This window comes from Microcaecilia unicolor, chromosome 2, assembly GCF_901765095.1.
Source record: "Microcaecilia unicolor chromosome 2, aMicUni1.1, whole genome shotgun sequence".
Lineage (NCBI taxonomy): Eukaryota > Metazoa > Chordata > Amphibia > Gymnophiona > Siphonopidae > Microcaecilia > Microcaecilia unicolor.
This window is the reverse complement of record NC_044032.1, coordinates 240,332,644-240,747,073: the sequence shown is the minus strand read 5'-3', so window position 1 is coordinate 240,747,073 and position 414,430 is coordinate 240,332,644. Positions and strand designations below refer to the sequence as shown.

The window sequence follows — 414,430 nt, the reverse complement described above, 5'->3', positions numbered from 1 at the left end:
CCTTCATCAGGGATTCTGTCATATAGTGCACCAGTGGATACCAAACAAAACCGTACAGCACAAACTCAACTGCTGGATTGGTGCTGTCAGAAAGCACTGATGTTTCTTGACCTATATTTATATATTAAGTCTTCTTAACTGGAGGTCTTTCAGCACAGTTGTTTGTGCTGTATGGTTTTGTGTGGTATCCACTGCGCACTATATGACAGGACCCCTAATGAAGGCCCAGGAGCCGAAACACGGCCTGCGTTGGGTATACTAATGTAATGAATCACAATAATCTGGACTTGTACACCTTGTACTGTATTTCTCTGAATAAAACTTTTTAACATCTCTTCTGAAACAGCTGTTTTGGTTACACCACCCTTTTTGACCCTTCATGCTGTGATTTATGGAAGTCTTTGTTTTTCTCCTCTTTTTTTGGACTTCTAATTTATCTGTCCTAGACCTGGTGATGCTGCAGTGAGAGGTCTCTTCTATCTCATAGGGTTTCGGGATGTAGGAAGATATAGGACAGGCTTGGTCAGGAGAGGGAGAAGAACAATTTAAATAACAATCAGGTGTTGCACAGAGGGGTGCTATGGAACAGAACTGTAGGATCTTCTGCAGTGCAGCCAGGGGTAGCATTGACAGTCAGCTGTTAGGTGAAGGATCAGAGGCAGCAGGAGCCCATCTGTATACATACATACATCCAAGGATACCTAATGAACTCAAGCATGAAACTGATGATCTGCTGTTAGCAATAAGTAACCTGTCATTAAAATCATCCATAGTACCTGCTGATTGGAGGGTGGCCAATGTAACGCCGATTTTTTAAAAGAGTTCCAGGGGTGATCCAGGAAATTACAGACCGGTAAACCTGATGTCAATGCGAGGTAAAATAGTGGAAACTATGATAAAGAATAAAATTATTGAGCACATAAATAAGGTTTATTGGGACAGAGTCGGCGTGGGTTCAGCCGAGGGAAGTCTAGCCTCACCAATTTGCTTCATTTCCTTGAAGGCGTGAATAAACGTGAATAAAGGTGAGCCAGTTGATGTAGTGTATCTAGATGTTCAGAAAGCTTTTGGTAAAGTTCCTCATGAGAGACTTCTGAGAAAATTAAACAGGCATGGCATAGGAGGCAATGTTCTAGTGTGGATTAAGAATTGGTTACTGGAGAGAAAACAGAGGGTAGGGTTCAATGGTCATATCTCTCAATGGAGGAGGGCAAATAATGGAGTGCCACAGGGATCCGTACTGAGACCGGTGCTATTTAACATATTTATAAATGATATGGAAATCGGAACAACGAGTGAGGTGATTAAATTTGCAGATGACACAAAACTATTCAAGGTTGTTAAAATACATGCAGACAGGGAAAATTGCAGGAAGACCTTAGGAAATTGGAAGACTGGGCATCCAAATGGCAGATGAAATTTAATGTGGACAAATGTAAAGTGATGCACACTGGAAAGAATAATCCAAATCATAGTTGCCTGATGCTATGGTCCACCTTGGGGGTCAACACTCAAGAAAAAGATCTAGGTATCATTGTAAATAATATGCTGAAATCTTTTGCTCAGTGTATGGCAGCGGGTAAGAAAGCAAACAGGATGCTAGGAATTATTAGGAAAGGGATGGTGACTAAAACCAAGAATACTATAATGCCTCTGTATCGTTCCATGGTGCAACCTCACTTTGAGTATTGTGTTCAGTTCTAGTTGTTGTATCTCAAAAAAGGAATTAGAAAAGGTTCAAAGAAGAGTGGCCAAAATGATAAAGGGGATGGAACTCCTCTCATATGAGGAAAGGCTTAAGAGGTTAGGGCTCTTAAACTTGGGAAAAAGACAGATAAGGGGAGATATGACTGAGGTCTAATCACCATGGTATATCGGAAGAGTACGGACAGAAATAACTATTTACAATACGCAAGCTGTCATCCACGTCAATTGAAAAAAGCAATACCGATTAGCCGGTGTTTGCACATTAAATGAATTTGCAGCACAGTTGAAGAGTTCCAATACTAAGCAAAAATACTGAGTCAGTGCTTTTTTAGAAAAGGGTTACCCCTATAGGGTGGTAAAGCAAGCTTACTGTTGGGCACGTTGTGCCAATCCAGAATTATTACTAAAATATGTGCATAAAGAACCTCAAGAAAAACAAATGCGTTTTATCACATTCAGATAAATCTGCACAAATTGCGCAAAGTATATATAAGCATTGGCATGTGCTTCAATTATATTAAATATTCCAATCTGGCCCATGTGTAGTGTACTCTAGGGGTAAAAACCTGTCTAACCACTTGGTCTCTTTGAACTTTTCTTTCCAACCTAAAGTCCAAAGTTTTAAGATAGGGGGTCACAGACCTTGTGGACACTGTAAAGCTTGCCTGATGCCCCTAATTGGTAGCGCATGGCAACATCCAAAGACCCTAAAAAATTATAAACTAAGAGCATCTACAGATTGTTCTTCAATGTATGTCATTTATGTTATCATTCGTCCATGCTATGTGGGATGCACTAGCAGAACAGTCAGGCAAAGACTAAATGAGCATTGTAGTAGGCTAAAAAAAATAGGATAATGACATCCCCGATGGTCGCCCATTGCATTGAACAGAACCATGATTTTGTGGCCATGCAGTGGCTAATAATCGAACAAGTTTCTTCGCATTTTCTGGGCAACCATGATGCTTATTTGGCATTACGTGAACAATTTTGGATTTTTGAACTGAACACTGTGACCCCCTATGGACTTGATGAAGAGATTGAATGGAATGGTGCTATTTGACAATGGGACTGCTATTCATGATTTTCGATCGGATGATGTCAGCCCTTAATGTTACATTTTATGGATTGACTTCTTTTATAACAAATAAGGCACAAAAGGGTGCCCTAAATGACCAGATGACCACTGGAGGCAATCAGGGTTGACCCCACCCCAATATCCCCCCCAATGGTCACTGACTCCCACCCCCCCCCCCCCCCCCCCACAATTGTGAATACAAATATGATTTAGCAGCATCTATGACAGCCTCAGATGTTAGAGCCAGGTCCATTAGAGCAGACTGCAGGTCCCCAGATTAGTTGCAGTGGTCACTGCAGTGCAGTGCACCATGGAGTGGGGAACTCTGGACCCTATCTCCCTCTACCAGTCACATTTGTGGGGGAAACTGTGAGCCCTTCACCAGAAACCCACTGTACCCACATATAAATGCCCCCTTCACCCATAAGGGCTATTGTAGTGGTGTACAGTTGTGGGCAGTGGGTTTTGGGGGACTCAGCAGACAAGATAAGGGAGCAATGGTGAGATGTGTATCTGGGAGCATGTTTAGGAAGTCCACAGCAGTGCTCCCTAGGGTGCCCCATTTATCTCCTGGGTTGTCTGGGAGACCAGACTAATAAACATGCTGGCCCCTCCTACATCCCAATGGCTTGATTTTCTCTGTTTTTCACTTGGACATTTTTTTTTTAATGGACCAAAAAACAAAACATCCAAAGCACAAAACCTTGTTAGAAACAGTATTTTCTAAAACAAAAGATGGACTTTTTCTTTGAAAATGAACTTCTTTCCTCTTCAGATTTTGGGCATTTTTTGCTAAACGTCTAAAGTCGGACTTAGACGTCATATTGAAAATGCCCCTCTATGGACGATCCAAGATGGCTGCGCTCTGTTAAGACGCTGTGGATCGATTTTCCTGTTATAAGAAAATGCCGAAACGACGAGGGAGAATAGCGGCTAGAGCCTCCCCGCTATCTCCCCCCTTACCTGGTCCTATTGACCGTTTCTTTCGACCACAAGGAGTTGTTCAACAAAGCGGAACGCCGCCGGTAGGGAATGCCGGCGATAGGGAGATATCGGCTTCCCCCGGCTTAGAAACCACTCTGAGCCCCGCTGCACGTACTCCGCCTCCCCAGCCGATTGGTGCGAGTTCCTTCCTCTCTGGATCGACGGGGTCCCTCCTGGAAGGTGCTAGGGGCCCGGAAGACCGTCGTGAAGAAGCTTCAACTCTATCTGAGGAGGGACTGGAGGGCAGTTTGCCCATGGAATCACCGCGGAACGAGGGGAGAGGAGCTGAGGGACAAAGTGTGAGCCATGACCAGATGTCTGAAAGGTGTGTACTACCTAAAGAATTAGTAGTTAAACCAAGGGAAGTGACTTTAGACGCTTTATGGGATTTAGTATCTAACCTGGGACAGACTTTCTTGAAGCAGATTAATGAAGTTTCACCAAAAATAAAGACTTTAGAAATTGACTTGCAAAAAAAAGAGGAAGATATCAAGGTTTTGAAAGATAAAGTTGATAAAATGGATCATAAGATAAAAAATTTAGAAGGACTACAACCTACAATGATAAAAGACTTGACAAACCTCAGATATAAAATGGAGACTTTTGATAACTATACTAAGAACCATAATCTGAGATTTGTTAATTTTCCTAAAATACAAAATGTTGCTCCTCTTGAAATGTTGAAACGATATCTACGGGAAGTTTTGGATGTGCCGGAACAGAACCTACCACCGTTTTCTCAAGCGTATTATATCCCAGGGAAGACCCTGAATCAAGTTGCCGAAAATCCTATAGACATATCTCTCTTGCTTGAAACTTCTGACTCTGAATTAGCAACAGCCGCCACTTTGGTGGCGACTGTTGCATTATTGCCTGACAAGGATTGGATTTTCCGTTTGTTTTTCCGTAATAAGCATAAAACTTTTTTAAGTTTTAAAATCTTGCTATTTCCAGATGTCTCTAAGGAGACAAGACGACGGAGGAAACAATTTTTACTCCTTAGGCCAGAAATTCTGCACTTGGGGGGTACCTTTTTTTTAAGATACCCCTGCAAGTGCATAATACGGCTTAGGGAGAAGAAATACGTATTTACAGAACCTGTACATGTATCAACACTTATAACCTCAGTAAAAAGCGAGAAGCATTAAATATAGGAACATCTCCACTTAACAGAGTATAGAATCCTGTATGTTTTCCTTTATATTTCTCTCCCTTAGATTTACTGAAGTCTTGGATCTCAATTTATGGACTTGAGTGTCATTTATCCTTTTGAGAATGTAATTTTATTTTCTCCTTTTTCCTTTGATCATTGTATCAAATTTAGTTTGATGTTGACACTTTTCCAACACAAGATGTTTCTTGTATATATTGTTTAACTAATAAATATAAATAAAAAAAAAAAAAAGAAAATGCCCCTCTATATCTACTAGTCTTGACATATTTTGCTTGGTAGAGACCTGGCTTAATGATTCTGATATCGTTTATTTCAAAGACTCCTGCCCATCTTGTTATTGCTCCTATTTTCACAACCGATCAGGAAGAAAAGTTGGAGGTTGCACTATCATTCGTTCTAATCCATTGAAAATTGAAGTTTCTAACTCTCAACAAAACTCAACTTTTGAACTGCTCCCTTTCAGAGTTCTTAGGTCTTCTCCATTTAATGTCTTACTATTATATCAGCTTATTCCTATTTTTCTCACTTCTGTGCTAGCTGTTTATGATCTTGTCTCCACTCAACCCTTTCCTCAGAAATGTTTATTTTTTTGGAAGTCCTTAATATTGATTTTGATGACCCAGCCAACTCTGTGGGACAGGATTCTAACCTAAGCTTCAACTAACTCATCTCTTTTCTAACTAATAGTGCTGGTCATACACTTGATGTCTTAATACTTCCCTCTGTTCGTGTTTCAACTACCAATAACCTGTCTTTTCTCTTTCTTCCCTGGTCTAATCACTCTATTGCCTTTTTTCAATGCACAGGGAGTGAGGAAACAGAAGATGAGGAAGCCAAAGCAGGATGGTATAAATAAGTCTTTATTGCTTCCAGAGTGCTGCAAGTGTATTGTCAAAAGACTCAACATGGCTGTGTTTTTGCTGGTGTGCCTTCATCAGGAACCTTTTGTAATAGAAAATATAAATAAATAAATATGAATATGTAAACAAATATGATTATCAAAAATCACAATGTAAAAAGAGAAAAAAGATAGTACAATGATAAAATAGTTAAACAAATTAAAAACATTAAGAATAATATTAAAATAATCTGATAAGATTATACAAACTAAATGATCAAATGGTGCTTGAAGAAAACTGAACATTAAAAATTAACTGAGCATTAAATTCAGATGGAGGTATCAAATAGAATACATACAAACAAAAATATATGTATCAGTTGTACAGAGAAATAAATAAGCATCAATTATACTGAAAAATATGTAGGAACATGCTCTGCAGACACATGAAGGATTAACACAAACACATACCTTGGCAAACACAGTGCAACAAATGTAGTGAACTGGGAAGGTACAATATCATTAGTATCTATAGATCAAAAGAAGGTAAAGAACGTAACTAAGTAACAAGTAGAGTGAATTAATTTCTGCAACTGAAGAAATCATGTCAGACTGCTACAAAAACAAACTAAACTAAAATTTATGTGATAAGGACAACTCAGTAAATGCTCAACAGAAGAAAGCTGAAAATACATGATGTGGTAACTGAACGATTATGAAAAGTAAAAAATCACTGTAAAAGTGTAAATATAAAATGCTGGTGTGTATAGTGAATGTTCCATGGAAAGTGAATGAACCGTGCGGAGGAAAGATATAGTGCTGACACTGTGTGGTGGAAAAAAATGTGACTGCCAAGCATGGAAGACAGTGAACTGTTGTGCATATATATTACAGATGCAAAAAAGAAAAGCACAGTGTTATGATTCTACTGAGACAGGCAGGGGAATGACTGGGACTCGCTTCTGATTGGCCTGTCAGTTATTGAACTGACGTCTGAAGCAGCAGACGTCAGAAGTCAGACCTATTTAAACTTACCTCTCCCTACAGCGGACACTCTAGTGTTAATTTCTGTCAGCTCAGCTCTGGTGCTCTTACTCTGTCTGTGCGCATGACACAGTGTGTATTTTGAGGAGTTTTGCTTGCTCTCCTTTTGTTTGTGGTCTGTCTGTGTGTGTATGTGTGCTGGTTGTAACCAGCGTGTCCTTGATTGCTTCTCTGCAGTGCAGCTGGGTCTGTCTTCTGCCTCGTTTCTCCCTGCCTCTGTTAGGCAGCCTTGTGGTAAGCTGGTTCCTGCTTTGTTTTTTTAAGTCTCCCTTTACTCAGTGTTAACCCTTTATGTGCAGAGCTTGATATTTGTCTTCTGTGAGTCCTGCTTCTGTTAGGCAGCCTTTCTGTGGGTGGTAAGCTGGTTCCTGCTTTGTTTGTTTAGTTTCCCTTTACTCAGTGTTAACCCTTTATGTGCAGTGCTTGGTATTTGCCTTCTGTGAGCGCTGCCTCTGTTAGGCAGTCTTTCTCTGGTGTCTGCTTTATCCCTTTCTGTACTCTTGTGTGCCTGCTTCTTTCCTGTCCTTACTTGAAAGCAGCCTTTTCCTTCAGTCTGTTTTTCCCTGTAGGCTTTGCCCTCCACTACCTGAGTTTCTGTGTAGCCTTTCTTTGTATTCTCCCCTCATTGTTCTTTTCCCTTCCCTAGTGTATGATTCAGTTCCAGATCGACCTTGTGGCCCATATGCTTGGACTCTGTACGAGTGGGTTCCTGATCAGCCTTGCGGCCCGGCCCGCCTGAGTGGTCTATCTCCCTTTCCTGGTGCTGCTTGTTGATTGTCCTGAGTGTGCAGGGCTTTGTGGCCCGTGGTATTGCTTAGCGCCTGTTTGGTCTACCGTGGGCCTTGGCCAAGGTCCTTCCTAAGCCTCGGCCTAGGCACAAGGGCTCACGATCAGATGAGGTAACACAAAGGGGTATGTTTACTAAGATGTGTTAGTATTTCTAACATGCCTTTAAATTTAAGCTGTATTAATCACTAACGCGCCTGTACATTTCTATGGGTGCATCAGTGTTTAACGTACTTAAACCATTTATACACATTAAAAACGCTAATGCGCCCATAGCGCACCTTAGTAAACAGAAAAACAAGATTTCAAAGAGCCAGAAAGAATAAACCTGTTTGTGTTTTAAAGCATTTTACCAGGATTTTTTCTTTCTCCTTGTTCTTAATAAACCCACCCACAGGGAGGGTTTCACGCCACCTAAAACTAGCCAGCTTCGTATAGAATTACCCATTAAAGACTAGATTCAGTACATGGTGCCCAAATTTGGGCACCAAAAAGGAATTAGTGCCGATCGCCATTCTATAAGCAGTGCTCCAAGTTGGGTGATTAGCGCCGGGATCTGCGCCCAATTTTGGCTGCGAGGATATACACCAACTGAAACTATCCTTGTGCCTAAATTAGGCACAGATCCCCCGGATTCTATAATACCAGGTGCATCTTTACTAAACGCCCCTGACCTGCCCATACCCCTCCCATGGCTACACCCCCTTTGCAGTTGGTCACATGTCTTTATAGAATATCACCTAGTAAGATGCACACGCAAGTTCAATTGTTGCCAATTAGGTCCAATAATTGATTATTAGCATCCAGTTAATTGGCTTGTTAGTCAATTAAATTGTGCACACAATTTTGAGCACCATATATAGAATTTGGGGGTAAATAGGGGCATGGACTGTACCTGCCCTCCATTTATCGCACAGGGCAGGCACTTAGGAAGTAATTCTATCAGGAGCTACCTCGCTTCAGGTCAATGCAATACATATAGGTGACAGAATTTTTTTTATATTTATTTATAGAAATTACAAATTAACACCAAAGATAACTTTGTCAAGAAATTTGCCAGAATATCAAAGAACATTAGTTCACAAACAAAAAAGAAAAAGGGGGTGCATGGAGAATACACCATTACCTAAGAGGAAGTAAAAATAAATAAAAATGAAAATCAAGAATGCATACTAACAGCACATAATATCTATGAAATATAATAACTATTATGGAGTTTTTGCACCCAAAGAAAGAGCAAAGCTGTGAAGGTTAAAAAAAATGAAAATTAGTATTATCAATCTGTAAAACACATTTACATGGGAAACTTAACTGAAATCTTGCCCCCAAAGTGTTAGTCTGGTTTTGAGCCCTTGAGCCCAGGCCGAGACCTAGAATAGGTGTTAGGCCATGGCCGGGGTGGACCGAGCAGGTGCTACACACTACCCCAGCTACCAAGTCCTGCACACACACGCAGCAACAAACTTGCACCTCCAGAAAAGGGAAGTTAGGGCATTCAGGCAGGCCTCACGGCTGATTGGGAACCCATTTACTCAGAAGTCAAGCATGCGGGCCTCACAGCCTAACCGGAACTGACTCATACGTAGGGAGGGGAGAAAGAGGAAAAAATGAGGGGGTCTCCACGGGAACTAGAGCACCAGTACACCTATGGTGCTGGCTAAGGACACATAGGAAAAGGAACTGACAGATGTATCTACAAGAAACACAAGGCAGTACCCTAGGCAATCAAGGAGGAAAGGAAGCACATACAGAAACACGTCAAGCAGTACCCCACGGCACACAAAGGAAATGAGGGACTGCAAAATAAAGATACTGTAAGCAGAGACCCTCAGAGGATAGGAGAGGGAAAAGTCAGCAAAACAGAGTGCGGTGCCTAACATACCCCCAGCACAGAAAGGAACAGTGCTCAGCAATACAGAAGATAATTACAGCAAAGAAAGGATTGACAGTCACAAGGGAAAACTGCACCAAGCAGACAACTGCCAGAAGCAGGGAAACTCTGCAGACAAAGGGTTAAACCAAGCTCAAACACACAGCTGCCAGAGGCAGGGAACACTGCAAACAACGGGTTAATCGGGTTAATCGGAGTACAGGGAAAGAGCAAACAAACAACCCCCACAGGGAGAAACAAAGGGTCCCGAGCCTGCTACAAGGGCAGGATGTACAAATCAGAATACAAACACAGCAACAAAAGGTAACTCTGAAGGAAGGGGAACCAAAACAAACAAACTGGAACGGAACGAGGTAGGAACTCACCACACAGCACCACAGCCAAACAGAGAGAATCTCAGGTGCAGTGTAGAGAGGTAATTAGACACACACTAGAAGCAGCAGACAAACAGAGACAGAGGAACAGAAACTGCAAGCAAGGTAAGGAGTAATCAAACCCCACAAAAGCACAGAGCTAATAGCTCAGACAGAGTGCAGGTAAGGCTTCAGCAGAACAGGAATAACACCAAAGCAGGGGTTGTAGGGAAAGGTAAGCTTAAGTAGATCAGACTGACATCAGCTTTTTTTTTTGTTACATTTGTACCCCACGTTTTCCCACTCATGGCAGGCTCAATGCAGCTTACATATTATATACAGGTATTTGTACCTGGGGCAATGGAGGGTTAAGTGACTTGCCCAGAGTCACAAGGAGCTACCTGTGCCTGAAGTGGGAATTGAACTCAGTTCCCCAGGACCAGAGTCCACCACCCTAACCACTAGGCCACTCCTCCACTCACTCAGCCCCTGACAGACCAATCAGGAGTGATTCCAAGCATTCCGCTGTCTGACTAGCAGAATTCTAACAGAATCATAACACAAAGTTAAGGCTTCCTGCTTCATAGAAAGAAACTTCTTCTTTCTCTCCTGTGTCCATCAGGAAAAATCTGGATCTTTTCTCATATAAAAGTAACTGAGGTGATCTGATGTAAATATGCTATATAATAAAACGCACCTCCAGCTGAGAAAGTGAAGCCTTGAAGCATTCATGCACTCTGTAAGGCTCCATCTCCTGAATTGACGACACGTAGTTCCGGGTACGTCACCCGTACCACTGACCAACTGCACGACAGCAGGATGAGGCCCCGCCCCTGCCACCCTCGCTGCAATGACACACCCCCCCAGGTCACCGCTGCTGCAGCGCACGAATGCTTCAAGACTTCGATTGGCCGGTTGGCAGAGGAGCAGAGATAAAAAAAAATCCATTGCCACAATTCAGCAGATGGGAAAAGGCCAAGGGAGGACGGGTTTTTAAATACTGCATCAGCCTGAATAGCGGTTTAGGTGGGGGAAGGGGAGGGAAGCCAGCATTGCCACAATTCAGTAGACGACAACAGGCCAAGGGGGAGAGAGCACGCAACAGCCTGGAAATCCGGAGCTAAGTAGTAACCATAGAGCAGACTGACGCGCCAGCTCTTTTTGTGTAGGAATGTGGTGGCTCTTAAAAGACCCTTTTGGTAGTGTGTACATGGAGTTCAATGCTTTCTAAGCCCTCTCACCATGAATACGACGGGCTAGCTGGATATCTTTGTGAATGATGGTGACTCTCTTGGCGTGGATAGCGCACAGATTGGTATCCTCGAAGAGCCCCACCAGGAAGGGGAGCGACCCTGGAACTGGGAGGGGAGAGGATGGGGGAAAGGGGGAGGACGGGGGGGCCCCCTGGCACACACTCTCAATCTCACACACACTCTCTCTCTCTCTCTCTCTCTCACAGACACACTCGCACCTAGTCTCACTCTCTGTCACACAGACTCGCACATTCACTCTCTCTCACACAGTCACTCTCACACACACTCTCTCAAACATACACGCTCCGAGGAAAACCTTGCTAGCACCCATTTCATTTGTGTCAGAAACAGGCCTTTTTTCTAGTAATCTAAGTAAAGCTTCCTTGTCTTGAAGAATTACAAATGAGACCAGGAGGGTGGCTGTGAACTTTCCAACAATGCTGAAACATTCAAGCTGACTGGGCCTTCAGGTTTTGCCTCCAAAGTCGGGGAAACAGGTAAATAATAAAGTTTTTATATTAGGTGGCAGTATTTTAGGGATCCTTTTAATGAGCCCAACATGGGCTTACTGCTTGCTATACAGGAAGTACCACTGGGCTACCGCAACAGTCCGTCGGTACTTCCCATCCGTCATTTCTGGCTCTACAAACATTTATTTATTTTTGTAGCACTGGAGTGTATCCGGCATTAATAGGGCACTTCCACGCGCTGCCCAATTACTGCTGGGTTAATGCGGGAGCCCTCCCCGAAATGGCCACACGGCAAGTGCTTTATTTGCCGGATGGCCATTTCCTGCAGGAAGGCAACACTTCCCTTTTACCAGCTGCGGTAAAAGGGGGCCTCGGCCCAAGTGTAAAACATGCACTGATGCCAGTGCCAGTCCCCTTTTTGCCGCAGCTTAGTAACAGGGGTCCTTAGTCATTTGTGCATGTAAGCAGCCTCTTTCATACACCAAGTTCTGATGGTGTGGCCTTTTCCAGGTGACGTACGCATGGCTGGAGTTTGGACAGAGTGCGCAAATCTGTGCCTAAAGTTATAGTATTCTATATTTAGTTATTTATTGCATTTGTAGCCCACATTTTCCCACCGTATGGCAGGTTCAATGTGGCTTACATATTGCTAAAAAGGCAGTTACAAAATTTAGATTTGTAGAAGTCTAGTACATAATACAGAAGTACAATAAACGCTTAGGATGGATATTTTAGCATATTGTGAGAGAGGTTAATATTATTGTCTTCCATTTCTGAACTTTTCGTGATCTATGGTGGTATGCGATTAGGCAGATCCAGGGGGGGGAAAGGATTTTTGAAAAGATGTGCTTTCAGGTTTATTCTGTAGGTAGTTTTCTGTGAGTTTTATGTGCATTGTAGCTAACATCTAGGTGCTGGTTTAAGAGATCACAGCATAAATGTACATGTGTTTTCTACTACTTCCACTAGTATTCTGTAAAGAAAACTAGGCACCTATTTTTTGTTATAGAATAGGCTTGAAATAGGCTCCTGATTACCCTCTTATCCTAGGTGCCCTGTTAACAGCATTACTTTCTTAGTGCTTGGTAAATGCACCAGCAGATAGCACAGATGCATTGGTGCAATCTGCCGTTGCATGTGCTGCATCCCCATAGTTTAGTAAATGAAACCCACCTGAGCTCCCTAGCATCAATCTCCCTCCCTCCTCCTCCATCCCCACTATAAAACATCCTCCCTCAAATCACATCTAGAAGACCTCCTCTCCCTGCCAATCCTCCATGTCACATATGGAAAAATGCCCCACCTCAAGAGGCAATAGACCTTCCCCAGGGGACCTACCAGGGGGTTTCCTGATGGTGAAGGGCAGGAATGATCCCCAGTATGTCCTGCCCTCTCTGGTGCTGGGTTCAAAATATCACTGGTTGACTCCTAGCAGTAGTCTTGTGGTAGTAACACTACAGTTCAAGCTCTCAAGGAACAACCTTTATTTGAGAGCTCGACACCTAGCAGTAGCAAAATTGGAGCCCTTAAGATAACATAAATGAGGCTTTTTTTTTTTTTAACAAAGAGTGCAATCCAAGAATAATTGTATAAAGTTTACCAAAAAGATTGCTATCTTGTGAAATTTGGCAGGGAAAATTGGTCCTTTTCAGCTCCTTTAATCCTCACATTATATACTTTCAAATGGGCCCTATCAACAAGGTTGGCATTGTCGGTTTGTGCTCTAATCTTCTCCCTTTTCAACACACATCATTCAGGAGAATACCGAGGAAAGCTTTCATGTAATTAACAGAAAAGCGCTCCTTCATATTAACAATCTTATCAGCAGTTTGCAGCCATGAGAATATCAAAGATCCAATAAAGAAATGGTAGAAATTTCTTCACTAAACAAATAGTCAAGTGATTTTTTTCTTAAGGGTGTAAAGTCATATTTATATTGGAATTTAAAGGTTTTAGAGAAAACTGAACATGCGTTAATAAACCTTTTTTTATTTCATACGTATCTCAACCAAATGAGGGACTCCCATCACCTTATGACATCAGAAACAAATCATAGGCGGCAGACCAGCTTCTCATAAATAACTAAAAATAATTCCCCAAGCCTTGTCCCACAGAACACAATTTAGCCATATATTCTTATAAAGCTGTAGTCTTAAAACACAGACATTGCTTTTATACAAGTCAATTTTCTATTTCTTTCTCTCATACACTGTATCGCGCTGTCTTAAATAGTGCACCATAATCATCCTCTGTAAGAAAATGTCTCTGCCTAAGAAGCCACCAGACCCTGATTTAACAAGGAATTTCCCATGTAATTCAAAAGGCCTTCAATTTCCCACATGTAATATATCTAGATTTTCAGAAAGCTTTTGACAGAGTCCCTCATGAGAGACTTCTGAGAAAATGCCTTCAATAAAAGTGTTTAAACATAAAATCGAGCATGCGCAACATGAGGGAAATCAGAGCAGGCAATGTAAGGAGAGCATTGCTGGAGTATAGCTTCAGCTGGCGGGGGTTGGGGACCCCCGCCAGCCCCAAGGTATGTGGCATTGCGGCGGGGGGTGGGGGGAAATCAGTGGGAAGGTGGACCAAAATGTGTCCCCTCATGGGCCCCCCCCCTCCACACACTTTGAGGTCTATAAAATCCTGAATGGAGTAGAACTTATAAATGTGAATTGATTGTTTACTGTATCGGAAAGCACAAAGACTAGGGGAACATCATGATGTTACATAGTAGCACATTTAAAACAAATAGCAGAAAATATTCTTATACTCAACGTATAGTTAATTTTGGAACTTGTTGCCAGAGGATGTGGTAAAATCACTTAATGCAGCTGTGTTTAAAAAAGGTTTGGACAGATTCCTGAAGGGAAAGTCCATAAACCATTATTAAGGTAGACCTGGGGAAAGCCACTGCTTATCCTTGGGGTTAAATAGCATGGAATCTTGCTACTTTTCGGGAATCTTCCTGGTGCTTATGACATGGATTGGCCACTATTTGAAACAGGATGCTGGGCTAGATGAACCATCAATCTGACCCAGTAGGGCAACACTTAGGGCCGTTTACTAAGCCGTACTGTAGGTGCGCTAACTTTTTAGTGCATGCTAAAAATTAGCATGCGCTAACAATAGAGACACCCATTATATTCCTATGGGTGTCTCTAGCGTTAGCGCGTGCTAATTTTTAGCACAAGCTAAAGGTTTCCGCTTCTACAGCGTGGCTTAGTAATCAGGACCCTTATGTTCTATCCCCCTCATATTCAGTGCGATTTAACTGATCATAAATGGCTGCTGAGTGGTTAAATGGCATTTTTGCAGCTAACTGCGAATATTCAGCGGGAGATAATCGGCTATCTCCTGCTGAGACTAACTCAAAATAACCTGCTCCTTAGCTGGGCTCTAGTGTTACCATATTGAAAATGTGACCACACCATGCCTATCTGGTTTTGTTCCACTAATAAGTTAAATGATTAACTGGCTTTCTTGAAAGGATTATATAAACTTTGGATGCATGACTTAAGAACAAAAATGCAATATCACTATTCCTCATATACAGCCACAAAATAACCTTATAGGGTGTATAGTGTTCACAATGAGCTCCTTTTATTATCCACCAGAAAGAAGAGATACGAGTTTTCAGTTCTGGCACAGTATAAAGTCATCACAAAAACAAAATATTTGAAAACCAATGTTCTGCATTAGGGGCTTATAGCCCATTTAGTTATGTTTAAACAAATGAGAGATCTGCATGAAACAAAATATTTATTTTTACTATTTGGACTTGTAAAACCACTTGTCCCTGAAACATGGTCAAAACAGAATAATCTATTTGTGTATCTAAAATGTAAATTTCCACAAAAGAGATGAAGTGAAGATGTGGTTTAATTTTACTTCCATTTAATTTCAAGATATTCCATCTTCATAACACCAGGCTTCCCAAGGCAGATTACAACAACAGTTAAGATTTACTGATGAAGAAACAGGATATCCTCACTGAGATTTGGCCATGTATTGTATAGAACAGTATAGAAAAATGATCACAAATATAGTTTATTACTGCTGTTTCTACCAGCTACAATAATTTTCAATTATGTTTTAGTGATTTTCAATTTTATTTCATGATTGATATCTACATATGGGAAGCTTTCAAATAAATTTTTAAAAAGCTGTCAAAAACACACACAGGCAGTCATAAGCATTTGCTATTGCTTTTATATAGAAATATCTTTATTATCTCATAAGCAAAAATATAGGCATATGGCGCAGCACCGAAATCCACAATACAGCATTGCAAATAAAGCAAGCTCTGGAGCACTAACAACTATATTTTGAATATAACCCTCCACCTCCCACATTCACAGACCACTTTAAAACTCCTCAATCCCCCCCCCCCCAACTCCCCTTGTGTACCCCCTCACGCCAATCTCCTCCTAACAGAGAGTATGCAAAACCTAGGAAGTTAAATAAAACAATATAAACCGCACACATTTGCTATTATTTTTAATAGCGATCACTATTGTTTTGTTGTGACCAATATGGTGGCAAGCTCCACCCACTGCCTTCAGCCCTGATAATGAGCCAGATAGACTCATGCTGTCTTCTGTCATTAAACCTTGGTGCTGGCACCATTTAGTTTGCTAAATAGAAAAGAGAAACTTGTCAAACAGTGCCACCTGCCTGTAGGCTGAATATCTGCACACTGTTGGGGAGATCCTCAGCAGCAGGACTGTCAGAAACTCAAGGAATTCAGAGATTCAAATGCCTGCAGATGATCTGATCATTTTATCCCCTACCTTGAAAGATCTGCTAAAAAATCTAAACCTGCTAGAAACTCTCCCAGAAACCATAGGCTATTCAGGTGACTAGAAAATGATGATAAATTTTGCTTTTCTAGAATTAAGAGGTTTGGATGCTGTATTGGTCAATTTGTGTATGTACAGTTGCTAAATAGAAATAAATCAAAACATAGAAAATAAGATGATACCTCTTTTATTGGACTAACTTAATGCATTTTTCAATTACCTTTTGAAGGTAACCTTCTTCAGATCTTCTTATTTTCTTTTCTACATTTTGATTTATTTCTATTTACTATCTTTAAAAGTGGACTAACACAGCTACCACATCACTTTACTCAGTATGTACAGTATAAGCAAAAGATAATTACCCTCCTCTGCCCCCTGCCCTCCCCTCCATCCACCCATGTCCAGCATTTCTTCTCTCTCCCTTCCCTCTCCTCCATCACCCATGTCCAGCAACCCCTCTCTGCCCTCCCCTCCATCCACCCATGTCCAGCGACCCTCCTGTCCCCCCTGCCATCCACCTATGTCCAGCAACCCCCCTGTCCCCCCTGCCCTCCACCCATGTCCAGCAACTCTCCTCGTTCCCCTGCTCCCCCTCCCTCCAGCCACCCATATCCATCTGAGCCCCCCCGACCCAGTCCCCACCTGCCTACCAGCTCCATGCCGCCAGACGACCCTCTTCTGCCACCCGACCCAGCCGGCACCTGACCCAGCATTTAAAAAAAAAATCTACGAAGCGGCGGCGCGGTGCCTCGCGTCTGAGAGTAAAAGAAGGAAAATTGCTTCGTCGGCCGGCCTTCCCTCACTGTGTCCCGCCCTTGCGGAAGTTACCTTGGGGAAGCTGAAACATCATCGAGTCCGGTTCTCCACCAAGCTCCACCCTCTCCTAGGTTGGCATCTCCAGGGCAGGAACTGCAATCTGATCCGCCGAATCTGTAGCTGCTGAAGGAAGTTACCGCCTGGAATTACAGATACCTGAAACAACTTCCATGGAGGGGAGGGTTCCAGAAGTGGCAGGTTGCTCAGTGGAAACTACCAGGGTAATTGTTTGTCTTAGAGCCAAATACTATGGCTCTTTTGCTAAGAATTTCTCCCTTGGAGAAACCAGTGATAGTTACCCTGAGCTCTTTATGGGATGCTGTCACTGTTTTGCAGAACTCTTACAATGTTAACATCAGTTGTGGTTGCTAATCAATAAAGTTCTGAGCTCTGGAATACACAGCTTTGATTAAAGATAAGCTGCAAGTCTACAGGAAATTAGAGACCTTAGAGAACTCTAATTATCTGAACTTATAACTCTTAAATTTTCCTAAGTATCCTATATTACCACCTATAGATTTACTAAATAAATATTTTGAGGAAGTGCTATTATTAACAAAAGAGGAATTTCCTCCTTTTGTAAAGTTCTATGATGTTCCTAAAAAAAAAAAAAAACAAGGAAAACTATAAAGCAAGTTTTAATTCTAAGAGAGAGCCTGATTTAACACAAGATAGCTTGGACTTAACAGCTGTTTTGGAACAATATGATTCGGAGGTGGTTACTCATGTAACTCTAATTGTAACATTTGTCTTTTCCTCAAGATCATGACCTTGTTCTGCGTTTTTATTTCAACAATAAAAATACACTGTTTATGGGACAAAAATTATAGGGCCCTTTTACTAAGCTGCGATAAGCACTGGCGTGTGCAAACCACAGTAAAAAAAAAAAAAGTGCTTACTGCGGGACACGCTCAGGTGTCCCGGGGTAATTTTGCACTTTGTGTGCACTCCCCATGCACTTAAAAAAACTTTATTTTTTAAGCACTGGGGCAGGTCAGGGCAGAGAATAGGCATGTTCTGCGCTAATCAGTTAATGCAGCTACAGCTACATTGCCATGTGCTAACCAATTAGCACAGGGTTAGCACGAGACGTGTCAATTCTGGTTTCTATATTCAATCTAAAAAATGCCTTTACGTCTTTATCTGACATCAGTTTTCTCTGTTTTATGTAACATCAGCAGTACGGCTGCATTAGGCGTTGAAGAAGGCTAAGATCATCTGTATGAAGCGACTATGGTTACACCCAGTGCATTTTTTCTAGCAAAAAAGGTGCCGGTACTCAAATGCCAGGCCACCCTTCAGGGGGGGGGTGATCACTGAGGGACCCACCCCACAATAGCCAGGCCCCCTGCAACCAGTCACAGAATCTATGACAAGGCAGAATTGGTGTGTAGAGCCTGAGCTCTTTCATTAAAACTTGGGGGCCATGAGTCAATTTTAGCAGACAATGGAAAAGGTGCCGGTACTCAGTACCCCCTCAAAAAAAGCCCTGGTTACACCCTAGCACTAACAAGCACAGCATGGCCAGGTGTTCTAGACAAGTGTCATACTAGTTATGGTGAATTATTGCAAAACCTGATGGTAAGATAGGAGTGTTGTCCTGTGCTTCAGAGACGGCTCAAATTCATTCTTTACAGCACAACACCTGTTACTAGCCTATTTCTAAATCATGATTGCTTGACAGGCTTATTATAAAAATATATATTTTAAATTATTAAAATCCCAAGATTGCTGTCTGTATTTTTTGAGAAAAGATAGATCTCAGTTTGGTTTAAATAGAAAGTATAGAATCTTTTCAAAGCAGTTATACTCTAATTCATGAGTGTATGCTTCTCATTATACTGTCTTGTTTTGATCCCACAACATCCTTGTGCTACCCTTAGGCTTCCAGCTCTGCATACTGCCGTCACAGCACTCTCAGCACCAATACACCCCAATATCAACATTCTAAGAATCAAACCTGGATCTTGCTCATGACAGCATACAGCACTGCCACAGAACCACCACCCAACCTAGTAATTAACTTTTTTTTTTAATACAACATTAACATCAAGCCTCTTAAAAAATAATAAAATAAGCTGTATGTTTGCATGTTTGTTTTCAATGAACATAATCTGGATCCAACAGATACAATCCCCAGAACTGAAACATCTGTCACAGAGAAGGAATTGAGTCAAAACGATAAGCTCACCATGGCTCACTGTACACAAAAGATCATTGCAATAAAATTTTAGAATAGTTAAAAAGCCTAACTAAAAACACTATGAGAGAAAAGGAGAAAATACACACAACAAGCCACGAAAATTGAACAAAAGTGCTGAGGTGACTGCAACAAAAAGAAGGGTCCAATCAGCTCCATGGAAATGAGAAGACTGAGGAGGTCCTATGTGACAGCAGCAGGTGGGAACAGGCATGCATGCATGCATAGTGAGTCTGCTCAAAAGCTTTTAGAAATGGTAGTTGGAGTAGTGTTTCCTGTACCGGTCTCCCATCACTGATGTCACCATATCTGAAGATTTATAGTCTGGTTTATGTGGATAATCAAGACATCAACCAGATAAACTAGTGGTAAAGTCCCAGCCTCAACAAGCAGGCACTATGTGCTTACTAGCCAAACTCCTACAAGCAGCACCCCAACCTATTACTACTAATCACTTCTATAGCGCTACTAGCTCTACACATTATATGCAGGTATGTTCTCTGTCCCTAGAGGGCTCACAATCTAAGTTTTTGTGCCTGGGGCAATGGAGGATTAAGTGATGTGCCCAGAATCACAAGGAGCTGCAATGGGAATCAAACTCAGGTCACCAGGATCAAAGCCCATTGCACTAACCATTAGGCTACTCCTCTGCATGATCTCATGACAAAGGCAGTGGCACCAAAGGGATTGAGATTTAACTCACGCCTTTTTCAGTTACACTTAGTAGAGTAGGTGTTCCCCTAATCCTAGAAGGCTTACAATAAGTTTGTGACTTGACTAAGATCACAAAAGGCTGCACTAAGATTTGAACCCTGATCTCTCTGGTTGTTAGCCTGCTGGGCTACTTCTCCACTCCAGGGGCTCAATACTGATGCTCTCATTTTATTGTTTAGTGGTTCACAGTGGCGTTCCTAGGGTGGCTGACAACCGGGGTGGATTGCCGATGCCCCCCCCCCCCCCGGTTGCAGCACGACCCCCCCCCCCCCCCCCCGGCGAAATGCCACCTCCCCCCGGCAAAAAGACACCCCCCCCCCCCCGGTGCATTTTTACCTGCTGGGGGGATGCCGCGCGCCTGTGGGCTTCGCTCATTCCATGCTTCCTCTGCCCCGGAACAGGTTCCTGTTCCGGGGCAGAGGGAGCACGGAACGAGCGGAACAGACAGGCGCACGGCACACCCCCAGCGGCGTGCACCCAGGGCGGACTGCCCCCACCCCCTTGGTACGCCACTGGTGGTTCATTACAGTTGTGTGACATGAAGGCTTGGTGACAAGTGCAGAGTGTTAAGTAGGAACCAAAACTATTATATTCATAAACACTCATTCGTTAGAAAATAGGCTAAAAGGACTTATCAAAATGGCAATATTCTAGTATCAGTGATGTTTAGAATGATAAAGATAGAGTGGATTTTACTTGGAAATGCTTTCTAGAGGCTCATTCTAGTCCCAAATTTTCTATGGTTCTAGAACCACATTTATTGTGTTATTTAGACTAACATATATGCCACCCTAATTTTTCAAAGCTATTTTTAACAATCAGAAATAAAAACAAACAGCATGGTGCATAGTGTTTGTTTATATACTGTGGCCATGAGACAGGTCACCCTAATTTTATAGCTGGTTTTATCAACTGCACAAGGCAAATATGGAAAAACAGAAGTTAATATATTGTCAGAACTTCTTCAGGTTCTCCATTTTTGTTATGCAAATATATTAGCTCAAAACTGTAGATAGAATATGATGTACTGCTGACTTTCATTTCTGACTGACACTCAATTTAGATCCAAGGAAAGAGTGAATCAAGCTGAGCCCAGGGATCATAAGCTGCAGAAATGTGCATTATGCATATCATATCATGTATTGGGGAAGGTATGTCTTACTTCACTGTCCTCAACACGCTAACTCAATATTTATAAAAATATAAATATAAAGTGTGGTATCAATTCTTTTTTCAATTTAAAGTGGAGAAAAATAGACCTCAGCAGTCACTGTATGGCGATACTGTGCTCAATGCGCTCAAACACCAGCATTCCTTGGACTCTGTTTTTATCACTGGTCTCAAAAAACTCCACTTGTATATAATGAAAATATGTATGAAATACTAAATCGTGATACTCAATTCTTCTAACAGTACTACTAATGTTACTTAGCTTTCAATCATTTTGTCCAGCATTATCTGTGTTTACTTCACTGTCTACCGCTTTTGGGCAGGTTAATTTAACTCTGAAAGGCAGTCTTAAAAAATGTCTAACTAAACATACTGAAGTCAACATTCAAAAGCATTTATTTGGTCAACGAAGAGGGAAGTACGTAAGTATTTTTTTTTAATTGGACCACTTGAACAGTGGATGTATAAATTACATGGACATTATCAATCTGAAAAGAAGGCAGGATCTGGGGCATTTTAGAGGCAGTGACACATAATTCTCTAACATATAGTTAAGCAGCAATTTCAGCCGCTACTACCTAAACAGAAAGTGTTGGTGAACACACAACATGTGACTTGAAATTTGAAACGTTTAACTTATCAGTTAACCATATCTCTCTATATAAAACGCACCTCCAACGTTCTAATGAAGCCTCACTTACCCAACATTCTAAAAGTGAGGCGGCAGAGACCACTTTTCCTACGAGTGTCTGCCCCGCCCACGCGTCAAACGTAATGACGTTTAGGGCGGAGCAATGACACTCGCCAACTGTGTCACGATGCTGATTGGCTATGCCTCGGATGACGATGCTAGCACGGACCTCTTCCCACAGCACTACAGTAACGCCGGGTGCGTAGAGAGGCCGTACGCGACTGTGCCTCTGAGTGAGCCTCCCCACCCGACTTGGTGATTCACCAAGCCTCCTTACGCAGATGGCGTGGGGGCGTACAGAGGCCTACGTGACTGCGCCTCTGAGCGAGAAAAAGGCGGAGCTTCTGGCGCTTCCTCCCCACCCGAGTTGGTCATTCACCAAGCCTCTTTCCGCAGATGGCCTGACTTAGTGTCTGTGGCTGGATGGTGGCCTTACGCAAAAGGCGCTAGCTGCGTCGCAGTAGCTGCTCTTGACGGCGGATGGTGAGAGGCTGAGGGAGGGAGAAAGAGAAAGAAACAGAACGGTGACGGAAGGTCGAGGAAGGAAATGCCGGGGGTGAGAGTGAGGCCTGGATCCAGTTCACCTTCGTGAGAGCTTCCACCCCAAAATACACCTCAGCTGCAGAACCGCCTGGGATACGCGATCCACCTTCGTGAGAGCTTCCACCCCAAACCCCACCTCAGTTGCACAGCCGCTTGGGACACGCACAGACTCCAAACACTACCAGAAAAAAAAAAAAAAAAAAAAAAGCTTATGTCTCCTTCCCTGCTCCCAGGACACGAGTATTCTGAAGTCCTTCCACCGGGTTATGGGTGTCCCAGCAATTTGGGGGGGGGGGGGGGGGGTTAAAATGTGTGTTTACAGAGTTTGGGAATTTGTTTCCCCCCTCCCCTTGCAAGACAATGTTTGAGGCAAACGAAGGGATTGGAAGCCACGGCACCACACACACTCACTATCAGACTCACACAGTCTGTCTCTCTGTCTTACACACACTCTCACTCACACAAACACTCTTGTCACAATGACCTCACCTGTGGTCCTGCACACACACTCTCACATCGAGCACAGGAAGCAGACAATGGCCTGACAGAATCCGGTACAGCCAAAACAGATGATCTGGGCCAAGGAAATAAAATGTTTGTGGTCCTTATTTTCCTTTTCCTAATAAATCTGTGGCATGCGCCCTCGCTTCATCACAACAAATACTGAGGCACAAATCAGCAACAAGGACTGCCAACACGCCGTGCAACCACAAAACAATCACACACACGCTCTCTCAATCACTCTGTCTCACTCTCACACACAGTCACTCTCGGAATCACACACTCTCTCCCTCTGTCTAACACACACACAAACACTGTCTCTATGACCGCCTCTGTGGTCTGGCAAGCACACACTCTCTCACAACAGACAGAATTACACCAGAAGGAGGGGCTCATGGAAATCTGTTCCACACACACATACTCTGTAGCTCTCTGTCACACAAACACACAGTCTCTATCACACACACACACTCTTTCAATCCCTCTGTCTCTCTCTCTCACATACACTCATTATCGGACTCACACAGTCTTCACACACACTCACTATCGGACACACAGTCTGTCTCTCTGTCTTACACACACTCTTACACAAACACTCTGTCACAATGACCGCCCCTGTGGTCCTGCACACACACTCTCTGACATCAGACGGAAGGACAGCAAGGGAAGGAGGGGGTCATGGAACTCCTCTGTCTCACTCTCATACACACTCACTTACAAACTCACACAGTCTTCACATACACTCACTATCGGAGTCACACAGTCTGTCTCTCTGTCTTACAAACACTCTCACAATGACCGCACCTGTGGCCCTACACAGGGCCTCCTCCTTCCTCATTATACACCAGTGGCGTAGCCAGACTGCCAATTTTGGATGGGCCTGAACCCAAAGTGGGTGGGCACAAAATTTTCTCTCTACCCCCCTCCCCCAGCAAAATTTAGTCACGCTAATCAGATGCATTTGTCACACAGGGTAAAGTGCTGCTTTTCAGTGCATCAGATTTCAGAAAATTTATTTAATAGCCTAACACCCTTTTCAGTGAGCTTTCAGAGGCCAAAACCTCCTGCCTCAGGTCAGTATAATGCTGTTACGGTATCCTCGCCTGACCTAAGGAAGGAAGTATTGGTCTCTGAAACTTCATTAACACAGGTACCATATTACTTTATCCTAAATTAAAAATAAAATTATTTTCTTTACCTTTCTTGTATGGCCTTTTACTTTTTCTCATTGTGTCGCTCCCAGTCTCTAGATTCTGCTTTCCTTTGTTTTCGCTTAACTCTTCTGCCACGGTTTCCTGGCCATTTCTCATTTTTCTCTCCTTTTTCTTTGCTTTCTTCAATATTTTTCTGCCTCTCTCTCTCTGTCCTGATTTAATTCATTCTTACTATCCATTCTTTAATTTCCTTCATCTACTTATGGCTTTTCATCTTTTTCTCACCCTTGTTCTCCCCATGCCCCTTCCTCTTATTCTCCAGTCTTTCACTACTCTCCTTTTCCATCCAGCAGCTCTCTTCTTTCTCTCCCCATCCTTCCAGTAGTCTCCCCTCTTTCTTTCTGCATCCTTCCGTCCAGTGTCACCTCTTTCTCCCTACCCTTCCATCCAGCGTCTTCCCTCTTTCTCTCCCCATCCTTCCATCCATCTACCCTCTCTCCTGATCCTTCCATCTAATGTCTCTCTCTCCCTCTTTCTAACCAGTGTCTCTCTATCACTCTACCCTTTTCTGTTCAGTTTCCCTTCTCTCTCCACATCCTTCCAGTCTCTCCCCTTTCTCTCCCCATCCTTCCATCCAGAGTCTCTCTCCCCATCCATCCGTTTTCCCTCTCTCTCTCCCCATCCTTCCATCTGTTTTCCCTCTTTCTCTGCCATCCTTCCATCTGTTTTCTATCTTTTCTCCCCATCCTTCCATCTGTTTCCCTCTTTCTCCCCATCCTTCCATGTTTTCCCTCTTTCTCCCCATCCTTCCATGTTTTCCCTCATTCTCTGCCATCCTTCCATCTGTTTCCCTCTTTCTCTGCCATCCTGCCATCTGTTTTCCCTCTTTTCTCCCCATCCTTCCATGTTTTCCCTCATTCTCTGCAATCCTTCCGTTTTCCCTTTCTCTGCCATCCTTCCGTTTTCCCTTTCTCTGCCATCCTTCCATCTGTTTTCCCTCTTTTTCTCCCCATCCTTCCGTTTTCCCTCTTTTCTCCCCATCCTTCCATGTTTTCCCTCTTTCTCCCCATCCTTCCATGTTTTCCCTCATTCTCTGCCATCCTTCCATGTTTTCCCTCATTCTCTGCCATCCTTCCATCTGTTTTCCCTTTTTTTCTCCCCATCCTTCCATCTGTTTTCCCTCTTTTTCTCCCCATCCTTCCGTTTTCCCTCTTTTCTCTTTTCCTCGATGAGGCCCGCCCTGCATGCCAGCGCCAGCTCCCATTGCCGGCCACTGCTGCTTTTCCTGTTGAGCAGCAGGGCCGGCGCTACAAAAAGAAGCGCTAACGGCGCTAAGAACGAAAAATGTTTTTAAAAAAACGCAGCACCGGCAAGCACTGTCTTGGCAGCCTTGAGGCATTGGCTGCTGGCTCGCAGGCTCCTCCAGTCTCTTACGTTACTGCCCCTGCGTCGCTCCAGGGGCAGTGACGTAGGAGACGAGAGGAGCCTGCGAGCCAGCAGCCAATGCCTCAAGGCTGCCAAGACAGTGCCTGCCGGTGCAGTGCTTTTTTTTTTTTTAAACATTTTTCATTCTTAGCGCCATTAGCGCTTCTTCTTTTTGTAGCGCCGGCCCTGCTGCTCAACAGGAAAAGCAGCAGTGGCCGGCAATGGGAGCTGGGGCTGGCGCTGGGCGGGCCTGGGCTGAAATTGGGTGGGCCTGGGCCCAGCCAGGCCCACCCATAGCTGCGCCCCTGTTATACACCCTTCACTATTACTCCATCTCATTACAATACTTTAATATTAACTATTTGGTTAACAAAAAAAAAAAGAATCAATATAACCTTGCTAGCGCCCGTTTCATTTCTAACAGAAACGGGCCTTTTTTACTAGTGTCTAAATATTGACCTAAATCTTTATTTAAAAGATATGACATATACAAGTATTAGAATAGGAAAAAATACTGCAGTCAAAGGATATTTTGCTTTTTTTTTTTACCTAATATCCAAGAACTTAAAAAGTTTGGCTCTGTGGAACTTATGGAATTGCAAACTGAGGTTATGATCACAGGGGACAATATTCAGATGCATGGCTGTGGCATAAAAATAAGCAAATGATTTCTGTTTCCTCTTTGTGTCGAATTTCTCTGAAGAAATGCTTTAAGAAACAAGAACCTTCCTTGATGAGTTTTGGGGAGAACGTCTCAGCCACTGCACAATGGGGTACGTGTGGACTGGGATTTCGATGGAGTTGCAGTCAGTGACCTCTGGAGAAGGGCTATTGCTGTGATAGCTGGATTATATAGGAAAGTCAGAATGATAAAAACGGGGAAACCCCAGGAAGTTGTGAACAAAGACTCAGTGCCTCAGCCCTGGGGCTCCAATTCAACTGTAAGCCCAGAGAAGCAGGAGAAAACTGCAGGACCAACAATAAACGAATAGCATTTTTAAATCAAATATTTCTTTCCTGTGAAATAAACAATATACACATGCACCCTGCTTCCTTGCCACCATCTTTTACTATGTAACATATGATGTCTAGACTGCCTGAAACACTTGCTTCCATTCCACTTGCATGTACGTCAGCAACATGAACAAAAAAATCCATGCAAAAAACATGAGTTATTTGATTAAATTTAATTTTACATATGTACTGTAAAACCAGACATCTAAAGTATAAATGGGTGGCGCTTGTAGCAGCAACACTGATAGTCCAAGATTGATCAAATGCAGCAGCTACAAGAGCAGCCAAGCGGTTCCCAAACCTGGTCCTTGAAGCACCCCAGAAAGTCAGGTTTTCAGGATACCCACAATAAATATTAATGAGAGAGATTTGCATGCACTGCCTCCACTGAATGCAAATCTCTCTTATGACTATTCATTGTGGATATCCTGAAAATCTGACTGGCTGGGGTGCCTCCAGGACCAGGTTTGGGAACCACTTCTATACAATATCAGCTTTTCATTTGGGCTGCACATCATCTAGGTGGTTTAATTTAGCTTCTGTCTCATGTATAACTTGATATCAACTGCTGTTTTCTTCCATCACAGATGATACAAATAGTTGCTTAAGGACATCTTTATCCAAGTTCCTACCTGTTAAAAGAAACAGAATGTGAGTGTTAAACATGTATGCTCATCTACAAAAAAATATTGCATCCTTCTGTACAAGATCCATTACAATGACACCCATATATTTAAATCATTATGTTATGTCCACTGCCTGTAACAACGTAACGGAAATGTACCTGTACAGTCCAAGTTACAGGCAACATGTGCAGTCCAAAGTATTTTAATTATACCAAATTGGAATAGGAAAAGCATAGCTTATGTCAAAAATGGTTACATGTGTCATGATAAAAACTCAGCATCAGACCAGAGAGAATATACAGCAAAATTTGGGAGAAAATAATTTTTTTTTTTTTTTTTTAATTACGATTTATTTACTACCTTTTTGAAGAAATTCACCCACCTACTGTGCTAAAGACTAGATCTGGTAAGAAAAGTCTGTCTTATGATAAAACACAATCTCAGCTAACCAGATAGTGCCGCTGAATATTCCTGCTAACCGGCCATTCTCTTACCAACGAGGGTAGGGGCAGGCCGGGGCGGAGTTTGAGCAGAGAAGCAATCTAGCCAGTTAGCGGTAATATTCAGTCTGGTAATCGGCTAGGGAACTGAATATAGTTATGACAGAAAAACGGCTGTCCTAACTTTATGCGGTGAGGCTAACTAGGCACCAGCGTAATACATAGAGGGGGGTGGAAAAAAATTCTATGAGCCATGCTCTGCATGTTTTCCCAACTTAGTTATTCAGACTTCTTTCACTTCTAAAGAGATACTGAAATTGCCTTCTATGTAGTCAATCCCATCACTACCACCTTCATTAGATGATACCCCACACTGCTCTACAACATGTATAAACTCAGCACAAAAAGCTAAAGAAATGAATTTGTGGAGCACTTATATGTATCATTTATTCCAAAAACTGTAAAAACACTAAATTAAAAAATATTTAGGTTAAAGGGATCAACATGATCACTGAAGCCTTTCCAAAAATATTAGCACTGGTTACAAAGCACCAGTGTTGCAAAGCCACAGGATGCTCATTTTACCTATGAAGACCAATCTGTTTATTCTCTGGGTGCTGCTCTCCTCCCAGTTCAACGAGGTCTCTTCCAGATCATAAAGTTCGTGCACACCTTGGACAATCACTTGCTTGGATTTATTCTTTATAGCTACCAGTCCCTGTTTACAAAACGATAGATAAAGTTGAATACAGTTGGCCACTTCACTACTGGAACCCATTATTACTCAGTTAGGGGTGTGATTATCAACATGGGCTACCATTAAGATATGTTATTTTTACCACTAATATATGCTATTTTATCACCTGCACCCACTTTAGTTGCTAATAACTGGGCTTAATAGTAAAATAACACATCTTAAAGGTAATCCATGTCGATAACTCCCCCCCCCCCCCTTAGTGGATCAAGTATAAAAAGCAGATTTAACTTGAACAAATGAGTAATCGTGCTTTGGTTCTAAGAAACTGTCAAGCCATTTTTAGAAATTTCCCAAATGAAGGTATGGGATCCAGTTGGACTTTGTTCCTTAATTACAACACGTACTTCCTGAAAAATATCCATGTCACTATGAAGACATGGTCAACTGCCAACTGAGAGAAAAGTGCATGATGCTGCTGTTTCATGTGGTTTATATGTTTTAAAACTTGTACTGTATCTTGTGATACTGCTTGAATTACGATGAAACAAGCTCACAATATTTTACTGCACCAATGGTGTAGATAATTTCTGTCTTATTTAAACACAGTACAGCAGCTTGGTCTCTACATCATCATGTTCAAGTCCAACTGTTCCCATTACAAAACTCAAGCTTGCTATAGTAAATAACTATCAACTTGTGCCAAAGCATACATAAAATTTTAAAAGATGGCTAACTCCTCCACCATAAATGGAACTATAGCATCGTAATGCAAGGTTCCACATTAGGAGTCACCAACCAGAAAATGGATTTAGGTGTCATCATTGATGATATGTTGAGATCCTCTGCTCAGTGTGCGGCTAAGAAAGCAAATAGAATGTTAGGTATTATTAGGAAAGGAATGGAAAACAAAAATGAGGATGTTATAATGCCTTTCTATCACTCCATGGTGTGATCACACCTCAAATATTGCGTGCAATTCTGGTCACTGCATGTCAAAAAAGATATAGTGGAATCAGAAAAGGTACAGAGAAGGGTGAAGAAAATGATAAAGGGGGTGGGACAACTTCCCTATGAGGAAAGGCTAAAGCAGCTAGGGCTCTTCAGCTTGAAGAAAAGATGGCTGACGGAAGATATGATAGAGGCCTATAAAATAATGATTGGAGTGGAACGGGTAGATGTGAATCACTTGTTTACTGTTTCCAAAAATACTAGGACTAGTGGGCATGCAATGAAGCTACAAAGTAGTAAATTTAAAACAAATTGGAGAAAATATTTCTTCACTCAGTGTATTTAAACTCTGGAATTCATTGCCAGAGAATGTAGTAAAAGTAGTTGGCTTAGAAGATTTAAAAAAGGTTTGGCTAGCTTCCTGAAAGAAAAGTCCATAAGCCATTATTAAAATGGACTTATTTATAGGATAAGCAGCATAAAATGTGTTGTACTGTTATGGGATCTTGCCAGATACTTGTGACCTGATCTTTTGGCCACAGTTGGAAACAGGATGCTGGGCTTGATGGACCTTTGGTAGGTCCCAGTATGGCAATACTTATGTTCTTGCTTTTTAGATGCTCAGATAACAAAAGAGCAGGCTTTAGCCGGTCACGGATTGTTTTATGATTCAATTTATAACAGCTTTATGATTGTGCTGTCCAAATTAGTTGATGAGAGAGATTTGTACGCACCTCCTCCACTGCAAGCAAACCTCTCTCAAGAATACTCATTGTGGATATCCTGAAAACCTGACTGGCTGGGGTTTCTCACAGGACAGATTTGGAAACCATAGATGTATGCTGATGGCACAAAGCTCCTCTTTCCCTAAAAAGGGGTATTGGTAAGGCATTGTTAATTTCTCCATGGTTGATGAGCCATAGGATGGGTATGAATTTGAATACAACCTGCCTTAGGGTGGTTTGTGGGAAAGAATCTTTACCTGGCTTGCTTGCCAGAACTGTTGTGAATAACGTTGTGGCTCCTATTCGAGAGGAAGTGTGTTAACTGGGAGGTGATTGTTGATGCACAGTTACCTTGGAAGTTGCATATTCACCTGCTCGTTTAGAAATCTTTTCATTAAGTTACGCTTGCTATGGCTTTCTTTTTTGCCCACCTCAGATTTTTGGTTTGTCCTCCAAACAGGTCTTTGCACTGGTTGAATATTGTAATACTATTTTGGTAGGTTTGCAGGTAAATTCTATTGGGGAATGTCAGGGGACACAGAATGCTGTGGCATGGCTATTAAGGTATTATGGTCCTATTTCTCCCACCTTGGAGCAGTTACGTTAACTTCCCCTAGTTTGGCGGTACAGTTCAAGCTGTTGGTTCTTTTGTTCAGGACTTTATGCATTGTTGTGCTTTTGCTTTTGTTGGTGCTGTCTACTTTTTATGAAGTAAGTAGGGATATGTGTTCCAAGAATCAAGAGTTGCTACTGGCTCCTTCTTTGAGGGTTATATATACAATTTGTGCACTGGACAGGCTTGTTCACTGGTTGGTCCCCATCTGTGGAACTCATAGCCTTCAAATATTTGGCTGAAAGGGATTTGTTGAAGGCATGGTTCTTCCATGAAGCATTTAAAAAAGACTGGGTGTGATTAGAAAGAGGTCATTGCTTGAAAGTGCTCTTGTACCAAGGGATTGTATCGAAAGACATGTTGGAAGGGGTTGGGATTGGTTTAGCTGAATAGGATTGGCATTGGTGAGGATTTTAATTTTGGGTTGGGGTTATTTGTTCATTTATTTTAAAAATTATAACCCACTCTATCGGAAAATTATACTGTCTTGTTGATGTCAATATCAATTGTAATCCATTTAGGATTTTTAGAATGGCAGAATAAAAATCTTGTGAAAGAAAGAAAGAAAGATAATGGGGGCGCTGAATCCGGCCATAAAAGATTTTCTCTATTTCATCTTACACTGGTGCAGCAGAGAAGACTTTCCGGTAAAGGCTGCCAATCTTCTCATAATCATGTTAACCATGAGATATTCTTTGACAGAATAATCATAAGATAAACTTGGTTTTTAGATCCAGATGCACGAAATACCTTTTGACTTTCATTAGCATAGGCTAACAGAGAAATGTTTCATGGCCGTTAAGAGCCAAGGCAAGAACAAGGTATGTAATTATGTTCTCTTATTTCTGGCACACCTCCAATTATAGTGTAGCATTTATATTTTCCTTTATCCCACCTAAATTATCACATAACTGTACCCCTCCTCAGGAAACATAGCACAAATATTAATTCCTTGATCTATCCTGTTATAATTGCCAATACACACAATGCTACTTAAAAGGATCTTCATAGTATGAAACTTGAAAACACCATTGTAACATATAACTTACATTAGTGCGAAAGGGAAATGGGGCTTGATATACCGCCTTTCTGTGGTATTTTGCAACTACATTCAAAGCGGTTTACATATATACAGGTACTTATTTTGTACCTGGGGCAATGGAGGATTAAGTGACTTGCCCACAGTCACAAGGAGCTGCAGTGGGAATTGAACCCAGTTCCCCAGGATCAAGGTCTGCTGCACTAACCACTAGGCTACTCCTACACAGTTCCTCGCTCTAATCATATGTCCAGTCCAACCTTCTTCAACAACGTTTTAGAGGATTTTTTGTATGCTTATAAATATAAGCAAGCAAATACTTACTCCAGCTCAGCCTAGGTTTCAAGCTGGTCTACTTCAGGGGATAAAAACTAATTCCTACTCGCATCAAATGCTTTCATGGTGCAACCTATGCCACTTTCTGATTAAGAACACTGGACTGGACTGATGATTATAATAAGGAATTGATGTGGCTTATGTTACAGTGCTATTCTTAAGATCCATACTATGAAGGTCCTTTAAAGTAGCATTGTAAGAAAGCACTACTATTTGTAAAGTAGTCCAAATACCATACCTTGAGTCGTATGATCTCCATGGGGTTCCCGAACTTGTCTTTTACACTCTTCTCCCACAAGAGATTCTATAAAGACATTTATGCATTTTTACCAACAGGTAATATTTGCATACTCAGCACTTAGGTGCTGAAAGGCTATGGTGAACAGGTCCAGTAAGCACAGGCAACTTTCGACATTACCTGCATGAATACATTCAAGTTTTCTTCTAGTATGCTTCCTATGGCCTCAAACGTGATGGTAATAATACTCTGCAAGTATAAACAGTAACTTGAAAATCAAAAAGCAGGACACAGTACGGCACAATGACATCAAACTCTATGCAGATGCCTTCTAACTATACATGTTAGGAGAATGGATTGTTCTGCATGCAGGGCTAGTGATGAGAACTAGGTGTCCTAGTGCTTTCAGTCTTCTAATGCCCCCACCTTATATTTTGATAATTAAACTTAGGAATCAAGATCATCCAATATCACCCATTCCCAGAATGCTCCTGTAAGAAAAACCATAACTGGACATCATACTTTTAAATATTAAACTTGTTTCATATGTGTATCAGATGTGCATTCAGGTTGTTAGGGCACTTTACTTCTAGATTCTATATAGGTCACTAAAATTTTGGTGCCCAGTTCAGATGCACACACAAATTAGTTAACGAGCCATTAACAATCAATTGTTGACATTAATTGCCACTAATTTGGACTTACATTTGGATCTATCTATGCGTTACTCTATAACACTGCATGGCCATGGTATCTCGCGTGCAACCCAAAAGGCAGCGGGCCATGGGAGGGGCATGAACGGGTCGTGTTCCAAAAATTTCAGCTCAGTGTTTCAAAATACCAGTGTTACACTCCCAACAGGATTTACACCAGGTTTCAACAGATTTAAGTCCTAGCACCCAAAATAGGGCACAGAAATCTATGTTGTTATTCTGTAGTGCTCAGCACAAAATGTCCCTTATAGAATAACGCTTAGCACGGATTTTGAGCACCATTTAATGAAACCTGACCCTTTGTTTTCACAAAATTGAATACACATAAAGCAAAATTGCTTACCTTTAAAACAAATATTCCATAGACAGCAGGATTAATTAGACACATAAGTGAGTTCAGGGCCACTCACTTATATAAGTTTTCCCTTGTTGGGAGCAGCTCAGTCAGATAATGCAAACGTTGCCTAGATGAAAATCATGTGGGTGACGAAACAGTGTGACAAGGCGGTGGCCGTAGCGAGAAGGTTGCTAGGCTGTAGAGAGAGAGGTGTGATCAGCAGAAGAAAAGAAGTGTTGATGTCCCTGTACAAGTCGTTGGTGAGGCCCCACTTGGAGTATTGTGTTCAGTTTTGGAGGCCATACCTTGCGAAGGATGTTAAAAAAATGGAAGCGGTGCAAAGAAAAGCTACGAGAATGGTATGGGATTTACGTTCCAAGACGTATGAGCAAAGACTTACTGGCCTGAACATGTATACCCTGGATGAAAGGAGGAACAGGGGTGATATGATACAGACGTTCAAATACTTAAAAGGTATTAATCCGCAAAAAAATCTTTTCTGGAAATGGGAAGGCTGTAGAACGAGAGGACATGAAATGAGATTGAAGGGGGGCAGACTCAAAAAAGATGTCAGGAAGTATTTTTTTCACGGAGAGGGTGGTGGATGCTTGGAATGCCCTCCCGCGGGAGGTGGTGGAGATGAAAACGGTAACGGAATTCAAACATGCATGGGATATGCATAAAGGAATCTTGTGCAGTAGGAATGGATCCTCAGAAGCTTAGCCAAAATTGGGTGGCAGAGCAGGTGGGGGAAGAGAGGTTGGTGGTTGGGAGGCGAGGATAGTGGAGGGCAGACTTATACGGACTGTGCCAGGGTCGGTGATGGGAGGCGGGACTGGTGGTTGGGAGGCGGGAAATACTGCTGGGCAGACTTGTACGGTCTGTGCCCTGAAAAAGGCAGGTACAAATCAAGGTAAGGTATACACATATGAGTTTATCTTGTTGGGCAGACTGGATGGACCATGCAGGTCTTTTTCTGCCGTCATCTACTATGTTACTATGTGAGTACTGTTTAACTGAATGCACCATCTCCGAATGAAGACATGCACTGGTGTGACGTGAATGAAGTGAGGATAAAATAGCTGCTTTGCAAATACTTTCCACCAAAGCAGATTGCAAGACAGCTACAGGAATCACAGTGACTTGAGATCTGAAAGTACTGCTTAGATGGATATTAGTTTGTTCACAACAGAACTGAATTGAGGATGCTACCCAATTACCTAGGGATTGCTTCACCACTGGAATACCATGTCTTGTTGGAGCTGAAGGAGACAAAGAGTTGTATAGATTGCTGATGAATTGCGTTCTTCTAAGATAGTAAACAAAAGCCCATCTACAGTTGAGCTTGTGAAGGGACTTCTTGAATGGATGTTTGTGCAGTTTAGGATAAAATGTACAGAGCTCTATTTCTTCCTTCTCATGAAAAGCTGTGACCACCTTTGGAAGAGTAAGTACTTAGGACTGCTTTATGATGATGAAACTAAGTATACGGTTTATACATAAGGTTTTTAGTTCATTGATTCTTCTGGTTGAAGTAACTGTTACTAGAAAAAAGCATTTTTCAGGTTAGATACCTAAGAGACAAGGATTTCATGGGCTCAAATGGCAGTTTTATTTGCGATCTCAGAATGTATTGCTGCTTTGACATTAAAAAAAAAAAAATCAACTCTCCACGAATTTCATTATGAATAGACATTGGGAAGCCAGATCTCTATTAGGACATGAGAGACCCAGTGTGTCTAAGATATACTTTGATAGAGGACTTCTGCAGCACCAGTTAACAAATATGTTAGAATGAAGGACACCGGTATTAGAACGATGCTGGAAGGAATCTTGTCAGTTAGTTAAATACCAGACCAAAAACACCTTCCATTTAAAAGCATATGAAAGTCAGTGACTGGGGTAAGATATCCCGCTAAGCCAGAGATATGCCTGTTGCATGTTCGCCCACCAGGAGTTCGGCTTTCAGACCATCGGTTAACATCCATATGGCTAGTAGCTGGAAAAATAATACTGGCATCAGTGTGGAAAAGTCCAATGGCACCACCAGTGATAAAGGTGATACATAAGATGGATTACCTATACCAAATGTCCAAAATGACAGCGTTACGATCAGGACATATAACAAAATTTAATTTGCAATGGGAACGATATAGATCCAGGAGACCACAAAATGGGATAGACCTTGATGCACCTAAGTTGATTATTCCAAGACTTTGAATGCGATATTCACAGACTTCACAACATCAGCCTTCGCTAGTAACTAAGGGGGAGGGGGGTTTGTTATCAGGATAGGGGGGAAGGGTGGGGGTGGAACGGGGGAGGGAGAAACACTGTTTTATGTTTCCTGTTGTTCAAGCTACACATATGTGATGTATGATTGACATATGGATGCTGTTTATATGCCAGTGTTAAGAAACTTTAATAAACAAAATTAAAAAAAAAAAAAAGCATATGAAAGTCTTGTGGAAGGTTTTTTTCTTACTGTCACCAAGTTGGCCTCAACAGGAGATGATAGTCCCAAGCAGGTGACTAGGCTATGCTCAAATTTCCACACTGTCAGAACCAGTGACTTGAGAATGGGAATGCAGAAGAGAGCCCCTGTACTGTGTTATCAAGGTTGGGTAGGCCCAGAGTCTGCACAAAGGAAGAACTGATTTGATGGTAAAAGGCCTATGTGAGGAATCCAAAAAAGTGCCTATCTTAACCATATGAAGGAAAGGGAAATGGGACTTGATATAGCGCCTTTCTGAGGTTTTTGCAGCTACATTCAAAGCGGTTTACATATATTCAGGTACTTATCTTGTACCTTTATAGAAGTATCCCAGAACCTTCCCCAATACTGTGGAAATACTGGCATAAACATTTATATCTGCTCCAAAGCCAGTGCAAATGTGTGCATAAGCTAAGCATTTAACCATGAACTTTATAAACTATGTAAGGACATTGTAGGCTCTCCCCAAACTATGTCCCCTGAAACACTTATGTGCAATCTTGAGGATGCTGTACATGTATATATGTAAATGGTCCTGCAATTTTATAAAAGACCTTTTTTGTGCATAAAACTGGCTTTACGCATGGATGAACCTTTACAAGATTACCCCTTGTGTGTACTCCCCTAATCAGCGTCTCTTTTTGTTCTTAGGTTTCCCCAGCTCTTGTGTTACTACCTGCTTGCTGCCTCTGCCTGGCTCTCACAGCTAGCCCTTTCCTAGCAGCAATGTCAGCACACTCAAAGACCTGTGGTGGCTCTGTATCACTGCCATGCACACCCAAGCAGCAGGATGGGATCCTTTGAGTGCTCCTGCAGATGTCTTCTGAGTAAGGTAATGCAGCTAAGAGCTGTTTACTGCCTGCTGCTTTGTTGGCCATTTTTGGGTTGCGACCTTACCCTTAGCCAATCATGCCATTTGCAGCCATCAGACAGACACACTCCCCTTCACTGCACCATTTCAGGACCTCTATCTCATCACCCCAAGCTTCTAATCAGGTTCCTCACTCCTCTACTAAGATGAAGTTGTCCAAGTATCCCTGCTACCCTCTCATGGAACCAGAAGTATGGGTAGATCTACTAAGCATCCTCAACATGGCTGAAGGAGGATAAGCCTCCCATTTACAGCTCTCATCAACCCCCCCCCCCCCCTTTTCCTTCATGAACGGTGGTTAGGTTATTTCCTAATCACCTCCAGTTCATTGAAATTAAGCCTGAAACCCTTTCGTCGTTGAAAGTCCTTCTTGTTCAGCTGAATTCAGTCAACTCTCACTGTCCTCTTTATCACCACCATCAATAATAGCTTCTTTTGAAGACCTTTCCTCCTTAACGCACAATGTTGCTTTGTGTTTTCCTAATTGGGTTATACTGGGCAACTTCAATATGAATGCCAAAAATCCTGTGAGATCAACCAGTGTAAAGTTTGAATACGTCATGCATGCTCTTGACTTTTGTAAACAAGCCCAGACATCTTCTCAAAGAGCTGATCATTCTTTAGATTTGTTTTTTTCTTTCCAGTCAGGATAACTGGAAGTAACATCTGAACTACAGCCTTGTTCTAGACTGAGCACAGCCCAGTGCTCTTTAATTTTCCCTCCTTATGTTTGGGCAACCCCTAGGGATTAGTATTAGGGCCACTAGAAGACAAAATATTATTAATCTTGAGGAGCTTGCTGGAGAACGTTGCCACTTCCTTTTGCAGTTGTACAATCTAATCTTAGATGTCCTAGCCTCCAGCTGGCACAAATTTTGATCTCAGCCCTAAATAAGTTTGCTCTCCTTTGGAAATGTCTAATTTGATCTAATTATGACTATCCTATCATAGCCTTCAGAAATGAAAAAGGCCTGTCTGGTATACTGACAGGAAATATCATAAGGACAGGATTCAAGTTAACAAACTTATATATCTGGCATATAAAATGGAGGTAGTAAGAATTATTTTCAAATCCTGATTCACACATGCGAATTACTCAACAGCATTTTGCAATTGCCTCTTAACTGTGCACATCCAGAACCCAATGTAGTCAATTTAACACTCTGCAACAATCTGGGAAGTTTGCTACTTTCAGCTGCTTAAGATCCCTGACTTACAACAGAATTGCTTGTTAGTTATTAGTTCACTACATCCTCTGATAGTTTTCTACTGTTTTTATCCACTATCTCTAGACTAAACCTACATAATTTAAGCCCTACTTTTTCTAATCTGATAAACCTCTAGGAAAACTTTAACTTCAACATTGTCAGCCTTTTCTCTACTTCTCCTCTGGATCCTTTGCTGGCCAAATTCATTAAGAATCCAGTTTTGGGCCAACTATAACATCCATTTTTACAATGGCCATTGCAAGCCTGACTTCTGTGTATATTCCAGAACAATCAACAAGATGACCTGCTGCAAGAAAGTTCAGGAAGAACAGGTGGTAAAGGAACAGAGACTATGAGACATCAGTATATTGTTTATAAACAAACAGTGATTCTCATTATTTTACAAACATCCAATGTAAATAATATTTATAATGCTGGTTAGAATCTTTAGGCATCAGGCTTTATTTTACCTTTAGAAAATTATATCCCTGATGCAGGTATCGGCCAAAACATGGCCATTTTGTGTTTGTGTTTATTCAATATATTTTCTCCTGTCCACTATACTGGTATCTCCATCTCCATTCCTTTACCATCTGTTGCACCTTGGACTTCTTGCACCGCTGCTTGCTTTTTTTCTGGACACTATTCCAAAACAATGTAAATCAACAATCATTTGCCCACAATTAAACAAACCAGAACTGGATCCACACATTATTTCTCATTATTGTTGAGTGTCCAACCTCCCTTTTTTTTCCAGAAAGTTCTCAGAAAAGTTGTCTCTGGGCAACTGAGTGACCACTTAAAGTCATTTGCTCTGCACTCAAGACACCTGGGTTTTCATATGGGGCACAGTACCAAATTCACTCTGATAGCCTTGATGACCGAGACCCACCTCTACCTGGATGCCAGGAAGAATGTCATAATTTCATTATAGCTCTTCCTGATCTGTACTGTAGTCAGTCTTGTATCATTCTTTACTAGTATCCCATCTGGCCTTTCTTGGTCTAGATGGAAACATGTTCAAATGGTTTGTCTCTTTTCTACATGGCTAAAACTTCCTAGTTCAGCTTTTTCTGTAATCCATGTGTTTCTCCACAGTGTTTCACAGAACTCCATTTTGGCCCCGCTATTATTTTCCTGGGCATCCACTCAAATAGAATTTGCATAGAATGCTACACTTGCCATGCAGAATTCTGCACAGGGAGGGGGCAGATTATTCAGAAACAGTGACACTCTTGTATTCCCACTTTTCCCTTCTGCTCTAAGGCATACCCCACTAGCTTGCTCTGGACCATCCCTCCTCATCCCTCATCCAATCATACAATAATAGGAAGTAACAAAATGCTGCACATTAGGCACCATTAGCAGGTGGACATCTCTTCTTGCAATTATATACAACTAGTGGAACCCAGCCCATTTCCTCAACGATGAAACGGGCCCTAGGAAGGCTCTCTTGTAAGCGATTTTTTGTCTCTCCCCTGCCCTCCCCTCCATGTCCAGCGATTCTTCCCTTCCCTCCCATCCCCTCCCCTCCATGTCCAGCGATTCTCCTCTTCCCTGCCCTCCCATCTGTGTCCCGCGATTCTCTTCTCTCCTGTCCTCTCCTCCCATCCCATCGATTCTGTTCTGCCCTCCCCTTGATGTGCCGCGATTCTCTCTTCCTTTGTACCTCATCGTTTTCTGGCTGGCCTGGCTGGCTTCCCTTCCGTTGGTAATATCCTGACGTCAGCTCGCCTCCAGCGTTCCCTTCCCTCTCACTGTTCCGCCCTCTGACGTCATTACGTTTTGACGCGAGGGTGGGGCGGTGAGGGGGAATGGAATGCTGGAGGCTGGCTGACGTCATGAGATGTTACGAACCCAGGCAGCCAAACAGCGATGGAATGTTGGAGGTGCAAATTATTATATAGGATTAGAAACAGAGAAAAATGATAGCAGATAAAGACCATATAGCCGCCCATACCAACTACTAATCCACTCTCCATTCCTCCCCCCTTAAGAGATCCCTCTGTGCTTGTCCCATGCTTTCTTGAATTCAAATACATTCCTTATCTCTACCATGTCCACTTGGAGACCATTCCATGGATCCATTACACTTTCTGTAAAGAAGTATTTGCTGAGATTACTCCTGAAATATTCCCTTTCACCTTCATTCTATACCCCTGTGTTCCAGAGCTTTCTTTCAGCTGAAAGAGATCTGTCTCCTGTGCATTTATGCCACTGAATTATTTAAATGCCTCTATCATATCTCCCACCATTCTTCCAAAGTATATGTATTGAGATATTTAAGTCTCATCCCATATATGCTTTATGAAGAATACCAAAGACCATATGAAGAATACTATGGACCATTTTAGTCTCCACAACTGCCACACAGTTAGTCAATTTCTTTAACCTCTGCTCCTACACCTTCAAATTAGACTCAAAGCCTTGATTCCATGCATGAAATACAGAGAATGGAAGAGACATCTTACCTAGGCCCTCAACTGCAGACCAGATATTACTGAAGGGTTCAAATACTTGGAGAGAATCTTCTTTCTTCCCTTTTAGACTCTCCTGTACATAAGACTACTGAATAGGTTCACTGGGAGGGGAATCACCACCTTCCACCATCAGCCACACACGCATACCTGGTAGGTAACTCAGCGTGGTGGGGTCCTGTTTATTCCAGAGTGCTCGAAGCTCCTCTCAAGGCTGAATTTGGTGGCAGCTCTCTCTCATCCTTGCTCAACAATGTCTTTGAAACCTAGGGAGATGCCATTACAGTGGGATCCTTCAATGCTCCCAGCAGCACTAGTCCAGACAAATCTGCAGAACTCAAGCTCCTTAAATGATGATCAACTGGGTATCATCAGTGGAGGTATTGTGTTCCTTCGGTTACTACCTTTTAGAGCTGTCTGAGTCAGCTAAAAAAAATTTTTTGATTCAATTTGATTCAGCTAGATTGAAATAGTGAGCCACCAGGTCTTAGGAGGGGCGCTTGGGGAACGGTCGGAGAGCCATCTGAAACATGTTCAAAAACAGAATAATCTATTTGTGTATCTAAAAGGTAAACTTCTACAAAACAGATGAATATGTGATTCCATGTGCCTCAATGAAAGGAGAGTTTAATTCTACTTCCATTTAATTTCAATATATTCCATTATCTTTTTAACATCAAGCTTCCCAAGGCAGATTACAACAGTTAAGAAGATGAACCCATCAGGAAACAGGATATCCTCACTGAAATCTGGCCATTCTGTATTAAATCTCCTTGTTTGGCTTGACTGCCGGTCCTGCCCCCTAATGTCAGTTCCTGTACTGGCTGCACGCCAATACAGAGACTTCTTCTGCGACAGTGGTTTGGGTGACAGCGGGAGAGAGGGAAGCAGCGGCTTGGGAGACAGCGGGTTAAGAGGGAGGGAGGTGGGGAAATCCTGAATTGGGATCCCCGATTTTTTTGCAAAACGAATCGATTCATCCAAAATGAATCAAAAATCGATTCAAATCGATTTTTGGACAGCTCTACCGCCTTTCCTTTTCCCCAAAATTACCAAAGAAACGGAAAGGAAAGGAAACAGCATGAGATGATGACTGTGGCACTCACCATCTTGCTCCGCCCTTTATTCTTTTAAGCATTCTGAAGTTTATTTTGGCTTATTTCTTATGCTTATTTTAATTTCATGTTATTGTCCTCCACCTGATTATATTATTTTTTTAAGCTGACTACAATTGCTTAGATAAAGCAGACTAACATATGGCTAACATAAAATAAAAAAAATAAGTGAGCAGGTTGGGTTTGTGAAAGGTAGACAAGTGGTAGTTAATGTAAGAAAACTGCTAATTGCCATGGAGACCTGTCAGCAGGAGAATTGGCAAAGCTTGATAGTTGATGTTGATGTTGAAAAAGCCTTTGACGGGGTGAGCTGACCCTATTTGTTTTAGATTCTACAGTGATTGGGTTGGGCATTATATTCTTGCAGGCCAGTAAAACCTTATAGACGAACCCAGAGGCTGCTGTGTTGTTTAATGGGAAGCATACGGCACTCTATGGGTTACATAGGTAAACTAGATATGGTTGTCCACTCTCCCTATTGTTATTTATCTGCTGGCTGATATTCCATGCGAGTTAACTGGCTAGGAATAACCGCCGATCGGTTAACTTGCATCTCGATGCATAACCAGTCATTTTCAGTGGCATTTAACTGGCTAGTGCCAAAAATAAATCAGATGATGTTGGGGGCATTCTGGGGATGTTACCGGTTAAGTCTCAATATTCGGAATTAACCGGCCTGGCTTTGCAGGCAAATAAGATCACATAAAAAGCAGTCCTATCTTTGCCCGTTAATCTATGTCTGGTTAAGTCTGAATACTGAACCAGATATTCAATGCCAGTCACTATACAAAATCAGTGTGTAGCTGGAAGCAGGATTTGCAAACCAAGGGAGCCTGTCAGGAGAGCTTCCAAATAGTTAATTATAATATTAGTATGATGAAAGAAACTATAATATATAATAGGACAGGAGAAGAAGGAAAGAGACAAATAAAAAAAAAAAAGAAAGGAGACAGAATGGAGGGGGAAGGAACAGGCTTTAAAAGTGGGTAATAGAGGTGTAAGAGGGATCACGGAGAATGCCATACTGTGGGAAATGCGGACAATCTTTCTCTAAACATCATGATCCCAATGACCCCCCCCAAGTTTGTGCTTTTTGGCATTCAGGCTCCCTAGAGGTTTCATGGGTTTATTCTGAAGGCCTTGCTTTTAGCTTCCAAATGTATATTGGTCAACTGGTTGGGGTAAAGGAAGCCTACATTATGGCTTAATGGAGGTGTCAATTAATTCAACTCTTAATAGTAGAGAGGATGGGGTAGAGAGGATGGGGATCGATGAAATGAAATCAGAGCAGTGGAGAGCATCCAAGCCATACTGAAACAGCTTTGGAATATCTCAGTCCCCAAAGTAAAGGGTGTAATAAATACCTAAATGGACAAATATGTAAATGAGTGAGCAAATGGAGGATAACAGTTTGTGGGTGGCATTTGCTAACTAAGGCAGAGTTTATGGCAGAAGGATGGAGTGTGGTGCAATGTATAATATCTAACCCTGATACCAAGAGGGACGGGAGAGGTTATCTACTGCAGTCTTGTAATAGAGAAACATTATGCTGAAATCAGCCTAGGTATTATGGTGCAACTGGACTGTAAGTTATCATTATGTATTTGCTTTGTTTACATATTAATGATGGAAAATCAAGAAATTAAAAAAACATAGAAATATATAGATTGTATTTCTCTTTTTTCAATGTATTTCTATCTTTTTCTATGTATTTCTATGATTTTTACATAACTGTAATTTCAACAACATATACTTCATACACTTTAATTAAAACAGTTTGAGTTACTAAAGTGCAGAAAATGTTTGCACTTACTATGTGGTAAGAGCCCAAATTACTGTATGATAACTGAAAAGCTTGTGCTGTAACATCTGGAAGTGTTCCTTACATCTTTCCATGGAGTTACAGCACATGATAAGTGCAGTGATGGTGTGGATGCAGTTACAACCTCTTATTCAGGAGGCAGCAAGTGCACTGCTGCTATTAACAACATAAGAACAGCCATACTAGGTCAAACCAATGGTCCATCGAGCCCAGTATCCTGCTTCCAGCAGTGGCCAATCCAGGTCAGCATCAAAGACAGTAGGTAAGTTATCACGTGCTAACAGCAAGATGTAGTGAATGTCTATTCTCCACCCTATTCCATTGGATGCAGTTAGCATGTGAATTAGCATATGCTGCCACGCCAGTGTCTTAACTGTTCCCACGGCCGTGCACTAACAGTTCCATTCACTGCTTTACATGGTAGCTGCTTACCGCACTTTAGTAAAAGGATCTCTAAAAGTTGAAAGCAGCTGGTCAGATCATTACCTTATCTAGATGCGGTCGTGTGGATTGCACATGCTGTAGTTTCTTCTGCAAACTGAAAATAGGCACAATTTTGAAATTCACTGAAATGCAATAAAGCAGATTACAAAATTTCTATTTAGCTATTTTGTGAATGGTTACTGGGGCAAGGCTATAAAAGTTGGAGGGTGATCAAGGATACCAAAGACTGGAAGATGTATATTGGTAAAAGGAGTTTATTGAAGTGCGAAGACTAGCCACAATGTTGTGTTTTGGCCGTTAGCCCTGCATCAGGAGTCTAAAAATGTGTATTTATAATAAAAGTTAAAAACAAATCAAATACAAAACAATATACATGTAGAATATACATAAATAAATAAAATATATGCAAAACTAAATACAACAGAAAACTGTATTTCCTAATAATGGGTACAATAAAAATGACAAATATGTTATAACACAAAATGTATATAAAATAAAGAAAGTAAACGTGTAATAAGTATTTAGAAACATATCAACTATAAATTGATATAAATGAATTACACAAATGTATATACATGTACAGAACAAAATAAAATGTGTATAAATGTATATATTAGTGAGACATAAAATATATTTAATATAGTTGGAATGACCCATGGTCAATAAAAAGATATGATAAAATATGATTCAAAAACCATTCTAATTATATATTTTGGAAATAATAAGATGTGCACAAACTTGCTCAAATTAAGAATCTATTTTCCAAATCTTAGTACAAAACATCAAAAAAGCCATGAAAAGATATGACACAAATGTGGATGCATATATAGAATATATAGAATATTTCTCATCTATAGATATTTTACTATGTCAGGGGTGTTCCAAAACGTTACATGTGCATTAGAGAATACTGCTTGAGCACACTTAACTTGTGTGCCAGCATTTACACCTGGTTTCAGCAGGCGTAAGTCTAGAGCCCAAAGTTACGCATGAGATTGGTGCTTAAGCCTGATTCTATAAAGAGCATGCACCCTTTATAGAATCACCCTTAGCACTGAATTTTTCCAGTATCCACTTTGAGCACCATTTACTGGATTAGCCCTATATGCTTATTTGGAAGTGCAAGTTTTCACAGAAAAAAAAGTACCCACACAAATAGCATGGAGGCACATCTGAAAGTTACTCTCATGGAGGTCATGTTGCAATGATCTTCGGTACACCAGCCTGGATCAATAACGCTGACAACTTAATTCTCCTAAAAAATACAGTTCAGGCCTGGCCTGGACAGCTAGGAAGCAAAGCCTAATTCCCTACAGCCTACAGGCCCAAAGCCACCCCAAAACTAGCCATAACAATATTTGGAGGCACTTATCAGAAAGCGCTGCTAAATATCAGCTCTGACTTCTTTGGCACTATCCAGTTAGCACTAGGTCAGTCTGGGGCTGGAGTCAAGGCACACCTGGAAGTTATACAGGCACCACAGATATTCGATGCCAGTGCCCAGATAACTGGGCAAGTAGGACCACATAAAAAGCAGTCCTAACTATGCCTGGTTAGTTATCTGGGTACCAGCACTGAATATCTGTCACACCCGGATAATCTCTGGCAGCCATGAGAGTTTTGGGGTATTCAGTGCCAGATTAGGCCCTGTGCTGAATATCTGGGTCTAATTCAGCCCACAGTGATCAGCACTTCAAACAACGCTGACCGCTGCATGTTATCAACTGGTTAGCTTTTGTGTTTCTTTTATTTTTACTCAATAAAGATTTTTTTGTTTTTGTTTTTAAAGATTCTATATAATTCTTGAAAGTAAGTCACAGATGTATCAAGTTGTTGCACTACAAAAGTTTGCCTTCATTTCTAATAAATATGTAAATGTATGAATGTTTAAGCTAATATTTATATACCACCTACAAGTTAATAAAAACTATCAATCGTGTTATTTGATTAAAATTGCATAAATAAATTTTCTTTTTAAAACTATCAAAGCAGTAAACAATAAAGTAAAATCATAAAACACAATACAATAAAAATCAATAAGACAAAATTAAAAAAAAAAAAAAAATATTCAAACAGGTATCCCTTTAATGTTCCACGCACCAGCACTTTCAAAAGAGCAGGATAAATAAACACTCAAAGAGCTCAGTATATTGCCAGCTTACACTCAGGATACCTGGAGCCAGCTATAGCACAAACTGCATTAAGTTCCTGGGCATCCATTGCCACTTTATAGTTTAAAATTTATTTTTTACATAAAGAAAAAACAATACTGTACCCGATTCCTGAAAAGCTGTCAAAAGCATGCAAATCTAAAACATGAGCGAGGTCAACTCTAAAAGAAAACAGAGAAATAATGTTCAGGAAAAAATACCGCATGCATGATTTATAGCCACATATGCATGAAAATAACTTTATAAAATTATACATTGTGTGTGTGTGTGTGTGTGTGTGGCAATTCCATGCAACACAGTAGCAATTTACCAAACAAAATACATAGCTGCTTGATGAATCCCACCAATAAACAAAGGGGTTGATATTCAAAGTGATTTAGCCTGCCAGAAATGACTCCTGGCCTATTAAATCGCTTGTTCGGGGCTAACCAGTCATTTTCTGTGGCATTTAACCAGTTAGTGCAGCTGAAAATCACTGGTTAGCGCCTAAAGCAAAACAGACTATTCTGGGGGCGTTCCCTTATATGGAAGTTAAACCCTGCTTCATGCATCCCAGGATACACTGGGCAGGGCGCTGCCATTTTTAAGTGGAGCCCACTGAGAAGGAGGGAGTGCTAGTACCTCTTCCTTCAACTTTCAAGGTACTGGGGAGGGGGTTGGGTTGCGGACACCACTCCACCACTACCCCACCATGGAAAGCATTTGGGAGGGGCAGCTCAAGTTGGGCCCTCTGTTGTGGATCACACTGGTCCCGCGGTGGCAGCGAGGACAGGAGTCCCACTGGACCATTAGGGTGGTGTTTTGTATTTGAGTGTGGTGTCCGGGGCCTTTCTGATGGGGGGGGGGGGGGGTTCACTGAACCCCTGGGTCTGTCAGTAACAGTCTGGGCTGACACTAACAACCTGGGCTGCCTTGCCAGAGCAGGGGGGAGGCTCTCCCTTTAACCCTAATACCTGCTCCAAACTGGCGTAGGGTTAAGGTGGTAGGAGTGCGGGAGCATCAGAGTGCAGTTCTCTGATCATGAGGGTGGGGAACACCAATGAGCTCATTTAAATGTCATTTAAATGAGTTTTGCGGTATTCCCTGGCGCACTCATTGTTTGCTGCACTAGAGCCCTCTGATCATTCTGCACAAGTAAATATGGGCTCTAGTGTGGCACTAGTGGCCTCCAGTGGCCGCATTTACCTTCCGTCAACGCCTTATGAGGAAGTATGGGGAGGAGGGCAAGAGACTGAAGGAACTGAAGGGAGAAGCACAGAATGAGTGAAGGATATGAATGACTGCAGGATGAGAGTGAGGGGATCAAAAGGGGTACAGCATAGTGGGGACAGGGTGAATGAACTATTAAAAATACAATGGGGAGGCTAAGTGTAGTTGGGGATGAGCTGGGAGTTTACTTTTATTTATTTATTTTAAACACTTGATATACCGCGAGTGATCCCTGAGGTGATTATGCGGTTTAAAATTTCTATTACAGGTACTTTGTACAGTCCCTAATGGGCTCACAATCTAAGTTACATATATTGTACCTGGGGCAATGGAGGGCTAAGTGACTTGCCCAGGGTCACATGAAGCTGCAAAGGAAATTGAACCTGGTGTGTCAGAATCTCAACCCACTGCCGACTGTCAAACAGCTGTTTCCAGGTCCGCAACCCGCTGCACTAACCATTAGGCCACTCCTCCATTCCATTTGGGTGCCGACAATATTCAGTGCCAGTGGGATTGTGGAGGAGAAGGAATCGGCCTGTCTCCCACTCCATGATCCCCTCTTTCTTGCCTTCTCCCTTCCACTACTCCCTGGTTACCCTTAACCAGTCCCTCCACTCTCCCTTCATCGCTTACCCTCTTTGCTCCTCCAGTCTGAGATCCATTCTCCATCTCCTTCCCTGAGCCACAGATCCACTCTCCTTCCCTTATTTTCCATCCCCCTTTTCAGCATTAAACACTAAGATCCTGGCCACTGACACATAAAAATACCAAATTAACTGGACACATGAATATGTTAGGAAATTACCTCTTTTTTAAATAGAGTAAAATACAATTTTTAATAATCAAATATGCATATGTGAAAAATTAAGTAAATATTGCCCTCTCTGGTCAGCCCACTTAATTTTTCTAGTGCAGCCAAACACACACACACTTACAGAAGCAGAGTTACCAAGGACAAACAGTCCACATCCACCACCCTACATTTGGGAAAGATGTACAGAACTGACCCTTTTCAAGTGATGCGACGGGCTATTCAAGCAAAGCCAGGTCATGTACAAGTTCACTACAATCCTTTCATTCTCTGATTTTCCACCCTAAACCAAATGAGTCCACACAGAATACCAAGAAAACATACTTTAAGAAAAGAAATAGGATACAAAGTAGAGAATGATGCGGAGACTAAGTTTGTCCCCACGAACACTGTCCCCATCCCCACCCCTTCCCCGTGAACTCTGTCACCATCCATAGAAGCCTCAACAGTTGATTTTATATATTTTTATTACAGTATAAAAATGAATAATAATAAAGCAAAAATAGAAGATACATCCCCCCCATCTTCCCTCCCTCCTCCCCTGCTTTCACCAATTGATCCCCTTCCCTACATTCCCTCCCTGACCCACTACAAGAAACACCCTTCCCTGCTTCCATTCAGCAAATATAAAGCACTCCCTATACTCAAGCTAAGGGTTCTCTGTTCTGTTTTTTTTTAAATCCGTGGATGAATAGAAAGTCATCCACAATATCAGGCCCAGGGGGAGGAGAGGAGATGGTAAGGTAAACAAACTACAGAGAGCAGCACATGTCGGACAGGGAGGGAGGGAGGAGGTGGTGGTGGTGGGGTGTTAGGGGATTTGACACTGTGGGAAAGGGAGGGATTTAGCACTGCAGCTCTTAGATAGAGGAAACAAAAAAAAACATCTTTTTTTGCCCTCCTCCGCTAACCAGAGAGTGCACCAGGGGGAGGAGACTGGAGTTGGTAAACAAACTACAGAGAGCAGCACATGTTGGACAGGTTGGGACTCGGGAGGAAGAGAAAGGGAGGGGGATAGAAGGGAAATGCTGGGACAGGGGAATGGAAGGGAGATGCCGTACTGGTGGTGGTGGGGGGGGGGGGGGTCGGTCAGGTGATTTCACACTGTGGGAATGGGAGGGATTTAGCAGCCCTTAAGGAAACAAAAAAAAAATCTTTTTTTGTCCTCCTCCTCTGCTAACCTAAGTGCAAGGGGAGGGGAAGAGATGGTTACAGGGAAATTATAAGGCTTACCAGCTACCTAAGACAGACAGAGCTTGACCGGAGAACAGTGGAGGGCTTCTTCAGAACAGGGGGAAAAAAGTCTGAGTCTTCTCTCTCTTGGCTGTCCTCCCTCCCTGCACATGCCGTGCGCTGCCCTGCGAGTCCACAAAGGAGAGGCAGTCCTTTCCTTTGATGACTCTCTGAGCTGCACCAATGGGAATTGTAAATAAATTTGAAGTGACTCAAGAGAGGCCAATCAGGGATCCTCTTAGTGATAAAGTCACACTAGTAGATGAGTGTCTTGCCTGCCCTGCAGCTAAAGCAGCCTGGAGGAGGCGAAGCAAGCAGCAATGAGTGAACACTGCAGAATGGATAGAAAAAAGGTAGGCGTCCGTTTTACTACGGGTGCAGGGGTTATTACCGCTCCTGCGGGGTGAGGAAATAACCTCTTTTTGCACCCGTGGTAAAACTTAGAAACTTTCTTCCATTCCCACGGTTTAACGTCTGTTCACTGCTCCTGTGTCATTCTCTAATACAAATCTTTTCACTATGTACACAATCCTAAAAACTAGATTTCTATGGCAAGAGCAAACTGCAAGATCCAACACATTGACAATAGTAGTGAGCTCCATTGATCTGACACACAGAGAATTAACAGTAGTATGCTGTCACTGCTACTATTGAAGGGGGAAGCACAGCAATCATTTGCTCAGGATAGCAAAAAAAGGCTGCAACAACTCTGTTTCATCCCTACATATAGACAACAAAGAAAAGAAACACAGTACCTGGATCTTTGGGTTTCTATTGTCTGGACAAGACCATTTATAGACCTGAAACAAAAAAATATATAGAAATGAGGCTGAGAATTCACTAGTATTTCAGTTTTCTGTAAGGGATAAGGACAACTTTGAATGATAAATATCTGACATCTATGCATTATAGCAGTACATAGACTAAACCCTTCTCATTTTATTTCTTTAAACATAATTTATTATTTAAATCTAAATCTCTAATCTGGCTACAGATTCATTTAGCAACAAGATACTGCAGAAGGAGAAATTTGAACTTACCTGTTAATCTCCTTTCTTGAGTCCTCCCAGACCAATGCAGATGAGTGGGTTTTGTCCCCCAACCAGCAGATGAAGGCAGAGAAAAAAAAAGCTCAGTGGACTTCACTCCCCTTATTGGCGGCTGATGCTGCCTTCAGCTTCTCAGTATTCTGAGACAAAGCTAAGACAACTAAAGGCAATTCGCAGCGGCCTGTTTTGTGTTTTCTTCTTCTTCCGACAGCTCCAGAGCAGCCGTAAAGTTAACTTGTTAGAGACAGGTATTCTGGAGCTGTGCATCGCCTGGAATGTTCATTAGAATACTAATGACCTCACTGTAAAATATTTGCATAGGGTCCTCAGTGGCTGCTAATGGCACATATTACAGTCATGGAAAACCTCTTTATGCATTACTCACTAAGGAAAAATTAATTCTTACCTGATAATTTTCTTTCCATTAGTCCCAACAGATCAATCCAGAGACTTGTGTGTTGTGTCCCTCTACCAGCAGGTGGAGATAGAGAGAACCTTCGAGGTTTGCTATATGTGGACCTGTGCAGCCAACTGAACCTCAGTATGAACAATAGCAAAACAGTGGAATGGAAACAAATAGAAAACTCTCCTGACATTGTCAGACCAATTGCCCAACATACTTGCACCACTTCTATATTTATTTATTTTATTTTTTAATCAAACAAAGGAACATTCAGAACAACGGAACTCCAAAAAAACTAACCAACCGCAACAAAACCGCAGACAGTAAACCCAGGTGGGTGGGCCTCTGTTGGGACTAATGGAAAGAAAATTATCATGTAAGAATTAATTTTTCCTTCAATGGCGTCCCACAGATCAATCCAGAGACTTGTGGGATGTATCCAAGCAGTCCTCGAGTAGGGCAGGACACCCCCAACCCGGCAGAAATCACCGACGAGCCAAACACCACATCTTGTCGAGCTGCCACATCCACCCAATAATGACGAGTGAATGTATGGACCGAAGCCCATGTAGCTGCCCTGCAAATATCTTCCAGAGAAACCAAACAGGACTCTGTATAGGAGGAAGCTTGAGCTCGCATAGAATGAGCACTAACTTGCAAAGGGGCTTGCTTGCCCAATGCCACGTATGCCGAAGAGATGGCCTCCCGCAACCAACGGGCTATGGTGACCTTGGACGCCATATAACCCTTCTTACTGCCTCCAAAAACGGGCACACTATCCAGCACCTGCTCAGTACCATCTGCTTCTCCTGACTGCTCCTTGCCGCTCAGTTGAAAGAACGTTTTAAGGTTGCTCAAGTTTTCTGCCCACATCTCTATACCCTCCCATCAACAGGGATCTTCCCCTCAGTCCATCCACTGATAACGGAGAATGATTAACTTAGCAGGGTTTTTAATACATCTCCCATTGGAACTCACCAACTAGACTCCCATCACTGGTAATGATGTCACTTCCTCCCTTCCCTTTATTTTATATTTCCTCCCAACTTATTTTAGCCCAGTCACTGCAGTACTCAGCCAGAGGCCATGCAACAGGGCTCCTTCTCTGATCCCATCTCTGGTCAGTATGTGTTATCACTTGACAGCAACATCATTCCCATTTATACCTTCCCCTAGGGACTATAAACTCTGGAATCCCAAAATGACTCAGAGAGAGAAAGGCCTGCACATTAGCACTGGGCCACCAAGCTGGACCAAAAATGTTGCATTGCAATGTTTTCTTTGAACTACCCATTTATCTCAGTACAGTACATAAGAAAATAGCCATACTGGGTCAGACCAATGGTCCATCTAGCACAGTATCCTGTTTTCCAAACAGTGGCCAAGCCAGGTCACAAGTACCTGGCAGAAATCCAATTAGCAACAACGTTCCATGCTAGCAATCCCAGAGCAAGCAATTGCTTCCCCATGTCTGTCTCAATAGCAGACTAAGGACTTTTCCTCCAGGAACTCGTCCAAACCTTTTTTAAACCCAGATACACAACTGCTATTACTACATCCTCTGGCAAAGAATTCCAGAGCTTAACTATTTATTGAGTGAAAAAATATTTCCTCCTACTTGTTTTAAAAATATTTCCATGTAACTTCCTTGAGTGTCTTTGTACTTTTGGAACAAGTTAAAAAAAATCAATTCAATTCTACTCATGCTCAAGGGCCCACTCTGGTGGAGCATGGGCAGTGTTGCAATTATATATATACATACAATTATTCGTGCTCTTGAGGTGGTGTAAATGTACATGAGTGTAGCCAGACCTTGACAGAAGGATGGGCCAGAGCCCAAAGTGGGGAGGGGGGCACATTTTGGCCCATCTCCCTGCTGCTGCTGCCCCCCCCCCTGCTGCTACTGCCGCTCCACCTCCACCGTGCCCCCCCCCCCCCCGGCCACTGCTGAAATGGTACCTTGGCTGGCAGGGGTCCCCAACCCCTGCCAGCTGAAGCGTTTTTCCCTAAAATGAACGCACACAGCACAACTCAGAGAAAAGAAGGGTAGGCAATGTAGCAAGACCAGCACGGGACAAATGTTTCAGCTGGCGGGGGTTGGGGACCCCGGTAGCCAAACCGGGGGGCCCCAGAGCTGATTTGGGGGGGCTGAGGCCCCTGTGGCCCCCCTGTAGCTACGCCACTGAGCTACCCAAACCTTCTGTGGAATTAATGCTAGTATTTATAAAGACACATATATGCCTATCTCTTTCTATAAAATAGGCACCTTTCTGCCTCTTCTGTCTTGGCGACCTGTATAAAATTACTCTGAGCTCGCCAGTGGTTCTGCTGTAATAAGTGCCCTGATTAAAGAGCTGAAAGCCTTAGCAGAAGTGAGATGAAAGTGACAATTACAAACAGTGATGAATGTCACTTTGCTTCTTACCCAAGAGTTCTCTTTACTGCAGTCAGTTCTTCCGGAGAAACCAGGTCTGTTTTATTGATGAGTATTAGATCTGCCAGTGCAACCTGCCTGAACAAATTTTTCAAAAGAGAGGAAAATAAAAAGTGTACCGTTATACAAACATCCCATCTTACACAATAAAAATTCACTCCTCCCTCTTTGTTAAAAAATGGAAACATGCCAGAGTACTGCCCTTGAGTTAAAAAAAAGTATATAGAGAGGGAGATGGGGTTTAGCTTGCTTTGTATCTATGGATTATCAATGGTGGCTTTTGTTGTTGTTCGGTATAAATATCTGTGTTTTAGCTGTCCTGAAAATAATAAAAATTATAATTAATATATATATATATATTAATTATAATATATATACACATGCATGCATTGCACTATGCATGCATTATATATATATTATATACGCGTGACCTACTGAGAGAAAAAGTTACCACACATGGGGTACATGACTTATTTATACTATAAGATAGAGGGGTATCACCTGCATAATTCTACAAAATTCCAGATATGAATTACATATTTTTTTAAAAAGAGAAATATCAATAAAATAGTATGTTTTTTGGAAAAATGCATCTGAAAAATAGCAAACTTAAAATATACTGACCCTACAGTACATGAAAATTAAAGTTGCCCAAATTTGTATCCTCACTTTTGGTACCTTTTCATCTCACTCAATAGGTTATATATACATACACATACATATATATATTTCTGTATCCTCTGATGCTCTCAGCTTGTTCAGCTGTGAATTGATAGCAAAGCATAATAGAAAGAAGACAAGGAAGAAAAAGAAGAAAAGAAAAAAAAAGGGTGGGGAGAACAGAATAGCCATACTGGGTCAGACCAATAGTCCATCTGGCCCAGTATCCTGCTTCCAGCAGTGGCCAATCCAGGTCACAAGTACCTGGCAGAAACCCAATTAGTAGCAACATTCCATGCTACCAATCCCAGGGTAAGCAGTGGCTTTATCCATGTCCATCTCAATAACAGACTATGGACTTTTCCTCCAGGAACTTGTCCAACCCTTTTTTTAAACCAATATAAGCTAACTGCTGTTACCACATCCTCCGGCAGTGAGTTCCAGAGCTTAACTATTCTTTGAGTGAAAGAATATTTCCTCCTATTTCTTTTAAAAGTATTTCCATGCAATTTTATTGAGTGTCCCCTGGTCTTTGTACTTTTTGAATGAGTGAAAAAAAAAATCAATTCACCTCCACTCACGCCACACCATTCAGGATCTTGTAGACTTCACTCATATCCCCCCTCAGCTGTCTCTTTTCCAAGCTGAAGAGCCCTAACCTCTTTAGCCTTTCCTCACACGGGAGCAGTTCCATGCCCTCTATCATTTTGGCTGCTCTTTTTTGAACATTTTCTAATTCTGCTATATCTTTTTTGAGATACGGCAACCAGAATTGAACATAATACTCAAGGTGAGGTTGCACCATAGAGCGATACAGAGGCATTATATTATTTTTGGTCTTATTTTGCATCCCTCTCCTAATTATTCCTATAATCCTGTTTGCTTTTTTGGCCGCTGCCACACACTGGGCAGATTTCAGCATATTGTCTACAATAATACCTAGGTCTTTTTCTTGACTGCTGACTCAAAGTGAACTCTAGCATCAGCTAACTATGACTTGTTTTATTCTTCCCAACATGAATCACTTTGCATTTGTCTACATTAAATTTCATCTGCCATTTGGATGCCCAGTCTTCCAGTTTCCTAAGGTCTTCCTGCAATTTTTCACAATCCGCATGTGTTTTGACAACTTTGAATAGTTTCGTGTCATCTGCAAATTTAATCACCTCACTTATCGTTCCAATTTCCATATCATTTATAAATATGTTAAATAGCACCGGTCCCAGTACGGATCCTGCAGCACTCCACTATTCACCCTCCTCCATTGAGAAAAATGGCCATTTAACCCTACCCTCTGTTTTCTGTCCAATAACCAATTCTTAATCCACAGAAGGACACTCCCTCCTATCCCACAGGAAATCCTTGCAGTTAAAATTAACAGTTCTTTCATGCCCAAACCAGATGCGTAGGCCTCATTGCAGCATAGGGGTAAGGGAAGACATAAAAGTCTGAAACTGAGTGATTGGCAGTGTCTCCAGCGTCAAAGAAAATAATGAAAAAACTTAGTGCAAACCAAGTAAAAAAAAAAACAAACAAACCTCAAGTAGAGTCCACCGCTAACAAACAAATAAAAATACCTCCCCTCCAAAAAAAAAAAAAAAACGTAAAATCAGGTCCTATTGCATCATAGGGCTAATAGACAGCACAACAAACCTAAGCTGAGTTTCTGACATGATATAAAATTTAATTTAAAAAAAAATAAGGGGGGAGGGAAAACACTTAACACTGCCACATGAAATCCTTGTAGGTAAAGTTAACAGTACTTCCATGATCAAACCAAATGCAGGGACCCTATTGCAGCATAGGGCTAAGGGACAGCATAAAAGTCTGAAACTGAGTGTTTGTCAGTGTCCCATGCACCAAAAGGAAAAAAAAAAAAAAGTAATATCCATTTGTAGGGATCCTAGACCCAAAGGCACAATTGGGGGCAGATGAATGCAATCCACAAAAGATTTCACTGTCCTTGGAGTTCAAATGAAATCAATTTGAGGTCTCGAAGTCAGGGTAAAAGTAATTAGTGCAACCCACATTAACATCCAAACTTCAACCTTTAAGCACCAAGCGAGTCACAAGGGCTCAGAATCACTGACCACTGGCTGCTAAGAACTGGCCATGGCCATAGGAGGATCCAGCAAAAACATCAGGCCCACGCTATTCCAGGACATAGCAGGGACCCACACTAGGGTCTCAGGTCTAGCCAAACGGCTCTCCATGAGGGTCAAACAAAAGCAAGCAGTCCAGTGGTCATCCTTGTGATGCGAAATTGTCCAGGGCGTTAGCCAAAAACAACCATAGGGCTCATACAGCGTTCATCATCTCGTCTCCTTAGCTACCTTCTCTCATAGGTTGGCTGCTTTCGAAGTACTGGGCTCCTGAAGATGGTCCAGAAAACTACACGCCACAGCAGGTGTATCAAAGATATGGGCCTTGCCTTGGTGCAGCACTCTTAAGCAAGCTGGGTAGAGCAAGGCAAAATGCAACTTGCATTCACCCAATGTTGTGCAGACGGAAGCAAAATTCTGAAGCTGGGCCGCTACATCCGCTATTTTTTACCACAATGACTTCCACGCCCTCATCCTATCATTCTTCACCTCCCGCCTTCACTACTGTGATGTTGTTTACTCAGGCTTATCACATTCCTCAATAAAAAAAAATTACAAACCCTACAAAACACAGGTATCCATCTGCTCACTCATGCCCACTGCTTTGATCATACTACCCCTTTTCTGAACATCACCATCGGCTCCCTGTTGATTACTGGATAACTTCGAAAATAGGACTACTGATTTTTAAAGCTTTTAGATTCGGTACCCCCGATTAGCTCTCCTGTCTAACTATTCCGTATTCCCCCTTTAGAGTTCTTCGTTCAATAAATGATCATCAACTGTTTTTCCCAAGCCCTAAGCTCGCTTACCTAGAGTCCAATCGACATTGTGCCTTCTTTTTTTTCTTTCACCCCACATCTGGAAAAATCTGCCCTTTTCCCTCCATAGTGAACCCTCCCTGAAAACGTGGCTTTTTGAACAAGCTTTTGGCGAGACAGCCCGATTGGACTTTTCAGCTTGAGGTGGTTTATTTTACTCTCCCTGTTGTGTGTTCTCCTTATTTCTCTGTTGGTATGGTATGAATGTTTATCTTTCCTGTCATTATTTGAGTACCTTTCTTTTCTAATATAAACTGCAGATTATACACCACTCTGCTCTGCCTTGGCAGCTAGAGCAGTCTAGCAAATTTTAATATACTATAAAGTACCTTTTTGTTGTTATAGGTGAGTGAAGTCCTGCTTCTAATAGCATTCTGGATGTCCATTTTATGCACGTAATTCAACAAGCAGCACATGACCACTTGAGGTCGGGTAGCCATGTTCTGTCTCTGCCCAAGCTTATGGGCATGCTCCACTTGAACATGTCCCAAGTATTCAGGCAAGCGCGTCCTTGGTAAACCAAGCCTCCAGGAAGCCAATTAATTCCTTACCTTCAACAGACTCAAGTAAACCTACCAGCCTTAAGTTGTTACGCCACAAACTATTTTTAGGTTATCCAACTTCTCTTCGTAATTGGCCGCAGTGTTTAGTAATTTTGCCTGCCGGTCATTCAAAGCCTTAACCGGTCCTCCAAATCACTGGTTCACTGTTGGTATTGAGTAAAGTCTCTGTTAAGTGTTTCCCAGTGTTCCTGCATCTTCTCTAACTTATGATCAATGGGGGACAGGCAACTATCAAAGAGTGGCTCGACTGCTGTGGTGACCTCCGCCACCACCTCCATGATCCAAACCATCCTCATGGGAGATGCAGCCAGCTGGAGGGAGCCGCCATCTTGTCTTCTCCAGGCTTAATGCGGTCCCTCTCTTTGTGGAGATATTTGGACGCCATCCATGCAAGCAGTGAGTTAGAAAGGTGCCCACTGGACTCCACAGATATTCCCCCATCAATTTTAACAATTAGCGCCGCAAGGTTTTATATAAGCGAGGGGGTTTAAGAGGAGGCAGCCAGAGAGTGATACTCAGTGATTGCTCCTGAGCATGGCGTCACCGGAAGTCCAAATATTCACACATTTTAATGTGCATTATTTTACTATATGTTCACAGAGAATAAGTCAATTTACCTAAGTATGTAGCTCATTACCTATTTTGGTCAAAGTTTATGTTGACATTTGTGATAGCTGAACGACTTAAAAGCACCAGTAATGCACAAAATAATGTAATGTGCGTAACAGTGCATTCAACATACATTATTGCTATACCGAACATCAACACACTTTAACACAAAGGCCTCTTGATGTGTAATTATCTGATACCATAAATTTTTTTTGTGTGTTACATTTGTACCCCCGCGCTTTCCCACTCATGGCAGGCTCAATGCGGCTTACATGGGGCAATGGAGAGTTAAGTGACTTGCCCAGAGTCACAAGGATAATCAAAACCACCATGACAGCAAGTCAAATATCCAGAGTTAACAGCGGTTTTCATATTTTTGAAATGTGCTAATAAAATGGAACTAAAAAGATGAAGAAATGCATAGAACCTGTATTATATATTACTGACAATACTGCTGTCCACCATCTCTAACAATACTGTACCGTGTTGCCTCATTGATAAGCCCATCAGGTTTCACTTCTGTCAGATGCTGAGGAAAGAGCAAAAAAGAAAAAAATATTCTTCAGACCAGGCAACGTATCAAATAGAAAGACAACACCAAAATCACAACATTTACAAATCATTATAAAAAAAAAACCCACATGCTTTGACTCATTCTATTTGCAATGAAACTGCAATCACTTGGGTATTTTCATATATATTGGGGGTAATTTTACAAGGCGGCACCTAATTTATTCCTCTTTTAAAAAGACAGCATAAGTGTCTATGGGCCTTTATAAACAGGCACCAGAACTAGCCTATTCCAAAGAAGTTATAATAACCTTGTGTGTGCATTCTAGCCATGGATGAACTGTCTTTCATAAAATATGTATGTGCATTGCAATTCTGCCTACTCTCTGCACCAGGGTACACCTATGTATGAAGTGTGTTTAAGTATGTGCAGTGTTGTAAGGCACATGCACTTATATGGATACACAAATTTATAAGAGCATTTTTCCGCAGATATTTCAGTGATTCATGTAAATATAAAATATTTAATCTATGTTAATCAACTGTCTGAAACTTGCTCTCCCCCCCCCCCCCCCCCCCCCCACATGTGGCTAAAAATCTACATGGTGTTACTTGGCCCACAAGTGACTCATACCCACTGCTCGCACCAGCCATGAGTCTTCCCTCTGATGCAACTTCCTATTTCCGCATAGGCGGGATCAAGTCAGAGGGAAGGCTCAAGGCCGGTACGAGCAGCAGGTATGAGTCACTGCTCTCTGCTAGCAAAGAAATGAAAGCTTTCAAAGATACAGAGGGGCGGGGAGAGTTAAGAGACACCCGACCACCTGGGTGGGGAAGGGGGAGGGAGAGATGCCAGGTGGGGAGGCAGGGTTTTTGCGCCCACCCACTTTGGCTCAGGCCCATCCAAAATTGGATGTCTGGCTACACCCCTGAGGCTAGCCAACCATTCACAAGAATTACAGGGAATCCAAGATACCTGTTTATATTGTTATGATGATTTTGTCCTTTTTGGAGGGATGCTAAGGAAAACCTTTTAAAAATATTTCTGTTATTTTCACGCTTTCTGGACTATGTGAACTCTCTTCATGTATTTCAATGTTGTGTGGTATATAGATGGATAAACAAATAAATAGAAGGTTGACCTTATGGCACACAGACAGACAAAGAACAAGGAAAGATATCTTCATCTTTTGAGTACAAGTGCCAGGGACTATCCCTGATAGTAGGACTATAAAAATCATTTCCATTCATGTCTGGAATGGACTTAGGAAGTCCTGAGGGTGACTGACATTATAATTGAAAACAGTATTTATCTACCTAACTGAACTCATATCCCAGGGGTGTACTTAGTATCAAATTGTCATCACTGGACCCTTATTTTCAATAAATCATTTTCTTTCTTGGACCAATCATTGTGTAAATGCCAAGTTCCAACCCTAAAGGCTTAGAAAGATAGTGATCCCCCTTATTGGAATTAGCTTGAAGCTACACTTGGGGGAAAGGAGTATTGGATCACAGGAGTTCCTCAGTTATCCTGCTCCATCGATGCAGGGACACGTGAGGCAGTTACATTTGAAATTAAGGAGATCAAGTCACACATTTAGAAAATCCTTGATCCACCTCTCTCAACCTTTCAAATACAACACACACACAGTAACATAGTAAATGACGGCATATAAAGACCTGCATGGTCCATCCAGTCTGCCCAACACGGCGGCGGCGAGAACTGTACCCACCACTCCATGCAGAATACACTCCTCCATGTCCCATTCAAAACGCAAAGTCATCCAAGCCTTGTTCTGATTCGATCCTCCTTCTGCACAGGGATCCTCCCTGTCCATCTCATGAACCTCAAAATTCCACCACTGTTTTTGTCTCCACTACCTACCCTGGACTTCCAACACCCTCTTCATGAAAAAGTATTTCCTCATGTTACTCCCAAGTCCACCACCCTGCAAACGTATAATAACGGAATACATGAAAGTAACCCTCACTGATTGGTGTGCACTTATTTGTTTTGCTTTTTAGTTATTAAGAGGACAATATTCAGTGTGATTTAAGCAGGCAAGAGAGACTCCTGCCTGCCTAGATCACCCTGAGTGGGCCAGCCACTGATATTCAGTGATATTTAACTGGGCAGTGCCACTGAATATCGGTTCTGATCATCCAGATGAGATCTGAGCAGTGCTGGGGCAGTCCAGGGGGTGGAGTCATGGAGAAGCTGGCAATTATGCAGGCAAAGGTCATATTCAGTGCATAGCTAAGTGACCAGACAGGACCACACTAAAGGCTAACCCCCTAGTAGTAATACCACAAGACCACCACTAGGGGTCAGCACTGCAATTTGAACCAGGAGCCAGATGGGGCAGAAGTGAAAAGGGACTGCTCCTGCACCATCACCCCACTAGACTACTAGGGTCCTAAGGGTGCCTAGAGGATCTTTGGGGAGGGTGGGGGTTAGAGGAACAGACAGATCCATAAGTGTCTTATACATTTCCTGGTAGAATACTGGTTGGGATCCACATAGGTTCTGGTGGCCAGCACATACCTAGTCATGCCCAAATATTCAATGCAGGTGTCTTGACATAGCTCAGGCATGCTGGAAGCTGAATACTAACCAGTACATTTTTTTAAAATGGAAATAGTTTCTGGATTAATTCTATATTCAATAATAGGGTTTAAGGAAGGGGATACTAAGCTTCCAACCTTTCCTCCTTAACTCCCTGTGATAGAATTTGTGAGTATTAAATGCTTTCAGGTGCAGAGATTTAGAAGGATGCTGTGAGCCTGGGCATCAGGTCCTACTGTTCTAGCCTTTCATTTGTTCAGAATTGAAAGGTGAGTATTTCAGATTGCTGGTTAGCTGCCATATCAGTTATTACTTCGACTTTGCTGGCATGTGACAGTCTTTCAAGGACACCTGTGATGACCGAGGTGAACTGAGCTCTCTGGAGTATGATCTCCCCTTACACTGTGGCCCTTCGTGTTAGTGTTGCTGGTCACACTAAATTTAGAGATCCTAGAGTGACAAGCATTCACCAAGATCAATCTTGCAAAAGCAAAGCAAATCTTCTGCCTAAAAGCAAAACCTGTTTTTCTCTAACTAAGAAAGGCTGAAGGATTCTATTTTTATCCTGACTACATATCAGTTTTAAAGAGGTTTTTTACTTTAATAAATGCTTACAGTTTTCACTGAGCTGTCAGTGAGGCATTTAGTCATATGGAGACAATTCTATAACTTGTTGTTCAGCATGCCTAAATAGAGGCACCGCTTAAGTGTCATGACTGGTGCAGACCCCGGATATTCAATGCCAGGCCGTTTCCAGTGACTGGCATTGAATATCCTTCTTTTTTTGGCCAGCTCAAATTTAACTGGCTAAGTCAATATTCAACACTAGCTGATCAAGTTTATAGCGGGCAAAGATAGGACTGCTAGTTAGATTATCCAATTTGGCCACTAAACTTAGCTGGACAGTATTTGAATATTTGCGGACAGCTGGCTATATTGCGAGATATAGCCTGTTAGCAGCTATGCGCTAAGTGCTAATATTCAGCAGAGATAACCAGCTATCTCATGTTGAATATTAGCGCTTAGCAATGTGAATATCATAAGTACATAAGTACATAAGTAGTGCCATACTGGGAAAGACCAAAGGTCCATCTAGCCCAGCATCCTGTCACCGACAGTGGCCAATCCAGGTCAAGGGCACCTGGCACGCTCCCCAAACGTAAAAACATTCCAGACAAGTTATACCTAAAAATGAGGAATTTTTCCAGTCCATTTAATAGCGGTCTATGGACTTGTCCTTTAGGAATCTATCTAACCCCTTTTTAAACTCCGTCAAGCTAACCGCCCGTACCACGTTCTCCGGCAATGAATTCCAGAGTCTAATTACACGTTGGGTGAAGAAAAATTATCGCAACAGATAGTAGCAGTATCATATTGAGGTTTGGGAATGGAACAGACAAACTGCTTCCAGTTTTTGATCATAGAAGGTACGTAATGTCCATTCCTTTGCTCCTTTACTAGAGAGAGCCACAAAGTTATCCCCTAAATGTAAAGGCCACATACACATTTCACAGTGAAATTATTTCTTTACTTCCAATTTTCTCGATATCTTATGTACCTTAATTGTAATAATACTCTGTTCTTCTCATTCCGTTAATGGTAATTGCCATTACGGCATAATGTAAGCCACATTGAGCCTGCAAAGAGGTGGGAAAATGTGGGATACAAATGCAGCAAATAAATAAATAAATAAACTGCTATTTAACCGGACAGGAGCCGTTCCTGGCCAGTTAAACAGCACTGAATATCGGCCAGAAAATCTATAGCAGCATTTGTGTGCAAAGATGCTGTTATAGAATACTAGTATAAAGCTGGATTAGCATGCCTAATATTAGGCATGACCATTTACGCCAGGTCAACGGCAGGTATAAATCGGTGAACTTAAGTGCGCCATGCACAATGTTTAACTTATAGTATTCTATAAGTTGCAATGCTACGTTAGAGACACACCCTTGCCACTCCTATGCTCCACCCATGTATACAACCAAAAACAGAAAAACAGCAACCCTTTTAGCCATGCAAACAAAACTGTCACAACAAGGGTGACAGCAGATGATGTAAAACCTTCACTTTATTAAACATCCAGGACTTGACACGAGCTGTGTTTCGACCCACAGAAGCCTTCTTCAGGAGTCACTTAAATTGAATGTGTATTGATGAAACTACACAAGTACTGGTATATTCAATGTCTGAATCAAGGGTTAGTCTTTGTAAACTGTCTATGAAAGCGCCTCCAAAATCGCTTGGACTCAGATAAGTACTAACTTACAGACCACAGCTAAGATGGTGGCCGGTTTTATAACTCCAAAGAATCATACTCACTCAGTTGCATGGACCAGTCACCTACCATTGGCTGTAGTCAAAGAAAGACTGTCTCTTTGCTGGTAGGAGAGCATAAACCTAGGCGTCTGGAGTGGTTTTGTGGGATTATTATTATCATTAGGATTTATTTACCACCTTTTTGAAGAAATTCACCCAAGGCAGTGTACAGCAAGAATAAGGGATGATAAATTATAAATAAGAAGTTGAAAAAGTCTGTGTCTGATGACAAAATAACTATCCAGAAATTTAAGAAGAACACAGATCAAATTTGTCACGGAAGATGCATCAAGTTTGTTATACTTGATTGTACAATGTTAAATAGAAATAAAAATATTAGAAATTAAAACATATGTACCTTTCCAAATCCCTTCCCAGGAATGCTTCCCCCTTACAGTGGGTAAAAGAGCATTATGCAGATAATTCTACCTGGATATCAGGCAGAAACCTTTATAAAAGCAAATTTCTTTGGGTAAAATCATTGTTTTACCCAAAGAAATTGTTTTGAAAATGTTTCCCTAAATGCAAGTAAAAGTATAGGCACTTTTCAACCTGTGTGGTCAGTTATACATCTTGGACATTACATCTATCAAATACAGTCACACCACCAGAAAAAATCTAAATCATTATTGTAATAAAATAATTTAACACCAGAAATCCTTACAAGAATATAGAGGCTACAAGCCCCTCCCACCCCTGACAAAAAAATAAAGTCACTATTTTGTGTCACTTTTTTGCCTGACTGCACATTTGTTCGTTTTCCAGTATGTTATTGGTAACCCAAGATACTCAGACTAATATGAGTAGTTGTTCAGTCAGCAGTACAAAACTAGTATTACTATTTCAGAGGACAAATTTCATCATCATAACACTGACCACAGAAGGGAAAAGGATGGTTATACCTACTGAAACCCACACACTGTACTTCTGTATTTTTACACCCTACATTGTCAGCACCTAGGACAGGTAACCATCTCCTATACTGGGGTGATGATGGCATCCAACTGCCTAAGGTCTCTGTCAATAGTTACTATTCATAAATGGGCATTTGCCTCCTACCTGCAGGCCATACTTTGCATCCACAACAGATATAATGCCTGTAAATAAAATACAGACACAGTTCAGGAGAATGCACTTGAAACAAGCTTCAAAGAAAGCAGAATATTAGCCTTTATAATAAATGTAACAACAAAAAACTGGGAGACAACCGGATTTGTCAGAAGGCAGAAGTTTATACATTAATGAGTTGGGTGATTTAACCTGTCCTTGGCCTGGATTGGCCGCTGTCGTGGACAGGATGCTGGGCTTGATGGACCCTTGGTCTTTTCCCAGTATGGCATTACTTATGTACTTATGTCAAACACCACAAAAATAAGAGGACACTCTATGAAACTAATGACCAGAAGGCTGAAAACAAACTACAGAAAGTTTTTCTTCATACAACATATTATTAAACTGTGAAATCTGTAGCCAAAGGATATGGTCAACAGGACTAACCCAGTGGGATTCAGAAGAGGCTTGGCAAAGTTCTTGGAAGAAACTTCATTAAAAATTCATAGCCAGGTAGACTGGGGAGAGACACTGAAAATAAACTAGGAGAAACAGATGTACTTTTTGGGATCTGCTGGGTACTTGTGAGTTGGATTGGCCACTGTTGAAGACAGGATGCTGGGCACAATAGACCTCATGTTCTTAACCTGTCATCAAGCCAAAATCATATGGGTTCCCAGCCAAATTCAGCTAAAGAGGCAGTGTGCTGTACTGAATGTGGATTACAAATTCCTCCTCTTTGAGGAGCTCATTAACCACTGGGCCATATCTTCAGATTCTGTGCCATTTTAGCCATGCTGATGCGTCCTCTTTCAAAAATCAACCTGGCAGCCATATTCTGCAATAGTTGTAACCGTTTTTGAAGCTTAATTAAGATATTACAATATAATTAATTACAATGGTCCAGTTGTGGAAGAAAGATTGCCCGAACTAAAGCCCTAAAAGTTACTTTGTTGTAGTGACCCTGTAGTGAAATCAGACGGTAAGAGTATGGGTAATGGAATTTGATATATCACCTTTCTACGGTACAATCAAAGTGGTTTACACTTATTATGCAGGTACTTTCTCTGTCCTTAGTGGGCTCACAATTTGGTTTTGTAACTGGGGAAATGGAGGGTTAAGTGACTTCCCAGAGAAACTCAGATGGCCTGTGGGAGGGCATCATTCCCCATCGAATGATCCAAGTTGAATTCCTGGCTCAGGCACCTGCTCATTTATTTGGATTTTGATGAGAACACTGATTGATACTGTACCAGGCCTCTCAGGAGGGAGCATTAGAAGCACAGAACAGAGTCTAAAGTAAGCAAATGGTTATCACAGCTCCATCAAAAACACAAAACATTCATCAACTATCACATTATAGTGCTTCCAGCATTTTTAGTCTGTGTAAATACTATGCTAGCTGTCCTGATCTCATTTGAATAAATGTTTACTTCAAATGGTTTTTATACTAGTTATCAATCCCTTTGGAACAAAAGAGCAAAAGACTCTAACACTGCAATCCATTTCCACTAAAGGAAATAAGATGAACCCTATACCTAAGATCAATCAACGTAAGTAAAGTTTAACATTTTGCAAACCCAAAAAGTGTAAGCAGTTTGCAGAATGCTAAGGATGACCATACACTTCCACATCCATGCAGGACATGCTACGCCAGTCTGTTTTTATAGCACTGCATGTAGGAAGATGTAGCCCTGAGCTAAATGGGCCATCCTACACAAATATCACCAAGACTTCCAAGCCATCGGAACTAAAATAATGATAAAAATAATGATGTGACAACACACAAGCATCTCCTTACCATCCAGATATATGTCACTTCCTAATTCAGCATCAACCCAAAACATGGAGGCCACAGCACCTATGAACATATGAAAAGGGTAGGAAGTTAAAAAAGGAAACAGTGGAACATGATGAGGAGAAAAACTGCTGACAACACCCATCTACAGTCACTCTTAGGCAGATGATCAAAAGCCCTGCGCTGTTCCAAACAGCGCTCTAAAAATAGTGCTGGAACAGCGCGGGGCATTATTACACCTATGATCAGAGATAATGACGTGCAAATTTAAAGCACACAATTATCTCTGATCATGGGGTAGAAGTGCGGAAGAATTGTGCCTGAGCATGCGCTCAGCACAATCCTCCCGCACTTGTTTGACAGGTCTGGGCTGTGAAGCCCCACTCAGTGCATACCAGGATACATTGGGCAGGGCTGGGCACTGCCATTTTGTAGGCGGCGGCATCAAAGGAAGGGGAGGGAGGCAGGCTACCTCCCTCCTCCAACTCAAGGTAAGGGGTGGTGGGGGTAGAGGGATTGACACTGGACCACCAGGGACCCCTTGTTAATGTTAGGGGGGGGAGCTGGAGACCCACCGGATCTCCAGCCCTCCCTGAACTGTGTCGGGGGGGGGGGGGTCCGGTGGACCTCCAGCCCCCTTGTTGCTGGGGGGGGGGGGGGTCGGTCACCCACTGGGCCACCAGGGACTTTGTACATATGCTGAGGGGAGTTGGGGGGGGGCTGAAGACCCACCGGATCTCCAGCCCTCCTTGAACCTGGGGGGGGTCGTTGGGGGGGGGACCAGAGGTCCGCTGGACCTCCAGCCCCTTGCCACTGGGGGGGGTCTTTGGTTGGGGGGGTTTGCTTCATTGGGGGGGAATGGGGGCCTGCTAGCATGCAAAGGCATGCTGGACAGGGCTCACCATTCCTCCTCAATGGTCTTCAAACCCTAACGCCAGTTCGGAGCTGGCAGCCCATGCATGTATAGGTGCTGATGACTCAAATATGGTGCTGTGCACTGCAGAACTTGGCAGAAGGGAAGTCTGGCCACTTTTAGAGGAGGTCCTCAACTGGCAATGCTTGGAAATCCCCACCAGCTACAGCAACAATCAGGGTGTTAAATATTCTGGGGCCCAGGTAAGAAAAAAAAAAAGAGGGGGGGGCCCTCCTGATCCCCTCTCTTCCCTATCTCCCCTCCAATCTCCTGGCTGCCATTACTATAACACCAACAGATAATCACCAAATACAAAACAAGGGATCACAAAAATTGAACTGGGACCCTCAAGAAGTTAAACTTGCCATGTACTGCAACACTAGAGAAATAGAAACAGAAGTGCATTCCTTTTACTAGTGAACACAATACAAAGACATTTGCTATGTACATTTCCCAAAGCTAACATATTCCATTTAATATATTCAAAATAAAAATGCTTTTTTCTACCTTCATTGTCTGGACATTTTATTTTCCCATCATGTTGGTTCCAGTTTCTCTTTTCTGCTTTCCTGTCTGTCTTTTGCTAATTCTCCTTCAAGCGGCTGCTGTCCATATGTATTTTCTCCTCTCTCCTGTCTTGTTCCGTTTCCTCACTACACCTATCTTTGACATATTGATCTTTCCTTTTTAGCTCTTTCCTCTCTTTTTCTTTACTGCCTCTCTGTTCCCTCAAATTTCACTCTCTTTCTCATCCCTCTCCTTTTTACTTTTCAGCTACCTATCAAATTCCATCTCCTTCTCTCACCCATTACCCATCTCACTCCTTCCTCCAGCCTTCCATTCCCTTTCATCTTTAATCAACTCCGCATACCATATTTCTACCCCCTGTAATCACTATCCTCCTTTCATTTAATTCCTTGTCAATCCACCTACCCAGTTTGGCCTCTCCTACATAGTTTCACCATTTCCAGCATCTTCCTCCCTACACTCTTATAGCCAAGCCACCTGCTCCCTCTTTCTCCCCTCCACATCCTTGGAGTGGAGGAGTAGCCTAGAGGAGTAGCCGGTTAGTGCAGCAGACTTTGATCCTGGGGAACTGGGTTCGATTCCCACTGCAGCTCCTTGTGACTGTGGGCAAGTCACTTAACCCTCCATTGCCCCAGGTACAAAATAAGTACCTGTATATATGTAAACCGCTTTGAATGTAGTTGCGAAATACCACAAGAAAGGCGGTATATCAAGTCCCATTTCCCCTTCCCCCTGATATCTCCCTGTCCCTTCCACTCCCCCTCAGCATCTTCCTGTCCCTTTCCTCCTGCCCCCTCCTCCATGATCCAGCATTTCTCCCTCTCTCTTCCTGCCCCCCAATTGTCCAGGATCTTCCCCTCACTCCTTTCCCTGGATCCAACATCTTCCTCTTTCTCCCTTCCCTTTTCTCACTTCCCCGTCCTGCAAATCTCTCTCCCTTCCTCTCTTCCACCCCAGTCCAACCTCTCTTCCCTCCTCCCTTTTTCCCATTGTCCATATCTCTCTCCCTTTCTTTTGTGTCCCAAGTCCAACATCTTTCTTCCTCCACCCCTCTCATACAGCCTCTCCCTTCCTTCCTCCCTCACTCCCACCTCCATGTCCAACACTTCTCCTTCTCTCTCCCTGTGCATCTCTGCCTCCCCTCCACCCTCATCACTCCTATGTCTAACATGTCTCCCTATCCTACCTCCAAATCCATGCAACATTTCTCCCTCCCACTCCAGTCCCAGAAACTCTCCCTCTCTCTAACCCCACACCCCATGCAGCATCTCTCCATTCCTCCATATCCAACAATTAACCCGCTCTTCCCTCCCACATGTGCAGCACTTCATTCCTTCCCATCCCTCCCTTCCATCCTCATGCATTTCTCTACAGCACCTCTTTCCTTTCCTTCCCTCCAGCCTCATAGCGATTCTCACATGCTGGCTGCGGCTAACCCAGAAGCCTTCCTTCTCTGAAGTGTTCTGCACTGGTAAAAAAAAAAAAGGAATTTGCGTCGAATGGGGGCGGTGGTACACAGCAGAAGAGGGGAGGCTTCCAGGTTAGCGGCGGGCAGCGTGTCAGAATCGCTGCAGCTGCTGGCAGTAACCCTTTGACAGAAATATTAGTGAGTGAGTGAAGGGAGGGAGGGAGGGAGATGCTGGACTGCAGGAGCCTCTGGAGCCCAGCCTGCTCCTTCTATGCCGGTGCTTGCAAGAATACAGAGCCACTGGGTTGGCTCAGGCCCAACCGTGGCTACGCCCTTGCTTCACTTCTCAAAACAGCAGATTTGTCATGCTGAATGCCAGTGGTGAAAACATAAAATAAAAGAAAAACATTATGTAAAGCCCAGCAGCATTATTACTCTTCTCGGCTAAAAAGAACTAATTTACCAACTTAATTCAGAATGCTACTAATTCCAATAAACAGCTGTTTTCAGTTTTCCCACTGCTCACGCAACCGCCTCAGCCTTTAGATGAAGGTATCACTCCTTCAGCGAATGCTTTAGCCCAATTTTTTTCATTTAAAAATAACTTTACTTCAGTCATCATTTCCTGCTGTACATAGTGACTTCTTTTAACCTTCCCTTGTTTGAGGCAATTTTTCAATGTTTAGCATGAAAGCATATTACTACCTGCATATTAGACCCAATTCCATTTTCTTAGATTAGATCATCCACACTTGGCCTTTTGTCGTTGGTTCATCAAATAGTTACCCGTACTTTTGTAGATCGTTCATCCCTGATTCGTTGAAAATGGTTATAATTTGTCCTCTTATCAAGAGCTCAAGCTCTGATTCTTCAGTTCCAACCAATTACAGACCAGTTTCCAACCTCCCATTCTTTGCTAACATCACTGAACACATAATCATTTTACAACTTCAAAATTCATTTAGAATCGGTTCTTGCTTTACACCCTTTTCAGTCCGGTTTTAGAACCGGATACAGTACCAAGACCGTTTTAATATCTCTGCTTAGCTAGATCTACAGCAAGCTTGACAGTGGACTAATTGCTCTCACAGTGTCACTAGATCTGTCTGATGCTTTTGATGCCATTAACCACAAACGTCTGTTAGACAGGTTAGCTTCTATTGGGGTATCTGGTACTGTTTATAAATTGGTTTCCTTTGTTTCTTCATAATTGCACATTCAAAGTACCTAAGTTAGATGTGTTTGGATTCTTATCCCTTTTATTGTGGAGTCCCTCAAGGATCCATTTTGTCCCCAACCTTTTTTAAATCTTTTTCTCAGCCCCTTGGCATCTGTAATACAGTCTTATGGTCTCAGTATGTATTTTTATGCAGATGACATTTTGATCATTCATTACATTTCCAATACAACCCCAGATCTTGGCCCACTTCAACAATGTTTGGATAAGGTTTCTAAGTGTCTTGGAGGCAAAAAAAAAAAAAAACCACCCAAACAAATTATAGTAATAACACAAAGGGACTGTTAGATCATCAAGGATTAAAAAAGGCACTCAGGAATGGCCAGGACCATAGCAAAGAGACTGAATGAATTCTTTGCCTCAGTCTTTACTGAAGAAGACGTAAGAGATCTACCTGTACCAGAGATAGTTTTCAAGGGTGATGATCCAGAGGAACTGAAAGAATTCTCAGTGAACCTGAAAGATGTAATTAGCCAAATCACAAATTAAAGAGTAATAAATCAACTGGACTGGATGGTATACACCCCCAGGGTACTGAAAAATCTCAAATATGAAAATGCAGATGTGCTGCTACTGATCTGTAACCTGTCATTAAAATAATCCATAGTACCTGAATATTGGAGGGCGGCCAATGTAACGCCTATTTTTAAAAAGGGATCCAGTGATGATCCGGGAAACTAGACCAGTAAATCTGATGTCAGTGCCGAGAAAAATAATGGAAACTATTATAAAGAATAAAATCACTGAACACAGAAAAACATGGCTTAATGGGACAGAGTCAACATGGATTCACCAATTTGTTTAATTTCTTTGAATGTGTGAATAAACATGTAGATAAAGGAGAGCCAGCTGATGAAGTGTATCTAGATTTTCAGAAAGTGTTTGACAAAGCCCCTTGTGAGAGACTCCTGAGAACATGAAAAACCCATGGGATAGGAGGCAATGTTCTGTTATGGATTAGGAATTGGTTGATGGATAGAAAACAGAGGGTAAGGTTAAATGGTCAATTCTCTCAGTGGAGGAGGGTGAATAGTGGAGTGCCGCAGTGACCTGTACTGGGACCGATGCTATTTAACATATTTATAAATGATCGGGAAAATGGAACAATGAGTGAGGTGATTAAATCTGCAGATGACACAAAACTATTCAAAGTTGTCAAAACATATGTGAATTGTGAAAATTTGCAAGAAGACCTTAGGAAACTGGAAGACTGGGTATCCAAATGGCAGACGAAATTTAATGTGGACAAATGCAGTGATGCACATTGGGAAGAATAATCCAAATCATTGTTATCTGATGCTAGGTAGTCCACCTTGAGTCAGAACACAAGATAAAGATCTAGGTGTCACTGTAGACAATATGCTGAAATCTTTTACCCAGTGTATGGTGGCCGTCAAAAAATCAAACAGGATGCTAGGAATTATTAGGAAAGGAATAGAAAATAAGACAAAGAAAATTACAATGCCTCTGTATTGCTCCATGGTGCGACCACGACTTGAGTACTGTGTGCAATTCTGGTCGCCGTATCTTAAAGATATAGCAGAATTAGAAAAGGTTCAAAGAAGGGTGACCAAACTAATTAAGGGGATGGAACTCCGCTTTTATGAGGAAAGTCTTAAGAGGTTAGGACTCTTCAGCTTGGAAAAGAGATGGCCGAGGATGATATGATACAAGGTCTACATAATCCTGAGTGGTGTAGAATGGGTAAACGTAAAACTATGTTTTTTTACTCTTTCAAAAAGTACAAAGGCAAGGGGACACTCAAGGAAGTTAGATGGTACTACTTTTAAAGTAAAACAGATAAAATCCAAGGAGTAGGGTAAATTGGCTGTTCCGAAAAACCATTTGAGACGCTCGTTCAAAAGGTGAATCTTACTGACACAATTCAAATAACTCGACACAGCTGCTGCCTTTCAGCGTCAGAACACCTGCTTCAGGAGTCTCACAATGTTTGTTATGCAGATGTAGGTATTATTTCCAAGATCATATGTAGAAGGTCATATGAATAAAATTGGTCCGGGGTAAATGCACGTACATGAAAACTCCTGTCAGCAAAAAAACCAACAGGAGGAAATATTTTTTCACTCAACGAATAGTTTAGCTCTGGAACTCATTGCCAGACAATGTGGTATCAGCGGTTTGCATATCTGGATTTTAAAAAGGTTTGGACAAGTTCCTGGAGGAAAAATTCATAGTCTGTTATTGAGACAGACGTGGGGAAAGCCACTGCTTGTCCCTGGGATCAGTAGCATGAATCTTGCTATTATTTGGGATTCTGACAGGTACTTGTGACCTGAATTGGCTACTGCTGGAAACAGGATACTGGGCTAGATAGACCATTGGTCTGACCCAGTATGGCTATTCTTATGTTCTTAATTGGCTATGAATTCATCGTTTAATTTTGAATCCTCAAATTCCACAGCCTGCTGGATCACAGGTCATGCCTCCATTCCTTCTGTTACCCCTATGCTTTTTGGTTCACTCATCCAGCCAGTAGATAAAATTTAGATATCTAGGTGTAATATTAGATTCAAAACTAGCTTTATCATCCCAGATATCCTCAGTTCTTAAATCCAGCTTTCTAGCACTTTGCAAACTGAGATTGAGTCATAGTTACATAGATGAAAACAATATCATGCTTTTATAGGCTCCTGTATTGACTACTGTAACTCAGTCTATCCTGGTATCTCTAAATTTGAATAAGATTACAAAAATATTGCAAAACACAGTCGCACAGATTCTTTGTTGAGCCAAAAGGAGAGGTCATATCTCCCCTTTGCTTTCTAAGTTGCATTGGTTACCTATTAAACATAGATTTTAAGATTCTTACCCCCACTTGTAAAGCACTTCATACAGGCCACCCAGGCTATTTGGCAACATTAACAATCCCCTATGTTACGGCTCGCCTTCTTCGTTCTCATAACGATCACTAGTTAATCCTTCCCAATCCATCTCAAGCATAGTATGAATCTACCAGAAAGAGTACTTGGTATTTTTTGGCACCATTTCTTTGGAATAGTCTCCTTCTCTTCTGCATTCAGAATAGTCACTGAAAAAGTTTTAAGGCTGAATGTTCACCATTTTTTGGCTTTGGCTTTTAATAGTCATTGAGATCCCAGGGTTCTGAGATTGCGAGTCTTATGGAAGATTAACATCTTTATAGAAAACCTGTTGCTATCAATTAGGTAACTATGAATGTTTCTAATGTGTGACTATTTTCCCTGACCTGTTATGCTTTTTCTCTTTGTACATCATCTTGATTTACAGATTAAAAAAGGTGATTTTATCAAATACTAATAAACATAAGCATAACATTAAGGGGGCTTATGAGAAAAGTTCACATAGGGACTTATTTTAAGCGTATGTGCTTTTATAAAGTAGGCTTCCAGAACCAGCTCAGTAGCACAAGTAGAAGCATAGACTAGTGGATGGAGCAGTGGTCTGAAAACCAGAGAAGCTGAAGTTCAAATCTGACTGATGCTTCTTGAGATCTTGGGCAAGTCAATTAAACCCTCCAATCCTACAGGTCTGAACTTTGACTATAAAGATCCAGGGGTAGGAAAATACCTAGTGCGCCTGAATGTAACTCATCTTGAACTACTACTGAAAAGCCATGAGCTAAATGTAAATCCCTCCTACACTCAAATTTAAACCTGCTCTGAAAAAGGTTAAGGACTAAATTTAGTAAATGGCGCCCAAATTTGTGTACAGAAGAAAATGTGCGCCAAGTGTTTATTCTATAAACAGTTCTCAGAGTTGGGCTCCATTTATAGAATAGCACGTAGTGCTGGGATCCGCACCTAACTTCTAGGTGTGAGGATTCACATCAACTGAACCTTGGTGTAAATCCCTGCACCAAAATTAGGCCCGGATCCTCCAAATTCTATAACACTATGTACATCGTAAGTGAATGCCCCTGCACCTCCCATGGCCATGCCCCCTTTTCAGTTGCACGCTAAAAAATTTATATGTGCATCTTTATAGAACAGCGCTTAGAAAGATGTGCATGTAAATTCAAATTTTTGTTAGCACCCAATTACTGGCGCTAACAGGCTCGATAATTAAACTGCATGCACAAATTGGGCATGTGAGCAACTTTGCATGCGCAATTTTAAGTGCCATTTATAGAGTTCCCCTGTAAATGTGTAATACAAAATATCCCCCAAATTCTATATCTCACACCTTAAGTAGTGTGCGCTAATTTGGCCACATGGCTAAATTACACACACAACTTAATTGACAGCAACACTAATTGGCTTTAATTAGAATTTACACGCACAACTTTCTAGGCGTATTCTATAATGCAGTGCACATATATTCTCATGTATGCAGTTGACAAGGGGGCATGGCCATGGGCAGGTTGTGGGCGTTTCAAAAAACTATGAGTATTATCTGCACCTAACTTTGGCACAGGTATTTAGGCCTGGTTTCAGGTGGCCTAAATGGGTGCGCCTAAATTTTAGTTGCAAGAATGGCGTGTGAGCATATTCTATAAACTATGTGTAACTTTAGGCGTCGTTTATAGAATCACGCTAACCGCATGGTTTTTCGGTGCCGATTTTTAAGGAACCATTTATAGACTTTGGCCCTATATGTGTAAAGTGCAGGTCATTTTAAAGCAGACACACTCATCCATGTACCTACGCTTTACATAAGCTGTTGCTAGAATAGGGTCAATTACACATCCTCAAACAAACCTTTTCCGGAGATGGGAAGGCGATAGAACTAGAGGGCATGAAATGAGATTGAAGGGGGGCAGACTCAAGAAAAATGTCAGGAAGTATTTTTTCACCGAGAGAGTGGTGGATACTTGGAATGCCCTCCCGCGGGAGGTGGTGGAGATGAAAACGGTAATGGAGTTCAAACATGTGTGGGATAAACATAGAGGGATCCTGTTCAGGAATGGATCCTCAGAATCTTAGCGGAGATTGGGTGGCAGGGCTGGTGGTTGGGAGGCGGGGGTAGTGCTGGGCAGACTTCTACGGTCTGTGCCATGAAAATGACAGATACAAATTAGGGTACGGTATACACAGGAAGTAGCACATATGAGTTTATCTTGTTGGGCAGACTGGATGGACCGTGCAGGTCTTTTTCTGCCGTCATCTACTTTGTTACTACGTACAATTTTATAAAATCCCTTTTCCATGTGTAAATCAGGGTTTAGTTGCAGAAAAAGCTTTATAAATTTACCTTCTAAATAGTTCTCAAATTCACTTTTGAGCCCAAAATTCAAAAAGGACTGGATGCCTCAATTTAGGAATCAATTTTTTGCCAAAAGTAAGTGCCTATATTTTCAATTTAGGTTCCTAAAATTGGAATTGTTTTTTGTTCTCCTAACTTTAAATCCATCAGGTAAGCACACAGTGCTGGATACCTAATTTCATTTCCCCGGCTTGTCGCCACCCAGTTCTTCAATGTAGACACTGAGCCTGGAATTTTTAAAAAGGCAGATCTAGGCATCCCTTTCTAAATTAAACACCCAGAACCACTGCGAACTGGGCTCTACATTTTTATCTATACATGAGAATAATAATCTGGAAAATGAACAGCACCTAATATGTATATAGCAGACACCCTAGTATCACCAGATTACATTGCCTACTCCTCCAGGTATTCCAAAAACAGCAACCAGATTTCATCTGAGAATCATCTTCCAACACTTTCCTCTACTATTATGACTGCCGTTTTCAGGAATTCAAGACAGACAGAGTGTCTGAAACCTGGAAACCAAGAAGGAGTTGTTGAAAAAGAACTCTACTTTGGTTCTGAGTCTTTGCTGATTCCTATGGGGGAAAATAAAGCAAAGTTGTGGACTTACCCTTCTGGATGTGCTGAGCTGCACTGCACCCTGGAATCTTGTGCAGTGAGTCTGAAAGCAGAGGTTTAGGCATCTTTGGACGTCCTGATGGCTCCACAGGACAAAGTTTGGATGGGGAGTTGCTGAATCTTGCAATCCCTGCCATAACCCAGAAGAGCTTTTCCCTACCGAATTACCAACTACCTGACTCCAGTATGATGAAGTATTAGCTCGGCTGTGGAAGGGACATTACAAGTGGTATTTCCCCTACTACTGAGGGAAGGAGTGGACTTATGTGGGGGGGGGGGGGGGGGGGGTAAGTATCTACCCCTCCCTACCTCTGGGTTCATTGTTGCCTTCTGGAGGGCTGCGGTGTCTAGAGCAACAGTGGTTACTTTAGGGTTTTTGTAGAAAGCACTATTCACTTTGGATAACTCACATAAATTTCATTTAAGGTACATCATATTTTTGCGCAGCATTTGGCCATGTTCGGGTGCAGAGTCAACAAGCTGCAAGAAATGAATGCTTGGAGACACAATTGCATGAATGTAAGAACTTACTGCATGTTCAACTGTGACTTTGAAAGGAATAGTAGAACCTTGTACTATAAGACAAAAAACAACAAAAACACCTGAACAACCCTGGCACAGGAGTGGGAGTTATTTACAACATTACAGGTACAGTGACATCAAGCTTTTAAAAAAAAAAGGTGGGTTACATGGCTACCTGGATCTGCCAAGCCTGTAGTTTCCAAGAGGATGTAATCAAACTTCCCTTTCTTCTGCATCAGGTTCTCAATAGCTTTTAAGCCATTGTCCCTAAACAAAAACAATGGGAAATAAGCATTGCCCAAAACGAGAAATACAATTTGCATACTTATACATAAGACAGAATAAGGGGAAAAAAAGATGCTGCAATCACATGATTTCTAAGCTACCAAGCTAGAGGGGGCTGGATTGATTTTCATTTAATCTATAATTTATGTACCACCAATCCTAATCAAATCTAATCTGGTCATTTATATTACGCTTAACCAACTGTGGCTCAAGGTGTATTACAGCAAAATAAAAGGATGGGCTATAATCCCATAATACATAGTCAAAACAACAGCTAAAATATTATTCATAAAAAATGTTTACTCTCTGAATACACAATAATCAAACAAATAGGATTTCAAAAGATGCCTAAAAGTGAAACAACAATCTACTGCTCTTAGACTACATGGTAATTTGCTGTAGAGTTCAGGACCGCCACCTACAATTGATCTTTTCCTAGCTGTAGATTTTCAGCATAACAGAATAGATGGAATTGTCAATCAGATTTGTTGAAATGAACAGAAGAACCTAGCAGCAGAATACAGAGAAACTGTTGTACACAAATAGGTGTCAAGCCATGTAAAATTTTAAAAACAAATAATAAAAATTTAAAATTAATTTTGGCCTTCACTGAAGCCAGTGTAATCCTCAGCAAATCAAAACAAATCAGTGAATTAAAAAAATAGTCTTAACATAAAAACACCTAAAATACCCAATAGAACAGAAAATCAATAACCAACATTCAGTGGAGTAGAAGACGATTAACCCCAAATAACTTTACAGGCTGGTGAACAAGCAACTCTTTAATGTGTGCCAGAACCGCAAATAAATCAAGCTCCCCCATCAAAGTGAGGAAATTATAGATGAAAAGGCTACAGATTTAATCATAAACTGCTTTTACACTTTCACAGATGGCACCTGAAGCAGGGCTGCTTGAGTGGAGAATAAAGGAGGAGATCTTACTTCACCGAGCAGCACAGACAGCCATTGCGGAGCTCCAGCCACTCCTCATACAGCTCTCCAGCCTGACTCACCGCCAGGGACTTCTCCAGAGCACTCCCTAGGACGCATTAGAAAGACAGACAGATATTCAAAAGATCAACGCTTTCAAGCAGCAGAATTCCCCACACTGTCCACTAGTCAACACTGGCCAAATACTTCTTTAAGGAATTCTCTCCCCCAGGGGCGTAGCCAGACTTTGGCGGAAGGGGGGTCCAGAGCTCAAGGTGAGGGGGCACATTTTAGCTCTCCCCCCCCCCCCCCGCCATTGCCGACCCACCCCCGCCGTTGCCACCGCCGCAAACTTTGACAACCCCTGCCGACGACCCTCTCGACCCCCCTCCCGCCGATGACCCTCTCGACCCCCTCTCCCACCACCAACCCTCCCCCGCCGTCGTTGTTGCTGTGGGCTACCTTTGCTGGCGGGGGACCCCAATCCCCGTCAGCTGAGGTCCTCTTCTTCCCACGAAGGCTTCGTTCTGTTTCTGACGGACGTCAGACTCACAGAAACAGAACGAAGCCTTGCAAGATGGCTTTGTTCTGTTTCTGTGAGTCTGACGTCCTGCACATACAACGTGCAGGACGTCAGAAACAGAACAAAGGTAGCCCACGGCAATGGGGGAGGGATGGCGGTGGGAGGGGGGTCAAGAGGGTCATCGGCAGGGGGGTACAGGGCCAAATCCCTGGAGTATGGCCTTGAAACAGGAAATAAATTTTGACAGACTAGATGAGCCATACCGTCCTTATAAAACCACAGAATATGATGACAGACATTTTTAGGCTACAGCTGGAAATTTTTACATCTAGTATGTTGGGAAGTAAGACTTAAGGGTATTGTGAGGGAGGGAGTAGAAGTAGAATAGCGACAGGTGTCCCTAGGAACACTCCCTCAGTGAAGGTGCAGATTAGCCACCGTATAGGAGGTGGCGCTAAGAGGACGCAGTTAAGTTGCCTGAAAGAATATGGCGCTAAACTGCCAAAGCAGGTCCTGAGTCAGAAGAGCAGGGCTCAGAGGGAAGAATGGTTAAATGACCTGAGCGACTCTACAACCAGCGAGGCCCCAAGTGTAGAAGATTCCAGGAGGGAGGTCCTGAGGGAAAAGGACACCATTCTATGCTGAGCCGTAGTACCCGAGGAGAGAATCAGGGAAGCACTGTGGCTCAAGCTTAACTCTTCAGAGTGTGTGTATAAAGTCTATCAAGGTAGGAGATAACCTTGAATTTAATGCAGAAACTACCTGCTTTTGATGTATGATCAAAGGGAACCCTGGAGGGTGTTAACAGACACTGTACTGGGCCAAGCTGGAAGCCAGCCTTAAAGAGAGAGTGCTGACAGTAATATGTGAAGAAACAGAGGGCAAGATGCACTAAAGACTCGTTAAAGCCCTTTCCTTACCGATTCCCTTAGCGAATCGGTAAGGAACGAGCATGCATCAAGGAATAGGAATGCAAATGAGCTGCTCGTTGTAGCTCACTTGCATTCTCTATTCCATCGTTAAACAGTCGGCAAGTCGAGCATGAGCAGAGCAGCCAAGCGTTATTCTGGCTGCTCTGCGCGTGCCAAGGACATCCGAGATCGCCGCCGCTTCCCCCCCCCTCCACATTGAAATGACAGCTTCCCGCAGCCCCGGCCTCCCCCAATCAAAAAAAACGTCTATTTTGGCTGTCATTCCCCCCCCCCCCCCCCCGCAATAATAAAAACGTAATTTTGGGCAGTGCTTCACTGAGCTGAGAGACCTGGAAGTCTCTGAGCCAATCACAGCGCGTTTAGCTCGGCTAAACGCATTGTGATTGGCTCAGGGACTTCCAGGTCTCTCAGCTCAGTGAAGCACTGCCAAAAAAGACGTTTTTATTATTGCAGGGCGGGAATGATGGCCAAAATAGACGTTTTTATTATTGCATTGACGAGCACTTGACTTTTTTTCCCCGATTTTTTGTTTTTCTACTTTTGTAGCAGTTTTTCAATCCTGCGCAGCCTCAACGAGAGGTACAGACCTCTCGTTAGATTTTCCAGCGTTAAGGCAATCAGAAAAGGTTAGTGCATCTCATTACAATAAGGTTTCTACACAATTTGCTCATCTGCATTCCGTTTTCATTAGCTGCTACGGTCGTTGGAAAAAAGTCTTTAGTGCATGCCAGGGTTTACTACTTGCTCGTTAATGGCTCGTTAAGTTTAGTGCATCTGGCCCAGAGAGAAATAAAGGGACTGTACTTGTGCTGGACTAAAGCCTGTGAGGTAACAGGGGCACATGTTGAGTCAATCAATAAAGCCTTTTCCTTTTTGCTTGCAACCCTGTGTATCTGACTGAGTTTGTGCCCGATCCAACTCACACCCTCAATCCCACTACTACAGGTAGGTTTAGTAGTATGAATCTGTCTCAGATTCATTCTTTGAAGTCACATTACTTGCCAGCCTCCCCCAGGCTACAAAACAAGAAAACAGACAACATTCACCTAAGCAGCTTGTTCTCTTCTTCAAAGTCTGGACCACTGCCACTGATAAACCAGTCATATAAAAGACACAGCCCAGCAAACAGAAAATACATCTCAGCCTAACTTGCATTAAAACTGTAGACGCACACGCTTATGCAAATAAATCCTACCCCAATTCCTTGAGAATCAACTATAATTTTAATGATCATGGATTTGTTCAGAGCTTATCAGACGTATACTGATATATTTTTCTATTCTGCAACAACCTTGCAGTTCAGTGTGGATCACAAGGATCAAAGAGTTCAGACAAACCTGAAGAATCAGTAATCAATTCAAAACCTAATAAAATAACATTCGACATACCAAATTCTTGCAAATATAATACCATGCAGCGCTGTACACAGAGATGTAATAGACAGACCTACAGTATGCTTTGGTTATATGACTGCATAAAGTCCTGATCCAGACAGAGTACACCTACACAAATTTTACTTACCTTCACCAAACTCATTTAGAATAACTGCAATCCTTTTGTTGTGCTGCTCTGTCAAAATATAGTTAAGAAGAGTTGTCTTCCCAGCACCTGAAACAACATAACAGTTCTGAAATGCTAACAGTAAAAAAACAACAAGTAAATTTTCATCTGTTGACCTTAACATTTAGCACGGCGATGTCATAAGCAAATACAGACATCTGCTAAGGTAAACACTGAGACTGATAAGCTAGCTGTCCTTAATGTTCACCATAGCTTTCTCTTAATCAATATTTTACCAAACCACAAGTCAATATTCTCTTTGAACGCTAGCAAACCTTGAGGCAAATGGGGAAAAAAAGTCAGACCCTATATTAGGTGCTCATTTTCAAAGCACATAGACTTACACAGTTATGTGGAGGGGCATTTTCAATATGATGTCTAAATCTGACTGGACATTGTGAAGAAAACGTCCAAAAATTCAGCAGTAAACGGACGCTTTTCAAGTTAAAAAAAAAAAAAAAAGAGCCATTTTCAAAAGGCCATTTGCTAGACGTTCTTGTGCTCAGTGCAGCTATCTTTTTGAACCAATTAAAAAAAAAACAAAAGTCCAAGAGAAAAACGCACAAAATCAATAGCAAAGGTTTAAAAAAGGTTTGGATGGCTTCCTAAAGGAAAAGTCCATAGACCATTATTAAAATGGGGAAAATCCACTGCTTATTTCTGGGATAAGCAGCATAAAATGTATTGAACTTTTTCGGGATCTTGCCAGGTATTTGTGACCTGGATTGGCCACTGTTAGAAACAGGATGCTGGGCTTGATGGACCATTGGTCTGTCCCAGTATGGCAATAGTTATGTACTAAGCCACTGGGATGAAGGAGGAGCCAGCATTGTTAGTAGAATGGACACACAGACATCTCAGCAAAGCAGTGGGGAAACCTAAGAACTTAAGAGTAGCCATACATGGTCAGATCAATGCTCCATCTAGCCCAGTATCTTGTTTCCAAAAGTGGCCAAAGAAACCCAAATAGTGGCAACATTCCATGCTACCAATCACAGAGCAAGCAGTAACTCCCCCATGTCCATCTTAATAGCAATGGGCTTTTCCTCCAAGAACTTGTCCAAAACTTTTTTAAACCCAGATACACTAACCGCTGTTACTATATCCTCCGGCAAAGTGTTCCTGAGCTTAATAATTCGTTAAGTGAAAAAATATTTCCTCCTATTTGTTTTAAACGTATTTACATGTAACTTCCTTGAGTACAAGTTAAAAAAAAAAATCAATTCACTTCTACTTGTTCTACACCACTCAGGATTTTACAGACCTCAATCATATCTCCCCTCATCCTTCTCTTTTCCAAGCTGAAGAGCCCTAACCTCTTTAGCCTTTCCTCATATGAGAAGAGTTCCATCCCCTTTATCATTTCAGTCACTCTTCTTTGAACCTTTTCCAATTCCGCTATATATTTTTTGAGATACGGCGACCAGAACGGAACGCAATACTCACGTTGAGGTCACACCATGGAGCGATACAGAGGCATTATAGTATTCTCAGTCTTATTTACCATTCCTTTCCTAATAATTCCTAGCATCCTGTTTGCTTTTTTGGTGGCTGCTGCACACTGAGTAGAAGATTTCAGCATATTATCTACTATGACACCTAGATCCTTTTTCTTGGATGCTGACCCCCAAGGTGGACTCTAGCATCAGGTAACTATGATTCGGATTATTCTCTCCAATGTGCATCACTTTGCATTTGTCTGCATTAAATTTCATCTACCCTAGGGGATACTGCAGTGGACTTCACATAAAAGGTCCCAGGTACACATTTCACCATTACCCCTTTATATTATATGGTGAGCCCTCCAAAACCCACCAAAAAACTACTGTACCCAACTACAGTAGCCCTTATGCCTGCAGGTGTCACCTATATGTGGGTACAGTAGGTTTTTGGTGGGTTTTGGAGGGCTCACACTTGCAACCACAAGTATACCAATTAGAGTGGGTTATGGGCCTGGGTCCCCTTCTCTACCAGCATTGCCAACTCCGCATTTTACCACAGAGTTGGGAAGTTTCCTGACCTTCCCAGCTACCAAAAAATGGTAGTAGCAGTAGTGGGTGTTTGGGCAACAGTAGATAAGGATCAGAACTGGTTTGGCCCACCTTTACTGAAAACAACCTAGAGCAGTTTTGGGTAACTGTAGCCAATCATACAGATGCCTCAGGAGATCATGATTTCCATGAGCTGGGGCATTTTGCACTCTGTTAGTTTTACCTTTCAGCAATGATGCTGCTGAAATAACATTTTCTCAGATGAGCCTTATGAAGACAAAATTGAGAAACAGGATGCAACAAGGTACTCTGGAAGCCTTGCTGCGTATTTGCTGTTCCATGAGGCACAAAGGAATATGCTGCAAAGAATTTGCTCCAACAGCTGCGATGCTGAGCAAATTCAACACTAACATTTATGCCAGAGATGACGAAGATGACTCAATGCCTGAGGAATATTTTGCATTTGCAGAAAGCTGAGGTTTCCTGGTTTTTAATCATTCTAACTTTCCTATATAATTCCTTCCTATTTCTGCGCGGGCAGGACACAGACAATGAGTGAGGGAAGGCCCAACAAGGCGATCCGCTTCTTTGACAGGCAGACGCGAGGCACTGCGCCACCAATTCAGCGATTTTTAAAATGCAGGGTGCATGGCAGAGAGAAGAGGGCTGTCAAGGGAGCTGAGGGTAGGCAGGTGGGGAGGGGACTGGGGCGCCAGCTGCCTTTGGGTTGGAAGCAGAGCACCCCCCCCTCGTTCTTACACCTGGGGCGGACCCCCCTACCAACCCGTCCTTGGTACGCCACCGTCCACAAGATAGCTAGGAAAGGAGAAGTACTACTGAAAGGTGATATTAATATGCCGAACATCAACTGGTGTGTCCCTGCTGCGGGGTCATCTAGAAGTAAAGGGATCTTGGATTCTCTACAGGAAGAATTGTTTAAGCAGCAGGTAACGGAGGGATGGAGCTATTCTAAATCTGGTGCTTACAAACGGAGAAAATATTTCTGATGGGAGATCAATTGGCATCTATGATCACCAAATGGTGTGGTTCAATATTAAAACAAAGGAGGAAAGGGCTTACTCAAGATTGAAGGTCCTAGATTTCAAAAAAACTAACTTTGCCAAGATGGGGAAATTTCTCAAGGAAGAGTTGGCTGGATGGGAGCAGCTGGAAGAAATAGAGCAGCAGTGGGCAAAACTGAAAGGAGCTATTTTAAAGGCAATAAACCTTTATGTTAAAAAAATACATAAAAGTAAGAGGAAAAGAAAGCCGCTCTGGTTCTCAAACATAGTAGCTGAAAAAGGTTAGCCTTCTCACAAGATGACTCAGGAAGAGAGAGACAGGAAAAATACCTGGAAAATCTAAGGGAAGCTGGAACAGCTGTTGGGAAAGCGAAGAGGCAAATGGAAGAAAAGACAGCCGATTTGGTAAAAAAGGGGGACAAGACCTTTCTCAGATATGTAAGTGAAGCTCAAAGCCAAGGGGGAGGAATATGTTGAAGCTGATAAGGATAAAGCTGAACTGCTGAACAATTATTTCTGTTCTGTGTTCACGGATGAAAGGCAGGGGAACGACCGCAGAAAACAAATGCAAATGGGGATGGACGTATGGTAGACCAAGACCGATTAACAGAAGACTATGTTCGTGAGGAGCTAGCTAAATTAAAACTAGACAAAGTGATGGGTCTCAATCGGATACATCCGAGAGTGCTCATGGAACTCGGAGGGGTTCTGGAGGCTCCACTGTCTGACATCTTCAATGCTTCCTTAGAGGCCAAAGTGGTCCTGGAGGACTGGAGAAGGGTGGATATGGCCCCTTTGCACAAGAGTAAGGAGGAGATTGAGAATTACAGACCTGTCAGTCTGATCTTGGTGGTAAGCAAACTAATGGAAATGCTTTTAAAGCAAAGGATTGTGAGATTTCTCAAATTGAATAGACTGCAGGGCCCGAGGCAGCATGGCTTCACTAGAGGCAGATGGTGTCAGACAAATCTGATTGATTTCTTTGACTGGGTAACCAAACAGTTGGATGTGGGAGGAGCACTAAATGAAAAACAAAGAGCTCCTTTTAAGAAGCCACACTATCGATCAGCGGCGTGCCAAATGTGGCAAAGCCCATTCAATTCCTATGGGCTTTGTCACATTCGGCACATGTTAATCACTACCACAGCTTTGTACAAGGTGCCTAAAGTTTCTCACAGGAAAAAAAATGTAGGGTGTCTTTTACTAAAGCTTAGCTCGAGTTATCTGCAACAGGGCCCATTTTATTCCTATGGGCCCTGCTGCAGATACCTCAAGCTAAGCTTTAGTAAAAGACCCCCTTATACAGTTATCCACTCTGAGGTCAATTCTATAAAATGTGCTAAAATAGATGCCAAAATGCAGCACACTGAGCACGAAGGCTGTAACAGCATCTGAGCACTCAGGTCATATTACAGAATACTAACGTGTCGGCATTTACATGCTAACATTAAGGCGAGCCCACTTACATCATAGCAACAGCAGACATGAATGTGCATGCTTCAACATAGCACTTTAGCGAGAGCGCTTTATCAGGAGTTTTCTGCTTATTTGAGGAATACTGTGTAATGGCAAGTGCCATCACAGCCTCTGTGGTTAGCAGTGGTTTTACCTTATTGTTCCCTCTTTGCAGCGGATGCACTTGGAATACACAAGAAAAAGGAGCGCACTCTGTGGCTGGACCAACTGAGTTAGAATAAACTGCCTCTTCGAATAAAAAAAAAAAAATCAGACTCAATTATCTTTGTTTAGGCGGCAGATCAAGGAGCACTTGTTATGTTTGGCTTATTACACGCATCTATTGTAAAGCTTGCCTCCACTTGTTAGGCTATGCCCTGGCTGGACTGCTCTGGTTGGCATTGTTTTTGTAATGTTTTAAGTAGTATTTATATGTATTATTGTGTATATTTTACTGTACTCTGCCCTGGATAAGGGCGGATTATAAATATTAATAAATGAAATTAAATGACAGCATTCTATAACCTACACACGTGAATGTTTTGACTGGCCCATGAGCTTGCCCCTCTGCACACCCCCTTGCAATTATGTACTATGTAGCTTGCATGCTAGTTATAGACTTACCGCTGAGTGCAAGCCTAGCACTTACATGTGTGAATGTTACATTCATATGAATGTTAGCATTCTATATATGGTGCTCCCATTTAGGTGTTAAGATTATTGAACCAGGGAGGATACTGGCTTTTTTTCTAAGTTGTAAATTAAAAGCATTCCAGAGAAGTGGGGCACAACAACTAAAAAAAAAACAGAGATGAAGATGCCACTTGCAGTCAGAACTGTACCTAAATGCAGATTCCAGCAGTTAAAAATAATCTGGAATTCAGCACCATTATCTGGCTAGTGAATGGTGCAGAATACTTGGACACAACCACCGCCGGTGATATTCAGATGGAAGCTGAATCGGCAGCGCAGTGCCTTGCATCTGCCTGTAAACGAAGCGGATCACCTTGTCGGGCCTTCCCTCACTCACTGTCTGTGTCCCGCCCTCGCGGAAATAGGAAGTTACCTCTATCCATAATTTCGGACAGCCTTTTTGCTGAATATTGGCACTATCCAGATAATTCCCAGGGCTGCCTATGCTCCGCCCAGCACTATCCAATTAATGCCAGGCAGCCCATAATGATTTTCAGTGATACTCAGTGGTGTAGCCTTGGGGTGGGGGGGGTGAGCCTTGGGCTCAGGCCTCCTCCAAGCCTGCAGCACCTGTTAAATAGCTGGAAGACATGCAGAGATTCGTTGTCCATGCTGCTGAAGTAAAGAGAAAGTTGGCAGCGTGCCTTCAGCCACCAACGATGGAACTCCTCACATGCATCTTTCTCTTTACTGCACCAGCACAAGGAGAAGGGTAGCAGCTCAGGCAGCAAATTTCTTTGGCTGGTGGAGCTTCGACATCCCCATGAGCTAAGGTAACATTTTTAAGGTGGTAGGGGGAGGAGAGAGGAAATGTGTGTGTATCCCAAAATAATGAGCTACGGTAACATTTTTAACGTGGTACGGGGAGGAGAGAGGAAATGTGTGTGTATCCCAAAATAGAGGGCTGGCTATGCCCCTGGCAATACTATCCACATAGTGCTGCTGAAAATCATTGGATCAGCCCAGCCAGCAGCACTTATACAATACAAAATTCCTATATTCTGCTACAAGTCAAAAGTTTCAGTGTGGATAACAACTGAAGTGCTGGCAATAACATCTAGGGAGCTACAAAATACATTCAGATCATAGGTAAGAAATGTTTTAAATAAACAGATCTTGAGTAGCTTCCTAAATCTCAAGAAAATGGGTCTCTGATCTCATATCCAAAGGAAGTGTACCTATCCAGATAGGCTGGGCCCTCTGTTTAGTCCCTGTCAATGTTAATGTTACTACTGTAGGAATACTCAACAACTGCTGGGAAGATGGGCGTGACCTTATTGGGTTGTAATGGAGCAACAGGTCAGTCAAGTGTATAGGATTGCTTATGCAACAACTTAAAAACAAAGAACTGCAGTTTAAATGCAATTCTGTTTTTAAAAGGTAACCAATGAAGTTCAGCATGATCCTGTCCTTTCTTCCTTTAAAAATACAGTGGCCCATCTTTTCCTAACTGTGCAAATAACTAAAGCACCTTTGGGGGTAATCCATGGTAAAGAGAATTACAGTTGATTCAATTTGTCATCTATGAATAGATGTTTGTAGCTAAATCCTTCTTATTAAGATAGGAGTGAATCATTCATAAACAAGAATAAACCACTGCCCAGATTTGTTTTTCCATAGACAAACCAGTCTAGCTGCACCCCTAGGCTTCTCACAATAGCACTTGGATTCAGATTAACACCTCTCTTCCTTGCTTAAATTTGAACTTATGTTCTTCAACCAACTAGCAGCCATTAGGCAATTGTTCCAAGTTAATTACTGCCATTTTCACTGAAAAATGTGCTTATTGTAATCACTGTTGTCATGCCTCTCCTACTCTTCTCAGTACTCTCTTGCTCTCTGCTGTGTCTCCAATCTAATTTCTGTTCCTCTCCTCTCCCCTTCTCTGTCTTTTTCATGTGCCCTGTGGAATGCAAGCTCTGTCTCCAATACGCTTTCTTACATCCACAACCTCTTTATTTCTTGCATTCTCCATCTGTTTGCACACACTAACTGAGGCTTGGCTTTGCCCTGAAGACTCTGCTTCAGCTGCTGCCTTGTGTCATAAAGGTTACCTTTTCTACCATACACCTCGCCTGGTTGGCCACAGAGGTAGTGTTGGGCTACTCTCTCACCCTCTTGTAGATTTCAACCTTCCACCTCAGTCTCACTGCTTTTCTTCCTTCGAAGTCCACTCCATCCATCTATTCACTCCTCTACCTCTCCAAGTAGCAGTCACTTATCAACTCCCTGAAAAGTCTCTTTCTTCCTTTCTCACTGACTGACTCCTGGCTTTCCTTCTTTCTCATACCCTCATCTTCTTCCCTCATTCTTAGGGATTTTAACATTCATGTTAATGTTTCTTGCTTTAACATCATCCTTCAATCTTCAGCTGTGCTCCACCAGAATGTCTTTTTTTCCAGCTGCTTACTCTCCGGTTTCTGCACCTCAGTGCTTCTCCTCTCTGACCATCATCTGACAACTTTCACACTTAAAATACCCCCCCCCCCCCAAGTCCTATCTAATTTCCACCTATACATTTAGGAATTTTCAGGGGCATGGCGAATAGAAGCAGGCAGCTGCAACTCACACTTGGACAAGACCAGATGACCCGTTGCAGAAGCAAGGAAGGGGAATCCTGGGATATCTTATATAGCCCGGACTTAGTGATGTCATCTCGGAGTGCCTCTGTTCTCTGGTGCTTTATAGTTCAACATTTTATTGATGATAGTTCAAATATTGTTAACATGCTCATAATATAACATATTACAGAACCAAACCTTCCATGCAATGAAAAACAGATTTCATATCATCAACATTTTAACATTTTCTTCCCCCCCACCCCTCCCAACTCCCACAACCCATTCTTCTGGGCAACTGGGCAACTGGTTTTTATTTATACTGCAACAGTCCATGCAACTTATGTATTTATCCCCTCCAACGATCATATGGTCTGATATCGTAAAGAATGACTGAAATGTATCCCCATCTGCCTTATGGTCTGGAATTCCTTCAATTATTTAATCCAGAGGCCAAACCGGAGGCCTTGTCTCTTATAGCCTCCCGTTCTCCAGTCAGACCCTTCCTATTGAGGTCCAATTTGAGTTGTTCTCTGGTGCTTTAAATAAAGATCTTCAGTGTGCACGTGCCCCAGGGTGCCAGAATTCAGCAAAAGCTGTGGAGCCCAACCCTCACCCCTGGAGAGAAGAGGCGAGTCAGGGTTTCGGGGGTACAGCTGTGGCTGTGACATTACCCCAGATGAAAAAGAATCACAACTGATACTCTGTCCCACATTCTCCAGTAAACTTCTTTCCGTTTCCTTTCTTACCGCTCCAGTCTGGTAAGCACATAAGAACGTAAGAATAGCCATACTGGGTCAGACCTATGGTCCATCTAGCCCAGTATCCTGTTTCCAACAATGGCCAATCCAGGTCACAAGTACCTGGCAGAAACCCAGTTAGTAGCAACATTCCATGCTACCAATCCCGGGGCAAGCACAATGATCCAATACGCAGCCAGAAGCAAGGAAATACTTCCTCTAACTCTTGCAGACAAAGGAGGAGGATGTGGAAAGAGAGCAAGTGAATGAGGCTGGGGGTACAAAAATGAAAACACAGGAGACTGTGCGAGTCAGAGTTTCCTAGTAAGGGGGGAAACGGTGAAGAAAAAAGAAAATCTGTCCAGTGTATCCCATTCGCCCTTCTGCTTCAGCTTCTCCAAACAACTGAGTCTATCTATGCTTAAGGGATATGTAGGTGTTTGAATTTAGCACCTTTTTCAGTAGGTAGTTGAAGGCGAGGCACATTCAGGTAAACCAGGTATTTCTCTGCCCTCAGAGGGTTTACAATCTAACGTTGTACCTGAAGCTATGGAGGGATAAGTGAATTCCCAGTATCACAAGAAGCTGTAGAGGGATTTGAATTGAGCCTCCCTGGTTGTCAGCCTGGTGCTCTAACCACTAGGCTACTACTGATATCCTGAAAATCAGACCTGGTTGCAGTCCTGGAGAACTAGATGGGTGCACCTCTGCTTTAAACCACCAAACTTTCCTTACAAACGAGACACCACCATGCTGAAAAGAGGGGATTTTAAAAATAGCTCAGTGGGCAGTTAAAACAGACTGCATAGTGTAAGCAGTGTGTACAGGCAGCTGATCTTAAGAAGGTAAAATTATGTATAATCATACCTGATAATTTTCTTTCCATTAATCATAGCTGATCAATCCATAGACTGGTGGGGTTGTGTCCATCTACCAGCAGGTGGAGATAGAGAGCAAACTTTTGCCTCCCTATATGTGGTCATGTGCTGCCGGAAACTCCTCAGTATGTCGATATCAAAGCTCCATCCGCAGGACTCAGCACTTAGAGAATTACACCACGAAGGGACACTCTGCCCAGCTCACCACCGCCGAAACGGGGGAGGGGAATTAACCCAGCTCATCCCCACACAAGTGGGGGAGGGGAATCCGTCCAGCTCATCCCCGCGGAGCGGGGGAGGGACACCACACCCGCCGATGCGGGGGGATCTGGCTCATCCTGCAACCGCAACCGCGGGAGGAGCTGACTGACCCTAACACCGCCGAAGCGGGAGGGGTACAAAGCTGCCCTACAGCCGCACGAAGCGGGAGGGAGTGCCGGCAGAATTTATGTCTCAATCCAGCCCCGTAAAACGGAGGGGAGAGGAATGCAGCAGCTCACTGTAACACAAAGTCGTCTCAACTCTTGAAGAATCCAAGTGAAAGAAGAACTTGAACACGAAGTCCTCCTGAAGTAACTGAAGGCTAAACTTGAACCTAAAATTCAACCAGAATATAAACAGTACAGATATCTGGGAGGGGCTATGGATTGATCAGCTATGATTAATGGAAAGAAAATTATCAGGTATGATTATACATAATTTTACCTTCCATATCATCAAGCTGATCAATCCATAGACTGGTGGGATGTACCGAAGCAGTACTCACCCAGGGCGGGACATAGAAATCCCTGACCTCAACACTGAAGCTCCAAACCGGGCCTCCGCCCGTGCAGCCACAGTCAAACGGTAATGCTTGGAGAATGTATGAGCCGAAGCCCACGTTGCCGCCTTGCATATCTCTTCCAAGGAGACGGATCCGGCCTCTGCCATCGAGGCCGCCTGAGCTCTCGTGGAGTGAGCCTTCAGCTGGATAGGCGGCACCTTCCCCGCGGCCACATAAGCCGCTGCAATGGCTTCCTGGAACCCATCTTGCCACTGTAGGCTTAGCAGCCTGCAGACCCTTACGAGGACCTGCAAACAGGACAAACAGATGATCCGATTTCCGGAAATCATTGGTCACTTCCAAGTATCTGATGATGACTCGTCTCACATCCAGATATTCAAGAGCGGAGTACTCCTCTGGGTAGTCCTCCCTACGAAAGGAAGGGAGACAGAGCTACTGATTCACATGGAAGCGAGAACCAATCTTGGGCAGGAAGGAAGGCACTGTGCGAATAGTCACTCCTGCCTCAGTGCACTGCAGAAAAGGCTCTCGACATGAGAGCGCCTGGAGCTCGGAAACTCTTCTGTCTGAAGTGATAGCCACCAAAAAGACTGCTTTCAACGTCAGGTCTTTCAGAGATGCCCTCGACAAGGGTTCCAAAGGCGGCTTCTGCAATGCTCTTAGCACCAGGTTGAGATTCCACGCAGGCACCACTGAGTGCAGAGGAGGGCGCAGGTGATTAACTCCCTTGAGAAAGCGCACCACATCTGGCTGCGAAGCCAGGGAAGCACCCTTCAGGCGGCCCCTGAAGCAAGCCAGAGCCGCTACCTGGACTTTAAGGGAACTGAGCGACAGGCCTTTCTCCAGACCTTCTTGCAGGAACGCCAACACTGAAGAAATTGGAGCAGTGAAGGGAGAAAGTGAGCCTGCTTCACACCATGCTGCAAAGATACGCCAAACCCTGGCGTAAGCAGTAGAAGTAGAGCGCTTCCTCGCTCTCAGCATAGTGGCGATGACCTTGTCTGAGAAGCCCTTCTTCCTCAGACGCTGCCGCTCAATAGCCAGGCCGTAAGACCAAAGGGAGAGGGATCCTCCATCACCACGGGACCCTGATGTAACAGGCCCTGCTCCACTGACAGCCGCAGAGGATCGTCGACTGAGAGCCTGAACAAGTCCGCATACCAGGGACGTCTGGGCCAATCCGGACCCACCAGGATTACCCTGCCGGGATGCTTTGCCACCCGGTCTAGCACCCTGCCCAACATGGGCCAGGGCGGGAACACATAGAGGAGCTCTTGTGTCGGCCACTGTTGGAGAAGAGCATCTACTCCCAGGGATCGAGGGTCCCGTCCTCTGCTGAAAAAGCGCGGCACTTGGCCATTGGCCGATGACGCCATCAGATCTAGGCTCGGCTGGCCCCAGCGCTTCGTGATGTCCAAGAACGCCTGAGCAGATAGTTGCCACTCTCCGGGCTCCAAGGTATGGCGACTGAGAAAGTCTGCCTTGACATTCATGACTCCGGCAATGTGGGCCGCTGAAAGCTGCTCCAGGTTCGCTTCCGCCCACTGGCAAAGACTCATAGCCTCCTTGGCTAGAGGGGCGCTCTGGTACCTCCCTGGCGGTTGATATAGGCCACAGCCGTGGCATTGTCCGACAGGACCCGTACAGGCTTCAACACGAGTACCGGGATGAACTCCAATAACACCAAGCGAATGGCTCTGAGTTCCAGGAGGTTGATAGACCACTTGCCTCTGCAGGAGACTAGAGCCCCTGCGCTGTCCTTCCCAAGCAGTGGGCTCCCCAGCCCATCAAAGAGGCGTCTGTCGTGACGACAATCCACTCCGGGGTCACCAGAGGCAATCCTGCAGACAACTTGTCTGTCTGCGTCCACCAGCTCAGCGCCTTGCGCACTGCTGGGTCCACGGGAAGGCGCACAGCATAATCCTCCGACATCGGAGTCCAGCGCAGCAGCAGAGATAGCTGTAGTGGTCTCATATGAGCCCTGGCCCAGGGCACTACTTCCATCGTGGCCGTCATAGAGCCCAACAGCTGCACGTAGTCCCAAGCCCGAATAGGAGAGGCTACTAGGAACTAGTCCACCTGAGCCTGAAGCTTGACAATCCGATTGTCTGGCAGGAACACTCTGCCCACTTGGGTGTCGAATCGAACTCCCAGATACACCAGGGACTGAGTCGGGCGCAGCTGGCTCTTCTTCCAGTTGATGATCCATCCCAGGGAGCTCAAAAGAGCAACTACCCGGTCCATAGCTTTGCCGCACTCTGCATAAGAGGGGGCTCGGATCAACCAGTCGTCCAGATAAGGATGGACTTGTACTCCTTCCTTTAGCAGGAAGGCCGCTATGACCCCCATTATTTTGGAAAAGGTCCGCGGAGCAGTAGCCAACCCGAAAGGGAGGGCTCTGAACTGGAAGTGTCGTCTCAGGACTGTAAAACGCAGAAAGCGTTGGAGAGGAGGCCAGATGGGAATATGCAGGTACGCTTCCTTGATGTCCAAGGAAGCCAAGAACTCTCCTGCCTTCACTGCCGCTATAACAGAGCGGAGAGTCTCCATGCGAAAGTGCCTCACTTTCCAGGCCCGATTGACCCCTTTGAGGTCGAGGATAGGCCGGACAGAACCTCCTTTCTTTGGAACCACAAAGTAAATGGAGTAACGTCCCTTGCCAATCTGATTTTTTGGCACTGGAACGACCGCACTCAGGCGGATCAGGTTGTCCAAGGTCTGCTGCACTACCACAGCTTGACCGGAGACTTGCAGGGAGAGAGTACAAACCCGTCTCTTAAGGGTTGGCAGAACTCTAGCTTGTAGCCGTCTCTGATGACTTCCAGCACCCACGCGTCTGAAGTTATAGTGGTCCACTCGCCCAGAAACGAGGACAGCCGTCCTCCAATCTGCACTGGGGCGTGGACCAAGGCCCCGTCATTGGGTACGAGACCCTGGGGGAGGACCGGAGGGAGCACCTCCGGGACGGCGGTCTCTGCGAAAGGAATGCTGCTTGGGGGAGAAATTCCTCTTGAAGGAAGAGGGGGCAGAGGAACCCGACTTGCCCGGGCGGTATGGAGGTATCGGGACGAGTACTAACCCGAGCCCTGACCTCTGGTAATTTCTTGCCCTTAGACGTGCCGAGATCGGTCACGATTTTGTCCAGCTCGACCCCAAAGAGCAGCTTGCCTTTAAAAGGCAATCTAGCCAGGCGGGATTTAGAGGCGTGGTCAGCAGACCAATGTTTCAGCCAAAGCCACCGCCGCGCAGAGACTGTCTGAGCCATGCCTTTAGCTGAGGCTCTCCAGACATCATACAGCAAGTCTGCCAAATAGGCTAAGCCCGATTCCAGGGCCGGCCAATCAGCCCTCAAGGAATGATCCGAGGGGGAAGCCCGCTGCACCATAGTCCGGCACGCCCTGGCCACATAGGAGCCGCAAACTGAGGCCTGCAAACTTAAAGCAGCTGCCTCCAAGGACGACCTTAAGGCCGCCTCCAATCTTCTGTCTTGGGCGTCCTTTAGGGCCGTGCCACCTTCCACCGGCAACGCCGTTTTCTTAGTCACCGCAGTGATTAAAGAATCCACGGTAGGCCACAGATAGGCCTCACGTTCACTCACAGCCAAAGGATAGAGGCGGGACATAGCCCTAGCCACTTTAAGGCTCGTTTCCGGGACATCCCATTGAGCCGCAATTAAGGTGTGCATGGCATCATGCACGTGGAAGGTTCTAGGCGGGCGCTTCGTCCCCAGCATAATGGCAGAGCCAACAGGGGCTGAGGGAGAGACGTCCTCCGGAGAGGAAATCTTCAAAGTGTCCATGGCCTGTAACAACAGGTGGGCAAATCCTCTGGGCTAAAAAGCCGCGCTGCAGAGGGGTCATCCGCTCCATCCGAGCGGGGATCTATCTCCTCCAAGGAATCCACAAAGGATCGTTGGGAGACCTCAGACACGCTGCCCTCATCTACATCGGAGGAGACAAAAGTCCTCCAAGGCCTGGAAATCAACCCGAGGGCGTTTACCTCTGGGAACCTCAACCTCTTTATCAGAAGAGGGAGCAGGGGCAGCGTTTTGCATGAGGAAAGCCTGATGCAGCAGCAAAACAAACTCGGGGGAGAAACCCCCCAGACTGTGCACTTCCGCAGCCTGGGCAACAGCCCTAGACGCACTCTCAACCGGCGCTCGCAATAGCGGGGGAGAGACATGCTGCGCATCCAAAATGGCGTCCGGCGCGAAACTCCGTGAAGGAGCCGCGCGGGAAGAACGGCGCTTAACTTTAGCCGCTTTTGTGCCGTCGCCCAAATTAATGGCGTTCATGGCATTAATGTCTCCAACCTCAAGGGCGGCCCAAGAAGAAGCCGTCCGAGCCGCGTGGCCGGCCAAGATGGCGGAGGCGAGGAGCGGGGGATGGGCGTTTATGGCGGGAAAAAACCGCCACGCCGGAGGAACGACCGGGACATTCATCGGTCACTAAACTATCACCCATCAAGGGCGAATCAGGTTGTAAAACCCCCGCATCCCCTCTAGAAGCGCTCCAGCGATCCGGGGAGCGACCCTTTGCGCCCTCGCCCTCCGACGCCATTGCCACGAGGAGAAGAATCGGGGAACCCCCTGCCCGCTATAAAAAGGTAAAATTACCTGCTTGCCGCTCCGAGCTGTAACGAACTGGTGTCCCAGTGAGTAGCTGCAATGAACGTTTAAAGAAACGTCGAATTAAACGCCTTTAAAGACGTTTAAAAATTTTTTTTTTTTTTTTAAACGGAGCCAGCGGGAGGGGGGAGAAAAGGAGGGACCTGGCACCACCAGGTTTGCACTTGCTCAAAAGAGCCCTCAACCCCAGGCCTCAACAAAACCTAAGGATTAGGCTTGGAGGCCTAGCCAGAGCTGCTGCTGTGTGTGACCACCACCTGCTGAGATAGAGAACATACTGAGGAGTTTTCGGCAGCACATGACCACATATAGGGAGGCAAAAGTTTGCTCTCTATCTCCACCTGCTGGTAGATGGACACAACCCCACCAGTCTATGGATTGATCAGCTTGATGATATGGAAGCTGTGATTAAATGTTTTGATTTATAAAACTGTCCTATGGACATTTTTTTTTCTTTGCTTTCTTCTACTAAATGCTTAAGAAAACTTCTAATTTGTGGTGTTGATGGCTATTTTTGGAGAAGGTGCCCCAAACCCATGCCGGTGTCCCACTAGTTAGGTAGCATCCTACAGACAAGAATTCATTACTTTCCCCTCTCAGTGGCTGTGCAAAAAATAATAGTTTCTAGGGCCAAATATTTTCATGCCCCAAAGAAGACATTTCATTCCAAAGCAGTCCCTCCTACACAAACATGCCAGTGAGCACGAGCAGCACCACACAAATGAAGAAAGTTGAAATGCCTTCTGGTTTCTGACACACTGATGCGATACCAATTTGCTTCCAGTGGCTTACCTGTCTACTTTATAACCTTGGGAAAGGCTAGAAAACAAGCAGCTGAACACAGTGCTAGAGACATTCTTGGCTAACAACCTTTGCTCTGTTAGCTGGTTCAGCTGGTGAGAGGATGTAAAATGTTATTTGTGAATGAAGACTTAGGACAATGTGGCCCAATGGAGACCAGCTCCAACCGAATGATGACCCAAGAAGGCATAAAGTACCACCACCAGAGTGCAATATTTTAAGCTGCACGGTCACATACTGGTTATAATGGCATGCACACATCAGGGTGAAGCTCTGAAGTACAATTACCTAAATACCCAGTTATGATGGTGACAGGTATCTTCAGAGCCTGCTGACTCGTTCTCTCTTCTATGGGAATCAGCTCTGGGCAATCCTCCTCATCCTCCACAGAGGTACCAGACATTGCTGCTGAGAACTAGAACAAGAAAATAATTTCGGATTGCAGTTATGCACAGAAATAAACACCAAGGAAAATATGCAACTTACAGAGTGCTGGTAGAAAATGTTTGCAAGTTTATTAGATTTTTGATATACTGCTCATTAGTGGACTTTCTAAGTAGTTTACAATGTTACAATTACATAATCATTAGAGACTGAAAAGAAATACAATGCCAGACAGTAAAAAGAACATAGCATAAAGCAGTTCAAACAAAGTTAATCCAGAAGTGATTTATCCTCCTTCTCTCAGGAGGGACTGAAGGCAAGAGAAGAGGAAACAATTTTTCTCTACATTGCTCTCATGTACCAAATGCATCTTGAAATAAAAATGTATTTAAACCCTGTTTAAAGTTCTGGAGAGTACGTTCTGATTTCAGTGGTATAGGCAAAGAGTTTCAGAGGGTGGGATCATCTTTGTTCTAATAGTATCAAGACAGATAATATGGAACGAGGAATAATGAGGCAGTTATGTTGCTGGGAAGATCTTACCGATCTTGTAGGGCCATAGGGAATCAACAGCAGAGAAGGGTTGAGTGCTAATCCAGAGTAATCAACCTTATGGACTAATATCAGAATGCTAAATGCCATTCTGTACTCAGTGTTCTTGAAGGAGTAAGGGGGTCACATGAAGCTACTGAACTGTTAATTCTGGGTACAAAGTGGTAGTGTGCAGCTGGGATGGCAGGTTCCTCCATCCATCACCAATGAAGAAGGACTCGACTTTCTTTCACAGAAGACCAAGTCCATTGACAGATGTTTTACTATTTTAACATTCATCTATTTATATTCTCAATGGGAATTACAAACAAAAGGACAGCATAAGAGAAAACTATCCAAAGAAAACAGCCCCAGAGGCTACTGTTATTGTATGAGCATGAAAGCTACAGCAGGAGTGGAACCAATAACAGGGGCAATAGCAAAGGGTTAGGCAAGGCAGGAAAAGGATTTGGATTTAACTCTCAGTAGTTCAAGGCAAGATCATTCAGGTACATTAGGTATTTTCCTGCCCCCAGAAAGTTTACAAGTCAAGATTGTTTGTTGAAGACATTCCTATTTACGAAAGCCTATTCCATACCAAACCCCGCCAATTGACCCTCCTGTTGTAGTTTGAAGTGGGACTCTGATCTAATGGCTCTTGTTGGTCAGTTTCTCCATCCCTTGTCTTTTCTGTGAATTCATCCCAACACTGTCATCCTATGTTTTACCTTTCTTTTATTGTAATTTTTCTGAACTACTGTAAGCCACATTGTGCCTGCGCTTGTGGGAAAATGTGGGACAGAAATGCACTAAAATAATTAAATAATAAATAAAGACACCTATTAAAGAGGCAGATGCAGCAACCAAACGTAAAAAAATCTAAATCGTTAAAGTCCCTAACGATTTTAAAATAACGAAGAATGCACCAAAAAAAAAAGTCACACATGCTGCGATCGGTATTGAAACGTACAATGTATCAAAGAATCACAATACACATCGTTAATCGGCCCCCAAATCATGCGCAGAGCAGCCAAGCGTTATGTTAGCTGCTCTGCGCATGCCACAAACAGTCAAAACACAAGCACATGGCTCCCAAATCAAAAAAAAAAGGGTCGGGAGGGGGCAAAGGCGCTCATCAGGAGCGTCCTGTATGGCCGTCCTTGCCCCCCCCCCCGCCCGAGGTCGCCGTTCCCCCCTCCCCCACTTCCCCCTGCATTCTAAATTAAAAAGCAAACATACCTTTAGCAGCCCCGGCCCCCTCCCTTCCTCACTACTCTGTCTCCCCTCAGCTCCGCCTCCCGACATCCTCCGCCCTGTGCCCCGCCCCCTCTTGGGGTCGTCGCCGCCATTCCCCTTCTCCATCGGGCCCCCCTCCCTGTTACCGGGCCTGTGCAGCGCCTCTCTCCTCTGTCCGAAGGTGCTGCACGGGCAAGAAGAAAGCTGATGCCTGCTTCGCCCAGCTTCGGTCACGCGTCTCTCCCCTCCTGGGCCCGCCCCTGTCTGACGTCGACGTCAGACAGGGGCGGGCCCAGGAGGAGAGAGACGCACGACCGAAGCGTGCTGAATTTCCTCCCTGTGTGGGGATCTTTGCTGACAAGCATTTTTTTTTCATCCGACAGTACACACGTTTTGTGATTAGAAACCGGTTAGTACTACAAATCAGCTTTCAATCTAGTCGGATAACTTGCTAGCGGTGCAAACATTCAGGAGAGGTAGACAAAGGAAGGGGGAGAGCACATTAGTCGTATTTACAATGAAAGCAAGCCGAGTGAAACGCTGTAAGGACTAGCTGGGTCCCTTTCGTAATCTTTCCTTAAATTTGCTTTGGGTTTTTCTCACACAAAAAGACCACAGGTGACCAGAGAAAAGGAATTCCTGTCCATTGCCTTTCAGTTTCCTTTTGACCAATCACAGCGCTATATATTCTGAGACTCAAAGAGGGCCTTTTTATGTTATACCCCTGATTTGTGCAAATAGATTCCTAAGGAACAGAGCATGGATGACTAACATTCTTCTTTTTGTAATACCTGTAAGATTTGGCTATTTCAGAAGGTGTGTCCTTAATTTGTAAGGCCTGAACTTGTGACTTTGCGGATATCGTTGAGGTTAGTGAAGATTTTTGTATTTGGATATTTGTTTTACATTCATGTTTTTATTTTTTACTTTGTCTTATTGTTTAACTAATATATGTATGTCACCTGGAGAATCATACTGGCAAGCATTGCATAAATATTAATACACAAAGATATGACATTTGCAACCAAATCTTGGGAACTGTTCACTTTCACATTTTTGCACATCATAGATGAATAGTCTCTTTGAATTTTGCAAGATTTAGCTGTTTTATGTCTGTTAATTTGCATCCCTCTCTCAGTGCAGTCTATATATATATATATATATATATATATATATATATATACATATAATATACATATATTTATTTATTTATTACATTTGTACCCCGCGCTTTCCCACACATGGCAGGCTCAATGCTATATATATATATATATATATATATATATATATATATATATATATATATATATATACAGTGGTGGAAATAAGTATTTGATCCCTTGCTGATTTTGTAAGTTTGCCCACTGACAAAGACATGAGCAGCCCATAATTGAAGGGTAGGTTATTGGTAACAGTGAGAGATAGCACATCACAAATTAAATCCGGAAAATCACATTGTGGAAAGTATATGAATTTATTTGCATTCTGCAGAGGGAAATAAGTATTTGATCCCCCACCAACCAGTAAGAGATCTGGCCCCTACAGACCAGGTAGATGCTCCAAATCAACTCGTTACCTGCATGACAGACAGCTGTCGGCATTGGTCACCTGTATGAAAGACACCTGTCCACAGACTCAGTGAATCAGTCAGACTCTAACCTCTACAAAATGGCCAAGAGCAAGGAGCTGTCTAAGGATGTCAGGGACAAGATCATACACCTGCACAAGGCTGGAATGGGCTACAAAACCATCAGTAAGACGCTGGGCGAGAAGGAGACAACTGTTGGTGCCATAGTAAGAAAATGGAAGAAGTACAAAATGACTGTCGATCGACAAAGATCTGGGGCTCCACGCAAAATCTCACCTCGTGGGGTATCCTTGATCATGAGGAAGGTTAGAAATCAGCCTACAACTACAAGGGGGGAACTTGTCAATGATCTCAAGGCAGCTGGGACCACTGTCACCACGAAAACCATTGGTAACACATTACGACATAACGGATTGTAATCCTGCAGTGCCCGCAAGGTCCCCCTGCTCCGGAAGGCACATGTGACGGCCCGTCTGAAGTTTGCCAGTGAACACCTGGATGATGCCGAGAGTGATTGGGAGAAGGTGCTGTGGTCAGATGAGACAAAAATTGAGCTCTTTGGCATGAACTCAACTCGCCGTGTTTGGAGGAAGAGAAATGCTGCCTATGACCCAAAGAACACCGTCCCCACTGTCAAGCATGGAGGTGGAAATGTTATGTTTTGGGGGTGTTTCTCTGCTAAGGGCACAGGACTACTTCACCGCATCAATGGGAGAATGGATGGGGCCATGTACCGTACAATTCTGAGTGACAACCTCCTTCCCTCCGCCAGGGCCTTAAAAATGGGTCGTGGCTGGGTCTTCCAGCACGACAATGACCCAAAACATACAGCCAAGGCAACAAAGGAGTGGCTCAGGAAGAAGCACATTAGGGTCATGGAGTGGCCTAGCCAGTCACCAGACCTTAATCCCATTGAAAACTTATGGAGGGAGCTGAAGCTGCGAGTTGCCAAGCGACAGCCCAGAACTCTTAATGATTTAGAGATGATCTGCAAAGAGGAGTGGACCAAAATTCCTCCTGACATGTGTGCAAACCTCATCATCAACTACAGAAGACGTCTGACCGCTGTGCTTGCCAACAAGGGTTTTGCCACCAAGTATTAGGTCTTGTTTGCCAGAGGGATCAAATACTTATTTCCCTCTGCAGAATGCAAATAAATTCATATACTTTCCACAATGTGATTTTCCGGATTTAATTTGTGATGTGCTATCTCTCACTGTTACCAATAACCTACCCTTCAATTATGGGCTGCTCATGTCTTTGTCAGTGGGCAAACTTACAAAATCAGCAAGGGATCAAATACTTATTTCCACCACTGTATATTACATACATACAAACACACTGTTTAGTTTGGACATCCTAACCGTGAAACAGGTCATGTTAACTGATCAAAATACCTGTTAAGTGCTTTATTTCATAGTACCCATTTGCTTTGGACATAAGCTGTTCATCTGAATATGAAATATTGGCTTCCCTGTCTCTCTCTCTTTTAAATAAGACTGTTCACTGTTTGTGAGTTTTAGGTATGTGTATTGATACACAGAATCTTCAATATGTAAACAATATAATCATGTCTTTGAAACAATGTGTTTTACCTTTGCAAATTCACTAAAGCTATTCTTTTGGGGCCTGTTTATTCATTGTAACATTTAGACTGACTTTTCTTAAATATATACAGTTCAATGACTATTAAATCAATGTTAAAGCTATGAATATCCTCAAATCCCTCTTTTTGGGTTTCCTTCCAATCGTCTAGGCTATTCTAATCTAATCAGAGATTTATAGATCACACTAGTTGCAGTGGGAGGTTCAAGGTGGTTAACAAAATAAGGTAAACAATATAAAAAATTACAAAATATTGCATATAACCTTAAAACACTACCTACAATTTATCAAACAAAAAAGTTCATCTCTGAGCAAATTTGCATGGGAAGAGCATTCCAAATAATGAAAGCCCGACAAGAGAACAAAGCCTCTAAATGGCGCTTTAGTCAAATGCCATCAAATGCAGGAAATTTCAGCAAAAAGTAATCACACAATCTTGATGAAGAAAAATAAAGATCAGGGAACATTTGGATAAGCAATTCAGAAGTATTACCATACAAGACCTGAAATATTATGCAAACAGATTTAAAAGCAATGTGTGCCTTAATTGGAAGCCAGTGAAGTTTTTCAAAATGCAGAGACACTATCAAATTTTTTTAAGCAAAAAAATTAAACACACCACAGTATTCTGAATTAACTGCAACTTATACAGAAATTTAGCATTTAACCCAATATACAAAGAATTACAGTAGTCAAGATGAGACAACACTAACATTTGAACCAATACTGTAAAGTGTGATTCAAAAAGACAGGACCCTAAGCAAATGCAGTTGTCTCAGTTCTAGCAAGTTAAATCTTTAGCATGTTAGAAAGGGTGCTTTCTACCCTCTCTGCCCCTTCCCACCATCTGAAAAAAAAAATCAATATTCTTTCTCAGGTTCCACAAGCAGCTTTGTGGACCAGCATCTTTGCAGCACACGACTATGCTCTGTAATAATCTAGCTTTGCCCAATGTTGACAAATTAATTCCATTTGGGCCAATGCAGAAACTGTAATATACAGCCCTGGTATAAGAGAAATTAGGACTACAAGTGCCTAGTAAGATACCAAAGAGTAGATACATTCCTTGTTACTCAAGCCAAGATATAAGAAATGGCTTTTCCAAGTCTACAAGGCTATGATGGTTTATGAACTTGGTTAAACTTTAAGTCCAAACATACTTTGACCACATTTTTTGGCAACAGATTCCATAGCTTAACCATTCATTAAGGAAAAAATATTTTGTTTCTGATTTGTTTTAAATGTTATACCGTATCTCTCCCTTTTCACACCCTGCCTTGCATTTTCCAATAAGTTACACCATATCCTTCTCCTTTCCCCATGCATCTTCCTTAAATGCACCCATGTCCTGAACTTCACTTCATTCATATGATGGACACTGGTCCTTGAAAGCTTGTGCCTCAATAAATTGCTTAGTCCAGTGGTTCCTGAATCTGTCCTGGGGGCTCTCCTGCCTTTCAGGTTCTCAGGATATCCACAATTAATATTTATCTACAATTTTATAATGACCATTACACATCCCCAATATTAATATTTATGAGAGATTTGCATGCAGGGGAGGCAGTGCATCACCCATCACCTAACACAAGGTCCATTGTCTACAGTCAATCTTTACATTAGTGTACAACGGCATTTGTTCTGACCTCTTAGATAAACTCCTATTGGGACATTTTTTAGATTAAACAACTCACTCAATGAAGTGAGAAAGCAGATCAACAGGGACAAACAAATAACCAGGATCAATCTGCTACAAGGCCATTCAAAGAAAGAAAATAATAGAACCTCCCTGGTAATCACATACAGCTCCCAACTGAAACCTCTTGACCATAACATCAAAGATCTACAACCTGTCATGGACAATGTAGGCACACTCAAGAGGCCTTGGGTAGCACTCCTATCCTGGTGTAGCGATAGCACCCAAACCTCAGAAACTGAATGGCAACCACAAACTCTTCAAAAACAACACCCACCCAGGGATTAGACCCTGCAAGAAATCCAGATGCCAGTTCTGTCCCCACAATCACTCAGGTAACACCATCAAAGGACCCAACATCAACTACTGCATCTGGAGCTCATTTACCTGTCCTAATTCCCTAATAACTCATGTTCTCGAACATTTCGACTGTTCTTAGATTCTGGGTGCAGTGTGCTCTGCTTAATCTTGTCCCGCTCTAATCCCTTTGCCTATCCTTTCTTTCTCTACTCATTTTTTTTTCTCTCTCTCTCTCTTGCCAAGTAGTCTCTGGAGTTTTTTCTTGATTTTTAATTGTAAACCACTCTGATTGCATTGTATGAAGTGCTATCTGAAAAAGATCCACTCTTCTTGCAGTCAAAAGTTTGCACTGGGGGTTCTTGGAGTTTATTAGCTATCAGGATCTATTGACTAAGCTGCTGTTTGCAGCCCCCTAAAAGCTACTGTCCTAGGTGACTGAGTAGTACCTAATGATTGGGCCGGCCCTGACCACTTGCTTTACCCCAAATATTATAGTACTACCAGCTTCACTGAAATATTAAACAATTACTTATGACAACAGACTGTGTAGTCACTAGATACTTTGTAAAAAGAAGAAAAAAGTATCTAATGTCAGAATACGCGTCTGGAATTTAATCAGCCCTAAACCACCGGCCCTCCGTTGCCCAGTAGTTGACAAGCAAATGCAGCACCACACTAATACCTGCACCCTGGCGCTGATCTTGCAACTGTGGGATTACTGTGACAATGGAGCAGCGAAGCTAAATGAGGTGTTCCCCCTTCAAATCTTTGCTGGGGGAATCCCGTGAATAAACATTGCGAGGCTGGCACTAAAAGCGGCTAAGGGGGTAGTCCTGGACAAAGCCCATTGGGACGAAACATGCATGTCGGACGCTCTACAACCCCTGGTCCGACTTTTGCTAAGATAAGTATTTGAAGGATTTTTATTTTAAAAAAATTTTTGATGAAATTATTGCGATAGCAATCGCCAATGAAGAATTGGGTGCAAAGCTGTATTTCCAACACTAAATAAAGATTGGAAATAGGCACCGCTGAGGCGAAAATATATATAAAAAATGTGTAAAGCGAAATCCAGAGATAAAGTTGAAGGCGTATAACTATATTTAGGACCCTTATTTAATTCTAAGTCCCCCTTCAAATCAAGCAGGTTTTTGTTTTTCACTTCGCTGCAGCCAACAACAAGCCACGAATCTCTTTCTCTGCTCCTGCCAAGGTCTCAATCTAGCCTCCTTGGTTTAGGCATGGGGCAAGTGCAGCGGTCTTTCACACATGGGTAGCAACGCGCAAACGTCATAGCTTTTACATCAACCGCTGCTTCGGGGTCGTGGAGACTATTGCACGTTTTTTCTAGGCAGGTTTTTTAAAATTAGAACTAGCGAAACTAGGGAAGGGGGTGGGAGAGGGATAGGGATAGAGATAAGGGACAGAGTCTGCTGCATTGCCGTCGATAGACTCAGGGGGGTCATAAGAAACCAGGCTACCTGGGGAGTTGACGGGAAAAGGTAGATAAGTGTGGCATGTAATAACAAGAATACTCCATATAAGGGAGGGTAAAGGAGGAGGAAGGGGGGCATAGGGATTGTTCTGTTTAATGAGGCATATTATGATGCACAAATTATATAGTTTTGAGCTGTTAGGTTATGCCTAACATGCTGGAATGTTAATTAAAATTGTTGACAGTTGAAGGGGAAGGTGAGATAATAAGGTGGGAAGGAATATAAGTTTGGAGGGGTTTCAAGTATGCACTGTTTTTCCTGTGCAATGTATTGTTTTGTTGTTGTATTTGGAGTCCATCTGGATAACATGATGTTGGATAATGGAAGGTATGGAAGGGGGAGGGGGGAAAATTGAAAATATGACGACAATTCTCACCATATTGACAATGTATCAGACCTGGTGCAGCCATTGACTTTGTATAGATGGATATATTGTTGTGAAGTCATCAATAAAAACGTTAGCTAAAATTGGGTAGCGGAGCAGGTGGGGGGAAGAGGGGTTGGTGGTTGGGAGGTGTGGATAGTGGAGGGCAGACTTATACGGTCTGTGCCAGAGCCGGTGATGGGAGACGGGACTGGTGGTTGGGAGGCGGGGAATACTGCTGGGCAGACTTATACGGTCTGTGCCCTGAAAAAGACAGGTACAAATCAAGGTAAGGTATACACATATGAGTTTATCTTGGGCAGACTGGATGGACCGTGTAGGTCTTTTTCTGCCGTCATCTACTATGTTACTATGTTGGAAATAAAAAAATTATAACTTGCGAGATGGCTGTTGATGTTACCAGAATATGCCTTTTTGTGTACCTGATGGCTACAAAATATTCACCAAAAGAGCGGAACTGGGGAAATGTTGAAAATGTTACCCACCTCATTTGCTACTATTGGGTATAGTAGAATCCTCCCCCTATCACAGCAACTATTTAGATTTAGAATAAATGGTGTGGCGAAGACAGATTTTTTTTTTAAAGAGGGGCTTGATGTTAGCATAGGCTCACATTTGGTAGGTAACTCCAGCAGTGATAAGAAGCAACAGTTTTCTCGGTGCTCCAGTTCTCAAACAATGACAGCCACAGCACTGATGTGTGACAAACCTCTGGCTGTTCAGTCTGGCTCCAGAGGCAGCATCAACTATTACTACTATTTAGCATTTCTATAGCGCTACAAGGCGTACGCAGCGCTGCACAAACATAGAAGAAAGACAGTCAAGCTCTTTCCCTAATGTTATCGTGTACGTATTTTTCTTTTTCTGTGGGGTTTTTTTTTTAAGCAGTGTATGATCTTTTGTGACATACTGTAGTTCTGAAATTCAAGACTGGTGAAAACCTCTGCTGGGAAGATTGAACAAGCCATGTAAGTAGTTGTGTGATAAAAATAATAAATTACCTGGTTTACCTGGGCCCGGTGGTGCGGGGGGGTACCTGGAGGGATCCTGGCGGAAGCAGGGCTGCGGAGAATAGAGCCACACTATTTGCTTGCTGCCTGCCCGAGGTCAATTAGAGCCAAGCAACCACTGCTGTCCAGCTCTACGTCCCTACTGCAAACCCGGAAGTAATTCGGGGCGCACACGGCTGGGTCCGAGGAAGCTGGTGAATAAGGAGGTTTAATAGACAGGAGTGGGAGTGAGCCTATCTAGTCCACTGTAAAGCAAGGAAGCCAATTTGGTTAATCTCCGTTTCCACTCCGCCGCGCAGCTGTCATTGGCATACACTCAAAACAAAGCAAGGAAACCTATGAGCTGCTGCATCCACGTTGTCTGTGACAAGTCTAAGCTGTTTCAGTTGGATGGGCAGTGCCTTAAAAGGTGGAGGAGAAAAGAAATAACAACTGAATATCACTAAAACAGCTTCAAAAATTATTGTAGCTGATAGAAACAGCAATTATAAACTCTGTAGTTTGTGCTTCATTTTCTTCTATACGATACTGATGACCAGATTTCAGTGAGGATATTGTGTTTCCTCATGGGTTCATAACTGTTGTTGTAATCTGCCTTGGGAAGCCTGGTGTTATAAAGATGATGGAATATATTGAAATTAAATGGAAGTAGAATTACTCTCCTTTCATTGGAGCACACTGAATCACATCTTCATCTATTAAGTTTACCTTTTAGATACACAAATGGATTTTTCTGTTTTGAACATATTTCAGGGGCAAGTGGTTTTATAAGTCAAAATAAAAATAAATATTTTGTTTCATGCAGATCTCTTTTGTTTAAACATAAATAGGCTATAAGCCCTTAATGCAGCCCATTGGTTTTGGTCAATAATAAAAGGCGCTCATTGTGAACACTATCCACCCTAAAAGGTTGTTTTATGGCTGTACATGAGGAATTGTGATATTTGTGTATGTGTCCCTAGTCATGCATCCTAAGTTTATATTTAATCCTTTCAAGAAAGCCAGTTAATCATTTAACTTATTAGTGGAACATAACAGTTGCATTTTCAATATGGTAATACTAGGGCCCAGCTAAGGAACAAGTTATTTTGAGTTAGTCTTCACTGGACCAAACTTGATTTCCTTGTGCCATCACTATCCAGCAGGTAGGCAGTGTCTTAAAAGGTGGAGGATAAGGATTTCATTGATAGATATGCTTTGATGTCCCCATGCATACCTCCTACCCACCCCCATCCTCCCACCCTGTCAGACTGTCATAGTAATGCTTGAATGTTTTCACTTATATACACTGTCAGCTAGCACATTTGCTTATTTCCGATCTGACGAAGAAGGGCAACCTTCGAAAGCTAATCAAGAAATGTATTAAGTTATGTCCAATAAAAAAGGTATCATCTTATTTTCTTTTCCATGTTTTATTTTGTTTGATTTCTATTGATAACCTTAAGAGTGGACTAACACGGCTACCACACTCCTCTATATTAATTGTGGAAATCCTGAAAACCTGGCTGGGTTGTGGCCCTTGAAGACTGAGGTTGTGCACCCGTGACCTAGAATGCCTTCTGATAGGCTGGTGGTACAAAAATATAGTAAATAGATAAATAGGTTCATCTCTTGAAGTTTGGCCATAAATAGGCTATGCATTATGGTACTGCACCATTGCCCTAGAGGTTTTGGACAAGCAATGTATGGGTTAATATTCAGCTGGTAGCAGCAAGAGTTTTTAAGTATTGACTGCTGCCGGCTAAATTAAGAGCCAGATATTCAATGCTAGGCTGTGTCTGAGCATGGGCACTGAATAACTAGAAGTTATGTGGCTACAGCATACCTAACTGAGCAAATTTAGAGCTGCCTGGTTAGGTCCTACCTGCATGTGGGCACGGGAATATATATATATATATATATATATATATATATATATATATATATATATATATATATATAACAATCCGCTTCAGAAAAATAGAGGCTGGCACGAAATATTTTAAAAATATTTTTGAGTGTGGGAGGCGGTTAGTGACCACTGGGAGAGTAACAGGAGGTCATCCCCGATTCCCTCTGGTGGTCATCTGGTCATTTCGGGCACCTTTTTGTGCCTTATTCATAAAAAAACACATCCAGGTGAAAACATCCAGGTGTCCATCAGGGCGTCCTTGCTTTTTTCGGTGATGGGTCAAAGACGTCCTAGGCATGCCCAAGTCCCGCCTTCGCTACGCTTCTGACATGCCCCCTTGAAATTTGGACGTCCTTGTGACGGACTGCAGTTGGAGATGTCCAAAATCGGAGAAGGACGTTCATCTTCCGATTTATGTTGAAAGATGGACGTCCTCTTTTGAAAATGAGTCTGATAGTCAACATGGATTTAGTGAAGGGAAATCTTGCCTCACCAATCTACTACATTTCTTTGAAGGGGTGAACAAACATGTGGATAAAGGTGAGCCAGTTGATATTGTGTATCTGCATTTTCAGAAGGCGTTTGACAAAGTACCTCATGAAAGACTCCAGAGGAATTTGGAGAGTCATGGGATAGGAGGTAGTGTTCTACTGTGGATTAATTACTGGTTAAAAGATAGAAAACAGAGAGTAGAGTTAAATGGTCAGCATTCTCAATGGAGAAGGGTAGTTAGTGGGGTTCCCCAGGGGTCTGTGCTGGGACCGCTGCTTTTGAACATATTTATAAATGACCTGGAGATGGGAGTAACTAGTGAGGTAATTAAATTTGCTGATGTCACAAAGTTATTCAAAGTCGTTAAATCGCAGGAGGATTGTGAAAAATTACGAGAGGAAATTACGAGACTGGGAGACTGGGCGTCTAAATGGCAGATGACGTTTAATGTGAGCAAGTGCAAAGTGATGCATGTGGGAAAGAGGAACCCAAATTATAGGTACGTCATGCAAGGTTCCACGTTAGGAGTCACGGACCAAGAAAGGGATCTAGGTGTCGTCGTTGATGATACGTTGAAACCTTCTGCTCAGTGTGCTGCTGCAGCTAAGAAAGCAAATAGAATGTTAGGTATTATTAGGAAAGGAATGGAAAACAAAAATTAGGACGTTATAATGCCTTTGTATTGCTCCACCTTGAATATTGTGTTAAATTCTGGTCGCCACATCTCAAAAAAGATATAGTGGAATTAGAAAAGGTACAGAGAAGGGCGACGAAAATGATAAAGGGGATGGGACGACTTCCTTATGAGGAAAGGCTAAAGCAGCTAGGGCTCTTCAGCTTGGAGAAAAGGTGGCTGAGGGGAGATATGATAGAAGTCTATAAAATAATGAGTGGAATGGAACGGGTAGACGTGAAGCGTCTGTTTACGCTTTCCAAAAATACTAGGACTAGGGGGAATGCGATGAATCTACAATGTAGTAAATTTAAAACAAATCAGAGAAACTTTTTCTTCACTCAACGTGTAATTAAACTCTGGAATTTGTTGCCAGAGAATGTGGTAAAGGCGGTTAGCTTAGCGGAGTTTAAAAAAGGATTGGATGGCTTCCTAAAGGAAAAGTCCATAGACCATTATTAAATGGACTTGGGGAAAATCCACTATTTCTGGGTTAAGCAGCATAAAATGTTTTGTACTTTTTTGGAATCTTGCCAGGTATTTGTGACCTGGATTGGCCACTGTTGGAAACAGGATGTTGGGCTTGATGGACCTTTTTTCTGTCCCAGTATGGCAATATTTATGTACTTATGACTAATGTAAAACGCTTGTGTTTGCATTTACCTCCCACATTACTTTACCTAAAACATCACAGTGGTCAAGTGTTTGATACCTCAAGAGTGAGGAACACAAACAAGAAGCGTTCAGTTGAAAACTACCATAACTTCTCAATTAATATGATGGTTTATAGTTGTACTGGACTGTTACACCATAATTACACACTTTACAACTGAGCAAATTTCATACATTTATTACTGTGTTTAAGGTGAAGCTTTAAGATCATTTGTTTTCAAGAATTAGAAGTTAATGCTAACACCACCATCTAACACAATGTTTCTCAGTACAGTTCTTGCTGTCTTTTTAAAAACAGAACTTGAGCAGTTGTCAAGACTCGTAAGTTGTTCTCGGCAGCAGAAGCAAGACTTTATAGGAATTTCTTCAGATAAGTTCTTTTACAGAATTTTGCTTCAAAATGTTATTCTGTCTCCCAGTCTTAACCAGTGCATATAAAGTTAGATACTTTAGAAGTCTTTCTCCTTTTATTTTCAAACAGGTACCTGCTCACTTAAGGAAGACTGTCACTCTGTCATTTCTTAGGTAAGTTTAACATATGAACTGTGTTTGTGTATAGCAGAATTTTATATTTAATGTGCACACTAACAACTGTAATTACATTTTCTTAGTCATTTAATTTTTATTCTTTCTTCACAGAAAATCAACTTGTACTGGCTACACAGTCTCTCAGGTAAATACTACCCTTGTCTTCTTTCTTCAGACCTACTACTCTGACTATACCAAGTCAAAAATAAAGCCTCCTATTGTTTATACCTGTGTGTTTTTGTGGAGGTGTGTAAGTCCTGTCTTGTATATGTGCCTCTGTATATGCTTTTTATAGTTATACTAGCCGTTGAGCCCGTAAAAACGGGCTGGTATTGGGGTTTTCCTTCCTTCCTTCCCCCTCCCCCCCCCCATGAGGTCGCCACCACTACCGTCCCCCCCCCCCCCCCCGGAGTCGCCGCCATCCCTCCACCCGGCCCGGGCCCTCTCTCTCTCCGCTACTAAACTTACACATCCATTCGCCGGAACGCAGCACGCACATCAGCTGAGCTGCCGTCGGCCCTTCCTTCTCTGCCTGTGTCCCGCCCTCCTGTGACGTAACGTCAGCGAGGGTGGGACACAGGCAGGGAAGGAAGGCCGACGGCAGCTCAGCTGATGTGCGTGCTGCGTTCCGGCAAATGGATGTGTAAGTTTAGTAGCGGAGAGAGGGTCCGGGCCGGGTGTGGGTGTGTGTGGGGGGGGGGTGTGTGGGGGGGTAACGGTAGCGGCGACCTCGGGTGGGCGGGTGGGGGGGAGCGGTATCAACCTCGGCGGTGCAGTTTCCCTCTCTGTCCCGCCCTCGTCATCACGTATTGATGCGGGGGCGGGACAGAGAGGGAAGTCTCTACTGCGCATTTGCAAGTGAGTCGGTCAGTCGCCGTTTATATGTTTGATTACAAACGATGGGGTCTGTTTTTTTTTTTACTAAAGTGTGGTTGGTTTTGCAGTTATCACATGATTAACATGTGGTAAATGCTGAGGGTGTGGGTCAGCATCTGCCCTGCATTTACCGCACAGGACAGCTGCATACCGCACCGCATGGCATTGCAGTACATGCAGATAGTGTGGAAGCAACTGGGCTACCTATCCCTGCAAGTAACATGGAGCAGGGTCAGCAGTGAATGACTGGATCTGGTGAAGCAGCGCTTTCCCCCTGATCTCCCCTCCCATCACACCGCTAAAACACCAAGTACCCCCAAGCCATCATAGGACCCCTCCCCCCCCCCAAAAAAAAAACCCATCCCCCTGAAAATCCTGTCCTCTCCTGATAAAACTCTACCCCTGCCATTAAAGGGAAAAGAAAGGAAAGTCAATATTTGATATACCACCTTTGTGGTTACAATCAAAGCAGTTTATGTGTAATATAGAGGTACTTATTTTGTACCTGGGACAATGTAGGGTTAAATGACTTGCCCAGAGTCACAAGCAGCTGTGGTGGGAATAGAACCCGGTTCCCCTGGTTCTCAGGCCACTGCACTAACTTATTAGGTCACTCCTCTTTCCCCCCACCCTCAACAACTCACACTGTATGTCCACATTCGTGTCCATTGGTTCCTCAGGCGGCAGCGGTCCCCCTTCACTGCACCCGGGTAGCCACCAGAATCCAAAATGGAAAGATGACCCCTATTGACAGTACCATGAGACTACAAGGAGACAGTTTCAGACAAATAAAATAAAGCCTTGCAGGTTGCTGAAAACACTGCAAACAGAGTCCTTTATGGCTGTTCCCGGTATACGCATTTCACTCCTATTTTAAAAATGTTACATTGGCTCCCTATTAAACAGAGGAACTTGATTATTAGTTTTCAAAGTGTGAAATAATCTGGTTTCTCCTGTTCTGTTCTCTCCTCTTCCTTACGAGCGTTCCAACCTACAAGAGCTTTGAGATCTTCTAATGCTCACCACAGGTGGACCTGAGTGGGCCGGGGCTCACCCACTTAGGGCTCAGGCCCACCCAACAGTTGCAGACATTTAGCAGTAGCTGGTGGGGATCCCAAGCTCTGCCAGCTGAAGACTTCCCCCTGATGGTAACAAAAACATAACTCTCCACAATACTGGCACCTGTGCATACTCCGTTTTCAGAATATGCCTGCTGCAGACTGCCAAGGTGGAAAGAAGCGTTTTCCGCCAGCTGTTTTTGTGGGGGGGGGGGGGGGGGGGGAGAACACTTGATGCCCACCCAATTCTTGCCTAGGCCCACCCAAAATCTGTTGTCTGGCTACGCCCCTGATGCTCACATTTTAGAAGTGCCATCTTTTCAGGTTATCAAGCTAGATGAATATCGTAGGTCTTCTTTTTAAGTTGAGGGGCCAAAATTGTGGAATGAGTTGCCTTTGTACATAAGGTCTTTGAATGCCTTAGATCAATTTAGGAGGGAGCTTAAAACATTGTTATTCTTGTAAGCATTTGGCAACTAGCAAGCCTCTGTTTAGGTATGAGTCATATCCGCTTTGGTAAACTAGTGAGTAATGTATAGTTGATGTTAATTTGCTTACTGTGTGTGGAGTCCTTGGGGGTAGTATGCATGTGATGGTCATGTTTTTGTTATGATTTGTCATTTCATCAGTATGAATGTACTTATTGCTAACCACCAAGAGCTCTACGGATTGTGCGGGTTAGAAATGTTTTAAATAAATAAATAAGTCTGTCTCCCACACACATTCCATTTAGTACATCCTTCCCTGCTCTGCACCCTGCTGGCACTTACCTCTCTGTGGTGTGCTGCATTTCTGTTAAATCATCTCCTCAGCCTTTCCAAGGCCTTCCTTATCTTAAGATGATCCCTTCTCAGGTCAAGTCCTGGGAATAGGCAATGTTCTCAACTAAGCAATAGCATGACTAGGAGGATGATGTCAGCAGCCCCAAAATTCATTTGTTTGTTGATGGCAGCCATTTTGTGATTGTTCCCTCACCTGCAACATCAGCATGTATAACACGTACATGTATGCTCACAGAAGATCACTGGGCATCCCTCTGCATATGGGTATGTATATGCCTCTTCTGTAAAATGGTGCGCACTTTATAGAATACACGCATACATTTTGTTGCCATTTTTAGTCGCTCCCTTACACTTAGATGCTCTATATAGAATGGACATAACCTATGGCTTTTATATACCTTTAATATTCTATCGGTTTTTAGTCAGATCTGATCTTACAGGTTAAACAGTTAAATATTATCTAAAACAAATATAGAGTATAACAATCTAATTTAAATATTTACAAAAAAAAAATTATGAAAAGTTAAATCTAATGGCCCATGGTAAGAGTTCCAAGAACTGCAATGTTAAGTTTCTTACAAGATGATTTCAATCTCCAGGACAAAACTGATGATAATTCAAGCTTATTCTTAAGGGCTGAATGAAGCGCACAACGACCAAATCGCAATTGAATTAGTATGGACATATAGGCAGGAAGGTTACCATAGAGAATTTTGAATACAAAACATAATAGTTTTAAATTTCACTTGGGCTGATGATATTCAGAGCCAATTCCAAGATTTCAATAATGGAGCAACATTATTACATTTGGACTTGATTTCTTTTAGCACAACATAGTTACATGCTAAACAGATATCTTCTTCCGTAGAACATTGAGCTCAGAAATGGACTCGGGACTGGAGGTTACTTCTACAGTGCTTAAGGGTTTAGTTTACATTCCCTTAGCTAAGGTGGTGAATTCTAAACTTATGGAACAGATCTATAAGTTTGCCTTTCAAGCTTATACAGTGCCTGACAGAGCCCTAAAGATAGGCCTTACCTCTTATAATAATTGTATAAAATGTGAAGAACAGGGGGCCACATTGGGCCATTTATTTTGGTCTTGCTGAAGAATCCAAAGTTTTTGGGAGCAGGTGCATCGCTACATAATTAGAATATTGTACAAGCAAAATCCTATATAGTCCTTGGCTTTTTTTTTATTCCATGATTGTTCCACTACCAGACGCTCCACTACTGCACCACAAAAGCAATTGCTTTATTAACTGTTTCTATTAGCTAGGAAATGATGTATACTTATGTATACTTCTGCAGTGGCATAATGATGCTCCCCTGAATATGACCATATTGAGAGAGAGAGACTCTAATTAAAAGGACTAAATCTGTAAAGAAACAGAGCTGGTTACTGTCCCTTTATGTACATAGTGTTTTGATTTTTAACTACAACTTTTGTGTGTGTGTACGCCACATTTGTGTGAGGTCCTGCAGCTAGCTGCTATCCATGCTGTCACACACACTTAAGAGATTGCTTGTAATTACTATATTGAGTGACTATTAAACATTAAGGGCCCTGTTTACTAAGGTGCGCTAAGGTTTTTAGTGTGTGCTAAAAATTAGCATGTGCTAATCGTGTAATTGCAGATAGGAATATTATGGGCACCTACAAAGCGTGCACTGAAAACACTAACATGCCTCTAGTGCGGCTAAGTAAACAGGGCCCTAAATATTGATTCTACGACACAGCTAGGATATATTTAAATTCAGTTAACTGTGGCTTGTCAGCTGTAGCAAATCATGGTTGATAATTCATAACTGACTTAAGAGGCTGTTTGCAGTTACTGTTCCTCAGTTTTAACTTTAAAATGTTCATAGTTGAAAAAGTCTGTCCACACAGATAAGTAGAGCCAAAAAATAAAGAAAATTTTGCCTGCAATCATCAAACACACAGGCTAATTAGGAACAGTCTTCCAAACATCACAGAAGCTTTCACAAATTCTATGGCACTGTTTGAGTTCAATGATTTCTTGAAGTTCAATGATCTCCAGTTCAAAATAACTGTCAACCACCACTTTAGAAATTAACTGTGGATCTGCCACACATGGATGGATTCAGGACAGTCCAGCACTGGTTCAGACTGAAAAATCCGTAAACCTGTTAAATTCCTGCTCTTTGGGGGAAATTCATGTCATTTCTTTATATAGTTCATCAGGAATTGTTATGTAGCATCTACAGTTTGATTCAGTTCTGAATGATGTCATAAAAATTATCAACTGTATTTGTGTAACAGCATTAAAACATTACCAATCTCCTGTTTTGTGCTTTTCTAGACTCTCCAGATGCAGAATACAGAGATCTTGTTCTTCATAATGATGTCAGGTGGCTTAGCAAAGAGAAGGTTTTGGAGTGTTTCCTTTGTGCTGCTGCCACACATTTGAGAATTTCTTGCTAAGAAAACCCAACATTTCAATAAATGATCAAGTTCTTCATGGTTAGTTGACATGCAGGCTTATTTTTGAAAGAGAAGGGCGCCTATCTTTCGACACAAATCGGGAGATGGGCGTCCTTCTCCCAGGATCGCCCAAATCGGCATAAGCGAAAGCCAATTTGGGCGTCCTAAAATGCTTTCCGTCATGGGGATGACCAGGGCGTGTCGGAGGCGTAGCTAAGGTGGGACTGGGGCATGCCTAACACATGGGCGTCCTCGACCGATAATGGAAAAAAGAAGGGCGGCCCTGACAAACTCTTGGACGACTTTACCTGGTCCTTTTTTTCTTACAACCAAGCCACAAAAATGTGCCCTAACTGACCAGATGACCACCGGAGGGAATCGGGGATGACCTCCCCTTACTCCCCCAGTGGTCACTAACTCCCTCCCACTCTCAAAAAAAAAATAAAACAAAATATTTTTCCAGCCTCAAATATCATACCCAGCTCCTTGACAGCAGTATGCAGGTCCCTGGAGCAGTTTTAGTGGGTGCAGTGCACTTCAGACAGGCGGACCCAGGCCCATCCCCCCCTACCTGTTACACTTGTGGTGATAAATGTGAGCCCTTCAAAACCCACCAGAAACCCACTGTACCCACATGTAGGTGCCCCCCTTCACCCATGAGGGCTATAGTAGTGGTGTACAGTTGTGGGGAGTGGGTTTTGGGGGGCTCAGCACACAAGATAAGGGAGCTATGCACCTGGGAGCAATTTCTGAAGTCCACTGCAGTGTCCCCTAGGGTGCCCGGTTGGTGTCCTGGCATGTGAGAGGGACCAGTGCACTACGAATGCTGGCTCCTCCCATGACCAAATGGCTTGGATTTGGTCGTTTCTGAGATGGGCATCATCGGTTTCCATTATCGCCGAAAATCTGGGACGACTATCTCTAAGGTTGACCTAAATTTCGCGATTTGGGCATCCCCGACCGTATTATCGAAACGAAAGATGGACGCCCATCTTGTTTCGATAATACGGGCGCTCGGGGAGGACAAGACCATAGCGGAGAAACTGAATGAATTCTTTGCTTCTGTCTTTACAGAAGATGATACAAGAGATCTGCCTGTACTAGAAATGGTTTTCAAGGGTGATGATGCGGAGGAACTGAAAGAAATCTCGGTGAACCTGGAAGTTGTACTGAGCCAAATAGATAAATTAAAGAGTAGTAAATCACCTGGACCGGATGGCATACATCCAAGGGTTCTCAAAGAATTCAAGCATGAAATTGCTGATCTGCTGTTAGTAATATGTAACCTATCATTAAAATCGTCTGTAGTACCTGAAGATTTCAGGGTGGCCAATGTAACGCCAATTTTTAAAAAGGGTTCTAGGGGTGATCCGGGAAACTATAGACCAGTAAGCCTGATGCTGGTGCCGAGCAAAATAGTGGAAACTATTATAAAGAATAAAATTACAGAACACATAGTCAAACATGGTTTAATGGGACAGCATGGGTTCAGCCAAGTGAAGTCTTGCCTCACCAACTTGCTTAATTTCTTTGAAGACGTGAATAAACATGTGGATAAAGGTGAGCCAGTTGACGTAGTATATCTAGATTTTCAGAAAGCTTTTGATAAAGTTCCTTATGAGAGACTCCTGAGAAAATTGAAGAGTCATAGGATAGGAGGTAAGGTTTTGATGTGGATTAGGAATTGGTTATTGGACAGAAATCATAGGGTAGGTTTAAATGGTAATTTCTCTCAATGGAGGAGGGTGAGCTCTGGATTGCTGCAGGGATCTGTATTGGGACCGGTGCTATTTAACATATTTATAAATGATATGGAAATCGGAATGAGTGAAGTGATTAAATTTGCAGATGATGCAAAACTATTCAAGGATGTTAAAATACGTGTGGACTGTGAAATATTGCAGGAAGACCTTAGGAAATTGGAAGACTGGGCAACCAAATAGCAGATGAAATTTCATATGGACAAATGCAAGATGATGCACATTGGAAAGAATAATCCGAATCATAGTTACCTGATGCTAGGGTCCACCCTGGGGGTCAGCACTAAAGAAAAAAGATCTAGGTGTCATAGATAATACACTGAAATATTCTGCTCAGTGTGTGGCGGCGGCGACCAACAAAGCAAACAGGATACTAGGAATTATTAGGAAAGGGATGGTGAATAAGACCAAAAATACTATAATGCCTTTGTTTCACTCCTTGGTGCGACAGCACCTTGAGTATTGTGTTTAGTTCTGGTCGCCGTATCTCAAAAAATATATAGCAGAATTAAAAAAGGTTAAAAGAGGAGTGGCCAAAATGATAAAAGGGTTGGAACTCCTCTCGTATAAGGAAAGGCTAAAGAGGTTAGGGCTCTTCAGCTTGGAAAATAGATGAGGGAAGATATGATTGAGATCTACAAAATCCTAAGTGGTGTAGAATGAGTAGAAGTAAATCGATTTTTTACTCCTTCCAAAAGTACAAAGACTAGGGGACACTCGAGGAACTTACATGGAAATACTGTTAAAATAAATAGGAGGAAATATTTTTTCACTCAATAAATAGTTAAGCTCTGGAACTCTTTGCCAGAGAATGTAGTAACAGAGGGTTAGCATATCTGGGTTTAAAAAAGGTTTGGACACATTCCTGGAGGAAAAGTCCATAGTCTGCTATTGAGACAGACATGGGGAAGCCACTGCTTGCCCCGGGATTGGTAGCATGGAATGTTGTTACTAATTGGGTTTCTGCCAGGTACTTTGACCTGGATTGGCCACTGTTGGAAACAGGATACTGGTCTAAACAGACCTCTCTACCCTCATCTCCCCTTACGTCCCTACCCGTAACCTCCGCTCTCAAGGCAAATCCCTCCTTTCAGTACCCTTCTCCACCACCTCCAACTCCAGGCTCCGTCCCTTCTGTCTCGCCTCACCCCATGCCTGGAACAAACTCCCTGAGCCCATACGCCGTGCCCCCTCCCTACCCATCTTCAAATCAATGCTCAAAGCCCACCTCTTCAATGTCGCCTTCGGCACCTAATCACTACACCTCCTCTCAGAAAACTTATCTACCCCAACTTGACATTTCGTCCTTTAGATTGTAAGCTCTTCCGAGCAGGGACCGTCCTTATTGTTAATTTGTACAGCGCTGCGTAACCCTAGTAGCGGTCTAGAAATGTTAAGTAGTAGTAGTAGTAGTAGTAGTAGTACTCAGTATGGCTAAAAAAAAAAAAAAATCTGGAGGGCAAGTAGGCTCTCAGGGTAATTATGTGAACTGAGTCTCACTGGATTCCTAGAATCTTCACTGGACGTGGTCACAGAGAGGATGACTCTGATGGTGACTTTCACTTTGGAACTAGAACCTGATTGTAATGCTGTACTGTGCTAATTTTCATTACACAAATGAGTTATGGGATCAAAGGTTCATATATTCCCTGATTGATTTAGATGCACAAAAGTATCATCAGGAATTCTTGGCTTTAAGGGCTAGAGTTCAAGCTTTTGATAGCAGCTTTTAGTTATATCTTTGTAATTGTTATTTCATTTGAGGGTATAATTTTTAATTTTTTTTTTTAATACAAAACAGCTTTTACATTTTTTTGTGCTAGAGAACAGATGAGGATTAGAGTATGATCCTAGAATATAATACTATATGAGCTGCTAGGATAAACATAAAGGGAGCTTATTTCTATGACTAGTAGAGTTATTTTTTGATCTTGGCCTTTTTTCCCTTGGTTATTGTGGGCAAGTTTGATTATTTTTATATTCTTTCCTTCTTTCTTTCTTTGAGGTATGGTGGTGTTTTCTATTGTCACAATTCTTATTGTGATAATTTTGAATGTTGAAATTAAAAATAACACACAACATAAAAAGTTAATTTTGTACAGTTATTCATGTATTATCTAATACAAAGGGAGAGTGGAGGAGGCACTGGTTAAAGATACTTACCTCTAGGAGGCCACTTGCATCCCTGATTAGTCAGGAGATGAGGCGTAGCCCCTCAGAAAATTCTGTTCAAGCCTCAAAATGCTATATATAGTATCTTTTGGCTAGACTAGCCTCATCAACGTTATCAATGATCATACTAATGCCCAGTGGCGTTCCTAGGGGGGCTGGCACCCGGGGCGGATCGCTGATTCGCCCCGCCCCCCCGGGTGCAGCGCCCCCCCCCCAGCGAAAGGACCCCCCCGCGAAGGACCCCCCCCCCCCCGCCGGGTGCATGCCGCCGGGGGGGGGGGGGGTGTCGCGCGCGCCTGTCCTCCGTTGTTCCATGCTTCTTCTCTGCCCCGGAACAGGAAGTAACCTGTTCCGGGGCAGAGAAGAAGCATGGAACAACGGAGGGCAGGCGTGCGCGGCACCCCCCCGGCGGCGTGCACCCGGGGCGGACCGCCCCCACCGCCCCCCCCTAGGAACGCCACTGCTAATGCCTTACCTTTATACTTTATTAAAATGTTTATGCGCAGACCTTGGAAGGAATAGGTACCATGAAGTAAGAAGATCAATGTGAAGATGCTAAGGGGGGGTGGGTAGAGGGGGAGAAATGATGTAAAATATTGATGATGCAGTTAAGATGTATGTATACAACTATGACGTTATTACGATCACAAAGTGTTTGACGTTATTGATTCTGTTCAAAATGTTGAATCATCAATAAAAACCGTTGAAATTAAAATGTTTATGCGCTTCTTTTACAAACACTGAGTATCACTTTCTACATATATGTGGATGACATCAACGACCTTTTTGCCCTTGAGTCTCGTTCTTCAAAGATTGTTGAAGAGGTTTGTATACAATTGATTAAAATTGCTAATTGGCTCTGTTTGAATAGGCTAAAACTAAATCTTTCTAAGACTCTGTGTTCTTCCCTTTAGTTGGTCCATCCATTCTGCTTTGCTCTCCCTCCCTCTGTGGCTTGCCTATTCCTTTGAAGGTTACTGTTAAAATCCTTGCTGTAGTCATCAACAGCCATCTTACTTTCTCCTAGCATATTTCTACTGCTGTACATAAGTTATTTTCACCTTGCAGCAGATAAGAGCTGCCCATTCATTCTTTGATTTGCAGTCCCTTTACTTGTTAATACATGTTTTATCATTTCCTGTCTTGACTTGACTATTGCAATTCTCTTTTTCATGGTCTTCCATTTACAATTAATTCCAAATATAGCAGATAATCTTATTCATGGTGGTAGAAAATGATAGTGTTACCCTTCTGAGGTCAGAATATTGGCTACCCCAGCCCTGGATTAACCATTATGCAAAATAAGCATGTGCTTAGAGCACCAAGGGAAGGGGGCACCACAGAGTGTTTTTTTCCTTAGCTATCATGCCCTTAACTCTTTGCCACACTCATTATCAAAAACATCAAGAACATCTCTAAACCTGCATTACCCAAACTGTAAAGGACTAAAATACAAATCAACATATGCATCCAGCTTTTCCTACATTTGCACCCAGCTCTAAAACGCTTTACCTAGAAACATTAGAACTGCAAACACCCATCTAAAATTTTGAAAAGACCTCAAGACTCAACTCTTCCGGAAAGCCTACCCAGCAGACCCAAACTAATTCATGAACAATGCATCACATCTTTCGATCTAAGAAATGAACAATACCCCTTCCACATAATCCTATTACTTCAAACTGTACAAATGTTATCACTCCATTTATAATTAAGTGTACTTTTACCCTTACTTTGGGAAGCTTGCCAGGTGCCCTTGGCCTGGATTGGCCGCTGTCGTGGACAGGATGCTGGGCTCGATGGACCCTTGGTCTTTTCCCAGTATGGCATTACTTATGTACTTATCCTACTCTGTATTGCTCACTAAAAGCTGTAGTCCCATCCCCGGAGACTTATCAGCCTCATTGGGATTACTTTCTCTATATGGTACTATATTTATTTATTGTTTGCATTTGTATCCCACATTTTCCCACCTCTTTGCGGGCTCAGTGTGGCTTACAATAAGATAAGAATAATGAAAATACATTTGTTACAACTTGGTTATGGGTTATATTGTACAAGTTATGCGAGATAATCGAGTTATCATTAGGAATATCACAATGGGACGTCAACATGAAGCTTAAGGGCAGTGTTAAGTCACAGGGGCATGTGGTGTGCATATTCCTGTGAGTAAGTATATGAGTAGTGTTGAATTATGGGGGATGGGAGATCATAAGTGGATGTATGATGCATTGATGAACAGTGAGTGTGGACTCTATGTGTTTTGGTTCTTTACGTAAATTGTTTCAAATAGATGGGTCTTCAGTGATCTGCGGAAGGATGCTTGTTCGTGGGTCGCTCTTAAGTTGCGCGGCAGTGTGTTCCAGAGTCCCAGAGTTGTATTCTCTTTTCCGGAACCTTATCAGCTTCCTTGCACCTACTGTTACTCTATTTTCCACTCCGTATATATTCCAAGAGTTGGTACTCTCCTCTCCAGAACCTGTAAGCCACATTGAGCCTACTGCTATGCGGGAAAATGTAGGATACAAATGTAATAAATAAATAAATACTCCCACATGAATTTCTGTGTTTTTCTAATCATTATAAATATATATGATGTTTTGTTTTATACAGTGACATTTCTTAGCACATACTGAGTCTTAATATCTTGTCAGTTAAGCAATGGAAGGGCTGAGGGGCATCATTGTTGGGCTGTGCTTAGGGCATCAGTTGGCTTTAATCTGGCCCTGGGCTACCCGTTCATTATCGTATTTCTTTTAAAGTATCAGTCCAGACACATCAAACCGAAATTCAGTTAGCCTCTAACCTTCTGTGATATGATTATCTTTTGTTTGAGAAGACATGCTTGTGATGTGAATACGTGTATGAGTTTCCCTGAAGAGAGCACATTGTCTGACTCTTGATTTGTGAAGAGCAGTGTGGTAAGAGATATGTTCCATCTTAAGAGGTTGTGGATAAACATTTTGTATATCATCCCTTCTATATTTCCTGCATCCGTGAACCAACCACCGTACTTGCTGTCAACAGAACTCTTTTAATAACATGTACAGCCAAGAGTTAAATTATTGGGCCTTACAGCATACCACCCTCTTTACCCTGCACATCATAAATCCTTCTTTGCATTCATGCAGATGCCAATTTTAGTGTGGTTGCCCTGTCTTTCTGCATGATATAGCATTCATGGTAAAGCCTTCTTACATATCATTGGGTTGATTATTAAAAGGGGTTTAACCAGGCAGGAGAGGCTTAAAAAAAACCCTAAGCTGGCTAGCTGCCAAGATTCAGCGATACTTAACTGGATAGTAACGTAGGGGTCCTTTTACTAAAGTGTGCTGAAAAATGGCTTGTGGTAGTGTAGGCGCGAGTTTTGGGTGCGTGCTAATCTATTTTTCAGCATGCCTGTAAAAAAAGTCCTTTTTTTCTTTTCTTTTTGCCAAAAATGGATGTGCGGCAAAATTCAAAATTTCCGCAGGTCCATTTTGGGTCTGTGACCTTACCACCAGCCATTGACCTAGCGGTAAAGTCTCATGCGGTAACCGGGCAGTAATGACCTATGCGTGCCCGATAATAAAAATTATTTTTCAGCTGCGTGTATCGGAGGCACGCCAAAAATGAAATTACCGCAAGAGCCACGCGGTAACTCCATTTTGGCACGTGTAGACACTTATGTGGCTTAGTAAAAGAGCCCCATAGTAAACGTCAGCAGATAAAGACCTGCACAGGCTCCACTTATTCATGAATAAACACTGTCAGTGGCGTAGGAAGGGCGGGGCGGTGGGGGCAGTCCGCCCCGTGTGCAAGCTGCTGGAGGGTGCAGAGAGCAGCCGCGTGCCTTTCAGCTCCGCTGGTTCCCTGCTCCCTCTGCCCCGGAACAGGTTACTTCCTGTTCCGGGGCAGAGGGAGCAGGGAGCCAGCGGAGCTGACAGGCGCGAGGCTGCTCTCTGCACCCTCCAACAGCCAAGAATGCACCCGGGGAGGGGGGTGTCATTGCGCTGGGGGGTGTAATTGCGCCGGGGGGGGGGGGGTGTCGTGCTGCATCCTGGGAGGGGGGTGGACAGACACCGCTGCACCTGGGGGGGGGGGTGCGCAGTGGCGATCCACCCTGGGTCGCAGCCGACCTTGCTACGCCACTGAACACTGGTATACTTAATCTTTGTCTTTCCCTGCCAGTTTTGGGGCACAGACTGTAGACGTCTGCCCAGCACTGGTCCTAATTCACTGCAGTTGCTGTCAAAGCCCACTCCAACCTTGCTGCTGAATATTGGTTCTAACCGGCCATTCTCTAATCAGCTAGGTTAGGAGTGGGCCGAGGGTGGAGTTTGGGTAAGCTGCTACTTAGCTGGTTAGCAGCAATATTCAGTCCACTAACCAACTAAGTAAGTGGATAAAAGTTAGGACAGCAAAAAAAAAAGGCTGGATAGTGGCCTACAGCACAGCCAAACCTGTAGCCTTTAGTAATTAGTGTAAAACATGGCCATCAGACTCAAATACATCCCAAAGCAGTGAGGTATTTGGAAGTTCAAAACCAGGACTGGCAAAAAAAAAAAAAGGTCTTATCCTTGTTACTAAGTAAATTGGCAACTCTTGGTAGCAGCCTCTCGCTGGAAATGGTGAAGGCAAGGATGGTATTTGATTTTAAGAAAGCATTGGACAAACACAGAAGATAGATGAGAGAGGATGGGATGGTTGAGCTTAGTAGTTGATGTGGGTAGGCAGACCAATGGGAGATGATCTTTCTCTGCCATTATGTTTCTTTGTTCATGTGTTTGTTTTGCAAGAGCTTTGGAGCTTGGGGCGCTCTCTTGAAATACCCAAAATAACCATGCATCCACTACAGTTGGTGGTGTGCCAGGTTTTACCATTCAACAACTACCCCAGTAAAATCTTGAATTGCTTCACATAGAACACATATCCTACAAATTACAACATTAAATAAATGCAAATAGTCACATACAATATTCAGGAACACGCATAAATAGCATAAAGTAAACATAATAGAGGTATATAAAATAGCAATAGAAAAATATTTTCAATTTCTCCATGACAGGCTGCCCAATGTATGTTACAATTAATATGCAAGATAAAGTCATCAATATGTAAATGGAAAATGAATAAAAAAGAGCAAAGCTAAATTACCAAACAGAAACCAAGGTACCACCCAACTACCGGGTTAGGATAAACAAGCAGCAAATCAGCCTGCCTGTTTGTTTGTTCTCCATGTGTAGGTTTAATTGTAGAGAAGGCTAAGAGATGACAAACTTTCTTTAGCTGCATACCAGCCTCCATTCACATTCTCCACCCCAGGGCCAGCTCAAGGGACTGTGGCACCCTGAGCCAACTTTTGGTTTGGCACCCTTCCATTGGCATGCCCCCCCCCTTCAGGTCATCCTGATCCCCCCCCCCCACACCTTTAAAGGCAATTTCCCCTTGAATACCGACAGAATTTCACCTAATGCTACCTGCATCATCCCTCTGCCGCACCCCTGTGAAAATGGGAAGTTATGTCAAAGGAGGAGCCAGGGCGCAGCAGGGCAGAAGGAAGACACTGGGGCTGAAGTGGGTAGAGTTAGGTGATATGCTGTCTCTGTTTGGGAGGGGAAAACTGCCTTTAAAGGTAGATGGAAGAAGGTGGGCCAGGACAGAAAGAGGAAGGGGGTTGCTGGCTCTTCTTGTGCACATGCAACGCTGCTAGGTAAGCTCTGGACCAGCTTAATCTATAGGGCCAGTGACATCACAGGTTCAGGTGTTTGGTGTCCTTTATCTCTGGTGCCCTGGGCCAGAGCCTCACCTCCTCCATGGGTTAAGCCGGCCCTGCTCCACCCTCTAGTATCACATTATCGAAAGACAGATCATACTCCACATCCCCTGGCTTAGGAGTGGGGTTCATTACTGTCATGGTAGGTACAAAACTAACCCATTTGGAGCCATTGTCTTCATGAGGTTCTTTGGGCTATGAAGGATTTAACTGATGGGGAAAATATAGGCCCAACGTTAGGGAGTGCAAATGGGGTAATTGCCCTAGAGAGTTTTGGAGCCCCTTCCCTAACTTCTGCCCCGGGTCCTAGCATGTCTAACAGCGGCCATAAAGGAAAAAAAATGACATGCTGAAGATGAGAGAGCGAAGCCACCACAATGTTTCTGATGTCTGCTGCCCTTTTTCGTATACACTTCCTGTTGGCGCCCACGGTTTGAAACAGACAAGAATGCTGGGCTGCGATCTGACCTAGTTTGGCAGGTTGCTAATGACCTCGTTCAATCACGTTAGCAAAAGCAAACCTGGGGCAGTCTGTAAATGGTATCAGACTGCAGAAAGGCAGGACGCGAGTTTTGAGGCGGTGCAAAAGGCACATCGGAAAGGAAGCAATGGCTTTATTCATCTGCATAATGTTAAAACGCGGGAAGTGAATCGATAAGCAGAGTCTAACGAAAATCTCCTGTTTTGGGACGTCAAAATAAGATCATAAAGAGAAAAAAAAATTGAGGTAGTCAACGACTTCCACTTTGAGGGTTGTTTATTTTTGGAGGGGGGGGGGGCGTTATGCCAGTCTGGAAGTAGATTACCTGGGGCGGCTTCCACGCTTGCTCACTACCCAACCCCCTTCCCGGAGAGGAGAAGGTGCGGCAATGCAGAGAGTCCAGTCGTCTCTTTCAATCTTGTAACCGAACCGGACCCTCTGGCAGATTAGCGATCTGGCCAGTCCCTCCCACTGTTGGCAAGGTGAAAATGCGGAAGTGTCTGCCCTTAAGAGCTGACAACTCAGGATCAATAGACTTTTACCATAAGAGCCCTCTGCACGCTTTTCTTTCTTTCTGACAGCATTTCCCGCCCCTGAGGTCCTGGATCCTGGGTGACCCTTCGTCCCTCTCCCCTATGGCCTCCTTGTCCAGTGCAGAAAGAAGGGCATTCGCCCAGAAAATCAACAGGTAAGACAAGTTGCGTTCTGCGTGGATATCCTCACTTTGTGTGTTAATATTCATAATAGGGAAATGTCTCCCAAACTGAATGCGGTGAGGAAGGAGGGGAGCCCGGCAGACTCCGAAATGCTTCATGGGGAGGAAGGAGCATTCCTCTGATAAGCTGTTCTCCGCCTCCTAACCTTTAATCAGTTGCTGAACTCGAAAGCACGAAGCAATTTTGTGTTTCGTCGTCTAGAGGAAATAACTCAAAATGAAGTTGTGCCGCGGTGCGCGTGTGATTGGCACGGTTAAAAAGAACGTGCAAGTCAGAGCTGAGGCTCTTCTAGCGAGACTGGCGTAAAATAAGTCTTTAACAATTAATATCGCATAATTTCCCATTACTCCCCAGTTAAGTCATGCTCTGAAAGGGGGTATCACTTATTTTGAAGCTTTAATTATAGTTCGAAGTACAGACAGTGACAGTCCAAAAAAGTCACCAGCCTTACTTTTTTTTTTCTCAAACATTGCCTTGTGCCTATAATGTCCGGATAAGATACAGACAGAATATGTTTGTCTCTTCTCTAGTCAGCTGCCATTGCATGAAAGGAAAGTCAGAAAAGGAAAATGTATCAGTAGGATTACATTTTTCTGAAGTGGGGGAGGGGAGAAGAGAAGTTATAGTAGGTGTGTGGGGTTTTTTTTAATGTCCTCCAGTTTAGAAATGCAACTATGAAAAGCCAAAGCATAAATGTAGCATAAAGTCTTGTAAAAGTTGGCTCGAGTTTCGAATTCCGCCGAGTTTAGCCGGAAAATGGTAAATGTGCCAGTTTTAATAGTATTTCGTGCCCTTTTTTGTTAGGAAAACACGTTCTTTTGGAGTTGAAACTATATTTGGAGCTGTATTTCTTTGTTCACATTTTTTTTCTATGTGTTGTTGTAATACCGTGTGGTATGGGAGCTTTAATATCTGTAGGCAAAAACAGCAAGTGCCAGATATAGAAGTCTGAAAAGCAACCTATCATTGCTGAGGGTGTAGAGTGTTATTTACTTAGCGCAGAGCCATTTAGCTGCTGGCCATGCGTCAGACATTCTGGGGCTTATGGCTGAATTTCACCATCATTGTAATTTGATTTTAGGATAGCTTTTATAGTAAGCACAAAATATTAGCCAAATGGGGAGTTCGACAGTTTGATCTGTTGTGTGTGTATGTTTTATGTTCATCTTGTCAATGTAGTTTATATTCCTAGGGCAGGTGATGTGTTCATTTTCGTTTTTCTGTGTGCATAAATTTACTTATGTAAACACAACTTGTGAACTTAAAACCCGCATTTATGTATGCAAACGAACCTAAGAAAAATCCTTGATAATCTTGTAGGTTATGTAAACCTCTCACTAAACTCAGAATTTCCTTTGAGTTTGCCAAGTTTTTACTAAAGAGAACTTAAGAAATAAGGAGGGGTTCTTGTAAGTTGAAGTCATGCAGTGCCTCAAGGCTCCCCACTGTCCCCCTCTTTGTTTAATGTTTACCTGAGGGTATTAGGTACATAAGTATTGCCATACTGGGAAAGACCAAAGGTTCATGGAGGCCAGCATCCTGTTTCCAGCAGTGGCCAATCCAGGTGGCAAGATCCCAAAAATGTACAAAACATTTTTTACTGCTTATCCCAGAAATAGTGGATTTTCCCCAAGTCCATTTAATAACGGTCTATGGACTTTTCCTTTAGGAAGCCGCCCAAACCTTTTTTAAACTCCGCTAAGCTAACCGCCTTTACCACATTCTCTGGCAACGAATTCCAGAGTTTAATTACACGTTGAGTGAAGAAACATTTTCTCCGATTAGTTTTAAATTTACTACATTGTAGCTTCATCGCATGCCCCCTAGTCCTAGTATTTTTGGAAACCGTGAACAGACGCTTCACATCTACCTGTTCAACTCCACTCATTATTTTATAGACCTCCCTCAGACAGTTCTATTTTTTTTCTTATGCATACAATATATATATATTTTTTATTATGTCCAACTAAGGATGTCTTTGGAAGATACTGTAGACTTCTTGCAGGGTCTAGTTGCTGAATTGGATTTGTGGGCTTCCACCCAATTTTTTAAATTAACTAAATCAAAGACTCTGGTTTTATGGTTTGGTGCATATGATATGCTACCAGCGAAAGATCTGATATTAAATTCTGTAGAAAATCTCTGAATAGAAAATAACTAAAATATTGGGGGTGATTGTTGGTTCTAATCTTACTCTGAGAGGCCTTAAAAACTTATCTATTTGAGAATGTGCTTTAACTATGTTTTATTGAATATTAATGTTATTAACTGTATTTTCCTGGATGGAGGGTAATTGTTTTGTAATCTGCATCAGATCTATGCAGAAATTTGTGGAATACAAGAGAGAACTATTTTAGTATAAATTCAGTAGTGAAAACATGGTCTGGAGATATAGGGGTTTGTTTTTGTTACATTTGTATCCCGCGCTTTCCCACTCATGGCAGGCTCAATGCGGCTTACATGGGGCAATGGAGGGTTAAGTGACTTGCCCAGAGTCACAAGGAGCTGCCTGTGCCTGAAGTGGGAATCGAACTCAGTTCCTCAGGACCAAAGTCCACCACCCTAACCACTAGGCCACTCCTCCACTAAGCCGCGTAAGTGCTTACGCTTGCCCAACATGCGTCAGTTCCAAGTTACCGCCCAGCTACCACGTGGCTTGGGCAGTAATTTAATTTTTGACATGCGTCCCCTATGCGTGTCAGAAAATATTTGTATTTTCTGGCGCACAGGTGGTAATTGGCATTTGAATGCACATTGACCATTAGCGCCTGGTTAACATGTGAGACCTTACCTCTAAGTCAATGGTTGGTGGTAAGGTCTCGGACCCAAAATGGATTTGCACCAATTTTCATTTTGCTGCACGTCCATTCCCCCCCCCCCCCCCCCAGACATTTTTTACAGATGCGCTGAAAAATTATTCTGTGAGCGGCCAAAACACGTGCCTGCACTATCGCAGGCCATTTTTCAGTGCACCTTAGTAAAAGGACCCCATAGTGATGGGGTCCACCATCAGAATATTGGGCTTCTTGGTAGTCTCTTGCCAGGGATGTCTATGTTAATATGTTCATGAAACTACCTGTCGGAATACAGCATGCATATGAACACTTACTGTATCTCTTTGACTGTGCTGGTACCTACCCAGTGTCTTGTGTCTCTGGTTAGTAGTACAAGTTACACAACTTTTGGCCTTAGTTCTATAACCTTCATGATCTGTAGAAATGACCAAAATTTAAAGATACTTGTTATATAATATAATGATCTTTAGTACATAAGTATTGCCATACTGGGACAGACCAAAGGTCCATCAAGCCCAGCATCCTGTTTCCAACAGTGGCCAATCCAGGTCACAAATACCTGGCAAGATCCCAAAAAAGTACAAAACATTTTATGCTGCTTATCCCCAGAAATAGTGGATTTTCTCCAAGGCCAATTTAATAATGGTCTTGTGACAGGTGTATATTTTTCATATGCTGCAAAGATTGTTCTCAGCTAAATCTCAGCATGTTTAGTCCTTTGTAGAAAATCTTACTGGATTTATTTTCTTTGAGAAGCCTCTGACTCTGAAAGAATGGAGGCAGTGGTAGTGTAAGAAGTCTTCAGGTAAGCCATGAGGTGGCAGTGTGATGCCAAAAGGTACTCATATCTGAGATGAAAATATTTAGCATAATACATAGGCCAATTGGCAGAACCATTCCATTCCCTGGCATTTTTATCCCACTTATATCTGTTACAGAGTCAAAGTGGGTTACACTAAAATCATATACATTCAAGAACTATACAATTCAGAAATATTTACTAAAGAAAAAGGTTTCAACTCCTGTCGGAATTTCAGGTACGTATGTAAACTCCTGTATTTGAACAGGAATAGAATTCCACAGTTTAACAGCTAAGTAGCTAAAAACTATCGTGAAAGCATTTATAGCGAATTTTATTTACTGTCGGAAAGGCCTAAATTTAACAGATAATTAGAACGAGTAGATGATTGACTTGTCGGAGAGGTTATCAAAGATACATGATCCAAAGGACAACCATAAAAAATCTTAAATGTCAGACAAGCCACTTTAAAATCTATTCGGGCCTTGATGGGCAGCTAATGTAAATCTTTCAACAATGGGGTAGCCTCGATCGAAGTTTTTGCAGCAAAAAAAATCAGTCTAGCAGCACAGATCAGCAGAAATTGCAATTTTGCTAAGAGTCTGATTGGTACTAGCATATAGGACACTACAGTAATCTATTTGAGGTAGAATAATTGAACTAATACTCTAAACTGCTCAAGGAAGAAAAGTGGTCTTATTGCCCTTAGTAACTTAAAGATCTTTCTACCTAGATTTTTAACCTGGAAAAATCTGTAGATGTCATGACTGAGAGATGTCCATAGTTCCGACGTGTGCTCCTAGGCCAGTTTAAAGGTATTGGGCACCCTAAGAAACCCTTTTACTAAGCTGTGGTAGAGCTACCGCATGCCAAATTGAGCCACCAGAGTAGTGCGGGCGCCTGGCAGTAGTTCTGAAGTGGTAAAAATAATTTTCTATTTTCTACCACGGAGGGGGGGGGGCGTGCCCGGCGGTAATCGGCAGTGCGGCCATATTACCACGGGAGTAGTGTGTGAGTCGTTACCGTCAAGCAAATAGGTGGCAAATGCGATAAGGGCTCAGGCGGTAAATAGCCGCATGCTACTTTTAATATTAGCGCACGGCCGTTTACTGCCCCCATTTAAAAAAAAAAAAAAAGGTCTCTTTACCCACCAGCGCACGCCAGTTTCATGTGCCCAAACTAGCACAAGCCACTCTTTACCATAGCTTAGTAAAAGGGGCCCCCTATTTGAACCTTCAGCCTTATCACAACCCCCACACCCCTCCCCTCCACACACTCACCATTAATGACAATTTAGGCCCCTAAACTGCCCCCAAGACGACATGTTTTGAAATATTACATTTTGTTGTGTGTGTGTATACAATAGATAGAGGACTAAATCCAGTAAATGGCAAACCGAGGCAAAGTCTGGCTTATTACTGGTTAGGAGTTATCCAACAAAGGAATTATTTCTATGAAACAAAAGTATATTTTATAGTTGCTTTTCAGCGGGATGGAGTTCTACCCGGAAAGCCAAATTACTGTTCTGGTACTCATTTACTTGCATTAGAAGGATTCCCTAATCTAGAAAAACTGGTTCTGCAACAGGTCAGATAGCGGTGTTTACTCAAATTATGTCTCTGTTGATACAACTCCCAGTGTGTTTTGATGGTAAGGGCATGTTGGTCTCATAATGTCTGCAGTCATGCATTCTAATCAAATGGAGGACACGCAATGAATGCAGGAAAGCATTCTTGAATGTCATTTTCAAACTGGCACTGACATTAACAATGCTTTTTTATTTGATTTGGTAGTTCAAGACTATGTTAATGTTCTGCCAGCCAGCCCCATTGCGGATATGATTATATTGCTACCATGGTCAAAGCAGGAGAATCAAACCTTCTTGAAAAATAAAAAAAGGAAACGTCAGATCTTCGGATTTGATTGGCTTAGACAGCAAATATAGTCTGCTGAAGTACTGAAAATGAATTTGTGGCTCCACTGCAACCGAAAACGTATGCATAGTGTCCTGACTGCTACTCTGGAGTGGTATCTTGGAATCAGGGGCGTAGCCAGACAACAGATTTTGGGTGGGCCTAGGCAAGAAGTGGGTGGGCACCAAGTGTTCTCCCCCGTCCCAACCACCACCAAAAAAATACCTCAGCTGGTGGGGAAATGCTTCTTTTCACCTTGGCAGTCTGCAGCAGGCATGTACTGAAAACAGAGCATGCGCAGGTGCCAGTATCGTGGAGAGTAGCGTTTTCGTTACCATCAAGGGGAAGTCTTCAGCTGGCCGAGCTTGGGATCCACACCAGCTACCGCTAAACGTGTGCTACTGTTGGGTGGGCCTGAGCCCTAAATGGGTGGGCCCCGGCCCATGCTTGGAATGGCAGTGGCATGTTGCTCATGAGATCATGTTCACATCATCTTAACTCTGTTTAAATGGCTATATCCAAAAATGTCATAAAAATATTTGCAGTCCCCTGGGTGATGTTGTTAAGCGCTTGAATGTCTGACATCCTTCTCCCATCTTTATTGTATGTGTGTGCGTGTGCGAATTTGTGCACTCACATTTGAGAGACAGAGAAACATATCTTACTGTTTTACTGGAAGAAATAGGCTGTATTTCTTCCAAACTTGGTATTCTTTAATTCTAGTGCAATTGCTTTGCTGGGAGGGTGGGGGGGAGGGAACGTGGACTTAAGTTTCACACCTTGGAGTATCTGGGACTGGAAATACTAGAGCCAGCCCAACCCTTAAGTGATAGATGCACTCAGAGCAGCAGCTTCTCAGGGGCAGCAAACAACAAATACTGTAAAAACAAAATAATTTATTTATTTATTTATTTATTTATTATATTTGTATCCCGCACTTTCCCACTAAAAGCAGGCTCAATGCGACTTACATAGTAATAGGTAACACAGAATTTTGTTATGTAAAGTAGGAAATTAAGTATAACATAATAGAAGGATGGATGTGTAGTAAATGGATGGGTAGGTAGGTAGAGACAGGTGATAGAGAGAGGAGGGTAAGGTGGGAGATAGATTCTGGGTCAATGTCGTTTTCTCTTCAGTATATGTAAGGTAGATGGGTTTATGAGATTAATCTGGGTCTTTTGGGTAGGCTTGTTTGAATAGATGGGTTTTTAGTGCTTTTCTGAATGGTAGGTGGTCATGGATTGCTCGGATAGGTCTAGGGAGAGCGTTCCATAGACGGCTGCCCAGGAAGGAGAAATTGGATCCATAATAAGTTTTGTACTTGAGACCTTTACAGCTGGGGTAGTGCAGGTTGTGGTACTTTCGTGAGGATACAGACATGTTTCTTGCTGGAAGGTCGACCAGATTTATCATATAGTTCGGAGATTCTCCGTGTATTATCTTGTGGATTAAAGTCTGGGCTTTGAAATTGATACATTCTTTGATTGGGAGCCAGTGCAGTCTTGCACGGAGAGGAGTTGCACTCTCAAAACGTGATCTGTCAAAGATGAATCTTGCTGCTGTATTTTGGGCGGTCTGAAGTTTTTCAATAATAGTATTAGTAAGTAATAGTATCTCGACAGTCACAATAACTCCAAGGACCACCAGTTCACAATTTTACCTGCAGAAAGGGTGGGCGATTTTCAAATAGCTCACTTACCTGGGGAAAAACTTTTGGAAATTGCCCTCATTATTTGTGTGTGTGTATATATATATATATATATATATATATATATATATATATATATATATATATGTGTGTGTGTGTAGGGCCATCCTATGGGCTGTGTGGGTGATGCACTTGTGCACAGGGCAGAAGGGAGATAGGGGCACAAAAATCTCTTCCCATCCATTGTCTCCCCTGTGGGGCAGTAGATGGGGCTGGAGTGCTAAAGGGTGGTTCTGGTTTGAGATGCCTCTGTGTTTGCGTGTGCACGTCCAGTACCTTAACCCTCAATTCTATATATGGCACCCAATTTAAATAAGCCAGTCACACCAATAACAGGGTGCAAATTGGAAACCATTTGAATTTGTGTGAGCACTTTCCTAGTCTGTATTCTATAAAGATGCGTGCGTAAATTTTTAAGCATGGATCTGAAAAGTGGGCATGGGTGGAATCAGTGGCATTCCTAGAATTTACACACAGCAATATAAAATACGGCAGATCCGTGCCTAATTTAGAGGCAAGGATTTACACCAGGTTTCAGTTGGTATAAATTCTCATGCCCAGAATTGGGAGCAGATCCCAGCACTAAGCGCTATTCTAGAAATGGCCCCCACCTCGGAGTGCCGTTTATAGAGTAGCACTTAGTTCTTATTTTTTCCGGTGCCCACATTTGGATGCCATTTACTGGATTGAGCCCAATATCTGTATACACACACACAACAAAGTTTAAGAATCTGGTTCAATGCTATATGCCCACTGGTCCGACGAGGTGCTCTGTTTCGAATTTTTGCTTCAGGGACTGAACCAGGCTCAATAAGGCAGCTTCAGCACACGCTTCAATGGCTTCTTTACACTATCCAGCTTATTTTTGAAAGAGAAGGGCGCCCATCTTTCGACACAAATCGGGAGATGGGCGTCCTTCTTGCAAGGCCACCCAAATTGGCATAATCGAAAGCCGATTTTTGGACACCCTCAATTGCTTTCCGTCGCGGGGACGACTGAAGTTCACAGGGCGTGTCGGCAGGGTAGCGAATGCGGGGAATGCGGGACTGGGGCGTGATTAGGAGATGGGCGTCCTTGGCTGATAATGGAAAAAAGAAGGGCGTCCCTGACGAGCACTTGGGCAACTTTACTTGGTCGTTTTATTTTCACATCCAAGCCTCAAAAAGGTGTACGAACTGACCAGATGACCACCGTTGGGAATTGGGGATGACTTCCCCCTAATCCCCCAGTGGTCACTAACCCCCTCCCACAATAAAAAAAAACTTGAAAACTACTTTTTTGCCTGCCTTTATGCCAGCCTCAAATGCCATACTCAGGTCCATCTCAGCAGTATACAGACCCCTGCAGCAGTTGTAGTGGGTGCAGTGTACTTCAGGCAGGCGGACCCAGGCCCAACCCCCCCCCACCTGTTACACTTGTGGTGGTAAATGTGAGCCCTCCAAAACCCCCCACAAACCCACTGTAACCACATCTAGATGCCCCCTTTCATCCCTAAGGGCTATGGTAGTGGTGTACAGTTGTGGGGAGTGGGTTTTGGGGGGCTCAGCACCCAAGGTAAGGGAGCTATGCACCTGGGAGCAATTTTTGAAGCCCACTGCAGTGCCCCCTTGGGTGCCTGGTTAGTGTCCTGGCATCTGAGGGGGGACAAGTGCACTACGACTGCTGGCTCCTCCCACGACCAAATGGCTTGGATTTGGCCGTTTTTAAGATGGGTGTCCTCGGTTTCCATTATCGGCGAAAACCGAGGTCACCCGTCTCTAAGGTCGGCGATCTCAACATTTAGGTCGAGCATCTCTAAGGTCGACAATGTGGAGATTTGGGCGTCCCCGACCGTATTATCGAAACGAAAGATGGATGTCCATCTTGTTTCAATAATACGGGTTGCCCCGCCCCTTTACGGAGCCGTCCTTAGAGATGGGCGCCCCCGTTCGATTATGCCCCTCTTTATTGTTTATTTTGGGGCTATTTATAAGTGTTTGGACATTAGGACATTTATAAGTTCGCACCGTATGGAGGAGTTCAGACGTGTGATGATGTAATTCAGGGATCCTTTTACCAAGCTGCATGAAAATGAGCCCTGCGCTAGCAACAAGGGCTGTTTTTCCCACGCGCCAGGGCCCTTTTTAACGCAGCAGGTAAAAAAAAGGCCCCCAGATGCACATGACCATGCAGTAAGCAAACGTGGTGCACGCTCAAGGCGGAACTACTGCCGCGGCCGCATTGGGCCAGCGGTAGTCCCTGAAGAGGGCCCCTCAATGCGTTGTTTAAGAGCAGTGATTGTTCTACATAGAGCGAAGCACTATTGAGCAATGGGAGTTGCCATTCATGCTATATGTATACTGAAACATCTTCCTCCATTTACACAATATTTTGAGATAGGTGAGTCCAAAACAATTGAGTATTCATAAGTCATGTTTTCTTTTGTATTGTTTAGATTAAAGCATGTGGCATATTCTTATTATTGACTTTAAAAAAGGTGATCTGCCACCTGACAAATGTATGACTTCACATCTTGATTATTTAATTTATAGACCAGTTGTTCATTAGTTGAATTAACTTTTGGTTGAATTGGTCGTTAGTTGAATTGTATCCTTAGGCCAATTGTCATTAGACAAACTCTTGTTAGCCGAATTGTACTAGACCTCTCTGGAATGAATCCTGGTATGTGATCCTTGGCTGAGGACTTTTACTGCAGTTGACTGGACTAAGCATTCTCAACCCAGTCCTCGGGATGCAGCCAGTCAGGTTGTCAGGATATCCACAATGAATCTGCATGAGAGAGTCTGCATGCGCTTCCTCCATTCTAGGCAAGTGTATGTCATGCAGATTCATTGTGGATATCCTGAAAACCTGACTGGCTGGGTGTGTCCCAAGGAGGACTTGAGAACCCTTGGACATGACTACAAGAGAAGGTTTCGAAAATAGGGCAATAACAAATCTTCAGAACTCTAAAATAATGAACTCTAAGGTGCTTTCTGTCAAGACAGTAGATGATGCTTCTTGAGCTATTGCAGATGTCATTTTGCACTAGTCAAGTCAGGCAGAACTGTTCAACTTTGCTTTGTCCCATACAAGGCAGCACCTCTCACTGCTGTTAACTTGTCAAGCACCCAGGTTTCCTCACTCATCAGAGCTGGTTTAGAAAAGAAATTAAAACTTGAATGCCTGTTTATGCCCGGTAGCCATATCACCTGGTCAGGTCCAGGTGGGATGTATTTGAATACATTTGTATGATTTAGTGCCAGTGCTGTCTGTTCAGAACCTATTTCATGGAAGTAAAAACAAGTTTTGATTAAATTCCTCTGGAATAATAAAACGCCTCACATTGTGTTGGGCAGACAAGTTAAATAAAATATATGGAGGAGTGCGATTCCTAGATTTTTATTTGTACCACTCAGCATTTATAATTGTACAGGGAATCTTTGGCTTTCTGTCCCTGAGCAAGGTGACCTGTCAAACTGGTTACTACTGGAATGAGAGCTGCTAGCTCCCTATGCTGTATCCCTGATTCCAGGTATGGTACCTCCCTCAGGGGCCCTTTTACTAAGGTGCGCCAAAAAATGGCCTGCGCTGCTGTAGGCGCATGTATTGGACGCGCGTAGGTCCATTTTTCAGCATGCCTGCAAAAAAAGGCCTTTTTGGGCCGAAAATGGATGTGCGACAAAATAAAAATTGGCGCGCGTCTATTTTGGGCCTGATACCTTACCGCCACCCATTGATTTAACGGTAAGGTCTCGCTCATTAACTGGGTGGTAATTGTCAGTGCACATTGTAAAGGCTCTCCTCCAGGGAAGGCTTCTTTCCACCTGCACTCTTGCATGAGCTCTGGTCCTCCACAGGCTCACCTTGGTCCCTTACTGCAACCCACCATGGCAAAGGAAAGGGTTGTAATCCTCTAGGCGGTCGCTTCCCCGCTCCCCCCAGCTAGGGCCACCGAAACCACTGCCTCAGAATCAGGTAGTTCAAAAGGGAGACAAAAGAAAAGAAAAAAATAACTGTTCTCCACAGCACGATAGTGCACAAGTATTGTAGTTTTAATACATATCAGTTTTCAGGCACTACAGTTTAAAACCCTCCCCCTGTTCAAACATCTCCGTTCAAAAACATAGCCGTTCAGTAGAGCAACACTTTGAAATATTTCAAACAAAAGCACTGCAGATTAACACACATCAACCCAAAACATAGCATGGCAAAAGCACTGCAGTTTTAAAGCACAGCAGTTCAAAACATAGTATGTCAAAAAGCACTGCAGTTTCAAAGCACAGCAGTTCACAAACATAACCTGGCAAAAGCACTGAATTTACAGCACAGGAGTTCAAAACATAAGAAATGCCCCCCCCCCCTCCCAAGAAGAGTTCTAGGGTCCCACCCTTTCCCCATCAGTTTCCACGCTTGACCACCACCCTCCTGGACCCTAGTGAAAGCAAAAACTCTACAATAACCATCGCTTTCCTTTTCTCACCAAACCTTCACACCACGCAATTCCCTTCCAAATTCCTTCCCCCGTGATTTTGCCAGGGCTGCAATCTCCATCTGTTCCTCTGATTCCCCTTTCTCCCTTTTCTCCGCCCTTTGCCATTGCATGGGCTCTTCCCCCCCCCCCCCCCCCCCCCCCCCCCCCCTGTTCCCCAGCTCCCAGCTGGTCTCCATTCCCCTGATTATCTCGGCTCCCATCCTCCTTCCCCGTTCTGGGCCTGATATTGCAAGCTACCTTCAGTTGCCTTTCCTAGAGCTCCCTCCGGGGGCTCTTGGGAAGGGAAGTTCCTAACCCTGTGAGGGGCCCCTTCAGGTCTCTCTGAGAATCGTGGTCTGAGTTCTTAATCTATGTCTCCCTCAAGAGCTGATGAGAGGGGTAGTTTTTACCCTGACTCCTGTACCTCGGGGACAGAACTTCCCTATCCTCCCAGGTTGGCTGGTCCCTTTCAGTGAGGAAACGGGTTCTCCCTTGCCTGTAGGTGGGCTCCCCTTCTTCTCGCCATGCCTTATATCTTTCCCACCTGACCTCTTCTCCTTCCCTGTCCCCGTATTCCTCACAACATACACTGCCAATTACCGCCTGGTTAGTGCCACAAGGTAGAAAATAAAAATATTTTCTGCTGTGCATATCGGACATGTGTAAAAATTAGAATTACTGCCCGGGGCGTGCAGTAGCCGGTCGGTAGTTCTAATTTGATGTGCCTTAGTAAAAGGGCCCCTTAATTCCTCCTGTAAAGAACTTACCTATATGTGCACTTTTGAAATACCTGTACATCTGAAAAAGCAGCTGTAAATCCTGACATGTGAACTATCGCGCATTCACATGTATTCCCTTATGAAATAAGGAATACATGTGTATTTTTTTAGGCCTCCTCAATCCACCTTACAATGAACGCCAGATGTGGGCAACCTTTATACACAGAACGCTGCATGAATGCCATTGCTATCCCTGGCGGGCTGCAGCATTATGTAATGTCGGAACCGGAAGTTTAACTAAAAATGATGGAAACAAACTGTTAGAGTGGCTATTTTGAAAATATTTGTGAAATACAGTATTTGCAATTGCTTTCGCCCTCTTCATTCAACTGAAACAGCCCTTGCTAACGTCTCCAATGACCTGTTCCTGGCCAGATCCAAAGGTCCCTATTCTATCCTCATTCTTCTCGATCTATCTGCTGCTTTTGACACTGTTGATCATCGCCTACTCCTTGATACACTGTCCTCACTTGGATTTCAGGGCTCTGTTCTTTCCTGGTTTTCTTCTTCTCTCCCATCACACTTTTAGTGTATACTGGTGGATCCTTTCCATTTCTATCCCACTATCAGTTGGTGTACTTCAGGGCTCTGTCTTAGGACCTCTTCTTTTCTCCATCTATACTTCTTCCCCTGGTGCTCTGATCTCATCCCAAGATGACTCCCACATCTACCTCTCCACACCAGAAATTTCAGCAGAAATCCAGTCCCAAGTATCAACCAGCCTGTCTGACATTGCCGCCTGGATGTCACACCGCCATCTGAAACTAGACATGACCAAGACTGAGCTTCTTATCTTTCCCCCTAAACTAAACTCTCCTCTTCCCCCATTCTCTATCTCTGTGGATAACACACTCATCCTCCCTGTCTATCAGTTCGTAACCTCAGGGTCATCTTTGACTCCTCTCTCTCTCTCTTTCTCTGCACATATGCAACAGACTGCTAAAACCTGTCATTTTATTTCTCTATAATATCACCAAAATGTGTCCTTTTTCCTTCCTGAGCACACTACCAAAACCTTTATCCACCTCTCGCTTAGACTATTGCAACTTGCTTCTCACAGGTCTCCCACTAAGCCATCTCTTTCCCCTTTAATCTGTTCAAAATTCTGCTGCATGACTTATATTCTGCCAGTGTCGCTATGCTCATATTAGCCCTCTCCTCAAGTGACTGCAAAACAAAAAAAAAATCCCTGATGTCTAGTGAGCCTCCCAGGGCATACCTTGAAAAAGGCAGGAGCAATGCTCACTTGCTCCTTCCTCTGGTGCATGACGCCTGACATGTACAATGCAAGCCGGGATGCACTGAGCAGGGTTGGTTTCCCATGTAATGGAATGCTTCCCTTATTTGGTATTTTAGGTAGAGACTACCAAGTAAGGGAAATATACCCTTATTTGGCAGACTCTGCTTGGTGTATCCCAGGATGTACTGTGAGGCCAGAAGCTGCCTTTTTCAAGATGGCACCAGAGGCAGGAGCGAGTGAGCACTGCTCCTGCCTCTCTAAAGTATGCTTGGGGGAAGATTTGGGGAGTGGGGGCCCATTAGACATCAGGGAATTTTTTTAACAGTTGGGGATGGGGCAGGGGGTGCATTAGACACACAGAAATTTTTTTTTACAGTTGGGAAGAGGGAGGAGTGGGGTGTACTGACAGCATGGAAAGATTTTTGTATGGTTGGGGTTGGTGGGTAGCTGCCACTAGACACCAGGGAATTGTGTATCGAATTAGGGTAGGGTCAGGACAGGGGGAAGTTTGTAAGAGCATTTGTTTGGGGGTGGTGGTCAATGCAGAATGTTGTTTTGCACACTGACCTTTTTTTTTTTTTTTTTGTTCACCCTACCTGCCAGCGAATGAGCCAGTCACCACTCATGCACTGACAGTACGGGTGACATTTTGCAATGAGCTGTAGGTTACTGACAGGGCGTACAGTACCTAGAAAGAAAATATTTTGTGGAGTCATTTTGTGCAGGACTTTATGGCCAATGACAACATCTTAATTCTGACATGCAAGTGGAGCGAGTTGGTGTTTGAAATGCAAAGAATCTTCTGAGGTTGGATCAAGAGGTTTACTGAACCCACCATGGAGTACATTTTAGATAGATAAAAATTGATGAAATACCAATATTGGCCCAATTCAGGGGGCCTGCTGTTTTGATTTTGTTTTCAGCTTGTGTGAGTAAAATTTTCAAGCCATGGGTACAGCAAAAGCAATTTAAGGGTCCTTTTACTTGGCGTATCCTTAAACAGGTCTTTTCCGTTTTTATTACCGCCGTAAAAATGGCTTATTTTCCAATTTTTGCATTAATGGCCATGCATTAGGGCCCTGTATACTAAGCAACATTATGGCACGTTAATGTTTTTAATGCATGTTAACCATGTATGTGCCTACAATATCCCTATAGGCGCTTACGTGGTTAGTGTGTGTTCTAAGTGTAGGCATGCTAAAAGCACTAACACACCTTAGTAAACAGGGCCCTTAATGTTGTCATTAGCATGCAGCCATTTTTAAAAAATTAGTGTGAGTGTTTACTGCCACCCATTTTGTAGGCAGTAGGGGCTCCTGCGTTTATCCATGAGATGGCCAATTAGATCACAGTAACATAGATGCATAATCTGGTTAGTACAGGGAAGCCCACTCTCCATCCCTGACACATGTAGGTTTCAAAGTTACCATAGGGTCACCTGGGTATGAGGTGGGGTGCAGGTGGGGGCAGATCTCATCTTTCCTGCTGTCGGGACCATCACTCTATAGTCAGATGACATCTTGAGCTTTCTAGATTTTCTGCTGGATTCAGATCTGGCCTTTGGTAGGATCACTCTGACATTTGCTTTCTTTTTGCTCAGCCACTCTGTTGTTGCTTTTTACTTTGTGCTTAGTATCTTGTTCTGCTGAAAGGTGAATCTTCTTTTTCCCAGTCCCAAACAGGGTTTCTTCTAGGGTCTGTCTGTACTTTGCATCATCCTTCTGTTCCTCAGCATAGATTTTCAAGATTAGTCTTCCTTTAGACAGGCAGGTCATGAAAGAAGTCACAAGGTACAGAACTGAATTTCCTACCTACAGCTCTTCATTTTCTTGTGTTTATGAACCACATGCCAGGAGCACTGCCTAGATCATCTGTATGATGGTCAAGAATTTAAAAAAAGTTGTTGTTGTGTTTTGGTTTTTTTAAGTAACATGATTCTACTGATCTCAGCTGTGGTGCTCGTGGGTTAGTTCCTCTTTATAGCAATACCATAAAATATTAAACTCTGATCTTTCATGTTGGCTTAAAATGTTTTGAAAATAAGTCATGATCTCCATCCATTTGGTTCTTTTTTTATAATTAAGCTCATCTGTTTCACCTCCTCGGAGTGACTGAGAGTTTGTTTGCCATCAAGGCCAAATTTGTGCATGAGAGACTGCCATACCCATGCCTTTACTTAAATTATAGTATGGCAAGGAATGGCAGGACACAGCAACAGATGTATAGAAGCATATGATGTAATGTTTACCTAATGGATAGGGGGTGCTGCTCATGAGGTATGGAGAATGAGAGAGAAGGAGATGCTGGGTAGAAGGTACAGTAAGGGAGAAAGATGGATACTGGTTGGGGGAGGAGAGAGCAGGATACATAACAGGGGAAAGGATAGAGGAGGGAATACTGTGCAGAAGGTAGGGGAAGAGAGGAGGATGTTGTATTTGTGGGCTAGAAAGAAAGGGGTGCTTGACAAAGGGTGAGGGGAGAAGGAAGAGGATTCATGATAGGGAGGAGAGATAGGGGGATGCTTGCTGGACAGAGGGTATGGAAGAGAGGTGGAGGATGTCAGACAGCAAATGTGAAAGAGAGGGGAATATTGTGCCAGAGCTCCAGCATCACCACCCCCAAAACAAGGATGCTGTGCCAGAGCCGCTGCCGATTTGAATTTTCACATAGGTCACAACTAACCCTATAGTGTCTTTTGCCATTTTTATTGTGAACATAACCTTTACGGTGAAATATTTTTCTCACCAAATCTTGGCCCCCATATAGCCCTGTGCCATGGTCAATATAGACAACAGTCTTATATGTCTCATGAATTAAATTTCACCTTGAAGTACAGTCAGGATCCCAATAGGCTGTTCCTGCCTTTTGGCATTAGTTATCACTGTGGGCCTCTGGTTCTAGTTCTCTGCTGAGAGGACGTCCTGGCCCACACTTCCTTCCGATGGTCATATTATTTTTGACCATGATCTCCCCTCTCTCTCTCTCTCTCTCTCACCCTTCTTCCTATTCATTGCCATAACGTAGTCATTGCCTGCATCTTTGACATGAATCTGATTTTCAGAATTTGTCTCCTGGAGAAGACCCCTTGCTTAAGTCCAGCCAGTGACCGACACCTCAAGGCCCAAGCTGAGACTGAGAGGAAGACAGTATGTGCAGGTGGAAGATTTGCAAGCTTCTCCAAACTGAGCCTACCCTTGGCATTGGGCCTGCATGTTGTGCCAGCCTTAATATGTTATGTATACCTATATTTTGTATGCGTCACACGTATAGTACCTCATATATGCCTCAACATCGTTATACATTTTTCATATTCTGTCAAGAACATATGGTTTAGAATGCATTATAGTAGGAACTTGTTTCAATATGAAAGAACATTTATGGAACGACTCAAAAAGTAATATTGGCCCTAGAGATGTGTACAGGGATGGGGATGACAAGAAACCTTTGGGAATCTGCAAGGATGAGACAAAAGTCATTACTACCACAGGGAGTGGACGGATCAAAAGTAGATTTGGACCAGGTTGTATCCCTGTGCACACCTTGACTCAGAAACTTGACACCAATGCCTCAGCTAGAAAAAATATTTTTAGAGAAGCATTCACCTTGATGAAAACTGGTGCATGTGTTTGGAAATTTTGGCAACGAGGAAAACCACTAATAAACAAACTGGTGAGAATATTCGTTAATTTATTTCAAGCATTGTGAGACAGTATAATCTCCATTAAGCTAGTCTCATCTATGCGACTGATAATGCAGCATTTCGAGATGAGGTCTGGATAGGTTGCACAAGCCATATTCTCAATCTCATACTCTCTCATGGACTCCAGCCATCAAAAAGTGAAGTTGATCCAAAGACCTCTCTAGTGAGGTAAGCGACCTTCTAACATTGTTCAAGGAGATGATTACACTCACTAAGTGAACAAAAGTCAATCGTTCACTGAAGAAAAAGCTTTAGCAGTGCCTTTCAACTTGGTGGCACAGTGTTCTAATGACATTGAAATCCAATATGGAGGTGATATGTGCAAGCAATTTGCACTGAACCAGGTGCAAGCAAATTATGCGCAATTGATGACTCCTTGCAATCAAATTGTTATGGTGTTGGAACCATTGGACAGGGCTGCAAAAGAACAGTCGACAGATACCAAGCCTTTACTATGTCTGGTGGTCCCAATAAAATATCAGTTGAAATGGCACCTGACAATTGCAAGCTCAGACAGTCATGTGATAGTATCCTTAAAGAATAGTCTTGCAGATCACCTGGATCACTATTTTACAGTTAAAGACACACTTGGCAGCAACATTGCTGGATCCAAGGATGAAGGGTCATTTAGATCTGATGACAGTCAAAAGGCAGAACAGTGCCATAAACAGACTGCAAACACTGACAGCAGATCAAGCTGTAGACTTAGTGCAGCCAGATGCTGAACCACCAACAAAATGTCCAAAACGAGAAGAATTCGAGGCAGATTTTTTTTTTATGGAGACTTATTCAAGAGCCAGGAAACGGCTTCAGTAATCGATGAAGTGGATATGTACATAACGAGCTCGGACAAGGAATTCTCTTTGTCTCTTACTACCTGTTGGCAACAAAGGTCATGTGTGGCCAAAACCGACACAAACGTTCATTTTCAGTTGTTGGATGAACAATCGGAGAATGTAGAACTGAGCTCTGGCTCTGTAGATGATTTAGTATTTTTACTTGGTTTGAAATGATTGCTTTCTGTCAGTTCTTGTTAATAAATAATGTTTTTCTTATGCATTTAACAGTTATGCCTATTGTTTTGTATTAAAATTTAACAGGTTATAGAGTTCATTTATGTTTTGTTTGAATTTACAAGATCTTTTAAATATAGGTTGGGTATAGGGATGAGAAAGGAAACTGAGGGGATGGGATAGTACCAATATGATGGGGATAGGGTGGGTACGGAAAAGAATTGACTGGGGAAGGGGACTGAATTATGTCCCCAAGCACATCCCTAATTGACCCTTTAGAGGGAGGGAGAGCAGTGGTTTTGAGGCTGTTTGATCAAGTGTCTTCCTGTGCTGGGGGCCTAGGCCAGGGGTCCCCTTGTCCTGGGAGCTGTAGGTTCCCATCTCGAGGAACCCATGCTGATATTTTTAAAATGTAAATGTAATTTTCGTTAAAATCAAAGGATACTTAAAACTTCACTTCTGGAAGGGAAGTAACGTTTCAGTGGTAATGGTACAGGAAAAAAAAAACCCCCAACACAGTACTTATCTTTAACACAGTTGCTTGAGAAGTAATTCCATATTCATCTTGTTAGCCTGCATTTCCATGCTAATTACACTTAAAGTTAGCGGAACAGTTCACTTTGAGCTTGGTGATGATGTTTCGTGTGGTACAATAATCGATACATTGCGTGATCTACGATTACTTTTTAATCTGAGGTAAACAGAAGTAAATCTGAGAATAGTGCAGTTTATACCACTAGCCCTTAGGTTGTGCACTTGCTTCTCAATAACTTTTTGTGTTTTTTTTTAGTAGATTTTTGCTGGAAAACTAGAATCAGGAGCAAGAAATATTTCTTTCAGTAGAAACAGACATGCATTTCTGCCTGTATTGTGCAAACTATAAAGAGATCAGAGGTGCACGGTTTCCAGAAAGAGAGAAAAAATCAGATTTTTCACCGAAGAATGAACAGGAAAACACTCTGTATAATCCTTGGGGAATCCAGAGAAGCAGCAATCCTAGGAGCAATTTGCAAAATGTTCTATCCTACCATTGAGGCAGAAATGTGTATTGGGGGAAATGCATCTGGATGGAAGAGGAAGGAAATGTTGCACATGGATGGATGCATAATACTGTATATGGTATGATACAAATACCTGATCTGCGGTAAAGAACAGAAGGAATCTCTCAACAACAAAGTCAGGAAACTAGCACAATAAGGAACAGGAACAATAAGATAAGTTTATATTTTAAAGAGATTCGTCTAAGCCCTGGAGCTATTATTTGTCTACAAGAAACTACAAGCAAATAGGAAATCTGCCAGAAATATAAGTTATTAAAAGCTGCTGCAGAATCAGCACTTTTGTACTCTTCATGGTGCTAGTGGCCAGAATGGAGAGATGCCAGCTCTGCATCAGGTGAAACAGCCATGATTTACGCAATGGATGGCATGGAGACAAGTTCAATAGGGAAAGCAAGGATTAGGAATGCGCGTGGCCAAAGTAAAGTTTGGTTAGTCTTAATTTTAAAATGAAGTTTTTATGATTTTTTCACACATTCATGTTTTTATGTGCACATTGTATGCATGTAAGAAATGTTTTACCTGTACATATCATTTGTATATGTGTTAATGTGTAGGCATATGCACACATAAGTGATTTGCACTTACAAAAATCTTTCAGATGCACATATGAACTGAATATGTGCAGATGAATGCATGCCCTTACTATCAATGCAATTTGAGCCCCATGTGCCTAGGCCTAGTGACACCTCTGCCTGGAAAGTTCTATTCCATGATCCTGATCAGCCTAAGGAGCTACAGGCTTTCATTTTGTATTTGCCTTACCTGCAAGGTGGTTCACAGAAAGCACCAAAAGTTCCTGACAAAGGCGATTTGATGTGAAAAGTCACAATCATTCATGCTTCCCACCTAATTCCACGTGTTGTAGTCTCTCTGAATTGCCAAAAGGCAGTGACTTACTGCATATAGATCACTCAGCCTCATCACAAATCAGGTTTTTTTTTTTAATCCTGCATGCAAAATAAGTTGAGAATTCCTGTAGCCAAGATACCCTTACAAAAGTGGATATGGAACACTCTACCTATTAAAGTGGGAAGTGGACCAATGACTTCAGGACGTTGAGACTGTGTTGGTATATAAACAAGTAAACTGCTACGGTCTCACAGGACTGCAGACAAATATGTAGAGAAACCTAGAGGATGAGGAGATTTGTAGCATTGCAACGTGGTCTTTCATTCATACCTTCCTATCCCACTATTGTCTGGGCAACATATACTATAGAAACAGTGCATTGATTTATTTGTTTAAAAAATGTATAATCCATATCATCAACCAAACACACAGAGGGGCTCTTTTACTAAGCGGTGGTAAGATCTAATGCATTCTTACTGCACACTAAAAAGGCATTACTGTGGGATACGCTTAGTAGTGGCATACTGAGGGCAGGGCAGTGGGGGCGGTCCACCCCGGGTGCACGCTGCAGAGGGGGTGCAGGGAGCAACCCACGTGGCTGTCGGCTCTGCCGGTTCACTGCTCCCTCTAATGTTACTTTCCGTTCCGGGGCAGAGGGAGCAGGGAACTGGGCAGTGCACGCTGCAGAGGGGGTGCAGGGAGCAACCCACGCGGCTGTTGGCTCTGCCGGTTTCCTGCACCCTCTAATGTTATTTTCTGTTCTGGGGCAGAGGGAGCAGGGAATCGGCGGAGCTGACAGCCATGCGGCTGTTCCCAGCACTCCAGGAGGTAAGAAAAGTGCACCCAAGGGAGGGGGTGTGTGCTTGGAGGGGATGACGCTGCACAGCGGCGATCCGCCCTAGATGGCAGCCAATCGAGGAACACCACTGGCACTTAGGCATCTTGCAGTGGTTCTGGGATCGGTGCATGCCAATCCTACACTAAAAAATAGAAAATACTTTTTAGCATGGGGTGTGTGTTTGGAGGTGGAGAGTAGGCGTGCCCTGCACTAATTGGGTAGCGTAGGTAAATAGCTGTGCACTGCCTGGTTAGCACAAGAGCCCTTACCATCTAGTAAATAGGTTGCAGTAAGGGCTCATGCGCGAATGGCCATGAGCTAATTGGGAAATTAGCACGTGGCCATGACTGGGAAAAATAGAAATTACAGCCATGCTAAAAAATGGCCTCGGTGCATGGAACACCCACACGCTAAAAATAGCACAGGCAACTTTTTTTAGCATGGCTTACTAAAAGGGCCCCAAAATTAAAATAACAGTGCAATAAAAATAGGAGTATGGAGAAAAGTTCTATGATGAAAACCACCAATCTCTCTCTCTCTCTCTCTATCTATTGAACAAGTAGCCCTACAAAACCTATTCTGCTGAAAACGAGATATCTGCATTCTACCCATGTTGCCCCTATAGTTCAAAATCATTCACATCTAATGCAATCCGTGCAGCTGATCCCATCCCACTTGTCAATGAAGAAAATACGGATGCTTACCTTAAGTCATCTCCATAGACAGCAGGATAAAAGGACACAAAACTTCCCATCTTCATGAGATGTTGACAAGTCTATATGACTAGACTGAAGGGCCCAGTAAGATGGCAGCTGTGCAGAAACTCCTGTGCATGCTCAGGGGGGAAAAACTTGATTTTTCCTAGCTCTGAGAGCTGGTCTATGATGGATGATACCCATTAGTGTGTGGTTTTACATTTATCCTGTTGTCTACAGAGAAATCCCCATAGCAAGTTAAGTAACTGCACTTTTTAGGAAGTGTGTGATGGTGTTGTAGCCACTAGTGGAGGTAAAATTGGATTAGTAATTCCCACTAGCCTTGTTTGTCTATTTATGTTAGTTTTCAAATAGGAATAAATTAATACATATGCGTATTTAATTTTAGTGATGAGTTGCTGTTTTGTTTTTATGCAGACGCTACTATAGCTTAATGTGTTTCTCTTTGTAGTTAAGGGGGAGTGTATGTATTGTGAGAATCAGAGAAGCCACAGAGTCCAGAATGCAGGGGGGGGAGAGAGAGAAAAGCCAGAGTGGAAAAACTACAGATCCCAGAATGCATTGCGGGAGGGGAGGAGGCAGGAGCTTAGAGAACACAGATTTCAGACTGCCTGGAAGAATAAGAGGGATGAGGACAAACGAGTACCTGAGCCGCAGGAGAGGAAAGGAGAGGGGGCTGATTGGGAGATGGAATCAGCTGAGGAGAGGGTGGAACACCTGAGGGAGGGGGTGGAGAATGAGGGGATGGAATGGGAGGAGTTGGAGCAGGTAGGAGGAGAAGGTGTGGAAGAAGAAATGGAGGTGGGAGAGGAAGTGGCTGGAGAAGAAAGAGTGACTTCTAGAGGAGTCCAAAAGTATCAAGAAAGGAATGATAGTCAGGAGAGATCCGGCGGGTGGTTGTCAAGAGGTAAAGTGTTGACAAATGAGGGTGGTGGATCTTTAAAAGCCTGGCTAAGCTGTGCTGTGTAAAAAGCCTAGCTAAGCGGAACTGTTTTGAGGCCTTGCTGAAGAGGGCAGTGTTTGAAAGCTGGGCTAGCTGAACTTTGGGGAGAAAGCCTGGCTAAGCTGGGCTGTGTTTAAAGCCTAGCTAAGTTGAACTATTTTGGAGGCCTTGCTGAACAGGGCGGTATGGGAAAGCCTGGCTAGCCGAACTGTGTTTGAAGCCTGGCTAGCAGAACTGTGTTGCACCGCCTTGCTAGCGGAACTGTGTGGCAGTGAGAGCGAACTGCACTGACGAGTGTGCACTTGGAAGCAGACAGCACGGATAAGAGAGAGAGACAATTACGCGGCCGAGAGGAGCGGCTGACAGTATCTTGTTGAATTGTAAGGCGTCTGTAGGATACTTCTTTTGGAAACTGAATCATCAATTTAGTCGGATGTGTTCTTTCTACTGATCAGAGTATGTTGTGGAGCATATGAGTTGTTTTTAAGCCCTCTCCTGCAATTTCATAATAGGGCTTCTGAATATTTTTTTTCTAGCTTTTGGGTAGCCTTCCACAAAGCTGCCTTCTTTCAAAGTGTTAATGAACTTTGCTATTTTAAAAGACATTTTTGAATAACCTTTGTAGTTGCAAAGACGAACTGTTAAGACTTTATTGTCCAGAAAAGTATATTTGTAGAAGTTTGATAGACTTGGGTGTGATCGTATGTGATGATCCTAACATGGCCAAACAGGTAGAAAAGGCGATGGCAAAAGCCAGAAGGATGCTTGGGTGCATAGGAAGAGGAATGGCCAGCAGGAAAAAGGAGGTGATGATGCCCATGTATAAGACTCTGGTACGACTTCATTTAGAGTAGTGTGTACAATTCTGGAGACCACACCTTCAAAAAGAAAGGAAGGAGTTGGTCCAGAGGGTGGTTAATAGTCTTCATCATAAAACCCATAGGGGTAGACTTAAAGATCTCAACATATATATTTTGGAAGAAAGGTGGCAGAGGGATATATGATACAGATATTTAAATACCTCCATGGCATAAATGCACGGGAAGCGAGTCTCATTTGAAAAGAAGCTCTGGCATGAGGAGACATAGAATGAAGGTGAGAGGGACTAGACTCGGGCGTAATATAAGGAAATACTGCTTTATGGATAGTGTGGCGGATGCATGGAAAAGTTTCCTGATGGAGCTGGAGGAAATGAAAACTGTAATTGAATTCAAGAAAGCATAGGACAAGCACAAAGGATTTGTAAGGGAGAGGAAAGGGTCATAGAGATTAGTAGTTTGTATGGATGGGCAGTCTGGATAGCCCATATGGTCTTTATCTGCCATCAGTTTTGATGTTATACATTTTTGTTGGCCGTCCCATTGAAAATAGGCACATCTTATCAAAACACAAGTGTGAGGGTTTGGCACCTGGTTTTGATATATATTTGGCTTTTATATCCTTAGTTTTTCACATATCACATATATTAAACATGGACTTTGAGCAAGGTCTGTGATTTATATTTATAAGCAGTGCAACTCATTCTGCAACTGTGTAGCACAAGAGCATTAATTGATGACTCCAGCCATAAAAGTCAGTGGTATGTGAATTCAACGTTTAGAGCTGCATAGGTCTGAAGAGCAGTTTATTGCTGAAATGTACCCACTCTGAATTTAGACTTTGTTCCTTCTTGCAACCTGGTCCTAAGCCACTAAACATAGTTCAGAATGAGTGGGTTGGGAGAAATAGAGGAGTGGGAGCTGGCAAACAGAAGCAGGGTGACAGATTATGATGTCCTTGGTCTTTACTCCCTGTCCTTGAGGACCACCAACAGGCCAGGTTTTCAGGATATTCTTAATGAATATGTATGTTAAATTTCATATATATCCCTCACTAAAATAAATATTAAAAAACCAGCCTTTATTTTAGATTTGGATGGGCTTGAGTGGAGCTTTTCGGGGGCTTTGACAACAACTTCAGAAATTTCAGAACAAGGCCAGGGCCAGGCAGACTTCTACAGTCTATGCCCTAAATATGGCAAGGATAAATCAAGAACGGGTATACATACCATATGTAATTAGTTTATCTTATTGGGCAGACTGGATGGACCGTATAGGTCTTTGTCTGCCGACATCTACTGGGTTGCTGTGTTATGTATATAATGTTCCTGTTTCACTCTACAAAAATTATTTTAAAACTGACATTCCCCACAAACCCAATTCTTTTCAAGGGTCAGGACTTCCAAATATCACACACTGCAAACATGTTGGAAATGATTAAATCCTCTGTATACAGTGATACAATTCTGGAGGAGTAGCCTAGTGGTTGGTGCAGCGGACTTTGATCCTGGGGAACTGGGTTCAATTCCCACTGCAGCTCCTTGTGACTGTGGGCAAGTCACTTAACCCTCCATTGCCTCTCCCCTCTCCAGTCAGTTCAAAACTCTGCTGCCCTTCTCGTCTTCCGCTAGGGTCGCTTTATTCATACTACCCCTCTCCTCAAGTCGCTTCACTGGCTCCCTATCCGTTTTCGCTTCCTGTTCAAACTTCTTCTACTAACCTATAAATGTACTCACTCTGCTGCTCCCCAGTATCTCTCCACACTCGTCCTTCCCTACACCCCTTCCCATGCACTCCGCTCCATGGATAAATCCTTCTTATCTGTTCCCTTCTCCACTACTGCCAACTCCAGACTTCGCGCCTTCTGTCTCGCTGCACCCTACGTCTGGAATAAACTTCCTGAGCCCCTACGTCTTGCCCCATCCTTGGCCACCTTTAAATCTAGACTGAAAGCCCACCTCTTTAACATTGCTTTTGACTCGTAACCACTTGTAACCACTCGCCTCCACCTACCCTCCTCTCTTCCTTCCCGTTCACATTAATTGATTTGATTTGCTTACTTTTATTTTTTGTCTATTAGATTGTAAGCTCTTTGAGCAGGGACTGTCTTTCTTCTATGTTTGTGCAGTGCTGCGTACGCCTTGTAGCGCTATAGAAATGCTAAATAGTAGTAGTAGTAGTAGGTACAAAATAAGTACCTGTATGTATGTAAACCGCTTTGAATGTAGTTGCAAAATACCACAGAAAGGTGGTATATCAAGTCTCATTTCCCTTTCCCTTCTTGCAAAATTAGCACTCCAGTCCAAATGTCCTTTACAAAGAAGGGCAAGTCCACTTCTGACAAAGCTCAATAATCCTTTCTGGGCAAGTCCAAAACTCAAATAACTGAGGTGTGAGTACAATATGCTCTTCTTTCAGACAGCCAAAACTGCCACCAAGCTAGTCATAGCTGAAGTAGCGCCAGGCTCCCTGTTGATTTAGTCTCAACATAGACCATGTTTCACGAGTGCTTCTTCAGGAAACCAGAATCTAAAAAGAAATAAACACATCCTTGAGCACAAGCTCTTAACACATACAGACTCCCTAGCACTGTAAAATAGTAGCAAACTACATACCATTTGTTGAAACATGGACAAGAGTCAACAGCTCCTCTGTAATAGCGTCCCACATTCATTAAAGACACTAGTGCATTCGCACCTTGCAATCTTAATATATAGTTGCAGGACAACCACCCACTTGGAAAAACTCACTCCGTCAGCAAAGCCATCCAATCAACCTCTTTGTTGAGCTCATATTCATAAAAATATGAACTTCTGTTCCATTAAACATCATTTTCTCATCATATTGCTACAAATTGTACCCTCACTTATTAAATGACAAGCCGTTAAGCCCATTAAAACGGGCAAGATTTTTTATTTCTGAATTGTAATTTAAAAGTTGATGAACGTAATGTGAGTTGATGTCTATAGTACACATTTATATACTATATTCTTTGTATAAACAGCATTAGATCCTTCAATTAATTTACCTTGCTCTAATGTCTCTTTAACTAAAACTTTTACATCTGACGCAATAGGGGTAGTGGTCTCCATGTCCTTTGTTGTTTCTTGCAGTTTCCTGTTTTGTTCTCCGCCGCGGTCCCACACAACATTCCCATTGGCTGCCTTGTTGTCTCCCTGGCCCTTCCTCCGTGCCGGGCCCCCTGCAGTGACATCGCATCGATCTGCAGCGCTTTAACATGTAGGCGAGAGATGCTGTCATGTCAGTGCAGGGGGCCCGGCACGGAGGTGGGCGGATGCGGCATCGTGGAGGGTTTTGCGGCAACCTCGTGGGGGTGTAGGTGTGGGAGCGGCAGCATAGTTATTGGGTCCTTTACGGAGGGATGCAGCAGCGGCGATGTCGTGGAGGTAGGTGCTCCAGCGGATGCGACCTCGGGAAGGGTGTTGGAGGGTGCAGCGCTTGCGGCGTCGACCTCATGGGGTTGGAGGGGTGGTAGCGGCGGCGTAGTGGGTGTAGTGACATTTGGACTGGAGTGCTCATTTTGCAAGAATTGTATCACTGTGTACAGAGGATTTAATCATTTCCAACATGTTTGTAGTGTGTGATATTTGAAAGTCTTGACCCTTGACCTGATTTGGGTTTGTGGGGAATGTCAGTTTTTAAATAATTTTTGTAGCGTGAAATGAGAACATTATATGAAGAATAAAGGGTGTTTTTGATTATTTATATTTATTTTAGTGAGGGATATATATGAGATATAACAACAATTAGTATGTTGTGACATCACTGTTGTTTATAGTTTCTATTAACCCAGGATTGTATTGCTATATTAATGAATATGTATGAGAGAAATTTCTATACAACTGAGGTAGCAGACATGCAAATATTTCTCTTGCATATTCATTAGTGGGTATCCTGATAAACCTGACCTGTTGATGGCTTTACAGAAGTGGGCATGAAGACCAAGGACCTAGGTGGTAGTCTAGGTTGTCTATATCATTGTATTATGCTATACATTATAAACCTCCTTCCTCAAACAAAAGCAGTTTATAGAATACAGACTGTATCATAGCAGTGAAATTCATCAATAAAATATAATAGTACCAGGGGTGTAGCTGCTATGAGGCCACGGGGGCCAGGGCCCCTTTAGATTTGGCCCTGGACCCCCCTGCCAATGACCCTCTCAACCCCCCCCCCCCCTCCCGCACCCAACCCGTCGTCAACCTGCCGTCGCCGTCTGCTACCTTTGCTGGCGGGGGACCCCAACCCCCGCCAGCCGAAGTCTTCTTGCTTCGTTTGGTTTCTGAGTCTGTCTGACGTCCTGCACGTACACAACGTGCAGGGCTTCGTTCTGTTTCTGTGAGTCTGACGTCCTGCACGTTGTACGTTGTACGTGCAGGACGTCAGACAGACTCAGAAACCAAACAAAGCAAGAAGACTTTGGCTGGCGGGGGTTGGGGTCCCCCGCCAGCAAAGGTAGGCGACATCACGGCGATGGCGGGTGGGGGGTCATCGGCGGGCAGGCTACAGTTGTTGGAGGTGGTTCTGGTGGCGGCGGGGGTGTGTGTCAGCAATGGCGGGCGGCGGCAATGGCGGCAGGGGGGGCTAAAATGTGCCCCCTTACCTCGGCTCTGGACCCCCCCCCCTACCGGCAAAGTCCAAATAAGCCCTGTACATGCTGTATTCTGGCATGGACAGTGGAAGAGTGCAAGATCAGAAAGAGACATGTTGGTTGATGGAAGGGGGCTGGAGGGTAGGAGAGAAATAATAATTTTGATAGAAAGCAGAACCTTAGGTTTCTATGTAGAGAAGACAGTGGTAGGTAAACCTATGGATCCGTTTAGCCTGCAAATGTCTCTACCTTCTGCTTTATCACAGACCCTGCTTGATCTCCTGCTTTGTCCGCATTTCTTTTGTTAAGGATCATATGATTGCATGTGTATTTCACTTTGGTGCCATTTCCTGTCCATCACTTCCTGTTTGTTTTAAATAAATGATTTTTCATAGTACTTGAGAGTCTAGGCAGGGCTGGAGGTCCCTCCTTCTCAGACCAACCATACCAAATCATGCTTGGATCATCTTCTCAATTTGAATGTTTTTCTGAAGTGCTTTACATTTTAGTATATGTTCATTATGATAATTACTTGTTCAGTTAATGTTACTGCTACTGACATATGATGCTGTAAGGAACAGGGGGCTCTCGCTGTATTACAAATATCTACCCTACAGTCCTGTTGTTATCAACAGATTACACAATTGTGCATGATTCACATCTGTCTGGATGAAAATGAGGACCTGAAAGAGATGGCAGATGGGGAAACAAGAATTTCCTCACTTCCTAATAGTTGCCACCATCGGGCACAGTTGTTTGCTCGAACAGTAACCATGAGTTCTGTGTAAGGAAGTAAAGAGATTTTTATATGCTTGCGGAGTTAAGGCTGTTTAAATTTAATTTTTAACAATTTTGTACAACCATTTCAATAAATTACAATTTGAATGACATCACTAATACAGAAAATCAGGCCTTCCTCAAGGGGCTGGGTTGTATGTGAAAATGTCATTTAGGTTTATTTTAAATAGAAATCATTGTGGCTTGACTGGACAGTTGCATTGTTTCACACCCTCTTCCTCCCCCATTGTCCTCCTGTATGCATGTTCATGACCGATGTTGACTGCATACAGCAATGTAAAGAAGAGGCAGTTCAAAAATTAATCAACTATTATAGATGAAGGGGGTTATTGCTGTCACATTCTCTAGTTCCAGCCTAAGGATTTTTGCTTTAAAAGCTTTGAATTGCATTAAATGTTTTTTTTTCAGATGGCAGTGTTTTCCTATAGTCAGTTTTATGCTTTATTTTATGTTTTAAGTTCAGTGTCGGACGTTTTCTAGCTTTTCTGCCTACTGCAGTAACTGATTTGATCTGAGCTCACATGCAGGCTTCAGTTAATGTCCTTGGATGAAATTCTTACTGTTGGTGGGAATGTTCTTTGTGCCTTGATACAGTTTCAAGAAGCTCAGATACCATATCATGAGAAAAAGTTAAACTGGAATTTGTATTAGTTTGTTTAGTTATAGCTAAAATTTGAGCATACTTGCTGATTCCTAAAAACATGTAGAGCTCGATATTCAAAGCAATTTAAGTGGCCAAGAGAGACTTCTGGTTGCTTAAATTGCGTGTGTGGGACTATCCACAGATATGCAACCGTGCTTAACCAGTTAGTGCTGCTGAATACCACCACAGCCCATAGACTGAAAGCCGGCTATTCTGTTGATGGTCTGGGGGCGGAGTTGGCACTTATGTGGTAAAGTGCCAATATTCAGCGCTTAACCGCCTAACAGGTTAAAGTGGCCTGCAGTAGTGTGGATGCCAACACCTGATGCTCTAATCACTAGGCCAGTTGTTCCCAAACCTGGTCCTGGAGGCACCCCAGCCAGTCAGGTTTTCAGGATATCTACAATGAATATTCATGAGAGAGATTTGCATGCAGTGGAGGCAGTGCATGCAAATCTCTCTCATAAATATTCATTATGGATATCCTGAAAACCTGACTGGCTGGGGTGCCTCCAGGACCAGGTTTGAACAAATACATAGTGAGGTTGTGATAAAGTTCATTTGTGACAAACACATTGGGAATCGTAAGAAGGAAGAGTTAAGATATGTCCAGTTCTAGCTTTGGTTTCGTTATGTCGCAGGGTTAAGGCATTTAAGTTGGATCGTTAGGGTATGCCTTTTTGAACAAGTTAGTTTTTAGTAGTTTCTGGACGTTTAGGTCATAAGTTGTTTTCAAGGTGCTTGGTAATACGTTCCATAGTTGTTTGCTTATATAGGAGAAGCTGGATGCATAGGTTGATTTGTACTTGAGGCCTATGCAGCTTGGGTGATGGAGTTTTAGGTATGTTCTTGTTGATCTAAATGTGTTTCTGGTTGGTAGGTCTATGAGGTCTGTCATGTATCCCGGGGCTTCTCCGTAGATTTTGTGAACCAGGGTGCAGATTTTGAACGCGATATGTTCTTTGATTGGGAGTCAGTGCAGTTTTTTTCGTAGTGGTTTGGCGCTTTCGAATCTCGTTTTACCAATATAAGCCTGGCTGCTGTGTTTTGAGCTGTTTGGAGTTTCTTTATGATTTGTTCTTTGCATCCCGCATAGATTCCATTGCAGTAGTCCAAATGGCTTAGTACCATGGATTGTACCAAGTTGCGAAATATTTCCCTCGGGGGGGGGGGGGGGGGGAAGGTTTCACTCGTTTGAGCTTCCACATTAAGTAGAACATTTTCTTTGTTGTAGCTTTTACTTGGCTCTCTAGTGTGAGGTTTCGGTCAATTGTAACTCTGAGAATTCTCAAGCTGTCTGAGATAGGGAGGGTGTACTCTGGAGTGGTTATGTTGGTGGGTTTGTTCGTGTTGTATTGGGATGAGAGGATGAGACTGTGTGTTTTTTCTGTGTTAAGTTTTAGTTGAAATGCATTTGCCCATGAGGTCATGGTGTTCAGACTGAGTTTGATTTCTTTGGTGATTTCTGAAAGATCATGTTTGTAAGGGATGTAGATTGTGACATTGTCTGCGTATATAAAAGGGTTAAGGCCGTGATTGGATAAGGACTTGGCTAGTGGGGTCATCATTAGGTTGAAAAGGAGTGGTGATCCTTGAGGTACTCCACAGTCTGCTTTCCATGGTGATGATATGTTCGAATTTGATTTCACTTGAATTTGATTTCACTTGATTCAGGGGGCACCTAGAGAGCTGTTCGATACCAACTGTTTACCAAATCCTAAATGTGCTTGGTAGTAGGTGTAATACCCAATGTCGATCTTTTTATTTATGTATTTTATTATTCTATTGTAAATACTAACAAAGCAATCTGCTTGTACAGAAAAGTGGAATGTATAAGTATAAATTATAAAAAAAAAAGAGAGAATTTCTCAATACATAAGGAAAAACAGCAATTATCATTATGCCATTAAAGTCCACAATAATGGGAAAGTGGTGAAATACAAAGAAGAAAAGAAAAAGAATAAACATTCTAACCTAGAAGAAAGAGAAAAGCAGTTTGAGTACAGATAATCTCCAGAAATTTTATGCAAACATTATCTTGAGCTGACAGATGGAGCTACTTGTTCAGCTCCAGTTTTTTTCTATTTGCAGTGATGTTCAGCAGCAGTGTAACAGAAATCTGGAGGTCACTGGAAACCATAAAATAATTTACTAATCAGTGTTTTTGGTCAGTTGCCAAAAGGCTGCCAGGCTTCATATCTGCTAGCTTTTAGTTTGCTATTGAATTACCAAACATTAGGTATGACTAATATTCCACCAGTGTCGTTATGCTCATATTAGCCCTCTCCTCAAGTCACTTCACTGGCTTCCTATCTGTTTCTGCATACTGTTCAAACTCCTCTTATTGACCTATAAGTGCATGCACTCTGCAGCTCCTCAGTACCTCTTCCCTCTCATCTTTCCCTACATTCCTCCCCGGGAACTCCGTTCACTGGGTAAATCTCTCTTATCTGCACCCTTTTCCTCCACCGCTAACTCCAGACTCCGTTCCTTTTATCTTGCTGCACCATATGCCTGGAATAGACTTCCTGAGCCGGTACGTCAAGCTCCATCTCTGGCCGTCTTCAAATCTAAGCTAAAAGCCCACCTTTTTGATGCTGCTTTTAACTCCTAACCCATATTCACTTTGTTCAGAACCCTTATTTTATCATCCTCACTTTAATATTCCCTTATCATTTGTTTGTTCTGTCTGTCTGTCCTAATTAGATTGTAAGCTCTGTCGAGCAGGGACTGTCTCTTCATGTTCAAGCAAGTGTACAGCGTTGCGTACGTCTAGTAGCGCTTTAGAAATGATAAGTAGTAGTAATATGTGTGACTCTCCTTAGCCTGTGTATCTACCTTCTCTCATTTCACTTTCTTCTAGTATCACCCCTTATGCCATTGCTCACCTTGTCACCTTCATGTCTCTTTCCTCTCACCTTTCTCTCAATCTCTCTCTTCCCAATCCCACACAGATACACTCCATCACTTTCAGTTCCTTATTCCTCTGCATCTTGTGTCCCCTCTGCTTGCTCTTCATGTTCTGTCCCTCAGTTCCTCTCACCCTTGCAGCCTGTTTCTTCTCTACTCACATAGCTACACTGGTCCCAGTTGTTGTCCCTATCACTTAGTCTTTCTTCACTTTAGAGCTTTCAGACACTTCCAGCTCATTGCAACAACATGCTGTCTTCCATCCAACAATCCTTTTCAGTTCCCTTCATCCCTTCGTAGCCCTGTCAATTTCTTCCCAATCCACTCCCAGCTGCATCCATTACCCAGCCTCTCTTCCCCTTACAACTACTCTCTGCTTCTAGCCCTTCACTGCAGAATTCTCTCTCCTACATTAATCCAGTGCAGTGGCGTAGCTAGGTGGGGCGCAGGGGGAGCGGTCGCTCCTCCAAACAGCTGTTCTGAAAAAATGGCTCCTATGCGCCAATAAATATTTTTTTTTCTGCTGCTTCCCTCCCAATTCTTAATCTTTTCTAGTCTCTTCTGCCCGCTTGGTCACTGTTTTCTTCCCTGAAGCCTTCTCCCTCCTGTGCAGCACCAACGAATGCGATTCACAGTCAGCCTTCGGTGCCAGCATCGGGGCTTCTCCTCAGGCGCGTCCCACCTCTGCGGAAAACAGGAAGTTGTAATAGAGAGAGAGACAGGGAGATGGTGGATGGGATCAGAGATAGATGGGTTGAAGCTGAATTGGGTGGAAGAGAGAGAGGGCAATGATGGATGGGGGAAGAGAGACAGATCACAGTGCTGGATGGGGGAGAAGAGAAAAAGACACTAATGCTGAATGGGGGAGCAGAGAGAGATATGGGACAATTCTGGATAACAGGGAAGAGAGAAAGATGGGGCAATGCTGAATATGGGGAAGTGACAGAAAGAAAGAGATGGGATGGTGCTGGTTGGCAGGGGGAGAAAGAAAAAGAGTGGAGATGCATTTAGGTGGGGAAGAGAAAGAGATACTAAGAGGAGATGCTGCATAGTGGAAGAGGGAGAAGGGGAAAAAAAGAAACAGAGGAGATGTTATATGACAGGAGGAAAGAGTTAACGAAAGACTGGGGAATAAGAGAAAGGGGAATAGATGGGTTTGAGAGAGGGAAACATGGAAAAATGTAGATAGATTCAGTGAAAAAAGGGAGCTTAAAGACTGGATAGTAAGAATTAATAAAATCTAAATGGATAGACATGCAGAAAAAATAGACGAAAGCTCAAAGATGAGTGTCAAGACATAAATGTAGTGGAGGAAGTATAGAAGAAAGGAGAGAGAAAAAAAGGAGAAATGGACAGAAAACCCTGGCAAGAGAAGACTGAAGAAGCAGAAACCAGAGAAACTAAATGACCAGACAAAGGTAGAAAAACAATTTTATTTGTAATTCTAATTAAATTAGTGTGGTAGCCACGGTAGCGCTACTTTTACAAAACTGTGCAAGCGATTCATGCATGGCAAATGAGAGGAAGTCCATTGGAATTGAATGCACCAGGAATCGCTAGTGCGGTTTAGTAAAAGAGGCCCTTAGTCAACTCTAAAAGTTAATAAAAAAAAAAATTTAACAAAAGGAAAATTAGGTGATATTTTTTATTGGACCAACCAAGTTATAATAAATAATACCAGATCATCGTACTGGTCACCGGCATGTGGAGTCCCTCAAGGATCCCCCCTTTCACCCACAATCTTCAACTTAATGATGATTCCACTAGCCAAACTCCTGGCCGACCAAAACCTTAACCCCTACATATACGCTGATGATGTCACAATCCACATTCCGTTTAAGAAAGACCTAAACGAAATAACCAACGAGATCAACCAGAGCTTCCAGATAATGCACTCATGGGCGGACTCATTTCGGCTAAAGCTCAATGCTGAAAAAACCCAATGCCTAGTCCTCACATCCCAATACAATACAAACATATACTCCACTATAACCACACCTTACTGCACACTACCTATATCAGAAAACCTGAAAATTCTGGGAGTTACCATTGATCGAAACCTCACACTCTACACCCACTTGAAGAATACAACGAAAAAAATGTTCCAATCGATGTGGAAACTCAAAAGAATTAAACCTTTCTTCCCAAGAAATATCTTTTGCACCCTAGTCCAGTCACTAGTTATAAGCCACTTGGACTACTGCAATGCCTTGTACGCAGGATGTAAAGAACAGACCATAAAAAAACTCCAGACAACTCAAAACACAGCAGCCAGACTCATCTTTGGAAAACCTAAATATGAAAGCGCGAAGCCCTTGAGAGAAAAACTGCATTGGCTTCCGCTCAAGGAACGAATTGAATTCAAGATATGCACAACCGTGCACAAAATCGTCCACGCAGATGCCCCACTCTATATGCTAAACCTAGTAGACCTGCCGCCCAGAAACGCCAAAAGATCGGCCCGCAAATTCTTAAACCTGAAACTTCCCAGCTGCAAAGGAGTAAAGTACAAACAAGCATATGCCACGACCTTTGCATACAAAAGTACACAGTGCTGGAATGCACTACCCAAAACCCTGAAAACCACGAACAATCTAACCAGCTTCCGCAAAGCTTTGAAAACGCATCTCTTTAACAAAGCTTACAAAAGTCTCCATCAATGATACAACTCTTCCCCCAATTCACCCAAACACATCTAAACACCTCTCATATAATCTACCCAAGCATCCGCCTAACTACCACCTCTCTTACCTCTGCTTTTGATCAATTGTATTTAAATTAGGCACTGTCTTTATCATAACCTACTCTGTAAGCCACATTGAGCCTGCAAAAAGGTGGGATAATGTGGGGTACAAATGCAATAAATAAATAAATATATTTTTTGACCAGCTTTCAGAGGCGAAAACCACCTTCCTCAGGTCAGGACAGTATACCATAAAAGCATTATACCACCCTGGCCTGAGGAAAGAAGTTTTGGTCTTTGAAAGCTAATAAAAAAACGTGTTAAGTTAGTGCAATGAAAATATATCACCTTATGTTTTGTTTTTTTGATTTATTTGTATTTGATATATTCCAATCACTACATTAGAAATTAACAGTTTTTGAAATTTGCAGCTGTAATCTTTGTTTTGCACACATCACTGTTTCTTTATTTCTGGTGTTGCAATGTATTCAATGTCTGGCTTCTTGGAGGTTCAGATTAATATTTGTCTATATATTTATATTTTTAGGTTATGGTTACTTATTCTGTATATGATGAGGGTCTGTATGTTCTGTGTGTGTGAAGGAGGCTAGGTATTCTGTTAAGCACTGAATGTCTGTGTAGGATCAGTCTGTATTAATCTGGCTTGTTAATCTTTTTCAATAGATATATTGATGTTCTAGTGCCCACTACAATATTTATGTTGCTGATTTTTCCTAGGTAGACCCTTGTTGTGAGATTCCTAGATGTTAGTGCTATTATAGTAGAGTTGCTCTACTGTTCCCGAATGACTTTTGTAGGTTTTTATATTACTTCACAATATGCCTGGTATTGGATGTTGTGTTTGTATTTAGCTCATACCTCTCATAGTAGTAGCCAACAGGAAGATGCTGGACTGGGAGCTAGGACTGACTAGGAGTCCAGTGTTAAAGTACCTGCATATATTTCCAGAATACTGCAAATACTGTTCCGTTTAATAATTTGCATTATTGTCATACATTATTTGAATTTTTGGCACATAATTCTCTGGAGTGTATTCAGTGTGCATAATACATACCATCAGTAATAGGGATACTAGGGGGAAATAGCTGGTGCATATGCACCAGAGACACAGCGAAGGGGTCCTTCACTGCTGTGTTCAAAAGTACCCCTACTATCCCTTTACTGCTTATGTGGGTATTGTCCCCACCCTAAGGATTTTAACTAGCCACACCCCAACCGCACCCTAGCCTCCCAAAACAGCTGAGTCACTGACTGCATATGCCTATGAGGATTTTAACCCTCCCCTCTCTCCCAGTCCTTCATCCTTGCACTGGCGCCTATTTTAGAAAAGTCTGCTCCCCCTGATGTCAAAACCTGGCTACGCCTCTGATCCAGGGGCGTAGCCAGACAGCAGATTTTGGGTGGGTCTAGGCAAGAAGTGGGTGGGCACCAAGTGTTCTCCCACATACCAGAAAAAAATATCTCAGCTGGCGGGGAAATACTTCCCTCCACCTTGGCAGTCTGCAGTAGGCATGTGCTGAAAACAGAGCATGCACAGGTGCCAGTTTCTTGGAGAGTGGCATTTTTGTTACCATCAGGGGGAAGTTTTCAGCTGGCAGAGCTTGGGATCCCCAACAGCTACTTCTATACATGTGCTACTGTTGGGTGGGCCTCGGCCCACCCAGGCCCACCTGTGGCTACGCCACTGCATTAATCCTTTCAATTCCCTTTACCCCTGCTAGTCCCCTCTATTCCTGTCTCCACAGCTCCACTACTACTGCCTGTCCTGATCACCCAGCCCTTCTCCCCTGTACAGTTCCTTTGTTTCTTCCAGCCTGGGAGGAGTAGCCTAGTGGTCAGTGCAGTGGACTTTGATCATGGGGAAGTGAGTTTGATTCCCTTCAGCTCCTTGTGACTCTGGACCCTGTATATAATATGTAAACTGCTTTGATGTAACCACAGAAAGGTAGTATATCAAGTCTCATTCCTCTTCACAGCAGCATTCTCTCTCCCTCGCAATAACACATTCCTCTTCCTATAGCTCCACCTTCAGCCTCTCCCCCATCACCCAGCTTCTCTTCCCCATATAGTTCCTTTCTGCCTGTTCTTCCCATCCCCATGCAGTTCCTTTCTGCTTATTCCAGCTCTTCACAGCATAATTATCTCTTCTTAGCAGTAACTCCTATCAGTCCCCTTCATCCCTTCCTAGCCCCCTTTATCCCTGTCCACATCTCCACTCCCAGCCTCTGTCCCCATTACCAAGTCTCTCTTTCCCAATCAGCAACTTTCTTCCTCTTCCAGCAATTCACAGCAGAATTCTCTCTCCCTGTCAATAACCCCTTTCAAACCCCCACAGCCCTCACTGGATCTCTCTGTGCCTCTTCTCCCCTCACAGCTGCTTCCTGCCATGTCCAGCTCTTCAGAGCTGCATTCAATCTCTTTGCCAGTAATCCCTTTCAAACCACCTTTTCATCCCTTGCTGGACCTCTCTATTTCTCTCTAGGGTTGCCAACTTTCTGATGAAGAACAGCCTGACACCTACCCTGCTCCATGCCCCATCCCAAGTCCCTTGCCACATCTACTGTTGCACCTTTCACTGCCCCACTCCTCTATAGCCAACTGCCTGCACTAGGGTTGCCATCTAAAAAAAAACAAAAACTGCTCACATCTATGTATGTTCCATGATTACTTCACAAACTTTATATAAAAGAAACAGAGCTCCAGTAACCAAATCCTGCAAACAACAAAACACATTCCATACTATTTCTAGCGTGCCCCAGAACAGGAAGTTGATGTCTGAGGGGGCACGGGCTGGCAGAGCCGTGGGAGGGAGGTGTACACTGCCCAGGGGAGGGGGTGCTCTGCCGCAGGTGCCATATAAGGTAGGCATGCCACTGTGTGCTATACAGATGTAAACCAGGTCTCATCTCCTCTTACTAGTTCAGCTCCCATCACTTACAACCCAGGTCACAGGGAAAACATTCTTGTACTCTTCTCCCTATTCTTCACACTAGACTCCACTCGCCCCACATTCTGCACTCAGCATAGTCCATCCAGTTCGATGTTGGGAGTGGGTCAAGGTCCAGAATAGAGATACGGGAATTGGGGCTGTATAAATGGCGGCTTTGCACAGTTATTTTCCAGTTCAGGGAGTCAATGTGCTGCTCGCTTCCCCCTTCAGGGACAAACCACACTGTACTCCAAAGATTTTGTTCAGTGCAAATTTAGCTTTACTGAAACTTTCTGCAACAGCAGGCAAAAGCAGAATGAAATTTCATCTGTACAGTAGAACTCCTGTCCAGTCAAGACTGTATAACACAATCTCAATCCTCTTTTCCAACTTGATCTTTTTTTTAGGGTTTTCAGCAGTGGCGTACCCACGGGTGGGCCTGGGTGGGCCAGGGCCCACCCAATTAGGGCTGAGGCCCACCCAACCGTAGCACACGTTTAGCGGTAGCTGGTGGGGATCCCAAGCTCCGCCAGCTGAAGACTTCCCCCTGGTGGTAATGAAAACGCTATTCTCCACGATACCGGCACCTGCGCATGCTCAGTTTTCAGCACATGCCTGCTGCAGACTGCCAGGGTGGAAAGAAGCGTTTTACCACCAGCTGAGATTTTTTTGGGGTGGTAGGTGATGGGGAGAACACTTGGGGCCCACCCACTTCTTGCCTAGGTCCACCTAAAATCTGTTATCTGGCTACGCCCCTGGTTTTCAGTATTTACACATTTTCATGTACCCCTGTCCATGTACCCATCTCAGGGGCTGGTAATAATCCAAGGTTTCTCCTGTATTTCCTTGATCACAATCCACTTCCCTCAGGCACAGACCCTTTAGGCTGTCCTCCTTTCAGGGATGCACTTCTGGAGTTGCATCCTGGCCTTGAACAGGCTCCCCCTGTTCTAGTCCTGCTGTTGGGCTGGGTTCCTCTTACCCACTCAAGGGTTTTTTCACACCATCCCAGTTGTCACTTGTATGGGCAGGAACTGCTTCGCCATTCAACCTGAATATATTTAGCCACTTTGGGATCCTCCTCTCCACCAAGGGTCCCGACGGGGGTACAGGCAACCAAAGACCACTTCTCCCCACAAACAGGAGCCTTTATTACCTCTAGCTTCACCTTCCTTATCAACCAACTCTTAAACCCACTTTCTTTCTGCAACTTATTTCAACACCACCTCTCTTGTGCTACTCTTCCTTCCACCCAGGGACATCCCAGCTCTCCCCCCCAGTGACCCCAGAGAGCTGACACCAAACTCTAGGAATCCCCATATAATGAGAGATTACACAGAGAAACCTGGCATAATAAAGCAGCACTAATAGTCCCATCCTGCACTGTACAACATTCCACCGGAAAGACCCCAATGGACACAGATCACTACTAACCAAAAAAACACCACCTTTTTTTCCCTCTCCACACATTTTCCCCACATACCTTCCAAAATCCTTTCTCTTCTGTCCTCCCTTTGTGCCAGGTCCTGGTCACGAGCTCTTTCATGCATCTGCTGCATGGCTCTGCCCAGGAGCTGCATTTGAATTCCCGTGCTTTTAAGCACATGCACCCCTGCACACGTGCGCTGAATAAATGGTTCTCAGTCCCCAGAGCCCATTATTTTTTTTCCAAGGGAGGGTGTTCCTGGACCTCTCCTCCCCTTGTGGCACATTCCCAGCCTTTCTTCCTTCTTTTTCCTGCTCCCCTCTTCCCCGATCTCAGGACCGCAGAACAGTGAAGGTTGCAGCCTTCCTGATCACTTCTGTGCGTGCCTGGAACTTTTTCATATATGCTCAGAAGTGACCCCGGAGGCCTTATCCACACTGCCTGACCCGGCTCTCCAGTAACGCACATAAGAACATACAGCTCCACCAGGCATCCTTCACACACAAGCGCATGCACCTCAGGCTCGCGAACCGGGAGAAGAAAGAAAGGAAGGGAGGGAGGGATAGCTGTCTGACCATGGGGACAGGGAACAGGGAGTCTGAGATGGCAAAAAAAGTGACTTTTGTGGTGCCAGTTTTAAGGGTCTGCCAGCAGCCGGCCTGGTCATTGCAAAACCGGCCAGGCTGGCTGGAAGCTGGCCAGGTGGCAACCCTATTTCTCTCCCCATAGCTCCACTCCCAGCATGTCCCCTTTGGCCAGCCTCTCTTTTCTGCCTCTTCCAGCCCTTCTCAGCAGAATTCTTTCTCCCCTGTTCAGTTCCCTTCACCTCTTCCTAGTCCCCTCTATTCGTCTCCCCACAGCTCCACTACCAGTCTGTCCCTGTCACCCAGCCTTTCTTCCCCTTACAACTGCTTTCTGCCACTTTTAGCTCTTCACAGCTTCATTCTGTTTCCTAGCCCCTCTCTCCCCAAGCTCTACTTCCAGGGCATGCCCCATCGCCCAGCTCCTGTCCCTTACAGCTGCTTTCTGTGACCTCCATCTTTTTGCAGCAGCATTCTCTCTCCCAGCCAATAACCCTTTCAAACTCCTTCACCCCTTTCTAGGTCCTCCTATTCCTCTTCCAATATTTCTCTGTCATTTTTAATCTAAATTGCTAAACATATTATTATGGCAATACATGTAAAATTATCATGCCAATGGGAAAGGGAACTTGATATACCATTTCTGTAGTTTTTGCAACTACATTCAAAGCAGTTTACATAGTATATACAGGTACTTATTTGTACCTGGGCAAAGAAGGGTTAAGTGACTTGCCCAGAGTCACAAGGAGCTGCAGTGGGAATCGAACACAGTTCCCCAGGATTAAAGTTGGTTGCACTAATCACTAGGCTACTCCTCCACTCAGATGTTATGTAATTCAGTCTTCTTTCATTGTCTATCTCTTGCTCTTCCCCTCCCCATTGGCAGCTTTAGGCAGGAAATGCCTGTATTCCTAGGGGATTAGTAGCATGAAATGTTGCTACTAATTGGGTTTCTGCCAGGTACTTGTGACCTAGATTGACCACTGCTGGAAGTATGATAGTGGGCTACATGGATCATTGGTCTGACCCAGTGTATCTGTTCTTGGGGGTCTGGGCGGTTTTTTCCAGCCTGCCCGTTTGGGTTTCTGGGTAGGCTGGTGGGCCTTCCTTGGCCCCCCCCGAGCCTCAGGGTCCCCTCCCCGAATGTACCTTATCACACCCTGGTGGTCTAGTGGCTTCTTCAGGGCAGGAAAGAACCCCACTCTTTCCTGCCTGCTGCCATCGCTTCTTCAAAATGGCTGTCAAGTCTTCAAGCGGTGGCACCATGATTATTGCAGTGGGCACTGGAACATCAATGCACATATTGGAAAACTAAACAAGTCAGATTAGTTCAGATCAATCCTGCACAGTCAGTGCTAACAGAAATCTTTCACACATGCAATACACAGATAGGCCCTCATCCTGTATAGAATAAGTAACCACAAACTAAAAATAGAACTATGTAGACAAAAATGAAACTGAACCCCCCAAGAAGCCAGACTCTGCATACAGTGCAACATCGGAGAAAGAAAAGTGATGCATGTCCTTCTGTACTTTGCAAAAGATAGCAGACATAAATTTCAAAAACTGACTTTCCAATCAGTTCATTGCAAATTAACAAATACAAATAAAACAATAAATGGAAAATATGATGATCCCATTTTATTGGACTAAATACATTTTCAGTTAGCTTTCAGAGGCTAAAACCTCCTTTCTCAGATTAGGACAGTATATTGTGTTTATAGTATACTGTCTTGACCTGAGAAAGGAGGTTTTGGTCTCCAAATGTTAGTCAAAAATGTATTAAAATTAGTTCAATAAAAAGATACCATCTTATTTCCATTTTCTATATCTATTTATTCCTCCCGATATTCAGCTGGTGGCAGGCAGCACAGTTAGCTGTAGGTGGCAGCCCTGACCCAGAATATTAAATGCTGGGCTCTTTCTGGTGTCCAGCATTGAATATCCAGGTTTTTTTTTAGCCAGCTCTAATTTAATCGACCATGTGAATATTCAGTACTGACCAGTTAAGTTAATAGCTGGCAAAGATAGGACCTACTATTTAGGCCATCTGATTTGCCTGCTAAACGTAGCCGGCCAGCACTGGAATATGAGTGATTATAGAGACGTATTTTCAAAGCACTTAGACTTACAAAGTTCCATAGTAACCTATGGAACTTTGTAAGTCTAAGTGCTTTGAAAAGAAGCCCTATAGTCAGTTAGCTACTATACACTAAGTGCTAATATTAATCATAAATAACCAGCTATCTTACACTGAATATTACCGGCCAGGAGCCATTCTTGGCCGGTTAAGTAGTGCTGAATAATCGGGCCTATTATATTTATAAACACTGCTACTACACTACTTTTATTTTAAACTAAAAAAAAAAATTTTTCTACCTTTGTTGTCTAGCCATTTTGGTTCCTGATAGGGGTTGGGCCTATCAGCCACGCACATGGAGAGTCTGGCCCTGCAATAGTTTTAGCTTGTTTTACCTCTGCTGCTGTTGGTCTAGAGAGGTGGCAGCAGCTGTGGGTTGCCCCTGCTACGCAACAGTGGAGAACTGCTGCGTGGTAGCTTATGAAACAGTGCACAGCTTAGATGGAACATTGGTGGCAGGCAAAAGGCAAAGACAACAACGTGGCAACTGAATTTTATATGCAATGTCTCTGTGACTTGCTACTCCTAATTCCAAAGCCAGAGAAAGTCTACACTTTTTATCTCAAGTAAAATGCCTTCGAGTAGCAGTGCAATGTAATGCAATACAACGTCCACTTACAGTTAGGTGATGGCTGCAATAAGGCTCAGAGGTTTGGAAGCTCTGATGCAGTTTTGACAGTGCAAATTCCACTGGGATGTTGGAATGTTGTACTGGGGATTGAAGCTAAAATTACATAAAATATTGTAAGAATCATACTACATAGCCACTGCCACAGGCCTCATCCTCTTTCCATATACTTTTCAAAGGTAGTTTCTCTATACCTCAGAATGCCCATCACACTACTTCCTTTATATACCCTAGGCCTATAGAAGTGTGAAAATGAACCAGGCCTGATGCAAAGGATTTCACATATTGAACATTTTTTATGTTCTGTTTCCTAAACACAGTGTTATACAAGACCACCAAGCAGGGGCGTAGCCAGACATCCAATTTTGGGTGGGCCTGGGCCCAAGATAGGTGGGCAGAAGAACTCCACCTTGTCCTACAAGTGATTTGGTCTCTCCCTCTCTCGCCTGCATGCCATATGGTTTCTCAAATATCTCCCCCCCCCCCCCCCGCATACCTTTTAAACAGCAGATTTTCACCGGCAGCGAGCAGCAACTAATACACACTGCTCATGTTGGCCCCACAGCCTTTCCTCTGACGCAACTTCCTGTTTCTGCATAGGTGGGAATACATCAGAGGGAAGGCTGTGGGGCTGGTGCGAGCAGTATGTATCAGTCACTTTTTGCTGCAGGTAAAGATCTGCTATTTACAAGGTATGCAGGAGAGACAGTTGTTGGGTGGGCCTGAGCCCAACGTGGGTGGGCCTGGGCCCACCCGAGCCCACCCTTGTCTACGCCACTGCCACTAAGGCAGCCACAAGCATCCTTTTGGGTAATGTCTCCAAACTGATTAGTTTTGTACATACCCAAAACTATATCTAAGCCAGGGTATGTTGAGAGGATCTCAGTCTTTCAGGCCCAACCTACACATTCCTTTTCTATGGCTCTGTGGCTAACAGCTCTGTGGGCTCAGTTCCTCCTGTGGCTCCTTGTGATTCTGTGGCAAGTCTCTTAGAACTCCATTGCCCCAGGTACCAAAACTTAGATTGTGAGCCCATTAGGGACAGAGAGAAGTACCCGTATGTAAATTGCTTTGAAAAGGCAGCATGTCAAAAGTCCAATAAATATAAACCTTCACCTATTCCTTTACTGCAGCTAGAATGCTGAATGGTCAGTGGTACCAATTTTTACTGATAATAAATATTACTTCCACAGAGTCTGCATGTTTCTCTATAGGACATGTTACTCTGATCTGCACATGCAAATGTTTTTATTTTTAAAATTTTGTTTCTCCATCACTTTTACATTTACTAAATGCAGCCTCAGATTGATTTAATCAGGCATTTAAAGTACTATTTGACCATAATAGCAGAAAAATGCACAATTTAAAGTCAGAGGTGTGTGTTTCTAAATGGATTTGCAAACCAAGGTACAGATGAAGAACAGGAAATGTCTTTAGACATCAAAAATTAAAACACAAAATAGCAAGCCACAGTGGTGAGATGCTAGCAAGCGAGGATTGCTTTTTTATTTCAGACACATAAGAGAGGATGCAACACTGAAAAGGATCCTCAGATGGCAGAGGGACAGCAGAACATGGGGACTTAATCATATAGAAGTCTGGTGCTGTGGACCCAGCTTGAAACAAATGATTTATGTCCCGTTATTGTGATAATGCAATGAGGCACCTGGTTTTTTTTATTATTATTCACAAATGTAAACAAATAAGTCTACCTTTGAATCTCCTGAGGTGCTCGCTGGCTTCTTTCTGATGTTTTAGCTGTTTTGCTGATTTTGCTAATCTGTTTATACAGAGCTGTAGCTGAAAGGTAAGGCATTGGTAGCATGCTTGGGTTGCATTTTTGAGAGGGACATAGGCTGAGCTGTCCAAGATAGCGAAGCGGTTACAATGTTAATGCTGCCTACTTGGCAGAAGGCAGGGATGCATTTCCCACTGGTTCAGTAAGGCATCACATTCTTTAACCATATAACACTTGCTTTTCAAGTGTGCAAATTAAAAGCAAGCTGGTTACAGCAGGAGCTTTAACTTGAGGTTTATTTCCCTGTGGACAGGACAGTCACTGGACAAAACCACATGTCCATTCCCTGATGAGCTTATGTGTTTACAGTCTCCCAGACCGACTCAAAGGATAGCACTGAGTCCTCAACCAACTCACCCCCAACTTAGCTCCCCAGGCAGTCATTCTGTTTGTCTATTTATTTGTTTATTTGAGATTTATTTGTTATTTATTTATTTATTTATGAATGAATGACCTCATATACCATCTTTAACTGCCAGACAGAGCAGGGCGGTTTAAAAAAATAGCACACAAAGCAAAGAAAAGCGCTACAATATTGTGACAGGAAAGCTAAGCAAGCATATGAACAGAGGTAAGCATTTTGTTATAGGTAGACATAAAATTTCCCTCTAGCATTGATACCCTGCAAGCCGTCCCAATCGGCCAGAGTAGGTTTGCTCAAATAACCAGGTCTTAAGCCTGGCTTTAAATTTCTTGATACTTAGTTCACTGTGTAAAGGTAAAGGCATAGAATTCCAGAGATAAGAGACTGCAAAAAAGAATGCACAACAACGAGTTGACTCTAATCGTGCAAAAGAAAGCCCTAGTAAAGTTATACGTTGGTCATTTATAGAACGTAACTCTCGAGATGAAGAATGTGGGATAGTCGAAGAGGACAAGTTTAGAGATGTACCTTATCAGAAAGCCTTGAAACTTAGTAAAAAGCTTTAAACTGGATACGGTATTGGATAGGCAACCAGTAGTGCGCTTGTAAAATGGACGTAATATGATCAAATTTACATAAGTGGCAAACTAAACAGACAGCTGTATTTTGAAGCGTCTGAAGCCTAGTAAGCAAAATTGTAGTAATCCCTAAAATAGTTACAGTAGTCCATGCGAGTCATAAAAAAAGGGACAAAATAAGTGAGTGGCATGTATCATGATCAAAAAATGCATGGGCCGATCTTGGTGCAACAGAAAGAACTGAGATTTGCATAGAGCAGAAACCTGTGGTTCGAAAGAAAGAGCAGAGTCCAAAAGGACTCCTAAGTACTTAAAACTAGGAACTGGAGAAATATAGGTATCAAATACTAGAATGGGAGCAGCAGGGGCAATATAATAACCAGTTAGCCAACAGGAAACCATATTGTTGCCATTTTTAACACAAGGCAGTGATCCGCAAGCCACTGTACAACAACATGCAGGCATTGTTGAAGAAGTAACAAATTCATGGATGCAGCCCTGCCTCTGTAAAGAACCTTTAGTATCCCCCAAAGTTTGCATTCTAAAAGCCATATCATTTCTGCCCAACTGCTTTAATGGCTTGCTTTCTTTCTTTTATTTATTTAAACACTTCTAACCCACTTAGTGGTTTCCATAAAAACATACATATTAAAAATAACATCAACTAAAAAATATGTATGTCTATTCATCATCCATCAACATACATAACATCAAAGTGCTGCCATTGTAAACTCTCCATCAATACATTGCCCCCTCAAAAAAAGCTTGGACAAAAGCTGTGGGGTCTTTTTACAAGATGCAGGGAAAAGGGCCCTGTGCTAGCGACGGGGTCATTTTTCCCGTGCACCTGGAACCTTTTTACTGCAATGGGTAAAAATCCCCCAGACAAACATGGCCATGCGGTAAGATAAATGTTATCGCCACCCACTGAGGTGGCAATAAGGACTCCCGTGGTAACCTGGTGGTAAGCAGGCAGCACACGGTGATCCCCGATTACCGGTCCAGGTTGCCATCACAGAAGCCATTTCCGGGTGTTTTATTTTTCCCCCCGGAAATGGTGATGGCAACCACGTTGGGTCGGCAGTAGTCCCGATTTAGCATTCGGTAAGCCTGCGTTGGACTTACCGATGCTTTGTAAAAGTCCCCCTGTGTTTTTAACTTCTTAAATTGCAAGCAGTCGTACACAGTGGGCCAGGTAACACATTCCACATAAGCGTTCCTGCATTTGAAAATGCGGATGCCCTTGTAGCACCATAATGAACAGAGGACACTAATCCTAAAGCTAAATGTTTAGTAAAGTCAGATCTTAACATCTTCCCAGAAGAAGACAAAGTAATAACTGTTCCAAAATATCATGGCATTTTAGCGTAAACCACCTGATGACTAAGACTCAAAACTTTACACTGCACTCTTTATATCACAGGCAATCAATGTGGAGTTCTCTCAACACTGGCATAATATGATCAAATATGGAAATTCCAGCAACCAGCCTGGCAGCTGCATTCTGCACAATATGCAGAGCCTTTAGTCTATACTCTGGAACACCCAAGTAAAGAGAATTGCAATTATCTATCTTTGATAAAACCATAGCCTGGCCTACACTCCTAAAATCAGCCAAACATAGCATAGGTTTCAATCGAAACAACAACCGCAACTGATGAAAGGCTGACTGAACCATCAGAAGAAAAAGCATAAGCCCTGGTACAGGGTAATCTTTACTGGACCAGATACAAAAAGAAATGATCAATAGAATCAGAAGTCTGAGTCTTCTGGACTTGAAAATTAGGAAGTTGATGAACAACCACTATCAGGCTTATTTTCAAAAGAGAAGGGCGTCCATCTTTCGACACAAATCAGGAGATGGGAGTTCTTCTCCCAGCGTTGCCCAAATTGACATAATTGAACGCCGATTTTGGGCATCCTCAACTGCTTTCTGTCGCGGGGATGACCAAAGTTCCCGGGGGCATGTCAGAAGCATAGCAAAGGCAGGACTTGGGCATGCTTAACACATGGGCATCTTCGGCTGATAATGGAAAAAAGAAGGGCGTCACTGACGAGTACTTGGCTGACTTTACTTGGTCCATTTTTTCTTGTGACCAAGCCATGAAAAGGTGCCCAAACTGACCAGATGACCACCGGAGGGAATCGGGGATGGCCTCCCCTTACTCCCCCAGTGGTCACTAACCCCCTCCCACCCTAAAAAAAAACTTTAAAAATATTTTTTGCCAGCCTCTATGCCAGGCTCAAATGTCATACCCAGGTCCCTGGAGCAGTTTTAGTGGGTGCAGTGCACTTCAGGCAGGCAGATCCAGGCCCATCCCCCCACCTGTTACACTTGTGGTGGTAAATATGAGCCCTTCAAAACCCACCAAAAACCCACTATACCAACGTCTAGGTGCCCCCTTCACCCCTAAGGGCTATGGTAGTGGTGTACAGTTGTGAGGAGTGGGTTTTGGGGGGCTCAGTACACAAGGTAAGGGGGCTATGCACCTGGGAGCAATTTCTGAAGTCCACTGCAGTGCCCTTAGGGTGCTCGGTTGGTGTCTTGGCATGTGAGGGGGACCAATGCACTACAAATGCTGGCTCCTCCCATGACCAAATGGCATGGATTTGGTCGTTTCTGAGATGGGCGTCCTCAGTTTCCATTATCGCCGAAAACCAGGGACGACCATCTCTAAGGACGACCATCTCTAAGGTCGATCTAAATGTTGAGATTTGGGTGTCCCCAACCATATTATCAAAATGAAAGATGGACGCCCATCTTGTTTCGATAATACGAGTTTCCCCACCCCTTCACGTGGACGTCCTGCGAAGACGCCCTCAGGAAAACTTGGGCACCCCGTTCAATCATGCCCCTCCACGTGTTCCACAAAACCTTCAAATTGAGAACATGTCAGTGCTGTTAAAGGTAAAATAACACTATATCATTTTGATAATGAATGATGTAATTTAAGCAGGTGTCTGTGTAGAGCGCCCCATGGGATCCTGGCTAAGTAGTTTGTCTCTATAGCAGGGTCATACTGGACAGAGTCAGTGAGACGATTGTTCCATTTCTGCTCCTGTAGTCGTAGGTGAGGTTGCTACAATGGTTGGTTCCAACTTCCCATATTAGGAAGAGACACCTAATGACTGTGGACCTGTAAGTGAGTTTTGGTTAAAGCAGGAAGTCTTCCTTCCTGTTTAACTAACTCCTAGATACTGTACAAAGTAGGGGCCAATATTCAGACCATGGGAGGGAGTCCAGCTAACTCCCGCGGTAGATGGTCAGCCCGGATAGTCAGTGCCGGGTCATTTCCGGTGACTGACATTGAATATCCATTTTATTTTAGCCAGTGTAACATTAGCCAGCTATGTTGATATTCAAAGATAGCCAGTTACCTTTCAACCGGCTCAAGATATACCAGTTAATTAAGTAGCCTGATGCGGCCACTTCCAATAGCTGGATATGGAATAAATATTTGGGGATAGCTAGCTATATCGAGTGATATAACCAGTTATCTACTAGGCGTTAACCGGGAATATTCAGCGGGGGTTGACTGCTATCCCCTGCTGAATATCACCAGATAGCCAGTTAAGTGGCATTTAACTGGCCAGGTGCTGTTCCTGGCCAGTTAAATGTTTTTCAATATCGAGGCTTAAAACCATAAGGTGAAACCATCCTGGAAATTTGATGCACGCGTCGCTGGAGTTGTGACTGGAGTCTGGAGAGCAGGGGGAGCCAAAGGGCTACAAGTAGGCATTCACCCAGAGGAGAAAGATAAAGGAGGTATCAACCAGGTACAACTGGGGATAGTGTGGGAGTAAAGAGCAGGAGTAAGCTAAAGGCATGGAAGGAGGAGTCACTATAGAATAGGAGCTACCCAGTCCCAGTGCTTAAAAACTAAGGGGGCGTGTTACTAACGCATGTTGAAAAATGGCCTGCACTGGTGTAGGCGTATGTATTGGACGCACGCAGGTCCATTTTTCAGCGTGCCTGCAAAAAAGGCCTTTTGGGGAGGGGGCTGAAAATGGACATGCAGCAAAATAAAAATTGGTGCATGTGCATTTTGGGCCTGAGACCTTACTACCCCCACTGACTTAGTGGTAAAGTCTCACGCAGTGCCGATTACCGCCCAGTTAACGCCACATGGTAGAAAATAGAAATTTATTTTCTACCACGCGTTTTGGACACACGTCAAAATTAGAATTACCACCCAGGGCATGTGGTAGCCGGGCAGTAGTTCTAATTTGACACACGTATGTGCGTAGGCGCCTACACACCTTAGTAAAAGGGCCCTTAAAGCGGGACATTGGGATTCTGGGAAGAAGAAATGAAAGGAATCACAGAGAGAGAGATTGGATTAAGTTTATGTTTTAACTTAGAGAGGTAACCAGAAGCAAGTGTACTCGGCAACAGATAATTGCCATTGCACAAGTTGTCCTGGCTTAAAAATCATCCAAAATAATTGATTAGAGCTTGTAGAATATCACTCCATTCATAAACTAATCACTTCCTAACAAAGGAGTTTCCCATCAATTGTTTGAGGCTTTTCCTCCTATAACAGCAACAACAACATCGACACTAGTAGATATCTTAGGAAGTTAAAAATCATCCTGTCATGTAGTAAACAGAAGATTTTCCCCTCCCCCTGTGGGGAATCCACCATCAGTGGAGAAGACTGAAGAGTAGAAGAGGGATCAAGACTTACGGGGGAAAGTTATAAACATGTGCTACCATTAAGATGGGTTATTTTACTGTTTATCTGGGTGATTAGTAAATAGGTCTCATTGCATAAAATGGGACCTGTGCTAAAATAGCACAAGATAGTGGTAAAATAATACATCTTAACAGTAGCCATATTGATAACTTGTCCCCTTAGCCTGATGTTGAGTGTGGCTTCTTCATATCAGGAGCAGGACAGACCCAAACAAGACTCATATGTAAAATATCCATAATTACATTGTTGATGAGACTTCGTTGTTCTCTTTTCTAGACACAAACACTATCCAGTTTCACTGCATTTGCCAACAGATATCACCAATAACCTAGTTCTCACTGAATGAATGCATGCAGTTTGAGGATATTTAGTCCTCCAGAATTTGTCAGCAAAAACTTTCCTGTGACCTTCCTACCCTCCCACAGCTCAAATGAGTTTCAAACAGGAAATATCAGACTATCTGGAGCTTAACATATTTCAGACTAACTCTTGTTTTTATGAGAGCCTGACCATAGAGGAGAGACCATGAGGAAAATAATTCCAATAAGCTTAAAGTGTAAGAGACTAGGAGGTGTATTTTTCAAAGCACTTAGAGTTACAAAGTTAAGTCTTTGAAAATGAGCTCCTAAGTCTATTTAACCTTCTTCATACCCTAACAAACAAAATAAAATTCCATGGCAAACCAGTTAACCCCCCCCCCCCATCACTGAAGTGGTTAAGAAAATGTTTTGACATGTAATAATGTTGCACAAACTTGGTGTATGATACAGTCTATGCTTTTTAAGACAAAGGAGTCTAGTATGAGGAAAAGCTGCTCCATAGCCTTTTGTTCTGGCTGTTGGCAGCACATCAGGGAAACACGATTCTGATATTTTTGCATGCTTATTTGCAATTCTCACTGTACAGAAATGGGATGGCTAAACGGAGAATGACACACCTACAATACCGGAGCTGGACAAATGTTCAGAGGAATCTCCTTGCATTGCTCTGCATCATGGGATTCTCTGATACGGTAGATTGCTCATGCTCTGAAGAGACCAATATAACAATATGAGCACCCACGGCTAATCTTGGGAGAACTGTGAGGAATTGTAAAGACTTTTAATTGGGAAGAAACTGGACTCAGAAATTTCAGTCTTCTGTTGCTCCTATGGCTATAACCAGTGGAGCACTGGGTCACACTGTCATTGCACTGAAGCAACGATTTCTCTTGGCGTCTTGAGTTTCATGTTTTGGCCGGTCCAGAGGTTGAAGGCTCTGCACGTGTGATCTCAGGAGTGAGTGTAGTATTGTCGCAAAGATGACTTTCCAAGAAAAGCTCAGCTTGCTGTGTGCGGCCATGCAAAGAACACTTTCGAGTACTTCACACTCGCCAGGTTCCAGATCGAGAAGAAGCCCAGAGAGGCAGAAACGTGGGACTGACTGCCGCACTTCACCAAAGACATTTTTAGGGTAAGCTCGTAACAGGTCTCCATATTTTTTTGCAAGGGCTAGTCTTTTAGCCTGCGGATGCTTGTGTAGAACTTGAATGAAACTAAAGCACAAAATAAATTACCCTCCTTCTATCCCCCTTCCTGGCTGGTTTTACCATAGCTGGCCTTGAATGGCTATTCTAACAAGTGCAGGAGAAGCAGTATAATATCCCTTTGTGAATTCATTAGATATCACATGTAACCTTTTTATTAGTGATTGAGAGACATAGGCAGGCCCTTCAAATGAGAAATGCAGACTCTTATGAGGAAGAGAGATGATTTCATGGGCAATCATAATAATGGAAGGCAAGAATCTAGGTTTCAAATCCCAGCTAAGGCACCAGATCTCTTACTTTGCACCTGTAGTTGTACCTTTGGATACAGCAAGGCACTGAGGAGACAGCACAAAAGAAAAAAACAGATAAGTGCTGATTGATTTTTTTTTTACAGTATTGCCATTTGTGAAAACTGGTGTTGGCTTACACAATTCTTTAAATTAAAGGCTGGTTTTCACATAGGGGCTGGATTAGAAGGTATATCATTTAGAGAGTTGGGTGAAAATACCAGTCCGTTAGCACTTATATGGTGTTTTAATTACACATAAAATGAGTAACCCGACGAAAGAAGTGCTACACCACTAGGCAGCAGTATAACTGAGTGCTGAAGATAGTGGGATTATCTGAGGGTACTCTAAATACAAAAATATGTATATACATATTTTGGCAATATTTTGGAATATATAATAGTATGAACCTTTATTAGGTATCAGAGATCCTGGTTCCAGCAGTGTATTATATTCTAATTATCTACCAGAGATTTGGGGATATTTAATGTTTCGTGCTGTATCTTCATGGGCATCACCTTGAAAATGGCTAGTCCCAAGTAATTATAAGTGGAGTGGAGGAGTGGCCTAATGGTTAGTGCAGTGGGTTGCAGACCTGATGAACCAGATTCAATTCCTGCTGCTGCCTAATGGTCAACGGTGGGTTGAGATCCTGTGGAAGTGGGTTCAATTCCCTCTGCAGCTCCATGTGACCCCAGTTACTTAGCCCTCCATTGCCCCATGTACAACACAATACTAGATTGTAATCCTCTTAGGGATAGTACCAGTACCTGAAAAAGTTATAAACTGTCTAGGTGGTATATAAATACTGAAAATAATAATAACTAAATAGCCAGTGTTCTTTATTCTCTTTGGTTGTTATGCAAATGAGTCACAATCATTTACTCCAGAATGGTGATGTATGATTTGGGGTTAGGTTTTTTTTTTTTTTTTTTAGCAAATTGTGGTTCTTCTTGCAAGAAAGGCAGCCTGTGTAAATAAATATATTTCAGCAAAAGCAATGTGGAGCTCCAAAGGTTAAAAAAACCCCAACCCTCTGATATGTCACTCAGATCATGAGAAGCCCGAGGAGCCTGCCAAGTCAGGGTGTATGCTCTTGGTTGCTTAATTAGAAAGGATACCTTGAAAACATTGCTTATCTGCTACATGGTGAAGCTGGTGATGTTGATGGCTAAAGCTCTGGGGAAGAATTAAGTAGAAGAAACCAAGCAAGCAAAATTTTGTTAGGCTTTTTAGCAATGTATTTTGTTTACATTTGTATGCTTTTTATTATATTTTATTTTTGTGATGCATTTTTTAGACATTGTTCATTTCCTCATGCTAATATTTCTAAATAGTTTATTAACATAAAGTGATAAATTAGAAGTGTTAAGAGCCGTAGCTATATAGAATAGCGCTTATGCCCGTGAATTGTGCCTAACTTTAGGTGTGGCTATTTACATCAACTGAAACATGGTGCAAATGTACCCCCTCATTCTGTAACAATGCATGTAAATGTAAGGAACGGCCTTGTTCTGCCCATGACCCTCCCATTTCTGTACCCCCTTTTCAACACACATCTAAATTTACACATGCACATTCCAATTAAATCTAATTAGTGCCAATAATTGCTTGTTAAAAAACAATTAGCATTAATTAACTCAAATTGCACACACAATTTTAAAAATGCCTTTTTTACAGATATGCTGAAAAATGATTCTGCGCATGCCCAAAACCCATGCCTACACTACCGCAAGCCATTTTTCAGCACACCTTAGTAAAAGGACCCCTATGTAATTTTGATTTCACTGTTTGTGATGGAATTCAACTTTGTTGGATTGGTATATTTTGGCTCTCTTCCTGATACTGGGGACTTACTATTTTTGATCCTTTGGGTTGGAAAAAGTTAAAAGGAAGAGAATGAAGGAAATAAAAAAAAAAAAAAAAAAGTGAAAATCACTGGGTTGATGTAAATGGAGATTCATGAAGCCATAGGTGGGGCCAGTTGCCAGAGATGAAATTTCAAAGGAGCAGCAAGAAGCTGCCGGGTCAAAAACAAACAAACATATATTTGTATAGTTCCTTAGGAAAAAATAAAAAAGCCAGAAAAAGCTGTGCTTGACTAGTTTCATATTTTTGCATGTTTTTAAAGAGCAGACTTTTTCAGTTTACTAGAACCTTCTGGAGTAATCTGTCAAAGCAAACGGTTGACACACTTTAATAGTATGTAAATTTGCATTTGTAGATTTTGGCCATTGTGCTTGCCATTGTATGTACTTCAACGAAACTCACTGAAAGAACAGCAGTTTAGATTTTAATTAAGATCATGTTGCTTTTTTAGTTCTAAATATTTAGCAGACAAGAGCAATAAAAATTGAAATGATTTTACATTGTACATATCCAAATTCAACATGTCATCAATGACTACACTATTAACAAAGAGGCACTTATATCTGCATTAACAGGTGAATGCATGGAAATGCATATAATTTCAGACGAGTTAATGTCTGTATACCTGCTGTTGTGATAACAAAGGAGCAAGAAATATCCTTTACTATGGAGTCTATATGCTAAAGTGAGGTTGCTACATTAAAAGAAGTTCAACCTCGGGAAACTTCTGTGCAAAAAAAAAAAATCAATAAAAATTATGTGCACAATATTTTTAAAACATCTAATAATAGTTTAAATTACAATGTACAAAATAGTTACTAGTCGGATCTCTCTTCCCCAGTCCCTAGCTTAACCTTATGTTATTTGTGTTGGGGTGTTGTCCCTTCTGTCATGCTGGTCACCAAGTAGGCTGGTTTTCGTGGCCCCAGTGATAACTCTTGTCCTTCACAATAAGAGAGAGGAGATGCCCTGTGAAAGTCAACTCAGTAAATAAATAGATAACTAAAGCCTCTGAAACAGGTCAGCCTCTCCCATCCAGCTGCCATGGTTAGGGTTGTGGTTGTGCTAAAATCATTTCAGAACAGTGAAGCCTCGTGGCCACTCATAGACTACTCTGCCATTGAAGGGTTGGGGGGTGGAATCTCTAGCAGTCATGCAGTAGTACACCAGGGCTGTTCTTGTTTGATAAAGTTTTTTTTTTCTCTCTGTTGGGCAGCTTTTAACAAAATTACACTCGACTCTGTCTCATGTTTTAAGCACTGAAACCTTTTATTTGTATTCTGCTGCCCCATTCTTGCTCAAATTCTCCCCTTTCTCCTGTCGCCGTCATTTGAGATGTACATCCTCAAGCATTTACATGAGTAGCATAAAAAAAGCTGAACTTGATAACTTTGCATATTCCAGTGACTGGTACAGGATGTTTCTTGTGTGAAGTGTCACTTTTGGTTTCAGTGGTGATGTATATGCTGCAAGCAAATTCAGGCTTTTGGGCTATAATGATATTGGCAGAATCTCAAAATATTGTTATTTGTAGCAGGCTGCCAAAAACATGCTTTTCCTTTTGCAGTTGCAGGAAGAGCATTTTGGGCTCCTGCTCTAGAAAAGTATCAATTAAATCTAAATAGGATGAGGTCCATTATGAGAAAAGTAGCCCAATAGCTATGAAGCTTAAGCTTTTGAGGAAAGTATAAAACTCTGAGCTCAGGGAAGAGCATTGTCTTTCATTCCTAAGAAGGGGGGTCTGTTAAGGAGGAGAGGGAAATGGGACTTGATATACCGCCTTTCTGAGGTTTTTGCACCTACGTTCAAAGCGGTTTACATATATTCAGGTACTTATTTTGTACCAGGGGCAATGGAGGGTTAAGCGACTTACCCAGAGTCACAAGGAGCTGCAGTGGGAATTGAACTCACTAACCACTAGGCTACGGAGATGTGAAGTTGTATTGAGTGGGTATCTCTTTCTGGGATCACAGGAGGCCTTGGCTCCCTGTTTTAGGGGCTAAGAAGGAGTAGGGACTAGGACAGGGGTCACCAGTCTAGTCAACACTTGTCTTCTGGTCAGTGAGTTTTTTTATAGCAAAAAAGGTGCTGATACTCAAATGCCAGGTCCCCTTTCAGGGGTGGGGTGATCACTGAGGTATCCATCCCACATTAGCCAGCCCCCGTACAACCTGTCACAGAGTCTATGACAAGCTAGAATTGGTGTGTAGAGCCTGAGCTCTTTCATTAAAACTTGGGGACCATGGGCCAATTTTAGCAGACAATGGAAAAGGTGCCGGTACTCAGTAGCCCCTCAAAAAAAGCCCTGCTTCTGGTACATATAGAGAGGAGGAAAGCCTGTACCTAAAAATACTGAACAAATTTAGAGGGTTGCCAGTCTGGTCCACAGCTGTCCCCCAAGGGACTGAAGCAGAATGGCTAGATCCTAATACTGTGGAATGCAGTAAGTTAATTATAGGAAAATATTATGCACAGAACGTCTGTGGCAAATGGTGGGAGAGTATGCCGGAAGCACGCACACAACGTTTCGTGCTAAGTGGAGCTTCCTATTCTTCTGAGTCTAAATATGAGCCTTGTTCAGACAATTTGCACTTGAAATTTTTGTGAGGGTCATATTTAGGCACAGAAGAAAAGGTGCAGATGTGTGCTTTCACTTTCAGTTTTGTTCGGACATGCGCACACATTTGTTGCTTACCGTTTAAAACTTGTATGGGCTTCCTTCTATGTGCCAAACAAGGCAAAACCAGCATTTAAATGTGAAAGAATGACAAATCCTCACCACAAAACCTTCCACACAACCCTGAACCTAGCAAAAAAAATTCTCACGTTGTGCACGTGTCAAAAGTGGGCAGCATACTCTTGCCATTTCTTGTCAGCATACATTTTAATACAACTTGTGCTGTGTCTTCCGGCATGAGCTGACACCCATGCACAATTCCACTCTGTATCGCTGGGCACTTACAGCCCACATTCAACTTGCGGCAACCAAGCAGCTAAGCCTGTGGTTGCTTTTTGCATTGGTCTCAATAAAACATGGAAAAGAAAATAAGATGATACCTTTTTTATTGGACATAACTTAATACATTTCTTGATTAGCTTTCGAAGGTTGCCCTTCTTCGTCAGATCGGAAATAAGCAAATGTGCTAGCTGACAGTGTATATAAGTGAAAACATTCAAGCATTACTATGACAGTCTGACTGGGTGGGAGGATGGGGGTGGGTCGGAGGTATGCATGAGGACATCAAAGCATATCATTGATATTCTAACAGGATGGGTGTGGATAGGTGAGGAGTGGGGTGATCAACAGAGACATACAGCTTTATGGTTTATAATGGGCTAGGAACCCCAGATCCTTGTTAAGTCCTTTCTGTTGGGTGTTAAAATATTCAATCATTCTGACTTCAAAGGCCTTCCGACAGCCACCCAACTTAAAACACAAGCTAATCAGAAGGAAACTTCCATCACAGACTGAAAAGGAACAGAAGGGCACACGTCCCTGTAATTTATCCAGTTGCAAACTATGCCAAAATATTTCACAGGACCCCACAGTTATCCACAAAGGAAAGATATTCAACATAAAGGGATCTTTCACTTGCTCATCTTCCAATGTGGTATATACCATTCAGTGTAAAAAATGTAACGAAGGATGCTATATTGGAGAAACAGGCCAGATGCTTAAGACAAGATTCAATTTACATAGACATCACATGAACAATACAGCCAGTAGGGCCCCCACCCCGGTGGGACAGCACTTCACAGAACCAGGACACTGTACCAGTGATTTCACAGTGAGAATACTGAAAGGTAACTTTAAAACCACACAAGAATGTAAGACCTTTGAAGTCAGAATGATTGAATATTTTAACACCCAACAGAAAGGACTTAACAAGGATCTGGGGTTCCTAGCCCATTATAAACCATAAAGCTGTATGTCTCTGTTGATCACCCCACCCCTCACCTATCCACACCCATCCTGTTAGAATATCAATGATATGCTTTGATGTCCTCATGCATACCTCCGACCCACCCCCATCCTCCCACCCAGTCAGACTGTCATAGTAATGCTTGAATGTTTTCACTTATATACACTGTCAGCTAGCACATTTGCTTATTTCCGATCTGACGAAGAAGGGCAACCTTCGAAAGCTAATCAAGAAATGTATTAAGTTATGTCCAATAAAAAAGGTATCATCTTATTTTCTTTTCCATGTTTTATTTTGTTTGATTTCTATTGATAACCTTAAGAGTGGACTAACACGGCTACCACACTGCTCTGCATTGGTCTCAGAATGCCCTAAACAAGGAGAGATTGATTCTCAGAAGGTCAGGGTGACAGAACGAAGATACTGACAACAGACAGTCCTTGTCAGGGAAAGGAGCACACAGCTGGAAGCAGTGGAGCCACTGAGTGCTGACACCTTAAGAAAGATGATACAGAAATCACCCAACATAGAGCAACAGAAAAGTGAGAGAGTGAACACAAAGGGATTGAAGCAGAGGAATTGTTTGTCACTCATAGACCAGAGAGAGAGAGAGAGAGCCTTAACAACTACCCCAAAGGCAGAGATGGGGTTGTTACTTTTTAAAAGTACTGAAGTAAAAGTACTGGCTTCAAAAATAGTGAAGTAAAAGTAATAAAATACAGCTCTTAAAACTACAGATGTATTACAGAGTAAAAAGTATTCTTGTAAAAAGTTGGACCACAAAATCTAGTATGCTTACAAGTAAACTTCCAGCGGGTCACACAAGGTCCTTCCTTGTAAAAACAACACCCTGAACATTGCAGTAGGCAGAAGAATATTAATATACCTATTGGGAAACAAAACAAAACAAGCTGGATTAGTACAGATCATTCCTACACAGACACTTGGGACCCTGTTTACTAAGCTGCGTTAGAGGCGCAGTAACCTTTTTAGTGCGCATTAACCATTGCCTACACGGTTAGCGTGAGCTAAAAATGCTAGTGCACCTTAGTAAACAGGGCCCTTGATGTTAACAGAATACCCAACCTTTTTCACACATGAACAGAGGTAACCCCTCATGAACTGTAGAATAAGTAACCACAAACTCAAAATAGAAATATGTAGACAAAAATCAAACTGAACCCCCAAGAAGCTTTACTCTGTATACAGTGCAAAACCAAAGAAACAGAAACAGTGACACATTTCTTTGTGCCATGCAAAATATAAAGAGAGCAGATGTAAATTTCAAAAACTTACATATTCCAACTGCTACGTTAAAAATTAACAAAAAAAAAAGTGACACCTTTTTATTGGACTAACTTTTTACATTTTTTTGACTAGTGTTTGGAGGTGAAAACCTCCTTCCTTAAGTCAGGACAAGCATATTATTATGGCAGTTTACTGTCCCAACATGAAGAAGTAAGTTTTCGTCTCTGAAAGTTAGTAAAAAAAAATGTATATAGTCCAATAAAAAGGTGACAACATATTTCTTTTCTTTATATTTATTAACTTTTAAAGTGGACTAACACGGTTACCACTTCATCCTAAATTAAAAATACAATTCTTTTTTCTACCTTTGCTCTCTGGCCATTTAATTTTTCTAATTGTGTTGGTCCCAGTCTCTGGTTACTGCTTTTCTTTTTCCTTTTAACTCTTTCCATAGGTCTCCTGTTCATGTGTCATTTTGTTCTTTTCTGTCTTCTTTACATCTTCCACTACAACCAACTCCAACACTGTTTTGTTCCAGCTCTGTGGATGTTTGAGCACCCCCAGTATTGAGCAAACCCTTTGACTGTGTCCAGGGAGAGGTAATTTCTATTGGGTTTAGCATCCCCAATCATTTTGAAAAGTTGACTCCTATGTCCCCACCAATCCATTCTTGACAAATTTCTCTCACTCTCCCTAGCCCATAGCCTCTGTTTCTCCCCCCCCCCCCCTTATCCAGTATCGCCCCATCTCTCTCTGCCTCCCTACCCATCCAGTCTCGCCTTGTTTTCTCTCTCCCTCCTCACCTATCCAGTCTTGCCCAATTTCTCTCTCCCCCCAACCCATAGCCTCTGTCCCTCCCCCCTTTTATTCAGTATCACCCCATCTCTGTCACTTTCTCTCTCCCTCCCCTCCCATCCAGTCTTGCCTCGTTTCTCCCTCCTCAGCTACCTCCCCCAGCCCATATCTTCTGTCTCTCCCCCCCCTTTTTTTATCCAATATCACGCCATCTCTGTCACACTCTCTCTCTCTCTCTCACTCCCCATGCATTCAGTCTTGCCTAATATATTCCTCTGTCTCTCTCTCCTCCCAACCACTGTAGCCCTACAGCACAGTCTCACTCCCATCCCTCCCGTGCAACTCTGTTGGGCCCACGCTAATAACCTACCATGGGAGACGCACAGGACCTGGCTCTCTGCAGTGCCACTAGTGCTTCCTGCACCAGTCCCAGAAGTTTACATCAACGGAGGTGGACCCAGTGCAGGAAGCACTACCAGTGCTGCAGAGAGCCAGGTCTCACATGTTTCCCATGGTAGTTTATTAGCACGAGCCTGGCAGAGGTACAATGGGAGGGAGGAAGCAAGACGGTGCTGCAGGGTGGATGGGAGGGTAGAGGGAGCAGGCCCAGTAGGGCAGTGAAAGGCTGCAGTTCAGGCTGGAGAGGCAGCTGAGCTTGACAACAACAAAGTAATAGCCAATCAACAGCTGTTCTTGGCAGGTGTAGAGGATGGGGACTAGGGTTTCTAGGTGATGTAAAACGCTGGCTTGTATCTGATTGGGCCCAATCAGCTGCAAACCATGTCTGACACCGCTTGGAAAGTCTGTAGAGGGGGAGAAGCAGAGGGATGAAAAATGCTTTTTAAAATAATACTTTCTAAATGTGTACTTCATTACTAAGTACAAAAGTACAGCTTACATGTAATGAGTTATAAGTAAAAAGTGTGTCAAAAAAAATATGTAACTCGTTACAAGTAAAATTACTGCCAATTATACTTAAGTACTGCAATGAAGTACAAGTACTTAGGGGTCCTTTTACAAAGCCGCGGTAAAAAGTGACCTGTGGTAGTGTGGGTGCATCTTTTAGGCACGTGCTGGGCCATTTTTTTTACCATGGCTGGGGAAAAAGGCTATTTTTTAATGGGCCTGGAAATGAGCCTGCGCTAATATTAAAACTAGCGCCTGCCTGTTTACAGCCTGAGCCCTTACCACCACCCACTGACCTAGCGGTAAAGGCTGATTGCACTACCCATGTGGTAACCATGCAGCATGTGCCAGTCTGGGCGCTGGGAACACCCCCCACAGTAGAAAATAAAAAATGTAGTTTCTACAGTGGAATTTGGCACCAACGTGTGACTTGCAGTCTGGCTGATTGGATTACAGACTCCCGGTTAGATACCCGCTGAGATTCGAGGAACTATTCATGTGACCCCTGATGTAGGCGATACACCAAAACATGGACCCTGTTGGGTCCCTTTACATTTGCACCAATAAAGTGTGTCTTCATAATATCTCCAGTGGTGGAATCGTCTTTTGATCATCCTCTGCTTTTTCCTGTTTAGCCTTCGTGACATAGAAGTTTTGTCCTGGTTGTGTGCAGGTAAACAGAAAGCTAATTCCAAATTCACTTTGGCATGTAAGACAGACTTTCTTTTTAACTTTACAGGCACAATATTCAGCTAGTGGCGATCAGCGTTTTCCTGACTGCTGCTGGCATTAAACCCAGAAATTCAGTGCTGGGCCATTTCTGGGCACCAGCATTGAATTTCCAGGATTTTGGAGCCAGCTAACACGTGGAGGGGCATAATCGAAAGGGACGTCCAAGTTTTGATGAGGACGTCCTTGCAAAACGTCCCCATCCAGGGGCGGGGAAACCCGTATTTTCGAAACAAGATGGAAGTCCATCTTTTGTTTCGATAATACGGTCAGGGACATCCAAATCCTGAAATTTGGTCATCCTTAGAGATGGCCGTCCCTAGACTTGGTCGTTTCTGATTTTCGGCGATAATGGAAACCAAGGATGTCCATCTCAGAAACGACCAAATGCAAGCCATTTGGTCGTGGGAGGAGCCAGCATTCGTAGTGCACTGGTCCCCCTGACATGCCAGGACACCAACCAGGCAACATAGGGGGCACTGCAGTGGACTTCATAAATTGCTCCCAGGTACATAGCTCCCTTACCTTGTGTGCTGAGCCCCCCAAAACCCACTACCTACAACTGTACACCATTACCATAGCCCTTACGGGTGAAGGGGGCACCTAGATGTGGGTACAGTGGGTTTGTGGTAGGTTTTGGAAAGTTTGCTGTTTTCTCCACAAACGTAACAGGTAGGGGGGGATGGGCCTGGGTCCGCCTGCCTGAAGTGCACTGCACCCAGTAAAACTGCTCCAGGGACCTGTATACTGCTGTGATGGAGCTGAGTATGACATCTGAGGCTGGCAATCAATATTTTTAAAGATGTTTTTTGAGGGTGGGAGGGCATTAGTGACCACTGGGGGAGTAAGGGGAGGTCATCCCCAATTCTGTCCGGTGGTCATCTGGTCATTTCGGGCACCTTTTTGTGCCTTGGTCGTAAGAAAAACACGAACAGGTAAAGTTGTCCAAGTGTTTGTCAGGGATGTCCTTGCTTCTTTCGATTATGGGTTGAGGACGTCCTAGTGTTAGGCACGCCCATGTCCCGCCTTCACTACGCCTCCGATATGCCCCCTTGAACTTTGGCCATCCGTGTGACGGAAAGCAGTTGGGGAGATCCAAAGTCGGTTTTCAATTATGCCGATTTGGACAACCCTGTGAGAAGGACGTCCATCTTCTGATTTATGGCGAAAGATGGGCATCCTCTTTCGAAAATGAACCCAATAGCCACTTAAGTGCGATATTTAGGACTGACTGGCCGGTTATGTGCTGAATATCGGCACTTAACCAACCAAATGCTGACTCCACCCCAGAACACCCCCAAAATAGCCGGTTTTAAGTTTGGCGCTAACCAGTTATTTTCAGCAGCACTAACTGGTGATTTAGCAGGCCAGGAACCATTTCTGGCCAGTACAATTTCCTTGAATATCAGCCCCTACATGTTTACTAAAACAGGCAACAGGAATTGGCAAACATGCTTTGAATATCAACGACTATACTGTTACATAAACACTGAAAGCAATTTCTAGACACCATTTACCTTGATAAATGGGCTTTTTGAAAACCGTTCGATCTCCCTGTAGATAAAAAGAGAGGTTGATAGATTTTTGAGTTGGTGTTGTTTTTATGGCCTACTGTTTTCCTTTGACGACTTGATCTTTGCCATCCCCTTTTCCCACCAGAAGCTGGAATAAAAAAATGAGACACACTCTGTGTTTGTGAACATGTGAATGGAATGAGTGTGGAGGAAACTGCCCAAGTCTTTCCTGATCGACTTTACAGTGTACAGCCATAGAGAAGGTAGTTTGAGTGCCTCATATTTTTGATTGCAATAATTTGTCTCCTCAGCAGTATTTTGTCCTCTCTTTGCTGTTTACAGGTATTCCTCGGCTGAAATAAGAAAGCAATTTTCTCATCAGCATGTCGCAGGACTCTACCACCAGCGCAGTTTGAGCACACCAAACTCTGCTTCACTTCAACTAGTAAGTACAAAGTATTTTGGAATGTTTCTCATCAAACGTTATATGATGAACTGAGATTATTCAGGGACAAAGTTCACTTTATCAGTAGAGGGCAGTTGCTTTACTTATCTGAGTGAAGTACGTGTGAAAAGCAATTGCACTGCTTTACACATCTGCAGTGTAGGGATGGAGAGTTGGCCCACATCTGGTTCAAATAAGAGAATATAAGAACATAAGAGTAGCCATTACTGGGTCAGACCAATGATCCATCTAGCCCAGTATCCTGTTTTCCAAACAGTGGCTGAGCCAGGTCACAAGTACCTGGCAGAAACCCAAATCGTGGCAACACTCCATACTACAAATTCCAGGGCAAGCAGTTGCATCGGCATTTGCATGCCATTGGAGCTGGATTGAGGTTGCCTGATTTATAAGGTCTTTCGTGTTATAGAATCAGATCTTTACATTACATTACAGAGAATACTTCCCTCTTTCCTCATCCCACTTCTGGGCTAGATAAATAGGAAAATTTTAATTCACTCTAAATGAGTTTAAGATGAGTGGAACTCCAGCTGACCCTCCAACCTGATATAGCTCAGATTGTATGCGATTCTCTGATCCTATGTGCCAAATGTTGGACATCACTTTTTTTCTTCCCTCCTCCATTGCATCCCCTGACATAATCCTTTTCCTCCAGTCCAGGCATTACCCCCCTTTCCATCTTTCTCCACCTACCCCACTAGTATCTATACCATCTTCCCTTCCATCCTATTTTCCTGGATTGCCTCCAGTCAGCAAGAGGAATTGGTGAAGCAGCCTATTGCTGGCTGTTCCTCTGAAGTTAGAACTGCACAAGGCCTTATCATTTCATGTGAGCTGAATGCAGAGTTCCAGCTTCAGAAGGAATCCAGCAGAAGATATAGCAGCAGGTATGGAACACTGCTTGCTGTCTCTGGCCTGGAGGACACTGAGGGGAAGGGAGAGCAACACCTTTGGGTCAGAACAGCAGGATGAGAACCTGGGAAGCTGGGGTTTAATTTCTCTTCTCCCTGAGGTCACCAATGTTCTCTGAACTTCCACTGTCCCTCCCCTGCTTTACCCTTCTGCCCCCTTCTCCTCTACTATCAAAATCTGCCCTCCTCACAAATGCAGTCCATGCCCAGAAAGCCCACTCCATTGTATAAGTCTACCAAAGGTGCCCCAAACAAATGATCAGATACTCAGAATGTCTGTCCAAACAGTAGATTTATTGAAGAAGTAATTCGAAAAGTACAAGTTTGTACAACAGTTCAGTTCCAATAGACTGCTGCCGTGGGCACAGATGGAGCCGAGGGGACAGCCAGATGCTGTACTCTGGATTCTCTAGACTATTTATGTGTTTTTATAATCAGTGGCTGAGATATTTCATTTGACTCCTGAGGAAGGTGCGATTAGCTCCAAAACACAGGACTGCATAGAGTCTATTGGAACCAAATTGTTGTACAAACTTGTACTTTTGGAATTACTTCTTCAATAAACCTCCTGTTTGGACAGACATTTGGCCTACCCCCTACCTTCTTTTTTTTTTTTTCTTTTTTCGTACACTGTGTGTTTTTTGGTTAGGGGGATACTTCTGTTTGTTTTTATATTGTTTCAGGTAATCAGAATGGCAGTAATACAAAAATTTTACTTGACTTTTTAAACTACCGGCAACTCACACAACCATTCAGCCATACCTCTCACAATAAAGGTCATTTACTTGACCTATTAGCCTATAAAGTTGCAAACATCAACTTTCATCTAAGTAACCATACTTGGACTCGGACTCCCTGGTCAGATCACAGTAAACTTGAGTTCTCCCTCTATTGGAGGGAAAATACAAAATCAATGAAAAATAAAAGTACTAAGACTCTTCACAAAACTAGAGGAAAAATAAATACCACAACCTTCTGGTCTAACATCTTGAACAATCCTGCTCTTTCTCTAGCAGAAAATAATAACTTCATGATTAAATGGGATGACCTTTTGAAAATGTCTTAAATAACATAGCTCCCTTCAAATCTACATCCAAACCAACCCAGAAAATTTCACCTTGGTTTAATCGATCTATCCTTCTTTTGAAAAGGAAATGTAGAAAACTGGAAAGAAAATGGGCTAAAGACAAATCAAACTAATTTGGAAAATTGCCATCAAAAGATATAAAAATTAGATCAACATTGCAAAAACTCAATACCATAACAAAATAATCAGTGGTAATTTCCTTAATACCAGTAAATTTTTCAATCTGAGGAAACCCAGGAGGATTCATGGATAATTATATAGTAGGGCTCCAATTTTTATATATTTTTTTTATTTTAGAAAAACTCTGGAGTCTGTTCCTACACTGTATTTGTGTTTAAAGAGCAGTAATGGAGGCCTCAAGATATTTACGAAAAACAGTCGGACACATATATTAATGTCTTCAGCAGCATATCTCCTTTCTACTATTCCACTGCACTTTCCCTGATAATAAAGGCTCTATTATCCTAACACCAATATCAAAAAACAATTCATTCACCATAACTGATGTAACAAACTACAGACCAGTAGCCTCCATTCCTTTGATGGTAAAAGGCGATGGAAAGAATAGTAGCAGCACATGGACTACCTTTCAAATTTCTCCCTACTACACAAATCACAATCAGGTTTCAGACTATCCTATAGCACCCAGACTGTCCTTACTACCCTAGTTTCGAATCTCAGAAAAGAAATTTAGCATAGCATCTGAGATCTTAATAATACAGTTCGATCTATGTAGCGCATTCGATGTAGTAGATCATAATATCCTACTAAACATACCAGACAACTTTGGCATATGTGGCACAGTCCACAAATGGTTTCAAGGATTCCTGAAATCAAGATCTTACAAAGTGAAAATGAAAGGGACCTTATCCTCTCCTTGGTCACTGGCTGTGGCATCCCTCAGGGCTCTCCACTATCACCCATACTGTTTAATGTGATGATGTCACCAATAGGTGGTGTTTCCATCTTGCAGTTGTGGAGTGAACTATAAAGAGCCTTGCTTTTAGTGGATTACAGGTATTTCAGTGGGAACTACTGCCAATGATAAGAGTTAAAATGAAGGAACATTTTGGGTTCCAGGCTGCTAAGCAGTAGTAGGACTCTGCCTCTTACTATGGCCATCTTGGCCTTAAAAAAGGAAGAGAGCAGCTTCCTAAGACCAGCCTAGCCTAAACAGAAACAAGGCGTAAAAGAGTAAGGAGCAGTGCAGCTAGAAACCAAGGGATAGGAAGTAGCAGAAGGCAGCTGAGCCTTAGCAAGAGCCTCAAGAAGAATTCAGGCTGTCAGCTGTCAGGCTGTTTTCTTCAAGTTAGTGGGGTCCAGAGGAGGCAGCATCTCACTTAGCATCTGAAGAAGTCCAGGTAAGGGATAGAACCACAATGCGTCCCAAGTAGAGATGTAGCTAGTGGGGTGCAAGGGGAGCAGCTGCTCCCCCAAACAGATTTTGAATAAAATGGCACCTATGTGGATTAGCCCTTCAACTTCACACTGCCACCTGTTTTACAAAAGGTCTGCTCCTCCTGACATCAAAACCTGGCTATGCGTCTGATCCCAAGCACACAGTAAGGAGACATTTGAGTAATTTTGCTGCTGTTTTTTTTTTTCTTCCAGATATAAAGTAATTTCCCCTGGTGCCTTTCTCCAAGGGTACCTCCCCCGCTGCATGTGAATTTTTGGATATCTTGCAGGAGGTTCATAGCATAGACACAGGTGCTTAAATCCAGTACCAGAGAGTCCTGTGTTTTTATGTTGTGATTGTCTTGTAGATATAGTAGGATCCATGGGAGAATTTGAAGGCAGTTTCTGGGCCTACAGAGAAATTTTAATTTTTGCTTTGGGTCCTGAGAGATGGGGGATGAGGGTGGGGAGTTACTCTTCAGGGTCCTCAGAGCCGACTGTTCTCGTTCTCTACTCCTATTTTCTGCCTCACCACTTATTCCACAGACCCCCTTCACTTCAGCAGTAGCATAGCACCAATAAACCAGTGGGTAAGTTGGACACATTCCTCCCCCCCTCCCTGGGAAACTTAAACATTAAATATCTTAACTGATGGGGATCCTCAAGCCCACCAGCTGAAGACTCAGCAGCCCGCCAACCCCCTTCAGCTAGTCATGGCCGACAATTTTGAAGAGGGAGTATTCACCTTTAGGGTCACTCTCAATCCCACTTGCTTGTTTCAGGAAAGAAATTTTGATAACTCTTTGACATAGGTGTTCTGGTTTGGGGGGCATTTGCTATGCATTTTAAATTTGAGTAGTGATATGTGTGTAATTTTGATTTTTATTGTAACATTCCTGGGGATTATCCAGCTCTATTTGTTATGTGAGTCACACTGAACTAACCAAGTATGAGTGGGGTATAACTATTCCTCAATGTAATGTGTTTGTACCTACTCTGCTTCTTTAAATAGAGTTGCATTGCTGTGCCCATTTTATGAAAGCCATGTATAGTGCTGAATACCCTCTGAGGCACATTCTGAATTCAAATCTTGGTCTTGAAAAGGCAAGGTGCAGTGTTCCTTCTTAAAGCCATACTTCACCAATGTTGTGCTGCAGCGGTGTTCAGAAATTGAGGCTGGAAGCATTACTAGAGTATATGAAGTCAAGAGTAGGGTCAAATCGTATGTAGCATTTCTATTTTTGAAGTAGTAAGAACAAGCAAAAGATGTGTGCAATCTTGTGTGCTCTTGCTTCCTGTATGCTAAATACTTTGCTTTGGTGCTATGCAAACTTCCTGAGTCAGGAAGTGTTGTGGTGGCTTCCAGTTTATGTTCAGGAGGTTACGGTTTTCGCTTTGTTAGAGTCCCCTGAAAACCACTTCTGCTGTCGTTAAACTTACTAGCACAGAGGTTTCATTTCCTGTAGCCGCCATTTTGTGTGCTGTCCGATTTGTACTTGTGTAACCCTACATCTTTAAAAGGTATGTTTTAAAAGGTGATTTGTTTTCCCTGTTGCTGGATATTTGTTGATGCTGAACTCAAGAGTTTGAGTAGATAGGCTGTTATTGTCTACTGCTGAGAGGTCTTTCTTTTCCTTGTCTTTTTAGATGGGTATCTAATGCAAAACCCTGGTTTTAGTTTTCTTCATTTGCCTTTTCTTGTCCTGCTCTGTTCGTGGTTTTCATATTTTATGCTTCTCAGACTGGACAGTTGCAAATGCAGGATGAAAACATGTAACAGTCTGGAGATCACAGAAGAGTGCTTTTGTAATTTGAACAGAAACAGAACAAGCAGACTGTTTAATTGTTAGTATTTCTTCATTAGGCAAAATGAGCACAGAGATGTCTAGCCCAATTATTCTACACAGTTCAAAGATACTGGAGGGAGCTGTTGTTGGTTTCAATATGAGAATTTATATGCACATCTGCTCAATGTGTTATTGAGCAAGATAGGAAAACAACAGGGCAAATTGGTTTATTTATTTATTTATTGCATTTGTACCCCACATTATCCCACCTTTTTGCAGGCTCAATGTGGCTTAATCAATTGGACCTTACCTGTTGTCATGGATTATGGCACTAGGTTGCTACAATGAAAAGTAGCTTCCATTGGGAATTGCATTAAACTCTCTTGTTTCTCCTTTCAGAGGGTGGCTTTTGATTTCAGTGCCATGAATAGGTGCATTATATTTTTATTTTACTACTACTACTACTATTTAGCATTTCTATAGCGCTACAAGGCCTACGCAGCGCTGCACAAACATAGAAGAAAGACAGTCCCTGCTCAAAGAGCTTACAATCTAATAGACAAAAAATAAAGTAAGCAAATCAAATCAATTAATGTGTACAGGAAAGAGGAAAGGAGGGTAGGTGGAGGCGAATGGTTACGAGTCAAAAGCAATGTTAAAGAGGTGGGCTTTCAGTCTAGATTTAAAAGTGGCCAAGGATGGGGCAAGACGTAGGGGCTCAGGAAGTTTATTCCAGGCGTAGGGTGCAGCGAGACAGAAGGTGCGAAGTCTGGAAAAAAGAACTGCATTTGTACTAATGGAGTTAAGAGCAACATTATTGTTTTAACACAGGATATCCAGTGATGACTCCCTCAGCAAGTGACAACACGCATTTCCATTGTCCATGCACCTTAAATGGCATCACAGAACAAAACTGTTTGGGAAAATAAATTCTATTCCGTTAAGAATATTTATTTATTTATTTATTTGGATTCAGCTCACACCTTTTTCGGTAGTAACTGAAGAAGGTGAGTTAAATTCAGGTACACTGGGTATTTCTGTGTCCCCAGAGGGCTCACAATGTTATTTTTGTACCCGAGGCAATGGAGGGTTAAGTGACTTGCCCAAGCTCAGAAGAAGCAGTAGCAGGGGCGTAGCCACGGGTGGGCCCAGGCCCACCCACCTTTGCCCAATGCCCACACAAGAATGGTACACTCGATGTCCCCCAAAAATACTGTCTGCATCCCTAGCTGGCTCGCTCCCTTCCCTCCACTCCCGCTCCCATCCAGCGAGTCCTTCAATTCTGTTTTTTTTGTCCTTCTACCGCAGTGCTTAAGAGTATTAGTATGCGCTACCTGTCAGCGATTCACACACACAGGCCGGCTTCAGGGTTCGCTCTTCCGCATCCTGCCCTCTCCGATGCAACTTCCTGTTAGGGCAGGACGCCGACGCACGCGGCGCCCGTGTTTGTGAATCACTGCGCACGTCAGAAGCAGGAAGGAAAGAAACCGAAGTGCCGGACTCGCGGGACAAGGTGGGAGCACAGGGAAAGGAGCAACAGAAGCAGGGAGGAAAGTGATGACCTTCCGGGTGGGGGGGGGGGGGATCTGGAGGGAAGAGAGAGAAGTGCTGCCCTATGGGAGGGGCAGGCTGGGTGGCTGCCTGGGTTCTGGACATATGGGGGGGCTGTAGGGAGAGAGGGGCTGGAGCTGTTGGGGGAGGGGCTGGAGGGAAGGGAGAGAAGTGTTGGACCCATGGGGGTAGGCTGGATAGAAGGGAGAGGGGTACTGGAGTAGTGGGGGGTGCTGGAGGGAAGGGAGAAAGGTGTTGGACCCTTTTGGGGGCTGGGGGGAAGGGAGAAAGGTGTTTTACTCCTGGGAGGCGGTGGCTGACTGGCTGGAAGGAAGAGAGGTGCTGAACCTGGGGGAGGGGAGAGGGAGAAGGGAAGGGAAAGGAAAGAGGTACTGAAGACAAGGGATGAAAGAACAGGGAGTCAAATACTAAACACACAGAACAAGTGAGAAAAGGAGGGAGGGCAGGCAAGCCGCAGGCAGGCAGGCAGGTGGCCGGGTGGGGGGAAAGAGGGAGGGGAGAGAAGCTGGATGGGGAAAGATAGGGGCACAAAGATGAATGATGAGCATGAAGAGAGAAGAAATGTCAAATGGACAGAAGACCCTAGCGAGAGAGTTAAGAGAAGGCAGTAGGAAGCAGAAACCAGAGCTAGGGATGAACATTTATTTGGAAAAAAAAATGACCAAACAACAAAAGCTAGAAAAAATAATTTTATTTTCTATTTTGTGATTACAATACATCAGATTTAAAATGTACATCCTGCCAGATGTGGTGTTAGATATGGCTGGGGCCCAGGGCAGAAATCTAGGAGAGACCCCAAAGCACATTATCAGGCTGCACCTTCTTCAAGTTCTGGCAGGCTTGGGGCTCTCTCTGGCCAGGATAGCGGGGATGGGACGACTTCCCTATGAAGAAAGACTAAGGAGGCTAGGGCTATACAGCTTGGAGAAGAGACGGCTGAGGGGAGACATGATAGAGGTATATAAAATAATGAGTGGAGTGGAACAGGTGGATGTGAAGCGTCTGTTCACGCTTTCCAAAAATACTAGGACTAGGGGGCATGCGATGAAACTACAGTGTAGTAAATTTAAAACAAATCGGAGAAAATTTTTCTTCACCCAACGTGTAATTAAACTCTGGAATTTGTTGCTGGAGAAAGTGGTGAAGGCGGTTAGCTTAGCAGAGTTTAAAAAGGGGTTGGACGGTTTCCTAAAGGACAAGTCCATAAACCGCTACTAAACGGACTTGGAAAACTCCAAAATTCCAGGAATAACATGTATAGAATGTTTGTACGTTTGGGAAGCTTGCCAGGTGCCCTTGGCCTGGATTGGCCGCTGTCGTGGACAGGATGCTGGGCTCGATGGACCCTTGGTTTTTTCCCAGTATGGCATTACTTATGTACTTATGTATTTAATTGCTGACACTGAGCTAGTCTCAAGATGATCCATGAGATTTCATAGCTCATTCAAGAAGACTGGCCTTGTGGAAGCAAATGATGACGTGCAGTAAGCATGTTTCCTGCTGACTGCCAGATCTGGTTTTATGATAGAGCCAGCTGCACTGGTGAGAAGGAATTCAGTCTGGAGAAAGGGGTGAGTGAGAAGATATAAAGTAGAATGGAAAGGAGAGAAGGGGTTAGTGCAGGCAGAGAATGAAAAAGGGGAAAGAATATCTAGAAGGAGAGGTGAAAAGGGTGAACAGTTGAGGAAAAAGGTGAGTGAGCCAGAGTGGTAGGAAAGAGAAAGGAAGAAAGGGTGAGAATGGGGATGAGAAGGGGAAGACTGGAGGGAAGGGGGTAAAAGTGAAGGGTGACGGATAGAGGGAGGGATAGGGTCTTCAAAGGGGAAAGAGTGTCTGGTGGGAAGGAGAGGTGTGAGAAGGGGGAAGAAATATCTGGAGGGATGGAGAAGGGGGAAAAGTGTCTGTCTGGAGGGAGGACTTGCAGAGAATTTTTGCAGCCAGTTAGCCTGATTACTACTACTACTAATAGCATTTAGCATAGGAGGATGATTATTATACAGATTTTGTTTTGTCTCTCGCTCTCTTTACATTTGGTTGATTGCATTTTGTTACTGGTGGATCCTTTCCTGTATTTTATGGCATCCCTTCTTACTTTTAATTTTTAATTGTTCATCGTTCTGATTTGCTTTGTAAAAAGGATGATTTTATCAAATCATAATAGACATAAACATACCTTTGTAGTCTGGGCTTTTTATTTTTTTCCAGTCATGTTGGTCCCAATGAGTTTTTCTCTTCTGCTTTCCTGTCTTCTGCTAACTCTCTCCCATGGCTGGTGTCCATTCATCCTTTCTCCTTGCTCCTCCTTTCTTCTATTCCCTCACACCTGTCTCTGAAATAGTAATCTTTAATAATTGTTAGCCTACGAGTAGCCTAGTGGTTTGTGCAGTGGACTTTGATCCTGGGGAACTGAGTTCGATTCCCACTGCAGCTCCTTGTGATTCTGGGCAAGTCACTTAACCCTCCATTGCCCCTGGTACAAAATAAGTTCCTGAATATACTATGTAAACCGCGTTGAATGTAGTTGCAAAAAACTCAGAAAGGCGGTAAATCAAGTCCCATTTCCCTTTTCCCTTCCCTCCCCTTCCCTTTTCTGCAACTCACTTTTCCCTTATTCTCACCCTCCAGTTCTCCACTTCCTTATTTTTACTTTTCATTGATCTATCAACTTTCTATTTCCTTCTCTCCCATTTCCACTCTCACTCCTTCACCTGTCTCCTATTCCCTTCTGTCACTCACTTGCCATTACCACATTTTTACCCTCTGTACTCAGCATCCTCCTCTCGCTCATCTCCTTGACAACTCCTCATGGCTTTTCCAAGATGGCTCCATTATATTCCTCATCTCCCCTCCCTCTACCTTTATAGCTTAGCAACTCCTTTTTCCTTCTCTCCACAGCCCAGCATCTCCTCTCTATCTCCTTCTCTCCACCCTCCACCCTTATAGCCAAACATCTTCCCTTTCTCTCTCCCACATTTGTAGCCTAGTGTCTTCCTGTCCCTTCCCATCCCTCCAACAGTGCAACTTTTCTTTCTCTCCCCCCTTCCCCCATAATCAGCATCCCTCTCCCTATCCTTTTCTTCTCCTTCTCCCTGGTCAGCAACCCCCTTCTCCCTTTGCTGCTGCTCTCTTCCCTCTCCAATGGTCCAGCATCGCTCCTTCTCCCTTCCCTCCTCTCTGGTCCAGCATTTCTCTTTCTCTCTTCCTTCCCCTCCCTAATGGTTCAGCATTTCTCCTTCTCTCTTCCCTCCCCTCTCCAATAATCCAGCATTTCTCTTCTCTACCTTCCCCAATGGTCCTGCATATCTGCTTCTTGTCCCCTCCCTAGCTTGCGATCCAGCATCAAGCACCTTTTTAAAAGTTGTTTTATGCCTGTAGTGGCCACCAGCAGTGAGCAGTGATTCATATGTGATGCTCGCACCCTCTCCATAGCCTTCATTCTGATGGTTCTTGCCTATTGAGAAACAGAGTTACATCAGTGAAGACTGTGGGGAGGGTGTTTGCTGCTCACTGCTGGTGGCCGCTACAAGCATAAAACCATTTTTAAAAGGGTGCTTGAATGTCTAGGGCAGATGCCGGATCACCAGCTGGGGAGGGGACAGGAGGGGGAGAAAAGCTGGACCATGAGGGAGTTGGCAAGTGGGGAGAACACAGGGTGATATGTCACTCCTGGAGCTACCAGAAATGCTGGAATGCTATTCCACCCCATTCTGGTACAAATTAAGCCCTGGTTGTGTCCCATCCTATGTAGATCCTAGACTTCACTCCCAAATAGGAGTAAATGAAACACTTAGGGGCAGATTCAAGAAATGGTTCTGAAAGATAGGCACCAGACTTCTGTTAGAAAATACTAGCATGAGTCCACACCTATACGCCTAATGTTAGGTGCGAGCACTTATACTAGCTCAAAGGTGCTAACTAAATGATAATATGTGCTTCTGACATGCCCATGACCTGCCCATGCCCCTCCCATGTCCATCCCCATTTGAAGTTGTGTACTCTGGAATTTGAGTACACAACTTATAGAATAGCGACTAAGGGGCCCTTGTACAAAGCAGTGGTAAGCCCAATGCAGGCTTACTGCTCTCTAAAAGGGAAGTATGGCCGGGCTACTGCAGCAGCCTAGCAGTAGTTCCCTCCTCAGCGCATGCTATTTCCAGCGCAGCAAAAATATTTCAATTTTTGTAGCACCGGTGTGTATACCAGGTGGTAATTGGGCAGTGCAGCGCTCTGGTTACTGCCAGGGTTAGCAAGAGACCACTTACCCCCACTTCAATGGGTGGCAGTAAGTGCTTCCACCCCGAAATGGCTGCACAGCAAGTGGTTCACTTGCCGCACGACCATTTATTTAAGAAAAGGGAAACCTGCCTTTTACCTGCTGTGGTAAAAGGGTGCCTCGGCGTGCTTCAAAAACATGCATCGACGCCAGCACAGGCCCCCTTTTGCTACAGATTCATAAAAGGGACCCCTAAGGGAGTTATGTATGTAACAGCTACTTGGTGCCATTTAACACTAATGAAGGTCATTTATAGCCAGTAATTGACTGTTAGCTCCAATTAACCAGTTATTGAATTAAGTTGTGCGCACAACTGACCTAATTTTATAAATTACATGAGCAAGTTTGCATGCCAAGCATCAAGTTGGGTGCCCAACTTTATAGAATTACGTCCTTAATGCTTCGCGGTGGCTGTGAAGTTGGAGACCCACGCCCTCTCCGGGTGAAGTCAAGGCCCCTGCACCTGCCTGCCTGGACGTTCTCAATCCTCCTTTGTGGCTGCCTCACCGAGAGCCCCACCTCTGACCAATGACTCAGCCCTCAAAATTAGGAACCTAGTGCCCAGGGAGATCCCTAGTGCCCCAATCATTGACACAACCAAGGAGCCACTACACCCCGAGGCAATCCTTCCGAACAACTAACTGTGAGTACCCATTCAACATAAATACTGAGCAGTCCTGACCGTACTGATCCCACAATGAACATCGACAAGCTGATCCTAACAATCTACTCCCTATCCTTGATTCACCTAACACTAACCACCCCACTTGCTGAAAACAACATCATACCCATACTACATAACCACCAAAGCCTGACCAGACACACCACACCTTACCAAACCGACTACCACCAAAACAAAGGAGGAACACCTACAAGCGGACAACCTCAACACAAGGGAAAAAAAGGTCATAGCAAACCCACACCAACTAAAAACAGAAAACTGACAAAAATCCACATAACACCGAAGACAGATGACCCTTACCAAATAATTCAAGTGGGCTACATCAACGCCAGATCAGTAGTAAATAAAACAGGCATAATAACAGGTTGGATTATGTCAGAAAAGCTTGACCTGCTTTTCATCAATGAAACTTGGATCCATGACCAAAAGGACCCTATAATCCTTGACCTTTGCCCTCCGGGTTACAAAATCACTCAATGGACTAGAAAGGAAAAGAGAGGCGGAGGCATAGCTCTGATCCATCGATCACACTTCACTATCATAACCACTGCCAAGTCCATATCACCGCAACTTGAAATCGCCTCTATAAGAATCAACCACACTACCCTGCAGGACCACCTAAACTGTGTTCTTGTTTTACAGACCACCAGGCAACTGGAACGAATGCCAATCACACTTCATGGACTTCATATCAAACACCTGTGTTGCCCACCCCAACATACTAGTACTAGGAGACATCAACCTTCACCTAGAAGACCCTAACTCTTCTAACACACGCGAATGTAAGGAATTCCTCCAACTATGGGACCTCAAGTGGCCACATACTCAGGCAACCCATGTCAAAGGACACACACTCGACCTTATCTCTCACAAACTGTCCTCAGACCAGAGCCTAATAATATCAGACATCAAATGGACAATTACACCATGGTCAGACCACTACAAACTAAACCTGTCCCTACTTTGGCGAAAAAAGGGCTCACACTGTATACAAGAATGCACAACCTACAGCACAAGAGGCCAAATAGTCTCGGATACATTCTGGCAACAGATGTACAATAATGAATGGACAGCACAAACAGACTCAACACACTGTCTCTCAGACTGGGACATAAGATGTAAAAACATACTAGACGAAATAGCACCCTTACAAACAAGAACCTAACGTAGTCATAACTCTATATCATGGTACAACGAAGAATTGAAAAACTAAAAGCACAATCCAGGAAACTCAAACGAGCATGGAAAAAAATAAAAGATACAGAAACATTTAATGCATGGAAACAAACCCAAAGAAAATACAAATATGCAACGAGACAAGCCAAAAGATTATACTATAAAACCAAAATAGGGTCTGACTACAAAGACATGAAAAAACTATACAAATTCGTGAACAATCTACTAGATATCACCTTGGTCACCGCAACCAACACAGACATCCCATCAGCAGACAAACTTGCCAAATACTTCAATGAAAAAATTGTAAACCTACGAAACACGCTACCTCAAAACATTACTGACATCGAAAACTTCATTGAGTGTTTAGACCCAATCCCCGGTGAATACCCAGTGGACAGACTCTGGACAAGCTTCGTTCCCCTCACTGCTAAAACAGTCAACCAAACGATTAATAGGTTCTCTAAGACTCACTGCAAATTGGATACCTGCCCCAGTTACCTACTAAAATCCGCTCCCCATCACTTCATAGCAGATCTCACATCTCACCTAAACTACATGCTTCAACACGGTCTCTTCCCTAAGGAAAATGGCAACATCCTACTCACTCCAATACCAAAAGATACCAAGAAAAAAAAACAGATGATATCACCAACTACCACCCAGTAGCTTCAATCCCACTGGTAGTCAAACTGATGGAAAGTGGTAACCAAACAAATCCACAATACTACACGAATCACAATCAGGATTCCGTTCCAACCATAGCACCGAAATAGTACTGATTACCCTCTTAGCCAAATTCAAACAAGAAATTACAACAGGCAAAAGTGTACTCCTCCTACAATTCGATATGTCTAGCGCATTCGACATGGAGAACCATAACATACTGTTGGATTATTTGTAGTAAATAATTAGCAGATTTTATACACACAGCTTCAGCTTTAGAAATGTTAATTTCTTTTCTTCATCTCTCTCACATACACCCCAGAATAATTCACTGCTGAGTCACTTTAAAGTTGAAGTAACAAAACATCTGTTTACTCACAGTTTGTAGTTAGATTATATTCAGACAGGCTTATATATACATAATACTATACATTTGGATTATCAGCTCTTTCCATGTGCTTAGATGGTAATGGATGCTCACACCATAGATCCTCAGTTAGGAGAGATCATGAGCTCCATGTGCTGTGCCTAACCCCCACAGGAAGTTGCATGGGTGTGACCTCTCAAGGAAATTCACATCAGAGGTCACAGAGTAATCACAGAGAAAAAATTGCTGACAGGCAATGCATGTAAAATACAATACATTATTCCAACAAACCCCTTCTCATGCATAACTGTCATGCAATTATTAATTCATAGAAAGTCCAAGCTTTATTCGCAGATTCTCAAAACGTTCTCTGGGTAACGGTTTGGTCATGATGTCAGCTGTCATCTCACTGGTGTGACAATAGTCTAGACTGATGACCCCTTCTTTCGCCAGCTCTCGCACGTTGTGGTATTTCGTTGCAATGTGCTTGGTGCGTGACTGAACCTTGTCATTCTGTGACAGTCTGATGCAGCTCTGATTATCTTCCATTATCTGGATTGGTCTCTGTTCAGCTATTCCAAAATCCAGCAAAAGTTTTTCAATCCACATCAGTTCTCTGCATGCTTCTGATACAGCCACATATTCAGCTTCTGTAGAAGACAGACTCACAATACTTTGTTTATGACTGGCCCAAGAAATTTGTACATTTCCATACATAAACACATATCCACTTGTGGATTTATAATCAGAATGATCCCCTGCCCAATCTGAATCACAGTAACATATTAGTTTTGGATTACTATTGGCTGAAATCTTTAATTTACAATCAATGGTACCTTTTAAATACCTTACCATCCTTTTAACTGCAGTCCAATCTGATTTGGTAGGTGAGCTGACCCTTCTGCTCAAAATTCCTACTGCATTTGCTATATCAGCCCTGTATGTGGTAGTCGGATATAAAAGCTTACCTATGGCTGATCTATATTGGATGTTATCTGGTAAAGGTTCTCTTACTGTTTCATCCTTCAGAAAATCAGTGATCATGGGAGTGCTTACAACTTGGGCATCTTGCATACCTAAACTTTCAATAAGCTCATTTATTTTCTGCTTCTGGCTTAGAAGATAAGAACCATCATTTTGTTTCTCAATTTCTATACCAAGATAGTATGACACATTACCAAGTTCTTTTATCTCAACATTCAGGTTTAAATATTTTACAATGTCCTTGTACTCTTGCTCACTTTCGCTTGCAATGAGCAGATCATCAACAAAAGCTAAAATGTATGCATATTGTCCATTTCTGCACCTAGTGTACAAGCATTTATCTGCTTCACCTTGCTTAAATCCTAAATTTGTCAATATTTCATGCAATTTGTCATTCCAACATTTTGCACTTTGCTTTAATCCATAAAGACCTTTGTTTAATTTACACACTAGCTGTCTTTGTTTTGTATTTATGAAACCTGTTGGCTGTACAAGTCTTCAGTTATATCTCCATGAAGAAATGCTGTTTTCACATCAATGTGGTTGACTTGCATGCCTTTTGAGACTGCAATGCTCAGAAGTGTTCTTATTGTCGTGTGTTTCACTACAGGTGCAAACACTTCATCAAAATCTTCTCCATATTTTTGAAGATATCCCTTTTCGACTAATCTGGCTTTATACCTTTCCACTTTTCCTTGTGCATTCCTTTTTAACTTGAATACCCATTTGCATCCTATAGCTTTCTTGCCAGGAGGTAATTTTGTAAGAATCCAAGTATTATTTTTATGCAATGCATCAATTTCTTCTTGTGCAGCTTTACGCTATTCAGCAGCTTCTTTTGCTGGCATTTTCTCAATCTCATCCCATGTTAAGGGCTCTTGAGCTTCTGCTGACTTTGTTAGGTAAGACAGTCTTGGGGGTGGAACACCTTTGTTTTCCCTGGATGAGCATCTGACAACAGGTTGGTCTGACCTTTCCACATCCTCTAAATCTGAGAGTCCTTCTCCAATTGATTCCCCTTCTCCAACTGTACTGTCTCCTGCAATGATCCTTTCTGTGTCTGCTTCCTCTGCCTGTTCCTCGTTAGATACAGATGAGTTGCTTTCAGACATCTGCCATGGTATGGCATTTATATACACTGGCATGTCTATTATGGTTCTAGTTTCATATTCTGGATGATAAGGCTCATCTGGGATAATCCAGCCTTTATCAACCCTTTTGTTTTCATCAAAATATGTAACATGTCTTATGCCAACAATGCCAGTTTTCAGATTCAAAATTCTATATCCTTTGTGTCCTGGAGCATAGCCAACTAAAATGCCCCTTTCTGTTGTGGAATCCAGCTTATGCCTTCTTTGCTTCGGTACATGAGCATATGCTGTACTTCCAAATGTTCTTATGTGTGACAGGTTTGGCTTCCTACCATGCCATGTCTCATGTGGTGTGCGCTCAGCGCCTTTAGTTGGCATTCTGTTTTGTAGGTACACTGCTGTGAGAATGGCTTCCCCCCATAGTCTTTTAGGGAGATTGCTATCTGACAGCATACATCTGGTCATTTCCACAAGTGACCTAAATTTTCTCTCTGCAACAGAATTTTGCTCTGGTGTATAAGCTACTGTTGTGATATGCTGAATGCCTTCTTGTTCTAGAAATGTGCGCATGCTTTGTGAAGTGAACTCACCACCATTGTCGGTCTGAAGAACCTTTGGTTTTCTTTCAAATTTATTGCTCACCATGGCTACGTATTTCTTCAGCATGTCTGTGACTTGACTTTTTTCTTTCAGCAAATAGGCCACACAATATCTAGAGAAATCATCCAAGAATATTAGCACAAATCTGTTATTTCCCAATGATGGGATATTAAACGGTCCACATAAGTCACTGTGTATTAAGTCCAGTACTTTATTACTCCTATTTCCTGTGTATGCAGGAAATGAGGGTCTCACACCTTTTTGAGTAACACAGTCTATGCATTTCTCCATTTTACCAGTATCTGCACTTATCTGAATGCCTGTGGCTAGTTGCCCACTGTGAAGATCCTGGATCACCTTAAAATCACGATGTCCCAGGCGGCGATGCCAGATTTCCAGACTACATTTACCATCATTCTTCCTTACTTGCGCCAGATGTGAGGCTTCACCTGAAATGCTCAGTTTATAAACATCATTATGCATAAAAGCTTCAGCATACACTTCATAATTTTTAGAGATTGTGCACTTACTGTTTTCAAAATGAATCGCAAATCCCTTCTTATCTAATGTAGATACACTAAGCATATTGCAAACTGCTTGGGGAATATACAAGACACCACTTACAGGAATTTCTTTAACTTCATTAGACACTTTGCATTTTAAGAATCCAATGCCTTTTGCTTGGATCTGAGTAGTCCCTGCGTTTGCAGTATGAATAACACCTTCTTCCGGACTCATTTCCTGAAAGAAATCCTTACAATTGGTTAAATGGCATGTGCTCCCCGAATCCAAAATCCAAGTACTTTCATTTGAATTATTATTTACCATAGTCAAAGATTTTTCTGCCATTAGAAAGCCCTTATGTTTATCATTGTCTTTCATACATTTTCTGCTTGGAAAATTCTTTTGTTCCATTGGCTTAGGTGAGCTAGAGGGAGTGTTTTGTGTTTCCTTACACCATTTAGATACATGTCCCTCCTTTCCACATGAATAGCAAATCAGCTTGCCCTTGGGTGGAGTTTTCCCATAGCTCCGCCTTCCTCTGTTCTTTGCCAAGAAATTTGTTTCATTTCTCTCTGACTTGCTTTGAGAACACATCTCCTCAGAATCATTAATTATGATGTCATTAATCATTAATTCTGCATGTGATTATCTTCCCATTACCAGCAAACATAAAGGCTACTCCTTTTTAGGTCATATTAGCATAGTTAGTTTTTCTTGTTTTCCTCTAAACTTTGTCCAATTTTTCTTCTTGAAGTATGAGGCCAAAACTAGGGTTTAATTCAGGAAACAGCCTGCAACACAGTTCCCCAACCTCTTTTCAGACACCAGAGCTGCAGGGGGGTCTTTACTCCAGCCCCTCCCATCCAGGAAAGCCTACAGGGGAGGGGAGGTGATGAGGCTAGAGCAACCTCTCTAATAGGAGTATGCAGCCCAATGTGCGGGGCGGCAGCCAAAAAAGCAAACAGGATGCTAGGAATTATTAGGAAAGGGATGGCGAATAAGACCAAAAATACTATAATGCCTCTGTATCACTCCATGGTATTGTGTTCAGTTCTGCTCACTGAATCTCAAAAAATATAACGGAATTAGAAAAGGTTCAAAGAAGAGCGACCAAAATGATAAAGGGAATGGAACTCCTCTCGTATGAGGAAAGGCTAAAGAGGTTAGGGCTCTTCAGCTTGGAAAAGAGGCAGATGAGGGGAGATATGCTTGAAGTCTACAAAATCCTGAGTGGTGTAGAATGAGTAGAAGTAAATCGATTTTTTACTTGTTCCAAAAGTACAAAGACTAGGGGACACTGAAGGAAATTACATGGAAATACAAATAGGAGGAAATATGTTTTCACTCAACGAATAGTTAAGCTCTGGAACTCTTTGCTGGAGGCTGTAGTAAACAGCAGTTAGTGTATCTGGGTTTAAAAAAGGCTTGGACAAGTTCCTGGAGGAAAAGTCCATAGTCTGCTATTGAGACAGACATGGGGAAGCCACTACTTGCCCTGGGATTTGTAGCATGGAATTTTGCCATGATTTGGGTTTCTGCCAGGTGCTTGTGACCTGGCTTGGCCACTGTTGGAAACAGGATACTGGGCTAGATGGACCATTGGTCTGACCCAGTATGGCTACTCACATATGCATTCCTGCCTCAGTTTTGATGCTGCCTGTTCAAAAGATTGCCCTTCAATGGCTTCATTTACAGACCTAAAAACATCAAACTTCTTTGATAGTGAGGTAAAAAGAAATGCTCTTTTCAATGCATCACACATGGGAATTCCAGAAAGTTCTAACTTTTGAAATGAAGACATAAGATGCATAATGTGATCATTACATTTACTTTTATCCCTTAATTTGGTTTCATTCAACTCTGCTAACCAAATTGGTTGCTGTTTTGCATATGTAGTTGCATACATAGTTCTCAGTTTATCTAACATTTCATTTGCTGTATCTTTTGCTTCCAGCAATATGGCTTGTTTCTCTGAGAGAGCTTCCAAAAACATGCACTTCACATAATAGTTTGCATTGTCCCATTCAGCCATATTTTCAGCTGTTCTATTTTGGTCTAAACATATACTTAATTTCTTTGCTTGAAGGAGACATCTGAATCTTAGTTCCCACTGCTGATAATTAAATTCAGTTAATTTAGGCACCTTGAGAGAGTAGAAAAATGGTGAATTTCCTCCCTCAGCCATTTCTTAGCCTGTTTGGTGTGTGGGGGGAAACAGAGACAGACTGAATCTTTCTTTTAAAACTTAAGAGAAAAATTTGGCTTTTTCACTGCCTGGTAATATTTCTCTTCTTCCTTTTTCAATTCCTGGGCTGGGCCCATAACCCTTTTGTTGGATTATTTGTAGTAAATAATTAGCAGATTTTATACACACAGCTTCAGCTTTAGAAATGTTAATTTCTTTTCTTCATCTCTCTCACATACACCCCAGAATAATTCACTGCTGAGTCACTTTAAAGTTGAAGTAACAAAACATCTGTTTACTCACAGTTTGTAGTTAGATTATATTCAGACAGGCTTATATATACATAATACTATACATTTGGATTATCAGCTCTTTCCATGTGCTTAGATGGTAATGGATGCTCACACCATAGATCCTCAGTTAGGAGAGATCATGAGCTCCATGTGCTGTGCCTAACCCCCACAGGAAGTTGCATGGGTGTGACCTCTCTAGGAAATTCACATCAGAGGTCACAGAGTAATCACAGAGAAAAAATTGCTGACAGGCAATGCATGTAAAATACAATACATTATTCCAACACATACTACTAAACGTCCTAGAATACTTCGGGATTGGTGGATGTGTACTTAACTGGATCAAGGGGTTCCTAACGACTAGAACATATCAAGTGAAATCGAAATTGACCATATCATCACCATGGAAAGCAGACTGTGGAGTACCTCAAGGATCACCACTATCACTGCTCCTTTTCAGCCTTATGATGACCCCACTAGCCAAGTCCCTATCCAATCATGGCCTCAACCCTTTTATATACTCTGACGACATCACATTGTACATCCCTTACAAAAATGATCTAACAGAACTCACCAAAGAAATAACTGAGCCTGAACATCATGAACTCGTGGGCGAATACATTTCAACTAAACACAGAAAAAACACATTGTCTCATCCTCTCATCCCCTCATCCCAATATAACACCATCAAACCCACCAACATAACTACCCCAGATTACACCCTCCCTATCTTAGACAGCCAAAACAAAGAAAATGTTCCATTCAATGTGGAAGCTCAAACGAGTGAAACCTTTATTCCCGAGGGAAATATTTTGCAACTTGGTACAATCCATGGTACTAAGCCATCTAGATTACTGTAATGGTATCTATGGGGATGTAAAGATCAAATCATAAAGAAACTCCAAACTGATCAAAACACAGCAGCCAGGCTTATATTCGGAAAAACAAGATTCAAAAGCGCCAAACCGCTACAAGAAAAACTGCACTGGCTCCCAATTAAAGAACGTATTGCGTTTAAAATCTGCACCCTGATTCATAAAATCAGGATATATGACAGACCTTATAGATCTACCAACCAGAAACACAACAAGATCAATACGAACATACCTAAATCTCCACCACCCAAGCTGCAAAGGACTCAAATACAAATCAACCTATGCATCCAGCTTCTCTTATATAAGCACTTAACTACTGAACGCACTACCAATCGCCGGGAAAACAACATACGACCACCTAAACTTCCAGAAACTGCTAAAGACTAACATGTTCGGAAAGGCATACCGTAACGATCCAACCTAAATGCCTTAATCCCGCAACACAGCAATATATAAGTTCGTACTGGACATAACCTAACTCTTCCTCCTTATGACCCCCAATGTGTCTACCACACTTGATCATTCGCTACCATAACCTCACTATGTATTTGTTCATACCGATATTGGCGATCGCCTCTACTGTACTATGTAAGCCACATTGAGCCTGCAAATAGGTGGGAAAATGTGGGATACAAATGCAACAAATAAATAAATGGTATATTTGTTTTGGCTATTTGATACCTTTAGATTAGGTTCTTCTGTATCCCAAGATGTTTGATAGGACAAAGCAAAAAATATAAAGATGGTTGTGCTTTGGGAGGTGATTCAACATTTATTGGATGCGTGGGGGAGGAGCAACTAGGAAAAATATAAAAGGAGGGAGCCATCACAGAAGTTTGCCCAGGACTCTCTGTTGTAGGTAAAGCAGCCCTGTCTTATTTTTATGGCTCTCTTCTCTGTAGTTTGTGGTTTTTAGTTTGAGCTGGTATCATAAAAAGCCACTGTGATGTCATAACCGTGCAAAAAGAAGCAGAGCAGCCATATGTTTGTACTGCCTACTTGCTAATCTAAAGTACTGGCCCATCTTCTGCCACAGAGGAGCGAAAATCAGTCAATTTGAGTAGTCCTTTGCGGAGGAGACTCCGACTGGGGTAATGAGTTACTAGGCATGCATCTGGCTGTACTCTTAACCCTGATCAAATAAAATGAGTTTACACTCCACAAGATTATCTCCTGCCAGACACTCTTTAGGAGCCATGAAGGAAGGTAGGAGAGCAAGGACATTCATTTTGTTATGATTTGGGTGCTGTCTTGGGTTCTTGGCTCCCTAGAGAGTAAGTAATTGTGACCCACTGAGCGAAAGTGGGGTTACAAATGTAATCCCTCATTATATGGGGATTACTGAGAGAAGAGGTCCCCTTGAGAGTCACTGGGGGAAGTGACTGGGATCTCCCTGGGGTGGGAGGAGGCCCAGCCCAGGGGGAGTGTTTGATGCAATTTGCAGGGAGACTAGAGGTTCCCTGGGAGTGAGTGAGAAGGAAGGAGGAGTTACTAAGGGTATAAAGGTTTGAATTATGCCCAGGAGGGGGTCTTTGGTTGCCTGACGGTCCCCTGCCAAGAGACCAGGAGATGAAAGGGGAATCCTAAGGAGGAGTGTGTCCTCTAACTGTAGAAGGGTGGGGGGGGGGGGGTTGTGGCTACTGAAGCAGCCACTGTTCAAGTGTGTGTGCTACTGGTGGCAGTAGGAGAGACCTAGAGCAAGGGGATTAGACACAGGGAGAGCTCAATCCCAAGACCAGGGTAGATCCAGAGTGAGTGGGTTCACTTGATTCCTATCCTTCCCCCCCCCCCCCCATTTTCCAAAGCCACGCTAGCGGCTGCTGATGCTGTAATGCCAACATAGCCCGTTCAAAGTGAATGGGCTGTGTTGTGTCAGCATTGCTGCTAGGACAGCTTGTAAAAGTGGGGATTAGTAACAAAACAACTTTCACAATTTTTGGAGACACATGATTTATTGCATACATCTCAGTCTGGTTTTCATTCAAATTTCAGTATGGAAATGGTGTTAGGATCTCTACTACATAATCTTAGGTCATTGGTAAGTGAGGGTCAGAAGGCACTTGTTTTACAGTTTGATCTTTCATGTGCATTCAGTTTGGTAGACCACAGTATTCGGCTTTATATTCTAGACAATATTGGTATAACAGGGAAGATTTTTTAATTGTTTCCAAAGGTTCTTGTCAACTAGAACCTGTAGAGTAAAAATTAATAATATCATTTCAGAAGAATGGAAAGGCTCCCCATTTTCCCCTGTATTAACATATTCATGCATTCATTTGGTTTTGAATTTGAAAGCTCAGGATTTTAGACTTACATATATGCAGATGATATTACTGTGTTATTTCCTATAAAAGGTTCACTGGATTTATCTCCAGTTGAGATACATAATAGCCTTTCACTTATTGAAACTTGGATGTCAAACCATCTATTAAAATTAAATTAGGATAAATCCAAATTGTTGATGGTGGTATTGCTATCATTTCTTCCTTATCCAAAATCTGTTTGTTTTTAACAACATAGAGTATGTTTTATCTTCTACAATTAGGATCTAGGGGATTTTTGGTTTATAAGACTCTCTCTAGAGCCTCAAATTAACCTCTTGATTAAGAAAACTTTTCCATTAATTCGTAAGTCACGTTGCTTTTATAACTACTTTGATGTTGATCAATTCAGACTATGGGGTCCTTTTACTAAGGTGCGCTGAAAAATTGCCTGCGCTAATGTAGGCGCATGTTTTGGGCATGCGCAGATTTATTTTTCAGCGTTCCTGTAAAAAAGGCCTTTTAAAAAATTTTGCTGAAAATGGACGTGTGGCAAAATAAAAATTGGCGTGCATCCATTTTGGGTTTGAGACCTTACCGCCACTCATTCATTTAGTGGTACGGTGTCTCCCGTTAATCGCACGGTAATTATCTACGCATGTAGAATGCCGATTACTGTCTGGTTTTCACCACGTGCCAGAAAAGAAAATATATTTTCTGGCGCAGGTAGTGGACGCACGTAAAAATTGAAATTACCGCATGGGCCACATGGTAGCTTGTCACAATGTTTCGTCGCCTTCAGATCCTCGGATACTATCACCCCAAGATCCCTCTCCCCAAAATAACACCTTTATTGGAACATCCAAAGACTCAACACGAGTCGTGTTTCGGCCTACAAAGGCCTTCCTCAGGATTCTTTAGTTGGATGTATGTTGATATAAAGCTACGTCTAAAATGATACTGGTGATATTCGATATCTTGCTGCTTTCTTCCAATAAACATTTTGTAGAACGCTTGGACTCTCAGGAGTTCAGCAAAGCCTTTGATACTGTTCCTTAGAGGAGGCTTATAAGTACCCTGGGAAATGGGTCACAAAGTGGAGAACTGGAACAGAAAGTGGTTGACTGAAAGAGAGCTGGTAAATGGAATTCATTCAGAAGGAAGAAAGATGAGTAGTGGTGTGCCTTGGGGATTGCTTCTGGGACCAATTATGTCCCCTATCTTTGGGAGAAACATGGCTGAAGGGATAGGAGCATAGGCGTCAGAATGGAGGGAGCTATAGGTGCCATGACACCCCCAAAATTTTCCTACCCTTCCTCTCTTGCGACCTCACTCCTGCAGAATGGCGAATCTAGGAGCTGCATCAGAGACACCATACAGCTGGCCCACTGCAGGCTTTGAGCATCTTTGCATGCTCACGACTAATTGGAACAGGAAGTTCAGTGGCCGGCCATATGATGCCTCTAATGCAGCTCCAAAAATGGCTCCCCCCCTCCTATTTCAGCTATCATATCAGGTCCAGGGTAGCCAAGCCCCTGCCTGATTTGGAAATAGGATACTGAGCTTGATAAACCTTCAGTCTGTCCTAGTATGTAAATGCTTATGTACTTTTCACAGAGGTGAATAAGTAGATCTGCAGCTTGTAGTGTTGCTCTTACCACAGATGTTATCATTTGAAGGCTTCCATAGCCTTACAAGTTATTACAGTTCTTTAGGAGTAATGGTAGAGTTGCAGTACCACAGCTATTAGGAGTTCATAATCTAAGGTTGTGTCTCCGGGGACAAAATGACTTGCTGAAGGTTAGCCAACAAGTAGTGGAGAGGAATAAAGGAATAGAATTAGAATTAACAGGTTCACTGGTCTACGCCTTCCACGGATCTACATGGCCTAATTAAACATGCATGTACAAGCAGCTTTCTAGGTTTAATGCCAAAAATGGAACAGTAAAGTTCAGATCATTAATTGTTGTGTATTTTTACCCTTCATACTTTGCAGCCTCCGTTCTATGACGTGGTGGAGCCTGTGGATTTTGAAGGCTTACTGATGACACAGCTAAATAACCTGGATTCAGAACTTGTGCAAGACCTTGGTGACTTCCCAGAAGATGACTTGGACATTGTCCTCACCCCCAAAGAATGCCGGACCTTGCAGCCTTCTGAGCCTGAGGAATGGTAAAGATACATTTAGCAAAATGTCCTCCACTTTAACATCTGGGAGATAAAAAGTGTTTGTTTTTTTTATTTATTTGCACATTTTAACCTGCCTATTAATTAGGCAGGGTACAATATACATGCATCAAACAAGCTATTGAAAAAAACACTTATATATACAACATAGGCATTTATGTGCCTGTATAAATTAGACTCCTTTGGTGGCTCTTAGCAATGCAAAATTCTCTTCCACAAATTTAAATCAGCTCCAAAGAAGGTGTAAATATGTGTGCGTGCTTACAGTGTGTATACACTTATATTTTATGAAATATGCATCTACATCACGACTTGGCCACTACTCTGTCCGCACTGTGCCCTCAGGAAATGCCTGGGTGTAAAAGTAGGTGCTATATTTTGGTTTGTTTACTTTTTATGCATGTCCAACATATTTCCGTCCCTCCTTTGCCATCTTCTTTACACCCCCCACCATCTGTCCAGCATCCCATCCCCCACTGCGTCCAGTATCTCCCCCTCTTATCCTTTCACCTGCCACCGCCACCGTACAGCTGTCCTTCAAAATGCATGTGGGTCCTTTGAGTACCTGAGACATACTCCAGGGCTGCCACATCCTACCCCTTCTGATGCATTGTTCTGGTCAAAGGAGTAGGCATAGCTGGCCTTGATTGCTCATGGGCTCTCAAAGGCCCGTTGCTGCACTGCTGCTCTCATGCTGGCTGTGCTGGTGTCATGCTTCCACCCCATCCCTCAACTGCTGCTGCCCTAACCAGACATCTTGTCTGCCTGATGGTAGGACTGGTCTAATGTACAGATGTCTCAATGATCAGAAGCCCCATGCTGTTCCAAACAACACTAAAATTAGCACTGGAAAGCGCAGGGCAGTAACGCCCCTATGATCAGAGCTAATAGTATGTAAATTTAGACGCGCTATTAGCTCTGATCATAAGGGTAAAGTGTGGGAGGATTGCTCGGGCACAATTGTCCTGCACTAGTTTGACAGATCCGGGCAGTCAAAAGCCCAGACCTGTGAAATACAAGAGATGGAGGTTAGTGAGACCTCCGCCATTGCTTCGACCCTGGTGGCCTAGTGCCCCCCAAGACGAGACAGGGGCTGTAGGTCCGGCGGACATCCAGTCCCCCTGACCCCCCCTGACACAAGGGCACAGGGGGCTGGAGATCCGGTGAATATCCAGCCCCCCTAACCACCCTTCACACCAAAAACAAAATCCCTGATGGCTCAGTGGGCCGCAAATCCATCCCCACCCATACCTCCATGATGGAGGAGGAAGTACCACACTCCCTCTTCTCCAGCACCGCCTTCAAAATGGTGGCGCCCTGCCCTGCTTCTCCCTTATATTGTAGGGAAGTCCCTTCCAGTGCATCCCAGGATGCACTGGAAAGGTCATGACTCCGCCATTTTGAAGGTGGTACTGGAAGAGAAGAGAGTGTGCTACTCCCTCCTCCATCACAGAGGTATGATGGGGGGAGAGGGTGCTGCTATAGACCACCAGGGCAGGGTTGGGTTTGCGGCCCACTGAGCCACCAGGGATTTCTTTTTTGTGTGAGGGGGGTTAGGGGGGCTGGAGATCCACCGGATCTCCAGTACCCCGTGCCCTTGTGTCAGGGGGAGGGTCGGGGGCACTAAGCCATCAGGGCTGAAGCGATGGCAGGGATCTGGGGGTCCAGAGGACCTCCAGGATATGGTGGCAGCCCTGTCTAACAGTGACAGCCCAGACTGCCTGACTCTGACAGGGGGGAGAGGTGAGAACAGAGCCTTAACCCTAACGGCAGCTGTGAGCTGGCGTAGGGTTAAGGCACTATTCCACCCCTATGATTAGAGTGCTGTTCTCAGATCATAGGGGCAGAATACCACAGAGCTCCTTTAAATCTAAATTTAATGAGCTCTGCGCTATTGCCTGGTGCGGGTGCTGTTTGCCCGATGATCATGTGTGTAAAGGTAAATGTGGGCGTTAGTGACCTCTAGCTCCCAAATTTACCTTTGATCATTGGGCCCCGACTCACCTGGCCAAAAAAACAAGAGGCCAGATTGAGATGTGACTGGGATAAGCTTTGGATGGTTAGTGCAAAGTTCAGATGTAACCAGCTAAATTTACACACTCAAGTTTTGCGAAGATAGATTTAACCAGACATTTAGGGTCCTTTTTAACAAGCCGTGCTAAAAAGTTGCCAGAACTATTGTCAGCGTGTGCGTTTTTCCACACGCTGCAGCTGTTTTTAGCGAGGTGATAAAATGGTCATATTTCCATATTTTTCTACGCCTACTCTCTGCCCATAGTTATGCCTCTCACTCTGAAAAAATATATTTTTCAGCACGGGATTAGCATACGTTGATGGGCACTTTACCACAGGATGCCTCGGCGCATCCCACAGCAGTGCTTTATGCCGCATGATAGGCATATGCTAGTGCCTACTGCGGCTTAGAAAAAGGACCCCTATGTTTTTTAACTTGGTTTTAAATAGCTAAACAAAGTTATGCAATTAAAGTTTAACCTGGACACTTTGCTGCTCAACTGCTCGTTGAATCATTACTTCTGAATACATGGCCATGAGAATATCGAGAGTGATTACTGACATAATTCAATGCTTTTAAACAGTCAAGATCATGCTTGCCAAGCTGAGAAAAAATGCATTTCAAGGAAACATTTTACACACACAAATATGGAATTCACCCTTGTGTGTCAGGCTAAGAAAAGGCATTTTCTTTATGTCTTAGGGCTAAGCATTTTTCTCCAGTTGTAACTTGTTTCCCTTTTCATTTCTATATCTCCTCAGGGTCGAGTTGGATCCACATGTCAGAGACTGTGTTCAGACATATATTCGGGAGTGGCTGATCGTAAACCGAAAGTAAGTTGTTTGTTTTTATAAATCCACATGGGTGTGAAGCCATGGCATTTGGCAAGCATTGTAGTACTACATATCTAAGGTGGTTGGAGGAACCAAAAAAGGTTTTGTTGATGTTGTACTAGTGACTTGTTATTTGTTTGACCAAATTGGCTGAAAGCCTGGAAGGTTTTGTTTGGTTCTTAAAATGGAGCATTGGAGCTTAAGGACACGTCCTATGTTAACATTTCATCCAGCTTTCCCAACAACCCCATACACCTCTTGAAAGTATATTATTTCTTTTATTTTACATTTGTTGACCAGGAAAACAAGATTAACATAAACCCATTGGTTTCATCTGAATCTCTGAGGCACAAGCATGAGGTAGATTTTCAAAGTGGGGTACAGCAGGCAAGAGAGAGGCTGTGTTTTGGCCAGCTGTCAAAGGCTCAGTTTCAGCCAGATGAAATTCAGCTTCACTGTAGATGGTTAGATTTAAGCCTATTTAAAGCTAACCACATAGTGCTGAAAATGAACGCTTGCTGGACAATTCTTTTCCCTGCCTCAATCCTGTCCATAAGAATATAAGCGTTGCCATACTGGGACAGATCAAAGGCCCATCAAGCCCAGTATCCTCTTTTCAACAGTGGCCAAAACAGCTCACAATTACCTGGCAAGATCCCAAGTCAGTAAAACAGATTTTTTGCTGCTTATTCTAGAAATAAGCAGTGATTTTCCCAAGTTTATCTTAATAATGGCTTATGGACTTTTAGGAAATTATCCAAACGGGAAGCGTCTGTTTACTCTTTCCAAAAATACTAGGACTAGGGGCCATGCAATGAAGCTACAAAGTAGTAAATTTAAACGAATCGGAGAAACTTTTTCTTCACTCAACGTGTAATTAAACTCTGGAATTCGTTGCCAGAGAATGTGGTAATGGCAGTTCGCTTAGCAGGGTTTAAAAAAGGTTTGGATGGCTTCCTAAAGGAAAAGTCCATAGACCATTATTAAAATGGACTTGGGGAAAATCCACTGCTTGTTTCTGGGATAAGCAGTATAAAATATTTTGTACTTTTTTGAGATTTTGCCAGGTATTTGTGACCTGTATTGGCCACTGTACTTATGTAAGAAAATAAGGGACTAGTTAAGAGAGTTGCTAATGAGGTCAGAAAGGTGCTTGAACATTATCTTGGCTAGGGTAGGAATGGCTAAACATGTCCTGCTATAATATGTGCAGCCAGAGTCTTTTACTTCTTCTGTTAAAGGCCTGGTTGAAGAACCAAGCATTCACCTGCTTCCTGAAGTACAGATCGTCTTGTATTAAGCGAAGCCTTTCAGGGAGTGCATTCCAGAGCGTGGCAGGTACTTCGGAGAAGGCTCGCTTGTGGGTATCGCATTGTGTGATGCCTTTTGGAGAGAATGTGGTTAGGGAAACTCCTTGGGAGGACCTTAGTGACCTTGAAGGTGTTAGAGGGAGATCCTGTTCTTCAAGTACTCTGGGCCATTTCCTTTAAGAGCCTTGAATAGCATCTGTTACCCAATTTCTTAATTTTATTTTCATATACTGGAACTGTTTCATCTAAAACAACCAAACAGTTCTTATTCCAGTTATTCAACCAAGTAATCTGTTCATCTTTTGTTATTGGAATTTGAGATGTAACAGTCTTCCAAAATTGAATCTGATCAATTTTTCGCCTGCAAGACCTTACCATTGGACTCAACCTATTCCTATTTCTCAATGAAGAAGGCAACTAATTAATACTAAAAGAAGCCAAAAAGTGGTCTTACCAAATAATTTGAGACGAAGTCGGCATGGAAAAAGTAATTTCCCCAAGAATAGAGTAAGTTATCAAATCAAATTGATGTCCTTTTTCATGAGTAGCTTGTAACATAGGTAATACAAAATTCAGATTATCCAGAAACACCCTCAATTCAATCACATTTGTATTCTCGAAGTGATCCAAGTGTAAATTTACATCACCCAAAAGTAAGTTATAGGATGAATTAAGAATATTTTCCCTATAAAATCATAAAAATAATCTTTAGCACCTAGCCATTTACCTGGGGGACAATAGAACAGCAGGGACGTAGCCAGACACCCAATTTTGGGTGGGCCTGGGCCCAAGATGGATGGGCAGAAGAACTTCGTCTTGTCCCACAAGTGATTTGGTCTCTCCCTCTCTCACCTGCATGCCATATGGTCTCTCAAACATCCCCTCCCCTCTCATACCTTTTAAATAGTAGATTTTCACCAGCAATGAGCAACAACTAATACACACTGTGGGACCAGTGCAAGCAGTATGTATCAGTCGCTGCTCACTGCAGGCGAAAATCTGCTACTTACAAGGTATGCAGGAGGGACAGTTTTGGGGAATTTTCGGCTGGTGGGGCTTGGGAATCCCTGCCGGGCACATCATAGGTGTGCTGCTACTGGGTGGGCCTGAGTCCACAGTGGGTGGGCATGTTCCAATCCGGGTCCACCCTTGGCTATGCCACTGTAGAACAGTAAACAATTTAGAGAACCCATTAAAGAAGAATCATGTATTTTACAACAAAGGATCTCTATGGATGATGAAGTAAAGGATTCTTTCAAAGTAATATTGAAGAAATCCTTATACAATATGCCAATCCCGCCTCCCCTTCACCCCTGTCGAGCTAAAGATAAAAACTTATACCCTAGAGGACATAGATCATTCAATATAGGATCATTATCTAATAGCAGCCATGTTTCAGTGAAAAAGACAAAACCTGGTTGGGTCTCAATTAGCCAGTCTCTAAGTAAATCAACTTTATTCCTCAGGGAACGAGCATTTACATAAAAAAACGGAATAGGGACAGAATCGTGATTTTGGACATGTTCCAAAGAAATCTGTCTAAGATACCTTCCATATTATCCTCCACTAATGCGTCTTGATCTTTGCCTATATGGTCATTGTTTTGTACCTCTAATTAGCACATCAATGGACTTAGCCATATAATGAGACAATGTAATAAACAAATACTCAATTGCCTAACCTTTTCCCATCCCCTCACTATGGAGATATATAATTCGCCTATTGAGCTCTTTTTAATACACAAGGACAGACAAACTACTACCACACCTCAATGTCAACCACCTTCGGCCCCTGAGGTGGCGAGTGCTGTATAGTTTAATGGATGCTGAATGACCTGTTATTCAGAAGAATACATGCTACACCCTGACAACAGCCCTGCAAGCTCCTAAGAGAGGCAACAGTGCTCTTGGGGGAAAAGCGAGGAGGGAGTGAAGCAGAGGTGCCATGGAGAAGAGAATTCAAGCTAGGAGGAGTCCGAGCAAGAGAATAGGGTCTAAATGTCCTGGCATCTAAACAGTGGTGCATAAACAGTGGGGCCTAAAGAGCAGTTCTTAAACGTCATGTACCCCATTATGGGGAAAGGATTTGGAATCTGAGGGGAGTGGTGCTGGTGAATGCTAATAGTTTAAAGAGACGGGAAGTAGAACTCAGTCTGAGTGGTGATCAATCTGCCTGTCCAACCATAAAAGACCACTGGGGAGCACAGATGCACACTAATACTTGGACGTTTTTCTGCCATAATGGAACTAAGCAAAAACATCCAGGTCTATAAGTTGGACGTTTTGGTCTAGACCTGTTTTATTAATGAATAAGCCACAAAAAAATGCCCTAAATGATCAGATAAGCAGTGGAGGGAATCAGGGATGAAGTCCCCTTACTCCCCAAGTGGTCACTAACCCCCTCTCACTCCCCAGAAATGTTGTTAAGGTTTTTTATGAAAGGCTTTTGTTCTCTGAAGCAGTCCAGTAGGCCAGGTTTCCCTTTTGGGACACTTTACTCAATGACAGCAGAGAATGGCAGACTATTTAAGTGGCTTTTTGAAGTTTTCAACTTTCAGCTCATCTGATTACCCAATAATGCTACAGCACTGAATGTTAACCAGTTAGTGTTAACAGCTTCTGCTAAGGATAAATGATGCTATTATGATATTGATATCTTTAATTTGATTTTGGACTTTGAGATTTAAAAAAAATATTAACAAGTAGTAATATTCCGGAACTAAATATTATGATACTATACGATAATGAGTAGAGGGAATGTTTTCAGAACCTAAGATGGTGTGCTTTTTTGAATGGAAGCCTTTAGTTTGATTAGATTTCAAGCACTGAGGTCCTTTTTCTCCATTTTTTATGCTGATTTAAGAAGCTATTAATAGTGATGTTCAGTAAAAGGGTGAGGATACTATTGTTTTTCTGGATATTTGCTACCAGGCAATAATTTGCACACATATCAAATGACTTTTATAAGGGTCTTTCACTAAAGGTGTCAATGTAATAGTACCTATACTATGTGGAAATAGTCCATCTTTAAACATCAAATCAGGGCTGCCAAGAGGAGGGGGCATGGGAGCAAGATTCCCCTGGGCCTGGCCTTCAAGGGGGGCCCAGCACCAGGGTCTGTCTCTCTCTTGCTCCTGACGGGACCCGGGTGATTGCGTTAACGCAATCACCCGGGTCCCGACAGGAGCAAGAGAAAGACAGGCGCCAGGCTCCCCTTAGAGGCTGGGGAGGAGCAGACAGGATTCCAAATTGGATTTGGGGCCCCTGGTTTGGCTGGTGGGGGTCCCCAAGCCCCACCAGCAGAGCCCTTCCTCTAGCACTGTTGTCCAATGGATAACAGCATTTATATGCAATTTTAGATATTTATTAGACCCCTGATGCAGGTGTTTAGTCGCTGAAACGTGGACTGTGACGAGTCCACACAATAAAGAGTTTCCTTTGTCCTGTTCCTGAAGGTCCACTTGTGCTTTTTGTTTTGCTTTGGTCTTTGTACTTGAAACCCTCTCTTTTTTTGCTTTGCTCTATGGGTTGCCTTTCATAAGATCTGAGAGCCTGTTTGAAGAGTTATGCCACTCTGGGCATGCTACTGCATTCTTAATTATTAGCTGGAAGGTACAATTCTTCCCACTTTTTTCATTTGACTGATTTTGATCTGGGTCTGACACAAAGAACACAGTCACTCAGATATGCAAATTGACTATTCTTGGCAGAAGCGGAAGGACTTTTGATGCAGCCATTGGGGTGGAGAGGGGAAGGGAATTGTAACAAAAAAGGTAAATTTTCTGACTTGTTCATTGTTGATTGTAAGTTTCATGCACAAATTTTTCTTGTTGATTGGCTTTCTGAGTTTTTCTTTTTCAATAGACAAGATTAATTTAAAATACATTGGGGATTTGGACATCCATAGAAACATAGAAGAATGTAGGCAGGGGATTTACCCCTTTTCATACTTTACAGGAGTAATTTAATCTTCCTGTTACCCAATATTTTTGATGGTTCCAATTGCGCCACCACTAGGTAGTGGGCTGCCATTACAGGAGCTGTCAGAGATGCGGCCTATGTGCCAAGCCCTTAGTAAGTTTACAGCACAGCCACATGCTACCTCTGCCGTATATACATATTTAAGATGTTCCAACAATCTTCCCTTAACTGGTTTAAGGAAAGTGTGGGAGCGTGGTTTGGATTGGATTTCACTGAGGGGCAGTTTAGTTGGGAAAAATTATGGCTTAGTGTATTTAAAACATCCAGATCTGCCTCCCTAACTCAGTCAGTCAATGTATTTCCTGCTCCATAGAAGTTATTGGGCCCTAGGTGCTGATGTGGGGAATCGTTTCTGGATGTGTAAAACCCAGGTTGGAATGTTACCTTATGTGCTATATGATAGAGTGGAGGAGTAGCCTAGTGGTTAGTGCAGTGGACTTTGATCCTGGGGAACTGGGTTTGATTCCCATTGCAGCACCTTGTGACCTTGGGCAAGTCACTCAACCCTCCATTGCCCCAGGTACCAAAAATGTAGATTGTGAGCCTCTAGGGACAGAGAAATTCCTGCATATAATGTGTACAGCACTGTGTACATCAAGTAGCACTATAGAAATGATTAGCAGTAGTAGTATTGTGCCTCTTTGAAAGATTATTGGGATAGGGTTTGGTCCTGTATTTATTATTTAGAAATCTTTGGGATTGAATAACCCTTTATCACAAGACATATAGCAATTGTTTGATATGTTTTTGACAGTGGCTATTAAACTACTTTTCTTACACTGGAACAATACATCTTTGCTTAGTATGCAGCAGTGGTGGAACACCATTTGCTTATATCATAGATATAAGATATATTGGGCCAAATTGGATATCTATATTTCTGCCATTGTTTTGGTTTTCTTTATATATTATTTAATTGTTGAAAACCTTAATAAAATATTTGAACTGAAAAAGAAAAATGTAGGCAGATAAAAACCATATGGCCTATCCAGTCTGCCCATCCATGCCATCTACTCTCCCTATCACTCCCTTAGAGATCCTATGTGCTTGTCCCAAGCTCTCTTGAATTGAAATACTATTTTTGTCTCCACCACTTCCACCGGGAGGCCATTCCATGAATTCACCACCCTTTCCATGAAGATGTATTTCCTCAGGTTACTTCTGAGTCTATCCCTTTCACCTTCATCCTATGCCCCCTCGTTCCAGAGCTTCCTTTCAATTGAAAGACTCACCTGCTGTACGTTTATGCTGCATAGGTATTTAAATGTCTCTATCATATTTCCCCTCTTCCGCCTTTCTTCCAAAGTATAAATATTGAGATCTTTAAGTTTGTGCCCATACACTTTATGACAAAAACCACTGACCATTTTAGTAGACACCATCTGGACTGATTCCATCCTGTTTATGTATCTTTCTGAAGTTGTGGTCTCCAGAATTGTACACAGTATTCTAAATGAGGTCTCATCAGAGTCTTATACAGGGGTGTCAATACCTTCTCTTTCCTACTGGCCTTTCATCTCCTTGTGCACCCAAGCATCCTTCTAGCTTTTGCTGCCACCTTAAGATCATCACATACGATCACACCCAAGTCCCGCTCCTCTTTCATGCATAAAAGCTCTTCACCCCCTAAACTGTGCCGTTCTCTCAGGTTTGTGCAGCCCAAATGCATGACCCTGCATTTATTAGCATTAAATCTTAGCTGTCAAATTCTACACTATTCCTCTAGCTTCGCTAGCTAAGTCCTTCATCATGTTATTCACTCCGTCAGGGATGTCTATCCTATTGCAGGTTTTAGTGTCATCCGCAAAGAGGCAAACCTTACCAGGCAGCCCTGCAGCAATATCGCTTACAAAAATGTTAAAAAGAATCGACCCAAGAACCGAACCTTGTGGCACACCACTGATATCATCCTTTTCCTCAGAATGAGCTCCATTTTCCAAGCGGTTAGCTTGGCAGAGTTTAAAAAGGGGTTAGACGGTTTCCTAAAGGACAAGTCCATAAACCACTACTAAATGGACTTGGGAAAAATCCACAATTCCAGGAATAACATGTATAGAATGTTTGTACGTTTGGGAAGCTTGCCAGGTGCCCTTGGCCTGGATTGGCCGCTGTCGTGGACAGGATGCTGGGTTCGATGGACCCTTGGTCTTTTCCCAGTGTGGCATTACTTATGTACTTATGTACCCTATGTCGCCTTTCACTCAACCAGTTCCTAACCCAGTCACTTTAGGGCCCACACTGAGGGTACTCAGTTTATTTATTAGTCATCTATGTGGAACTGTGTCAAAGGCTTTGCTAAAATCTAAATATACCACATCTAGCACTCTCCCTCGATCCAACTGTCTGGTCACCTAGTCAAAGAAATTAATCAGATTTGTCTGACAAGACCTGCCTCTAGTGAAACCATGTTGCCCCAGGTCCTGTAATCTATTGGATTCCAAAAATTTTACTAGTCTATGTTTTAAAAGTTATTTCCATTAATTTACTTACCACAGAAGTCGGACTTATTGGCCTCTAGTTCCTAACCTCTTTCTTACTTCCGCTTTTGGAGAGAGGGACCACATCCATCCTTCTCTAGTCCTCTGGGACCACTCCCGACTCTAGAGAAGCATTGAAAAGGTCAGCCAGCCGGAGCCGCTAGAACTTCCCAAAGTTCCTTCAGTACCCTCAGTTATATGCCATCTGTCCCCATCATTTTGTCTACCTTTAGTTTAGCCAGCTTCTCACGAACGCAGTTCTCTGAAAGTTGTTCAGGGACTACGACACCTCCTTTCATATTTGTATTTGCCTTCTGCAGTTCTGCTCCCGGCCCTTCAGCTGTGAACACAGAGCAGAAATATTTTTTAAGCAATTCCACCTTATCGTTATCCCCTTCAACTCTGAATCTCACAATGGCACTTTTGCACTTCTTCCTATCACTAATGTATCTTAAAATTGTTTTGTCCACCCCCCCACCCCCATTTTACTGTTTTTCTTCCATTTTCATCTTTGCTTTCCTGACTACTCTACCAGCTTCTCTTAGCTTTTCCAGAAATTTTTCCTTACCTTTTCAGCCATGCTGCTGGAATTAGGACCAGTGCTGGGCAAACTTCTATAGTCTGATCCCTAAAATTGGCATGGAGAGAGAGAGATTAAGTATACCAGTGTTTAATCATGAAGAAGTGGAGTCTGTGCAGGCTTATCTCTGGCCGCCTTGGTGGGCCGACTGGATGGACCGAACAGGTCTTTATCTGCTGACATTTGCTATGTTACTTTGTAAATGCCAGTTTTCAGATGTCCAAAACATGATTAGAGCTTCTAAAATAAGTGTCATAATTTACACACATGTTTGGTAGATATTAATGCAACATATACACCAGCCCTAGGACTGATGTATATGTCCGTACCTATCACTTATGTTAGTATTTCTGGATTGGATTGGATTTATTGATTTTATACACTACATTTATACCTTGATGTCAAAGCGTTTTATGATAATTGTTAGTATCCAATACAATAAACTGTTCTATGACAATAAAAAGCCAAAAAAAACATATCAGCACCAAGTTTGTAACAGTTTATGAAAACTAAGGTAGAAAGAAGCATTGTGAAGTTCTTCAGGCATCTACTTTTCTTTTCTTTCTAAAGTAATGCCTAAGTAGGAGACTTGTTACCCTCTTAACCAAGCCACCCTGTAATAAAATTACCCCCACAGCACTATTAAAAATATGTATAACTTTAAATTTCAAGCTGTTTGTCTAAAGTTGGATGGTGGTCATGCGGCTGAATACTGACCTCGAAAGGTTGTGTGAGATCTAGAATTAAAGAGCAGGGGTGGACTAAGAGTGGTCTGGGCCCTCCGCCCGGACGCTGCCCAACATCCCCTCCCTACCGCCCCCGAATTGTCAGTCCGCTCCTGATTAAGAGTGTCAAAATCAATCTAGCTAAGTCGAGGGAGCTCTTTCCCAGCATGGAGGGGAAGAGATTTAGGATTTAGCTCATGCCTTTTTCAGTAGTAGCTCAAAGTGAGTTATATTTAGCTACAGTATGTATTTTCCTGACCCTAAGGGCTTAGAATCCAAGGGGTCCTTTTACTAAGCAGTAATAAGCACTAACGCATACTTTCTGTGTGCCAGAATGCACTACCGTGGGATGCCCTGTGGCAGCTCAGGCTTATGTGCATGCTTCCCTGGCGTGAAAAATGACTTTGTATTTTTTAGCGCTACGGGCGTGTTTGGGGGCGGAAAGTAGGCGTACCCAGCGCTAATCGGTTAGCAAAGCCACATTGCTGCAAGTCAACCGATTAGCACATGGTTAGCACATGAGCCTTTTCTGCCTACTGAATAGGTGTCGGTAAAGGCTCACACGCTAATAGCCACAGGCTAATTTGTTAATTAGCGCCATTTTACAGCCACGCTAAAAGTGGCCTCAGTGCGCAGGAAAACCCACACACTAATCATAGCACAGGCCTACTTTTAGAGCAGCTTAGTAAAAGGGCCCCTATGATTGTACCTGAGACAACGAAGGATTAATGCTCTGTCACACAGCTGACACTGTCCCTCATGTTTCCAGGGAAAGGGAACGGGACTTGATGTACTGCCTTTCCGTGGTTTTTGCAACTACATTCAAAGCGGTTTACACTGTATATACAGATACTTATTTGTGCCTGGGGCAATGGAGGGTTAAGTGACTGCAGTGGGGAATCAAACCCAGTTCCCCAGGATCAAAGTCCGCTGCACTAACCACTAGGCTACTCTGCCTAGAAGCTTGTATGTCACAAGGATTCAGGTGACAATGACACCAAGGTTAAAAAAAAAAAAAAAAGGCTGTAACACCAGGTAGAAAAAAGGGGAAAGAGCATAGTTCCTTAGATGCTGAGCCTTCCAAATGCTGTAGCTGTAGAAAGGAACAAAAGAAGGCATCTGTATAACTGCATTATAAATTATCAAGTCGGCTCAGTTTTTCAAAAATGTGTCCAGTTCATTAGGATTAGCTGGATAAATCTGTGGGGTAGAAAATGTTTCCACACTGATCAGGCAGATTTTCTATGTGCAAACTATTGCATATATAAAATTTACCCTGACAAAATTAAGCAGAATAAGAGGGGCCATAGTTATACCATAACCAGACAGCACTGAGATCTGGCATTTAGATAGACAAGCGTGGTCGGGTGGTGGTACACTGTCCTAAAGCTATTCAAGTAACTTTATTTGGCCTTATCCAGCTGAAAACTTATTCACACCAGTTCCACTGAATGTATGGATAAAGTTATCCAGATAACATTTTCCAGACACATATTCCACCTGCTGAATATCTGCCCCTACATTAAAAAAAAATCTTTTTATTAGCATAAAATGTAGCATTTACTACTACTACTACTACTACTACTACTTAGCATTTCTATAGCGCTGCTAGGGTTACGCAGTGCTGTACAAGTTTAAACAAGGGGAAGGACAGTCCCTGCTCAGGAGAGCTTACAATCTAAAGGTTACGAACTATGTAGTCAGTGTAGGTATCATGAATGGGGAAGGTGGTTAGGCGCCAAAAGCAAGGGAGAAGAGATGGGCTTTGAGTAAGGACTTGAAAATGGGCAGGGAGGGCGCATGACGTATGGGCTCGGGGAGTCTGTTCCAGGCAGAAGGGGCGGAGCATTTAACTACTTGAGATGTTAGTAGCTAAATCCATTCTGTGTACTACAGCAGCTTGTTTGGATTTTGTTCCTGTCCAGGAAGGAAGGTGCAGGTGAGTCAGTCCCTTTCAAGTTCCTGCTTCCAAGCACTTTGAGAATTTCTCATTGTGCAAGGCATGAGCAGGTGAGACACAGGCTCAAGGCGGGGAAAGCTCAAGGGTGACAAAAGCCTGCCTCATTAATTCACAGGGGTGAGAGCATGCTTTCCTCTCACCACTGTGTTCTCTTCTTTCATGGCCAGCAGTACCGCCACAAACATGAGAACTTCCTGTTCTCGCATTCAAACCTGGGGCAGAGCCAGTGGCTGAGCACGGAAGGCACACAGCAGGGACAGCAAAGCAACATGCTGTCACCACTGGGAAATCAGAGCAAGTTGTCAGAGATGGCCTTACTGGCAACCCTGCTCTGACTAATCAAATTTGGACAAAGTCATTTGGTTGCTGTGTTAGTCTGCTTTGAAGATAATAAATAGAAATCAAAACAAAAGGAAGGAAAATAAGGTGATACCTTTTGTATTGGACTAACCTAATACACTTTTGACAAGCTGTCAAAGGTAGAGCACCCTTCTTCAGGACCACGGAGAGGGGGGGGGGGGCAAAATTCCCCGGGGCCCAGGCCTCTAAGGAGGACCCAGCACCGTGGTTTCTCTCTTTCTTCTGCTGCTGACAGAACCCAGGTGATTGCAATCTGACAGGAGCAGGAGAGAGAAAACTCTGGCGCTGGGCCCCCCTCTTGGAGGCTGAGAAGGACCCGGAGGAGCAGGCACTACAGGTCTTCCTCCAGTGCTGCTCTTCACTCTGCCTATTGCTTGCTAAGCGGCTGCTTTTCCTCTCAGGTGCGCATGCTAGGTTTTGAAACTGAGCATGCCCTGAGAGAAAAAGCAGCTGCAGGGGCAGGCAATCGGCAGAGTGAAGAGCAGCGCTGGAGGAAGACCTCTTGTGCTGGCGGGGCCTTGGGATCTCCGCCAGCCAGGTGCAGTGGCAGCGATGGGGGAGGGGTGGCAGCGGCTACGATCATGGTGGGGGGCAGCAGTGGATGACGATTTGGGGGCGGGGGGGCAGTGGCCCTGCCCTGGTTCTGTCTCTCAGTGGCCCTGGCCTCTTTTAGGTCGGTTATCAAAATTGGGCATTGGCTTATCCACTGTGAGCAAGTGTTCTTGAAAGATGGCTTGAACCCCATCAGCGGTTGTTTTCTAAATCCTTTTGTTTTCAGTTTACACCCTGCTTATTTTGATCCGTGTTAATCTTTACCTGTTCATCTCTTATTTTTTGTAAGAAACCAGGGGAGGCGCTCTGGCGGTTGCAGCTTTAGCCGATCTGGATCACAAAAGGATTTCTTTAAAAGCAAGACTCTTCAGAAGCAGACATTTGAATCTGATGACATCCTGGATTATGGCGGTCAGAACGATCAGGTAATATGGTGTACTCTAAAATAAAAGGTAACAAGGCACCGGCTCTACTCAGGGTTGCTGTTGAACATGCCTGAAATGTGATAGAAATTTGGGTGGGGGCTCAAAAACCCAACAATAGGCTTTATCTCATTCATATTCAAACAGGCTTGAGGGTCCCTGTAGAATAGGGTCCCAGAGCAGCTACCCTGTTTGCACTCCCCGAACACCAGCCCTGGCCCTACTGTATCTATTAATTTGCTTTAGCGTCTATGTGGTCAGGGAGTGGGTCATTTAAAGTGAAAGAGGACAGTGGTCCTATCCTATGTGGAAGAGCCCTTTGGTTAATTTTTCCAGCAGAGCGTTCTCACATAAAATATTTTATGCTGTCTTGTCCATGCTGTGGTTGTCATCCCTGTGACTTTTCAACTGAGACCGTCCTATTAACATTGAGGTACATATTCAAAGGCTTGTATCTGGTTTAGTTTGGGATAAATACCCTTTCTAAAACCATCCCCCAAGACCAGTTAAATTTTGACCACCTATATTGTTGCTAGGCAATGGCAAAGGTAGGAGACATGCCAAAAAAGTGAATCAGACAGTGCTGGCATTCAACACTATCCAGTAACGAGGGATCTTTTCAAAGCACTAAGTTACATCATAACCTATGGAACTTTGTAAGTCTTTGAAATGAGCCCCTAAGTCACCCACAAATACAGCAGGCAAACTGGATATCTTTGGGGCATGTTTACTAAGAAATGCTAAGCAGTTAGTGTGGGTTTTAGCACACAGTAACCATTAATGCTAGCCTGTGCTAACATCTAGCCCATGGTAAAAAGAGCGGGTATGGTATAAGTCCCATGCTAGCTGCTTAGTGCAAGATAGGGTGGGGACTTGGTAGAGTATGGGCGGAGATTGGGCGTGGACTGAACATTGAGTCAGCACATGGTATATAGAATGTGTAGGTAAGGTGAGCTCACTTAACACCACCTCAGTAGTGTGGTGCCTATGTCCGTACAAAAACTGCAGGGCGAATGCCTGACATGCAGAGCCTTTGCAGTCAAGGTGAGTTACTTTTGGATGTTAACCTGCATCAGTGGCATAGGAAGGGCGGGGCGGTGGGGGCAGTCCGCCCCGGGTGCACGTTGCTGGAGGGTGCAGAGAGCAGCCGTGCGCCTGTCGGCTCCACTGGCTCCCTCTGCCCCGGAACAGGGAGCCAGTGGAGCCGACAGGCGCGCGGCTGCTGTCTGCACCCTCCAGCAGCCAAGAATGCACCCGGGGGGGAGGGGGCTTGATGCGCCGGGGAGGGGGGTGTCATTGCGCTGAGGGGGTGTTGTCGTGCTGCACCCTGGGTGGACGGATGCCGCTGCACCCGGGAGGTGGGTGCGCAGCGGTGATCCACCCCGGGTGGCAGCCGACCTAGGATCGCCACTGACCTGCATTAAGTGCAAACACCTAGGGACCCTTTTACTAAGCCACGTAGGCGCCTACACGCGCCCAACGTGTGCCAATTCGGAACTCCCACCTGGCTACTGCGTGGCCCAGACGGTAATTTCATTTTTTATGCGTGTCCACTACGCGCGCCGGAAAATATATTTTATTTTCCAGCATGTGGCACTAACTGGGTGGCAAATGCACACTGACGATTACTGCCCGGTTAACGCGTGATGGTTTTGCGCGCATCCAAAACACGCGCCTACACTAGCGCAGGCCATTTCTCAGCGCACCTTAGTAAAAGGACCCCCTAATGTTTTGGTTTTTTTTAGTAAACATGCCCTTTTATCCAGTTATCTTTAACTAATTATATTCAATAAGTCAAAATCATCCAGCTATTTTTGTAGGGACTGATATTCAGACCACGGGAGGTAGTTGGGCTGCCTCCCGTGGTCAGTGCTGAGCTGGGATATTCAATGCCAAGTCATTGCCGGTGACCAGCATTGAATATATGGATTATTTTTGGCTGGTTACAACTTAACTGACCAAGTCGATATTCAGCGCTGGCTGGCTAAGTTGAAACCGGCTAAAGATAGACCTACTACTGACGTAGCCAGATTTGGCCACCAATCTTAGCTGGCGATGCGCTGAAAATCGGTGGATAGCTGGCTGTCCCATTTAACTGACCAGGTGCCTTCCTGGCCAGTTAAATGGTTTTGAATATCAGAGAGGAAGGTAGTGTTCAGGGACATATAACCAGGTAATTACTTATCCACTCAACTTTAGCGAGATATCCATCTCTTAGTATGGACTTCCTTGAGCAATGGATGCTGTATGTGTCATAATGCTGAACATTTAATGCCTCCCCCCCCCCCAAAAAAAAAAATCCAAATTCTTAGTTTATAAGGCCATAAGGGAATATAATTATCACCAAATAGACACTTTTTTGCCCTTCACACAGAGGTGACATTCTATAGAATTACTCCCTTGGCGCTTCAGTTTATGTGCCTTTGGGGGAAGTTATCAACATGGGCTACCGTTAAGATGGGTTATTTTACCAACGTTTAACGTTAAAATAACCCATTTTAACGGTAGTCCATGTTGCTAACTCTCCCCATAGTAAGATATCTAGGGCCCCGATATTCAGGCAGCGGCACTCAGCGTTTTGTTGACCTCTGCTGGTGTTAGGCTGAAACTTCACTGCTGGGCCAAGTCTGGGCTTCGGCATTGAATATCTGGGTTTGTGGAGCCAGTTAAGTGCTGTATTCAACACTTAACCAGTTATGGAGCACCGCATAAAGATAGGGCTTTTACGCGATCCTATTTATGTCGCTACCTTTTCCGGTTAAATGCTGAATATCAATACTTAACTGACCAAGTACAAACGTCACCCCTGGAATGCCCTCAAAATGGTCAGTTTTAGCACAGGCGCTAACTGGACATTTTCAGCAGCACTAATTGTTTAAATAATGCTGAAAATGAGCTCCAAATAAGCAATTTAACCAGCCAGGAGTAATTTCTTGCCAGTTAAATTGCTTTGAATATCGACCTGCTAATTTATGCAACTATTTTCAGCCAATATCAGACATCTATATTTCATGCTGAAAGTATCATCATAACGTTTTTATTTTAAGAAACTTAAAATTGAAATAACCAAAGTTAGGCTTGTTATTGATTTTCCTAACTCTAAGCACCTAACGTTTTCCCCCAAACTGTCCCCTCCCTTAGCCCTATGACAACAATTTTTTATTTTATCATATCTAGGTGCCTAACTCTTAAAAATCATCCTGAATCTTGTAAATAAAATTAAGTTCCTAGGTTTTTATGAATATTCATTATATAGTAGCATTGTTTTGTGTACTATATAGTGTTTCAGAAGTATGCATGATGAACATAAGTACGTAAGTACATAAGTATTGCCATACTGGGAAAGACCAAAGGTCCATCAAGCCCAGCATCCTGTTTCCAACAGTGCCAATCCAGGTCACAAATACCTGGCAAGATCCCAAAAAAGTACAAAACATTTTATACTGCTTACCCCAGAAATAGTGGATTTTCCCCAAGTCCATTTAATAATGGTCTATGGACTTTTCCTTTAGGAAGCTGTCCAAACCTTTTTTAAACTCCGCTAAGCTAACCACCTTTACCACATTCTCTGGCAACGATTTCCAGAGTTTAATTACACGTTGAGTGAAGAAAACATTTCTCCGATTCGTTTTAAATTTACTACATTGTAACTTAATCGCATGCCCCCTAGTCCTAGTATTTTTGGAAAGCGTAAACAGACGCTTCACATCTACCCGTTCAACTCCACTCATTATTTTATAGACCTCTATCATATCTCCCCTCAGCCGCCTTTTCTCCAAGCTGAAGAGTCCTAGCCGCTTCAGCCTTTCCTCATAGGGAAGTCGTCCCATCCCCTTTATCATTTTCGTCGCCCTTCTCTGCACCTTTTCTAATTCCACTATATCTTTTTTGAGATGCAGTGACCAGAATTGAACACAATATGCCTCAGTTAAAATATCACATCCAGTGGTGTAGGCATTGGGGCCTGGGCCCCCCCCCCCCAAAGTCTGCTGGTTTGGCTGGCGGGGTTCCTCAAGCCCCACCAGCAGAAGCTGTCCTGCGGCAATATTTGCCACCACACTGCCTGCCCTGCTTCCTCCTCCCTCACACGTATGCTCGTTATAAATGAAATTGAGCATGCGCGAGCTTCGCACATGCTCAATTTCACTAAAACCGAGCATGCGCACTGGGGCAGAAAAGCAAGGCAGGCAGCGCAGCACTGAGTATCACCACAGGAAGGCTTCTGCTGGCGGGGCTTGGGGTCCCCCATCAGCCCAGGTATATGGGGTTGTGGCAGGGATGGAGAGCGGTGGAGTGGTGGGGCAAAATGTGGCCCCCCAACACAAAATCAAGGTCTGGCTATGCCGCTGTTCACATCATTTAAAGCATTCCTGGTTCAATTCCTCTGTCACTCTGATTGTAGCCATATTTTTCTCTTTTCTGAGTCCTGCTAAATCTGATTAGTTCTTGTTTGCTGTCCAGTCACAAATGACAGCTATACATGTTCTCCTATCCAGTCCTCACAGTAACAATCCTCAGCAGGTGTGTGTTTGTGTGAGTGGTGGTGGTGGGGGGGGGGGGGGGGGGGGGGGTCCTGTACCAGGAATCCTTCCAGAACCCTTCAGTGAGGGACTGAAATCTAACCTCTAGGTGTTGCTTTTATCTGATGATTGATTCCCAATTCTCTGAAGCTGTGAATACTGTGTGCACAGTGTAAGGGCAACAGCAAGTTACCAGACCAGCCCAGCTTAACCAGTTTCAGGATAGTAAACTAGCAGTGATAATAGCTGTGCTGCCAGGTATACTTTGTCAGTAATGATGTGGTATGCAAAAGACCCTTTTGCCTTTAAAGGGATTATGTGTCATGCTAGTTCTCAGCCCGAAAGAAATGTGATCAGCTAACCTTTACGTTTATCGATAGTAAAAAAAATTTCAGTAATAACAATGACATCTACAGTTCTTGCATATTTTGTGTGTAAAGTATATGTTTTTCATATGTTCATTTTATAATATTTTCTGTGTTGTTCTAAGCTTCATGACAACACCACGTTTTTGCATTTAAGTCAAGTAATCAGTTAATATTCTTGGGAACGGATGAATGTAAGCACTAGCGGGTGGTATATTACTTTTGCATGCATGCGTGGTTTATAAATTAATGCAGCTTCCTGTGAATCAGATGGGCTGCAGGCCACTCACAGTCCTGTGCAATGAATCTGGAAGAATGCCCCTCTCCTCTTGTGACTTAGACCTGCGGGGCCTGCAGCCTGATGCCCGGCTGGATCACATACTGCAACATGTTAGCGTGGAGGACTTTGCAAAGCAAAATGAGGAAGCACGCCGGGCCAACCGCCATGCTGAACTCTTCTCCCTCTACCCAGCAGTGGACGAGGTAGGTTTCAGTGCTGTTGCAATTGCAGACTTTCTGCCTGGTGAATCTTAGTGTGCAAGAAATATCTAGCTGGTTTCTCATCAAAACGGTAGAGCTGCTAAATGACGTCATTTCTGGAGGGAGATTTTGGCCATTCTGGATTTTTGAGCTTCTAATGCACTGTGATGTTTGTGGTCCTGCTTTTCCAATGGAAAGATCTGGCATATATATTCGGGGTGGGCCACTGGGGCCGTGGCTCTATCAATATTCTGCCCAACACAGCATCAGTAACTAAAGAGCTTGGGGGTGTGACCAAAGAATAGTTTATTTGGCCCCCGCCAACCAAAACAGAGTTCCCATTGCCCCTGATAATTATGACTTGCAGATGGCCATGAACAAATGTATACTTCATAGAATGAATTTTCTCTGAAAAACGGGACAAAGCAATCTGATCCTAACATCTTAGGATTTTGTTAGAATCTGACCAGACAAGAGAAGCTTTTCCTTTTAAATAAAAGTAAATACATATCAGTATAACAAAATGCATCCGGAGAACTGTACCAGAAGGGCTAGATGAGACCAAAGCTCATAAAGAGGGTCAGGTTACAGCTACAGGACAGGTAAAAATAGAGCTATGTATGGAACCTGATCAATGCAGGTAGACAGAGGAGAAGCCCAGAGGTTAACACGGAAACCAGGATTCAGATCTTAATTCTGCTGCTGATCATCATAGCCGTGGGCAAGTCACTTCACCCGCCACTACCTCAGCTATAAAACTTAGATTGCACAGGGAAATAACTTGTATGCATGATTGTTATATATATATACAGTGGTGGAAATAAGTATTTGATCCCTTGCTGATTTTGTAAGTTTGCCCACTGACAAAGACATGAGCAGCCCATAATTGAAGGGTAGGTTATTGGTAACAGTGAGAGATAGCACATCACAAATTAAATCCGGAAAATCACATTGTGGAAAGTATATGAATTTATTTGCATTCTGCAGAGGGAAATAAGTATTTAATCCCTCTGGCAAACAAGACCTAATACTTGGTGGCAAAACCCTTGTTGGCAAGCACAGCGGTCAGACGTCTTCTGTAGTTGATGATGAGGTTTGCACACATGTCAGGAGGAATTTTGGTCCACTCCTCTTTGCAGATCATCTCTAAATCATTAAGAGTTCTGGGCTGTCGCTTGGCAACTCGCAGCTTCAGCTCCCTCCATAAGTTTTCAATGGGATTAAGGTCTGGTGACTGGCTAGGCCACTCCATGACCCTAATGTGCTTCTTCCTGAGCCACTCCTTTGTTGCCTTGGCTGTATGTTTTGGGTCATTGTCGTGCTGGAAGACCCAGCCACGACCCATTTTTAAGGCCCTGGCGGAGGGAAGGAGGTTGTCACTCAGAATTGTACGGTACATGGCCCCATCCATTCTCCCATTGATGCGGTGAAGTAGTCCTGTGCCCTTAGCAGAGAAACACCCCCAAAACATAACATTTCCACCTCCATGCTTGACAGTGGGGACGGTGTTCTTTGGGTCATAGGCAGCATTTCTCTTCCTCCAAACACGGCGAGTTGAGTTCATGCCAAAGAGCTCAATTTTTGTCTCATCTGACCACAGCACCTTCTCCCAATCACTCTCGGCATCATCCAGGTGTTCACTGGCAAACTTCAGACGGGCCGTCACATGTGCCTTCCGGAGCAGGGGGACCTTGCGGGCACTGCAGGATTGCAATCCGTTATGTCGTAATGTGTTACCAATGGTTTTCGTGGTGACAGTGGTCCCAGCTGCCTTGAGATCATTGACAAGTTCCCCCCTTGTAGTTGTAGGCTGATTTCTAACCTTCCTCATGATCAAGGATACCCCACGAGGTGAGATTTTGCGTGGAGCCCCAGATCTTTGTCGATTGACAGTCATTTTGTACTTCTTCCATTTTCTTACTATGGCACCAACAGTTGTCTCCTTCTCGCCCAGCGTCTTACTGATGGTTTTGTAGCCCATTCCAGCCTTGTGCAGGTGTATGATCTTGTCCCTGACATCCTTAGACAGCTCCTTGCTCTTGGCCATTTTGTAGAGGTTAGAGTCTGACTGATTCACTGAGTCTGTGGACAGGTGTCTTTCATACAGGTGACCATTGCCGACAGCTGTCTGTCATGCAGGTAACGAGTTGATTTGGAGCATCTACCTGGTCTGTAGGGGCCAGATCTCTTACTGGTTGGTGGGGGATCAAATACTTATTTCCCTCTGCAGAATGCAAATAAATTCATATACTTTCCACAATGTGATTTTCCGGATTTAATTTGTGATGTGCTATCTCTCACTGTTACCAATAACCTACCCTTCAATTATGGGCTGCTCATGTCTTTGTCAGTGGGCAAACTTACAAAATCAGCAAGGGATCAAATACTTATTTCCACCACTGTATATATATACTTAGGTACGTTTTTTTTGTACCTGGTACAATGGAGGGTTAAGTGACTTTCACAGAGTCACAAGGAGCTGCACGGGGCATTGAACCCAATTCCTTAGGAGCTCAGTCTATTGCACTAACCATTAGGTTACTCATTCACTCACTCAACACAAAATGAGGTTTCAAAAACTAGCACAATTCCCCCCTCCCCCCAACCACCTCATCATCCCTCCCCCAGAAGGAATATTTGCAGGATACATGTGCAAACATATTTCCTCCTGACCAATTCCATGCACACATTAACAAAGAAAACTATGTGTATAAATAGAAGACAGGTCTCTAGTCACATGCTCAACATTGAGCTCGTGCCCACTGCTGAAAAGGTAACCAGCAAAGGCGAAAAGACGCCAGTTTATCATGTCTTAAGGCCATTAATTTACTAAGAAAGTAGACAGTCCCTAGTCTCTTAAACAACATATTGCGGTCTTGTCACTCGCACTGTATTCCAACAACCGGTTAGTGCTAGTTGCATTGAAGCCAAGGCTGCTTATAAAAATCTCTTCAAAGAAACAGAAATCAAAATTTCCAAGATATCAGACAACATTTTTGCACAATCCTCCCAAAATGTTTGAACCACTGGAAAGTCCCACCAAATATGTTTAAAAGTACTAGGCATGCTACACTCCAACAAAACTTACATCTCCCTGGATACATGTTGCCCAGAATCTCTGGAGTGAGGTACCAGTGATAGAGCAACTTAATCTGATTCTTCAACAAATTGGCAGATAGTACTCCAAAATAGATCCTCTTATAAATTTGTGCCCATTGCTGTGCTGATAATTCCTCATTTAAATCCCTTTCCCACCCAGTCACGTAAATTGATTTAAAAGGCCCTGTTCTTTCCAGTGCCCCATATAGTTTGGACAGTAATTTACCTTGGGCCACCCTTCCCTGGCTGATACCCTCAATAGGAGTTAACGGCCGCATCATAGCCTAACATACCTGGGGTTCCGATAGGATATGTCAGAAGTCGGAGCTATAAATACAGAAAAAAAAACTCCCCAAAGGACTCCATTTTAGTTCCTGCAAATGAGGTATCTATCTGGTATAGTCCTCGCTCTGCCCAATGATGCAGGCGCCCCTAAGTTTGTTTATTGATTTGGTATATCACCTTTTCTAGACAGGCCAACAAGGTGATTTACAGTAATAATACAATAGGAAACAGAGAAGAATACCATAATATAAATAGGATAAAGAACAAGGAAAAGATAGGGGGGGAGAGAAAAGAGAAAGAGGAGAAGAGAAAGGAAAATATAGAGCAGCAAGCTGCAGGTTACATGTTGGCCTCTCTAGCTCTACCAAAAGCCTGGGTAAAGAGAGATGTTTTAAGGGATACCTTGAATTTCACCCATGATGGTTCAGAACAAGTGGAGAGGAGGAGTGTCCTAGTGGTTAGAGCACCATTCTTGACATCCAGAGGTGGCTGGTTCAAATCCCCCTGCTGTTCCTTGTGATCTTGGGCAAGTCACTTAACCCTCCATTGCTTCAGGTGCAAAATTAGATTGTGAGCCCTTCAGGGACAGAGAAATGCCCAGTGTACCTGAATGTAACTCACCTTGAGCTACTACTGAAAAAGGTGTGAGCAAAATCTAAATAAATAAGTATTGAAGGAAGCAAGTTCCAGAGAGAAGGTGTGGTATGTCAAAAAGTACTTTTGCAAGTGGACTGAAGGTGAGGCCTTGTTGCAGAAGGAAGAGACAAATTAAAATCGTGAATGTTCCATAGTGGATAAGGAGGAATGTGAAGTGTAATAAGCAGAGTCGGATATGAAGGAGACGTGAATCTGAAATGCAACTGGTAATCAATGATAGCACATTTAGGTGTCTTTTTACTAATGGATTTAGTGCACACTAATGATCAGCATGCGCTAAATTATGACACCCATTATATTCCTAAGGGCATGTTATCATTTAGCACACGCCCCAGATACAAAATAAGTACCTGTATATAAATGTAAACCACTTTGATTGTAACCACAGAAAGGCAATATATCGTCCAATCCCCTTTCCCTTTCCCACCTAAGTTGTAGAATTGCCCTTCATGTCCCTTGCAGCCTAGGTCTGTGATCATTTCTAATGGCACAGAGCTCAAGGTTTCCAATGTTGCTCAAGGTAGAAATGAATATGACCACATTCTGCCTTGTTAGCACAAATTTACAAGTTTCCTGATGGTGTTCTGTCTGTCTGTACTGCTGCTCTACTATAAGGTCTCCAGTTCTGCTACTGGTAATCTAGAAAGGAACATGAGTAAAACACCAAGTACTGTCTTTCTGTGCATGAATTTATTTCTGCCACTCACAAGATCTAACTGGATAATAATTTGGTTGGTAGGAGGATGCTGTGGAAATACGACCGGTGCCCGAATGCCCAAAGGAACACTTTGGCAACAGAATTTTGGTCAAGCTGCAGACGTTGAAGTACGGTAATGGTTGGCATTGGGGGCAGTTTTTCCAAGTGGGCTAGTTTTGTGCATACCATGGCAGGAATGAACCTCCCTCCTAAACCAGGGTATGTGAAATATCTCAATCTCACAAATTTAATGCTAACACTTGCGGTAGTCTTTGCATTGTGCCGATGAAAGCTTCTTTCTGAGGGCAAGATGCACTAAACTAAAGGAGGCTTTAATGAGCCTTTAATGATCCTTTAAGGAGCAGTTTTCCTACCCTGGCATGTAGATGGAGGAGTGGCCTAGTGGTTAGGGTGGTGGACTTTGGTCCTGAGGAACTGAGTTCGATTCCCACTTCAGGCACAGGCAGCTCCTTGTGACTCTGGGCAAGTCACTTAACCCTCCATTGCCCTGGGTACAAATAAGTGCCTGTATATAATATGTAAGCCGCATTGAGCCTGCCATGAGTGGGAAAGCATGGAGTACAAATCTAACAAAAATAAAATTTAAGCCCAATTTCCGACGACGGTAGCAGAAAACGGAATGCAGATGAGCAAATTGTGTAGAAACCCTATTGAAATGAGATGCACTAAAGTTTTCTGCTTGCCCTAATGCAGGAAAACTACGGGAAAGCTAACGAGAGGTCTGTACCTCTCGTCGTGGCTACCCGGCTAAAACTTAAATGTAAAAACCAAAAAAAAAAAAAAAATCGCAAAGGGGCAAAAACACTGGTCAGGAGTGTCCTTTATTGATGCCCGAGGTCGCCGCTGCTCCCTGCTCCCCAGTGGCGTTCCTAGGGGGGGGCGGTGGGGGTGGTCCGCCGGGAGGGGGTGCTGCGCACGCCTGCCCTCCGTTGTTCCATGCTTCTTCTCTGCCCCGGAACAGGTTACTTCCTGTTCCGGGGCAGAGAAGAAGCATGGAACAACGGAGGACAGGCGCGCGCGGCACCCCCCCCCCCCCCCCGGCGGTGTGCACCCGACGGGGGGGGTTCCTTCGCGGGGGTGTCCTTTCACTAGGGGGGGTCCGCGCTGCATCGGGGGGGGGGCGAATCGGCGATCCACCCCGGGTGCCAGCCCCCCTAGGAACGCCACTGCTGCTTTCCCTGCATTAATCCAAGTGGAAAAAAAAAAGGATCGGGAGGGGGCAAAGGTGCTCGTCAGGAGCGTCCTTCATGGACGGCCTTGCCCCCCCCCCCCCCCCCCCGCCTGAGGTCGCCGCTTCCCCCTGCATTAAAAAAATCAAAACTTAAGCTGCCCCGGCCCCCCTCCCTTCCTCTCTTTCTCCCACAGCTCTGCCTCCCGCCATCCTCCACCCCCGTGCCCTGCCCCCACCACTCCCCCACTCCACCGGGCCCCCCTCCGTCTTACCAGGCCCGCGCAGCGCCTCTCACCTCTGTGTGAAGGCGCTGCACGGGCAAGAAGAACAGCTGATCGCCTCTTCGCTGAGTCTTCAGACGTCCCTCCTTTCCTCCTGGGCCCGCCCTCGTCTGACGTAAGTAACCTGTGCAATACATCTGGCCCGTGCTTCCAAGGTGGTATTTTTAAACAACATTCGTGTTTGATATAAATGTGAGTAAACTTAACTTATGACAAAGATCTTTTTTGTGTGTGGTAACTTGAGCACTGTCTCAACAGTTACAGCATAATCTTTACATTTATGGTGCGTTACATTTTGCTGTTATATATAGCATGGTAAGTACAAAGACTCACTGCATCTTAGTAAAAGGGCCCCCTGGTATAATTTTATTGTATCCAAAACAAATGAATGTTTGGCAGGGCTGACAAGAGGGGGGACGGGGGGGGGGGGGCAAAATTCCCTGGACCCGGGCAGGCACGCTTCTTCATGCCTGCTTCTGGGATGCATCTGTCTTCTCTCAAGGAGGTTGGTCTCTCTCCTCCTGCTGCGTGCCGTCCAGGACCTGGATGACTGCATTAAGTCACAGCAGGAGCAGAAGAGGACAGCAGCAGTGGGTAACAGGGTGGTTGGCGCAGCGGCAGTCTGAGTGTGGGGGGCAGCACAAGTAGGGGCAGTGTGGTGGATGCAGCGGCAGTGGCCCGAGTGTGTGTGTGTGTTGGGGGTGGGGTCGTGCGCAGTGGTCCGGCTCCTGCCCCGGGCCTGGCTGAGTCTCTCGGTGGCCTTGATGTTTGGTAACTGCTATGTTCAAACTGCTCCCCTCCCCAATCCATACCAGAGATCTCACACACAAACAGAAATTCATCAACCATGCTACTTTAAAACCTAGTGACTGAAGGGGGAGAGAGGGGGGAGCTCACTTGGGCTATCAGAGAACAAGTCCAGGTGGGATGGGAGGGGGGGAAGAAGGGAGGGAAGGGGGGTAGTGGGGAGAGGGAGGGTGGGACTACCTCCAGGTGTTTTGGGAGGGGGGGGATTTAAAATATTGGAAAACTTGATGACGATTTGTAAAGCTTGAACTTATTGTTCATATTCTTGTATGAAGGTGTGGTGTATTTTCTTGTCATCAATAAAAATGTTGAAACACAAAATCACACAAGAAGGGCTAACCACCTCCTTGTGCAAAACCCGTTGCAGCCAATGTCAGACTGTTCCGTGCAACCCACAGCTATACAAAAACTGGCTAAAGCTACCCTCTGAAGCTTGTAGCCCCAACTATAGAAAACCTGCAAAGAAGCTACACAGACAGAAAACTCCTAACCCTGATGATATTTTATAAAAACTGCTGCAAATATAAAGGTTAGATGATGGATGCATATTTTCAAGGAGCTTAGACTTACAAAGTTACCTATGGAACTTTGTAAGTCTTAAGTGTTTTGAAAATGAGCCCGGACAGTCACTCAGTATGACAGGCTTGCTCATTGACAGAGTGATGTCTCTATTAAACCAGTTGCCCTTAGTAGGGATTGTTATAAACAGCCCCCAGATAACCTGAGAACTTATACAAAAAGAACTTATGAAACCAGATTTGGTGAAACAACTCTTAATTAATTTATTATTTCAAAATACATCCTTGCAAAAATGGGTGCCCCTGGAAGCAAACAGGCACACCCTTCCTTAATGTTTACAGGTTATATACCCTTTCTTTTTAGTTACATTAAGTATCTGCCCCTAAATTTCTCATTTGATACTGATCACATTTACCAACCTCCAATACATCATTGCTAATTATCATATGACAGTCCTCTGAAAATTTTCCATCGGCCAAGCAGCTGAGCCTCTATCCATTGTTAGTTCTGATTGGTTTGTACTTTCTTATCTTCCAACCTTTATGTAAGAACTTTGCATAGTTTAGCACATGGTATGTTCCACCTTCCCCCTGACCCCCTCCTTCTGCTCCCTTTGTCCGTCGTTCTACAACTTCATGGTATCATGCCTAGCTACATTGTTAGGCCTGTCCTTGAAGCGTTCATGCATCTCTGGGTCTTCAGCAGCTCGGACTTCTTACCCCCCTTTCTTCTCTCTCTTCCTATCTCAGCACTTTTATCAATTTGCACACAGTCTTTTTAAACCAACAGAGTTCCTTTTGTTAATGATTTTAGAAAGCTATAATATGGTGTTTTCTGATAGAAAGGGCCTACAAAAGTATAGTTATACTCTCTTCCCTTAAGAGTTCCTTTCTACCAGGGCATAAGTTATTTTTGCAATTATGTTAAATGAAAAAGCAATATATTTACACCTTTCTGACAGGATGGCCAGTTGTTTCTGTAAATTTTTGTTTTATTCAGGTTTTATAACTATTCATTCAGATGTATCATCAGAAATTATAGTAATCCAATGCTTTGAGTGAAGTTGAGACCACTGTGGTGATTAAAAATATTACTTAAGGTTTTCAACCAAAAAAAATAAAAAAAACCTAGTGACTGAGCTGTTTTACCTAATAGTTGCTATGTATGGTGACACCTAGGGGGTCTTTTACTGAAGATTAGCTCGAGTTATCTGCAGCAGGGCCCATTTTATTCCTGTGGGCTCTGCTGCAGATAACGAGTTAGGGCCAGATGCACTAAACTTAATGAGCCTTTAACGAGCAAGTAGTAAACCCTGGCATGCACTAAAGACTTCTTTCCGACGACAGTAGCAGCTAACGAAAACGGAATGCAGATGAGCAAATTGTGTAGAAACCCTATTGTAATGAGATGCACTAACCTTTTCTGATTGCCTTAACGCTGGAAAATCTAACAAGAGGTCTGTACCTCTCATTAAGTATGCGCACAAGCCAGACAAATAAAAATGCTTTATTTAGAAAGACAAGCGTAAAACGGAGCAGTGAGAGGAGGCAGAGCAGAAGGAAAAATCACGTGTAGCTGTAATGCCACAGCAAGAGAGGGCTCAGCAGTTCCCCTTTCACAGGCTCCTTCCCTCCGTGTGCGATTGGGATCCAAGAAGAAGGCACAGCTCCCTCCTCCAGGTGTATCTCAGCCAATCACAGCGCATTTAGCTCGGCTAAACGCGTTGTGACTGGCTCAGAGACTTCCAGGTCTCAGCTGAGTGAAGCACTGCCAAAAACGACGTTTTTATTATTGCGGGGGGGGGGGGGAATGACGGCCAAAATGGACGTTTTTTTTTGGATGGGTGTCCATTTTGGCCGTCATTCCCCCCCCCCCCCCCCCCCGCAATAATAAAAACGTCTTTTTTGGCAGTGCTTCACTCAGCTGAGACCAGGAAGTCTCTGAACCAATCACAATGCGTTCAGCCGAGCTAAACGCGCTGTGATTGGCTCAGAGACTTCCAGGTCTATCAGCTGAGTGAAGCACTGCCAAAAAAGACGTTTTTATTATTGCAGGGGGGAATGATGGCCAAAATAGATGGTTTTTTTGGATTGGCGTCCAGTTTAATGCTTGGCTGCTCTGCGCATGCTCCACGAGCGACTGTTTACCAATGGAATAGAGAATGCAAGTGAGCTAAAACGAGCAGCTCATTTGCATTCCTATTCCTTGATGCATGCCCTTCCCTTACCGATTCATTAAGGGAATCGATAAGGGAAGGGCTCTAACAATTTTTTAGTGCATCTTCCCTTTAATCTTTAGTAAAAGACCCCCCTAGTGACCGAACTGTGTACTTTGCTTCTGGTTGCTATGTGTATTGGTGGAGACACGTGGCACAAACTATTCCTTATAAAAATGCCTATTTTATGTGCATGCTAGCCTCATGGAATTAGGCAGCCTGTTATAAAATTACCCTTATATAGTCTGGCCAGTAAGGCTCATTCTGTGAGTAAAACATAGAAATGTCTTAAATTCAAGGTTTCTAAAGTAGATGCTTTAAAGGAGACACACTACGTAATACAACCAGAATACTTAAGGCCTGTAATCTGCTATCCCTTCAGTACAATGATGCAAACTGTTTTTCTGTGCTCTTTGTCGTTTTTCTTCAACAGGTTTGACATAGAAATCGAGCCACTGTTTGCGAGCATAGCCCTGTATGATATTAAAGAAAGGAAGAAGGTAAGGTCATGAGGGACCAGATTAAAGAACAAGCACAAGTCTTAAATAGATGTTTATATGCCACATTTTGCACGTGGTATCTGAATAAGGTGGGAAGAAAAGTTGGCAGAATACTGTTCTCACAAGTTTACATCATTGGCCACTGACTACTATGGCATTACTAAAAATACGCAGGATCTCTAAACCTTGTATAAACACTCCAATAGTCAAATAATTCATTAGTCTTGTTATCTATGGCTGCTAGGATCACTGGCTCCTGTTATTATTATTATTATTACTCTTGTGGACCACTCTAAATTATATCTGGTATTTGAATTATATACAGTGCCCATCGTGCAAGCAAAATCCAGTTCTACTACAGTGATGTGGGCCTGTCTGTTAAACACAATCTAATTTTATTTTGATTTATATTGTATTCTTTTTATTGTTTATATATATTATCATATTTACAGTATACAATCTACATTCCCTTCGACCCTCATATTGCTTGATACACACCTACCTCATTAGACCACAATATAACCTGTATTTGTTATCAACCAAATTGGCGAATGCCATTACGGTACTATGTAAGCCACATTGAGCCTGCAAATGGTGGGAAAATGTGGGGTACAAATGTAACAAATATTTATTGATTTTTACCTTTATTGTTTTTTCTTCTCACGTTAATTTTATTCTAAACTGCTTTGTTGTTGTTTTTTTGGTAAAGTGGAATATTAAATAGATAAACTTGACTGGTTTAGCAAAGCAGACGACAGCCCTTCTTAAAGGCATCTCTGTTTAACCTGCTGACCAGCCCAGAGTGTCAAGTGCAGAAATTATGATTTCTGTATGGTATGCCCTCTGTCTGACCCTGCTTTCCTCACCCCATACCAAATCTTAGCAATTTTATGTGTCAGGTCAAAGATTTACAGGGCAATTTTATATGCTGAAGCCTAGAGGTATGTGCTACTTACGCACATCGATCAAAGGCAGTTAAACACCCAGTTGCACTAGACGCTATTCTGTAACGTAGCACCTAACTGCAAGAGGGGTGTACACATGGGTGAGCCATGGGTATGTATCCAGTTATGCTCGTAGTTTATAGAATATTACAATTTACGTGCCTCACTTGGCACACCTAAGTGTGCCAACTTATGCCAACTTGCCAAAGGTCCACCTGCCATTGACATGGGGTAGGAGAATGTGCCTAAACATAAGTGCGCCAATGTTGACTTCTATAATGGAATCTTGGTGCCAAGATACTGTTATAGAATTGGGGCTAAGCACATGGCTTAGGGGTGCCGATACCAGGGCTTCCTAAACTGTGGGTATTTGGGGTCACGCACACCGCACTAGAGGTCACAACTCACCCTGGAAGCAAGATTGGGAGATCGCTGTAGCCACGACCATGGGGTTGTGGCCCAAAAACATTTGGAAGAATAGCCTAATGGCTAGTGCAGCGGGCTTTTATCCTGGCAACCTGGGTTCATTTCCCACTGCAGCTCTTTGTGACCTTGGGCAAGTCACTTTAACCCTCCATTGCCCCAGGTGCAAAAACTTAGATTGTGAGCCCTCTAGGAACAGAAGTACCTGCCTATAATGTGTACAGTGCTGTGTACTTCTAGTAGAACTATAGAAATGATTAGTAGTAGTGGTGGTAAACAATGGCCTAGACTGAGGCATCAGTTTATAGAATTGCCCCCCCTCCCCCATCCACACCAGCACATGGGCATCTCAGTGACAAATCTAGCAGTGAGTTAATACAAATTCTCACCTTCTCCTCCTTCTCCCTTTCCTCAACTTGTATCTAATTGATTTGTCATATCCACATGCTTCACTTACTGACGTTTTAGTTAAAACCAGGGAAATGATGAAAGAACAGGAAGTTGAGGAAAATGGTGGCAAGTGGGAAGATGATGTACCTGAGAAACACAGAATGTACAGTATGTTACGTGTGGCCACCTGGTCAGGTATAGTTTGCAGATATAAAGCAAGATTCATTCTCAGGCACACACATTATAGTTTTATTTATTCTTGAACCATGGGATGCTGCACTTGATATGGCACTATCTGCCGGATTCTATATGGCATGCCTAGTGTTCCATGCCGAAATCTAAGTGCATTCCATAACAACATGCGCAACCTAATTAGCTTAACAAGCTAATCAGCATTGATAACAGCACTTAACAAACAATAATGAGCACTAATTAACAATAATTACAATTTACGCGCACAACTCGCTAAGCGTATTCTGTAAAGAACTGCATCTAAATTCTAATGAGTGGAGTTCAAAATGGGCATGGCTATGGATGGGGAAATGGACATTTTGTGGGTGTTCCAAAATTTACACGCGTAGTTGTAGAATATGACCCAGTGCACATAAATCTATGCGCACAGATTTACACCACATTTTCATTGGTATAAATGAACACATGTAGTTTTAGGTGCTGGGATTTCAACTAGGCGTATTCTATATACTGCACCTAAATCTTTGACAAAGAGAAGGATCCCCTAGTGCTATTTTAGGGAAGCTAAGGTTCTCATTTTAATAACTGGGAAGGGATTGATGAAAGTGGTTGAATAAATGATTAATTCAATGATAAACTTTTTTAAGTGTGTGTTTTTATATTGGGGTTGAATTTCTTTTTATATTGTAATCTACCTTGAATTAAAATGTCGTCATAAATTACACTCATGCATGCATCTAAGAATGCATAGTCACTCTTGTGATTCTGTAATCTAGAGAGAATCTCAGCAGGGTTTTAGGCAAAGTTTTAGCCATGCCCCTTTTGGGACAGCTGAATTTATGCCCTTCCTCTCCTCCCTGGGGGGAGGGTGGCTCAAGACCCTAAATCCCCTCTCAGGTGACTCAAGTCCAACTCTCATCCCAGGGCAGTTCAAAGTCTTATCCTCCCCTCCCTTTTCCTGGGTTGGCTCGAAACCCTACCCCATAATCCAGCATTTCCCCTTCCCTTCCCTTCTCCACCCTCACCCAGATGTCAAAGATCTCCCCCATCTGTGTCCCTATTCTCCATCCCACAGCCTTCTCATATCCATCACATCTTCTCCAGCCTCTCTACCACCCTACCCCAAGTGCAGCATCTCCCTTTCCCACATTCTGTAGCACCCCAGGTCCAAAGTTACAGCAGCCATGATAAACTAAAAAGACACGTAATGCCTGCCTTCAATACATGAGCACAGAAAGTGATGCCAGCTCCCGTTCCCTCCAGTGCAGACATCTTGTATCTGTGGAGATGGGAGTCAGCACCACCTTCAGGGATAGTGTTTAAGTGTAAGTGTATATTTACTCACAAAAGTAACAGTATTCTTGTACACTTACATGTTGAAGTGGTGTTTAAATGTGGGCACCCTGTTATAAAATTTCCCTCTTTATGTACACCACTTTGGGATGGGCCTATTTTGGTTCCCAGGAACATGGTGTCTAAGTGGCTATTAAATGAAATGAAAATGGAACAGCTCTGTCCAAGATTCTTTCTCTTGTGCATAAAGTCTATTATTCTACTACTACTACTACTTATCATTTCTATAGCGCTACTAGACGTACGCAGCGCTGTACACTTGAACATGAAGAGACAGTCCCTGCTCGACAGAGCTTACAATCTAATTAGGACAGACAAACAGGACAAACAAGAGATAAGGGAATATTAAGGTGAGGATGATAAAATAAGGGTTCTGAACAAGTGAATAAGGGTTAGGAGTTAAAAGCAGCATCAAAAGGTGGGCTTTTAGCTTAGATTTGAAGACGGCCAGAGATGGAGCTTGACGTACCGGCTCAGGAAGTCTATTCCAGGCATATGGTGCAGCAAGATAAAAGGAACGGAGTCTGGAGTTAGCGGTGGAGGAGAAGGGTGCAGATAAGAGAGATTTACCCAGTGAACGGAGTTCCCGGGGAGGAATGTAGGGAGAGATGAGAGTGGAGAGGTACTGAGGAGCTGCAGAGTGAATGCACTTATAGGTCAATAGGAGGAGTTTGAACTATATGCTGAAACGGATAGGAAGCCAGTGAAGTGACTTGAGGAGAGGGCTAATATGAGCATAACGACCCTGGCAAAATATTAGTCGTGCAGCAGAATTTTGAACAGATTGAAGGGGAGAGAGATGGCTAAGTGGAAGACCTGTGAGAAGCAAGTTGCAATAGTCTAAGCGAGAGGTGATAAGAGCGTGGATGAGGGTTCTGGTAGTGTGCTCAGAAAGGAAAGGGCAAATTTTGCTGATATTATAGAGAAAGAAACAACAGGTTTTAGCAGTCTGTTGAATATGTGCAGAGAAGGAGAGGGAGGAGTCGAAGATGACCCCAAGGTTACGAGCTGATGAGACAGGAAGGGTGAGCGTGTTATCCACAGAAATAGAGAATGGGGGAGGAGGAGAGGTTGGTTTAGGGGGAAAGATAAGAAGCTCAGTCTTGGTCATGTTTAGTTTCAGATGGCGCTGAGACGTCCAGGCAGCAATGTCAGACAAGCAGGCTGATACTTTGGCCTGGGTTTCAGCTGAGATTTCTGGTGTGGAGAGTTAGATCTGGGAGTCATCAGCGTAAAGATGATACTGAAAACCATGGGATGAGATCAGAGTACCAAGGGAAGAAGTATAGATGGAGAAGAGAAGAGGTCCCAGGATAGATCCCTGAGGTACACTAACTGACAGTGGGATAGAAGTAGAAGAGGATCCACTAGAGTATACACTAAAGGTACGCTGGGAGAGATAAGAAGAAAACCAGGAAAGAACAGAGCCCTGAAATCCAAGTGAGGACAGCGTATCAAGGATCAGGCTGTGATCAACAGTGTCAAAAGCAGCAGATAGATCGAGAAGGATGAGGATAGAATAGAGACCTGGGAACCTTCTCTATCTTGATAGGGTTCTGATTCAATATCCCCCTGCTAGAGCCTTAAGGTCTTCCGAACTCAACCAACTGGTGATCCCGTTGTTTAGGCACATCTGTTTTGATTCTGTTAGGAGTCGGATTTTCAGTATAATTAGTCCTTCCCTTTGGAACACTCTCCCTCTTCCTCTCCATTTGGAAAGATCATTTGAAAAATTCAAAATTGGACTGATTTTTTTTTTTATTTCAGGATGCAAGGCCGTGGGTGGTTTAGCCTCATTCTGCAACCTCTTTTTGCTCTTTACCTGTCCTTTAATTTGATGTAGTTCTTCTCAACCTGTTGTTCATTAAGATTATTCAGTAACGTAAACCACTCTGAAACTTGATTTCAGTATGTGTACTCCTGCAGAACTTGCAAAGTTTCAGCACAGGAAGGAGAACTGGCATTTCGAGGGAGTTGTGCTGTTACCACTAACCTTGGTCTCTATATTTCCAAGTGAAAGATAGAATGTTTGTTCTCCGACATTAATGGTAAATGAAAAATCTGCAGCATAGAGACTCCCTCATGTGAAGCCTTTGCTTGCTTCCAAGCATAGTAAAAACTTGTATCTATATTGCTACTGCAAGCAGACCCATAGAGACCTTTCTGTACTGAAATTCCAAGCCTGTCCTAGAATGCTTCATTGTGCTTTTGTCCATTCTGAATGTGTTCTGACCGAAACAGCAGCAAAATGCTCATTTTTGTTTGCCTGCTTGGTTTTGTTTTTTTCCCAAGATCTCAGAAAATTTCCACTGTGACCTGAACTCCGAACAGTTCAAAGGCTTCCTGCGAGCTCACACGCCCTGCGTTGCCCCTTCTAGCCAAGCCAGATCTGCAGTGTTGTCAGTCACCTATCCATCCTCTGATATCTACCTAGTCGTTAAGGTAACAACAATCTTCATACAAAGGTACTATTTGGTTTACTGGTTTATAGGCCTTCAAAAGGTGTGGTGGTGGATTGAGGCAATAATAGTGTGGGCACATGGCAGTTACTTTTGATTTTTTATTTATCAGTGGTATTTTGTGGGTTTGTGTGTATGTGTGTGTGTTTTTCTATAATTGCAGCTTCAGCATAGAAGATGCATAGAACTACATTACCCAGTGTTGAATTCCAAAGATCCTGAGGATTTGGATGTGTTATATAGAGCTCCAACAGTCTTTTGATGAAATATATGGAGGTGCTACAGAGCACTAACACTGGCAGTTTGGTGCACCTCAGGCTCATAGGATAGCGCGGGAGCCTGATGGTTTTTCTTGCTGCTCGTTTTGCCGATAATTGACCCCTGATGACGCTTATTTAATGAAACACGGACCGCGAAGTGTCATAGCTGGATGAGAGTATCAATATTTTTGAAGCATTATGTATGCACCCGGCTGGATGCAATTGTAGGATGTTCACCACAAGCCTTTGAAAATACAGCGGCCACATTCAAAGGGTTAACTCAATGGATTGAGATTGACAGCAATCTACTTTTGATGACTGTGAGAGTTGTGGAGTTTGCTGTGGACTTTGTTTGCATGGTATTCATCAGAAAAATATGTGAACCTACACAGTCATTTTTGGGATTATCTGGTGAAGGACTGTCAAGATAAATACTGAGTTTCTTGATTTTTGGTAACGGACTGGGTGCTCGTTTAGCCATTTTTGCTCTTTTTTTAGGGGCAATGTGCGTTGTGAAAATAAGAGTGGAATGTGCAATGTTTATGAGCAATAGCACTAGGGGAATGTGGTGTGTTTTTAGTAAATTGTGTGAGAATATTTATGATATGTAATAAAGATTTTGTATGTGTCATTGTTGCTTAGGAATGTTGTTTTATGCATATTCATTGTGAATATCCTGAAAATCTGATGGGCTGGGTGTGTCCCGAGGAGTAGGACTGGGTTGAGAACCCCTGCTTTAAAGCCATCTTGAACTAATAATGTCTTCCACAGAACTGCTGCACTGTGAAAAATTGAGGCAACCCACTCAGAACCCATATGTGCAAGTTTACAAACAGTGGAGACCTACTATTTCCTAGGAGCACCAAAAAAGCTTCCTTTTTATCCTTTGGATAGAGTTGGGGGGCAGGGATTTTACTCCATAGTATCACACACTTATCTTTCTACAGATTGAAAAAGTCCTTCAGCAGGGAGAAATCGGAGAATGTGCAGAGCCATACGTGGTTTTAAAAGAAAGCGATGGAGGGAAGGTATAGTATGAATAAATTGTGGTAGGAGTGTTAACCTTGTAGTCATGAAAGTGGCTACTACAGAGATGCCAAGTTACCCAGTTCCAGCAGGGAGGCTTTTTGGTCAATCTTGGTTTTGAACTTGCACCCTAAAGCTGTGGGATTTATAGATACCAACTCTACCCATTGAAATCCATGACTGCAGGTCCCATAATCCATCATGATAGTGTTATCAGAAAGCCAGGACTGACAAAATCTCCCTCTTAGAACTGGGTTACTTGCAGGGCCGCCGAGAGGGGGGGCAGGGGGGACAAAATTCCCCGGGCCTGGGCCTCCAGGGGGGCCCGGGCCCGGCGCCGACTCCATGGGTGCTCACTATCTGGCCCTCCCTCCCTCCGAGGTTCCGAGTTCCAGGGCCCGCCCGTCCTGACGTCCTCCCTCCCTCCGAGTTCTAGGACCCGCCCTCCGTCCGTCCCTCCCTCCTAATTTCAAAAGCTTTCTTCTTACTTCATCGGGGACGGGGTTACAGCGACAGCAGCACGCAGTGAAAAGCGTGCAGGCTCGCGCTTCAGCCTTCCCTTGTCTGTCTCTGAGCTGTGGTCCCGCCCTCATTTCCTGTTTCCGCAAGGGCGGGACCACAGCTCAGAGACAGACAAGGGAAGACTGAAGCGTGAGCTGCACACTTTTCACTGCGTGCTGCTGTCATCGTATCCCCGTCCCCGACAAGGTAAGAAGAAGGCTGGATGATAACATGACTTTAGATGCGTATTCAGGCCCATGTCTGTACCTTTCCTGCAATTCTCCCCCCCACCCCCACACATTAGATATAGATAGATCAATCTCATGCAGGCTCAACATGCATAGATCAATCTCATGCAGGCTCAACATGCAGGAAAAAATAGCCAGCACGTCTTGGGCACAGAAGAGAAATAGAGCAGCAGCAGCACCATTAACTCCCTAGATATGGAGACTTGCAAGTTTATGAATTATGAGTCAATAGCAGCATTACTGGAAAGTTTAACTATGGCATTACCGATTTTGCTGTGGTCAGTATCATGAGTCATCTGAAGAGAATCCAACTCAAGCAAGTTAAAACATCCACATTGGGGGTTAACATAGTACCTTTTTATTTTTTTGAATTTCAGAAAGAAATAGCACCTCTTTGACCTGTCACTTTTTCCCTTTGGCTGTCCAGCTTCAGGAAAAACACAAACCTGTGAACCTGTCTGTGAGGCTTTCACACAGAAATCCTGAGGAGACTGGTGGCCTTATAAAAATGTATATACCATATCCAAAAAACAACAAGGCAAACGATCTGCAAAATCCAATATGGGAAAGAAAGCCAGCAGATCAATGTCACAACAAAAAGATTTTATTGAAGATACCGTGTATGAACAAATCGCCCAACACAGGCCGTGTTTTGCCCACCTAGGGCTGCGTCAGGGGCTACAATGAACAAATATATAATAATTATCATAGATCATAATAAATAAAATATAACACACATACGAGCATAATATATCAAATATATAAATTGACAAAAAACATTTAATAAAATATGGAATATTACTAGGTATACATAGAGAGTATACTAGAATAATTACATGAATAAACATATCGCTACGCACTGTCCAATATAAATAATATATATATACATGTACATAAAAGAGCCTATATAAGAAAATATATATATAAAAGAAGTGTATATAATGCAACAATTGTATGACAGTGCATATAAACATATATATAAAAGCATAATAACATAACAGCAAAGCAAGGGCACTGGTATAGGTTATGAACTTCAATACAAATATGTATAAAAATATATATATAAAAATTTTTTTTTATACATATTTGTATTGAAGTTCGTAACCTATACCAGTGCCCTTGCTTTGCTGTTATGTTATTATGCTTTTATATATATGTTTATATGCACTGTCATACAATTGTTGCATTATATACACTTCTTTTAAATATATATTTTCTTATATAGTCTCTTTTATGTACATGTATATATATATTATTTATATTGGACAGTGCGTAGCGATATGTTTATTCATGTAATTATTCTAGTATACTCTCTATGCATACCTAGTAATATTCCATATTTTATTAATTGTTTTTTGTCAATTTATATATTTGATATATTATGCTCATATGTGTTATATTTTATTTATTATGATCTATGATATTTATTATATAACATAACATAGTATATATTTGTTCATTGCAGCCCCTGACGCAGCCCTAGGTGGGCGAAACATGGCCTGTGTCGGGTGATTTGTTCATACACGGTATCTTCAATAAAATCTTTTTTTTTGTGACATTGATCTGCTGGCTTTCTATACCATATCCAAGACAAAAATCTTTCTGAGGTGCTGTTTTTTTTTTTTTTTATATAAATAGCTTTTATTGAGAAATGCAACAGATCACAACAATAAATAGTCCACTTGGACACAACATCCACTACAAACATAGCTTATCATATCTCAATAGTTAACTTCCCATTGGTACGCTATACATATTTCGTTTAATCCCTTCCCCAAACCAACTTCCCCTCCAAAAAAAATTCCCCTCCCATATTCTCTACAGTCTTTATGTGAGGAGGGAGGAGTCTGGACAGGAAGACCATTTCATGTAAATATCCAAAATTTTATGATATGGTAAATGTCCAGTTCGCATGGCTATCAACTTAGACATCAGGTGGATATGCACCTTAATTCAATGCCTTTTGTAACTCTGTTACCCGGAAATGGCAACTGCCATTACGGCAAATGTAAGCCACATTGAGCCTGCAAATTGGACAGAGGAGAGCGGGTGGAGGGGGGAGCGGCAGTGACCTCGGGGGGGGGTGGGGGGTGGGCAGGGGCAGCCTTGTCCCAGGCCCGGCCCAGTCTCTCGGCGGCCCTGGTTACTTGGCAACTCTGCTACTATTGTGAACCATGTGTTTGTGTGGTTCCGTTGTCTGTCAGTGCTGGTCATGCTTGGGTACTCCATGGAGGCACTGAGCTCATGAGGCAAATGGGTAGGGAGGAGATGGATGAATACTGCTTCCATGGTAGCAGTCCCTACTGATCAGTGAGGAAAAAAATGAATCCTACAGGTAAACATGGGAAGAGAAAAACAAGATCATGTATCTAGGACTTTTCATGCAAAATGGATGTTGATGCATTTTACTATCCAGTACATACACAGCCACTTCTGGGGTGGCGAATGTGGTTGCTGGTGATGATGTATAATTTGGATGACATGCTGATTTGGGGGGGGGGGGTGCTTCAGCGAGCAACATAGAGCTAGTGAGCCCTTCTGGCTTCCTGTTCCTGGCTGTCACTGCTGGAACACACCTCTACTTTATAAGAGAATCAGGAAGTCTAAGATTGAGCAGTCTTGTATTTCTTGCATAAATAATAGGTTCTTTGAACAAACTGGGAGGTTTTACAGTACGGTCAGTTGTATCCTAATCATCAGCTGCAGTAACACTCTGACTGTTTTATCTCTTGAGGGTAAGATCTCCAAAGGGGTTAGCTTAAGAGCCTCTTCTATAAAGGAACATAGGAGCCTGTTTTCCTTTTTACAATGCTAACGTAACTGCTTAGATAGGTGGCAAATAGTTTAAGTGGGAGCATGTGTACCAGCCATAGAGCTGGTCGCACCTAAATGCCGGAGATAAGTGTGTCATTTATAGCATTGTATAACTTAATTGTATAAGTTACATGGGTAATTGTGAATCCCCACCCAGACTCTGCTGATGTGTAAGCCCCACTGTAAAATACACACTATGTTAAGACACCTGGGTGTTTACAGAACAATGCTGAGGCAGATTTTTGGCATATACAAATGTATGTGCTAATATTTCTAAACATTTATGCACACAATTGCACAATGTTCTTCTTATGCCTCATATCAGGGTGTCACAGCTTTCAAACGTCTTTAATTTTTTTCCCATTTCCCTCTGCTAGCCAACTTCTGCTGTGAATTCTTCAGGCAAAAGAAAGTGTCCTGTCTGAACACTAGATGTCACTGTAACAGCAGTGCTTGGCTGGGCAGCTGGGGGCCAGTGAATGCAATTTAGCAGCTCTGCTGTACCCAAGAAACCCAGACTGACAGTTGAACTCAAGCCCTCTTCTCTGAGAGAGAAACCTACCCCCTTCTGCTGGGTAAAAAATATGACTCCTTGCTTGTGTCTGTTTTCCAGAGTAAAGATAAGATTGAAAAGCTAAAGATGCAGGCAGAGTCGTTTTGCCAGCGCTTGGGAAAGTACAAGATGCCTTTCGCGTGGGCTCCCATAGGCTTATTCAACTACGTTAACATTTCAACACTGGAAAGGGACACAGCAGAATTTGAAAGCTGGAATGGTAAGTGAATATGTAGCATATGTTCTGGATAAGCGTTTCTTTGTCATTGTATGGTACAAATAGGGTCTGGCACAATGGTTCCCAAACTGTGGGATGGAAGCCCAAATAGGGTCACATCATCGGTAGGCAGGGTCACAAAAACAGGGCTTTTCCACCTCCTTCTGGACCTCTACCATGATCTATGCCTAGTGAGCATGAGGCGGCCTGTGAGTCCGTGAATGTTCACAAGCCCCGTCTCCTCCTCCGGTATGGGCTTCCAGAGACTGCAAACTATGGGTCTGATATTCAGACTGTGAGAGTTAGCCCGGCTAACTCCCTCAGTCACCATTAAACCCGGATATTCAATGCTGGGCCGATTCAGATGACCAGCATTGAATATCTGGTTTATTTTTGGCTGGTTAAAAGATAACCGGCTATGTTGGTATTCTGACTTAGCCGGTTATCTTTTTAAACAGCCAAAGACATCCTGCATATTCACGCAGCCAAATGCCGCTAAAGTGAGACTGAAAAATCAGCAGCTAGCCGGTTATGTCGGAAGGAAAATTGTCAGACTGTAACTCAAAATGCTTCAGGTACTGGTTCAAAAACCCTCGGCACCCTTGAGGGTTCCCATCAAACTGCAGTGGATCTGGAAGTCAAAGTGAGGGAGCTACAGCAGCTGGTCCCGAGGGGGTGTTTCCCAGATGAATAGTAGCTCTGAGGGTGGTTAGCTGAGAGCAGACATCCTGAAGCACCCCAGAAAAAGGTGGTTGACAGCCAACAAGCTCTGGGTCTTCACCTGGACCAACCACCCTCCCCCTCAGGTTGAGCCCTTAGGTGCAGGTGGCCAGCAGGACTAGGAATCCTCAGTCGGAGGTTGGAGCTGTCAAGAAAAGAAAGGGCTGAGAGAGACTCTAGATCTGATGATGATGGTCCCGACAGAGCTGGATTCCAGGCAGGTCAGGCAGCAATCCAAGGAGCATCGGTATCCAGGCAAGAGTCAAGTCAGGCAGCAGCCCAGGCAGCGTCGGAGTGCAGGCAAAAGTCAGGTCAGGCAGCAATCCAAGGAACATCGGTATCCAGGAAGAAGTTGGGTCAGGCAAACCAGAAAGCGTGACGAAACCATAGTGTACAGGACCTGATACTGAGGCCCTGTTTGCAGCATGTGAGCAGTTTATGTTTAAACGGTTTATTGAGTTTTCACACAAAAAACAATACAGTCTTGTGCACAAATAACAGCATTGTGACGAAACAACCCAAATCTATTCCAGACCAATCTACTACATTCTTCAAACTCCCTTCTCCCCCCACCCCTTTCCCTTCCATCCCCTCCCCGAACCCCTCCTCCTTCCCCAAAAACCACCCCCCGTCATCCAACTCATAGAATAACAATTATATACACAGGAATATCATTTCACATCACATATCTAGAGATAATACAGTCTCGATGTCTACCAATAAATGCCTACCATTGAAACCCTATAATTCCCTCCCTCCCTCCCATATACAAAAGAAAAAGAAAAATTCCCCTCAGCAATGCCCTTGGGAGCTTGTGATCTGATAGCCCCCAAAGGCGGTGAGAAAGAACAAACAATCCCCATTATCCCCAACCCCCTCCCTATGGCACCTCTCACACACTGAACCCACCCTAAAAAAAAAAAAAAAAGTGAGCAGTTTATAAAGGGGAAGAGAGGCATCTGACGTCAGAGCCCCTCCCCGAGATACCTTGCATCTGGGGCTGTGGGCTGAGCGAGCATTTCTGGTGCTGTGGCAGAACGTGGAGGCCGAACGTGGTGGAAACTGCGCCCCTGTCGGAGGAAGCCACCATTGTTAGGAAGCGGACACACTGTAAGACGGGTGGTGGCAGGAGCATCCAGCGTCCAAAGCACCATGAGGTGGGAAGCGCCGGTGCCAGAGCACGGCAGGAGCAGCCAGCATCCGGACGCAACGGGTACATGACATCAACTCACATCACAGTATCTTGCAAAATAATTACCACTATGGTACATATCCTTCAACTTTGCTTTATAATAAATATAAACGCCTTAATAAGCTGTATTAATAAAACAGGTACATACTTGTGACGTAGCAGTTTAAATAAGTAACCTAAGAAATCTAATATAAAAAAATACCAACCTCTAACACTGCACACTGGACTATCAAGGTGTTAATTTAAACATCTTTTTTTTTTTTTTTTTTTGCATCCACAGAAATCCCCATAGCTCCACCTCTAAGAATGGATGCAAATCAGAAAAGGGGAATTTCCCCAGGAACTTGCCATACAGAAAAAAGTTGATCTTAACATAACATAAGAGTAGCCATACTTGGTCAGACCAGTGGTCCATCTAGCCCAGTATCCTGTTTTCCAAAAAGTGGCCAAACCAGGTCACAAGTACCTGGCAGAAACCCAAATCATGGCAACACTCCATACTACAAATCCCAGGGCAAGCAGTTGTTTCCCCTGTCTGTCTCAATAGCAGACTATGGACTTTTCCTCCAGGAATTTGTCCAAACCTTTTTTTAAACCCAGATACGCTAACTGCTGTTACCACATCCTCCGGCAAAGAGTTCCAGAGCTTAACTATTCATTCAGTGAAAAAATATTTCCATGTAACTTCCTCGAGTGTCTCCTAGTCTTTGTACTTTTGGAAAGAGTAAAAACTTGATTTACTTCTACTCGTTCTACACCACTCAGGATTTTGTAGACCGCAATCATATCTCCCCTCATCCGTCTCTTTTCCAAGCTGAAAAGCCTTAACCTCTTCAGCCTTTCCTCATACGAGAGGAGTTCCATCCCCTTTATCATTTTGGTCGCTCTTCTTTCAACCTTTTCTGATTCCACTATATCTTTTTTTAGATATGGCGACCAGAACTGAATGCAATACTCAAGGTGCTTACGCATCATGGAGCGATACAAAGGCATTATAGCATTTTCAGTCTTATTCACCATCAATAAAAACATAGATCCTTTCCAGTCCTAAGCATATTGTGAAGTACTGTATCTATAATACAAAGCCTACAAAACTCACTCAGGACCTATACAGCTAATCTACTTTACCATAACACCACTAACTTACAGAAGTAACACAACAAGGACCCTATCTAGGATAATGCAAAACAATAAATGTTGCAGTCAGACCTAGAACCTCAATACGCCTATTGGGAAACTGAATTATTACAAAAGGCTTAAACAGAAACTCCATTTAAACAGACTATCTGGCTTCAGTCACAAACACTGAACACAAACAGACCCTTGCCAGGTACAAAATAAGTGACTATAAACTTAAAGTATGGATATGTATAGAAACATTAAACTTAAAGCCCAAGAAGCCACACTCTGCAGGCAGTGCAACCTTAGACAAAGAGAAACAGCACCCTGCACTCTTCAAACTATAAAGAAAGCATTATAAATTAAATTTACTGTAAAATTGACATTTTCCATTCACTGAATTAAGAATAAAATTCTTCTTTCTCTCTTTGTTGTCTGGTTATTTTTTGTTTTCAATCAGGTTTGTCCCAGTCTCCAGTTTCTGCTTTCTTCTAGCTTTTCTTAAGTTTCTTTACAAGATCTCCAGTCCATCTCCTACTTCTTCTCTCCCTTCTTGCCTTCTTTGCCTCTTCTCCTATATCCATCTCTGACTTTGAAATTTTCCCTTCAGCTTTCCTTCATTTATTTTTCCGTCTCTCAATCTGCTCAGGTTTCATTCATTCTTAGAATTCAGTCTTCCTTTTTTTAGAACCACATCTACCTACAGCTTTTCCTCCCACTCACCCCAACCATCCCATTCTTCATCCTGTTATTTCTGTTTTTTTGCTAATTCTCCCCTCTTCCAGCACCTTCTCTTTCTATTTTCTCCCTCTCTAAGAGGCAGATGCAGCAACCAAACGTAAAAAAATCTAAATCGTTAAAGTCCCTAACGATTTTAAAATAACGAAAAATGCACCAAAAAAAAAAGTCACACATGCTGAGATCGGTATTGAAACGTACAATGTATCAAAGAATCACAATACACATCGTTAATCGGCCCCCAAATCATGCGCAGAGCAGCCAAGCGTTATGTTAGCTGCTCTGCGCATGCCACAAACAGTCAAAACACAGTCAAATCACAAGCACATGGCTCCCAAATCAAAATAAAAATAAAAAAAGGATCGGGAGGGGGCAAGGGCGCTCATCAGGAGCGTCCTGTACGGACGGCCTTGCCCCCCCCCCCCCGCTGCTCCCCACTTTCCGCCGCTCCCCCCACCCCGAAAAAGCAAAATTCAAGCAGCCCCTGCCCCCCTCCCTTCCTCACTACTCTCACCTCAGCTCCGCCTCCCGACATCCTCCGTCCTGTGCCCCGCCCCCTTTGGGGTCATCGCCGCCATTCCCCTCCTCCATCGGGCCCCCCTCCCTCTTACCGGGCCCGTGCAGCGCCTCTCTCCTCTGTCCGAAGGCGCTGCACGGGCAAGAAGAAAGCTGATGGCTGCCTTTGCCCAGCTTCGATGGCGCGTCTTTCTCCTGCTGGTCCCGCCCCTTTCTGACGTCGGTAACCTACGTAGGTTACTGACGTCAGACAGGGGCGGGCGCAGCAGGAGAAAGACGCGCGACCGAAGGCAGGCATCAGCTTTCTTCTTGCCTGTGCAGCGCCTTCGGACAGAGGAGAGAGGCGCTGCACGGGCCCGGTAAGAGGGAGGGGGGCCCGATGGAGGAGGGGAATGGCGGCGACGACCCCAAAAGGGGGCGGGGCACAGGACGGAGGATGTCGGGAGGCGGAGCTGAGGTGAGAGTAGTGAGGAAGGGAGGGGGGCAGGGGCTGCTTGAATTTTGCTTTTTCGGGGTGGGGGGAGCGGCGGAAAGTGGGGAGCAGCGGAGGGGGGGGGCAAGGCCGTCCGTACAGGACGCTCCTGATGAGCGCCCTTGCCCCCTCCCGATCCTTTTTTTATTTTTATTTATTTATGTTTTTCTGACGTCCTTTGGACCAATCACAGCGCTTTTAGCTCTGCTAATGCGCTGGGATTGGCTCAAAGTTTGTTTATTTTTTCTCTTAATGATTTTTCCTGGCACAGAGCTGTCCTAACGAGTGGTCCAGACCTCTCGTTAGTTTTCCTGCCTTTTTCCTGCGTAAAGGCAATCGGAAAAGGTTAGTGCATGTCGTTTCAATGGGGTTTTCACACTAATTGCTCATCTCCATTCCGTTTTCGTTAGCTGCTACTGTCGTCGGAAAATAGGCTTAAGTGCATGGAAAGGATAGGAAATTCTTCCCTGAGGGCTCATTTAACGATGAAAAACGTTTAGTGCATCTACCTCTAAGACTGGGGCTTTCAAGCATATACTGGCAGGATTTTGAACTTCAGAGCCCAGAGCATTAACACTGAGGGGCATTTGGCCAATAGGAGTGCAGATTACTTTCCCTCAGGGCTTAAGCTGAAAGGAAAACAGTCACCTCTGCAACAGTTCTAAAACACATCACCAGCTGACCAAACAAGAGAAATGCACTGGGAAGAAATATGTTATATAGCCACATAATACATCACAGACATCCATTTATTCAGACATATTGATAGTATAATGCCCTATCTGCTTTCCCACTTTAGAAACTCAGGTTAAATAGCAATAACTGCTATTTTGAACTGTTGTAACTATTCCTTCTACTTGTAAGATTGTATTGGTATATTATGTATCAATGCAATTGCATAATCTGATATTTATTTTTGTGGTTTGATGTGATATATTTGTTTTCATTTCTGACTTGGGTGCTTCATTTCCCTGTGCAGGAAGAGCAGCCCCAGGAGATAGGAAGACCTTGACGGCTCAGGCTAGGAGACTCTCTGACAGAAACAGTGTGTATGAGGAAGGCTGCACCTTGTCCAACTTCAAACCTACCACTATTACTGTCAACAGCTTCTTTAAACAGGTACTCTGTCTGTGGTTTTCCAACTGTGAGTCAATGAAGTATTCTGCAGTTGACAGCCAAAATCAAAATGGCAATTGATTTTAAAAAAATGCATTGAGTGAATACTACTACTACTTAACATTTCTAGAGCGCCACTAGGGTTACGCAGCGCTGTACAAATTAATAATCAAGGACAGTCCTTTCTCAGAAGAGCTTACAATCTAAAGGACGAAATGTCAAGTTGGGGTAGTCTAGATTTCCTGAGTACAGGTGTTGTGATTAGGTGCCGAAAGCGACATTGAAGAGGTGGGCTTTGAGCAATGATTTGAAGGGAGGGGGTCTGGCGTATGGGCTCAGGGAGTTTGTTCCAAGCATGGGGTGAGGCGAGGCAGAAAGGCCGGAGCCTAGAGTTGGCGGTGGTGGAGAAGGGTACTGAAAGCAGGGATTTGTCTTGAGAGCGGAGGTTACGGGTAGGGACGTAAGGGGAGATGAGGGTAGAGAGGTAAGGAGGGGCTGCAGATCGAGTGCATTTGTAGGTTAGTAGGAGAAGTTTGAACTGTATGCGGTATCTGATCAGAAGCCAGTGAAGTGACTTGAGGAGAGGGGTGGTATGAGTATATCGGTCAAGGCGAAAGATAAGACGTGCGGCAGAGTTCTGGATGGACTGAAGGGGGGATAGGTGGCTAAGTGGGAGGCCGGTGAGGAGTAGGTTGCAGTAGTCAAGGCGAGAGGTAATGAGAGAGTAGATGAGAGTTCGGGTGGTGTGCTCAGAGAGGAAGGGGCGAATTTTGCTAATGTTGTAGAGGAAGAAGCGACAGGTCTTGGCTATCTGCTGGATATGCGCAGAGAAGGAGAGGGAGGAGTCGAGGAGAGGGAATAAAATTCTTAATATTGCTGGGGACACTCAGTCAAATTTACTGTAAATGTATCACTCCTCCTCCATTCACTACCAAAAAGGCATCCAGTCCCCTCTAGCGCTTACCAGAATATCGGTGGTATAGTAGCAGGGTAGAGACAATTCTCCTTCGCTCCCAGCCCCCTTGCACTGAAGCAAAGATAGCTGTAGGCCCTAAACAAGAATACCAGGACCTGGAGTCTTAGGAGCAGGAAACAATATAGGTAGGTGTAACCTGAACTGGAATACCAAGGGTTGGAGTCTTGGAAGCAGGTGGCTTTGAAACACAGCTTAAAGTCACATATTTAGGAATTTTGGAGCAGGTGAGGGCACCCCAAACCTGAAGGTCATGAGAGTTACAAAGTAATTCAGATTGCACAAAACTGGGCAGTTCTCATCCTACAAGAGAGATACCCAGCATCATTTTTTTCCATTTGAGGAGTAGGAAAATGAAGCCCCCCCCCCCCCCCCCCGATTATCTTCTGTAAGAACCTCCTGTCAGTGTGCCAGGACCCACTGGAAATACTTCATGAGGAACCTTTCTAATGCAGAACTGCTAGGTAACTCAGTTCCAGAAAATAGACTTTTTTGGCCAATCCAGGTTTAGAAATTAAACACCAAAGCAGTGTGGGATTTACAGTCCCTGATTCTACCCATTGAAGCCCATGATACAGATTGCATAATAAATCATGATAGGCCTGTCAAACAGCCAGCACTGGCCAAAATGTCTGCCTCCAGGACCTCAGTAACTTGAAAGCTGTGCTTAAGCTGCTTTGGGTTTTCAAAATTTAGCTGAGTCCTTCTGTCATCTTTTTAATTAGGTGACTTGGCTGTTTTGCACTAAATGTCCCAAATCTGAATAGAAAACATGACCATTTTAGAAACTGCAAAATGTCTATCTTTTTTCCCCCAAAACATACCATTTATGAGTTTTTCTGCTGTGTGCATTTATCTTTTCAGACCAGTTTCAGAAAAAAACCCCCCATACAAGTGAAAAATGTAGAAAATCAAGCCACTGGGATGTAGGAAGGGCCAGTATTTTTAGTAGACTGGTCCCCCATACATCCAAGAGAGCAATGGGGCACCCTAGGGTCACTGCTGTGGACTTCATATAAATGCTCCCAGATACAAATCTCACCGTTGCTCCCTTATCTTGTCTACTGAACGTTCCAAAAGCCACCCAAAACCCACTACCCCCAACTGTACACCACTACAATATCCCTTATTGGTGAAGAGGGCACCTATATATGTGGGTATAGTGAGTTTCTAATGAGGTTTGGAGGGCTTACAGTTTCCACCACAAATGTAACAGGTAAGGGGAGGTATGGGCCTGGGTTCATCTTGTATTGGTCCCTGCACCAACCAGTAGACTACTCCAGGGACCTTCATACTTCTCTAATAGACCTGGCTATAACATCTGAGGCTGTCAACCCTGATTCCCTCCAGTGGTTATCTGGTTATTTAGGGCACCTTTTTGTGCCTTATTCATTCTAAAAACAGGTCTACACCCAAGTGTTTAGATTTTTGCCCTGGACATTTTCATTTTGTTCCATTATGGCTGTAAAATGTCCAAGCATTAGGCACGCCCTAAGCCCACCCTAATCCTGCCTTTGAAACGCCCCCAACATGCCCCCCTTGTGATTTGGACATACTGTAGACAAATTACATAGATATATGTCTTCAAAACAGGTTTTGAAAATACCAATTTGGATGTTTTGAGAAGATTGTCGTCCAAATGCTGTTTTATGACACTTTTTAAGCATTTTACTTTTTCGAAAATGAGCCCCTAAGTCAGTCTATCAATACCTTTATTGGGTTGGTTCATTCAGTCACAGAATCATTAGCCAGGGTATGGCAGCTGCTAGATAGAGACTCCCAAGGTTTCTATACTAGACAAGAACAAGATAAGAACTAGGATTGCTCAAAGTAAGTTGATGTCAAGAAATGCATCCAACACAAAAGGACAAACAGGGGCATAGCTATCATTGAGCAAGCCCAGCAAAATGCCCAGGACTGCCTGAGATTACACTTCCTCCTCCCCCCACCTGTACCCATGTCTGACATAGCACCAGCTCTCCCTCCTCCCGTGTTCGGCAACACTCCCGGTCCTCCACATGCAGAGAGAACACTGAAACCTTGCCTTGCTGGCCAGCAGGGCCTTTCCTGTGTGCCTCCTGCCCACAGGATGTTGCATCAGAGAGGTGGCATGTGCACAGGTAAAGACTCACTTGCCAGTTGGGCAGGTTTCAATGCTCTTTCTGTCGTGTGTGGAGGACTGGTGGCAGGGGGAGCTGGAGCACTGCCGGATCCACGCTGCTGTAGGAGGGAGGGGAGGGGGACAGGAAGGGGAAATATGCTGGACCTGGACCTGAACCCAGACTCAGACATTGGGGGGGGGGGGGGGAATGGAGAAATGCTGAACTGGCTGGTGGGGGTGGGGTAGAGAGAGACCTGGAGTAAAGTTATGGGTGTAGTTTGACTGTTTCATTTGGGGGAGGCAAAGGATGGGGCGGGACATATTAGCATATTCATTTGCATATATACTAGTAAAAAAGGCCTGTTTCTTAACGCAATGAAACGGGCGCTAGCAATGTAATGAGTTCCTGCCATTAATGTTTCCACGGTTGTAGTCTGAATATAATTGTTGTTTACATGTGTAAGATTTCTGTATATACAATATTTTTTGTGTAAACTGTGTTACTACGTGGTAAAGGTTTTCCTTGTTCAGGCCCTTCAATCAGTTTAACAATCACATCAGAAGAGCTCCTTACTCGTGAGAATGCAACATACAGTTGCCCATGTGAGAGACTGAGAGTGACAGTGTGTTTTACAGACAGTGTAAGAGAGAGAGACACCAGTGGCGTAGCTACGTGGGGCCTGAGGGGGCCTGGGCCCCCGTAGATTCCAGCCTGGGCCCCCTCCCGGCGAACCCGCCCCCGCCGCCGCCTACCTTCACTTTTGCTGGTGGGGGACCCCACTCCCCGCCAGCCGACATCCTCTCCGTCCTGCTCCTGCTGTTGCATACATTGCTGACGTCCTGCACGTACAACGTGCGACGTCAGACTCAGAGAACAGATTGGCAAGGATAAATGTGCTGTTGAACTGGCTCGTAATCTATCACTGTTGGATTCCCTACATATGCAGAAAGAAGCCTGGAATCATGTTACATAGGCAACCATTGTGAACTGCTACAAGAGGACAAGCTTTGTTAAGGATGTGGAGGGGGGTGCAGCTGTTGCAAACGTGTCAGATGAAGAGGTTATTGACATACCAGCCGGTGTTACTGAAGAGGAGTTCCATCGCTACTTAGCTGTTGACTACGATCTACAAACAGCTGAAGACAGCACTGATGTGGAGATATGCGCCTACACGCAGGCAACAATGGCTGATGATGGAACAGATGAAGAAATGAGCAGCGAGGCACATGCTGATGAAATTCAACAACCTCCACCTGTCACATTTGCAAGAGCACTGGAGACAATCAACACCGTGCGGGCCTATCTGGAGGCCACTGGATGTCAGTACTATGACAGTTTTTACCGTCTGGCAGATATAGTCTATGGAGCTCACAGACCCAAGAGTGTACAGAGGACTATAACTGATTACGTCAAGTAAAGCCTAATGTCAGTTAACTGAGACTGTATAGTGTACGTATAATAATAAACAGTACTGTATATATGTTTATCAGATGTCAAGCTTCTTGGGGTCACAACGGTTAAGTGCACGCTCTGGTTAACTGCGTGCATTTCTTTGGTCCCAGACCCTTATGAATATGCTAATATGGAGGAAGGAAGGAAGGGAGAAAGACAGTGGCGTTCCTAGGGGGGCTGACACCCAGGGCAGATCGCCGATTCGCCCCGCCCCCTAGGTGCAGCACCCCCCCCCCCCGGATGCAGCGCGGCCCCCCCCCCCCCCCCCGGCGAAAGGACACCCCCCCCCATGAAGGAACCCTTTCCGGGTGCACGCCGCTGGGGGGACTGCCGCGCGCACCTGTCCTCCGTTCGTTCCATGCTTCTTCTCTGCCCCGGAACAGGAAGTAACCTGTTCTGGGGCAGAGAAGAAGCATGGAACGAAAGGAGGACAGGCGCACACGGCACCCCCCCCCCCCCCCAGCGGTGTGCACCCGGGGCGGACTGCACCCACCGCCCCCCTAGGAATGCCACTGGAGAAATAACCATAATGAATATGTATAAGATATCTCATTCATATACATTATAGTTATTCCCAAAAAGGCCAGCTCTTTCTCTCTTCCTTCCTTCCTTCCTTCCTTCTTTCCTCCTTACCTAGCACTCTTTCTTCCTCTCCAGTAGTATTTCCCTACCCCCTCTCCCATACCATGCCAGTGTAGACCTTAGAAATGCATAAGCTCTATATGTAGATCCTTCAAGAGGTAGTGTGTCATGATTTAGGCTCTACACCCTTTCTGATGTTTTGATGCCACCTCAGTAAGGCCAACACACAATCTCTCCACTGCAAAACACTATACACAAACTTGTGCAAAAACCCACTCATAACCTTACCAAACCATAACAGCACTAATTCCAAGGACAGGACGAGCTACAACCTTATGCGTTTAAAGGCAGCACTGTAATTACACTGGGCTCTAAAACACCAGTACACTACCTAAAGAAAAAAACAAAAAGGGCTGCAAATACTACACACTAGCAGAATACTGCACCTTGATCACACATGAAAAACACATGACAACAGATATGACACAAGGAACTAGAAATAAAAAAATATGAAGACAAAATACTGAACTGGAAAGTTACCTCAAGAAGTTAGACTCAGCATGCAGCAATACTAGAAAAATTGAAACTTACATGCAAAATATCACAGATGCAAATTTCCAAAAGCTGACGTATTCCATTTAATACATTCTGAATAAAATATTTTTTTCTACCTTTGTTGTCTGATCATTTAGTTTTTCTATTCGCTTTGGTCCCAATGTCTTCTGTTTTATGCAGTGTCTTCTTTCCATTTGATATTTTTTCACTCACCATGTCCACCATCCTCCTGTGTCTTTATGCGTCCTGTCTACCATCTGTAGCCCTATCCCTATCCTTCCTCGAGTTTCAGTATCTGCCCTCAAGGTGTTCGATCCAATCCTTAAATTCAGCAGTTTTCCCTCCATCCATATCCAGCATTTCTCCCCTCCCCTTCATCCATCCGTGTGCATCTACTTCCTCTGTCTTCCCTCCCCTCCATCCATGTCCAGCATTTCTCCTCTCTCCCTTCTCCTCCATCCGTGTGCATCTCCTTCCTTTTGTCACGATTGTGGTCGTGACCCCTCTCAGGCTCACCTTATTTCCGGCGGTCAGCTTCTGAGCTGGCTTCTGTTTGTTCTTCCTGAGTTAGTTCTGTCTCTGTCTCTGTGTGCTGGCTGCTTCCAGCATGGCTCTGATTTCTCCACTATACTGCACCTGTGTGTGTTAAGCCTCTCTGTGCTTCAGTATGCTTTCTGCCTGTGTTTTGGTTTGTGTTCCTCTTGCCCTCTGGTGGCCAGACCTGGTGGCTTCATTGGATTGTCTGTGTGCTGTTTCCCATTCCAGACTTCAGCCCAGTCCAGTCCGGAGCTTCCGGCCTGCCAGACTTGCTTGTCTTCTTTGAGCCTGCACAGCACCCGTAGCTGTCTTGTGATTGCGGGAGCAGAGTCTCAGCTGCTGCTGGGCTTTTTAGCCATTTGGGAACTCTCTGCTTTGCCTTTGCATCACCTAAAGCCCTGGTTTGTTGGTGCTTGTTGCACTTCTGCCTAGTCCAGTTTATAGTCTGTATTCTTGCCTGATTCTAGTTTAGTCTTTGTGTAGCTTCTTGTTCTGTATTGCTTGTTTCCCAGTCATGTTTCTTGTTTGTATGTCTTTGTCTAGTTCTTGATTGCCTGTGTTTCTTGTTCAGTGACTGCCTGGCAGCTTTCAGTTCTGTCTCCTGTCTATCAGTGTTTGTTCCCTGTTTCAGTGGCTGCTTGCAGCTTTCGGTTCTGCCTCTTGTCTATCAGTGTTTGTTCCCTGTTTCAGTGGCTGCTTGCAGCTTTCGGTTCTGTCCCTTGCCTGTCTGAGAATCCTAGTCTAGTATTCTGCCTAGCCTCCCTGTGTGTTATAGTCCCTGTGTGTATCCTGCTGGTCTCCAGTTCCGGCCCTGTCCGGCAAGTCCTGCCAGCCACCTGCACCCAGGGGCTCAACTCCTGGGGAAGGGTGGCCAGGTGCAGGTGAAGTCTAGCCATCCCTGTCAGAGTTCTGTCTTATCCTTGTGTGGGGTGGTTTTGCCTGCCACTGCCGCTCCTCGGCAGTGGCCCAAGGGCTCACGATCCTAGTTCCTGCTTTGGAAAATGTGACACCTTTCTCTTTCCTTCCCTCCATCCTTGTCCAACATTTCTCCTCTCTTTAACTGCCCTCCATTCCATCCATGTGCAGCATTTCTCCTCGCTTACCTCCCCTCCATCCATGTGCATCTCCTTCATGACTTCCCTCCCCTTCATCCATCCATGTCCAGCAACTCTTCATTCTCCCCTGCCCTCTCCTCCATCCACCCATATCCAGCAAAATTCCTCTCTCCCCTGCCCCAATTCATCCATCCATGTCCAGCAATTCTCCTCTCCCATGCCCTTCATCCATCCATGACCAGCAACTTTCCATTCTCCCCTGCCCTTCTTACCATTTTAATCATCTTTTGCAAAGGAAGGAAATGATCTTAGTCTCTCTCCCGACAGGAAGGAGACCGGCTTAGTGATGAAGATTTATTCAAGTTTTTAGCTGATTACAAGAGATCTGCTGCTTTACAAAGAAGAGTCAAGTCTATCCCAGGTAAGGGATGCTTTTAATTCTAATTCCTGCTGCAGTGTCACTTCATTTCACATTTACCTATATTTTTTGCAGCCAAGAGAGTCCATTTAGTGATTTGAAAATATTGTACATTATTGTGCGGTCCTTGAAAAATAAGTAAGACATGGTCTAGCAGATGTCAGGGCAGGAATTAACTATTATTATGGAGTCCTATCATACTTACATTGGCACACTTTTATTAAATAATTTTGTCTCAATGATTATATTTGAGCATTGTGTTTCTATGCAGGAGTGGAGTCAATTACTCTGCACGTTGAGGGACTATCATTGACTTTTATTAGTTAGTCCCTATGTCTAATTTATCAGCCCCTGGGGCCTTTTGCTATAGGTCCTATGGCCCTGGAGGAAATTTGCACATCTTTCTTTACCACTGAATGCTAAAATTATTAGTTTTTTTTAATGTTTAGGCATATGTTAGATTTTGACATCAAATAGATATTTTCTTGATTGGTGTGGAAGCTTTGGGCTTCGAACAGCGAGTGACTATGCCAACCCAAAGAATGCAAAGTAGTCCTCAAGGAAAAAAGCATCCCACAAAATAATCTACAGAGAAGAAATGGAGGGAGAAGCAGCAATTTCAGCCTTTTTGTTTCCAGGAGATATATCTTTCTTTCATCCCTTAGAAGCACCAGCTCCTAATCTACACTATCACCTTTTTTGGAAAAAAGGAAAAGCACTGGTTCATCACACTTACCATATGCATTGTTTTTCCATTATATATTAATACCCCCCCAAATTTGGTGCTAGTATTTGCTTCCTTATCCCAAGCTGACCCGTGCAGCTTTTCTACCTTCTTCTCCAGGGCTGGTGTTAGATATACTGAGGGCAAATATTCGGAAGGGGACCTAAAGTCTGTCAGCAGGGTGTGCCATCCTCAGCTTTGGGTCCCCTGTATCTTCAGGGCCCAGGTCTGTTGCCCTGTTTGTATTCCTTTGATACTGGCCCTGTTCTTCCTCCAAGGCTCTTTCTCTCTCTCTTTTCTCACAGAGCACTTTTTTATTTCTCCCTTCCCTCCCCCCATGCAAGGCACACTGTTTCTCTTCCCCTTTCCTTCCTTCCCTCAAGCATTCTTCCCTGCTCACTTCAGATAGTCTCTCTCTCCTTTCCCCTCCCAACAATTCTCTTTTTCTCTCTTCTTCCCTTCCCCCCCAGGTACTCTTTCCCCTCCACTACCCTAATGGCTCCACAGACTGTGTTGCCCTTTTGCTGCCCCATACTGCAAGGCTCACCTCCTGTAGGCTTCCCACTGTCCCACCCATGGTTTGCTTGCTGTTCAGTAGGATAGATGAATGATCTGTTGTTAGACAGTCTTGGCAGGGTTTTTTATTTTTTAGCTGTATGGATTAGCCAAGTTGTTTTAAGTATTGTATGTGTTGGCAACACTTACTGATCTTTGAAGGAACAAAGAATTTACATTGACGACCTCTGACACAGGCACTTTGCTGAAACACGGCCCATGTCAGGTCCTTTAGTAAACTTTAGATGTCAACTGATCCTTGGAGACCTTGCTTTTTTTCACGTGGCTTGGTTTCTTGTGCTTTGGACTTCTTCTCTCCTGTTTGATCAAAGCAGAGTCTTATGCAGCAAACTTAGCATGAGTAAGGCTGGCCCTCAGCATCAGTTAACTTCCTTCATATAAATTAGTTTGTAAAATTTGAATTCCTGTATACTGAGACCAAGAATGTTCTATTCACAGAAGCTCTTAGATAAACTGTCACTTTAGTACTGGACTGGTACTGTGTCATAGGAGGAGGGCAATTCATCTCCACTGGACTTCCCCATAAGATATTGAAAAAATTTCTTTGGATCTAGGTGTAGACTTAAAAACTTGGGAGCCAGTAGATGAGAGCTCTCTCAGCTTCCCAGTCATTCCATAGAGGTTGAAAGGGTTGGGGGGAGGGGTGGGGACACTCAATGGCAGCATTTTTAGATAGCTCCCCAGCAACTAGTTTCTAAGGGCCTCTTTAACTAAGGCGCGCTAGCGTTTTTAGCGCGCGCTACTATTTAGAGTGCTCTAAACGTTAAAGATGTCCATTTATTCCTATGGACGTCTCTAATGTTTAGCGCACCCTAAATATTAGTGCACGCTAAAAATGCTAGCGTGCCTTAGTAAAAGAGGCCCAAAGTTTTTGCCAAGGTCTGCTGCATCTGCTTTAGGGCCTGATTACATGTTTTCCCATTCTGTATCTACTGGGCAGAAAATCTTACTAAATCTTCTCTTTTTCTCTCTCAAACCCCTTACCCATCCTCTCAACCTAGTCTACCCCTGTCTCTATCTCCCACTCTTGTTTCATTCCCCCTCTTATCCTAGTTTTCATTAGTCTTCCTCTCTCACTCCATTCCTCATCCCATCAGTCTCAACCACCCTCCCCACCCAGCCATCCCATCCTGTCTGCCAATCATGCCCCCATGCAGTCACCCCTCAGATAAACAGTCTTCTACATCCAGTCATCCCCACCATCATCCTCATTGCTCTCCCCTTTATCTCCTGACCTCTTCCAGCCATTCCTCTCTCCACGCTTGGCCAACCATCCTTTCTAGATAACCAGTCATCTACCTATCATCCTCAGGAAGTCTCCCCCACACCGGTTTTTCCCCGTATCAACCCTTCCACCAAACCAGCCAGTCACCTTCTAGCTGGTTCAAGTGAGCAATACTTCTCCTCACCATGTTGGCTCTTAAGACTCCTACTCAGATGCTGATACCAGTTTTCCTACTTGACAGCCACTGCCTATTAATTATTTTCCTTTAAATGTGAGCTGCAAGGTGTCTGAAAAACCTCAATGGTCTTGAAAGACTAGTGCAAGAATTCAAACAACACTTGATTCAAGCACAATTGAGAACTAGCACAGATGGAGGAAGCATGTTTGGGCAGGCAAATCCCAGGAACCAGAGACAAATTTCTAGGTACCTGTGCTTCTGAGGAAAAAGATGTGAACTTAGACATCAGAGGTTCCCTATAACTCTGATGCCTCTCCTAGGTATTACCCTTCCCAGGGCTAGTGGAGGGACCAAAATCAAACCTACCTTCAAAGTTTTACAATCAGTTATTTGTTAAGACAAAAAGTCCCCATATGAATTGCTCCATAATCCTTACCTACATGTTTAAATAGGCTTCTTAAAGCTGGAAGTTTCACCAGTGTCTGAGGGCCTCAGTTGCTTCCTCACTCCAGAGCTGCTGCCAGTGAAACCATTTCCTGAACTCCGCAGCCGTCCCACCAAAGAAATTCTAGAGTTTCCAACCCGAGAGGTGTATGTTCCCCATACCATCTACAGGTAGGAATCTATTCACTTAGTCATTGAGCATTCAAACAAAATGAGATGGAGTATATTTTATTTTGTGATACAGTACAAGAAATAAAATGGGGAAGGGAGTCTGAGTGGATGCTAGCCACCTGGTTTAAGGGACCAGGCTGATCAGCAGGAGCTGGAGCTTCAGCATACAACACTAACAAAGTAGCCTGAGAACAGGACAGGCACTAGTACAGAGAGCAAGGTAGAAGCCTGGAGTAAGCTTTACTACTACTAATCATTTCTATAGCGCTACTAGACATACGCAGTGCTGTACACATTCTGCTTGTTGGTTCTCCCTTATATGGTGTGAAGCCCTGCTCAGCACTGGGCAGGGCTGGGCACCACCATTTTCGAGGCAGCACCAATGGAGGCCACCTCCCTCCTCCAACAAAAGTAGTTGGGTGGGAAAGGGCTGGTAGACCACCAGGTGGGTGCGGAGGGGATTGACCCACGGCCCACTGGGCCACCAGGGACATTTGAGGGATGCTAGAGGGGAGTTAGGGGGGCTGTAGACCAAACGGATATCCAGCCCCCCCCAAACGTGTCGGGGAGATCATGGGGACCGGATGTCCGCCAGACCTCTAGCTCCTGTTTCGCTTGGCTCGGAGTGGGGGTACTTGGGGTCTGGTGATCCCATGGACCTCCAGCCCCTGTGTTTGACAGGTCTCGACTTTTGACAGCCCAGACCTGTCAAACAAGTGCAGGAGGATTGTGCCTGCCTGCACTTCTACCCTGTGATCAGAGAGAATAGCGGCGCTTAAATTTGCATGCTATTATCTCTGATCATAGGGGTGGTAAAGCCCCATGCTGTTCCAGCGCTATTTTTAGAGCGCTGTTTGGAACAGCGCAGGGCCTTTGATCATCTGCCCATGAGTCATTTGATAATGCATCTCACAAACACTGGAGTCTGTATTCAAATGAGTTGGAGTATTAAAAATCTCTTGTTTTCGCTGTGCAGAAAGTTAACTTGTGGCTTTTTTCCTCTCCTCTCTTCTCCACAGAAATCTTCTTTACGTTTACCCACAAAGGCTGAACTTTGCCAATCGCCTGGCATCTGCGAGGAATATCACCATTAAGATTCAGTTCATGTCTGGGGAGGATCCTTCCTGTGCAATGCCGGTAATAGGAATTTTCCCAACTAACATTCCTCTAATGTTCCTGGTAGGGATCTGTCTCAAGTGCTGGTGTCCACCTCAGCCAACTCAGGGTAGCAAAGAGTCACAAACTGCATATGATGGGGGTACTAATGAGGAGTCCATTCAGGATTATCTCTTGCGGGTGACTTTGCCTCGTTTAACGGATAAGGAATGTTCTCAGAGACTCCTTTCTCTCTGACTGAGAATTTGGGGGCTATAAAGGGTATCAAAAGTGGTAAGGCATCTGGCTTGGATGGCTTTTCAGCCAAATTTTATAGGGTTTTTTTCTGGCAAAGTGAGACCTCTTTTACTCTACATGGGCAATGGTTGTTTTCAGAGTAGCTTGTTGGCTGATAGCATGAGGAAGGCTGTAATATCTGTTCTCTTGAAGCTGGGGCGGGATCCCACAGTTTGTGGCTCGTACCATCCAATTTCACTTCTTAATTTAGATATCAAAATTCTCATGAAGATTTTGGCTGAGCAGATGGGATGGATCCTCCCTCAGTTGATTCACTCGGATCAGTCAGGTTTTGTGCCATCTTGGTGATTCAGTGGCCTTTGCAGTGCAACATCAGCTGGGTCCGGTTACGTATCGGTTACGTCTTCCCCCCGCCATTCGCATCCACAACGCCTTCCATGTCTCCCTGCTAAAACCTGTAGATTTATTGAGAGTGGCAACTAGATATCCTCCACTGCCTACACCAGCAGTTGACACTGACCCTGAGTTCAAGGTATGGGACATAATGGATGCTAAGAGAATCAGGGGGAGACTACACTATCTCCTGGCCTGGAATGGGTATGGACTGTTCAAGTCCTCTAGCTTTTCTTATTCCTGTCTCCAACCTACTTTTCCAGCTACTCCCTGGCCTTGATTCTATCAGGCCAGCCCCAAGGGCTCTTTTAAGAGCCAACCCTCTAAATAAACCCTGTCGTGCTCCAGCCAGTTTGCTAGGCACTGCCTAGTCCTACACTTGTACCTGAGTCAGATCCTGCCTTCTCCAGCTCCTGGACTCTGCTAGGTTGTCCCGTCAGCAACCGCCGATGAGGGCCTGAGCGGCTCTTGTGCCACACAGGTAGAGCGAACCTCGTCATAGTCCAAGGGCTTACCTTCCCCAACTGTAACATCTATAGACCACTTTCATTTTTTATCTAAAAAAAAAAAAAAAGCATTTCTATTCGTGTCTTTGATTCAATCCTTTTGGTTCTTCTGTTTGAACAAAAATGGATTTTTGATCTCCAATCTGCAATAATAACCTTGGTCAGTTAAGTACATCCATGGGAACTTGCTCCCATATACAACAATGTAATGAGACGAAGGTATGTTGAAACGTTAGATAATGTTCAACAATGGAAGCTTCCCTTCGTTCATGTTTCAAACAGCTTTTATGTTCCATCATACGTATCTTAAAGGCAGAAATGTTTTTCTGTGCGATCTGCTCTGCACCCATTGTTAGACTAGAGGAGCTTCAGTGAACTGCGAATTGCAGAATACATATTTATATTTATTTAACACAGTGATGGTACAGAATGCAAGTCAGGGATCAGTATTTTTCATATTAGGATTCTAGGCTACATTTAACTGCTATAGTTTTTCCTGAGTATAACCAACCTGCACATGCAAAGTTTTCTTTTCTTTCTTTTTTTTTTTTTTTTAATTATATAGTTTGAAAATATAAGTTGTGCCCATTTTTTCCTTGGCAACTACCTGGTTAGTGTTATGAGTGAGGCCCTCCCCCCCCCCCCACCTCCTCACATACACACACACACACACACTTCTCGATCTGAGCTGAGTACTCTCTCCCCCACAGCCCTAGCCATCTCTTAAAGGCTGCTACATGAAGAAAATTTCTCAAAACTATATATATTTTTAATTATTTATTTAAATTTTCCAATATATCACCACTTAAAGTGAATATGCAATCGGCATTATTTAACATTAGGAAACAAAATGATAAGTATATATCTTTACAGCCCATTTGTCCACAAGTTAAAGAAATTTTATTCCAAGACTAAGGAAATTCAGAAAAAAAAAAAGAAAAAAAATTACAAAAATTAATAATCGATAGATGCTTCCTCTGGTTCAGACCCCAGCCTGCTAATTAGGGAAGGTTTACTATATTCACATCAACTCTTGCATCAATAAACTCTCAACTGTTTTGGATCTACAAACTGAAAATGTTTACCCTCAAGCATCACATTACAAAAACAAGGAAATCACAAAACAAATTTTGCTCCCAATGCCACCACCCTGGGGCGAAGTTCCAAAAAGGCCCTTCGTCTCATCTGTGTAGGCCGTGAGAGATCTGGAAAGATACGGACCTTTGAGCCCAAGAGCAGATTTTCTAAGTGTCTCAACGAAAGCCGTAGTACGGCATTCCTATCAGGCTCCAACGCAAAAGTGACAAGCAGAGTTAACCTCTGAGTAACTATTTCTAATGAGCTTTCTAGGAATGAGGTAAGATTCATTCCCTCCCCTATTATAGGGGGGGGGGGTTCCTACCACCACTCCAGTACTCCTGATGTAATAAGCCCGTGTAATGGGAGGGAGTGAGTCCTTGTCCATTCCCAGGATGTCCACCAAATATTTTTTAACCATCTCCAAAGGAGAGATTAACGGCGATTTGGGAAAATTAAAAAAACCTAAGGTTAAGTCTTTTAGTCTGATTTTCCAGTTATTCAAGTCATTTATGTAGGAAATTATTGTCTTTAACCAAAGCTGTTTCTATAGATCCCATTTCTTGAATTTTGATATCCACATGTTCCAATTTCTGGGTTTGCTGTGCAGTCACTTGTGCTTGAAGCAGGGCAGCCTCAGAAAGAACTTCAATATCAGAAGAATTCTGCTTTAAAGTAGTTTGCATAGATGTTTGAATATTGTAAACCATGTCCCATAGTGACTCCAGCGTCACAATTGCTGGTCTAATCACTCAACTAGCCACAGGAGGAGATTGAGATAGACTATCAGCACGAGCTAACTTGGAAACTAGCTGGAGGCAATACCTTTGAAGCCAGTTGTAGTAATGTTTCCCGAAGTTGAGAATCTATCTCCGTTGCTGCAGTCACACCTTCAGACAGGACCAGCTGAGCCACTTCGGCGTCTGTCTGTTTGAACAGCCAGCAACTCTCTTCCAGGCTGGGGAGGTGCAATTCGCTCCACAGGGCTCAAGGAAGCCCCATTTCCACTCTCGATCGACTCCGAAGGGCCGAGAGCTGCAGAGGGGGTCGAAGTTCCCCGAGGACCCGGTTGCTGCCTGGGAAATTGCAGGGTTGTTTGTTTCATCGTCGAGGAGGTCACAGGAACCGAGGGATATTCCTTTACCTTCCCCCTCCGCTTCCCCATCGTTGACGAGGCTACAGAGGCACCGAGAGAAACTCACAAACACAGCAGCCTCCAGGAGCAAACACAGGTGCGTCTATTCACAGCGCCATCTTGGAATCTCGTTTCTCAAAACTATTTTTAACCCTAGGCTCATTGACTGTTCAGAAAGAGAAGGATCACCAAGTGTAGGAGCTGAATGTCACCACCATTCTATCAGATCCATCAGAGGAGTACTGTGTTTGAAAAGAGAATCATGCCTGCCACCTTTACCCACTAGCTCCAGTCCTGAGCAACCTCCTCCTGCCACCTCCCATGAGTTGCAGTCCCTCCACTCTCTCCTACTGCCTCCTTTAGCCCGAAACCTGAGGCAACACCATAGAGGTTATGCAGAAGGTGGGGACAAGAGAAAAGAGAGAGGGGATTGGGCAGGAGGACAGAGATTGATGGGGAGAGAAAAGAATGAGGAAAACACAGAGAGAGTATAGAGAAAGGAAACCGGGCAGAGTTTAGAGGGAGAAATTGGTGGGGATAGGGACAGAGAATTGAGAAAGAGATAGATACATATTGGTGGGGCTGAGGGGGAAGTTGAGGGAATTTGGAGTTACTTGCCCTGCCTGCCTATGTCTCACCCTTCTTCTTCCCCACCCCACCCCCTACATCATGAGGTTCTTTAGTGCAATGCATTCTGGTTCCTTGGCTCTTGGTATATGAAAGGTTGGCCACACCTGCCCTAACATATCTACCCCAGGGAGCCTGAGAGACTGGTTTGTGGGTTGAAGTCATATTGTATACTGCTTCGAAGATGAGCAGCTTCTATTGAGGTTTTAATATAAAGAAAACATCACACTTGGCGTTCTTGCTAATTTTATCTTTCATTTTGCACTGTAGATCATTTTTGGGAAGTCCAGTGGTGCAGAATTTGTACAAGAGGCCTATACAGCTGTGACATACCATAACAAGTAAGTGCGGGTAGACAGCGTAAGTGGGAAAAGAGATCAAAATTGTCAACAGAATCTTAATCCCAACATACAAAATATTTTGTTGGATTATTTGTAGTAAATAATCAGCAGATTTTAGTACACACAGCTTCAGCTTTAGAAATGTTAATTTCTTTCTTCATCTCTCTCTCATTCACCCCTGAATAATTCACTGCTGAGTCACTTTAAAGTTGAAGTAACAAAACATCTGTTTACTCACAGTTTGTAGTTAGATTATAATCAGACAGGCTTATATATACATATTACTATACATTTGTATTATCAGCTCCTTCCATGTGCTTAGATGGTAATGGATGCTCACACCACCATAGATCCTCTCAGGTTAGGAGAGATCATGAGCTCCATGTGCTCCATGTGCTGCATGTGCTGCATCTGCTGCATCTAACCCCCACAGGAAGTTGCATAGCTGTGTGACCTCTCTAAGTAATTCACATCAGAGGTCACAGAGTAATCACAGAGAAAGATTGCTGACAGGCAATGCATGTTAAAATACAATACATTCCAACAAACCCCTTCTCATGCATAACTGTCATGCAATTATTTATTCATACAAAGTCCAAGCTTTATACGCAGATTCACAAAATGTTCTCTGGGTAACGGTTTTGGTCATGATGTCAGCTGTCATCTCACTGGTGTGACAATAGTGTAGACTGATGACCCCTTCTTTCGCCAACTCTCGCACGTTGTGGTATTTCGTTGCGATGTGCTTGGTACGTGACTGAACCTTGTCATTCTGTGACAGTCGGATGCAGCTCTGATTATCTTCCATTATCTGGATTGGTCTCTTTTCAGCTATTCCGAAATCCAGCAAAAGTTTTTCAATCCACATCAGTTCTCTGCACGCTTCCGATACGGCCACGTATTCAGCTTCTGTAGAAGACAGACTCACAATACTTTGTTTATGACTGGCCCATGAAATTTGTACATTTCCATACATAAACACATATCCACTTGTGGATTTATAATCAGAATGATCCCCTGCCCAATCTGAATCACAGTAACATATTAGTTTTGGATTACTATTGGCTGAAATCTTTAATTTACAATCAATGGTACCCTTTAAATACCTTACCATCCTTTTAACTGCAGTCCAATCTGATTTGGTAGGTGAGCTGACCCTTCTGCTCAAAATTCCTACTGCATTTGCTATATCAGCCCTGTATGTGGTAGCTAGATATAAAAGCTTACCTATGGCTGATCTATATTGGATGTTATCTGGTAAAGGTTCTCTTACTGTTTCATCCTTCAGAAAATCAGTGATCATGGGAGTGCTTACAACTTGGGCATCTTGCATACCTAAACTTTCAATAAGCTCATTTATTTTCTGCTTCTGGCTTAGAAGATAAGAACCATCATTTTGTTTCTCAATTTCTATGCCAAGATAGTATGACACATTTCCAAGTTCTTTTATCTCAACATTCTGGTTTAAACACTTTACAATGTCCTTGTACTCTTGCTCACTTTTGCTTGCAATGAGCAGATCATCAACAAAAGCTAAAATGTATGCATATTGTCCATTTGTGCACCTAGTGTACAAGCATTTATCTGCTTCACCTTGCTTAAATCCTAAATTTGTCAATATTTCATGCAATTTTTCATTCCAACATTCTGCACTTTGCTTTAATCCATAAAGACCTTTGTTTAATTTACACACTAGCTGTCTTTGTTTTGTATTTATGAAACCTGTTGGCTGTTCCATGTACAAGTCTTCAGTTATTTCTCCATGAAGAAACGCTGTTTTCACATCAATGTGTTTGACTTGCATGCCTTTTGAGACTGCAATGCTCAGAAGTGTTCTGATTGTCGTGTGTTTCACTACAGGTGCAAACACTTCATCAAAATCTTCTCCATATTTTTGAAGATATCCCTTTGCCACTAATCTGGCTTTATACCTTTCCACTTTTCCTTGTGCATTCCTTTTTAACTTGAATACCCATTTGCATCCTATAGCTTTCTTGCCAGGAGGTAATTTTGTAAGAATCCAAGTATTATTTTTATCCAATGCATCAATTTCTTCTTGTGCAGCTTTATGCCATTCAGCAGCTTCTTCTGCTGACATTTTCTCAATCTCATCCCATGTTAAGGGCTCTTGAGCTTCTGCTGACTTTGTTAGGTAAGACAGTCTTGGGGGTGGAACACCTTTGTTTTCCCTGGATGAGCGTCTGACAACAGGTTGGTCTGACCTTTCCGCATCCTCTAAATCTGAGAGTCCTTCTCCAATTGATTCCCCTTCTCCAACTGTACTGTCTTCTTCAATGATTCTTTCTGTGTCTGCTTCCTCTGCCTGTTCCTCGTTAGATACAGATGAGTTGCTTTCAGACATCTGCCTTGGTATGGCATTTATATACACTGGCATGTCTATTATGGTTCTAGTTTCATATTCTGGATGATAAGGCTCATCTGGGATAATCCAGCCTTTATCAACCCTTTTGTTTTCATCAAAATATGTAACATGTCTTATGCCAACAATGCCAGTTTTCAGATTCAAAATTCTATATCCTTTGTGTCCTGGAGCATAGCCAACTAAAATGCCCCTTTCTGTTGTGGAATCCAGCTTATGCCTTCTTTGCTTTGGTACATGAGCATATGCTGTACTTCCAAATGTTCTTATGTGTGACAGGTTTGGCTTCCTACCATGCCATGTCTCATGTGGTGTGCGCTCAGCGCCTTTAGTTGGCATTCTGTTTTGTAGGTACACTGCTGTGAGAATGGCTTCCCCCCATAGTCTTTTAGGGAGATTGCTATCTGACAGCATACATCTGGTCATTTCCACAATTGACCTAAATTTTCTCTCTGCAACAGAATTTTGCTCTGGTGTATAAGCTACTGTTGTGATATGCTGAATGCCTTCTTGTTCTAGAAATGTGCGCATGCTTTGTGAAGTGAACTCACCACCATTGTCGGTCTGAAGAACCTTTGGTTTTCTTTCAAATTTATTGCTCACCATGGCTACGTATTTCTTCAGCATGTCTGTGACTTGACTTTTTTCTTTCAGCAAATAGGCCACACAATATCTAGAGAAATCATCCAAAAATATTAGCACAAATCTGTTATTTCCCAATGATGGGATATTAAACGGTCCACATAAGTCACTGTGTATTAAGTCCAGTACTTTATTACTCCTATTTCCTGTGTATGCAGGAAATGAGGGTCTCACACCTTTTTGAGTAACACAGTCTATGCATTTCTCAATTTTACCAGCATCTGCACTTATCTGAATGCCAGTGGCTAGTTGCTTACTGTAAAGATCCTGGATCACCTTAGAATCACGATGTCCCAGGCGGCGGTGCCAGATTTCCAGACTACATTTACCATCATTCTTCCTTACTTGCGCCATATGTGAGGCTTCACCTGAAATGTTCAGCTTATAAACATCATTATGCATAAAAGCTTCAGCATACACTTCATCATTTTTAGAGATTGTGCACTTACTATTTTCAAAATGAATCACAAATCCCTTCTTATCTAATGTAGATACACTAAGCATATTGCAAACTGCTTGGGGAATATACAAGACATCACTTACAGGAATTTCTTTAACTTCATTAGACACTTTGCATTTTAAGAATCCAATACCTTTTGCTTGGATCTTAGCAGTCCCTGCGTTTGCAGTTTTAAGAATACCTTCCTCTGGACACATTTCCTGAAAGAAATCCTTACAATTGGTTAAATGGCATGTGCTCCCTGAATCCAAAATCCAAGTACTTTCATTTGAATTATTATTTACCATAGTCAAAGATTTTTCTGCCATTAGAAAGCCCTTGTGTTTATCTTTGTCCTTCATACATTTCCTGGTTTGAAAATTCTTTAGTTCCATTGGCTTAGGTGAGCTAGAGGGAGTGTTTTGTGTTTCCTTACACCATTTAGATACATGTCCCTCCTTTCCACATGAGTAGCAAATCAGCTTGCCCTTGGGTGGAGTTTTCCCATAGCTCCGCCTTCCTCTGTTCTTTGCCAAGAAATTTGTTTCATTTCTCTCTGACTTGCTTTGAGAACACATCTCCTCAGAATCATTTATTATGCATTCCTGCCTTAGTTTTGATGTTGTCTGTTCAAAAGATTGCCCTTCAATGGCCTCATTTACAGACCTAAAAACATCAAACTTCTTTGATAGTGAGGTAAAAAGAAATGCTCTTTTCAATGCATCACACATGGGAATTCCTGAAAGTTCTAGCTTTTGAAATGAAGACATAAGATGCATAATGTGATCATTACATTTACTTTTATCCCTTAATTTGGTTTCATTCAACTCTGCCAACCAAATTGGTTGCTGCTTTGCATATGTAGTTGCATACATAGTTCTCAGTTTATATAAAATGTCCTTTGGTGTATCTTTTCCCTCCACTAATATGGCTTGTTTCTCTGAGAGAGCTTCCAAAAGCATGCACTTCACATAATAGTTTGCATTGTCCCATTCAGCCATATTTTCAGCTGTTCTGTCTTGGTCTAAGCATATATTTAATCTTTTTGCTCGAAGGAGACATATGAATCTTAATTCCCACTGCCGATAATTAAACTCAGTTAATTTAGGCACCTTGAGAGAATAGAAAAATGGTGAATTTCTTCCCTCAGCCATTTTCTTAGCCTTCTGTCTGCTGTGTGGGGGGAGAGAGAGACAGACTGAATCTTTCCTTTAAAACTTAAGAGAAAAAATGTGGCCTTTTTTTTCTGCCTGGTAATATTTCTCTTCTTTTTCAATTCCTGGCCCCTGGGCCCATAACCCTTTTGTTGGATTATTTGTAGTAAATAATCAGCAGATTTTAGTACACACAGCTTCAGCTTTAGAAATGTTAATTTCTTTCTTCATCTCTCTCTCATTCACCCCTGAATAATTCACTGCTGAGTCACTTTAAAGTTGAAGTAACAAAACATCTGTTTACTCACAGTTTGTAGTTAGATTATAATCAGACAGGCTTATATATACATATTACTATACATTTGTATTATCAGCTCCTTCCATGTGCTTAGATGGTAATGGATGCTCACACCACCATAGATCCTCTCAGGTTAGGAGAGATCATGAGCTCCATGTGCTCCATGTGCTGCATGTGCTGCATCTGCTGCATCTAACCCCCACAGGAAGTTGCATAGCTGTGTGACCTCTCTAAGTAATTCACATCAGAGGTCACAGAGTAATCACAGAGAAAAGATTGCTGACAGGCAATGCATGTTAAAATACAATACATTCCAACAGTCCAGTGGTGCAGAATTTGTACAAGAGGCCTATACAGCTGTGACATACCATAACAAGTAAGTGCGGGTAGACAGCGTAAGTGGGAAAAGAGATCAAAATTGTCAACAGAATCTTAATCCCAACATACAAAATATTCTTCAGTGTACTGAGATCAGGTCAGCAATAATGCTTTACAGCTGCTAATAGAGTTATTCCTTTTCAAACAAAGTGCATAAGGGATCACTTCTCTGACCATATCTTTTGTACTGGTGTAGCCACAGGTGGGCCCGGCTGGGCAGGAATATATCCACTTTGGGCTCAGGCTAACCCAGCAGTGGCACACCCTTCCAGCAGCTGGCAGGGATTCCTAAGCTCCACCAGCTGAAGACCTCCTCTGAAGGTACCCAGAACTCTCTGTGGCTAGGCTCAGTGGCAGTGTTCCTGCACATGCTGTTTTCATGCATGCACAGGTTGACAGCATTAGTAGCTCAGGAGTGCTATGGCCGACTGCCGAGCTCAAGTATTTACATTTTAAGTTGAATTGGGAAGTGGGGGCCAGCAGGCAGAAAGGACTTTTTGTGCCCATCCATTTTCCCCATAGGCCCACCCAAACTTTGCCATCTGGCTACATTACTAGTCATTTGTATGACATTTTAGACTCTTTCACTTGCCTGGTCTCCTTAATAACCCATGAGCTGACTACTGGATAAGTTGCTCTTTCTGAGAGGTCATTAACATGATTCTGTTTTGAAGAAGACACTGGCATCCACCTGGTTTTGAGTTCAGCCATTCTGTCACACTTAATGGTCTAGGCAACAGGAGAAAGGCAATCCAAAGTACAGAAAACGAAGCCGACCAAAAAGTACAATGGGCCTCCAAGACTGGGTTGATAGCCAAACTTTATTGAAGGACCCGATACGGGCCATTTTTCAGCGGAACGCCTGAGTCAGGGTTGTCAATGTCAGTAATACAGTCTGGATAATATCCTGTATTCTTTTAATATCAGCAGGCAATGCCACCACATATAAAGGTAAGAGAGAGTGTTAGGTGAGTAGTCTCTCTCTCTCTCTCTCTCTCTCTCTCTCTCTCTCTCAAGGCAGCAACAACAAGAGAGAGAGAGAAATTACTCGCCTAACACTTTCTCTTATGTGGTGACATTGCCCGCTGATATGGAAAGAAGAGAGGATATTATCCAGACTATATTACAGACACTGACTACTCCTGATGCAGGCATTTTGCCGAAACACAGTTTGTATTGGATCCTTCAATAAGGTTTGGCTGTCAACCACTCTTGGAGGCCAGTTCTGCACTTTGCTGTTATACTTAATGGTCTGCCATCTCTGTTAAATGCTGATACTGAGGAACAGTAATAAAGCTCAGTAGTCTCTTCTGCAAATCTGGACTGGACTCCTGTCCTCCTGTCTTTCTGTCTTTTCTGCAGTTTTGGGTGAGAGATGTGGAAGTCTACATGTCTTCTACACCAACTGTATTTAGTACATTCACCCTTAGCTCATGACTAGGTGAAAGAAGGGGTGAGGGGTCTTTGATGAAAGACCACAGTTCTTTGCTTCATTTTCCTTTTGTTTGATTCCTGAGGCTGGGTTTCTAAGCCTAGCTTCATGACATACAGATGATTATTCCTAACATGTTAAAATGTTATAATTAATTATCTGACTGTATGATATTTTTGATGCTTTTCTTGAATGTAAGCCACATTGAAACTGGGCTTGTTCAGGACAAATTGGGATACAAATGTCATAAATATATAAATAATCATTTGCCTCCACCTACACTACACACTTTATATCAAGCCTATGTGACAACACGATTAGATTATTGTAATGTGATATATGCTGGCCTACCTCAATCTGCTCTAAAGAGACTGCAGTCTTTACAAAATAAAGTTGCTCTCTTTCTTTGCCGAGCTAAACATAGAGATCATGTCACACACCACTTTTTTAACATTTACACTGGCTTCTTATTCGGTTCAGAATTCAATTTAAAGTTCTGCTGCTGACCTTCGGAGGATTATTTGTTTAATCTCACTATAACCTATGTCCCTGCTCAAATTTTGAGGTCATTAAATGACCATCGCTTGGTCCTTCCTTCTCCTTCACAGGCACATTGGGAATCTACTAGAGCAGATGCCTTTTTCTTTTATACCATCCTCTCTCTAGAATGCTTTGCCTCTAGGATTTCGCACAGAACGTTTTATAAACAATTGAAGACAGATTTAAAGACATATCTCTTTACTGAGGCATTCAATTCTTATTAAGGAATGCTGGATTGGGGATTGATAGGAGCAGTCACTATATTCTGTGTTGTATGTTAGATTCCTTTTCTCCTTGTCTGATTGTATTTATATCTGTCCTATTGTAATTTGGAGTTATTTTCCTTTCTTGATGATTTTATATTGTACATCGTCTAGATTTGGCATGTCCAAATTTGGCGATGAATCAAGTGTTTATAATTAACATAAACAAAAACCTAATTATGGTTTATGGATTTTTTTTTTAATCAGGTCTCCTGATTTTTATGAGGAGGTGAAAATTAAACTGCCTGCAAAACTGACAGAGAAACATCACCTGCTGTTCACATTTTACCATATCAGTTGCCAACCAAAACAAGGGGCTTCCGTGGAGACCATCCTAGGATACTCGGTACTTTATTTCTTGGCTTAACACATACAGAGTTACACAGATGTTAATATTTTAAAAGACTATTGTGCCATGCATTCAAAGCGGAGCCCATCAAGGGTTAGTCAAAAATGCAGCAAGTCTATCTGCAATCCCATGATTTGTCTTCAGAAAGCACTTCAGCAGCAATGCGAATGTACTTGCCCAAATGGTCATGTTCCATTTGGAAGTCAAACGACCAGTCCAAACATTAGCGCAGCAAGCAAAGAAATCCAGATGCCATAATTTTTTTTTATGGGAAGACGGTGCCACACACTTAATAGGATTGCCAGTGGCTGCATTTACCACCAACAAGCTGCTTTTTACATTTGTCTTTTAAGGAACTCAGTGCTACAGGTTTATACATGCAATGCATAGACTATTCCATGTGAGATAATCTGTGAGTCTTCCAAATATGGCCGCTTCTAGGGATGCAGGGAAATTTCAGAGAGTAGCTGAAAGAATTAGGAAGATAATGGTGTAGTATTAAATGTTGAATTATTCACTAAGAATACATCTAATATAATAATTTGCTCCTCCAACATTCCAATGTGTCTCACTGGGATCGTAACCAACTGCTGACATCACTCCTCCAACGTTCTCCGCCAACGTTCTCTTCCAACGTTCTAATGTGTGTCACTGGGATTGTAACCACCTGCTGACATCACTCCTCCAACGTTCTCTGTCCCCCCTCCCTCCCAGTTCCATGGGACCCTGGAACTGGGAGGGAGGGACAGAGGGAGGGAGGACCCTGGAAATGGGAGGGAGGGAGGGGGACACTGGAAGGAGGGGGGAGGGAGGGGGGCCTGGAACTCGGAGGGAGGTGGAGGGGGCAGGGGAGAGATGCTGCACATGGATGGATGGAGGGGGCAGGCCACAGAGGACGTTGCCTGCATATGGATGAATGAAGGGGAGAGAGAATAATGCAGGGGAGGGAGAGGACACTGAAACGCGGAGGGAGGCAGGGAGGGGACGACCCTGGAACTCGGAGGCAGGGAGGGAGGGGACGACCCTGGAACTCGGAGGGAGGGAGGGGGACAACAACCCTGGAACTCGGAGGGAGGGGGGGGATGACCCTGGAACTCAGAGGGCAGGAGGGAGGGGGGCCCTGGCACACACTCTCATGCTCACACACACACACTCTCTCTCTCACAGACACACTCGCACCCAGTCTCACTCTCTCTCTGTCACACACACACACTCGCACATTCACTCTCTCTCTCTCACACAGTCACTCTCACACACAGTCTCTCAAACATACACACTCCGAGGAAAACCTTGCTAGCGCCCGTTTCATTTGTGTCAGAAACGGGCCTTTTTTACTAGTTAATAATATTGCACAGTTGTACAGAGTGCAGCCCTCTACTAAGGAAATCAAATTCTGAGGAGCTGGATATCTTGAGTATAAAGGCACAGAGTTTAAGTGCCTTTCACCTATAGGCCAGCATCATAGATGCAATAGTCATCATAATCTGAAATCCGTATGGTGGTTTATGTGAAATGAATTGCTGACGTCGGTGTAGTTCCCAGTGGGTGGGTTTCTACACAGAGAAGGACACTATCACAATCTAGCACTCACTGACACGTTGGGGCTGATATTTAGACTGCAGGAGGCAGCCCAGCTAACTCCCACAGTCGGCGGTGAACCCGGATAGGTACATAAGTACATTCCATACTGGGACAGACCAAAGGTCCATCAAGCCCAGCATCCTGTTTCCAACAGTGGCCAATCCAGGTCACAAATCAATTTTTAGTTTCATTATACACCAGTTTGGAGACCCTTTTGGGGCCAGGAAGACAGTTTGTACATCTTTTAATAAATTAAACAAGCGGATATTTCTTGAGCCCTTGGAAGTAGTAGATAGAGCTTTAGAATCACAACCATATAAACAAAATTAGAATTTACAGGCCTCAGAGAGCAATGATGATGGAAACAAACAATGAGTGGATGATCATTGTTATTTACGTTCTGTTAATTTTAAACAAACAGATATCCATATAGGGTATTATATGCTGTACTAAAAAGCAACGTGTTCTTTTCTTCATTTCAGTGGCTTCCAATTCTGCTAAGCGAACGTCTCCAAACTGGGCATTACTGCCTTCCTGTGGCTTTGGAAAAGTTACCCTTAAACTACTATTTGCATTCTCCAGAGGTAATAAACCAAGCCCCTTCCAATATCCACCTGAGCACCAGGGAGAAGCCACATTTATAGCTAGGGCTTCAGATTTTAGGTTTAACCAATAAGCACTGACTGAACACTCCTGGTACAAAAAAAAGAAATACATGCTTATTGTCTAAACACTGGAGAAATCCCATGTCCCCTAGTGCTCTCTCATTTCTTCCCTTACCTACCTTGAATTTTATCCTAGAGGTTCATGCCTTTGCTGTGCTGGTTAGAGCTGGCATTAGGGGGTGCAAACAGGGCAATTGCCCTGGGTCTGTGTGTCACAGGGGTGGGGGGCAAAATCTGCCTGTGCTTGTTTCAGCTTTGGAAAGGCTTGGGGGCCCATTTCCAAATGCTTGTCCTGGGCAACAGCTTGTCTAACGCCAGCCCTGCTAATAACTCCTCAGCTCCACGAATATATTTATTTGATTCCAGTACAAAATGATATGCGTCACTAGTTCCTGCGCCACAAAAATACCAATAAGCAGTGATTTGTTAGTACTCTGAAAGAATCTCTAATTAGTTGGAAAATGATCATCCAAATTTGGAATTTATGAATGACCAAGATTAGAAGTTCTGTTTATAACATGATCCCTGAATGCTAGCATCTCTGAAACATGAAAACGACGACAGATAAAGGGTCTATCTAGTCTGCCCATCTACTATCCTTCCTCTCCCTTAGAGATCCTATGTGCTTCTCTCATGTTTTCTTGAGCTCAATGACCTTGTCTCCACCACCTCCACTGGGAGGCCATTCCACATTTCTTCCACGCTTTCTGTAAAGAAGTATTTCCTTACATTACTCCTGAGTCTCTCTCCTTTTACCTATCATTTGCCCCCTAATTCCATAGCTTCCTTTCAGTTGAAAGGGACTCGCCTCCTGTGTATTTATGCCATGAAGGTATTAAATGTCTCTATCATATCTCCTTTTTCCCGCCTTTCTTCCATAGTATACATATTGAGATTTTTAAGTCTATCCCCATATGCTTTGTGATGAAGACCACTGACCATTGTAGTAGCCACCCTCTGGACCGTCTCCATCCTATTTATATTTTATTGAAGGTTCAGTTTCCAGAATTGTACACAATACTGTAAATGGGCCCAAATCCTGCTCTTCTTTCATGCACTAAAACCACTCCCTGGGGATTTTGCAGCCCACATGCTTAGATAGAAAGCCAAAATCCAGATTCTCCAGGGTAGCATTTTCAGAAATGCTCCCATTCCACACACAGGACCCAAGAGGCAAGCAGAGCTCCAAAGTCTCAATGCGTGATTGAGACGATGGTGCAGGGATGAGGGAGTTAGATTTGTTAGGAACTGGGCAAAATTTTGCGAAAGGTGGAGCCTGTTCCTAAAGGATGGACTCCACCTTAACTGGGATGGTACCAAGCTGCTGGCTCTAACATTTAAAAAAGAGATAAAGCAGCTTTTAAACTAAAATGGTGGGGAAAGCCTACAGTCACCAAGGAGCACATGGTTCAGTGTGGAGTATTCTTGAAGGATACTATTGAAACAGGATCTTTAGGGAATCCCAATAGAGAGGTTTCAGTAATGGTGAAAGAAAGCCAGTAGTGTTTAGTGGGAGAACAGAGTAAAGAATGTAAATTATCCCCTTCAACTTCAAAGCAACTTGTAGATGCAAGGAAAAAACCTAAGTGTCTATACAAATGCTAGAAGCCTAAAAATTAAGATGGGAGAGTTGGAGTATATACTAAATGAAGAGGTAGATATAATAGGCATCTCAGAGACCTGGTGGAAGGAGGACAATCAATGAGATACTGTGTTATCAGGGTACAAATTATATCGCATTGATAGAGTGGATCAAATTTGAAGGGGGGGTTGCACTAAACATTCTACATGAAACAGATGGCAGCATGGAATCCTTGTGGATAGAAATTCCATGTGCGAACGGAAGGAGTATACTGGTAGGGCTGTACTACTGTCCACCAAGAGAGAATAAATAGATGAAGAAATGTTTACAGAAATCAGGAAAGCTGGCAAATTGGGCAACATTATAATAATGAGTGATTTCATTACCCCAATATTGACTAGATAAATGTTACATCAGGGAGCACTAGGGAGGTAAAATTCATAGATGTAATAAATGACTGCTTCTTGGAGCAACTGGTCCAAAAACCAACAAGAAGGGAAGCTATTTTAGATCTAGTCCTTATTGGAATACAGAGCATGGTAGGAGTGGTAATGGTGTTGGTTCTGCTAGGAAACAGTGAATCAAATTTGAGCTGATATCTGGAGTGAAGTCACTAAGGAAATCTACTGTAGCAGCATTTAATTTTCAAAAGGGTGACTATGACAAAATGAGGGAAATGGTTAAAAAGAAGCGAAAAGTATCAGCCGCAAAGGTTAGCACTTTAAATCAGGCATGGAAGTTGTTTAAAATTACCATCGTGGAAGCCCAAACTAGATGTATCCCATGTATTATCTGATGCCACTTTGCCTTTTAGGGATGGTCTGAATTGACATTTTCAGTATCATTCCATGCTACCAATCCTAGAGCAAGCAGTGGCTTCCCCTATGTCCATCTCAATAGCAAGACTACGAACATTTCCTCCAGGAACATGTGCAAACCTTTTTAAACCCAGATACGCTAACCACTGTTACCATATCATCTGGCAACGAGCTCCAGAGCTTAACTATCCTTTGAGTGAAAAAATATTTCCTCCTATTTGTAATGCCTGGAGTAGTGGCGTGGCTCTGTCGTATCGGGATTTTCTGTGAATTAACCGTGTGGCAGTGTTTTGTGAAGTTTGTAATTTTCTTAAGACCTGATCTTTGCATCCAACGTATATTCCGTTGCAATAGTCTAGGTGGGATGATGTTAATGTTTGTACTAGCATGTGGAAGACATTTCTGGGAAAGTAGTTTCTTATGCGTCTTAGCTTCCACATTGTTTGGAACATTTTTTCTTGCGACATTTGTTGCCTGTTGTTTGAACTACATGTTTCTATCTAATGTGAGTCCTAGGATTTTCAGGTTGTCTGCTATTGGGTAGGTGAGCCCATTTAGAATAATGATTGGGAAGGTGTTCTTGAAATAGGTTGATGTGAGGATTAAGAATTGTGTTTTCTGTTTAAGTTTTAGTTCGAAAGGATTAGCCCAGAATTCTAGGATATTCAGTCCTTGGGTTATTTTGGTTTCGATTTCTATTGTGTTCTTGTCAAATGGTATGTAGATTGATACGTCGTCTGCATAGATAAATGGGTTGAATCCATGTCTTTCCAGTATGTTTGCTATTGGGTTCATTATTATGTTGAAAGTTTTGAGTGATATCGGTGATCCTTGTGGGACTCAACATCTCACCGTCCACTTAAGGGAGAGTGTGTTGCCCATTTTGACTTGGTAGGATCTGGATATCAAGAAATCCTTAAACCATTTTAATACTTCTCCAATGCCAATTTTGTCTATTAATCTTATCAGGATCTGGTGATCGACCATGTAAAATGTGCTTGACATGTCGAATTATAAGAATAGGATTTTTTTGCCTTTGCTGATTTCCCTTATGAAGTTATCTAATAGTGTTATTAGTACTGTTTCTGTGCTGTATTGTGGCCGGAATCCCGATTGTTAGTTACTGAGTATTGAGAAATTATCAAGGTATTTCATGAGCTGTTTGGCTGCCAGGCCTTCTATGATCTTGGTCATCAGAGGTATGGAGGCAAATGGTCTGTAGTTGGAGATTTCACTTTTGCTCTTTTGTGTGTTCTTTGGGATTGGTGTTAGGACTATACCTCCCTTTTCTGTTGTAAATATACCTTTGGTAAGCATGTAAGCATGAATTTGTTCTATGAAATATGCTGGGGCGTCATTCATTAGGTAGTTAGGGCATTTGTCTAGCAAACAAAAAACTTTAGAGAATTTTTTTACAGGCTGATTCATGTCAGTTGTGGGAGGAGTGAATGATGTCCAGGTCCTGTCCGTGATCAGGGCTGGTCTTAGGGCGAGGCGACCGAGGCGACGGCATAGGACCTCGCGCTCAGGGGGGCCCCCGCACGGTGCGCCTGAAGTCGCCCCGCCCCGACCGCCCAAGCTCCAGTCCCCCCACCCTCTGAATTTGAAGTTACCTCGTCGGAGCGGCTGGCAGGTAGTAGCAGCAGCATGAAAAGCGTGCGAGCTGCTGGGCGGCGCTGCGGAAGCCTTCCTTTCCCTTGCTCAGCTCTGGTCCCGCCCTCAAAACAAGGGCGGGACCAGAGCTGAACGAGGGAAGGGAAAGGAAGGCTCTCAAAGCGCCGCCCAGCAGCTCGCATGCTTTTCATGCTGCTGCTACTACCTGCCAGCCGCTCCGACGTCGACGACAAGGTAACTTCAAATTCAGAGCTCTTACATCCTAATGCGTGGATTTTGCTTTCTGACACTATTTGCAGGCTTTTTTTTTCCTCACTGCCAACTTTTAGTCCAAAAGCCTGAATCCTGGTAGTGAAAGGAGCAGTGAAAGGAGCCTGGTGGTTGCACGTCCAGTAGCAGGTCATGTCATTTGTCTTGAAATCTTTCTGTAGCAGCCAGCCCCTCTTCGTGACTCTAGCATAGGCGGGTGTGTCGGAGGGATTTCCCAGGCTTGCAGAGAGAGGACTTTATTTCTCACTTGCCACTTCAAGCTTAGCGGAGCTGCTGGTACTACCAGAGAAGGCTGAGGTGGAGGGGGGAAGGACTACTATTGCAGGAGAAAGGGGAGGAAAAGCCAGCTTTGGAAAGAATGAGGGCTGCCATTCAGCGAAGAGTTGAGTAGTGAGGACACAGAGAAGAAAGCCAGTAGCTGGGGTTTTTCTTTTTTTTTTTTTTAATTCCTTAACATATATATTGTTCTGTTCCCAAACTGCTCCCTCCCTCCAATGTTTTCTTTTCCGCATCCTTAAAGCTGCTGAGCGGTTTCCACACCCACTTGCTGTAAATACACTGACTTTCAGAGAGACCAGTTTTTCTTCCCTTAATGCATTGAAATGGCTTATTAACAGTGAATTAATTTCTTCAGACGAGAAGGGGGGGGGAAACATGCCATGAGGTGAGGACAGCAAAATGCTAACTAACCTGACTGCTTGAATTTAAAGTAAAAAAAATAATTTAAAAAAAGTTTCACTGCACTTAGAGGTGACATTTGGTCACAGTCCTGCAGTGTGTGGGAACCCAGACATGTACAGTGTACAGTGCACACTGCTATATCAATCACACAGGTCCCTCTCCATCAACAGCATGCTGTCAGCTAGCACATTTGCTGAACTTCAAAACTGTTTGCTCTAGTTATTTTTTTGTTGCTGTAGAAGAAAAAAATTATAAGAAGTTATGTAGAGAAATAATTTTGCTTTATTTTAATGGCTGCTTATTAGAACTGTGTTATCTTTGCATAAAGAAGGCTTAGTCTACTGGATGTAATTTAAACAGACATATCTATTGGCATTTCATTGTGTTGAAAATCCATTACTAATGGAGGAACCGGACAGTGGTGTCAGAAGATTTTAGAAACTGTCAAGACCCAGGGAACTCAATTCTTATTTTGTGATGTAGCAGTCTCTGTGTAATTACCAGCACCAGTTGGCCATATACAGTCGTCTAACTCTGTAATGTAAATTTTAAAAAAGAACTTTGCTTATTTGAATTCAGCTCATAGTTTTTTGTTGCTTGCTTAGGGTGAGTTATGGAACGTATTTCCCTGTCCCCAGAGTTAGTGCATAGCCTGCTTCCTTCATGGAGAAAGATGGTGTCTTTATTTGAAATTTCATAAATAAAAAATTTTCTAAAAATTGAATAATCTTATCAATGGGGTGGGGGCGGGGCTAGGATGGGGCCCCACCAAATTGTTCTGCACAGGGCCCCGCACTTGCTAAGACCGGCCCTGTCCATGATGATACCTTCTTGCTTCACTTCCATTTCCTTAATGTATTCAAGGTTCCTGTGGTCTTGTGTGAGCTCTTTTCATAGGTCTGTGAACTTGTTTTCAAAGTACTTTGTGAGGTCTTGTGCAGATGTTCGTTCATTCTGCAATGTCACAGGATTGTGTTGAGTAAATTGTTTACAAGTCCAGATAGGTTCCTTGTGTTTCTGTAATCTGATCCTACTTGATTTTTGTATTAGTCCCATTTAGCACGTCTTGTACTCACTTTGTAGCTTTTTATTGTTTTTTCCCTTTCCAACTTATTCTCATTGGTTTTGTTCTTTATCCATCTTTGTTCTCATTTTCTGCACTGGCTTACAGTTCTTTTAAATTTTCATTGAACCATGGGAATGGTTTTGTTCTGTATTTCTTCTTTTCCCTTATCAGTATGATTTTGTCTAGTATGAGTTTGCATTGCACATCCCAGTTTATGAGAAATTCTGTGGTTTCGGTTGGTAGGTTTCTAGTGTTATCAAGGATTCTTTTCCAGAATACCTTGCCATCAATCTTGCCTCAGGTTTCATACTGGATAGTTGTTTTTTTTGGTTTCAGATGAGGTTTCTTTCCAATTGAGGGTTAGATGCAGTCTGTGATGATTGGACCAGGGTATTTCCTCCCAGTTGTAGTTTCCTATTTGTAATTCTTGGTTAGAGGTGAATCTGTAGGTCAACAAGTCGAGTGCTTGCCCTTTTTCATGAGTCTTGTTTACTGCTGGGTTTAGGAAGTTCCATTGTTTTAGTATTTCTCTGCATTATTTAGCATTTTCGTATTCCAGTTCGTCCAGGTGTAGGTTGATGTCTCCTATAAGTATGGTATTTGAGCACATCATGCAGGTGTTAGCAATGAAGTCCAGTTGGGACTTCTTCCAGTTGTCTGGTGGTCTGTAAAATAGGATAATGCATAGGTTGCCCAGTAGTGAGTCGTCAGTTATTTTGAGAGAAGTTATTCCTAGATGGGGAGCTATGAGTTCCGAAACTGTCTTTGTAGATCATTGCTATTCCTCCTTCTATTTTCTTTTCTCTGGTCTAATGTGATATTTTATAGCCTGGGGGACATAGCTTGTTTAAGATGGGGTCCTCTTTGGATCGGATCCACGTTTCCATGATGAGAATTAGTTCTAATTTTAATTCCTCTATCCAGTCTTTGATGATTTCTGTTTTGTTTAGCATTGATCATGCGTTAATGTAGCCTATGGGGATGGGCAGATAGCTCTCCTCTTGTGTGGGTTCCAATGTTATTTTAATTAGTTGTTGTAGGTTGCGGTTTTTGTGTTTGTTCCAGTATCTCCTGTTTTCCCCGTTTCCTTGTTTTTCAGATGTGATTTCCTTTAGATGGAAGAACTGTGGTTGGTGTGTTTCGTATCATCTCCTGTGTAATGTATTATTCATCTTCTGGTTTTAGAGATTGTAGGGATTTCCTGTGCATCTCCGAGAACAAGGGCATGGGTGCCTACTTGCAATTTCCACCCAAACTCCACCCCTGTATATACCTTCCAGCAAATTATTTGCCATCCTGTCAAGGTCTGTACTCTTATACTAGTCAACAATTCATAAGAGAGCATTTACGCACTGTGTTTTGTGTTCAATGCAGAAAGTGCCATTACAGACCCCACCTATTAAATGGGTTGAAGGACACAAAGGAGTGTTCAACGTTGAAGTGCAGACTGTATCATCCGTTCACACTCAGGTAAGGGGCACTGAGCAGGTTAAAGCGGATTGCAGTGTAATAGCCAAAACATTTTGATTTCTAATCTTCCAAAATCTGTTGGTATGTTCTTAATAAGAGTAAATCTCCATGAGACAAAACCTGTTACTTCTTGTTCCGGGGCAGAGAGAGCAGGGAACCAGCGGAGCACTCGGGGCAGAGCAGCCCTCCTGCCCGCCCCCTTTGGTAAGAATGTGCTCCGGGGAGGGATGTGCATGCGCGCGCTGAGGGGGGGTGTGCCGTGCTGCACCCGGGGGGGTGCGCAGCAGCGAACCACCCCAGGTGTCAGCCGCCCTCGCTAAGGCACTGCGCCCAGGCACTGCCTGGCAACCCCCTACCGCCACGCTGCTGCTCCCCTACTGCTGCAGCCGACGCCCCTGCTGCCCTGGTCCTACCTGAAGGGCCCTGGTGTTCTAATGTTCTTTGCGAGGGGAGGGAGCATGTTCTTTCCTGCCCGCTGCGCTGCTGCTATTCCCCTACCTGCTGGAGCCACTGTGTTTTCAAAATGGCGGCCGAGACTTTCTGCAGTAGTCTCGCGGGTCTCAACATTCTCGCGAGACTGCCACAGGGAGTCTTGGTTGCCATTTTTAAAATACGGCGGTGCTGGGCAGGGAGAATAGCGGCAGCACAACAGGCAGAAAAGAACATGTTCTCCCCCCCCCCCTCCCCCACCCCCCCCCCCCCGCAGAGGCCACTAGATCACTAGCGGTGCACCTTTAAAGGTAGGACCGGGAAGGGCTGTAGTGTGCGGTGGACATCTGGGCACTGCCTGGTTGTCCAAATGGTCAGTCCGCCCCTGCCAGGATGAAAGCCTGCTGCACTAACCATTAGGCCACTCCTCCATTCCATTTATTCTCCCCTCTTCCCTTGCAGAAGCCCATGTGTATAGTAAAATTGCAATTTATTCTTAGGACAGCCACCTGGAGAAGTTCTTCACCCTTTGCCATGCGCTGGAAGGTCAGGTCACCTTCCCTATTCGAGTGCTGGATCAGAAGGTGTCGGAGGCCTCACTGGAACACGAGCTGAAGCTCAGCATCGTCTGTTTGAACTCTGCCCGACTTGAGCCCCTTGTGCTGTTCCTGCACCTCGTGCTGGACAAGCTCTTTCAGCTGACTCTGCAGCCCATGGTCATTGCAGGCCAGACCGGTGAGTAACATAGTGCTCTTCTATTGATGTGTTTGCGAGTACTGATGAACTGTTTTAATTATGGTGCAAAGTAGATTTGCAGGCCCTGAGACTTCTTATTGGTCTGATGTTAACCTGGTGAATGAATGAATGAATCTTGGAGCAGAATTATTCATGATACATAACCTTTTGAGACCACATTTGTTCCTTGAGACATCTGAAGAATAGACCTTTGTGGTCTCAGAAATGAAAGTCTGTGTTGAATTTGATGTTGGTCTAATAGATCATGGGGGAAATAATGGCTGACAGAGGCCATTTTTCTAAGGGAAAGTGTGATTATGGAGAAAGGTATAGGAATGATGATATGTAAAGTCTGTGTGTTGGCAGCATAGAAAGAGAAGTGTAAAAGGAAAAAAAGAGCATCAAGGAGAGACTGTGGAACCAATAAGGTGAGGAAGAAAGGGTGAGAGGCAAGGGCAAGAATTAAAATGACATGGGGGCTGAGAGAGCAATTGCCATTGAAATGAGCAGAGTTGACTAGATGCAGACAGTTGTGATTGCTTGAGGCAGGGATGCATTCATGGCAGTGTAAGTGGTATGGTTGGCTGGAGGCTCTGGGAAGGTTGCAGAGAAGCATTTTTTTTTCTCTTTTCTGTAGCAGAGGGACAGAGCTGTTAACAAATATGGCATGTCTGGGGTAGTACATGTGCAGCACTAGAGACACAAATAGACAGGCCCTGTTTTTTAAAGCTTGCAGTCTGTATTTCTGCAAGGTAGACAGACAGATAAGAGACACAGGAGACATAGGGCCTTCTAAGTACTTGGAGCATTGAAGGAGTCTTGGCTGCTGGAAGAGGAGATCTTCAGCTGTGGTGGAGCTTGGGGATCCCTGCCAGACACAGCAAAAGTATGTCACTGCTAGGTAGACCTGAGCCCAAACTGGGTGGGCCCCTTTCTACCTAGGCCCCTTCATGACTACACCACTGAACTACCATTGAATACCAGTTGTTCTTCTAAAATTGGGGTGGGCCACATTAGTTGTTAACAGAACAGTAAAAGTTTTTATTTACCATTCCTAAGAAAATCTCTATATGAGGTATATTTGCGCAGAATGACTCCATTGAGCAAGATGGAGAGCAAGGTTAACCTGTGCGTTAAAGGTTAAGTCCAGGCCTGGAACCGGTCTGAGGACCATTAAACTTTGATAACTTTCCCTACTAATGTCCTTCTCATTTGATTCACAGCCAACTTCTCCCAGTTTGCTTTCGAGTCTGTTGTGGCCATTGTGAGCAGCCTACACAACAGTAAGGATCTGAGCAAGGACCAGCATGGCAGGAACTGCCTTCTGGCTTCCTACGTGTACTATGTGTTCCGTCTTCCAGAGGTGCCCAAAGACTTGTACAAAACAGGTACTGTGGTGAGCTGCGACTGATACTAGAGGGGAAGCTCCCTGCCTGGGATTCTGGCCTACTAGGACTAGGGGGCACACAATGAAGCTACAAAGTAGTAAATTTAAAATGAATAAGAGAAAATATTTCTTCACTCAATGTTGTAAATAAACTGTGGAATTCATTGCCAGAGAATGTAGTAAAAGCAGTTAGCTTAGCGGGGGTTTAAAAAAAGGTTTGGATGGCTTCCTAAAGGAAAAGTTCATAGACCATTATTAAAATGGACTTTTGGAAAATCCGCTGCTTATTTCTATAATAAACAGTATAAAATGTATTGTACTGTTTTGAGATCTTGCCAGGTACTTGTGACCTGGATTGGCCACTGTTTGAAACAGGATGCTGATGGACCTTCAGTCTGTCCCAGTATACCAAGACTTATGTACTTATGGCCTATGCCTTCCAGTCTAGTCTCAAAGAGCCTTGACTGTCACAGTCATTTCTGTTTATTATTTACAAAATGCTTTTAAGCATGCATATTATTATCCCAGATAACTGCCGTAGGGTGGATATTCAGCAGTAATAAATACTCAGAGTTAACCAGATTATGTAACTGTAAGTGGATCTTCAGCAAACTTATCCATTTAAGTCAGACCACACTGACTATGCAGATAGAAATATAGAGGAGTAGGGGTGGACCAATAGGACTCCCACAAAACAATGAGATGAGGAGTCCAGAGGATAAATCAAAAAAACTATACAAAAATGTATTAAATAGATAAAAACAGACCAAAAGCAAAGTTTCACCATGAAGCATACATATAAATGAAACAAACAAGCTTGCAGATGGACTCGACGTGGAGCAGTGTTTCAGTGAAAATCGCCTGCTTCAGGAGTCACACATCTAAAAAGGCTCAACTAATAGTTTGCAAAGTAGCCTCAACAAAGATTCAAGGTTTTTCTATGAAGTCCGTCAGAAATGCGTTCAAATCACAAGGGGGCACGTCAGGGGTGTGTTAAGGGCAGGATCTGGGCGTTCCTATCACTTGGACGTTTTTCAGCCATAATGGAACAAAACAAAACCGTCCAGGACTAAAACTAAGACGTTTTCATTTAGACCTGTTTTTATAACTAATAAGGCAAAAAAAAAAAGGTGCCCTAAATGGCCACTGGAGGGAATGAGGGATGATTTCTCCTTACTCCTCCAGTGGTCACTAACCCCCCCTCCCCCTCCCACCCCACCCCCAAAAATGTAATTTAAAACACTACTTGCTCTCTGCCAATCTCAGCTGTTATACTCAGGTCCATTAGAACAGCATGCAGGTCCCTGGAGTAGTCTAGTAGTGGTGCAGTGCACTGCAGACAAGTGGACCCAGGCTTCTACCTCCCCCTACTTGTTACACTTGTGGAGGAAACTGTGAGCCCTCCAAAACTCACCAGAAACCCACTGTACCCACATATAGGTGCCCCCTTTACCCGTAAGGGCTATGGTAGTAGTGTACAGTTGGGGGTAGTGGTTTTTTAGTGCTTTTGGGGGGCTCAGCAGACAAGATAAGGGAGCAATGGTGAGATGTGTATCTGGGAGTGTTTTATGAAGTCCACTGCACTGCCCCCTAGTATGCCCTATTGCTTTCCTGGGATGTCTGGGGACCAGTCTACTAAAAATGCTGGCTCCTCCTACATCCCAATGGCTTGACTTTGTGCGTTTTGCACTTGGCCTTTTTTTTTTTTTTTTTCAAAAATGGACCAAAAAACCAAAACATCCAAATCGGAAAACCTTGTTCAAAACAGTATTTAAAAAAAAAAAAAAAAGATAGATGTTTCGAAAATGACCTTCTTTCCTATTCAGATTTTGGAATTTTTTTGCAAAACGTCCAAAGTCAGACTTAGATGTCATATCGAAAATGCCCCTCTGTATGTCTCAAATCAGCTTTTTCACCATGGCTGAATGGAGTGTGTTTCATTGCTGCTTCAAGTGATATGTTCACAGTTGCTTGGTGAATGATGGTGGTGGTGGGTTCTGAATGACAGCCTGAAGGTTTCTCTGCAGTTTCATTTGTTTCATTTCTAAGTTGGAGGTAAGCTAAGGGATACAGTATGTGTTCATCTGTTTTGGGTATATTTTTGCTTACTTTTGTTTGGGTTTTTCTTTTCTTTCCTTTTGTACTATTAAAGAAACTTACCTTCACCCATGGCATTATCCGGATAACACCAGAGCACTTAGTAAATTTGCAGCGGCATTATCATGATAATGCCCCTGAAAATTATTGGCTGGTCCTGGTGAGCGGTTCTTATCCAGATAGCAGCCACTTCTACCTGAATAAGTGCTGCTGAATATCAACCAGGGCCACCAAGGGGGGGGGGGGGGGGGGGGGGGGAATTCCCTAGGCCTGTTCTGGAGGCAGGCAGAAAGTTCTGCTCCCTTGGTCTGTCTCTCCTTCCTGCTCCTGTGTGTTGGGACCCAGGTGATTGCCAGGTCTTGGCACACAGGAACAGGAGAGCAACAGACCAAGGGAGGAGCAGATGGAGGAAGGTAAAAAGGGTGGGGGCCAGCAGTAGCCCGAGTGGGGGGGGGGGGGGGTGGCAACAGTGGTGGTGGCCCAAGTAGGGAGGGAGGCAGCGGCCCGAGTGGAGGGGGGTGGTGGAGGCAGCGTCCCTGCCCCAGGCCCGGCTCTGTCTCTCTCTGGCCCTGATAGCAACCCAAAAGTTTGTGGTAAATTTTCTGCCTCTTCTTCTTCTCCTGTCTCTCACCTCCCTTGATGATGGTGCTGGTTGTGATTGGATATTTCTGGATAATGAGTATTAGAAAGACCAACCATTATCTGTTTCCATTCCTGCTAGAATGGGGCAACACAAAGCAATCTGTTCTTTACTCATTTCCTGCAGGCCCCAACAGATACAAGACCTGTATCTGGGGTGTCTTTTATACTATACTGAGGGCTAGCAAAACCAAATGACAGTTTTCATGAGCTGCAGTCATACAGCTCTTAAGAGGATACCCATGTTCTTTTGTGAGTGTCAAAATATCTTTTGTTCGGCCAGGTTCTGCAGGTGCTGCCAGCATGCCGGACACTCGCTATTACACTGTTGGACGCTCATCAGCCGTCACAGTTGGATCCAAACTTCTGCAGTCTCGGATAATGAGCTGCAGCAATCCTGATATCGCAGGGGCACAGACTACCGCTGACGAGGAAGTGAGGAACATCATGTCATCCAAGGTAAGTTTGGAGGAATGAAGTCTCATTAAAACCCAGTTGCTATATTTACAACAAAAAAAAACGGCACTTTGTGTGACCCTATGTGGTCTCAGGTCAGAGTCTTTATTTGGGTTTGTTTTATTTCTCAACAAGATATTGAGGATCAATATACCATATACTGAAGAGAGATTATCTGAAATAAACAATGGTATATATATGTAGAAGTGCAGGAACCAAATCCAATTTTTCAAAAATAGGGAGGAAAAGACCTCATAAGGACCAAAATCCACAATCTGTACTGTCTTAAATTACAGCCATTCATACATGTGGTCGGTCCATCAATAATCATGGTTCAGAAAAACCTCCCAAAATAATTTAACATTTAGTGGATCCAAAAATACATTTCAACTTTATTCTCCCAAATGACATCCACCAAACAATCAAAAGAAAGCACTTAACTTAGTTTAAGGCGCACAGCTAATCCTCTCGCTGATTCTTCAAATCATCCATTGGGCTGAGGTCTCAACAGGGACCCGTTTCGAGACAGCTTCTTCTGGAGACCCAGCCACTGAGTGTCTGATGCTGTGCAGCAGCTACTTCAACTAACTATCAATAAAGGGAAGAGAGCCTGATCTAGAAATTAGACTGGAGCTCCTCCATGTGGCAGTGTGCAGTACTGTCACTGATCTACTGGGCTGGCTCTATAACTGTTGTTTTCATTTAGCAGATTTATAAATGCAGTCCCGATTAGCATTGTAGGTGCTGTCCCTTTTAGTTAGAGTTTACTTCTTGAAGAAATACAGGTGTTTAAAGAAGTGAGCCTGGTCTTGGTTTTCTGTTTCATATCCCAAAGCAGTTATATCCTACTCTTCCTATAGAATGCATAGAGAAAGAAGTTCCAAATCAGGGACAGGACTAATATCTTATGATGGTGTGGAAGCAGCCTGGCAAACTGTGTGACAGCCATGCAAGAAATCAGAATTTGGTTCTCAAGTGAAGCTTCTCCTGGAGCTGACTGAGGCTAGAATGGCTGAAGACACGGGGGGGAGGTCTTAGCCGTCACACAATAGTGACACTTAGTGGCCAGAATTAGAATGCATGCATACTGATTCTGGAAGGAGCGGTCGTGGTCCTTGGCCAAGAACCTTTTTTTCAATGGCTAAATTGGATGGTAGAAGGGAGAGTGATTAAAGCTAGTGAAGAGTTCCACGTAGCTATACATGAAGGCTTGTGGAACTGAAGGGTCAATAGAAGTCAGTTCCAATTGAGCTTAAAGCCCAGAGGTGCAGAAGGGCTAGAAAAAAAATCTCTGCATAAGAATTCAGTATAGTTGAATGTTCCAAAACAAATTTTTCTATTAGTGCAACTCTAAGCAACAACAGAGCCAAAACATCAGACTACAGCAGATACCTAGGGAAAATGCTCCTGAGACATCTAGGGACCCTTTTACTAAAGTGCCTCTGACCAATAGTTCCCCCAACCTCCTTTCAACCCCCCCCCCCCCCCCACCAACCAAACAAGAGCTGCCCCTTCTCTCTACCCACCCAAACAGGAGTAAGCACTCCCAAAGTGCCTCTCTCACCTACCTACCCACTCTATTCATTGTGGATATCCTGAAAACCTAACAAGCTAGGATGCCTCCAAGACCAGGTTTGGGAATCGCTGCACTAGAGGGTGACTGAAACTGCTTTTTTCAGTTTTGGCTGAAACTGAAAATGAGTGTGATGACCTCTAATCTGGGCTCTGCCCCCTCCCTCCCCCCTGACCAGGAGTAACACCCCCCTCCCGGACCCTTCCAAGTGACTCCCATCCCCACCCACCCCTAGACCTACCCAGGTCTACCTTATAAGCCCTGGTGGTCTAGTGGTGTAGTAGGGGCAGGAGCGATATTCAGACCTCTAACAGCAGTCTTGTGGTAGCCATTTTGAGAGTGGAGCCAGTATTTGGCTGGTGGAACCGGAAACAGGGATGGACCTGGTTGCACCAGATGCTCTAATGGGGCTGTTCACGGTCTCCTGATGAAGAAAATATGAACACAGCCTGTGTTGAGACCAGTTGATGTCTGAGTGAAGAATGTTAGACACGATCTAACGTGATGTGAGTCCCGTATGAACTGAACGCTGCAAGAATTTTATGGATACAGGTGGGCAAGTCTAAAGGATGGCAGCGTAACATTGTTGCCCATTTGGTGCATATCCACTCTTCATGAGAGATTGAAACCTTTGACCGGCGTTTTTTTGCTGTTTTTTGCTGTTTGGGAGATTTTCATTGATTGGACAGTGATGGATTACAACTACTAACAGGACAGTGGAGCGGAGCATATGCCCGCGAAGAACTACTTTGGACTGTGTTAATGTTCAACATGGTGACCAGAAGAAGTGGAATGTTTTGTTGAGGGGATGTGTTTTACGAGGTACTCACTGTGGTGGATTGGGAATGTTTGATTGAATAAGTGATTGAAATGAGTAAATAAAAAAGAATGAAAATGTTTATAATAAGGAGTAATTAGTTTAATTTGTGGGTAGGTTGATACATTGTGACTAATTACAAATTGGATTGTAACCCTTTTAGTACGGATAATTATGAATATTCACTGTGGATATCCAGAAAACCTGACTGGCTGGGGTGCCTCCAGGACTAAGTTTGGGAACCAGTGCTCTAGTGCAGGGGTAGGCAACTCCGGTCCTCGAGAGCCGCAGCCAGGTCAGGTTTTCAGGATATCCACAATGAATATGCAGGAGATAGATTTGCATACCATGGAGGCAGTGCTTGCAAATCTATCTCCTGCATATTTATTGTGGATATTCTGAAAACCTGACCTGCCTGCGGCTCTTGAGGACCGGAGTTGCCTACCCCTGCTCTACTGCATATATTGGACACACATTACTAAGATTACCAGCTCACACCAAATAAACCAAACAGGGTGATCCAGTCCTGGTTTTGCCTCATAGCATGCAGGGTTTTTTTTAGTTCTGATAGTCACGAAGAACTCAGTGGATAAAATCAACCAGTGGTCTGTACATGATAGATTAGTGGTTCTGAACGCATTCCTTGGGGCCTAACCAGCCAGTCTTGAATTCAAGATATCTGTAATGATTATGCACGAGCGAGATCTACATACATTGGAGGCACTGCATGCAAATCTATCTCATGCATATTCATTGTGGGAATCCTGAAAATGCAACTGACTAGGTATGTCCCAAGGACTCAGTTGAGAAGCACTGCAGTAAGGCATAACCAGGACCAAATCATCCTATTTGATTGACCTGGGATGAGGTAACCAACCCCAAGGATAACAGACACACACAGGGACTGAATCAGCTCACATTTGTGAGCAGTTGTACCAGTCAAGGTTTCAAACCTGGCTATTGTCCATTCACTCATCAATCAGCTGGAACATAAATGGGAGTATGGACATTACCCCGTAAACACAGTGTCAAGGGAAGGGAACACACAATGAGGTTGCCCCCCTCAATGGTGCAATCCAGATACATGGAGACAATAGTAAATAAATTCCTTTTAACCTGTCACTTTGGAACCCAGAAGCAATGTACAAGTGGACAGTCCAGGGTACTGATGAAAAACAGAAATATAGGGCAAATGTCACCCCCAAGAGGAATTGCTGAATAAATGTTTTTTTCTTTTTAAAGTTACAGCACTTAGCGATAGTTTGTAAGCATTGGGAAGCACCAGGGTGGTTGGGAGTGGGAAGGAATGGTATTCTGCCTCCTCTCTCCTACCAACCTCTTCCCATTGTTTAGGGACTAGGGTAGAATGTCATTGAGTAACCATGTAATTGGCCTCTGGTCATTTGCTGCAGGGGGCAGATCGAAGGGGTAGCCGTATGTCTACTTTCATTGAAGCCAGCAACGAGATGCAGCCAGCCTGTGCTGGACCCCGGCCAGCAAACAGAAAGGTACAAGGGCCTGAATGCACTATATTCGTTAGCTATCAGAGCATCACCATTTCACTGGCCTTTCAAACCAATTCTCTTAACTGCATCTGAAACATTTCTCCCCCTTTTTGTTTTTGTTTGTCCTGATAGTTTCCTTCTGCTGCTATGGCAGTGGTTCCCAAATTTTTCAGTTCACTGCATCCTTCATGTCCGAGCAATATTTTTGTGGCATTTCCCCCCCCCCCCCCCCCCCCCCCCCGGTCATACTGGTCTTCACCCCCCGGCCACACAGGTCTCCATCTTTTTCTCTGCACAAATATAACAGTGCTAGGGTGTCCCTATAACCAGCCCCTCCAAAAGATACACTGATTATGATTTATAACAAACTACTACTCTACCTATGAAAAGTTATGCCGTTATTATACTTCCTCTTTGTACATCTGTATGCTGCACAAGCCAGCATGTTTAAAAATATAAGTGAGATTAAATAAAAAATGCTACCAACAATAAAGAATGACAGCTTGGATGCAGCAGCTCATAGGTTTGCTTGCTTTGTTTTGAATGGGAAACAAAGACTGGCCTATTGGCTTCAACTTTTTTTACTTCATCCCGTTTCCTGTTTTCATCCAACCTCTTTGGCAGGCGCCTCTGCGAGTTCCGAAGGTCATCTGCTCCCTGTCCCCAGTGGCCGCGACAAAAAAAAACAAGTGCAGGGCTGCAGCAGCCTTCAGGCATGTGCTGTCAGCTCTGCTGGTCCTCTGCCCCCGCTGACGTCAACTTCCAGTTCCGGGGGCAGAGGACTGGAAGAACTGACAGCATTTTCTTGAATGTTGCTGCAGCCCTGCACTTGCTTTTTTTTTTTGTTTTGTTTTTATGCCGCTGCTGTCTGCAGTAGTGGTTCGGGCGGGAAGAAGGTCAGGATTTGCTGTGGCACACCAGGGTGCCATGGCACACCGTATGGGAAACGCTGTGCTATGGGCTTCCAGCTCTGTTGGAACCATGCTCCAGTGCCATCTGCCTTCATTTTTCTGTGTTTATATGTTTCTACCTGAGGATATTCTTCCCTGTTTTTTTTTAATCCCCTCCCAACTCTGTCTTCAACCAGGGGTCATGCACTAAGGCAGTGGTTCCCAAATCTGTCCCCAGCCAATCACCTGAGTTTGCTGAGAAGCATGTTTATCCCAGCATTTTTCTAAGAACTCTGTTCAGGTGCCCACTGCTAACACAGATATACATACTCTCCTGCGATTTTTACCAGTAATGCTCTGGGTATAAATATTGAAAGCAAACAAGATTCTCATCATGCTAGTGAATATTGATACATTCTCAATTACTTCATAGGCAATATATTTTATTGAATTAAACTGAAGAAAAAATATCCTATATAATAAAACGCACCTCCAACATTCTGAAGCCGAGAAAGTGAAGCCTTCAAGTCTTGAAGCATTCCTGCAACGTTCCGGAACTACGTGTCGTCAATTGAGGAGATGGAGCCTTACAGAGCGCACGAATGCTTCAAGGCTTCACTTTCTCACACACACACACACTCAGTCTCTGTCTCTCACACACACTCTCTCTCACACACACACACTCAGTCTCTGTCTCTCACACACACTCTCTCTCACACACACACACTCAGTCTCTGTCTCTCACACACACTGTCTCTCACACACACACACTCAGTCTCTGTCTCTCACACACACTCTCTCTCACACACAGACTCACACACACACTGTCTCTCACACACACACACTCAGTCTCTGTCTCTCACACACACTCTCTCTCACACACAGACTCACACACACACTGTCTCTCACACACTCTCTCTCTCTCTCTCTCTCTGACACAAACACACACACACACACACTCTGTCTCTCTCTCACATACACACTCCATCTCTCACCCACACACTCTCTCTCTCTCAAACATACACACTCTGAGGAAAGGGAGCATGGAACACGCTGGGGAGGAGAAGGAGGGGGGCATGGAACTCGGAGGGAAGGGGGGGCCAAGAACTCGGAGGGGAGGAGAGAGAGGGAGAGAGGAGAGAGAGGGAGAGGGGGGGCCTGGAACTCTGAGGAGAGGGAGGGAAGGAAGGAGGGAGTCATGGAACTCGGAGCCCCACACACACACACACTCACTCTCTGTCTCTCACATACACTCTCTCTCACACACACATACATTCTGTCTCTCACACACTCTCTCTCTCTCTCTGACACAAACACACACACACTCTGTGTCTCTCACTCATTCTCTCACTCACTCAAACACACACACACACACTCCAACTCTCACACACACTTTCTCTCTCACACACACACACTCACTCTCTCTCAAACATACACACTCCGAGGAAAACCTTGCTAGCGCCCGTTTCATTTGTGTCAGAAACGGGCCTGGTTTACTGGTATATATATAATGCTATATTTTGAATGGCTCTAGGGGCTCACGTCTAGGACTGCAGTGACCATTTTACAGCTATTGAGGGGATACACAACTGTGGACCTTGAGGGCAACAAACAGGTTTTCTGGAGAACCTAGCTATGTAATAGGGATGCATGTTCATTAGTGTGCATTTAGGGCCGTTGTACCAAACTACAGCACAATTTTTATCTACTGTGGCTTAACATAGGATTTTACTGAATGGGAGCTGCATCTTTTAACACAGTGACCTAACTCTGGATAGTCCAGTGCCAGGGCATGCGTGGCTTCCAGCATTGAATATCCAAGTATGTCCACTGACCTGGAAGTTAACAGGCGCCAGCCAACATGCAGACTGATGCCCAGTTAACTTGGCACATAAATTTAGGACAGCTGTTTTGCTTTCCTAACATTATTCTGTTAGCTGGTTAGCAGACTGAATATCTCCACCAACCAGCTAAATTGCCAATCTGCCCTAATTCCAACCCCTGCCTGCCTCTACCCGGTTAAGTGCAGCTGAAATTGGTGGCTGGCTCACTCAGCGGGGTTTAACAAGGCAGAAGCCTTCCCTACCTGGTTAATCCTTTTGAATATCAGGCCCCCAGAATCCAACTTCATCATTAAACTTTGACAAGTATCCAATGAATAGGAGGAATGAGTGAGAATCCATGTATGCAAAGGAAAGGAAACAACAGAATTTGCAAAACAAGAGAAAAAAAATATTTAAAGAACTAGATTACCAAACAAGGAAAGGCAAACAGCAGTCGCACAAATACAGTGGAAATATAAAGTGTTAATTCAGGAACCAAACATCAGGTGAGACCCAGAAACATGAATGGTTACAGAGAGGTGAACTTAAAACCAAAGGATGAGAGACTGATAATTGCAGCCCAGGAGAGTGGATTATGGACAAATGGTTCACAGCAAGCATAGAAAAACCTGGAAAAACAAACGTGTAGATTCTGTAGGGAAATGCTAGAAATGGTTACACATCTCATAACTAGCAACAGCGTTCTGATGCAAGAAGGTTTGTATATGGAAAGGCACCATAAGTTGATGCGCCTTATCAACTGGAAAATGAGTAAACTTGACATCATCACTGTTCCAGAAAAGCATTGAGGTCACAGCCCTCAGAGGATTTTGGAAAATGAAAAGGTTATGATCACCTAGGGCACTTCCATTCCAAAGGATAAGAAGCTGGATGCAAAAAAAAAATGAACATTCTTGATAAAGGAGAAAAGCATGAGAACAGCATTGATAATTAGAGGTATCAGTGCCAAAAGATTGCTCTGGAGAAAGACATTCAAATTGAGGGTGTGGCCAGAGCCCAAGGTTGGGGGCACATTTTGAGTGCCACCCCACCACCACGCCTCGCCTCCTCGCTCCCCCCCACCACCTCACCATCGCCTCCCCCCCCTCCGCCTCGCTGAAGCCTTCTTCAGCCCCGGTCTCCAGCGCAGCCACGTTCGCTGCCTGCCCCCTGCTCTTTTTCTTCTTGCTCCTCCTGTTGCACGCTGACGCTCAGCAAAAAGAAAGAAGAGCAGGGGGCAGGCAGCGAACGTGGCTGCGCCGGAGACCGGCGCTGAAAAAGGCTTCAGCTGGCAGGGGTTGGGGACCCCCGCCAGCCAAACCAGAGGCCCCCCCCGTAGCTACGCCCCTAATTCAAGTGCAAAGTAATGTAGCCAAAATATTGCAGAGAGATACAGAAACGTTTCCCATCATATTGGGTGCCACAGGCTTGATTAAAAGGAGTTTCCAAGCACACCTTGACAAGTTTGCCTATGCATGTGTATCCTATGAACTGCAGAAGGAAGCTCTGTTTAGCATGATGCAAGTATTAGGGCAAATGTCAGCAGTAAATTTGAGAGACTCAGATCATATTCCACATACCCTGGCTTAGGAGTAAGATTCATTTCTGTCATGATATGTATAAAACTAACTTTTTTGGTGACATTACCCCTAAAGGAATAGATTTTCAAGGCTCCACTAGCAGTAAAGATAATAGTTCATTTTTAGGGGTCCGTTTACTAAGCTACCCAAGAGCGCTTACCACAGGGTGCACTCAGGTGCCCCACATACTCACGCACTAAAAAATAAAAATTAGCACATGAGCCCTTACTGCCTACATAATGGGGGCATTTAGGGGCTCATGCACTAATAGGAAATTAGCATATGGCCATTAATGGGGAAAATAGAAAAATTGGCCAATTTACCCTGATGTTAAAAATGGGCCTTAGCACAGAGGACGCGTTGCCATCTAGTTACCGCATTTTGGTAAAGGGGCCCCTTAGTGATTGACTTATCTGGATGTTCAGCTACAGTTAACTGGCTACAATTGCAGCCAGACATGCAATTAAATTAACTGCATAAAGTTTGTGTAGTTAGATTTAAAGCACAAATCAATAAAAACAAATATTCTGCAATATTGGAGTAAGTGCTAATTTTTAAAGTTGCAACTTAACTTCAGTGTTGTAAGCAAACCTTAAAACATCCATCCGTGTTGATTTCTGGGGTTCACACTTATTCTGCTGCCTTTTGTTGATAGATTTAAAACAGCCATTTGTACAGTTCTACTTAGAAGGACAACTTTACTGCCTTGGAGCTGACTATTTTACTAAACAGTTAACTTTGAAAACCCTGCCCTAGTTAAGCTCCAATCTGGCCCCATTTTTGGTCTTTTTAAACCTGTGCACACAGCAATTTTAGCTGTACCGGAAAGGATGAGGGAGAATTTCTTAGCAGACGCCGGTAAATTTTTTTTGTTGTTGTTACATTTGTACCCCGCGCTTTCCCACTCATGGCAGGCTCAATGCCCAGCACTGGTTTCACTCAATTGGGAAGTGAAACCAGTGCTGGGCAGTGCTGGGCAGACTTCTACGGTCTACGCCCTGATTGTAACTGAATAGATATGATGGGCTTGAGTGTAAATTTTAAGGGGCTTTGACATTAGCTTCAGAATTTTTAGTGCAAGAGCAGCACTGGACAACTTATACGGTCTGTGCCCTGAGAATGGCAGGACAAACCAAACTCGGGTATACATATAAAGTATCACATACCATGTAAAATGAGTTTATCTTGGGCAGACTGGAGGGACCCTACAAGTCTTTATCTGCTGTCTGTTACTATGTTAGTAAGAGTTTTGTAATTTAGCATAATTTTATAAGAGCTCTTTTCTACACATAACACATGTTTTACATGCAGAAAATGCTTTATAAAATTATTCCAGTCAAGTTCAAAATTGACTGTATTAGACTGGGATTCCAGGGAGAGTCCGTCCCAAAAATTGCTCAGGGTATTTCTATGGAAACGTCAGCTCAAAACACCTGCAGCAGCATAGAAACCTTGATACATTGAAACATAGCAGACAAGTTGTTCCTCTCAAACTACCCCTCCCCTTTTCTTTCCGTGAACCATGCTCCACATTATTTCCCCACTTGTTTTTCTTATGGGTTGCTCTTATTTTTGCTTTGCGTATCATGAGTGCAGACAGGCTTGCATGAGATATTTTAAGTCATTTGCGAATGTTGTATCTTTTTGTCCAGCACTTCCATGAAGAACTGGCACTACAGATGGTCGTTAGCACAAGCATAATGAGGGAAGGCGTCTTTAAGTATGCCTGGTTCTTCTTTAGCTCCTGGTAAGACTTTCCTGTAACACATTTTCTCTTCAGCTATAAGAAGACCACAAGCAACAAGTGTAAATATTGTCTTAACCCTAAGTAGTGCCTCTGAAACTAGGGAAGTAGGATTATCTAAATCCCTCAAATACTTTTATGCAGTCTTGGCAGCATGTAGTAACTTTGACTGCACTTGTTGAAAACCTCCAGTTTTAAATAAAATGCTGAACTGTACAGAAGGTCCAGTTGCTTTTGAGCGGTCTGACTGAATCGCAGTGCATTAACCCTGTTGAATTGCTTTGGGGACACTTGATTGTTGCAAATATTCATATATTTTGCTTCCTTTAGATAAAATCATAAATTATTCCTCTCTCTCCCACACACACACACACCTAAAACAAAATTAGCTTCTAATGGTAATAATACCTTCTTGATAGATGTTTTGCAATAATTTTGTATGTTACACTTTGTTTCAAGATTCAGCTTCACTGACAAGGGCAGAAAAGCCTGTGCTGCTTGAAGATGATTATTGAAAGATTTCAGTTTCTCTGTTCCATTGACTGCAGAATGGGGCTTCTTGAATGCCTTGAGAAAGTGAAATGGCGTAACTCTTTAGTCAGCTATTCTCAGAGGAGTCTCCATACCCTTTTCCCCATCCCATATAAGGAAAGGCTAAAGAGTTAGGGCTCTACTTGGAAAAGAGAGGGCTGAGGGGATCTATAAAATCCTGAGTAGTATAGAACGGGTAGAAGTGTATCAATTTTTCATTCTTTCAAAAAGTACCAAGACCAGAGAAACTACTATAAAGAATAAAATTGCAGAACACAGACAAACATGGTTTAATGGGACAGTGTCAGCATGGGTTCAGCCAAGGGAAGTCTTACCTCATCAATTTGCTTCATTTCTTTGAAGACATGAATAAACACGTTGATAAAGGTGAGCCGGCTGATATAAAAGGGCATTTTAGATAGAACATCTAAATCTGAATTTGGACATTTTACTCAAAACGTCCAAATTCTGAACAGGAAAGAAGGTCATTTTCGAAAAAGAAAAACATCTATCTTTTGTTTTCGAAAATACTATGGATGTTTTGTTTTTTTGGACGTTTTGTGATTTGGATGGGTTTTTGGGGGGCCATTTAAAAAAAAAAAAAAAAACTTCCAAGTACAAAACGCACAAAATGAAGCCATTGAGATGTAGAAGGAGCCAGCATTTTTAGTAGACTGGTCCCCCTGACATCCCAGGACAGCAATAGGGCACCAAAGGGGGCACTGCAGTGGACTTAATAAACTGCTCCCAGGTACACATCTGAGCATCGCTCCCTTGTGTGCTGAGCCCCCCAAAACCCACCCAAACCCACTACCCCCAACTGTACAGCACTATCATAGCCCTTACGGGTGAAGGGGGCACCTATATGTGGGTACAGTGGGTTTCTGGTGAGTTTGCGGAGGGCTCATAATTTCCTCCACAAGTGTAACAGGTAGGGGGAGGTAGGAGCCTGTGTCCACCTGTCTGAAGTGCACTGCACCTACTACTAAACTACTCCAGGGACCTGCATGCTGCTGTAATGGACGTGAGTATGATATTTTAGGCTGGCATAGAGGCTGGCAATTGTTCTTATCACAATTTTTGGGGGTGGGAGGGGGTTAGTGACCATCTGGTCATTTGGGGCACCTTTTTCTGCTTTATTCGTAATAAAAACAGGTCTAGCTCAAAACGTGTATGTTTTAGTCCTGGACGTTTTGTTTGTTCCATTATGGCTGAAAAAGTCTTAAGAACGCCCAAGTCCCGCCTTGAACACACCCCGTTGAGATTTAGACGTACTTCTGATGGACTTCAGAGAAAAACGGCTAAAAAGAGGTTTCAAAAATACTGATTTGGACGTTTTTGTGAGATTAAAGTCCAAATGCAGACTTCTGTCACTTTTTGGACGTTTTTTCTCTTTTGAAAATGAGCCCCTAAGAGGGGCATAATCGAACGGGGCGCCCAGGTTTTCATGAGGGCGTCTTCGCAGGATGGCCACATGAAGGGGCAGGGAAACCCATATTATCAAAACAAGATGGGCGTCCACAGTGGCGTTCCTGGCCTGGATGGCACCCGGGGCGGAGCGCCGATGTGCCCCCCCCCCCCGCTAAATGACACCTTCCCCCCCCAGCGAAATGACACCCCCCCCCTGGGTGCACGTCGCGGGGGGGGGGGTGCCGCGGCGCGAGCCTGCTCCAAGTTCGCTAAACTTTGCTTCGCTGCAGCTCCCTCTGCCCCGGAACAGGAAGTAACCTGATCCAGGGCAGAGGGAGCTGCAGCGAACGAGCGATGAGTTTAGCGAACTCGGAGCAGGCGCGCGCCACGGCACCCCCCCCCCCCCCAGCGGCGTGGCACCCAGGGCGGACCGCCCCCCCCCCTTAGTACGCCACTGGGCGTCCATCTTTTGTTTCGATAATACGGTCAGGGACGCCCAAATCTCAACATTTAGGTCGACTTTAGAGATGGTCGTCCCCGGTTTTCAGCCATAATGGAAACCGAGGACGCCCATCTCAAAAACGACCAAATCCAAGCCCTTTGGTCGTGGGAGGAGCCAGAATTCATATTGCACTGGTCCCCCTGACATGCCACAGCACCAACCGGGCACCTAGGGGGCACTGCAGTGGACTTCACAGATTGCTCCCAGGTGCATAGCTCCCTTGTGTGCTGAGCCCCCCCACAAAAAAAAAAAAAAACCCACTCCGCACAGCTGTACAACACTACCATAACCCTAAGGTTATGTGGGTTTCGGGTGGGTTTTGAAGGGCTCACATTTACCACCACAAGTGTAACAGGTAGGGGGGGGATGGGACTGGGTCCGCCTGCCTGAAGTAGTCTGGAATCAAACCTTGCAAAAATCCTTACTTCCCCAGGCCTCAGGGTATCATATCCACTACATGCTCAAAACCAAATTTGCCAGTTTTTATTTTATTTATTTATTATTTGTAGCATTTGTATCCCACATTTTCCCAAACAATTTGCAGGCTCAGTGTGGCTTACATTTGCCGTAATGGCGGTTGCCATTTCCGGGTAACAGAATTACAAATGGTAATGTGTTAATTTGCATACATACATGGTAACATGCATGTAACATAACATACGTGAAACAGATCATGGTATAGATATATATCATGTGCATATATACTCAACCTTGATAATAAATGCACTATTGCCAGCACTCTGTGATGGGCAAAACTTGGTTTGGTTTGATTTGGGCTTTTTTTTTGTTGTTCAGATTAAGAGCATGGCTCAGCATGTTCAGCACACGGAGAAGCACGATGTTCCTCGGAGGACCCGCTTTTCAGACCGCTTCATGGATGATGTTACCACGATTGTAAGCGCGGTCACGTCGGAAATTGCAGCCCTCTTAATTAAACCTCAGAAGGTGAGGGGGATCCAAAGTCACTTTTTCTCAAAACCACTAGCATAATAACCTTCAGGAAATATATCGTTTTCAAGAGGTCTAAATATTTGTTCGGTCTGGTATGGAAGAAGTAGTTATTCAATACAAACAGAATCCAGGAAAGAATATAGCGAGAATGTAAAACATTCTGAGTAATCAACTCAGGTGTAATGTGGTCACAATGGTAGGTGGGCAGTTTTCCAAATGGTGTGGGCACGTGCAAAATCTGTGGGTATTTCTATCTGAGGATTTCACGCCAGTTCTCAAAGGGAAAGCACACATATACTTTTCCTGTGAAAATTGCCCAGGGATCAGGGACCCACAGATGCTTGTGCTTGCTTTTTTTGCAGGTACTTTTTTTCACTGAAAAATAAGTTATACAACATTTGAAATAAAATGTCCATGTGTTGTTACCTCTCACCTCGAGAATACTCCCTGGAAATGCAGGTAAAAGTATGCATGCACAGGGAGGGAAGTTTTCAAATAACCTTTTTACCTTTGCAAATGGCCTCCGAGGCAGGCCTTGCACCAAACTACACAAAAGTGCTTCCTCCTTGTGCATTGTATTTGCAGTGATTGGATACTTGGAGAGAGATGCATAATTCTGTCTACTGAACTTGGCACCACCATTCTATATCTTGAGATTTTATATACAACTAGGAAAAAAGGCCCGTTTCTGACACAAATGAAGGGGGCGCTAGCAAGGTTTACCTCGGAGTGTGTGTGTTTTACAGAGTGTGTGTGAGAGTGAGTGTGTGATAGAGAGTGAATGTGTGAGTGTGTGTGACAGAGAGAGTGAGACTGGGTGCGAGAGTGTGTGTGTGTGAGAATGAGAGTGTGTGCCAGGGGCCCCCTCCCTCCCTCTCAGTTTCAGGGTCTGCCTGCCCGCCCTTCCACCCACCCAGTTTCAGGGTCACCCCCACCCTCCCTCCCTCCCAGTTTCAGGGGCTGCCCGCCCCCCCCCCCCCCACCCACCCAGTTCCAGGGTCATTGCCCCCCCTCTCCCTGCGATGTTTAAGTGCAAAATTAGGGAGCTGTGTAGTGTAATAAAATGCACCCGCAACGTTGTGAAGTTGACTCCGTTGCTTCATTGAAGTGAAGGGTTCGTAAGGTTCATCAGATTCATCAGTCTGTCACCATCTGTCTCGGCCCCGCCCTCGCGCCTCTGATAGGTCCGCCGTCCTCGACGTCAAATCGTGATGACGTTGAGGGTGGCGGACCTATCAGAGGCGCGAGGGCGGAGCCGAGAGAGGTGGTGACAGAGTGATGAATCTGACGAACCTTACAAACCCTTCACTTCAGTGAAGCCACGGAGTCAGCTTCACAACGTTGGAGGTGCTTTTTATTATAGTAGAGATACTTCAGGCTCAGTAATTAGAAAAATAATACATGTTTTGAAGGACATGCTGGGGTTCTGGCAGAGCCATAGCGAGGGGAGCTGACACCCGGGGCGGGTCGCCGCTGGCCCCCCCCCCCCCCCCGGGTGCAGCACGGCACACCCTCCTCCCGCTGGAGCGCACCCCTACGGCGAGGGACGGGCGAGAGGGCCGATCCACCCCGACTGCACGTTGCTGGGGTGTGTCGGCTCCGCGCTGGTGCACTGCTCTCTCTGTCCCGGAAGTAACCTGTTCTGGGGCAGAGAGGGCAGTGCACCAGCGTGGAGCCAACACCCCAGGGCGGACCGCCCCCCCCCCCCCCCTTCCTACGCCACTGGGTTCTGGTCTTAGAACAGCAGAACATTTTAGCCAAGACCAACACCATCTCAATGTAAGCTGCCGTACAGGTGACTTGGATTTGATTTTGTAGGCCTAGCTTCTGCTCCTTGAGATGTTTGAGGCTGGGGATGCAGCTGCATAGGCAGAGGATAAGAAGTCTCATTACTCAACAGCAGCTTCTGTTGGCTACTAGACCCTGGCTGCATAAGTCCTGGATTTCCAAGGGAGTTATTTCTTTATTTATTTATTTATTTATTGCATTTGTATCCCACATTTTCCCACCTCTTTGCAGGCTCAATGTGGCTTACAATACATCATGAAAAGTGGAATGTATATAAGAGAATATACATTTAGTATTACATAAGGATATTGAGTAGCATGATAGTGATGAAGCAAGTAATGTAGCAAGCAAAATTATAAGACAGTTCTGGATATATGTGTAAGAGTTCACATTTGTTGATCTTTGTGGTATGCCTTGTTGAAAAGATGGGTCTTCAGTAGTTTGCGGAAGTTAGTTAATTCATAGATGGTTTTCAGGCTGCGCAGCAGTGCGTTCCAGAATTGTGTGCTCACGTAGGAAAAGGTTGATGCAATGCGTTATTTTGTATTTTAGACCTTTACAGTTGGAGAAGTGAAGATTGAGGAATGTGCGGATGATTTTTTTAGCATTCCTGGGTGGTAGGTCTATCAGGTCTGACATGTAGGCTGGGGCATCTCCGTGAATGATTTGTGAACCAAGGTACATATTTTGAACGTGATGCATTCTTTAAGTTATGCTTTGTGTTCCTTAGCTGATGATTGCTGCTCTGATGTTTGGGCTACACAGGAAGGGGAGATAATTTCAAAAAGGAAGAAAGCCAGGTCCATTGCAAATTAAGGTGCCATAGCTCAAGTAGATGCCAGTTTTTGAGCTGAAAGTCCAACGGGGGGGGGGGGGGGGGGGGGGAATATAGGGAAGCTCTAGCCCAGTACTTCTACAGCAGTGGACTGGCTCTGCTCTTCTTGGCCCATTATTTGTCATTCCTAAACATCTTTTCCACCTCCCAGTTACTCTTTGTTCCCATTCAGTGCTCATATAGTAGTTCTGTGTAACAGAGAAATCTCATGGTACTATAATCCATATTTATCTGTTCCCATTAGAGGAGCTGAGGGTCTGTAAGTAAACCCTGTATTCAGTTAACTGATGTTTAGGGTTTATTTTTTTTTTTTTCTTCAGGAAACTGAGCAAGCAGAGAAAATCAACATAAGCCTGGCATTCTTCCTGTATGATCTGCTTTCACTGATGGACCGAGGCTTTGTGTTCAACCTCATCAAACATTACTGCAATCAGGTACCATGTGTAGAGAATCCAGTATTGTACTTGCAGAGAGATGCTGTGTGCTCCTGTCATAAGACTTTCAATGATTCTCAGTCCAGGTTTAGTTTTGAAAACAAAAAAAAACCCAGGTCTGCAACTCTTAACAAGCGTTACAAAATAGAAGAGAAGAGTGGATAAAAGTGAAGACTAATGAAAGAGCCTTTATACTGTAAAGATAATGGGGCACAGATCATATTGTATTAGGTGCCTATGAGTGGAGCAAGGGCCAGGGGCTCCCACTGTCTCTTTAAGCAGGGACGTGAGCCAGAGTCCCTCAAACTATTCCCGGGCTCTTCATCTTCTTCCTGAAACTGCTTTTGCTATCAGTGTCAATGTGATGTCTGCCCTTTGTTCCAATGATGATCAGCATGGCAGCACCCACCAGTCATACTGCAGAGCCATGAGCTGAGAAGAGTTTTGAAAAATGTTAAGCACTTGTATAGTCTCATTAACAAAATATAGAGGGGAACCAAAGAAAGAAGTTTAAATGATTATGTTGGTTTCAGCTTCCAAGCAGACAAGCTTAAAATAGTGTACAGCTAGGATTCTTTTGTTTCTTTATCATTATTAATATTGCAACCAGGTCACCTTCCAGTAGCCAGCCACCGCACTCTCTCTCTCTCTCTCTCTCTCTCCTCTCTGCCTCTCTCTCTCTCTCTCTCTCCACCTTGCCAGCTGCTGAGAAACTCCGACAGTAAGAGCAATCCCAGTTCTTTATTGTTACAGATGTCAGCCTTATTGAAACACCTCCAACCATCAGCAAACTTCAATTCCTTCCAATTACAGGCTTTTGTTTTAAATCCTCCCCAAACCTCCAGCCGCACTATCTTCACAGCAGATAGTTTTGGAGATGTAGCTGGAACCACCTCCTCTCTCACCTCCTACAGTTTAAGTTCCAAAATGCACATGCCTTTCTGTCTTAAATCTCTTCCCACCTTCCACAGCACTACCTCTTGGGAACAGACAATATGGTAGCAAGTTGTGCTTTCCAGTGGCTTCCCCACTGCTTTGCTCCCAGCTTCCCCCAACTCCACAACCGGGGCAATGCTGAGGCCACAAAAGCTCTCACCCTGTCTGCACGGGTTAGAGCCAAACCACCCACCTCCATACATTCCTCCTTACCTTCTCCTTCTACCTCTTCTTTATTCCACTCCAACTCCTCCTCCTCCCCAAGCTCCACCAGCTGTTCCCCATCTCCAGGATCAGACCTCATCTCCCAATCAGTCATCCTCCCTTCCCCTCCTGGGAGTTCAGCTGACCCTGCACTGGCTTCTGGGGAGTGTAGTTTTTCTCCTGCATTACAGCTTTCCCTGGCAGTTTGATCCCTAGAGGGTGCACTGCTCTCCTAGCTGGGCTGCATGACCGGGGATGATGCCGGCTGAAAGAACCACTATCCCCTTTCCCTCGCACCAGCCCTCCGGCGTACTCTCAATATTTGATATACTGCCATGTCTAAGAAATAGATCATGGCGATGAAGAGGAAAAGGGAATGCAAACAATAATAGGAAGGTACCATCTACCACACACTAAGGCAAAACGAACAAGCATACATGTAACCCCATAACTCAGTGGGCATTCCCAGTCAAGTCATCAAAATTCTTTCTAAATAATATGTTTAAGTAAGACTTAAAACCATTGTACAACTGTATAAATTAGGAACATTCCAGAGAAATAATGATTTCTATCTACCTGCACTTTTGATTTGTCTCTTCTAATAATAACCCGATAATGCCTCCTTGTCATTCTGTATAGTAAACTAGTTGATCCTATTTGAAATGTTGGATGCAAAGTTGATTACTGAAGATATACACTTATTTCTTATGTTTTATCTTTTCTCTAGCTATCAACCAAACTGAATTCCTTTCCTACTTAATCTCTATGAGGCTGGAGCTCCTGAGAATTCTCTGCAGCCATGAGCATTACCTGAATCTGAATCTCTTCTTTGTGAACTCAGTGTCTGCACCAGCCTCTCCATGTCCTTCCTTATCATCTCAGGTATTTCAGACGGCCAGATACTAGCTTGAGCGTTACAGTTTGTCTTGTGGGCTGGTATAGCAGACTCTTTATGTAGGTTTTGGAACTCGTCCTTGCCTAATTATCTTATAAAATCATAAAGGGCAATTCTATTTCTGGGCATGTGCAGTTACATGTGCTTTGCACCTATAAGTGCACAGAAAAGCACCACTTATGCATGAATGTGCACTACGAACTATTCTAGTAGATAACACTGCAAGGGGGGGTGTTCATGTGGGTGGAGCATGGGAGGGGTGTGGGTGTATAAGTTACATGCTTTGCACAGCACAATTATAAGTGTCCATTTATGCCTGCCCTTAACCTGGCATAAATGGATGTGCCTAAATTTAGGCACGCATGTTCAGGTGTATACTAATATTTTATAATGGCATCTTGGCACCCAGATGGTATTTTGGAATTGGAGCTCAGCGCATGGCATTCGGGTGTCTAACTGGAGGCTCCAAGTTATTATAGAATTGTCCCATACTGTCCACCATCATGAGATCAATTCTGCAGGAAGAAAACAAGAGCAGCAGAGTGGTCATATGATCATCAAGGGGCAATTTTGAAAATTATACATACTCTGTAGTACTTTTTTCCTTTTCAAAATTGCCTGGGAAAAAAAGTATTGCAGAGATTTTCAACCGAAAAACAAAGTGCATCGCTATACACTATACAGCAACATTCCACATGCGGATGGCATAGCTGCATGTGGAAGACTCCTAAAAAAAATCCACACTGGACCATCAATACTCACCAGAAACTATTACAAAATTAATCAAATTCATTTTAACTCACAACTACTTCCGCTTTAACAATGATATCTATCTGCAAATAATGGGCACTGCGATGGGCACCAGGACAGCACCCCAATATGCCAACCTTTTTATGGCTGAGCTGGAAGAGACATTTCTGAATACACACCAGACCAAACCTCTAAAATACTACCGGTACATCGATGACATTTTTATGATTTGGACGGAGGGTGAAGAAACTCTGAAACAATTTTATTCTGCCTTCAATACATACATCCTACAATCAGATTCAAAATTGACTACTCCCCAGAAAAAGTCAATTTTTTGGACACCACGGTCTCAATCAGTGATGGCTGTATACAAACATCTATATACAAGAAACCCACAGACAGATGCAGCTACCTCCACAACTCTAGCTTCCATCCTTCACATACAAAAAGATCCATCATTACAGCCAAGCCACAAGATACCACCGTATCTGCTCTGACCCGAGGGACAGAGACAGACACCTTAAAAGCCTGACTGCATCCTTCAAACAGAAAGGCTACAACCCCAAAATAATCTCCAAGAATATTGCCTCCTCCCTCAAAACACCCAGGGAGAATCTGCTACAGTACAAGGAGAAAAAATCCACAGACAGAATCCCCCTTGTAGTGACATACAATCCAGAGCTGGAAAAACTGAGGAAAATCATAAGAGATCTACAACCTATACTCCAGGAGGATGAATTACTGAAAGAATATTTCCCATCCCCACTAGTACTGGCCTTCCGACAACCACCAACTTAAAACACAAGCTAATCAGAAGTAAACTTCCATCACAGACTGAAAAGGAACAGAAGGGCACACGTCCCTGTAATTTATCCAGTTGCAAACTATGCCAAAATATTTCATAGGACCCTACAGTTACCCACAAAGGAAAGATATTCAACATAAAGGGATCTTTCACTTGCTCATCTTCAATGTGGTATATATCAGTTCAGTGTAAAAAATGTAACGAAGGATGCTATATTGGAGAAACAGGCCAGATGCTTAAGACAAGATTCATTTACATAGACATCATATGAACAATACAGCCAGTAGGGCCCCCACCCCGTGGGACAGCACTTCACAGAACCAGGACACTGTACCAGTGATTTCACAGTGAGAATATTGAAAGGTAACTTTAAAACCATACAAGAACGTAGACCTTTGAGTCAGAATGATTGAATATTTAACACCCACAGAAAGGACTTAACAAGGACCTGGGTTCCTAGCCCATTATAAACCATAAAGCTGTAGGTCTCTGTTGATCACCCTCCCCTCACCTATCCACACCCATCCTGTTAGAATATCAATGATATGCTTTGATGTCCCCATGCATACTTCCTACCCACCCCCTCCTCCCACCCTGTCAGACTGTCATAGTAATGCTTGAATGTTTTCCACTTATATACACTGTCAGCTAGCACATTTGCTTATTTCCCATCTGATGAAGAAGGGCAACCTTCAAAAGCTAATCAAGAAATGTATTAAGTTATGTCCATAAAAAAGGTATCATCTTATTTTCTTTCCATGTTTATTTTGTTTGATTTCTATTGATAATGTTAATAAAAGCGAAACAGATTCAGGGACTAAAAACTAATTTGGTTATTGATGGGGAAAGTTTTACCACTACTGACCAAAACGATGGAAGGTCTAGTAGCACAACAACCTGACAACAATTCTCAATCTTTCACAAGTCTCAATGAGGTTTCAGACCTCAACACAGCACAGAGGTATAGTCATAACAAATCTGATAACTAAGTTCAGAAGTTTAATATGCCAAGGACAGAAAATCTTACTACTACTGTTCAATATGTCAAGTGCGTTCGACCTAGTAGACCACAAAATACTAATGGCCCTACTCAACAATATGGGAATCAGCGGAGCAGTGGCAAAATGGTTAAATGAATTCCTAAGGACCAGATCCTACATTGTAAAAATGAATAACCAGCTATCAACCTCTTGGACCTCAAAACAGTGGCGTAGCCACAGGTGGGCCTGTGTGGGCCGGGCCTCACCATTTAGGCCCAGGCCCACCCTATCAATTGCACATGTTTAGCAGTAGCTGGTGGGGATTCCAAGCTCCGCCAGCTGAAGACTTTCTCCTGGTGGTAATGAAAACGCTACTCTCCATGATACTGGCACCTGCACATGCTCAGTTTTCAGCGTAAACCTGCTACAGACTGCCAAGGTGGAAAGAAGTGTTTTCTCGCCAGCTGAGATATTTTTTTTGTGGTGGTGGGGGGGGGGGGGGGGGGGGGGGGGTAGGGAGAACACTTGGTGCCCAGGCCCACCCAAAATCTGTTGTCTGGCTACGCCCCTGCCTCAAAATGCAGGGTACCACAGGGCTCACCATTATCACCCCACACGGCAAAAATATGGAGCAAATGGGTTTTAACCCATTCATTTACGCAGATGATGTCACCATCTACATAGCTTTCAACAATAATATCACAGAAACACTAGACAAGGCCAAAAAAGGCCTGGACCTTATAGAAAATTGGGCCACAACCTTCAAACTCAAACTAAACAGAGACAAAACTAAATGCCTGGTTCTATCCAGCCCACGCAACCCCACATCATACCAAAAATTCACAATCAACCTATCAAACCTACCAAATTGAAACGCAACTAAAAATACGAGGAATAATTCTTGAAAAACATCTAGCTCTGGACAGTCAGGTATCAGATGTTACATCAAATTGCTTCAAAACACTACGGAAAATGAGAAGGATCAGAGACTATTTTCTAGACAATCATTCCGGCGAATAGTACAATCGATAATATTGTCAAAACTAGACTACTGTAATGCAGCATATGCAGGATGCAAAGAAAGCACACTAAAATCATTGCAAACTGTCCAAGGCAGATATTTAAAAAATCGAAATATGAGAGAGCAACCCCATTTCTTAAAATACTATACTGGTTACAAATCAAGGCAAGACTATTCTTCAAAATAAGGACCCTAATTTACAAAATACTTTTTGGAATGTCCCCAAAATATATGCTAGACCTGATCGCATTATCCCCAAGAAATGCAAGCCTAGAAAACCATAAGCTACCTACTTCTCCACATACCAAACTGCAGAAACAAAATCTACAAAACCTCTTTCTCATCCCTGAACAGGTCTTGAGATGGTAAGGGTAGTGAGCTCCTTGGATGTCAAACAGGTCAAAGAACTTGCCAGGGACTGATTACTCTGCTCATCGATGATGGATATACTTTAGCTGCACGTATCTTGGTACACGACTGCTCACTGTGGCCTTCTCCACACACTTGTGTACAGTTTGGAGTAACGCTCGGTGGTGATGCTTGCTCTACCTCCTTCTTCCTGCAGTGACGTGACTCTGGCGCTGGAGTTCCTGTAGATGTAGGCTTCCTCTTGTCAAGGTGTAAAGCACTGACATGCTGGTCACTACTGCAGTCTGCACACTTGATGGCTACTTTACAGTCCTTGGCCATATGTTTGGATGAAGAGCAACATTTGTAGCATATTCTGTACTTTTTTAACATATCTTTACGTTCTCTTAAGGGTTTCTCCCTAAAACCTCAACATTTCCTAAGGGAATGAGGTTAATATTCTTTAGAAAAATGGCTACACTAAAATTGGGTTTCAGTGCATGATTTTATTGTGTCTTGAGGAATAGGCCTCAAATTTGGAACGAATTTATGGAATGGAGCAGAAATTGTCATTATAGTGTAAAGAAAGTAGGAACTCATTTGTGACCTGTTTCAAGGGAAACCAGTGAAAAGTAAAACTTGTGTACACTGAAAAATACCAGGAGTCTTGCCCTAGCTAATGCCAAAACAACATAAATTAAGGCTCCTATTTTTAAACCATTCACTGTAGCCCCTTGTGCTTTTCAGAACTCCAGCTCCTCCAGCTTCCAGGATCAAAAGATCGCCAATATGTTTGACCTGAGCTCCGAGTACCGCCAGCAGCACTTCCTGACCGGGCTGCTCTTCACAGAACTTGCTGCAGCACTAGACACGGAGACAGAAGGGTATGTAACAGAGGGAACAGCCATTCAGTGGAGATCATTTCTTAAATATAACTGACTTTACAGATTTAGCACAGGCTGTGTTAAGAACAATAAATCTGCCTCTTCAGTGCTGTAGCCCCCACTGAGTGAGCCCAATTAAAAGCCCAGGGCCTCTTGCTGGGCAGGGATGACGGCTGCTGTGTGGTTTTATTCTAACAAAATTTGGGGTGGCAGAGACAGTAGAAATGGCGGCATCCTGGAAGGAGGTGAGTGCGGCACACACTGTACTCAGATCGAACAGTCTTGCTATCTCACCACCCTCCTTCCACTTGGCCCAGGAGGAGCAGTGGTACATCATCTCCTCCTGCTGCAGGGTTAAGTCTCATGATAAGAGGCTCATGGTTATGTGGCTCATATCACATACTTAATCCCAAGGCAGCAGGAGGTTATGTGTTTAAGCCAGAGCTTCCCAAACTGTGGGTCGAGACACCAAATGGGGTCACAAAACCCACATTTGGGTTCACGACCTGCGTGGGCTCTCCATAGGTGCATCATTATTCTACAGTTCCAGGGGGTCAAACAGTTTATCTGGCTGCTATAATGGGGTGACAGTCACAAAAAGATTGGCAAGCACTTTAAACACTTCTACTGCAGGGCCACGTGGAGGGGGGCTGAACAAAGAGGTTGGGAGACAGAGATGCAGCACTGCTAGAGATGTGCAATATGTGTCAAGGTTACTACTACACTCTTTATGCATGCCCCAGATATGCAAGATCATACTGCTTCACCTCAGATATTTCACCCACAATAGACATCGTTTTTTAAATACCTTTCTACGCACTCCACATGTACCCCATGCCATTCTTACCATGGCCTGACCTCTCATGCCCCCATTTCTGGATGACCTAATGGTTAGTGCAGTGGGTTGCGGTCTTGGGGAACCGGGTTCGATTCCCACTGCTGCCTGACAGTCGGCAGTGGGCTGAGATCCTGGAGAACCAGGTTCAATTCCCTCTGCAGATCCATGTGACCCTGGACAAGTCACGTAGCTCTCTATTGCCCCAGGGTACAATATATAACTTAGATTGCGAGCACATTAGGGACAGTGCCAGTACCCATAAAGAAATTGTAAACCACTTAGTCGCCTCAGGGATCACTTGCAGTATATCAAGTGCTGAAAATAAATAAATAATGAAGAGATAGCATTTTTAAAGAAAAATACAATGAAAAGGGAAACAATGGAACTTATGATAAGCAAAAATGTTAAATGTAATATGAACCAATGAGGTTGACTGAAAAGTGGAATTATATTATTCAAATAAATTTGGGAGCCCTCTTTCCCCTTGACTCACCCCTCTTGGCAACTCTCTCGCTCTCTCCTCTCTCTCTCCCCTCTACCCGGCACACTCTGCCCTCTTTTTCCCTTCCCCCTCTTTGCATACACTCTCTCCCCTCTCTACCACTCCCCAGGCAGTGGCATAGCTGGGGGGGGGGGGCGCCAGGGGAGCGGGCCGCTCCCCAAACGGAGTTCCACCGGCGCCTAGTTTTTTTTCAACGGGTTGCATTGAAAACGCACGCTGGCGCCGGGGAAGGTCCACTCTCGCGCAGCTTTCGGTCCCCCCCATGCCTTCACCTGGCTCTGCTTCTGTCCCCAGGTGCTGCCTCTCTCATGCCTCTCCCCTCCCAGTCATTCTCTTTTCCTCCTGCCTCTCCCCCCCCCCCACCCCCCCGCTCCACTTCCAGCACATTCTATCTGCCTTTTCATCCCCCTTCTAGCACTTTTTCACTCCCTCCTGGCACACTTACACTGTGATCCTTCTCCCTTTTCCTCTTCCCCAGGCACACTCCCTTTCCTTTCTAGAAGTGGAGGAGTATCCTAGTGGAGCCAGGGAACTCCAGTTCAAATCACACTGCTGCTGCTATCTTTGATGTCAGACTAGTCTCTTAACCCTTCGTAGCCTCAGGTATACAAGATTGTATACACTGTGAGCACAGGGAAAAATACCTAGTGTAACTCACCCTGAACTACTACTGAAACAGTATGAGCTAAATCTAAATAAACTTAGTTGCCTCTGTACTCATCCCCTCCCCAGCCTCATCTATCTATGCATCTCATTCCCTCACCAGGAGGGGCAAAAGGACCATATTTAGGGCTATGTGGGTTTTGGCCAATATTCAGTTCCGGCACCTGTATAGCTAACTTTCCAAATTTAGGAGAGCTTTTGAGCTGTCCTAAATTCACCCTCTTAGCTATGTGGGTGCTGGCACTGAATATTGCCGGCACCTGCATAGCTAGTAGCTCCACTCCCTGTACCGCCCCTGACCTGTCTACTTTGGACATGGCTGGTCAGAGCCAATATTCAGCGCTACTGCCTGGTTAAGTGCCACTGAATACCAGTGGTTGGGTGGCCCCAAGCGATTTATGTGGGTAGGAGCCTCTCTCACCTGCTTAAGTGGAGGAGTGGCCTAGTGGTTAGGGTGGTGGACTTTGGTCCTGAGGAACTGAGTTCGATTCCCGGCACAGGCAGCTCCTTGTGACTCTGGACAAGTCACTTAACCCTCCATTGTCCCATGTAAGCCGCTTTGAGCCTGCCATGAGTGGGAAAGTGCGGGGTACAAATGTAACAAAAAAAAAAAAAAAAAAGTCACTTTGAATATCGGGTAATATAAGTATAGGTCATATGTTGGAGACATGCGAACATAAGAATAGCCATACTGGGTCAGACTAATGGTCCATCTAACCCAGTATCCTGCTTCCAACAGTGGCCAATCCAGGTCACAAGTACCTGGCAGAAACCCAAATAGTTGCAGCATTCCGTATAGAACCCCAAAGAATAGCAAGATTCTGGAATCCTAAATCTGAAATAGTAGCAACATTCCATGCTACCAATCCCAGGGCAAGCAGTGACTTCCCCCATGTCTATCTCAATAGCAGACTAAAACAGACATGCTCATGCCCCTGCCATTCTCTGCCCATAAATACAGCCCCCCCCCCCCCCCCGTGTAGTTATGTGTTATAGCACTTAGGTGCAACTGGTGCACTTATGTGTGTAACTGCCAATTTTGCTGCCTATGGAGCCCTTTTCTAAAATGCATTGAGATTTGGAGTTGACGTGGCTTAACATGGGATTTTCTCACGTGTTAAGTGCAAATCTAACCTTGGGCACATCCCAATTTTTAAAGTTCGGGTAGAGCACTAATGGTGCCATTAGCACACGGTACTTGAAGTTACAGCAGAGCATTTATTGCCTCCTGTTTAGGAGGTGCTAAGTCAGGGGTCTCCAACCTTGGACCTCACCAGATCAGGTTTTTGGGATTTCCATTATGAATATGCGTAAGATCTCTTTGCATACAATGGAGGCAGTGTATGTAAATAGATTAATTGGGGAAATCCTGAAAACTTGACTGGATTGCAGCTCTCAAGGACCAACGTTGGACACCCCTGTGCTGTGCTTCCATGTTAACTCTGCATTAACCAGTTAGCGTTCTTTAAGTATAACACACTAGCTGGATAACATCTTGCCCAGGCCATGCAGCCTCCTAGAAAAATTCTTTAAAAATCGCAGACACAAGACATTGCCGCAAAATGCCTTAACACTGTCTCGCTGGACCCTGTTAGCTCACAACAAAAGCACATTAAAGGCTTAATGCCCTTCAGCAAAAGGGCCCATATGATGCACATAAGTGGAGCGTAAGTATTTGTGCCAAGTTCTAGAATTGCCCTTCATGTGTTTCTCAGTAACGCAGAAACTAATGCATGTTGTTGGTTCATCATAGGCCTTTTCTTGTAGACTCCAAATGGAAGAGAAACTTAGTTGTGCAATGCTCTATGTGTGTTTGTTTTGGACAGAATCAGTAAAGTACAAAGAAAAGCTATCGGAGCCATACACACCCTGCTGAGTTCCCATGACTTGGATCAACGCTGCTGGAAATCAGAGCTGAAGACCAAAATTGCTGCCCTCTACCTGCCTCTGGTCGGTATAATTCTGGACGCGCTTCCACAGCTCCATGACTTCACAGGTAAATACTGCACGCCTGCTGCTGTTTCTTTCATTTCTTCTTTCTATGGCATCCTAAGAGTCCCCAGAGACATAGGAGCTGGCTCTGTGGGTGCTTTAGCACCCCCAATATTGAGAAAATTTCTTGTATGTGTCCAGGGAAGGGTTATTTCCATTGTGCTTAGCACCCCCAATAATTTTGAAAAGTTGGCGCCTGTGCCCAGAGAGGTCTGGTGTTCAGAGCAACCAAAATATTGCCTGGTTCTTAAATATAGCCAAATGTAATCTTTTTGTGATCATCCTCATAGCTGTACACGGGATGATTTTAAAGACAGGTTACAGAACACTAACAGCAGATCTGCAATTTCATATTTTATTTATTAATTCATTCTTGTATCCCACAATTATCCAAAAACAAGTTTTGGTTCAATGTGGCTTACAATTGACAGTCAAGGGAAATTACATTGGTGTATTACAGTTACAAGTAGCCTAGTCCTTCAGTAACACGTATAATTAATCATAGAATTTCTTGAAAAGGTATGTCTTTAGTTATTTTCTGAACTATTTTTAATAATTTCAGTACCCTAGGGTGTATACCGTCCAGCCGGTAATTGGGAAACAAAACGGGAGCTGGGAAGACTTCTACGGTCTACTTCCTGATCGTGACTGAATAGATAGGGATGGACTGGAGTGTAAATTTTAAGGGGCTTTGACGTTAGCTTCAGAACTTAGTACAAGAACAGTACCGGGCACACTTCTAAGGTCTGTTCCCTGAGAAAGGCAAGGACAAATCAAACGCGGGTATATGTATAAAGTATCACATACCATGTAAAATGAGTTTATCTTGTTGGGCAGACTTGATGGACCATACAGGTCTTTATCTGCTGTCATTTACTATGTTACTATATTTATTACTCTTTGTCGATTTAGCATAGTATATCTTCCAGATTCACCGAGATTTCTTTTAGTTCCTTTGCATCGTCATGCTTAAAAACAATCTCTGGTACAGGTACATCTTCCTCAATAAGACCAAGGCAAAGAATTAATTCAGTCTCTGTGCGCTATGGCCCTGAGTGCCTCTTTTACTCCTTGATATACCTGAAAAAAAGTTATTCCCTTGAGTTTTTGCTTCCAAGGCAAGTTTCTCTTTGTATTCTCTTTTGGCCTTCTTTATTAATGTTTTGCATCTAACTTGTCAGTTCTTGTTTTCTTCATTCAGATCTTTTTTCCATATTCTGAAAGATGTTCTTTTGGCTATAAGAGCCTCTATTATTTCTCCTTTTAACCATGTTGGCTGTCATTTACTCTTCTTTCCATCTTTATTAATACATGGAACACATCTGATCTGGGCTTCCAAAATGATATTTATAAACAACGTCCATGCCTGATTTAAAGTCCTAACCTTTGTAGCTGAGCCGTTCAGCTTTTTTTTAAATCATTTTCCTCATTTTATCTTAGTTACCCTTTTGAAAATTAAATGCTGCTTCAGTAGATTTCCTTAGTGATTGCACTCCAGTTATTAAGTCAAATTTGATCATGTTATGATCACTGTTTCCTAACGGACCCAGCATCGTTACCTCTTGTACTAAGTCCTGCATTCTACTAAGGACTAGATCTAAAATAGTGCCCCCTCTTGTCTGTTCCTGGACCAGTTGCTCCAAGAAGCAATCATTTATTACGTCTAGGAATTGTAACTCCCTACCACTGCCTGATGTGGCATTTAACCAGCCTGTATTGGGGTAATTGAAATCACTACAATTATATACCAGGTATTTGAAGGTGTATCTTGTAAGTTTCAATGAAGAGTTGGTGGAGAAAAAAAGACTTCAGTATACACGGAGATACCTCAATTTGAAAGACACACCTTTCTGAGTAAAGAGGACTCCTCATTAATCATAAGTCTTCAAAAAAAACTTCACATACAATTTCATATTTTATGTTACTTTATTTATTCATGAAACAACTACATAACCACCTCTCCACAATACCTATGGGGTGAGGCTCAATTTTATAGTGAAAGCATATAACCCGATATTACTTATCTTGGATGACAAATTATTCTCCTTATCCAATATCCTCTTCACAATAATGATGATCAGTTCTCCCACCAACTCTTCATCGAAACTTTCAAGCTACATCTTCAAATACCTGGTATATAATTGTAGAATTATTGCCATAATATTGATATTGAATTCTACAGATTCCAAAATATTGTTGAGGGTAATTGAAATCACCCATTATTATACTGTTACCAAATTTGGTGCTAATTAGTTAAGCACAAACTTTCCTTAGTTGGGATTCTGTAAATTGCATGCACAAAATTCATCATGTGCAACTGCAGTGAGGGGTGTGGATGTAGGGGGAGGGGAACATGGGCAGGTCAGGGGCATGCTTAGCATATGTGCACAGGTTATAGAATACTGTCAGTTACAAGCCTAACTGCCTACATTTAGTCACGAGCATTTACACCAGCTGTTGTGCTAGCATATTGCTCGTGCTTAAAGTTAGGTGTGTAAATGTGGATTCGTATGCAATTGCTATTATAGAATTCCACAGCACGCATCATCCCAGCGCCTTACTTAAGGTGAACGGTAAGGAATTACCCCATACTGTTCACACATGCACTTTGAGCTAAGTTTATAAAAGGCATTACCATGTTGCTACATGGTACCATGAAGTAATTCACATTATTTACCACAGGTCCCATTGTATAAAAGGAGGCCTATTTACTAATAACGCATGTAATGTGGTAATGTGAACAAGGGTGAGAGCCCAGACAAGACAAGAGCCACACAGTGGTTGCTGCCCACAGACCCCCCCATCCCCTGGGCCTACCTTAGATTTGCTGGTAGTGTAATGGTGTATCTAGAGCAGGAATGATCCCTAGTCACTCCTGCTCACACTGACTTTGTTGGCAAAATGGCTGCCACAACATTTAGCAAGAAGTCTCATGAGGCCCGTGTGACTTATGAGTGGGTGGATGGATGGGGGAAGACACTTGGGGGTGGGGTCTGTTTAGGTTTCACATGTTTTGGCCCCCTTCTATCAGATAGTGGCTGTATATTGCTGCTATGCAAATATGCCTTGATATTTAGCCCATGTCAATCAGTGCTTTTTTTTTTTTTTTTTTGAATGCTATCTGCCATTAGCTTTTTATACATGGATATTCAGTGCTGGTATCCGGATACTGACTAGTGCTGAAAATCTGGGTATAAGTTGGCTGGCGCTACTTTGTGGGACCCAACAATATTCAGACTGTTACCCAGATAGATAACCGCATAAAGTTAGGAAGGTTAGTGGACTGAATATCACTGCCAACTGGGTACATCCTGGCTTTATCCAAGCTCTTCCCAGAGATCACCCCATAATTACTTGGATAATGCCAAGGTAGTCTGACTGTATTTTCAGTGGCATTATCAAGACAATGCTATTGAAAATCCTGGTATGGACAAGGATTGGGACTTCTCCAGATAGGATCCATTCATACCCATATAAGCCCCACTGAATATTGACCCCATGATTTTCATTCCTGCCCTTGCACCATCCCACACTTGACTCATACTATCCATATAAATTTTGAAAATACACAGGTAACTTCTAGCAGCTGGTATTTGTATAAATCCTTTGGAAAATTGATCCACAGTTGTTGTTTTGGAAGACCTATTTAGGAATTCCCTTGCTCGATCAATCTAGTTCTAATAACACAGTGTTATCTCTTATAACTCCGTGAGATGTGGTCAGAAAATAGTCCCTGATTCTTGTTGGTATAATCTGTTTTAAAACACTTTTAAGTACGCAGATTTACAGTTTGCCTTGAAATGCTCCATGACTCACACAAGATGGCATTTTAAACTCCAGTTCCAGATTCTCGGAGTGGGAAGGGTCGGACTGTGGAGGAGGAGCTGGAGTCTCCGAGCACTATTAGTCAGAATGTTGCCCTGGCCATAGCAGGAAATCAGTTTGGCCTCCTGAAGCCTGCTGGCACGACACTCTCCTCACTGGTATGTCACTCTTTAACAGTATATATTCCGCTCACTAGCATTTCTTATTCCATGGTTGAGGCCTTTGTGTATGAAGCCCATAGAGTTGAATGCATTTCTGAGGCCAGTCTTCAAGCTTAGGTTGACTCTGGCAGAATATTCATATAACCTATTGCATCCAGGCTATCTTTTAATATATTTTTATTCTCAGAGTTTACTGGTATACCAGAGGTATCAAGTGAGAGAGGAAAGCATAATTTCATCACTTCCGTTACATATGTATGTGTCTGTAGGTGTTATCTGATACAGATATCTTCCTGCTACTTTGCACGTCAAGTTCAATTAGCAATAACCAATACTGTAGCTGTAGCCTCAGAGATTCATTCCCAATTGTCTGGGGTTTCCTCATTTTGTTAGTCCTCTCTCCCATCCTATCTAGCCCAGGCAGTGCTTGAAGAGGGGCCATGGACCACTGTTCTCCCTTGATCCTGGTACTTGTGCACCCTAAGTCTGGTCAGTAGATATCACTGTTGTGTAAGAGCTCTGACCCACTCCCACCTTCCCCCCCCCCCCCCCCCCCAGGTAATTGAACATATTTTCTATCTATCTATCTATCTATCTATCTATCTATCTATCTATCTATCTATCTATCTGTCTATCTAATCTATCTAATGTCTGTTCATTAGCAGCTCAAGATGTGTTATATTCAGATATACTATGTATTTCCCTGTCCCTGGAGGGCTTAGTCTAATTTTGTACCTAAAGCAATGGAGGGTTGATTTCCCCAAGATTAAAGCCTCCCCAGCCCCAGCTGACCCAAAGAGCTGAAACCCATGGTAAATACTGAAAGGAAGCAAAACATTGTGCTCAGTTGTGGTGTGTAGGGTGCGTGTTTACAGTAATTCATGCTTATGCCTTGGCTGTGCAGCCCTACAAACAGTACAGCATGCTGACTCCGGACACGACCCGCAGCTTGCTGATCTGTCTGCTGTGGATCCTAAAGAACGCTGACCAGAGTCTCATTCAGAAGTGGTTGACAGACCTGCCCCCACTTCAGCTCAGCAGGATACTGGACCTTCTTTACATCTGTGTCTCCTGTTTTGAGTACAAGGTAAGATGTGTGACATAGCAGCTCTGCTCTCTTCTTTACATAATTTCCTTCTTGGTTCAAGTTGTGTGTTTTGTTTTTTTTTCAATTATTTGCTACAGCTACATTATACCTGCAATCTTGTAAGGTGCTTATTCATTATAACCCTATAGGGTTGTCACAAAACAACCTTGGGCTCTGACTGACCATGCTCTCTCTCTGTGGGGGAGGGAGGAACACAACAAAGGTGAACAAATAGCTTTGAAATATCCTACATGTAAATCACTATCAAAAATGAATATTAAAGTGTTTAAAGACAGCAGTTGTCGAAGAAATGTGTTGTCATGATTATATCTGACATCTTTTCCTTCCTTTATACATTTTTAAAAAGGCAAAATTGTTTTATGAAGTGGGGGACAGTTGATAAATCCAATCTCTTGTTTTCTTATTCTGCCTAGGGAAAGCAGTCCTCAGATAAAGTCAGCACACTGGTCCTGCAGAAATCGAGAGATGTGAAGGCTCGTTTAGAAGAAGCTCTGCTGAGAGGTGAAGGAGCCCGCGGGGAGATGATGAGGCGCTGCAAGACTCCGGCAGGTACACCCATTCATTGGCTTGTCTGAATGAACATAGGAACATAAAAGCTGCTATACTTGGACAGACCGAAGGTCCATCAAGCCCAGTATCCTGTTTCCAACAGAGGCCAATCCAGGTCACAAGTACCTGGCAAGACCATACATTGCTGGGAAGTGGTTGACTCCAAGATGTCTATAAAAGCAGCATTGAAAGAAGAAGAATGGAAGATCCCAAACAAAACCAACTCACCAGATGGCCAAGGATATTCAAAAGTTTATTCTTCAATCTTAAAAACAGGATGTGTTGGTCTGGCCATTATTAAGGTTTCTCATAAAACATCAGCACAATCGCGTTTAATTTTCATTTGTTCACTAGAGCACAGCATTCCATTCTTCCTTTTCTTTATTTAACATTTACTTTCATTTTCATTATAGGATTTTCGCCATATTTTATTTGCGTGGTCTACAGATATTCTGTCATCAATGCATTTTTGCCTTCATTTCTCACAGTCCATCTTTTTCTCTGTTTTGCATTTCACATTTTCTATAGTTTAACAACAGCAGTATTTTAAATATTTTTACAGTTCTCACTTATATATCTTGACAGTTTCTCTTTCATATCATTTTTATTCTTATGCTTTTACATATTCACACACTCAGATCTGATATTTTCTCTCATTTCCCTTTAGTCACTGGTATCTTTAGTGATTAATTCACTTTTTCATTGAGTAAAAGTGGCTCAACATTAATGCACAGTTGTATTTTTATATTTTTAACTCTTTTATATTTAGTTTTAATAGTATTTATCTATTATATTATCATTCTGTTTATTTATATTATTCTCACCTGTCTATTATGAGGACCCCTGAAGAAGGCTCTATAGCCAAAATACGGTCCGTGTTGGATCATTTGTACCAGCACATCCTGTTTTTAAGAGTGAAGAATAAACTTTTTAATATCCTTGGTCATCTTGCGACTTGTTTTTGTTTGGGATCTTCCATTCTTCTTCATTCATCTGTTTTCCATTGTGGAAGTGTTGGTCTCCTTTCCCTGGAAATAAAAGCAGTAATAACAACATAAAGAACAGCCTTTCTATTCTCATTCATATATGCTCAGTAGCATCCAGTATGTGACCTGTGGATCCCATTTTACATAGAATGGAGTTGCAGAATTGAGACATCCAAGTCAGGACGTTCTCATCTCTGATAGTATTGTAGGAAAGTATTTGCCAGCACAAAGCTTTTTCTAAAGTACCTTCAAGAATGCATATGCTATGTGTTGATATATGCAGTGGAAGTATCCATTTTACCAAGATACACATTGAAAAAATTAATTGCACGGACCCAGGGCAATGGTGACACTTCCACATGTGGTTGCCCCATTTTACAAACCTACATGTGTAAGTTCTGCCAGTTAAGTTATGAGAACACAATTTTAACTTGATTTAGTCTCTTAATCCCTCATGGAAATCCCTGGCTGAAACAAGCACTTCAGTAAAATGTATGCAAACCTTTGAGCTGCTATAAAACTGTAAATGTTTCCCCATGCACATGTATTCCCTTTGTGATACATGAAACACCCGTGTAGATTGTAGTCCTACCTAGACTACACCCCCTTGAAATCTCTGTGGTGTAGATCTCCATGTGCAAATAACGGCTTCCTTACTAGTCCATACCAGTGGGTTATATCCCCTGACTAATTTCCAGTAACATCATTGGTAGAACAGCAGATGTAGCCTAGAGCTAGTTAGTATTTCTCTATCTCCAGCATATGATGCAGGTTGGACTGGTGCAGCTGCTTTTTTGTTTTGTGGAGGTTGGACTCCTACAGACCCAAGCCATAGCTGATGTGATGGTGGTTGAGTCCTGGGGGTTGTTGGTCTCCTGGGGTTGGTCTATAGGCCATTACCCAGTGGAGCTTGGGTGTTTCACCTTTGCCTATGGGCTGGTGTCTTCTGGCTGCTGGCACAGACTCTGTAGGGCCCTTGGAGTCCCCCCCCCCCTCCCCATTGCATCTCCTTTAAAAAAAATAAATTAGCTTTTTCTGGCTTGGCTGCAGGCAGTTAGCTGGCAGAAGCATAAAGTTAGTTAAAGGAAAAAAACAGTATGGAATGTCTATGGGAAATGGAGGATGTTAGCGATGGGCCTTCTACATTGATTCCCACTGATTCTGATTATTCCTGATGGTTTGGGACATTCAACCCAAGTAATTCTTTTCCTCCATTATTTGCCTGTATGTTCCTGTAGGGTATGGGAGGGAGGGGTTGGGGGGATTAGTTTAAATGTTAGCAAATTAGTTGTGTAGCTTGGCTATAATAAGATAATGTTATATGATACTATTCTTGTTGCTTGGATGTTATGTTTTTTTTCTGTGTAAGACCCGAACCTGGATTTTGGGCCAGTTTTGGTGCCGAAACTGAAATTCACCTGTGTAAAAATGTAATCTGATTATTGCCCTCCTCCCTTCCCAGGTTTGCAGGGGAAATTGGGTGGGGTTAGGTTGGAAGAGGGACAGCACACACAGATATCTCTGTGTCAGTGAAGAACTTTTATAACATGCCGAGCTGATTATAATGAAGTGCTCTTTTGTCTAATTATTAGGGAATGATCGGTTCCCCGGGCTCAGTGAGAATCTGAGGTGGCGGAAAGAGCAGACACAGTGGCGTCAAGCCAATGAGCGACTGGATAAGTGAGTGCACCTGAATGTTTTTAGAACCGTAAGAAAGCCCCTCTCCTGCATTTTTCAGGAGACTGTCATCTTATTTCTGTTTGCTTCGTAAGCTATGTGGTCTGGGTGATGCATGACTATCTCATATGTGCATGTGATGCCTGTCACCGTTGTGTCAAGGATCTCCAGGATCAGGGTCACGCGAGTGAAATAAAGGCCACGTGTGGAACTCCATAAAGTTACAGTTCTAATATATTTCTCATTTGTAAAGTAAGATTTGATTAGTGACAGTGCGGGGATAATTCTCTATAGATCACTTAAAGTTAGGCGTTGGGATGATTTCAGCTAAGCGTAAATTCTATAATGGCAATTGGGTGTGTAATTGTCATTATAAAATAGTAGCATAAGAACAAAGCTATGCACTGTAAACACTTCCCCCGCCGCTTGGCTGTGCTTCGACTTTCCCAGTCCTAGGCCCAACTCCACACCAGGTTTACTAGGTAACTCTGGATGCTTAGCAGTTCAAACAATATCAAACCAGTCAGAAATTTCCTGCTCAAAAGCCTCCCTGGAGTCACTGGGGGGAGAGTGTAGGATGTTCCTGGGTGGGAAGGAAGCCCAGCCCAAGGGATATGTTGAAATAAACTGCAGGGAGAAAGTGGGTTTGTTTTTTGATTGACAAGGGAGGTGGTGCTGCAGGTAATAAAGGCTCTGACTTGTGGGGGAAAGTGGTCTTTGGTTGCCTGTACCCCCGCCAGGACCCTTGAAGGAGAGTGGGATCCTTTAAGTGGCTAAATAAACAGGCTGAATTGAGGAGTAGTTGAAGGTGTGAGAGATTAGGGGTGGGTAAGGGGAACCCAACCTGAAAGCAGGAAACAGGACAGGGGAAACCTGGATGCAGCTCAAGAAGTGCATTGCTGGAAGAAAGACAGCTTAAAGGGTCTGTATTGGAGGAAAGTGGATTGTGGTCATGGAAATTCAGGAGCAGCCTTGGAGTACTACGAGCCCCTGGGATGTGTAAAGGACAGGAGGGGTTTGTAAATGTGTAAATACTGAAAATTGCAAAGAAAATCAAATTTAAAAAAGGGTTGAGGTTGTAATGCACAGTCTTGACAGGACAAGTTCTAATGTACAGATGGAGTTATAACATTGATTTGCCTGCCGGTTGCAGAAAGTTCAGTAAAGTTGAGTTGCATCAAATAAAATACTTAGAAGTGCTGTCTTTGAAGCAAAAGTAAGGATGCTTGCTCCCTGGACTGGTAAGACTTTACAAAGAAGCCCCACTTAAATTTTCTCAATCCCCAGATCTGTATTCTGGACCATTAACCCACTCCCCAGCTAGAGTTGGAAGGACCATGTTGAATGGCAGGTGAGGAGAGAGTGAGAGTGTGGTGTATAGAGAGACATATCCCTGTGACCCCGGTCAAGAGGTTGAAACTGAGCTAGAGGCAGTGTTATGGCAAGACCTGGATTACATATGGCAGTAGCAATCTTAAACTCTGACATGAACATTCTGCCCTCATAATGAATCTGTACAGATACCTGACATGTTGGGGAGGAGGTAGCCTAGCGATTAGAGCAGTTGAGCTGACATTCAGGGGTGGTAGGTTCAAATCCCATCAATGGTACCCATCACCCTAAGCTGTTTACCTCACCTTACATTACTGCTGCTACAAAATTAGCACACAAACAGTGCTTTTATTGTGCTGGGGTTACAGCTGACTGATGCAACCAATAAACTGCTTGCATTTTACCCTTACCTTCCTAGGGAAGGAGCCTTGCACATTGTAAGAGTCAGTGAGCCTATGCCATGCCCTCCATTAAAGCCTCTCCCCCCCCCCCTTCCTGGCCATCATGAGCCTGGCAAGCAGGAGTATGTCTGCCTCAGAAACGTTTGACTACCTTCTGCCCATAGCCATTTTTCTTCCTATCTTCACACACATGACATCATGATGCATTACGCACTGATGTCAGCACTGAAATTTTCATACAGAACGAATTGGCACAGAATGATCAGCGTGGAAATTAGACATGATGCTGCAGTTGGGCGTGGATATTTATGACAGCTCCCTTTATTGAATTCTGTCATAAATATCCACACCCCTAGTTGGCTGCACGTCCATTTATTTGGGTGCCACTGGTGCCACTTACTAAATTTAGTCTCAATTGTGCATCCCTCCTATGCTCATGCAGACTCTACCAATGTGTACACGCCATCACACTTATGTGCTATGTTATGATAAATACTTTGGCAGCTTAGGTATTTGAAGTTATTCAAATGCAGGACCCTTAATATTTTTTGTCACTATGGGGTCCTTTTACTAAGAGACAAAACAAAAAGCACCAAGGGCCTTCAAAAAACCTTAATGAAGAAAAGACCATTAGGTCTTTTTAAGCTCTGTGAAGATTGTTTCTGATCTTGGAGCTCTTTGAGGCCATTTTCCTTTAAACATAATCATTTTTCAGTTTGTGGATTTTTCTGGACATTTTTTGGATTGTTTGTGATTCCCCACCACCTTTATTTTTTAGTGGATACCACTCAGTAATCCCCATATAATGGGGGATTACACATATATCGATCAATTTTGTGTTAAGGGGACCACACGACATTGCAGTATATTGCTTCTAAACATTGTATTGTTTTCACAATACTGCCGCATGTTGTCAGCTATTTCTTGCGACCCCTGACACAGGCGCTGGGCGCAGGGCCGTGCCTAGGGTCTCTGGCGCCCCCTTGCAGACTATCAGTTGGCGCCCCCCCCCCCCCCCCCCCCGCAGACTATCAGTTGGCGGCGGCGCCCCCCCCCCCCCCCCCCCCCCCATGAAAATGATCGCTCACCACTTGCCACACTGACAGGAATTGTCAGCAATATTCTTAGAAACAGATTGCTATACATTGCAAAATAAGATAGCAGATGTAAATTCTCAAAGTGGACATATTCCAAACAATAAAATGATTTTTTTCTACCTTTGTTGTCTGGTGACTTTCTTTTTCTGATCATGCTGGCCCAGTATCTGATTCTGCTGCTATCTGTCCTCTTAACTCCGTTTCCAGGGCTTCCTTTCCATTTATTTCTTTCCTTTCCTCCTTTCTTCTTCATTTCTGGTCCTCAGCTTCTGCCTATTTTCTTCATCCATGTGCAGTTTTTCTCCTCTCTTCCTTTTCCCTCATTTCATCTCCTTCATCTTTCTTCCCTCCTCTCTATGTCCAGCAATTTCTCCTCTCTCCCTGAGCCCTGCCCTCCCAATCCATGCCCATCTATGCTCCTCTGTCCCCTGCCCCCTCCATTCATCCTTTTCCAGCAATTCCCCTCTCTCCCTGAGCCCTGCCCTCCCAATCCATGCCCATCCATGCTACTCTGTCCCCTGCCCCTCCATTCATTCTTTTCCAGCAATTCCCCTCTCTCCCTGAGCCCTGCCCTCCCAATCCATGCCCATCCATGCTCCTCTGTCCCCTGCCCCCTCCATTCATCCCTTTCCAGCAATTCCCCTCTCTCCCTGAGCCCTGCCCTCCCAATCCATGCCCATCCATGCTCCTCTGTCCCCTGCCCCCTCCATTCATCCTTTTCCAGCAATTTCCCTCTCTCCCTTCCATGACCGGCCCCCCTCGCATCCATGCTCTCGTCTCTCCCCTGCCCACCCGCTCCCATTGTTCAATTCAACTGCCCGCCCTCTTCTCTCCCCCCAACATCCCTTTTCTTTTTTTTTCTTTTTAAATTTACCTCTGTAGCGGTTCCGGCAGCGTCAGTGAAGGAGGCGGCGCTCCCGACGTCGCTAGCCTTCCCTTCGCTATGTTCCGCCTTCTTCTGACGTCATTTTCTTGACGTCAGAAGAAGGCGGAACACAGCGAAGGGAAGGCTAGCGACGTCGGGAGCGCCACCTCCTTCACTGACGCGCTGCCGGAACCGCTACGGAGGTACTTTTAAAAAGGAAAAAAAAAGAAAAGGGATGTTGGGGGGAGGGCGAGCGAGGTGAGCATGGTGCGGCGGCGCCCCCCAGAGGGAAGCGCCCCCCTGCTATGCTTACCTCGCTTACCGTGTTGGCACGGCCCTGGCTGGGCGCCGAAACACAAACCATGTCGGGTCCATTTAAGTATTGCATCCTCAATATTTACAATTAAAGACTTTATCCCCTTTTTTTTGAAGGCCCTTGGTGCTTTTTGTTTTGTCTCTTGGCTTTTTTTGTGCTTCGCTCCCTCTCTCTGTTATACCGTCCTTTTACTAAGAAACAGGAGGGCTAACTCACTGGTAGCTTGTGCCAAATCGACACTACTGCCAGGCTAGCGTGTGTGCCCAGCAGTAATTCTGAGTTTGGCGTACACCAAATCCCACAGTAGAAAATCATTTTCTATTTTCTACCACGGTGGGGGGGGGGGGGGTGTTCCTGGTGGTAATCAGCAGATCAGCAGTTGGTGCTCGCTGCATGGTTATTGTGTGGGTAACGCATGAGCCCTTACCACTAAGTCAATGGGTAGCAGTTAGCGCTCAGGCCGTAAATAGACGCACGCTAGTTTTAATTTCAGCGCACTTCCATTTCCTGGCCCATTAAAAAAAAAAAGCCACACTACCACAGGCCACTTTTACTGTGGCTTAGTAAAAGGACCCCTATGTCTTTCTCTTGTATGTTAGCATAGCTACAGTGTTTTCATTAATTCATTTTGTTTGGTTGGTTTTTTTTATAGGACTAAAGCAGAAATTGATCAGGAGACTTTGATGAGTGGAAATTTGGCTACTGAGGCAAATGTCATCATTCTTGATGCATTAGAAATGATTGTTCAGGTTAGTAGCTAAAGGTACAGTATACATCTTTGCAGTGTATCCCAAAAGACGCATACTTGTAGGTGTCTTCAGAGGAGAAGTTTGGGTGGAACATGGTCAGAGTCATGAAGTACTTGCATAGGTTACCGATGTGCATACTTCAGCAGCGTACGCTCAGCATGTGTAAATGTATATGCACTTTATCACCAAGAGGGCAGTCCAGCTAAACCTATACAATATCATCAAAACTTATCTACTACAATTTACGTTGCAGTGGATATTTTTTGATGATATTGTATAAACATATATGTATTTATTATAGCCATCAATTGGAGGAGTGGCCTAGTGGTTAGAGTGGTGGACTTTGGTCCTGGGGAACTGGGTTCGATTCCCACTGCAGGCACAGGCAGCTCCTTGTGACTCTGGGCAAGTCACTTAACCCTCCATTGCCCCAGGTACAAATAAGTACCTAAGCTGCATTGTGCCTGCCATGAGTGGGAAAGCGTGGGGTACAAATAAAAAAAAAATTAATATAGGCAGTTATATGACCTCCCAACCTAGGTGACCTGTTATAAAATTACCAGTATAGGAACAAACCAAAAGATCCCAGAAGAAACCAGATCGCCACCGATCAAAAGGTTCAAGACAGCTAAAACCCAACTTGGTTCTCACTGAACAGGTTATGCATTCTTGTACACATACAGTTTTGCTTAATACTTTTTAAGAGTTTTTAAATATTAACATCTATAATTGCATATGAGAAGTATTGAATCTTTGATATGTAATAACATGTACAGATGGTAGTAGTAGTATTATGTTCATATTAGGGTTTATGCACTGAAGTTTAGCACAGGCTATGTATGCTAAATTGGTCTGGCAAAATGTTAGTATGCAAATACTCATTTTCTCCTCCACGTGAGTAAAAGTACATGAGGTGCAACTTAGCTTTAGCATATAGTACATGGCATGCTCTCTTATCTGTGCTGTTTAGCACATGGTTGCTAAGGCCTAACAGTTATCACCTGCCTTGGAACCAGATGTTTTCTTTTTAATTCATACAGGGGTTCTTTTACTAAGGTGCACTAAATGATAAGAAGCCCATTATATTCCCATAGGCATTTTATCATTTACTGCACACTAATCATTGATGCACCTTAGTAAAAGGACCCCACAGTATTTAAGTGGCTCAGTTACTGGATGCATTATGGGTTCAATTTGGTAGCAATGTGGATGCTACTGCAAAAGGAACTATTGGAAGTGTGGAGAAGAGAGTATGAGAGACAGGGTACAGTAAAGGAGAGGAAGGCACAGAGGAGGAAGCAAGAGAATTGAGAGAGACAGAGCTGGAGGAGAAAGGGGACAATGTGGCCACAGATCTTGTGGACTTTTCATTGATAACCTTTAGGATATCTTGCTATTGAGGTTTAATATGTTCTGTAGTTTCAGTGGGAAGCCATTTTGTGCATCAGTGCTAGCGTGAGTTGTAGGAATTCAAAGATGCGTGGGATAAACATAAAGGAATCCTGTTCAGAAGGAATGGATCCTCAGAAGCTTAGCCGAGATTGGGTGGCACAGCTGGTGGTGGGAGGCGGGGCTAGTGCTGGGCAGACTTCTACGGTCTGTGCCCTGAAAATGGCAGAAACAAATTAAGGTCAGGTATACACAAAAAGTAGCACATATGAGTTTATCTTGTTGGGCAGACTGGATGGACAGTGCAGGTCTTTTTCTTCCGTCATCTACTATGTTATTATCCAGCTCATTTTCGAAAGTGATCGCTGGCCGACATAAATCGGGAGATGGCCGGCAATCTCCTGAACCCGGCCAAATCGGTATAATCGAAAGCCGATTTTGGCCGGGTTCAACTGCTTTCCGTTGCGGAGCCATATGGAATTCCTGTTTTATACGGGGAAAATGCTTTTAATAAAATTTTGTGCACTAGACCACCAGGTGTGGTCTGGAGGTCCAGTGACCACCAGGTGTGGGCTGCAGGTCCAATGACCTCCAGTCCTCTCTTCTTTTGGGGGTGGTGTTAGGGGGCTAGAGATCCCTTGGACCTCCTGCCCCCCCCCTTGTTGGTGTCCAGGGGGTAGGGGCTTGGGGAGCACTAGGCCAACAGGGCGTTGCCTTTGAGGTGGGGCTGGGAGTCCACCGGACCTCTAGCCCCTTGGAATGTTTGATAGGTCCAGAGCCTGGACCTGTCAAACAAGTTCTGGAGAATTGTGCCTGAGCACATGCCCAGGCACAATCCTCCTGCGCTTTTCCCCGATGATCAACACTAATAACGCACCTAAATTTGCATGTTATTAGCGTTGATTATCGGGGAGTTAGTTCCCCACACTGTTTTGGCGTTATTTTTATGGTGCTGTTTCGGAACAGCACAGGGAATTGATCATCAAGTCCCCAGTTATTACTAAGTCTCATTGCATAAAATGGGACCTGTGCTAAAATAGCATGAGTTAAGAGTCAAATAACGCATCCTAACAGTAGTCCACATTGATAACTTCTTCCCTTGATCTGCTAACTGAATAACTATCCGGATGAACTTAGGACAGACTTTTTGCTGTCCTAACTTTGTTCGGTTAGCTTTCGTAATATAGGGCTGAACATCGCTGATATCCAGAGAGTGCCAGCAGTCAGTGCTGGTGTTGCGAAATGCCTAGCCACCCACCTGGGGTTACCCCGCAGCAACTTAGAGGCTCTTTCCCCAGCACAGCTCAGGTACACCTGCACCTGTTGCTTGTGCTCTACACTAGCACTCACCTCCCACTGACTGGTTCACAACCACCTCCGGGCGAGTCTCCTGCTCTCGAATTATCCACAGCAATTTCTAGGTTACTGGAGACACATTCCCAGTGGTCCCACAGTTCCCAGAAATCACTCACAGACCCAATACACAAACCACCAGGATTCTTTATCAGTCCAGACAGGCAGAGTCAAAAGACTGAAAATGTTTATTGTCAGAACTTGAACAGTGTACAAAAAAAAATCTGCAATCACCAAACAATAACAGGTAACTGAAATATGGATCAATTATAACACTAACTAAACATTTGTTTACTTTCTAAAAAGTACCCGGGAAGATCAGGACATATAACTGTTCACAGAGCCTCAGCAAAGTGATCTGGCTCTCTTTTCTCCCTGGCTAAGACTGAACTCAAAACCAGTAACTGCTAATTAGCTTCCAACTCCAGACCAATCAGAGCCTAGAACACAACATTTAAAAAATATACTGCATCTCTGTAACAGCTTTACAGCAAAGAAACACCACCTGCTGGCCAAATAGGAGAAATACACTTCAGGACATATTTAAGGCAGGAAAATATCCATTACATTTTACAGGCTTAAAACACACTGTTTCATCATAGCTGGTCACTAAATATCTAGATGTAAATCAGCTGCAGCCGCCAGCATTTAAAAAAAATGTTTATTGCCTGACTTAATATAACAGGACACTGTGAGAAGTCCAAAAAAGCACTGAATATATAAAGGCAAAATGGGCACTGTAGGGCTATTTCCCGGTGAGCCTCACTCTGCTGGTCTCAGCCTGTGTATACAACTAGGTCAAGATGGAGTCTGTGAACTAAGACCCTGCACTTCAGTGACCAAGCAGATTCAACTTTCTGTTTGTGGCAGAGCTCTGCTTGTGGTAAATAACTGGCAGGTCTGGAAAAAACTCAAGGATATGCAGTGGGCTACCTGACCCTTGCACCTCCCTGATGAGCTACAGGGGGTAAGGCCATGGTGCCAGCGAGTCTGATGAGAGACAGGAATGCATACCACAATGTAACAACTGGAAGATCAAAAAGGTTTTTCTTGCTCAGGGAAGGAGCTGGACAAGATCCCGATTGGTTGCTGTCTGGTCACCTGGGAATCAGGGGCCAGAGAGCGGGCACCAAAAAAAGGACAGAAGAAAAAGGACAGACGAGAGAGAGAAGAAAGAAAAGAAGAAAGGGAGAATTTGACTAGTTCTACTGGAAGAAGGGTAGCTGGCAAGAAGACCAGCGAGACCTGAAGTGGTCCACAACCTTGTGAACTGGCCATCTGAAGAAAGTACCTGTTGGTTCAGCTCTACCGGCCAGAGAGACTGTAATCCTGCATGCTGCAGAGAGCCTGTGCTGTTTCCTAAGACAGGGACTCGCTGTGGAAAACAGCTGGCGTCTAAAGGGAAAAACCTGTGTCCACTTCATCTGAGAGACCACCTAGAGTCAGCTCGGTGAGAATTACAGGGATTTGTTTCCTATTGTCAGGGCCGGTCTTAGGCAGAGGCGACCGAGGCGGCCGCATAGGGCCCCGCGCGGCGTGCCTCGCCTCTGCCTCGCCGACCACGCTCGTCTGCCCTCCACCCATGTCCCGCGACGCGAGTCTCCTCGTTCCCCTGCTGCTCCCCCTCCCTCCAGCCACCTGAGACATCTCCCGTCTGACCCCCTCCCCGACCCGCCAAACGACCCTCTTCTGTCGCCCGCACCTCACCTGACCCGACCCAGCATTTAAAAAAACCCTCCAAGCGGCGGTGCCGGTGCCTCGCGTCTGAGGGAAGAAAACTCGCTTCGTCGTTGGCCGGCCTTCCCTCAAGTCCCGCCCTTGCGGAAGTTACATCAGAGGGCGGGACTTGAGGGAAGGCCGGCCAACGACGAAGCGAGTTTTCTTCCCTCAGACGCGAGGCACCGGCACCGCCGCTTGGAGGGTTTTTTTAAATGCTGGGTCGGGTCAGGTGAGGTGCGGGCGACAGAAGAGGGTCGTTTGGCGGGTCGGGGAGGGGGTCAGACGGGAGATGTCTCAGGTGGCTGGAGGGAGGGGGAGCAGCAGGGGAACGAGGAGACTCGCGTCGCAGGACATGGGTGGAGGGCAGGGGGGACGGGGGGGTTACTGGACATGGGTGGATGGCAGTTGGCAAGGGGGGCAGGAGGGTCGCTGGACATGGGGTGGATGGAGGGGAGGAGGGCTTCTGGACATAGGGGGAGGGCAGGGGGCACAGGAGGGTCACGACATGGGTGGATGGCAGGGGAGGGCATAGGAGACAGGGGGAGTTGCTGGACATGGATGGCGGGGGGACAGGAGGGTCGCTGGACATGGGTGGATGGTAGGGGAGGGGGTTTCTGGACATAGGTGGATGGCAGGGAGGACAGGAGGGGCGCTGGACATGGGTGGGTGGCAGGGGAGGGGGGTTTCTGGACATAGGTGGATGGCAGGGGAGGGCAGGGGCACAGGAGGGTCGCTGGACATGGATGGATGGCAGGGGAGGGCATAGGGGACGGGGGGTTGCTGGACATGGATGGCAGGGGGGGACAGGAGGGTCGCTGGATATGGGTGGATGGCAGGGGAGGGGGTTTCTGGACATAGGTGGAGGGCAGGGGGCACAGGAGGGTCGCTGGACATGGGTGGATGGAGGGGAGGGGGTCTCTGGACATAGGTGGATGGCAGGGGAGGACAGGGGACAGGGGGAGTTGCTGGACATGGATGGCAGGGGGGACAGGAGAGTCGCTGGACATGGGTGGATGGAGGAGAGAGAAGAAATGCTGGACATGGATGGAGGCGAGGGAAGAGTGAGGAAGGAGATGAGGTGAGGGAAAAGGAAGAGAGGAGAAAAAGTGCACATGGATATAGAAAATAGGCAGAAGCTGGATCCACTGGACAGTCAAGTCTGCGGCGGACCCAGCTTTTACTTACGGATGTAGGGCAAGAAATGAAGAAGAAAGGCGGAAAGTAAAGACATAAATGGAAAGGAAGCCCTGGAAACGGAGTTAAGAGGACAGATAGCAGCACAATCGGATACTGAGCCAGCATGATCAGAAAAACAAAGTCACCAGACAACAAAGGTAGAAAAAACTATTTTATTCAGGATTTATTAATTGGAATATGTTAGTTTTTGGAAATGTGCATCTGTGATATTTTTCATGTAAGTTTTAATTTTTGTAGTATTGCTACATACTGAGTCTGACTTCTTGAGGTAACTTTCCAGTTCAGTATTTTGCATTCATGTGTTTTTCAGGTGTGATCAAGGAAGGTGCAGTATTCTGCTAGCGTATAGTTTGCAGCCCTTTTTGTTTGTTTTTTTTCACTAGGTTGTGCACTGGTGTTTTAGAGCCCGGTGTAATTACAGTTGCCTTTCCACGCCACGCATAAGGTTGTAGCTTGTCCTGTCCTTGGAATTAGTGCTGTTTATGGTTTGTTAAGGTTATGAGTGTGTTTTTGCACACGTTTCTGTATAGTGTTTTGCAGTGGAGAGATTGTGTGTTGGCCTTACTAAGGTGGCACCAAACATCGGAAAGGGTGTAGAGCCTAAATCATGACACACTCTCTCTAAAAGGGTGTTTTGTGGCTCTACATGAGAATTGTGATATTATGATCCCTTGCTAGCTTCATATTGTTGATAATCTGCATTTTCCGTATGGCTGGTATATTGGTGTATAAGGTATTAATTCTGACTTTTTTTTTTTTTACTTATTTTTTTCTGTGTGTTGTCAGACAATTATGGATGACAGAGTCGGAGTCTTCTTGAGTCAGAGAGTTGTGGTATATATTTTAAAACAATTTTAATACCTTGGTGGTCTATATGTTTTTATATTGTACATTATATTTTACATATCACTTAATTTTATTGTATATCTTTTCATTTCATTTTTATTTTATTGCATATATGGGTTACAGAGTAATAGGGGAATTTGAAAGTACTGAATCTTTTCTTAATATTTTTCCTTTATTCTCCTTTGTTATGAGAATTGGAACTACTAATTGTAGTGGACTTGAACTGAATAATTTTTGGGGAGGGGAGGTTTCATGATAGCATTGTGCTTATTATTTCAATCAGTTTTTTGTACAAGTCTTAGCTTCATTTGTCTTTATTTGAAATTTCATAAATAAAAAAATGTTCTAAAAATGGAATAATTTTATCAATGGGGTGGAGCTAGGGTGGGGCGGGGCTACGGTGGGGGCGGGGCTATGGTGGGGGTGGGGCTAGGATGGGGCCCCACCAAATTGGTCTGCATAGGGCCCCGCACTTGCTAAGACCGGCCCTGCCTATAGTCGGGGATCAGCTAGTGGGTTCTTACCTCAGCAAAGGCGGGTTAGTCAGAACTTTGTGATCAGGAAGATGTGCTGCTAACTGTATTACTTCATGACCTAGTCAGTATTACTAATCAGGATTGTGTAATAACCTAGTAACCAGTGATATCAGTGTTTAGTTAGACAATACATTCTACAGTTGCTTATCAGCATAAGGGAGCTACATTTGTACAGCTGAGCTGTAGTGTAGGGTGTATTATTCTATTTTCTTACCTATATAATAAATTAATATATTTCACAGCAGTGACTTTACTTTTATTCCAGTTCTCTGTAACAGAAGAAAAGTTCTGGTGTAGGCCCAGAACAGCCAGGTTCCTTTATAATATATAACCCCTGGACAGAGCTAGGAAGTTGGTTTAGCCAGACTCCTGTAAACGGAACCTGGGAATTACTCATTGGGTAGCTTTGCCCAGAAGAGTTATTCACCTATAAATGCTTACAGCACCTACATATATGTACCTTTATAAAATAGAAGCACCCTAACAGCGTACCGATTCTGATGTATATATTTCCATCTGCTCTGAAGAGGGGAGGGGGTAAATGTACGTATCTACATGTGTATACGTGCATTTTATACAACACGTCAGTATATCACAACTCTGCTCCAGGAACACACCTACCTGTGATCTTACAGCCATACATACATATACACATCTACATGGCTGTTCAGTTCTATAAAAGGTGTTTTATGCATTAAAAACAGTTGTACACACAGAAAAACCTCTATAAAACTATCCTCTTAGCTAAATTTATGCCTGAATATTTTTCCCTGTACTTGCTCTGCCTAAAACCATGCCCCCTTTTAAAACCATATAACTTTGGCCATTTTGCAAATAAAACATCCAAAGATGTACACATTTATGAATGTCGCTGTCTCAGTGTATATTAACTGTTCATGTGGCTGATGTATGATCTAAAATGTGAAAATGGATCATAGCAGTATGTTCCTGAGGGACAGGCTTTGGTGATCTCCTGGAAGTTCAGTGAACCCTGTAATCCTGTTTTAGCATAGCTGGTTTTATTCTATTTTATTATTTTATGCTGAGGGGGATCAGGGAAGAAAACAGCTGTGTCTATCCATCACATCCTGGATCCAAGAGCAAGATTATTTATTTTTGTTACATTTGTACCCAGCGCTTTCCCACTCATGGCAGGTTCAATGCAGCTTATATATTGTATACAGGTACTTATTTGTACCTGGGGCAATGGAGGGTTAAGTGACTTGCCCAGAGACACAAGGAGCTGCCCGTGCCTGAAGTGGGAACCGAACTCAGTTCCTCAGGACCAAAGTCCACCACCCTAACCACTAGGCCACTCCTCCACTGTTGCTACTATTTGAGATTCTACATGGAATGTTGCTATTCCAACATTCCATGTAGAAGTCGGCCCTTGCAGATCACCAATGTGGCCGCGCAGGCTTCTGCTTCTGTGAGTCTGACGTCCTGCACGTACGTGCAGGACGTCAGACTCACAGAAACAGAAGCCTGCGCAGCCTTCTACATGGAATGTTGCTAGTGGAATAGCAACATTCCATGTAGAATCTCCAATAGTAGCAACATTCCATGTAGAATCTCCAATAGTATCTATCTTATTTTTGTTACATTTGTACCCTGCGCTTTCCCACTCATGGCAGGCTCAATGCAGCTTACATGGGGCAATGGAGGGTTAAGTGACTTGCCCAGAGTCACAAGGAGCTGCCCGTGCCTGAAGTGGGAACCGAACTCAGTTCCTCAGTTCCCCAGGACCAAAGTCCACCACCCTAACCACTAGGCCACTCCTCCACTGTTGCTACTATTTGAGATTCTACATGGAATGTTGCTATTCCAACATTCCATGTAGAAGTCGGCCCTTGCAGATCACCAATGTGGCCGCGCAGGCTTCTGCTTCTGTGAGTCTGACGTCCTGCACGTACGTGCAGGACGTCAGACTCACAGAAACAGAAGCCTGCGCAGCCTTCTACATGGAATGTTGCTAGTGGAATCTCCAATAGTATCTATCTTATTTTTGTTACATTTGTACCCTGCGCTTTCCCACTCATGGCAGGCTCAATGCAGCTTACATGGGGCAATGGAGGGTTAAGTGACTTGCCCAGAGTCACAAGGAGCTGCCTGTGCCTGAAGTGGGAATTGAACTCAGTTTCTCAGTTCCCCAGGACCAAAGACCACCACCCTAACCACTAGGCAATAAAGAGCAATATATGCATCCTTCATACAAACATCTCTGCATACAACAGTCTGTAGCAATCAGGGATATAAGCCTTAGACAATAAAAAGCATTTTTTTTTTTTAATGCACCCATTATATGTAGGATGGGTAAAGAGTGAAAAAAAGTGCTGCTCATAAACTCTTTTGTTCGCCTGAAAATGAAGTTAAATACACGAGTTCATAGGCGCCCCATATAAGAGGCTTGAGGAGGCTAAGCCTCCCCAGCCCAGCTGTGACCTTTCCTGCCCATGCTGCATTGCCCCCCCCCCCCAAACGTAGCCACTTTCCCTCGAGGCCCGCTCATCCAGACCTGCCAAGTCGGGAGTCTCCCGCACTCCCGAGTCTGGGCCGGCAAAGTGGGAAAGTCTCCTCTTCAGCGCGAGTCGCGCAATAAAACAAAAAAAAGAAGCAAGAGCGGGGCCGTGGCAGCCTTCAAGTATGGGCTGTCTGCGCTGCAGCCGCTCCTCTCTCTGCCCCTGGAGGAGCAGGAAGGAAGTTGACATCGACTTCCTGCTCTGCTCCGGGGACACAGAGAGGAGCGGCTGCAGTGCCGATAGCCCTTGCTGAAAGCTGCTACGGTACAGCCCCGCGCTTGTTCCAGCAGCCAGCTGTTGCTCCTGGGGGCTCCAAAGCGGTTGAAGCTGCATGTGGTGTCGGCCCTCCCAGCTGATTCCTGCGCTTTGGGGGCGTGTAACGCATGTTACCTTTTTTTTTTGTCGGGACTCGGGGCGCTGCTGCTGAAGAGGAGAAGCAGCAGCAGTGGCCAACAAATTAATACCGGGTAGAAGGGGGAGTGAGAGGCACTAGGCAGATATAATGGAGAGAGTGGGAAGATGGAGAGAGAAGGAGGGGACATGGAGAAGGGCTGGAGTCCTGGAGAAAGGGAGAAGGTGCTTAAAATGAGGAGAAAGTGGGAGGGGGGGTAAAAGAGGGAAGACACTGGAAGGAAGGGTAGGGAGAGAGAAACTAACAGGAGGAGAAACATTGAAGGATGGGGAGAGAGAGGGGGGGCATGATGAATGGAAAAGGGTAGAGAGAGAGACACTGGATGGAAAAGGGGATAGAGAGAGAGAGACACTGGATGGAAGGATTGGGAGAGAGGGGGGTAGACGTTGGATGGCAGGATCGGGAGAGGGGGTAGACGAATGGAGAGAAAGAGGGAAGAGGAAGACAGAAGGATGGGGAGATAAAGAGGGAAAACGGATGGAAGGATGAGGAGAGGGGGGGTAGACGGGACAGGGGAGAGAAGAGAAATCACTGGACTGGACATGTAGGGGAGGGCAGGGGAGAGAGGAGAATTGCTAGATAGGGAAGGATGGAGGGGTCAGGGGAGAGAGGAGATTTGCTAGATATGGATGGAGGACAGGGGAGGGAGGAGAGTTGCTGGACACGGATGGATGGATGGATGAATGGAGGGGAGGGCAGGGGAGAGAGAAGAGTTGCTGGACATGGATGGATGAATGGAGGGGAGGGGAGTGAGGAGAAATGGTGAATATGGATGGAGGGGTAACTGCTGAATTTAAGGACTGGATCGAAACGCTTTGAGGGCAGATGCTGCAACTGGAGAAAGGGATAGGGTCAGGGTGCCACAGATGGTAGACAGAACGCATAAGGACACAGGAGGATGGTAGACATGGTGAGTGAAAGAATATCAAATGGAAAGAAGACACCATAAAACAGACGACACTGGGACCAAAGCGAATAGAAAAACTAAATGCTCAGAAAATAAAGGTAGAAAAAAGTATTTTATTCAGAATGTATTAATTGGAATATGTCAGCTTTTGGAAATGTGCATCTGTGATATTTTGCACGTAAGTTTCAATTTCTCTAGTATTGCTGCATGCCAAGTCTGACTTCTTGAGGTAATTTTCCAGTTCAATATTTTGCCTTCATATCTTTTGATTTCTAGTTCCTTTTGTCATATCTGTTGTCATGTGTTTGTCATGTGTGATCAAGGTGCAGTATTCTGCTAGCGTGTACTATTTGCAGCCCTTTTGGTTTTTTCACTAGGTAGTGTATTGGTGTTTTAGAGCCTGGTGTAATTACAGTGCTGCCTTTCCACACATAAGATTGTAGCTCGTCCTGTCCTTGGAATTAGTGCTGTTATGATTTGGTAAGTTTCTGAGTGTGTTTTTGCACAAGTTTGTGTATAGTGTTTTGCAGTGGAAAGATTGTGTGTTGGCCGTACTAAGGTGACATCGACCGCCTATGCACGAGTTCACTTCGGAAGTGCACTCCTGTCCTAGACAAACATTCTTCATTGCTTCATCCTCCTAACCAGTTCCACATATTTCCAAAGGAAGGTGTCTGTCTCCTCTTGGACAACGTTGCCCTGTGCATTGCAAAGCTGAGGATACATCATGGATTTTCATTTAGCACTACCCATATTGTTGCAAACTGTATCTCTTTAAAAGCTCCAAAGAAACACAAATATGTTAGTTTGTGTATTGTTGTTTTTATTTTTAATTAACAAACCAGTACTGAATTTAAATCTTTCAAGATTTATACCCTAGATGCACCATGTGAAAAATCTCACTCTGGGGCAGTAAATCTTACTCTTTCAGATGGTTCACCCTTGGCAGGTCTGGTGTTTTGCCCTTTTTTTGGGTCATTGTTCTTTGGCATCTGTGCAGCAAGTTTGGAATGAGTCTTTTGTCCAACTATCAAGTAGGCCATGGTATTAAAGTTCTTGTCCTCTGTTTACAGAGCAATTCTGTGGACTGTAAAGACAGCCTTCTGGGAGGGGTCTTGAAGGTCCTCGTGCACTCTCTGAGCAGTAATCAGAGCACCAGTTACTTGTGCCATTGCTTTGCCACACTCCGAGCTCTCATTGCTAAGGTAAGAACAGGAGGGAAGGGATTTTAAAGATTTAGCTCCTGCCTTTTGTTTCTCAGTTGTAGCTCAAGGCGACTTATTAGCCCAGCATAAAGATTTTTCAGAGATGAAACTGTACAGGAGCTTCCAAATCCCATGGGTTTTTTATGCTGCGGCCTTACCTTTAGGAACAAGATACAGGTCTTTAGTATATAGGGCTTTTTGTCTTGTTACAACTTGATATGGAGAGTGATTACCATTTTTACTTAAAAATAAAACTAAAAAATGATGAGAACAGCAACCAACATACTGTACAAAGGAAGAAGTGATAAGAGAAAAAATTTTCTCTTATTTAAACTCATTAAAGAGAACAAGGCCAGCAACAATAGATTTCACTGACTTGAATAGTTTGAGTAGAGGCCAGTAAAACTTCCTGGTTTTTTTTCTCATGTAGTTTGGAGATCTGCTGTTTGAGGAGGAAGTGGAACAGTGTTCGGATCTGTGCCAGAGAGTCTTGCATCACTGCAGCAGCGCCATGGACAGCACCCGGGGCCAGGCCTGTGCCACCCTTTACCTCCTCATGAGATACAGCTTCAGCAGCATCAGTGTAAGATGGCCAGTGTGGCACTCAGCCATGGTTGCATTATTTTTTTATTTATTTTTATTTTATTGCATTTGTATCCCACATTTTCCCACCTATTTGCGGGCTCAGTGTGGCTTACAATACATTGTGAATGATGGAAATACAATTTGTCGCAGTACGGTTATGGGTTACATTGTGAAGAGTTATGGGAAGACAGTCAAAGTCAAGATGATATTTGGGAATAGAACAATGGAAAGTAACAATGGGGAAATGATAGGGCGATAGAACAATAGCAAGAGAGCATTAGGGTATAACAATTTTATCTGTGGGTAGAGTTTTAAGTGTGGTGAAAGTATGGGGAAGAGAATTCTGAAAAGAGCACGGTTTTGTTCAAAATGAAATGGCGAGAGGAATATTGATAGTAATAAATTAAAACAGATAGCAAAGCTAAACCTGCCTCTAAATCTAGGACTTTCCCAGGGATAAGGATTGGGGAGCGAGCCTCATTTTTATTGATCTTTTGTCAAATACCTTTATTGCTGCTACATAAGACTGTTTCTTTAAATATTCTGCTTGTGGAATATTTATTTATTGGGATTTATTAATCGCCTTTATGAAGAGATTCACCCAAGGTGGTGTATAGCAGGTACAGTTTTGTTGACACAACCAAGTATCTGTAGAATGTGTTAGCGTTGATAACAGCACTTAAGCAATAATGAGCACTAATTGGCAATAATTAGAAATTACACGCACAACTCTCTAAGCGTTTTCTGTAATGGACTGCGTCTAAATTCTAATGCGTTTAGTTCAAAAGAGGCATGGTCATGGGCGGAGAAATGGGCGTTTCATGCATTGTTTTAGAATATGGCCCAGTGCGCAGGGATTTAAGCCATGTTCTCATTGGCCTAAATGAACGCGCATTGTTTTAGGTGCTTGGATTTCCGCTTACGCATATTCTATATACCGTACCTAAATGTAGGTGCCGCTTATAGAATACACTTAGGCGGAACTCTTTACCATGCAGATTTTTCAGGGGCCATATATAGAATCTGGCCCTAAACCCATAGCCAGTGATATTGTGGGTGGTCCAGGGGCAGAGTCAGCACATATGCGGTTAGGTGGTTAAAGTTAACTGGACAAATAGGACTGCACAAAATAAAGTCCTTTCTTTGTCAGGTTTCGCCCAGATGATTAAGTGCTGAATATCGCACTTAAATGGATTAGACAGGAGTAGGCAACCACGGTCCATAAGGGCCACAATCCAGTTGGGTTTTCAAGATTTCCACAATGATTATGCATAAGAGCTATTTGCATACAATAGAAGCAGTACATGCAAATCAATCTTATGCAAATTCATTATGGAAATCTTGAAAGCCTGACTGGGTTATGGCCCTCAAGGATCATAGTTGCTCAGTCCTGGGATAAGGGTTAGCCAACTGCATAAACTGGGATATTCAATGCCAACACCTGGACATGGCCTGGCATTGCATATCTGGGAAGAATGCCATCGGCAGCCCAAAAAATGCTGACCATCACCAGCTGAATATTTACCCCAATATGTTTATTCAGCAGCACTGAATATTCATGGAGACTGCTGACCACTGTCTACTGTATAGATAACAGTGGTATTCAACTGCTGTTTAACAGTTAAGTGGTTTAATTTAGCACAACTATACAAATGGTGGCTGAATACCCCTCCCCCCCCCCCCCCCCCCCCCCCGGTCATGGTCTGCCATCACCCCCTTTCCTTCTTCAACCTCCTTCATCAAGCCTACCTTTGTTTTCCAAAAGATGGCAGGCAGCAGCAATTCCCATTGGTTGCCCTGCTGCTGGCACCAGCCTCTTCGGCATGCCTCTGAAGAAACAGGAGGTTATGTCAGAGATGTGCCGCACTAGAGAGGAGAGGCTGGTGCTGGTGGAAGGACAACCAATGGGAATCGATGCCACCCACCATCTTTTAATAAACAAAGGTAGGCTCGGGGAAAGGGATTGAAGAAGGAAGGGGGAGTTGCCAGACCGCTGCCAGTGTGGGGGATATGCCGATCTTGGAACACTACCTCCTGAGACCCCCGTCTCAGGTGGCCTAATGGTAGGGCCGCCACTGCTCCTACACTATCCGGATTTTGCCAGGGTGTAATTTTCAGCAGCACTGCCTGTATGATGGGAATTGAAAATTCACAAATGAGTAACTTATACATTAATCAGCTGGGAATCGCACCTAACTTTAGGTGCAGCCATTTGCACCAACTGAAACATAGTGCAAATGTACGTGCCTACATAGGCGCATATCCTCGTTATTCTATAACACGCATTTATTTTAGGAACACTCCCGTTATACCCATGACCCCCATTTCCACACCCCCTTTTTCAGGTCATACATACATTTTGGGTGTGGATCCCGCACCTAAATTTACATGTGTAAATTCCAATTTAATCTAATTAGTGCCAATAATTATTAAGCCAATTATTGGTACTAATTAGCTCATTCAATTAAATTGCGCATGAAAATTGGGGCATGCCCAAATTTATGCACCTAATTTTTGGTGACTTTCAAAGTAGTAAAAGGATAATGTTCTCGTTGCTCTTTCTTTTTTACTTTTTTTTTTTCTTAAAGAACTTTGCAAGGGTGAAGATGCAGGTGACGATGTCATTGGCATCGCTGGTGGGCAAATCACCAGACTTCAATGAAGAGTACCTCCGTAGATCCCTAAGGACTATTCTAGCATATGGTGAGGAAGACGTAGATATGCAGCCGACACTCTTCCCTGCTCAGGTATTTATTTATTTGTTAAGATTTATTTACTGTCTTTTTGAAGGAATTCACTCAAGTCAGTGTACAGCACAAATAAGTCAAACATTGATCAAACATAAGCAATAGACAATTACAGCAGTAAAAAATATTCAAATAACAATACAAAGTATGGCACAGTATGCTACACTACAATGTAAACACAATAATTGACTTGCTAGTCACACACACAAGCAGTGATGTTACTAGGTCAGCTGCCACCCGGGGCGGATCGCCGCATCACCCTCTCCCATGAATCACGACAAACACCCCCCCCCCCCCCCCCCCCGGCGTATCACCTTCACACACCCCCATGCGCATCGCTCTTACCTCCTGGGGGTGCAGGGAGTGGGTACGTGGCTGTCGGCTCCACCAGTTCCCTGTCCCAGAACAGGAAAGAACGTCAGAGAGAGCAGGGAACTGAAGCGTGCACTCGGGGTGGACTGCCCCCCCACCGCCCCTCCCTTGGTACGTCACTGCACACAAGGACTGACACTGACTGCACATACTATAGCAGGACATGTTTTTCCTACCCTAGCTAAGATAATATTCAAGCACATTTCTGACCTCATGTGCAACTTTCTTTAAATTAGCCCTCTTGTTTTCCTATTCTTATTACTCTGTCTTATCTATCTATATGTTCCATCTTTGCTCACACCCTATGCTATTAAACCCCTCTGTTTGCAAAGCCGTGTTTTTTGTACTGTGCTGCTGGTTTTCACGTTGGATAAATGTTAGCCTAGGTCACGGTAAAACCCACACTGCTGTGTTGAACATCATCAGAACTTCTTTTGTGATTCTGAAATTAAAATTTATTGTTATTTGCTTGCTGTTATTTAATGAAAGGTGGTATATCTTACATGGCTCCAGTGCCATAGCAATACTTTCCTCTTTCTTTTTTTCTTTCTTTGTTTTTTTTTTCTTGTAATTATTAGAATTATTTATTGGAATCTCAAATAAAACAGACAAAATTATGAGCAGCATTACACAACACACAAAACGTATATCACTGCAAAAGAACAACATACAATGGTACAACTCATATAACAGTTTCAAAATCCAACAAATGGATGTGGCAAACAAGAAACAATTAAATCCCACCTCTAGTCAAATTTATTTATTTATTTACTTACTTACTTTGTTCCAGGTAAATGAGTTGCTGCGTAACTTGAATAGTATCTTGTCAGACACAGTGAAGATGAGGGCTTTCCAGGAGGATCCTGAGATGCTTATGGATCTCATGTACAGGTAAACTGTAAAACAAAGAAAACAAGTTTGCCAGTTTGGCCAGCGGTTCTTGACAGGCTCACTTATCGCCAAGGCCTTCATGCTGAGTAAAACATCGGCCACTGTGTAGGTATTTCCCATAGGCTACCAGAAGGGTTGCATTCAGATGGGAGCCCTGTTCTTTTGGATCCCACATAACTGATGTGATTTCAGTGAGTTTATAAGGAAAAGAGCCTCTGCACAACCAGGTCCCCCAGAACAAGTACCCAGATCAGCAAACAGCAGTGTCCAACTCTTTATTTATTGTTACGAAATTTGTTTCAAAATGCAGAATATATCAAAAGGGACAACAATGGCAGTATTGAAATTAACTAGTACTAATCAATGTCACATTCTTGTCATGAAGCATCCATGAAACGCAGCATATAAGAAAGGAAAGGTAGGTACAGAAGAAAAGCGAGAGAATTCACTGAGAGAGCCTCCGAGCAGGCTGCTCTTTTTCTTTGCCGTTATAGTCTTTTGCTCTACCAGCAAGATTATTGTCTTTCATATGAGGCCAGCACTGTCATTCTGCTCTGGCGGTATTTTGATAGCGTTTTTAGCATCCACCAAACTAAGGCACTTATCTACTATATATGCCCTGATAGCGTATACTTTGATATTAGCAGCAGGATTTGCAGCGTGTCTTTATTTATAACTAAGCCTTGTTAGTGGCAGATTTGCTACTGCTTTACAGAGTATTCTGCAAACTTATGCGACCCATGATGCAAGCGAGTAGTTGCCGAAACACGGCCCCGCATCAGGTCCTTCCAATAAAGAATTTTCCCATTGTCCCACTCCTGAAATCTTTCTGTGCTTTTTTTATTTATTTATTTTTTTGCTTTGTTTGATTGGTGTACTTTGGACCCTCTCTTTTTCCTAATTTATCTAATTTCTTTATATTAGTCTATGATTTTAGGAGGGGGACAAAGTTCACCAGAGCCTGAATACACATTCTACATCAGTGGTTCCCAAACCTGGTCCTGGAGGCACCCCAGCCAATCAGGCTTTCAGGATATCCACAATGAATATTCATGAGAGAGATTTGCATGCAGAGGAGGCAGTGCATGGAAATCTCTCTCATGAATATTCATTGTGGGCATCCTGAAAACCTGACTGACTTGAGGTGGCTCCAGGACCAGGTTTGGGAACCACTGTTCTACATAATGGTTATTACCAGCGACTTCTTAATATGTTTAACAATATATTTAAAATCATCTAAAATGGTACTTTAGAGTCTCGATAGAACATTATTGGAAATAATGCAGATTACTGCCCAAATTCCCCCCTCTATCTCCTCTAGAATTTTGTGTTAAATAATATTCCCATCCTAAACATAAATTCCATTGTTGTTTACAAGGTTAATATGCTGAAAAGAATGTCCTGTTTTTTTTAATGTAGGGATCCCCAACCAGACACCTGCTTGAGGGCAATCTCTGGAGCTACACAAACAATAAGATGATGGATTCTGTGGGGCAGAAGGAGAATTTTCTCCAAGACCCTGACTCTTTATAGCTCTCCTGGTCTCTGGTTACAATTCTGTTTTCCCCCTTGGAGGGGTGTTGATATAAATGAGTCCACTCCACAAAACAGATAGGTAACTGGCTGTTAGCTTAGCAGAGTTTAAAAAAGGTTTGGACAACTTCCTAAAGGAAAAGTCCATAGACCATTATTAAGTTGGACTTGGGGAAAATCCACTATTTCTGGGATAAGCAGCATAAAATATTTTGTACTTTTTTGGGATCTTGCCAGGTATTTGTGACCTGGATTGGCCACTGTTGGAAACAGGATGCTGGGCTTGATGGACCTTTGGTCTGTCCCAGTGTTGCAATACTTAGGTACTTATGGAACTCCAATCTATAGTAACTCAGTGGGGTCAAACAGTAGTACAGATATTAGTCAAGATGGATGGTAGCAAAATGAACATGAGGTAGGTACAGTTTCTTCACTGAATACATAATAATATTTTCAATAGCATTGTGCTGTTTCTCTTAAACAAACACTTTGATCTTCCTTGCAGTCCACTCACTCCTCCTTTGTGGGCTCAATAGCTTCCCAAGACCCTTGCTTTTTGTGGATCCTCTTCCCCTTAGAACTGCAGAAATATCTCCTGAGAAGCTAGGTCATCTGAGGCTCAGTTTCTCCTCTATCTATACGGAACCTCTGGGGAACCCTCCTGTCTTTTTCTTTTCTCTCCTGCTCTCCTCACTAGACCCTCCTGGCATATGCTAGTCCAGTGATCAAGGCTGCATGGTAGAAAAAAAGAAGCATTTCTTGTGGTTGTGCTTACTGAACCAGGTGTGAGTACTGGGTCAACGCTTCGAGTATAGTTTTACAGAAGTAAGAAGTCACCATACTCCTCCTTGACTTGTGGAAATAGGTAATTTCCCAATCCCAAGCCAATGTTACCTGAGTGAGGCTTGCTGGTCACTTAGCTGGTAAGCATTCAGGAAAAAGATACTTTCTCTCCAAAAACACGAATATATATAGTCCCATCAAGTAACTCTCCAGTCCCACTGACTGGATACTCTGTGGAAAATTACCAGCTATAGGCCCCTATTATAGAAGCCCTATTTGCGATATGCATATGTGCAAGTAACACCTGCATTTACAAGTGCATATACTGCATACAGCTGTAAAACCTGATTTTAGAAAACCAGATTTTACAAGTGTTTATACTGTGTACAGCTGTGTGAGGGAGTGGATAGTATAATGAAGAGCACTCCCTCACGGGTGGTGCAGTTCAGCCTTGTTGCAGCAGGGGGCACTAGTCTGCTAAGACAGAGGCTTAGGCTGAGGCAGTTGTTAAGTCAGTTGCTGAGTCAGAGGGATGGAGCTCAGATCATGATGGAGCTAAAAGCCCTGAAGCTGAATAGATAAGAGAGGTCCCGATACAGAGGCCCTAGGAGTGTAGTGTAAGGGTTCCCCTGCTGATGTGCAGTGATTGTGACCTGATTGAGGTAAGCCACTTTTGCTATTTGACTGAGACTTGCAAGTTGTGTTTTGAGGGCTGGCTAGAGCCAGCCCTGGGACTTGGAGAAGAACCAAGAACTTACAGGCTAAGTTTGGGGTGTGGCCAGTGGTGTGCTGGAGCCGGCTCGCACCAGCTCGCAAGAGCCGGTTGTTAAATTTTTTAAGATCTTGCGAGCCAGCCGGTTGTTCTGGCACGGCGAGCCAGCTTTGATAAACGAGGTAAACATGGCAGGAGGGCGCCACAAGCCATGCTTACCCTGCTTACCTCACCTCCCTCAGCCCTCGTTTGCCTGCGCCTGCCCCGCACCGCCCTGGGGGGTTTAAATCATTTATTTACCTCCGTCGCAGCGGCCATGTCATTGAAAGACCTACCCATCTCTAGCCTTCCCTTCTTGAGTTCGTTCCCTCAGAGTCACACCTTCTTCTGACGTCATTTCCTCTTTCCGCGGGACTCTGAGGGAACAAACTCACGAAAGGAAGGCTAGAGACGGGCAGGGCTTTCAATGATGCTGCGACGGAGGTAATAAAAAAAGATTTAAACCATGGAGGGTGGCACTGTGGCAGGAAGAAAAAGGGGGGATGTTGGGGGGAGAAGAGGGCGGGCAGGTGGACATGAATGGGAGGGGAGGATGGGGTGAAGGAGAATCACTGGACATGGATGGGAGGGGAGGGCAGGGGAGAGAAGAGAATTGCTGGGTATGGATGAATGGAGGGGGGCAGGGGAGAGAAGAGAATTGCTGGGTCACAAGCTGTAAAACCTGATTTTAGAAAGCCAAAATTTACAAGTGTTTATACTGTGTACAGCTGTGTGAGGGAGTGGATAGTATAATTTCCTCCAGGCCCCTGGTTTTACTGGCGGTGGTCCCCAACCCCCACCAGCTGAAGCCTTGTGCAGCACCGATCTGCGGCACTGCCAATTTGCCTGCCCTGCTCTCTCTTCCTCCTCACATCCTGCACGCTCCTTTTAGTGAAATTGAGCATGCTCAGTTTCACTTAAAGGAGCGTGCAGGATGTGAGAAGGAAGAGAGAGCAGGACAGGCAATGCAGCAGTGCCAGAGATGGGCTCTGGAGAAGGCTTCAGCTGACGGGGGTTGGAGACCCCCGCCAGCCAAGGTTCTTTGCTGCAGCAGTCGGGGGGAGTGGCGAGGCGGACAAGGCTGCAGGGCGGCAGACTAAAATATGCCCCCCACCTCGGGCTCTGGTCCCCTCCCACCGTGAGGGCTGGGTATGCCCCAGGTGTACAGCTCTAAAAACCAGCTTACACATGTAAATTGTTGTGTTTTCTCTGTTCAGGTTTTCAACTTGTATCTTTGTAAAATGGCTTCTACTGCATTTGCTAGCAAATACATATGAATTTCTACATGCACCTTAGAAAAGGCTCTGCATTAGCAGAACCTTTTCTACTATAAGACCAGAAACATACATGCCCTAACCTGGACATAACAATTCTGATGTCTATGTTCTGTCTAAAATTAAACTGTACTTCTCATACTGATTCCAGGGCGCAGACGCCCTCTTTAATACTCAGAATGTGCAGAACTAGAGTTTAGCCCCAGGCTTAGTGATACCCAGGATCACATAAGTACATAAGTATTGCCATACTGACACAGACCAAAGGTCCATCAAGCCCAGCATCCTGTTTCCGACAGTGGCCAATCCAGGTCACAAATACCTGGCAAGATCCCAAAAAAGTACAAAACATTTTATGCTGCTTATCCCAGAAATAAGCAGTGGCTTTTCCCCAAGTCCATTTTAATAATGGTCTATGGACTTTTCCTTTAGGAAGCCATCCAACCCATTTTTAAACCCCACTAAGCTAACCGCCTTTACCACATTCTCTGGCAAAGAACTCCAGAGATTAATTACAAGTTGAGTGAAGAAACATTTTCTCCAATTTGTTTTAAATGTACTACTTTGTAGCTTCATTGAATGCCCCCTAGTCCTAGTGAATGTGAATACATTTCTCTGTGAATGATGGCTTGTTAATTTGCAGAAAGGGTTATTACAGACCATTACAGAAGATTTGTAACACTTCTGGTGGTAGGTACTATAAAACCTATAGAGAAAAATATCTGTCACTTTACCTGTGTCACTAGAATCGCCAAAGGCTATCAAACGTCCCCTGATCTGAGGCTGACCTGGCTGCAGAACATGGCAGAGAAGCACAACAAGAGGAAGTGCTACACCGAGGCAGCTATGTGCCTGGTGCATGCTGCCGCCCTGGTGGCAGAATACCTGAGTATGCTGGAGGACCGCTGCTACCTGCCTGTGGGTAGTGTCACCTTCCAGGTAGGCAGGCTGCTCAGACCTCTAGTACTTCTCTAGCAAATGATAAGTAGTAGTAGTAGTGAGGATGGGGGTTCCTGTTGACATTTTTCTCTCTTCCCCTGTCAGGAGCAGTCCTCCCAGGATTATTATACTGAGTCATGTTCTAACAGCCTCAACCTCCCATTCACGTTTGTTTGGTAGGCTTGTTAGCATCTATCTCTTAATCACACGGTTTCACTAGTTTATGTACAGAGAAAAGAAAATAAGATGAAACCTTTTTTATTGGACTAGCAATACACTTTTTGATTAGCTTTTGAAGGTAACACTACTTCTTCAGATCAGAAGGGTTACCTTCGAAAGCTAATAAAAAATGTTTTAAGTTAGTCCGATAAAAAGGTATCATCTTATTTTATTTTCTCTGTTTTATTTCTATTTATTACCTTTAAAAGTGGACTAACACAGCTACCACACTAGCTTATCTGTAATTATGTCATGAAAAAAAACCACTTTGCTTGGGTTATAAGCACAAATTTCTGATAAAAACAGTTTTCTAGAAAAGCAAAATAAACTTATGGAGCTGGTTTGTGTCTTCTTGGATGTGCGAAAAAGCAAATATGCTAATGCCTACCTGTACAACTGGTGTGCCGAGAAGGAGAAGTGAGTTCTGTACATGACTGAAATATCAGGGCTGTCACAAGGGGTGTACAAGCCTGGGGACACTACGCCATCTTTTTGAGTCACACTGAATCTGCAAGCATGGACGCTGAAAAGGAAGTGGGACACCAAAGTAATGCTTGCTTCGGGCACCAACTGGTCTGTGAAATATTGGAGATGGTTTTAGAAGATTTATGTTCAATCTTTTTTATTGAGTAAAGAAAATACTGTGAATACAGAAACATGGTAACCATAACTTATTTCTATTAATATCCCCCCAACCTTTCTCCCTCCCCCATCCCCCCTTCCCCCCAGAAAACCTTCCCCCCCCCCCTCCAGTCCTTCTTAGTCTAGCCATATAGGTACCATTAAAAGTTCAACAGTCTGCTCCTAGCAATCGGGGACAGCGTATTAAGGAAAGGGCTCCAAGTGTTCTGAAATTGTGATCCAATTCTGGATTTGAAATCTGCGACTCCCATCCTTTCGACCCGCAAGAGTGTAATCATGCGGGCCCTCCATAGGGAGCATGTGGGGTAGTGTTGGGAGAGCCACTCAGAGAGGATCACCTGTTTAGCAACTATGATAGACTTATTTACAAAAGCTGTTAGTCCCGCCGGGATGGGGTGGACAAATATCGGATGTCCCAGTAACAAACCCGAGTCATATTTCCACCCTGACTTCCAGATTTTTGAAACATACTGTGTTATATCCTTCCAGTATTGAACTATGCCCCTACATGTCCAGAACATATGTCCCAGGGTGGCCCCAGGCTCCCCACACTTGGGGCATTCCCCCCAAGGAGAGAGCCCCATATGGAAGGCCCTTTTGGGCAAAATATACAGCCGGAGTGCCACTTTATATTGTGTCTCACAGTGCGAGATCATGGCTGTCTGCTTATGCATTGTAAGAACATGTGTTTTAAACTGAGATAGAGTAAGGTTCATTGGTATGTCTTGCTGCCACATGTTCAGTAATTTCGCATAGTCCAATTCCTCAGCGGTATCTTGAATGTGCCTGTGGTGAAACTTGAGTGGCACCCTCTGTTGCGCTGTCAAAGAGAAAGCTGAGGCCAGCTCCTCTTGAACATCTGCAGCCAGGTCTTCACATGGCAAGGATTGTACATAGTGTTGTAACTGGTTTTAGAAGATTTATATACTGTTTACAATTGTGAAAACTGGGGAGTAAATATTTTCATCCCTAGGGGTTGCCCTATTAATAACCAACATCAAATGGACAGAAACACCTTGGACCGACCACTACAAACTGAACCTATCTCTAGACTGGCGAAAGAAGGGATTAAACCGCACACCAGAACATACAACTTACACCACGAGAGGGCAAATAGACCCAAAAATATTCTGGCAACTGATATACGATAACGACTGGACAACACGAACGGATTCCATACATTATCTCAATTACTGGGAGGATAATGCTGAAGCATACTAAATGAAATAGCACCCTTAAAGACAAGAATCTCAAGAAGACAAAACTCGATACCATGGTTCAATGACGAATTTAAAAAACTCAAAACACAAACCAAGAAACTTGAATGAGCATGGAAAAAAACAAAACATGAACATACACTGAATGCATGAAAACAAATACATAGAAAATACAAATATACAATAAGGCAAACCAAAAGGTCATACTACAAAACTAAAATAGCACCGTATTACATAGATCTGAAGAAACTATTCCAAATCATAAATAAGTTACTAGACACCACCCCTATTATCACAACCAACACAGACATCCCACCCACAGACAAACTTGTTAGCTACTTTAATAAAAAAAAATAATAAAATTACACAGCACACTTCCTCAGCACAACACCGACATGGAAAACTTCATCAACGACCTGGATCTATCCCCTGGTGGATACCCAGCTGACTGTATCTGGACAACATTTATCCTCCTCACCATTGAATCAGTTACAGAAGTGACTCATAGGTTCGCCACCACCCGCTGCAAACTGGATATACATCCCAGTCATCTACTTAAATCCGCTCCCAGCCGCTTCATAGCAGACCTCACATCCCACCTTAACTTCATGCTACAACAAGGTCTCTGCCCCAAGGAATATGGTAACATCCTACTTACCCCAATACCAAAAGACACTAAGAAAAACACAAACAACCTTACCAATTACTTCCCAGTGGCGTCTATCCCACTAGTAGTCAAATTGATGGAAAGTTTGGTGACCAAACAGCTTACGGAATACATGGACAAGTTCTCAATACTACACGACTCACAATCAGAATTCCGCCCCCACCACAGTAGTGAAACTGTCCTAGTCACTCTCCTGGCGAAATTCAAACAGGAAATAGCCCCTCCCTATCTCAGACAGCCTAAAAATACTCGGAGTCACAATCGACCACAACCTTACCCTTGAGAGCCAAGTAAACTCCGTAATAAAGAAAATGTTCTACTCAATGTGGAAACTCAAACGATTACAGCCTTTCTTCCCGAGAGAAATTTTTCAAAACCTCATACAATCAATGGTCCTAAGCCATGCAGATTACTGCAATGGAATCTACGCGGGTTGCAAAGAACAATTCACACAAAAAACTCCAGACCGCCCAAAACACAGCAGCCAGGCTAATATTTGGTAAAACACGACTCGAAAGTGCCAAACCCCTCCGAGAAAAACTGCACTGGCTCCCAATCAAAGAAAAGATCATCTTCAAAATCTGCACCCTGATCCACAAAATTATCTACGGCGTAGTCCTAGCATACATGACAGACCTCATAGATCTACCAACCAGAAACAGAATCGGATTATCACGATCATATCTAAACCTACATTACCCAAATTGCAAAGGACTTAAATACAAAACAACTTACGCATCCTGTTTCTCCTACATAACCGCACAACTATGGAATGGACTCCCAAAAGCTGTGAAAACAATCCATGACCATCTAAACTTCAGGAAATCACTAAAACCAACCTCTTCAAAAAGGCTTACCGCACCAATCCACCATAAATCACCATACCCAGCAACACTGCATAACCAATGATCGTACGGGACAATAACCAATTTACATTCCCTTCAACCCTCAAGGTGCCTGACACACACCTACCTCATCAGACCACAATATAACCTTGTATTATCAACCGACTTGGCGAACGCCATTACGGTGCTATGTAAGCTACATTGAGCCTGCAAATAGGTGGGAAAATGTGGGGTATAAATGTAACAAATAAAAAAATAAATAATTATGGTTCCCAGCTTTCTACTGGCTGTACCTTATCTTTCCAGCTGTCTTAATCCGTGCCTCTGAGCATCCCTCCAGGGATATCTTTACACCAAGCCCTTCTCTCTTCCTGCAAAGCACCTCTTAAAAGAACAGCTGAGTTCCCAGCCTTTGCCTGGCTATCTGGGGTAGCACCTTACTCTCCAGGGCTAGCGTCTTCCCATCTCTCCTTTAAACTGGAGTTTGTTTCACATCTCCTGGACCCCTCTTTTCTGTGCATGCAGAGCTTACTAATATACGGCTTGCCTGCTGCAGCTATTCACAGATGGAGGGTAGCTAATGACTAAATTCTCCCCCCCCCCCCCCCCCCCCCCCCCCCCAGCAGTGAGCAGCTCCTGCTACTACAGCTCCCAGGCTGCCTGTCTGCCTTTCTCACACTGTTTGCTGGGCAGTTAAGGAATGCTCTGCTCACTTGCAGGGAGCTAGTACTATTCCCATAGTTCTCCTCTGTGTTCCCCAAGCTGTGTGCTTGGCCAGCTTCCTGGGCTTTGCATCCTGCCCGTTCCTCATCCCAGGACCCTTGTCTATTCCAGCATCCAAGTTTTCCAGGACCCTGCCAGCCTGCCTGCTCAGTAGGAGTAGCCTAGTTGTTAGTGCAGCAGCCTTTGATCCTGCGGAACTAGGTTTGATTCCCACTTCAGCTGCTTGTGACTCTGGGCAAGTCACTTAACCCTCCATTGCCCCAGGTACAAATAAGTACCTGTATATACTATGTAAACCACTTTGAAGGTAGTTGCAAAAACCACAGAAAGGCAGTATATCAAGTCCCCTTTCCCTTTCCCTCCCCTTTTCCTCCTTTACTAGGGAATAGGGAAACTGCAGTACCTTTTCTGCCTGCTCACCGTTTTCTTCCCCGTCTCCTCAGACTGGGCCAGTTCATAGAAGAGACCTAGAAAAATGAATGATATGAAGCTAACATGAGCTACTGTATGGAGGTGTACCTAAGGATTGAGGGAATGGGACGATAGACTGGATTTGGAGGTTAAGGCTCAAGGTACAGAGAAAGGGGGAGAGGAAGCCTCCAGAACTGAGGATTAGTGATGAAGACTAACTTGAGACTGAAGGGTAGAGATAGGAGAGAGAAGTCTTGAGATAAAATAAGAGCTACAGGAGGAGGACCTTTGATTGGGGTCCAGATATGAAAGGGAAGAGGACAGGAAGGAGGAGATTAGGAAGAAGGAGACATAGGACCAGAGATTTAGGTGGAGAAGATCTAAGGATGGAAAGCAAATTATCCCCATCAACTTCTTTCTAAGCAGCTTATAGATGCAGGGAAAAAACACAATTTGAAGTGTTTCTATACAAATGCTAGAAGCCTAAAAAATAAGATTGGAGAGCTAGAATATATAGTACAAAATGAAGAGGTAGATATACTGGAAATCTCTGAGACCTGGTGGAAGACGGATAGTCAATGGGACACTATTATCAGGGTACAAATTATATTGCAGTGATAAAGTGTCTCAAATTGGAGGGGGATTGCACTATATGTTATAGGGAATGGAATCAAACAAACCATTCTGCGTGAAACAGATAGCAGAGTGGCATCCTTATGGATATAAGTTCCATGTGTAAAGGGAAAGAGTATACTGGTAGGGCTGCCATGATAAAACCATCTGCCATGATAAAACAAACAGATAGATTAAGAAATGTTAACATAAATTAGGAAAGCTGGCAAAATGAGCAACAGTATAATAAGGGGTGATTTCAATTACCCCAATATTGACTACATAAGTGTCACATCAGGGAGTGCTAGGGAAGTAAAATTCCTAGAAGTAGTAAATGACTGCTTCTTAGAGCAACTGCTCCAGGAATTGACAAGAAGGGGAGCTATTTTACATCTAGTCCTTAGCGGAATGCAGGGCTTAGTATGAGAGGTAAGTGTTGGGTCTGCAGAAAAACAGTGATCATAACATGATCAAATTTGAGCTAATATCTGGAGTGAAGTCACTAAGGAAATCTACTGTAGCAGCATTTAATTTTTGAAAGGATCACTATGATAAAATGAGGAATCAGTTATAAAGAAACTAAAAGAATAAGCCACAAAGGTTAGGACTTTAAATCAGGCATGGACGTCGCTTAAATTACCATCTTGGAAGCCCAGACCAGATGTATTCCATGTATTAATAAAGGCAGAAAGAAGAGAAAATGACAGCCAGCATGGTTAAAAGGTGACGTGAAAGAAGCTATTAGAGCCAGAAGAATATCTTTTAAAAAAATGGGGGAAAGGATCCAAAATAAGAATGCAAAGCATTGATAAAGAAGACTGAAAGAGACTATGAAGAGAAACTTCCCACTTTCAGGTACATCAGAAGCAGAAAGCCTGTGAGGGAATCCGAGGGACTGTTAGATTATGAAGGAGCAAAAAGGGCACTTAGAGAGGACAAGGCCATAGCGAAGAGACTGAATGAATTCTTTGCCTCGGTCTTTACTGAAGAAGATGGTTTTCAAGTGTGACAATGTAGAGGAACTGAAAGAAATCTCGTTGAGCATGGAAGATGAACTGAGCCAAATCAACAAATTAAAGAGTAGTACATCATCTGGACCAGATGGTATGCACCCTAGGGTACTGAAATAACTCAAAACATTAAATTGCTGATCTGCTATTAGTGATCTGTAACCTGTCATTAAAATCGTCCATAATATCTGAAGACTAGAAAATGGCCAACGTAATGCTAATTTTTAAAAATGGTTCCAGGGGTGATTGGGGAAATTACAAACTGGTAAGCCTGACTTCAGTGCTGGGCAAACTAGTGGAAACTATTATAAAGAATAAAATTACTGAACACAAACATGGTTTATTGGGACATAGCATGGATTCTACCAAGGGAAGTCTTGCCTCACCAGTTTGCTTCATTTCTTTGAAGTGGCAAATAAACATATGGATAACGTTGAGCTGGTTGGTGTAGTGTATCTAGATTTCAGAAGGCTTTTGATAAAACCCTCATGAGAGACTCCTGAGAAAATTAAAAAGCCATGGGATAGGAGCCAATATTCTGTTGTGGATTATACATTGGTTAATAGATAGAAAATGGAGGGTAGGGTTAAATAGCCATTTTCTCAGCGGAGGAGGGTGAATAATGGAGTGCCACAGGGAGCTGTACTCGGACCAGTGCTATTTATCATATTTATAAATGATCTGGATATTGGTCTAGTGAGGTGATTAAATTTGCAGATGACACAAAACTATTGAAAGTTGTTAAAACGCCTGCGAACTGTGAAAATTTTCATGAAGACCTTAGGAAATTAGAAGACTTAGCATCCAAATGGCAGATTAAATTTAATGTGGACAAATGCGAAGTGATACACATTGGGAAGAATAATCCAAATCATAGTTACTTGATGCTGGGGTCTCTTAGCACCCAAGAAAAAGATCTAGGTGTCAACGTAGACAATACACTGAAATCTTCTACCCAGTGTGTGGCCATGGCCAAAAAAGTAAACAAGATGCTAGGAATTATTGGAAAAGGAATGGAAAATAATAATAAGAATATTATAATGCCTCTGAATTGCTCCATGGTGTGCCCTCATCTTAAGTACTGCATGCAATTTTAGTCGCCGTAACTCAAAAAAGATATAGCAGAATTAGAAAAGATTCAAAGAAGGGAGACCAAAATGATAAAGGGAATGGAACGCCTTTCATACGAGGAAAGGCTAAGGAGTTTAGAACTCTTCAGCTTCGAAAAGAGATTGCTGAGAGGGGATATGATAGAAGTTTACAAAATCCTGAGTGGTATAGAATGGGTAAAAGTGAATCAATGTTTTTACTGTTTCAAAAAGTACAAAGACTAGGGGACATTCAATTAAGTTGCATGGGGGTACTTTTAAAATGAATAGGAGGAAATATTTTTTTCACTCAATGAATAGCTAAGCTCTGGAACTCATTGTCAGAAGATGTGGTTACAGCGGTTAGCATATCTGGGCTTTAAAAGGTTTGGACAAGTTCCTGGAGAAAAGTCTGTAGTCTACTATTGAGATAGACATGGGGGAAAGCCATTGCTTGCCCTGGGATCGGTAGCACGGAATCTTGCTACTATTTGGGTTTCTGCCAGGTACTTGTGACCTGGATTGGCCACTGTTGGAAGCAGGAAACTTGTCTAGATGGACTGTCAGTCTGACCCAGTATGACTATTCTTATGTTCTTTTTATGATGGCCTCCTCCTTAACCTGGCCCTCGGTCCCCTCTCTTAACACTGGAAGGAAGGAATATTCGTAACAGTAGCACTTTCAGAACAGCCCAGGAGAAGCAGGGGGGGGGTAACCAGAAGACGATGCTAATTAAACATATGTATGAAAATGTCTGAAGCAAATTCTTCCCTCAACCCCTGTCCTTATCAGCAGGTATCACTGTGGCCCTACAAGGCAGCAGGGTTCAGGATAAATGTGGGAAAACTGAGTGAGATAAGACTGAGGGTGGCGATCACAGTGCCATTTCAGGTTACGATTGTTGCATTTCATTTTAGGATGACTCACCAGTTTTCTGCATATTTTGATTTTTTTTTTTCAGAATATTTCTTCTAATGCACTGGAGGAATCTGCAGTCTCTGATGACATTCTTTCTCCTGATGAAGATGGGGTGTGTTCTGGGAGGTATTTTTCGGAGATTGGTCTGGTGGGGCTCCTTGAACAGGCTGCTGAACTCTTCAGTACGGTGAGTGTAGCCTAACGCCTGCAGTCTGTAGTACTTGCAGCTGAGAGCAAGTTAATGTCAACACTCACATATCTCACATAAGCAAAGTTTGCTAGTCATGCCTGCCCTATGCGCCTGCTGCCACTGTAATGGGGACTGGGTCTATTGTCCTTTACCAGTATGGCTGCTGCTTTGTTGGTCATAGATCATATTTTTTGAGCAGGTTGGTTGTTTATACTGAGGTACATTAGCGGGAGGGGTTTTTTTTTTGTACATCAGGTGAAGGCCCCCTGGAATTATTTATCCTTTATCCCCTTTGGTTTGGCAGGTGCCACAAAAGATTTATAACAGGTCTTTTCACTCAGTATATTTATATTTGGGTATTGACAGTTCACATGCAAGATGATAATCAATGCTGTTTACACTTACTCTTTTAGCAGGCAGCAACATTAAGCTTGACACACTAGTCCTTGAGACATTGAACAAATTTAGATTAAGTTGTTGTAGGAATTCCTACTGGGTAATGACTGCAGAAGTCCTTCAGCTTTAGGTGTTTCCTTTCCCTGATCTGGCAGTTGGCAATCAGGGTGCCTGAGGTGTTGTACAATACAGATCTGGTTCTTTATGTTTCTTCTGCTTCCAGAAGAGTAGAGGGGATTCAGAGGGTTCTCCAAACCCTCTGAGGATCCAGGCAGAACAGGCTTGCTGTTTCCTGCACACTTCACTCCCCAAAATAATAGTCTTTCACTTGCAGCTGAAGGGAAATCCAGAGGGCTTCGCTTCCCAAACATTCTAAGTTCCTCACTTCTTACTACCAGAATGCCTTTTACTACTGATCCTAGAGAGAGAGGTTGAGGATATGACCGATGGAGGGGGTGACAGTTTTTTATATTTGTACCCGCGCTTTCCCACTCATGGCAGGCTCAATGTGGCTTTCATGGGGCAATGGAGGGTTAAGTGACTTGCCCAGAGTCACAAGGAGCTGCCTGTGCCGGGAATTGAACTCAGTTCCTCAGGACCAAAGTCCACCACCCTAACCACTAGGCCACTCATACATCCTACATTTATTCAGGCAGGCTGGAAAGCATTTCCCTAGATGGCACTTCTTCAGAGATGAAACACTGTCTCTGGGCTGAATATGCATTATATAGAGGACTTCTGCTGCCACCAAAGCCTTCTCACTGATTATAATAGGCACTCCCACATGTTCTACCAGCTTCTTGAGCTTTCTGTCCCTTTCTGGAAAGCACTGTCTCAGTCCTGGCAGGTGCCTGGAGGCAGAGAGTTCAACCAAAAGACACAGACCTTCTGACTGCAGGAAGTGTCAGTCAGTATGCACTGCTCTCTTAGGGCCCTGTTTACTAAGCCACATTATAGACGCATTAGCGTTTTTAACGCTTGTTAACCGTGTACACACTTACAATATCCCTATAGGTGCCTACACAGTTAATGTAGGTGCTAATTGTAGGCACATTAAAAACGCGAACGTACTTAGTAAACAGGCCCCTAAATACTCTAGTGATAGCACTGAGGATTCAGTAACACTCCTTAGTGCTGAGTTCCTCAGTTTATTGTACAGTTGGGGTAAGATCTTAATTGGTCATGTTACAATGCAGCACAATTGTGTTTACAAGCAACTGCCACTCCCAGGTTTATTACTGCAGAAAAATTTGGGAGCATATGATTGTAATGCTGTAGTGATTATATTTGTTCTCTGAGACACATATCAGCTGAAGCCTAAACATAAAGGAACTGATTCTCTTCTTTTCACACTGTGTGGGGGAACTTGCATAATTCTTACTGTGTTTTTAACTCTCTTGCTCAAGGCTGGACTGTATGAAACTGTGAATGAAGTCTACAAAATTGTTATCCCCATCTTGGAAGCGCATCGAGACTTCCGGAAACTTGCTGCCACTCACGATAAGCTGCAGAAGGCCTTTGACAATGTTATAAAGAAGGTGTGTACTGTAGATCCCCCATAAATATATTCTGGCATGCAACAGGCTGCCCGGAGATATGTTTATTATTATTATTAGGATTTATTTACCGCCTTTTTGAAGGAATTCACTCAAGGCGGTGTACAGTAAGAATAGATCAAACATGAGCAGAAGGCAATTAGAGCAGTAAAAATATTCGAACAACAATACAAAGTATGGCATCAGAGTATAATACAGAGTACGACATGGTATACTACTTGCAATGATAACACAATATGTACTAGAACATTATAATTGGTAGTGAAGGGTAAGGCAAAGTTGTAACATATAGATGAGTAAGAAAGTAGGAAGAATTAGAAAGTAAGGTGAATGATTTGGAGAAATTTGCATGTGAGGTCAGGGAGACGGTTAAATATTATCTCAGCTAGGGTAGGAGTGGATAAACGTCCCGCTGCAGAATGTGCAGCCCAAGTCAATCCTTGTGTGTGTGAGTGAGACTAACAAGTTAGTTACGTCTTCCAGTAAAGGCCTGGAAGAGCCAGGCTTTCACCTGCTTCCTGAAGTAGAGGTAGTCTTGTGTTAAGCGGAGCCTTTCAGGCAATGCATTCCAGAGTGTGGGGGCTACTCCGGAGAAGGCTCGCTTGCGGGTATCACATCGTGTAATGTCTTTTGGAGAGGCTGTAGTTAGTGAAAGTCCTTGGGAAGACCTTAGTGTCCTTGGCGGTGTGTGTAGGATCATCCTATTCTTCAGATACAGTATTCGGGGCCATTTCCTTTCAGGGCCTTGAAGATCAGACATAGAGTTTTAAATTTAGCCCTGTAATGTACTGGTAGCAGCTCTCACTGGTCTTTGGGGGCCCTTTTGTGCTTTCTGGTTATTTTAGCTGAATGAGGCCTGAAAATACCTCATCTTGGGGGGGGGGGGGGCTAGTTGGGGTGTTGTGCTGCAGTTTTCTTCTTATCTCTCCCAGCGTACCTTTAGTATATACTCTAGTGGATCCTCCTCTACTTCTATCCCACTGTCAGTTGGTGTACCTCAGGGATCTGTCCTGGGACCTCTTCTCTTCTCCATCTATACTTCTTCCCATGGTACTCTGATCTCATCCCATGGTTTTCAGTATCATCTTTACGCTGATGACTCCCAGATCTACCTCTCCACACTAGAAATCTCAGCCGAAATCCAGGCAAAAGTATCACCCTGCCTGTCTGACACTGCTGCCTGGATGTCTCAGCGCCATCTGAAACTAAACATGACCAAGACTGAGCTTCTCATCTTTCCCCCTAAACCAACCTCTCCTCCTCCCCATTCTCTATTTCTATGCATAACACTCTCATCCTTCCTGTCTCATCAGCTGGTAACCTTGGGGTCATCTTCGACTCCTCCCTCTCCTTCTCTGCACATATTCAACAGACTGCTAAAACCTGTCATTTCTTTCTCTATAATATCAGCAAAATTCGCCCTTTCCTTTCTGAGCACACTACCAGAACCCTCACCCACACTCTTATCACCTCTCACTTAGACTATTACAACTTGCTTCTCACAGGTCTCCCACTTAGCCATCTCTCGCCTCTTCAATTTGTTCAAAATTCTGCTGCATGACTAATATTGTGGAGTGGAGTGGAGGAGTGACCTAGTGGTTAGGGTGGTGGACTTTGGTCCTGAGGAACTGAGTTTGATTCCCACTTCTGGCTCCTTGTGACTCTGGGCAAGTCACTTAACCCTCCATTGCCCCATGTAAGCCGCATTGAGCCTGCCATGAGTGGGAAAGCATGGGGTACAAATGTAACAAAACAAACAAAAAAAAATATATATATATATATATATTCCGCCAGTGTCATTATGCTCATATTAGCCCTCTCCTCAAGTCACTTCACTGGCTTTCTATCCGTTTCCTCATACAGTTCAAACTCCTCTTATTGGCCTATAAGTGCATTCACTCTGCAGCTCCTCAGTACCTCTCCACTCTCATCTCTCCCTACATTCCTCCCCGGGAACTCCGTTCACTGGGTAAATCTCTCTTATCTGCACCCTTCTCCTCCACTGCCAACTCCAGACTCCGTTCCTTTTATCTTGCTGCACCATATGCCTGGAATAGACTTCCTGAGCCGGTACGTCAAGCTCCATCTCTGGCCGTCTTCAAATCTAAGCTAAAAGCCCACCTTTTTGATGCTGCTTTTAACTCCTAACTCTTTCACTTGTTCAGAACCCTTATTTTATCATCCTCACTTTAATATTCCCTTATCTCTTGTTTGTCCTTTTTGTCTGTCCTAATTAGATTGTAAGCTCTGTTGAGCAGGGACTGTCTCTTCATGTTCAAGTGTACAGCGCTGCGTACGTCTAGTAGCGCTTTAGAAATGATAAGTAGTAGTAGTAGTAGGTTTTTCAGCAATTCTCAAAGTAAAAGAACATGTGTACTTCCTGTGGGTACAGTGTATGTATGATCATTTGCCCTTGTGGAAATAGCATTTCTATAAATAATTCCAATCACAACTGGTCAGAGAATTAGTCATTTATTTTAGATTTGCATAGTTTGTTAACAAGGAGGAACATCCAGCCAGGACCTTAGTCTCTGCTAGATTATCCTGACTAAGATTCAAAATGGATACATTTTTATAGGCTAACCCACAGATGTGGTAATGAATCCATTCAGTGAATGACAGATGCAAGCATGGGGGGGGGGGGGGGGGGGGGGGGGGGGGTTAGACAGAAAACAGATGAAAAAATCACAGGACCATCAATATATCACCCTGGTGCTTAAGTAGGGAAAAAGTAAACATTCCTACAGACAACCTATTTCTTAGCTATTGCTTGTAGCTGCCTGGACAATCCTAAGGTTAAAGGCGAAGGCTGAGAGAACAAGTCAGTCTCAGCATTTTCTACCATCAAATGTAAAATATATTTTTTAAATAGTCTAGACTAACATTAACCATTTATTTACCAGATTGCACACCTTTTATGAGGTAATCCTATAAATAGGGGTCAACATTTTGGCACAAGAATATGTCTAACTAGCCAGAATACTGGTATAGACACATAAATGCCAATGTCCCTGCTAGGCACCCTTCTATACATTAGTCCTAATGCAAGGTGGGCGTGCACATGGGCGGAGTCTGGGTAGGGCACACAGTTACACATGTACATTATAGAATATTATGATTTGTGAGTGTTTGCAAAGCAATCTAGGCGGAAGCATTTATACCATCTCCGTAGCTGGTGTAAGTGGTCACACCTAAATTATATGCACATATTGCCCTGCTGCTCTACTATTTTTATTTATTTATCACAGAAACTGGATATACTGCTTCATGCACAGTAATGCTGCTAAGTGGTTTATAAGTTAAACTAAAAGGAGAGGAAAAAAAGTAGGAAATCAGGGATAGAAAAGGGAGAAGAGAAGATAAGAAATAAAACAGAACAAGTGGAAGAAAGCACAGCAACTAGAATTGGTTAAGAAAGCAGAGATACCCTGTTTCCCCAAAAATAAGACATCCCCTGAAAATAAGACCTAGTAGAGGTTTTGCTGAATTGCTAAATATAAGGCCTCCCCCGAAAGTAAGACCTAGCAACGTTTTTGTTTGGCCCCGATGGGACATGGACACAAAAACCTTAATTTTTTTCACTGCAACCCAAAGACGAAATAACATTAAAGAAACAAGACTGAGGTGGAAAATCTATTGTCCAGCGGACTCCTACCATCCTCCTTCACGCTTTTGTGAAGATCAACTACCGGTAAGTGAGCCCGGAAAGAAAAGAAACATCCCCCTTGCAGAAATAATAAAAGAAAAGAAAATGAATAACCGAGCCCTTTCGGCGCTGCTCCATCGCCCAAGGGCTAAGTCAGACTAGAAGGATGGAAAGTGTTGCGAATGTACAGGAGGAGCACATAAAGCGCCACCAACGGGGAACGGAGCTACTGTAGAATTTTTTTTTAAACGTTTGTAATACGGTAGGGATGATCCTGCGCCCTAAGCCCTCTCACAACCTCCCGAGACCCCCAGCCAGAGCAGCCTGGCCCCGCATTCCATTACCTTCCCTAGTGCATACCCCTCCTCCATTCCCAGCCTGGCCAGGGCGGCTCTGCTCCGCTCGAGTCCTGCAGTCACTGTGGGCAGATAGGCGAACCACGGCCTATTCCTGCAGGATACCGCCCCCCACTTCAATACTGTTCCCGATCGCCATAGTCCCCCAACTACTCCCAAATAAGACATCCCCTGAAAATAAGACCTAGTGCATCTTTGGGAGCAAAAATTAATATAAGACACTGTCTTATTTTCGGGGAAACACGGTAGATCAGTTTTATTTACCATATGTTAGCTGGAATAGCCGGCCTTAAAAAACATTTTTATGTTTCAACAATTTTATTGATGATGACTTAATATACTAAACAACCAGCGTTCATAATGTACCTCAAAATTAAATCATCATACTTTAACATTTTTACCCCCCAATCCAACCCCATCCCCTCCCTCCAGAGGCTATAAATTCAACAATGAAGTACTTGGAAGCCAGAAACATTGCAACATCTTTAAAAGTACAAAACAAAAATAAATATATTTTAACCAATGTACAGCTCCCCAGTCAGCCTTTTCCAATATAGTAACACCTCCCAAATTAACTTCCCGCCTACCTTAGCAGAATCTGTCCAACTACAGCACAACACCCCAACTACCCCCCCCCCCCTCCCCATATCCCTCCCCTCGCCTAGTTATAACTTTTTTTTTTTAATCTGGGAAATGAACTTTCTATCTGGGATTTCAGAGGTAGATAGTTCCACAGATATGGACCAAGATAAGAGGAGGCCGTGTTCTATGGACATATAATGGGGGAGGGGTAAAAACAAGAGGGCAATTTGTGAAGAACATAGTATGAGGGGCAGTATGATTTTAATAGTTCAGATAGATAATGTGGGACATTAGGGGATAGTGCTTTACATATAAGGGTAAGTATCTTACGTTTGAGATGTGCAGAAATAGAAAGCCAATGCTTGGATATTAGCAATGGTGTAATTAGATCAAAATGCTGGGCGTTATGCAGAAGTTTGACAGAGGAAGATTGAATGAGTTATATTAAAGACGAAAGGGAGAGGTCACTGTAAAGAGCACTGCAGTGATATGTGATATCACTAAAGGTAGTATTAGGGTTCATATATACTGTTTGGCTAGAAATGTCTTAATAGAACAGATCAAGTACAATGCAAAGATGAACGCAATACAGAATAAATATATCTATATAGATAGATATAGAATTTAGAAATATTGATACCCAATTAGTCTCAGCCCATAACTACTGCAGCTTTTCATCATGCTTGGTGAGATATTCTTCTCAGTGCTGAGTAGGTAGTGCAGGATCTTCAATTAACACCATCCTAGGGACGCACTGCTGGATCAGAAACTGCCGCGCTCTCAATTCAGTGAAAGAGTTTGTGGGATCACAGCATGCAAGTTATTTCACCCACCAGAGAAAATGAACTCAACACTTATTCTTCTTATCCTCCAGGGTCACAAGCGAATGTTTGGGACTTATTTCCGTGTAGGATTCTATGGATCCAAATTTGGAGACTTAGATGAGCAGGAGTATGTTTATAAAGAGCCAGCGATCACCAAACTGCCTGAGATTTCGCACAGACTAGAGGTAATTATGTTGACAGGATTTCTGTAAGCTTGAATTAAATATTACTACAAACCACGTAGCAGCAATTAACGGTATTAGCTGGCAGTCCTCAGTAACTGACAGATTTTAAAGATTGCAAATTATCACTATAAACTGCTGAGCAAGTTGTAAATAGGAACCAGTGGCTTAGGAAGGGGGTGGCAGGAGGGGCGGTCCGCCCCAGGTGCATGCTGCTGGGGGGGTGTCGGCTTTGCTGGTTCCCTGCTCCCTCTGCTCCGGAACAGGTTACTTCCTATTCCGGAGCAGAGAGAGCAGGGAACCAGCGGAGCTGACGCAGCTCCCAGCGGCATGCACTCGGGGCGGACCAGCCCTCCCCCCTTCCTACGCCACTAGGTAAGAATGTGCACCGAGGGGGGGTGTCAATGCGCCGGGGGGGGGGGGTGCGCAGCGGCGAACTGCCCCGGGTGGCAGCCGCCCTTGCTACGGCACTGATAGGAACAACAAACATTGTTTGAAATGTCTGTATGCAAATTGCCAGAAGCCTAAAAAATAAGATGGGAGAGTTAGAATATATTGCATTAAATGAAAAGATAGATATAATAGGAAGGTAATCAATGGGACACTATCATACCAGGGAACAAATTATATCGCAGTGATAGGGTTCTGCTACTTTTCAGTTTTCTCTGTGAACTAGTTGTGAGTAAGTGCATTTCTTGCAAATTGTGATAGCCGAAGGTTCAGGCTGTGCTCTACATTGATATTGTGTTAGGCATTCACCAAGCACACATAATTTTTACATTTTTTTAACATCTATGACCAAAAAAACTTTGAATCTGAATTGTCAACTCCTGAGGTAGGCGCCGAAACACAGATCTGCATCAAGTCTGAGTTTCCTGTATTTTAGACTTTTTAAATAAACCTGTTGCAGTTACCCTTGTGTTGGATTTTGATTGGCCCCTTCCATGGCCATACCCCCTTTTGGATAGAACACGAGACGATTTCAGCACACAGCTATATTGCATAGCGTGTAGGCAGAAGCCAGCGTAAATCCAAATTATTGCCAATTAATGCCAATACTTGGTGTTAATTAGTTCGTTAGGTGATTATGTTGTGTATGCATCTCAGGATCAAACCCAAAATTTGGCACCCAGATTTCAGTGACCTTTATAGAATCTGGTGGTTAGTGCACAACCCACATAGCACCAGTTGCAATGGGGGGGGGGGGGTACAGTGGGTGGAGCATGGGCAGGTCCTTCATACACATAACTCATACAACAGGATGCTAGGAATCATTAGAAAGGTATGGTGAATAAGACCGAAAATACTATAATGACTTTGTATCACTCCATGGTGCATCTGCACCTTGAGTATTGCATTCAGTTCTGGTTGCCATATCTCAAAAAAGATATAGCAGAATTAGAAAAGGTTCAAAGAAGAGAGACCAAAATGATAAAGGGGATGCAACTGCTCTGGTATGAGGAAAGGCTAAAGAGGTTAGGACTTTTCAACTTGAAAACGAGACGGATGAGGGGATATGATTGAGGTCTACAAAATCCTGAGTGGTGTAGAATGAGTAGAAGTAAATTGATTTTTTACTTGTTCCAAAAGTACAAAGACTAGGGGACATTTGAGGAAGTTACGTGGAAATACTTTTAAAACAAATAGGAGGAAATATTTTTCACTCAACAAATAGTTAAGCTCTTGAACTCTTTGCCAGAGGATGTGGTAACAGCAGTTAGCATGTCTAAGTTTATTAAAGGTTTGGACAAATTTCTGGAGGAAAAGTACATAGTCTGCTATTGAGACAGACATGGGGAAGCAACTGCTTACCCTGGGGTTTATAGCATGGAATGTTGCCATGATTTGGGTTTCTGCCAGGTACTTGGGACCTGGTTTGGCCACTGTTTGGAAAACGGGATACTGTGCTAGATGGACCATTGGTCTGACCCAGTATGGCTACTCTTATGTTCTCTTATGTAAGTTACACACTTAAGTACAAAATTTACATGCTAATATTTACACTTGCCGTATATATAGCATGATAGCGCCTAAATGGTGGTGTATGAGTGCTGACTTACACTTTATCCTATAACGGAATCTGGGTACTTAGATTCCATTAGAGCAAGGGTGTCCAACCTCGGCCCTCACCAGGTCGGGTTTTCAGAATTCCCACAATGAATATTCATGAGATCTATTTGCATGTAATTGAGGAAGTGCATGCAAATAGATCTCATGCATATTTCTTGTGGAAATCTTGAAAACCTGACTGGACTACAGCCCTCGAGGACCAAGGTTGGAACACCCCTGCATTAGAGAATTTGTGCTCAGCACCTTGCATTTCAGTACCCAAATATGGGTGACCTTTATAGAATTGACCTCTAATTGTCTTATTCCTTCTGTCTGTGATGTAGACTCTACTGGATTAAAGTTCTACTTTCCCCTCTCTCCTCCCCACAAAGAATTTGTTCTGTCCCCACTAAACCAAGAGAAGCTGCCGTCCCTTTTCCCTTTCCAGTTCATTGTTCCTAGAATTCTGAACACCTTTGCTTCCTCTGCAGGGATTCTATGGTCAGTGTTTTGGTGAAAATGCTGTGGAGATGATTAAGGACTCTGCCCCAGTAGACAAAAGGAAGCTGGATCCTAATAAGGTACTGTACCCACTGCATATGGTATGAAAAAATCTACTGAGAGCATGCAAAGAAGAGGCTGATTTTTTTCACAGCTGACAACAGCAGATACAGACGTAGTCTAATGATGTTACTTCCTGCAAGAATGATGAGAAATCCAACCCATTTTTCCTATAAAGGAAGTTAATGTATAAAGCAAAAATAATCTAGGGCTGCAGGAAGATTAAAAATTTTAATTGTAATTAATCATGTGATTAAAATTTTTTATGACAATTATTCACAAAATTAAAAGATGTCTGCCAGCATCTTATTTCTGCCTCCCCCTTCCTCGTCTCTGCCCCCCTGGACTAGGGTTACCATACGTCTGGATTTACCCGGACATGTCCTCTTTTTGAGGACATGTCTGGGTGTCCGGACGGATTTGGCCAGCCTGCCTGTTTATCCGGATTTCTGGACAAATGGGCTGGCTGGCGGGTGCAGGACTCCTCTCCCCTACTCTACTCTATTATCCCTGGTGGTCTAGAGGTACCTCTTCATCTTTGGGGCAGGAATGAGCCCTCTCTTTCCTACCGGGAGCGCTGCTGCTAGCTGTCCTGCATACTGTGAGTCCGGCTCTGTCTCGGCGTTTCAAAATGGCCGCCGAGAATTGAAGCAGCCTCGCGAGACTTCAACTCTCAGCGGCCATTTTGAAACGCCGAGAGCCGGACTCACAGGATGCAGGGCAGCTGGCAGCAGCGCTCCGGGCAGGAAAGAGGGGGCTCTTTCCTGCCCCGAAGAGGTACCTCCAGACCACCAGGGATAGTAGAGTAAAGGGAGGGGAGGTGACGGGGGGGAGTGGAGATGACAGGGGAGGGAAGGTGATGGGGGAGGAGGGGGTGACCGGGGGAGGTAGGGTTACCTGGGAATATGTGTCAGGGCCTGGGCGAGTGCGTGAAAGGGGCGGGGCAGGGGACGTGAAAGGGGCGGGGCAAGTGTCCTCTTTTTATGAGGACAAAAAATGGTAACCCTACCCTGGACCAACATCTCTCCTTCTCTCTCCTGCCCCACTCTTCTATGGGCACCATCTCCCTTCTTTGTTCCAGCCCCTATAAAAAAAAATGTCACTTTTACATGCAATATGCAACAAAGTCTGCCCTCTCTTTCTTTACCCTCTCTCCACCCTCCTTTTCTGTACTCTCTCCCCCTTCCAGTTCCTTCCAATGTCTACCCTCTCCTTCTTTGCATTCTCTCTCCCCCTTCCATCTACGTCTGCTCTCTCTCTTCCCCTGAAGTAAAAAAAAAAAAAAAAATTAAAAAAAACACAAAGGAGGGCTCACCTATTGGCAGGAAGGGAGCAGGCAGAGAGCTACAGCAGTCTGAAGCTTCCCTGGGGTGAGTCCTCTGTGTTGGGTGGCCTGGGAGTGGAGAAAGGCTGTAGAAACCGGCATCGAGGCAGCCGTGGGGCAGTGACTCTAGGAGCTGCATCACCGGCATCGCACGGCCCACAGGTTTTGGACGGGACGGAAATTGGCTGGCCTTGAGCATATGCAGATGCACAGGGCCCTGCACCAGGCCTGCTGTGTAATGCAGGTGATGCAGCTCCTAGAGTAACTGCCCCGTGGGAGTGGGAACAAGGTGAGACTAAAGGCTTCGTGGGGTAGCCTATGGTTAGCTCTGCTGGACCCAGAAACAGGTAGTTATATCAGAACTTGATGTAACTTCCTGTTTATGGGTCCAGAAAAACCAGCCTTCTGCCTGACGCTGACACCAACGTTAATCGAGATTAAATATTTTAGTGGTCATTAAAAATTTAATGCGCTAAATCTGCAGCCCTAAAAAAAAAAAACTTTTTAAGTTATGAACTGGCCCTGCGGAGGCATCCCAAATATCTCATAACTTCCAATGTTAAAAAGGTAAAGTATAGGCAAGTATCAAGTCATGACCGAATTAAAGGGACTGCTATTTGTGTGATGGTTTCTTGACAGATTATTATCAGGATGGTCTACCACTGCCTTCCTCAGTCATCTTTCAAAGTTACTTTCATAAAAAATGGCTTCTGGAAATAAGAGAGGTTCTTTGTCATACAGCTTCCAGCAGCTGGTTTATTTGAGCTTACAGGCAGGAACATGGAAGTGTGGGGCAGCGAGGACCCCAGCGTAGTCCAGGGCATTTGCCGTGGTCAGATCCTAGTCCTAGATATAAACAAGTCCAACACCAGTAGAGACAGCAGCAAACTTCACTAATTTCAAGATGTTTGTTAATTTTTAAGAAGGGGGCAGTAAATGCGCTCCTAAAGGTTCCCATTTCCTTGTCTGGCAAAGAAAATGAGGGATGCTCTAGTGTGAGACCTTGCTATAAGGGAAACACTGACATTCAGAAGGTAAAACTATAAATATGCACACTTTTCTTCTCCAGGCCTACATACAGATCACATTTGTGGAGCCCTACTTTGATGAATATGAAATGAAAGATCGCATCACCTACTTTGAGAAGAACTTCAACCTGCGCTGTTTCATGTACACCACCCCCTTCACCCTGAATGGTCGACCAAGGGGAGAACTGAGCGAGCAGCACAATCGGAAGACCATCTTAACCACGATGCATGCCTTCCCCTATATCAAAACCCGGATCGGTGTCATTCAGAAGCAGGAGGTGTGTTCATTGACAGGGGCGGGGTGTGTATTAGAATCGGCAGCAGGCACATTTGAGGCTGGATAGGATCAACTGCTTTCCCCTTCCAACTTCATTTACTTTTCACAGTGTACAACTAGCAGGTAACATGCTTTGCGGCCTTTCTGGATTGCAGACTAAAGCATGGCTCTCCTCTAAGCACTGTTCCCTCTAAGCTGAGCGGGAGTCCTCCACCTACTACTGCCAGTGTGGGGTGCTGTTTCAGTATCACATTTTCAATAGTGAGAGACAAGCTCTGCAGGACTCCAGTGAACCTGCCTATCCCTAGCATATTGACCACCTCCCACTGGCAGCACTCAAGTGGAGGACTCCTGCTCAGTTTAGAGGGAATAGTGCTCCTAGACTTCTTTTCCTGTTTTGCAGAAGAGAGTAAGCATTCCATTATTACTCAGAGAATCAGAATGCTGCAGAGCTAATTCCTACCTCCCAGCTCCCACTGCTTACAGGGCCAGCAGCAGAGCATGCTAAAATGTCACAACAGTAATGAGGGAAGCAGTGGCGTAGGTAGGACTGTATGGACCCCGGCCTGAAAAATTCCCAGAGCTGACATATTATAATTAATAAATTCAGGAAAAAAAAATTTTTCCTACCTTTGTTGTCTGAGCTTAGCTTTGGTTCTAGTGTCTCTCTTCTGCTTTTCTCTGTTTTTTTTTTTCTTAACTCTTTTCAGGGTCTCCTGTCCTTTTTACATCTCTTTCTGCCCAGCATTCATTTTTTTCTGTGTGTCGCTATCCACCCTGTCCAATGTCTCCCCTCTGTCCAACATTCCCCTCTCTGTCTCTATCCCTCCCCTTCTGTCTAGTACTGCTCCTCTGTGTCCCTGTCCCTACGCTTCCTCAATGTCCAGCATCTCTTTTGTGTCCCTGTCTTTCCCCATGTCCAGCATTCTTCTCTCTTACCTTTCTTCTACATCCCACTCCCACCCTCTGTGGTATGCCATCCCTCCACTGGGTCCAGCATCTTTCCCCCTCTCTAACTCTTCTCTCCACTCCCCCTGAGTCCAGCATCTGCCCTTCTCTTCCCCCTCCCTTTTGCTCCAGGTTTCTTCTTCTTTTCCCTCTTCTCCCCCTCCAAGTCCAGCATCTCTCCCTTTCTATCCCCTCCCTCACTGGTCCTCCACATATGGGAGTAGGTCGAGGCAGAGAGAGCACTGAAAGCTTTCTCTCTGGCTAGTGGAGCCTTTCCTCTGCCACGTCCCAAGTCTCTCATACAACTTCCTATGTGTGGGATGTGGCAGAGGAAAGATTCCGCCAGCCAGAGAGGCAGCTTTCAGTGCTGTGTCTGCTGCACCCTGCCACCGCTTGTGGTGGACCAGCAGGGGGAAGATTGGAGCGATGCCAGATCCAGACCCAGGCTCAAGGGGGAGGAGATGAAGTGATGTTGGGGTGGGGGAGGGTGGACGGGAAGGAAGTTACAGTTTCAAATGAGCCCCTACAATTGGGCAGCCCTGGGCATTTTGCCAGGCTCTGTGAATGGTAGCTATGCCCCTGTAGAGAAGGAAAAATCTGACTATGAATAAATAGGGCTGGTTTAAACATTAGCTGGACTAGGTGGCCGCTTAGGTCATCATTGTGGGGCGGCAAAGAGAAGCTGAGTCAAAGCAAACCAAATTCAAAGAATCCTCAGCCCATACTTTTACCCACATGGAAGGTGAGTAATTTTCAAAGGCATTACCTGGGTAGCTAATTTTTGGAAACTGCCTTCATCAAGTACGTGTATATCCAAACTGAAATTTACTATTTAAAAATGTGGTAAGTACTAAGGTTATATAGGTTTTGTCAAATCTAATTTGTATATTTTTGACAGGTGGCCATGCCCATTTCCAATCACATGACCCATGTGTCAACCATTCAGAGTCGAAGATCTGCCCAAGCCATGCTCACTTTCCAATAAGCCATGTCTACTTCTCTCAAGTCACACCCCTTCCACCCCACCCTACCCCTTTTAATGACTTCACCAGAAGTGACACCCTAGCTCCTCCTAAACCCTGCCTCTTTTGATGGCATCACAGGACGTAACATAACTCCCAGGCCACACCCCTTTTCTAAGGTAGCAGCACCCATGGATTGCACAAATCCAAGATGGCAGCGTCCATGACATCACTTCTGGTTTTCACTATTTGCTGCCATCTTGGATCAGTGACATCATTTCCAGTTTTCACTGCTCACTACCATATTAGATAAGTTACATCACAGGAAGTGATGTCAATCACCAAACACTGCCCCCTACAGCCTCAGAGGAGCATGCACAACTTTTTATTTTTCCCTTGCCCTTAAACTGATCCTTTTTATTTTTTCAATCACAGGCACATCATTACTGCTTTATGATGCTGCCATGATGTGCTGCCAGATCTGCAAGTTTGTCAACTGCCAATTTTAAAGCAGATTTTCTGTTTTTACAATTGTACCATCAGACAGATGATTTGCAAAAGTCTGTGTTTAGCTGTCTTTTGTTGTTTTACAAAAGCCGACAGATCAACACATTCTCCTTATCATGCATGGTGTGAATAAACTGTGCAAGTGCTGATTTTTTTTTTCTGTGTGTGTGTGATTACCTGTCTGCCTCATTATCTTGATTTTTATAGCCCCTAAAGAACATCTTCTTGTATAAAGTCTGAATGTATTTTTTTCTCTCTGTCTCTCTGATGCTGTTTTTACAGCATTAGCTCAAAGACACAGAACAGTAACCATTTTCTCAGGGCATTTAGGTTTCTCTCAATCCTGCCTCCTGGAAGGCATACCAGAGATTTCTGTAAACAGAGACCATAGAGATAAAGGAGAAACATCACAGCCCACAACCCATCGCCCTCCCCCCTTTTCAGGCATGTCAGTGCTCAAAGGTCCTGTACATAAAGAGATAGAAAGAGAAGCAGGCACCATGCAGCTTTATTCAAAAAAACCAAGGCATTTTCGTGTCTGAACAGGATACAACATGCTAAATCATGAATAGGGCGCTGCAAGTTAGATCAGAAAAGAGCTTTTTTTTTATGAATTTGAGCATAGGATACAACAAGTCTTTGGCATGTCTGGATGGGAAAAAAATCCTCTGACATGCGTATATGCAGGACCACTGAGAAGGGAGGGCAAGATTCCCAGGGCCTAGGCCTCCAAGAGGGGTGTGGTGCTGCAGTGCTGCTGAGTCACATTGGCATTCAGCAAGAAGGTTTCAAGTGACAAGTTCTCAGTGGTGGCAGTGGTGCAAGGCAGCCCGAGTAGGCAGAAAAAGGCTGCAATTCATTGGTCTCTGTCCTCAGGGTTATTGCGTTAACGCATAACGTGTTGTCTTCTCTGCCACTGGCAGATCCTCTTCCTGCTTCCCTCATTCCGCCTCCGGCTCCTCCCGACTCTATAACTACTTCGCAATTGCTTTCAATGGAAGTAATTGAGTCAGCCGGGTTTTACTTCCATTGCTTTCAATGGAAAGCAATGGAAGTAAAACCCGGCTAGCTCAATCCGTCCTCCTTTTTCTGGAGCCATATGGTAACCCTACATCCTGTGGATCTGCAGCCTGCAGCGGCAGGCTACAGAGCTCAGCAGGACTTGAGACAGACAATTGGTCCAACTCCGAGCAGGAGGAGCACTAGTCTGTACTGCATGTTTGGTGGAGGGGGCAGGGGGGCGGAGGATGCGGGGGGACTCTTAAGGCCCGGCTTTGTCTCTCAGCGGCCCTACCTACATGGGCATAAAAGGACGTTATGTGACAACCAGATATAAATTGTTCCACGTTGTTGGTGCTGATCATTGATTCCTATAAAACCCTATTAGACAAAGAGACACATAATGAAATCATCCCCTGTTACTAGATCAAACATATATCCCCTCTCTCCCCCTTTCTCTTTCTGGCAACCTCATGAAAAAAAAGCCCTCAATCATTCATGGCGATGGACGTCACTTCCTGTGATGTCATAGAACCAAGATGGCGACGAGTAGGGAAAACGAAGAAGTGACACTACAGGCACTTTCAACTTGCAGCATAGCCTTGTCATTTTCAAAACTGGGCACTGGCTCTTTTAGGGTCATCTCTGTACACACAATAAAATGAAATGTTCTCTTTTTATGTCTACGTGCTAGTTTTGGAGCACGCAGCCCCTATATGTAGTTGTAAATTTATGTGTCATCATTTGTACATCTGGGAGCCTACGTTTATAAACACACCTAAGTTACTATTATGAAATAGGCTTAAAAGAAGTGCTTTTTATGACTCCTCAAAAAGCCATCCTTTTATAAAATCAAGTGCACAGAGTACGTGCACTTATTTGCAGGTGCAAATGTGTGTGCTACTGAGGATTATTCTAGAAGCCCATTGTACAAAGGCATGTCGATGCCTGCATTTTCTATGTAAAACAGGCATGTTTTTGAGTGACCACGTTTAGTAGAGCTAAGGCATGTACGCAGTCTTTTAATCATTTTGTACCCAGTATGACCAGGATCAGTGCATTCTTTGGTCCTGAGGATGACTTGCTGAGCCTTCTTCCTACTATTCTGCCTGATCCTAGACCATCAGGCTATAGCTGCACTTGCACTAGTGCAATATGTAGCATTGTGGAGGTCAATTAATAGAGCATTTTCACTGTGTGAAGCAGGGATGGGCAACCTTGGTCCTCAAGGGCCGCAACCCAGTCAGGTTTTCAGGATTTCTGCAATGAATGTGCATAAGATCTATGGAGACGGTGCATGCAGATAGATCTCATGCATATTCATTGTGGAAATCTTGAAAACCTAACTGGGTTGCGGCCCTCGAGGACCAAGGTTGCCCACCCCTGGTGTAAAGGATGATTTACAAGTGGAAAATGGCGCTTATAAAATTGCATGCAGGGTTGCTGAGAGGGAGGCAAGATTCCCCCCGGGCCCGGCCTCCAAAGGGGACCTAGCATAAGCATTGTCTCTCGGCAGCCTTGATTGCATGGGGCATACATGTAGGCGCACAATGGAACTGCTTATGCCATCGTGCAAAGCATGCTTTTTAGAATTAGCCTTAAATTGGTAGTTCTATAGCTGGAGGGGAATGCAGAAAATAAAGTGGAATAGGAAAAAGGGGGAGGGGGTGATTTAATATATAAAGCATTCAGCCCACAAATACAGTGCAGGCCAAAGAGCTCATACTGATAGAATTAGCCTTTTTTTTTAAATATATATTACTTTGGTAATTCCCATTTCTAAGCAATATCTTTCCCTGAGAGGATAGCACAGGGTATGTTCATGAGAAACCTCAGGTCTCCCAACTCCTAAACTGTGAACTGGTCATGTGTATGATGATATCCAAACTAGTTACCAACTCATAAGAACATAAGCTTTGTCATACTGGGACAGACCAAAGGTCAGTCAAGCCCAGTATCCTGTTTCCAACAATGATCAATCCAGGTCACAAGTGCCTGGCAATATACTAAAAGATTAAAACAGATTTTACACTGCTTATCCTAGGAATAAAGTAGTGGATTTTCCCAAGTCCATCTTTTATGTTATAACAATTTTTATTGATGACAAACCAAAGCATATACAGCCAAAAATCGCAGCAACATACTAGACAAATATAAAACTGCATACAATACAGTCAATAAAGCCATCTGTCATCAGCACTTTAACCATTTTTATCAGCACCCCACCCCTGTATTTGAAATTTCAACAATTACTGTAAACAAAACTGAATTATGTCTTAATTATAAGTTCTAGGCGTCCTACCCTGAGAGTACCTTAAAACCCTCTTCTTTACCATTGATCTCACTCTCTAACAATAACTGGGCACCCCCCCCCCCCTTTATCTGGTCACAGGCAAGAGCATTGGGTCCTGCAAACCCAACAGCAATATCCCTAACCCAGTAATTCAGTGTCCTCCGACTGCTTACCGCCACCTCCAGAATACTCCACTAAGTGAGATGCTGCTGTCCTTCCAGCACCCCTCACTGGGTAAGTCAGCTGTGTCTTAGTGATAGACCTTCTCTTCCCCCCCCCCCCCCCCCCCCAGAAAAAAAATAAAAAAACACACACACAGGTCTAGCGTTGTTTAAAGTGAATTAACGATAAGACTTCGAGCTTTGTGAGGTAGTGATTGGATGTAACTGTCCCATGTGGCCAAAAACATTTGTTTCCTCTTATAGTAAATGACGGCAGATAAAGACCTGAATGGTCCATCCAGTCTGCCCAACAACATAAACTCATTTTACATGTATATCCGACTTTGATTTGTCCCTGCCTTTCTCAGGGCACAGACTGTAGAAGTCCGCCCTGCACCGGTTTTATTCTCCAAATACCGGCGTCACCACCCAATGTCCGCTAAGATTCCATAGATCCATTCCTTCTAAACAGGATTCCTTTGTGTTTATCCCACGCATGTTTGAATTCCATTACCATTTTCATCTCCACCACATCCCGCAGGAGGGCATTCCACGTTCCCACCACACTCTCCGTTAAAAAAATACTTCCTGACATTACTCCTGAGTCTGCCCCCCTTCAACCTCAATTCATGTCCTCTAGTTCTTCCACCTTCCCGTCTCTGGAAAAGGTTCATTTGCGGATTAATACCTTTCAAATATTTGAACGTCTGTATCATGTCACCCCTGTTTCTCCTTTACTCCAAGGTATACGTGTTGAGGTCGGCACGTCTCTCCTCGTACAGTTTGCAACGCAAATCCCATACCATTTTCGTAGCTTTTCTTTGCATCGCTTCCAGTCTTTTTACATCTTTAGCCAAATACGGCCTCCAAAACTGAACACAGTCCTCCAAGTGAGGCCTCACCAATGATTTGTAGATGGTCATCAACACCTCCTTTTTTCTGCTGGTTATACCCCTCTCTATGCAACCTAGCATCCTTCTAGCCACGGCTGTCGCCTTGTCACATTGTTTCTTCACCTTCATATCCTCCGACACCAACACCCCAAGGTCTCTCTCCTGAGTTGAGCTTACTAATCTCTCCCCTCCTATTCGGTATCTCTCTTTTGGGTTTCTACACCCCAAATGCATCACTCTGCACTTCTTGGCATTAAATTGTAACTGCTTTTGACAATTAGAAACCCTTATACTACCTTTTTTTCCCCTCCTACATGGTCTTAAGTCCCACCACTATATGTGACCTTCTCCAGTCAAAGCCAATTCCAAATCCATAATTAGCTTTAAATCAAATCAAACAGTGCTCAGTCATGCCCATCACTAATCAAAAAATCTTGGAAGCATAAAACTGATTTGTTCTCATATTTTAGCTGGCCTTTAGCTCTAATTGCCCTCAGGATTTCTGCCTTGTGGGCATAATTCAGAATTTTAAAGATAACCACACACGGTCTGGACTCTTCCGCCCTCCTTGGTTCTAACCTGTGGCCCGCTGAACTCGCGGAGGACCCGTCGTCGATTGCAGCCGCAATTCGGAAGCCAGCCAAGACTCCAGGAACCTTCGCAACTCTGACTCGATGATGGTCTCAGGTAGGCCCACTAGTCGTAAGTTCCCTCTCCTGGAGCGGTTCTCAATGTCATCGATCTTGTCTTCCAATGTCTTGAGTTTATACTTTAGATTTGAATTTGTTGCAGATAACTGCTGTACCCAATCCTCTAAGTCTGAGACGCGTTGGCAATATGTGGAGAATTCACCTCGCAGTGCCTCCAGCCTTCCGTCGACAATGTCCAATTTGTCTGAAACCGCTTGCAGGCTCTTATCCAGCAACATTTCAATAGCTCATTTCACTTCTGTGACTATCTCTACCACCCATGCGGAGCTAACTGAAGAAGATCCTGTGTCTCCTGCGGTCGTCATCTTTGATTCTTTCTCACATCATTGCGCTTTAGAAGCCATCAATGAGCATAAAAATCAGCTTTGTCCAATTTCCTGACTCTCGACTCCTTAGCTCCTCCAATTCTTCAATGGTTTTAGCAAAAATAACTAGTTGGAGGCAAGTTTTGAGGATCAAGTTTCGGGAGCTCTTCTCACTAATACCTGCTCTCTCAGCAAGGCATCACGTGGCCTATCCAAACCTTTTTTAAACCTTGCTAAGCTAACTGCTTTTACCACATTCTCTGCCAATGAATTCCAGAGTTTAATTTCATGTTGAGTGAAGAAATATTTTCTCTGATTTGTTCTAAATGTACCACTTAATAGCTTCATTGCATGCCTCTTAGTCCTAGTATTTTTGGAAAAAGTAAACAAGTGATTCACATCTACCCGTTCCACTCAGTATTTTATAGACCTCTATCATATCTGTCCTCAGCTCTCTCTCTTCTCCATGCTGAGCTCTAGCCACTTTAGCCTTTCCTGATAGGAAAATCATCCCATCCCCTTTATCATTTTCATCGACCTTTTCTAATTCCACTATATATATATTTTTAGATGAGGTGAGGTGACCAAAATTGCACACAGTATTTGAGGTGTGGCCGCACTGTAGAGTGATACAAAGGCATTATAAAGTCCTCATTTTTGTTTTCCATTCCTTTCCTAATAATAACTAATATTCTATTTGCTTTCTTAGCCGCCACCATACACTGAACAGAGGGTTTGAACATATCATCAATGATGACACCTAGATCCCTTTCCTGGTTGGTGACTCCTAATGTGGAACCTTGTATCACATTAACTGTAGTTTGGGTTCCTCTTTCCCACATGTATCACTTTGCACTTGCTCACATTATATGTCATCTGCCATTTGGATGCCCAGTTTCCCAGTTTCATTAGGAGTGGAGGAGTAGCCTAGTGGTTAGTGCAGCAGACTTTGATCCTGGGGAACTGGGTTCAATTCCCACTGCAACTCCTTGTAGCTGTATGTAAGTCACTTAACCCTCCATTGCCCCTGGTACAAAATAAGTACCTGAATATATGTAAACCGCTTTGAATGTAGTTGCAAAAACCTCAGAAAGGCTGAACATCAAGTCCCATTCCCCTTCCCCTTTCCTCTTGCAATTTTTCACCATCCTTTTGCAATTTAACTTACTCCAGTTCATTAGACAATTTTTTTTTTTTGTGGTACCTACTGGTAACCAAACATAACTGATATGTCCCTGTTCTTCTTTTGTATTAGTTTATTTTGACGCCTATTGAAGTTGCCATTGAGGATATGCAGAAGAAGACACTGGAACTGGCCATTGCTACCAGCCAGGATCCACCAGATGCCAAAATGCTTCAGATGGTGCTGCAGGGTTGTGTTGGAGCCATTGTCAATCAGGTAGTGCACTTACAATACACTCTGAGACTGATATTCAAAAGAGCTTAGGTTCCTAAATTCACCGTTTTGAAAATGAACCAGACTGAGTGGCTCAATTTATGATTGTAGTTTCACTAGGCTCCTAAACTTAGTATCCAGAAAAGTGAGTGGCAGCAGGTAGTTTTAAGGCACAGAAAAAAAAAACAGGAGCTTAGCAGTCTTTCAGCTCCAGGCACCTAAGGGGTCCTTTTACTAAGCCGTAGCAAAAAGTGGCCTGCGGTAGTGTGGGCACGTGTTTTTTGCATTCACCAGGCTGGTTTTTACCATGTCTGCGCTCCTAAATATTGACAAAAGAATGACAGCCCTAAATTTGAGAGCAGCTTTCAGGTGAAATTTCAGCTGGAAACTTGCCCCATCCTTCCCCAATATGAGCTGAGACAGACAGCATTTTATAACCATTGGCTGCAGTGGGTAAATTCAGAGGCAGTATGCAGATAATGGCTGCCCCTGAACATCTGGAGTCACGCAGCCTTTTTGCTGTCCTAACTTAACCCAGATAACTGTCTGGTTAGTGGTCTGAATCAAGGGCGTAGCCAGACATCAACGTTTGGGGGGTCTGGAGCCCAAAGTGGGGGGTACAGTTTGGCCCACCTCCCTGACGCAATCCCTGCCCCGCCTCAACCCCACATACCTTGGCTGGTGGGGGTCCACAACCCCTGCCGCTGAAGCCTTTCTCCAGCACTGTTCTCTGCGCATTGCCTGCCCTGCTTCACCTCATGTCATATGCATGCTCGGTTTTCACTAAAACCGAGCATGCATGTGATGTGAGAGGAAGCAGGGCAGGCATCAGGGGCCCTGGATCCAATTGGGGGGCCCAGGCCCCCAAGGCTGCCTGTAGCTATGCCACTGGTCTGAATATCACAGCTAGCCAGATAATCTCTAACTCTGCTCAAGGTAGACTGTACCTGCACTATCCAGGTAGTGCTGCTAAATATCCCTTTCACTAGCACTTAATCTGGTAGGAGACTCTTCTACCCGGATAAGTGCTCTTTTATATCGACTCTTTAGAATCTTAAGTTTGTCTGAAAATAGGTGACAGATTTAAGCAGTCAACCTAGGCTTCTAAATGAAGGAGCTCCGCTATTTTTTAAATATATATATATATATATATATATATATATATATATATATATATATATATATATATATTTATTTATTTATTTATTTATTGGCATTTGTATCCCACATTTTCCCACCTCCTCTTTGCAGGCTCAATGTGGCTTACATTACATCATGAATAGTGGAAATACATAAGAAAATAGACATTTAATATTGCATCCAGTGGAGGAGTGGCCTAGTGGTTAGGGTGGTGGACTTTGGTCCTGGGGAACTGAGGAACTGAGTTCAATTCCCACTTCAGGCACAGGCAACTCCTTGTGACTCTGGGCAAGTCACTTAATCCTCCATTGCCCCATGTAAGCCGCATTGAGCCTGCCATGAGTGGGAAAGCGCGGGGTACAAATGTAACAAAAAATACATAAAATAAGGATCTTGGGTAGCATGATAATGATAAAGCATGATAGTAGTATAACAAGCATATATCGTAAGGCAATTCTGGATATTTGTGTAGGAGTTCACATTTGTTGATTTTTGTGGTATACCTTGTTAAAGAGATGGGTCTTCAGTAGTTTGCGGAAGTTAGTGCGTAGATCGTTTTTAAGTTCGGAAGCGCGTTCCAGAATTGTGTGCTCAAGTAGGAAAAAGTTGATGCATGCGTTAGTTTGTATTTTATATTGGGCCTTCTGATGTCTACAGACAGCCCTTTGTCATTCTTCTCCTATGAGTTCCCCATCTAGCTGGTTTTACTGGGTTCATTAACCCCTGGATTCTATATATTGCACCTAGCTTTGGGCTCAATTATATTTGCACATGATCCCGAGATGCACATGCAACTTAATTGGCTAATGAGAATAATTGTCCACTAACAACCAATTGTTGACATTAATTGGCACCAATTAGAATTTGTGTGCACATTTGGCTGTGCTCTATTCTATAAGAAACATGTTGCCCAAATTCCATCATGTGCAACTCAAAATGGGAGTGTGGCCATGGGAGTGTGTCAGGGGCGTTCCAAAACATTACACGTGTTGTTACAGAATACTGGGTCTCTACTTCCAACATTTACACCAAGTTTCAGCAGGTGTAAAAGTGTGGTGCCCAAAGTTAAGGCATGGGAATTGGCTCTAAGCACAATTCTATAAAGGGTGTGCGCCCTTTATAGAATCATACTTCATGCCAATCTTTTCTACCACTCATTTTGTAGCACCATTTCTAGCATCTAGCCCTAATTGCTTACCACTCCACATCTGTTTCAGTAATGAATTATATAAAGTAGGAAAGCTCCCTGGCATTTGTGAATAGCAACTGCCTTTTTTTAGCTGTATTATATAAATGCAATTGTCATCGTAGTTGTTGATAAAACAAACTGGAATAAAATACCCCTAAGAACTCTTGGGATATATGTGTGTAACCTATGCATACTGTCTTTCCTCCATCAATGATCTCCTGTTGTTCCTTCTAGGGGCCACTAGAGGTAGCTCAAGTATTTCTGGCTGAGATTCCAGCAGATCCAAAGTTGTATCGGCATCACAACAAGCTGAGATTATGCTTTAAAGAATTTATAATGCGGTAAGTGTAAGAACATCACTGAGGTCAGCCAGCATTTAGACTAGTGGTCCATTGTGGTGGTCTGTAATATTAGTTGCATTGGATTGTTTATGGGATAGGGGTGAAGAAATGGTTCAACTGTCAGATTGCTGGAAGCTTGTAAAGTCCAAAAGTGCCACTACAAAGAAGGGCTTCAGTTATGCTGCCCTTGCCCCTTTTCACAGCTGGCTTGCCACTGAATGATACTATAAATGAAAGGTATCTGGTCCAAAGAATTTCTGTCTGTCCACTGGGTATGGTTTGAGCATTCTCGTCGTGTTCTAACAGTTGAAAAATACTACCTGCCTGGATCTACAATGGCGGAATAGCGATTCATCTAGGCTTTTCTTACAGCATAGGGGTATGTGTCAAGGTGATAAACATATAGGGGCAATTTTATAACAGGGTGCCCAAATAGAGACACCCAAAGAATGCCTCATAAGCAGTGACATACCTACAGGGCCGGTTTTAGACATGGTGGGACCCATGGCAGAAATTAAAGAGGAGGCCCCTGATCCACAATCCTCCCATCTGCGTTGCTACATGGGCCGGGCATCTCTTCCACTTCTCCCCACCACAGTCTGTCTCCCTCCCTTCCCCTCACCTTGCGGTCTTCTTTAAAATTTTTATTTCCCTTCTCAGAGGGGCCCTGGCGCGGCTGTCGTTTTTCCAGAGATGCACCTTGCAAGACTGCACCCCAGGCTTGAACAGGATTCCTCTGCTCTGGTTGCTGCTTCCAGGCTGGATTCCTCTTATCCACCTGAAGCTCTGTCTCTTCAGTTGCCACTTATAGCGCCAGCAAGTATTCCTTTACTTAGCCTGCATTTATTTCTTTCACTCCAGGAATCCCCCACTGCTCCCAAGGGTCCTGGTGGGGGTACAGGCAACCAAGGATCGCCTGTGCCCCACTGCAATCCCTTTTATTATTTTCCAACTCTACCCTTGATGTCACTCACCACAAGAAACTACTTTATCTCGGCAACTTCTCTGCCAACCCCTCCCCTGGGCTGTCCTCTAACTTTCTCTCCAGCCCACTGGAAAAATCTATCACTGCTGTCTTAGTAATACCCATATACCTCGGGATTCTATATATTGCTCATTAATTTCCACACAGAAATCAAAGCGTATTCTATAACAATGCACATAACTTAGTTCTTTAACTAGCTAATCAGTGCTGTTAATTGGATGTTAAGCAATCTATCAGCACTAATTGGCATTCAGATATACACACACAACTCGTTAAGCGTACTCTGTAAAGTGGTGCACATAAATTCTAAGTTGAAAGGGGGCATGGCATTGGGCGGGACATAGGCATTTCTAAAATCTATGCACATTGTTATAGAATACACCCGCTCTACGCCTAATTTAGGTGTCGAGATTTACGCCAAGTAAAACATGGTGTATATGGCTGTGACTAAATTTGGTCACATGGAGAGGCACTCTGCATATTCTGTATACTGCGTGGAAATTTAAGCTTATTTTTGTTCTGAGTGGAATTTTCAGGCGCCATATATAGAATCTAGCCCATCATGGGGTATTACATTCTCCCCAGTTAAGAAATGATGATTTCTCTGTCAGCATCACAGAAAACGTTCTTTCCCTTTTTCTCAAGGGACAACTTCTTAGGTTTTGTTCTCCCATCCCTTTGGAGCAATACAAACCCCACACAACATTATCTTTTTTCTTTTTTTTTTTTTTTATTATTTTCATTTAATGATTCACACAGCAATGTGATAATACAACTCACATTTGAAATTACAAAAGAAATTCTTTTCAAAAAGAGATGAGGAAACAAAAAACATTTTTTTTCCCGTCCACTACTAAGGAAAAACAATTCCAAGAAAAGGAAAAAAGAAAATTAAAAGAAACATGAGATTATTAATGCACACAAGCTATCTCTAAATTCAGACTCCAGCCTGCAATGTAGGAGGGCATATAACAGTCACTTCAACTCTAGCATCTAGGAAATCTTTAAGCTGTTTAGGGTCTACAAATTGAAATTGTTTACCCTCAAGCATAACAGTACATATACAAGGAAAACGTAAAACAAAGTTAGCTTTCAAGGCTTCTACCCTGGGACGGAGTTCCAAAAAGGCCCTACGTCTCATTTGTGTCGGCCTAGAAAGGTCAGGAAAAATCCTAATTTTGGAACCCATAAACAGATCGTCTAAATGTCTCAGGGAAAGTCTTAACACAGCGTTCCGATCAGGTTCTAGCACAAAAGTGACTAACATTGTAGTCCTGTAGGTAATCACATCCAGTGAACTTTCCAGGAAGGAAGTAAGGTTCATTTCTTCACCCATTTCTCGTCTAGGGGGATCTCCCAATGTCCCCTTAATATTCCAGATGTAATAGGCTTGGGTTATGGGAGGCAATGATTCTTTATCCATTCCCAGAATGTCAATCATATATTTTTTCACCATCTCCGTTGAGGAAATTAAAGGAGATTTGGGGAAATTAAGAAACCGAAGGTTAAGTCTCCGAGACTGATTTTCAAGGTATTCCAAACGTTTGTGTAAGAAATTATTGTCCTTAACCAAAACGGATTCCAAAGACCCCATTTCTTGAATCTTAGTGTCTAATTTTTCAATCTTGGAGGACTGCTGTGCTGTCACCTGTGCCTGGATCAGAACTGCTTCTGAAAGAGTTTTTATATCTTTAGTATTTTCTTTTAACATAGCTTGCATGGAGGAGTGAGTATTATGTACCATATCCCACAGTGACTCTAATGTCACAATAGAGGGTTTACTTATTCCACTCGTTGGCAAAAGGGAGTGTGGTGGGGTCTCGGTGGAAGTAAGTCTATTAACAATAGCTTGTGGTAATACCTTTAAGGCCAAATCGGCCAAAAACGTAGAATCCGGGGTCCCACTCAGTTTTGCCGCTGTCCTCCCCTCTGGCAGCTCCGAATTCACCCCTTCGGTTTCGGATACTGCCTGGTCTGCGGCAAATTGAACACTTCCTGGCTGTGGAGGTTCCCTGCGGTCTTCGGGGCTCAAGGAAACCCCGTCTCCGCTATCCATCGACGTCGTCACGTCGACAATGGCAGAGGGAGTCGATGAACATAGAGGTCCCGGCAGCGTCCTGGGAAACTGTAAGGTAGTTTGCCTCAACATCATCGAAGGTCCAGGAACTGAGGGAGGCTCCCTAACCTTCCCCCTCCGTTTCCCCATCGCTAACGACGGGGCGAGGGAGTCAAAAGAGGAAATAATTCACAGCGTCCTCCAGGAGCTCAAACAGGTGCGTGTGTGCGAAGCGCCATCTTGAAATCCCCCCCACACAACATTATCAACCTTGATATTCCTATCACATTTTTCTCACCAACAATTCACCAGATATCTTCACTCATATATAAGCTAATTTATAATTTAGGTTTTTTATCTTCTCTTCCTTTCTCTTTTTTCTTTCCACTTCATACCACACAGAATCTCCTGCTTAAGGGAGAATCCCCACCCATACCTCCATGCTTTTATTTCTTTTCACTTTTTAACTGTCAACTAGTTTAAGCAAGACACCCATGCATCTGGCAGCCTGGTTAAACTAGTTCCCTTTCTTTAAGCTTGAGCTAGGACACCCAGGTATCCCAAGGGTGGCAACCTGCTCAGAACTTAATTCACTTTACCACATTATTCATTTATCTCACTGAACACTTTTTTTATTTTTCTTTCCCAAATTCATTGCCCATCCATCTTTTTAGGACATTAACTGAGAACCACTTTATTCAACACACAAATCAAACTTGTATTTAACATCATTTATCAGAACTTTTCCTTTCTGCCCCATAAACCACTATACCATAATGCAAACAGTTTCTCAATAACTGTAATTACTTACTTTCATATTCTCAATGGCATTCTTGTATCACAGTTTCCCTTCTTCATCACAATAACCTAATCAGTAACGGTACTTTCAATGATTCAAACAGGGACCGGTGTCCAACTAGTTAGTAGTTCACCCATACCATGAAGGATCGGGTTTTTGAACTATCACTCCCCGATGCAGCAATCTAGCCACACTGGGACTGGGCTCGATGGCAGGAGTCCACAACCTCTACATGGTGCTTGTGAATAGTCTGCCCAATGGCCCAGCTCTTATATTGGGCGTCAAGGTAGTGATTGGTTCAGGGGTCCTCCAGATCATCTGGGTGCCTTGGAGTGAGCCTCATGCGCTGAAGAATAGCCTCTCGCACCCAGATGTCTGTCTGTTCATCTACCGGCAAGTTGTTTCTGGGGCTGTTATGAAGTCAAATGCATAAGAACATAAATGTTGCCATACTGAGACAGACTGAAGGTCCATCATGCCCAGTATCCTGTTTCCAACAGTGACCAATCCAGGTCACAAGTATCTGGCAAGATCCCAGATTTTATGCTACTTATCCTAGACATAAGCTGTGGACTTTCAAAAGTCCATCTTAACAATGACTTATGGACTTCTCTTTTAGGAAATTATCCAAACCTTTTTTAAACCCTGCTAAGATAACTGCCTTTACCACATATCAGGTGACGTCAATAAATAATAATTGTTAAACTGTTCGTGAGCCCTTGTGCCCAGGCCGAGGCTAGGAAGGACCTTGGCCAAGGCCTAGGGTGGACCAAACAGTTGCTAAGCAAAACCTCGGCCACAAAACCCCACACACTCAGGACAAACAACTAGCACCACCAGAAAAGGGATATAGACCACTCAAGCGGGCCTCACGGCTAAACGGGAACCCACTCGTACAGAGTCCAAGCATGCAGGCCTCACAGCTGAACTGGAACCGAGTAACACACTGGGGAAGGGAAAAAGAACAACGAGGGGTCCCAAAAGGGACTGGCGCTCATGCAACGCACACAGCACTAGCTAGTGACACAAGGGAAGGGTGACAGACAAGAAGCTTGCAGGTACAAGCTACAACCAGGGGAAGAGAAAGTCAAGGACAGAATGGGACACAGATTCTATGAGAGCGAAGCTCCCCAGTAACACTCTTGGATGTAACATACAGCACACAAATACACTAGGCTGTGCCACACAGCACCCAAAGGAAAAGGGAAGTCTCTTAAAGGAATGCACAAGGCTGTGCTACACAGCACTCAAAGAGAAGGGAAAGCACTATAGGAATATACAGGACTGTGCCACACAGCACTCAAGGGTATCCACACACAGGAGTACGCAAGGCAGTGCCACAGAGTCATATAACAGATACTAGAGACAAAGGGAAAAACAAGCAAACAGGAAAGCATGCCTTTACGTACACCAAACAGATAAGGGCAATGTTCACAAGAATCAGGAGACAAGCACAGCAGACAAAGCGTAAAAGCAGGCTAAAGGGAAGGGCTGCTAAACACAAGTCAGGGAGAAGCAGGCTTACACTGCAGTTAAAGGATAAAAGCTAACAAAGGGGAAAAACAAACAACGTTCTTACCAGAACTCAGTCAGCACACAGAGACAGAGCAACAGAGCACCCACAGGTGCAGGGAAGCAAGGTAATCAGGGAAACCAGCTTAGCTAGGGAAACAAACAAGCATACGCTGGGAACAACCAGCACACAGAGAAGCTAGGAGCAATGAGAGGAGTAAACAAACTCCCACAAAAGCACGGTGTGCTACTAGCACAGACAGAAAGAGGGTAACAGGCTTTAGATGACAGGGATCAACGCTAAAGCAAGGACTGTAGGGAAAGGTAGGTTTAAATAGATATGACTTCTGACATCTGCTGCCTCAGACATCAGCTCAATTCCTAACAGGTCAATCAGAAGTGAGTCCCAGTCATTCCCCTGCCTGTATAGCAGAATCATAACAATAATTTATTTGCATGTGCTCACATCTGGGAGGACAGAAGTATGGCACATATATTTTATGAATTTGGCTGCATTTTGTATTCTTGTGAGCAGGGGCGTATCTGCGTGGGGCCACAGGGGTCTGGGCCCCCGCAGATTTCGCCCTGGCCCCCCTCCCCGCCGTCAACCCTCCCCCGCTGCTTACTTTTGCTGGTGGGGGGCCCCAACCCCCGCCAGCCGAGGTCCGACCCGCAGTCTCCATATTTCGTCTTCCTCCGTGGCCATGCTGCAACGTGCTTACAACGTGCTGCGACGTCAGACTCCGAACTGGATTCAACGAATCAGCACTGCAGCGTTACTTCCTTGCAGCATGGCCACGGAGGAAGACGAAATATGGAGACTGCGGGTCGGACCTCGGCTGGCGGGGGTTGGGGGGGAGGGAGGCAAAAATGTGCCCCCCCTCTCTGGCTCCGGCCCCCCCTACCGCCGGATTCCAGATACGCCCCTGCTTGTGAGTTTACAGCAAAGCAATGCATGGGCCTATTTTCTGTAAGCTACCCAGTGGCAAAGTGCACAGAACCTTTTGTACCTGTGCAGTGTGAGTGAATTTTAAAAGTGAAAATTACATGTGCAGGTAAATGAAGGGAGCAAATCAGCATGCATTTAAAAAATCTACTTTACATAATAATCCAAACTATAATAACAATGTTAGCTTTCATATTAGGAGTCACCACACAAGGGACAGAAATACTTATTATACCTGAATGTACACCACTTCAAAGACTATATAGCTTGAGTATTGTGTGCAGTTCTGTTCACTGCATCTTAAAAATCTACATTGGAACTGGAAAAGGTACAGAGAAGGGTGACCAAAATGATTAAGGGGATAGAAAGACTCTCATATGAGGAAAGGTTAAAGAGGTTAGGGCTCCTCAACTTGGAAAAGAGATGGTTGAAGGAAGATAAGATAGAGGTCTATAAAATCCTGAGGGGGGTGGACAGGGTAAAAGAAAGGGGTAAACATACAGGTGGATGTCACATGAAGTTACAAGTAGCACATTCAGAACAAATTGGAAAAAAAAATTTAATCAATGCTTAATTAAGCTCTGGAATTCATCGTTGGAGGATATGGTAAAATCAGTTGGTGTAGTGGGCTTGAAAAGATATGAACAAGTTCCAGGGAGAAAGTCCAGAAACCATTCTTAAGCACTGCTTATCCAAAGGGATAAGCAATATGGACTCTATGGAAATCTACCAGGTATTTTGCGACCTGGGCCACTGTTGGAAACAGGATACTGGACTTGATGGACCTTTCATCTGATTTAGTATGGCTGTTGTATATCAGAGGCACTGAAGTGTTTTCAGCAGGAATCCATGTGTATGCAGACCACATGAATATTTATAGCATGAATCTCTTGTGAAATTGTAACGTCATATACACAAAAAAGCCTGTAATTCTTCAAAATTATGTGGGCTAGTTAATTAGGTAGATCACATGCCAAGGTCAGACAGGCTGCTTTTGGCCTACAGGCCATATGTTGGAAGGCCTGTTATAGATTAGGAAATGTTCACTGTACATCTCACAGTGGTACTTTTAGATAAGGGTAGCTCTGTTAGGGAAAGGTGGGATGGACATTGCGTGAGAAGCTGAAAGTGCACTCATAAAAGTTAACTTTGTACTAAACCGGTTCAGATTTGAGGTCTATGTTTGCTTTTTGGCATAGGTGCGGTGAGGCACTAGAGAAGAATAAGAGACTTATCACTGTGGAGCAGCGGGAATATCAACAGGCACTGAAGAAGAATTATAACAAGCTGAAGGAGAATCTGAGGCCCATGATTGAGAGGAAGATTCCAGAGCTATACAAACCTGTAGTGAAAGTCCACAGTGAAACAAGGTACATTTCCTAGAAACACACCATATCCCTTTTATACTAACAAGAGTGGTGCATAAGTTTTCACACCTTTTCCTTCTGTTTATCCTCCCCGGTAAGCCCCTGTCTTTAGACACCTCATGCTTCCTCTGATATTGCTTTCTGTGCTTTTGTTGAGTTGTATGAGAGCAGCTTTGGTAAAGTTATTTCTAGTGCCATCTGATAGCCATACAATACATTTTACTAGCCATAGTAGGCTAACTGCCCCATTAAGGAGATGTCATCTGGTAAGCCAGACTAGCGGACTGCCATGAACTGCCTATACTTCATTGACTCTATGGCCTTGTTACATTTGTGAATATCTGTTGTTTGTTATTTGTATTTTAGGTTGTGTATGTTGTTTTGTTACCCACCTTGGATAAAGGCGGGCTATAAATATAAAACAAAAACATAAGTTCAAATGAAGGGCCTCCAAGCGAGGAGGGGGGGGCAGGAGGCTTCTTTACTACCCATCTTTAAATTTCAGGAGTCAGAGTATGGACAATTGCTTACTTTTTAAATCTTTGCCACACTGTCTCCCACCAGCTCTCTCAAGACGTGCATAAAGGTCTCATCTCCTGCAGTAACAGACATGAAATCCTGTGTCTCTTATCAGGAGGCTTCAGCCAGGCAGCAGGAGATAAGGCCTTCATGCGATTCTCCAGCTGCCACAGTTATAAAGCAATAATGTGGAGACAAATATGGGGATATGGTAAAGTACTGAGCAAAATCAGAATAATGGTAGCCCTAGATGTTAGCAGGAAAGACTAGAATAGGAAACACAGTCTTCACTAATTATTTCCTCTGTGACTTGTTGTCCTCTTAGGATCCTGCATATGCAGAATATAAATGAATTTAAAATCAATAGTTAAAAACAGTAAGGCTTCTTCGGGATCTCAAGGCACAGAAGTGACTGGTGGTCACTGACAAGTAATGCCCTGGCTCCTCTGCCTCTTCAGAGACTGTTGGCTTCCTTTCCACAGTGCCGCAAACACATTGCCCATGATGCTATTGTCCCCCAAACCTCAGGCTCACTCCTTGAAAAAGTATATTATGTATTTGAGATCCTTTTGTAGGTGTCTGTATCTTAAGCATGGCAGCAAATGTATCAGGCAGATCGGAATCACCCTTTACCTTTGGCACATCAATGTTAGCCTGCCCCTGGTGATAGATCAATTGTCTTTTCTTATTTTGTATTGCTGTTTTTTTTTTCTATTTCAGAGACTCATTTAGATCTAGCTTTAAAAAATATGAAAGCCAATCTTCCAAGAACAGTTGAGAAATGATGTCCTCAAGCCCAGCAATGATGGTTTTCTGTGGCTTGTTCTTGGAACCAAATGTTACACGCATCAGGCAAGAAGCAAGGTTCTTCCCGGCCTTCCAAAGCATGACGTTCAACACCAGTAAGAAGCTGAAATCACCCAACCCCGCAACGAAAATATACAATGGGATTTTTTATTTTTATTTTTTTACCATGTCTGTTTGGTGACAACAGACTTAGCTGCTCTTAATATTTTAAGGGGATTTTTTTTTTACCACAAAATGTTGTTTACAGAATCTTCAGTAAAAGAAAAATAAACTTGCTAAACTTTTGGACTACTGGCTGGGTCTATGCTGAACTGCTTTTGGTTTAGCCTTAGCTACTTGCTTGCATTCTGTGACTGTCTGACGTAGAGTGCTTGCAGGACAGACCAGAACCTGCATCGCTTCGTGGAAAGAAAGCGACCACCTCCGAAAGAGGCCTCTCTTCCTACAATCATGACATTTCTATATCTGAACGTGCTCTGATAGGTTCAAAACCATGTCTCCATGGGTGGAAGGGAAAGTTACACATTTCCTTCATTGAAGCTGTAAATATTTCGTCTGTGGTTGCTTACTCAGGAAAGTGAAATTTTAATATTTGTTAACAAAGTGCCATTTTTACCAAACTCTTAATGTTGAAGTTTTAGCTTTTTGTTTTTGTGTTTGTTTTTTTTTTGGGGGGGGGGGGTCAAATATGATGGGGACGCTGCAGTAGGTAACCAGATGAACCATACTAAAGCCACAGTCCCACGTAATGTTTTTCTACTTTTGTACCAAACAAAATGCTGGAAGGGGCCTTTGTATTTTTAAAGAGTAAAGGGGCCTTTTTATTTTCATAGAGCTGCATGTCTGCTCTGCCATTGAGTAGCACTGAGGATTAACCATAATGTCCTTATCATCCAGCTAGACAAGTCCATATCACTGGGTTATACCTCCTCGACCAGCAGATGGAGGTAGAGAAAAACAAGTTGTGGTGACATCACAGTATAGGTGTAGCCTGGAGCTAGTCAGTATTTCTCTACCTCCAGCAGATGGTGCAGGTTGGACTCTTCCCTCTGAATAGAGCTGTAAGTAAATCATAATATATTCCCTCTCCCTTTTCTCTCAGAGTCTATACATTTAGAACAGAATTTTCCATCCTATCTACTATCATTGCCAAGAGAAGTAAAACCCCTCAAGAAGGGTTGTTAGTAGGTAGCATTTCCACAGAGCTTAATCACCAATACCAAAAAATGGAAGCAGTCTGTGGTTTTCTCATTTCAGCAAACTGTAGATGACATGGGATTGGTAGGATGCATTGCAGCTTGACCCAGTGTCCGTTGGTGGAATTTCTTAAATTCTGTTTCTCTGCATTCTAAAACATTTAGGCCTTTTCCTGTTGGAAAAGCACATGACTGCAGATCTCTGAATGGAATGACAGAAAAAGGAAGAAAACTAGGGCTGAAAGTGTGTCCACATTTGATCCTGGGATCAAATAACATCAACGTGAGGTAACTGTTTCATTAAGGGACGTGGACGGGCATAATCGAACGGGGCGCCCAAGTTTTCATGAGGGCGTCCTCACAGGACGGCCCCATAAAGGGGCGGGGCAACCTGTATTATTGAAACAAGATGGACGTCCATCTTTCGTTTCGATAATACGGTCGGGGATGCCCAAATTATGAAATTTAGGTCGTTCTTGGGTTGTTTTTGAGATGGTCGTCCCCAGTTTTCGGCGATAATGGAAACAGAGGACGCCCATCTCAAAAACAACCAAATCAAAGGCATTTGGTCGTGGGAGGAACCAGCATTCGTAGTGCACTGGCCCCCCTCACGTGCCAGGACACCAACTGGGCACCTTAGAGGGCACTGCAGTGAACTTCAGAAATTGCTCCCAGATGCATAGCTCCCTTACCTTGTGTGCTGAGCCCCCCAACCCCCCCCCCCCAAAAAAAAAAACCCACTTCCCACAACTGTACACCACTACCATAGCCCTAAGGGGTGAAGGTAGGCACCTACATGTGGGTACAGTGGGTTTCGGGTGGGTTTTGAAGGGCTCACATTTACCAGCACAAGTGTAACAGATAAGGCGGATGGGCTTGGGTCCGCCTGCCTGAAGTGCACTGCACCCACAAAAACCTGCTCCAGGGACCTGCATACTGCTGTCAGGGAGCTGGGTATGACATTTGAGGCTGGCAAAAAAAATTTTAAAATCTTTTTTTTTTTAGGGTGGGAGTGAGTTGGTGACCACTGGGGGAGTAAGGGGAGGTCATTCCCGATTCCCTCCGGTGGTCATCTGGTCAGTGTGGGCACCTTTTTGAGGCTTGGTCGTAAAAAAAAAATGGACCAAGTAAAGTTGACCAAATGCTCATCAGGGACGCCCTTCTTTTTTCCATTATCACCAAGGACGCCCATCTCTTACGCACGCCCCAGTCCCGCCTTTGCTACACTGCCGACACGCCCCCGGGAACTTTGGTCATCCTCATGACGGACTGCAGTTGGGGATGCCCAAAATCGGCTTTCGATTATGCCAAGTTGGGCGACCCTGAGAGAAGGATGCCCATCTCCCGATTTGTGTCAAAAGATGGGCGTCCTTCTCTTTTGAAAATGCCCCTGGTAGTCATCATTGTGGGCTACCTAAGACAAGTTATTTCACCCCTAAATCCTGCTCTTTTAGTATATGTCCCATTTGATTCAATGAGACCTAGTTATCAATAACTGAAGGTAACAGTAAAATAAAATGTCTTAATGGTAGTCCACATTGATAGCTTCCCTCCTCAGTCTCACGCATTGCTGGTAGCTATCACTGGATGCAGGGTGTCTGCCTTTGGAAAGTGTAGGCCTTTTGAGACTTGGGACAGATGAACATTTGAAGGATTTGAAATAAATTGTTAAGGCTGCAAGAACCTTTCAAACTTTCTCTGACTTTTTTTTAGAACAAACTATCTCAACCTTCTCCTTAGTTCCATGTCCAGAAGAGCTGTCATATGGGGCCTGAAAATTACCCTTTCCGAACATAGGGAGATCATATTTAGTGCCAACCCCAATCCCCCTGCCCAAATTTCATTATTCCTTCCTCCCATATCTGAGTTGTGCTTTGATTGCAGAGCTGCATAGGGTGACCTTGCACCTAGCTGCTATCAGAAATAGCCTGAACCTCAGTGGGCATGGAGACATTGAGAGGCAGGGCCGCCGAGACGGGGGGACAGGGGGGGCAAAATTCCCGGGGCCCGGGATCAGCTGAGAGGAGCGCGTCTGTGTGGGCCGCGCACGCCGGAGTCAGAAGATAGCACTTCTGCTGGCGGGGGTTCGGGTGGAAGGGGCCCGGCCCGGTGGCGGAGGCGGGTGGGACTGTGGCGCCGGGCCCCCCTCAGGGGGGGCGGCGACAACCTGGGGGCAGTGGGGGCGGGCCCGGGGGCGGCCTTGTCCCGGGCCCAGTCTCTCGGCGGCCCTGTTTAGAGGGCATGTTTTTCCTTTCTGCTTGGATTACCCCACTTCAGGCTTTATAAGGAACAACTTTGAAGGTTTGTTGCACCCACCCTGTAATTTTTCATTCTGTGTGCACTTTCATAAGTAGACCCAAAACAACTGGAGACATACAGGGCCAGATTTCAGTAAATGGCACGCAAAGTTAAGTGCCATTAAAATCTGCGCTAAGGACTAGATTCTATATATCACACCTAAAAGTTTGGTGCCAAAATAAAATTCACAGGCGTATTCTATAAATTATGCTTTAATTCAGGCATACTTTATAGAATAAGCATACATTTCCGCACGGTTTATAGAATACGCCGAGTGCCACTCCATGCGAATAAATTTAGTCACGGTCAATTACACCAAGTAAAAGCTGGTATAAATCCCAATGCCTAAATTAGGTGCAGAGCGAGTGTATTCTATAACAAAACAATGTGTATAGATTTTAGAAATGCCCATGACCCGCCCATTTCACACTCACTTTTCAATTATGCGACTTATATCTATGCAGGGGCATAGCTACGTGGGGCCACGGGGTCCTGGGCCCCCGTAGAATTGGCCCTGGACCCCCTGCCAATGACCCTCTCGACCCCCCCCCCCACTGCCAACCCTCCCCCGCCATCACCGTCGGCTACCTTTGCTGGCGGGGGACCCCAACCCCCTGCCAGCCAGTCCTCTTCTCGTTGCTGGGCTGATCTGCAAGGCTTCGTTCTGTTTCTGTGAGTCTGACATGCAGGACGTCAGACTCACAGAAACAGAACGAAGCCTTGCAGATCAGCCCAGCAACATGGCCTCCCCAGAAGGACTTCGGCTGGTGGGGGTTGGGGGTCCCCCGCCAGCAAAGGTACACGACGGCGGCAGCGGAGGAGGGTTGGTGGCAGCGGGAAGGGGGGTCGAAAGGGTTGGCGCCGGGGGGGTGTCAAAGTTGGTGGTGGTGGCAGCGGCAGGGGGTGTTAAAAATGGTGGGAGGGGGGTTGGCGGCACCGGGGGGGGGGCTAAAATGTGCCCCCTCACCTCGGGCTCTGGACCCCTCTCCCACCAAAGTCTGGCTACGCCCCTGTATCTATGTGCACCACATTGCAGTATATGCTTAGCAAAATTCTAATTAATGCTGATAACTGGTTAACGTCCGATTATCAGTGCTAATTAGCTTGTTAACTAATTAATTTATGCGCATTGTTATAGAATATGCTTAGATTGCCACACAGAAATCTCAGCACAATATATAGAATCCTGGGATAAGCGTCAATTCTATAAAGGGAAATTGGACGTGATATATTTATTTATTCAGAACATTTGTATCCCACCATAGCAGGCTCTATGTGGCTAACAACATACCGCCTTTCTGTGGTTTTTGCAACTACATTCAAATCGGTTTACATAGTATATACAGCTACTTATTTGTACCTGGGGCAATTGAGCTGTAGGGATCCCCAAGATCAAGGGCCACTGCACTAACCATTAGGCTACTCCTTCACTAAAGGTCACTTGATGCTAAGCAACCATTATAGAATAGCGCTTAGCATGGATTCCCACACCAAACATTGGGCATGAGGTGTTATGGCTGCCAAAAGCTGCTGTAAATCCTGGCCCTCAACTGATGGCATTTGGGCACAGAAATCTAAGTATTATGTAAAATTACGCCTAATTTCTTTAAATGTCTCTGACCCATTCATGACCCTCCCATGGCCACACCTTCTTTTGAGTTCCGCACTGTAAAATGTAGGCACTCTCAGTGTTATAGAATAGTGTACAGACAGGTCCATGCATAACTTCTAATTAGTTAGTGCCAATTAACTCCAATACATGATTGTTAGCACCTAATTGACTAATTCGTTTCTAAGCGCATCCGGGAAATTTTGGTGACCTATATAGGATCCAGGGGTTTGAGTTTTGCTAAAGTCCAGAATTTTACTGTGCTCCCAAATCACCAAATAATTTTTAACAATAATTTAGAAATGGTAAAATAGCAGAAGTCACATGACATTACCATCTTGTTTGGCAGACTGGATGGACCATGCAGGTCTTTTTCTGCCGTCATCTACTATGTTACTATGTTATTACAAATCTAAATTCCACATGCATGGTACCACTTACATTCTCCCTATTAAAATCAACATGCGTGAGCATCATTTCTTTCTGCCTGTCCAAATAAGTCCAGTATGGATCCCACAGTAGGTTGGTTTTTTTGTCTTGGATTTCAACAGGTCTGCTAGTTTTCTAGGGCAATAGCTTCTTTAACCTGAATACGTCATTGTATTGAAGTACAAACTTACAATAAGTAGCTTTGCTGCTTAACACATTATTGCCAGACTGATTAAGCTTCTAGCCAGTCACAAAGACCATTGTCTCCCAGCCCTCCAACAAAGCACTGGAAAGGTAAAGACAACTATTTGCAGTTCCCCCTGGTTTTGTGCCAGAATTCATGCACTGCCATCTAGAAATTTTGTTTTCATGTTTATTTTAAATGTGTTAACTGCTGTGTTAATATATGGTATTGTATTCTTAATCACACATCATGTGTTCCATTACTGTGGCTGCTTTTTGTGATGTAAAACAAAGATCATCCTTTAGAATTAATAGGGTGATCTTCTCACATATTCAGGTTACTTAAGCATTTCAAAAGAATAGCTTGTCTGAACTTTAAAGTCAGAACACCAGGAAAGAAGGAAACCAGAACTCTGCAAATCCCACAATGTGGAAAGCATAGGGAAGTGGCCAAAGGATGCACAATGGACAAGATCTATTAAAGAACTGTTTATTCAGAAGATGACCCTATATGACCAGATTACAGCAACCCACCTGTGTCAGGCATCTAAATCTTTCAAGCCTTAAAAATTCCTAAGATTATGTCATAAATAAATGACTGGAACAAACTTTAAAAGTGGCATTCAAAAGTTCAGCACAGTCCTGATAAGAGAAACTGCTTAGATTGTCTGAGCTTTAAGGTCTTCTAAAAAAGAATGAAAGAAAAATATTTTCATACCTGATGATTAGGCTTCTTGAAATTTCATGCAGACTAGCCCAGATCATGAGATTCTCCTCCCAGTCAGCAGATGGTAGCAGAGCTAGGGGAGTCTTTTACTAAAGATTAGCTCGAGTTATCTGCAGCAGGACCCTTAGGAATAAAATGAGCCCTGCTGCAGAGTGGAGGAGTGGCCTAGTGGTTAGGGTGGTGGACTTTGGTCCTGAGGAACTGAGTTCAATTCCCGGCACAGGCAGCTCCTTGTGACTCTGGGCAAGTCACTTAACCCTCCATTGCCTGCCACATTGAGCCTGCCCTGAGTGGGAAAGCGTGGGGTACAAATGTAATTTAAAAAAAAAAA

At 43.5% G+C, this 414,430-nt stretch overlaps 2 protein-coding genes across 3 annotated transcripts; one reads left to right on the top strand and one right to left on the bottom strand.

Annotated features, from left to right (window-relative positions):
- Positions 1-27,013: 27,013 nt before the first annotated feature.
- LOC115463383 (COBW domain-containing protein 1-like) lies at positions 27,014-106,687 on the bottom strand. 2 transcript variants are annotated; one of them, XM_030193835.1, is made up of 16 exons: positions 106,495-106,687; positions 96,564-96,690; positions 80,688-80,774; positions 77,724-77,820; positions 76,672-76,763; positions 66,066-66,125; positions 64,274-64,311; positions 58,299-58,345; positions 53,053-53,139; positions 49,931-49,975; positions 46,027-46,083; positions 43,794-43,845; positions 32,451-32,519; positions 32,271-32,336; positions 28,260-28,392; positions 27,014-27,240 (listed from the first exon to the last, which is right to left on the bottom strand). In XM_030193835.1, exons 2-16 carry the CDS (start codon positions 96,676-96,678, stop codon positions 27,170-27,172), a joined length of 1,116 nt encoding a protein of 371 aa, XP_030049695.1. In that variant the 5' UTR covers positions 96,679-96,690; positions 106,495-106,687; the 3' UTR covers positions 27,014-27,169. The 2 variants fall into 2 exon arrangements, with proteins under 2 accessions (XP_030049695.1, XP_030049694.1); XM_030193834.1 differs by having other exon boundaries at positions 106,504-106,687.
- A 19,839-nt stretch (positions 106,688-126,526) lies between these two features.
- Positions 126,527-407,945, top strand: DOCK8 (dedicator of cytokinesis 8). Its single transcript, XM_030193833.1, is given in 49 exon segments — positions 126,527-126,777; positions 190,383-190,485; positions 215,212-215,387; positions 218,178-218,249; positions 230,483-230,618; positions 235,771-235,983; positions 240,761-240,846; positions 246,166-246,232; positions 251,827-251,976; positions 253,201-253,281; positions 257,456-257,615; positions 263,349-263,488; positions 271,069-271,162; positions 274,315-274,477; positions 275,497-275,614; positions 279,839-279,909; positions 287,643-287,781; positions 289,848-289,949; positions 297,436-297,531; positions 298,461-298,695; positions 299,919-300,083; positions 303,102-303,277; positions 307,077-307,172; positions 313,115-313,222; positions 316,445-316,594; positions 319,544-319,657; positions 321,525-321,552; positions 321,555-321,679; positions 326,344-326,480; positions 330,310-330,479; positions 334,316-334,458; positions 335,366-335,548; positions 335,983-336,118; positions 338,697-338,784; positions 343,445-343,541; positions 355,493-355,624; positions 356,055-356,207; positions 358,798-358,956; positions 360,119-360,219; positions 365,307-365,499; positions 373,895-374,038; positions 375,844-375,975; positions 381,452-381,586; positions 384,124-384,213; positions 386,587-386,823; positions 395,856-395,999; positions 398,560-398,666; positions 406,164-406,334; positions 407,571-407,945. Coding segments are annotated over 49 exon segments (6,327 nt in total). The 5' UTR covers positions 126,527-126,724; the 3' UTR covers positions 407,629-407,945.
- Positions 407,946-414,430: the final 6,485 nt, after the last annotated feature.

What these genes read in the sequence shown, in the direction of transcription:
- LOC115463383 (XM_030193835.1), bottom strand. Translation starts at nt 96,678, where the DNA reads ATGTCTGGTACCTCTGTGGAGGATGAGGAGGATTGCCCAGAGCTGATT. An exon ending in ACTTGAATGTATTCATGCAG is followed by an intron (nt 32,337 to 32,450) that starts GTAATGTCGAAA and finishes ATGTCTTTATAG; the next exon opens with AATCTCTTGTGGGAGAAGAG. An exon ending in AAACAGATTGGTCTTCATAG is followed by an intron (nt 27,241 to 28,259) that starts GTAAAATGAGCA and finishes TTCTTTTAACAG; the next exon opens with GTAGGAACTTGGATAAAGAT.